We start from the raw sequence: 512122 nt of genomic DNA, 5'->3' as shown, positions 1-512122 counted from the left end.
GAAGAGGCACAGAATCAAAGTTGCTTGAGGTCCAGCGATTCCACAGTCAAAGATGATTTGGGGAGCCATGTCATTTGCTGGTGTTGATTTGATATGTTATATCAAGTCCAAAGTCAGTGTGGAATCAGTCTGAATCTGATTCTGAAGTCTACCAGCAGATAGAACAATACAGTTTAAAGGATTCTGCACGTTTATTGGGAGAAACCACAAAACTACTTCTCTGCGTCAGGAAATTATTGAAGACTCCTGGTTTTATTGTACAAGGTCCCCTCTCTCTTCAACCTGCTGCTCTTACTAAGGTGCACATAGTATCCCAAAGAGGAGGCCTCGATCAAACATGCTTCCATCGGCTGAAGGCTTCATGCAGATACTAACTTTCCAGCAGGACTTCGTACCTGCCCACATTGCCTAAAATACCCAGGTCTGCTTTAATCACCATGGTTTCATTTGGCTGGATTGGCCAGCAAACCTCTCTGATCTAAACCCCATGGAGGATCTGTGGAGAATTTTCAGGAGGTAGATGAGAGAGAAGGCTGCTATCAAAAACCTTGCAGTTTTCACCTATAGTGACACGTTTTGTGTATGTATGCCATGAATAGTTTCAGATCATGTCAGCTGAAATCAAGATGAAGCTCTTCTTGCTTTCAGCTTAAGCATTTTGTTATAATGTTTCAAAACAAGTATAACTAAAAAAAAAAACCTGTTTGTTTCCAAGGAAAGGTTGTAATTAGCTTTAGTCCGTGACTGCTGCTCCAGTCCCCCAAGCTCATTTATCTTGGGTCCACCACATCCTCCTGTTGAATAATTTATCTATTTAATGGAGACTTGCTCTCATCACAATTGTTCTTATGGAATTAATTATGACAGATTAAGCATGATTAATGAATTAATCCCTTTGATTTTCTCTGCTGTCTGAAGCTTGTGTGTATGTCTGTCATTTGTAATTCATTATTGTGGTCAAATTTCATCAATACATACAACCAGCATTCATCATCATCTGCCCTTGACCTTTTTAATTGCCATTGATCTGTTTGGCAGGCATAAATATTTATTCAAAGGGCTCCCTCTGTCTCACGAGTTTTGACAGAAACACTCACAGCAACAGCCTCGAGTCTTATTGCTCATTATCTGCTTGATTAAGCAGTGGTGCAAATGTTATGAACTACATTCAGTACAGTTCTGTATAAAGCCCATTCTTTGCATAGGCGTAATCAATTCTTACCAGAAGATGGCAGTGTTACCACACACACACTGGCTGACAGTCTGTAGAACTACTTACCTGAGACAACGGACACATAAAACTGCCAGGAAAGGCATTGTTTTTCTTCCACAAAAATGACAATTTCACTGTGTTTTTTACTCTCTCTTTTATTTTTTCAGTAATTAAATAAAGATGAATAAATATACAAGAATTTATCAAAATAACGATGAAAAAGTTCTATTAAAATTCTGCCTTTTGGACATACTGGTAATTAAATGGTGCAAATCCGTATTGTTTCTGGAGAACATTGGAAAGCTGGCAGCTAGGTCACTTCAAGCTGCCTCACTCAGCTGGAAGGTGGCTGCTTCAAATATTGGCTGGTGCCTTTTCTGTGGGAAGTTTGCATGTTTTCCAACATTCATGTGTGGATCTTTTTGCAGGTACTTCATCAGCCTAAAAAACATAAACATGCGTGTCTGGTGACTAAATTGTCATTATTGTGTGCATGTTTGGTCCAAGTTATTCAGATTGTATCGATCTTTTTGCCCTTTCACTGATACTGCAATCGACTCCAGCAGTGATCCTAAGACCCTGAACTTGATTGAGTAGGTACAAAAAAATGGATGGAGAGATAATTGAAAAGCTATAAACAGGAAGCAGATAATTGATCTAAAGCCACAGCCATATTTGCTTGCTTAGCATGGAAGCTGGTCAGAGCTGATGGCAAGATGAGGGAGTTAAAGGGCAGTGTAATAAAACCTGTTTGAAACTGAAACGGGTGGAGGCCCACCTTTCTGCAGGACAACAACCTAAACATGTAAATAGAGCACCAAAAGAAGGGTTTATATTAAAATATTTTAATAATTATTAGAATGCCCTAATCAAAGTCCAGACCTCAATTAAACCGAGAACCATAAAAAACAACATGAATATTTCTTTGAACAGGTGCTTTAAAGCCAATCTGAAGGACTTGAGCTATTTTGCTACAAGGAATCTGCAAAAACTTCAGTCTCTAGAAGTGTAAAGCTGGTAGACATACCACAGAAGTCTTGCAGCTATAATTGCTATTCCAGGTTGTTAGCACTGTTGCCACGTGGCAAGGAGGTCCTGGGTTCCAATCCCTAACAACAGCTTTCTGCACAGAGTTTGCCCATTTTTCCAGTAGATATGTGGCTTATCTCCAAGTAGTCTGGCTATCTCCTGGTCCAAATGGGTATCCCCTGCCTCTTATCACATGACCACTGAATATAGGCACCAACAACCTTGCAAGGATAAGCAGGTATAGACAACGGATGTTTGGTGGTCCTTCAAAGTATTGCTTCAGAGGACACAAATACAAGAGCATGGTACACTTTTCTGATTTGTAGAAAACTTTGAAACTATGTATCTTTAACCTTCCATTTCACAGTTATGCACAACTTTTGCTGGTCTATTAAATACTTTTACAAGATACTGTAGCTGTGAAAGTGTAACAGATGCCCTCCTTCCATTTGATTTTGACCCACTCACATGACCCAGCTGTACTCCAAACTAATTAGCAGTCATCCTCGCTGTAGCCATTCCGATCACTAGCTTCGTTGACTTTGGAGCCAAACTTAGTTACTTGATAATTATCTAGACCTGGTTAGTTCTCATTTAACTTCCCCTGAGCCAATTGTGAGCCTTTTAACATTCAAAGCCATTTGTAGGAACCTAGTGTCATCCTGGTCACGCCTCTCCACAACACTTCATACAGCTGCTCGTCTCTGGAAACCGCTTCGAATTACTCTGTGCATATGTGTTCAGTGCGCAGACAAGCTATACAAGCACATTTGCCCAACAGTATAACAGCTAATATTAGTTCCATTGAAATGAATCCCACACAGTCATTTTGTTTGCCTCTTTGCAGCTGGTCTCCCACTCTGTGCTTCTCCCTCATGTTCTCCATCATATTGCGAAAAAATGTTTGAAATACCACACAGTGTATAATCAATATCTAAATTTGATTGTTATCCTGCAAATTTATCAAGGTAGTTTAATTCTCAACAAGGCAGAGTCTTACATTCAGGGCTATTTCACTCACATGCAAAGGGATCGATTTTATTAACATTTGCAGTTTTCCCGTAATGAAGGCAATAAACAAAGATTATTGACCTCGGTCTATTGGCTCCTACACCTGCATTTGTCTCAGGTATTATGATGGGATAAGTCAGCTATGTCTGTCACAGTTTATATCAGCTGGTATTAGTCTGTCATCACGTACAAGCCTTTTATAGTTTTCTATTACGGCTGCCATGTTGTAGCTGCAGTGGAGGACACCAAAGATCAGGAGACTTAGTGTGCAAGTCTCTGGCTTTGATTCCTGACTACAATGAACAGCATTCAGAAAACAACCAAACTGGGAAAAAACAGCCACATGGTTTGCAATAGTTCGCTGTTTCATGGTGCATTGCAAATGTGTTTATATTCCTTCATCTTTCTTTTTACATTTTACCACTTTTAAACCACAAACCTAAATTCTTTTTGGGGATTTTAGGTGACAGGCCAACATAAAGCATGTCAGCGTTAGCTGTAGCTTAACTATGTTGAACAGGAGCATATGAGCAGGAGCATCTTTGCATATACAAATCTGAAAAGCATAGCATGCATTTATTTTCAGACCACCTAAGATATCAACTTTTTGCTGCAACTACAGCTGCAATGCTTTTGAGATACTGTCTTACTTAGGTTTATGCCTGGACTTTGACTGGGCCACTCTAACTCATGTGTGCTTTGATCTAAAATATTCTATTGTAGCTCAGGAGTCAATGTCCTACATTAAGGCAAATCTCCACCACCTCTAACACATTTTCTTTCTGTATTGTCGTGTATTTAGTTTCATCAGTCTTTTCACCAAATCTGAGCAACTTTGATGTCCTTGCTAAAAACATCCTTCCCCAATGCATAATACTGCCACCACCATGTTTTACCGCAGTTATCTGCCACATATAGTGTTTTGCATTTTTTTTTTATTTCTGCTTCATAATTATGCTCTCCTTTTTTTTGGTCTATCGCATAAAATATCTTAAAAATACATTGAAGTTTATGGTTTTGCAAGGTATTGTACAGAAAATATACAGTACATAATGATTTTCATGGTGTGTTTTTGGACCAGTAAAAATATCAATTACATGTTATTACATATATCTTTGGACCTACACATTTGAAATATTAGCCTCCAAAGTAGCACATTTAAAATAACAGAAGGCTGATGGCCAGTATTATATAAGTTTTGATAATTTGTTATTGTATATTTCTGAGGTTTTTATCTCTTGTTGCATTCCCACAGCATTATACCGCCACTACCATGTTTCACCATGGAGATGGTGTCTTCGGGGTGACGTGCAGTGTTAGCGTTCTGCCGCACATAGCATCTTGCTTTTAGGCCAAAATGTTCAGTTCATCTGACCAAGTAAACCAAGTATTATTTTCCTTCTAACTCGTAATTTTGCTCTACTTAGAGTTGCTATATCACATAAATCCCAATGAAATACACTTTTTTTCAATAAATATTAGAATTTTAATAGACATTTAAAGGTCTTTTAAATAACATACAGAATATTCATAAGGAATATTATTATAAATGTAGGAATGTATTGTAAATTTTCAGGTAATACCACAAATTCTCAATTAGATTGAGGCCTGAATTTTGACTGGGTCATTCTTTTTTTTTTTTTTAACCGTGTCCTGTCTGGCAGAGTAGCACTCAGATGACAATTGTCATCTGAGTGCCAAGAAAGAGCCCAACAGATTTACCTTCACAAGTGGAGCATTACAGCTTACGCTTTAAAGCTTTGCTTGATATTTATAAAAGAAACTTGCTTTGGGATTATTTCAATTGCTACGGATACGAAGACAGAAACGAAAAGTAAAAAAATAAGAATCATGAAAAGAGAGAGGTGAGGCAAAAAGGAAAAGGGGAGAGAAGGGGAAAAGAATGGAGGAGAGAAAGAATAATGAAGAGAATACAAGATAGCACCCTGCTTGCTTCTCAACCAGCGGAAACATTCATATTAAAAGCTTTTTTACCAAAAAGTGCACGGTACTTATGAATACAAGATGTAATTAGTGGTAAATGCGGCTCAATATAGAACATTTGTGTATCTGTTAACACCTGAATCTAAACACCTGTAGGTCTGATCATGAGCTCGCCTGTGTATACAAGGTTTCTCCATAAAAATATGAAATAGTGAGTGTGAGGAGTCAAAGACCTGCCCCCCTGGACCCGGGACAGATTTGGAGGAGATCCGAGCCATAGACATCCAAAGGACCCCAGAGCACAGGAACCCCAGGAGAACCATTGCCGAGACTACCGCAATCCCCCAGAGAGCAGCCACGTCCTGCCCCCACTGGACAGTGCGCTGCGACGGCAAGGCAAGGGCCCCGCCCACAGGCGCAACAGGGCAGACACCACCGAGCACCACACCCACAACGGAACCCCTGACCACACCAAGATGGGACAAATTCACCCACTAAGAGGTCCCCGGTCAATGAAATACATTGACGTTTGTAGTTGTAACTTAACAAAATGTGAAAAACTGATGTGAATACATTTACAATGCACTATATATGTTATTACAGCATGTGAAGTAATTGTAAAAAAGGCTGAGAACGTCTAATTTAATTTGGTTTTGAACTGTTGTCAGTGGTATTTTCTGAATATTCTGTTTTGTCTGACTTTTAAAATTAATTTAAAAATTTTATTTTTATAAATATGTTTTATTGAGTAAAAGAGGCTAAACATTTCAAGGGCTCATTTTCAGCCAAACGTAACCAGCTCCTTCACGAGAGGATTCTAAAGTATTCAGAGGCTGTGCCCTCAGTTCACAGTCAAGCACCATAACAACAAGCCTGGCAAGAAATAAAACTGCCTGTTTACTTTTTTGCCTACCAGTCAAACTTGTGAACATTTATTGAAGCTTTATTGCGCCCAACTTTGAAATGTGGAAGTGGAAACAACAGCATGGAGGGAACTGTGAAGGAGCTCTAAGCGAGAGAAGACCATTTAAGATGCAACATGTACAAATGCATGAACAAAATGTAATGAATATTTCAGCCTGTATGAGATAACTCGTCCACATGAGCCAGACGGGCAGTTTGGGAAGCCTCTGCTGTCTAAAGGAGCTGTGCTTGATAAATTCATCCTTTATAACTCTAACAGTGGGAAGAAAGAAATTAACCCACAACAGTCCACTGAGGGCAATTCTCCATCATTCCCCTTTCAGTCAATTTAGAGAAACCCATCGGCATGTCCATATATTGCTCCAAAGCTCTATACATTGTGATAGATGCCAAGAAAATGGACTACTGACTTCCTGTGGGCAAATTTGATTTACAGGGCTATTTAAATGGTCAGAGTGTTTCAGTGAGGCTATTGCTTACATAGCTAACCCCTGGGGCACTTAGATGTATCATGCAGCAACGTAACAAGGTTCTTGATGTACAATGCAGAAAGTACACTAGAATTCCTTATAATCTAAGTCTGAAATAAGACCAAACTTTTCAGAGCATATGGGAGAGGTATTGGTCAGTTGAGCCACAGCCTTGCTTAACTGACAGCTTGCATTGGCTTATAAGCTTTTGTTCAGATAATTACAGTCTCCCACTGGATTTAAAGGAAACATTTAGAAGAGATTTCTGATTCTTTCAGTCTTACGTCTTCAAAGAGGGGGATTTGTGGAAAAAGCTAAGCCAACCTCTTGATTTTAGCATTGACGTTTGAGTAGCCTGCATGATTTCAACTGAAGATCTGAGGCTCAAAACCAGATTTCTATCATATAGGTTAGCAGTGAGATCAAGCAAAATGCATTAATGTGAATACAGAATAATGAATAGAGGTGAGAGCTTGGATAATTTTAGTAAGCCATTTACTGAAACCAGTAAGAGGGTGAACTGCTTCTACTACTGATTAGGTTGAGTCAAGAGTAATTTTTTTTTATCTTTTCCTGACATAAGGACTGTGTAAGAGAGGAACGAGGAAGGATGTATCTGCATTTTCTCTGAAGTAAAAGGATATGATACATGTAGTTTCAAACTGTTTGACATATAAAAACTAAAAGGTGTGGTGTGCATTTGTGTTAAACCTTCCTTTATTCTGATATTCCTGAATCAAATACAGTGCTTTCAGGAATACAGCTTTTCTGTGAAGACCTCGAGCATTTCTTAGAGAATGTTAGAGAAAAAACAGCATTATTTCAGGGGAAGAGTGGGAAAGTAGTGTTATGCAGCAGGGTTAGGTTTTAAAATACTATCCCAAGCTTTGGACATTTTACTGATCACTGTTCAATATATCATCCAAAATAGGATGATGCTTGCAAACCTAACAGGAAATGGCCATCCACCTAAACTGGCATGCTAGAGGAACTCCAGAGGACCTACAGATATCCACAGCTCAGGTGAAATAATTCATTCACTGGCAACTATCAGTCACACACTCAACAAACCTGCACCTTATAGAAGAGTGGTATGAAGAAAGCCACTGTTAATAAACAGCCATAAGAATTCCTGTTTGCAGTTTGCCTCAAGCCATGTTGAGGACAGACAGAAAACACATAAAATACTAACACCAGGAGAATATGGTGCTGGCAGCAACATCCCAACAGGATGTTGCTGCAGGCAGTTTTTCATTTCTAGGAGCTAGGGAAGCTGACCAGAGTTGATACGAACAACAAATATTTTACATGATTAAAGGGGAATACAATTTTGATATACATGATGAAATTGCACAGACTCATAGGAGATTGCTTTTATGCTCATATATTTAGTCTGTTTCACAAAGAAATTACGAGTTCTAAAATCTGGCATAATTATTTAATTGGTGTCATCCACATCAGCCTCCCTGTAACTGTACTCCTGGACAAATATGATGGCAAATGAGGTAAATATCAGCTAGCTGTTGTACTTTGAAACACACTGGTATGGCAAGTAATTGGTTTTTGCATTTCACGTTGCTGAGCCCATCCAGGTTTAACAAGTCGTTGTAAAGCAGTCCCTAATTAATCTTTCAGCCCATAAATGTTATTTTTTATGACTTTTATATAAAGTCACAAGGCTAAAGTAAGAAACGGAGGGGAAATACCATTCCTGCACAATTTAGAGATAAAGACATGGGTTTAGCTTTTCAGTTATTGCACTCCCTTTTCCTTTCTGCCTGAGCGGTAGTATTTACTGTGTGGAGTAAATCAAAATGTGGTCCCGGCTGGTTTCGCTTGTGCACATCAATCATCACAATGGTGCCACCGATAAACAAGTATACAGAGAGCTACGGCTCCACGCAGCGCCGCAAACGTAGCAAGAAAGCATCAGATCCTTGAAGATTTTAACAATTAGGAAAATCCTAATTGGCAATTACTTTGATTTGTAATCCTAAAGGTTTTTAATGAGTTCATTTAATGGTGCCATGGAGCATGATGGAGAATGGTAATTGGCTTTTATAAGATGTGTTAAAAATCAAGGTGTGCCTGCAAAGTGGGTGATGCTTCTTTTTCCACCAAACACTATTGCAACATTAGGAAAAGTTTTATACTCAGAAAATTTCAGAAAGGATCTCCCTTTTAGTAAAAACGGAATAGAACGAGTAATATTTCACCACCAGCAGCTCAGTTCTTAATAATCATTCACTGGTGAAGTGCTTATGCGCATTCATCTTCAAGGGTAAAGCTGAAAAGTAGTAAAAGAACGGATACAGCTGCTGTTGCAGACATTTACATTCATTCGTTATCATTCATTACCAAGTTCTAACAAGGTCACAGTAGTCAGGAAAGATAGAGGTCAGAGAGGTAACACACTGAGGCGAAGAGGAAAAGTCATCCTTCAAAAACACTGAGAAATCTGGCAGAAAGACAGGAAGGAGGAACCGTGTTAGATGAAGAAAAGTATGAGACGAGTGAGGAAGTGTGGAGAAGGGCGTGATGGGTCGTGTCAGACAGACGGCTGTACTACCCTAAAGTCCAGCTGTCTGAGGCCTAATCTAATGCTGATTCATTCCACTGAGAAATGCTTCTGGCTTTACATGCACTCATCATAGGTATGTCAGGATAATTTTGGACTTTTATTACATTCGGACTATTCATCTTACAGAGTGAAATGATCATACAAGATCCAACTTCAAGGATTCTTTTAAACAGGAATTGCACAGGTTGGAATTTATTCTGGAAATTGTCTTCTCCAAACCAAAATTATGAACATTCCCCTACTAATATTTGGCAAAATGTCCCTTGGCAAGTTACAGAGAAACCACATTATTTTTACAGCCATGAATAAGGTTCTGGCATAACTCTTGCAGAATATTTGCCCACTTTTCTTCTGTGAAAGTACAGAACTCATTTAAACTCATGTTTGCTGTCCTGGCACAAACCAGTCTTTTAAGCATAGATCTTAAATATTAAACAGATTAGAGGTCGGAACCATTCCTGAACGTTAATGTTACCCTGATGTGTGTTTGGGATCATTGTCCTGCTGGAAGACTCAACTGTGTCCAGTTTTGAAAACTCTATCTGTTGATATGAGAAAAAGTTGAAGAATTTGAGGTAAAATTCTTTAACCTTAATGTTAAGGAATTCGAGGTTAGTCTTCATTATTTTTATCAATTCTGTGCAAAACATTACTTGTAGTTAAACAGACCCAAAGCACGATGATACCACCAACATGCTTGGGAGCTCTTTTAGGTTTGAAAGCTACACCTGTTCTCCTTTCAGATCATATATTTCAGATTAACATACTGGTCCTTCTCAAAATATTAGCATATTGTGATAAAGTTCGTTATTTTCCATAATGTCATGATGAAAATTTAACATTCATATATTTTAGATTCATTGCACACTAACGGAAATATTTCAGGTCTTTTATTGTCTTAATACGGATGATTTTGGCATACAGCCCATAAAAACCCAAAATTCCTATCTCACAAAATTAGCATATCATTAAAAGGGTCTCTAAACGAGCTATGAACCTAATCATCTGAATCAACGAGTTAACTCTAAACACCTGCAAAAGATTCCTGGGGCCTTTAAAACTCCCAGCCTGGTTCATCACTCAAAACCCCAATCATGGGTAAGACTGCCGACCTGACTGCTGTCCAGAAGGCCACTATTGACACCCTCAAGCAAGAGGGTAAGACACAGAAATAAATTTCTGAACGAATAGGCTGTTCCCAGAGTGCTGTATCAAGGCACCTCAGTGGGAAGTCTGTGGGAAGGAAAAAGTGTGGCAGACAACGGTGCACAACGAGAAGAGGTGAGCAGACCCTGAGGAAGATTGTGGAGAAGGGCCGATTCCAGACCTTGGGGGACCTGCGGAAGCAGTTGACTGAGTGTGGAGTAGAAACATCCAGAGCCACCGTGCACAGGTGTGTGCAGGAAATGGGCTACAGGTGCCGCATTCCCCAGACCTGGGCTACAGAGAAGCAGCACTGGACTGTTGCTCAGTGGTCCAAAGTACTTTTTTCAGATGAAAGCAAATTCTGCATGTCATTCAGAAATCAAGGTGCCAGAGTCTGGAGGAAGACTGGGGAGAAGGAAATGCCAAAATGCCAGAAGTCCAGTGCCAAGTAACCACAGTCAGTGATGGTCTGGGGTGCCGTGTCAGCTGCTGGTGTTGGTCCACTGTGTTTTATCAAGGGCAGGGTCAATGCAGCTAGCTATCAGGAGATTTTGGAGCACTTCATGCTTCCATCTGCTGAAAAGCTTTATGGAGATGAAGATTTCATTTTTCAGCACGACCTGGCACCTGCTCACAGTGCCAAAACCACTGGTAAATGGTTTACTGACCATGGTATCACTGTGCTCAATTGGCCTGCCAACTCTCCTGACCTGAACCCCATAGAGAATCTGTGGGATATTGTGAAGAGAACGTTGAGAGACTCAAGACCCAACACTCTGGATGAGCTAAAGGCCGCTATCGAAGCATCCTGGGCCTCCATAAGACCTCAGCAGTGCCACAGGCTGATTGCCTCCATGCCACGCCGCATTGAAGCAGTAATTTCTGCCAAAGGATTCCCGACCAAGTATTGAGTGCATAACTGTACATGATTATTTGAAGGTTGACGTTTTTTGTATTAAAAACACTTTTCTTTTATTGGTCAGATGAAATATGCTAATTTTGTGAGATAGGAATTTTGGGTTTTCATGAGCTGTATGCCAAAATCATCCGTATTAAGACAATAAAAGACCTGAAATATTTCAGTTAGTGTGCAATGAATCTAAAATATATGAATGTTAAATTTTCATTATGACATTATGGAAAATAATTAACTTTATCACAATATGTTAATATTTTGAGAAAGACCTGTATATTTATCTGTGATTGTATGTGTGCATTTAAAATACCAAAATCAGTCGCAATCATGCTGATGATGCCAGTATGGAAACTTTTGTCCGACACTGTACACTAAAGCAGGGTTCCTAAACTTAAACTGACCACCTTAAAATGACCACCTTAAAATGCATATAATTTTTACACTCTTTGTTTATAAAATTAAAGTAAAGTGAAATAATTATATGTATTTTTAAATGAATTTATTTTTTTAAAATGACATTTGATTATTTAATTTTGTATATTATTTCATTGTTTAATACGTCATTTCCTGGTACATTTCTTTATTTCATAATAAATTAATTTATTTAATTTGTCCTCTCTTGGTCCTCCAAACAGCTCAATGGTCACATCATGAAGATACTAATAATTATCTCCACTTGGTGTCTCGCGTCCCAATTTGGGAACCATTGCTCCAAAGTATCTACACACACTCCTTAGTCAGTAATTTGCTCATCTGTACCATGATGTACCTCTGCAATATCCTATGTTCTTTATTCAACCTTTATCTTTGTGACTTTAGCATAGCTCGATGACAGGACTCTCATAAATTCTTATCAATTTTCTTTTGAACCAGATGCATTGGGTTAATGGCTTATAAATAAAACTAATTATGCATTATGATGGTGAAAAGGTAATTTGGCATCAATTGCCCTTGTACTGCATACCCAGCACACTTTGGTATTTCACTAAATGAGTCAGGAATGAGGAGAGAGGCACAATAGATACGCTACCTGAAGCCAGCGCTGCCTATAGGCTAATGCTCACATTATGTCTATATTATCTCACTGCGCAATGGAGCCTTATCAAGAATAGCAAAAATAACAAGGTAATCAATTAACTGAACCAGGCAATTAACTTAATTAATTGCTTGCATGCCCAGGAGTTTCCTGGCGCTTGAGCTGAGGACACCATTACCACACTGGCCTGTGATTAGATTACAGTGTTAGTAATGCCATTTGAGTCTCAAGTGTGGGAGCTGGAAAGTGGATTCCCACTGGTTGCTGTAAGCTTCTATCTCCAAATTAACAGTCTTGTGTCCTTGGTATAAGCTTCACAAGTAAGGAGGCCCTTCGGTGCGAAGCCGATTCTACTTTCAATGAATTAGTGAAGAACATTATTTCCTTTCTATTGGCAGGGCTCCCGCTGATCAATAATGCCTTGTGGGAAATACACAAGCAGTAATTGTAGGTTCTACAAACCTAAAACTGGAAAAAGTTTCAGGTTTTTTTTTCTTTTGGTAAATCTTTAGATATAATTAAATACAATCTAAAGTGTTAAAAGCATATTATTCCATACTGGTTTCATGGAAAGACACATTAGAGCTTCTCAATTGAATTTTGGTCAGGTTCATTCTACTATATGACTCTACTTTGATTCAAACCATTGAAGCTCTGGATGTGTGTTTAGGGTCGCCCTTTTGTAAGGCTAAGCTCTGAATCTTTTCTATAGCTTAGTTATTGATTTTATTCATATTACATTCTATATTTAACTGACAATTTCTAATAAATTTCTTTAATTTGAATTGGGTTTTGCCTAAAGTGCTTACCATTCAAATGTCGGAAAGTTTGATCAAATTTAGAGAAAGAGACACATTGTTGTTGAGATTACATGGAAGCCATTACTTACTGTAATGCACAGCTTAGACTGACAGCAGATAACATCAACCTCAGTTTTGTTGCACAAAGGGATCCATGCATGTTGGTATTCTTGTGGGACAATCTGCTGACATTTGATTGACACACTGTATTTGCTGATGCTAATGCACAAAGACTTGTGGTATGCATTATGTTTGGCTTCACATTGCCAAGAGAAGAGAAAATTAGAATTTGAGGTATTCCAAACACATGCATTTACACACACACACACACACACACACACACACAAATGGCAACTTGAGGAATTGATTTGAAGTCATTCAGATTTGTCCTCCTCTATTTGGCTGCCAGTAATCTCGTGCTGTTTCTTTGTGCAATGTTGAAGATAAGAATGCCTGTCATCTCTGTTGTGTTCTGTGTTTTTGAACACGGTTCCATGCTGCACCAACACATCATGGGGTGGATTTTTAGGCAAACATAATGTGTCTCTGACCCTCTGTCAGGAATTCTCTGGTCTTGTAATGAACATGCTGACAGTCCAATTAGCATGAAGTCATTTTGGTGGTCAACTCCAGCAAAATGCCTTTGCAGCTGTCCCACAGTGGTAGCACACAGCAGCTCAGTTAAGGATCACAGCACATCCAATAAAACATGTACAACACTACGAAGGTGAACTGGATGCACTGTTTTTTGGATCCCGTTGACATTTAAACATTTCTTGCAATGTTTGGAATTTTCCAATAAGTTTATTTTCAAAGTAAGAAGGGACAGCTGTTTGATATTCAGTTTAGGTGCATCTCAATACATTAGACTATTTTTATAGATTTGTTTCACAAAAATGTATGCATTTCAAGCATTTATTTCTATTTTAATAATTACAGCTTACAGCTAATAGAAACCCAAAATGTAGTTTGAACTACTGCATCAATGTGGTGTAGTAGAAGGGTGAACACTCTGTGGCTCTGCTGAGGTGATAAGGAAGCCCAGATTTCTTTAACGGCAGCCATCAGCTTGTCTGCATTGTTGGCTTTGGTGTCTCTTATCTTTCTTTTGACAATACTCTATCATTTCTGCATAGGGTTTAGGTCAGATGAGTTTGCTAGCCAAACAAGCACAGTGATACCAATGTCATTAAAACAGGTATTGGTACTTGTGGCAGTGTCACCAGGTACCTAGTCATGCTGGAATATGAAATTAGGATCTCCATAAAGCTTTCCAGCAGAGGGACTAACTTTGAACTTGTGTAGCTAATTTGCTACATACATGTGTTTTGTGTCTCTTGAAGCTCCAGTTCTTGCGAATCTCCCCTAAACTCTTGAATAGGTTTTGCTTCACAATCTTCTCAAGGATTCCTGTATGCTTTTGTACCTTTTTCTACCACAGTATTTTCCTTCCACTCAACCTTCCATGAATATACCAGGATACAGAAATCTATGAACATCCAGCATCTTTTGCAATGACCGTTGGTGGCTCACCTTTTACCTTTACCTCGTCGTCGTCGTCTTCCGCTTTATCCAGGACTGGGTCGCGGGGGCAGCAGACTCAGCAGAGACGCCCAGACGTCCCTCTCCCCAGACACCTCTTCCAGCTCCTCCGGGGGGAGCCCAAGGCATTCCCAGGCCAGCCGAGAGACATAGTCCCTCCAGCGTGTCCTGGGCCGTCCCCTGGGCCTCCTCCCGGTGGGACGTGCCTGGAACACCTGCCGAGGAAGGCGTCCAGGAGGCATCCGGTATAGATGCCCGAGCCACCTCAACTGGCTCCTCTCGATGTGGAGGAGCAGTGGCTCTACTCCGAGCCCCTCCCGGATGGAGGAAGCTCATTTCAGCCGCTTGTATCCGGGATCTCGTTCTTTCGGTCATGACCCAAAGTTCATGGCCATAGGTGAGGGTAGGAGTCTTTACCTTTACCTTTTATATAATATTTTTAACACTCAAACTCTCTAATGTCTGTCACTTCAGAGTGCATTTATGAACCAAAATGAAGTTCCTGGACACTTATCCTCACCCAGCCCCAACCACTGCTTATATAATCTTTGCACGTTCATCTGAACTCAACTTCACATCAAGCCTTAAAAAAAGTCTTTGTGTTGCTATAAATGATTTATGTTAAGAGAGCTTGAGGAAGTTGAGCCACCACATTTTAGCTGAATAATTGGAAGTAAGTCTTCACAACAAGAGCAACATAAGTGGACCATCTTTCAGGTCTGCACCTGAGTAATTATGCTGCAGGTGAAGGAAGTAAGGTGGGGAAAAATCGGTCTCATTTTAATTGAGTCCCTCTGAGTAAACTGGAGAAGTTCACCCATCACTCAAACACATGGCTCCTATTTTTAAATACACACGCAAGCACAATAGTGAGGCCTCTGCTTAATAGGCTCCCTTGGGTCATAATGTTATTGTTGATTTTCATGCAGAAGACGCAAGGACTAACATAATCAAATTTGCGTGTAAACATGCACAAACAGACTCTGCACACACGCATGAATGAATGCATGAACTGTGCCTGCTGAAGGAAAGAGTCCTCACTCTTACTTTGTCCTCTCTCTCACTTTCACATATGCACTTTAAAAACATGCCCTGCATCCAGACCGCCAACCATATTCTTTCACTACTTTTTAAAAGTTTTTCTGTAAACCTGAATATGAACCAAAATCTCTGGCAATATGAGTGCAAATCTTTCTGTGCTATTTGAATTATTTAAAAAGAACATTTTTTATAAACCTGAAAGTATTATTTTAGGTTTTTAATGCTTTATTCTAAAGCTTTATGCTTTATTCGTTTTTCTGGATGAAATATTTATACAACATAAAATCCCAATGCATTTTAAAAATAGGGATGCGCCACCATTAATACATACTCTATTTTCTTTCATCTGTAAAATGTCAAATTTGTATACAGGTTCAAATATATGCATACACCCACAGTAATGGTAAATGCCAATTAGCATGTTGCACCTGAACTACATGTCTGTTGTTGCCATGAACTAAATTCCTGTATAATTCTAATTCTTGTTTTTGATTCTGATCACAAATTTTCAAAACAGTTGAGGATGGTGCAATGGTAACGCCATTTCAGAAGCTCAATGTTAGCCTCCTTTATTTATTCCAAAATCAGTTTTTATTTGGTTTGGGATTGTTGTCATGTTGGAACAGCCGGCTGTATTTAAGACCTAACTGCATAACCAAATCTGTCATCTCTGATCAAAAGAAATTGGTTAGGATGTTCAGGAATAAGCTAGAGTCATGATCCACGGTTGCTGGTTTTGGTTTTCATTTGTGTTTGAATTTTCATCATTCCCTTGTTGTTTATGTGTATTCTTTGTTTGGATTTACACTATTTCTCCCAGGTCAATATTAGTCTTTTCCCCTTAGAAGTTTCTTGTGTCTTAGTTCCGCTCCCTCTGTGTTAATTAGGGTCCCACCCTGATTAACTAGGTGCAGTCTCCTTACTTTCCTTCTGCCTCAGCTGCTCTCATTATCCCCTGATTAACTCACCTGCTTTCTGTGTTATTTTCCACTTTTCCCTCAGAAGCTTTCAGTTTTCTTTTGTTTATTGCTGTGCGCTGCTCAACAGACGTCGCAGCTCTGACGTCACCAAGAGTGTAAAACTCACAGGAGATGAAGTTTTGTTGCCATTTCCCACGTGTCTCACAGGACAGCGCAACGGAGGCGCATATCTGGAGAGACAAAAGCTCGCAGGCGAACTTTTTCTCCTCACAGCCATTCCCGGAAGAGCTAGAAAGCTGGAAATCTGTCTGATACAAGAAAATCAGCAGATTTATTCGCCGATCGAAGACCACGCCGACACCCGGCGCAGGTGAAAACCTACAGAGGTTCTATTTCGGATGAGAAGTTACCATTTTTTTTTCTTGATTTGATCACAGACGCGTGCCGCCCCCTCATTTTTCTTCAGGCTTGATCCATCCTCAATCGGTGGAGGGAAGAAATCAATGTCAAAGTAAATTCGTTCTTTCTGTATAAACTGGATAGGTGCATTTAGAGGTCTGGGCAGGATGAGGCATAGTGAAGGTGATTCTGAATCACCAGTAGTTAATCCAAGGTATTAACTTGTTGCATGCAAAGCCGATTGAGTGTTTTATGCCGAGTGGTGTTTTGACTTGGTGCGCAAGCGCTGCTGAATTGTGTTTGGTTAATGTTTTGTCCGGCTGATCTCAAATCAGCCAGGAGTTAGAAGTTGGACTTTTAAATGTTTTTCCTTCAAAGCAACTGGGCCACTCTTTGTTCCAGTTTTATTGCTGGAGTCTTTCCACTGAGTTCCCGTCTCAGAGTTTATGACTCTTTGTTCGAGATTTGGGGCAATCAGTTGGTTGTGGCTAAAGGGGCGTGGCCCCACTGTTTTAGAGACATCAACACCAGGAGGATTTCTTTCCATTTAACCCAAATTGCACATTTTGTCCATAAAACTACTGGTTTGATCTTCATAGACACTAAATGCGCATATATTTTTCTTTTATTATTATTTTAAGGTAGTCATTTTTATTCCCTTTGTGTAGAATGGTGCTTGTTAGTTAGGTGAAGGTTTTTGGACCAGAATAATGGTATATCAGAATTATTTGGCTTCAATAAATCTTCATTTATATAATTAAGAGAAAAGTTTGTGTTTATTTCGTGCAAGAGTGATTTATCTGTCAAAACAAGGTCAAAGATCCTACACCTTCAGTGAAGTGGTTGAATAAACAGTGACAGTTGGTGGTTTTGGTTAATAATTTGTAATTATTAAAGAGCTTTGAGCCCATAATCACATAACCAGAGGATATCTCTGATTTCTATTCGTAAGTAATAATTTTTAGTTAAGAAATTACATTTTTTTAAAATTATGATTTTAAATTATAATTCTTGATAAATATTAATTAATCAATAATCATAATCCGTACACACCTAAAAACAGAAGATAACTACTTATATATTCTGTCATAAATATTTATCACCAATTGATGCCTGACACATCACACATACTTTGAAAGTAATGTGTAAAATTTATCTTTTTCAAAATATATATGAAACTTTGGGGTTTCCAGAAAAGACACAATTTATGCAGGGCAATACTTTGTTTATACTTTTAGTTTCTAACATTTGCTTGGCTTAAATATGCCTTGGAGGAAAAAATAGTTTGTTCATAAAATAAAATAGAAATATCCTTTTTCCCTGTGTCCACTCTCTGTACTCTGGGCCATCCTCACCTGTGACGAGGGCAACTATGGCAGAGTCATTAGAGAACTTTCGTAGAATTGCAGCCTGGGGAGTTGATAGAGAAGTCTGAAGTTTAGAGGGTTAACAGGAATGGTGCACAGTTCCCTTGGGGCCCCAAACTGCAGACCAGCCTGTCAGAGACACAGTCCTGTGTTCTCGCATACTGCGGGCGGCCAGTGAGGTAGTCCAGTATCCACTGGGACAGGTGGTGATCCAATCCTGAAAGTTCCAGCTTGTCCCTCAGAAGTTCTGGCTGGATGGTATAAAAAGCACTGGAGATATCAAAGAACATGATCCGCACAATGTTTCCAGGCTCCGCCAGGTGGGACAGAGCTTGGTGCAGAGCTGCTGGCATCATTCACCCCGATGGCAGGCTGGTAGGCAAACTGCAACGGATCCAACAAAGACCTCACCAGGGGATGAAAATGGATGAGGACCAACCTCTTGAGGGTCTCCTTCAGATGCTGCTTAAATGTTTAAAATATTTAAACATCCAAAGATGTGCCCACTGGTGATCTGAAAACACAACTGGTTTGCTATACTTTCTATTTCAGCCTTGTCTAGTTTTATAGAAAGCTGGACAGAAAAAAAGGTCAGTCACCATTAATTCACCATTACCTCAGTATCCTAAAACAGCTGCGTCTAACAATCATTCAGTTTTTCACCTGTTCTCCCACTAAAATATGTCTAGTTCTGTGTGTATAGTTGGCTGGCCGATACAAGCACTGCTGTCTACTTCTTCACTGGTAAGGACCACCCCACACTGATATGCGTTGAGATGTTTATTAAAGAAAGGGAGCAAGGGAATGGACTGGATTGGGTGTGAAGATGGGTCATCTGGGGAGACTCACTGATGAAGTCTTGGGAAGAAGAGACCCAGCGGGTTTAAGAAGCATCATTCTCAATCTCCTGTCCTCATTGGCCTTTGTCATGCAACCTTTAGATATATCCCTGGTCCAACATACTTAAATCATTACATTACCTCCACAGCATGCATTTGAGCACTGCAGAGTTCTGCTAATGTTCTAATAATTTGATTTAGTTGTGTTGAAACATACATATCTAAAAGTTACAGCAGACCTGCCATCAAGGACCAGAGTTTGAAGAAATAGTTTTGATAGTTTAAAATAGGATTCTGCAAAAAGTAGTTAATATCTTATCTGCAGTAGATGACTCTCTTGGCATCTTCATTTAGTTTGAATTCAGATGGTTCCAGAGGTTGAAGCTAATGCCTAGTTACAGCAAACAAGATTAGAGCAGACCTCTACCGTCTCAAAACATTCCAGTGTTACAAACTTCAGAGCAGAGATACAAACACTGTTTTATGAACCTTTAAACCATTATGTTTGCACTGCGAATATATTTAAAAAGAAACCGCTGATTGTTTACATCACAAATGGAGGTTGGGGGAGGTGCACCACCAATTCTCTTACTGAGAGAAATAAGTACTGAGAACAGATATAAAAGCAATTCCAGGAAATGTAAATGTCTTTAAAAATGGTTTGAGTTTTTGAAAGCGAGGTTCTGTAAAGTTACTGTCAGTAATAGTTTCCTTCTTGTAGTGGAAAGATGTAATCTCACCATAAGCCTGTTGGAAAATGAGGTGCATCCTTGCATGTGGTGGAAGGCAAACAAGCTAGTCAGATGTAAGCTGTTTCAATTCACCTCATCAGCTGATTCAACGAGTCAGCTGAATGTTAATGTTATTAAAAAGCAAATGTTATCAAAAAGCAAAAATAATGTTATTTCATTTATTTTAACCGTGCCTTACATCTGGCAACTACTCTGGCCAGAATAAAAAAAACACTACTTACCTCCATTATCCATGTAAATACTTGTTGGTTTCTCTTTAAATAAATACCCAATGCAGAAGTGATGAAATTTCAGGAATAGTGTGGCATAAACCACTACTTTTGAGATTGGAGTTACTTTAAGAAGGTCAAAACTGCTTTGGTCGTGGCCCTACTGAGCCATTATATTCAGCCTCTAGGTCAAACTAATCTGGTTTTATACTAAATGAAAATACCAAGAGAGTTATTCACCAAAGGTAAGATATTAACTATTTATAGGGTTTTACCAGAATCTCACTTTGAGAATTTTATCCAAATCCTTTGACATATCAGGAACTTCTATTAATATACAGGTCCTTCTCAAAATATTAGCATATTGTGATAAAGTTAATTATTTTCTATAATGTAATGATGAAAATTTAACATTCATATATTTTAGATTCATTGCACACTAACTGAAATATTTCAGGTCTTTTATTGTCTTAATACGGATGATTTTGGCATACAGCTCATGAAAATCCAAAATTCCTATCTCACAAAATTAGCATATCATTAAAAGGGTCTCTAAAGGAGCTATGAACCTAATCATCTGAATCAACGAGTTAACTCTAAACACCTGCAAAAGATTCCTGAGGCCTTTAAAACTCCCAGCCTGGTTCATCATTCAAAACCCCAATCATGGGTAAGACTGCTGACCTGACTGCTGTCCAGAAGGCCACTATTGACACCCTCAAGCAAGAGGGTAAGACACAGAAAGAAATTTCTGAACAATAGGCTGTTCCCAGAGTGCTGTATCAAGGCACCTCAATGGGAAGTCTGTGGGAAGGAAAAAGTGTGGCAGAAAACGCTGCACAACGAGAAGAGGTGACCGGACCCTGAGGAAGATTGTGGAGAAGGGCCGATTCCAGACCTTGGGGGACCTGCGGAAGCAGTGGACTGAGTCTGGAGTAGAAACATCCAGAGCCACCGTGCACAGGCGTGTGCAGGAAATGGGCTACAGGTGCCGCATACCCCAGGTCAAGCCACTTTTGAACCAGAAACAGCGGCAGAAGCGCCTGACCTGGGCTACAGAGAAGCAGCACTGGACTGTTGCTCAGTGGTCCAAAGTACTTTTTTTGGATGAAAGCAAATTCTGCATGTCATTCGGAAATCAAGGTGCCAGAGTCTGGAGGAAGACTGGGGAGAAGGAAATGCCAAAATGCCAGAAGTCCAGTGTCAAGTACCCACAGTCAGTGATGGTCTGGGGTGCCGTGTCAGCTGCTGGTGTTGGTCCACTGTGTTTTATCAAGGGCAGGGTCAATGCAGCTAGCTATCAGGAGATTTTGGAGCACTTCATGCTTCCATCTGCTGAAAAGCTTTATGGAGATGAAGATTTCATTTTTCAGCACAACCTGGCACCTGCTCACAGTGCCAAAACCACTGGTAAATGGTTTACTGACCATGGTATCACTGTGCTCAATTGGCCTGCCAACTCTCCTGATTTGAACCCCATAGAGAATCTGTGGGATATTGTGAAGAGAACGTTGAGAGACTCAAGACCCAACACTCTGGATGAGCTAAAGGCCGCTATCGAAGCATCCTGGGCCTCCATAAGACCTCAGCAGTGCCACAGGCTGATTGCCTCCATGCCATGCCGCATTGAAGCAGTCATTTCTGCCAAAGGATTCCCAACCAAGTATTGAGTGCATAACTGTACATGATTATTTGAAGGTTGACGTTTTTGTATTAAAAACACTTTTCTTTTATTGGTCGGATGAAATATGCTAATTTTGTGAGATAGGAATTTTGGGTTTTCATGAGCTGTATGCCACAATCATCCGTATTAAGACAATAAAAGACCTGAAATATTTCAGTTAGTGTGCAATGAATCTAAAATATATGAATGTTAAATTTTCATCATTACATTATGAAAAATAATAAACTTTATCACAATATGCTAATATTTTGAGAAGGACCTGTAAATGGTAGAAAAGAGTAAAATACAGATTTTATTGAAAACAAAGAAAATGTGCTTTGTTTTTAAGGACACTTCACATTTTTTTGCCTTTACAGGCAAACATTATCAAGACAGGGAAAGATTCAGAAAAAATAATAAAAGTGTAGTTTGAATTTAAAGGACATGTAATAGAATTTATGGAAACAGTCAAAAGGCAAACCAAACACCAAGAACAGATGCTTAATTTTTCTTGATTACATGAAAGTAAAATGTATTCACCAACACTGGTAATATTTAAAGCCCATCAGACCTTTAATTCCATTTAATAATGTTGCATGCTAAGCCTGAGAGCTTTTTAATAACTGGAAGGAAAGAGTAAGTGGGTAATTTGGAGCTACTTTTTTGGCTTTCGTTGTTCATGAAAGGTCACTTGTGGTCACTGGAGGATTTTAAAGGTCAGTGCTCGAAAAGACAATGCTACTCAGTTACACTTTAGCACAGTTTGATTTAACTCCTGTCGAGGGTTATTTCTAAATTCCCATTTGATTATCTTCCCCTAAGAACATAAAAATCTCAAGTTTAAAAAAGTCTGAAAGCCATGACAACAGTTTTTTCCACAGCCTAAATGAAGAATCTATTTTTTATTTCAGTACTTTAGCAATTATTTACTTACTAGCAACATTTTAATCTCATGTATGCAGAATCCTTCTCACATTGAATAATTACTGAGATATCACTTTCCCAGTGTTTTAAAGATATATTTAATAAAACAGTGGTACACGCAGTTTTGTTGGGATTGCCCTGTGTTGTGATTATGAATATATTATTAATATTAATACTTTAATATTTTATTAAATAATATTTGCTGAATAAAATCAACCTTCTGGATGACCAATTCTCAACGGTGTTTAATTAGCTGCCCTTATTTATTAAAATAATATTTAAAGAAATATTATTAAGGAAATAGTTAAATAATATTTAGGAAATATTATTTTGAATGAGAACCAAATCTTTCTGGAGAAATGGGGCTTAATGGTGTTTACTTAGTTATCAAGTTTAGTAAAATAATATTTAGGGAAATATTATTTCCTAGATTGAAAACGAACAACCTTTTTGGGTAAATTATCTTCAGCAGGCAAGCACGTGTTCTTAGCTGTTAGCAGTTGGAGCTAACAAAAGAAGCTTATAGCTTATCATCAGAATCAAACACCTACCTTTAAAATACCACTAATAAAAGGGTTAAAATGCATAAGCGCGGACAGCGTGTTATGGCCGATCTGTGTTTAAAATCACCCTTTAAATAAGGTTTGTCTTAACTTAAAAAAAAAAAAACTAAACAAAAAAAACACAAACACACAACACACAAACTGAGCACATGTGCTGAGCAGATAATCTGCTAGCACTAAGAAGGCTGAATTTTCAACACACACAAAACCAAATGTCATAAAACGAAAAATGTTTAGACTATTTCATTATAAACTACTTCTCTCTGCCCAAAACACAACCTCTTACGTGAACCATGATGAGGAAAAGCTGTCCGGGGCAACGAAGTTGAAGAAAGTATCCACAGTGAACAAAGGGTTAACTGCAGCTAACCTCCTTAACTGTCGGGTGAGGCGGCTCGTTCTGTCGGGCCGGCCAAACTGTACGTTACTGCTGTAGCCACGGTGATGCGGTCCCGTTGTCCTTCCTTTAGACTGGGAAAAACTGTTGTTGAGACAGGGTCTCTGCTGGGAACTCTCTAGAACACAGTTTGCTTCTGTAGACCTCAGAGAGAAAAGTCAAGCCACGCTTGTACCTTAATTATCCCGTTCATGAATGAATACCATATACATAAACAGCAATTAATTTCTACTTAACTTGGTGCATATGATCGCGTGATCGTATGACACTCTTGGATCCAGTTTGAAGAGTTATCTCTGTTTGCCAGCAAAGAGACATTAGCGCGCTGTGTCCCTCCATCCAGTTCCTCTGGGGACCTGCGTGGAAGAGGTCAGTTTGTTGCAAAAGCGGGGTTTTTATTTGGACAGTGACATCACGGGAAGTCCGCTGTTACCCCGTTTCTGGCTGTGCTGGAAGTAGGTTAATGCGATTTATTTTGAAAGTTCCAGAAAAGTTCTTATTGGCCCTTTATGTTGTACCCATGGCTGGGGTCCAAACACCTGGCAGGTTCTAATAAGTAGCAGAGATGGCATGTTTTGACTTTAAGTAAACCTTTTAGGATTTTTGTGTCCCTTTTAAATACTGATGTAAAAATATTGAAACGCACAGAAAGTCTGTTAAACCATCGGAAACAAAATCACATTTTGTTGGTCTGAGCATTTGTTTTATTCCTGATTTTAGTTTTGTATAAAAATTGTTTATTTAAATCTTATTATTTTGTAAGTGTTTTACAGCTTCTGTCATTTTTAAGATTTAGGATAAATGTTTGCCAACGCCGGATCTCCTGTCGATATCTGCATTTTTCACACCAGAGACTTGAACACTTTAAACTAATAGTACAATTAAGTTATTAAAATCAATGTGATGTCTGATTAACACCTCAGAAGCTCTACAGAAACATAATTTGCTTTAAATGTCAAATTGTAAAGATGATCATAGACAACTTGTTACAGAGTCAAGTGAGAGTGCACAAAATGTGATGTTGTTGGATACATAGTCTACAGGTCCTTCTCAAAATATTAGCATATTGTGATAAAGTTCATTATTTTCCATAATGTCATGATGAAAATTTAACATTCATATATTTTAGATTCATTGCACACTAACTGAAATATTTCAGGTCTTTTATTGTCTTAAAACGGATGATTTTGGCATACAGCTCATGAAAACCCAAAATTCCTATCTCACAAAATTAGCATATTTCATCCGACCAATAAAAGAAAAGTGTTTTTAATACAAAAAACGTCAACCTTCAAATAATCATGTACAGTTATACACTCAATACTTGGTCGGGAATCCTTTTGCAGAAATGACTGCTTCAATGCGGCGTGGCATGGAGGCAATCAGCCTGTGGCACTGCTGAGGTCTTATGGAGGCCCATGATGCTTCGATAGCGGCCTTTAGCTAATCCAGAGTGTTGGGTCTTGAGTCTCTCAACGTTCTCTTCACAATATCCCACAGATTCTCTATGGGGTTCAGGTCAGGAGAGTTGGCAGGCCAATTGAGCACAGTGATACCATGGTCAGTAAACCATTTACCAGTGGTTTTGGCACTGTGAGCAGGTGCCAGGTCGTGCTGAAAAATGAAATCTTCATCTCCATAAAGCTTTTCAGCAGATGGAAGCATGAAGTGCTCCAAAATCTCCTGATAGCTAGCTGCATTGACCCTGCCCTTGATAAAACACAGTGGACCAACACCAGCAGCTGACACGGCAGCCCAGACCATCACTGACTGTGGGTACTTGACACTGGACTTCTGGCATTTTGGTATTTCCTTCTCCCCAGTTTTCCTCCAGACTCTGGCACTTTGATTTCCGAATGACATGCAGAATTTGCTTTCATCCGAAAAAAGTACTTTGGACCACTGAGCAACAGTCCAGTGCTGCTTCTCTGTGGCCCAGGTCAGGCGCTTCTGCCGCTGTTTCTGGTTCAAAAGTGGCTTGACCTGGGGAATGCGGCACCTGTAGCCCATTTCCTGCACACGCCTGTGCACAGGGGCTCTGGATGTTTCTACTCCAGACTCAGTCCACTGCTTCCGCAGGTCCCCCAAGGTCTGGAATCGGCCCTTCTCCACAATCTTCCTCAGGGTCCGGTCACCTCTTCTCGTTGTGCAGCGTTTTCTGCCACACCTTTTCCTTCCCACAGACTTCCCACTGAGGTGCCTTAATACAGCACTCTGGGAACAGCCTATTTGTTCTGAAATTTCTTTCTGTGTCTTACCCTCTTGCTTGAGGGTGTCAATAGTGGCCTTCTGGACAGCAGTCAGGTCGGCAGTCTTACCCATGGATTGGGGTTTTGAGTGATGAACTAGGCTGGGAGTCTTAAAGGCCTCAGGAATCTTTTGCAGGTGTTTAGAGTTAACTCGTTGATTCAGATGATTAGGTTCATAGCTCGTTTAGAGACCCTTTTAATGACATGCTAATTTTGTGAGATAGGAATTTTGGGTTTTCATGAGCTGTATGCCACAATCATCCGTATTAAGACAATAAAAGACCTGAAATATTTCAGTTAGTGTGCAATGAATCTAAAATATATGAATGTTAAATTTTCATCATTACATTATGGAAAATAATGAACTTTATCACAATATGCTAATATTTTGAGAAGGACCTGTATTAGCCAGCCGCTGGTTTTGCCTGTTAATATTTGTTCCCTGGATAAAAGGATGGATTTTTCAAAGTTGGAAGTGCACATGCAGCACGTTCACATCCAAGTAAAAAACTGCTGATTTTTGTTTTGCACCATCTCCATAGCAACATCCCTGAATTCAGCTGGATGTACTGGTAGAGCAGATTGCTAATTTCCATCCAGCCAGACAAAAAAACAGTGTATATGCTGTGAAATCTATATGCTGAAAGGAGTAATGAAGGTGGTGGAAACTTCTATCCGTCAGCCAGCACAAGAGATGGTTACCATGAAAAATGAACGGAGGCTGCTGCAGTGTTTTTCAACCTTTTTTGAGCCATGGTACATTTTTTTCTATCCACAATGCTCATCACTAATTCTCTTGTCTTAACGTACAATGCAATTCGCTACCTGCTGCCATCTAGTGATAAGGAATTATTACATGATTAAGCCACCAGGCACTACTACAGCACAGACACTCGAAAAATGGCATATTATTTGCAGATAATTAATTCATTTTCAAAAAATCTTTTCAGACCAATTAGGTGAAATTGGATCATTTTCCATTGCACACCTGACGATCACTCACAGTGGTTGAAAAACGCTGGGCTAGTGGACAAACATCGCTGACCAATGAGCCTCAATGATTTCAAAGGTAAGCCCTTCTGCTTCTTAGGATCCAAAAGATGTGACAAATACTACTCCAAGTGCTGTTTGAACTACTACATCAGAAGAAATCTTTGCTTAAAGCTTTACTTTTCTCCAGACAGGAGAAATGCAATGTTGTTTGTATATATTTGCTATCTATGAAATGGCAATGAAATACTTGATATTTACTTGTTGCTTCTATTCTATTCAGGGTTCTTTTTCTACCTGATATTTTCTCCAACAGTCCCAAAATATGCACGTTGGGTCAACTGGTTTGTCTCTGTGCTTCCCTGTGGTGAACTGGTGACCTGTCCTCTCCAATGAACCAATGACCACTGGAGATAGGCAGCCTTTATGGATAATTTTGTATGTATAGAGAATGAATGAATGACCGGACCCCCACCCTCATTTAATTAAACTGTAAGTACAAGAGAGGTTGAGTGAATTGACAACTGATATCTTGTACTCTGTATACCTAAATGCCAGACAGACTTGAACCTTTTATCAATGGTCTAAAAAGTAAGCCACACAGCTTAAGGATAACTTCCTTATTGTATTCTTTGAATTTATTTTACATTTCTCTGTCTTACTTTGCTATGAATCAGAAAAAAGCGGACGCAAGATTCAGCCAGACACAGTACTGAAAGTTTAAAAGGTTTATTCAGCCACAGGAAAACGTCACAGCTTCCAGGAATCACTGAGGCAGAAAGAGGGATTAGTGACTTGTAGTCCCTCCAGATTTTGAAGGGATCAGAAAAGCCACTATCCTGCTTTTGTCTTGAGTGGAACTTGAAACCCAGAGGGGAAACCTCAGTGGGCAGCAGGCGGTGATCTCCACAGCACAGGTAAGAAGTGACTCCAGGCTGAATAATCCGAGGGCTAGGCTGACTCAAATATCCAAGGACAGAAACAGGGTCAACGATCGGAACAAGAGGCGTCAGGCAAGGGGCAGGCAGAGGCATAAACCAGATGCAGGAAACAAGGTCGACAACCAAAATCCAAATAGTCTGACAGGGAGCAGGCAGAGGCATAAATCCAAGGTCAAGAACAATGATCAGACAGGAAGGACCGCTGGATATCTACTCACACAATGGCTTTCATAAATCTGGCACCGTCTGCTTGTCAGAGTCAGTATACAGGTCCTTCTCAAAATATTAGCATATTGTGATAAAGTTAATTATTTTCCATAATGTAATGATGAAAATTTAACATTCATATATTTTAGATTCATTGCACACTAACTGAAATATTTCAGGTCTTTCATTGTCTTAATACGGATGATTTTGGCATACTGCTCATGAAAACCCAAAATTCCTATCTCACAGAATTAGCATATTTCATCCGACCAATAAAAGAAAAGTGTTTTTAATACAAAAAACGTCAACCTTCAAATAATCATGTACAGTTATGCACTCAATACTTGGTTGGGAATCCTTTTGCAGAAATGACAGCTTCAATGTGGCGTGGCATGGAGGCAATCAGCCTGTGGCACTGCTGAGGTCTTATGGAGGCCCAGGATGCTTCGATAGCGGCCTTTAGCTCATCCAGAGTGTTGGGTCTTGAGTCTCTCAACGTTCTCTTCACAATATCCCACAGATTCTCTATGGGGTTCAGGTCAGGAGAGTTGGCAGGCCAATTGAGCACAGTGATACCATGGTCAGTAAACCATTTACTAGTGGTTTTGGCACTGTGAGCAGGTGCCAGGTCGTGATGAAAAATGAAATCTTCATCTCCATAAAGCTTTTCAGCAGATGGAAGCATGAAGTGCTCCAAAATCTCCTGATAGCTAGCTGCATTGACCCTGCCCTTGATAAAACACAGTGGACCAACACCAGCAGCTGACACGGCACCCCAGACCATCACTGACTGTGGGTACTTGACACTGGACTTGGGGCATTTTGGCATTTCCTTCTCCCCAGTCTTCCTCCAGACTCTGGCACCTTGATTTCCGAATGACATGCAGAATTTGCTTTCATCCAAAAAAAGTACTTTGGACCACTGAGCAACAGTCCAGTGCTGCTTCTGTGTAGCCCAGGTCAGGCGCTTCTGCTGCTGTTTCTGGTTCAAAAGTGGCTTGACCTGGGGAATGCGGCACCTGTAGCCCATTTCCTGCACACGCCTGTGCACGGTGGCTCTGGATGTTTCTACACCAGACTCAGTCCACTGCTTCCGCAGGTCCCCCAAGGTCTGGAATCGGTCCTTCTCCACAATCTTCCTCAGGGTCCGGTCACCTCTTCTCGTTGTGCAGCGTTTTCTGCCACACTTTTTCCTTCCCACAGACTTCCCACTGAGGTGCCTTGATACAGCACTCTGGGAACAGCCTATTCGGTCAGAAATTTCTTTCTGTGTCTTACCCTCTTGCTTGAGGGTGTCAATAGTGGCCTTCTGGACAGCAGTCAGGTCGGCAGTCTTACCCATGATTGGGGTTTTGAGTGATGAACCAGGCTGGGAGTTTTAAAGGCCTCAGGAATCTTTTGCAGGTGTTTAGAGTTAACTCGTTGATTCAGATGATTAGGTTCATAGCTCCTTTAGAGACCCTTTTAATGATATGCTAATTTTGTGAGATAGGAATTTTGGGTTTTCATGAGCTGTATGCCAAAATCATCCGTATTAAGACAATAAAAGACCTGAAATATTTCAGTTAGTGTGCAATGAATCTAAAATATATGAATGTTAAATTTTCATCATTACATTATGGAAAATAATGAACTTTATCACAATATGCTAATATTTTGAGAAGGACCTGTATATCAGGGAAGACACAGGTGTATGGCATTCCACAGATTGCACTACACTGCAGCAGCCACCAGGTGCATCTAATCTGCTGATTGCAGCCAGGGAGACAGGGCAGAGCAGACGTGCTAGAATCATAACATAGTTCAAATTTCTTCATGTGTGGATGTTTATTTTTTCTTAATGACATCTTCAGATTTCTTACATTTTAATGGCGACCACAACTTTTGTATAAACTGTAAATGTTCTGTATGTATTTTTATAATCTAGTTGACAATCTAAAGTTGTAACAGTGTGAGACATATTTGGGCAGACAATCCACTGGTTATCCTTACTCAAATACAACTGCTACAATATGTGAACCATAGATAATTACATTACAATTGCACTGCCAAATTTACAAATAAAGATCTAAATGACTTATTTACTGTAGTAATTTACTGGAGTATTTACTGGAAAATTGGGAATAAGCTCATTAACGTTTCTTGTTTTCAGTGTCAAATACACATGATGTAAAATCAACCAATAAATAATGCGTTTTAACATCCTCTTTCAAATAGCCTAAAAGGCCAAACGCTACAAAATTTATAAAAGGACTGATGGGGAAAAAAATATTTATCACAGTATCACCTTGAAAATGAATAGACCTCTGACAATAATAGTACTGATCAATTTTTCTTTTCAAATTAAATGTCATATTAAAACCGTTTCTGGATCTTGTTATGCCCTTAAATTTGATTCTTTGTTCAAACAACTGTCTTTAGACGTTTACGCAAACGTGATTTTTGCACAGTTTGCTTCACTTGTTGTAAAATGTTTTGACCACATTCTTTAAATCTCCTCTGACCTTTCTAATTTGCATGTCGTTCAAGCAGGAAAAAAATCTGGTGATAATTTTTCTCCGCTCAAACTATTTTTGCAGGCATTGGGAGGGTAATAAAACACATCTAAGGCTTGCCTGCGGTCTTTTCATTAGTATTCATCTCGCTGAAAGATTGAAAGGAGTTTGTTCTGGACAATAAAATTACCCCTCGACTTTTCTTTTATTTTGTGCCTGGAGGAAGGTACTTTGGAACACCTTTTGATTTAGAGGGCAGCTCTGAACACTCCCAGCTGCAGCACATGAACATACCATCAGGTCAAAAAGGATTTTGGGAAAGAAGCAACAAATTTGATCCTGAATAATTGATGCTCCAACTGCTGCATCACTAACTATGAAAGATATCCATATTTGCTCGAGCAAGGTCATGTTTAATATGTTTAGCAATGCCTATAACATTGTTGTTTTCAAGATGCCACCTACAATGAACAGCAATGTGTTTCCTCTCAAACAAACTAAAATTTTTTGTGTTTTGTGAAAATTTTCACTTGCACATTTATATCTAAAAGGGTAAACTGCAGCTGTTTCAGTAGTTTAAGTGAGAAACATTGCTTTTTGTATATTCTCATAATGCATCGAAAAAGAACATTCTTACATTTTAAAGTTGTGACTTTACTGTTTGAACAAATTACTTTTTGGAATATAAGCTGATTCAAAACCTAAGAGCAAGAAAAGACAGTTGCACTTCGTTTTACAGTAGACAGCTGAGCTGATAAATTTTCGGGTGAAACTAAGTCCCTTTCTCTCTTTTTTTCTTGCTGTTGCACAAACTATTTAGTACAGATAACTAAGTAGCAGTGGTTGAATTACAAACAGTACTGTGTGCATTTAATATTTAAATCGTGCTTTGCAAAATCATAAACTCATACTCATTAAACATTTTGTCATGTTACAACTACTAGCTTCAATAAATTCGAGGGCTCTTTGGTGATAGGCCTAACAAACACAAATAAACTACCAATAAATATAAAGTGCTAGAAAACCAAAACAAGGTTTTAAGAATTTTTCACAAACAAAAATCTGAAAAGTGTGGTATCCATTTGTATTTAACTCTCTTTACTGTTATGCCTTAATTGAAACCCAGAGTAACCAATTGCCTGCAAATGAAATCTAATTATGTATTGTGTATTTCTACTCTTAGCAAAACTTTCTAGAACCTCTTATTGATGCAATTACAGCTTTGCACATCCAAAAGCTGATTTTTATGCCCATTTGTCTTCGTAAAATGGCTCAAGCTCAGCTTTAGTGAAGAGCATAAAGGTGCATCTCAGTAAATTAGAATATGTGATTTGATTAGGCTCGTTTGTCACATTAGACAACAACCTTTAAGCAGGTATTAAACATACTCCTCATTAAGCCTACATTTCTATATAAGAAATGTTTTTTGTCTATTGGTTTGGTGTAATATTCTAATCCTAAATGTCCTGTTTTCTTTAGCTGTAAGCAGAAAATCATCATAATTATCACAAATAAAGGCTTGAAAACATCAGTGTGTAACTAATCTTTATATAATGTGTTTCACATACTAAACTGTATAACAAAAATAATTTAACTTCTCAGTAATATTTTAGTTTTACTGAGATAAGTCTGAAATTCTCAATTTAATTTAGGTCAATACTTTGACTAGGCCATTCTAATAGATTAACATGCTTCGATCTTAACCATTAGATTGGATCACCAGCTGTATGTTTAAGGTTGTCCTGCTTGCAGGTGAAGTGTTCTTCTAGGATTGCCCTGGATTTAGCTCCATCACGCTTTCTATCAACTCTGACCAGCTTCCTTGCCCCAGCTGAAGAAAATCATTCCCACAGCATCAAGCTGCCACCACTATGTTTTATAGTGGGATTGGTATTTCCATGATCATGTGTAGTGTTCCATCACACGTAGTGTTTTGCAGGTAAGACCAATTAGTTTAGTTTTGGTCTTATCTGATCAAAACCTGTCTTTGGCATGTTTGCTGTCTCCCCATGGTTTGTTGCCACTCTTCCATTATGGCTTGATATGTGCAGACGATAAGAAGCAGTTGTTCTATTAGCAGAATCATTCAACTTTGCTGTAAATCTCTGCAGCTCGCCTGGAGTTCCCATAGGACATTATTTTACAGCTGAATCCTGCTTTAAATGTTATTCCCAACCTGTGTGCTGTGTTCCTTGATCTTTCTCCATTGTTCTCTTACACAGTATTTATTGACAAATTATTGACAAATAGTACTGTATTTATTGACAAATTAAATAATGTATCCTTTTAATTTCCCGTTATTATTATGCACTACTTTGTATAGGTCTGTTACTTTATATCTTAATGCAATACAGTCATATTTAAAAAAAATAGAATATGAGTTCCAATAAGGCTTTTTTTTGACAGATTAAAAGTAGCTTTTGAAAATAACTTTTAAGCAGGTATTAAACATGCTTTTCATTAAGACCACATTTATGTATTTTAAAAAGTTTTTTTGGTCTGATGTAATATTCTAATCTTAAATTTCATGTTTTCAGTAGCTGTAAGCAGAAAATCATGATAATTAACAGAGATAAAGGCTTGAAAACATCGGTCTGTGCGTAATGAATCTATATAATGTGTTTCACTTAGGGAAGAGATACTAAAATAAATGAACTTTTCAATAATATTCTTTTTTATTGAATGAGTCTGTAGAGGGACGTTTGTGGTTGGAATGTGATAAAAAGTGGAAATGTTCACAGGGTGTGAATACTTTTGCAAGGCACAATATTTTGAGTCTAATTTTCTTCAGTTTTTCTACTGAAGAAAAAACCCCACTACAATAAATTAAATATTTCATTTCACCCTCATTGTTTATTTTTTTATGGGTTTACTGAACAAACAGATTGATTCTCTTCTAAATGTGATGCTGTTTTTCACAAATCAGACAGAATGTTGTGCTGGTTAAGTAATTGCGAGATTACACAATAAATCAAGCTGTATTTTGACAAATTTTAGCCATTTTCTCTTTTGCAATGCCAGCTTTGTGGAAGAAGGTGGGTGCCAATTTCATACTAATTTCACCATATGGCAGTTCAGATCTCAAACATCACAGTCCTGCTGTAAGACGAGCTCAAGCTGTGTGAGACAGGACGTGCTGCAGGTCTATTTGGCGTGAAATCTGAAAGCATGCCTTCCTGATCCCTGTTCATCTAAACTAATGTGCATTTTAATTTTTGATTACATTTTTTAGGCACCTTCCCTGCTGTCTGTGTGATCATATGTAATGATCATATGTAATGAAACGTTGACATCCTACTTGCACTTCTGAACTTTTGTACAAAAAAATTAAACCTTGCTGTTAGCATCGGTGCAGCTGCTTTTCTATTTCAACTCACGTATTCTGAGGAGGAAATTAAAATCTGCAGTAGCCTGTGCAAACCAATCAGGGCAGAACTGAACACCATAGCTGATAAGTGCATAATAGACATACGCAATCTACACACACACAAACACAAAAGAAACATGCTTACCCCCTTGGCAGCTGCTTAGAACTAGGCCAGGCAAGGCCTTGATGGTAGAGTGAAGCAGGAAAGAAGGTGCGACACCAGACCATAAATGTGGAGGGGCCTCAGGGCGGATGTGAACGGGTAGTTGTGTAGAGTAGAAAAAAGGAGAATGATGAAAAAGAGAATGAACTTTGTGGAGCCCCTTTAGTTAAAAAGCAACCATATATGATGTTTCATGTAGTTGTTGCAGTGTTCTAAAAATTAATTTTGACATTTTATTTAGAACACTGCGACTAACACTAACAACTTTTTTTATAGTCGTTATTAAGAGAACGTCCATGACTTTCAAATTTGTGTAAATGTATATTAAAATGCAAACAGATTGTATAGATGGCGTAGACTACCTAAAAAGACATAACATTTTCCCACTGTCATTCAGACTAAACATTTTACTCTTTCAGATCAGTTAGAAATACCAATATGTTTTTTGTTTTCTAAATGTCATAAAAACGTTTTTTGGAAATATTTTAAAATTTTCTGTATGAACCGGATCAAATGTTTTGGGTATCCTTCTACAAGCTTCTCAGCTTGTAGGTCACCTTGCTCAAGCAAACCCCTCTCAGCTCTGCCCAAAATCTTTCTAATGGGACTGAGATCGGGGCTTTGTGATGGCCACCAATGTGAACCCAAGCTTTAACTTCCTGGCTGATGTAGAATAATTTTTTTCTTTTTTATAAATTAAATGAAAATGAAATTGTGATTGTATTCTGCAAACGTACAGTTCAGCGAAATTTGTTAATTTAACAACAATTTAATAATTTAAAAACAGCCCAACAATAAAGAGCAGTTTTAGCTGCAATAACATAGCAAAAACAGCAAAAACACCTGAATTAAAAGTGTTTAAAGAAGAATGGAAAATAATTAAGTCAAAACAAGTCTGTAGCAGTATAAAACAGCAGTAGATTTGGTGAAAGGGAAGCAGGATTGTGCAATTTTCTGTGCAGAACTGAAAATAACAAAAGCTTTTCCTTTTGCGTTTTGTGTCTCTGAGTGATCCCTCAGCCCCTATCAGTATGTGGCACATTTCACTTTGGATAATGACCATTACCAGCCTCAAGCAGCATCGTCATATGGTCTTTTATTTTTGTTCTTGGTTTGATACACACATTTTGGGCCAAAACATGTTCATCTCTGTGACACAAAACCTGTTTTCATCCTGAAGAATGTAATGGATGGACATGCCCATGTTCTTTGCACTTGCATATGATGAAAGTGGCACCTTCAGAAATCTGGGCATTTTATCCAAGGATGAACCAGAATTCTCTTCCTAATTTCTTGGCTGATTTTCTTCTTGGATATTTAACTAATGTCAAAAGGTTTTTGAAGATTTGCTTTTAAATATGTTATAAGGTGTTCTTCCAGTGTACTCAAATATTGTGAGCTTACAAATCAATGACATAATCATCTGGGCTTTCCTAAATTGTTTAAAGGCATATTAATCTTAGTGTGTGTAAACTTCTGAATTTGTAGATGGGGGCAGGGTAAAAATAATGTCAGTGTTATGGTTTGCGAGATATAGGACCCAAGAATGCAGAAGAGCAGGCAGCGTGATAGTAAGTGAAAAAGGTTTAATAACAAAAACTCACTCTCAGCAGGAGGCAGGAACAAAACAACAAACGGGCAGGTAAGACAGGCATGGCATGATCAAAAAACAACAAGACTTGGTGTGAGAAATGTTTCTGCGATAATTGACAGAACAGGTGTGTATTTATGGAGTGTGACCAGCTGAAACAAGAAGACTGATTAATAGGTGCAGGTGATCCGAATTAACAGAACAAAACGTGGCTGGAGCAAAACAGAGACTCTTGAACACAAACTAACAGAAACTAGAAAAAACATGAAGCAAAAGCATAACCAGATCCGAAAACCAAACTTGACAAAACAAGAACAAGACGACAAAACTAAAGCATGACCAGGAAAATAAACAGAAACATGATTCAAAACTTGAACTGTGAAAAACATGAGAAAAAATCCGAAACCAAAAACCAAACAACCCCAAATCATAACAGTCAGATAATTTAGACATTTTGAAAACAGGCTGATATAAAATGTGAAAAGTGTACTGTGATTTAATCAGGGAAAAAAGCATGATTTTTTGTTGGTTAAATCTCTAGTTTCAACTTTATTTGTATCTCTTCCTGCTAAATCTCAGTTTGTCTTATCACAAGCCTTAGAGTTTTGAAATGTTAAGTTGTCCACAGCCATGATGAGGCTTGTAGCTGTGGGGCTACAATGACCCCAAATCATGCTGGAGCATGTCTGCTTTCTTACAGCATCGAAACTGTGCAACAGAAGTTAAACATTAGATGTTTGCTTAGAGTCTAGCAGAGGGCCCCTCTCTGTCCCATAGTGATGGCACATCTTTAATAAATATTTATAAGGGGGCACTAGGGGATATTAAAAAACATGACATGCTAAGGTGGATTTGTTCCCAAGGAGATTCAAATCTGTGTAGAGTTAGGAAATGAGGTGATAGAATGGAGGTAAGGCAGCCATTTGTTTGTTGATGGCAGACCAACAGATGACTTTTACAAGGACAAGTTTGATGGACGTGTCTTTCAAAGTCTATGTGGTGGCAGTGCTAAGTAAAGAATACGCAACAGTAGTAAGGGTAATTCAAGGATAGGCATTTGTTAGAAGAATGGAAAATATCCAGAGAAGCACAGGCTCACCTACATATGTCTGTATGTATGTACGTTTGTATGTATGTACATATGTTTGTACGTGCGTATGTTTGTACGTACGTATGTTTGTATGTATGTACGTATGTACGTATGTATGTACAGGGGTTGGACAATGAAACTGAAACACCTGGTTTTAGACCACAATAATTTATTAGTATGTTGTAGGGCCTCCTTTTGCGGCCAATACAGCATCAATTCATCTTGGGAATGACATATACAAGTCCTGCACAGTGGTCAGAAGGATTTTAAATCATTCTTCTTGCAGGATAGTGGCCAGGTCACTATGTGACACTGGTGGAGGAAAACGTTTCCTGACTCGCTCCTCCAAAACACCCCAAAGTGGCTCAATAATATTTAGATCTGGTGACTGTGCAGGCCATGGGAGAAGTTCAACTTCACTTTCATGTTCATCAAACCAATCTTTCACCAGTCTTGCTGTGTGTATTGGTGCATTGTCATCCTGATACACGGCACCGCCTTCAGGATACAATGTTTGAACCATTGGATGCACATGGTCCTCAAGAATGGTTTGGTAGTCCTTGGCAGTGACGCGCCCATCTAGCACAAGCATTGGGCCAAGGGAATGCCATGATATGGCAGCCCAAACCATCACTGATCCACCCCCATGCTTCACTCTGGGCATGCAACAGTCTGGGTGGTACGCTTCTTTAGGGCTTCTCCACACAGTAACTCTCCAGGGAAAACAGTAAAGGTGGACTCATCAGAGAACAATACATGTTTCACATTGTCCACAGCCCAAGATTTGTGCTCCTTGCACCATTGAAACCGACTTTCAGCATTGGCATGAGTGACCAAAGGTTTGGCTATAGCAGCCCGGCCGTGTATATTAACACTGTGGAGCTCCCGACGGCCAGTTCTGGTGGAAACAGGAGAGTTGAGGTGCACATTTAATTCTGCCGTGATTTGGGCAGCCGTGGTTTTATGTTTTTTGGATACAATCCGGGTTAGCACCCGAACATCCCTTTCAGACAGCTTCCTCTTGCGTCCACAGTTAATCTTGTTGGATGTGGTTCGTTCTTCTTGGTGGTATGCTGACATTACCCTGGATACCGTGGCTCTTGATACATCACAAAGACTTGCTGTCTTGGTCACAGATGCGCCAGCAAGATGTGCACCAACAATTTGTCCTCTTTTGAATTCTGGTATGTCATCCATAATGTTGTGTGCATTTAAATATTTTGAGCAAAACTGTGCTCTTACCCTGCTAATTGAACCTTCACACTCTGCTCTTACTGGTGCAATGTGCAATCAATGAAGACTGGCTACCAGGCTGGTCCAATTTAGCCATGAAACCTCCCACACTAAAATGACAGGTGTTTCAGTTTCATTGTCAAACCCTTGTATGTATGTATGTGTCAGGGTTTGGACTTTTTGGACTTTGCTTTTGGGTTTTTGTTTACCTTTTAGCTAGATGTTTCTTATTTGTGTTTTGTATTCATGTTAGTTGTAGTTTTCTGGTTTGGGTTATCTTCTTCCCCCCAGTGTGCTCTCCTCGCTCCTAGTTCCCTTGGCGTTGTTTTCCTTTTTATTTTCTTAGAATGGTTTCCTTATGATTATTATTATTATTTATCATAGTTCTCTGGTTCCCTTGCACTCTCTTATTTATTAGTTTATTTTCTGTTACTCCTCTCATCATTTGTTTTCCCCTTTTAGTTATTACTTGGTTTAAGTTCCCTTTATTCTCCAGTTCTTCTTAGCTTTGTTCCTCTTGTTCATCTTTGTTCTCCATCCTCTCCTTTATAGGTTAGCTTTAGTTATTGTTTACTTTTATTCTAGTTCTCGTTTCCTCTGCTTCATTCTTAGTTTTGCTCTCTCAGTGTTGGTTTAGGCTTGTTTATTTTTGTAGTCAGGGTTTCCTTATGGTTTCTGTTTTGCTAAGTCCTTAGGTTGTTGTGTTCCCTCCAGTTTCTCAGTTTCCTTCAGTTCATGTTTATCCTTGATTCTTACGCTTTATTTTTATCTTGGTTTATAGTTTCATTTAGGTCTGCTTACTGTCTTGTCTTTAGTCCCTTTCTTCATGCTTTGGTTTTATTAGGTTCACCTGCTCCCTCAGCCTCCCTGCCTTCTTGTCTCACCTGTTCTTAGTTCCTTTGATTACCTGCCCTTTGTTTTCCCTCTGTATATTAGTTGGTTTTGTTTCATTGTCCTTTGCTGGTTCCTCTTGTCTCACAACTCGTTCACTACCTTTGTCCATGCCTTGAGTTCTGCATGTTCGTGCAGTGTCTCTGTAAGTTGTGGATTGCTACTCTGGTCAGTACCTGCAGTGTTTTTGTTACAGTTTGAACCCTTTTTTGAATAAAGCTGAAGACTGCTCAGAATGCTGCTGCCTAGCTCTTGTCTGCACTTCGGTCCACCCCAAAACCCCACCGTGACATTATGTATGTATGTATTGTTGAAGTACCTCTTTAAAGAGGCCTTCTGCGCGTTCGTTTATTCACCGTAAGCTGGAGGAATTCACAACATATTTTAAATCAATCACACGGAGACAGCTGTATGTAATTAAAATACCTGGACCAGGGGAAGCTCTCATGTGATCAGGCCACACACCGAAACGACTTCAGAGCTTCTCACTGGGCACATTGCTTTTATTAAAACACACATTAAAAATGGGCAGCGCCCTGTTTACAGTTTTTTCTCACATGTAGTCATGTCCACACTTTTTCCGGCTTACCATATTTAGACAGTCATTGTTCCAGCACCTGCACTCGTATCTACTGATATAAGCAGGGAGTAACACTTATCACCAATTTTCACACACTTCTGCAGTTTTCAGTAATTTTCCACTTCACCTCTTCTGTGAGAAATACTTCTGCAGACCACACAATACACAATGTCTTTATACTAACACATGTTATACATTTTATTTCCCACACTGGTTATGAACATAATAATAATGATGCACGCACATAATATATCTCCACAGTATGTATGTACAGGTCCTTCTCAAAATATTAGCATATTGTGATAAAGTTCATTATTTTCCATAATGTCATGATGAAAATTTAACATTCATATATTTTAGATTCATTGCACACTAACTGAAATATTTCAGGTCTTTTATTGTCTTAATACGGATGATTTTGGCATACAGCTCATGAAAACCCAAAATTCCTATCTCACAAAATTAGCATATTTCATCCGACCAATAAAAGAAAAGTGTTTTTAATACAAAAAATGTCAACTTTCAAATAATCGTGTACAGTTATGCACTCAATACTTGATCGGGAATCCTTTGGCAGAAATGACTGCTTCAATGCGGCGTGGCATGGAGGCAATCAGCCTGTGGCACTGCTGAGGTCTTATGGAGGCCCAGGACTCTGGCACCTTGATTTCCGAATGACATGCAGAATTTGCTTTCATCCTAAAAAAGTACTTTGGACCACTGAGCAACAGGCCAGTGCTGCTTCTCTGTAGCCCAGGTCAGGCGCTTTTGCCGCTGTTTCTGGTTCAAAAGTGGCTTGACCTGGGGAATGCGGCTTCTGTAGCCCATTTCCTGCACACACCTGTGCACGGTGGCTCTGGATGTTTCTACTCCAGACTCAGTCCACTGCTTCCGCAGGTCCCTCAAGGTCTGGAATCGGCCCTTTTCCACAATCTTCCTCAGGGTCCGGTCACCTCTTCTCGTTGTGCAGCGTTTTCTGCCACACTTTTTCCTTCCCACAGACTTCCAACTGAGGTGCCTTGATACAGCACTCTGGGAACAGCCTATTTGTTTAGAAATTTCTTTCTGTGTCTGGACAGCAGTCAGGTCGGCAGTCTTACCCATGATTGGGGTTTTGAGTGATGAACCAGGCTGGGAGTTTTAAAGGCCTCAGGAATCTTTTGCAGGTGTTTAGAGTTAACTCGTTGATTCAGGTGATTAGGTTCATAGCTCCTTTAGAGACCCTTTTAATGATATGCTAATTTTGTGAGATAGGAATTTTGGGTTTTAATGAGCTGTATGCCAAAATCATCTGTATTAAGACAATAAAAGACCTGAAATATTTCAGTTAGTGTGCAATGAATCTAAAATATATCAATGTTAAATTTTCATCATGACATTATGGAAAATAAAGAACTTTATCACAATATGCTAATATTTTGAGAAGGACCTGTATGTATGTATGTATGTATATGTATGTATGTGTGTGTGTGTGTGTGTGTGTGTGTGTGTATGTGTATGTGTATGTGTATATGTGTGTGTGTGTGCGTGAGTGTGTGTGTGTGTGTGTACAGTACAGACCAAAAGTTTGGACACACCTTCTCATTCAAAGAGTTTTATTTATTTCCATGACTATGAAAATTGTAGCTTCACACTGAAGGCATCAAAACTATGAATTAACACATATGGAATTATATACTGAACAAAAAAGTGTGAAACAACTGAAAATATGTCTTATATTCTAGGTTCTTCAAAGTAGCCACCTTTTGCTTTGATTACTGCTACGCACACTCTTGGCATTCTGTTGATGAGCTTCAAGAGGTAGTCACCTGAAATGGTTTTCACTTCACAGGTGTGCCCTGTCAGGTTTAATGAGTGGGATTTCAAGCCTTATAAATGGGGTTGGGACCATCAGTTGTGTTGTGCAGGAGGTGGGTAGAGTACACAGCTGATAGTCCTACTGAATAGACTGTTAGAATTTGTATTATGGCAAGAAAAAAGCAGCTAAGTAAAGAAAAATGAGTGGCCATCATTACTTTAAGAAATGAAGGTCAGTCCGAACAATTGGGAAAACTTTGAAAGTGTCCCCAAGTGCAGCCGCAAAAACCATCAAGCGCTACAAAGTAACTGGCTCACATGAGGACCGCCCCAGGAAAGGAAGACCAAGAGTCACCTCTGCTGTAGACGATAAGTTCATCCGAGTCACCAGCCTCAGAAAGAGCATGTTAACGGCAGCTCAGATTAGAGAACAGGTCAATGCCACACAGAGTTCTAGCAGCAGACACATCTCTAGAACAACTGTTAAGAGGAGACTGTGTGAATCAGGCCTTCATGGTAAAATAGCTGCTAGGAAACCACTGCTGAGGACAGGCAACAAGCAGAAGAGACTTGTTTGGGCTAAAGAACACAAGGAATGGACATTAGACCAGTGGAAATCTGTGCTTTGGTCTGATGAGTCCAAGTTTGAGATCTTTGGTTCCAACCACCGTGTCTTTGTGCGGCGCAGAAGAGGTGAACGGATGGACTCTACATGCCTGGTTCCCACCGTGAAGCATGGAGGAGGAGGTGTGATGGTGTGGGGGTGCTTTCCTGGTGACACTGTTGGGGATTTATTCAAAATTGAAGGCATACTGAACCAGCATGGCTACCACAGCATCTTGCAGCGGCATGCTATTCCATCCGATTTGCATTTAGTTGGACCATCGTTTATTTTTCAACAGGACAATGATCCCAAACACACCTCCAGGCTGTGTAAGGGCTATTTGACCAAGAAGGAGAGTGATGGTGTGCTGCGCCAGATGACCTGGCCTCCACAGTCACCGGACCTGAACCCAATTGAGATGGTTTGGGGTGAGCTGGACCGCAGAGTGAAGGCAAAAGGGCCAACAAGTGCTGAGCATCTCTGGGAACTCCTTCAAGACTGTTGGAAAACCATTTCAGGTGACTACCTCTTGAAGCTCATCAACAGAATGCCAAGAGTGTGCGTAGCAGTAATCAAAGCAAAAGGTGGCTACTTTGAAGAACCTAGAATATAAGACATATTTTCAGTTGTTTCACACTTTTTTGTTCAGTATATAATTCCATATGTGTTAATTCATAGTTTTGATTCCTTCAGTGTGAACCTACAATATTCATGGTCATGAAAATAAAGAAAACTCTTTGAATGAGAAGGCGTGTCCAAACATTTGGTCTGTACTGTATGTGTGTGTGTGTGTGTGTATCATACACCCTGAAAACGTTTTCAAACATCATGTTACAACCACGAATTTACATGTAATACCCCTACATAAAAGTCCAATTCATTGCTTGCAAAGTCAACTAATAGGCGAAATAAATCTATACATAACTTAATTAGTATAAGTTAATCTGTTCTGGAAGGCCTCAGAGATTTGTAGGAGAACATTAGTGAACTAACAGCAGTGAGACTGAGAAACACCAGACAGCCCAGGTATAAAGTTGGGGAGAAGTTTAGAGTAAGTTTATGTTATCGAACAATATCTTGAGCTTCGAACATCTCACAGAGCACCGTTTAGTCCCTCAGCTGAAAATGTAAAGAGTATGGCACAACTGCAAACCTGAAAAGAAACAGATGTCCACTTAAACTGACAGAAAAGAAGAAAATCTTCATCTGAGCTGCAGCTATGTGGTGTGAAACAGAACCCGTTCTGTTTTGTTCTGTGGATTAGCCAAACCACATAGTGATGGGCAAACACAATATAGACTGAATAATGGCATTGTAAATGATGACTAGCAGCTCCTGTGGCTCAGGTTTGTACTTCCTGAGTTGTTGAAGAAAGTACAGTCTCTGATTGGCTTTCTTTTGACCAGTGTTTTCAACATGTGTGAGGACCATCTCAGGTCCGAGGAAGGGTGGTTCCTAGGAACTGGAAGTGATCCACAGCAGACACAATGTTGTTGAAATTGGTGAGGGGAGCCAGTGTGGGGGGTGTTCTATGGAAGTCCAGTGTAATGTCTGTCTTGAGCAGGTTAAGCTCCAAGTGGTTCTGACTGCACCAATGGACCAGCCAATCCACTTTTCTGGCTTGATGGTGTTGAAGGTCAAGCTAAGGTCTACAAACAGGATCCTGGCGTACATCCCTGGCTGGTCAGTCATGCTGTAGAAAGTGTAGTCCCAAGTTGACACCCCCTGTTGGATGTCCATCAGAGAACCTGTAATGTCATTCAGATATTTTAACACTAGTCACTCAAAGGATGTCATGACCACAGATGTCAGGGCAACAGGACTGTAGGCATTTAACCCCATGATGGTGCATTTCTTGGGGAATGGGATAATGGTGGAATGCTTCAAGTAAGAAGGAACCTCACCCTGCTCCAGAGACTTTTGTAAGATCTTAGTGAAAATAGGGGTCAGATGATCAGTGCAGGCTCACATGCATGACATTGTCAGATGGAGCTTTCCTGGTTTTCTGATACTGAAAGAGCCTATTTACATCTTCCTTTAGAGATCTTAAGTCTAGACAAGGAAGATTAGGGTGGTTGGTACATGGGGAGTGTTTGCACTTTTCAAAGCAGCAGAAGTTGCTAAGGCCATCTGCCAAACAATGATTCTGCTTTGGGTGAGGATATGGTCTCCTGTATTTAGTAATATTTTTCAGACCATTCTATACGGATGTTAGGTCATCTGCTGAAAAGCTGATTCTTAGTGTATTACTGTAGTGGCTCTTATCTATCTTGATCTCTGTCATCGTTTTCTTTAAGGCCGACTTGACCCACATGCAGAGAGAACAGTCAAACAGAGAAGCGTGGATTCGATGATTTATTTACACAATTTTCAGAGAATTCAGTCAGAGAGTGGCGTGGCTGGAGAAGGAAAACGGCTGAAAAGGAAACGGCAGACAGTGAGTGGTGGCCAAGGTAAGAAAAAACAATTCAATGGGCTTAGCTCAAAGTTCAGGCGGAGATGGATCCGCCCGGGGGAAGAGAGATGTGAGTCTGCGGCTGTCCTGCTTCGCAGGAAGGCAACGTGGTCTGATGGTCCAGAGGGGTCTCGTGGGAGAGCGGGCAGGTCGAACACGATCAGACTGGAGGGTACACAAGAGCGGCTGCCCGGCAAAAGTACTCGAACTCGTACTCGTCGTCTTCTGCTTATCCGGGACCGGGTTGCGGGAGTAGCAGACTCAGCAGAGACGCCCAGACGTCCCTCTCCCTAGACACCTCCTCCAGCTCCTCCGGGTGGAGCCCAAGGCATTCCCAGGCCAGCCGAGAGACATAGTCCCTCCAGCGTGTCCTGGGCTGTCCCTGGGCCTCCTCCCGGTGGGACGTGCCTGGAACACCTCCCGAGGAAGGCGTCCAGGAGGCATCCGATATAGATGCCCGAGCCACCTCAACTGGCTCCTCTCGATGTGGAGGAGCAGCGGCTCTACTCCGAGCCCCTCCCGGATGGCCGAGCTCCTCACCCTATCTCTAAGGGAGTGCCCGGCCACCCTACGGAGGAAGCTCATTTCAGCCACTTGTATCCGGGATCTCGTTCTTTCGGTCATGACCCAAAGTTCATGGCCATAGGTGAGGGTAGAAACGTACACCGACCAGTAAATTGAGAGCTTTGCTTTTCGGCTCAGCTCTCTCTTCACCACAACGGACTGGCACAGTGCCCCCATTACTGCGGCAGCCGCACCGATCCATCTGTCGATTTCCCGCTCCATTTTTCCCCCACTCGTGAACAAGACCCCGAGATACTTAAACTCCTCCACTTGAGGCAGGAACTCCCCTCCAACCTGAAGAGGACAAGCCACCCTTTTCCGGTCGAGTACCATGGCCTTGGACTTGGAGGAGCTGATCTTCATCCCAGCCGCTTCACACTCGGCTTCGAACCACCCCAGCGCATGCTGTAGGTCTTGGCTAGAGGGGCCGGCAGGAAAAAGAAGAGACGAAATCCATTGGTCCCCAAACCAGACCCCCTCCGGCCCTTGGCTGCGTCTATAAATCCTGTCCATAAAAGTTATGAACAGGACCAGTGACAAAGGGCAGCCCTGCCAGAGTCCAACATGCACCAGGAACAGGTCCGACTTAGTGCCGGCAATGCGGACCAAACTCCTACTCCGCTCATACAGGGACCGGATGGCCCCTAATAAAGGGCCCCCGATTCCATACTCCTGGAGCACCCCCCCCAGGGCATCACGAGGGACACAGTCGAATGCCTTCTCCAGGTCCACAAAACACATGTGAACCGGTTGGGCAAACTCCCATGAACCCTCGAGCACCCTGTAGAGGGTATAGAGCTGGTCCAGTGTTCCACGGCCGGGACGAAAACCACACTGCTCCTCCTGAAGCCGAGGTTCGACTATCGGCCGGACTCTCCTCTCCAATACCCTGGCGTAGGCCTTACCAGGGAGGCTGAGGAGTGTGATCCCCCTGTAGTTGGAACAGACCCTCCAGGGACCCACCACCTTCTTATGAAGGGGTACCACCACCTCAGTCTGCCAGTCCAGAGCCACTGTCCCTGACCGCCACGCAATGTTGAAGAGGCGTGTCAACCATGACAGCCCAACAACATCCAGAGGCTTGAGGTACTCAGGGCAGATCTCATCCAACCCCGAAGCCTGGCCACCGCAGAGCTTTTTAACCACCTCGGTGACTTCAGCCTGGGTGATGAAAAAGTCAAGCCCCGAGTCCCCAGCCTCTGTTTCACCACGGAATGCGTGATGGCAGGATTGAGGAGATCCTCGAAGTACTCCTTCCACCGCCCGATAATGTCCTCAGTTGAGGTCAGCAGCCTCCCACCCCCACTGTAAACAGTGTTGGCGAAGCACTGCTTCCCCCTCCTGAGGCGCCAGACGGTTTGCCAGAATCGCTTCGAGGCCAACCGGTAGTCCTTCTCCATGGCCTCACTGAACTCCTCTTAGGCCCGGGTTTTGCCTCTGCCACAGCCCGGGCTGCAGCACGGTTGGCCTCACGGTACCCGTCAGCCGCCTCAGGAGTCCCACAAGCCAACCACAGCCGATAGGACTCCTTCTTCAACTTGACAGCATCCCTTACTGCCGGTGTCCACCACCGGGTTCTGGGATTGCCGCCGCGACAGGCACTGCAGACCTTACGGCCGCAGCTACGGGCAGCAGCATCGACAATAGATGCGGAGAACATGGTCCACTCGGACTATGTCTCCAACATCCCCTGGGATCTGGTCAAAGCTCTCCTGGAGGTGGGAGTTGAATACATCCCTGGCCGAGGGCTCTGCCAGGCGTTCCCAGCAGACCCTCACTATGCGCTTGGGCCTGCCAAGTCTGTCCGGCTTTCTCCTCCTCCAGCAGATCCAACTCACCACCAGGTGGTGATCAGTGGACAGCTCAGCCCCTCTCTTCACCCGAGTGTCCAAAACATGCGGCTGAAGGTCTGATGATACGACAACAAAGTCGATCATCGACCTCCTGCCTAGGGTGTCCTGGTGCCAAGTGCACTGATGGACACCCTCATGTTTGAACATGGTGTTCATTATGGACAATCCGTGACTAGCACAGAAGTCCAATAACAATAATAATAATAAGTCCAATTGTTATTGGACTTCTGTGCCCGGCAAAAGTGATCCAGGGAAAAAATCCAGATTAGTTGTAGGAGGTTCCAAGAGGATCTCCAGCATGGAGCTCAGTATACAGGCCTAGGAATCAAGGAAAACAGAACAGGCAATTAGCCAGAGAACTATTGTTCAGGATTAGAAGGTAACGGCCAGGTGATCCCTACCGCAGTGGTCAAAACACTCAGGCGTAGAAGTGCTGGGGAGCTGCCCTCATATAGTCCTCCAGCTGATGAGGCAGCAATGTGCACCTGTCAGGAACTCAGGACCCGGCTCCTGCGCCCTTAGTGGTGGAAGAAAGTAAACAGCAGGCAGGATGAAGAGCAGACTCTGACAATCTGCTTGGTTAGTTTGTTCCTGGCCTGCTTATATAAGCTCCCCATTCAATGAACTTTTTAACATTGTGTTTTTTATTTTGATTAACTGCTTTTATGGTAAACTTCTAATAAGTGTATGAAGATTTTTAGAAGCTAAAAAGAATAGCATTTTATGCTTTTAATGTGCTTTTCAATACAGTGCCTGTTAAAGTGATGGCAGTTTAATGTCAGACCTCTTCCTCTGCAAACTGGAAAAAAATGACAATGCAGCAGCTTTGCCATATATAAGATCACAACTGCACTAATACAGCAAACCTGGTGTCAAACCACACCTTCAGCGAGACACTAAGTGTGCAGAGCCGAACAGAGCGTGCCTTTAATGATGTGCATGACAGTTTTTCCAGTGTGTATGCCTTCCATCAGCATCCAAGACTTAGAACACTATGCTCCTATTAGAGGGGAAAGTGCTAGTCCGTTGTCTTCATTCTGTACGCTTTGCACAAGTCTTATTGCCACACTTACTGTAATTAGACTGAAAGCAAGCTGAATGACTGCTAAAAAAGTTTTTAGATAAACACAGTTCACATAGAGCATAAATATTTAGATTATATATTAATTGATCAATTTAAACCAAAAATATTTTTTATTGCAGTCATAGAGCCTTGAAAAAGTATTTATAACACTTTTACATTTTCAACATCTGTAACTTCTGTTACAAATACAAACATTAAACATCACAAACAAACAAGAAGGGTGGAGAAAATCTGTGCAGTTGCTACAATATGTTTGGTTTGGCTATGAATAGCTATTACTAAGTGCCAAATCTTATTACCAAAGTTAGAAAGTGTGATCAAAATTACTAAGTTGGGGCACTGCCTGATTATCAGGAAATAAAAGCCAAGTAGCTCTTTAATTATTTAATTATTTCACCTGCCCGGTGAGGTGTGTTATTATAGAACAAAAGATGAAGGAGTGAATTCACACACTGACGTTCTCAAACAGTAAGCCCTACACACATATACAGAATAAACACAAACAGCGTATCTCAAAAATACAAAAATACTTGAAATACTTTAGTCAAGAAACACTATAACAAGGCGAGTAAAATTAAATTAAACAACTAATTAAAAAAAGAAAAGTATAGGGAAAACTAATGAACTACTGAAAACAATAGCAATGAGGAACAAATAAGAATAAAAGTGAAACCAGCAACCAATTAAATGATTGAGTGATATCACAGTTCAATGTGAATATGTGTCATTATCCGCACCTGTTTTGTGGTGTTGATTGCACTCACCTGATTTCTGTTAATCCTCTTTTGTATTTAAGTCCATGTTTTCTGTTCCTTTATTGTCGTGTCGTCTGTTTATCCAGCTGTTATCCTGTGAATCATGCTTTCCTGTTACTTCTGTTTCCTGAGTTTTCCTTTGTGTCTTGTAAGTTTTAGTTTGTTTGATTAAATGTATCCGTCCACCATGCGCCTGCTGGTGTCTTGCTGCCGCTCTGGTCCTTCACCACCGCAAACCACGACAATGTGTATGTTTATGGGCGCGTTTATATTGCTGGACCTGTCCAGGGATCAGTCCAGGGATCGGTAAAAGTGAGAAAATTCAAATTGAGATTTTTTTGACTTTATACTAATTAGGTGACTTTTGAATGCATACGGTTGCTCTGGATATTTATTGCAGTGCATCAGATTGAAGGGGGCTGAATACAAATGCACACCGTACATTTCAGATGTTTAGGAACGAAATATAGATGCAGACAAGAATTGTTATGAACTAAGACACATGAAACAGCAAGGATTAATAGCAAATATTCCCTAACACATGCTACTAATTTTTTTTTATTTCCCCTGAGTTCGGTCAATAATGTCGCATCCCTTGAAGCGGCTTGGGTTTTAGAGGCTTTATGGTGCTGTGTGATGTTGAATAGCACTTATTATGACCCTGCAGGACTCATTAAAATTAAGATGCAGCTCTGATTATGTTCAACATCTGCTTCATATTAAAAGACTTGCTCCGAGGTCAGAAATCCCCGGAGATATGATCTCCCCTGATGCAAAGAAGACATTGGATCATCAGAGATGGATTAATTAAGGCCTTTGCTCCACAACATGCAGGCTTAAATAACATCTAATTTTTAATTGAGGATTTTAATATCCCGCCTACATTTTATTACTGATAGGTGATGCATGCTTGTTTAAGTCAAGCTCCCTCAGGGTTTTCCCTAAAGGGTTGCCTTTTCTCTTCTTTTGATTTTCTTTATTTTTAGAACCCTTTACCAGAGTGATATAAATATATCAGTCTCAAGCCAGTCTTTATTTATATACAGCCTATTGCTGGGGCATTCTTAGGGTCTTGAAACATTGGGGCCTTTAGCCCAGACACGTTCTTACTCCTCTTCATTCTTTCTAAAAGTGCCTTTTACAGTCTGTATTTATGCATTTTAACCGCTATGTTTATCCCTTGCGCACAGGACAAAAAAAAAAAAAGTTCATGCTCACCTGCTGAGTGGAACCCAGCCCAGTCTTACTGAGCATAAATTATGCTTAGACCGGACAATCGACTACCAAATAGCATTTTTTATTTAGCTATTTATGAACCAGTGAGGTCCACAGCTTAAAGGGTTGCGCCTCTACTACTAGGATCTGGGGTTAGAGTACATAATCACTGTTCTATTTTGCATAGGCTTTGCCCTTTAAGGCTATCGCTAGTGGATTAAAGGTGAAGCAAGATGTAGTCTATGTCTAAGTGGGTCCGTTTGAACCACAAACATACAACATCTGCTTGCAAACTCAGCCTCTGGCATGTGTAATTACACGCAATTTTGGAGGCATCTGTGATTCAGTGGGAAGAGTAGTAGTTGTTTTAAAGTGTGAAAGTTGTGGGTTCAGTTCCAGCTATCTCCTGCCACATGTTGACCTCAAGTTGCCTACTGATCTGTGTATCATTGTTTGAATGTGGCTCTAGTGTACAGCGCTTTTAGTGGTCAGTGTGACTGGAAAAGCGCTACATAAATTCAGTCCATTTACCATAACTAAACAACAGAGAGGAGAAATAATCTCTGGTCACGGCAGATGCTGAGATGACAGACCTTCTGCTGTCAATAGAGACAACGAAGGTTATGAACTGTAACAGTTTAACTATGAGAAGAGCAGGTCAACAAGTCCTCAGGAGGAGCATAGAAACAAAAGGAAACAAGTCAACAGCTGGATCATGCATATTGACGCAGCCTAACAACTCCTGCATGCCTCAAGCACCACAGCAGAGGGGAATAATCTCTGACCACAGGGAGGCTTGATGAAATTCAGCCGTAGTGACAAATAACAACAGAAGTCACGAACCGTGGCAAATCACAGTTATGAGGAGGAGGATAGAAGCCATTCAGAATGATTACTCTCGATCTGGATAAGCTTGTGATGCTTTAAGGTGTAAAAGCAGGGTTAGGACACAGCACAGCTGCCATTGCCCTGTATTTTGAGACAGAAAGAGCAAATAAATCATTCACTCTTTGCAGATGCCAGCGCTAACAGCAAGGCTGTTTTAAATGACATAAATTTAAATGGAGCCTGATCTAAGGGCTCAAATGGAGCTTGAACCAATGCACGCACTGAGGAACTGAGGAACCAGTAGGCGTGACACCAGTCTATGTACGTCTTTCAAAAACTCTTTCATCATTGGGTTTTTAAAGATTCTCATGTCACCAAAACCTCCATGACAAGAGGAAAAAGCTGCAGCACACAATTTAATTGTGCGGTAAGCTAAATGTCTGTTCATCAGCTGCCGGATAATTCACAATATGCAGGCTAACAGGCATTAAACAAGGTCCATGCCTTTCTCTGCTCTCCATTGCTGAAAAACTGTCTATTTTGACATGTATGATGCTGTTGTGTACTGTGAATCATATGGATCACATCCTGGAGGAGGCCAAGGTTCTCTAAGCGCTCCCGATCAGCAGCCAAACCCAAGGACCCTGATCTATCTCTGGGTGAGTTCTGATCGCCCCTCCTGCCTGGAAGAGCGAATCCTCCTTCTACAGCAGCTGCTGCAGGTTCAGGAATGGCATGTTTGTGTGCTTGGGGGCTCTGAGAATCACTGACAGCTGTTCCTCCTGAACCCAATTCAGGAGCCTTAGATGAGCGGAACTGGAGAGTAAGCATGAATTGCATCTAAAGCATAAATTGCATCCTTTGCTCTCATACTGGCAAAAGGTGTCCACTCCTATAGGTGGATCCTCCCGTGGGCTCAGTGAGAACCACAGCTGGTACTGTGCTTTCACTCATGTACCGAACTTCTCCACTGCTGTTCTGCCGAATCTGCTCCAGATCTCGTCAGGTCAAAATGGATGCCCCATTTCCCGTGTCTAGGGCCACCCCTGGACACGATGTCCGCTCATCTGTGTAGGATGTCGAGGATGTAAACTGCTCTGGTGGAGAGCAGATTTGTGCATGCTCAGTATAGCAGAATAAATACAAAATAAAGCACACCAAATAATATATTAACAATATTAATCAACAGGGATGGGTGATATCTACACTTAGAATGCATATTCAACACAACTATCACAATGATCCGGGGCTATTGGCTGGCCAGGCCCAGTCCTAGCGACACGCCTGGTTTATTGTGTGCCTCCTACCTCTAACGATGTCTTCCTTTTTTCTTTTGATTTTCCTCCAAGAAAAGTTTGGAGGATCACACGTAAAGGCTTTCAGTAATCTATGTGAGAAGCTGACTGACAGAACCACCAGTTAAGTGCTTTATCAGAGATCTTCCGAGGGGTATTTCCTTCATTGATAGTTTCTCTCATGTAGTGGACATTTCTCCTCTGCCATTAATCAAATCATATCAGAAAAACGTCTCCGAAGTTTGGGGAAGTTAAATGCAGCTCATCCATCACATTACGGTGGGCCTTCATATGGGAGAGATGTGGACATTTTTCTTGTCAACTGTGCATATGATCTATATGCAAAGTAAGGTTTTTCCCACACGTAATTATTTTAGGAAGAATCTCTAGTGATAGAGCAGCACATGAAAGAGTGAGGGTAGAATGCATGAAAGGTTTCAGCAGAATCAGGACTATATTGGTAGCAGAAAAAATATAAAGTTAGAGAAAAGTAAAGGGACAGAAAGGAAATTAGATCAAGGGATAATGTGAAGACAGGGTTACTCAGAGATAACATCACAGCTTGACACATTCTTCTGCTGTCTAAAAGGGAATCAGCCTAAGTCCTGAGTGACAAGCCAGGAGGATGCTTATCAACAACCAATGAGAGGAAACTTGACATTTTCTGAATGGCCTCATGATACTTACTCCTGTGTTTTTGTGTGTTGCTTGGGCAGACAACTGAGTTGTAATTAATAACTGTTTGACTTATATTCAAACGATAGTATTTCTTTCTTTGTCCTGTCTATTCACGCTGACATGCACATTAGTCTGTTAGCTGCACTGTAAAAATAATTAGCACACCACTGGTACCTATCTCCAGCAGTCATTGGGCAGGAGGCAAGGTACACCTCGGACAGGTTGCCAAGAAGCCAAAGTACCCAGAGAGAACTCACACATGCATCAGGGAACATGCAAACCCCATGCGGAAAAACCCCAGACCCCAGAACCCAGCACCTTCTTGTTGCAAGGCAACATCGCTAACAAATGCTGCACTGTGCAGCCAACTCACACAAAAATCTAAAACCAAAATGTATCACATATTCCAATTGACAAAAAAAAAAAAAAAAAAAAAGAAACAGTTTTTTTTGTTTTGCTGCTGTTGCTAAAATGTTACAGTGGTTATTGCAGTTATACAGTAATGTTATCAATGAGACCACTCTCCAGTAGACGTTTTGATGCGCTTATTGCTTATTACCCAAACATACTGCCAAAGTCAGAAGAACAAGAATTACTGGAGGTGATGTTGTCGCCCCCACAGAGCCCTGATCTCAACATCATGGAGTGTGTCTGGGATTACATAAAGGGACAGAAGGATTTGAGAAAGTCTACATCCACAGAAGATCTTTGGTTAGTTCTCCAAGATGTTTAGAACAACCTACCAGTTGAGTTCCTTCAAAAACTGTGTGCAAGTGTAGCTAGAAGAATTGATGCTGGTTTGAAGGCAAAGGGTGATCACACCAAATATTGATTTGATTTAGATTTCTCTTCTGTTCATTCACTGCATTTTGTTGATTGATGAAAATAAATGATTAACACTTTCTTTGTTTACAGCATTTTTTTCACACCTGCCTAAAACGTTTGCACAGTACTGTAGATTTGCTTGAATAAATACCTTCACTTACAAGCTTGAGTAACAATGTCATATTACTGACAAGTAACTCACAACTATTTTGATTTATTTAACAAAAATTAAAGTGATATAAAATAAATAAAATAGTTTTTTTCTTTTCTATCATTTTGCAGAACGGACAAACTAAAAGTCATATAAGCTATAGTTAACATATTTATGGTTGGGTGAAGTTGAGCTGGCTACATCTTGTTTTTCCCTTTTCTCTGTTGCATTAGTATCCATATTTACCTTGCTTCCCCATTACTGTCTTTGAATGCTCTCTGTGCCACTACGGTTTGCCATCTGGATTGGCTTTAAAAGCTCCTTACAGATGTCTCCTGGAAAATGATTTACTACTTAGAAATGTGTAAGTGAAAATGTGAGGATGTGTGTTCTGCACAGTGACTTATTCAGGGTTAAGAGGGGCATTAGTGAAAAGTGATTTTGACACCTCATCAGCAAAAAGAAATTCATAGTCCATCATCTTGTTCATTCATCTCTATCTATGTCTCATTTTCACCCCTTCATTCTCGCCTTTGCTTCCATTATGTTGCATGAGTTCTCAAAATCAGGGTTATTTTTAAGTTCTGTCTGGCACTCCTTAAGACTGTGAGGTAAAACTGGAGAGAACAGAATATGCCTCTTTCTTTTGCAAAACACAAGAAGAAAAAAATGCACTTCTGTGTTTTTGTGTGACTGAAGAATGTATGTATTTGCAGCTAGTTTTATGAATTGCACAAACTGGAAAATAAATCATTTGGTTTCTGTTTTTGGGTCTGTAAGAATTTTTTTCACTCCAGATGGAGGAACATAAATGGTTTTTGTCTATTCATTTAAATTGTTCAAATGAAGTTTTCGCCTTGTTCTTTATTGTACATATTTAATATAACTGCTTTTCTTTAAAACAGAGGTATAGATAGTCCAGCTGCTGCTAAAATAGTGAAAGTTATTACAGTTGTAAGATGTAATCTATATAATGTTTTATTGTTGTTCTAAATTTTTATTAATTTAAGTAAACACCAGCTGAATTCAGTTGTAATTTTCAAGCTTTTATTTTTAAGAATATTCTAAATGTTTTCTGTGATGCCTGAGTTTGTCGCTCTAAACGTGAATCATCACTCTTTGGTAACTTTTAACTGTGTTCCTGGCTGCCTTGTGGTTCTTTTTGTTTTATTTATTTATTTTTTTTATTTAAGGCTGTATGGTGGCGCAGCTGGTAGCACTGTTGCCTTGCAGCAAGAAGGTCCTGGGTTTGACTCCTGGCTAGGGGTCTTTCTGCATGAAGTTGGCATGTTCTCCCCGTGCGTGGGTTCTCACCAGGTACTCCAGCTTCCTCCCACAGTTCAAAAACATGACTGTTAGGTTAATTGGTCTCTCTAAATTGCCCTTAGGTGTGAATGAGTGTGTGCATGGTGTGTCCTGTATGTCTCTGTGTTGCGATGGATTGGCAACCTGTCCAGGGTGTACCCTGCCTCTTGCCCATAGACTGTTTAAGATAGGCACTAGCTACCCTGTGACCCACCATGGAATAAGAGGTATAGAAGATGAATTAATGATTATTTCTTAATGTTGGACATGAAAGCAAATATAACCATAAGCTACAAGCTTGTTCTCATTAAAAGAAAAAGTAAATAATGATATGCACCTTAGGAGTTAGCATTGTGTAATGTTGAAGCAAAGGTTTCCTCAGCTGAACTGATGACCTCTGTGAAGAAGTACTACAAGAAAGACTCAAGGAGAGTGCTCCATTGGGGAGCTTTTATCATTACCTGTTTGATTTTTATTCTTTCTCTTTAGACTAAAAGTCAGTCCAGGTTTTGCTCTTATCTATTTTTTAGGTGCGTTTTTCTTTGATTTCTTTATTGCACCTTCCATTGCATTTGTCCTTTGTAAAATGCAACATTTTTTTCCATCATTGACCCTTTACAGGGCTTTACTGAAGTAAAAAGAAAGACTTGAAAGTGGCTTGTCTTCTGCATGCTGGCAAGGTAACGTTAATCAATATTTGATTTAGCTGAAGTGTTGCAATAACTGATGTGTCAGCAAACCAAAAGTGCGATTTCACAGGTGCTCTAGTGCATTTTCTGCCACAGGAATGCACGACATCAATGTATGTGTGTCATCAACATGAGACAGAGGCATTAAGTTTTAAGCTCACTCACTTCTGTGATGCTGCTTTGAAACTGTTGGTGTCTTTAACAGTGTTTGCAAAAGAACATTTGGTTTTCTTTGAAAGTCAACTTGTTCATAAAGGAGAAAAGTAACAATTTTTACTCAGAAAAAACTAGAAAAGTTACTGTTGGCAAAGGCAAAAGTAGACAACGCTTTGTCAAAGCACTGGCTCTCTATTACTCTAAACCTCTGTTTCTGCATATAAGCCTGCTAAAATTTACAATTTGGTAAGCTTTATGTCCTCTTTTTCAGCTACAGTTAAGTACATGCTGATGTAACACAAGATAAAGGCCTATGATATTTGTTTTATATAAGTGTATTATGTACAATACTGAAAATTTTTAAAACCATCTTTAAAGATGTCTTCTTTTTGGCTTTGCCCTTACAGATTATCTAGTCCTTTTTCTTTCTATGTTATTCTTCTTTTCTCCCATCAATGTACTCCTCTTTCCCTAAAAATTAAAGATTAATATCCAATGTACTATGGCATCCATCCATCTGTCTGTTTGTCCATCCATCTGTCGTCCATCAGTTTTCCACATCTTCCAAATCTGCTGCTTAATAGATGTTTTATCAGTCCACATAAAACAGAAGCAGCCTTATAAATTTTTTTGTCCATCTACTTATCTGCCCCTGCTTGTTCAAGTCTGTCTCCATCTGTCCTATGGTTCTGTGTACTCATGTTATTTAAGATGGAAAGCAAACACAGTCTAAAAGAGTAATCAGGGACATCAGTTCATTCATTTTATGTTATTTTATTTAATGGAACAACAGCTTGTTCTGGAAAACACGTGACATCACTTTGACCTTACTCTACTGCTCAAACTGAATATGATGGTTTGCTTTGAAAACAACAACGACAAAAAAAACAAAAAACAGAGTTCAATTCATCACTTCATCTGAGCAACAATGCCCAGCATTAGTATATAGAATAGAGACATGGGGACTGTCACTTTTAGGTTTATAAAATGCTTCAGACATCTTCAGTGGCATACAAGGTTATAGGTGGAATTTAATAATTAAACCTCTAACATCTACCCAATATCAATTTGCTATTCAAACATATGCATATGAAAGTCAGAAATTTACAAACATTTCCTTAGTATCAAGTAAAATTGCCTTTTAAACTGATTTAGTCGGTCAAACAATTTGTGTATCTTCCCTCAAACCTTTTACAGTAGTTTGCTGGAATTTTGGCCCATTCCTCCTTACAAAACCGATGCAATCTGACATGGTACTCCATTGTCCTAGAAAAAACAGAAACTATCACAGCGTTGTGTAAACTCACTCCTGTAAATGAGAACCTAAATTGCATACACTGTATTAGAACGCTTCACTGTTGGCATGGCAGAATTTAATTTAATTAAATTCAGTTATATTTATATAGCGGCAACTCACAACACGTCGTCTCAATGCACTTTACAATATGAATTCAATTGAATCCAAAAGTCGGGTGCATTTCAATTAATCCTAACTATCAAACACTGCATCTACCCCTCTTGGATGAGCATTCAGAGACAGTGGAAAAAAAAACCTCCCTTTTAACAGGAAGAAACCTCCAGCAGAACCAGGCTCAGTGTTAGCGGCCATCTTCCACAACCGACTGGGGGTTTGAGAGAACAGAGCAGAGACACAAAAATAACACAGAAGCACTGATCCAGGAGTACTTTCAAAAGGAAAGAAAAGTAAAACATTAATGGTAGTAGGTCATTTAGTGGCTTCATCTAGGAGAGAAAGGCTAAGTGAATGAACTCTGAGCCAGTTTTCAAGTCAAGAGTATGAAAGAGAACACATAGTTAGTCACAGTAAAAACTCAGCCAGTAGCTATGTCTAGGAGAGACAGGGTTTAACACTGAAAGACAGCACAAAGTGTATCATCTGTAGAAGGTGAACATTGAGTTGTTGGCAGCAGCAGCTTTGCTTATGTCTGCCTCCAGGAAGGTGCCACAGCTAAACAAAGAGCCAGGCCAGATGTAGCTTCTAGAAAGAGAAAAACAGAGATAAAACAGTGTTAAAAGCTGAAATACCAGAAAATAACGCAGAATTGGAGAGTAGTATGAGAATGTAGCTGCTTTATCAAAAAGGAAAGTTTTAAGCCTAGCCTTAAAAGTAGACAGGGTGTTTGCCTCACGGACTAAAAGTCTCATAGTATTGGTCACTTTTTCTTCTCTAGAGAAATGAATTTCAAGATGTGTTAAACAATCAGAGGGAGGACTTATCAAAATACAATAATCTCGCACTTATCTTTTTCAGTCCATCCCTGTAGTTCCTGTAGATTTCCTGCCTGTCAATGACGTTTTTGTAGGACAGAGGTGTCTTCTTTGCTCCCTTCTCTATAAATGTGATTGCCTTGCATGTGAGGCCATTATGATGGCTGCACATTTCTCTTTGGAGATAATGTCTGTTAACACAAGAAGGCAATGATTACTAGCACATCTGCTCTTCTGTTATCGCAACCATTCCTCTGATTAGATTAATAGAGTCATTTCAGCTGCCTTCTTTTACAGCTTCACCTCTGCTTACTGTATAATATGCTGGAGCAAGATCTTACTGAAGACAGAATACCAGCTCTGAAACACATCTGCTCATCTGAAGTTTTGGTACAACTCCAAAATCTTTAATTAATAAAATAAACTGAAATATGCACATTCATGTGTTGATTTTAGCTTTGTTGTTGGTTTATGTTGTTTTGATTCTATTTAAATGCCTGACCTGGATGAACAGATGCTCTCAAGGATGAAATCAGGAGGGAAGTTAAAAACAGTTTATTGAAACAATAATGATAATGTTGAATGATCTTCAGCTTTATTCAGAGGTATCCAAAACGTAACAGAAATCACTGCAGGAGTTAACCAGAGTCAAAGTCCAAAACTTACATCTCCTGGCTCTGCAGGAACATGGAACACATGGCAGTCAAGGGTAGAGACCCGAGTTGAGAGACGAGGAACCAGCAATCAACACATGAACCAGACTAATACCCAGTGAGAACCCACAGATGCACGGGGGGAGAACATGCAAACCCAGGACCTTCTTGCTGCAAAGCAACAGTGTTACCAACTGCACCGTTTAGCCCACACTCCGAATGTATTAGTTATTATTAAAAACATGTAAAAAAAGTGGGATTTGTCTCATTGTTTTAGGAAACAAAGCCAGAAAAAGTATTTTGGTTCCAGAAAAGGTTGCTCCATTCCTCGAAGATGAGATCACAACCACATTGAACTTATACTTTTGCTAGACATTGACTTGTCAAGTTACTTCAAAGTGAATAAAAAAAAACAAAAAAACAATAACAAATGTGTAAAATGTTGAACTGAGATTCTAAATTGCTTGCTATGAATCAGAAAAAGGAGCTCCACGAAGGGTTTGACCTGAGAAACGTGGAACGTGGGGTGAATCCTCATGGAGTTGGGTAATCTCAGTTGTACAGCGACAGGGTTGATGATCTTGGAGATTGGGAAAGGTCCAACAAATCGGGGTGCCAATTTCCGGGATTCTACCCTTAATGGGAGGTCCTTGGCAGAGAGCCAAACTTTCTGCCCCACCTAGTACTTAGGGGCAGGGATCCGTCTCTGGTTGGCCGTTCTTGACTGAACCAGTGACATTCTGATCATCGATCTCCTGGCCTTTCTCCATATTTTTTGGCACCTTAGGGCAGCCGCTTGGGCGGACGGAACATTAGCTTCTCTCTCCTGAACTGAAAACATGGGTGGCTGGAAACCAAACACAACATGAAAAGGGGACAAACCAGTGGCACTTGATTGCATAGAGTTCATGGCGTATTCAATCCAGGGCAAATTTTGTGACCACTTGGTCGGGTCAGACTCACATAAGATACGAAGTTTGGTTTCAGCTTCTTGGTTGGCTCTCTCGGTTTGGCCATCAGACTGAGGATGAAACCCTGAGGAAAGACTAACAGAAATTCCCAACAAAGAACAAAACTCCTTCCAGAAACGTGACACAAATTGGGGTCCTCTATCGGAAACAATGTCATTTGGGATTCCATGGAGCCTGAAAACGTCTCGGGTCAATATCTCACCCATCTCCTTAGCAGATGGAAGCTTCTCCAACGGCACCAGATGAGCCATCTTTCTTCCCAACAAAAAAGAAACCAGCACCAGCAGGAGAGGAAGAGGGTTGAATGTGCCCTGCCTTTAATGCCTCATCAACATAACTCTTCATGGCCCTGTGCTCTGGACCAGACAATGAATAGGTTCTGCCTTTAGGGGGTGATGTGCCAGGAAGCAAATCAATAGCACAATCATAAGGTCTATGGGGTGGCAGAGCTGTGGCTCAGTAGGAAGAGTAGTCGTCTTGTAATCAGAAGGTTGTGGGTTTGGTTCAAGCTTCCTCCTGCCATAGGTCAATGTGCCCCTGGGCAAGGCACTTAACCTCAAGTTGCCTACCGATCTGTGTATCGGTGTGTGAGTGTTAGTGAGTGCAATTGGGTAAATGTGGCTCTAATGTAAAGCGCTTTGAGTGGTCTGTATGACTGGAAAAGCGCTATATAAGTTCAGTCCATTTACCATTAAAAACCTCTTTTAAATCATGGTATTCTTGCGGTACCTTGGATAAATCCGGATAGGTCTCCTGAACCTCATTCTCCACACTGACCTCCGTAGCAGCAGACAAAAGACAGTCAGCGGAACATGACTCAGACCAACCCAAAACTTTTTTTCTTCCAGTCGATGTGAGGGTTATGTTTCTTCAACCAGGAGGCCCCTAGGACTACAGGAAGTTCAGGTGAATTAATGATCACAAAAGTTACTTTTTCTTGATGATTACCTCCAACTGTTAAGGTAATCTCCTCCGTCCTGAGATATGAATTGTTCATGCTGTGACCATCCAAAGCTAGCACGTTTCTTGTGTCAGCTGACGGAATACGTTTTTTGCCGTTCTTATTTGCAAATGTTTCGTCCATGAATTCAGTATCTGCTCCTGAATCAATAAACACGGCCCCCTGGAGAGACAAAGAAGAGGTTTGAAAATGGGCAGGAAACAAGAAGGAGAAGGCAGATAGTTGACTTCGGCTCAGTAGAGACCTCCCTTCCTCTACTGAACCTGTCCTTTTAGTGGACACCTGAGTGCCAAATGTCCCTTCTCTCCACAATAAAAACAGAGCTTGAATCTTCTCCGACAATCTTTCTCCTCAGGGGTAATCTTGGTTCTGCCCAATTGCATGGGCTCACAATTATCATTTTCCACAGTGAGAGGTGACCGACTCCTTCTCTCATACCGGTGTGCAGAAAACTGAGTTAATGATGAGCGACCCTTCTCATGGCGCTTCTCCTTTCTTCTCTCTGCCAGCCGAATATCAATGCGAGCAGCCAAATCCTCAAGTTGTTTCAAGGAAGAAGGATAATCACGGGTCGCTAGCTCATCCTTGATGTCTTCTTTCAATCCTTTTATGAATGCATCTATTTGTGCTGCCTCATTCCAACGGCTCTCTGCAGCCAACAAATGAAAGTCAATTATATAGGTCGAGACAGGGTGATCACCCTGTTTGAGGGACAATAATCCTCTTGCGGCCTCACGACTTGGAATGACCGGGTCAAAAACTCGAATAAGTTCCTTGGAAAAAGTAAAATAAAGATCACAAGATGCAGACCTGTTGTGCCATTCAGCAGTTCCCCACTGTATTGCCTTTCCTGCCAGCACAGATATAACAAACGCCACCTTGGAACGTTCAGTGGGAAAGGATGACGGCTGAAGCACAAAATGAATTTCACACTGAGTTAGAAAAGCTCGACATTGGTCTGAGTCTCCCCTGAACATCTCAGGCAGAGAGAGGCGTGGCTCCCTTACCTCTGTTGTTGTCCGTGTTACTTGGGCGTGGTTTCTTTGTGACGGTGGCGGCTCGTAGACAAGATTGCCAGAACGTAATGTGGAAATTATTTCCTCCATGCCGGAACCCAACCAGGAAAGGGTGTCATCAACGTGGGTACGCCACTATTGTGCTGGCGATGGGTCCATTTTTGGCCAGATTTTTCTGCTATAAATCAGAAAAAGGCAGACCCAAGATTCAGCCAGACACAGTACTGAAAGTTTAAAAGGTTTATTCAGCCACACGAAAACATCACACAGGCAACACTCCTCACAGCTTCCAGGAATCACTGAGGCAGAAAGAGGGATTAGTGACTTGTAGTCCCTCCAGATTTTGCAGGGATCAGAAAAGCCACTAACCTGATTTTGTCTTGAGTGGAACTTGAAACCCAGAGCGGAAACCTCAGCGGGCGGCAGGCGGTGATCTCCACAGCACAGGTAAGAAGTGACTCCAGGCTGAATAATCCGAGGGCTAGGCTGGCTCAATAATCCAAGGACAGAAACAGGGTCAACGATCGGAACAAGAGGCGTCAGGCAAGGGGCAGGCAGAGGCATAAACCAGATGCAGGAAACAAGGTCGACAACCAAAATCCAAATAGTCCGACAGGGAGCAGGCAGAGCCATAAATCCAAAAGGCAAGGCAAGGTCAAGAACAATGATCAGACAGGAAGGAACGCTGGATATCTACTCACACAATGGCTTTCAAAAATCTGGCACCGTCTGCTTGTCATTGTCGGTATATATCAGGGAAGACACAGGTGCTTGCCATTCCACAGATTGCACTACACTGCAGCAGCCACCAGTTGCATCTAATCTGCTGATTGCAGCCAGGGAGACAGGGTAGAGCAGACGTGCCAGAATCATAACATTGCTCTAGTGCAATGAACAGATGAACACTGTTTATCTCATATCTATTCAGGATTTACATGACTTCTCTCACCTACTGACAGTTGGAAAAAGGCACCTGCCTCCCTGCAATCCCTGCATAGAAGATGGATGGATATATAGACATACATTTAGCAGAACAAGCCAAATACAATGTTAAAGGAGTTAATTCAGTTATGCAAACATGTCTGGGAGAAAATTGAGTAATTACACAGTGTTTAAAAACAATTCTTTTTGCTCCTTTTTGTCACCTGCAACCAGTCTGGACTTAATCCATGCCTGTGGCACATTTCACAGAGTTCATTTAGAACTGGAATCAGATGCACAACTTTACATAAGCTTATAAAATCAAACCATGGACTTTCTATTTTCAAAGACATTTATGCAGATTTTCACAAGCACAGAAAAGTTTGTAGTTTGTAGTTTGAGGGCATCTGCAGCAGGCAGCCAGGTTGTCTCTTTCCTACAAGCAATGACACAATTCTTTATACAATTCTTTGCATGCAGCAGTTGTTCACTGTCAACAAATATTTAGCTTACTAAAAAGAGTATGGCACAACTGTAAAAATTCAACTTTTTTCCACATCAAAGCTTGTTAAACTGTAGTTTGATTGGGTCTTTTACAGGCTTTTTACCTACAAAGGTATTTTTACTTTAATATAAGTTATGAAGATTGTTCCTGTCAGCTGTTGACAACTACACTGCTCAAAAAAATAAAGGGAACACTCAAACAACACAATATAACTCCAAGTAAATCAAACTTCTGTGAAATCAAACTGTCCACTTAGGAAGCAAAACTGTTTGACAATCAATTTCACATGCTGTTGTGCAAATGGAAAAGACAACAGGGGGAAATCTTTGGCGATTAGCAAGACACACTCAATAAAGGAGTGGTTCTGCAGGTGGGGTGTTTAAAGATTGGAATATTGTTTTATCGTAACATTTAGTCTGTTTGTTTGTTTCCATGCTTGCTCACATGTCAGTAGTCAGTCTATTCAACCCACCTATGGCTGCTCATTGCTCTGCTACCTCTCACCTGCGTTGTGCTCTATGTAAGCTGCCTCCAGCTACAGACACCTTGCCAGATCATTGATAGCAATTCCATGTGTAGATGTCCAGTGTTACTTTCTTGGCCATTTTTGATCTCCTGGTTATGACCTGGATTTTGTTTTTCTGCCTTACCCCTGTTGGACTCTACATTTATCTTTGCTTTCTGGACATGGACATGGATTTTGACCTACAGTGCCTTGCGAAAGTACTCGGCCCCCTTGAACTTTTCAACCTCTTGCCACATTTCAGGCTTCAAACATAAAGCTATACAATTCTAATTTTTCTGAAGAATCAACAACAAGTGGGACACAATTGTGAAGTGGAATGAAATTTATTGGATGTGTCAAACTTTTTTAACAAATAAAAAACTAAAAAGTGGGGCGTGCGATATTATTCAGCCCCCTTGCGTTAAAACTTTGTAGCGCCACCCTTTGCTCCAATTACATCTGCAAGTCGCTTGGGGTATGTCTCTATCAGTTTTGCACATCAATAGACTGAAATTCTTGCCCATTCCTCCTTGCAAAACAGCTCGAGCTCAGTGAGGTTGGATGGAGAGCATTCGTGAACAGCAGTCTTCAACTCTTTCCACAGATTCTCAATTGGATTCAGGTCTGGACTTTGACTTGGCCATTCCAACACCTGGATACGTTTATTTGTGAACCATTCGATTGTAGATTTGGCTGTATGTTTTGGATCATTGTCTTGTTGGAAGATAAATCTCCGTCCCAGTCTCAGGTCTCTTGCAGACTCCAACATGTTTTCTTCCAGAATGGTCCTGTATTTGGCCACATCCATCTTCCCATCAATTTTGACCATCTTCCCTGTCCCTGCTGACGAAAAGCAGGCCCAAAACATGATGCTGCCACCACCATGTTTGACAGTGGGGATGGTGTGTTCAGGGTGATGAGTTGTGTTGCTTTTATGCCAAACATATCGTTTTGCATTGTGGCCAAACTGTTCGATTTGTGTTTCATCTGATCAGAGAACCTTCTTCCACATGTTTGGTGTGTCTCCCAGGTGGCTTGTGGCAAACTTTAAACGAGACTTTTTATGGATATCTTTGAGAAATGGCTTTCTTCTTGCCACTCTTAAATAAAGGCCAGATTTGTGCAGTGTACGACTGATTGTTGTCCTATGGACAGACTCTCCCACCTCAGTTGTAGATCTCTGAAGTTCATCCAGAGTGATCATGGGCCTCTTAGCTGCATCTCTGATCAGTCTTCTCCTTGTTTGAGATGAAAGTTTAGAAGGACGCCCGGGTCTTTGTAGATTTGCAGTGGTCTGATACTACTTCCATTTCAATATGATTGCTTGCACAGTGCTCCTTGGGATGCTTAAAGCTTGGGAAATCTTTTTGTATCCAAATCCGGCTTTAAACGTCTCCACAACAGTATCTCGGACCTGCCTGGTGTGTTCCTTGGTCTTCATGATGCTCTCTGCACTTTGAACAGAACCCTGAGACTATCACAGAGCAGGTGCATTTATACGGAGACTTGATTACACACAGGTGGATTCTATTTATCATCATCAGTCATTTGGGACAACATTGGATCATTCAGAGATCCTCACTGAACTTCTGGAGTGAGTTTGCTGCACTGAAAGTAAAGGGGCCGAATAATATTGCACACCCCACTTTTCAGTTTTTTATTTGTTAAAAAAGTTTGACACATCCAATAAATTTCATTCCACTTCACAATTGTGTCCCACTTGTTGTTGATTCTTCACAAAAAAATTGAATTTTATATCTTTATGTTTGAACCTTGAAATGTGGCAAGAGGTTGACCAGTTCAAGGGGGCCGAGCACTTTCGCAAGGCACTGTATGCCCTCAGATCGCCCCATGCCTGATCAACTCACTGCGTGCCTCAATGTTTCTGATCCACTCATGCTTTCTGTTGTGATTATGAATATGATTATTATTTAATATTATTATTTTTATATTTTATTAAATAATAATGTGGTCTGTTGAGGGTGGTCCTGTGAATACCAGCCCAACAAGGCGGTAGTATTAGGACAAAATTGAAAGGGATGAGCCAAGTTCTGGCATTATTGAACACCAAAACATACACAGAATGAATTCACACAATTTCTTAAAATACGATAATTTGTTCACAAAAAGTCAACTCTAAGTTAAACCTATTTCAATCAACAAACTCTTTACTATGCTAAAACAATCCAACTAAACTACCAAGCAGAATGAAAGAATAAGGGAGACTAATGAGCTATGTACAATATAAACAAGTGAATCAAAGATGGTTGAAAATCATGACATTGCATTACCATGCAATGTTATTTATATCTGAGAACCAGGGATAATCTTGAAGAATCTGGAAATGAAGTTAAGTCAGTCTTGGAACTAATTTAGGCAATAATTGGTATACCTTTAAACAACCATTTACAATGCAAGATCAGATAAAACATTATTTTAATAAAATAACATTTTAAAGAATGATTTGCTGAATAAAACCAACCTTCAGGATGACTAATCCTCAACAGTGTTTAATTAGCTGCATTTATTTATTAAAATAATATTTAAGGAAATATTATTTTGAATAAGAACCAAACCTTTTGGATAAATGGGTCTTCATGGTGTTTAATTAATTATCACGTCTAGTACAAGAACATTTGAGGAAATATTATTAATGTTAAAATAATATTTAAGGAAATATGTTGAATGAGTTAGTTATCACCGCGCTTGCACCTAAATTACCCCCATTCGTGAATGAATACTGGATACACAAACAGCAATTAATTCCTACTTGACTTTGTGCATATGACCGCGTGATCGTATGACACTCTTGGATCCAAGTTGAAGAGTTATGACATACGCGTGTGTGCCTCTCCTGTCCGGTTCCCGTGGGGATCTGCATGGAAAGAGATCTGTTTGTTGGAACGCAGGGTTTTTATTCAAACAGTGACATCACGGAAAGTCTGCTGTTACTCCTACTGGCTGAGTTAGGAGTATGTTACTGTGATTTATATCGAAAATTCCAGAAAAGATCAAACTAGGCTTTAAATGTTGTAATCCATGGCTGGACCCAACATTTCTTACCATGTCTTCATCCATTGGACAGGATTTATCATTGGACGAGTGGTGCAGAGAAACTATCCTGGAAATTTCCTGTGAGGACTCTAAGGTTCATGTATTCAGAAGCCAAGCAGCTGCTTCATCATCTAGGAGGTTAGCGACACTCTGTTTGAGTTAAATCACCAGTAATCTCTTCAGTCACTACCCTCCTTTTCTCCCACCAATTCCAAATGTTTGTTAAATGTTTTAAAAAAGATTCCGTGCTTGGTAGAGTTATCGGGTCCTCTGTACTGGACTCTACATTTATAATTTAATCCTGCTTTAAAGGTCTCCACAGCTTTCGCACTGACCTGTCTACTGTGTATCTTGGTTTGCATGTTTGTTCATGTTCTCACAGAACAGCTGTATTTGTACTGAGATAGGGTCAAACATAGTTAGATTCTATTTTCTAATTAGGTGACATCCTAAGGAAGTAGTCCACGATTTATTTAGGGGTATCAGACTCAAGGGGGCATACAAATGCATGCTGCACTTTTTAGATTCTTATTTTTAAAGATATACCTCCAGTAATGTATCACTTTTATTCACTTCACAGTTGTGCACCACTTTGGGTTGGTCTGTCTCGTAAAAATGTGAAAAAGTTCAAAGGGTTTGAATACTTTCACAATGTAACGTATGTAAAATGATAAATTATCATGGGATATGTTTGACATGTGAGTCCTGTTTCCGTTTAATGTAGAGACCATCTCTGGTAGCAACTGATGTTAGCTGAAATTGAACAGAATTTGATTTATTATGCTATACAAATACATAGCACAGATAAATGATAAAGAGAATTCCTAGTACATAGTTCTTCAGAGGGGATTCACTTCTGTCACTGACATATTAATCATTTCAGGGGGAAGAATGACAGCATGCATGCTTCATGAATTAATAAATGTCTTGCTGTACAACAAAGCTTTCTGAATAATGTAAATAAGGTCATACCTCATCTGGTCATAAGTTGCGTGTAATCGAGGCAAAAACCAAACATACAAACACAGACTGACATGTATGCAAAAAGGTTTTTATAGTGTTGTGGGGGTTTTCTGTGGTAAGAAAATAGTTCAGACCTAATAGTACTTATTATTTAGAAACAGTGGGGACGTGCTGAGCTCAGTGGTAAGCCCGTTTTTTAGTAAACAGCACATTGCTGAAATAAATAATATCATAGCAACTGTTTATGTATGTCTGTCAGAGCATGACAGACATACACATGAATTCATGTTTTTTGGTATGTAAAGTGAAGCAAAGACATTACACAAATGACTTGATGTCTTAGTAGATTGAAATGAGTTCTTCATTTTACATCAACTCTGAAGTTTTAGCAAAAAGTTTTATAATAAAAGTGAAATGAAATCTTCCAAATTAAAAGAACTGAACTGCATGTTATGTGCAATTCTGCAATTAAATTACAATAAAAATCTGTTTATTGGATAAATATGTTATTTCACTTCAGTTCACAATATTTGTTCTCAGTAAAAATGTCCCTTTAAGCACATTGCTGCCTTTGCTGTCAAGTCATTGTAATTATGTTACTTTTTCAGGAATTTAAGGATTCTTAACTCAAGTTAGAAATGAGAGTATCAAACTTTAAATTGAAAACTTTATTTAGATAGAGGCATGTAGATGTTTCACATGTATCTTTACACTTAGTTTAAGAAAGGATATTTTCAAATAGAAAGCACAGATACAGTCACAACCATATAAAGTAAGTTTGATAATAGAGGAGACAGTGAGTGTGTTTGTGTAAACGGTTATGCCCTATAAGTCAAGATGAATATGTTTTGTTGTAAACAGACAGATAGATAAACAGGTTCATTGAGTTACCTGTATTTACGTTCAGCAGTGGCAGAATGACATGGCAGCCGATAGTCTAGATTCAACAGACGATATTCACAATGTTTAACTTTAACAATAATTCCTTAGCAACACCATTGCAACAGCACAAAAGCTGGACTCCTGCTTTTTCACTAACAAACAGGGGGTCTCTTAACAGAGACAGCAGTATTTAGTCAGCTGTGATGGATGATGCCACTTGCGAATCCCTTCAGGTCTGCAACATCTGGCTTTTACTGACCTATGTCATGATGCACTGGCAGAAACCTGTGCCATAACATCTGTTTAAAGGTGACCCTGACCCATGTGTTGCACCTTGATGTAAAATTGTATCTTGCTCTTGACATAGATCATTACCTCTGGCCAAACCAGAGGGGGTAATGTGAGTGAGCGGAGACACACGAGAAGTCAGATGTGTTCAAAACAAGAGCTTTATTCTGACCTTTTTTACAACCTTAGAAAACCTTTTTGAGCCATTTTATTCTTATAGAAGTAGGGTGTCTTGCCTGTCATGTTTCTGTTAACCTGTTTTTACGATACAGGTTTTTGGCACCATATATTTAATAATGCATAAAATTATCTTCTTGCTAATTTAAAATACTCTTCAGGTTCAGAGAAATACTGTAATGAGAGCTTTAATGACACACACACCAACCCCCTTCAACCTTAAATAACATGTATATTAACTCATTTCTTTCTATAGTTTGTCCAGCCACAGCCATTTATATCTGTAAACTTTTCACTGGCAACCACTTGAGACCATACCTTCTCTCCACAGCATTGTCATCCATTTCATCTTAAGATATTATCAGTCAATCCCAAACAAGTGAGTCCTACATCAAATCCTATGTCTGCCACAAGATTCCCACCTGGAGGGAACATAACACAGCTTTACCAGAAGCCCAAACTACCTTAACTGTTTTTTATTCAGAGCAATACTCTACTCAGGGGGGAGCTTCCCCCTCAATCTAATACCTGTGTTGCATCTACCTTACATTTCAATGGCACACAAAGGCACATTGCTTCAAATAAATACATTTCGTGCATTTCCTTTTTCACACCTGAAACTGTAGCCTATGTTATTTGATCATCAGCCTAATCCAATAATATTATAATATATTTTCATGTTACGCATTGCAAACACAGCACAGATCAAGATTTACCCACCTTTTCAAGCTAAATCCTTAGGGTGGCTCTAATGGCAGGGAAGCCCAACTAATTTTCTGAATATTTAGCTATTAATTATTTGACCACTTGGTGGGACTTGTAAAACATTGAATTGTCATCCCAGAGGGTCAGGCGATTATTACGTTTGGAGAAAAGTAGAAATAGATGTTATAAAAAAGTAACTTACCCTGTCTTGACTCAGCAATATTCCTTACATTTTAAACCCTTCATCCCAATACACGTGCACTATAAAACATAGCTACAGGATCTGAAAGCTCACACAGTCCACGATGTACAGTGGATTGCTTTGCATGATGTTAAAGAGCACATTTTTTACATTTTATTATTGTTTACACAAAACTATCTATATTCTTTACCTTCACAACTTTGCAAAAAATAATTTACATTGAATGAAAAATAAACAAAGTCTAAGACATATCTGTTTTTTTAATCTTCCAAGAAGCTACATCTGGCCTGCCTCTGTGTTTAGGTGCGGCACCTTCAAGGAAGGGATCAGCTGAGCTGCTGCTGCCAACAACTTAATACTCACCTTCGACAGACGATACACTTGGCCCTGTCTTTCACTGTTTAACCCTGCCTCTCCTAGACATAGCTAGTGGTTGCGTTTCTACTGTAGCTAGCAATATGCGTTCTCTTTCATACTCTAGACTTAAAAACTGGCTCAGAGTTCATTCGCTTGGCTGTCTTTCTCGCCTAGATGAAGCTACTAAATGAGCTACCATTAATTTTTTACTTTTCTTTCCCATAGAATACTTCTGGATCAGTGCTACTGTGTTCTTTTTCTGTCTCTGCTCTGTTCTCTCAAACCCCAGTCGGTCATGGCAGATGACCGCCCACACTGAACCTGGTTCTGTATGGGGTAAGAACCCTGTCAAAAACAATGTGTATGTAAAGACGGAAATGTGTGCATATTAGTCAATAGTTGTGCATAAGTAAAATTCAAGAGGTATTGTATATTTTCTCTATAAGAATACAAAATAAAATGTTACAACTTCAAGAAATTGCAAACACAAAGTTCAAGTTTAAACTTGTGGTTTATTCTTTATGAATACAATATGCTATAACAGTTTGTGAATACGATTTCTTTTCTTTGAGAATACGAATTTACATCAGCGATTTGGTGTCACGTGATCTCAGGTTCAGAATATAGTGGGTGGAGTTATACAATGATGTACAGTACGTGGCAGTATGCACCTCTGAATTTTTTGTGAACCGCCAGCAGAAGAAGAGAAGAAGAAGAAGAAGAAGAAGCAGCAGCACTAGCGCTAAGATGACAGGCCAAGAAACTACGGTACAAAGCCAGGTAATGTTAAAAAGTTTACATATGTCTTAATGTCGTTAATATATGCTCTTGATCCGTTCTTTTGGCGCTAGTGCTGCTGCTTCTTCTACTTCTGCTGGCGGTTCGCAGGGTTAGGGTTAGGACGTACCTTGAACACCTGTCGAGGAAGGCGTCCAGGAGGCATCCGGTATAGATGCCCGAGCCACCTCAACTGGCTCCTCTCGATGTGGAGGAGCAGTGGCTCTACTCCAAGCCCCTCCCGGATGGCCGAGCTTCTCACCCTATCTCTAAGGGAGTGCCCGGCCACCCTACGGAGGAAGCTCATTCCAGCCGCTTGTATCCGGGATCTCATTCTTCCGGTCATGACCCAAAGTTCATGGCCATAGGTGAGGGTAGGTACGCAGACCGACCGGTAAATCGAGAGCTTCGCGTTTTGGCTCAGCTCTCTCTTCACCACAACGCACTGGCACAGTGCCCCCATTACTGCGGCAGCCGCTCCGATCCGTCTGTCAATCTCCCGCTCCATTCTTCCCTCACTTGTGAACAAGACCCCGAGATACTTAAATGCCTCCACTTGAGGCAGGAACTCCCCTCCAACCTGAAGAGGACAAGCCACCCTTTTCCAGTCAACAACCATGGCCTCAGACTTGGAGGAGCTGATCTTCATCCCAGCCGCTTCACACTCGGCTGCGAACCGCCCCAGTGCATGCTGTAGGTCTTGGCTAGAGGGGGCCAGCAGGACCACGTCATCTACAAAAAGAAGAGACGAAATCCTCTGGTCCCCAAAGCAGACCCCCTCCGGCCCTTGGTTGTGCCTAGAAATCCTGTCCATAAAAGTTATGAACTGGTGACAAAGGGCAGCCCTGCCGGAGTCCAACATGCACCGGGAACAGTTCTGACTTAGTGCCGGCAATGCGGACCAAACTGCTCCGCTTGTACAGAGAGTGGATGGCCCCTAATAAAGGGCCCCCGATTCCATTGTTGGAATTATGAATCTGAGAATATTATTTAATATTAATATTTTAATATTTTATCAAATAATATTTCGGTCTGTTAAGGGTTGTCCTGTGAATACCAGCCCAGTAAGGCAATGGTATTAGGACAAAATAGAAAGGTGTGAGACAAGCTCTGACATTATTGAACAGCAAAAACTCTGCACATATTTGGAATGAATTCACACAATTTCTTAAAATACAAGAATTTATTAACAAAAATAAGTCATATTTCAATCAACAAACTCTTTACTATGCTAAAACAATCCGACTAAACTACCAAGCAGAATTAAAGAATAGGGAAGATTAATGGACTATGTACAATATAAACAAGTTGATTAAAGGTGATTGGAAATTATGACCAAAAGAGTGATGCAACATTACCATGCAATGTTTATGTCTGAGAACCAAGGATTATCTTGAAGAATCTGGAAATGAAGTTAAGTTAGTCTTGGAACTAACTTAGGAAATAATTAGCAAACGTTTAGACAACCAATCACAATGCAAGATCAGATAAAATATGATTTTAATGAAATAATATTTTAAAGAATGATATCTGAATAAAACCAACCTTCTGGATGACCATTTCTCAACGGTGTCTAATTAGCTGCCTTCATTTATTCAAATAATATTTGAAGAAATATTAAGGGGATATTTTGGAAATGAGCCAAATCTTTCTGGAGAAATGGGCTTAATGGTGTTTACTTAGTTATCAAATCTAGTAAATGATGTTCAGGGACTATTATTCACTAGCTTGAAAACTAACAACCTTTCTGTTAAATACTCTTTAGTAGCAAGCACGTGTTCTTACCGGTTAGCAGTTGAGCTAACAAAGAAGCGGATAGCTTAGCACCAGAAACAAACACATACCTTTAAAATACCTCGGTTAATATAAGAGTTAAAATGCATAAGCGCAGACGGCGCGTTATGATCAATGTTCTGTTTAAAATCACCCTTTAAATAAAGTTTGTCTTAACTTTAAAAACATACAAAGAACACAAACCGGCACGTGTGCTGCAGATAGCCTGCTAGCACTAAGGTAGCCAAGTTTCACTCAAACAAAACTTCATAAAATGAAAAACATTTAGATCATTTTATGCTAAATCTGTCTCTGCCCAAAACACTTAACCCCACGAACTGTGGTGAGGAAACGTTGTCCAAGAGCAAAGTTTGAAGAAGGTATCCACAGTGAACAAAGGGTTAGCTTCCCGCTAACCTCCTCAGCTTCTCACGATCAGAAGGTGCGTTCGTTCTCTGAACAAAAGGGTTAGCTCCGGAGCTGTAGCTGGGCGGCTCGTCCTGTCCACTGCGGTCCCTGCTGTCTTCCTTCCAGACTGGGAGACCGCGTCTTTGCAGGGGGTTTTTCTCGAACACCGGTTGCTCCTACAGGGCTCGGAGAGACAGTCAAGCAATGCTTGTACCTTAATTACGCCCATTCATGAATGAAAATACCGGATACACAGACAGTATATCATTCGTACTTAACTTTGCATATGATCAATGATCGTATGACATCCTTGGATCCAGTTGAAGAGTTTATGTCTGTTTGCCAGCAAAGACACATCAGCGCGCTGGTCCAGTGTTCCACGGCCGGGACGAAAACCACACTGCTCTTCCTGAAGCCGAGGTTCGACTATCAACCGGACTTTTCTCTCCAACACCAGGGTATTGGACTTTTCTCTCCAATACCCTGGTGTAGGCCTTACCAGGGAGGCTGAGGAGTGTGATCCCCCTGTAGTTGTAACACACCCTCCGGTCACCCTTCTTATGAAGGGGTACCACCACCTCAGTCTGCCAGTCCAGAGCCACTGTCCCTGACCGCCACGCAATGTTGAAGAGGCGTGTCAACCATGACAGCCCCACAACATCCAGAGACTTGAGGTACTCAGGGTGGATCTCATCCACCCCTGAAGCCCTGCCACCGCGGGGTTTTTTAACCATCTCTGTGACTTCAGCCCGGGTGATGAAAGAGTCTAACCCCGAGTCCCCAGCCTCTATTTCCACCAGGGAATGCATGATGGCAGGATTGAGGAAATCCTCGAAGTACTCTTTCCACCACCAGATAATTTCCCCAGTCGAGGTCAGGAGCCTCCCACCCCCACTGTAAACAGTGTTGGTGAAGCACTGCTTCCCCTTCCTGAGGTGCCGGACGGTACGCCAGAATCACTTCGAGGCCAACCGGTAGTCCTTCTTCATGGCCACACCGAACTCCTCCCAGGCCCGGGTTTTTGCCTCTGCCACAGCCCGAGCCACAGCACGCTTGGCCTCACGGTACCCGTCAACTGCCTCAGGAGTCCCACAAGCCAACAACAGCCGATAGGACTCCTTCTTCAACTTGACAGCGTCCGTTACTGCCGGTGTCCACCACCGGGTTCGGGGATTGCCGCCGCGACAGGCACCGCAGACCATATTGCCGCAGCTACGGGCAGCAGCATTGACAATAAAAGCGGAGAACATGGTCCACTCGGACTCTATGTCTCCAACATCCCCTGGAATCTGGTCAAAGCTCTCCCGGAGGAGGGAGTTTTGTATAGTAACACTGCCTTGATTCACTAAAAGACAAGAGATGATCATTCACTGCTTTGCATATATGGAGTACCTGAGCAGAAAAGACTGCTGTTTCAAAAAGAATTTCTTGAATCAGACAAAGTACTGTCTTTTGCTGAGAGTGTAAATCTTAAACACAAAATAATTGTTTTCTTCTTGTTGAGTACAAACATAGAACACATTAAATCCACCCACCACAGAAATTCTGTCACTGCAACCTGCTTATTCTGAATGTTCAGCGAGTAATCAGTAAATGAACATGTGACCTGATGTGCACAGCATCCACAATTTAAAGCCATCCTACTCATAAAAGGAAACAAGCAATTACAGCTGATTGCTTGTAAAGCACTGGCACATAACTCACATCACAGCACATTACTTAGTTAAAAAAAAGAAAACTTTAATTAGCTGAATAAAAATTATTCAGATATCATTATGTAACTTGCAAGATTTCACAAGAAGAGGTTTTGCCAACAAGTGACTTTCTAGTCAAGCCAAAATCTGAAGACAAAGTGTTTATAGTCTGTGTACCTTTTCATTTCAGAACCAAAATCCTCAATGTATAATGTTTTGGAATTCTATGTGATGGACACCACAAAGTTGTACATAAATGAGGGGAAGGAAAACAATTGATGTTTTTATTTTGTTTTATATTATATTTTACAAGTAAAAACCTGAAAAGGGTGACACATTTGTATTCAGCCCCCCAAGTTAATAATTTGTAGAACCACTTCTTGGGTGCATTTACACCTGCAAGTCTTTTGGCAGGATGTCTGCAACAGCATTGTAAATCTAGGAAATGAAGTATTTGTCATTTCAACTTTTTAAATTGGCTCAAGCTCAGTCAGATTGGATGGTGTCTGAAAACACCATCCAATCTGACTGAGCTTATTGTGTTTGTGAAAACAATTTTTTAAGCCTTGCCCCAGATTTTCAATTGAGTCTAGTTCTGGACTTTGACTGGCCTATTCTCACTGACATATATGAATATGCTTTGATCTAAACCATTCCATTGCAGCCTATATTCAGTTTTTTTTAGGTGAACCTCCACCCTAGTCTCAAGTCTTTTGCAGCCTCTAACAGTGCCTTCTCCAGTATTACTCTGCATTATCTCCACCCATCTTCCCTTCATCTCTGACCAGCTTCTATGTCTCTGCTGACATGAGCATGGTGATGCTTATGTCAGCTGTGACTGTACAGGTCCTTCTCAAACTATTAGCATATTGGGATAAAGTTCATTATTTTCCATAATGTCATGATGAAAATGTAACATTCATATATTTTAGATTCATTGCACACTAACTGAAATATTTCAGGTCTTTTATTGTCTTAATACGGATGATTGTGGCATACAGCTCATGAAAACCCAAAATTCCTATCTCACAAAATTAGCATATCATTAAAAGGGTCTCTAAACGAGCTATGAACCTAATCATCTGAATCAACGAGTTAACTCTAAACACCTGCAAAAGATTCCTGAAGCCTTTAAAACTCCCAGCTTGGTTCATCACTCAAAACCCCAATCATGGGTAAGACTGCCGACCTGACTGCTGTCCAGAAGGCCACTATTGACACCCTCAAGCAAGAGGGTAAGACCCAGAAAGAAATTTCTGAACGAATAGGCTGTTCCCAGAGTGCTGTATCAAGGCACCTCAGTGGGAAGTCTGTGGGAAGGAAAAAGTGTGGCAGAAAACGCTGCACAACGAGAAGAGGTGACCGGACCCTGAGGAAGATTGTGGAGAAGGGCCGATTCCAGACCTTGGGGGACCTGTGGAAGCAGTGGACTGAGTCTGGAGTAGAAACATCCAGAGCCACCGTGCACAGGCTTGTGCAGGAAATGGTCTACAGGTGCCGCATTCCCCAGGTCAAGCCACTTTTGAACCAGAAACAGCAGCAGAAGCGCCTGACCTGGGCTACAGAGAAGCAGCACTGGACTGTTGCTCAGTGGTCCAAAGTACTTTTTTCGGATGAAAGCAAATTCTGCATGTCATTCGGAAATCAAGGTGCCAGAGTCTGGAGGAAGACTGGGGAGAAGGAAATGCCAAAATGCCAGAAGTCCAGTGTCAAGTACCCACAGTCAGTGATGGTCTGGTTGCCGTGTCAGCTGCTGGTGTTGGTCCACTGTGTTTTATCAAGGGCAGGGTCAATGCAGCTAGCTATCAGGAGATTTTGGAGCACTTCATGCTTCCATCTGCTGAAAAGCTTTATGGAGATGAAGATTTCATTTTTCAGCACGACCTGGCACCTGCTCACAGTGCCAAAACCACTGGTAAATGGTTTACTGACCATGGTATCAATTGGCCTGCCAACTCTCCTGACCTGAACCCCATAGATAATCTGTGGGATATTGTGAAGAGAACGTTGAGAGACTCAAGACCCAACACTCTGGATGAGCTAAAGGCCGCTATTGAAGCATCCTGGGCCTCCATAAGACCTCAGCAGTGCCACAGGCTGATTGCCTCCATGCCACGCCGCATTGAAGCAGTCATTTCTGCCAAAGGATTCCCAACCAAGTATTGAGTGCATAATTGTACATGATTATTTGAAGGTTGACATTTTTTGTATTAAAAACACTTTTCTTTTATTGGTCGGATGAAATATGCTAATTTTGTGAGATAGGAATTTTGGGTTTTCATGAGCTGTATGCCACAATCATCCGTATTAAGACAATAAAAGACCTGAATTATTTCAGTTAGTGTGCAATGAATCTAAAATATATGAATGTTAAATTTTCATCATTACATTATGGAAAATAATTAACTTTATCACAATATGCTAATATTTTGAGAAGGACCTGTAGTTTTACCAAGTCATGTGCAGTGTTAGATTTCCTCCATACAAACCGTTTTACGTTCAGGCCCAAAGGTTTTGGTTTTGTCTGACTAGTGGGCCTTCTTCCACATGTTCTCTGTGTCACCAACAAATCTTAAACAGGAGTTCTAATTGATATATTTCAACAGCTGTCCCCTTGTTACTCATTAAATAACAGATTTGTGGAGTGCATGACTAATAGTTGTTCTGTTAGACTTTTCCACCTGACCTGTGGATCTCTGCAACTCCTCCAGAGTTATCATAGCCCTGCCGACTGGTTCTCTGATTACTTCTCTCCTTGCAGAGCCTGTCAGTTTTGTTGTACAGCCGGGTCTTGCAGTGTTTGCAGTTGTCCAATCCATTTTCCATTTTCAAGTGACAGACTAAAAACATACTCCATGAGACATAAAAAGCTTTGGATATTGTTTTATGATCTAACACTGCTTTAAACCTGCCCACAACTTTACCCATGAGTTCCTTGGTCTTAAAGAGGCTGTTTGTCCACTGATGTTTTCAAACAAACCTCTGAGGCCACTGAGACTAAACTACACACATGGCCACTCTCTTTATTATTTATGCGATTTCTGAAGGCAATCAGTTGCCTAGTTGTTTATTTCTGAATAGAATAGCAAGCCCCAATTTTCAGATAATTATTTATTAAAATATTTGAAAATCATTTATATTTTTCCCTTTCACTCTAAATAAATATGCTATTTTTAGTGGTTCTATGGCATAAAATCCCAATAATATATGCTGAAATTTGTGGTTGTAACATGATAAAATGAATAGTTGTTTTTGCTGCTAAAAAATATTGAGCATACCGATTTCTGTCAAGTTATACACTTGGTACTGTGAACCTCAATGAATGTGATCAGATGTTTGTAACACGTTGATGGTAAGAGGGGTGTGTTTGCTTTTCTTTTATCTGCCCTGTCCATAGCTATGGGAATAAAAAATAAACGAAATGCAAAGGAAATGCAATCTCTTCTCATCGAGTGTAATACCGCCGCACCGACTTAATGAGGCAGCACCATTTTCAACCCCTATGCCACTTCCCCATCGCTACATCCCTACGCGCACGCACGCACATATAAAACACACAAATTCACAACCACTGTGCTTTCTCATCATTTGGAGCTATGCCCTAAAATGCAGGCTGGAATGGACACACTCAAGGCCTTTTATATCCCCCATTAGCTGTGCAGCAGATATAAATTAGCAGAATCATGGCAACCATGGCAGCATGCTGCCAAAGGCAGACTTATGCTTTGCAGTCCTCCATAAAGCTCACATTCCACCACGATAGACTGAAACACTGATGTCTCGCATAAAATGAGCTGCTTTGGACAGCCGTGCGGTGATGGCTTGGCGCTGTTATGGTGCTGTTATGACTTTAGCTGTGTTATTAGCTGAGTTGTGAGCCGGACATGAAACACAGCTGTGCTATTTTAGTCTACAAGCTTTAATGGATATGTTCTGCCACATAAAATGAGCAATGGAAATGTTTTGTCACTATTTTCTAACTTTTCAGAGTTGTTTTTTCAGTTTAACCAAATGATTGCTGCTTAACTTTTTGAAACCCCAAAGTTTTCCATTCTTTAAACTTACTGTTGTGGTATGTGCTGTTTTTGCCAAATGTGGAAAGAAAAGTCAAGAAATATCCATCACTGTTTTTGACGAGGAATGATGAAATACCAAATGTCAGATTACACCCAGTTACACAAGCTGGCGATGCAGAGGCCAGCTCAACTTAACTCTCCAAAGATGGATGTATAAAACACAAGCAGTAAGTTTTGCTGCTGGAGAATCTAGTAGAAGTAATGCCCTGGTTACATGGCTCTACCTCTAACCATCAGAGGACCGAAGTACAAAGCAACCTGGATGTACCAGACAGTTCTATTGTGGCAAACTGGCTGTAACAGGAGGGTGCATTTATTCCATTATGAGAAGTCACTGTCAATAGTGGTTCTTGTACATTTGCATTAAAACAAAGAATTGCAATTTTAAATTTAAAGAATTTAGACAACAGGAGATTTTGAATTCCACATGAAAAATGAGGGATCTTTTCCTGGAGAGTAATGACTGTAAACTACATCTGAATAAAACCTGAGATAAAAACATTCAGAATATTAGGATATTGTATTTTACAATTCTCTAATAGATGTTTCCTCCTTTAAACAGGATCATGCTGGAGCAGAGGGCATGAAAATACATTTTCTTTATTATTCATTGTCTCTAAATTTAAAAAAGACTGAAAAACTGCAAAGTCAGTCTCCTACTCTACTAGCAGGATAAGAGCACAGCCTTGCCCAAAATATTGAAATGCACACGACATTATGGGTGACATACCAGAGTTCAAAAGAGGACAAATTGTTGGTGCATGTCTTGCTGACGCATTTGTGACCAAGACAGCAAGTCTTTGTGATGTATCAAGAGCCACGATATCCCGGGTAATGTCAGCTTACCACCAAGAAGGACGAACCACATCCAACAGGATTAACTGTGGACGCAAGAGGAAGCTGTCTGAAAGGGATGTTCAGGTACTAACCCGGATTGTATCCAAAAAACATAAAACCACAGCTGCCCAAATCACGGCAGAATTAAATGTGCACCTCAACTCTCCTGTTTCCACCAGAACTGTCAGTCGGGAACTCCACAGGGTTAATATACACGGCCGGGCTGGTATAGCCAAACCTTTGGTCACTCATGCCAATGCCAAACGTTGGTTTCAATGGTGCAAAAAGGAGCACAAATCTTGGGCTGTGGACAATGTGAAACATGTATTATTCTCTGATGAGTCCACCTTTACTGTTTTCCCCACATCCGGGACAGTTACGGTGTGGAGAACCCCTAAAGAAGCGTACCACACAGACTGTTGCACGCCCAGAGTGAAGCATGGGGGTGGATCAGTGATGGTTTGGGCTGCCATATCATGGCATTCCCTTGGCCCAATACTTGTGCTAGATGAGCGCGTCATTGCCAAGGACTACCGAACCATTCTTGAGGACCATGTGAATTCAATGGTTCAAACATTGTATCCTGAAGGCGGTGCCGTGTATCAGGATGACAATGCAACAATACACACAGCAAGACTGATGAAAGATTGGTTTGATGAACGTGAAAGTGAAATTGAACATCTCCCATGGCCTGCACAGTCACCAGATCTAAATATTATTGAGCCACTTTGGGGTGTTTTGGAGGAGCGAGTCAGGAAACGTTTTCCTCCACCAGTATCACGTAGTGACCTGGCCACTATCCTGCAAGAAGAATGGCTTAAAATCCCTCTGACCACTGTGCAGGACTTGTATATGTCATTCCCAAGATGAATTGACGCTGTATTGGCCACAAAATGAGGTCCTATACCATACTAATAAATTATTGTGGTCTAAAACCAGGTGTTTCAGTTTCATTGTCCAACCCCTGTATATGTCACTGACAATTGCTCTAAGACTGCAAGGGAAGCTCAGCTTCCCCTAAAATGTCAAAAAATAAGTGATCAAATATATACTGTTGTGTGTACATGTCATTGACTAAATATGCGCTACAACACACTTTTGTTCAGTATCAGCTTCTTATCACTGGTAACGACGCGGCTTTCCTCTCACTCATTCCCGCAGTTTCACAGTACTTTAAACAGTGAGTTCAATAGCGAAGCAAAAATGCTGGGCTTTGTCCCGCCCATCAGATGCTCAGCGTCTCTGGGGATCTATGGGCCAGCCTCGGCTGCAGCGAAACGAGACGAGTCATTGGATAAATGCTGGGCTTTGTCCAGCCCATCAGACCCTCAGGGTCTCTGGGGGTCTATGGGGCAGTGGGCTGGCCTCGGCTGGCCCGGACGCTCAGCTTCTGCATGATGATTGGATGATCTGTCTGAGGCTGGATCCCTTTTTGATTGACAGCGAAATGAGCGAATCAGCGATCTTGAAATTGAGCTTCCCCTCCTTGAAGGACCAGCATCTGCCACTGGTACATATATATATATCTATATATAGATATAGATACATATATAGATATATACATACACTGCTCAAAAAAAAAAAGTAAAGGGAACACTCAAATAACACATCCTAGATCTGAATGAATGAAATATTCTCATTGAATACTTTGTTCTGTACAAAGTTGAATATGCTGACAACAAAATCACACATCTCCCTACAACGCCTGGGCATGCTCCTGATGAGACGGCGGATGGTCTCCTGAGGGACTTCCTTCCAGACCTGGACTAAAGCATCCACCAACTCCTGGACAGTCTGTGGTGCATCGTGACGTTGGTGGATGGAGCGAGACTTGATGTCCCAGATGTGCTCAATCGGATTCAGGTCTGGGGAACGGGCGGGCCAGTCCATAGCTTCAATGTCTTTATCTTGCAGGGACTGCTGACACACTACAGCCACGAGGTCTAGCATTGTCCTGCATTAGGAAGAACCCAGGTCCAACCGCACCAGCATATGGTCTCACAAGGGGTCTGAGGATCTCATCTCGGTACCTAATGGCAGTCAGGCTACCTCTGGCGAGCACATGGAGGGCCGTGTGGCCCTCCAAAGAAATGCCACCCCACACCATTACTGACACACTGCCAAACCGGTCATGCTGAAGGATGTTGCAGGCAGCAGATCGCTCTCCACGGTGTCTCCAGACTCTATCATGTCTGTCACATGTGCTCAGTGTGAACCTGCTTTCATCTGTGAAGAGCACAGGGCACCAGTGGCGAATTTGCCAATCCTGGTGTTCTCTGGCAAATGCCAAGCGTCCTGCACAGTGTTGGGCTGTGAGCACAACCCCCATTTGTGGACGTCGGGCGCTCATACCATCTTCAGTTGTTCTGTGAAGTCAGTTTCTAACCGTTTGTGCAGACACATGCACATTTGTGGCCTGCTGGAGGTCATTTTGGTGGGCTCTGTCAGTGCTCCTCCTGTTCCTCTTTATACAAAGGTGGAAGTAGCGGTCCTGCTGCTGGGTTGTGTTGAAGCACCCCCTCCGAGAGGTCTTCAGTGTGTTCGTTTATTCACCGTAAGCTGAAAGAATTCACACCTATTGAAATAATACACTCAGACACCGTTATATTGAATTCAAAAGTACCTGGACCAGGGAAGCTCTCATGTGATATGACCACACACCGAGACGACTTCGGAGCTTCTCACTGGGCACATGGCTTTTATTAAAACACACATGAAAATGGGCAGCGCCCTGTTTACAGTTTTTTCTCACATATAGTCACGTACAAACTTTTTCCTGCCTACCATATTAGGATATGTTCCTGTCTCCCAGCACCTGCACTCGTATCTACTGATATAAGAAGGGAGTGCTTGGCCCGTTAATCTTTTCACATCCTTCTCCCACCCATACAGTTCTTCACTATTTTTCTGCTACACCACACTCAAGGCCAAATTTGTGCAATACAATTCTGCAGGCCACTAACACAGGTTATACATTTTATTTCCCACACTGGTTATGCACATAATAATAATAATGCACACACATAATATATCTCCACAGTTGTTGCCCTCCTACGGCCTCCTCCACATCTCCTGGTGTACTGGCCTGTCTCCTGGTAGCGCCTCCAGGCTCTGGACACTACGCTGACAGACACAGCAAACCTTCTTGCCACAACTTGCATTGATGTGCCATCCTGGATGAGCTGCACTACCTGAGCCACTTGTGTGGGTTGTAGAGTCCGTCTCATGCTACCACGAGTGTGAAAGCACCACCAACATTCAAAAGTGACTAAAACATCAGTCAGAAAGCATAGGTACTGAGAAGTGGTCTGTGGTCCCCGCCTGTAGAATCACTCCTTTATTGAGTGTGTCTTGCTAATTGGCAAAGATTTCCCCCTGTTGTCTATTCCATTTGCACAACAGCATGTGACATTGATTGTCAATCAATGTTGCTTCCTAAGTGGACAGTTTGATTTAAGAGAAGTTTGATTTACTTGGAGTTATATTGTGAAGTTTAAGTGTTCCCTTTATTTTTTTGAGCAGTAATGTATATATGCGTGTATGTATATGTGTTTTTATGTTTATGACTATTTACATTGTTCGTATATGTAAATGTATGTATATGTCTGTATGTATGTATGTATGTATGTATGTATGTATGTATTTTTGTGACTATGAATCTGAATATATTATTTAATATTTGATATTAATACTTTAGTATTTTATCAAATAATATTTCGGTCTGTTAAGGGTTGTCCTGTGAATACCAGCCCAGTAAGGCAGTGGTATCAGGACATGATCGGAAAGAGTGAGCCACGCTCTGACATTATTGGACAGCAAAACTCTGCACACACATGGAATGAATTCACACAATTTCTTAAAATACAAGAATTTATTAACAAAAATAAGTAAACTCAAAGTCAAACATATTTCAATCAACAAACTCTTTACTATGCTAAAACAATCCAATTAAACTACCAAGCAGAATTAAAGAATAATGAAGACTAATGGGCTATGTACAATATTAACAAGTTGATTAAAGATGGTTGAAAACCATGACCGAAACAGTGATGTATGTATGTATATGTATGTACTATATATATATATATATATATATACAGTACAGACCAAAAGTTTGGACACACCTTCTCGTTCAAAGAGTTTTCTTTATTTTCATGACTATGAAAATTGTAGCTTCACACTGAAGGCATTAAAACTATGAATTAACACATGTGGAATTATATACTGAACAAAAAAGTGTGAAACAACTGAAAATATGTCTTATATTCTAGGTTCTTCAAAGTAGCCACCTTTTGCTTTGATTACTGCTCCGCACACTCTTGGCATTCTGTTGATGAGCTTCAAAAGGTAGTCACCTGAAATGGTTTTCACTTCACAGGTGTGCCCTGTCAGGTTTAATAAGTGGGATTTCAAGCCTTATAAATGGGGTTGGGACCATTAGTTGTATTGTGCAGGAGGTGTATACAGTACACAGCTGATAGTCCTACTGAATAGACTGTTAGAATTTGTATTATGGCAAGAAAAAAGCAGCTAAGTAAAGAAAAACAAGTGGTCAGTCAGTCCGAACAATTGGGAAAACTTTGAAAGTGTCCCCAAGTACAGTCGCAAAAACCATCAAGCGCTACGAAGAAACTGGCTCACATGAGGACCGCCCCAGGAAAGGAAGACCAAGAGCCACCTCTGCTGCGGACAATAAGTTCATCCGAGTCACCAGCCTCAGAATTGCAGGTTAACAGCAGCTCAGATTAGAGAACAGGTCAATGCCACACAGAGTTCTAGCAGCAGACACATCTCTAGAACAACTGTTAAGAGGAGACTGTGTGAATCAGGCCTTCATGGTAAAATAGCTGCTAGGAAACCCACTGCCGAGGACAGGCAACAAGCAGAAGAGACTTGTTTGGGCTAAAGAACACAAGGAATGGACATTAGACCAGTGGAAATCTGTGCTTTGGTCTGATGAGTACAAGTTTGAGATCTTTGGTTCCAACCACCGTGTCTTTGTGCGGCGCAGAAGAGGTGAATGGATGGACTCTACATGCCTGGTTCCCACCGTGAAGCATAGAGGAGGAGGTGTGATGGTGTGGGGTTGCTTTGCTGGTGACACTGTTGGGGATTTATTCAAAACTGAAGGCATACTGAACCAGCATGGCTACCACAACATCTTGCAGCGGCATGCTATTCCATCCGATTTGCGTTTAGTTGGACCATCATTTATTTTTCAACCCCAAAAACACCTCCAGGCTGTGTAAGGGCTATTTGACCAAGAAGGAGAGTGATAGGGTGCCGCGCCAGATGATCTGGCCTCCACAGTCACCGGACCTGAACCCAATCAAGATGGTTTGGGGTGAGCTGGACCGCTGAGTGAAGGCAAAAGGGCCAACAAGTGCTAAGCATCTCTGGGAACTCCTTCAAGACTGTTGGAAAACCATTTCAGGTGACTACCTCTTGAAGCTCATCAACAGAATGCCAAGAGTGTGTGGAGCAGTAATCAAAGCAAAAGGTGGCTACTTTGAAGAACCTAGAATATAAGACATATTTTCAGTTGTTTCACACTTTTTTGTTCAGTATATAATTCCACATGTGTTAATTCATAGTTTTGATGCCTTCAGTGTGAAGCTACATTATTCATAGTCATGAAAATAAAGAAAACTTTGAATGAGAAGGTGAGTCCAAACTTTAGGTCTGTACTGTATATACAGGTCCTTCTCAAAAAATTAGCATATTGTGATAAAGTTCATTATTTTCTATAATGTAATGATGAAAATTTAACATTCATATATTTTAGATTCATTGCACACTAACTGAAATATTTCAGGTCTTTCATTGTCTTAATACGGATGATTTTGGCATACAGCTCATGAAAACCCCAAATTCCTATCTCACAAAATTAGCATATCATTAAAAGGGTCTCTAAACGAGCTATGAACCTAATCATCTGAATCAACGAGTTAACTCTAAACACCTGCAAAAGATTCCTGAGGCCTTTAAAACTCCCAGCCTGGTTCATCACTCAAAACACCAATCATGGGTAAGACTGCCGACCTGACTGCTGTCCAGAAGGCCACTATTGACACCCTCAAGCAAGAGGGTAAGACACAGAAAGAAATTTCTGAACGAATAAGCTGTTCCCAGAGTGCTGTATTAAGGCACCTCAGTGGGAAGTCTGTGGGAAGGAAAAAGTGTTGCAGAAAACGCTGCACAACGAGAAGAGGTGACGGACCCTGAGGAAGATTGTGGAGAAGGGCCGATTCCAGACCTTGGGGGACCTGCGGAACCAGTGGACTGAGTCTGGAGTAGAAACATCCAGAGCCACCGTGCACAGGCGTGTGCAGGAAATGGGCTACAGGTGCCGCATTCCCCAGTCCTGGGCTACAGAGAAGCAGCACTGGACTGTTGCTCAGTGGTCCAAAGTACTTTTTTCGGATGAAAGCAAATTCTGCATGTCATTCGGAAATCAAGGTGCCAGAGTCCAGAGGAAGACTGGGGAGAAGGAAATGCCAAAATGCCAGAAGTCCAGTGTCAAGTACCCACAGTCAGTGATGGTCTGGGGTGCCGTGTCAGCTGCTGGTGTTGGTCCACTGTGTTTTATCAAGGGCAGGGTCAATGCAGCTAGCTATCAGGAGATTTTGGAGCACTTCATGCTTCCATCTGCTGAAAAGCTTTATGGAGATGAAGATTTCATTTTTCAGCACGACCTGGCACCTGCTCACAGTGCCAAAACCACTGGTAAATGGTTTACTGACCATGGTATCACTGTGCTCAATTGGCCTGCCAACTCTCCTGACCTGAACCCCATAGAGAATCTGTGGGATATTGTGAAGAGAACGTTGAGAGACTCAAGACCCAACACTCTGGATGAGCTAAAGGCCGCTATCGAAGCATCCTGGGCCTCCATAAGACCTCAGCAGTGCCACAGGCTGATTGCCTCCATGCCACGCCGCATTGAAGCAGTCATTTCTGCAAAAGGATTCCCGACCAAGTATTGAGTGCATAACTGTACATGATTATTTGAAGGTTGACGTTTTTTGTATTAAAAACACTTTTCTTTTATTGGTCGGATGAAATATGCTAATTTTGTGAGATAGGAATTTTGGGTTTTCATGAGCTGTATGCCAAAATCATCCGTATTAAGACAATGAAAGACCTGAAATATTCCAGTTAGTGTGCAATGAATCTAAAATATATGAATGTTAAATTTTCATCATGACATTATGGAAAATAATGAACTTTATCACAATATGCTAATTTTTTGAGAAGGACCTGTATACACTTTATGAATCTCAACACATTCATTTCTCTGCAGGTTCTCACTACTGACCCATCTATGCAGTTTTGCATTTCATCCTTCATCCTTCATGTCTGATGGATGTTGAAGTGTAAGAGAATCAAATCTCTGCAAACAAGAAGTGAAAATTCAACTACATAGAAGCAGAAAACAAAACAAAAAACACAGGCCAAACTTGCACAGTTGTTCTGTATCAGTATATTGTGTGTAACGTTATACTTCTAGGTCTACCTTTTATAGTTGCATCCCATGTAGCATTTATAGAGATCATTTAGATCATTTAGAACAGATTTGAAAGTTAAACAAACATGCTTACTTGCATATGCGTAATTTATTTTTATAAAGGCAACAATAAAGAGGAAACAACATTAAACTGAGCTATAAGTTATGTTGAACTTTTAAGTTTTCTTTAATTTATGTTACAAAATCAAACATTAAAGACTGAACACCTCTTATTTGTACTAAATTATTATGCCCGCAAATCTGTTGGAAGGAAAATAACAGCATGTCTTTGTGCTTCCGAGTGATTTTTTTAAATTAAACTAAGTAGCATTTGCTTAAAATAAACCTCATTTTCTTTGACAGCATTTGAAATAATTAGACTATTATGTCCTGAATAATGTGCTCAGTCTACGGAAAGGATAGAAATATGATGATCGAATAGGATGTCATAATATAAGATGCATAAGATCATTACAGTTACAATGGCATTAGCTGTTTATATGTTTCTTTGTAAAAAAACAAATACATTTATTACAGTATAATCTGGCGAGTTTTCCTTTTAGAAATGTATTCATCCCTTTAGTTAATGTACTAGTTAATGTAATGATATTTCTCTAAAACATATCAAATCGCTATGTTGCAGCATACAGCTGGGTTTTTGAACCCAGAGTTCTGCCTTCTTCTTTGAGCTGATAGGCCATGGCACCACTGCTGGGGACCTCTACAAAAGGGACAAAAACACAGATGGTGTTCTAGGACTGAGAAATTAGCACATATTTTCTATTGGGAAGAGAAGCATCTTACAACATACTCTTCAGCTCTTATGTTGATGTTCCAAACATCACAGTGGGCAAATCTGAGGAACTGCGGGTTTGACAAGATTAGGATGTTTTTTGAAAACATCTAAAAACAAATAATAATAATAATTATTATTATTATTAGTAGTAGTAGTAACAACACTATGATAGGTGATGTGAAAATAAACTATGATTACCTCTTTATAATGGCACCTGTGAGTGAGGTATACATTTTGTCCGTAGAGTATAGGTGTTAGAAGAAAACAATTTAATCAAAACAGTTTTTACAAGTTTGACAATTGCCAAATTGTGATGGCTTATCAACTAAGTCGGAACATCTCCAAAACTTCTGTGTGGTTTCAGCCTTCCGTGCTTAGTTTCTATGAAAAGTGGTCCAAAGGAAGGTGTTGACTTGAACTCTAAATGTCCCAGATTTCAGTCCCATGCTGCATCCATTGGATGTGGTCTACAGACAAGTTTGATCTATGGAGCCCACACCTGGCAGTTTTTTGGACTAAAGGGATCTGCCGCTCTCTTGGTGCGTTCTCTCAATGGCTCTGGCCTGTTGCAACAGCACACTATGATTTCTGTGGTAATAATGTTATAGCTGATAACCTCAATACACTCCAGAGAGTAAAATAATTCATGGGTTCTCGAGGTTTAACGATTGAAGCTTAGGTGTCCTTGTGTCAGCGAATGCACCTGCCTTTTCTGATTACCAGTAACTTCAAAGGTTGGATAGAGTTTGCACTGTTTATACAATGTTTTAATTTACTCGTTTATACTTGTGTAATAAACCACGGTAAGGAGGTTGAGCCCAGTGATCTGTATAAGGCAGAGTTCGTCATGCACTGCAGAGGGCTGCAACAGCTATGATCAAGCTCATGAGTTAAATTAATTTGTTTGGCCTTTTCTGTCTGATTGAAGTCCATTGGTCTTCAATCAGCTACGTTGCTGGGTCTGATATGTTTGCTTTGAAATGGATGAAAACCGTCTATATTCATATTAACACCTTGCATACATGTGGTATTTAAGCTCTCATGCTGACTCCAGCCAGCTGCATTCAACATGTGAGAAAGCCACGGTTTACGTCTGCAAAAGTTTTGCACCCTTGGCAAACAAAGTGAGGTATGTCATGTTATATTTATACTGCTCTTCATTGTACTTGTAAGGACCTTTGTATGTTAATCTATATACAAGTGTTTGGTTTTATGACTTTGAATGTAACAGTGGCACACGTTATGTGGTTTATTTGCCTTTATTCACCATTTTATGTCAATGTAAAACCATGGTCTGAAGGCAGGACTGTCATGCAGTTTTCGTGCTCTCCACTAGGGGCGAGCTTTGTGGGTAATGTTAAGAACAGATGGTGTTTAAGTAAGCAGTGAGAATTATTAGAAGCCGAGTTTGGCTGCAGTTTATATAATATCTTTGCCAGTGTGCATCCATAAGATTGGTGACTTGTGTAAACTTTTCTATAAGGATAATATCTTAATTAGGTTTGTTGTTCTGGACATTTTCTGTTAGCTCTTTTACTTAATAGGCAGTATGGCAAACAAAACAAAGTTTTTACTTTGAGTTGGGGATTTTTATCATATATAGTTGCCTTTTTCTTACTTGATCTTCACCCCATATGTGATTGAAACAGGACTGGAGTAATGAAAAAACGGTATATTTAATTTGTTACCAAATATGGTTTAGGCTGCAAATAAAGGCCTTTGTAACTCTAATATTCTATGCAATCTATTGATCTGAGATGTTGTAATTAGATTGAATATAATTTGTGTTTGATTTGTGTATTCTGTTATGTAGAACACAAAACACCCGTCGCTCTATACCCGAATCTGCTTATTAAAGAAATGAGTAAAGCATCACCTGGCCTGATCATTAACTTGGGGGTCATACAGGCATTTAATCAGTGCATGCTCTGCAATCACCACCATAGTAAACCAGACATTAATCTTAGATGTCACCCTACCGTTAATGCATTCCGTTATGTTTAAAACCTTGTTTATCAAACACTGTATGAGCGTCTGTTTATTTTTCAGATTACTGAAAAGTGTTCTGGAGATCCTAGGATTGTCCTGGTTTCTCTTAAAAGGAGAAATAAATATCTAAGCCCATCAGAGACTCTGTTCTGGGTTTTTTGTGTCAAGGACTTCTACATTTGGGATGTTCTTTTCTAGTCAGTGTGAATTTAAAATTTGTAAAACCAAAAGACAAATGGTCTATGATAGGCTTTTCTCAAGTTCCTATTAATAATACAACATCACAGCATTTTTCAATGTCAGTTATTGGTTTTGATTTTGATGTGCCACACAAAGATTTTTAATGGCCCCATGTGGTCCCCTTGTGAAAAATAGCTGAGGGCGTCCCTGGATTAGTCTATTCTTCAAAAACCACCATCTTTATTGAAATGCTATTTTAAAAGGCAGGCCTGGATAAAATAGTAAAAAAAAAAAAACACAATATACTGTAGAGTTTTAATCGAACAATATCATTTTACTTTGGAATCTCATTTATTAAAACCCACAAAAAGGGTTTTAATGTTGCATATTTTGTTGCATTGGCTTTGTTTTTATTATTTAAAATGAATTAATTAAGCTATATTTTTTATGTATACATGTATGTACATAGGTGGATATATGTACATTGCTTCCATATTTTAAATAAATAAATACATAAATCTTGTTTAGCTGAGCTAACTGGATATATTTCCATTATGTCACAGTTTGACTTGTTTTAGGTTTTGAACAGTAAGAAAATTGATTGTTACAAATTTGAGTATTTAGTGTTTTAAATATCAGCAAAAACATTTTAATATAAACATCTAGAGTTGAATAACATCTTGCTCTTGTTACAGACTGGATCTGCAAGACATTTTGTAATCTCTCTGGACATAAAACACAACACATTTCTTATTTTGGTACAAGGATTATAATTCTGTTATGTTTAAAATCTAAAACGTAAGAGTCATCGCCTCTTTTTTTGCTTGCATCAAATGTTACAGTGTTCAAAATATAAAAAGTGCCCTAAAAGAAACTAGTCTTGACGTTGTTTTGAGCTTCTTAAACGTCAAACAAGAAGTCCTCTCAGAGTAAAGTTAGTATACATCAAAGTATTTTCTTCTTAGCTGATGGCAACCTGAAGGAGAGCAGACAGCCCACAGTGTGTGTATGTGAGCCATATATGGGTGAGGATGTGGACACACATGGTCAGTACATTTACCAAACATCAAAGCCAGTGTGCATTGCTTCTGTCAGCCTCTGAAGGAAATGTACTTGCGAGGTAAATGGGGATCTTGCTGGACTGGATTCTGTGGTAGAGGGAGTAGAAGGAGGACAAACAGGGAAAAACAACAAGCTGTGCTAAACCCACCTGATAAAGCAAAGGAGGCATTAAAGCAAAGATCGACTTCACAGATGCATAAACAGAAACGTGGCTGTGACAGAAAGAGTTGAGAGGAGGAACAATAGATTCTCTTCACATATGGATTTCCATATGGAGCTTATGCTCCCTTCACCATGGATCCAGCTCCCACGTGTCGCTGAACAGGTGTGAGGCAAAGGGCTGTGGCACGATCAGAAAGTGACTCTCAGTTAGAGTTGCATGTAGTGTCACCAATTATCTTCAGCTCCATGTTTAACAGCTCTCAAAAACATGAAATATCAGATATCATTTCTCCAGAAGAAACATCTGCACCCTTGTGTCTTAGTCCCCTTCTTATGAAATTCTCTTTTTATTCTCCCAAAGTTGAATAGAAGGGAATGAAAGATGCAATAGTGGCTGTACAGTCAACACTAGCAATTTACAGTCCTCTGCAAAATATATTCATACCATATTTTTCAAATATTGTCAAATTACAGCCACAAACTTCAATATATTTTATTGGAATTTTATGTAACTGGGCAACACAAAGGTGTGCATTACCTTGAAATGTAAGAAAATTATACATGGTTTTCTAAAATAGCTGGGGTACTACTCTTGAAGATTTTCACATCTACAGACAAAAATTATTTCCCATTATGTTTTGCTAAATAATTTAAGCTCAGTTAGATTGGATGGAAAGCCTGTGAATACCAAGGTGCATGTTTTGACTTTGACTGGGACATTCTAACATGAATTTGCTTTGATTTCATGTGCTGCTATCCATGCTGAACAAAAGCGTCTGCTGCCAGCACCATGTTTTACTGTGGGGATGTTGTGTTCACTGGGATTGAATTGACTTAGCCCAGTTTAAATTTACCCACCTCTCAAACAATGCAACAGGAAACAACACTCGCCAATTATTTTTACCTCTGCCTTCCTCCCTCCCTGTTGGATGGAATAAGGAGGAGTCAGGTTTAGCCTGAACCGGCTCATCTATGGTTGAGGTGCAAACACACCTCCATTTTTGCTACCTGTGCGACCCCTTTTCTTATAATAAGTCTGACAGAGAGGTTTTAGTATAACAATGGCCATCAGGGCGCTCTACATCGACAAACCTTATCAGTTTATTATTTTACTTAGTACCCCTACACATAGCCCATTCTAAAAAGGCCAAACTCTAACACTTAGTAGTTTATTCTAACCTCCCCAACAACCCCGCCACATTCCAAACCCTTTGTGAAGTGCCTTGAGACAACGTGTGTTGTGAATTGGTGCTATATAAATAAAACTGAATTGAATTGAATTGAATTGTGAACTACAGTGTTCGTTTTTCAATATCTACTGTTTTGTATTTAGTTCGAAGAGCTCAGTTTTGGTCTCATATGACCAGAGTACCTTTTTCCACATGTTTCTACTACACAGCTTGTAGCAAATGCTAAGTGAACCGTCCTGTCTTTTATTTTTGTTTTTTTTAACAATGTTCTTGTTGTTGCTTCTCAAAATATAGGTCAGATTTGTGGAGTGCATGGCTTACAGTTTTCATGTCAACCGATTATCCCACCTGAGCTGTGGATTTCTGCTGCTCCTCCAGAATGACTTTGGGTCTCTTGGCTGCTTCTCTGAGAAATCATTGCTTCACCTAGGCTCTCAGCCTATAGATTGAACATTGGTTTAAAACCTAACCCTGATGTTGCACAGGATTTTATTTAGGGGTATAAGAGTGAAAGAGCTGAATAAAAATGCATGCCACACTTCTGCTTTTCTTATGTAAATATATCTGAAAATCATGCTTCAGTTTATTATTGTGGTTTAATGGGTTGTGGTTGTAATGGGACAAAATATGAAGAAGTTCAAGGTGTTTAAAAACTTTTGAAAATCACAATAAATAAGTTTATTTATTATGAAACAAATTTCAGTCAAAATGTTTTTGTTCCAAGTTTTTCTTTATGAATATCTTCAGGAAACTATTTTTAGCTTGTCAGTTGACCGAGAGGAGGGCTACACTTCACTCTGGAACAGTCTTTTGTTGACTGTGGCAAATAGCTGCAACAATTAGTGTTTTTTCAAAGCTGATTTATGCCCTTGTCACTTATGTGGCAGCAACAAAGCAGTAACTCTTAAACTGGCCGCTTGTTTAAAATTGTGTATACTAAAATCATTTAAAGGGTGATCATGCAGTCAACTTCTACCATGTTAAATAATTTTAAACAACATTCATTCTGAGGAGTTTTATTATGCATATTTAAATGAATGTTGATTCTTTCTGTTCTGAACTTTGAGGAAAGAGGAACGCTTTGAAAAATGCCTCTTTATTTGGTTTTGTGTATTTATTGACAGAATCAGCATCTGAAATTGAAATAAAAAGCTCACCAATAACTTAAAAGAACAAGAATTTAAAGGTTTTTTTTGTTTATAGTAATTACTTCTTAAAATTTTTGAATGGAAAAGTTTAAATGTACTGGCTTCTGTTCACTGATCAAAGTCATCTGACATTTTTCTGTCCATTTAGGTAAGTTTAAATATCACTTTCTATGGGGAAAATTTGTTCAGGCAGGTTTTGCAGCCAATATTTGCCTAAATGGGTGGGTAAAGATCATTTATACAAACTAGCTTTTGCATGAAAAGCATTTCTATTTCTGCATATTTCTAGATCTGCCTGTGCTGGTTCAAGAAACCAGCTCAATTGATTGAGAAGTAATTGAGTTTTTTCACTGACCCCCTCCCTTTCCTTCAGTGGAGGAATCATACTTCAGCTGCAAAACTGCAACCTTCTCCAGGCTACATTTATTCCTGACAGATGGGCTGATTGCAGCTGCTTTCTTCAATCTAACATGACATCTTATTGCTATTACCTAATTCTCCCCCTCAGTCATCATCCTTCGACTCCCTGAAAATGCTGGATGGCTCTTCTTTCTGTCTTTCATGTTTGGGTGCATCTTCACGTTCTCACTCTTTCTATCTTCATATGCTTATACCTGTTTTTATGCGCTCCATCCATCCCAAAATGTATGCACATGCTTTACAGTTTATGCAAATTACTGTAAGGATTTAAAGGCCCTTTGCCACAATCAGAGGAAGTTGCCTTGAATTGACAACCTGAAGAGTAATGAATTTTTTTTCAAGCGTTTTATTTTATTGCCACATACTAGTCTGGTGTTTTATGTTTTAGCAAATGCCAAAGGAAAAGCGCCAAAATCCAAGTAACGGCTTTCATTTTTACATATGCTCTATTAAATCAAATTATTTTTTTAGAAAAATTTGGAGCATTGAATTAAAATGTCTTTCTGAGTAAAACATTAATTATTATTTTTATTATTTGTTATTTATTATGTTTGTTAGGTCTGAGGTCTGATCCTCATGTATAATCATGAATTAACTTTGAGCAAATAATAATTCAACAATAGGACATACACTGGACAAAAATGGCCTCCATGGCCAAAACCACCGCTGACTAAAAAGAACACAATGTCCCATCTCATATTTCATGAAAACCATCTTAATGATCCCTAAAACGTCTGGGAAAGTATTCTGTGGACCAACAACACAAAAGTGGAACTTTCTGGATTGTGTGGTTCATGTTACATTTGGTATTAAACTAATGCTGCAGTTCAGAAAAAGAAAGTCATACCGACAAACATGGTGGTAGGAGTTTGATGGTCTGGGGTGGTTTGCAGCATCAATATCGTGCTCTCTATCATATAATCCTGAAAGAGAATGTCCAGCCTTCAGTTCATGACATTATGCTCAAGTGTACTTCAATTATGCAGCAGGACTGTGATTAAAGCACATCAGCAGGTCCACCTCTTAGTGGCTGAAAAAACAACAACAAAAAAGAAGGTTTTAAAGTGGCCTATTTAAAGTCTGGACTTAAATCAGATTCAGATGCTCTGGCATGACCCTAAGCAGGCTGTTCATAGTCAAAAACTCTCCAATGTCGTGTGGCAACATTAAAACAATTCTGCAATGAAGATTGGGACCAAATTTCTCCACAGTGATGGAAAATACTCAGTTACAGTTATCTCACACACTTGATTACTGATATATTTTTTATTATGATCTGTTAGAACTAAATTCAGGTGGACCTACTGTGCTGCTGTGATGTGTTAAAAATAAATGAAATGAGGTGGTGTATTTTCTTTTACTAGCAAATGTGCACTGACAAAAACACATAGTTGGATAGTGATACTATTGATTTCCACAAGAAGATCTCACAAAATACCCTATTTTCACACATTGCTCCATTGGAGAAAACAGCAAATTTTGTTTTGTGTGATTGGACTGATGATTTAACAAGAGGCACTAGTAACTTTTGACATTGCCCAGTTACATGATCTCCTAAGACCATTATTACTGAAATCTGGCCATTTGAGTCTGCTGTGTACCAATTGTTTTCATGTGTTGTGGTAAAACTTTCCTATAATCCATACAGTGTTCTCACAGATGCATGAAATATTTCTGCAGCTGTACAGAGACACGCAAATACAGAAGAAAACTAGAATCCCTTCTGCATTGTCGTCACAAGAGTGCCCATGTTGAAGCTGTTTCCTTTTCTGTTGTTTTTCTTTAAAGGGTGGTGGGTGTTATCCTCATTAACTAAAAACAAAGTGTCACAACCAAAAGGAACTGAGTGGTTTGCCATATAGCTTTAAGTAAAACTTATATCCACACACCTAAGAATCTCTTTTCTCTTGTTTGATAATTTGTATATCAGTTTACTGCAACAGTATTTATATTTCAAACAATTGTGAAATAATTTTACACAATTTGTTTTTTTTGCAACTATAAGTACAAACAGCTGTGTGCTTATCTTTTGCTGCTAATCTAACGGAAACTATTTCACAAAGCCCATATTTTGTGTTTTCAGCCTTGCTGACTTCCATTCTTTTCCTGTACACGTCTTATTTCTTGAGACCATTTAAGTACCTTTATATTCTGCTTGTTTCAGGTAAAGCTGTTTTCACAGGAGTATTATTGTGCAGACAGTCAACAAAGAGTTGTCAAAAGACTGCACATGACAAACTGAATAGCAACACAACACCAGGACCGCAGAGTCCAGCCGAAACACAACATGAATTATTCGTCTGAATAAATAAATATGAACATGCATCTGTGTATGTGTTGGCCTGTGTTTATGCTGGTGTGTTTCTGGGAATGGTGTGTGTGTGTTGCATCGCTCCTCATGAGGACGATTCAAATGTTTCCATAGTATAAATACTGTAGCTGCAGTGCATCATCAGAGCTTCTTTCTCATATCAATAAAACTCACAAGAATTTTAAATGGCAAATAGTGACTTAAACATAGAATCAAACTTATAGAGATGTTTTAGCAACTATTTATTCAACATTTTCCATTTCATACAAACAAACCTCTAAACTGAATATTAAATCCCTCAATGGAAGGGAACGTCTCCATTACTGGGGCTAAATAACAAATGAAGCTGTCTCCAAAGCTGAAAATGAAGCACATTAAAAAGTGAAAGTAACAAATGTTTTGCTCTAATCAATGTCTTTGCCGAACCTTGGATGTGAATCCCTTGTGCTCAGTCAGTGGTGTTGCCTTGAATAAAGATTGATATATAATGTATGTACATGTTTTGTAGCCCCACATAAATACACGATGGGCTAATGAGGCATTAAACTACTTTCATACCTAAATTAAACTAAATTCTTGAAAAAAAGTAATATCGTTCTTGGACTTTCTGAATATTTGCATCATATTTTAAATTTCAGTTTTTAAAAAGCAAAAAAGGCTAACAACTTAAAAATGTTTTCAATGACAGCAATGTGACAGATTTACTGAAGAATCACTGAATAATTTTTATTAACATCGTCTTAATCTGAAACTGAACAAATACATGGTGTCAGCATACAGGGACTAGTAGAGTGATAAGTGCTCACAAGTCCCCATTTTATAACAAGAAACTCCCAAAAAGAAAAAGAAAAGAAATCCCAAATGAAAAATATATTCCTGAGATGTAAAAAAAAACAAAAAAAAAACTACCAGACAAAATAATAATAACAGCACATCACTACATGCGATTGTGTCACACATTGTCATCAATGTGACGATATAGAAACTGGGCTGATTGATATTTCAAGAGGAACGAAGAGTTGCACTGAAGCTAAACTGTACAGCAGAGGCATGTGGAGAGCCAGGAGGAGACAGACAGGACAGGGAAAAGGTGTCAAGTTACAATCCTGAATTATAATAAACAAAACAATCAGAACCAGAAGAACACAACCAGATTCTAAGCCAGAACAAATATCATTTTCATATCAACCTTGTTGAAATTCTTCATTAGTATGAACATTGAATGTGCTGGTCAAATATATGAAATGATGGGGACTTCAAGAAAGAAAACATGATTGGGTTTGCTCCAGTATCAGTGCCGTTTTTAAAGGGACAGTTCAGATTTTCTGAAGTGAGGTTCTGTGAAAATATTATCAGTGTTAGTTCCCTTACCGGGTTTGGACAGATGTCTGTCTTGTTGTGGACTGCTAAAATCAACTCAAGCTGGATATGCTCACGTCATGGACACACCACTATATTAGCGGTAATTGAGTGCACATTTGCAAATAAAACATTACGTTTGTTGCTGTTTCCTCAACCGACAGGTTACGTTACAACGCTTAGGACAAAATCAGCTGATCTTGAGTTTGCGGGGATAATTTCTAAACAGCTTCAAGATCTGGAAAAGCATAGAAACATACAATTTGAAACCTGTCTCACAATACAAAAGATATCCCGACTCTTGGTGGATTGATATAGACCAATGTAACTTCAGTGTAGCAACAGGAAAGGTGTTCAGCTGATTAAACAGATACAAGTTGTTAACCACCTCCTGTATTTGCAGTTACCTAATATCTGCTAAAGTAGCATTGTATCTTATGGATAAAAACAGAGGTTTTCAGTTTGAGTCATTTTAAATAGCTAAACTTAGCTAAAATGTACTGACTGACCAGCTGTTGTGCGCGAAACACATATTTACCAGCGAACTGACGTCTATCCACTACAGTGGAAGGGTACTATTACTGATAGTATAATCAACAAACAAAATCACTTCAAAAAATCCAAACTATTCCTTTAAAAAACTAATGAGATAACAACACAGCGTAAGCAGGCTTAAAAACTCATTAGTTTTCCTCTAACGTATAAAAGTAGCTGTTAGGCAGGAGGAGGCTACAGATAAATAATAATTATAATATCCAAGTTTTTGAGCTGAATCATTTTACCTTACATAATAACATACATATATACCAGCTGAAGTACCTATTTATTTGAGATGAAAGTGTTCTTTTCTGGTGTATTTCACAAACCTACACATTATTTTGCTCCAGGTTTGACATTTGACAAAATATTGTAATTTAATAAAATATTGCTGGGATTACTCATCTAATTATATAACTTCAAATGGCTTTATTTGCAACTGGCTGTAAATCTATATCAGCTATAAACAACCCGACCCATAGCAAAAAAAAGGAAAAAAGGTGTTTTTTGCACATTTGCACTGGTGTGTAGATGTCCCAGTCAACGTGAAAATTGGTCATAAAATTGCGAGCAATTCCCTGCCCAAATTGCAGCCAGTATTGCACTGCTTAATCTGCATAAATGCACAACCTCTTGCGCACCAGGCACACCTTCAGCAGAAGAAAAAGAGGTCATTATGAGCCAGGAAATTACAGAACAAAAAATGGAAAAAAATAGCCTGCCGCTTAAAGAAAATGGCATAGGAATGGCACTGTTAGTGCTTTTAATGATGAGGTTTTAAGCTCATAATCCTGCTAACCAAACCAGCACAAAAATGGGAGATTATGGGGTTTTTAAAGCTTAGTTTTTTCAACCAACACTCAAAATGAAAAAAAAAAAAGAAAGGAAAAAAGGAGAAACTACATTTAAATCTGAATATTAATATGTGAATATTAAAATAGTGCATGGTGGCATGAGCTAAGCTGTTAAAAAATTCAAAAACATAAAAACAAAATTTAGGTTAGATTTAGGTTGGTCTAATGATTATAAAAAGCCATTGCAATAAATCAACTCAGTACTTTCAAACCAAGTATTTACAGTTTTTTTCAAAAGAGAAAAAAAGACACATTTTAACAATTACTAAGAAATATCCTTCTTATTGTAATGGTCAGAGTGTATAATTCATTAAGTGGCACCTTTTCATTTGTAATGCCAACACCAACTCATCACTGCAGACCTTTCGTTAAACTTCTCGTCCTAACTTTTCTCATTTCTAAGATGAAAACACAGATGAAATGCAACAGAAAATGTGAGTCATACCATCCATCATTTAAGACTGAAAAGTTGTATTATATTGTAACAATTGCCTATGCACACCAGTGATAGAAAAAGACAAGACCTTTTAAAAACAAAGTTAAATTTGTTAATAGTATGATGAAAGTTGAAGTGATCCTAAGTGTAAAACATTGTTTTAAATAACAACAAAAAAATTATGTAATCCTACAAACACTGTGCCAAGCAAAAATTATGCTGATATTGACCTAAGGGTGATTTACTCCTGTTATGATGTTCAGATTTGCCACACAGAACAAGACCTTTGCCATCCAACTTTATTTGCATAATGTTGTAAACTGGTCACCAAACAGGAGACAGCTGGGCCCACTTTTTTATTGCCCTTGGTAATCATATGATTCGTTCACGCAGATTAGCGCTGTTGGTTTTTATCGCACTTTTACAGGATACTAAATTGCTCAAATTACTTTAAACATACAAATATGAAAAGAAACAGACATTTACTGTTTCACCACTGATATATATACCCACCAACCACTTTATTAGGTACACAATGCCAATACAGGGTAGAATCCCCTTTTGCCTTCAGAACAGCATTCATTCTTTGTGGCATAGACTGAACATGGTGTTCGAAGATATTGGTCCACATTGACCTAATATCATAACACAGTTGCAGCAGATTTTTTGGCTGCACATCCATAATGCAAATCCCCTGTTCCACCACATCCAAAAGATGCTATTATGAATTGACTTTGGAGATCATTGGAATACAGTGAACTCACTGTCATCTTAAAGAAACCAGTTGGAGATGATCTGGGCTTTGTGGTATGGTGCATTATCATGCTGGAAGTAGGCATCAGAGGATGGGCACACTGTAGCACAAAGGGGTCGACACACTGAGCAACAATACTCAAATAGGCTCTGGCATTCAAACAATGCACAGTTTTGAAGGCATCCAAAGTGTATCATGGAAACATTCCACAAACAATTACACCAACAAGCCTGAAGTGTCAATGCAAGGCAGGATAGACAGGATCCACGATTTAATGTTGTTTACATGAAATGTTGACCCTACCATCTCGATATTGCAACTGAAATTGAAATTCATTGGATCAGGGAATTTGGGCTGTTTTCTAATTTTGGTGAATTTGTGATTTATAGCCTCAATTTTGATTGCTTAGCTGGAAGTAGTGGCATTCGGTGTGTTATTTCGCTGCTGTAGCTCATCTGCTAAAAGTTTGAAGTTCAACTTGTGTGTTTAGAGACAATATCCTGCATACCTTTTTTTGTAATGGGTGGATATTATATCTACTGTTGCCTCTCTATCATCTCAAACTAGTCTGTCCATTCCTCTGACATCAACAAGATAATTTGTTTATAGTAATGATGCTCTGTGAACATCTTGTTTCTGAGTTGAATATGAAAACCCCAATAGATCAACAACTTCTGAAATACTTAGCCCAGCTCATCTGGCAACCTCAACGATGCCACATTCAAAGTCACTTCAATCTAATTTCTTTCACATTTCCATTCTTGTCTTGAATTTCAGAAAGCCGTTTTCACAATGTTAAGATGCCTAAACATTTTGAAGTTCTACCATGTGATTGGCATATGCACCATTAGTGTAAACAACTAAATGAACAGGTATACCTAATAAAGTGGCTGGTGAGTTTCATTGTTTGCCACTAACATGAAGGTAACATTCTTGCTGTATTAGTGTATATTTATTGATGTTCATGACTCTTCTTTAATTTTGTTAAAGTTTTCATTTTGGACATTGGACATAAAATTTTACACATTTGCAATTATATGTTTGCTTTAACTTTCTATGGATAAATAGTCTGTTTTACATCAATTTGTGCCAAAATGTATTTAAATTAGCATTAAACCTGATAGTTTTTGTTATATTTTCATCCTTCAGACCTGATCAGTAACTTCAGCTTGAACAAAGTAAATGTAAAAAAAAGAAAAACAAGTAACAAAAATCATGCTAATGTGTAGTACTAAAGTGTTGTTTTTACACATTATGTACATGCTTACAGAAAACAAAACACATTTTGTAAAGTCTTCCTATAAATGAAAGTAAATAGGGTAAATAGGGTAAGGCAGCAAATAAACAAATTTGAAGGAATACAGGAGTCCAGAATTTAACAGCTTTTTTTTTTTTTTACAGTCAACCACATTTTAGCAGACACAATATATAACAGGCAGTGGGATACAATTTAAACCAACAATATTAGACTTTTTTAATATAAAAAAAAGTTAATTGACTTACATTTTCAAAAAGATGTACTGCACCTTTTTAATCTTTCCACTGCCTATTAGATTAAAAGAACCATTCCCAAGGCAATTTAGTTGTTGGCAAAGGAACACAGTAACTCATCCTGTCAAATTTTGTGCTTCACCGTTTGTTTCAAGTTTTAAGATTTTGGAAATGGGGCCCATGCAGATCTATGACCCTCAGTATTCTCTCTGATATATATACTTTTTTACTTCAAGACCTCATGAAATGGAACTGTGACTGACTAAAAGGAAATGGCTTTCTAGTTGGAAACAACAATTTAAATTTGCTCTTCAAAACCTTGTGAAACATAAATTGTAAAGTGGCGGTCCAAATCAGTTATCTACAGTATAAAGTGTTGACTGAATTTCACCCTATTGTTAATAGCTGGGCGCACTTCTGAAGCAGTATCTTTTGTTTTAGGAAAAGCAGGTCCCTTTTAGGCTCCATGCGCTTTGATCCAGGGTTGTTCTTTTTTGTTTTTCTGTCTCAATAAGGATAACCTTCTAGCATGTGTGCAAAATAAAAAAAAAAGCTTGTTACAGAGGTATGGCTGCAATGCCAACTGCTGGAGAGGCTGCCAGCTGACCTCGCTGACAGAGTGAGGATGCAATAAATGCGTGTGCTTAAAGATGTGCATCACTGCTTTTTCCTGCAACTCTTTATCCCCTAGATTACAATATGTAATATTTTACCCCAGCAAGAGAAAAACTGCTGTGTTTTTGTTTTTGATTGACTTCATTGTAAAATCTTCGAATCCATTTGGATGAACACGCAGGCTAATAGACATCTTTCTGTTCAAAAGACAAAGCGTTGGATCTACAGCAAAACCACTATGCTGATGCTTTTGTGAATATTTGAGTTGAAGCCCAAGCCATAATGGAAGTGGTGGAAACAACGACTGATTGACAGCCAGTGCAAAATTTTAACTGAATGCAGGCTAATGGACAGTATATAATATACTTGTATATTCATATATATATATGAAGTGACAGTAAATGACTTACAAATCACTGTTACTGTAACGTCTTAAAGCTGCCTGCACCTCGAGCTAATGAGGCATCCATCAAAAGTACTAAAAGATGTCTAAGAAGTTTAACATTGGACACTGTAAACATACTGTCACTGTTCTGTTTTTGACAGAAACCTTAAATTGTTCACTGTATATTTCATGAGGTCCTTAAGCTGTAAAATGACTTTGTTGGGACATGAACATAAAGTGAATTATTAAAATGTGAAAGCTCAAAAGAATTTCAATACATTTTTTACAGATTTTAAGACTTGGAGATTTCTTTCTGTACATCTGAATCATTAATGTAAAACACAGACTACTGTAAGCTGTCCAGATAGCGTGTAAAATGTTTCACTAAACTGCTGCCTGCACGGCACAAGGATGTGCAGAGTAAATTACACAGAGACAGCAGATTTAGCAAATAGCTTCATCTATGTACTCTTTCGTATATTTTTGGTGGGTTCTTTGCTCTAAACAACACAGCACTACCCCTTATCACTCCTACCCTAATAGTGAAAATCATATTATACACTTATCTGACGAACCTTGCTACAGTGTTACACAAAACCTTCGTCTTATCTTACAAAGGATCCACTGCTTAATTACAAGTTTACTTAGAGGGAATGGGGGGCAGTGGATCATCTAAAAGTACCATATTCAGTGTGATAGACACATATAAGGCGTAAACAGCACAGATCACTCAAATAAAAAAATGACGCGATCTATAATTAAAAGCTGCGAGCTAAGCAATAAAATGAGCTACAGAGCATTTACATTGCTACTGACAGGCGACACATGAAGGCATTGACAGAAGTTTGATGGCGTCTGTATTTTTAGGCACCGTGTTGACGTGAGATATGTGGGGGGGCATGAGATACAACGTGTGGCAGCGTGTCTGCTTGGTGAGGGACCAGGAGAAAGGGTGAACAAGATGTCATGTAAGAAGCAGCCATGGCAGAGATAAAGATTTCTAGGTGTTGGTGTCACTAGGCGAGCAAAAACGTGAGAAGGGGTAGGGCTTCACTAGCAGCATCAAGTTGCATGTGGAAACATTTTAAACCTGCCAAAAAGAAAAAAAAAGATTTAAGGGTAAAAATGTAATACAGAGAAATGCTGAACCAAAGGAAATAATAATGATATTAAAAAAGCTTGGGAAACATCTCTGCCTGTGGACTCCGTGTTGACTCAAAGGGGCAATGGCCACAGCTGAAGACAAAAGTGGGTGACAGAGAGAGAAAGACTATAAGAAATAGAGGGACTGAAAGAAAATGGAGAGAGCTACACAGCTCCCTTTGCAGTCTAAATGAAGTATTCCTTCTTTTCTTCTGCATGTGCGTGGTGCCCTTCAGCGTTGATGATGGCTGTGTCGGCATCGGGCGCGTCATCCGCTCCTTTGGCTTCGTTCGTCAAGTATGTTCCTGCAGAAGAGGGGAAAAACAAACCCATCTCAAAGAAAACAAATACTGAACATCCCTGCATGGTGTTGGCTGCCTGGGGCAGACAGCACATCTGAAGACAACATCAGTGATGCTACATTATTCATAGACAGAGTGATGAGAAGCTGGGATAGTGTGGTAAATGTGAGTAAAGCCCTTTACAGACACAGCCAAAAACCATCAACAAACACGCCGGCCATTTTCAGTGGAGAGAGAAAAGACTTAAAATATAATGATGTTATGCTCCTGGGCAAATGGTTTAGCATTACTCTTGAATTCTGGCCATTGCCTTTAAACTTTAGATAACTGCTCTCCTTGTAATTTATGTGGACCTGCGTGTGCTATCCAGGTGTTGCGATGAAACTGTTTTCAGAATAAATTATATTACACAGATCTTCAGCAGTTTGCAATGGTTTCATTAAAAAAAAAAACACTTAATTTTAACTTAACTAAATGTTAATAAATCTACGCTACCAATATTATTACAAAAGCACTATTTAATGCAATATACAATTCTACTAATGAATTTCATCATTATTAAAATCAATTGTTAGATTGGTTCAACAGGTCTAAGATTAGTTTTTTCTTTTATTTTTTAGCTTATAATATTTATGGAGTGACACATTGACAAACACACAGCAAAGGTAGTCATGGAGTGGAATGATAAATATACTTGGGTTTTGATTTTAATTTTTTTCTTTACTAATGAAAATGTGGAAAACTGTTTTACTGCAAGCATTTTGGAGTCTTGCTCTACCTCTGTTGCACTTCAAGAGAATGAAACAAATTTTTTTGCAAAACATCTAACACCTAGGGCTGCAAGGTGATTAGCACTGTTGCTTTGCAGCAAGAAGGTCCAGGGTTCAACTCCTTTGCCCAGACTGTCAATTGTGGAGTAGTGTTTGGTAGGTTTGCAGTTCTGGGACAAGCTCCATTTTTGGAGAATGGTTTAAGCAGTGCTTGGAGAGATGTTCAAAGCTTGGGATTTTGTTATAAAACCTAACCTTGCTTTAGGCTTATTCAATACTTTGTTGCTATTTGTTCAATAATGTTCTCTAACAAATGTTTTCTATTTATTCATGAGGTGATTTCTGAAGAAATACAAACACACCACGTATATAATTTTCCTTCCACTTCAATATTAAGGTTTACTTTGTATTTAAAAAAACAAACAAGTTTGTGTATTTAACTACCAGGTAACAAAATGTAGAAACGTTCAGTAGGTGTGAATTTCAATAGCAAGGTCTATGAAATGCTCACATCAAAGTCATTTACATTACATTTTCTAAGTGTGCAAGATTAATTCTGTCCTAATCCAGCTGTGACATTGAAAAGAAATAAGAGCTGCAGTCTAATATTTGACAAATACAGCATGCCCCACTGATTCAATAAGCCTTGAGGTCTGGTCCTTTGTGGTTTTACCTTTATGCCTGGCCAGGTATCTTCCCAGAACAATGATTAAACACAAAGTGACAAAGACCACTACAGCCACCACTCCTCCAATCAAGGCATGGTCGGTGCCATGCTGCCCCAGCGCATTGGGATCTGAGGAGATGGGAGAAAGAAACAAAGAGAGACAATCAAAGTGTTGGTTAGTGAGGTGAAGGAGTGAGCACAGGGGAACAGCAAAAGACAGACAGCATAAAACAGAAAGCGAGGAGAAGAGAGAAGATTATTTCCAGTGTGTTCCTGCTTTAATGGTTGTTCTTAGCTGCTGTCATTCCTTCCCTTTTACACTTCATGCATTCAGCCTGTGAGAACTCTAAAGAATATTAAAACAGAGAAGACAAGAGATGGACAACACACTAACACAGGAAGAATGTCCCAGTGATGACAGTCATCCAGCAAAATGAGGGGAAAAGAGAATGCATAATAGACTTGGTTAAATTATTATTGTGAGTAAATTATTTAGAACCTCCCCTACTGAGTCGTATGAGTCCTCAGCATGCAAACCAGGGCAACAGCAGAGAAAAAAAAGTTACACAGTAAATAAATCATTACATAAAAAAGAATAAGTAGGGAAGATCAATCTTTTTTCAGAAAGAATTAATGTTACGGAAAAGAATTAGATGTCAGAGAGTTGCTACAGGTCCCCAGCTGTTGGAAAGCAGCCGAATAATAATAATAAAAAAAGTTATAAAAGACTCAATAGTCTACTATGCCTAGTGCAAAAACTCATAAATGTTTTTTTGCTTTTTAACAAGAGGTTACTCTCATTATCACCTCTGGCTGCTTTCACACAAAATCTTATTTCTTCCATTTATCCAAGCTTGGATCCAGGAGGGAACCTAAACATTTTTCTTCCCAGTGACATTCTACAACTCATTTTGGAGATCCCAAATCTCTTCAAGGCCAGAAAGATTACACAGTTTACCCAGTGGGTTCTGGGTCGTCCCAATGACATTTATTCAGTGGGACTTGGCCAGGTAACCTTCACAAGGATTTACCCAAAAGGCATCATGGTCAGATGCCCAACCATCTCAGATGATTCTTCTCGATGTGGAGAAGCAGCGGCTCTACTTCAATAGAAGACACAGCTCAGAGTTTTCAGTCATGATCCAAACCTCACATTCATAGGTGATGGTATACTGTAAATGTAGACGTATCACTAAATTGAAATTATTGTTTTCAGTTTAGCTCAGGTCTTTCTATGATAGACCGGACCAGTCCCTAGATACAACCTGTCTCAGACTCAGACCCCAGCCTGTCAGCCTATACATCTCTCGAGCCATTCTAAAATCACTCAAGAACAAGACAACAAAATACTTGAACTGTCCCACAACACCGAACGAGCAATCCACTTTTTTCTACTTAAGCATCATAGCATTAGATTTAGATTAGACTCTCATTCCAGGCAAATTCACTCTGGCAATAAGCAAATACTTGACTGTGAGGTTCACAAACCAGGCTGGTCCATGGCCAGGACAAATGCCACACTGCTCCTCCTGAATCAGGTTTGACAGTTGGCCAGGGTGTCTAATACTCTAGGGCTAGCTTTCCCAAGAAGGAGCAGTATGATCCATTGACAGTTGGGATCATAATCCGTTTCTAAACCTTAGGAAAAAATAAAAACTTGGAAGGGAATAGCCTGTATTATTTGTATTGATCCGTAACACCTAAAAGATTACAGTGACACTCACTATGCTGTTCTTTTCAGCACTCATGGCATCCTTTAAACACACCTACGATTTTGTATGTGTTCTTGAAAGTACATGATATTTAATGATAGCTAAAATATGGTATTACCAGAGCAGAAAAAAGCAGATATTAAAGGCGGACTTATACATATAGTGCACGTTGTTCTCCTCAGTATTCTACTTTTCATTCTGCCTGCCCATGTGGCCAAATTGAACAGCTGGCTTGCTCTCGCTTCATAAGTCTCCACGGTCTGAGTGACCAGGCCGTCACACTTCGTCGCCTCCGAGTGGACAAACACAAAGTCATACAGACCGACACACACGCTCATAGACACGGACGTGAGAAGCATAGCTTCACTGTGCTGCGGTTCTTCTTGGTCAATGAAGCAGAGCGTAGAGGAATTCTCCTCTAGGAGGACCCAGCAGGACATGGACCGAGGTGTTTAGTTACACACAAATTGTTGTCTTCTGTACTCTTTTTGTCAGGTTTCTCTCTGTATATTTGTGTATTTTTAACTATTAAACACACTCACTCTCTGACTTTTCAACATTATATTGGCTGGCCCTTGTATTTAATTCAATCGTCGGCTTGAATATTTTCAAACATTTTGTAATATTACCCATGGTTTTTAGTGTTGTCATGTATTTAATTTTTTTCAAACATATTTTCTCCACTGCATACAAAGCAGATTAATCTGTTGCATTCTCATGTGCTTGAAGTTTTGCTAAAAGACTCACATTCACGAACTTCTCTGTGATTTTTTTGAAGAGTTCTTCACAAATGTGAATAAGTTGTGCAAAAACTTTAGCAGCTCCACAGGAGGCTGCTCAAAGTCTGATAAAATGCTTCAAGGGAAAGCACTTTAGTTTCAACTTCAGCTGAAGACAAGAAACTTAAAAAAAAAAGATGAAATATTGGAAACAAGTGAACAGCCTTCTCCTTTGGAAGCAATGAATTCGAACGTGACCTACTAATGCTATGTCAGAATTTCACATCAAATTGTAAGTAGAGTACCTTTTGGTAAACTCTGGAACACAATCATGACTGGAGAAGAAATATACAAGTATACACATTTCACGCTGCTGGATTATGACAGGGTTGTAAGTTAAGCTTCAAAATGCAGAAAAAGAAACAGGAGCTTCAAACAAATACAGAAAAGGTATTTTATTAAAAACATCATTTAAAATCAGACTGTTGGTCAGCTGATCAAAAGGTTAAAACCATAGCATTAAAAGCCAGAATCTGTGCATTAATCCATATTTAAAGTCAATTTCTGGTTTCTGGTTTTTTGACCTCCTGATGGGAGAGGCAAACCGGCGATCTGCCTTTTAACATGGTTGGTTTTTTGAGCTGCACAAGGAGGCTCTCTCACAATCCTCCACTGCTGAGGATTTTGATCAGGAATGTATTTTATTTTTACAAGATGAAGATTTAAAATGGTGAAATGTTGTTTATTAAAGAAAAAACACATGATCTTTTTAAAGTAGTTATAAAGTAGTACTCAACTGCTATTCTAACTAAACTTAACAGTTTTTGGGTCAAACAAGGGCCGCAGGATATGAGGTAAATAGTAAATGGCCCGCACTTTTATAGTGCTTTATCAAGTCCGAAGACTCCAAGGTGCTTTACACTAAATCATCCACACATTCACAGTGATAGGCTACATTTTAGCCATAGCTGCCCTGGGGCAGACTGACAGATGTGGGGCTGCCATACAATCGTGCCACCAGGCTCTCAACAGGCAAGTTAAGTTCAAGGACACAACGATTAAGACTGACAGAGTGCGGGTTTAAACCAACAACCCATCTGTTAAAGGACAAACCACTACTGAGCCGCTATCGCCCCTTGAAACTGCAATATTATCATTAGGTACTGTGACGGCAGTTACAGTTATGATTAACCCACATTTTCTCACTTCTCTTTCTCTTTTCAACCATCACCATGATACCATTTCTTTATATGAGCCTTGGAATCTCAGCCACTAAGAACATAAACAGGTATGGGCATGAAAGCAAAAGTCCATCCAACTGGTTAAATATATCACTAGCAAGTAGGGTTTTAATACATGGCCCCCTATATTGACCTTTGTGACTGAAGTATGCACATACTGAAATTTTGATGATAACTGTGATTTGTGGTAAATTGTGCAGTTGAAAAATTAAGACCACCCATGCTAAACCTACCCCACAATGGTAACAGAATCACTTACTCATTGCCTAAAACCAAGTAAAAAAATAATAGTATTTTGTAGGAGTGTAAAAGTGCTTTGGCTTTCACACCTTTTCCAATATACTTAAGTTTGAATTTGGTCAGTGACTTAGGTGTTGAAAGTTGAATTTCAACAACACTGACCATAATTAAACCAAGCTACAATGCAGTTTTACAATAGGGAAACTATTGCTGTTGAGAAAAAAAAAAGGTATTAAAGTTCATTGCAATATTTTTTCCCAATCTACCAGGGCATTAAATTCTTTCACGTCATAGGTTTAACAAAAAGAGAAGAATATTTATATTATATAAGTATTTATTTATTTATTCTTAAGCTCATCATTTAGGAGACACACCATAAATAAAGAAAGGGTACCAAACATAATAACACATTAATGCTACTAACCCTGAATCTAACCCTGATTCTCTTGTCTTACTGATCTTCAAGAATCCCAATTAGTATGACTTACAAGAAACTTTCCCATAAAAAGGAAAGACTGTATGAATTTCGTTGGCTTGAAACTTGTGATTCAAGAATGTTCTAGCAACTACAAGGATAAGATTCCCAAAACTGTGAGTGGTTAGAGGTGTGCTGCTTTTGGGTGATATTGAGAATAGATTTTGACATGTAAGAACTATGCCAGGGTTTTTCAACCGGAGCATTTCCAGTGATTAAGCAGGGCTGGTGCTTTCTATAAATCAAATAGTATGATTATCTGCTAAGTGTAATAGACACCATTACATCTCTATAACCATCTCATTCAACAAAGGTCTGATTATGTGGAAACAAAAAAGAAAATGGTGTTAAGCAAGCACTAGAGCTGGAAATGTGCCTTTAGATCTAGTCTGATAATTGATACTCGCAGAAGAAGAATTACACTCTAAAATAGGAAAACCAAGATTGATGGACAAAAGGATAAAAAGGCACAACTTTATTTGAACCAAGAAGAAACAGGAAAGAAGGTGGGTAGGGGAGGACATCTTGCATACCGAGTTATACATTTTAAAGGTCCACAAAGACATTATTATTTAATAAGGGCATATACATTCCTCCCTGTATGATTTAATATGAGAGTGTGGCAGAGCAAACTCTTCGTCTAATATTTATAGGGCCCTCCTTGTCGGCTGGCTGTGTGAGTCTGGGTTGTTTAATAAATTAAAAGGGTTAAAGTTTTCCATAAACCCTTGCTAGGTCAAACCAGACTAAAAGTGTTCCTCTTAAATCATCACAATAATTCTTCACATCTTCAGAAGAAAGTATCTAATAGTTTACTGTAGTTAAGAAAAGGATAACTTGAAATTGGTTTGAGAGATTTTTCAATGAGAGCTATATATATATATATATATATATATATATATATATATATACATATATATAAAACTAGCCACCAGGTAGCCAGCAACTGAGGAAATTCATGTTTAAAACTATAAAAGAAACTCACACAACCATTATAAAATAAAACTTAACAAACCTGGGCATTTCATTGGCTTTAATAAATGTGGTCTAATGTTTTTGAGCTTAAGTGTCATGAATGGTAATAGCTCAAGTAATAAATTGTATTACAGCTATACACCAAGTATACATTTTTTCACCGCGAAGTAAAAAAATCTCTTAAGACTGCTGTTTCTACCCACAGATGCCATCAGATCCCATCAAAACACTTTAGAGGCTAGGTCGAGGTTTTCTATGGAGAGCCGTTTTATTCCAAATTAAATAAATACTGCTATTGATAAATTATTAATAAATATTCCGTGAATTAAATAAATATCCCCATGAAATAAAACAAAAATAATTATGTTAAAATAAAATTTCATCTTATTTTATTTAATTCATTTTAAGATTTATTTAATTTACTTAAAGATTTATTTAATTTACATGAAGATTTATTTATTTATTTATTTTATAATGCAGTTTTATTTTGTGAAACTTTTATTTTGTAAAGCTACTATTTCAGATACTTTTACTTTTTAACCCCGTTTTTCATTTTAAGCTCTTTTTATTTCATGTTCTTATATTCAAATGAGGGGGCGGAGTTTTATCTGCTGGGACAGCAGGGCCGAGCTCAATTCGTGGCTGTTGCCGGCAGAAGCATGCCGCTGCCTGTCAGAAGACAGCATGCCGGAAGGAGCCGTGTTTTATTTTTATGTTTTTCTTTATTTTAAAACCTAAAAATCTAAATAAAATGGTGGTTCTTTATAAATGCCAGCAAATGTCCCATAGTGGACATTTTTCAAAAATTCTAAGTTGTGTTTTTATCAAAAGGTCATGCAACATTTGCGGCTCCAGACAAATTTTATTTAGCTGGACTAAAAATTGCTAAAGGTACAGGTTGCAGACCACTGTGCTAGTTGAACACCACAACAATAATGCAGCTATTTTAGAAATCTAGAGAGATTTTCTGTTGCATTATCACTTTTTTTCCATTGAATAGTTTTTGGGAGATTTCCAAATTTCAGTTTGAAAAACAATTTTCCATGTCTTTCCACATCTTTCTCACATTATCCTGAATCTGTTTCTATTAAACTTTAAATCTAAGTTGAAGGAGTAAATGACTGGGAGCAATGTGCTAAAAACTGTAAAAGAAAATAGGAGCCACAGATATGTTTGGGGAAAATCTTTAGCTTAGCATTGTTTTAACCATGCTCAACATATTCTTTATTTGAATTTTGATGTACGTAATGTAATGAACACATGCTGCTGCAGAATAGGCATTGTATAATTTTTTCTGGAAATCGCACAAATCGACCATGTAAATGTAGAATTGTTTTCTAACATAATGGAAAAAAAGTAGAAGTTGCTAGCGCTGGTTGGTCTCCTGCATCTGGAGAGATACATTACTTCATCAATATCCTCCGGAAAGGAGGGACACACTTTTGTTTGATTGTATATTTTTGGATATATATAGTAAATGGCAATAAATAAGTTACCAGTAAACAATACCAGACACCCCGACAGACCACAAGATGTTCTTTGTGTAAAAGGATTTTGGTAATAAATGCAGAACCAACTCAATAACCTGGATTTTTTTAAATATTTGTTTTACTGACTACCTCCACAAGTCAATATGTCTACATTTTGCATTTGCAGATGTTTATTTCATATCAATTAAATGCTGTGAAAATAAACTGGATTAAACTCTACCAATTAAATCACCCAGGTAGCTCTTTGCTATTGCAATATTGCACACATTGATATTGTGATTCGAGTTATTATTATTAACATTTATTGTTTTTACAATCAAAGATTGCAATAAACCAAAAGATAAAATCAAGCTCAAAGGTGATTGTCTCAGAGGACAGGTTATATATGGGAGAAATGGAACTAACAATACGAAGAGAAGTACATGAAGCAAACAAATAATTCACAACAAATGTATTTTATGAAAATGAAAATATAAGTATGAGAACACAGCATTGTTCATAAATGAAAATAATACAGTGTATAAAATAAAGATCTATAAAAATAATAATACACCAGTTATATATCTAATAAATTCAGAAGCTTTTGTTTTTAATATTGGGTAAGTTGTGTTTATATTTCTTTTACATTATGTATTATGCAATCAATTGTTTTAATACTATTGATTGCATTCTATTTAGCTGTTGATCTTCATGTTTTTTTCTGGCATTCTGATTTCATGCAAAACATCTTTGTACAAATAAAGTGTAAGGCACTGCTTCTTAAATAGCCTGGATACTCAAAATCAAACATCTATCTTCGTCAGATTCTTAAAAATCAAACACTTCTATCTGTGAGAACCTGCCAATCATCACAGGAGACGCTCCCCATCAAGTAAAGTTACAAGATCTCCGGCGCCTCAGCATACCTTGTTCCCCACACTGCCTTTCATCTAAACTCACCTTTTCCATGAACAGTTGGAGGTGATCAGACACTGCACTCATTAATCTACCATATTAGTATGTTTAACACACAGCTTATCTTTGTCATTTCTACTCTCTTTCCCCCATTGGCTTTATATTTATTTAATATTAAAATTCATCCCCTACAGGCAAATTTTCTTCTCTGTGTTAGTGTTTTTTTTCCATTCTCCATTTTAGATGTAGCTCAATGAAGGAAAGGGTTTAGTTGCTCCCATTAACAAAGCAGCAGTTAGCCCCTCTGTGTCTATGGTGTGGGTCAGGTATACTTTAAAGGTTTCTGCCAATAAGATATACCTTTGCTGTAGGAAAAAATCAGATAATTTCCTTCTCGAGAAAATGTGCAAAAAAAAATATATATATATATATCTTTTTCAGTAAATGTGAAACCCTTGATGCATTTATGAGATGTTCAAAGAGATTGCCGGAAATCCTCAGAAAAAGAAAGCTGGGGTGGATTAAACCAGAACTTTACTGTCAAACTGAGAAACACCTACGGCAACCCCAAAATGTTTATCTATTTTTCAACAATTATCAAAGTGTGTTTGATATTTATCTGCACACAGTAGCAGCTTGGTCAACAAATGCTTGATATTGCAACTAAAAAAGTCAATATTAAGCAAAGCAGGCTTGTTATTTTTGAGTAAGATCCAAACAATTTGGCTATTAGATTGTGTAGTTGATAAAATTTGTCAACCTATAGAATCAGCAGCTTTTGATACAATTAACCATGGCACCTTGAGATATGCATTCTTTGTTCCTGCCATGCCACCTTAAAAAATACAACAGTAAACTACATATATGATTCAGTAAGTACTGTCAAGATGTTCATTTCAAACAGGGACCAGGGATGCTTACCACTGAAATTCATCATGGGTGCCCTAAGGTGATGGTCTCTTCCCAGGGCACCCATGCTTTATCTTCTTAGATGTGATCATCCACAGACATAGCATGCTGCATCACTGCTACACTGATAATACCAAACTAAACCTGTTTTCTGCCCGATGACCACACAATCTCAATGTGAAACTCATCTTGTCTCTCTGACATATTCATGTGGGTGACTGACCATCATCTTCATATACAGTAAACATCTAGAAGACTAAAATATCATCTTTCCAGCCAATCACAACTTCACCCAAAATACAAAACAACAAAGTTGGTTTGATGAAAAGTATGTCCAAGTCCTGTTTGGACTCAGTGTTGGGTCAGGGCTACTTTTGAATGAATTACTGCATCAATGTAGCATGGCATGGAGGCAATCAGCATGTGGTTCTGTTGAGGTGTTAAGGAAACCTGTGGCTCCACTTCCTTTTTACAATTCTATTAAACAATTATGGCTGTCATTTTGTTGACTTTGGCCTTGATAAAACACAGTGGACCAACAGCAGCAGAAGACAGGACTCACAGATCATCAGTGACAGGTGAAACTTGGAGTTCAAAAAGCTTTGAGTCAATGCCTGTCCATGTCTCCACCACACACTGGAATTTTTATTTTCCAATTGAATGCGAAATTACCTAAACTTATTTACTTACTCAGAAAAGAAGACTTTGGACCACTGAGCAAAAGTCAGTCCTTTTTATCCTTAGTCCTGGTAAGACATCTCTGATGTTGTCTCAGGTTCAAGAGTGGCTAAGAAATGCAACAGTTGTAGCTAGGGTTGCACAACATATATATCACAAATTTATTGTTATTGCGATGTAACTGTATGCAGTATGCAAATCAGGAAGAATTGCTTGGATTGCAACAAATGTTAGATAACTATGTAAGTACCCTAAGGTTCTCTATTCCTGTGATGTATTAAGCGAGATTTGTTGTTTAATACAGCACAAACATTTTTTAAAAGGTAATGAGGTGGTAGGTGTTCAGGTCATTAACAACTAAGTAGTTTCTTACCAGAATAGCAGATGTTGGCCAGAAGCAACATTATCAATAAAACCATGCTGATGAGATGGTTATTTTTTTCCCAGTAGCTGATTAGACTGTTCATTACCTGGTATCTACGTTTGTAATAATCCCAAACAGAAATTATTAACACAACTTAAATAACTTGTTATTTGTCACATTTACCAACATTTACCAACATTAACACATATTACATGTTTTAATATTATCGTGCAGCCTGAGTTGTAGCCCATGTGATGGATACATCTGTCTGAGTGTGGCTTGTAAAGAAAGAGTCCAGCCCCAGTCTATCCCTTGTGAATCTCTCCCAAACTGTTCAATTTGCTGTGCTTCACTATCTTCTTAAGGCTTGTTTTTATCCTTGCTAATAGTCCAACTTTTTCTATCACATTATTTTCGCTCTACCCATGTGTTTCATTGTTTTGCTTGGATAAGGCACTCTGTGAACAGCCAGTGTTTTTGGTAATGAACTTTGGTGGCTTACTGTCCTAGTGGAGGGTGTCATTGACTGACTGCTGAGCAACTGTCTAGTCAAAAGTCTTCTCAATGATTCTGTAGGTCAAAACAAGGTCATGATTTTTTTTCTGTCTTAAGTAATGTTCAAATTTTCCAAAAAAGTTAATGTTGGGCTTTTTAATAGCTGTAAGCCATTATCATCAAAATCATCAGAAAGCACTTGAAATAAGTATGTCACTCTGTGTGGAATAAATTTACAGGGGTTGGACAATGAAACTGAAACACCTGGTTTTAGACCACAATAATTTATTAGTATGGTGTAGGGCCTCCTTTTGCGGCCAATACAGCGTCAATTCGTCTTAGGAATGACATATACAAGTCCTGCACAGTGGTCAGAGGGATTTTAAGCCATTCTTCTTGCAGGATAGTGGCCAGGTCACTACATGATACTGGTGGAGGAAAACGTTTCCTGACTCGCTCCTCCGAAACACCCCAAAGTGGCTCAATAATATTTAGATCTGGTGACTGTGCAGGCCATGGGAGATGTTCAACTTCACTTTCATGTTCATCAAACCAATCTTTCACCAGTCTTGCTGTGTGGATATTTGCATTGTCATCCTGATACACGGCACTGCCTTCAGGATACAATGTTTGAACCATTGGATGCACATGGTCCTCAAGAATGATTCGTTAGTCCTTGGCAGTGATGCGCCCATCTAGCACAAGTATTGGGCCAAGGGAATGCCATGATATGGCAGCCCAAACCACTCCCATGCTTCACTCTGGGCATGCAACAGTCTGGGTGGTACGCTTCTTTGGGACTTCTCCACACCGTAACTCTCCCGGATGTGGGAAAAACAGTAAAGGTGGACTCATCAGAGAACAATACATGTTTCACATTGTCCACAGCCCAAGATTTGCACCATTGAAACTGACGTTCAGCATTGGCATGAGTAACCAAAGGTTTGGCTATAGCAGCCCGGCCGTGTATATTGACCCTGTGGAGCTCCCGTCGGACAGTTCTGGTGGAAACAGGAGAGTTGAGGTGCACATTTAATTCTGCCGTGATTTGGGCAGCCGTGGTTTTATGTTTTTTGGATACAATCCGGGTTAGCACCCGAACATCCCTTTCAGACAGCTTCCTCTTGCGTCCACAGATAATCCTGTTGGATGTGGTTTGTCCTTCTTGGTGGTATGCTGACATCACCCTGGATACCGTAGCTCTTGATACATCACAAAGACTCGCTGTCTTGGTCACAGATGCGCCAGCAAGACGTCCACCAACAATTTGTCCTCTTTTGAACTCTGGTATGTCACCCATAATGTTGTGTGCATTTTAATATTTTGAGCAAAACTGCGCTCTTACCCTGCCAATTGAACCTTCACACTCTGCTCTTACTGGTGCAATGTGCAATCAATGAAGACTGGCTAGCAGGCTGGTCCAATTTAGCCATGGAACCTCCCACACTAAAATGACAGGTGTTTCAGTTTCATTGTCAAACCCCTGTGCATTTAATTAGTTTTCTTTTTTTAATTGAATCACTGCTATAAATACAATCTTAGGATGATATTTTAGTGTACTAACATGCGCCTTAGCTATTTCTGATCATATATATCAATATATCATCCAGAAGGCAAAGTTTCCTGTTACCAGTACTGGAAATTGACCTTTGCATATTGTCTAGTGTTTGATTAAGTACTAAAAAAATAACATATTTTACTGGATCTCTATCAGTAACTTTCTGTCTTTACCTACCCTTCACCAATTCACCTTTAAGTAACTAATGCTTACCTTCAGATTAGCTTCTGGATTCGCACCCAGCTAGTGAAACTCAGTCATAGAGGCTAATGCCCCTTCTCAGCTGTACTTGCCTCAAGAACTTTGCTTGGTATTACTATCTCAGGGCATGTGTATCCCTCTCTACCTTTAAGTGTCTCTTACTGTAATGACAAATGTAATTTCTTCCTCATTTTGATAAAAGCATCTGCTAAATCACTGAGTTTAAACTTCCATAAGATCTGAATTAGAGTTGAGGATAAACCCCATGAAATCTTGCCGAATCAGCATTGTTTATTTTAAAGTGGCCTTTTGTCTGAATGCATTCTTCATATGCAGGAACAATTAGATGCTGAACAGTGGAATAACCTAGCCCTGCACATTAGAGAGGCCCCATCACAACTTGTCCTAAAATCCATTTTTATTGATTAGCTTTCAACCTCAGCGAGACTTTTTCTTTATTTCCTTTCATTGGTTTTATTTTGTTCAATTTTAGTTGAAATTTTGTCAAAATTTTATATATATATTTTTTTTTTTATATAAGGTTTTAGGATCCTGTTATGTTCAACACTTTGTTACAGTTGGTGTTGTTATGGTAAATATGTATTTAAAACAAAAAGATCAAGAACTTTTTAAATATTAGTTTAAGATCAAGATCAAGATCAGGTTATTTCTTGCATTTTCCTATAGCATACAATTGAAACCTTTAACTTAAATGAAGTTATACAAGTTATTTTTGTGAAAATGAATGTAGTAATGTAAAAACGTAAGACAAACAGCATTTCTATGCTGTTCTTTTCACTTGTTTTTATCAACATGGTATGCACAAAGTTTCCATGTAACTCTTTTTTCACTCTCATACAGAACAGTATTGTTTTTATTACTTTTAAAAATATACATGTATATATTATTTACTACAGAAAGCCCCCGAAGTGATGTTTTTTTTAAGTAGGGTTATGTGAAGTATTTATGAACAGTCAGTGCTGTGCTTGCGATCAGAGCACTTTCAGTTTGGCAAAGCAGGGACTGAATGACTATAACAGATATTCAAAACAGAATATAGACAGTAGAAGAATAAATATTTTACAATCTGTCCAACTTATAATCCTGTAGCAGTCAGATATATAGATCATATAGATTTTTTCCCCTAACTACTCAAGTTAAGCCCCAGACTGGCTTTTGTATTGATAATATAGAAGGGAAGGGGTAAGTTGTTTTGTCATCGGATACCCCCATCTAAGAATGTGGGATGTCTGCAGCTCCTCTAGTGACTGTAGGGTCTTGGCTGCAGCTCTAATTTATGTTCTCATTGCTTGTCAATTTAAGTGAACAGCCATGTCTTGGTATGGGTACAGATAACAAGACAATGGCAGCAGAAATCATTTAGCATGCTATTACTACCAGGTTGCATATTGTTTCAATATATGTTAACATTTATTGAAACAATATGTTTCAATATATATTTCAATGTATGTTAACATCCCCTCCTTGAACCGCCACCTTAACGTAGTGGAGGGGTTTGAGTGCCCGAATGATCCTAGAGGCCATGTTGTCTGGGGCTTAAATGCCCCTGGTAGGGTCTCCCATGGCAAACAGGCCCTAGGCGATGGGTCAGACAAAGAGTGGTTCAAGACACCCTCATGAGGACTACACGATTGAGGAATGTGACATCGTCCGGTATGGTGGAGCAGGGGTCCCAGGCCTGGGTTGGGACCCTTCAGAGAGTGCCTGGTGGCTGGGTTGCTCACCGAGGGACCCAGCCGGGCCAAGCCCGAAGGAGAGATGCAAGGCCATCCCCCAGTGGGCCCACCACCTGCAGGGGGAACTGTGAGGGACCGGTGCAAAGAAGATTGGGCGGCAGACGAAGGTGGAGACCTCGGCGGCCCGCTTCCCGGATGCTTAGGCTGGCTATAGGGACGTGGAATGTCACCTCACTTGGGGCGAAGGAGCCTGAGCTTGTGCGGGAGGTCAAGAGATATCGACTAGAAATAGTCGGGCTCGTCTCCATGCACAGCGTGGGCTCCGGAACCCATCTCCTCGAGAGGGGCTGGACTCTCTTCTACTCTGGAGTGGCCTACGGGGAGAGGCGGCGGGCTGAAGTGGGTTTGCTCGTTGCCCCCCAGCTCAGTTGTGTTGGGGTTTACCCCAGTGGATTGGAGGGTCGCATCCCTGCGCCTTCGGGTTGGGGACAGGTCTCTGACTGTCATCTCAGCCTACGGGCCGGGCGGTAGTGCGGAGTACCCGGCCTTCTTGGCGTCCCTGTCAGGGGTGCTGGATAGTGCCCCTCCCAGGGACTCCATTACTCTGCTGGGAAACTTCAACGCCCACGTGGGAAACGACAGTGACACCTGGATAGGTGTGATCGGGAGGAATGGCCTCCCCGATCTGAATCCGAGTGGTGTTTTGTTATTATACTTCTGTGCTAGTCACGGATTGTCCATAATGAACATCATGTTCAAGCATAAGGGTGTCCATCAGTGCACTTGGCACCAGGACACCCTAGGCAGGAGGTCGATGATCGACTTTGTTGTTGTATCGTCAGACCTTCGGCCACATGTTTTGGACACTCGGGTGCAGAGAGGGGCTGAGCTGTCCACTGATCACCAACTGGTGGTGAGTTGCATCCGCTGGAAGAGGAGAAAGCTGGACAGACTTGGCAGCCCCAAGCGCATAGTGAGGGTCTGCTGGGAACGTCTGGCAGAGCCCTCGGCCAGGGATGTATTCAACTCCCACCTCTGGGAGAGCTTTGACCAGATTCCGGGGGATGTTGGAGACATAGAGTCCGAGTGGACCATGTTTTCCACGTCTATTGTCGATGCTGCTGCCCATAGCCGTAAGGTCTGCAGTGCCTGTCGCGGTGGCAACCCCTGAACCCGGTGGTGGACACCGGCAGCAAGGGACGCTGTCAAGCTGATGAAGAAGTCCTATCGGCTGTGGTTGGCTTGACTCCTGAGGCTGAGGGGTACCGTGAGGCCAAGCATGCCGTGGCCCGGGCTGTGGCAGAGGCAAAAACCTGGGCCTGGGAGGAGTTCAGTGAGGCCATGGAGATGGTCTCTCGGTTTTCCTCGAAGCAATTCTGGCATTCCGTCCGGTGCCTCAGGAGAGGGAAGCAGTGCTTCGCCAACACTGTTTACAGTGGGGGTCGAAGGCTGCTGACCTCAACTGGGGACATTATCGGAAGGTGGAAGGAGTACTTCGAGGATCTCCTCAATCCTGCCATCACACATTCCCTGGTGGAAACAGAGGCTAGGGACTTGGGGTTAGACTCTTTCATCACCCAGGCTGAAGTGGTTAAAAGCTCCGCGGTGGCAGGGCTTTGGGGGTGAATGAGATCTGCCCTGAGTACCTCAATTCTCTGGATGTTGTAGGGCTGACACAGCGCCTTGAGTGCCTTGTTGCTGAAAAGCGCTATATAAATAAACTTGACTTGACTTGACCTTACACGCCCCTTCAACAATGTGTGGCGGTCAGGGGCAGTGCCTCTAGACTGGCAGACTGGGGTGGTAGTTCCCCTTCATAAGAAGGGTGATCGGAGGGTGTGTTTCAACTACAAGGGGATCACACTTCTCAGCCTCCCTGGTAAGGCCTACACCAGAGTACTGGAGAGGAGAGTCTGGCCGATAGTTGAACCTCGGCTTCAGGAGGAGCAGTGTGGTTTTCGTCCCGGCCGTGGAACACTGGACCAGCTCTATACCCTCTACAGGGTACTCGAGGGTTCATGGGAATTTGCCCAACCAGTCCACATGTGTTTTGTGGATCTGGAGAAGGCATTTGACTGTCTCCCTCATGGTGCCCTGTGGGGGTGCTCCAGGAGTATGGAGTCAGGGGCCCATTATTAGGGGCCATCCAGTCTTTGTACAAGTGGAGCAGGAGTTTGGTCGCATTGCCAGCACTAAGTTGGACCTGTTCCCGGTGCATGTTGGACTCCAGCAGGGCTGCCCTTTGTCACCGGTCCTCTTCATAACTTTTATGGACAGGATTTCTAGGTACAGCCAAGGGCCGGAGGGGGTCTGGTTTGGGGACCAGTGGATTTCGTCTCTTCTTTTTGCAGATGACGTGGTCCTGCTGGCCCCCTCTAGCCAAGACCTACAGCATGCGCTGGGGCGCTTTGCAGCCGAGTGTGAAGCGGCTGGGATGAAGATCAGCTCCTCCAAGTTCTGCCTCAAGTGGAGGAGTTCACGTATCTCGGGGTCTTGTTCACGAGTGAGGGAAGAATGGAGCAGGACATTGACAGACGGATCGGTGCAGCTGCCGCGGTAACGGGGGCACTGTGCCGGTGCGTTGTGGTGAAGAGAGAGTTGAGCCGAAAAGCGAAGCTCTCAATTTACCGGTCGGTCTACGTTCCTACCCTCACCTATGGCCATGAACTTTGGGTCATGACCGAAAGAACGAGATACAATCATCTGAAATTAGCTTCCTCTGTAGGGTTACCGGGCCAAAATTTCATCTATGCATGGAAGTAGCAAAAACATAGAAGCTTCAAAAATTGAAAGGCCTTGTCCAAAAAAAAATTTTTTTTTTTCTGAAACACTCTTTATATTTGTCCTTTCTATTTTCTTCATAAACATGTCATAATTTCTAGAAATGTATTCATCCCTACCAAGAAAGATCACAAAAAATGCTGACTGAGGCATTCCTAATACAAATAATATTTTTGGAATATTTACATAACAAGCTGTATTTGAACTTCCTCCGTAGGGTGGCCGGGCACTCCCTTAAAGATAGGGTGAGGACCTCGGCCATCTGGGAGGTGATCGGAGTAGAGCCGCTGCTCGTCCACATCGAGAGGAGCCAGTTGAAGTGGCTCGGGCATCTATATCGGATGCCTCCTGGACGCCTTCCTCGGGAGGTTTTCCAGGCACTTCTAATCGGGGGGAGGCCCAGGGGACGGCCAAGGACACGCTGGAGGGACAATGTCTCTCAGCTGGCCTGGGAACGCCTTGGGCTCCCCCCGGAGGAGCTGGAGGAGGTATTTGGGGAGAGGGACATCTGGGCATCTCTTCTGAGTCTGCTGCCCCCGCGACCCGGTCCCGGATAAAGCGGAAGACGAGTACGACGACATGTTAACATTTAGTTAATTGTCCAGCATCTTCATACAAATATCACTGCAATATGGTATAACATGCCAGGACAGTACAGTACCTCATATAACACAAACAATGGGAAATTTCAAAATTTGGGTTGGACTATGTTTAAAGCTAACATTTTCCAATGTTACTAAAAATAAAATGTGAAAAATATGCTACCAAGACAACAGCAGATATAATTTCTGCAAATCAACAACCTAGCTGCTCTCCAGCTTTTCTTAAATATGTATTTTTTGGGAAAAGGAAATGTTCTCCAACATTACTGATCAATGAGCATTTTACTATTAAGGGTGCACAGAAGGAAACATGTACTACTCTTATACTCTTATAACATTTTCAGCTGTAATTTTAAAGTTAAAGATAAAACCAATGTACCACTTAAAAAAAGAACAAAACTGGTCACATCGAAAAATGGTTTTGATTTCTTTTTCAGCAGTGTCACATATTGCATTACTATTAACTAAGTAAAAGTGAAGAAACGCTTGAAAGCACCCGTAAAAGACTAAGAGATGCTTTAAAAATGGACTGAGATTTTACAAGTGAGAGGCGTAAAAGAGGCAGCATTACCAAAACCATGAGTGTCTGTGTGTGCCCTCGTACATTATTGCTTTCTGGGTCAGAGTGGATTAATTAGATTCAGAGAACAAATTACCTCAGCTAATCATTCAATAAAGACACTATCTTGAATATCTAAAACTCATCCTCTTTGTTTTCTTATTGAAATAAAAAGGATTTATGGTGACCATGGTAGCAGCATTAAATAATAAGTGCAACAACATGATTAACCATATTGACGTATTAAATCTGAAGAATCTATTAAAACTACTTGATGCCCTACGAATACATAACCTCTCAAATGCAGCAATAAAATAGCCTCTTTTCCACCAAATGTCCTAGGATTTAAAAACCTGGGATTTTTTTACGTGGGTAAAAGGAATTCTGGGTAACATGCGTGCTTTCTGTTTCCGTTGGTCTGAAAGGTCACAGAAAATGTATTTAAATCAGTCTAATGATGTATGGGGAAGTTATGAAGAAAACTGTACTACACCTCCAGTCCAGTGGGTGGCGGTAATAAGAAAACAAAGGCCAAACAAGCAAAGCCTGAGCGAGAAGCCCGTATCCTGCTATTTGTTAACAAAACAAGATGGAGAATGCACAATTGGCTCTTTTGCTTATGCTGTTGTACCACATTGTAATTGTAAAATTCCTCTCAAATGTGAATGAAGTAGAAAACAATAACATGCAGATCTTAAATATGGCTGGTGTCAGAAGTCAGAACACTACAAGAAAGGGACCAGTATTCATTGCTCAGCATGAAACACCACTCTTCAAATATCCCAGGGTTATATTAAAGTCCTTCCTCCAGGCCAGGGGCTTCTCTTCAAGAAAATGTGGACCCAGGAAATTTAAATTACTTGGGTAAAATTGTGTCGAAACGCGTGGAGTACTCTCAGAACCCCGGGTAATGGCTGAAAGTACCTGCAATGGAAAAGGTGCTACTGAAGTAACAAAAAGATATAATGATTCTTAGATAGTGCTTGCCCTAATTTTACAGCTTTATGAACCTGTGGGTAAAATTATATTTCGATTATTATAGTAATAATGCCTAATTAGGATTTTGATTGTGATACACGTGCATATGGTGAATGAGAGAACACAAAGTGTTGATTATGATTCTGTTTGCTGTTTTATGGTAATGGTAATGATTTACAACTCTTTTTGTTCCATCTACAGATATTTAGAAAAATCCAAAATAAATTCTACTTTAGTTACAAGTAGTGAGATTTTAGTGAGAGTTTAAAGTCATTGTCAGCTGAAGCAACAGATTGTTTAACTTTTTTCTAACAAATGTGCACAGTGGTGGAAGACTAAAGCAAAATGTGGAATACTTGCTGAATATAGTAGAAACAAAATTAGGTAAATGTGCTGATTGTGCACTTTGTTGAGTAACAGTGGGAGTCTAACAGGTGTATAATAGGTGTTTAATTATCTGGGCTATGGGCTATTCTAGTTTGCCTACACTTCACTGCATAACACACCAGCAGCTTAAGCCTCTTAGCGTGCCATCCAGACTTTCAAAACAGCATCACCTGAAGGAATGACAGTAATGACAAGAACAACAGTAACATCACTGCTCCTTTAGTTTTCACAAAATTATTTATAAAACTGTAGGATTTCTGTATTGTGAACAAAAGAAATGTGAAGGAGACTGGCAAAGTGCCAAAACAGGCAAGAGAAGGGAGAGTGCCAAGCAACTGCTCTATGCAGTTGGCAGAAACTCAATAAACTCTGAACCTTTCTTTCTATGGAGTCATATTAAAGCTACTTTAAGCTGTAAGAATGTTGCAGTGGAACATCTTTGTGATTTTGAAACTGTCACTTTTAAAAATTATTCTATATCTAACTGGTGTAATTATCTATACCAAGAATGCGATCTTGAAGCAGACTAAAACATGTGTGATTCAGAGAGCTGTAAAAAAGATTCATAATGGGGGTTGTTTGATAAAATGACAAGGTATAGACTTGTTCTATGGAAAACGTATGCTAAAATGACTTCTGTAGTAACATGGCACTACAAACAAAATTTAATTAACTTGACCTTCAAGGAAGGGCAGAGGATGCTGTTAGGGTGGTGGGAGGATACTGATTCTAGGAGAAACAGTGTCAGAACTGCAATAACTTCAGGCTCACTTTATTGCTGCCGTTCTTCAAGTGTTTCTATTCTTAACTATACTGTAACAAAAGGAATAGCAAAAAACAACTATACAACTGGGATTTCCCAGATACGACTGGTTTTGAAGAAAGACATTAACTTCAACATTCTCACTGGGAAGAACAGAGAGGAAAATTAATGAAGCATGGCAAAGAAGATTCTAATGAAATGAAATCTTGTATCTCTATGAATCCTCCACAAAGTGTCTTTTGCCACTGAGATTTAATGAAACCAAAGGTTATTATGTGTAATTCATAAAACTAGCCTCAGGATCTAATGATTTTGCCTTTTCTGTTCAACACTTTACTACAAGTGTTGTTGTAACTCTTCCCCAGAGCAAGTGAAAGTGACACATCATCAATAAGCCAGCCAACAACAAGTGAAAAGACCTTTGCATTACACTTTAATTTCTCCTGTGGTTCACGACTTTTATGTCTAAGGTGTGCAGAGCATAGGGAAGAATGAATGGTCAGCACTGTTCAATATTTCACCATTTCACCACTAAACACAGCCACTAACCGGCTGCCCCGGATACCTGCCCTCAAGGAAATACTTCCTTTGCTCATCACACAATCTAACCTTTGTGCTCTGTTTTAAAACAGGATCAATAGCAATAGAATAAAGAAGTTAGAAAATCCCTCTAAGGAATGAAAATTGTCCCTTTCCTTATTGAGTTTTCACAAAAGGTTAGCTCTCAATCTTAAAAAGCTTTAGGGTAAATGTGAGGCTAAAGCTATAAAAATATCCCCTTGGGAATCTTATTATTTTTTTATAGTACAAACCTAGAATTATGCACATGCTGTTTACCCCTAGTAAATTGTGCAAAAAACTTTTAAAATTAATTCATCCTGATTTGGCAATATGTTTTGGATCGATACCCGCTTAAAGACCCAGCATGAGCCATTTTTAGATTTTTTGACGAAATGACACTATAACCCTAAGATTTGTCAGGTTTTGTGAAGAGAAATGGGCACACAACATCACAAATTCTCCACCATACATACTGTAACAGTGGGCACAAGGTGCTATTCCACATATTCATCCTTCATTTCATGGCATACTCACAGAAGCTTAGTTGTTGTGTCATCTAAGCAAAGGATATGGTTTAGGTAGCATTTAATAAACTTTGTTTTTACATCTCTGACGGGAGATGTCGGATTGGCACAAAGTCACCTGATAATGGTTGTTTAGGAAACTTGGTTACTCCAAGATGCTACTCTTTAATGTAGTTCTCTAACTATGAGGAGTTTTTTTGCCTCTTTTCCCATCCTGCTTATTGTGCAAGGTCAAAATAAACTTGGGTCCTGATCCGGCTTGTTGGTCACAGTTTTACTTATTTTCAATTACTGATTAATTATATGGATAAGCTGAGGTAAGTAGCTATTTTCTTGCAGCCATTAACTGACTTAGGAAAAGTAATGCAAAGATTTCTTTATTTGTATGTTTTCTTTTGCCTATCAGCCTATCAGTTTTGGCAAAGAGAAACTGGAGCAGATATCACATTCAGATTTATCCTCTTAGGCAATAGAATGTTATGGATTACCAAATGAAACTTACAAGACACCAATTAACTTAAAATAATAATATATTAGAGTAAAACAGCTTCACCTAAAATTATTTATTAAATTTACTCACATTACTGGTTAGATTTTTATTTTTGTTTGTGTGTGATTCTGTTAATGAAATACAATATGTATCTATCTATCTATCTATCTATCTATCTATCTATCTATCTATCTATCTATCTATCTATCTATCTATCTATCTATCTATCTATCTATCTATCTATCTATCTATCTATCTATCTATCTATCTATCTATCTATCTATCTATCTATCTATCTATCTATCTATCTATCTATCTAAGAGACATTAAGGACATCCTTCAATCAAACGAGGTGCGAAAATTTTGACAGGTGGGCGGGACTTCCGGTGGCTGGGACATCCTAGGGCGGGACTTCCGGTGGCTGGGCCTTCCTGTGACGTAACCGGATATCATCATTAATCGGATGTTGTCATTAGCCGGATATCATCATTAATTGGATGTTGTCATTAGCCGGATATCATCATTAATCGGATGTTGTCATTAACCGGAAGTTGTCATTACAAGGAAGCGAATCTTTCTAATTGTATGTTTTTAGATGTTTTTTACATTTAAAAACAAAACATGTAGTTTCTCCACTTTAAAAGGTCACTCAATTTAATGCAGGCACATCACACGAAATTCTGATAAGAAGAGAGAACCTGACAGATTGTAAATTCATTTTGTTTTAACACAGGGGGTTATTTAGATGCTATTTAGAAAAGAAGGATGAATTGGCTTCTGTTGTAGAGATGATCTAAAACAGAGAAACCAATGAACTGAAAAAAATTGTTATGAGTGCTCAGCATCTTGTTTCCAAATTAGAAATGGATTCTACAGCTAAAAGACTTTGTTTGGAATCATGAGAGACTCCATTTGGTAAAATGGATGATAATTTTACTTACCTTAAGCTTTTCTTTTTTTCATCTTAGAGCAATAGTTATTGATGATTTAGAGAAAACAGTTTTCTCCTCATTCCACGTGGGAGCCAGAGGTTGTAACCAGTATGTCTATGTAAAACGTAACAAGAAACTGAAAAAATAAAGGTTATAAAATCCTCAGACATGTCACTGTTTATTGAATTAAAGCAGACAACTTGTGTATTGTCTCAGACAGTCTTCACACCAACTGTAGTCACAAAGTAATTAAGAGGAAAATAGCACTTTCCTGGCTATAAGTCTGGAGCATTGTCTGACAATACACATCCACTGTTTAATGAATTAACGCGTCTGCGCTGTTGCTGAGGTGTCTCGGGGGGTATGGCCAAGGGGCGTAACTAAGCGTGCTAATAGGATTTTGTCATTAGGGGGCGAATCTAGAATCAACAAATTAAAAAAACAGAGGGGCGTTCTTCATTGTTTGTTTTAAATACTAGCGGAAAACGCAACAATTTACCTGCAGCATTCGCTGGAAAAGAACGCTTGTTGAACAATGGTTAGAGTTAAGAGAGTTTTTCATCAAACCGGGGAGAAAAGCAAGATGTGCCAAGATGATGAACAACCATCTACATCATCTATTTTCTCGTCTGAGATACCTATTGGAATTCCTATCGTAACATACTCTGCAGATGATGATTCAACTTCACCAACAACAATGGATGAAAAACAGGCCTCAGGTCAGCTAAGACGTACATCTCTTCTGTGTGAAACCCCAGTAACCGTCTACAGGCATACGCGCCGTGAAATGGATGCCCCGAAGAAATCAACATATTACCTATGCAAGGTACAAAGGCCTCCGTTCGACACTCTGCAGGAAGAGTGGTCTTTGGAACCATATGGACTGAGCGGTAGCTGGGGGTATATTTTCATGTACGAAATAGGAGAGCTCTGCCTGTATCAATTGGATCAAGACGAGGTATTTAATGGATCATTGGCTCTGTGTACTCTCACCCACAACGACTGGGCTGTGTTACGGCTGGCAATCCCACACCTTAACGATAACCCTGAATCAGTCTCAGTGTACGAAAGGGAGGATGAAGATGAAAGCTCTCCTCGACCAGCAAAAAGGATGAGAATGTGTCCTTCCGATGTTGAAATAGCTGCGAGAGAACCTCTCTTTAGTGCAGTGTGGGGGTCAAAAACCACAGCAAATGGCCGCTGGTCTTTTCAGGCAAGCAAACACAAGAATAACCAGACGACCCCCTCAGATCTGTTTGTGTTGGAGGCATTCAATCAGAACTGCGGTATTCAAGACTGTGCTGGCTCTACCGTATGATGCTTGGGTTGAGAAGATGAATGAAATTGGACAGCGTCTTTCCAACCTTTTCGAAAACTCACGCTGCTGGATTGATGTTATGTCAGTGAAAAGAATCCTGACGTTCCCTGCTGTGGATCCAAAGCCCACCCTCTTTTGAGGACCCACCCTCTTTTGAGGACCCACTCCCCTACTTGAGGACCCTCCCACCTTCCTGCGCTATATATCAGGGTCTAACTGCGAGCTCACAGACTCTTCTTCATAACGGCGGGCGGCAGACCTTGAGAATGTATGGAGCGTACGGGAAAACACCATACTGGGACCTCTACAGCCAGCAAGAAGAGACCGTCTTCTCTCCTGATCATGATGATAAAAGCTTCAACACCGGGCCGTATCACCCACCAGACCTCTACTCACCGGCCGCCTCATCGTCGCAGCTCTTTGAGTCCCTATTCAGTTCAGGGACACCGACAGGATACAACCTCAGATCATATCATCCGCCTTCACCCGGCCTCTATTCACCACTTTGCGTGGCTGAGTCTGTACACACAGATATCCAACCTGAAGACAAGAGGGTGATCGTGGAGGACGAGGCAACCATCAGCTACTCACCCTCCCCACAAACTCCAGACCCGATACCCGCCCCTCAGCCTTCACCAGAGGAGGAGGAGAGTAATCAGGGTGATGAAATTGACGGCTGGATCTCAAGCGCTCTCATCAATACGGTGAAAACAGCAATACTTCATTTATTCAACATAACCTGTTTGAACTATGTCAAAGAAACCTGTTATGGGTGCATTACGAACCACCCGAGCCAACGACAGCATTAGTGCCTGGAGATATTGGAGGAGGAGTATTACCAAGTCAACTTTCAACGCATCGTGCGACGACTCGTAAACCCCAAGCTCCTTCCTGCTATTCGGAAACTTCTGACACTTCGACGCATACAAGCAGATGACTTCAGAGTGAAAACGATTGCTGAGACGGTTTTATATGAACTGAAATCGGTACAAGGCTTCCATAGTGCAATCACTGATATGTACGATAAGATGAGCGGTAATGATTGTCTCAAGCAGCTTAACTCTGTCTCAGAGTGCTACGATCCAATCTCAGATGATTGATGACTTGTTTTGTCTTTTCTGTATTCTCTCTCAGCTTTCTACTGGTATACATATATAACAGTTTTGGTTTTTTTTTTTAAAGATTGCAATGTTTGAATTGATCTTTATTATCTGAATGTGTTTTTTTTTTTCTGTTTCTCTATTAAATACGGGTATAAAATAAAAAAAGAAGTATAAATATACCCTCAGGTGTTTGTTTTATTCATTATTTAACAAGTAGTCGTCAGAGTGAGCATAAAACTGGGATGTCTGAAAGAAGGATCATGAAAAATGTATATTACAACCCATCAAATCCTGGAAGTTTAGGGGGTTTAGAAAGGTTGAGGAGGGTTATACAAGATGAAACGGGGAAGAAGGTAGCGGTTGAAAAAGTTAAAGATTTTTTATCGGGAGAAGATACCTATACTCTACATAAACCTGCAAGAATAAAGTTCCCGAGAAACAGAGTTTTTGTCACCAGACCATTGAGACAGTTCCAAGCCGATCTCTGTGACATGCAAGCTCTGGCCAAGGAAAATGACGGTTACAATTATTTTTTAACAGTCATTGACATCTTTTCAAAGAGGGCGTATGTACGTGTTTTAAAGAGGAAAACTGCTGCAGAGGTGCTAAAGGCTTTTGAATCAGTTTTTAAAGAAAGTCAGGTCCCAAAAAAACTTCAGACTGATGCAGGGAAATAATTTTTTAACAAGAAATTTAAGCTTCTAATGGAGAAACACGGTATTGAACATTTTGCCACAACAAGTGAAGCAAAAGCCTCTGTGGTTGAGAGGTTTAACCGTACGTTAAAAACAAGGATGTGGAGATATTTTACTGCTAACAACACCCGGCGGTACATTGACGTCCTGCAAAATTTAACTAGAAGCTACAACCACAGCTACCACACCAGCATTAAGATGAGCCCAATGGAAGTGACCTCAGAAAATGCCTTTCAAGTGTTTCAGAATCTGTACGATGTTACCTCCAACAGATATTGCAGGGACTCAGTGACAATGTTTAAACAGGGGGATCTTGTCAGAATATCCAAGGTACGTGGAGTGTTTGACAAAAAATACAAACAGAGTTTTACGGATGAAGTGTTTACAGTGTATGAGCGGATACCCCGATCTCCTCCTGTATACAAACTCAAAGATTTGGATGGAGAACCTATTGAGGGTTCTTTTTACGCTGAGGAACTTCAAAAAGTAAAAATATTTAAGGACAAGATGTATCAAGTGGAGAAAATATTAAATCAACGCACCGTCAAGGGTGTCAAACAGGTTTTTGTACGCTGGAAAAAATGGCCTGAGAAATTCAACAGTTGGATCAAGTTTGATGAACTACGAAACGTATAAAATAGGTGTGTACTAAAACCTAATGATTCATACAGCATCATGGAACGCAAGGCAGAGGATGACGGTTTTTACATTACCCTTCCCTCTAATGCTAGCATGGAAGTGTTTAAAAATAATACCAGTTCGAGTTTCCGTGTAAATTTAGCTCAACATATTGATTTAGAAGGTTAATGGATGGTTGCATTAGTAGAGATTTCATACCCTCATACATGGCATGATTTACCGGATTATGATGCCTACTTTGAATGGAGGAAGGTTTGGCGATGTGGAGATCAATACGCAAAGGATCAGAAGTGGCTACTATAACAGCGCTATTCAACTCGAGACAGAGATGGAACTGTTTTTCAAAAAAATGAACTCGGGTATCCGCATTAAATTCAGCAAAGTTCAAAAGAGATTTGCATTTCAAGCAAGCGGTCCGTATGAAATACGCTTCTTCAACACTCTGGGTTATATGATGGGCGTGAAACCAGGGGAATGGATTCATGTATCTGAACCAAAACTGGCTCCTTTTCCGGCAGATATAAAGGCTGGTTTTTATCACCTATACTGTTACAGCGACGTGGTCAGCCCGCAAATAGTAGGCGACACTTTTGCGCCTTTACTGCGGACCGTCAAAGTACAAGGCGACTTCAGTGATATGGTTACTCTGACGTTTAACCCTGCCCACTACCTTCCAGTTTCCAGAAGACATATTGAAAATATCCATATAGAATTTAAATCGGACCAAAATGTTCCTGTAAATTTTGTCTATGGTAAGACCATCGTAAGACTACACTTCAAACCGGTGATATCACAACGTAGCCTGAGATAAATTTTATTTGTATAAACAGAGATATATATAACCTCTAAGACTGATTGATTATCATTCATATTACCCTGGTCCTTCAACACTGCATCAAGCAGGCAAGAGAGAACATGGCACATCTAAGTCTGAGACGTGATCCAAATCGCTTTGTAAATTACTATGTAAGTCAATCAGGCGGTAATCTGCCAGGGTTTTATGGGGCCCCGGTCATGTACGGACGCGGAATTGGATCATTATTTTCAAAATTATTCCGCTTCGTATCCCCTCTGGTTAAAAAAGGATTTGCAATTGCAAAACCCCATCTTAAAACGACAGCATCAAATATCGCTTCGGATGTCATCGGTAGAGCCGTGAGTAAAATGAGTGGTTCTACACGCACCGAAGGTCAAGAAGGTCCAGGAATTATGGTTTTATCCAAAAGACCCAGAACAAGACCCCCTGGTGATCGTTTAAGGACAGTTAAAAAACAACGACAAATGCGAAAAAGGAGATCAGTTGGAGCTGACAAACGAAGAGGAAGGAAGTCATCCGCATGTTTTGATATATTTAAATAATGGCTCTTTTACATAACAAATCATCAGAGTGCACGCTGGCAGAGTTGGACTTATTTTCTGCCCCGATGACGCAGCTATCGATTGAAGATAAAATTTACACCGAGATCCAGCCTTTATCGGCAATCACCGATGGAGGCCCGATCGAGTTTTTCATTCTGGGAGATGGAGAAAAGTATCTAGATCTCAACGATACGCTGTTGCATCTCAGAGTGAAAATTACTAACGAGGATGGAACAAACCTGCCGGATGATGCACCTGTAGGGCTCATCAACTACCCGTTAAACACCATCTTCAGTCAGTGTGACGTCACTCTCGGAGATCGATTGATTTCACAATCCAGCGCTACACATCCATACAGAGCCATGATTGAGACATTGTTAAACTTTTCTGAGGATTCTTTAAAAAGCCAGTTTAGCTCTGGTCTTTTTTATAAAGACACTGCAGGGGCTCTGAACTCTATTGTTACAACTAACGGCCCTAACCAAGGTCTTAACAGCAGAGCAGGCTTTACGGAAAATTCCAGGGAGGTACATCTCCTAGGCCCCCTGCATGCAGACATATTTTTCTGTGAAAGACTTCTTTTAAACTCTGTTGACCTCAAAATTAAACTTACAAGAGCCAACGATGCCTTTTGTCTCATGGCCGCAAGAGACTCTACTTTCAAACTCAGGATATTAGGAGCATCTCTTTTTATCAAAAAAGTTACTGTCTCTCCAGCTGTACGACTGGGTCACACTACAGCTTTAATGAAAGCAAATGCTCTGTATCCACTTTCACGTGTAAATGTAAAAACATATTCCATCCCTGAAAATTCAAGGGTATGCAACCAAGAGAATCTTTTCTTAGGCGTCTTTCCCAAGTATGTGGTGATTGCATTACTGGATCATGACGCTTTTACAGGAACACGCAATCTCAATCCGTTTGACTTTAATCATTTTGATATGGAATATTTAGCTTTGTGTAAGGATGGCAGACAAATTCCAGCTAAGGCCTTCCAGCCCAATTTTAACCAAGGTAATTCAGTGAGAGAGTATTACAACTTGTTTACGGCTACAGGACGACATCTAAAAGATCTTCCGCTGAGTATAACACGTCAGGAATTTAATCAAGGATACTCTCTATTCGCATTTAATCTTAACCCGGGTGAGGACACAGATGCTCTATCTCCAGTTTCCAGTGGGAATTTAAGACTGGAAATGCGTTTCAGAAACCCGTTGCCTCATGCCACCACGCTGATCATCTACGCTTGTTATGACTCTATTTTAGAGATTGATTCAAAGAGGCGTGTGCTGGTGGATTATTATTAATCTAATCAGACATGAATAATCATGAAATTGAGAACATACTGCATCATCTGCTGGGAGATTTGTTTTGCGGTGTGTGGCCGTGCGACCAGCTCCCGCTGCTAGCTGACAAATTCCCAGGGCCGGCCCACTTTATTGTGAATACACATCCTTCACACATGCCTGGAGAACACTGGTTAGCTCTGACTTTGGATGAGAATGGTCAATCCAGCTTTTTTGACTCTTATGGATTCTCTCCGGATTTCGAGTTCTACCCGTCAAGCATCGTAACATTTTTAGAAGACAGATCCTCAAAAATATTGTATCATAATAATCAGCTTCAAAACACTATGTCCACTGTGTGCGGTCACCATTGCATTTTTTATCTATGTCATAGAGCGTGCGGATTATCACTGCAGCAAGTGTTGTCAAAATACACCGGAGATGTGATTAAGAATGATTTAATGGTATCTAACTTTGTGAAAAAATATCAGAAATGTGTCATTAATCAAAGTTGTACATTTTATACTCACGGAACATGCTCTTTGGAGATGTTTCTGGATTGTTATGGAATTTAAATTGTCTTTTTTATTTTTATTTTTTTCATTGTTTGTTTTTTCTTATGATATAATATTTGTGTAATGACATCATATGTTAGTGTGTGAAGTAGAGAACGAAGCTAGACTTGAAAATATAATCAATAAATGTTTTATTGAATAAAAGAAATAGGCTACATGTTTCATTTTCTTATAACGGTTTATGGTGAAAATGTAATCCATCGGGGTGGTAGTGTCGTCTTACAAAGAGACTTTTTTGACTTCCCATCAGCATTTTTTGGATCTTCCAGCTCGGATCTTGACCAATGGGGAGAATGAGTTCTTCTTCTTGTTCTTCTCTGCTTAATGCTGGGTGGTGTACCCCCATTTTCAATAGATGTACCCCCTGTTTTGAACTGTCTATATTCTTCACGAGCATAAGGGTTAATGACTGAAGATATGGGGATGTTTACCTCTGACAAGGTATGTAGAAAGTCTGACCACCCTTGGGGTAGCCATGCTCCAGATTTTTTAAACGGAAGGATGAGATTTTTCAACAAGTCAATCATGTGGGACCCCTTTACAACATTCCCTTTATATACAAATTCACCTCGCGAAGTCCAACTCTCACTTCTTTCGGATAATTTCATCAAAATGTACTCAGCATTTTTACGGTTATGCTTCGGTAGGCTTTTCAGTACATCCGTAACAACCTGATCCTTAGGGGCCTTGTCCTGCCCTGGGCCTTGTTTTTCTTGGGACCGCTCATGTTCAGGAACCTCTGTGTCACGCTGCAGCGTTAAACTTACCCGCTGTTCTTCTTTCACACCTTGCTTGAGTAGAGTCAGATACCTCTGGAAAAGTGCATCATATTTCTTGGTTTTTTCATAAGTCAAACCGGGCTCATTTATTATCGCTCTCATTTCAGCATCCAAATTCTCCCCCGCCGTCTGTCTGATGGACGTGTCTGACTGGGTCAGACGCTTGAATTGATGAGGGGAAATGAGAAACATCTTCTGCGATGTTCTGAGAGACATTATCTCCTGATTATACCACCCACTAGATCACCTATCAAGGGAGCAAGAGCCGTTAAGATGGGGAGAATAAAACCACCTCGTTGCCTTTTGAGAGCCAGCTATTTAGTTTTTTTCCGTTTTTTTTATCACCCAACAATCTGATGATTTTTCTTTGCTTCTTCAATTTCCGGTGTTGAGATGGAGATAGTTTAATGTTACCTTTTAGGATATTCAGAGCAATCTCGCACAGAGCCTGAAGAGCAGTGTGCAAGAATATCTTTGCGCTTCTGCGGGGTGGCCTCAAACAAGGCTCTGAATAATGGTACATTCCTTTTTATACGTGCAGACATGATGACTTACTTTGTTCTGGGCACATACACAGCAGGCCACTGGTGAGGAAGTATGCCTGTTCTCAATCTGAAATGTTCTGGGCAGGTAGGCGTAAAATCAATGATTAAATATCCATGAGCTTCTCTCGTCGCATCTTCAAAACTCTCCAAGAAGAGACCCTTTTGAGATGGAAACATTTGACGGGCCAGTATATTCAGCTGCAGCTTATCTCTCGGGCTCTTAAACAACACCATATAATTACAGTTCAAACTAATAGTGCGACTGAACTTTCCTTGATGAAAAACATTCTGAGTCAACATCATAACACTCATATTACGATGGTGACGAAACTGGGTACAGACCTTCATCACGTTTTCATCATCTGAGGCTTGAGCGATAACATCGTCTAGAATAATTAGATGATTCTGATCAGGAGGAAACAGGTTTTCATCTTCAAAAGAATGAGGCAATCCTTCCACAAATTTTATATTTTTATTCATCTTCTGCAATTCAGCATACATAGGCTGAAAATATGTGTAAATCCACACAATATTTTCTGGAACAACATCCATGACATGGTTACAGTTCTGCAAAACACTTTTTACAAAAAAGGTTTTTCCACAACCACTGGGTCCTATTATCATACATGAGAAAGGCGCTCTAAATCTAGGAACAAAATCAACCTCCTGTAAATTGGCAGATTGCAACATTTTTATTTTATCTTTCTTCTTCTTCTTCTTATGCTCTAATAACCGAAAGGCAGAGTTGTCCCGTCAGAAAAAAGGCATCTCTTGTCATACACCAACCAAAACCTTTTAACAAATGCAGCATTTCTTAAGAAGAATCTCTTTTTATCCCTCCTGATCGTGTGCTGAGGGATTTCAATGACACCCCCAGTTGACCCCTGTAAGTAGCCCTGGACCAGCCCTTTGATGCTGTCCAAATTGACCCTCTCGCTGCATTCATGCGTCTGAGTGATACCCTTAGCACGTATCACTAGCTTTTTCTGGTTTTTGGTTTGATATGCATAACTCTTGGGTCCTGTTGATGCAAACTCCAAAATGCTGTCTCCTGCGAGCTCGTCAGTAAGATCACCCAGATAATTCCCCAACTCCAGAGGAGTTTCACCACTTTTTGTCACATAAATCAAACTGTCTGTGTCAATATAAATCACTCTGTCCTGTAACTTCTCCATGCTGCTGAGAAGTTTTAAACACGCATAAGCGGTGGTGAATGCTGCAATAAACACATTGTTTACCTTGCTTGGGGGGGAGATGACACGTTTGCTGTAGTTCCACTGCACTACACACATTTCAGGGTTGAAGAAATGGAAGTAGTTAACCCTGTATTTACTCGAGAACATGAAGCTGAAAAACTCATCAGGGTTAGTGATGACTGTGGTCTGAGACAGATCACTTCGCTGCGCAAACTTTCCCCAAAAGCTGTTTAAGCACAGTTTTGCTACCTGTCTTTTGGCAAGGTTCACCTCGATTTTGCCTGCGTCTAATTGGATACCCTGGTGAAGTTTGTAGTCTGCGACATACTTTGACCTGCTCTCCTCATCCACCGCTTCAGATGGGTAGCCTGAAGCCTCCTGCTTACCCTTTAAAAAGCAGTGAATGTAACCTTTAAAGATTGTGTCGCTGGTCTTCTCAAAATGCCAAACTTCAGTGATTTTAGCTAGGCGATAACCACACTGCAGCGCTTTACAAAACTCTACACTCACCCACACACCTGTCAGAGCTCTGTCCTCATCATTATGCCTGCAGGGACCTGACTGGTTATTTATTTCAGTACATGTGCAGCAGAGAGTAAACACCAGTTTACCTTGGGATGTTCTGTAAGGCAAAACAGGGAAAAAGAGCCCTCGTGGGGGGTAGACCACAGCTCTGATGAGGCCAAAGTAGCTGCTGGGGTCATCAAAATCTTTGTAAATGATGGTGGGGTGCCCGAGGGGAAAGACGCAGCTTGCATTTACATAGGGGTACAGAGATGTGTAATCCACATAGTGTACAGTTTCACCTGCCCCCGCTGTGTACCTCAACCTCATAGGACAGGTGCGTCCACCATACAGAGCATCTCGGGGTGATAGCGGTTCGGGTGCATTAACTTTCTCAAGAAAGCTGATCACCCCTGGGTCTGATTTTTTCATTTCAGTCCACTCATGCTCCCAGATAACCTCGAGACGAAGACCGTACACAGTTTGGAGCACCTTGCTTCTCTCAACAGTGGCTGCGTAAAACTGTTCAAATGCGACCCCTCTCAACGGACATTTGTCATGAGGCATGTAACACTTTTTACAGCTGTGGAAAAAACAGCCGTAAAATTCAAACGCAACTTTGACACCGTTAATCTCTGCATACCCATCCACAGAATATGGACCAATTTTCCTTTCCCCCATGTTTAATGCATGTTCGATGTCAATTTTTCTGCTGTCTGAAATCCAGCCAAGCCATTGAATGGACGTGCTGGAAAACGTCTTACTACTACACCTGTAGTCCAGAGGTGAGGGGATGGCCAAGGTTTTAGGAGGAAGGAAATTGGTTACAAAAACCTTCATGCAGGCTGAGGCTATCGTGACGCATTTAAGCGGATCCACACTTGTCTCCTTAAAGAACTCATCCCTGAATTTAACACAACCTTGACAAAGAATGTCCACATAATTTTTACAATAACGAAGAGCTTCCTTCTCAAAGTCAAAGACCCCTTTGCTCGCTTCTCTGTACCAGCTGCTAAACACCTGTTGTTCTTGAAGGCTCATGCGTTCTACAGCGTAGGAGGATGGAGGAGGAAAAGACCCCACATACTGGAGATGTTGCTCAGACGAGAATAGGTGGGGGAAAAAACCTTTGGTCTTATCACTAAAACCTAATGCTTTCGGCATCGAACTAAGCTTCATACACATGAAGGACAGACTATCAATGTATTTTAACCTGTAATCAGGGTCGGTTAAACAGAGAACTTTACTTCCCTGCATGATGAGATGAGGTTTAATGCCTAACTGCAGCATAGCTGTGATAATCAGGTAGCTATCATACCCACGTGCGTTATGAGCTATTAAGGTAAAGCTTCTGTACATCGGTCTCCTGAAATGGAGAAGTAATTTTTGGGTGCAATTCAATCCATAAGCATGCCATTCCTCACCTTTCAGCGTTTTAACACAGACCAGATAGGGGATGTGCACACCGTTCTCGTCAATGAAGCATTCAAAATCATAAAAAAACAGTTTATCATCTAACTGATTATAGGCTTGGGCGGTTTGAATGTAACACAGATGACCATCGCACGTCACATCTAAATCAGGAGGTATATTCTCACCACAAATACGGCATTTTACATTACACACGTGTGGTTTATCCTGCTTGCTGATCGGAATAACGTATATCCTTTTGCACACCTTGCACAGTTTTACCAACTCACAGTCACTCATGGGCCTGTCAGCACTAGGTCTTTTGCGAGATTCCCTGTGTCTACTGAAACAAGAAGAGTTACGACAGATTCTGTGACAACCTGCACAGGCGACAGGTTCGTTAATTTCACGCATACACTGGTATGAGTGACACACCGGACAATAGCCTTCACAATGGTGTGTGTCTGGCTTTTCATAGCTCCCGTAACAATATGCACAGATGTATCTCGATCCTATAAAACCCTTGAGATTTTTTATCCCATAGTAGTGACCTTGAAATAACAGCAGAAACAGAGGGTTTGATCGATCAGGGAAACTGGTCTCAAATTTACACAGAGCTGCAGAGTCTGTAACGGTTCTGTGAAACACTACAATTTTTCTCTTTAGAATGTTTTCAAATTTACCAATGTCGCTGAAAGTTACTGCTGTCTGATCATCTAAACCAGCCCTGCGTTGCCACTCCTTCCCCAGCTCTAAAGCCTGATTATCAGTAAGGTTAGAGTCAGAGACGTGTGCAAGACTTATGGCAAAGCATAACTGATTACCGGTATTATCTACAATATACAGGTGACGCTTTTTCTTATTAATCAGTTCACAGTCTAACGTTCCTTTAACCTTACGTTTTGACCCTCCTGCAGGGTCATTAACTACCTGTAGAACAAATTCCAGGTTATTATCTGCAGGCATTTCAGCGTTGGACTGTACTAACTCATCCAGAAAATTCTCAAAAGCAGGCAGAATCATATTCCCATCATCGTTAATGGTAAACGTGATGTTACGGTTCAGATTTTCCCCGACTAATTCTAGCTGCACAACATCGTTACGTCTAGCTAAAGATCTTGCAGTATCGGCTAATTCAGTGAGAATATGCATGATGTTTATATAGATTGTAGCAAGATCAGGAACATGACCAGGGCAGGGAGGCGGGATGGTAAAAGGTCTCCTTATTTCAATGTTATTAAAACATTGTTATATATATATATATATATATTTTTTTTTTTTACTTACTCTCCTCTTCCGGAGCTGTTAATTTTTCCGGCGCACGGTCAGGTGACTGTGGTACATGAATGGTTTCGCCCTCTATTTCATGTTTCGCTGGGATCGGATTGTCTTTTTTAAAGACAAGTTTCCGTCTCAACTTTGATTTTTTTGGAGGCAGACGGTTACAAACGCTGACCTCTCTAACGTTCAGGAATACGTCTCTTGTTAAATCTGTAAGTAGAATTTATCTCATTTATTTTTTAAATCACAAAATAGCATTCACCAGTTGATTAAACTAGATGTTGTTGTTGCAGTTAATAATTACCATAGTCAGACTGTGTAAAAACGATACCATCCAGCTCATCACTCGTGGGTTCTAAAGAATATAAGTTAAACATTATTATTATCCAACGAGCTTTCACAAGCACTTAAAGAATTCTTAAAGATGAATACTTACTACTGAAGATTGCGTTGTATCTTTCGATAGAAGCAGAATGTTCACCTTCTTCGTTTCCTGAAATATTTTCCGACATTTTTTTTTTTCAGCTTCTCCTTACAAGTGTTCTAAAAATATTTCAGTGTAATTGGTTAAAAATAAACTTTTAGCTACCAGATTTGAAGCCGATCTCCCAGTAAAGATTGCGCTGTATCTCTCGATAGAACCAGGGATGACTGACTGCTCCACCTTCAGCGCGCTTAGTTACGCCCCTTGGCCATACCCTCCCGAGACACCTCAGCAACAGCGCAGACGCGTTAATTCATTAAACAGTGGATGTGTATTGTCAGACAATGCTCCAGACTTATAGCCAGGAAAGTGCTATTTTCCTCTTAATTACTTTGTGACTACAGTTGGTGTGAAGACTGTCTGAGACAATGCACACCTGTGGATGTTTAGAGGTCTGCCCATCTATTCATTAAACAGTGGATGTGTATTGTCAGACAATGCTCCAGACTTATAGCCAGGAAAGTGCTATTTTCCTCTTGATTACTTTTGACTACAGTTGGTGTGAAGACTGTCTGAGACAATACACAAGTTGTCTGCTTTAATTCAATAAACAGTGACATGTCTGAGGATTTTATAACCTTTATTTTTAATTTTTTCAGTTTCTTGTTACGTTTTACATAGTCATACTGGTTACAACCTCTGGCTCCCACGTGGAATGAGGAGAAAACTGTTTTCTCTAAATCATCAATAACTATTGCTCTAAGATGAAAAAAAGAAAAGCTTAAGGTAAGTAAAATTATCATCCATTTTACCAAATGGAGTCTCTCATGATTCCAAACAAAGTCTTTTAGCTGTAGAATCCATTTCTAATTTGGAAACAGGATGCTGAGCACTCATAACATTTTTTTTCAGTTCATTGGTTTCTCTGTTTTAGATCATCTCTACAACAGAAGCCAATTCATCCTTCTTTTCTAAATAGCATCTAAATAACCCCCTGTGTTAAAACAAAATGAATTTACAATCTGTCAGGTTCTCTCTTCTTATCAGAATTTCGTGTGATGTGCCTGCATTAAATTGAGTGACCTTTTAAAGTGGAGAAACTACATGTTTTGTTTTTAGATGTAAAAAACATCTAAAAACATACAATTAGAAAGATTCGCTTCCTTGTAATGACAACTTCCGGTTAATGACAACATCCGATTAATGATGATATCCGGCTAATGACAACATCCGATTAATGATGATATCCGGCTAATGACAACATCCGATTAATGATGATATCCGGTTACGTCGCAGGAAGGCCCAGCCACCGGAAGTCCCGCCCTAGGATGTCCCAGCCACCGGAAGTCCCGCACACCTGTCAAACATTTCACACCTCGTTTGATTGAAGGAGGTCCTTAATGTCTCTTATCTATCTATCTATCTATCTATCTATCTATCTATCTATCTATCTATCTATCTATCTATCTATCTATCTATCTATCTATCTATCTATCTATCTATCTATCTATCTATCTATCTATCTATCTATCTATCTATCTATCTATCTATCTATCTATCTATCTATCTATCTATCTATCTATCTATCTATCTATCTATCTATCTATCTATCTATCTATCTATCTATCTATCTATCTATCTATCTATCTATCTATCTATCTATCTATCTATCTATCTATCTATCTCTTAAAAAAGCAAGAAAGCTCAGGGGCTAGTCCTAACTATCGAACCCTTACTGATCCCTTGGGTATCCTCCTGAATCTGCCTTGAGTGTGTCCTTATTCATTTCAGCTTTAGTAGAAGCGGGACTGTTACCTATGTTCAGTGTTTTGGATTACCTTTAATAAAAGGCATGATGCTTGATAGAAAACTTTGGTAGCCTGTTCCAGTTTCTATATTTTTAACATGAGCTCCTCTTGGGGAACAACCACTGGGCTCAGAAAAGAGAACTTTAACTCTGCAAGGCTTTAGCTGGGTATTATTTTAGGTTTTTCCCTTCTTCTCCACAGGCCCAGACATTGGGGCATTAATAATTGCTGCCTTCTCGGTTGGTCCTTTTTCCAAAGCAATAAAGAGCTACAGAGCCGAGGTTGGCCACGCGAATGCAGATTATGGGAAGTGAATGGTAAATATTTTAAACACAAGAGAAACCCTTGTACGTGATTCAACCTTTGGGGAAGGTCTGATTATACTACATGGACTTGATACTTAGAGCAAGAGCTATTATACCTATTAAGGCTGGCTGGGCTATTGAAGGAGTGTGAGTCTTGGCCATACCTGCCAGCATCTCATTATTAAAGTGAATCACATCCTGCAGCTATACATCAGTCCTTGCAGGATACAGTTCTGATGATTAGATGTGTGTCTTTCAAACTAAAAGGCAAACTTGGTCAAGAGGAATTAGAATTTGTGGAATATGGCAATGTTTTTATAAATGTAAAATGAATCTACATTTTAAAATGCATTAATTAGAGTTCAACAGAAGATAATTAAAATATTCATTAAATAAAACATAAATTAAACATAAATAATTCTGACAATCAGAGTGTCATCAAAAGCAGATATTTAAAAATACTATTTTCAAATTATACTTACATGCTTACATTAAAGTTTGTACATTTATTAGATTCAGTTCTATTGGTCTTGATTCAAACAGCTACGTTGGGCTGTTAAGGTGTGTTTTGACCTTGCTACCCTAAATCTTATCCCCCAGAACCTAAATGATATACAACTTGATTTTACAAATTTACTTTTCAGTTGTGTCCAGGTTTGTAGAACCATCATGTTTTAAACAAAAGTGGTTAAAGGAGGATGATGAAAAGTGAGGGGGCCAGCATTTTTCTTTATGTCTGGTCTTTAGCTTGTGTAATGCTATCGGTCCATGTCTTGCAGTTGGATTAATTAATTATTATTGTTTATTTGCATATTGACTTTTTGTCTGTCTGTCTTTTATCAGTCTGCATCTGGCTCCTTCCTTTACTATTAACCATTTACAGTTTCTGTTCATTAGCCTTCTCATGCATGCTATGCAAGTTCTGTTTTCCTCTAGCTAAGTTTGATTCCATGTATTTACAGCACCCAAAATTAAAACAAATGTCTTTTGCCATTCAAATGCAGTATTATTGAATCCAGTTTGGTCCAACTGCAATTCAAGGCAGTCCAAATCAACACAAAAACACAAACATATAGTTTAACAGTTAGACTATATGTGTATTGTACAGGAATGAAATGGATTAATCTGAAAGTCTGAAAATCCTAAACTTAGACTCAAGCCATGGATTTTCTGAGATAGGATTGTAATGTCTGTCCTTTCTTAAAAAGCACACAAAAATATCATATATCTTCTGTAAAATAGGCATTTACAAGTGAGGCATATAGGCTTCTTAAAAGATTGCAATACTTCAACCTACAACCTATAACCTACTACAACATACAGTGGCTTTAAATAAAGGGACACATAAGGCTAACACTGTGATCTAAGATTCTGTCTTAAAGAGCTTTATGTCAGTTTAAAATGTAGTTATTTAGAAACACTTATAAAAAAACAAATGCAATAATGTATTTACATAAAGAAATGCTTCACATCTATTAATATGTCTAAAATTAACTAATTTAGTGCTGCAATTGAGCTATTAAGTGTGTGTAGTAAAAACACAATTTTCCTAAATGTTAATTTACCACCGTGTACATTTGACAATAAAGATTAATCATTTATGATTTAAATTAAGCAACACTGCTGGAAAACAAACAGTTGAAGGTAAGTATATCTGTCAAGTAACTACAAATACTCAAGACATTTTCCAACAGTTTACCTATAAGTCGTAGATTGAAGTAAAAATAATGCATTCTGATCGGGAGCTTTTGATTTCTTTAAATTGTTTTGATGCAAAAATGTTTCATTTTCAGTTTAGGTCTTGTACTTTTTGTTAAAAAAACAAGAGTTGTTTAGGTAGGGCACTAAAATGAAACTGACACTCCTAAAAGGGCTTGTCATAATATGCTAATATTTTGCATAGAGCCAATAGAGCTGAAGCCAAAATGTGTATTTTCTCCACACAGGCAGTTGACTTTATTAAAAAGACAAAACATCAGGGGGGTTTGTATAACTCCTCAGACATTTGCTTTCATCCCAAGGCTGTAAAAAGAAGTGGTAATAAATCAAGTAAACACCTGAAAACAAAAAGGGTGGTATCCTGTGACTGAAAATGCAGCAAAGAATTCCGATATGTAGATTTCCACAAGATACAACGGAAAAGCTCAACATTCCTTGTGTCCCTGAACTACCTAACCAGACATCAGAGAAGAAACCAAAGCACACCGGTGATGAACATCCAACATTGTGTCGGAAGCCAGTTATCAAAGAAGATCTTCAGAGAGATGAAGGGTAGACAGAGGAGAGAACAGTGAAAGCCGAAACAAAAAACTAGAGGAAATGTGGAGGGGGACTCAAGTGTCCTGTGAGACTTATAAGATGGTAATTTGCAGAAAGGATGAGCGATAGAGTAAAAATAATTCTGAGATTGGGGATATGGAACAGCCAAAGTCAGGGTAGAGTGAGGGTAATCTTAATTATATCTATGGTGGGAAAAAATATATCTTGAACCTATCTTTTTAGGAGCCCTGCAAAAAGGGAAATGATTAGTGTATTTAGCCTTTAACACATTCAACTGAATGTTTTGTGAAAAAAATTGTTACAGGAAAGTTAAAAATATCTTATATGTATGTCTTCAGTTTACATTCTCAGTAAAACTTGTCTAAAATTTACAATACAATTTATTTCGGTTGCAGCAATGCCAAAACGCCCCACTTCCCAGTCATGTCTTCCAGCTTCTTCTAGAGGGTCCATTAGGGGGCTTCCAGCAGGGATCTTGCTTAGGTACCCAAAATATCTCGGATGGCTCCTTTAAATGCATAACTGTTTCATTAGACTTTTTGGAAGACTTGAAACTCATTTTAGTACAAACGGTTTTACGTTCTGAAAAGGGGGATCAAGTCAAATGGAAAACAAGAAAATAAAGTCATATTCAAAAAATTATAATATGCGTTCCGATTTTTTATTGGCCTGTTGTAATGTATTAATCTTAAATGTTGTGTTTTCATTAGTTGTAAGCACAAAATCAGCACAATTAACATAACTAAAGGCTTGAAAGTGCGCGTCAGTGTGCAATTATTCTATATAATGTGTATTGTTTGGAAGGCTACTAATATAATTAAACTTTTCAATACTATTCTAATTTATTGAATATGACTGTATATACTGTAGCTAAAAAAGGCAAAAGAGAGCTAAATATCACCAATACCTTGTTTAGTAAATGCTGACAGTAAAGACAACTTTCTGCCAATTTCTTAAGAGTAAGAGCAAACAAATAGGTGCATATATCCCTGAAATTCTACCTCAAGAGATCAAAAATATGGGTATGCTCTTGAATGAACAATCTTGTAAATAGTGATTAGCTGGAATTTCCCATAAGGGGCTCTTTGTGCAAGACTGAGACCACACCACAACATAAAAAAAAGCTGGAATATGAATGTTTAGTCTTTAAGAGATCTTCTTAGTCTTGGAGAATCTTACAATTCACAACCTCAACACCATTTAATATAGAACCGAACCATGACTTCAGCGACCTTGCACTTAGAAATTCATCTTAAAGCTGTAGAGAAGCACACACTCCTCCAAACTGCACATAAACTGGTTAACCACAGAAAGTTGTGAGATTTTTAGGTTGCAGTTGAAATGCAAAATGTACCTCTGGAAAAGCAGAAAGAAACACAAGCAGTGCATCATGGAGTTTATAATACAAGTATACAATAATTGCAACATACATTTTCATGTGCTTGGTGTCATCAGCTCACAATGATCAATAAATATTAAATTGATCACTGACTGTGGCTCAGTGGGACTGTGGCTTACTGGGAACAGTGGCCGTCTTACAACTCGAAAGTTGTGGGTTCAATTCCAGCTTCCTCTTGCCAGATAATGATGTGACCCTGGGGAAGGCACATAACCCTGAAGTTGTCTGCCAATCTGCCTATCAGTGTACGAATGTGTGCGTGTAGTGAGTGCGATTGGGTGAATGTGGCTCTAGTATAAAGCGTTTCGAGTGGTTGAATGACTGGAAAGGCACGATATATGTTCTATCATTTACGATTTACATACAATCCTTGTGTGGATGATTCTTGCTGATTGTTCCCGAGATATGCGCACATCGCACAGAGCAAGAATACAATTACTGAGCATGAAGGCATGTTTGGTTCTCTGCTGTACTTTACTATTTGCCTCCTCTCTAATGTTTTTTCCACTACAAAGAGAATGAAACTGATGATGGAGGTGCAGAAACCTATCTTTATAGGAAATTCAGCAGTTGTTATTATCAGTGGTAGTAGCACTGATGGCTGGGAAGGCAGCTGTGAAAAAACTATTAGGCCAATACTGTGATTGCACTAATACCATGATTGTCTTTGTACTGGAATTAGGTTTTCCTGATTTTCCACAATCCAGCTGCATTCAAATAATCATGAAGGCTGTGGATACTGGGGGGCAGTTTTTATTTGGTCTGAAGCAGGATTTAGAGATTTTTACGTTTTCCAGAAAGAAACACCCTAACAGTATTCCACCCCATCTCACTTAAAATCTGTTGTTTTGATGCTTTAAGGTCCAGATGCCCTCCACTCTTTGAAATACCACATGGAAAGTAGATGTAGTATGTTAATGTTATGTGCATGTATCACTGTTGATTAAAAGCATACATCTTGTTTGAAACTTTATAAGACTAAAAATGTCTAAGAGGTGAGAAAAAGTATTAAGGCAAAAACTTGAACAGGAAGAGAAGAAGATGCAAGTGTAAAGAAGAAAAGGGAAATATAAAGTGTCATGCTGAGCAGGTTGTGGAAATGTGTGGGGTGTTACTGTACCTCTGCTGCCAGTGACTGTGAGGTCTGAGGCGTGGGTGCTTAACTGAACAGTAGGATCTGGAGGGATGGGATGTAGGGGGGGTGTGGTGGATGGAGGCAGGGTGGTGGGGGCGTCTGGTGAAGGGCACAGACAGACATATATACACAAAAATAATACAACAACAAATGAATTCACACAGAAAAGTGACGTTTGGGAGACCGGGGATAGTTCAACATTAGTGACATTTGTTTATGTAACCTGGAGCTGTTAATGGTCAGAATATTTAAAATATGATACACACTAGTTACATGTGCCTGCTATTAAATGGTTTAGCAGTTATCTCAGGGACAAACAGAACATCTGCATAGTTTAGTCTCAGATGGGGTTAGTCAAAGTTGGGTTATGTAAAATACCATAAGATGTAACAGAATGAAAGAAGAATTCTATTAAAGTTCTGATACTGGAAATGTTTTTATCTCCACATTATTAGGCTGCCACCAAAAGATATGTGTATCTGTGAAGCCAGTATGATCTCTGAACACAGACCTAATAATAAATGTACAAATGGTAACAATTGAAAATTGGAGTGTGTTTTTGCTTGTCTTATTTTGCACTTGAAGTTGCACTGGTCAGGCAAGTGTGTACCTCCTGCAACAAAGGCCTCATGGGGCCAGACTACAAGTCATATGCTGAACCCAGGTTTTTTTTTTTGGCTTCACCTTACAGTACCTTGCAAAATAATTGACTGCTCTTTTGACTTTTTCAGATTCTGTCACACTCCAACCACAGTCTTCAATGTACTTGAATTTCATGTAAAATACTTACACAACATCACACATTCTTGTGATGCACAAATAAAAATCTGAAGAAAGTAGGCATACATATGCATTCAACCCCCTGACTCAATACTTTGTAGATACACCTGTTTGAAGACTTCGAGGTATGCCTCTACCGGCTTTGCTAAACTGCAGAGTAGAATTTTGCGAATTTATCTCCAAATAAGGTCAAGCTCAGTCAGACTGAGGGAAGCCTCTATAAAGAGCAATTTAAAACTATTACCATAATTCTAGGGATTCTAAAACATGAACATGCTTTGATCTAAATTGCTTTGTAGCTCTGGCTCTATGTTTAGGATATTAGTCCTGCGGCAAGGTGAACCTGTGACCCAGTCTTGAGTCTTTTGCAGCCTCTGACAGGTTCTCTTCCAGGGTTGCCCAGTATTTAGTTCCATTTGTCTTTCCATCAAGTTTGATCTCCACTTTATGAAGCTGCCACCAACTTGTGTCACTTTGGGAATGGTGTATTCAGGGTCATGTGCAGCGTTAGTTTTCTTTCATAAAGAATGCAAAATATGGAAAAATGTGGGAAATTTTAAGTGGTGAAATAATTTAGCAATGCAGTGTATGTATAATACAGAGGGTGCACATTTGAGCATTTTTATGGTTGATAAAATTAACCCAGACTCTTGGAACCATGAACAAGAATAAAATCAAAAAGCTTAAACATTACCCCCTAAACTTGCATATCTGCTGTAGGGTGTTACTTTTTCCTATGGGCTATAATGCAGAAAGTAAATCACATGATTTGTAACTTGTTCCTGACAGGAGAAAATGAAAGTGTTACAACTGATCCATGCTACAACCATCCCCGGTCTCCTTATTAAACAACACAAATGAACACTGTAAATAACTGAAAGGTGTTTCCAGTATATTCCTGTAAATGTTTTTTTTTCACTGAACTATGAACCATTTAGAGCATGTTACTGGCAATTCTACTCTAAATGCTGACATATTACTCTCTATCTATTTGTACTAAAAATATAGTATCAGTTTTTCACTAAATTCATAAAGGTCCAATGTATGAAAAGATAAGGTGTAGGGTAGAGACAAAGCTATAGACAAAACCTTATTTAAACAAACAGCCTGCTAGGTCTCAGTAGGGTCTCCAAACCTGTATAAAAGCACATGTGCTGACTTGGCACCTACACATTTTAATGAAAAAACTGCAATGGTTTTTGCAAAGGTAGAAGTAGCCCTAGTATATGTATATTTTTAAAGCAAAGAGAACACAACATACATGATCAGCTAAAACCCCAGTTTTTTATTTTCCTTGTAGTGATCTTAAAAAACCATCTTTAAATGTGGGGCCTTTTTTTTAGCAGTGGAACAAAAATAACCTTGAATTGAATCTGCTAATGCTGTCTGATCTCTCTAGAGAAAGTCAAATTCCACCAAATGAAGACATTAATTTGACAAAAGATCTGTGCAAATTACACATTTTCAAGGGTGCTTTCAGAAGAGGTGGTCAGGTCATCATTACCGCAGACTTCATGCTACTTCATGGTAGAAAGCGTTTCTTGCTGTCATGCGATCAGGCCAAAGAGAAAAATGGACTGAAACATTGTGTGACCAAGTTAATGAGGTTACACTATCACCTTGGCTTTAATGTTTATGTCACTCTGCATTTTATGGTGAGCCAGAGGCTTTTAATTGGCTGTGGTCGTCTTTCTCAGGGCCAACCATCCTCTGTGTCTTGGTGACATTTGATCATGACTCACTGAGCAGCTAACTGCATGTCTGCAGGAAATGGGTAGGAGAGAAAATGTCTCCCTGTTGGAGGGGGACCATTAAAAAGGTATTTCTCAAGAATAATGGAGGCAGTTGTAAAAGGCTAAAAGGTGTGCTAATCACTAATGAATGGTAGAAACAGACTTGGTGCCATTTCAGGCGAACAAGTAATGAATCTGAATAGGCCTCTTTGACCCTGCTGTACCCAATAGCCTTTTTTGTGGAGCAGAATTTGTCAGTTTAATATCATCTGCGTCATTATATGCATTGGTTGTAGCTGTTAGCTTCAGCTGGCATTTAAAGGAATTGTTAGGCACAGACACATGGTGTGTGTAAAGCACATTAATTAAACCAGAGTTGCCACATTTTGTCTATTAGTCAAAAAATTAATGAAGGGATTTGTTGAAGGAGTTGATAAATGGTTAATGCTAAATCATTGAATATTGTAAACTACTGATAGTATTTAAACCTAATTTGCATCTATAAGTTTATTTTTATCATTGAGATGAGATTTATTCAAAGCTCTCTTGCTCGGTCTGAACTCTGCTTGTGTAAGTCACACTAGATGTTGCTTTTTTATAGCTCCCATAACAGATTTAAATACGACAAAAGGTGAAAAGAATCATAAATATTAGATGGTATCCATAATTAGCCAGGCCCGATCCTAATTTGTGGCTTTGAATGCATAAATAGACCATTTAGCTAATTATGCCAGTAATACACTTGTAATTATTACTATTACATCTGAAATTATCTGTAAAAAATCATATAGCATTTAGAAAAATGCTAATTTCTATGTTTGCAATTAATCTGCTACATTAACACTAGATGACAAATTATAGCTAGAGATACTGGCAATCATAAGTTAGCTTTTTCTGTAGATAAAATATGACATTCCAGTATGACATGAACTATTTTAATTTGATCCAATAATGTGTAAAGCTAGTGACACACTACATAACCTTCAAAGTATTCACAGATTTTGAAAAGAAACACCAGCAGACTAGTTTCAGCAGATTTTTATATCATGACTGAAAAAAAGTGAGGGTCCCATACTTAACAACTGGGCCTGTTGGGGGATCACAGTCTACAGGTTTCATTGCTCCAAATACAGCCTACTGAATCTATCAAACTCCTGTGAGGACCACTTTTTAAAGGGTGAACAAACATACTAGTAGGTGGTGGCAGTAGATGATATTTCAAAATTACGACAGTTTTTGTTTTTTTCTCACCCCCTAAAGTAAAAAAAGAAATGTAATTCAAAGTACTTCAATTTATCCCACAATTTGGTATATATATATTTTAGATATAAGATTGTAAGTGGGTTGCGGCATAACTTTCAATGTTATCCTTTACTCAAAATAAATGATTATTTAAACTTGAAAGACAACGCTATCGTTTTTAGACAGCATCGTATAAACAATTAGAATTCATGGTAAACCACTTTCTTTTAATTAGAAAATGTTTTAATTATAAATGTTGATTCTTTAAACTCACCACTGGCAAAATGAACAAATTTTACTTCATATACTGTTAAACCTTTAAAAGATTCAAGAGCATTTTTACTTTTATGTCTAAGATTTGGCAGCATCCATCCACAGTTAGGTCAGTATTTAGTTCACAATACCAAATTATAAGCAGATTCAGCTGAAAAGATTCAAACACATTTGATCGACAGCAACAGAAGTCAAATCGGGACTGCTCCTCGAAAACAGACTCCTGTCTTTACCCCCTCTTACACTAACAAATGTTTTGCCAACTCGCCTTCCCACCTGTCAACAATTAGTGTGGACTGATGAAGACCATTTCAAATTAGAAATCTCACAAAGAAGGATGTAGTGTGTCACCAGCGTTAGTGCTTTTGTGATTTTCTTCAATAAGTTGAATCAAGTCTGATGGGAAACGGTTTTAGATAATAAGTATGTTTTCAGAGCATAGAGAATGCTGCTTGTATAAAACGTCTAACTCTTTTTAATCATTTTTGTGTCTGTTGAATTTTTTTAGAAGTGTTTTCAGAATATTCGCCAAATTTGGTAACTCTGATAATGTCATTTACATGGCAAAATGTGATTTGATCGGCTCTCGCCAGTGACTGGACTGGTGGAAAACTCAAAACTACCAGATCATGGTAACAGCAAAACTCGTTGGTGTGGATGCTGTTACTGAGGGAAGAAGGCTCAAAGTTAGCTTTATTCAGTATCAGCGTGATGTTTAAAATTAGGTCAAAGTACGTACATATTTGCATGACGCTAAGGAAATATGTTGAAATATGTTAAAAACTGGTAAATGTACTTTTTAAGACATGTCATATGTCTGTATTCCATTTAGACTGAGTGAGAGTGAACTTTTGAACAGATAACAGGAAAGCTGAAAGTACTGCAGCAAAGTTGTTCACTTTTATTCAATTGAGTAACCTTAATATGAATGCTGGATCTGGAAATGTTAGCAGTTTGTTGGAAACGCATAAAAATGGTTACATTTACACTTTGTCCCTTTCTAATTAAAGTTAAAGTAAATATAAAACACTAAAGACATTTTTAAGTGAAAACCCTGTTATACAGATCTGATATTATGGGCCCTAAAAAGAAACTGGAATTAGATAAATAGTATCTGCTGGTCAAAGCTTTACAAAAACCAGAGATCAGAAATTGGCAACAAAGTTTTGAAAACCACTTGTTAGGTTTTCCTTTGCTAGTTTTTTTTTTTTTTGGTTAATAGTTTTTCATCCGGTGTCATCCCTACCCATTCTGTCTTCTCAGTTCAACATTTTGCTCTTCTTTTCACAAAGTATTTAGGCAAGCATCACTTAACACAGAACATATTTTTTCTTGTGTAGTATTAAAAGAACTCTGGTTTGAGATCTAGCAGATGTAACACACTTGAACGTACCAACATTCATGTAATCTGTTATTGATCTGCTGTAAGATACTTTCGTTTCTTTTTGTCAGTCCTTACAAGCTGTCTAACATCACCGACGCTCAGTTGACACTGTTCTGCTTGTTCCCTTTTGTATTTTTTATTACTTAATACCAAGAGACAAATGGCAGAGCAGGAACGGAAGGAAGAAAGAACTATCTGTTTTCCCTGACAGTGAGTCGCTTTATCCTCCACCTCCTCTGGCGTTACTAGGAATTACTTATCATGATATTCTTGACAACACAGCACTAAATTCTGCCTCCCTCACACATTTCCCTCTAGGTGTGTGTGTGTGTGTGTGTGTGTGTGTGTGTGTGTGTGTGTGTGACACTGTGTGGAGGATCTGGGACAAAAGTTTATTTAAGGAAAAGCACTGGTGGCGTTTGTGGCACCTGAGGCCCATATTTTCCTGGTGAAATATGGCACCCCTAATCAGTTTTTTGTAGTTATGCAGTATGCAAATCAGGAAGTATATTAATCCTGTTTGTGCAACCCTTTTTCTGCTATGTATGTGGAGTGTAGATTAAATTCAATAAGTCCTTTTGTATGTTGTTGCTTATTTAACCTATTTCTTTTTTAATATGGTTAGATAATTATCTGAAAAAGATAATTCTGTACCTTTATTTTTGTATATCAGTACATAGAACACAATAACCCACACATCAACCTTTCCCTTGAACTCACCATACACGTAGAGTACATATTCAGTGCTGCTGGTCCCCAGGTGGTTGCTGGCTTCACAGCGGTAGGTGCCATTGTCTGTCTTGTTGAGTGAAGTAAAGGTGAGCTCCCTCCCTTCGACAATTATCCTGTCAAGGTCGGGAAGTTCACCGCCATCCTTCGTCCACATCACAGGATCTGGTCTGTTATTTAAGAATTTGTTTGAAAAAAGGTCCAACTTACAACAAGAATGCATGCAGAATACAATAAAACAGACTGAACTCAAATTATGGATAAAGGAAAAGACTTACGATGGGTTTCCTCTGGAGACACACTCCAGCTTTAAGTATTGGCCCTCCTGAGGGACTGCAAGAGATTTGATGATTTCCACACGGGGAGCATCTAGGATAGACAGGGAGAGTTTGAACAAGTGGTAAGTAGTAATGGAACACATTAATATTTGTTGAACCTTCCTTTCTCATAATTATCCTAAAAGTAACGTAGGAATTACTGAAAAATGGATCATCCCATTAAAAAGAGTGTTGGAATGAAAAAATGTTTAGATAGCACAAACAAACAGCACCTCAGATCCCAAATTTTCCAAACCGCCAGCTTAACATACATTATTACAGTATTATAACAGAACTTTGATTTCTTCAGTTTGTTAACAAACATACAAAAAACATTTTTATTCATTGGCTGCAAGTGTAAAGGTTATTTTCACTGACAATTTGTGTGTCATTAAATCTTTCACACCAACAGTAGCAAATTCGGGTTTCTGAACTTGGAGCAACATGGTTAAGTTGGTTTGATGAAAATTTCCTATTCAAGTTTCACCCTCAGAGGTAATGAAATATCTATTCATACGCATTTAACAAATTAATATCATTTCTCCTGCATACCACTAAAGGCAGTCCAACTGCCATCTGTGGTACTTGCACCACAGTTTGAGAACACTAGACATTTATATTGCACTGACTCCACTGTGCATTGCAAAAGCATCCACTTCCTTTGAAGAACATTTAATTTAGGGGTATCAGAGTAAAAGGGGACTCTACATATATACAGTGCCTTGCGAAAGTATTCGGCCCCCTTGAACTTTTCAACCTCTTGCCACATTTCAGGTTTCAAACATAAAGATATAACATTCTAATTTTTTGTGAAGAATCAACAAGTGGGACACAATCGTGAAGTGGATTGAAATTTATTGGATGTGTCAAACTTGTTTAACAAATAAAAAACTGAAAAGTGGGGCGTGCAATATTATTCGGCCCCCTTGCGTTAATACTTTGTAGCGCCACCCTTTGCTGCAATCACAGCTGCAAGTCGCTTGGGGTTTGTCTCTATCAGTTTTGCACATCAAGAGACTGAAATTCTTGCCCATTCTTCCTTGCAAACAGCTCGAGCTCAGTGAGGTTGGATGGAGAGCGTTCGTGAACAGCAGTCTTCAACTCTTTCCACAGATTCTCGATTGGATTCAGGTCTGGACTTTGACTTGGCCATACCAACATCTGGATACGTTTATTTGTGAACCATTCCATTGTAGATTTGGCTTTATGTTTTGGATCATTGTCTTGTTGGAAGATAAATCTCCGTCCCAGTCTCCGTCCCAGTCTCAACAGGTTTTCTTCCAGAATGGTCCTGTATTTGGCCCCATCCATCTTCCCATCACTTTTGACCTTCTTCCCTGTCCCTCCTGATGAAAAGCAGACACAAACCATGATGCTGCCACCACCATGTTTGACAGTGGGGATGGTGTGTTCAGGGTCATGAGCTGTGTTGCTTTTACGCCAAACATATCATTTTGCATTGTGGTCAAACAGTTTGATTTAGGTTTCATCTGACCAGAGCACCTTCTTCCATATGTTTGGTGTGTCTCCCAGGTGGCTTGTGGCAAACTTTAAACGAGACTTTTTATGGATATCTTAAAGAAATGGCTTTCTTCTTGCCACTCATCCATAAATGCCAGATTCGTGCAGTGTACGACTGATTGTTGTCCTATGGACAGACTCTCCCACCTCAGTTGTAGATCTCTGAAGTTCATCCAGAGTGATCATGGGCCTCTTGGCTGCATCTCTGATCAGTCTTCTCCTTGTTCGAGATGAAAGTTTAGAGGGACGCCCGGGTCTTTGTAGATTTGCAGTGGTCTGATACTCCTTCCATTTCAATATGATAGCTTGCACAGTGCTCCTTGGGATGTTTAAAGCTTGGGAAATCTTTTTGTATCCAAATCCGGCTTTACACTTCTCCACAACAGTATCTCGGACCTTCCTGGTGTGTTCCTTGGTCATCATGATACTCTCTGCGCTTTCAACAGAGCCCTGAGACTATCACATAACAGGTGCATTTATTTGGAGACTTGATTACACACAGGTGGATCCTAATTATCATCATCAGTCATTTGGGACAACATTGGATCATTCAGAGATCCTCACTGAACTTCTGGAGTGAGTTTGCTGCACTGAAAGTAAAGGGGCTGAATAATATTGCACGCCCCACTTTTCAGTTTTTTATTTGTTAAAAAAGTTTGACACATCCAATAAATTTCATTCCACTTCACGATTGTGTCCCACTTGTTGTTGATTCTTCACAAAAAATTCGAATTTTATATCTTTGTGTTTGAACCTTGAAATGTGGCAAGAGGTTGAAAAGTTCAAGGGGGCCGAATACCTTCGCAAGGCACTGTATAGATACATACAGGGGTTGGACAATGAAAGTGAAACACCTGGTTATAGACCACAATAATTTATTAGTATGGTGTAGGGCCTCCTTTTGCGGCCAATACAGCGTCAATTCGTCTAGGGAATGACATATACAAGTCCTGCACAGTGGTCAGAGGGATTTTAAGCCATTCTTGCAGGATAGTGGCCAGGTCACTACGTGATACTGGTGGAGGAAAATGTTTCCTGACTCGCTCCTCCAAAACACCCCAAAGTGGCTCAATAATATTTAGATCTGGTGACTGTGCAGGCCATGGGAGATGTTCAACTTCACTTTCATGTTCATCAAACCAATCTTTCACCAGTCTTGCTGTGTGTATTGGTGCATTGTCATCCTGATACACGGCACCGCCTTCAGGATACAATGTTTGAACCATTGGATGCACATGGCCCTCAAGAGTGGGTCGGTAGTCCTTGGCAGTGATGTGCCCATCTAGCACAAGTATTGGGCCAAGGGAATGCCATGATATGGCAGCCCAAACCATCACTGATCCACCCCCATGCTTCACTCTGGGCATGCAACAGTCTGGGTGGTGCTTCTTTGGGGCTTCTCCACACCGTAACTCTCCTGGATGTGGAGAAAACAGTAAAGGTGGACTCATCAGAGAACAATACATGTTTCACATTGTCCACAGCCCAAGATTTGCCCTCCTTGCACCATTGAAACCGACGTTTGGCATTGGCATGAGTGACCAAAGGTTTGGCTATAGCAGCCCGGCCGTGTATATTAACACTGTGGAGCTCCCGACGGACAGTTCTGGTGGAAACAGGAGAGTTGAGGTGCACATTTAATTCTGCTGTGATTTGTGCAGCCGTGGTTTTATGTTTTTTGGATACAATCCGGGTTAGCACCCGAACATCCCTTTCAGACAGCTTCCTCTTGCGTCCACAGTTAATCCTGTTGGATGTGGTTCGTCCTTCTTGGTGGTATGCTGACATTACCCTGGATACCGTGGCTCTTGATACATCACAAAGACTTGCTGTCTTGGTCACAGATGCGCCAGCAAGACGTGCACCAACAATTTGTCCTCTTTTCAACTCTGGTATGTAACCCATAATGTTGTGTACATTTCAATATTTTGAGCAAAACTGTGCTCTTACCCTGCTAATTGAACCTTCACACTCTGCTCTTACTGGTGCAATGTGCAATCAATGAAGACTGGCTACCAGGCTGGTCCAATTTAGCCATGAAACCTCCCACACTAAAATGACAGGTGTTTCAGTTTCATTGTCCAACCCCTGTATATATATGCACACCACACTTTTAAGCTTTTTGTTTTGTAACACAATTTGACAACCATGTTTATCATGTAAATTATGAATAAGATACACTGAAATTGTAATGCTGCAAGCTGTGAAAAGTTTTAATGGGTATAGGTACTTTTGCAATGCACTGTACAGGTATACATACTGTAAAAATCGAACTGAAGACCGTTGAGGAAAATATTATGCAGCTGAGTTGTTGGGCTGAACAACACTTAACCTTTTTCAGCCCTAAGAGGGAAATTTATGTGTTAGGGAAAATCTCTATTGCTGTTTTCATTTCCACTTATGTCCATATAAACCTGTTTTGTTTGTGTGTGACTGCATGTGTTTTGGGCGTATACTCACAGTGGACCTCCAGCACTTTGGTGGCCTCCTGTGGTGCCTGTGCAAGTGCTACATGGTCCACTTTGCAGGTGTAGGCCACTCCATCATCATTTCTGTCAACATGTAGCTGCAGAGAACTCTGAACTGTAAATGTCTTTCCTCTTGCATTCACCTCTTTGGCACCTTTGAAGAGAAGAGAATAGAAGAAAATGGTACACTGTCAGAAGCGAAGTACACTGCACTCTCTCATAGCATAATTTAAATATATCAAAGTAAGGGCCATGTTTTATGTTAAAACCAACTTTACATCCATTTGGATCTATACTATCCATATAGCATACATATTTTATGTTGGATTGTGTCTTTACAGCTGTTGTTGATGGTTATTTATTTATTATGTCATTAAACATCACTTCCTTCAGCTAATTATATGTTGTCTTGTTTGCATCACATTAGGCACTTCCAGGACATCTAAACGTAAGTGTTTTTATAAAAAAAAATTGTTGTGAAATAGATGTTACACAGAAGACAAAACAGCATGAAAGTCAAGCAGATGGGAAAAGAAAAAGGGTCTTACTGGTCATTGGGTCATGTATCTGCATCGGCTTGGACACTTACTGCTGTGAGGCACTGACAATAAGGTCAACAGCAACCATTACATCAAGATATTCTTTGCAGACAGCCATTTTGAGCTCACGTCAGTTCAAATATCAATGTTATGTAGGGTCACATTGTGGGCTGCATACCCTTAAATAAAAATACTCATGAAATCAATATGAACATTGGAGCTATAAAGTTTCACACCATGCTCTCGTATTTACCATCTCTGCATCCCAAGGCATCACTCTCACATAAATCTTGAACGGTTTAATGAGCTTAATTTCTACCGCTTCCCCCAACCTCTGTACACAACAGCTATGTCAAGCCCAACTGGAACAAAAAATGCCTGTGCTAGTCAGATGTTTGCCTTGCAGCAAAAGCATCATTACACCTATTCATCTAATCAACTCGTTGTCAGAGCAATCCTCATAACACCTGCTTTTGATTCCATACCAAAACTGCTGATCCACATTTCTGTGTCCATTAGCATTACAATCAACCAGCTTCCTCAAATGATCTGCATAATGTCCTCAAATTTGGTTTGTTTGTCAAATAAATCTTCAGTTTTGTGCCTCATGTGCTTCCCTGATATAGAGAGAGATAGAATAACAGTTTTAGTCCAACAATAGCATTTCAGGGAGTTTTACGTTATTTGAGCACCAGCCCACATATATGAAACAGATGTCCTCAATAACCTCGATGTACATAGCAACACATTATACATCCAATACATTATTAAATATTTGTCAGTTTGGCAAACTGTTGCTGAAGTTATTGTTACAGAATGAAATTACTAGGAAAAACTGACTTATCCAGAAAAGAAATGGCAAATTATTTCATCATGTTTTACTGAAATAGTTATATATGTCAAATTTGAGAACATTGTTGCTAATAAAATGTGCAGATTATTTCTTTAGAGCAAACAAGTGTGTTAGCAACTTGGAAGATGAGTTAAATGTTGTTGTAAATTGTTGGGTGGCCAACAGAAAAAAAGAAACGCTGACCAAGTAATCAACAAAATTCTAATTATTTGTAATTATTGTGAGAATACCACAACTGATGCTAGTTTGCATCTGCTTCTAAAGAGCTATTTCACAGCTTTTCAAGGAATCTGGACTTTATTTAATCATCTATAATTCAAAATCAAAAATATTTAGACCACTAGTGTTCAAACTGTTTACCACCTGGGCTAAAATCACCAAGCTGAAAGTACTGGAGGACGAGAAAGTTTATTTATTACGAAATTATCTCATTTTATTTAGTAGATTTCCCTAGGCAGAAATTATCTCCAATGCTAATCAATTAAACTAATACAAAGGTTTATAAATCAAGAACATGTTTTATAATTTCACAGTGAATCCCTTGGGGAGCACACAGTCAAACCAAATCCATTAGTCATATTAAACAATTAAGCACAACCATGTTTGCTTTCCTTACTAGTGGTTTTACTGACTGGTAATAAACCAAACCCACTCTTAAGAAACCATTTAAATGCCTTTTTGCTCTCAGAACTATCTGCCCTCTAAAAAAGCCTGTTTGTTCTACTCAAGTTATGATATTGTCTGGCATTTCAAATACCAAAAAGCCAGTCTATCCTAACTTTGATAAAAAATGACTTAATGTAGTTTTCAAAGGAACTGTCCTATTGGTACATTCAGATTTTGTCCCTTGAAAAACATTTTTTACCTGTTTTGTAGAGTGTATATATATATAAAAAAAATTAATAAAAGTAAAGAACATAAGTATGTACTGTGCGTTTCTCATGAAAACCACTTGTTTGTGCCTCCTAAAGACACCATTTATGCTCTGCATCCTTTCCCCCGCTCTGCTTAACTGCTCCACTTTCCCAGAATCCCTCCTTACTGTCTATTGTACCTCTAAATTCTGCCAATCAACTATTCTGTTCAGCCACTTCCACCAACTGAGGCTACGAGAATGGCTCCCCAGGAGATAAATGACTGACAGGTCTGCAGTGTTAGCAACATCCATCCAATCAACAACATGGAACAACTATGGATAGATTTCTTTATAAAGACCAAACTGCAGGAGATGTGGGAGACTGAAAAGCTGAAGAGGGGAAAGGGAGGGAAGAAACATCATTTTTTTAACTCAATGAAGGTTTTGGAAGAGAAAACATTTTCCTTTCATTTTGATTAATACTTGCTCTTTAGAAACTATTTATCTCTGTATTTTCATCTTTTTACCAGATTTACTTTACTTTCAGTCTTTTTCTGTTTTTGTCTAGCTGTTTTTGTCTCTGTGTATATTGGCATTCTCCTTGTTCCTTCAAACTTGCATGTGATCTCTGATTTTTGTTTTAGGTACAATATTTAAGACTAACTTTGAGATTAGATAAAGTTTTCGTCTAACCAGACAGTATTACACTGCAAATATCTCTGTAAACATAAAAGTGTTCATGAATGTGTGTCTCCGAATATTATTTAAATTGGTCTAAAAATACAATAACTTAACACATTTTAATTATAGGTGCTGAGTGGTGCAGCTGACACAGAGCTGCCATTAAGGTTCAGGCTTGTCGAACAAATATATATAAATATATATATATATATATATATATATATACAGTATATACAGTATATCTATATGTTTTTCTACCCAATCCAACCTCAACAAAAATTCTTTCAAATTTAATAACATTCTTGTTTAGATTCAATATTAACATTGCATTTGATGTAACCCAGTCACAAGTGTCACCACAATCAGGATGAATTGAGGTTTTCACAGTGATCTGATATTCTTTTATCCACATTCTAAAGCAGCCTGCAAGCTCCTGCTTTTAGATATAAAAACGTATCCAGTGAAAAGCTGTGTCAAAATCAGATACAGTTGATGCATAATTGAAAATGATAATATATTAAATAAATTTATTTTTGGTGGACCAAAAAATTTTACTGAGCCAAATTTTTTGGATAACAGTTAAGAAAAATAAAAAAAGCAATAATCAGTTTGCAGGGAAGCCTTGCCTTTGTTGCACTAGTTGTCTTTATTTACAGTTATCAGATAGAGAGAGAAAGGGAGGAAGGCATGCAACAAAGGTCCTGAGGTCAGAAGTCGATATCTGGATGGTTGCATCAAGGATAAATTGCTTCTGTATACTTCACCATTCACCACCCCGACACCACCCTATGATCACCTTATCGACATACACTTCAAATCAATGAAATTCTGAAAATAGTAACTTTCTAGTGGAACGTAGTATCTACATCTAATTTGCAAAGATGTGGACCGACACGTTTTAAAGAAAACATTTTATACCCTGATTGTGAGATGTTGTAATTGGATGAATTAGATGTTTTAAGGTGCATTAATCAGAAATTATCTACTTACACTGATATATGGTTATGGGAACAATTAGGTTTCTTTGACCGTCATAACAGTCATAGGTAAAATTAAGTATGCCATAGCCGCTTTCATAGGATTTAAGAGGGTATATAGCAGGTGAAGCTACCTCTATAAAAGCACGGGTTTTGGCAGTTTGTTTGCCTGGACAAAGAGGCCTGGACAAAGAGACATGTGTTTAACACAATATCAAGGAGGAAACACAACATAAATGGCCTTAAAGACTCAAGTACAGCTCCCTATAAATGTGGAAAGAGTTATAAGGCCAATTCCAAACAATTTGAAGTCAATCATTCTACAGTGACAAAGATTATTCCCAAGTTAAAATTGTTTTAATAAAATTAGGACAGTTGCATATCGTCCTTTGTGTGGATATTGCTAACCATTTAATATAAAGAGAAATAAAAAACAAACAATCAGCAGCTCCATGTCAGACTCAGAAAGATCTCTGTTATTACCTTAAATGGCAAAGGTCATGACAGAACTTTAGAAAAAGACTGAATATGGATGGCTTAATTGGAAAGGTTTCTAGGAGAAAGCCTCTTCAGTAAGAAATGGGATTTAACTCGGTGAAGATGTGTCTGGCAAAACAACACACAAATTTTAGAACAATGTCTTTAGGACAGGTGAGATCAAATAAGAGCTGTTCAGCAGTAATCAACAGTGCCATATGCGACAAAAATGAAATACAGGTCCTTCTCAAAATATTAGCATATTGTGATAAAGTTCATTATTTTCCATAATGTAATGATGAAAATTTAACATTCATATATTTTAGATTCATTGCACACTAACTGAAATATTTCAGGTCTTTTATTGTCTTAATACGGATGATTTTGGCATACAGCTCATGAAAACCCCAAATTCCTATCTCACAAAATTAGCATATCATTAAAAGGGTCTCTAAACGAACTATGAACCTAATCATCTGAATCAACGAGTTAACTCTAAACACCTGCAAAAGATTCCTGAGGCCTTTAAAACTCCCAGCCTGGTTCATCACTCAAAACCCCAATCATGGGTAAGACTGCCGACCTGATTGCTGTCCAGAAGGCCACTATTGACACCCTCAAGCAAGAGGGTAAGACACAGAAAGAAATTTCTGAACGAATAGGATGTTCCCAGAGTGCTGTATCAAGGCACCTCAGTGGGAAGTCTGTGGGAAGGAAAAAGTGTGGCAGAAAACGCTGCACAACGAGAAGAGGTGACCGGACCCTGAGGAAGATTGTGGAGAAGGGCCGATTCCAGACCTTGGGGGACCTGCAGAAGCAGTGGACTGAGTCTGGAGTAGAAACATCCAGAGCCACCGTGCACAGGCGTGTGCAGGAAATGGGCTACAGGTGCCACATTCCCCAGGTCAAGCCACTTTTGAACCAGAAACAGCGGCAGAAGCGCCTGATCTGGGCTACAGAGAAGCAGCACTGGACTGTTGCTCAGTGGTCCAAAGTACTTTTTTCGGATGAAAGCAAATTCTGCATGTCATTCGGAAATCAAGGTGCCAGAGTTTGGAGGAAGACTGGGGAGAAGGAAATGCCAAAATGCCCCAAGTCCAGTGTCAAGTACCAACAGTCAGTGATGGTCTGGGGTGCCGTGTCAGCTGCTGGTGTTGGTCCACTGTGTTTTATCAAGGGCAGGGTCAATGCAGCTAGCTATCAGGAGATGTTGGAGCACTTCATGCTTCCATCTGCTGAAAAGCTTTATGGAGATGAAGATTTCATTTCTCAGCACGACCTGGCACCTGCTCAAAGTGCCAAAACCACTGGTAAATGGTTTACTGACCATGGTATCACTGTGCTCAATTGGCCTGCCAACTCTCCTGACCTGAACCCCATAGAGAATCTGTGAGATATTGTGAAGAGAACGTTGAGAGACTCAAGACCCAAAACTCTGGATGAGCTAAAGGCCGCTATCGAAGCATCCTGGGCCTCCATAAGACCTCAGCAGTGCCACAGGCTGATTGCCTCCATGCCACACCACATTGAAGCAGTCATTTCTGCCAAAGGATTCCCAACCAAGTATTGAGTGCATAACTGTACATGATTATTTGAAGGTTGACATTTTTTGTATTAAAAACACTTTTCTTTTATTGGTCAGATTAAATATGCTAATTTTGTGAATTTTGGGTTTTCATGAGCTGTATGCCAAAATCATCCGTATTAAGACAATAAAAGACCTGAAATATTTCAGTTAGTGTGCAATGAATCTAAAATATATGAATGTTAAATTTTCATCATTACATTATGGAAAATAATGAACTTTATCACAATATGCTAATATTTTGAGAAGGACCTGTACCTCATAACAGCTGTCAAACAAGGTGATGGTGTTATAATTGAGTATTAATTTGAAGTCAGTTATTTAGTCAACTTTCTGCTTATCCGCAGACCAAAATATTTAAGTTGAGTCAAATGTCAGGCTATCTGTTTAACAGCTAAGGCTTGGACAAAACTGGGTCAGTGATGCTGAATACAGCAGCAAATCAACAACAAATCAGTTAAATTTATACATTTTATTTTATTTATCATAATAACAGTGTAGTCCCCAAGTATGGACTTACATACATTGCAAATTAGATAGGTTGGTTTGGAATTTGCTGATGGTTTGCCAAACAATTGTTTATACAAAAATAAAGTAATAAATAAAAAACAAATAAATGGCTTCTGGCACATTGTAATTGCTATATGTAAATGGCATTTGTGTCTATTCTCTCTTCTTTGAGCATACATGGACAAGGTTTGATTTTGATCTTATAAGTGACTTTGTAATAATGGCAACATGGTTATTTCATGTAGACAGAATGTTGCTGTTTGTCCCAAATACTGTATGTACAGGGACACTGACTGATTATGGGCTTATAATTTATGAGCAGCAGTAAGGACACTCGTGCATTTAACAACAGGTGTTCTATGGATGTCGTGGAAACTACTTAACAGGATAAAACCAACATTGTAAACAAAAGTTGGTAAGCATTTGGCTGAGAGGTAAAAGATAACCATAAACAGAGAAATGTAACATACAGAGGAAGTCATGTTGCCATTTGGCTAGAACCAGGATGTCTGCAAATTTTCAGCAACATTGTTCAACACAGAACCATTCTGTGATCTACTGAATCAATTCAGAATACATTTTTTTCATGGGGGAGATCATGGACAGTTTGTGCTTGGGGCTAAAAACACAGGAAACAATTTGGAGGTAGGCTTTAGGTAACTTGCATGTTGGAGAAGGCAGCAATAATTCAAACTTTGACAACTTTTCAATAACATGATGTTTTCTGTGTAATACAGTTTTATTGCTCATACACAGGCCAGATAGCTTTTTTTCACATTTGTTTTAATTGTGATTATTTCGAAAATGGATATTCTGAAAGGGTACTCTGATTCTTAAATACATTTGAAAATCAAAGCCACCCTCAGCGCAAACACAATTTCTATGCAGAGAAAAGTACTGCACAACTGTTTGTTCTCAGTGCAGACTTGTGAACCTGACATTTGTCAACATAATTAACTTGTGAGACAGAAGGGAGACAGAAACTGCTAAATAGTTTAATCAAGAATCATTAGAAAACACTTCTATGCTAAATCAGCTGATTTTACATGAAAGCACTTTTTTTATAAATGCATTTTCATTTTTCAGTTTCAGCATTTCACAATATTCAGTATCATAAGAACTTAAAAAGGGACATACAATCATTGTAATAAATATTTTATAACAGCTGCACAGATTTTCTAAAATATTCAAACACACATGTACTTTTTGACAAGTCCTTAGTGCTTTTCTGGAAAAAGTCAGAAAAACTTAAGAGTATGCTACAAAACAGATATAAAAATATAGAAAATGCATAAAATCCTGCAATATTCATCTATGGTACTTCTATCTGACAAAAAAAGAGGTAATAGTTGGCAGTGACTGCAGGATGCTGTTCAGTGGGTGGAAGCTCTGCACCACTAGTATGAACCAAGGCAAGCTTGGAGGATTAGAAATGGAAATGACAGGCGTAAAATGAGGGAATTCAACCCTTTTATTCCATTTCACAGGAGAGAAGGACAACCCAAGAATATGAAATGGTGTGGAGGGGTGCAACAAAACAAGAGAGATCATGGAGGTCTCCCGGGGAGGCGAAGAAATCATTGACAACAAGCGACTGTGCTGACTAATCCTGGCAGCAGAGATCTGAAGCTCAACATACCCTTAACCACATCAAGTGCTTACTGAAAATCATTAGCTCAAGCAAAAGCAAAATAAAACAGTATCATCTATCTATCTATCTATCTATCTATCTATCTATCTATCTATCTATCTATCTATCTATCTATCTATCTATCTATCTATCTATCTATCTATCTATCTATCTATCTATCTATCTATCTATCTATCTATCTATCTATCTATCTATCTATCTATCTATCTATCTATCTATCTATCTATCTATCTATCTATCTATCTATCTATCTATCTATCTATCTATCTATCTATCTATCTATCTATCTATCTATCTATCTATCTCACCGTCCATCCATTCCACACAAATGTCACAAACGTTTCAGGTCATCAGACACTTTTGATATCAGACATAGATGACCTGAGTAAATAAGAAATAAAAAAACGTTTAAAATTATGATTTGATTTAGTTATGATTTGATTTAAGCAGCAGTCTAAGCAGAGAAACCCGGACTTCCCTCTCCCCAGCCACTTGGAGCAGCTTGTCCGTGGAATACCAAGGTGTTCCCAGGCTAGCCGAGAAACATAATCCCTCCAGTGTGTCCTGGGTCTTCCTCTCCTCACCAGGGAGGCGTCCAGGAGAAATCCTAACTAGATGCCCGAGCCTCCTAAACTGGCTCCTCTTGACGTAGAGAAGCAGCAGCTCTACTCTGAGTCCCTCCTGGATTACCGAGCTTCTCACCCTATCTCTAAGGGAGAGCCCAGACACCCTGCAGTGGAAACTTGGAGGCACTGATTCTCATCCCGGCCACTTCATACAGTGAGAGCTGTTAATCACGAGCTGATAAAGCCAGTAGGATCACATCATCTCCAAAAAGCAGAGACGCAATCCTACGGTCACCAAAACGGATTCCCTCAACACCTTGGCTGCACCTAGAAATTCCAAAAAGTTATGAACAGAATCGGTGACAAGGGGCAAACTTGGTGGAGCCCAACCCTCACGGGAAACGAGTCTGACTTACTGCCGGCAATGCGGAGCAAACTCTGACACCGGTCGTACAGGGACCTAACAGCCCGTATCAAAGGGCCTGGTACCCCATACTCCTGGAGTAACCCCCACAAGATTCCCCGAGGGACACGGTCGAACGCCTTCTCCAAGTCCACAAAGCACATGTAGACTGGTTGGGCGAACTCCCATGAACCCTCCAGGAACCTGCAGCATGTGGGGTGAGGGGGTTGTGTACTCTTCTTGGATGTGGGATCACCGGCATCTGGATCGGCTGAGCGGTGATGGTAGAGATGAGCTGGATAATGTTTTTACCTGGGCCATTGTTTCAGTGGCAGTGATGTGGTGTGTCCGTGTGGTTGCGGGGGCGGGGTGGGGGACGCCGGCATCGAGTGCTTGTTTTGGTGTCCCGTCTTGGCGTGGGGTCGGTGGCTCTGTTGTGAGCTCGGTGCTCGACGGTGTTGTGGGCGGGGGCTGGGACAGCATTGCGCGGGGCCCTTGCCTTGCTGTCGCGGCGCGCTATGTGGTGGGGGGGGGACGCGGCGGGGGTGCTTGGAGCGGGGCTGTGTGTGGAGCTGTTGGGCTTTTTCTTGGCACTCAGACAACAATTCTGAGTGCTTCTCTGCCGGGCAGGACACGGTACAGAAAAAAAGAAAAAAGAACCATCTTCAGCGTAAGGAAGAACAAGAATTATTGGATGTGATGGTATGGCCCCTACAGAGCCCTGGTCTCAACATCATCGAGTGTGTCTGGGATTACATGAAGAGACAGAAGGGTGTGAGAAAACCTGCCTAAAACCTTTGTACAGTACTGTATATATATACAGGGGTTGGACAATGAAACTGAAACACCTGGCTTTAGACCACAATAATTTATTAGTATGGTGTAGGGCCTCCTTTTGCGGCCATTACAGCGTCAATTTGTCTTGGGAATGACATATACAAGTCCCGCACAGTGGTCAGAGGGATTTTAAGCCATTCTTTTTGCAGGATAGTGGCCAGGTCACTATGTGATACTGGTGGAGGAAAACGTTTCCTGACTCGCTCCTCCAAAACACCCCAAAGTGGCTCAATAATATTTAGATCTGGTGACTGTGCAGGCCATGGGAGATGTTCAACTTCACTTTCATGTTCATCAAACCAATCTTTCACCAGTCTTGCTGTGTGGATATTTGCATTGTCATCCTGATACACGGCACTGCCTTCAGGATACAATGTTTGAACCATTGGATGCACATGGTCCTCAAGAATGATTCATTAGTCCTTGGCAGTGATGCGCCCATCTAGCACAAGTATTGGGCCAAGGGAATGCCATGATATGGCAGCCCAAACCACTCCCATGCTTCACTCTGGGCATGCAACAGTCTGGGTGGTACACTTCTTTGGGGCTTCTCCACACCGTAACTCTCCCGGATGTGGGGAAAACAGTAAAGGTGGACTCATCAGAGAACAATACATGTTTCACATTGTCCACAGCCCAAGATTTGCGCTCCTTGCACCATTGAAACCGACGTTCAGCATTGGCATAAGTGACCAAAGGTTTGGCTATAGCAGCCTGGCCGTGTATATTGACCCTGTGGAGCTCCCGACGGACAGTTCTGGTGGAAACAGGAGAGTTGAGGTGCACATTTAATTCTGCTGTGATTTGGGCAGCCGTGGTTTTATGTTTTTTGGATACAATCCGGGTTAGCACCCGAACATCGCTTTCAGACAGCTTCCTCTTGCGTCCACAGTTAATCCTGTTGGATGTGGTTCGTCCTTCTTGGTGGTATGCTGACATTACCCGGGATACCGTGGCTCTTGATACATCACAAAGACTTGCTGTCATGGTCACAGATGCGCCAGCAAGACATGCACCAATAATTTGTCCTCTTTTGAACTCTGGTATGTCACCCATAATGTTGTGTGCATTTCAATATTTTGAGCAGAACTGTACTCTTACCCTGCTAATTGAACCTTCACACTCTGCTCTTACTGGTGCAATGTGCAATCAATGACGACTGGCTACCAGGCTGGTCCAATTTAGCCATGAAACCTCCCACTCTAAAATGAGAGGTGTTTCAGTGTCATTGTCCAACCCCTGTATATATATATATCAGTAGCCAATGCTGGTCTTTCAAGGAGGGGAATCTCAATTTCAAGATCGCTGATTCGCTCATTTCACTGTCAATCAAAAAGGGATTCAGCCTCAGACAGATCAACCAATCATCATGCAGAAGCTGAGCGTCCGGGCCAGCCGAGGCCAGCCCACTGCCCCATAGACCCATAGACCCCCAAAGACGCTGAGCGTCCGATAGGCTGGACAAAGCCCAGCATTTATCCAATGACTCGTCTCGTTTCGCTGCAGCCGAGGCTGCCCCATAGACTCCCAAAGACGCTGAGCGTCCGATGGGCGGGACAAAGCCCAGTATTTTTGCTTCCCTATTGAACTCACTGTTTAAAGCACCGTGAAGCTGCGGGAATGAGTGAGAGTAAAGCCGTATCGTTACCAGTGATAAGAAGCTGATTCTGAACAAAAGTTGAGTGCGTTGTAGCGCATATTTAGTCAATGACATGTACACACAACAGTATATATTTGATCACTTACTTTTTGACATTTTAGGGGAAGCTGGGCTTCCCTTGCTGTCTTAGAGCAATCACCACTGCTATATATGTATGTATGTGTGTGTGTGTATTGAAATTTCCTCAGTTAAACATGTATGTATGTATGTATGTATAAGCTGACTTTAAAAGTTTTAGGAAATTCTGGACTGTAATGGACTGTCAGTCTTTTCAGACTGTTATCTTCCTCTCACCCAGAGACAGCTAGGATTGCACCTCCATGGTAGTAAGTTGGAAAGAGAACTTAAATATTTTCAGATTAAATAGAGTAGACTTAAAAACTAGCACTTAGTTTTTGCTAGTTTTAAAGTGCCCTAACATGGATTTTGTTGTCATATTGCACTATTTAGCCAAACTGGAGTTTGTGAGAGATGCATGTTTAATTAGAGATTTCTCTGAGCTAAAGTAAATAAATACTGTTAAAAATCCAAAGTCATTTCATAGCAGTTTAGTGTACACAGGGTGTGCTTTTCTAACAGACGGCTATGACCAGTGAGTGCTGCTGGATGTTGGGAGAGTCTTTATCAGTGCCTGGCAGCCTTGTGTCATAATGTCCTCACTGACATGACACTCCCCGAGCATTCACAGCTAAGATGTGTGAGCTGTGGATTCATGAGGATGGCTTTCCACTCCAAAAGGAGAGGGCTGGTCAGCTTTGGGGCCTTGGCATTTAAAATGGAGACAGGTGGCACACCTCCACAATGCTGCTCTTAATGTGCATAGACAGTGTGCTGTTGCAGTCCTACCCCATCTACTTCTGTGATCAAGGCTATGTCTGTTAACACCTTCCCACTTTTATGCTGACAGAAAAAGAGATGAATCAAAAATACTTGTAAGAGGGTCTATTTACTCAAAGCGAAGTGCAGTGGAAGGAAAATGATACATGGTTTTAAGACTAAAAATACATGTTTTTCTAAAATAAAAATCTAAAAGTTGTGTTGTGCATTTGTATTCTGCCCCATTTAGTCTAATACTCCTAAATAAGATTGTTTTCAGCCTCCTGCACCCTGAAACACAGTAATGACAGCATCATGCTATGAATACTTTTCTTCAACAGGGACAGGAAAGAAGAGACAGAGAACCACCTTATTCTTTGCAAAATAGCTCGGGCTCATTCAGATTGGATAGAGAATGTCTGTGAACGTAAATTTTCAAGTTTTGCTACAGAGTCTGAATTAAATTTGAGTCTTAACTTTGACTGGGTCTTTCTTATACATGCATATGCTTTGATCTATACTTCCCATTGTAACACTAGCTGTATATTTGTGAGGGTTGTCCTGCTGAAAGGCGATCCTCTGTCCCAGTGTCCAGTCTTTTAAGGCTTTAACAGATTTTCTTCCAGAAATGCCTTGTATTTAGCTTAATCCATCTTCAAGGTTCTCTGTCTCTGCTGAAGTAAAGCATCCCCACAGCATAACTATGTTTAAGGGTGATGTCCAGAGTTAATTTTCCATTACATATTTCAGGAATATCCCAAATAATTCAGCTGTGGTCTGAACTGAACAGAACTTCTTCCAACTGTTTACTGTGTCCTTTACATGGCTTAACTACAAATGAAATTTCTTATGGAACGTCTTAAGCTTTTGACTCAAGGAAGTGATTACAAAGGCATTCCAACCTACTTTGTTTTTGTCTATTACATAAAATCCCCAACAAAATACATTCAAGTTTGTAGTTGTAACATGCTGAATTTGAAAAAGTTACGGTAGGATTACTTTTGCAAGCAGCTACATGCACTTGTATGCATCAAAATAGTCCGAACACATTTTACTAAGTGTCATACTGATCAGCTCTGCATGCTTTTCTGTTGTATACATGTAACAAGATAGAAAGGGTGTACATGTATTTTTGTGAGTGCATGTTTTATTCATGCCACTGTGACTTGCAGGAGGCATCTTGAAATTACATCTTTAATGGTCATTGATCTGTTACAACCCGGGGAGCCAGGTAGTATAAATGTAATCCCAACGCAGACTTTTTTAAATAGAATGCGAGCAAGGTTGTCAAATACTGCCACAGTTGCTGTATTTTACTTTTAACTAGAAAACTTCTTTAAATTCCCGAGCTCGATTCTTATTTTTAGTTTTTTCCAATGTCACCCATCTCATCAAGCATTTTTTAAAGACACTCCAGGAGCTCTCTCCTCTTTACTTTCCTGAATAGCTTTTTCTAGGGTGAGTTTTAGAATAATGATGGCTCCTTATTCTGCTCTTACCCACAACTGTCCAGGACAATTACCCGTAAATGAAGAAGTACGCAGCACTATTTCAAAAGCTTGCTAAGTCACCGTGTGACTTCTTAAGGCAGACTTGAGTGATAGCAGATTAAAAAGCCACCAGACAACGACCTAAAATAGAGCGAGGTATGTCAGCAGTAATAGTTGCCTGTCCTTGACTAAAAAGTTTGACTGTGTAAGGATGTGACTGCAAGTAAATTTGAATCAAACTCTTGATTTTCCCCCCCAAGTCCCTTTGGAATAGATTTACAGGGCAACATGATGAAGCAGTAACCTCTACAGTTTAGGTCAGAGAGTATGATAATACTCAGATATCTAAGATCCTCTCTCTTATTTGAAATAAATATTCATTTCATCACTGTCTTTTTTGGTCTCCACGTAGCTCCCCCTGGTTCAGTGGTGTGTAAACAACTCCTACATGTGGTGATATTGGAGGAGGTCTCCCTGGGTTGTAGTGTGTAACTGAGATAGAAATATATCATGACTGAGTGGGGACTGAGGGGATCTAAGGGAGAAAGAGAATAAGAAATAGGAATATTGGATTCCGTTTCACACACACACACATACACATAAGCTTATGTCCTTACATGCAGGCTGTCTGCTCCATCTGTCTGTTTTGCTAGTGCAGACACTGACAAAAACACACAAACACACACACACACTTAGCATAGGATGTCTGTTAACTGCATGCTGAATGGCTGATGGACTGCTCCAGTGGCTCTGCCGGTAATATAATCTTCCCCATTCCCACAGATCCCACATCAATATGTCACAATTGTCATTTATTCCCGGCATGGTTGCCCCACAATCAGATGGGTGTTCGCATTGTACACACGCTGATCCTGTCAGGATGATGAACACTTCAAGGGCATTCGATGTACTCCTACACATACATGCATACATACATTGCACTGCAACATGTGCAGAATTTCAAGTTTACTTGTTTTTCTTTTAGTCTTTTTTGGGTGTGTGGGGGGTAGGAGGTAAGGGGTGTCCAACAAGCAGACAATAATACATACCTTCCTATTGCTATAGAAGGAGTAAGATAGTAACAAGAATGTAATTTTGGTTTGACAAAGATGAACATTAAGTGTAAATGTATCTGTCAATCATAGTCCTGAGAAAATACATATTTTTTGTTTTGCTGAAGTAAACAGATCCTGAATGTGTCTGATAAATGTATCACACATAACAATGAGATGCTAATTTGAAACTTGTCTGAAAAGGCAAAGTATTATTCATGAGATCAATGCATCTTTCACCACTGAAATGGAAAGCTTTTTTTGTTTTGTGCACACTTAGCTTTTTGGGGTAAGCACACAGAGAACAGTGACAAGACTCAAACTCTGTTCTTGATTTCTTTCCACATTGCATAAAAGTGTTATTTAAAGTGAAATTGATTATTAGTTATTCAAGCTTTCTGAACATCTTCTTTGTGCTCTGACTGCTTTTTCATTTTTTTTTAACTATCATGGTCAGTCCTGTGCCATTTTTAGATGAATGGAAATCTGACCTGTAATCTATAGTAGGGATGAGCAATTACCTTTCCCAAAAGCCCACAGTGCTGTTGTTGTTGAAGGGCATATTATTGGCTAAAATAATTTATTCTAAAAATATATTAAATAATAAACTCTAAATATGACTTATCAGCTGCTGGTAACAGTAGTTTTTGCAACTGGACTATAAAATGTGATATTCCCTACAGCAACTGAACATTTTTATTAATGTTACTTTCATCTGTAAATAAATAAAACAAGTGTTATACTATTTCTCTGTATATATTAATCATGTTGATCTCTCTGCACAGCATCCTGTTCTTCACAAACAGGACCACTTTACATTGGACTTTAATGAATAAATGCTTAAGAGTGGATCTGTGCGATATTAGGAAATTGCCCTGGGATATCATTGCTTCAAACACTCAGTGATCTACTGTGGTCACTACCATCCATGTTGGATGTGGGCATTCAGTGTTGTGGGACTTAATCCTACAGGCTCAGTATCTTATTGGTATACAGGGTGTTTATTCATGACAGATAAAAATGAAAATGAACAGTTATAGCATTTCAGACCCTCTTTTGCAGTGTATTAATGCAGAAACTGATTTTGGAACAATATATTGTGTAGCCCCAAAAAAGAAATACATTCAAGTTCACTAATCCCAAGGAAGAATTTGAACTCTACATTCTGAATCAGTCTCTTTTCAGCATGAACAAACACTGGTGAATGTTTTTCATTGTGGATTTTATATGGGCCACCACATATGACTCAGGCACATCTGAAGGGCCGGATGTGGCCCAGGGGCATAACATGCCCAGGTCTGTTCCACAAATGGTACATGGACTGAAGTTATATGGCACTTTACAGTAGAGCCACATTCACCCAATCGCACTCACACATTCATACACATTCATACACCGATACGCAGACCAATAGGCAACTTGTGGTAGGAGGAAGCTGGAATCAAACCCACAACCTTCTGATTGTAAGACAACTACTCTTCCTACTGAGCCACAGTCACCTCCAAGGTCCACTTTCAAATAGGCTCTTTAGTTACCTGAGCCTGCCAAAAAGACAACATTTACTTCAATTTCTGAAGTTTAATTTACTGAAAAATACCAAAGCTCACACAGTTTGAATTTAAAACAGCCATGAGCTGAATAACTAGCATACAGTGAATGACCACTTGGATTAACGTTTTTATGTCCATGGTCAGGTCTTTATTTTCCTAAAGCAAATTCTGCTTAGTATGCTGTCATTTATCATCTGCAAGGAGAAGACAAAAATCAGTGAAAAAGCAGTGAAAGTTTATAGAAAAACTTTAAAACCTTCAAGAAGCCTGGAGGATTGTTGATGAAGACCCAGAGTTAATAAAGAATGCAATGTACCTTTAACATGGATTTTAAAGAAAGTCTGCTTTGCGTGAAATGTTTGTATCTTACTTTATATGTTCAGAAATTTGGCTTGATTAGAGATGACATGTATGTTGTTACAAATCAGAGTGAAAATCTGTCCACATCCAGCATGTTAGATTAACAAGTTTCATTTTTTTTTTTTTTTTTTTTTCCTTTTACAAAAACTTCTCACAACTCTGAGTAACTGATAACAGATTCAATTATAATCTACCATGTAATTTAAATGAAAGATAAAACTGATATCAATGTAAAACTGTGTGGAAGAGCAATATTGATTCCACCAAATCTCCTTCCTTATCTAGATCCTAGGAAAGCCTTAAAGCCTGATACCAGATTGAGCCGCCTGGACTTAAACTAGAGTATAAAAGGTGTAATGGCAGCTACTGGCAGATGTCTTTTCAGTGAATTAATGAAGGGCCAAACACTGCCTGCAATGACTTCAACAGCAGATCAAACAACTACCTAAAACAGGCATTTGTTTAAGATTAGATTTCAAATGATCAATGTGGCAGCACTTTCTTAGAGAAAACAGAAAACCAACACCAGAGTCTAGATGTTTGTATATGTGTAAAGTATTTTAAGTCTATATTTTCCATGTTTGTCTTTTAGTCTTTTAGTTTCCAAACTACATATTTTCTAATATCATTGTTTAACTCTACCAACTCACATGACTTGATCAGGTAAATTTGACTGTACAGTAATATTCTTAGGGCCGATTGTTACTTTAAGGAATTTGACTAAATGATTGCATTGTACTAGAATGAGCTGGATTGATTTGTGTTTAATTTGGATCAAATTGGATTTCACTATATTTAAATGAGGATATGAACTGAACCTGTTTACTTTGTAAGTGTCTTGAGAAGACAGCTGGTGTAAATGGGTGCTAAATAAATAGGATCAACTGAATTTTACTGAAATTAGTGTATTTACTTTAATGACAAGCAGAAAACTTTTCAGGCTTTACAGTTTGCAAGAACTACTTGTAGCAGTATAGAAGTAGAACAAAAATAATACGTTTTAAAAGTGCGTTGTTGTTCAGCAGTGACACAACTAAAAATAAGAACCTAAATCATTTTGAAAAAACAATAAAAAATGAACAAAATGTAGAAATTTTGAAGCTACAAGCCATACTTTTCATGAAATTAATTAAATTCACTTAAGATCTAGTTTGTGACCATGATCGGTGCAAATATTTCCTGTACCACTTTCTTTTTAATTGGTTATTCAATAAAGACAAAATCTCTCCTCCCAAAAACAAGTTTCCATGTACATGCCTCTGCACGTTTTCATTAAAATTCCCCTTCCCGTTTTCAGTGTTGCTGGAGCTAAGCATTTGTCACATGTGAGAACTCTGCATAGACAATGAAAGTGAATTGTGAGATGAACCAAGACAGACTGAAATGACCAAATGTCATGATCAAAATCATCTGTTATCAATTGTGCCAAGCAGACAGACTAAACTCTCCACCATAAATGGAAAATAAGTGATTTAATAAATGTTTGTACACTGGCATCAATACAGTCAACAGATTAGAGGGAGAGACAGCATGATTTATACCAGTTAAAGTTCTGAAAACGATCATTTTCAGTGTCACCATTTGCTCCAGCATTGTCATCCACAACATTATCCAGCATGGCTTTAGGGTTACTGGAGCCAAACTCTGGTTTAGATGCATAGACTGTGTCATAATGTTTACTAATGCCAGCTGATAAACATGATTCTTTTGTAATTTCATCAAACCTAAGTACACAAAAAGCAGAATTTTCTCAGGTTGCTATTAAATGACTCTTTATTTTGGAAATGCTGCAGTGTGAAAACCATACTTTATTACCCAGCTGTGTTTCTGTCAGTATACATTTGTTGTGTAAAATTGTCACTGACAAGTATCTGTAAATAGCCCTCAGAATGTCCTAATGCACTGCATTTTGGAATGCCAACACATGGTTGCTTATTATGCATTTTACAGTATAAGTGAACACAACGCATTAAATACATTTACACGAAGGATGTTGTCTTTTCTGATTTAAGGGAACACAGATTTGCCACTGTGATTAAACTACTAACATAAACATGCACAAGATTTCCGACTGAATAATCTGAGGAGTCTATAAAAGCAAATGCCCTAAAAGAAAATAGCACATCCTCTTGAGATCACCTTAACTACAAATATCCGGAACAAAACATAAACTTCTGGTGGTAAATTAAATTTAAAAAAAAGACATAAAGTCCCAACTAGCTTACATTTTTACTGTACTGGGAGCTCGTTTCTGAGAAGTGGGCCACTGGGAGAAGCAATATTCATCCACTGAGGCTAAATAAGCTTGTTATGAAAAATAGTCACGCTGCTAATTAGTGTACTTTGTATTGTTTGTATATGCTTGTTCCTCAGAAGAGAAATACAAGAAATAACAAAGTGGGACAGTGAACTCTTGTAATATGTTGCAAAAATATAGTAATTAGTTAAACTTAAAAAGTATAAAACATCACACATGTATCATATTTTTAATTAGGTGATAGACTGTTGTATATCTGTTGAATAACTAATGGCATTGTTAATGAGTGCATAGAATAAGGAAAATTCTAGGCATTAGTTTCTTTTTTCATTCTCAGTTAGGAGGTAATATAATGTATCAAAGTCATGCAAATAGGAGGAAGATCCAGAAAATATTAATATCAAAGCAAAATAAACTTAGAGGGACAATTCTGTGTCAGATGTAAGTGTTATTGCTGTTTATGAAAGCCGAAAAATATAAATATGCTAATGAAAATAAAAATCATGCAAGTTTTGGGAAAAACAAAATGTTTTGTCTGGTCCAATAATCCCTTGTATGAAAAAAAAAAACAAAAAAAAAACATATCTGTGAAGCGTTTGTGTTCTGCATCTTAAATCCTTCTTATGAACAAAAGTTAACTGAGATTTAGGGTTTGCAACACCTGGCTGCTTGTTGTTCTCATTACTGAGTGGCAATGATCTGGTGGGTTATGCAAAGATTTTGACAGCATCTATTCATGCAATCAAGTAATTTTAAGGGTTGTTCATATTTACATTCTCAAATTTGTAGAGATTTACCCCAGAAAAAAGTAGATTTACATTTAATTATTTGCTTTTAATACACTTTCCTGTATAACAAAATAACCTTTTTTGGGTTTCTGCAACTGTGCTGATGATCTGTGACTGTCTTTCATCAGCAAATTGTGGTTGATTCAGTGGAGCATCTGTATCCATTTTCCTTAAAAGCTAAATCTCATCATTTCATGCCTCAATCTTCAGAATATATCACAGACATCTTTCTGGTGTTTTGTTCAAAGGGTTGTAAAGCTAATGGTTGATCACGTTAAAGGGTATATGGTATATGGAATATTGTCACTGTAACAACTATCCTTTTCAGGTGTGTTTAGGATAGTAGCTCAAAGCAGCAACATTATACGCAATACATTTTCTTACCTAAAGTTGAAAAAGCACCTATGCACAACACAGTAGTCAGCTAAGAACAACGTAGTAACAGCAAAATCTCCAGATCAAATGTAAGTTTCTAAGGTAAATATTTATGAAAACAAAAGTAGCTATGAGAAGTATTCTCTGAGAGGAGTTACTTGGAGACCTAACAAACCAGTACCCTATCAAAGTAATTAACAAAAGCTACGTGGCTAGTCCCGTCTGGCCATAATTTGCCACAGTGGGGAATTATTACTACTAATTATTAATTAAGTTTTACAACAGCATAACTAGGGAACTTTATATTAGCAGCCTGTGTAGTGGTTGTGTAATAATAGAAGCAGTGAATGAAAGCGTTTGGAAGTCTCACTTTACATGTAATCAGTGGATGTTTAACTTCTTTTGGTTTAAATGCACAACGGTGAGGTAGCTATCAAAATGCCTATGATGTCTGTAAGTCTGTCTGCAGTTGTTTTCTCAAAATGTATTGTTTGGCCCTAAAAAGTCACTTTGGTTTTAAATATTCCTATTAGAAAGAACAATTTTCTGTTTACAGCAATAAAGACTCATGTTCTTCCATCCTAGATGATGCATTATCTTCCATAAATGATAGTAACTTTATGTTATTAGAGAGGCATGGCTATTGGTGTCAGAAAAGTGTGTTTTAAAATTACTTATCCGTCATGAAAAACAATGAAAAAGGTAGATTGTGATTTATTTAAATTTAATAATTATAAGATTTGTTGGTTTTCTAGCTATAAATCATGCTGGTATTAGATCATTAATTAAAATGGGAGCAGGGTGGAAATAAGGTATGTAGTCTGCTATGTAAGTTTTAGACCAGCTTTGTGACACCAAAGGATGAAGCCAATGCAGTGGTCTCAGGCCAGACGGCAAATGCTGAATCCCCTCCTGGATAAACAACTAATTTAGCAAAAAACAAAGCTAGGAATTCTCCTCCAGCAGTTACATAATGGCAGCATTAAAAAAAAATGTAAAGTTTAAATTGACACGTGGCTGCACCGTTTATTTATCACAAAGAATGTTGTTGAATGGATCATGTATTGTACTTGCCACTGGTCAATGGACTCATAGAGCTGTACTACTTTTACAGTGGACTGTGGTGCCTCTACAGCAGAGGTAATTCACAAAGCTTCTGGGGCACAAACCATCTCCAAGCTTAGCGCCGGTTGCTGGGCAACCTAAAAGATATAGAAAAAGTTGCTGTTTTTTTTCCAGTTAAAGAATTTGGGTGTAGGATGTAACTGTCAACCTGTCAGAGGAAAGTTCTGTAGCTTTTTCATGGAAGAGGCCAAGGATAAAAAAAAGATGAACAGCATCTAAGAGGGGAGAGTTTTATAATACTGACAAAGTTTGGAGAGTTTAGGGATATTCAGGAGCTGCACTGATAGGACTGCTCTCATGTCCACTTCGGACTGAGTAAGGAGCAAACTGATGTCTTGCTAGAGTGTTAGTGAGTCACACAAAAACTCATAAAAAGATGAATCAATTTCATACTGAAGAATAGAACTTGGAGAGGACCTACAGTCCAAGTCCACAAAATGTTTTGGGTGTGACTGAATCCTCCTGACTGGATGCACCAAGGTATCATCAAGGTATCACCACAAAACAATTTTACTTCCTCCAGATTGCACATGGATGGCATGCCCTCAGCTTGGTGCAGAGCAGGACTATTCTCCAATCGAGCAGCAGATGAATGAATAACTTTGGCAGAACCCATCAGATCCTTTGTGAAAGCAGCTTAAAGAGCAAAACTGGCACTATTCTTTCACCTTCTAGTGTAGAAGTTGTTGGAAGCAAGGAAGGGGCTCCAGTTTGCTTGCAGGATACATTAATTTCTTGGAGTAAAGAGGGTTAACACTACTGCAGAATATTATTCTTCTGTCAGTGCAATTTAATGTATATATTCTGTTATACGGTCTGATATATTCTCATTTATGGATGCATTCTCTTTGATTCATATTCTGATTCATAGATTGCCCACCCTGACTCTGCCAACAGCTTTCACTGTAGAAGTACTGCTAAGGGGTCCTTCCCAACTAAACTATTAATGGTTCTTATTTTAGATAACCGCAAGGAAGACTTAAGAGTTTACTAAGAGTGTAATATAGTAACTTTTAATACTTTGTTTTTACATATGTCCATGACTTAAATTTAGCTGCTTTTTAGCTTAGTTGGCCTCTTTGAATAAGCAGCATTCTGACATACCTGTTGCTACAAAATTCATAGCAAAAATACAAAAACTAATGTTAGAAATGATTTCCTGTGAAGCTATATGAACATACAGACATATCCCAGTAATTAGAATATAATGAAAAGTAAATGTTTTAATTAGCTCAACTGAAACAGCAAAACATAAAATTGTAATTTTGTATGAGACAAATACAAAGTTGATGAGTGGTTCAGTAGACAAAAGACACAAAAGGAAAATAAGCTATAATATGTCTTTGCTGTAGAAACTGGTGATTGAGAGCTCTAAAGGAATGCATGTTGGAAAATTGAGTGGAAGGAAAGACTGTTGTAGAAAAAGCTGCACAAGCAACTGGGATAGTGGCAGTCTTTAGAGAACTGTGAAACATAGCCTATTGAAGAGTATGTTGGGAGAATTACAAGGCAAAGACTTTGGCTGGGGTCAGTGCCTCAAGATCAACAACACAAAGACATACATAAATTTTAGTAGGCCAACATTTATGTAGTAAATTCCTTCATTATGTATATGTATTATGATATTTTAAATTTTGGATAAATTGATTTTTGGTTTTCATTAGCCGTAAGCCATAGCCAAAATTAAGAGCAGTAATTGCTTGAAATATGTCATTCTGTGTATTAATAATTCATAGAAAATATGAGTTACACTTTGAATAAAATTACTGAAATAAGTGAACTTTTCAATTGTATTTCAATTTATCGAGGGGCAACAGTTTAGGAAAGTAATTGATATTGTTGTTGTACTGTTATTCAGCATCTGTGTAGCAGTATGCGTGAGCCGCTTAAATACAAATGGCAGACATCACTTACCTTTGACTTCCTTCTCGTTCCTGAACCAGCGGAGGTCGGCGGCGGGCTTACTGCCCTGAGTGATGCAGGTCAGAGTGATGTGGTCCCCCTCCATGGCTGGCTTTGTCAGGCCGTTGATCTCCGGCTTTTCTGGCACACCTGGATGATGGAATGGAAATCATAGCGATAGAAATAGTTCAGACACCACAGTATGTCATTATGCAGCAATAATTCTACTATGGTTGCATAGGCTTTTTTTCTCTAACTTACCCACATGCAGAGAGATTAAGGAGCACACTCCAGAGCTTCAATAACAGTTCCAGTACACATCAGGTTTTTATTGGCATGCTCACTTATTTTTTGTTAACAAAAAATTACTGATAACTATCCATGTAGTTTAATATTTATTTATTATCTTGATGCTTTGTATGACCGTGTTTCAACTTAATGGGGTTAGAAAAGGTATACAGACCTCTTTTGTACAGGCACATTTGCGCAAAATTCTGCCGTGGAAGGAAGATTGTACATGGTTTTCTTTTTTAATTTTACAAAAAAAAAAAAAAAACATTCAAAAAAGCAGCAACAAGTATTTTGGGGTATATGTCCAGGAGCTTTGCATATACAGAGACTATGGTTTTTGCCCGTTCTTTGCAAATTAGCTCAATCTCAATCAGTTTGAACGGAGAGCATCTTTGAAGAGCAATGTTGTAGTCTTGCTACAGATTACCAGTTGGATTGAAGTGTGGAGTTTGCCTGGGTCATTTGAACACATCAACACATATGATTAAACCTGTCTATTGTAGCTCTTGCTGTAGGTTTCACTGATCCAATCACATTCCCATCCTGTCACAAATGTTTTGCTGCCTCTGACAGGTTTTCTTCCAGGTTTGCTCCATCCGTCTTTACATCAACTCTGAGCAGCTCGCTCAGTAATGCCTCATTACCCCCAAATAAAGTAAAGTGGAATGAAAATAAATGCCTGGCAAATTTTTTAGACTTGAATTTTTTAACAAAATTTAACAAAGAGTATAATTTTCCTTTTACTTCACAATTTGTATGAATACTTAAACAAAACACTGTAACTCTGAAGGGGTTCACTGGAGCTTTGTCTCCTAATTATTAAAATAAATAATCAGTGTTTTGAAAACATTTACATGATTACCCTCCACAGACTGTAGCAAAAAAACTTTTCACTTGACATGCAATTAGCATGGCAACAGTCAGTGCCCAAAAGGCATCAATGAAGGTGCAAAGGTTAAGTTGAAAAACCTGTTTTAGTTGAATGTATGTACATGTGGGTGAACAAAGGCTCGTGATCAGGTAAGGGGCCACAGGCTCGTACAGAGAATGTTAATTACTGGACTTTCCTGTAATGAGTGTTTTAAGTGACTTGCATCTGCCCTTCTGTTGTCAATGAGAGATAGGTTTGCCTCGGGCTGAGTGACTGAAAGGTCTGTCAGTCAATGCCATTGACTGATTCTTGCCTTGTTTGTCTTACCACCTCCTGAAATATTTATATTGTTATTACTAGAGTTAAATGGACTTTTTGTTTGATGTTTACTGTTTGTGTGGGGGTAAAAGCTGCATACATAATCCCAACAAGATCTATTCTTACTCATGTAATGAGGTATTGGAGTCACATTTTTAATGGCAATGCAAAGTTTTCTAGTATGAAAAATGTTGTTACTCTGAGTAATGTTGTCTATGTTTGTGGATTAGTAGATAAGGCTTAACATAAATAAGTGATTGTTTTTTTTTTCTTCTACACTGAATAGCTGTAGATCAAGCAAAGTATTCATTTTGTGTTGTCATATTTGTTTTGGGTGGCCAGAGACTGCAAAGCTATAAGCCCTTACCCTGTCAATCTGTGAGTATGTGTGTGAATTCATGTATGGTGTTCTTTGCTCATTTATGAATTATGTTTTAGCCTCACTTTTGCTTGCATTTGACTGTTATCGTTTGACCAAAAACCTTGGAAAGATAGAAAACAGAGCTATGATTTCTCATAGATGAAAGAAGGCTGGATTTCACACCAAATGGTCATTATGAGTACCCGTACATTGTGCTCTAAAGGTATTCATACCCCTTCAAAACTTGTCACATTACAACCAAAAACTTCCATGTATTTTTTTGGGATTTTATAAGTGTGTTAGATCAATACAAACAGCTAAACTGTAAAGTAAAACAAAACTAATACATACTTTTTAAAATTATTTATACAGATGCACACAAATGTTTAATTGTAAAAGGTCATTTCAATTCCACTTCACAATTTTGTCTTTGTGCTGGTCTATCAAAAAAATCCTATTGTACTGCATTAGAAATTGTGGTTGTAATGTAACAAGATATAAAACAGTACAAAGTGCATGAATACCTTTCCAAGGCACTGTAGTTTTTAAATAATTAGTTTTTAATTAATTCAATATAAATATGAAGTTTTATGAATCAAATTTAATGTGAATGTCTGAAATTAACTGTTGTTTTGTGGATCAGAAGTAAGTCATGCATTTTTAACCAGTATTCATTTTTGTCATTTGTTTTGAAGGAACCAGACTAATGTGTAAAATTGTAAACTGGTCTTGATCAATAGTTCTTTAGGCTTTCTGAAAGTCTTTATAAAGATTTGAAATAGACATCTATTCATTTTCTACCCAGTAATTCACAACCTTGTACTTGATTCTTTAAGAGTAATGTTTTTTGTTTTGTTTTTTTTTGTTATGTCATGGTATTCTGACCCATGAATTATTTAAACATAAACATTGACAAACCAGAGTTGCTCCTACGGTAGCAGTGAATCTAGAAAAAGAGCAATTCTCAATATGATCTAATTACAGGTCAATTAGGACATAATGGGTTTCTGTGCACATATTCAAATTACTTGATAAACTATCACAAAATCATGTTTGTGATTTTGAGTGAAATGTCTTGACACCTACAGTACAGACCAAATGTTTGGACACACCTTCTCGTTCAAAGAGTTTTCTTTATTTTCATGACTATGAATATTGTAGCTTCACACTGAAGGCATCAAAACTATGAATTAACACGTGGAATTATATACTGAACAAAAAAGTGTGAAACAACTGAGAATATGTCTTATATTCTAGGTTCTTCAAAGTAGCCACCTTTTGCTTTACTGCTCCGCACACTCTTGGCATTCTCTTGATGAGCTTCAAGAGGTAGTCACCTGAAATGGTTTTCCAACAGTCTTGAAGGAGTTCCCAGAGATGCTTAGCACTTGCTGGCCCTTTTGCCTTCACTCTGCAGTCAATGCTCACACCAAACCATCTTGATTGGGTTCAGGTCCGGTGACTGTGGAGGCCAGGTCATCTGGCGCAGCACCCCATCACTCTCCTTCTTGGTCAAATAGCCCTTACACAGCCTGAAGGTGTGTTTGCGGTCATTGTCCTGTTGAAAAATAAATTATGCTCCAACTAAACGCAAACCGGATGGAATAGCCTGCCACTGTAAGATGCTGTGGTAGCCAGTATGCCTTCAGTTTTGAATAAATCCCCAACAGTGTCACCAGGAAAGCAACCCCACACCATCACACCTCCTCCTCCATGCTTCACGGTGGGAACCAGGCATGCAGAGTCCATCTGTTCACCTCTTCTGAGCCGCACAAAGACATGGTGGTTGGAACCAAAGATCTCAAACTTGGACTCGTCAAACCAAAGCACAGATTTCCACTGGTCTAATGTCCATTCCTTGTGTTCTTTAGCCCAAACAAGTCTCTTCTGCTTGTTGCCTGTCCTCAGCAGTGGTTTCCTAGCAGCTATTTTACCATGAAGGCCTGATTCACACAGTCTCCTCTTAACAGTTGTTCTAGAGATGTGTCTGCTGCTAGAACTCTGTGTGGCATTGACCTGTTTTCTATAGGTCCTTCGCAAAATATTAGCATATTGTGATAAAGTTCATTATTTTCCATAATGTCATGATGAAAATTTAACATTCATATATTTTAGATTCATTGCACACTAACTGAAATATTTCAGGTATTTTATTGTCTTAATACGGATGATTTTGGCATACAGCTCATGAAAACCCAAAATTCCTATCTCACAAAATTAGCATATCATTAAAAGGGTCTCTAAACGAGCTATGAACCTAATCATCTGAATCAACGAGTTAACTCTAAACACCTGCAAAGGATTCCTGAGGCCTTTAAAACTCCCAACCTGGTTCATCACTCAAAACCCCAATCATGGGTAAGACTGCTGACCTGACTGCTGTCCAGAAGGCCACTATTGACACCCTCAAGCAAGAGGGTAAGACACAGAAAGAAATTTCTGAACGAATAGGCTGTTCCCAGAGTGCTGTATCAAGGCATCTCAGTGGGAAGTCGGTGGGAAGGAAAAAGAGTGGCAGAAAACGCTGCACAACGAGAAGAGGTGACCGGACCCTGAGGAATATTGTGGAGAAGGGCCGATTCCAGACCTTGGGGGACCCGCGGAAGCAGTGGACTGAGTCTGGAGTAGAAACATCCAGAGCCACTGTGCACAGGCGTGTGCAGGAAATGGGCTACAGGTGCCGCATTCCCCAGGTCAAGCCACTTTTGAACCAGAAACAGCGGCAGAAGCGCCTGACCTGGGCTACAGAGAAGCAGCACTGGACTGTTGCTCAGTGGTCCAAAGTACTTTTTTCGGATGAAAGCAAATTCTGCATGTCATTCAGAAATCAAGGTGCCAGAGTCTGGAGGAAGACTGGGGAGAAGGAAATGCCAAAATGCCAGAAGTCCAGTGTCAAGTACCCACAGTCAGTGATGGTCTGGGGTGCCGTGTCAGCTGCTGGTGTTGGTCCACTGTGTTTTATCAAGGGCAGGGTCAATGCAGCTAGCTATCAGGAGATTTTGGAGCACTTCATGCTTCCATCTGCTGAAAAGCTTTATGGAGATGAAGATTTCATTTTTCAGCACGACCTGGCACTTGCTCACAGTGCCAAAACCACTGGTAAATGGTTTACTGACCATGGTATCCCTGTGCTCAATTGGCCTGCCAAGTCTCCTGACCTGAACCCCATAGAGAATCTGTGGGATATTGTGAAGAGAACGTTGAGAGACTCAAGACCCAACACTCTGGATGAGCTAAAGGCCGCTATTGAAGCATCCTGGGCCTCCATAAGACCTCAGCAGTGCCACAGGCTGATTGCCTCCATGCCATGCCGCATTGAAGCAGTCATTTCTGCCAAAGGATTCCCGACCAAGTATTGAGTGCATAACTGTACATGATTATTTGAAGGTTGACGTTTCTTGTATTAAAAACACTTTTCTTTTATTGGTCGGATGAAATATGCTAATTTTGTGAGATAGGAATTTTGGGTTTTTATGAGCTGTATGCCAAAATCATCCGTATTAAGACAATAAAGGACCTGAAATATTTCAGTTAGTGTGCAATGAATCTAAAATATATGAATGTTAAATTTTCATCAATACATTATGGAAAATAATGAACTTTATCACAATATGCTAATATTTTGAGAAGGACCTGTAATCTGAGCTGCTGTTAACCTGCGATTTCTGAGGCTGGTGACTCGGATGAACTTATCGTCCGCAGCAGAGGTGGCTCTTGGTCTTCCTTTCCTGGGGAGGTCCTCATGTGAGCCAGTTTCTTTGTAGCGCTTGATGGTTTTTGCGACTGCACTTGGGGACACTTTCAAAGTTTTCCCAATTGTTTGGACTGACTGACCTTCATTTCTCAAAGTAATGATGGCCACTCGTTTTTCTTTACTAAGCTGCTTTTTTCTTACCATAATACAAATTCTAACAGTCTGTTCAGTAGGACTATCAGCTGTGTACTGTATCCAACTCCTGCACAACACAACTGATGGTTCCAACCTTTATTTATAAGGCTTGAAATCCCACTTAATAAACCTGACAGGGCACACCTGGGAAAACCATTTCAGGTGACTACCTCTTGAAGCTCATCAACAGAATGCCAAGAGTGTGCAGAGCAGTAATCAAAGCAAAAGGTGGCTACTTTGAAGAACCTAGAATATAAGACATATTTTCAGTTGTTTCACACTTTTTTGTTCAGTATAAAATTCCACATGTGTTAATTCATAGTTCTGATGCCTTCAGTGTGAAGGTACCATATTCATAGTCATGAAAATAAAGACAACTCTTTGAATGAGAAGGTGTGTCCAAACAGTCTGTACTGTACGTGATAAATTGGAAAGAAATTCATCACATTTATTTTCAGAGATTGATTATTCCTTTGCTTTGAGGTTTATACACAAATCATTGTATCTTCTTTAAATCTTGTGTTCTTTCCCAGCACTCAGTGTCTTGATGTAGCTGCTGATAAAACCAGGCCATTCCCAGATCATTTTGTATAATTATTAAATCGCTGTCTTTGTTTCCTGCCGCGCTGCATTAAGTATTGTTCAGCATTGCAAAATAATTTCCTCCACATCCTTATTGAGTGGTCGTATTTTATGTCTCTAATTTTGAGAACGCTTGTTAACACAGAGAGCTAAGCTAATGGTCCTGGAGTGCATGAGCACATCTATTAACATTAGCAAAAAAACTAATTGGAAAGATAATAAGCCCAGAGGCAGGAAATGAGGCAATGTTTGTGTAAAGCGATGATCACAACACAAACATCTAAAACTCTAAAAGGGAGGGGTAGTACTAACAGTCTGTTTTTTTGTTTGTGTCCAGCTGGAGGCAAAAGCAACGTGCAAATTTAACCATATTAAATCCAAACAAAGGCATTATTTGAATTTTCTTTTCACAAAAAATGACATAAACAGACATCATGCAGCAATATGGATACCATTTTCTTACCCAAGACAGTGAGGTAAGCTTTGGCTGTTCTGACCGGCATGGTGAAGAGAGAGCAGGTGTACAGGCCTTCATCAGACAGTGAGACATCGCTAATACTGATGGTCAACTCTGATGATGTGGCACGCACAAGCTCAATCCGGTTGTCCCTTAAAGCTGCATATGGAGACAAAGGGAGAAAATATTATAAGCTGCATGAAATGTACTTATGGACAAAGACATACAATGCTCCTGTGTGAAAGAACTGGGTGGTGGGTTTAGTGTATTCATAATATTTGATGAAGTGCAAGCCTTGTCAATGCGGTATGTAACGTAATTTATACAGCAACTTTGTCAATCTAACAACACAATTACTCATTTGCACAAGAAAAAAATCTTTGCATAGGAAACATTTTGTGTTGCAGTTTTTCTTGCAACCAAATGTACCTCTGTTGATTTTATCCTTACTTGGATAAAGCTTAAACTAGAGATACACCTTTCAATCAAGAGAACTGGATGAGTTTGCTCTGACTGGGTCTAAACAATGATCGGCAGGTCAACCAAAGAAAACCTGTCACTTGTTTTACCCCAATCAATAAATGCATCAAAACTAGCAACACCTGGGTGTGGCGCTGATGGTGTAGGGGTTAAGCGCTCAACCATATACGGAGGCTACAGTCCTTGAAGTGGCCGTCCCGGGTTTGAGTCCCGGACCCGGTGACATTTGCCGAATGTCTCCCCCTCTCTCTACCCCTCTTTCCTGTCTGCCTACTGTCAAAAAATAAAATAAAAGTAAAGGCCACTAGTGCCGAAAAATATCTAGCAACAGATAGCAACACCCACCAATCTATAAAATTGCTAAACAAAAGCCTGTAATTTAATGCGCTAAAACCTAAGAAAGGTTAGATAAGGGTTAAAGACATATGCTTTGATGCATAAATTGGAAGAATCTTGCAATTTCTTCATTCACTGTTGAATTAATGAATCTCAAGAAAACAAATCCAAGACTACATCGGCTCTCAGCAAATATATCACGAAAGGACCAAGTACCGTACAACTGACACAGCATTTTAGTGAAAGAATATCATACCAACAATCAAACTTGGGGGATAGTGAGGCGTCGCTTTGCTGCATCAGGACCTGAAGGACTAAAAAAGGTTTTGGAAAGGCCTAGTCAAAATCTAGATTTAAATCTCATTGAGATTCTGTGGCAAGATCTTCATTCTATTTCATTCTATTTTCTACCTGTCAGTGTGGGAGAATTGAAACAATTATGCAAAGAAGGGTTGACCAAAATTCCTCCACAGTGATGTAAAAGATTAATTGCCAGATATTCTTAAGCTAATGCTAGTTGTTGTGGTCAAAGTGTGGTACTTTTTTCTATGAGTCAGGTTTGTTTGAAGTAATTTGAAAACTGGGTTTGTTATTTACTCAGGTTATTTTTGTTGCATTAGAAAAATGTTTTTCATGATCTGAAACATTTGAATGTCAATAAAACAAACAAAGAAATCTGTAAGGGGGCATTGTGTGTACCGGTATTTAACAAAATGCTACTTATTTTGAATTAGATTTATGTTTTTTCTTTCACAACAATAAAAAGTATGACCTTAAAAAAACTTTGTTAAATCTGAAAAGAAAAGCCTTAAGAATACCTCTACACAGAATTTTATTGGAACAATTTTCTCTGCTAGAAACCACAGGTGACATTTACTGCTATGAAAATGTAATCTTCCCAGAAAAAGTAACACGATGGGAATCAATACTGCAAAAAGAGGAGCAGAAACCTAATGGGAGGTTGGTAAGATGCAAGAGTTGAAATAGATTTGCTGTATAATCAGCACTCAAAAGTGTCCAAGTTTGTTATCACTTTGTATTTGTGATACAGTGCCACTACAATTTCAGAAAGCGGTGACACCTTGACAGTTAGCAGGATTTGTGTCACTTTTATCTAATGGGTACATATTGAGCTGTAAAACCAAAACACAATAATAAGGCTGGTTAGTGCATTCAGAAAAAAAAAAAAGGAACGCTTGAATTTGCCAACTGTACGAGCAATTTTTGTTCATCCTGTGTCTGTGACCTCTGCTGCAGAGAGAATCCACCCATGGATTGTTTTTCCCAAAACAAAGCCCAAACATTCCACGTTAGATTTGAGAACCGAAGGATACTTTGCTTTTAATGTTTTATTTTCATGTCAGTGTGTGTGTGTGTGTGTGTGTGTGTGTGTGTGACGGTGATGGTGTATGTTTGGGTTTGAGAAAACAGAAGCCTATTTGTGAAAATGTATTTACATTTAACACCAATTCCTAAGTAAAAAAGAAATCGCTGATGTTTTCTTGCCTTTGTGCTTTGTGAATAAATTGTTTAAGGAAAAGCCAATACAAAGTCTTTTTAGTATTGTTAGGAAGATCTGCTTGTCAGAGGTGGGTAGAAATTAGTTACAAAACAAACATGTGGTTTTTCTGTCTGTATTTTGTAATCATGTAAATTTCTATTCTGTTTTATTCTTTAAAATTACAAGATTTATACATGACTTAATATTTTTGTCTGTCTGATGACATAATTTTCACAAGTTAAATCAGATGTTATGATCAAAAAGTTGCACAGTGCTATTTGCCAAATTCTTTCTTTGAGCACATTTTTAGACTACTTTTACTTCTATTTAAGTATATATATATATATATATATATATATATATATATATATATATATATATATATAAGCAATTCTACTCTTACTTTAGTTCATTTTTTGCTACTCTACCCACTAGGTGAATAGGTAAATATCCAAACATCCAATAAGTACAACATGGTTACAACATCCCAATGGTTTCAGCTGGCATTGATCTTCACTAATGCCTTGTTCACACCAGATTAGGACCACTAGGGTCTCCACAGCTGTTCATAAATTGCTGGATTTACCGTATTGCAGAACAATAGGGTATAGGTTAAGCACAGCTGCTACCAGGCACCACCATACATCACCCAGTACTCAGATATGTGACCACCACAATCATGAACCACAACTGACTCACCACAGAAGTTTTGTGCATGCTCAAAACTAGAGGAACTTTTATGCTACTTCATGCATCATATGTGGGACTGTGTTACACATTAAGACTGATCCAAAACCAAGTTCTTTTGTGGTGCCATCTTAGTCCATTGTGAAGAGGGCCTAATATACACTAGCTGAGTATCTGTAGATCAACTGACAATGCAAACTTAAATTTACTAAGATTCTGTGTCAAAAAATATTAAAACACAATCAGAAATGTTATTTTAAATTAAAGCCTATTATTATTTGTAACATTATGTTATATTAAGTAGCATCAAAACCATAGGTACATGAATTTTGGTAAGACTAAATAAACTAGGTAGTTGTGAATTTACTGTTCAATTAAAACCATTTATGTTTCATTAATTGTATAATAGGTAACATGCATTTTGAAGATGAAGACACAGACTAGCTCAGAGAATTGTTGCTGCCCTCTGCACATTAAACACATCAAAATTTTCATCTAATCACTGTCTAATTGCAAAGAGGTTTGTTGGTGCTCACAAGTTCATCAAGGTTATTCATCTTGCCAAAGGAAGCCATGAATGAGGCCAAAAATGAAAAAAGTTAAAAAAAGAGAATAGTGTGTTTCAAATGTGGGGCCCTGCAGTCAAAGTAAAGTGCAAAGAAGAAATCTAATATGAGAAGAATTAATTCTGACCCATAACTAACTTGGACCACACAATGCTTCTCATCTCCCTAAATTCAGAAATTCTATAATGTAAGCATCAGGCATTTTAGCAGTATTATTTATATAATATGCATGTTGCAGTGATCACAGAGTTAACAAGAATGGTGAAAGATTACCAAAAAATCTCATGACATCTCAGCTGTGGGATGCTAAGAGTTGCTTTGCTTCATCCAGGCCTATCCCCTACATTAAACGGCAACAGAGCTGGAATCAGTCTGACTAAACGACATCTGCTCACTATCATTTATTACTGCATTTGTTCTGTCTCTTCCCATTCCTCGCAACTCTGGTTATCTCTACACACCTTGCAGCGACTCTGAACAGGCGTGACATGTTTATATACTGTAAGCACATGACATATCTTTAGGTTTTACACGTGTGACAGCCCATTTCTGCTTCTGTGCACAAATGAGTACACACTGTCAACAAAGCAAGACCACAGAGTTTGTTTTAGTCAAATGCAGTGCCAGTTTACTTAATAAAGAAGCCTGTCCTGAAAACATGTGGTAGACATGCTTCATGTTGTATGTTTCCCACAAATAACTGACAAAAAATGCAAAATTACTGAAGATGACTAAAACTCTGTCTATCCTGCTTGAGTCATACTTTTTCTGGTTCTTTCCTCTCTGATACCTAATATTGTCTACTCCAGCAGCTCCACTGACCTGTGAACGTATGCAAGTTAAACAATGCTTCAATTCAACTGTTTTCTTACTTGCTTTGGGCAAGAAACTATGAGCAGCCAAATGTTAGAAAATGCATTTACTGGCTCACTAGCTGTCTCAATGCAACCCTGCCTTCATCTTCCCTCCTCCACAGCTCTTTTGGAGAAGCAATTTGTGAGAGATCCAGAACCTGGGAAACATATAGAATATTTTGTTCTCCTGGTCTACTGAAACCAAGTAATGCAAACATGAAGCCAGCAACTTGACAAGAATGGATGACACTGCACTAATATTTACTATAACAAACAAATATATATACTTAATTGCTTGCATCTGAATGCCATGACCAATTAAATACAATTTTGTTTATGACATTGAGGAGTGTGTGGTCTGAATTTGTGAATTAAGACAGTCTATCTATCTATCTATCTATCTATCTATCTATCTATCTATCTATCTATCTATCTATCTATCTATCTATCTATCTATCTATCTATCTATCTATCTATCTATCTATCTATCTATCTATCTATCTATCTATCTATCTATCTATCTATCTATCTATCTATCTATCTAGTTCAAAAGGCCTCCTTGCCTTCACCCTAATCTTTACCTCCTTTCACTGATTTAGTCAGCAACAGGGAACGGGTAATCTACAAATCGAGACCCACATCTTTCTGAGAGAGAAGGTAAAAGTGCTGGGAAAGTCTATACAGGTATGAGGTGTGCTAATGGTCATTGAGTCATGCAACTACTTTACTGCCCACCAAATTGTGGGGCACTGTTATACCCTAATAGGTATTAGGACTGGACATGCAAGGTCATGGGAAAAAAGGAACACCTTGTGAAACCCAGTGTATGTTTTTAGTACATTTGGACATATAAATGTTTAACATAACTTCATACTTACTAAAAAACGTGGGCAGAAAAACAATAAATAAGCAAATAAATAAATAAGATTTTCTATAAAATATAATGACAAATGCAATTTTAGATGAGAAATAACCCAACAACATTTATTTCCACTTAAAATGGGTAAAATTAAATACACATGTATCACATCAGGTGCACATAATTAGAATGTTGTTATTCAGCATTTTTAAGGGAGGTTTGCCCTGCTTTAACCTCTGTTGTTTGACCTCCTGACTGTTGAAGGGAGAGTGAACACCAGAGATGGAGAGCTGTCTGAGGCCTTCAGAAATAATTTTATAGTAGATTGAGTTGGGTAAGGGATTCAAAGAGGCTAGCAAATAGTCTACAAGTCATTACAACTTCCAACATACCCAGGTCTGACCATCCAAACAAGTTCACCCTGAAAGCAGACCACAGAATGCTAAAAGAAGTCTCCAAAAATCTTAAAATACAATTAATGGATCTACAGCAGGCTCTTGCTACTATTGATATAAAAGTGCATGCCTGCCCTGTAAGAAAAAGACTGCAGTAGTTTAACTTGCATGTGTGCAAGTAGAAAACATTTGCTTTTTGAAATAAACATGAATTTGATTGAACGTTGACAATTACCAGGTAATAGTGTTAATTAGATGTAAAGTCCAAAATTAAAAAAGGTGGCTAACAATGTGAGACCACTTGTATTTAAAAAGAAATAAAGCTGAAGCAGATTTGGACCCTGAAACATGGCAATGACCAAAAACATACCATTAAATCCAACAAGGACTGGCTGAAATCTAAGACATGAAAGTCCTGGACTAAGTCAAAGCCCAGATCTTGATCTCAGTGAGATGCAGCAGAGTGACTTGAAACCGGCTTTACATGCAAGAAAACCCTCAAAGAAGAAACCCCTTTAAAATCTTACAGCTGAAACTGAGGAGAAGGGAAAACTTTACTTGGGATGATGTCAGAAACTGGTAAATGGCTACAAGAAATGTCTCACTGATGTTATTTCAACCAAAATGTGTAAGACTAGCTATTAGGTGATAGGCTGTTTACTCAGTTTTGGGTGTTGACAGTTTTCTATATGCCACTAAACACAGAAGACGTTAAATATACATTAATAAAGTAAGAACTGAAGACTCACATGCTTTTAGCACATTGGGCTTTTATCTGAGGACTGTAAGTAAAACCAAACAGAGCCTTAGTAGTATAACCTCTGCTCCACACTGCAAAGTGAAAGATTGGGTATCGACAGAGCAGCCAGAAAGGGGGAATGCATCCTTTGCTATTCATTAGCAACTGCAGCAGTCTGCCATCCATTAGAACCCATTAGCACTAACTGTCTTCAGTGTTTCCATGATGGGCAGTGTTGTTGTCAACATCAAAGAGTAGCAGATTTGTATTTGATAGATAACTATTTAGTGAATGTACAACCGCATTTTCTGCTCAGTAAGCTCCAGCTTTGTCTCTTATAAAGATGGACAGAAAGTAAAAGATGCATTTGTTAACATCAAAGTCTGATTTGTCTCTCCAACAAATGGTCAATACACCTTTGTAGATTCTGCTGCTTGTTAAGTACATAGACCATGCAGTTTGTTTGTGTGAGCAAGAAAGAGAACCATATATTATACATTTAAATGCATAATCTTACCAACTCAAAGCACCTCAAGACTTGACAGCTACAGGTTTGCCAAAGTGATCTCTTCAAAAGCCTTTGGATGCAGAAATATTTTCCATCTAATTGCAAGTACTGATGACTGTTGCCTCCGCTAAGGTTTCCCTGAATGCAGCCAAGAGCCAATCAGCGTTTAAACGGCTGTGACATCAAAGCCACATGAGGCTCTGTTCCCAAACAGAAACGGACAGAACAGAGTGGGCAAGTGTCAGCTATCTCTTTTTAAAAATCTGCTCAGGGTGAGAACAAGAATATCGTTGAAAGGGAAAAAGCTGAGACTGAAAGAAGCTGCACAGAGAGAAGGTCAGAAATGGCTTGTTTTCTTTAAATTGGAAGTGACATAATTATTCTGAGGGAACATGTTCAGTGAGCTGGCAGGCTCATTGATGCCAACTCTGGTGATACAAACATGTTGTATATGATATTAAGATGCAATCAATGCTGCTGAATGAGAAATTGATGAAGACAACACATTAACAGTAATCACTAGTCTATTTCCTCTTCATGTTTACCTGGTCTTGGCTTTGAGGCAGCCAACATCAGGAAAGAAATGTTGAACACTTTCTAGTATATCTTTATAATTTTATATTTCAAAAACATGTTTAAACATTTAAATGTACAAAAACTATTATTTTTTATTTCCATGCCTTTATTTCTTATCATTTAAGCATTGCAGCTGAACATTTTTCCCATTTCAGTGTGTATTTCACCTCCCGTCTCTTTAAGAGCCAATCATCCAAGACAGTGCAGCTAGTCTTTGTTTCTTCACTTGTCAATAGGAAGGTAGCAATACATATTGTTCACACGACAAAAACAATGGGTTCACAAGAACAAGAGCTATATTATATGCCAAAATTTACTTTTCACAGATAAACTCTGTTTTACAGATGCTGGTTTCAATAGAAATATCCATTCTGGGTTTTCATCTGTCCATATATTGCATTTTCCATGTTATTTTCTCTAAATCAGACCTAATACAAAAAGACATTTGCAATTCTCTTTTATTTGACTTTTCAAAGATAGAATAAAGGTTTTCTAAATCTCACAGTTTGTTTTAAAGAATCTCAAGGTCAATAGAGAGTACATCCACTGACACAAAACAGTGTGTAGAGATATGAAACCTGCACTGCCTAGAAGCAATAAAACCATGTAACCCCTACATAATGTGGCCTGTTTAAATTGTGAAATGTATAAAAATTGTTAAAGATGATGACTTGTAAAATAACAAAGCAAGTTACCAGCATATACAATTTTTTTCAGAGATACAAAACGTTGACAGTGATATTCTGATTTCTTTCTTTCTTACAAACAAAAAAGAAAAAATGACATATTTAGATTGCAAAATCCTCTTTTTTTCAATAATGTTTCAGCTCTTGTTATGTTGTTTTCCATCTTTACATATATGTTTGCGTACTGAAAAGCCCATATTACGTGAGTCTAAATATGAGGAGGAACAGAAAACTTTGTGGACCATCAAGTCCTCTCATTTTATTGAAGTGCTTGCCTCTGATGCGCCTCCATTTTTAATAGTGTGTGTGCACTGGGCTTCAGAGTGTAGAATTTAGTGTTCTATCTCACGGATAGACTACGTTGCTTTTGCAATGCCATTACTGTCTAATTTCATTATTATTATTATTATTAAAACTAGAAAGTTTAAGTTCATTTTGTAGATTAAGGATCATGTGACCACCTGAGGATGACAGTTCAATGCTTCATGAGTGGCCCAGGTTGTCAATTAATTATCAGCTGAATTAATCATAAAGTAGGTGGAGTTGCCATGATGTTCATGCCATGGGGCTTTTCGACAAATCAAACATTTTTTACAGCAGCCTAACTTAGCTGCAGATTGTGTATGCTACAGCATCTGATGTACAGGAAGGCAATGCTGGAACATTATGTAGCTAGCAGCTTATCTTAGAAAAATGGTCATAAGCATATGTGTATTTGGTGTTAATTGCATTTCTACATAAGGCTGTATTCCTTTTTAAATAGTAAATTGTATAGACATGATTAACAATGGAGTCACGACTCCCTTTCTGTCTAACATATTTTTACACTTCCCTTTATTCCTTTATAATCTCTTTCTTTTCCCTTCTGCCCTTCCCTTTACAGCTTACTCCCATGTCCATGCTACCCGTCCCTTCATCTTTCTAGGGACAGCTTGTATTAGTACAGAACCATGGCAGGTGTTTGCTCATTCAAGTGACACAGTTTTATAATGAGAAAATGCAAATATCAAAATATACATTCAGCTGTCTCTGTCTGGCTGCGACCGTTCTCTTTTTCTTGTCAGCAACCCATCTCGGGATTGAATGCGTCCGTGTGTGCGCATATGTGCGTATGCATGTTTATGAAAGAAATAGAAGGACAGCAAAGCAAACAGAACACAATTCTTACTGAATAGTTTCATATAGGCTGAGTCATTCCTCAACCTCCATTACCTGTTGTACTTTGCTGAAGCAAAGCTGGTTGTGTGATATGTAAAATGTGTCATTCTCCATTAAGTAGTTGGCTTGCAGAGATTTTTTTTTCCAGTGACAGAGATGATTTTCTTTCATCAGTCTCTACCTGCCATGCGGAGTTCAGTGGGACACCGTCACCAGCCCCACTTCATTAAGTCCTTGTGAGAAGCAGGACACTGAGGAGACAGCTTTTGCCAATCAACTCTATAGCATTTTTAGAGGATTTTTTTTTCTGTAGCAGTAGAACAGAAGCCTTGATATAAAAAGCAGGGAATATTTTGTACAGTGCCTTGCAAAATAATTCATACATCTTGAACCTTTCACATTTGGTCACATTACAACTATAAACTTCAGCATATTGTATTTACACTTTCTGGGATAGATAGACCAAGAAAAAATAACCCAGAATTGTGAAGTGGAGGGAAAACTACACATAGTTTTTACAATACAAATATTGGAAAAGTGTATTTCATTTGTATTCAGGCCCGCTGATGTAAATACATTCCAATTATAGCTGCAACTCTGTCTACCACTTTATCTGGGAATAAAGAGATGGAATCTTTGCCCATTTTAATTTTAACGGAGCTCAACCTCAGTCAGATTAGAAGTCTTACCACAGATTCTCAACAGAATTTAAGCCTGGACTTTGACTGGGCCATTCTAACACATTAGTATGCTTTTATCTAAACCATTTGTACATTGTAGCTCTGACTGCATATTCAGGGCTATTCTAATGGAAGGTATACCTCTTCACACTAGTCTGTAGACTACTGAAGCCTCTAAAAGTGTTTTATGGGATTGCCCTGTATTTAGCTTCATCCATCTTCCCATGAACTAGTGTCCCTGGCCTAATGTAGAAAAGCATCTCCATAGCATGATGCTGCCACTACCATGTTTTATGGTGTGTTTGGTATGATTCGCAGTCTGTTTTCTACAACACATAGCTTTGGCATGTATTCCTAAAAGTTCATTTTTCACATATGAGCAGAGTACAATCTTCCACATTTGTTGAGTCCCCTACATGACTTGTGCAAACTGCAAACATCTTTCTTTGAATAGTAGCTTTCTTCTACAGCTCCTCCAGAGTTACCACTTGGCTAATTTTGTTATTAATGTTCTCTTTGTCCAGCCTGTCAGTTTAAGTGGATGCCAATGTTATGGTAGACTTGCAGGTGTGCCATAACCCCTATAATTTGGGTTGATAAAATACACAATGCTCAATGAGATATTGAAAGCTTGAGATAATGTTTTAGATCCTAACACTGCTAAGTGTGTCACTTCTGACGGCAACTGGTTACATAGAATTGTATCAGAGTAAACTGGGCTGAATACAAATACTCATCAAACTTTGCATACTCTTATTTGTAAAGGATAAAATAATGATATATACCCTTTAGGCTGGTCTATCACATAATTTCCCCATGAAAATACATTGCAGGTGGTTGTGGTTCTCTCCTGACATCAAAAAGCAGAAGTGGTATGAGCTGTATGTACTGCTATCATTTCAAGCCTTTTAAAAATCAGTTTTTAGTATTGTATATAGGGCAGAGACTTTACCATGTTACTTTTAATCAATTAATGAAGGCAAAAATACTGAGTAAAAAAATGCATCTAACGGCATCTTTCTCAGTTCCGTAATTTCTTGCCCACTGGTTACACTGATGCACACACTCAGGCTGGTAAGTAATGCAAATAATCTGTCTCTACACCTGATGTGCGTCAAGATGGTTGAGCTGGACCGAAATGCTTGCAAAACATTGGGAGGAACATTATGGAGAGTATAATTTAATCATCAACAATAAAGACTTACAGAAGGGGCACTAGAAGAAAAGAACATGGAACCTGGGTGAGAGCAACTGAAGAAACCAGAACTTAACAGTGAAACCAGGGAGCTTAAATACTGAGGTGTGATTAGTGACATAGAAACCAGGTGAGTACCATCAAGCGCACACAGATCAGCTGAGGGAGAACCAGAGCAGGGCACTGAGAGAAGGTGACAGTTTAATACAGAGAGATGGACCAAAACACAAAATAATTACAAACCAGAGTCTAAGCCAAAATGCACAGAGAACAGAACACCCAAAAAAAGAAACAAAAAAAAACAAAAAACAATGAAACACATTACAAAGGAATTAACTTACCCCTTAATGACAATGACAATAATAAGCAACCCTAAATAATCAAAATACATACGCAAGTTAAAATAAAAAATTGCAGAAACAAATTACTGTTACTCCTTTTCAGCTCTGTACTTTTCTTTCAAGCGAGACAGAATAGGTTAGTGCCTAAAGATGGGAAAAGTATTCCTGTTTGCCTAAGGAATACCCCTGTGAGTGATATGTAGCTGTAATAATACACACAGTACTAACTGGATCAGTTGCCTTATTTAACGATCTAACATCCTTCTCACCTTAACCTGCTTTGTTGTACAAACAGAGCTGACATTTGCCTAACGCCAGATTTTCAGATTTACAGGATAAAACACAAGCAGCAAATTTAAAGATCTTTGCGTTTAGTTATAATATTCTGTTCGAATAAGCACAATGAAAAAGCAAAAAAGAAGATCAAGTTTTTCTATTTTTTTAAATTAAAAATCTGAATGTTTCTATTCAGACAAAGACATTACACAAAGAGGAGCGCAAGGTCAAAGAAAAAGTTTCTTCTATAGGTGATAAAAGCTTCTGAAAGCTCTCTCATAAAATGCACCTTTAATTCCTCTCCTTTATTCCACCAAGGCCTACATTTTGTCTCATTTTTTCTTTTTTTTCCTCTCATGTTTTATGGTCCTTGTCTTGGAAAGAGAGGTTTTGTTGAGGATCTTTGGAGATTTACAGTCAAGTGTTTTTCTATCAGAGAGAACATCGTACCAATCTTCAGACTGATATGAAAGGATGTTTCACCAAGGCACTTTTCCAAGGAGGAGAAAAGACACCTGTGTCAAAACTTTAACCTTTCGGCTAAGATTAAGTTTTGAGAGAAACTTCTGTTATTTCTTTAATAAAAAAAAAAAGTCTGTCTGGTTTTTCTTATTTTGCTATTTACTATGGAAAACTTTTAAAAGCCTATCCTCTAAATGCTCAGGCATTGATCCTCTGAATGCATCAAAGCTTTCATGGATTCATAGTGGGAAGCTGGAATGCTTGACATTCCATGTGCACACATGTATGCGTGCACTTACAAGCCTACACACACATATGCACATGCTCACACAACCATAAACAGGCAGAAAATTGATTTAGACAGCTGAATATTTGACATCTGAGGACTTGAGTAATTTCATATTCAGCAGCTCAGGGGACCAAAAATCGAGCAATTGGCCCTTAGCTGTTCACCCATAACACTAATCTTAATGTTTAAACAGATTCAATCAATCTGCAGGTGGCATTGCACATTGGCAGAAATGGCCGCAGGTACCGTATAGAAGGCATTTTAGATTTTTTTCTTCTGCATCATTAACATGTTATTACTCGTTTAGATATTAAAAGAAATTTCATATAAATGACAGAAATAACTACTTTTTCATGGAAGTTAAATTAAAAACCCAAAGGAAAATAAGCCTAAGTAAAGTAAACCTTTTGAATCTGCTTTCACACAGTACAGATCTGATACGGTAACCCCAGTGTGAGTGATTATGTAGCTGTTTAGATACAGTTTTTGGATAAAATCTAGATATATAATTTTTAAATGTTTGTCTTAGTAAAATGTAATCTGTTCAGATAAAAGATGAAAGTAGAGTTTATCTTGTGAATAAACAGTTTTTTACCAAAGAAACACCTTTTTGTATGGCATGGGCAACGCAGCCACTTTTATGTATACTATTCTGATATGCCAAGAGGTAATTTGTCATCATTTTTGGATATTTTTAAACACCACTAAGCTATTGTAGTTTTTACACTCAAATCTCACCAAGTTTACATTATCAAATTTATGAACAGTTATAAGTGCGCCTCTTTGAAATGATGACAGATTTTTATTGTTTTTAACTTAGAAAATGTCTGTTTTGCATCTTTCTGTTCACTGCTTGTGAAAGTAAAGGTGTGTGTTTGTGAAAGGGTGATGAGCTTATCGGCTGCCTGTTCCTTTTTTAAAGAGCACTGAGTGTCTTTGTGCTTGAAGTACTGTACAAGGCCTTCTTGAGAAAAAATCAACAATCAATTTAAATCTAACAGAGAGAATGAATACTCTGAAACATTAATTCAAGAGGAAAAAATTAAAATGTTTCTTGTTTGATGTCATTTTTATGAATGTAAATTGACAAATAACAATCATATAGCTACAAAATCTATACACTCAATGAGCCAGATGTACATGTAAGAGGAAATAAATGTTACACACAGATTGGTGGTTCTAGTTGTTATTATAACTGAGGCAACTTTAGTGCTAATGTATCAAAGCAATGGTAATGTAGTGAGATATGCATCGTATCGGCTACGAAGCAAGAGAGCCAACCCTGTTGTGTAATTGTAGACTCACTGAATGATCACTGTAATTTCTGTGTGGCTGATTTGCTGTCGTAGAACAATGAGCCATAAAGAGTCTAACTAAAGATCATAAAGGTATCCACAAAATGCAAATTATTGCTATCAAAATTTTACACTTTTGAGCATTGGAAACAAGTGTAATGAGACATTTAATGTGTAAAAGCATCATAAAATAACCAGAAATCCTATTGCCAAAACTTTATACATATATAATGGACTTTGGGTAATCAGATTCGGATTAACTACTGGAATCTGTAGAAGCTGTGTAAGAAGCAAGTAACAGCAACCTGACCAGTGATAGAACAAAATATTAACATAAAAAGTACTAATCACACAGTCAATGCTAAAAAGATCTGTAAAACAAAGTGGAAATACACTATGAGTTTGTTGGAGAAATGTTTGCAGTGATCTTAAATAATTACAGCTATACCAGAAATTTTAAGTAACATGCCTAGGTGGTGATATTAATATATTACCATTACTAGAAACACTACTGCATTTATAAAAGGGGAGGAGCTACCATAGTATTTTAATGAAGAAAAAATATTTTACCTGTGTCAGGACTTAAGTCCAGATAAAATAAAAATGTATATGAATACATTATCTAATATATGAGAATATGTTCTCTAATCCTTCCAAAGCAGCAAAGCTTGTCACTGTTTTATCTAATACAAAAATCTCTCAAGTAAGTTGCTTCAAAATGCCAGTACATACGTACGTATTTCCAACAAATGTTTTACATTTGTGCCCTGCGATGGACTGGCGTCCTGTCCAGGGTGTGCCCTGCCTCTCGCCCATAGACTGCTGGAGATAGACACCAGCTTCCCCGCGAACCACTATGGAAGAAGCTGTCTAGAAAATGACTGACTGTTTTACATTTGGGAAAAGCAAGTAAGGATGGGAAAACTGTTACCCTGCCACGCTCCTTAGGCCAGAGGTGGACAAATAACTGAGGCAAGAAAAAGAATGTTTAAACACAAGAGAGACAAAAAATGGAAATACAGATGTCGGTGTTAAAAGAGTAATCATGTGAACAAATGGACAGCAAATTACCGTAGCTAAGCTGAATAAGTAATTTCAGTGTCACACCACAGCTGGTGCTCAAACATGATGGGTTCACTAAATGGGTCTGTAAATTTAGCCTGAAAAGTAATTAAACATAGGCTGTAGTTTAAGAATATCGAAGAAATTCTCATTATGCCTCACTGGAAAATTTCACCATCCAGGAAATAAAGCTATTATCAAGTCCTGAATTACATGAAACCAAAAGAGCAATTTGTAACGAGATATTAGCCTCTTTTGAATCTTATAAAAGAGAGAATCCCTTTTGCCCAGCGCTCATCTCCCTCGGTCTGTCAAAGCCCAGCTTAAGTTCTTCAGTGGAGAGTGATGGAAAGGACAAAATTGGCTACTTTTGGGACAATGACTTATTTGAAATTCAAACAACTCTTCACAGACTTCGCCTTTAAGAGGATGGGAGACAAGAGGAATCTCTTTCATCCAACTAAATGACTTGGAGGTGAGTCTTAGCCCTGACATTAAACAACAACAGCCATAAAACTGGCACACTCAAAGGGCTATAATGTAGACAGCTGTCTGAGTTTGTCTTTGAAAAAGCAATATGCTTATGCTAATGCTTCATGGAATACTTTGCAGCATGAACAGGGACTGCATGTGCCTTTACTTCGTAAAACGACGCATACCCATTTATCCATGAGTGTAGAGTCATCAGAGGGCTGAATCTTTTATTAAACCTAAAAACCTGAACAGTATTGTGTCCAAAAGGAAATTCCTTTTCGCATCACTGCACATTTTTGACAAGAAGGTGGCACAACAGGCACAACAACACAAAAGCAATAATATACCATTACACGTAACATATTTCACCACCACCCATCCCCCGTTACACATAAAACAGTTGTGATCCCATTCATCAGGGTCTATTGTTGAGAGATATAATGACTTTTTTAATCAGGATTCTTCCATATCAACTTCTTTGCAGCTCATTTTCCTCTACCTGCAACCTGACCGCAGTGTGGCTAGATATTCACAGAGTAGCTGTAGGAGGTCCTGCTCTATTGAAATGTCCTTGCCTTGTAGCATTGATACTGTGGTACAGTGAGGTTGTGCGTGGGAAGACGAATTATGCAAAAATAATATTAACTTTGCAGCAGTGATGGTTGCCTTTGTGAGCTTGGGGTTTAACAGGAGAGCATGCTGGAAAAACATCAAGTTACTTCAATTTACTGATGACTCAGCCTTTGGTGGATTTTTCTGCATGTCCATGATGTACTCGTCCAAGGTAAGTGGGCTGTCTTGTGTTACTCCAAGGTATTTCAAAGTTTGCCTTATTTATTAAGTATTTGACCTCCCGTTACGACTGAATTCTAAAGTGGTCAATTCTTTTATATGAAAAAAAAAAAATGAAATAAAGTAAAACCAAACAGTGATGTCACAGGGGTCTCATGTACAAAAGACTATGCAGCTTTCTTACTAAAAGTTTGAGGTAGGGAGAAATTCTGAAAGATGCGGCCCACAAAAAAATTCAGATGTACGAAACTGTGTGTAGACATGTCACCACAGACTTAACCTTCATACATCCCAATTTGCAGTGGATTTGACGTAGCTGCAAGGGACACTTGGAGCGCCCGGTGCCCACGCCTAAATACATATGCAAAGTAATAGATAGAAATAACCAGAAGTCACCCATCACGTGTCCAAATAACCATGTCAACGGTGCTGTGACAGTCAAAGAACCAGTTCCTGTTGGCGGAAAAACGCTATGAGATACTGCGTGTACACACCATGAGGGATGTTTGTACTAAATTACAGCAAACCAACAACTACTTAAATGACATTGGAGACTCAAACCTGACTTTAAATAAAAAGGTTGGTGGGTCGAACCCGTTAAGTTCTAGAATATCTGCATCCAATCCAGACAGCTCTCTAAGCTCAATTACAGCAAAATCCTGATCATTATAATGACGTGAATACTCCTCCCATATTTCTATTAGGAAGACAAACACTGTGTGAAGAACTTTAAATCTTTAAAACCATTCAGGACGCCACATAAAATAATAGAAAATCACCTAGAAGCCAGCCATTGGGCACAGAGTCTGCTTGAGGTTTGTTCCCAACACCTATAATATTTATTATACTATAAAGGAATCATCAGCTGAGGAGGCCAACATGCCACTGCATTAGTGAGACACATTCGTGCGTCATAAACAGGTTGCGCATATATTGAATGAAAACGCTTTCTCTTCATAAATCCATATTCACATACAGATGGCGCCCTTATAGCAATATGAATGCAGTCCCCATCTGTGATTACATTGAGAAATTGGCAAATGAGAGCCACAGTTTAGGGGAACTTTTTATAGGTGAGCAACATATGGATGAGGCCGACCCATATATGTCTGGCATGGCCAGGCTCAGGGATGACTGTTAAATACCCAAACTGTCAGTCAGCTCCTTCTGAAAAGCTCCACTAAAGAACTGCAGTGTAGTGACAACTTGAACTGGCACCAGAGATGCATGGTTCCTCCTGGTTTCCCTCTGTAAGCTCCAAAACAATTGCTCTGGGCAATCTAAACCACCCAATAAGCCATGCATCATCATGTGACAGATCAGTATGATTTGTGATTAAACGCTCCCTCTGACATCTTCCATCTTCTACATTTGCCAAAGTTGCCATCATTCCACAGTTACGCGCAACGTTATGTAGCTATTAATGGACATGTGTGGGCACACAGAACGATGAGCATTTCCATCTACAGGTGAGAAAGTTTCACAATTTTGTTTCCATCATTTTCTGAGGTGTGTTACATTATTGTATAAGGCTAAATGTAATTCAGTTTTATCACTGGTATAAACCACAAAAACTCAAACTCATGAAAAAAAGCATCAGGTGGTCTATAAATTAAATAAAGCTGAATGGAGTCATATTTCAGTGGATTTAAGTGAGTTTTAGTTTTCTGTAGTTAATTATTGTCGATTGAAAAAGTTTGCATGGCTCTCAGACATTTTCATGGCAAGTCAAAAGTTTGCGTGGATTACTGTGCACTTTCACGCAATGTTCATTCTGTACATGCCAAGTTGTGCGTAAAACACTGCGTCGCAAGATTTTTGTGCATAGGTACGCTTTGTACAAGAGACCCCAGATGTTTATCCTTACACTGCTGGATGAAGTGTGAGAGATTTTTGTATCTCAAAAAGAACTACCCTTCATCGCCTTATAGTAGGGAGCAGGTGGCTATGTCGTATCAGTATTTGGGTACTTTGTGCTGGGCAATGTGCTGATGCTGTCATTTGTATACAGTTTGTACAGGAATGAACTAAGCATGTAGCCCTGTGGTGCTCCATTACTGATGGTAAGAGCAGGGGATTTGGGTAAGCCAAGCTAATGCTTGTTGCTGAGGGCATCGTGTTAAAGATAATTTAGCCAGATTGGGATATTGAGGTGATGTGGCTTCTGGATCACTATATGCCTCTGGATGGAATCAAGGCAGAACTGAAGGGAATGAAAAGTGTTTTGGCAAAGTGGCTTGGAGAGTCCAAAAGCAAATAAAAGAGGTGCGGGCTACAACATTCTCTGTCCCCCTTTTAGGGATATGAGCAGCATAATGCTCAACAGCAGTTTCTCAAGGTATTTCCTGTTTTTCTTCATCTTTAAATTCTGTAAAGATTAATAGCAATTTATTATATTTTATGCAAGAACTGTCACTCCAACTTCACACTTGTAATTATGTCAGCTAATAAATGCTGATTTTAATGAAAAAATAGATCCACGTTTGCTACACTGCAAAAGTAGAGAAACTTTTCAGTTACAAGAGAGAAAAATATGCAAAAACTTGGTGAGTTTGGATTGTGTTTTTCAGCAGCTTGGCCTAATCCCCCATCTTCTTCCACCCAACAGACAGCAAAGAAAATTAATCTGAAACCTCATGTGCTCAAAGGCATTTGCAGCTGAGCCTTTGTTCCTTTCTCACATAGCCTGTGGCACTTTTGAAAACATTCATAATCTCTATGCTCCCATCAGGAACTCACCATGATCAGAAAGACAAACCCTCCCAAAGAACACACACACACACACACACACACACACACACACACACCTATACACACAAACAACCATAAATACACCAGTAGCCCGAAAAAAGGAGCATTACAGTTCTGGAGTCTCAGTACTACCCACTTTGCTATTCTGATAATAGAAGAGACCTTGGCAAGTTTTTCATTTTCAATCTCAGGGCTCAGCACTGGAAATGCCATGAAATAGACCCCCAAGCTTGACCCCTGGTGTGATATGGAATAACCTGCAGAGAACATCAACTGTTGAATTTGAAGTTCAATGGAGCTTTTTAGTACCGCTCTTTCGGAAAAGAGGCATGTAAGTGAAAATGTGAACTGAAATGCTTTCCAGCTGCATGCATTTGCTTCCAATATGCAAAGAATCCACACCAGCACTGACACACTTGGACACAATCAGAATCATGTGAAATGAACACACACAAGGAAATGGGCAAGGCCCCCAACGGGCTGCAGGATAATGGAAGAAGACTGTGTAAATCCCATATGTGCTTAATCCAGACACTTACAAGAGTGTGTGATTCATACTCTATTACACTCAACTAATACAGCTGAGAGACGCACTGGGCACAATTATTTCAGCTGGCATGACCTGACGAAATAAGTGCCATGAATTCCATTTATGAGGACTTTACTAAGATGTTGGGAAAGGTCAGAAATAAACCCTTTTTACCTATTAGCCATTAAATCGCTGGTCGCTTCCAGCCTCACCCGCACTGTGTTTGTGTGTCACTTTGAAGGTGTTTATTCTGTAATGGAACAAACATCTTACTGAATGCACAGTTTTCTAGAAAAAACATTGGTAATTATTACACAGGGTAAGTCTCTTGTCTTACAGTCATTCCAACTTCACACATGAAATTGTCTCAACTACAATAAACACAATAAATGTTGATTTTAATGAAAAAATTATTCCATATTTTGCTACAATGCAAAAGCAACAAATACAGCTCGTACTCGTCGTCTTCCACTTATCCGGGACCGGGTCGTGGGGGCAGCAGACTCAGCAGAGACACCCAGACGTCCCTCTATACTTTGGTCAGCTCAGTTATGAAAACACACAGTCAACCTTCAGACTGATCCTGATGGTGGATGAAACATAAGAAATCTGACTTTAAACTTCCTGTTGCTATCTTTCCAAATCTGCTACAATAAACAGTTCCAACTTGGGCATAAAATGGGTCATGCACAAAAAAAACAACAACATTAAAGTCCATACGTTGATCATGGCATGTTAAACTGGTTATGTGGGTTAGGGTTAAGGTTAGGTAGGAACTGGTTAGGGTTAGGTTTAGGGTCAGGCCCTAGAAATCAAGGAAAACAATAGAAGTAACTGAAAAGTCCTCATAAAGACAGTGAAACATGTGTGTGTGTGTGTGTGTGTGTGTGTGTGTGTGTGTGTGTGTGTGTGTGTGTGTGTGTGTGTGTGTGAGAGAGAGGTTTAAGGATAAGCTAAGGGTAATAATAGCTTCATACCATCCATCACTAGATAAAATACTGTACAGATTTTTTAAAGGCATGCGTGTGTTTTTGTCTGGACTACGAATGCCCCTGTTGTGAAAATAGAGAACAAACCAGAAGCATAAACAGTGAAATTGTGGGACTGGTGCTTTGTTCCAGTGACAAGCACACATGGAAAAAAATTATTATTTTGTCAGTTTATCTGCCAACACAAGCCTACATTAAAACAGCGCCTCTGTGCCTCTTGTGTGGGTGTCAATGTGTGCTATGAGTCCTCAACTAACCTTTCTTGTCCCCAAAAAAGAGGGTCTGCTGTGCTGGGTTCGACCACTGGAGGGAGGTGTTGTCATTATACTCCACACGGCAGGTCAGGTTTGCCGTTCCACCCTCCGTCACGGTGACATTTTGAACCAGAGGATACTGACCACTGACGCCTGCAACATGACACAACGAGAAATATCAGATGAAGATGAGCTGGGAAGGAGAGAGATAGACGTAGAAGTAGAGTGGTTTCGACAGATGGCACATTTTTAAAAGCTTAAGTTTTAGGACTTCCTTGGTGATAAAATGTATTTAATTAAGTTCAGTTATTGAATGATGAGCAAATAAATTCAAAGATAAGAGGAAAGCATCTCGAAGCTTTGAAAGATTTACAGTGTCGTGCAGAAGAAATCCTTCTTCTTAAACTTCTTAAAATGTTCTCCCAATACAACCCCAAATTTTATTGTATTTCATTAGGATTTTATGTGATAGGCCAACACAAAGTAGTGCACAACTGTAAAGTACAATATAAAATATGCATGGTTTTCAACATTTGACAAATCAATTTGAATTTGTGTATTTGCATCAACCCCCTGAGTACATTATTTGTGGAACCATCTTTAGCTGCAATTACAGTTGCTAGTCTATACCAGCTTTGCGCATCTAGAACATGGAACTGTGAACATTATTTTTGTGCCTCTCATTAACCAGGAACGGCAGATGGAAAACAGCTATTTTGGCAACTCTGGTACATTTGCAGAACTCATCATTGTACAGTTAAACAAACAAAAATAAATTTTAAAAGTCGTCATGCTACTCTTCTGTGTGTAGTACAACGATTAGTTTCCATATCAACTGATTGTCCCCCCAAATTCTTAATCGCTGCAGCTCCTCCAAAGTCACCACAGATTTCTTGGTCTCTTCTCTGATAAATCCTCTTTATCCGACCTGCCAGTTTAGGTGAATGGCTCTGTCTTGGTAGATTTGCAGTTGTGTCATACTCTTTCCATTTTCAGATGAAGGATTGAACAGTGAGATATTCGGAGCTTAGGAAATTACCTAACACTGCTTTAAACGTCTCCACAGCTATATCTCTGCTCAGTCTGCTGTGTTCCTTGATCCTCATGATGCTGTTTATTCAATATTCTTTTTTAACATGTGTTTTTGGCCTTTACAGCACAGCTGCATTAATACTGAGATTTAAATACACATAGGTGGAGTTCATTTGCCAATTAGGTTCCTTCAGAAGGTCCTCAATTTGATTAATAAGTATCAAAGTAAACGGGGCCAAATACATGCACGTTAAACATTTCAGATATTTATTTTTACTAAGTGTTGAAAATTGTGAGCCTTTTCCTTCAACTTCACAATTATGCACTACTTTTTGTTGGTCTATCACATTAAATAAGTTTGTGGCCTTTAATGTCAAAAAATGCAAAATAGCTAAAGAGGTATGAATACTGCTAGGCACTGTACATTTCTACCTCTAAAACATCAGTAAAAAGAGAGGATATTTGTCCTACATTTGCCGTATTTGGCTTTGAAAAAACAAATAATAATAATTAGAGGCTTAAGACTCTAATTACAAAGGAAACACTCAGGGAGGCTGGTCAGTGATTATGGTGTGCTAAATTGGACCCAAACGTTGAACACACAGGGGGTGTTTAGCCAGAAGTATTGAAACCTTAGCTACAGTGAAAAGGACCAATTAAAAAGCTGTCCTCAGTGGACTTGCACGGATGCTGATGTGTGTTAATGCCTGCATCCAGTGAGTGAAAAGCTGCCGGCGAGCCGAATTATACATTTCATCCGTGACCTCGATGCTGAATTGAGTTTGTTTTCAGCACCACAGACAAGGCAATGTTGTGACTGGCTGTCAATTGTTACCTTCCACTTGTCAGGACCCTGGACAGCTCACAGAGTTGCCCGAGTCTGTGTACTTTGTTATAGGAATGCATCTGTGAATGTGAGGAAGGCTGTGGGACAAGTGAAAAGTAATATCCATAAATCTATCCCTGGTACCATCCCCAGAGGAATGATTTTAAAAACTGTGTGAAGGAAGGTTTTCAGGGAAGAAAGCCTGACTGATGCCCTCGTCTGAACATGGAAAGAAAAACTTGCTTGAGGAAGAAAAAAACTTCCAAAAAAGGCAGCTTTTAGCTGATAATGAATTTCCCTGTGAGTTTTAGTCATTATCAACTGCAATTTTTGTGGTAACTTCACAGCAGGTAATTTATTGCAGAAGTGAGACAAACTGACCCTCAAACTGTGTTTGCCTTCTGGGTTAGCTGGTGAGGCAAACCCTATCATAAAGGAAGCTGTGGGGGAGGATGAGCCAAGAGGATGAGGTAAAGGAAAGGAGAGCGATGAAAAGGTACGTCAAGGAGCATGGGTCATTTCCAGTGTTGATTAAGGTCTCCCGAGGTTAATCATGCATGTGAGAGATAGAGAGGGAAGAAGAGAAAAACGAAGGAAAAATTGATCTGAGCTATGGGAGGCTAGGATATGATTTATTCATGGAAGTTTTTGTATAAAGCATGATCTGTCGATTTAGAATACTTGTGTGACTGGCTTCTTTAAATTACTTACTTTTTTTCAATTTCTCACTAATGCAATGGGGCAACATACCGTTGGGTCTGATGCATTTTAGCTTCTTTGTGTGACCACTAAAGGAATTTAATAGTTAACCTATTTAGCGAATGGCAGCATTAAGTGAGATTTTGGACTATGTAATTTGCCCTCAAATGAAGTGTCATTGTAAAATGCCACTGAAGCCTCTAGAGGATGAGTTGTTCTGTTGTGATATAAACTCTTTACTAACATCTCAAAATCATAGGACAGCGGCCTGAATTGATCTGCTATTTATTAACACATAAACATACAATTTGTAGGATTTAATTAGTACTGGATAGTAACATGAATGATTTCAGAAAAAGTTAGTTCCTCTACAAATTTGTTCTGCTCAAATTTTCAGTTAAAATAAATATCAAATACAAATAATAAAAGAATGCCTTGTGTTCTTACAGAACACCAGCAAACTCACCCTCACAACCTAACTATTTGGTTGTAAAATTCCCTGCCTCTTCCTCTGCTATTTTATTTCCAGTGGCATTTTCTTGCGACATATTGATAGCTAGAAATAGGTCAGTGTTGTTGGTTTTGAAAGTAAAAGGTGTGATAAACAAACTTTTCAGGGTCATTCAAGCAAGAACTGCCTAGGTTAGACTGGTATGACTGCATGCAAAATCTTACCAAATTTCCTGTTCTAAAATTTAACGTAATGTACATTTTAAAAGTTAAACTAAGGACTTTTATTACCTTATTAAATAGACTACTTTGAATTTGTCAAGTGAAGCATGTAAAGTGATGCGACATTTGTTTAGAATTGAAAGTAAAGTCAACTTCTTACTGTCTAAAATTTTTGTGTTATATTTTTATATACATATGGTATAAATATGTCAATTCTTTTGTGTGGTGGTTTGGGGCAAATTTGCAACAACAGTCTTCAAGTAAACTGAAGAAACTCAGGAAGACCATGACTGGTACTCATGTGACCATTCCTCATCTGTCCTTTAATCTCCTTATGCTTGATGCTACATTAGCAAGCATTGTTACACATTATGGATGCACAGAGATAATGGCAGTGTCAAGCTGGTCTGAAATTCAGTAGGCCTAACCTAAAAGACTTGGGATCTAATTTGAACCACAACTCTCTTTGGTGTTGCAACTGGTAATGAAGGAAGAAGTTTCAATGTTTGACTTTTAAAATCAGGAAGCATAAAAGTTGCGAGACGTTATATAAAAAGGAATATGTATTTCCAATAGAGCTGCGTCTGCCATTCATTCAGGGTGCTACTTCTCAATTGAAAGTTAGACTTCAGCAGATACCAGCAAGGCTGAAAACAAAGTTGCTCTTTTTATGATTTTGAGCTCTCAGTTATGGAGCATCTTGGATTTGGAAATGTTGGAAACTTTTTGGAAATCTCATTGTTAAGGTAAGGATCTACATTTTCAAGGAAATACACATAGAGACAATTACTAATGCTAACCGTGCAAATTACTAATATAAAATGCGATGGATAAACATACACTCCATAATTTTTGTCTCTGTTAAAAAAAAAAAACAATTAGTAAAACCCGTAATACAGCAAATGCTTTCTAATAAACGTTGCGACATCACCTTGGCTCTAAATATATAAATAACAATTGCTGCTACTGGCAGGAAGTTTGGAATAAAACATGGTTAACTACAGTGTAGAAATCAGAAATCAGTGAGAAACTTAAAAAAACTGGAAATCAAAAATCTGTCAAACTTTTGAAGCATCTCTAGTGTACAAAACTTTTTTTTCTGTTAGTTTTTCACTGGTGCAGCTGTAAAGTCCAGATGTGGACCAGTTTTAAAAGGAATATTCCCCCATTGTTGAGATGCATAATGGGTGTTCTAAGGAGTTGTCTCCTCTGCAGGGAAAAACATTTGAAGTTATGTTAAAAAAACAATTCTAAAAGCATTAACTGTTACAAAATGTAACCAAAGGCCTAAAAATCAAAAATTACAAAAAATTTTAAATTGTGAAAGTTTAAAAGGTCCTGCTATATAAATGAAGTTTAAAATAAAGACTGGGGGACAAAGATGGCTGGGACAAAGATATAGGAGCTTCCATCTTAGAACTGAGCGAGGTGGACCTCGCTGTGTGCAGTGAGAAGCAGTTCACTGCTGAAGACCCCTCCCTGACTGACAGTGGCTGAGCTAGGCTCTCCTATCAAGAGTTAGAGGGAAGGTTACAGAGCACTGAGAAACCTCGGGCTCCTGGTCCAGACGTGGACAGATTTTAAAGGAATATTCCCCCATTACCCAGACACATAATAGGCGTCTGGGTAATGGGTTCCAAGCAATTACCTCCTTCCCAGTGAGAAACATTTGATTTTATGGTGAAAGGTGGGTTAAGGATTTAAAATATCCTGCAGGGGCTTTGTATTTGTCATGATTTTACAAAAAAAAGTTTAGGTAATTAATTTCACTCTGTAGTCCAACTTTTCTTTACTTTCTGTTATCACGCCACAGCAATGTACATTTCTATGTTTTTTTGTCATCATGTAAAGCACTTTGAGTTGTCTTGTCGCGGAAATGTGCTATGCAAATAAACTTGCCTTGCCTTACCTTGCCTAAAGTCAACTTATGTTGCTAAAGGATACATGGCAGTGTAAAACAGAGCATTTTCTGGTCTGTTAAAGGCTTCTTGTAAGCTTCTGAAAAAGTTTCACTTTGTAATTGTCACGTTCTGTGTTTGGATCGGACCAATGCGCAGACAAGAGCTTGGGAGCCGCATGATTAAATGAGTTATCAGCTTTATTAAGCAATTTCCAGGTGAAGCAAAAAAATCACTTCAGGTATCACAAGAGTCCAGACAAAAACTTACATGAGAGTTCACTGCTGAACATGTAGAGAAACAGAACCAGGAATAGTGACGAAGGAACCAGCGGGGAACAAAGAACACAGACCAACTAATATACAGGGAGAAAACAAAGGCAGGTAATCACAGGAACTAAGAACAGGTGTGGCAAGGAGACAGGGAGGCAGAAGGGACAGGTGGAACTAATTAACAATAAAGGGAAACATAGACCTAAGCAACAGTTAACACAAAAACACAAACCAAGTCCAAAGATGTCATACCATGACAGTAATTAGTTAGAAATGAGAACAAATTGCTTTGCTAAATCTTCTTTCAATCCCTCTACCTACCCAGTACCCACCTATTGGCCCCTGGGTGAAAAGATTTATTCATCAATCTGTAGTTTGTTAATCAAAACCTCAGCGGTGAAGGGCTTGGAGTCTAGACAACAAACAGTGATCACAATAAAACACCTAAAATGTGAGATGTCTGAACGAATTTATGATATAACAGACAATCTTTCACTTCTTTATAAGTAGACTATTGCTCATTATTTTTCCTCTTTCTCTTTTGTCCCTTTACCAAGTGCAAAAGTAAAGTGATCTCTGAGTTTAGGCCTGTTTCTGTCTGCTGCTACACATCCAGAGGGACTGAATGGGCCAAAGGGGCCACAATGATGGTTATATTAGAGCTACACAGTGTTCAGTGCATCTAATTGGCCAGTGGAATAGGTTCTTCCATTTTCCCATATGGCCACCCAGACCTGATTTAAATGTATCTCCTGAGGGAAGAAGGCAGCTGTTCTCACCTGATTTCCATGTCTAAATTTAGGTTCTCCTCTCATTTCAACTCCACTCTTTCTCCTACTTTAACTTTCCTGCCTTGACTTTTCCAGTTCATATCCATTCCAGTCAGTTCCTTTCTCTCTTATTCCCCTCTCTTGCTGTCACGTTACCTCCTCTGGTTGATCCCTGAAGGGTGGCATTTCCACTTTCTTTGTCGCTCATTTTCATATTCTCTCTGTCTCTTGATGCTCTCCTGTCTTTCAAGTTTATCTTGATCCTACTTCCTTTATTAGGCTGAATTGGGCTCTTTCTCACACCAAGAGTGGGGTCAGTTTAATTGCCCTCCACCTTGACTGACAAGCCGAGGCTAACCCGGGTCAACAATGCTCTCATCTGCATGCCATTAGAAAGTAATGATATCATAAAATTAGCTTTCCTTTATTTAGCTGAGTTAAATGAAGTTCAAAACTGTGCAAAGCTTCCACACTTTTATTGGTTCAAACTACAATCATATAGGTTGTTTAGTGGAGATATACAGAGAACAACACCAACTAGGTTTTGGCAGAGCAAATAACTGAGCAACTAATAGTGATACGAATGGAAGATTTATTCTGGATGTATCTTGTCAACTTTCTCTCATGACCTTTCAGGCGAGAGCAGCTGCTTCTACTAACCTTTCTTATTTAGGCATTCAAGAAGCAGAGAAAAAGAGAGAGATGCATGCAGACAGACGGACAGCCTGCAGCTACTGACCTTTATAACAGGACCGGAGCTCGACTGAGCTGCAGAGCTGTGATGTATGGCTGGGAATACCAGATTACGGAGTGGATAGAGGCAGACCGAAGATTTGATCAGCTGAGTCACCTTTTAGGATGGCCAAGCATGACTGATGATTGCAGACTTGGGATCACATCAATGCAAATTGAAATTTAAAGGATAATTCTGGTTTAATACAGCAAGAATACAAATTCAGGTGTCTACAGGCTTTGAAAATACCCACCAAGGCAATCGTATAGAAAAGCAAATGTAGTGATTTACCATTTAAGCAGAGCTCAGATAAAGACAACAGTTAAATAAAACATTACTCTCTTTGTACAGTCAGGGACTGATACATATTTTTTACTCTGGTGTCCTTTTTTTTTTTTTTTTTTTTTTTTTACTGAGAACTTGTTCAATCTAGCCAGTGAGCCTTTGACTTTCTTATACGAAAAAGATGACAACCATTATAAAATCCCTGGGCAAAAATGGTCTATGATCTGAAAATAGACTTTTTATTATTATTATTTATGCATATATGAAGTTGGAGTAAATGCTTAACATTTAACATTTTGACAGAATATGCTAAAATAAAATATAACTATCAAAACCTGTATCACCTGTAGTTTTTATAGCTCCTGAGCAGAAGGCCATGTCCCCCATGGTTAAAGGTTTGGCCCTGGGGATCTGAAGAAGGGATAAGGCTTTTGAGCAGAGGGAGCATGTTGTGTTGTGTGGGGTGAGCAGTACCTTGAGGTAGGGGGAAGCATTATCATGTATGACCTAGTGGGCACGGAGACAGATCTCGTATTGAATTGTGACTGGGACAGGGACCCAATGCAGGTCTGTAAAACCTGTGTTATGTGATAATATTTTTTTAAAACACCACGGTTGTTGACAACAGGAGAGAGTTGCATGTCTTGTCCAGAAAATGGTATGGCTGTGACGCAGGATGACTGGAGCTGACACATTATGACAACCAATGTAGCAACAGTTTTAGATTTGTTGAGGTGAAGAAAGTTAAGATTCACTAATGCCTTTATGTCCTCCAGGCAGAGAGTGATGTTGGAGTGGATGGAGAAACTGAAGATGATTGATGGTCCATTTTAACCCAAAGCTGGATAGCATGAGCACATCAGTGAAAAGAAATTCCACAGTGACTGATTTCTTGAAAATGTAAAGCACATACAGTGTGAAGAGCTAGGGACAAGGACTGACCCTATGAGGAACGCTTCAAGTCATTGTATGGATCTTTGATTTTGCTCCTCTGATGGAAACATATGCAGTCCGGTCAAAAACACACGTGGTAATTTCCGAGAGACATATGATCAGAGATACCCAGATCATACACTAAGGGTTTGTCGGGAGGGGCAGAGTTGTTAATACCCAAGTCTACGTAATGTGTGGGAGCCTCAACATGATGCCTGAGATTAAAGCAGTGAGAAGATGATTGAATTCTGCTGCAAAGGAACATGGAAGTTAAGGTCTCCGAATAACATAATGATAGCAGATGTGGGGCAAAATTCTAGATAGGATGCTTGATAAATCTAGAATGAAGATTGGCTTTAGTTTAGGTGGCCATTGGATGAGAAGAAATAACATTAAGAAGGGGGACTTGGATTTAAAAACCAAGCATTAAAAAGGACAAATCAAGAGGTGGTAAAATAGATATTTCCAGATGTTTGTAGTAGATGACACACAAACCACCACCACAACCAGTGCTGCAGGCTGTCTAGAGATAGGTGTAACCAACAGGTTAGGGCTTTAGTTATGTTAGAGAAGACAGAAGGTCAGTGCCAGGTTTCAGTAAGGCTAATTAAATCTGAACATTTATTCAGACTATGCTTGTCAATTAAAGAGGAATTATTTGTGAGGGATTGTGTGTTCAGCAGTTCCTTAATGACTGGTTTTGAAGGCATCAGTCTTTGGAATGGCTGCAGTAAGTTGTAATCAACTCTGTGTGTTCCGTTTCACTAGGTTTTCCATTGTGATAGGATTGTTTTGGGGCTCTGATGACGAAGATGGACGAAGATAGGTGCTGCTGACCACAGCAATCAAGAAACAGCTAAGTATATGTAAATTTCTGAGCTTCAGCAGCTCAGTGTTGCAGGTGGCTGGTAGGTTAATGGCTAACGATTAGTGTTTGTTGTTGTCCACTTCTTTGGCTGAGGACGTGAGAATTTAGCTGCAGGGCAAGCAGCTTTGATAAAAACTTTTAAAAATTGTGTAACTGTCCATCATTAAATATCCACAAAATTGGATGCTGATGGGAACTCTGGGAACAAACATTCACATAGGGGAGCAACAGGCAAAATTTGACTTTATTTCTGTTATAATAATGTGGTATTTTGGGGTATAACACTATGGTCAACTTTTGTTGCTTTTAAATGTAAATAAAAAATTTAATTAGACTTTGGCTATTAAGAGATCAAAACATTTTCTAAACTCTATAAGCTTACTTCAGCAAATTATTTTAACACCTAATTTATTCAAGTATAAACTCTTTGAATTAATTTTTTGAATTAATTTCTACATGAGATAAAAAAAAGTAATGCAGAAGAGTGGAATTTAATACAAGTTGAAATGTTTTATAAAAATACACTTTTGCTTTTTTAATGATAACTTGGAAAAAAAAGGCCAATTCAAATATAAAAACACTTAGCCTTACCCCCCATCTTACAGCAGCTTATCAGATATTATATCATATGGAACCTGACTTTAAGTGGCTCTCTGTTAAAAATGCATCTTAGTAGGAGGACCATGAATGAGATGCGGAGGATTACATTGAACATGACAGCTTTGCCATGAACAGTTAGTGTCGATAGGGTTACACAGGTGGCTACCCAGCTGGGTCCCTGCAAGGGTTTCAGACTGACTGATTTGAGGTGCGTCAGCCAGCGAGGCCGGCTCCATGATTGGAGAGACAGTACAAGGTCAAGAGTTTGATCATCTCAAGAGCTGGTGTGAATTCATCAACCAGGCATGTATCCTGTCACAGAGTCCTTGAGAAAGGGAAAAAAACTCTCCAGCTTCGTTTCAGATCACTGTCTCCAAACATCAACTAAATACTGAAAATAATTAGAATTATATATAGAAGAAAAAAACAAAACAAAACAAGAAACCTATCATTTCCATGAATGTTGTTTTATTCTTTTTTTAAATGTGAGCCAAAAACATTGTTAGTTAATTCCTGGAACAGAAGTTAACATCACACAAGTCCATCATCTCTCCTTGCACTAACTCTGGGTCTCTTCCTCCCACTGTGACAATTTTCACATAAACACCCTCTTCTTTCTCAGTAACAGGGTGTGTGCACAGCTTTGTTTTTGTGATGACCTTTTTCACTAGGAAATTATATCACATGTTCCAGAGAATAAAAGGTAATCATCAATGTGAGAAAAGTGTTTTTTTCTTTTAAAAAAACAAGTATAGCCCAGTTTGTAATTTATCTTTTCACATTTTGTAAGGCACATAAATTGAGATATGTGAAGGGATTGTACTATTGCCCTTAGTAATAGAACACAGTGAAATAAAAATTTGCTTCCTTTTAAATGCAAATTTAAAGTTAAAGTTAAGGTTGTCACTAAGTTTATGTTCTTATCTATCAAGTGGGTTGGTATCTCTAAAAGCAGGTGATGAAACAGATTATTATAAACATTAAGTCCTATCATGTATATGAATTGTGTATGACCGTGTTTTGTAAAGCCTGTGTGTATTGTGATGAATGGTGTAAAATTTACAGAGTGCTACTGCATCCCAACAGAATAAGTTAGTTTTTACTGTGACATCACTCTCTTTTTCTTTTTTTCATACTTATACCCTGTCCCATTATTGTGTATCAGCCTTTCATTACACGATCGAGGGAGGACATTATGACATGAGAAAAGGACACTTCTCTTCCTACATATTTACTCTAGTAGCATACATAATTTGATTTCCAGATAAACCAGCCTGCCAACATTGGACGCATGAAAACATTCTGCCACATGAGCACCGCAGCTCAACCCAGAATGTGCACAGCTGCTACAGAATCAACAAAGAAGTTATTCAAATGTTGCAGCAATGATCCAATAAAGCTTCACTTCATCTTGCACCATGATATGCAGATGCTTTACTTACATTAAGATGGGTGATGGTTGAAATTGAAAGTCAAACTTAAGAAACTAGTTGCTGGCTGATTAATGCAGCTAAGAATTAGGAGTAGTGCAATGTGCTTCCCAGATAATCCGTCATTCTTTTCTTATGATAAGAAATAAACAAAAAGCAGTGACACGGAAAGTGATGTCATGGAAAAGCACACAAGCAGGTTCCTATCAACTCCACCTCTCAGAACTCTATTATACAGGAACTTTTCACAACCCTCAAACATATAACAGGACTTGATGTTCTACTAAAATCTCCTTCAGGTATTTTATCAAAACACATGCCAACATGGGGACATAGAAAACAAAGTGACAGCTGTTTTAATAATTGCCTGGCCATCTAGGGCTGATAATTCAGAGCTCTATATACAGTCTATGAGTGCCCCCATGTGGTTAAATCATTATTTGCTGAAGAAGCAAAAGATAGGTCCTCCGCCACGTCAGCAGCCCGATATTCAGCATTTCCAGATGAGTGATTCACAGACAGTGTCTTTATATCAGAGTATGAGATGAAGACACATTATTTTCGGTTTAGTGCTGCAACATATGAGTACCAGTTCCATAGAATTTAAAGCAGTGCTGGCTCTGAATGATTTATGTTACATCTTTGAGTTGCAAAGCTTAGCTACTTAATCAGAATCAGAATCAGCTTTATTGCCAAGTTCGTACATACAAACAAGGAATTTGACTCCGGTGCACTTTGCTCTTTGGTTTTGTTTTTGTATTACAGAATATACATATTTACAATGTACAATATACACATATATAATAAAATGGTGCATTTGCAACATCTGTATGCTGTTGTTTTGTACTCTATTGAATGTTCAACAGAGAAACAGCCTGGGGGAAGAAACTGTCTCTGTGGCGGCTGGTTTTAGTGAACAGTGCTCTGTAGCGGCGGCCTGAAGGTAAAACTCTAAACAGTTTATGTGCAGGGTGTGTGGGGTCTGCAGAGATTTTTTCAGCTCTTTTCCTGACCCTAGACCTGTATAAGTCCTGGATGGAGGGAAGGTCAGCCCTGATTATTCTCTCTGCATTCCTGATTATTCGTTGCAGTCTGGACCTGTCCTGTTTTGTGGATGAGCCAAACCACACTGAGATGGATGAAGACAGGACAGACTGAATGATGGCAGTGTAGAAGATGACCAGCAGCTCCTGTGGAAGGTTGAACTTCTTGAGTTGCCTCAGGAAGTACAGTCTCTGCTGGGCCTTCTTTCGAACAGTGTCTATGTGTGAAGACCATCTCAGGTCCTCAGAGATGGTGGTTCCTAAGAACCTGAAGTGGTCCACGGCCGATACAGTGTTGTTGAGGATGGTGAGGGGGGTGTATGGGGGTGGTGTTCTCCGAAAGTCCACCACCATTTCCACAGTCTTGAGTGGATTCAGTTCAAGGTAGTTCTGACCACACCAGTGTACCAGCCGATCCACCTCCTGTCTGTATGCAGACTCATCACCGTCCTGGATCAGTCCAATGACAGTGGTGTCATCTGCAAACTTAAGGAGTTTCACGGACGGGTCTGATGAGGTGCAGTCGTTTGTGTACAGGGAGAAGAGGAGTGGGGATAGAACATACCCCTGGGGGGCACCAGTACTTATTGATCTGGATTGGGAGAAGATGCTCCCCAGTCTCACCCGCTGCTGTCGGTCCGTCAGGAAGCTGTTGATCCACTGACAGGTGGAGGCTGGGACGTTGAACTGGGTGAGCTTCTGGTGGAGGATGTCTGGTATGATGGTGTTGAAGGCCAAGCTGAAGTCTACAAACAGGATCCTGGCGTACGTCCCTGGGTGGTCGAAGTGTTGCAGGATGAAGTGTAGACCTAAGTTAACAGCATCATCTGCCGACCTGTTTGCTCGGTAAGCAAATTGCAGGGGGTCCAGCAGGGAGCCTTTGATGTCTTTCAGGTGCTTCAACACCAGCCGCTCAAAGGATTTCATGATCACAGACGTCAGGGCTACAGGCCTGTAGTCATTTAATCCTACCATGGTGGGTTTAACCCAAACTGTTTGCTATTTGCTTAATACCATGCAGGGCAGTAGTGTGAAAGGGCTAGATTTGTCCTTTTAAAACCAAATATGGAATTTTAGGATATGTTGTTTATTATTTTGGGCTACAATTTGTTCTACATTAACTGAAAAAATCAATGCCAGCTACCATGGAAAATAAAAATAGCGGTGCAATTGTCAGCTACAGAGGGCAATGGTTTCCAAATCAAACAAAACATAAAGCCAGGCTATAACTTTCTTTTTAATTAGCTGCTTCAGAGAAGTGTGTAAAACGTTGGTTTTGCTGAGTTATGGAGTGAAAAGATCTTTCTTAAGAAAGTATGATATAATATAGAGCAGAATATTATGTAAAATCTATAGGTTAACTACAGCACAGTCATATTTTATTCTAATTATTTCAACATAAAAGTGTTAACAGTAAATATCTTATGCCATGTGATGAAATTTCATGGTGCCAATGTTTATTCATTTCATCTGCCGTCAATTCTTCAAGTGCACAGAAAGCTGGTGGTAAAACCAATTAAACATTTTATGTCAAGGATTACTTTTTCTCATGGGACCTGTTTGGTTTGGGCAGCTTTATTTCCCGTAATAAATACAAATTATTATTTGAAAACTACCACTTTGGATGGAAATGGGTTATCTTTATTTGTTATTAAAATCTATATGGTGATCTGAAACATGTTAAGGTGACCAAAAAAAGCAAAACAGGTGGACGTTTTTTAATGGCAGTGTAAATATGGCTCTTTCCTACCAAAAAACCGTAAATGTAGCAAAAAATGGGAAGGAATCAAATTAGAAATCGAACTTCTTTGTGACAAAATATATAATGTTATTAGAAAATTAGCATACAATCAGCCAGTACCTCAAAACAGACAATAAGAAGAACTATATTAATTCAACCTCTTCTTGTTCCTTCGCTTTCTACTCTGTTATAACTGTATATTATTTCTCTGAGTATGAGAAGTTGTGTTTGCTTGTAAGATTGCATTTCTAAACCAAAGCGGCTCTTTTGACAGTGTTAGGATTCCCACAGTGAGCAAATTGAATGCAACCCTTGCCGAGGGCGAAGCTAGTTCTGTATCAACTGCTGGCGAACAACCACCTCAGGACAGTCGCATCTGATCTGGAGATATGAAAATAATTATCCATCACCTGAGAGGTTGGCTATAACAAGGCTGTTGTCATTTACATGTGGTAATTAGACTGGGCAGCTGTTAGTGCTGCCATCACAAACCTGACGCCCAAGTCAGCACTTGGAATCAGGTAAGCAAAATATTACCTAGCTTTCATGCTGTTATCAATTTTTTTATTAGAGCTGCTGGTTGAAAATTAACAACTGAGAGAGGCATTTTCATTTTGGCAAGGCTTATTTTTTTTATTTTGAAAAGATTTTGTTCACAGCATGTGAAGGTGTTAAGGTATTAAACACTCATTGAGACTATATCCAGGTATGGGAATGTCAAGAACCACATAACTGTGTTTGTTTTTTATTGCAAAGTAAGCTCCTTCTACCTTTTTCTAACTTTTGCACAAGGATCTTTCCTTGACCCGTTTCTATATATGAGGTTTTGTAAAAGCCCACAAACTAATTTCAAAGACACACTCCCTGATACGTGTAATTTGCCCAGTATTTTCACCCTTGATTCAGCCACATTTATTTAAAGGCCAGAGATATAAAGCTCTATCACTTCTCTGCATGTAAGCTGCCCAAGTTCAAGCTTTCTGAGTCCAAAATGGCTAGGGATCTCACTATCCTTTCAAAGCCAAGGTCAGACATCTCGGTTTTATTACAGAGGTAAACCTGGCCTTCATAAATACTTCATACAGGGCTATGTAGAGAAAAAAATGAGCAGGAGAAACTGAAAGAAAAGGCAAGTTATGTAAAGACAGAAGTAGGTTTGGAGGAAAATGAAATCAAGACAAGAAAAAAGGGGGAAAAAAGACAATTGCAGATGTTTGTGGACACAGAAAACCGGTCAGCCATTTGTAAGTAGGTATAGATAAAATCAAACAAAATTTTTTTTTGAAACATTTATTAATTCAATATTATATTAAAAGATGTGTCTACATGGTGCTTTTCAGTCAACCTGTTTTTACTACATACACCTGTTGGTATTCTGTTTGCAGGTGTCGACACGTGAGAAATGTATTAATAAGTGGATAAAACTATAAACTTAGACAAGTGCCTTTCAAATGTATGCATACTCTTTGAACCACAGACCTTTATGGATAATTGGGATGTTATGTGGGTGAAGAACACAAAACAATGCATAATCGTTTAGTGGAGGAATACCAATGAAATACACTGAAGTGTGTGGTTATAACAGGAAGGAAATGCACTAAGTGCAGTATACAAACTATAATATTTAATCTGTTTAAAAATAAAGCAACATAATATTCGAAGGCATGTTCGTGTTATAAATTAAATGTCACAAAAGCATAAGGTCAGGAAAACATATGTTTATTGTGTTTTTTCCTCACACTGATCTAGAGGGAAATGTCTTTGACTAGATTTTTATATAAGTATATATTACTTTGAATCACATGAATGGATTCATTTTGAAAGCTTTCATATGGAATGAGAGCTTGATGATTGCAGGGAAGGGTTACCTTCATTAGGGAAATTAGACTAAGCACCACTGCCACCACAAACTCCCAAACTCCCCACATCAACATGACACTTTGTGATTTTCTAATGTGTCATGATGTGTTGACAGATACTGTTCATTTGAGAGTGTTCAGGGGAAATGTTCTTTGCCCCAGGGGGGGAATCTACTGCAAGATTCATTGGGCAAAAAATGCTAGTTTTAAAAACAGCTTTTATCATTTTTGGCTCACGTCACACTGACTTTACTGCAGTTCTTTTCTACGACAACTCCGAGACAGAGCTCACGACTCCAGGGTTGACAATGTAGATAACCTCTCAAAGCTGTGCTCAGATCAGTCTAATGAAGAATGAATACATCTGAATAAATAATTTGAGAAACCTACTGTTACTTGGTGATGACTGTAGGAAATAGGAGTGTTGATTGTGCATTTGAAATGGAAATAAAATCCTTTATCATACGTTTTTTTGGAGGACGTTAAAAAAATAATCTGCATGCATAAACATATAATATTATAAAGTCAATGGATGTTTGATAATAAAAAAGAAGTAAGTAAATCAAGAATTGTTTGTGTAGAACAGCTGGACCCAAAGTAAACAGTTTTTTTTTATTATGTAAAACACAATCAATTCTATCAGTCGATCCCTGCTTTGAAAGTAGATTAATAAAAAGATAAATGCTCAATCTAATCAACATGATAAGTTACTATTATAGTTATAGTGCTCTATAGTTTAAGTTTTACACAGCACCACCCTCCAATCAGTCCAGATTAGCCTAAACAAAGACATTTAAATCAGCCCCCCCCCCCCCCCCCCCCCAAAAAAAAAACTACTCAACCACAATCAAACATTGATAGACATCTTCATCTTCTTTTTATCTTTCACTTTAAACCACATTCTCATGTTGGCACATGTTGTCTTTTCTGTATATTTTCAAAGAAATGTCCAGCCTCGAAAAAGTAAACTAGTAAAACCGTCCGAGCAAATAAAGATAGTGTGTTGACTATTATAAATGTTACTTTATTGGTAATCAGCTTCAAAAGAGCATGACCTTAATAACAGTTATGGACAGTGTCTTTTAGTTTCCTGCCCATAACTTTCTAAGAAGCTGACTATCTTTATTATAAACAAGAGAGATGAGAGTGACTGGTACGGTAGTGCGGCAAAACATGGAAGGGAGTGGGGACTCCTCTCCAAAACTCCAGTTACTCCATAACTTTTCTCTGGTATCATATTAAAGGGAGTTTAAACCGCAGACGCCATATGATGGAATATTTTTATGGTTTTGAAACCATAGCTTTTTAAAACTGTGGTATAACTTGAGATCGTTAACCGGCCCTTTCCTACTACAAGACATCCAGTACAAGTCACGCTCCTGTCATCTACAGAAATACTCAGATGATTCCTCAGTTGCTACATGCAGCAGTGACTGGGTAGAGAGTAATGTTTTTTAATTCAACAAATTACAAGACAACATGCCTTTTTGTGGCATGGGTAACAATCATCTGACCTTGAATATGAATAAAGCAGACAGGATGCCTGTGGATTTCAAGAGAAACAGAAGTATGTCAAACACTAAATCCACCAAAGAAGAAGAGGTAGAGATGGTGGAGGATTATACCTTGGTGTATACCGTCAAAACCAGTGACTTAAAAAAAACAAAAAAAAACTGAACATGCTGATAAAGAAGCCTGCTGCTAAAGCTGATTGCGCATAAAATGAAGAACATAATGGACAACGCTGAGCATCCTTTTTATAACAGTAAGACAAAAACAGTGACTTTGGTCAGAAGATTCTTCAGGTGTGCTGCAAGACACACCGCCGCAGGAAATCCTTCTTGCCCACAGCCATCAAAATCTATAATGACTCTTTGAAGAAAGGTACATGTTACTAAAATTTTTTATTTCCTTTTGGAATTAATAAAGTATTTGTAAAGGTAGTTAAGTGACTTCAACTGAGTGGCTCTAGTGAGGTCCAAAGCACAGAGTTAGCCCCTAGAAGCTACTTAGCTGTATAGACAAGATTTTATAATAAGAGGAGAGACTGCCAAAAAAGCCTTAAACTAAATATGCAAGAGAACTGTTCAGAACAACACAAACTGGCTTCACCGTTTGAAGAAAAAAACACCAGAGTACAAGACAATAAAAGGCATAGAAGGAAGAGACAAAAACAATTGTTTTTGAACTATAAAGGCTAAATAAATGAAGGCAGCCATCATACGGTACACTCTGAATGACAGAAAATCTGAAAATGGAAAAGTGTGTGAAAAACTTACAAATACAAAATGTCAATTATGGACTTTCTTTTCACTGTGACTATTTTATTATTATACCAAAAATGAATTCAACATGAATTCCCTTCTCTTATTGAAAGTTAAGATTAAATTCACATGATTTCTTGCTAAGTATAGGGATCCAACAGAGACATCAGTCTATCAGTATATCAGAGAGCAGGTTACAGGTGTTAATGGTCATATTAATCAAGTCCAAATTTTGAAAAGAGGGAGATGAGGATGAGGAAAAAGTGAAGGTCATGGAAGTTCTCATGGCTAGCCAGACAGAAAATAATAAAGTTGGCTGCAGCAAAATGCATGGTCTTCCTAGAACATTTCATGTGTGTCTTAACCTTAAAAAGACAGTGATTTCATGATTGCTTCAATGTTCTGTTCCTCACAAAGGTGTGCAGTAAATGATTGGTGTCTATTCACCCACTGCACAAAGTTGCAGCTGGAACATATCTTGAACATGATATCATAAAAAACTGTTGATATCTATTGCTGAGAGAATAATTTTTGTACAGTTTAAAAAACTGTTTATAATATTCAAATAGTTATTATTCAGTTACTTTGTACTTCATGCTACCACCTTTATTAGGACTATGTAAACGCAACATGCACCTGTCTTAGCAAATGTATCGTTTAACTTAACGAATGACAATTAGTAGAGATGTAACCATACGGCTAGCTCATAAGATGAGATGGAACATATTGCATTCATGAGAATGTTAAAACATTTTGAAAAATTTAGAATGTCAATTTATATTGTTTGAAAAAAAAAATTACACATTTCACAAATAACAACAATTTGTTCTCCCTGTAGAATAATCCAGTTAAGGTTATACAGATGTATTATGAATTTTATGTTCATCTAATTCTAAAGTTGTGCCAGATGCAAAAAAAAAAACATTGCAAATACTCACCTTTTGTGTTTTTACAAATAAAATAAGAATCTCTTAAAATTATTCTGTTTACTCAGTATTATAGATTTTGGACTAAACAAATGCTGTCCAAATTCCTTTTTAACTGTGAACAAGCTCTTTAATATAACACTAACTAAGCTTAGAAGCTGATGCTAACTTTAACAGTACTGTCACACTGCTTAAAAATGATTATTTTCATGTCACTCTTTTGCCATTTATTGTTGTAACGAACTGTTGTTAGGTAGCCTGACTGACAACATAACAGAGTAGTTCGAGAACTACTTCTAGTCTTACTTCACAACAAATTTCTCTAAAACCATTTACCTTCATATCAGGGGTTTCATAATAATAGTTTATTTTAACAGATGTAATGCTGACCGCAACTGGATAGCTTTTCGAGAGACAGACTACACTTTGAAGTGAAATACTGTTGTGTCCTAATATCACAAGATCTCATACCTTGAGGGCTTTCAGACTCTTAACAATTAGCATGAACCTATGTAAATTCTTCCATCGTTGAGGGAGCAGAACGCATTGGCTTATTAGAATACACTGTATGTAACAATTTTAATCAGGTTTTTTTCAATCCTGCTTCTTAGGGCCAACAATCCTGCATGTTTTAGACATTTCCTGCATCAAAACACCAGAATTATATCAATGGGATTGAAGACATACCAAGCTGTTTCAGTCACATAAATCAGATAAGTTAAAATATGTGAAATGGAATACAGACAGTTCCCAATAGCAATAAAAACACAGCAATGTTAAGATTCAATTGCAGCATCTTTTGAAAGAAACCTGTTGGAAATCGGTATACTCTGTATTTACACATAAGAAAGGACATTGCTGCATTGATATCTTTTGTTTTGGTGTATGAAATTTGGAGACTTAGTTAAGTTGTGTGTCTGCATTAATACAGCTGTGTTGTGTTTTATATACCATATTCTATCCAGTTTTATTTTGGTAGTCTCTCTCCATACATATAATACCAGGTTTTACTGCTCTGCTTGCCTCGTCCTGCAATTGTCTCCATTGTTTTCACTGAGGATTCATCAGCCCATGTGTGCATTTATGATCATGTGTTCCCTTCTTCCTCTGGTGTTCCATCCTTCTTGCCTCCATTTACAATGCCAAGTTTACAAAAGCTGTTAAACAGTTTGTTTTCCCCTTTCCTGCCTAGCTTTGCAAAACCTTTTATATTTAAAAGTGATTGTGAAGATTGGATTTCTATTTATTGTTTCTGTTAAATTTAAGTTATAGATTGTTGTTTACATTGTCCCCATACGGGTATGTTGTTACATTGTTTTAAATGATCAAAATCAGCCTTCACTCAGGGAAGAATAGGAAATAAAAAACTAAGCAGAAACTGTTAGAATCATAAAAGACATCTAACGGAAAGTTATCTGGTTTAAACTACTGTAAAACACTTGTTTATGGTATACTACAGAGAGGTACAACTGATTTGGGGTTAGTTGTAAATCTCTTATAATCTATTAAGAAATTGGAAGAATCTCTGTGGAGTCATCCGATCTGGTAAGCATGGCCATTAAAGAGTTAAGGGACTCAACAGTGAATAAGATATTACAGGGTAATACATGCAGCTGGATGTTGATGGCTTGAGAGAGGGCTTGAATGAAGTAAACATTCAGACACAGCAGGAAAATGAGAAGAATGTAGTGACTTGGTGAGAGGAAAATGATATTCATGTTTTAAATACTATTGCTACTGATGAGGACACAGGGGAAGTAGGATACAGAAGAAATTGTGGAGGCAACAACATTTGGGAGTAAACAGTAAACCACATTTTTCCCACAACTTGAAAACTTTTGAAAAGGAAGACCTTGAATTCAAACTCTTATAAAACCAACCGGAAAAGTAGGACCAACAATAAAAGTAAATCCTATAAAAAAAACCAACAACAAAAATGGGTCGGAGAAAGACCAAGAATTTAGAAAAAATAGAAAGTGAAATTTTTTTCAGGAAAGATTCTGTATTTGTTTCACTGCTTAAGGCATCTTATTATTTTGGCTGTGCTTCCATGTTTAACACAAGAAAGAAGGACATGCTGGTATCCATAAAAACACAAACATCTTGATATAAGTTACCTTAATTAGCACTAATTGCAATGTAGTGGTGATGCAATAAAGAAATAAACATCTTCAGAAAGATTTCCTTGTCAAGTTACAAAGTGCAAAATACAGCTACTTTTAACATTTGGTGCTGTATGTTGATTCAAAGATCCCTGATTTACTGTTGCCGCCCTCTTCTTGCATGTGGGGTGTTGCCTTTGATGGACAATAAGAAAACCCAAACTTTTCATTTGCTTAGAATCTGAATAGAGTTTTAAATGTAATTTTATTTTAAAACCATATTACTACACATTGAAAATGTAATGCTGATGATTATTAAAACTGGTAATTGTTGTATCCCTAATTAAGGAATGTACAGGAATTCATATGAGGTTCTAACTCCACAACACAAGTTCTCATTTGAATACATGACAATGAGTCTTACAGTACTTCATTTAAAGACTGTGTCTTCACTCTTCTGTTACAGTTGATTCCTTGTATAAATATAACCACAGCCTGGCTCTATAATCTTCATCAAGGAACCATACCATATATTTGTATCTTGTTATTTTTGTTGTTCTCCATTGTTTAAGCTGTATGTTCAGTAAGAGAAAAAAAAAGTAGTAGTAGTGAGTAGTAGTAAATATTTTTATGTTTGAATAAGCACAAGGTATTTATTTGATATAAGAGTTACATAATTACAGCAGTTATATAAAAGTTGCTTATTACAATTAGCAATGATGAATAAGATTTACAATGGTAATATTTGTTTGCTTCTTACCATATGACCTTAGGATAAATACATTATATATGAGATTATATATCTTAACTAATGATTCTGAAAATCTACACTGGCTCAAAGGCAAACTTTGATTTATTGTTGTGACATAATATTGAAAGTGTTTTATAAACAAACTGCACATTCTGATCCTGCATAGATAGATTCAACTGAAATTAATGACCATTTTCTGAGTCGAAAAATTACACTTAAAACCTAGAACTGTAAGTGTACCTATGAAGGATTTAAGTTTATTTTTCTAAGAAGAAAAAAAGAAAAGCAGAGGAATTGAGCAGCAGTCACGACTCACCTCGAACTTTGCCTTTTGAAGCCATCACTGCATTCCCCAAGTAGAAGACGAGGGGTTGGATGAACAGCAAGAGAGGCAGAAGTCAGAAAAAGGAGAAGAAAAAGACAGAAGACAGAGCAACAGATTAGATAAGTTTAGGGAGAGCAGAGCGTGGGTATCTTTTACACATATTTAGAAACAACTCTGTGTTTATCTTGAATGCTATTAAAAGTGCTAAAAACCTTAGATTGCTCAACTCTAAAACTCTAAAAAGAATGTTCTCAATTAGCTCATCTGCAAATTGAAACTTTATAGTCTGGCACCTTTTAATTAGTGGTGTCATATCATGTGGATCAGGAAAGGAACCATGTTGCCCTCTAATAAGTTGCAAAGCCCACAAGGATACATGTAAATAGTATACACATTATGTTTTTCAGTAAGGGCTGCAGTTCTTTCCTTGTTTAAACTACAGATTAAAGATAATGTTGTTAAAATCTGGTTTTGTATGAGTTTTTATATCTCTTTTTTCAAATGTTGTACTTTGAATAACCATCTTTCACTGCAGTCATAGCAGGAAGCCTTCTAGTGTACATACATACTGTATGTGTCTGCCACCTTTCCATATAAAGAGAGGGACATTTTAATTAGATGAACACCGTTTGTAAACATAGTTCTTTAAGCCTTGCCATAGATTGTTTTGTTGGATTGGGGTCTGGACTGGGATATTCAAAAACCTGAATATGCTTTTTTCTAACTAAACATTGAACATCTGCCCTAGTCTCAAGTCTTTTACTAACTCTAATCGGTTTTCATTTTCCCCATCAACCCTAGAGCATGATGCTATGACTATTATGTTTCAGGGTGATGTGCAGCATTAGCTTTACACCCACGTAGTTTTGCATGTAGGCCAGAAAGATTGGTCTCATTTGACCAGAGCATCTTCTTCTACATGTTTGCTGTTTTGCCTTACATGTCTTGTGGCAAACTCTAAAAATGACTTTTTTTTTCCAGCAATGCCTTGCTTCTTGCCATTCTTCCATAAAGGCCAGATTTGTGGAGAGCACAAGTAAAAGTTGTCCTATCGAGAGATTCTGCCATGTGAGCTGTGGATCTCTGCTCCTCTCTTCTCTACAGCTCTCTTCCCTGATTAATGCTCTCCTTGCCTAGCCTGTCAGTTAAGGTGGACAGCCATGTCTTGGTACTATTTATTTATAGATGAAGAAGGGACTGGATACAAAGACACACCACAGTTTACATTTAAACTGAAGCACCACCGTATTATGGTGCAACTGAGATCACCATAAATTTAGTATAAATAACAGATGGAGAATATGCTATGATGTGGGAGCATTCTATAAGCAGCTTAGTGAAAAACAAATAATATGAGGCAACAAGGCTGTGTATGAAAACAAAAGGAACCACAGCACCAAAGAGTCACTTCTGAGACACCCTGACAATAAAAACAGTAAAGGGAAGTCAAACTAAAGTTATAGAATGTCCACTGCTGTGTATATGTGTGTCTCTACATTTGCAAGTACATCCCTGGGGAATGACTCTTATGCTTCACACCCACTGCTTTGCCAAATTGATGGATCTATTGGAAAGCCTCCAGTGAGCCTGAAAACATGTACAGCTCAAAGAGACAGTGGCTGAAAAACAACACAAAAAAAAAGACTGGCACTGAAAGAACAAAGAGAATCTCGTGGCAGGTACCATGGTTTCAGGTATATAAATTGCTGCTTTATTTCTTCCTCTCTTTTGATTACTGATTTATAAACTGTTTTCCTGGTAAACAACTAATTTCAATATAAGATATGAAGTTTGCTGTGAGAAAGTAAGCCAAAATTAATACTGAAATAAAGCACTGCCATATATTTCAGCAGATGGAGGCTGACCATTGTTTCTTAAATGTATAGATATTTCTTTGTTTATGTGTGAGTACCACTAAATCATGATAGTCAATTTCTAGCAGCAGATGGAGATACTTATAGTCTGTTAGTAATATTTCACTTCTTGAATGAGACTGAGAGTGATTATTTCTTGCAATTTGTAGTGAATGTTAAACATAATTTGCATTGTTGTTGATCTATGGCATCTCTGATGATACATAAAGGGGGCAGGGGATTGAGAAACACAGCAAAGCCAATCAGATTCATCTGTGCAAAAGGTGTATCGGTTTTCTTTCACAAGAAACAAATGGACTCCCAGAGATTTCCACTGATATTTTCACAGCCTGTTGTTGTGTCACTGGTTCAGAAGAAGTGGGTCCAAGAGAGAAAAAGGTCAGTGGATGTCACATTTCTGCAAGTAATACTTTCTACACAAAAGCAATGGATTTGTGAAACATTTCCTCAGCCTGTGTGACCTCAGTCTATAGTTGCCTTTCATCCTAGTTGTCAAGGTGTGAGCTCCCTGGCACAATAGTGCCTCTATGACCTCTAAACCAGTGAGACAAAAGATGGAACAAACATATAGATTTTCTTTACAACTGTTTTCTCATAACAACAGCTGAATATATAAACCACTATAGGGAGGGAGACAGAGAGACAAGCAGCAATGAAAAGAGAAAAAAATACCGGCTGTCTTATCCGACTTATCCTCTCGAGTCTCTGCACATGTGGCCTTTCTCGGCGCATTACAGTTTCTAGGCAACCAACACAACAGTTCTGTAAGTCAAGCTGAAATTGCATAAAACACTTTTTTCCTTTCTTTTCCTCCATCATTTTAAATTGCAATAAGCAGAGCACTCCTAATTAATTACACAATGTCCAGTTCTCCTGTAGTCACCACTGACCAAAACAATATGGTATGGCGACACATACTGGAGCAGAAGAGAAATAGGATCAGAACTGGCTTTTTGTGTCTACTACAGCCAATAGATATAAAGATATATATCTCTTTACTGAGAATTTTTAGGATTACAAGTAGAGGTGTAAAGATGTACTGTGCCAAAAGATCTCACAATATTAAAACACCAAAAGTGAGGTCTGTCTTGCGAAGCACTGTCTAGTTTTTGTATACAAAGTCCAGGCTAATAATATAAAGGTGAGTGCTTTGGGCTTGATAGCTTTGGCTGAAGTGGCACTTGCAAAACTTGTCTAGTGTGGCAGCAGAGCACGCATTCAGGCTCCAGAACATCATCAAAACAGCCTCGAGAAGTTGTCTGTCCGAGGCAAAAGTCTAAAACCTCATGACAAAAGACTCTGCAGCAATCCCACTCAAGACATTTGATTACTCATAAGCGGGTGCCCAATTCAGGTCCTTGCTGACCTGGAGGAAGTTGTTGGACTCTGCATTCAGGCCACAGCATGTGATCTGTTCATATTTTAAGTGCAATCGTTTAGATTCATTGTTTATATGTACTTACTGGGACCACAGTCAGTGTTTTTTGTCATTGCGTAGAAAAAGTTGTATGTATTCATCTGGTTGATATGGATTCTCTGTTCAGCTTATTCAGACTAAATATCAATAAAAATGATTGAAAATAAATGCTACTGAATGTTTAAATATAATTTAAACAACACAACAGGTTGCCCTGTTATTTTGACGGAGTCAGTCAGGAAAGACTAGCGGACATCACTCGGTCCAAATATCATCAAGAAACCACACCACTTCAAAACTGTCTGTGCAGCAACATTTGGGTTCCCCAAAGAAAAAAAAGCAATTGTGACAGAGAAACAAACAAGATACTAGCTGTTTGTAAGAACAATGAAAATCACATGACTAAGTAATCGTTAGCAGCTAATGATGCTGAAGTTAGCATCTGTTCGCAGCTTCGTAGTGGTGCTAGACTAAAGCCCTATTTTACCAATTTTTATTGGTCTAGACTGCATTTGATTCCCTAGTTAAAAAATCTGGAGCTGGATAATTTTACAGAGCACAAACCTTTATAATTGCAAAACACCTGTTTCATTTGTGAAAACCAAAAAAAACAAAGAGCGATTAAATAGATTATTCAGCATTAGAACCACCATAGATCAAAGAAAAGGTGGCATGAATATCATAACATTTGTTTTAGTCAAATCTGGACTGGTTTATTGCACAGTCATTACAAATTATTTAAAGCAGCGTGATTCTGAAATTTTCAAAAAAAAAAAAAAATGCATATTGTTTAGGGGGCTCATTGTTTTTGATATGTCAAGGGTGTCCCACATATTTTCAGTTACTTCTGTCTCATACAAATTAAGTTAAAAGTGAAACAGCCTGAGATGCCATTGTTCTTAAACAAGCCAAAAAAAAAAACCTTGTTTAAACAGGCTCCATGTCTTAAGATCTTGACTATTTCTCCATGAATTGTTAACATCCAAGTGGTAAAGTTGTGAAATGGTACACAGGAAGTGCTATCAAATATCCATATTTTACTGTTATCTGATTTCAGCTGATTCTCAATTTTGAATTTTCAATCATTTAACTTTCATTATTGCCTGTCTTGTGAATATGACAACTTTCTTAACCAACCTCTTCAACCTGCAGAGGAGGATGTGTTCTTATGCCTCCAAAAATACATGTTGTGGAATAAACAATAACTACTGCCTTTTTAAACTTTTTTATTTGTTTTGGCTAGATAAATATTTGCAATGACAATAATGTGCCAAACCGTTTTCAGAGGAATTGCCTAAATCTGTCTCAGAGCTATTGATCCAAGCTACATATAAACAGACACATTTTGCCTCAGAGGATGAAAAGACAGTGGTGAAACAGAGGCAACGAGTTGCAAGCAGGTTCTTCCCTATCGCTAACTATCAGCAGGGAGCCATCATAAATAAACTGTATGATAGTTCATACAGAAGCCACCTACTGTGGCCCCCACGCACGCAAACACGCAAGCACATAAACACAGCAGTGATCACAGCACTCCCTTAAGGTAGGAGTCTCCCAAAGGACGTGTGTTCTATTGCAACATCCTTCCTTTTTTTATCCTTCTTCACCCATTTTGTTCTATACCACCTCTCTTCGACCTGTGCTCGCTCAAGGAGGAGTTTGTCTCTCCTCCCTTTTCATATTCCACTCTACCTTCTTATTAACTGTTTCCTTATCTAAATCTCATTCTCCCCTTCTGCGTTTCAAACACCCTGAGGCTACTTTCTTTCGCAGAGGCAGATATATTTAGAGTCTGACAGGCAGAGAAAAGCCTATGGAGATCGATGTGTGCAGCGTGCCTCTCTGAGCTGTCACATGACATGATGGAGAGTTTAGCTTATCTTTAGCACAGCAGCAGCTGTTTTTGCAGTATGTCTGAAGTTATTTGGGTCCTTGGAATTGGACCAATATTTTGGTGGTAAGCAGATTGCTCAAAAACCTTAACATACTCTTTGTAGCCGTGACTTAGCTGGACATCAATTCATACATAAGAGTTTAAAAGGAAGATATCCCTTGAGATGTTAATAGCGAGATCTCTGCATTTGCAACTCTTCTAATTTGCCGACAACAAAAGTGCGAAAAACAATAACAAAAAACTGCTTGGATACATTTAATCAAAAAACAAAATATTATATTTGGATTCGATTGAGCAGCAAATGCATTCTTGTTTTGTTTAGCCAAGCTTTTGATAAGGGCTGCAATTAATCTGTGGATAATAAAGGTGGTAAACAGTGTTAATAGATGAAATCAAGCTTACTTAACTCAGCTTATTGCCACCATATTGCCTACTTTATTGGATCTGTCTGACACACCCTTGTTTTCTCACACTACAGGGAGACACACATCTGTTTGTTTTGTTGTTTAATCTAGCATATTTGATTTCACCTCCTTAAGATGATTACACACAAAAAAAAAACTGTCTGTAGCAGAATCGTCTGCTTGCATTTACTGAAGTAAGATGCAAACATGTGGGCACAAGCACACAACCACAAGTCATTGGCAACCATTTTTTTTTTCTCAACCTGGAAAGCCAAACAAATGCTATTATTCCTTTAATCTAAAACTTATATGAATGGCTTTAGACAATCCTACTCTGAGAGCATCACTTTAGCTGTAGCAAAGAGATGAACAAGTACTGTATAGATTCCATAATTTAAACATCCCATTATTTAAATAATGTACAGGAGTCAGCAGCAATCCTTTTAAATAGAGTCAGTGTTCCAGAGCGACTCAAGGGACTCTATGTGGTTGGCATATTTAATAGATGTTAAAAATCAAATTATTGAGGACCTGTGCATGAATTCAAATGTTTTTTTTTCACCTGTTGGAACAATGTATATTGTTGATTAGGTGACTATGTATGCATTGTCTAAAGGCAGTATACAAGATCATGAGCTAAAGGAGCTACAGTTTGTGTTCAATGGCCTCCAGCTAATTGTGCAAGTAACACAATAGTGCTATGAACCTGATGGATTACCACTTCTTTATATTTTCAAGATGTTTTTTTGGAAAAGCAGCTCTTTTACCAAAATATGTTTGACCAGGTGATGCTTTTGGTAATCCAGCCTCTCTTCAAATCAGTTTACATCCAAATATTTTGTGTTGCTTTCAAAACTACTACCAGGATGTGCATGAACTTTATGTAACAGGCAATTTGACCACTGCATTCCTACCTCATTTTAGAATGTATTTTATGCTCATTTTATTAAATGAGAACTTTAGTGTTGTGATATTTCTGTCATATTTTCTTCTGACACAATATAATCAATTAGGAAAATGGTAAGCACAAATATTAGAGTTAAATGAATATGTCAGGGTTTACTTTGTTCATACTCTTTTTCTCCTGTCTTTTCAACTTTCAAAATGTATAACAATATATATTTAATATATATTCAAGTAAGTATGTATTATTAACATTATTATTATCATTTTGATTGCTGTTTTTGTTTGACAAAATATTATGACTTTTTGCAACAATAAAATAAAAATATCTTAAACCTTTAAATAGCAACAATAATGATATTTTAAAGATATTGAAGGAATTAACTCCTTAAAGATTTATTTTGTTGTTGCTTTTGTTGTCTTACTCATTTTGTCATACTTAACCAAATTAACCTGGCCGTATGTAAAAAAGCAATTGCCTCCTAAACCTAGCATCTGGGTGTGCCACTCTAGGAACAAACCACCACCATTAAGCGTTTGCCACAATGGGCAATGAGTTGACGACTATGAAATAGAGGCACGTGACGTCGCCAGGTACGGAGGAGCCGGGGTCCCACCCTGGAGCCAGGCCTGGGGTCAGGACTCGTCGGAGAGCGCCTGGTGGCTGGGTTGCTCCTCGCGGGACCCGGCCGGGCCAAGCCCGAACAAGAGACGCGAGACCATCCCCCAGTGGGCCCACCACCTGCAAGGGGAACCATGAGGGACCAGTGAAAAGAGGATTGGGCGGCGGACGAAGGTGGAGACCTCGGCATCCCGATCCCTAGATGCTTAGGCTGGCTCTAGGGACATGGAATGTCACCTCGCTGTGGGGGAAGGAGCCTGAGCTTGTGCAGGAGGTCGAGAGATATCGACTAGAAATAGTCGGGCTCGCCTCCACTCACAGTGTGGGCTCTGGAACCCATCTCCTCGAGAGGGGCTGGACTCTCTTCTACTCTGGAGTGGCCCACGGGGAGAGGCGGCAGGCTGGGGTGAGTTTTCTTGTCGCCCCACAGCTCAGCCGTCTAGTGTTGGGGTTTACCCCAGTGGATGAGAGGGTAACATCCCTGCGCCTTCGGGTTGGAGAGAGGTCTCTGACTATCATTTCAGCCTACGGGCCGGGTGGTAGTGCAGAGTACCCGGCCTTCTTGAAGTCCCTGTTGAGGGTGCTGGATAGTGCCCCTCCCGGGGACTCCATTATTCTGCTGGGGGACTTCAACGCCCACGTGGGAAATGACAGTGACACCTGGAGAGGCGTGATCAGGGGGAATGGCCTCCACGATCTGAATCCGAGCGGTGTTTTGTTATTGGACTTCTGTGCTAGTCACGGATTGTCCATAATGAACACCATGTTCAAACATAAGGGTGTCCATCAGTGCACTTGGCACCAGGATACCCTAGGCAGGAGGTCAATGATCGACTTTGTTGTCGTATCATCAGACCTTCGGCCGCATGTTTTGGACACTCGGGTGAAGAGAGGGGCTGAGCTATCCACTGATCACCACCTGGTAGTGAGTTGGATCCACTGGGGGAGGAGAAAGCCGGACAGACTTGGCAGGCCCAAGCACATAGTGAGGGTCTGTTGGGAACGTCTGGCGGACCCTTTGGCCAGGGATGTATTCAACTCTCACCTCCAGGAGAGCTTTACCAGATTCCGAGGGATGTTGGAGACATAGAGTCCGAGTGGACCATGTTTTCCGCATCTATTGTCGATGCTGCCGCCCGTAGATGCGGCCGTAAGGTCTGCGGTGCCTGTCGCGGCGGCAATCCCCAAACCCGGTGGTGGACACCGGCAGTAAGGGACGCTGTCAAGCTGAAGAAGGAGTCCTATTGGCTGTGGTTGTCTTGTGGGACTCCTGAGGCGGCTGACGGGTACTGTGGGGCCAAGCGTGCCGCGGCCCGGGCGGTGGCAGAGGCAAAAACTCGGACCTGAGAGGAGTTCGGTGAGGCCATGGAGAAGGACTACCGGTTGGCCCCGAAGTGATTCTGGCAAACCATCCAGCGCCTCAGGAGGGGGAAGCAGTGCTTCGCCAACACTGTTGACAGTGGGGGTGGGGAGCTGCTGACCTTGACTGGGGGACATTATCGGGTGGTGGAAGGAGTACTTCGAACATCTCCTCAATCCTGCCATCACGCATTCCCTGGTGGAAATAGAGGCTGGGGACTCGGGGTTGGACTCTTTCATCACCCAGGCTGAAGTCACCAAGGTGGTTAAAAAGCTCCGCGGTGGCAGGGCTTCGGTGTTGGATGAGATCCGCCCTGAGTACCTCAAGTCTTTGGATGTTGTGGGGCTGTCATGGTTGACACGCCTCTTCCAACATTGCGTGGCGGACGGGGACAGTGCATCTGGATTGGCAGACTGGGGTGGTGGTCCCCCTACATACGAAGGGTGACCGGAGGGTGTGTTCCAACTACAGGGGGATCACACTCCTCAGCCTCCTTGGTGAAGCCTACGCCAGGGTGTTGGAGAGGAGAGTCCGGCCGATAGTCGAACCTCGGCTTCAGGAGGAGCAGTGTGGTTTTTGTCCCGGCCGTGGAACACTGGACCAGCTCTATACCCTCTACAGGGTACTCAAGGGTTCATTGAAGTTTGCCTAACCGGTCCACATGTGTTTTGTGGACAAAGCATTCAACTGTGTCCCTCGTGATGCCCTGTGGGGGGTGCTCCAGGAGTATGGAATTGGGGGCCCTTTACTAGGGGCCATCCGGTCTCTGTACAAGCGGAGCAGGAGTTTGGTTCGCATTGCCGGCACTAAGTCGGACCTGTTCCCGGTGCATGTTGGACTCTGGCAGGGCTGCCCTTTGTCACCGGTCCTGTTCATAACTTTTATGGACAGGATTTCCAGGCGCAGCCAAGGGCCGGAGGGCGTCTGGTTTGGGGACCAGAGGATTTTGTCTCTTCTTTTTGCAGATGACGTGGTCCTGCTGGCCCCCTCTAGCCAAGACCTATAGCACGCACTGGGGCGGTTCGCAGCTGAGTGTGAAGCGGCAGGGATGAAAATCAGCTCCTCCAAGTCCGAGGCCATGGTTCTCGACCGGAAAAGGGTGGCTTGTCCTCTTCAGGTTGGAGGGGAGTTCCTGCCTCAAGTGGAGGAGTTTAAGTATCTCGGGGTCTAGTTCACGAGTGAGGGAAGAATGGAGCGGGAGATCGACAGACGGATCGGTGCGGCTGCCACAGTTATGGGGGCGCTGTGCCGGTCCGTTGTGGTGAAGAGAGAGCTGAGCCGAAAAGCAAAGCTCTCAATTTACCGGTCGGTCTGCGTTCCTACCCTCACCTATGGCCATGAACTTTGGGTCATGATCGAAAGAACGAGATCCCGGATAGAAGCGGCTGAAATGAGCTTCCTCCGTAGGGTTGCCGGGACTCCCTTAGAGATAGGGTGAGGAGCTTGGCGTAGAGCCGCTGCTCCTCCACATCGAGAGGAGCCAGTTGAGGTGGCTCGGGGTTCTATACCGGATGCCTCCTGGACGCCTTCCTTGGGAGGTGTTCCAGTCACGTCCCACCGGGAGGAGGCCCAGGGGACGGCCCAGGACACGCTGGAGGGACTATGTCTCTCGGCTGGCCTGCGAATGCCTTGGGCTCCCCCTGGAGGAGCTGGAGGAGGTGTCTGGGGAGAGGGATGTCTGGGCGTCTCTACTGAGTCTGCTGCCCCCGCGACCCGTCCCGGATAAAGCGGAAGACGACGAGTACGAGTAGATGAGTTGTCGATATGCTCTTGGACAGATTATGGTAGACTGGCCACTAAGGGGAAGGCTTGCTACTGTTTCACGTTTTCTCCATTTGTGGAAAAGGGCTCTCACATTGGTTCTCTGTAGTCCCAAAGCCTTAAAAATTGGTTTGTGACCCTTTTTAAACCGATAGATGTCAGTGACTTCAATTCTCATCTGTTCTTGAACACCTTTAAATTGAGTCCTGATGTGTTGCCATTTCAGATCTTTTCACCTAGTTCTTGTTGCCAGACAGGTTCAGTTAAAGTCATGTCTTGATTCTATGGGTGTGGTAGGAGTTAGGCCTGAGTGAAATTGAGCTTTCCAAAAAATGTGGTTCATCACAGTTAATTAAGGGGTCACAAGGGGGATAATGACTTAGTTTTCCCAGGCCCAGGTTTGTTTGGACCGCCATTTAACTCTAAAAGTACACACATCATTTGAAACCTGCTTTTTGTATTAAAAACATTTTAATGATCTGAAACATTAAAGAGTTACAAAAAAACAAATATATCAGGAGACTTTTTCACAGAGCAGCAAAGGATTACTGTCAGAACAAATAAGAGAATCTTAAACAAAACAAAATAACTATGAGCAGCGAGCTCTGTTGTCAAAAGCTGGGCTTTAACAAACGTCACTAGAAATCATTATGTTGTGGAGTATTACAGAGTAACGCCATTTTCTTTATTTAAGTCTTATTGTAGAAATTATTTTTCTGTAAGTTATTCTTGTAATATGTCTGCAAGTAAGTGAATAGCTTTCTGTTTTAAACAAGAATGATTGGAATTACAACTAGCCATATTAATAGACTTTGTACGATAATGCACTATGCTATACAGGCATCTTGCACAACAATGACTTTATCCTATGATATGTTCGCCATTTTTAGTCACAGTAACAAATATTGTTAAGACATCGGTGATTATCGCAATGGATTAGCTACTATTACTAGATACAGTTGAAACTTTCTGACTTTATATCAAACTACAGGGGTTGGACAATGAAACTGAAACACCTGTCATTTTAGTGTGGGAGGTTTCATGGCTAAATTGGACCAGCCTGCTAGCCAGTCTTCATTGATTGCACATTGCACCAGTAAGAGCAGAGTGTGAAGGTTCAATCAGCAGGGTAAGAGCACAGTTTTGCTCAAAATATTGAAATGCACACAACATTATGGGTGACATACCAGAGTTCAAAAGAGGACAAATTGTTGGTGCATGTCTTGCTGGCGCATCTGTGACCAAGACAGCAAGTCTTTGTGATGTATCAAGAGCCACGGTATCCAGGGTAATGTCAGCATACCACCAAGAAGGACGAACCACATCCAACAGGATTAACTGTGGACGCAAGAGGAAGCTGTCTGAAAGGGATGTGCTAACCCGGATTGTATACAAAAAACATAAAACCACGGCTGCCCAAATCACGGCAGAATTAAATGTGCACCTCAACTCTCCTGTTTCTACCAGAACTGTCCGTCGGGAGCTCCACAGGGTCAATATACACGGCCGGGCTGCTATAGTCAAACCTTTGGTCACTCATGCCAATGCCAAACGTCAGTTTCAATGGTGCAAGGAGCGCAAATCTTGGGCTGTGGACAATGTGAAACATATATTGTTCTCTGATGAGTCCACCTTTACTGTTTTCCCCACATCCGGGAGAGTTACGGCGTGGAGAAGCCCCAAAGAAGTGTACCACCCAGACTGTTGCATGCCCAGAGTGATGGTTTGGGCTGCCATATCATGGCATTTCCTTGGCCCAATACTTGTGCTAGATGGGCGCGTCACTGCCAAGGACTACCGAACCATTCTTGAGGACCATGTGCATCCAATGGTTCAAACATTGTATCCTGAAGGCGGTGCCGTGTATCAGGATGACAATGCACCAATACACACAGCAAGACTGGTGAAAGATTGGTTTGATGAACATGAAACTGAAGTTGAACATCTCCCATGGCCTACACAGTCACCAGATCTAAATATTATTGGGCCACTTTGGGGTATTTTGGAGGAGCGAGTCAGGAAACGTTTTCCTCCACCAGTATCACGTAGTGACCTGGCCTCTATCCTGCAAGAAGAATGACTTAAAATCCCTCTGACCACTGTGCAGGACTTGTAGATGTCATTCCCAAGACGAATTGAAGCTGTATTGGCCACAAAAGGAGGCCCTATACCATACTAATAAATTATTGTGGTTTAAAACCAGGTGTGTCAGTTTCATTGTCCAACCCCTGTAAATGTTTTCTGTTTTAGGTCAGTTAGGACAAGTTATTTCTATTAATTTATTTCAATGAAAAAAAAAGGCATGTGTATTTTTCTAAATCATTTGTAAACATGCAGTTTCAACGGTATATTTTAAAGTTTTAAACTGAAACAAATTTTGCTGAGAAAAGACTCAATATTAAAAACAAGTTTAACCAAATTGGTCTTATTTATAATAAAACTGGTAGAGCACTTGGTGCACGCTGTCATCTACTAAATGCACATTCTGTCATAATAATAATAATCCATTTCAACTTAATGTGACTAGAAGAGTACTGACTGAAAGACTGAAACTTGGACATTTCTAAATCAGTAACTAACTTGACACGCACAAGAAAACATTGACATCACAACATGATATAGAAATTTGTATGAATTCTTCTGTTGGTCTGTAATCCTAAAAACTGCAATGTACACTGAAACAACAACAAAAAATGGCACCACAGTCACAATCCGCTGTTAGTATATTAGGTGGAGGGTTCAGCGACAGTGGCATGGCAGTTTTAATGTCAAGACATTTTCTTTTCCAACTCTTTTGTCACTTGACTTAGCAGATGTTCCTTAAGAAAGGTCACTACATACACAGCTACAAAAAAAACAAGAGCACACAACTTTGTAAAACTGTGCCTACACTTGCTCATTTACATGAACAGGGAACACCCATATAGAGCATATGCACAGTAAATTGGTTTTATTCACAAATGAATACCTAGAGTGCCTAATGTCACACTATACCTCCACACTGCATAGCTACCAGCTGCCACTGTGCTGTATGCAGAGAAATGAAACCTCGCCTGATCTTGTCACCTGGTTGGAGTAGTTACATATATCCTGTTAGTCAGGGCACTGCAAGAAAAAACAGGAAGTTTGGAACACAGTTCTGAGATATCCAATATTAAAGTTTTATTGCAGTTTATTGTAATTAAGGTTTTAATTTCTAACTGTTTTGTTAGCATTCCTTTTAAGTTTAATCTACTGCAACATTATGGGACAAAATCACACATTAATTGTGAAAATAGCCTGTGAAGGCTAAAACTGTAACTACTCAAGTAGTATATTTTTGTAGGAAATCCAAGCACAAAAAAAAAAAAAAAAAACGGAAATAAAATTCTCGTACTCGTTGTCTTCCGCTTATCCAGGACTGGGTCGCGGGGGCAGCAGACTCAGCAGAGACGCCCAGACGTCCCTCTCCCCAGACACCTCCTCCAGTTCCTCCAGGGGGAGCCCAAGGCGTTCCCAGGCCAGCCGAGAGACATAGTCCCTCCAGCGTGTCCTGGGCCGTCCCCTGGGCCTCCTCCCGGTGGGACGTGCCTGGAACACCTCCCGAGGAAGGCGTCCAGGAGGCATCCGGTATAGATGCCCGAGCCACCTCAACTGGCTCCTCTCGATGTGGAGGAGCAGCGGCTCTACTCCGAGCCCCTCCCTGATCGCCGAGCTCCTCACCCTATCTCTAAGGGAGTGCCCGGCCACCCTACGGAGGAAGCTCATTTCAACCGCTTGTATCCGGGATCTCGTTCTTTCGGTCATGACCCAAAGTTCATTGCCATAGGTGAGAGTAGGAACGTAGACCGACCGGTAAATTGAGAGCTTTGCTTTTCGGCTCAGCTCTCTCTTCACCACAACGGACCGGCACAGCGCCCCCATAACTGTGGCAGCCGCACAGATCCGTGTGTCGATCTCCCGCTCCATTCTTCCCTCACTCGTGAACAAGACCCCGAGATACTTAAACTCCTCCACTTGAGGCAGGAACTCCCCTCCAACCTGAAGAGGACAAGCCACCCTTTTCGATCGAGAACCATGGCCTCGGACTTGGAGGAGCTGATCCTCATCCCAGCCGCTTCACACTCGGCTGCGAACCGCCACAGCGCATGCTGTAGGTCTTGGCTAGAGGGGGCCAGCAGGACCACGTCATCTGCAAAAAGAAGAGACGAAATCCACTGGTCCCCAAACCAGACACCCTCCGGCCCTTGGCTGCATCTAGAAATCCTGTCCATAAAAGTTATGAACAGGACCGGTGACAAAGGGCAGCCCTGCCGGAGTCCAACATGCACCGGGAACAGGTCCGACTTAGTGCCGGCAATGCGGATCAAACTCCTGCTCCGCTCGTACAGGGACAGGATGGCCCCCAATAAAGGGCCCCCGATTCCATACTCCTGGAGCACCCCCCACAGGGCATCACGAGGGACACAGTCAAATGCCTTCTCCAGGTCCACAAAACACATGTGGACCGGTTGGGCAAACTCCCATGAACCCTCGAGTACCTTGTAGAGGGTATAGAGCTGGTCCAGTGTTCCACGGCCGGAACGAAAACCACACTGCTCCTCCTGAAGCCGAGGTTCGACTATCAGTCGAAATAAAATCTTAAAGTTAATGTGGGGAATATTATGTTTGCTCACCCATTTTATCATTTATATCTTATCCAAGTGCTCATTTAAGCAAACATTTTATAATGGCAGACAGTAAATGTGTATATGTGTTAGGATGCATCAACTGAGATTGTGCACAACTTCAGGTGAAGCATGGGATTGGGGAAGAACATTAAATTTAAATTTGGCATGGCTTTAGGCGACAAGCAGGGATTTTAATGTATACAATATTTTAAAAAAAGAAAAGGAAAAACAAATAACTCCACAAAACTATAACTCCGTGCGGGGAAATTACCAGTTTTTTTTTTTTTTTAATTCAAGCTTGAAAATGGGAAGATGACAGCTGCCAAAAAAAAAAACACTGAGGCCCTGATTGACCAGAAGTGTGGTGCACCACAATTCATTCTATTTTTTGCACATCATTTGTGTCCACTGTCTGCTAGGTTTCACCATCTCTTTCACAATTCAAACAGCATTAATGACACGTTAATGCAAAACTACCCCTGGAGTACAGTGATGAGTGATCAGATCTTACAGATCTGACCTTCCACCAAAAGCACAGAGGCTAGATGGGTGCCTATCTTCAGAGGTCAACTGGCGAGAGGCAGGGTACATGCTGGACATCTCGACAGTCCAACACAGGACAACACAGAGACACACAGGATAAGCAACCATTCACACACATACAATAAGGTGCTACTCAGACGTTGCAATTAGCCTAGCATGCATATTTGTAGACTGTGGGAGAAAGACAAAGCACACAGAGAGAATCCACACATGCATGTGTAGAACCTGCAGAAAGGCCCAAAACCCCCTCTTCTGGAAGGCAACAATGCTAACCACTGCAGCCCCAGTTTACACTTTTAGCAACTTTTCCCCTACCATTATCAAAGGGGGGCACTTTCCAACTGCAAACAAGACCCCCCTAAAAAAAAAAAAAACAGTAGTAAATTGGTAAAATTATTCTCAACCTTTTCGACACTTTGTTATATTGAGGAATATAAGAGCATTCCTGTTTTGATTTGGTAATGTGCATGCCCCCTAAATGCATGCATGATACGTCATTTAAACAATTAGTACAGAAAGAACCTACTTTTCTGTCAATGCAGTCCAAGAAGCAAAAAATCCCTTTTTTCTGAATAAGACAGATGCAGTCTCTGGTGGTGCTCCTGTTTTGCAGGCAAAACAAGCTGCCCAATATGTTATGAATTATGCCATTATTTTCACTTTATCATCCTATCCAATCTTAACTAGCCTTAGTATCCAATAACCATTATTTAATTGCCACATATGGTCTGAGAATAGCTCCTGACCCTGTTGACCTCTTTACAACCACTGTACAACTATTGCTCCTTTTAGTTGTAAAATTCACATTTCATAAACCTCAGATAATCTCTGACTGGTTTCTCAAATACGATAGGGGGTTCGCTGGATTCAAAGGCCCTCCACAGTGACCAAAGTGAACACAATTGAGATGTGATGGAACAGTAAAAATGCATTATGATAGTGCTACTCCTTAATCTGATTCCAAAGGTTTAATGGCATCATGGTGAAATATACATACATCTCTGAGAAAAGTCTTCTAAAGCATTGCAGAATCAAGGTCATGGAGATTTGAGGCAGTTCTGAAAGTACGGTGAGGTTTTTCATATTTTACCAAGGTGTTTTCATTTAATGAAGGGTAGAAGGCTTTATTTATTTTATATTCATCATAATGCATTCAGGGAGGTAAGAAGTAGGTAAAAAGAATGAAAAACAGACCACAGGGAAGGTCATCTCGTAAAAACTGCAGTTGGGCTGCAAAAACAAATAAAGCTAGGTGTATGCAGGTGCATGCACACCCAGAAAGAAAGTCCATAAACTTATTCTATTTCAAACTTTAAAGAAATCCCCCCTGGCCACAAAGAGCACATTTCAATTTCCACATAACACCTGAGGGGTATCAAAAACATGAATCTTCCCAACAAGACAACTCAAATATATATTGCTATTGGATGATAGACACACCAGAAAATATACACACACTTTGAAGCACATAGACACATATAAACAAAATGCATACTGTCAAGCAGGTATTGCTGTTGGAAGATGGACAGTCCAGGTATAGCCTATAACTCAGCAGAAGCCTTTTTGTTTCTTCTGTTTCTTCAAATGAATACTTAGGAAGTAGAAGTTACAGTGTGATCGATGCCTAGGGGGTAACAAATGCCTTCCTCTAGACAAAGCTTCGAGAGCATACGCACACCCTGCCACCAACCTGTAATCTCTGCAGATTTGTTTTGTTAGAGGAGACAGGAGATTACCAAGGAAATATTTCAAACATCACAAGTTTTTTTTTTTATTCTACAGAGGTCAAATCCCTGTAGGATGTGGAGGTGTGTGGGCATAATGCTTCCCTTAGCATCAAGTGCTTTCTCAAATTCAAACATACGGATTGTCCAATATTTACAGGGGATTTTCCATTTTGTGACTTTATTCTTCCTGTTACAGAGTATGTTGAGGAAGGGAGGCTTTTATCCTCAGTAAAGAGGAACACATAGTGTCTAGAAAATGCCTCCTCCCCTTGATAGTGAGACTTTGATCAAAAATGTGTCATAGCATTTTGCTTGAGCTGAATTATTCAAAGGTCAGTGAACAAAGCTGTGCTTGTGCTGGGCTGCCTTACAAAGGGTAGAATGATGGTAAATTGGCAAAGTGTTCACTGTGTCTCCGTGGGGAGCTGACCGCTGAGCCTCCCCCACAAGGGACCATTTGGCATCAAACAGCGCAAGCTCCCAGTGATTGTTATTGCTTCAGTCACGGCTAGGCTGTTACTTTGAAACCATCACCTTTATAACCCTTTCTATTTGGAACATTATGTTGCTGCAGCTTTCAAGCACATAAACAGGAGATAAGCCTTCTAATTGAAAATATCTGGTCTTTTTGGGTTATTCACCAAAATGGAGATATGGTGTATGTACAATGCCTTTCAAATGTATTAATACCCTTTAGAATTTTCTGCATTTTGTCACTTTACAACCACAAATTGAAGTGGAAGAAATTTGGTTAATCAAATATGATCACAAATAAATACATGAAAAGTGTGCAGTTTAATTATTTTCAACCCCTGCCCCCTTTCCCTAATATACCTAAATAAAATCCATTGTAATCAAATGTCTTCATAAGTCAAACAGTAAATAGAGTCCACTGTAAAAGCCTGGAGGGGATGCAGCACACATTTGTAAGATGGTGCTCTGGTCTGATGAGACAAAAAAAAAAAAACACAGCTAAAAGTTATTCTGATTTCTCGGTGAGTAGGACAATGCAGAGGAGAGGACCAAGCTACTGAGTGGGGGAGGAAAGCAAAGAGACATCAGGGAAGAAGTGGGAGAAAATGGTTAACCTTGAGAGGCTTCTGTAACTTGTGTACTGTATCCAACAGCCTTCATTACACTTGAACAGCTTCCATTATTCATGCTGCGTTTCTTAACAAAAACTCAAGTAGGTGTTTGAGTGTGGGGGAATGCGGATTCATATTTATTAATAATGCAACCACATACACAAAGTACAGCCAACAAAGACAGGCAGAAATGTGCAGCCGAGCCTGTAGGCAATGCTACATACAGGTTTACAAAAGAAATTAGCCTCAAAGTTCATGCTGTCTTTGATGTAGAAATGCATAAAACAAGACCTGATGGAAATGATGTTTGTAAAATACATTTTTGCATAAGGCCACACATTGTATGTTCAGTTACTTGCCAAAAGATTTATACATTTTGATTTTTGTTTCAGATTTCAACAAAAAGCCGTTTATTTTATTGGGATTTTATTTGCTAGACTAACACAAAGTAGTGGATAATTGTGTTTAGTGGAAGAAAAGCGATAAGTGGCTTTCTACATTTTTCACAATTCTAAATCCAAAAAGTGTTGCATGCATTTGTATTCAGTTATTATGAGCCTATACAATGTAAAAAACTCCATTCTCTACAGTTATAGCTAAATTCAATTCAATTCAGTTTCATTTATATAGCGCTAATTCACAACACATGTCGTCCTAAGGCACTTTACAAAGTCAATTAAACAAATCATACAGATTTCAAGTCATACATACACATACATTTCAATTTCAATCCTAACTATCAAACAGTGCAGTCAGATTCAGTTTATTATTAAAGAGATATCTGGATTTTATTTAGAGTTATCAGCAAGTGGGCTGGATAAAAATACACAACAAGATTCTGAAATATTTTTACAAGGCACTGTAGAGATTTCGTTTTTAGAAATGTATTTTAAATCAGTCCCTGTGCGCTTGTCTCAGTGGGCTGAACAAAAAGGCCTGTCCATATGCTCAGAGCATGGCTCAAATGAAGTAAATTGTGGCTTAACCTTAGCCTTACAACTGTTGGAAAGAATGTTGTGTTTTAACAACTATTGTATTGGACTCCTTGGGGGAATCTCTGTTTGTTTTGTTTGTCTTAGACCAGGGGTCTGTTACCTGTGGCTCTGTAGCTGCATGTGGCGCTTTAGACCCTCCATTATGACTGTAAACTTAAGACAAAAATGCTAAAGAATTAAGCAATGTTAAAAATTCAAAGGTCATAAAAAACTGCTAGCTTTAGTGGTTTCTCCTATGTGTTTCAATGCAATATACTATTTACGCTAAAGGTGTAAGGAATATTATTTCTTATAAAGTATTTCTTTGTCAGTTGGTTGTAAACTATGAACCGAAGGCAAATATGGTTCTTGGGGTTGTAAAGGCTGCTGACACCTGTCTTAGAGTGTACATCAGGCTTAAGAGAGAAATTCTGCTAAACGATTACAATGCGGATGACGTGCAAGTATGCTGATGACCCAATGATAAACTAGGAAATAAGTATTCATCTGAAGGTTAATGCTCATGGCCTATATAATCAAAAACAGGCCATAGACTGCTGAGAAGCCACCATAAGCACTTCAGGAAAGTGATTCTTCTGCATCATAAAATCACTGCATACCTGTTCTGCTTTTTATTTATTATTATTTTTTTTTTCAAATGCATTCTTTAACCTTTCAATCACCTTTAAAAATATTCACCTTTAAAAATATCCCTTTCATTTTTGTTTCTTCAAAAAGGTCACTACTTTTTATTTAGAAACTGATCTCTGTGTAGCCTCATTGATATGGAACAGTCAGGCAAAAAATATTAATGACCAGAAATGGCTTTCTTAATATTCTCAGCAGTGCGAAATCCAGGTTGTGTTGTAACATCAAGCCACCCATCATCTTTTACCTGTAGACATGAATATCTCTATTTCATGGCTGCCTTTATTCCACCTTATACCTGTCAAAAGAAGGCACTGTATTCAAGTACCAAAGCCAAATTTTAGCTCCTCTGAGTCATTCAGAGCAAACTGAAGTGAAAATAATTCCCATTCAACTGCCATTGAATGAAGCAAATGAATAGAAATTGTGAGTTGGTTGCTTTTTCTGCCTAAACACACTTTAAATTAAAATTTGCCTCAACATGCTCTTATTATTGGTGTCCAGCTCTGTAAGCACTGGTGTGGGGGACATAGCCAGGTGATTTATTTTCTGGAGGAAAAGGGAAAGTACAAATCATATCACAGCAAAAAAATTTATTTGTTTTAAAGGGTTGCTCTCCTTCACTGTGACGCTCCCCACTGAGCTTCCTGTTGAGCCTAGCTTTCAACCATTCTTCCCTCCCTTCCTGTCTTTCTCAGCTTTTCCAAAGGTGTAAATTGGACACACATAATTTAACATTACTATCCTGGGAGCTGCCACCATCTGGTAAATGTCCATCCCCAACATCAAGTGCACTGCACAATACATCCAAACTTCCAAGTGAACCATCATGCACATTTCAGTCAGAACCTGATGTTCTGCACTTTGATCAACAATGTTAGTTTGTCTTTAATTTAGAGGGTGAGTGAAGTGATGTTTGCCAAATGTGTCAAGTCTTAAAACTTAGGACATTTAAATTTTATTAGTAAATAAACTAATAATTGCTCTTTCTTTATAGGTGCACAATTAGTTACTGCCATGTCTGCTGGTTGTGTTGTGTATTTGGTTCTGTTTAATTTTTTAACTTCCTGTTTTTTTGTGAAGTAATTTCTTTGTTCTCTTCAGGCAACTTCATTTCCTGAGATTCCCACCTGTAATCATCCTCTGCCACACCCTAAATAACATTAGCCTTCCCTTGCCAGTTCATCTTTGTCCAAAGTCTCAAGAGTTCCAGCCTTAATCCTACTTCTGTCTTCCAGTGATTTTGACCCATCTTGTATTTTTGGACTTGCCTCTGTTTTGGATTGGATTTTTGTATACTGCCCTTGGAATGTATTAAAGGATTACTGATTTTATGCTACTGCGTTTGGTCTAGCTTTTGAGTCCTCTATTCCTGGTTCTTACACCATTTACCTGTTATTACAACATGCACATATGAGATTCTTACTGTATGATAATCTTGACCTTGAAATACTTGGGTTTAATGGTATCACTATGTTTACACAAAATTTGAAACAAAAATGTAAAACATAACCTATTCACTTTTGTTTAAAACAGCAAAACAACAGTTATTCCTACTGCTTCTCAATGATATAATTATCATAGGTAAAGTAATTTTCTATTTAACGTTATAGTTATTTAGATTTTGATACACAGGGACACAAATGGAAAGTGAGAGAACATGGGAGAGTGTGCTGTGACAGTCACTGTATTTAGAATCAGTCACCTATAGTATTTCCTGTACTCAATGGTTATTTTAAAGATCAATCATTATATTCTAACTCAGTCACCAGTAGGATGTATAAAGTCTGTATCAGCTAAAACACAGAGAGGCTGCATGTTATTTTACATTATTTTTTTATCAGATCTATTCAGGAATTAAATGTAAAATCATACAATAAAGACCCGCTTAATTTAATATTAGTTTTTACATAAACGTGCTTATCATGCAGAAGGTTATCCTCTTTTGCATCTCTGCTATTTTTAGAATAATACTGGTAGCCTAACAAGCTAATAACAAGTGGGTGATTAGTTAAGTTATCTGCTCAGGTAGGAATAATTCAGTCAGTTAACTTAACAAGACTTTAGTTAGCATCCCATGACTGCTCTCTGGTCAAAGTTGTCTTTGCTGTAAGCATTCAGATGATCGGTATTCTACGGCTTCACAGCTCTATGCTCCAAATACTCAGAGAACACGCCACTCCATTTGGATCTTTCTCCGAAACTTTCATTAAAAGAACTTTAAGCCTTATGACTGGAAAACTGATTTGGTTGTAAAACCTTAGTGTACCATGTTACTGGAAGTGGGCCCATGCCTACCTGTTATCTGTTTTCTGGGATTTTGCATATTTCCCCAGTTATTCTTGATGGATGATATATACATAAATACAACCCAATCAGTGCATTCAATGAGTTTCTTAAAAAAACAGTAATTGACTGTATCCTGTTATGACCCACACAAATAATGAGGCAAAATGCTTGCATAGATTTTTGAAAAGTGTTAATGGTCCTCTCTCCGGCTCTCCAACACACACAGCTGATTAGCAGTTGGCATTTCGTCTTGGCTGTGTTCAAAATGAGCATAGCAACATTACAATCTCAAAGATGCTCTCCCTGTCCAGTTAATGGTCAGAATACAATGGCTGCTCAACCACTCGATGGATCATTGAGGGGTTATGCATTAGTTGGCATTGTGCCTTTATGGTCACTTCACTTGTGTGAGTGTGAGAATGCACGTGTATTTGCTTGTAAATGTGTGTGAGTGTGTGAAACAGCACAGCAAAGGCACTCCTTATGCTGTAGCTGTGGACTCCTACAGACTTCTTAATGCGAGCAGTACTGCCAAGGACCCACAATGTCATATCCATCAGAGCCGACTTTCTGTCAGGACCAGACAAAGGTGTTGACATCTCTACACCACACAGTGAGTGAGGAGACCATTGAAATGTCAGTAACCTGACACACATCCATGCTCTTGTAGATGGGCGGTAGCCAGTGATTGTCAGTTGGTAACTCAGGAAAAGGCCACTGTATATATGAAACCTGAGAGAAGCACTCCACTGAGATTTAATGAATATGTTTTTTTTATCCTCTGAGGTGAGTATTCAGTGGGTACAATCAGACCTGTCAACTGTGGAGAATCAGAACTCATCAAAATTATTCACGTCAACTCACTGTGTTTTTTAAGTGCATTTTAAAAATTCTTAAACACTGTCTAACATCCTTTGCTGAAAAATCTGAAAAAATTGTACTCGTTAGATGATATAACAAACATAACCCTAAAATCAACAAAAGTATGGAAAACAAGAAAACTGAGGAAGGAAGGAAGCGAAGAAGGAAGGCAGGAAGTATGGATTGATGTATGAATTCAGACATGGAAAACACTTGATTCCAGTTTTCCATTCTTGCGGATTGCATAGGAACCCTGATTTTATGCTTGGTTTTGAACAATGTGAATAGAATAGAAAGACATGACTGGTCATTAGGAAGTTGAGATCAGCAAGTGGATCACACCTTTAGCAGCTCAAAATTTTTATGTCAAATCATACATCGTTTTTATAGGCAACATCTGTATTTTGACATATGTTCTATTATACTGGTACTACATGGTGACTGACTAGTATTCTCTCTTTGTGGTACATTAAGAAGTCTTACTGCTACTATCCAAACCAGCTGCAAAACAGAGAGAGCTCTTTGACTGATTCTTAAAAAGGATAGCTGTCAAGGTGAGATGATATAAATGACAGGATCTGCCATTTTGGGTTTTGTGTTTGTTTACGTTTTCAGTAAGGTGTTTCTGTTCCTTTTGGTTTAATAGTTATGTTTATTTATTCCTTTTGTTATCCTGGTGTTTTAGTTTTGTCTACACTTCTGCCCCTTAGTTTTAGTAGTTTACTCATTTGTTTATTCCTTAGAATTGTTTCTCCCTCGAGTTTTTATTATTAATACAGTTCTCTTTGTCTGTTCCTTATTGTTATTTTGCTTCTTTGGCTTTATTTAGTTTTAGTTTCTCGCTTAGTATTCTGCTTGTTAACTTTTAGCTCTTTCCATGTCCTTAGATTTAGTTCCTTCTAGAGTTACTATTTATGCTCATGTTCTGTTTAGTTTCTCGTTCTCTGCTTTGCCCAGTTAGTGTTTGCCTTCAGATCTGTTTCCCTGAGTTTGTTGTTTAGTTTAGTCTCTCCTCATGTTTCCGTATCTCAGTTTCCCTGTAGCCATAGTAACCTATTTCCCTCCGTTCCCTAGACCTGGTCATCACACATGTCAGGACTCACCCTGATTACCTGCCTCTCCTTCCCATTGTCTCACTATTCACTTCCCTTTGTATAAAAGCTTACCGGTTTCACTTGTTCCCCGTCGCCACGTCCTGCTATGCTCCTGGTATGTTCCTGATTTCATGCCAGTCTAGTTTCTCTTCCTGTTCAGCTCCCAGTAAGTCCTGTACATCCTGTTTATCTGGACCTGTTTCCCCGGGCTTGTTAAGTCTGCACTGTCAATTCTGCTCATCAAGTCTTCCAAATAAAAAAATTGAACTTAACCATACCATATGGCTCCCGAGTATCTCCCTGCATCCTGGTCCGACTCTTTAAACACAATCCTTGACAATAAAAGCTTCAACTGTACAAACCCGATGCCATTTTTGCAAGTGGTCAAAAGTGGAAGCAGATATTACTTAATAATTTTGTTGTCTTCAAGGGCAAAGATTAATAACTTAGTCTGGTCTGCTTAAAATGAAAGACATTTTCTCCTTTTTGTTATTCAAAAGTCATATCAGTGACAAATGAAATTAACATGTTCTGTGTATCTGGGTTAGACCAAGAGGTACAGCCTGAAGCCAATGGTATAACAATGGTAAGATAGGACATGTTAACTGAGAGACTAAACAAATAACAAAACTAATAAACAGGGCTTTAAACTGTACTCTAAAAATAGTGGAACAGTCTGAGCAAGGCAGCATATTTGATCTCAGCTGAGGTCAGTTTCACTCTTAACCAACTGACGCAATTCTCAAATTGCAGAATAATGTTGAAGGTCACAACTAATGACCTACATCGGAGCCAAAAGTGTGGTTAAATGTACTGTTATCATTGCTCAGAGTGATTGCTCCAAATGCATTGATTCTAAGGCTCATCTGAAACCAGTGAGTGAAAAAAGGAGTGGAGCAAATCCTGTGAGAATGCTACAAGAAATTAGAGCAGCACAATATATCAACTTAAAATGATTATATAACAACCAATGTCACAATTGCAAATGACTGTTTGCATTTACATACAATATTTGGTAGGTTATGATAATAACTCTGCTTGTAAGTAATGTATTTCTTTATTCCCGCACCTGATACAGATCTTAGAGACCAAGATAGTAAACGTGACAAAGAGTGGTGGAGACATCCTAATCATTAAAAAGACAGAAAGTGATTCTCAATCACAGTATTCCAAAAATGTATTGCAATTGCACGTCTTACCAATATAGTGCAATCCTGCATAAAACAGACATTCAACGACCACAACAAAGACCATGTTTATCAAGAATAAGACACCAAAACAGGGATGAGGTTTACACTAGAACTGACACATGAGTTTAAGATGTGGGGTTGATTGCCACATGGATCAGCTCTAAACCCAATCTTATTTGCATTGGAGACGGTGGAGTTGAGAAATCAGCCTGAGTTTCTTTAGACTCTTCGCAGACAATATTGAGATCTGTAATGAGAGTAGGGGAGTGAATTGAAGAGAACCTGGAGAGAGCAAATGCCAAAAGAGCCACACTTGGGAAAAGAAAAGGAATGAATGTTTGTAAAATTAAGACAGAATATGTGTCTTAATTAGTGTTACAAGTACAATACTTAAGCAACAACAGAGATATTAACCATCAAGAGGGAAAGGTGAAAAAGACAGAACAGGTAGGTTGGAATGGATATAGACAAGTGTCTGGGGTTATTTGTAAAGAAAGAACAGCTGCAGGAGTGACAGGGAGAGTTTGTACAATTCTAGTGAGACCTGCTGTGGTTTAAGGAATTAGAGATGGTGGCGACTGTGGCTCAGTAGGAAGAGTAGTTGTCTTGCAATCGGAAAGTTGTGGGTTTGATTCCAGCTTCCTCCTGCTGTATGTCGATGTGCCCCTGGGCAAGGCACTTAACCTCAAGTTGCCTACCGATCTGCGTATCGGTGTATGAATGTGTGTGTGATTGGGTGAATGTGGCTCTAGTATAAAGCGCTTTGAGCGGTCTGTATGACTGGAAAGGCGCTATATAAATTCAGTCCATTTACCATTACTAACAAAAAGACACAGAGGTTAAGATGTTCACTGTGTGACAAAAATGGATTTTAGTATTTGGTCTAATTGTATTTCAAATAAAAAAACAGCTGGAGTTACTTATGATTTGGAAACATTAGGAAAAGATAGTTTGAACATGTAGAGAAGGGGTAGTGGATATACATGGGATATTGTACACTGAGATGCCGGAAAGAAGGAAAAATGGAACCTCACAGAGGTTTCAGAACTTGCTAAGGAATAATATGCATAGGGGTGGTGTGATAGAAGTAATATCAGCGACAGAGTGAGATGGATGCACATGATCAATAGTGGGTCCCCTAAAGGGAGCAGCTCAAAGGAGAAGAACTATGATGGGGGGCACTTTTAGAAAAGCAAAGTCTGCTTAGATGCAGAAAACTATTTTCAGTAAGAAATATCACAAGATACTTGAAAAAGAGCAGATATGGAGACCAAAGGTACTTCTTTTCTTTATTAACCAGATGATGAAACTAGAGAGATCAGAAGCTATTTGAAATGTATCATTAATGAGAAGGGAGTCTTGTCGTCACGCTGTTACTACTTGATAAAGATCAATTTAACAAGTATGGCATTAGGTCTGGCAAAACATCTTGCAGTATGTGACCCCCTGCTGCAGATCACTCATGGAGAGGGAACACCCATGGACTTCAAAAGACCCTTGAAAAATCTTGTAGTCAGGGCTTGGCATTTAGTCAACTGACAACAGTGGCAGGTAAATGCCTAGGACTTCTCTTTGCAAAGCAGTTGACCTTTCTACTAATAAGCTGTCTTTAAATCCTTCAACCAGAAGTTGTTTAATTCAATCATTAATTGCTCTCCACAAAATTTTGGCCATGTTATTTTTTCCTATAATAAACCAATTTAAGGTCTGTCTAGAAACAGATGTGATTTAGTTATATTTAGGGGTTTTTGGTATTTAGGGGGTTTGCTTAGTTTAATACTGAATGGATAGATCAGTCCAGCTTTTGAATAACATACATAATATCACATAATGGAACAAATACATTCAAATGATATATACATCTATATGAGCTCAAACAATAAGGTTAATATTCTTACATTAACAATACAGAATTAATGGCAACTCTTAAGGTCATTTGATGGAATTCAGCCTAAAAGCTTATTGACTTTATCAGGTGTGAACTCACAATGCAGAAGTGGACGATCTGATCCATAGGTGTTCTTGTAGTGCTTACAGTTTTATTTAATGCTGCTTCCTTCAGACTTTCATTGCTGCACATGAAAGGCTGGGAAGGTAGTACAAATATCAGCTTGGACAATATTAAAAATCGAAACATAATTTTAGAGGTAGGCATAACCCAATTACAGCCATCAAGGTATATTTAGGCTTTAAAAAGTTGCCATATTGTTTTCAGATTTTAGTGAGATGCCAGAGAATGTCATGTTATTTTTTCTGATCATATAGAGCATAGAATAAGGTATTACTGCCTCTTTCAAAACCTGTTGCTGAACATTGCCACTCAGATGGTTGAAACAAGATTACATTTTTGTCATGGCAGATTGGAAATATTTACTCGTTCGTTACTCGTCGTCTTCCGCTTTATCCGGCACGGGGTCGCGGGGGCAGCAGACTCAGCACAGACGCCCAGACGTCCCTCTCCCAAGACACCTCCTCCTCTCCCCAGACACCTCCTCCAGCTCCTCCGGGGGGAGCCCAAGGTGTTCCCAGGCCAGCCGAGAGACATAGTCCCTCCAGCGTGTCCTGGGCCATCCCCTGGGCCTCCTCCCGGTGGGACGTGCCTGGAACACCTCCCGAGGAAGGCGTCCAGGAGGCATCCGGTATAGATGCCTGAGCCACCTCAACTGGCTCCTCTTGATGTGGAGGAGTAGCGGCTCTACTCCGAGCCCCTCCCGGATGGCCGAGCTCCTCACCGTATCTCTAAGGGAGTGCCCGGCCACCCTACGGAGGAAGCTCATTTCCGCCGCTTGTATCCGGGATCTCGTTCTTTCGGTCATGACCCAAAGTTCATGGCCATAGGTGAGGGTAGGAACGTAGACCGACCGGTAAATCGAGAGCTTCGCTTTTCGGCTCAGCCCTCTCTTCACTACAACGGATCGGCACAGCGCCCCCATTACTGTGGCAGCCACACCGATCCGTCTGTCGATCTCCCGCTCCATTCTTCCCTCACTCGTGAACAAGACCCCGAGATACTTAAACTCCTCCACTTGAGGCAGGAACTCCCCTGCAACCTGAAGAGGACAAGCAACCCTTTTCCGGTCGAGAACCATGGCCTCGGACTTGGAGGAACTGATCTTCATCCCAGCTGCTTCACACTCGGCTGCGAACCGCCACAGTGCATGCTGTAGGTCTTGGCTAGAGGGGGCCAGCAGGACCACGTCATCTGCAAAAAGAAGAGACGAAACCCTCTGGTCCCCAAACCAGACCCCTTCTGGCCCTTGGCTGCGCCTAGAAATCCTGTCCATAAAAGTTATGAACAGGACCGGTGACAAAGGGCAGCCCTGCCAGAGTCCAACATGCACCGGGAACAGGTCCGACTTAGTGCCGGCAATGCGAACCAAACTCCTGCTCCGCTTGTACAGAGATCGGATGGCCCCTAGTAAAGGGCCCCCGATTCCATACTCCTGGAGCACCCCCCACAGGACATCACGATGGACACAGTCCAATGCTTTCTCCAAGTCCACAAAACACATGTGGACCGGTTGGTCAAACTCCCATGAACCCTCGAGTCCCCTGTAGAGGGTATAGAGCTGGTCCAGTGTTCCACGGCCGGGACGAAAACCACACTGCTCCTCCTGAAGCCGGGGTTCGACTATCGGCCGAACTCTCCTCTCCAATACCCTGGCGTAGGCCTTACCAGGGAGGCTGAGGAGTGTGAACATGGTCCATTCGGACTCTATGTCTCCAACATCCCTCGGAATCTGGTCAAAGCTCTCCCGGAGGTGAGAGTTGAATACATCCCTGGCCAAGGGGTCCGCCAGACGTTCCCAGCAGACCCTCACTATGCGCTTGGGCCTGCCAAGTCTGTCTGGCTTTCTCCTCCCCCAGCGGATCCAACTCACCACCAGGTGGTGATCAGTGGACAGCTCAGCCCTTCTCTTCACCCATGTCCAAAACATGCGGCTGAAGGTCTGATGATACGACAACAAAGTCGATCATTGACCTCCTGCCTAGGGTATCTTGGTGCCAAGTGCACTGATGGACACCCTTATGTTTGAACATGGTGTTCATTATGGACAATCCGTGACTAGCACAGAAGTTCAATAACAAAACACCGCTCGGATTCAGATCAGGGAGGCCATTCCTCCCGATCATGCCTCTCCAAGTGTCACTGTTGTTTCCCATGTGGGCGTTGAAGTTCCCCAGCAGAATAATGGAGTCCCCAAGAGGGGCACTATCCAGCTCCCCCGACAGGGACGCCAAGAAGGTCAGGTACTCCGCACAACCACTCGGCCCGTAGGCTGAAATAATAGTCAGAGACCTCTCCCCAACCCGAAGGCGCAGGGATGCGACCCTCTCATCCACTGGAGTAAACCCCAACACGAGACGGCTGAGCTGGGGTCGACAAGCAAACCCACCCCAGCCCGCCGCCTCTCTCCGCGGGCCACTCCAGAGTAGAAGAGAGTCCAACCCCTCTTGAGGAGATGGGTCCCAGAGCCCACGCTGTGCGTGGAGGCGAGCCCGACTATTTCTAGTTGATATCTCTCGACCTCCCGCACAAGCTCAGGCTCCTTCCCCCCAGCGAGGTGACATTCCACGTCCCTAGAGCTAGCCTAAGCATCCGAGGATCGGGCCGACCGAGGTCTCCACCTTCGTCTGCCGCCCAATCCTCTTTGCACAGGAAATATTTATGATTATGAAAAACATGAAAAGTAATCACTCTTACTACTCCCGTCACACTATTTCTTATCTGGCTTTCATTTCAGTGGCATAGCAAGACATGATGCTATAACAGGCGAATAACACTTCTGCAATACCTCCCAAAGCTATAAACACTATGGCACATACAATTTGTGTTTGTCTAAAATTCTGCCACATGAGTACTGCAGCTCACACATGCCATACATTGCATACCTTATATGTTTGCATCTACAAGAGAATCAAAACAACTAAAAATCATTACATAATAGCACACTACAACATCCACTAGTGGGCCGTTACAGCATACTGAAATTTCTTTCCCAGATGATCAGTCCTTAGACATTTGAAACCAAAAATAAAAATAGGAGAAAGTGATGTCATGGAAAGTAACAGAACATTGCATTCCACACAAAACATTTCTGTATACATGCACTATTCAGACCGGGAGAACAAATAAGCGGCACACATACTTCAAGGAGGTGGCAGGACTTGATGTTTCAAAAATTAGCTCATAGCTTGCCATCTGTATTTTAAATATACAGATGGCAAGCTATGAGCTGGCTGTGAATCTGTTTTAAAGCAATTAACAATTGCAACATTTTACATTTTTATTTTTAAAATTTGATATTAATAGTATGAGACTGTGAAATTGATATTTCTACTTGAGTTTATCATATCGTGACAATCTTATACCAGCCTATGCCTTATCAGGAGGTACAGTTGTTGTCTCTATGAAGAAAATAATACCACTATATAGCAAGCTTAGCATTATTTTAACGTATTCTAATTCAAATCCCACCTTTGAAATGGAAACCTCAGAGTACCATTTTAACATTATTACCACACAACATTACTCTCTGTCTTATGGAATCTCTGAAGAACCACATTATCTTTTAGATCATTTCAAAAGATGAATTTTACTTTATCTATAATGGTCACCAAACTTCTGTTTGGCGTCCACATGAAATTGAAAAGCTTTGTTATCCAATATCTGAAAACCTTTCCTACACTTCCAACAATTCACTGTTCACCATTTGCTGAAAATCTGATTTTAGCTAGTAAAACTGACATTTTTTGGACATAACAGTGCTCTTTTTTAAACTTGCCCATATTATTGAACTTGTTCAGTGCCTGAGTCAGACACACAAACTTCCCAACTGCTATTCAAGCTATATTTCTCTTCCATTTAATAAAGCAGGTTCCTTCACTGTAACCAAAAGTGCCTTCTAGGCAACCTCTGTCTTTCATTGTAAAATGAAGTGAATGTCACTGAGACATATATTTTCTGTTCCCTATGATTCATAGTTTCCATTACATCAAACTCTAGATACTGGGACTTTTTTATTTATCCCATCTTGCAAAGTGTCTTTATTTAACTCTAGTTCCTCTGTTGATTTTTATAAAGAAAAATTTCTACTAGACTTTATCTGTTGTGTATTTATAAAATTAATGTGCTGCTTCTTCCCAGCAGTTGTTATTTCTCCTGATAAGGACATTTGCCTAATGTCCAACCATTGTGGTGCCCAAGGGACTCCAAACACAAAGTATACCAAATTATAGAATAAAAATACAAAATACTATTTTGCATTCAACAAAACAGGATGTGACCCAATTCATTTTAGGATTTAATCAAGGGTGAATATAGCAACAGTCTGCTAAGAAATTAAATATTACCACAATGTGTAAGATTAAATCGATTGCTTAAAATATGACAAATTACAGAAAAAAACAAAAATAACCAAAGGGCAGTTCACACCTATTCACAGTGCACAAGATGCACTGCAACATGCCACTGCTTTATGATGGCTCATAATTAGTACAAGTGATGACAAATGTTTGATAAAATCAGAGAGCCCTTTTTGGTTATGCAGATCATGCTGATAAGTTCCTGGGGCTTGTTGCCCCCGGGCTGGGTTCCTGGTTTGGCCTGGATCCTGGCGGGTATGTCGCTGGGTTTTTTTGACGGTGCATGTACAGGAGCCCGGCCCTGGACACGTCCCCACCGTGGGTTGTTGGGGGCTTCGGTCGGAGCAGGAGGTTGGGGTTGCTCGGGTTCGGGCACTGATGGCCGGCACTAGGCTGGGCTTGTGCTGGGGTTGTCTGCATGTCTCCACCATGGAAGGAAGGGGATCTGTTGGGCTTCTTCTAGGCAGTTAGACAACAATTCTCGGTACATGGTAAAAAAAGAAAGAAAAGAAAAAAGCCCATGTCTCCTAATGGGAAAATGCATGCAGATATAAGAAAACATCAAGCTTTATCCACTTCACTATACAAAAGTTCTGAAACCTCACCAGTACTGAACAACTAACCTATTACCTTTGAAGGAAAAATACAAAGGGTCTGTGTTGACATTTACAATACTGTTGTCCTCAAAGAAGGACACCCAGAGGCCATGATCAAATATCTTTTCCTGTTTTATTGGGTTGTAGTAACCTCTTACATCAGCACACCTCCACTTAGACCCATCAGCACACTTCCACTTAGATCTGCCTGTTAGCCTCAGTTGGTTGCACTTTCCTCCCAAAGGAGAAACGGCATAAAACAGGAGAAACTTTTAGGGGCAATACACACATGCATGTGCGTCCATGCATGCTAAACATACACGCAGACATAAAGACAGAGAGACTCAAGAAACTATTTTTGTCTGAGTAAAAGCAGTGTGACTCAAGTGAGGATCACCTCTAACACCATATTTTTAAATAATGAAAAATAAAAACCTCTATGTTCTTTTTGCCACTGTTTTCTCATACACATGTAACGATTTGTATGCCAGATATCAGACATGAAAAAAACTGTCAGAGTTATAAACCTTGGGGTTGCCTAAAGCTTTAGGAAACAGACTGAAACTTCTAGTATTAAATGTAACAAACTCTATAAACCCCTCAGCAACAAGCATGAACAAAGCAGTGGCAACACATCATAAGATACTTGTTAGACAAACTTGAACAACAGTTTGACTTTTAAATACCTTGTCTGTGGCTTGGCAATATAATGTTGGTGTTAATGATTCTTTAGCAAAAAAAATGTTTAATTGGGCAGTGATCTTACCCAGATTAAAAAAAAAAATCTGGCTACAGTTTTACTGGAATAGTTTAATCCCTACTTCACATGATAGTCAGCAGGCATTGCTGCTCCCTATCACTGGTATACAAACTGCTTAGTAAATTTTAGAACATCTTGTATGTGGTATTTTGTGGTTTGTTGTACTTGGACCATCTTGTATGTGCTTAAATACATCAACATTTAAAATTTTGATTCTTGGTATGGTAAGTCTAATTAGAAAAAACAAATGTATGGTTTTTATTCTTATTCAAACACAAGAATTCACTTTCAACACATTAATTGAAAGTGAATTCTTTGCTAATTTTTTGTTAAGTGAACTATCTATGTAACCATCTTAAAAAAGAACTAACATTAGCATCACTTCAGAAAACTCATTCAAACACATTTTCAAGCAAGACAAGTTAAACCTAGACAAATTGATGGCCTAATATCCTCAATTGATGCCCTGGCACCTAATTTTCCCTTTGGACCACCTCAAGACCCTATGTTCTGGGTCATGATTCAGGACAAAATAAAAACAGGTTTGGTTTATCCCTCAAACAATTTACACCTCCAACTGATTTCAAGACTTTCATGTTAAAGGTATTGCTTTTATTGGAACTACAGTGATTAAATAACAATGAAGAATGTTTTGTCTTCCTCCTCCTATAGTGGTAAATATAATCAAGTGATTCTATGACGTAAGATGCACAGCCTCTTTATAAGTGAGACTGGTGAGACTTTGCTACTAATATCAAAGCAAGAAGGACTTCCAGTAAATAAAGCATGATTAAATGTTCAGGTTTGGAGGAGATAAAAGTGGAGAGGGGAAATATTTCAACGGAGCTTGGAACGTTTTGTTAAAATTATCTGCAAATCTGTTTACTGAACAGCATATTATCCAAACATAAGCAACTTCAAACCATTACAAGTTGTGTTTTTCTTGATTTTTTAACTGCCACTTAATCCAAACATTAAAATATGTAATCCCATGCACATAAAGTAAAAATATAATATTGCATATTTCCTTAATGTTGAGTTTAGATGGTTATGCACAATTATTGACACTGTAAGTAAAACAAAAAATATTTCTTAGTTAGTTTTCTGTTTATGTACATTTAACCTGTACGTTGGCCAAAATATATCAAAGGAGAACTGGAAAAGTTTGTGATAAGTATGGTTGACATACTACAAAGCTCCAAGAAAAGCAAATGTAAAAAAAAAAAAAAAATCAACAGTGCGGACTGTTACAAACTGTCTTTTTTTATATCTGTTGCACAACATGCTCAGTGCCAGTTTGTCTTCAGTGTTTTATTGTAAATGCTAAGGGAAATCCTGCCTCTGAGTAGTATTGATTCGAGGGTTCCAGTCCACTGTTTATTCGAATGCACCACCAAGTGCTTGTGTGGAAATGCAGCTGTTCATGCTGTTGTGTATGTGTGTGTGTGGCCTCGGCATCGATCCTCCACTTTGTTCCAATTATCAGTAAGGTTATGGGTTCTAATGCCGCTATTCACACAAGCATTAGAGCAACACAGGCAAGCATTTCTTAAAATGGAAGGTTGGAAAAATAGATGGGGCAGAGAGTGGGAAGGAGAGAAAAGGTAGGGCTCTGAGAGACCAAAACACAATATGATGCAATAATAAAATATTTCAGGGTGTTTTTTATACACCTGCTGTTAGTTTGAGGACACATCCTTGGATAGTTTCTATACAGTGTATTCACCATTGCATCATTTTGTTTTAGACTGGTAACACAAAAGAAACACTGTGTTTGTATTGAAGGGATTATATACCCTGTCATGGTGAACTTCTCTGACTTTATATACAGTAGTAAACCAGTCAATCAGTATATATATATATATATATATATATATATATATATATATATATATAGTATATATATAATTCACACATGATATTTGTAAAAAAGCCCGGCTAATCCAAACATACAAAGAAGCAAGGTTTGTAAACCTTTCCCCACAATATTCCGGCACTTTTCAATTATTTTCAAGGTAAATTTTAAAACTTTTCCAGCACCAAACCTTGGAGTAGTCTGTATCTCTGTGCGTCTTTTCTTCATTGAACTTACTTATCACAGACACACACTGGCAGCAATCCCAATGTGAAAAATGTTTCGTTGTTGCACATTTTAAAGCACAGTAGATTACATTAAACCCTAGCTAGATCCATCCTTCAAACAATCAATTAGCAATTTGCCTTCAAAGCTGTAAACTATTTAAAATTTAGGATTACCTCCCATTACCATGGCTTACCTTTTATATGGCTCAAGAGTGTTGACCCTCCCATCGCGAAATGCTGCAAGTCTTTCTTGCATATGTTGCAGGAAGCTATTTAAGGATTTGGTCCGCGTTTCAACCATGATTAATATCTAACGATTTTAAGCCAATGGTCATTAAAAGAGCACCTGCCTGGCATGCTTTTTTGTCCCACTCACGGGAGACGTGCGCGACTATAAAGACACAGTTACATGCTCAAAGTAGGTCTGCTTCATAGCTATGCAAGAGGATTTTGCCGGTCCAGTGGCTGGTCTTTTCATCATGTGACGTCTTTCGGAAACTTCATTAAAGGGAAGATGGTTGCTTACTATTTTGTGCCGTTAACACAAAAATATCAATTAAGGTTTTTAATCAAACTGTTAAAGTGCTCTTTATTACAAATCTGTGCAGTTAGAATTACAAGCACTTTCAGTGACTTTAAACAAAAAAGCACTTTCCATACCTTGAAAACACCTTATTAAAACACCCTTACAAACCATGAAAAACTTTGCACAAATTAGTCCAGTTGATCAGCTGGACTTAGTCATAATTGATATTCTATAAAAAGGTTTCTCATTACCAAGGTATTGTACAAAAGGCATGTAATGATGGGTAATATCAGAGAGCTCTCTCTTCACAACCTCTTTCCATGATTTCTGACAGAGGAGTCAAAAGAATAATCAGAAGACTTGTACAAGAGCAAAGACCTACAAAAAGCTTAAAAAAAAAAAACAGGAATTAGCAGGGACAGTTTTTTTTTTTTTTAAGAAAACAATAAGAAACACAGTCAGCTGCAATGCACTTCATGCAAACTCACTGTGGAAGACTCCACTGCAGCATGGTCAATGCCAAGGCCGACATGGTCAAGTCAGATGAGACCAATGTTGAACTAGTTGCATGTCATCTCAAACATATCAGGATGATAAATGGAATGGCATTCCAAAAAACATCATTCAGACATTGACATATGGTTTGGGGCTGGTTTTCAACATATGGTACTGGTAGACTGCATACAACTGAATAAATGAAAAAGGATGAATGAAAAAATTACTCAGACCTTCTTAAAATAATCTGGAAATAACATAAGGATGTTAGTTAGTTATGAAGGGAATCATTCTCATTAGAAAATAAAAAGGGTATTCTGTCTAGCAGTGGCATCTCGTTACCATTTGGCACCATCAAGCAGTGAAAGTTGAAAAATGAATTCATACTTAAGCTTGTCACAATTAACCTATTTTTGCCAGCAATTAAATCAAATGTATCATTTAATGCACCTCGCACTTTCGGTGAAAGGCCAAGTCTTAAATATAGGATATAATTTTAATCTGGTCAGATTGGTTAGTGTGTTCTTTTGAAATTATAGAGTTAATAGCATTTTTCTCCTATTTGTAAGTCTTACAGGGGTAAAGGTTTAGCCAAGTTTAATCACTGTAATTATTTGTTGTGACGTTTTTGAAAAATCCAACATTTGGATTTGGACAAAGCTAAAGGCTAACTGGTTGTGCTAAAATCTACCTGACCATATGGATGTTTTTTTTTTAGTAAGAGACTAGATCCAAACACAGCTAATTAAGCATTTAATTGTTTTCAAAAATAGAGAATAGAGCTCCTAGAGGGCCCAGTCAATCACCTAACATGATTCAAATATAAAATCTATGGAAATAACTTTAAATCAAAGCTCATAGAAGAGCCTTCCTCCCCACTGCAGAACAAGGGTTCAAAATCAAACATAAGCAATGCATTTTACCAGTTTCTCCATAGAAGATGTCTATAAATTCTCATTACAAACTGATGTGTTTCTACAAATTATTAAAAACATATAAGTTAGCGTGCTAAGTACTTAACTTCTTTTGCAATTCAATATTTCTACAAATATAACTTATGGATTTCGCTGTGATTTTTTGGTGTGGTGTGGATTACTTGGGATATTACAGACATCTGATGTGAATTTCATGTCAATATTCCACCCTGTATCCCTGTCATTATGGTTAATTTCTTTCCGTTTATATGACAGTGCATTGTTGTTGAGTTCATAACAAAGCAAGTCATTCCATTTGTGACATGGATGTGCTTTCGGTCATCTCTAAATATTTTCTGAGATCAATAGTGACTTTGGAATCTTATCCTACGATGATCCACTGTCCTTATATAACCTTAATGAATGGTGGTGCTTATAGTTTTTGTTTGCATTTCATTTTTTATCAAGTGAAGTTGTTTTCATTAAAATGCAATGTTTTGAGGTTACAGTGCTCCCTGCAGATTTAAGCAGAAATAGTAACCCTAAAATGATTTATGGCTCAAAACAACCCAACACTTCTGTTTTTTGCCCCAAGACATTAGTCATTAATGTTTTTGAGCATGTATACTTGGTGACTTGCTGTTTCTCTGGGTTGCCAATGGACACCCATGGTGTGAATTAAAAGATTTAGTGTTGTTACCGATTGATTTTCTCCTTACACGCAGTCCTGCCTGCATGGTTTCTGTGTGCATGCGAATGTGTTGAGTGTGCAGCTCTACAGCAATCAAGTGTAACCCATAAACCCCTCGCTGCAAGTCAACAATGCTGACACATCATGCAGGTATTGATCAAATGAAGTTTAGAACAACAGGCCGTACCACAGAGACTTTGAAACGGTCTTAGACAATATCATGATGTATTGGGGGTTAACTGCAAAAAAAAAGTGTAGATTGAAAAAGAAGGAAAAGCAGTAGCCAAAACCTAGAAAAGAGTTTGATCCAAAGGAAGAGAAAATGAAATGCATGTGTGTTAATGCGTGTTGGTGTGTGTATGAAAACCTCTCTTGCGGTTAGAGCCACATTGTTTGATTCCACTGATTCCACAGTAAGAGCCGCCAGGGGCTTGTTGCCAAGGTTTAGCCAATTGAATTAGGGATTTGCCGTTCCCTCCTCTGTCCAACCCTCCTGACCATTTCCTGTTTCTCGCAATCCCCAAGGACCCTTCCTCTCCATTCAGCTGCAGACTGTAATTGTATTTAGAATGCCTGTGTAGAGCCCAGTGGAGTACATGACGAGAAGAGGGAGAGAGACAAAGACTGCAAGAAACAGAGTTGAAAAGATTCCTAGACATGACCAGGGGAATAAAAATGAAGTGAAAGAATGTAGAAGGGGAAAATATCTTTAAAAATTGAAGCCCATTTAAGCAGGGGAAGGGAAACTGTTGGTAGATGTTGGGGAAGGAGACCCACAGACGTTATACCCATCCAAATGAAATACAAGGTCATTTCTCTCATTAGATTTCCAAGCCCAGGCCAGATGGAGACAACTAGGTTTAAGTACTGTCCATGCTGCACGGCAGAAATCTAATAGGTCGTAATATCCAAAGACATTAGGGCAAGAGCTAAATGTTTTTCCTTCCTCTTCAACACAATTTAAAAGGAGAAATATATTGGACAGTTATTAAGCTGGAAATGCACAATGTATAACAACCCATAAATTGCTATCTACATTTTTAGATTCACACCACAATCAAAACAGCTATCCTAAATGACTGATTTAGTCAAATTCATTAACAAATTGTTTTCTGTTTGTCTGGGAAATCATGTTTACATAATAGGTGTTAATAAATTCAGCTGCAAATTAATTCACCACATTAGCTTAGTTATTAGTCTAGGTTTAAATGACAGTACATTCCATGTATTAACATAACCACAGGTGTAGCACACTGGGGGCCTTGGTATTAAAAAAGGTTTCTGTACATTCATGTTTAGTGAAATATCACCTGCTCCGAAGACCTTTTACTTGAGGACCCCCTGAAGTTTTTCCCCCCATAGCCGTCCATTTGTGGTTTCTGTGCCTACAGACCCAGGACACAATTCTACCATGGCCATGGCCATTTTGTATAGTTTATATAAATAGTATCTCAATAAGTTACATATAGGTGAAATGATAAAACTAAAAATAGAACTTAAACTATATTTGTCTGTGCTATTGTAGGTGCTCATTCTATGTTGTATTAGACTGGTATAAAATATGTGGCTTGACTCAGTAGGTAATCATTGTCCATAAGGCAGACATCCCATCTACTTCTAAGACTAGGCTCAAAAACATCATTATTGACAAAGCTTATGGTGGCTTATTTTTTCCTGAGCAATCTTTATGGTGATTGTGCTGGAGGACATGCTGACCACTTTTCCTAACGGCTACTTTCTCCTACTACATTACAGTTATTAATTATTTGCATGTATTGCTCCCCAATAACTTTGTCTCTCTCTTTTTTTAGGAAAACAGAGGACATGTCGGTCTAAATATTTCTGTGTGAAACTGTCTCTTTTCTGGAAAGGGCCATCAGCTGAACAAAAGCTGCCAATAACGTTTTGCTCTCTTTTTATTTATGATACAGCTTACCATGTCTTCCTGCATTTAATGTGGACAAAGCGATTGTGACTGTGTACTCTCTTTTTCATCCCCTAGATACAACTGCTGGCCCTGTCCTTACATGTTAAGTTGTATTTCTCTCCTACAAAAAGCTATTAAATCTTTGTACTCAACATTTCTTTCCCATAGAAAATACTTCTGGACTAATAGTTTCCAAGTTAAAGGTTACCTATTATGTACCCAAATGTAGATTTGTTTTGTAGCAGAAATCAGATAATGGCACCCACACTCACCAAAACTTTTAAAAACATAGAAGAACAGATAAAAAGTCAGAAAGGCACATAGGCATAAAACACAAGACACTTGTGAAAATGTCAAAACACAACACTGAGCTAAAGGACAGGTTAAAAAACAAAACAGTGCTACAAGCTGGAAAATACATGCAAAAAATAAAAAAAAGGACTCCATTAAAGACCAGGGGCCTCATGCACAAAAGAGTACACAGCTTTCATACTCAAGTAATTCAGATATACAAAACCATGTGTAGATATGTCACTGCACGTGTTCCCTTCATACATCCCAATTTGCTGTGAATCGGGCACAGCCGCACGTGACGCTTGAACTGCCCGGTCCTCATCCATAAATACAGATGCAAAGTAGTATAAATAACCGGAAGGCACCCACCATGTGTCCAAATAACTATGGCAATGGTGCTGTAGCATTCACAGAGTCCACATACCCGTGTAGTAGTGAATTACAGCACAGTAACAACTTCTTGAATGACATCAACAACTCAGCTTGTTCCCCATTTTACCATTTTATGGTACTGGCAGACTGCACACAACTGAAGGAAGGATGAATGGAAAAATTACTGAGGACTTCTTAATAAGAATCTGGAAATACTATAAGAGTGGATGTTTTTTAGTAAGAGACTAGATCCAAACACACATCCAAGGAAACATTTAACTCTATAGAAAAAGACAATAGAACTCTTAAAATGGCACAACCAATCACATAACAAAATTCAAATGAAAAATTAACTTTAAATCATAGCCCACACTACCCATAACAAGGGTTACAAATCAAACCTAAGCAATGTATTTCTCCATAAAGAAGATGTCTATAAATTCTCATTACAAACTAATGCATTTCTACTAATTATTAAAAAACATTTCAGTAAGCCTGCTAAATACTTAATTCCTTTGTCATTCAACATTATTACAAATATAATAACTTATGGACTTGGTTGTGATTTTTTGTATGTGGATTACTTGGGATGTTACAGACATCAGGTGTGAATTTCATGTCAATATTTCACCCTGTATCCTTGTCATTATGGTTCATTTCTCTCCATTTATATGACAATGCATTGTTGTTTAGTTCATAACAAAGCAAGCCGTTCCATTTGTGACATGGATGTGCTTTCAATCATCTCTAAATATTTTCTGAGAGATTTTTGTAGCAAATTACAGCAAACCATCAACTTCTTGAATGACATCAACGACCAAAACCTGTCTTAAAATGAAAAGTTGTTGGCTCGTTCCCCATTTTGTTCTGCAACGTGTGTATCAAATCCAAATGGCACTGTCTAGCTGCTGCATTGAGCCCAATCACAGCTTAATGCTGATCATTGTTATGTATACCATTGTATTGATGTGAATATGCCGCCCATATTAGGAAGACTGTCACCACAAACACTGTGTGAAGTACTTTAAATCTTTAAAACCATTCAGGACGTCACATAAAAACAAATAAAAACACCTAGAAACCAACCATCACACATGGAGCTTGCTTGAGGTTTGTTCCCAAAACAAATATTACAATTAGATAAATTCTAATTATTATTATAGTATAAAGGAATAATACGTTGAGGGCGACAAGATACCATCGTGAGACACATTTGCGGATCACAAATAGGTTGCTCATACAATGAATGAAAATGCTTTCTAGTCACAATATTCACTTACAAATGGTGCCCTTATAGCTAATATGAGTGCAGTCCATAGCTCTGATTACATTTGGAAATCAGCTCCTTGCTGCAAATGACCAACAGTTTAGGGGAATGTTATATATCTGAGCAACAAACAGATGAGGCCATCCCATATGGTTGGCATGGCCAGGGTCAGGGATGACTGTTAAATACCCAACCTGTCAGTCAGCTCTCTCTGGAAAGCACTGGTTGAAAGGACCACAGTGTAGTAAGAACTTGAACTAGCACCATCGACGTGCAGTTCCTCCTGGTTTCCCTCTGTAATGCTGGGACCAGCTCCTTGCAAAACGCCAAAAAAATTGCCCTGGGCAATCTAAACCAGGTAATAAACGATGCATCATCATGTGCCAGCAGGTCAATAAGATCTCTGAAAAAAAACACTCCCTCTGACTTCTTCCACTGGGGAAGTCCTCCATCAGTGCCAAAGCTGCCTTCGTTCCATAATTACACACAACTTTACACAGCTATTCATGGACATGTGTGACTGTCTACAGCTTGTCCACGTTATAAATCATCACACCTGACTTGTTTGGAATTAATCTGCTCATCCGACACTATTTTCTTTTACAGTGAGAATGAAAGTGCCCCTTAGATGATTCACATGCAATTTATGCTCTGCGGCGCACAGACCCATGCACATTTACTGTAAATCTATGTGACAAAAACAGGACGTTTCAAAGTTTACATCTGACTGAGGTTGTTTCCATCATTGTGGGTGAGTTACGTTATTGAGACAAAATGAGACAAAGTAAAGCGCAAACTCATGAGAAAACATTGGGTCAGATGGCCCATGAACAAAATAAAACTGAATGGAGTCACATTTCAGTGTATTTAGGTGTGTTTTAGTTCTCTGTTGTTATTATTTTTTGAAAACGTTTGTGTGACAGCTGCATCTTTTCACGGTAGGTCAAAGGTTTGCGTGGATTACTGCACACCTTCACGCAACGCTTTGTTTTGTACATTCCAAGTTGTGCATTACAAATTGTACTGCAAGGTTTTTGTGCGTATGGACACTTTGTACAAGAGGCCCCGGAACCACTGCTTCTGTGGTTTTTTCGTGTCTGCTCTATTCTCTCAGTTCCCAGTTGGGCCCTGATGGTTGCTTACACTGAGTCTGGTTCTGGAATGTATGTTATTGAATTTGAATCCATCTATATTTCTGGACATGAATTAAAGCTGTTTGACTTGTAAAGTGCCTTGAGATGACAATAACGTTGAATAAGCACTATATAAATAAATTGAATTGATTGATGTTATCAAGATTCAAACCATGTTCGACATTGCTAGATGTAAACATGAAAATAAGTGATTGATTTATCTCATTCACTAAAAACTATGACCACAACAGATAGCCTGTTAATGTTGATATTGATCACAAATCCATTTGAATCAATTTTTAATTGAAAGCGCCTTTTGATAGTAAAGAACAAGGAGAAGTGCCACAAAGCTAAAGTGTCAGTCATCATGTTTACAGGTTTCTTGGATGTTAGGTAAATCTGACCAGTGTATGCTGTTGGCTTCTTATTTGTACAGGCATAGCTGCCAGACCATGAACCTGAGTGCTTTGTGATTGAAAGGATGCTGCTCAGTTTTTATTCACCATATCACCATACATCTCAAGCTGGAGCTCAGATCCTATTCTACAGACTAAGAAGCAGAAGTTCATATCAAAATATATTTTTTTCAACACTGCATATTACTTTTAAAACAGTAACACACCCTCATTGCCAAAGATTTAACCTTATTCATTTAATTAATTCAATGACATTGTCCCATTCAGAAAACTGAGACTGTCCAAATCCCTCTTTGACTTTGTCTATTGGCTCCTACGCAATAGAAAAATAAAGCTATCTTTGATGGTGCCCAACAGTTTTGTCTGACATGTGTTGGTCAGGGTCTGTCCTTCTGTTGCACCACTTGGATCAAAGAGGGAAGCTACTCCACCCATCTGTGCCACATTTAATTTCTCACAGGCCCAACAGGCCTTGCCTGTCTGGATGGTAAGGGTGTGACACACATGACTGCCCACACACACAGAGAAGAACCAGGGGGAGATTTATAATATGGCATGGGATGACAGAGAGTTGATTCAGGTACATGGGTGCATTACAGAGAGTGGAATCAGACATCAACGCAAGCATACAGCAACCAAATGAAAAAGCATATGGGATTAGTGCCCTTCCCCGCCTCTAATGCTACTCTTTCTTCTTCATCCACTAAAGATGAGAGACCTCCTTGGTCTTGCTTTGACGACCAGGTGCTAGCCAGGTGGTGTAGAATGACAGGAGGCAGCTCTCTCTCTGTGTGTGTGCGTGTGTGTGTGTGTGTGTTTGTCTGATTGTATGTATGTGTGTTTCTGTGATGGAGGAAAATCCATCCACACAGTAATGAGAGAGGTGCCAACTGCTCTTCCATCTGGTACTGAGAAAACTTTCCTTTCCCACCCCTTCCTTCATTTCTCACCCATACTTTTCTTATCATCTGTTCTTTTGCATTTACTTCACTATCATCCATTTTCATGGATAAAAAATTGAATTATAAGATTAATCAAATATACCTTTCCATAGCCATTAGGTCTGGAAAATTGAAGTTAACTCTGATTTTGACGGGTGCACTGGGGTACTTCAATTTCATCCATTTGGTACAAACAACTAATAAATAACCTTTGGCTTTCACTTCGTTAAAAAATCTGTTAGGCACATTACAGACCAAACAAAAATGTCCTTAAATATGGTTAATAAACACAATAAATGTATGTAAAGTCAATGTTAACATTAAGGTACATATAATAATACAGAATTAAAAATGTCCTTCCTTTAATGACTCAATAATGTCTCATATCATTATTATTTTTGGCTAAACAAAACAACAACAACAAAAAACCCCCAAAAAAAACAGTTTTTGGCAAAATGAAAGCTTTCGCTTTGAGAATATTAAATATTTGAAGCCAAATGAGGGTTGGCTTGAATGAGGAAAGGCATTGCTGTGAATGCAGATGCCATTGGGATTAAAGCACATTTGTCAAAATCTTCTGCAAACATAACCAAGCACATACCAAGTAAATGAAGAAACTTTCAATGAAATTGGTTTTATTTGTTGAAGTACTTCTGATATTGCAATCTTAAACACCAGGAACATCTAATTGACTAACCAGATTTTTTTTGTGGTTCTCTGTTAGAAAAGTTACTTCATTCAATTCGATGCTCGATCATAAATGCTAGATTGCATTCGACCAGTTTGCTCTATTAGTGGGCTATCCAGGATGTTTGCTGCAACTCTGAGCTAGGAATCAAAGTGCTAATGGAAATGGTGGGGACTACCTCCGCTGGTTGGTCAGTAAAGCAGCTGGTTACTGTAGAGACAATAGTTGCAGGCTGGTGGATAGATATTGGTGACCAATGAGTCACAGTGTTTGTTTAGGCAAATCTATCAGAAGGAAAATACTTCTTTAAAATCCTCCAGACCAGAGAAACACAATTTTGTTAAATTATATACTTTTAAATAGGAAATGACAAACAAATGACTAGTTTCGTGTTTAAAAAAAATTTTCCTTACGCAGTTACAAATTCCCGGGGCTGCACGGTGGCGCAATTGGTAGCACTGTTGCCTTGCAGCAAGAAGGTCCTGGGTTCGATTCCCGGCCGAGGATCTTTCTGCATGGAGTTTGCATGTTCTCCCCGTGCATGCGTGGGTTCTCACCGGGTACTCCGGCTTCCTCCCACAGTCCAAAGACATGCCTGTTAAGTTAATTGGTCATTCTAAATTGCCCTTAGGTGTATGAGTGTGTGCATGGTTGTTTGTGTGTTGCCCTGCGATGGACTGGCGACCTGTCCAGGGTGTATCCTGCTTCTCGCCCATAGACTGCTGGAGATTGGCACCAGCTGCCCCGCGACCCACTATGGAATAAGCGGTAGAAAATGACTGACTGACTGAGTTACAAATTCAATGTTTTTAAACAGAGAAAGGAAATTATACCAGTAAAAGACATCAACACAAACTTTAACAGTGTGTGTGTTACACATTTAAAAGTGAGCCCAAGTGTGCTTGTACTTGTCAATGTCCTTGCACAAATAAGGTTTCCTAATGTTCAATGAGGATTTAAAGAATTTCTTCTTCACTAGCCTACATCTGTGACTACATACCACTTACCCAGCTATTATTTACTTCCTGTATGGAGTAACCTCCCTCTTCTGCTATTTCTTTCCCTCCCAGATACACATGTATGCACAAACACACACAATGACACCCAAGCAAGCCCAAAAACAAACAAACACACAGAAATACAACACACATTAATTGACTTTCCAGCTTCTTTCCAGGCATTTTGAGTGACAGGGGCTGCCGGGGGAGAGTAATAATGATGAGGCAGCTGGCAAATGGGCTGATGGGTAATGAGGGACCCAGTTTTGGCAGCCGATAGTTAGACGCTGAATTAAACACCATCTACTGTGTGCTCAACATGCTATGTACGTTCAATATACTATTTTCAGGGCATTAATGATGCTATATTGAAATATGTATCATTAAACTACTTGGTCTGCCACGAGTCACATTATTTTTTTCTGTCAAACATTACAAAGAATCAATTTTAACAGTGATTTATTCATAAAGAATGTTTCATTGTACCACATTTGGTTACATTAGGATTGTGAAAGTTATGTATAATGAAGAAAGGGTCCATTCAATAGGATTTAATACATTGTTGAAATCTGTAAAACTAATAGTTGTAGCACTATATCATGTTATTTATGGTATACTAAAGGCACAAGTACCTATTACTCAAGTGGCCTTATTAATATTCCCCTCATGGATTTTAAACAGTCAGCTTGATGTATGTATTCTGTAGTTTTGAAAATTAATGCACATGATAGACAGAGTACTGAACTATTCTGGCTTACAGACAAGGTTAGCAGTACTATAGAGTGAACATAAAACAACTGCAACATTCCATTTCAACCACACAAACATAGACACACAAAAATTAAAAACTTAGCATGGCTATTTTTTGAGTGTGGGGGGAAGAGGGAGAACCTGTAGAGATCCCATGCATGCTGGGAAGAAAGCAAACATGAAAGACCCTGGTCAGGATTAAACATAGAACTTTCTTCAGCAATGTATGAACATACAAGCCTGTTACTAACAGCTCATGACACTATGCAAACAATCTGCATTGACTATTAAAATTTAACTGGTGCAGGTATTTGTTTTAGTATTGGTAATTGCATTGCAATTTCTTTTCCTTCATAATAGAGTGCTTTCGTAACTTTTTTCATTGATCTGAAAAAAACATTGTGCCATTAATTACATAAAATTTGTTTTAAGTATGTTTTATGAAGCCCTAAATGTAATTGTTAGATGAAAGAGATTTGTTCTTTATTTGCTTATGACTGTGCTTGTTTATGTATTTTTTTTCTTTCAGAAGCAGGGACATTACTATTCCCAGGGATTGTTAAATGACCATGACCAAGTTTTCTTTTATTTATTATAACATTTTTGAAATGTTTAAAAGTTTGCTTACTTTCTATTTAACATCAATACCTCATGCGACAATAACAGATTATTATCTCAACAAAGATAATTCAACAAACAACAGACAGAATGAATGTTTTACTGAATTAAAATAGGAATGACACCTTGGGTTAATCATAACAGCTTTGTAAATATATGCTTACAGATTTGCGTGGGGAATTTTGCAAAAGCAAAAAAAAACAACAATTCCCATTTATTGCCAATGGCACTAAGGAATGCCCAGTACATGACTGTTTAGCAATCAAATGCCATAGCCCAAATTGTTGTTGATGCTCAAACAATTAGGGCATACACACAATTTGCATAAGCAACTGTTCAACATTACCATTACATTCATAAAAATGCTATAAAGTTTTCCAAGTCCTTTTCATGTATTATAACTGTGATAAATTCTGTTGGAAAGAGTGCAATTTCAGAAGTGGTGCTACATTTACTGCTTAGCTTCTTACACACCGGTCCTAACAATAAAGCAAGTTATTTAAGCTGGCAGCAACAGGACTAGAATTGGATTTTTGACATTGGTCAGACTTTTTTAGAGCTGTATTGGAAGATCTTATGAGAACCCGCAGGGGGTATTTCTGTACACCTTGGGTAGTTAAAAAGATAAAGGAAGGTAGTCATTCTTGTCTCGGGTGCTTAGAAACAGTGGCAGACATCATCCGTTTGGGATGCTATAAGAATGATGTAGTCCCGGCCTTTCTATTGACAATGGGACGTTATTTGTTTTCTGTTAACTATATACCATTACAAATATTTACTACAACCAGCATCCATGAGCTGACCTGTTAAAGCTTTTCACTAACCTCTAACTCCTAACTAACTATACACTGTAGCTCAATGCCATGCTTCTTTTTTAATCTGTAAATGCTGCCTGAGCTACTGCTTTTCCTTTGAGGCACTGGGATGGATGACATATTATGCTTAGAGGTCTGTGGTTTTAATTGCTTGTGTGCTGCCATCTTAGCACACTCCTGGGTTCAGTTTTTAGCACGATCAGAAGCTTTTGACTGTAATTTGTTTCTTTGTTCATTTAAATGCCTGTGGGTCCAACCTAGTTGCACCTGCACCCAGCACAAACAGCTAAAATAGTCCAGGTAGCCTAAGCAATCATACTTGTGGGTATTTATATTCATAACTATAAGAAAGGAGAAAGAAGATTCTCAGTTATAAATCCAAAATTGTTACACTGTGCGTGTGTGTGTGGTTGTGTGTGTGTTTATTTGGTGCAAATACTGTTTTGTGCAAACTTTGGTATGGCTTCATGCACAGAGTCTGTGCACCTTACAAACAAGTATGTAAAAACTGGAACTGGAACAAAAAATGTCTGTTTGCAAAACTGGAAGACTTTGATCAGTCCTGACCTTGATGACTGGATGAAAACTCAAAATTTGATCTTTTTCCATTGAGTCAATGCATCATCCTTAAGCGTTAGCAGGGTGCAGTGACAACAACCCTCTTTAGTTGTTACTGAGAGAAGAAGACTTAAAGTTAGCCATTTTCAGTTTCAGTGAAGTGTTTAAAACTAAACTTAAAGAAAGTACAAAAATGTAAGATGCTATCATAAAGGAAAATATACGTCCTAGAACTTAGGGAGAAATGTCTGCAGTTCTTTCAAGCTGCAAGAGAGCACATGATAATAAGAGCAGATTACATGAAGACTGAACAGAGTAAAGCAAAGTTGCTCTATTTTATCCTTTAGGGCTTTCAACCTCGGTGTGTCATGGAACATTCTGGATTTGGAAATATTGGCAGCTGTTTTTTTTTTTTTATATTGTTTTTGCGGGACTAGAGGCCATTATTTTTCAATACTAGGCAGACAGGAAAGAGGAGCAAAGACAGGGAGAGATATTCGGCAAAGGTTGCCGGGTCCAGGACTCGAACCCAGGACAGCCACACTGAGGACTATATCCTCTGCACATGCAACCATGTGCAGAGGTTAACCTTAACCTTTACACCACCAGCGCCAAATATTATTGAAACCCTGTTTTCTTGCACTATGCTCCCAAAATAAAATGAATAATGATTGCACACAGACAGGCTAGGAAAAATATTAAAATGCAGCTCTTTTATTGTTCTTAAAAAGAAATTACAATTGGCAAAATCTGTATTTGCAGGTCAAATCTTTTCATAAAGCCGACAAAATTCTGATTATTGGACTTTTACTTAAAACCTTTGTGTTTTTGAAAAAAAATAATTCTTCACTGTGTTCTTGAATATTTAACACACTTTCCTCAATACAATGTTTCAATAAGACATAACGAATAGGTTCAGGAAAAACCTTTTTTTAATTCCAGCGAAAAGTCAATAAGTGGCAAGTATCCTAATTTCTGCAAGGCTCTGTCCTTGACAGGAACGAGGAGTGTGGTCCAAACATTAAGCTTTATAAATGTCGACTGTGAGTACTGCAAAACAGCTTGGGGTTTGGAGATTAGATGAAATGAGGGATTAAATACAACCAGAAAAAATGGCAAAAATAGCTGCAAAATTGCTGTTAAGAGAAGGTACTCCACAGAAGTGCTAAAGTACTTAAATCCCGTGGGAGATTCCAAGTTTAATTTATGTGGCTGACTAAAGAAAACCAAACAGATTTAACATAGTACTCTTCTTTCTTTAGGAATATATATATATTTTTAACTGGACAGCATTTTTTATAAGATTACTAATCTAATTCCTTTATATCCTACACATATAAAGAAGTCATATATTGACCTCTAGGGAACAAAAGTCATCCGTGACCAACATCCCCAGGGTCAGGAAAAAAATGCTTTCATCCAGTGGCGAAAGAATTGGGTGCAAAAAGGAAAAGTGAAAAGGAGCAGACTTCTGTTAAGCGACAGGAAATTGTGAGCTTACCTGTTGATGAAACAACAGTGGTCAAGAAACAGTCATCCCAGCAGAGAGAGGAAATGAGAGACAAAATGAGAAAAGAATTTAGTCAGAGACGTGGTTCGTTAAAAAATGTCAGGAACAATTGAACATTTTGTTTTACCAAACTGGACCATATTATACAGGCTCCTGAATCATGAAAACATTTCTTAAATTAGTTCATTTTTTGGTTATCCTGTTAGAATAAGAGAAGGCTACATATTCTTTGCTTTCCAAATGTGATTTGGCCTGTTGTTTTGAAATTTGAATCATGGTCTGTTGGGTTTACACAAGTAATGTGAATCTATACACTGTGAACAGACCAGTCCGGAAATCAACAGTATTACAATGTTGAAATAGCAAAATTGTATTTGTAATACAACACGATGTAACATGTGGATATTAACATAATATTAGGATTGGTTTTCGTCTCTTGTTTTAGGGATGTTGGAATATATGTGCAATCAAATAACTAGGAGAGCTTAAAAATAAATAACCTGAAATCTTTATCAAAAGATTTAAAAGTATTTTACATGGTTTCCTAGTCTGTCCTCAAATTTGATCAATTAGATATTATTCATCATTTTTACTCAGTCAGTAGCTTTCCAAGGTAATATCTAGAACATGTAAGAATTGCAGTGCCTCAATGAAAATGGCCACTTTGTTTCTTGGCCCTGCAACCAATTCATCACCAGCGGAACAATGGATAAAACTAAGTTTGCTCTCAGCGATGAACCTGGCTTTGAAGGGACATGACGAAGAGCTGTAAATGATATAAACCTCTTCTTTCTCATTCAGGTCACATTCAGGGATTCTCAATAGAGCTCAGAAAGAAAAAAAAGGGAAGAGAAAAACAATCCCCCTAAGACACTACGTGGGTGTTGGGGGGTAAATGCTGGGACTCCAAACAGTGTTGACACCCCAGTCTTGATTAGTTGGTTTCAGTGACTGGACCATCATGCACTGGGAACAGCTGTTGTGTTTAAGTTCATTACTTTTTGAAAAATAAATGAATTATGCTGTATAAATGACTTGCTGATCTCTCCTGGATTCTAGAGCAGACCAAGTGATAATCCACTCCGCCTTTTCCGTTTCTTCTTACTCTTTTTCTTTGTTTACACTAAGCTGTGCCCCCAAGAGAAGGATAAAAAGGGTTTAGAGGAGGGTTGCTGAGTCTGATGTCATATACACAGCCATATACACAGGGAATACACATGTGCACACACTTGAATGCACATTCATCAAAAAGTATAATAGTGAATAGTTTAGATGAGTTTAGATGAGCATAGTTGAGATGAAGAAAATTATTTTTACCTAAATTCTTGTCCTAAATAGGTTATAAAACACTCTTTTTGTAGAAATTTTAAATGCACCAGTTCAAGTAATTTTTCTCAACAACCTTCCTAGCAGCACACATCAGCTTTTTTCTCTATTCCAAATGGTCCCCATGTACAATGCCCTGCAAAAGCATCTGTACCCCTTGGAGTTTTCACATGTCGTTATGATAAAAAAACACAGATTTCAATGAGATTTTATGTGATGGACTAAAACAAAGTGGAAGTATTTTTTTCAAACAAATATCAGAAAGTGTGGCTTACATTTGCATTCAGACCACTTTAATAAAATTTAATACAACCAATTAACATCACAAGTCACCTAATTACTAAACCAAATTTACCTGAGTGTACATAGATGGACTTCAGTTACTACAAAAGGGGACTTTGTTTTCAATACTCTTAAATCTGATACCCCTAAGGAAACATCCACCGTATGAGACAATACGTTAGACAATATCACGTTCATGAGAATTAGACGAGAAACTTATTTTTTAGCAATATTGTGGGGAAAATTCAGAATCCACAACTTTTATTTGCATAAACAGTGTAAAGGTTCAACAACATAGTTTTAAAAAGAAAAAATCTGTCAGCTCCACAAACAACGCGAAAGCAATGCAGCAAAGCAGATACAACAGGATTTAAATCTTGAATCATTCTCCCATAAATCTTACACATAGAAGTCACATGCATTTATTTTTACTGGTCTGTCTTTTACTGACTCTGCCAATTAAAAAGGTTAAACTTGTAAGAAAACAAAAAGATCAACAGTCAGAAACTATTTGACTGGGACTGTTTCTGGTCATGTGTATTCATACTGTCATATGTCTTTTCTTGTCTCATCAGACTGGGTGGAGAAGTAGACATACACCCTGCCCGAAGCAGAAAAAAGAAAAACAGCCCTCATTAAGAACCCTCACTAGGTTGAACCGCAGGGGGACAGGCGCGAATGTAATGTGGCACTCTTGCTGAAACATCACTTTGAACCTAAGGCATTTTAAAAGCAGTCAAAAGTTGTAAATCAACATTGACATCAAAAAGTAGCCTCTTGCACACTTGTACAATCTTTAGTACCTAGCTTGCATTTTGCTTAAAAAACCTATTTGTTTAACATATTTGAGATGTGTTGTGGAACCATTGGTTTGATTAAGCTATGAATACTTTTAATCAAAATTACTAACACAGGGCTCCACCTGATTATTTAGAAATAATAGCAAAACAGCTCTCAGTCTCTGTCAGTTATTGTCTAATAAATACCTGCCTGATAAGGTGTAGATGAAGGAGTGAATTTACACACATTCTAAAACAGCAAAGAAAAGCTGAAGTGCTGTTTAGCAACCCCTCTAAGTCCTACAGGTACCTTTAGGTACAATTTATACAAATTAGTTATTGTGTGTATGAGCATTGTCGACGTGCTACGGCTGATCGCAGTGAGAACAGAACGTGCCGTGTAGTAAACACAGCAGAACTAATGGTGGCTACCATCTTAGCATTAACAGAGCTTTAGCATTAGCAGCTGGGGTTACGTCCACGTGCATGTCCTCCCCAGTAAGGCCTGTAGAGAGCAGAGGGCAAAGAGAAAGAACACTGCTGCATGCCAGAGTTTTGTAGCTTTATGACGTCATGGGGAATCCAGCCGTGAAACCCCTCCTTCCTGGGAGATTAATGCTCTGCATTCTAGGAATCAGAGTTTTTATCAGTCTCTTGTTTTCTGTGTGGATTGCAGTTCTTGTTCTCCATCCATGACTGGGCCCCACAGGATGTAAACAGCAGCAAGCAAATGAGCTAACGCGCATCACCTTGTTTTTTTTTGTATCATAATACCTATTCAATTTATAAAATATTAGACACAGTTGCCCCTGAAATTATTTTGGCCTCATGTAAGATTTACAGGCAAAATACAAAATTACTAAAATGTCTGGAATAAACAAATTAAACTGGAACACGATGGATATTACAGGGTGTATTCCAAATACAAATTCCGACTTTCAGTGACTACTCTCAGAGCAATAAATATAAGTCTTCATAAGTACACACTTTCAAATCATGCGTGCTCTCCAGCACACCTGATGCAACCCATCAAAGACTTCATTTGCTGCATCAAGTGTATTTGAGATAGAACACCTAAGACACCTGGACTGTTGACAGTACAAAGCAACCCCAATAAAAAAAAAAAATCTTGCCTACATGGTGCATCTGGGGTTGCTTTGCTTTGCTTGCACTGGAAACCTGCAGCATGTTGATGGTATGAAGGGTTTAATAAAGTATTAAGTAATCCCAGGCTAAATATAAATGCTGTCTGCAAGGAAGCATATTTGGACCTTTAAACTGGACAGGGATCCAATGCATATGTCAAAGTCCACTAAGGCTTAGTTTCGGGAGATTTCCTAGAAGATACTGGAGCAGTTGCTTTAAAAAAGTGGTTGCAGCAGACAAGCTCAAGAATTTCGTTGAGCTGGAGGGCTTTGCCCCAAGGAGATTCCTAAGGAACCCTTCCAAAAGGTGGTGTCTGACTATGAACCACGTGTGCAGCAGCTCATAACGGCACAAGGGGTTTCCATGAAAGACTAAAGATGTTTGTCATGAAGGGGTAGAATAATGTAACTATTGTAGTAGGTAGTAAAAGGTGGATTATGTGTTCAATTTGGAGAATTCACTTTTAATATTACTTATGTTGAGCTATTTAACTTTTTCTTGTTTTATTTATTTGTTGCTTACAGTCCCTAGTTTGTATATTTTACCAATAAACCTAGTTTGCTGTCAGGGTTGAATAATTGTATGTGCAACTGTAGGTAAAGAAAACAAAAGCTGCAGGCCTAATAGACTGGGAAGAACTGTAAAGCAAAAAACACCCACAAGGCACTAGACTAGAATTCAACAAGAATGTGACTACTTTTAATTTCTAAAACACAAAGTGGAAATCATCAAAAATGACCTTAGCTATGAGTAAATCTCCATCTCCAGGTACGACAATAAACCCACATCTCCATTATTATTAAAGATGGTATGGTATTAATATTTGTTTAGACAAACATTTGGTTCTACGAATACATTAGAAACACGTTCCAGCAGATACAGACAAGTCAGCTGAAATTAAAAGTACAACATTTGCTGATCTCAGCACTGTGCAAAGGAACTGATTTAATTAGTACTGCTTATAAGCAAAACTTTTGTTCTAACGAAAGCAGAAGAATACGTTTCTCGTTTTCTTTTGTCACCAGTTTTTCTTTGTTCTATACATTGCATAAAGAAACTAAAAGTAAAAAATAAATGCTAAAATGCAATTGGGAAAGCATGAGAAGCAGGTGATAGCCCCCAGGATGCATATAGCAATTTAACTTTATAACAAGATGATAATGTTTGGTCACATGTTCAAAGTTGAAAGATAATAGAGAATGTTGCAAAAGAAAAAAAAAATAATGTGACAAACAGCAAGACATTTGAGTAGATTCAAAGTTTTCCAGCTTTGCTGCCTTACAAAAAGTTGTATATAGTTATGCAGGTCTCACATTGTGATGGCGCCTGCAGCTTAGTGTCTTTGGAATACATTTGAACTCATGCTTTCAACAGGGCAGTGAAACTTAATGAAACTATGTCTTTCATTAAATAATGATTCCCATAATGATGTTTTAAAACATCTGTTGCATTTCCTCATCAAGCTGAAAGTGGGAGTTGGGTTTTGAGTGTAATCAATAGCTTTCTAATTAGGAATCATCTAGGGGACAGCTGTTAGTCACTTAAAAGGAAAATGGAATATAGCTACCAGATGCTTCAGTAAATGTGTATGGGTATTTTGGGAGTTTAATTGTGGATGTGCATATTGTATTCAGCTTTTATCTTTTGTTTGTTGGTGCATTGCTTTGATTTTCTGCAAGTAATTTTGTTTGTTTTTCGGTTTGAGGTAAAACCATTCTCTGTCAAACAGGCTTTAGGAAATAACAGACGGGACAGGTCTTTCTGTTCTGTTTGGGGATCCGTTGAAAAAGAGACACTAGTGTGTGTGCGCTGTTGTCTACTACTCTCTAATTTGTGCACGTTTATGTTCTAATGTGTGTCATCCAACATGTCAGCTTTATACTGTCCAATGATCACTAGTCACTCTTGGAGCTTTGCCTATCTGGAGACTTACTGGTGCAGTGCAGTAAAAATGGACAAAGTTTTCCAATTTCACCTCTCTGGAGGAAGTGACACAGACCCCTGGGTCAAGAACAAGAGCTGGTCAAAGATTAGACTTAAAATACTCTTTTACCTTTGTTCAGTCTATCAGTGAAGCCATCCAATAACGTATACACACATTAGACTTGCATATTATTATTTCCTGCACATTATCAGATCTTAATCCTGAGATTGACAGTGCTGTCTTTTCTGATCATATGCCTAATTTATTTGAATTTATTTGTGTTCTGTAAGCTGTGAAACTATATGCTCTTGCTCGACTCTGGCGTTGTTTTAACTCTGCTAATACTGCGCAGTTTTCAGCTGTCTTTGGAGAAGTGTACTCTCAACCCTCGGGATCTTCCAATACTGAGTTACTTTCTCACTTTGACTCAGTTAGTCAATCTCTCCTGGATACTGTTGCTCCCAAGAGGTTAAAACGCCCAAAGCCCAAATCAGACCCTTGGTTAAATGACAACACTTAATTCTTCAGAAGGGAGTGCTGGAGGATAAAAATGAAGTGGGAAAAATACAGACTTTGAGTCTCATTTAAAATGCTAAAGGAAAAATGGATTTGTTATCAGAAAGCATTAAAGGCTGCTAAAACAAATATATTTTTCTGGGATTACTGCTGCCAACTTGCATGACCCTGCTGTTCTTTATAACACACTAAATCTTTGCAACAATTTTCTTAACTTCTTTGTGGAAAACGTTCTTAATATTAGATCTCTGATTTTAATGCATTCTGATAACCCATCTACACTAGTGTCCTGTTCAGGTTGGCTTGACCAATTCCACCCTGTCTTTCTCTCTGGTCTAGAGACGTTTGTGCCTAGTACCAAACTATCTGGCTCTCCATGTGACATTGTTCATTGACTGATAAGAGATTTTTCTATTTTATTCTTGACTTAATTAATAACAGTCTGACATTGGGCCAGATACCAAAGGACTTTAAGCATGCAACTGTTCATCCTCTGCTGTAGAAACCTGGGCTAAGCTCAGCTATACAGGTCCTTCTCAAAATATTAGCATATTGTGATAAAGTTCATTATTTTCCATAATGTCATGATGAAAATTTAATATTCATATATTTTAGATTCATTGCACACTAACTGAAATATTTCAGGTCTTTTATTGTCTTAATATGGATGATTTTGGCATACAGCTCATGAAAACCCAAAATTCCTATCTCACAAAATTAGCATATTTCATCTGACCAATAAAAGAAAAGTGTTTTTAATACAAAAAACGTCAACCTTCAAATAATCATGTACAGTTATGCACTCAATACTTGGTCGGGAATCCTTTTGCAGAAATGACTGCTTCAATGCGGCGTGGCATGGAGGCAATCAGCCTGTGGCACTGCTGAGGTCTTATGGAGGCCCAGGATGCTTCGATAGCGGCCTTTAGCTCATCCAGAGTGTTGGGTCTTGAGTCTCTCAACGTTCTCTTCACAATATCCCACAGATTCTCTATGGGGTTCAAGTCAGGAGAGTTGGCAGGCCAATTGAGCACAGTGATACCATGGTCAGTAAACCATTTACCAGTGGTTTTGGCACTGTGAGCAGGTGCCAGGTCGTGCTGAAAAATGAAATCTTCATCTCCATAAAGCTTTTCAGCAGATGGAAGCATGAAGTGCTCCAAAATCTCCTGATAGCTAGCTGCATTGACCCTGCCCTTGATAAAACACAGTGGACCAACACCAGCAGCTGATACGGCACCCCAGACAATCACTGACTGTGGGTACTTGACACTGGACTTCTGGCATTTTGGCATTTCCTTCTCCCCAGTCTTCCTCCAGACTCTGGCACCTTGATTTCTGAATGACATGCAGAATTTGCTTTCATCCGAAAAAAGTACTTTGGACCACTGAGCAACAGTCCAGTGCTGCTTCTCTGTAGCCCAGGTCAGGCGCTTCTGCCGCTGTTTCTGGTTCAAAAGTGGCTTGACCTGGGGAATGCGGCACCTGTAGCCCATTTCCTGCACACGCCTGTGCACGGTGGCTCTGGATGTTTCTACTCCAGACTCAGTCCACTGCTTCCGCAGGTCCCCCAAGGTCTGGAATTGGCCCTTCTCCACAATCTTCCTCAGGGTCCGGTCACCTCTTCTCGTTGTGCAGCGTTTTCTGCCACACTTTTTCCTTCCCACAGACTTCCCACTGAGGTGCCTTGATACAGCACTCTGGGAACAGCCTATTCGTTCAGAAATGTCTTTCTGTGTCTTACCCTCTTGCTTGAGGGTGTCAATAGTGGCCTTCTGGACAGCAGTCAGGTCGGCAGTCTTACCCATGATTGGGATTTTGAGTGATGAACCAGGCTGGGAGTTTTAAAGACCTCAGGAATCTTTTGCAGGTGTTTAGAGTTAACTCGTTGATTCAGATGATTAGGTTCATAGCTCGTTTAGAGACCCTTTTAATGATATGCTAATTTTATGAGATAGGAATTTTGGGTTTTCATGAGCTGTATGCCAAAATCATCCGTATTAAGACAATAAAAGGCCTGAAATATTTCAGTTAGTGTGCAATGAATCTAAAATATATGAATGTTAAATTTTCATCATGACATTATGGAAAATAATTAACTTTATCACAATATGCTAATATTTTGAGAAGGACCTGTATAAGCCAATTTTAGACCTGTCTCTATGTTGCATTTCTGAGTAAAATACTGAAAAAGAATGTTTACTCCCAACCGAAAGACCTCCTTTAAGTCTCTTAATGGTCAACCTGCTACAACCCTATGCACCAGCTTTTTACTTGCTGTGGAGCTGGAGTTGAACATGCCATCATACACCTGCTTCAACAAACCCACTGTCATCTGGACAAAGCCAGCAGCACTGTGAGGATCATGTTCTTTGATTTCTCCAGTGCATTTAACACAATCCAACCTGATTTGCTTTGTCAGAAACTCCAGAAGACTCAGGTGAAGGCCTCAACAATCTCCTGAATCAAAGACTACCTGACAAACAGACCACAGTTTGTGAGAAGCGTTGTGTGCCAAACCAGGTAGTTAGCAGCACAGGAGAACCACAGGGGACTCTACTCTCACCATTCCTTTTCACTCTGTACACCTCAGACTTCCAGTACAAGACAGACTCCTGTCATCTGCAGAAATACTCGGATGATTCTGCAGTCATGGAGTGGATCAGAGATGGACAAGAAGCTGAGTACAGGGAGCTGGTGGACTGCTTTGTGGCATAGTGTGGAAACAATAATCTCATCTTGAATGTGAATAAAACAAAGGAGATGATTGTAGATTTCAAGAGAAACATGAATAGGTCAAAACTATTTCCATCATGGGAGAAGAAGTGGAGGGGGTGGTGGAGTATAAATACCTTGGTGTTCACCTGGACAACAGACTAGAGTGGAGATGCAACTGTGAACTCGTCAGAGAGACAGAGCAGACTGTACTTCTTAGGAAGCTTAGCACCTTCATTGTTTGCAGCAAGATGCTGCGTATCTGCTATAAGTCTGTTGTGGACAGTATGATCTCTTCTGCCATCATCTGCTGGGGTTGCAGCGTCAGACCCAGGGAGTCAAAAAAACTCAACAATAAACAAGGCTGGCTCTGTTCTGGGGACTCCTCTGGAACCTTTGGGGATCATTGTGCAAAGTAGGATGCTTCATAAAATGAGGAATATTATGGAGAACCCTGAGCATCCTCTTCATGAGACTGTCATACAACAACAGAGTGTCTTCAGTCAGAGGCTTCTTCAGATCTGCTGTAAGACAGACCGTTACAGGAGATCCTTCCTGCCCACAGCCATCCGCATCTGCAATGGCTCTTTGAAGAAAACTGCATAATATGAGCTACAGCAACATGTAGATATAACATAAGGAAAACAACATTTACAATTAAAATATTTTGAGTATCCAATGCACATTTAAAACCTGAGCAAATTGTGGGTAACTGTCATTATCCAGGAACAAATGTCTGTATAAAATCCTCATGACTGTGACTAAAGATGCCTTTAACTTCATCCTAAAGGTTGGAAGAGTGGTGCATTAACCTTCAGATTTTTGTCTTATCAGAAACACAGTGCATCAACATAGATTTCATGAGCACTTTTCATCTCTTGGACTTGAGTTTGGTGTACAGTTGGCAGCATTATGAATTTCTATTCATAATTGCACTGATTAATGGGCACATAAATTGCCAATATCTAAGCTTAGCTACAGAGAATCTGTTTAATTTAAGATCTGTTGTTCTGCATTAAGAATCTGATCATTTAAATGGGATGGTAGTTATTCCACTTTTCAGCAAACGCAATCTGTTCATAATACATAGTTTTATGGCTCTCAAACTGAGAGACACACATGGCAATTTTGGAAATCTTAAAGATGACAAAAATTTCACATGGCTTCCCATTTGTTTTGCTTGTAGCTGAATCTTTTAATTTCCCCTCATTTAACTACTTATAATGGTTTGAATGAGTCAATTAATCCAATGATTCATGTCCTCCTGTCTGCCAGCATCAAATGCAGCATCATTGCTTCTCATTATGCTGACACTAGAAGCTATTACATAGCAGCCACCTAATATATCCAAGGTTTGTGTAGTTATAAGCCTTATAATTTAAAATAGTAAAGATGTTTTCAGAAACTGTTTAGGTAAGACATAGAGAACATGTTAAATTGCAGCAAATTACCTATACATTGTACTTAAAAATGAATAACACTGCCTTGTGTCAATATGTTGAACAAAACTCTGAATCCCAAACCATGCTCCTTGTATACACGTTGAAAAAAGAAAACAAAACACACTTATATACTAACGTGCAAAAACATAATCATAAGACTCAGTGTTTACTGTATTTGAATATATGTGTCTATATGAATGGGTGACTGACAGTTTAAAAGTATCTGAAACAACCAGTAACTAAGCGATTGTTTTACTCTTTCTCCATAAAAATACTCATCACAAGATTTGTTATAGGTGCTGTCCTTTGTGATTCCAAGCTTCAGAGAGGTAATTAGTGTCTGCAGTGCTGTCTGTGAAAACAGGATTCAGATGGCAAAATCACATAATAGAACACACCACGAATCATCACCATGATGTTTTTTTTTCTTGTAGATTTATTCTTTCTCATCTAAAAATGACTGAATTTGACTACTACTGTTGCCTCAAGTTATTATTTCATCTTAGATTTACAACTATAACTGTACAGGTTCCAATGTCTGAATGTTTAAGTTGTTTAAATAAAACAGTGACAAGCCAAGGTACTCATCCCAAACAAATGATGAATGTTTTAGGATAAAATTTTCTTTTAGCCATGCTCAGCCTTACTCAGTGTTAACAGTGGTGGACAATTTACACTGGAGTCTATATGCCTCTGTGACGTTTTTCTAAAGACCATCTAGTCCTGAAACAAAATTTCTAAACTTTGTTAGTGCTGACTGCAAAGTCATAAAAACAATGTTTATATTACTAGTGAATTTGAATAAGAAACATTTACTTTTGAATAAATTCCAGTATTCTTTGTAATCAAACAATGATATTAAATTAATGTTATTAGAAGAAATTCCATAATCATGTTATTTTAAAGTAACATTGCTACTCTGACTTACAGAATCCTCAGATCTCCACAGATATCAAAGGTTTGGCTGATGATGTTACACCAGGTTCCATAGAGCAAAAAAGGTGTGTGCATGCAATATTTAAATTTCTAAAATAAAGTTTATATTTTGTTCAACATTTCTTTTAAAACAAACCATGTGAGACAGAGGGCAATGCCAGCAATCCAGAAATCTCCTACATTAATTAATTATTTTTTTCATAACAGAGTGGATATTTCTGGAAGTGTTACAGTACCCATCTGTCACCAGCACAATTGAGGGTTTAATTGGTCGTGAGCTGGGTCACGACACATAAGTCCCCATTGCTAGTCTTTTCATTATTAATGTTAACAATTTAGACAAAAAAAGCAGTCAAAACACTGAATGACAGGAAATACATAGAGCACAGACATGCTTTATAAACTGTAAATGACTGTTAAAAGGCCCTATACATAATTAAAAATGCATCATAATTTTACAAGTCTTGTTTTGCAGTGTACCATGTCAGACAATGTCAAGCACAATCTTGAATCTGTGCATGTTCTAGCATTCAAGCAAGCAACTCAAAAACATAAATTTTTTGACTAACAACCTTCCCTAATTTTTGCAAATGAGATCCAGAAAGAGATATGTTGCTTTCTGTTGCCACTGCGGCCTTGCTGGCATGTGGCAGTTGATGTGACAGTGAGTCTGCGTTAGTGTGAAGCTGTGTGCAGCTTCTACTGGGCGATTCAGTGGAAGCCTAATAAAAGAACAAAGAGGAGACCAGTGCAGTTCACATCACAAACTGAAAAGTCACAATGACCTGCTTTCCCTTCAGCTCTGTGCGCAGGTCATGTACAAACTGGGTAAAGAAATAAAGGAAGCAGGAAGATGAAACAGCCCTGACAGGACTCCATTATCGGTTCCCATTTCCTTTCCATCTTTCTTGTGTTTTGTGGCCAATTCTTCCAACCGAGTTCTCTATGGTAATGTGCTTTCACCCATATCTTCACTTTCTCAGCATAACATTAGTGTCGTTCCCTCTCTATTTGCTGCATCCACAGCTCCTCTGGACTTTCACCCCACCCTCTCAGACAAGACTAGCAGCTCAGTGCCTCGTCTATTCAATATTTCACCACTGGTGGGAAGATGTTTTATTTACTGTGACCGGGACACCTGCAGTGACTGCCTCACAACAGTGAAGCCCTGCTTGAGGGCTGTAGAGCTGAGGTTATGGGGTTAGAGCTGGGATCTCCAACGTTTGAAAAAAAACAAAAAAACACTGTGTTTGTACTGTTCAGAAATGCGTTTTTTGAGCCATTAATTGCAATTAACTTATTTTCTTTACAGACAGGGATAATGTGAGATTCTATGTAGAAATGCACTAGCCACTAATAAAGTCAATTTAAGAACATTTGCAGTGCATGCTACTTTGGTCTTAACAAAAGCAGTTTTGGTCAAGTAGACGTGGCCATTTTTCAGTAATTGGCAGTGAAATTGTTCTTTTTTTATCAAAAGAGTCATTTAAAAAAAAATTCTTAACACAGTCAGTGGCAGCAAAATAAACACCAAGATTTCCAAATTAAACGGGTCAATTGCATAAAAGCCAAAAAAGAAGAGACAAAAAAAATCTTTCTTTTATCTCTACATATATGAAGAGTGAAATAAAGAGCAGAGAGTTTCATACAAATAACTAGACAGGCTGTGAGCAGATTACTTTTAAACAGTGAAGAAAAAAGGTGGATGAAAGATAACAGTTGGCAGAAAATACTCCTTCCACAGTATTATCTGCTGTGTAAGTGACCTTTCTCTCAGACACCTCATAATGATTTTGCCTCTGTCAGGTTGTGTTAGTGGTAAATCCGCATGTAAGGAGTAATCCAAATGTCTAAATTATTTTCCTTCAGACTAAGTGTTTTATAAAAAAAATTAAATACATAATACACCAAAATACCACTTAATCTAGGTTTTGAGTTAGATTTTTTATAAAAATGTAGTTTAAAATTTTAGCTCTGTGGCTGATTTAACAATTATTTCATACAAAGAAGCTAAACAACAATGTATATTATTGATGAAAAGGAAAAATCTACATAGACCAGTTAAATATTCTATGCCACACTTCACGTATTAAGAATATTGGATAGGATAGACAGAAAAATGTGAATAAACAACCTGGTCAAATAAACACACCCCCTGTTGGGTATCCGTTTTCGGCTGCTGTCACACAGTTTCTTATCTTGCCATGTATGTGGGTGTATATAAAAATGGGTCTAAATGTCAAAAACTGAAGTACATTTCATGAAATATCAAGTCCTGCCACATCTATGAAGTGTTGCTTAAGAAACACTGCAGTTTTATGTAGTGGATGAAAAATTGGAATGAAAGGGGTAAAATGTACACTCTGCCACTGGTTGAACATAGAGTGAACTAATCTAATCCCATTTTATTTTTATTTCAACACTTATTGTTCAGCCTGACCATCTAGGGTTGAAATTTCAATGCTTAAAGTGGTCAAATAATGAGTCAGAATCACTTCCTGTTACCGAAATTTTAAGATGTCTCATGCCAGGGTAAGTTAATCTTCACCCGTACAGTTGTGCATCTGTATAGTGTAGCCTGAAAAATGTGTGTGTTTTATCAGAAAAACAGGTTGACTGCAATCAGTTAGAGTAATTGCATTCATTAAACAAGCAGACTTGTGACAATCTTCAAAAGTGTAGATGGAGTGTCTGCATATCATAGCCTGAGGCCAAATACTGGTATTATTCTGTCAAAGCTGCAAACTTGAGTCTCACCAGCTTACAATTTGTAGCAGTGGCCCATATGCAGGGGTCAAACTATGCATGCTATAGTATCAGATGTGTTGAAAGGTGATGCTGAAGTGATATTTACCTAAAGCTTTGTGTTTTCATTAGCCATTGAAAAGCAATTTGTGTGATGGGGGAATTATTATTTATTTTTAGGTAGGATAATTGCTTCTTCGTGCTATACAGTCCACTTTATTCACTTTAAACCAGTTAAAGAAAAAGTGTCTAATAGGGTTAGGGTAGGATAATTTTAGGTTTAACTTTAGTTTTATTATCACCTATTAGCCATGATGTAAGGCAGTATCCAATATCACCAGTATTTCTGTAGTTGCAAATCTAGTTTGAGTTCATATTGTTGTTCTTCAAATTGCTTTTCCTATATTAACTTATAGTAAAGTTATGTTATAGTTTTACATACCTTTTTCATATTTTTGAGTTAGACTCTACCGTGTCATTTTCAAAAAAATTACAAAGTTCAGTGTCATTGGAGGCCCAACCTACAAAGAAGTGGTCGGTTGCCTTGCTAACAAGGAGAACAGACATCATTTAGTGTCTAGAACAGAAGAGAAAAAACTTATCATGGACACCTTTGGGCATCGATGCCTCTTCCCAGACACACTGCGCCAGCTAATTACAGACCCTATTGAGCTTAACGAAAGGGAAGAACAAAACCTCATCTAGCTGAAGTCATTTATGAGCCACCGACAACTACAAGCCAGCGGGTTCAGCTGTTTAGCTTTGCAATTATTCATGAAGTTCATGACATGTTGACAAAGAGCCCTTTAGAAGTAAACGCTTATTCATCTCACATTCCAGAAAATATAAGCAACACCAATCTCAAAAATCCAGCATTGAATAAATACTTTTAAACTACATCCTGATCTTTGGCACTCCATAAGAAACAGAACTGTACTGGAATTAACTGTAACATTATCAAAAGATGGGAGTTCAGACTGCTGTATTAGCTTTTATAGTCTTAGATCTGGTGGTTATAGTACTAAACAAACATTACCTGTTACTGTATGTCAAATACTTATGCAAGAATTCCCACTCTATTTAAACATAGAGTGGCAAAAAGGTTTGTCTTAAGTGTAACATTCAATTAATTGTCTTCTTTTCTTCACTGGAGATAGAAAATATTTATGACCACCTGTGGGCTTAGTTATAACCAGCATACAGAATCAGATGGTGATTCATTTCTTAGCATGCTCCCCTCATAAATGCCCTCTTTTACAGAACAGATAAACAGTGAATCGAGATCCGACATGTAACTAGGCTGCTAATGAGATTAAAGCGGAGAGCTGTTTCAACAGTCTATGTGTGATATTTTAAAGAGCTAGCCACATGTCACAAATTAGCTAGTGACATGCCTCAAATTAGCCTTTGTTCTGTGCTGAACCACACTGACTTGGAGTAATTGGGAGACTATGATGTAGGACAAGCGAACTGATGAGTGTGAGGCTCATACTGAGTGTGGGAGAGAAAGAGATAAAGGAAGTTCAGATTCTTGTTTTTCTATCAACTTGAAAAAACATCTTTAGTCATGTGAAGACAAAATAGTATCAATGTACATGCTAAAAAAAATTTCAAATTAGATTACTTTTTTTTTATTCACACTTAAGAATGTGCTATTAGATTTTTCCAATGGCTTCACAATCAAAACCATGACCACAAAGGAACCTAGATTGTGATTAGGAGGATATCAGCAAACGTGAAGTTATAGCCAAGTGTGAAGATAAAACAACCAACACTTTAGGTGCATGAATTTCTTCCAGATATCAAGCCACATTTTTGTTCTCTGTGCTGTCTTAATTTTGTTAGTGTGTTCTCCCACCTGTGCCGAATCTCTTTTGTGTTCAACAAAGCAGTCATGACAAAAACAAAGCACAAACCTTGAGGGAAAAGTAATTTGGTGAACTGCTGCTTAAAAAATGAAGTGCAAGTCCACTCTGCATAGAAATATTGAATTGCAAAACAAATATTAACAATGCAAAGTTAATTGGTGGATACAGAGCACACAGCAAAACACAATTTGGTACAAATAAAAAAGGCAACTCACTCTGTTAGACTAAGCAAAATGTTCTGGATGTGTTCACTCTTCCTACGATTCAATTAGACATACAGAATGGTAAATATGAGCCTGTATGGTATGGATTATCTGTGGGGTTTAGATCAGGTGAGTTTGTTGGTGAATCAGGCAGACGTTGGTACTTTTGGCAGTATGGCAATGTGCTAAAGTCTGCTGTAAAACAAAATTTGCATAGTGATGCTGTAGTGACGCTCTAATATTTCCCAGTAGACTGCAGCACTGAGTTTGGAAAAATACAGTGGACCAACACCATCAGAAGACATTGCTCCCCAAATCATCAATGACTGTGGAAACCTTGCAAGGGCCTAAAACAGCTTGAAATATGAGCCTCTCTAGTCTTCTTTAGGACACATTTAAGATGCTTAAGCAATTGTCTGTAGTTCAGAAGTGGCATACCACAAGAAATGTAATAGTTGTGGCTCATGTTCGGGAGGCCTCCCAGTGTGGTGATTTTTTTAACCACTGATATGAACCACAGTTCACACCTTGTGAATCTCCTTAACCCTCTTAAATGGGCTTTGCTTTTAGTCATCTCAAGGCAGGAGTTGCTTGTGTACCTTTTTCTGCCACACTTTTTCCTTCCACCAAACCTCCCAATAATAAGCTTTGTTGGGACTCTGTGAAGACCCATATTCTTTAACAATAACATTTGTCTCTTGCCCAGCATGTGGAGGCTTCCAATAACTTTCTCTGGTCAACTGTCAAGTTAGCAGTCTTCCCCATGATTGTTAATGCATGTCTGCATTATGTGCATTGTCAGTATGTGATTATATAAAAAAAAAACAGTGCCAACTGATACAGTGTGGTCTAGAGAAACATGAATATGACATGTTTCCGCTTTCATATCACACAGAAAAGAAAGAAGTGACACACAAACAGCACTCTCTTAGACAAGAAGATAAAACAATGAGTAATACGGACCTTGCACCAGCAGGTTGACAGCAACAGACGGTTTCGAAAGCAGAGAAATCTGTAAAATCAAAATGGCTTTGAAAGACTGTGTTTTGTTTTATCAAAACAAGAAGGCTCAAATGGACAACAGACCACCAGAGAACATGGATCTCAAGTTGATACCTGGCTACTTTTAATTCTATGTACAACTAACCTTTGCCACAAATGGTACACCACTGCAAAAGACAAAAAAAAAAAAAAACTGGAAACTACTGGAAACTTGTCATGTTCATAACAGCTGCCACAGCTGTGAAAGTCAACAGCCATATGGAGTTTTTTAACTGACCCCGTTATACTATGTTGTCTTGTGCATGACAAAAAATGAACTGCACAGGTTAGCACCCACAGGAATAGAAACAACCGTGATGCATTTGTTTGAAAAATATGTAAAAAGGAGTATAAAGAGCTTTCACTAAAGGAAGCTAGACATTACCTTTTGGATAAAAACATGCACATTTTACCTCAGTTAGGGGCCTTTGTGGGTGTGAACCCATCCTTTAAAAGACTAATCTTCCAAACCAGCTAAACAACAACAGGAAACATCAGCTATGGTCAATGTAAAAAAATAAAAAAACATTCACAGCCTCTTAAGGAAACACCTCATCTAAACCTGCCCAGCATTAGGACAGGCATAATTTTGTCGTCAAGGTGGCAGAGAGGAAAATGTCTATACTGAAAGCATAAGTCATAATGACATAAGATGTCTTGCTGTTCTTCTGCGGTATTCATGTGATCCCCTGCTATCCTGCACAATTGCTTTGATTGTTGTTCTCTCCAACAGCACAAAATGCAACAAAAGCCCCAAAAAGTAATAAGGAGATTGGCAAAAGAAATTCTGGCAAATGTAAAAACTCTAGAAGGCCTGGGTATTACCACAAAAAAGGCAGGAAAACCTTTTTGAGGATTCTCAAAAAAGGGATGGAATTATACGTTTCTGATGGTTTGATCTAAGTGATCAAAGTGAGAACTTCAATGTGAACAGTCTGCTTTATACCGCTGTAACCATATATTTACATACTCTGTATTAAAGGACATAACTGTTTTTTTTCAGTGTTTGACATTAAATCAGGCTAAACCTTGCCTGTTTTAGGTCAGGTAGGATTACTAGAATTATTTCTATTCGCTATTTCCCTGAATAGTGAGAGAGAATTTTGTTAGAAAAATGTACCTTTTAAAAATTAAGCTTACATTAAGAGTACATTAATAATCTGTGTTTTATGTTGCTCTTTGAATTTCTTTTTCTTTTTGTTTACTGAGTGATTTCAGCACATGTTGGTACAGGGCTTCTTTTAACGGTCATTCTTACCAGTTTCAGGCAGCATTTTCATGAGGCCTTTAACTTTTGCTCTGGGGTTGATTCATACATTTCACAGGAAACAGGTTAATCTCTGGAACACTGAACAGTTCAACGATTGGACATTCCTATGACATTTGTTTTTGCTTATAATTATTTGAACAGATGAACATGAAACCTTCAGAGATCTGAAAATTTTACCTAAGGTTAAGGCAGACTTGTTTAGGTCCATCTTTATCTTGCTGATCACTTGCCTGAGTACATTAAAAATTTTCCGTAATGTCACCCAAGGAAGCAGTATGTCCGTGGTGTGTCTGAAAATGCATCCACAGTTGCCCTCCAATTAACTCAAATGTCAGTCTGTTACAATCTTACAAAGCCATGACATGATTATCTGAGCTTCCCCAAATTACATAGAGGGATAGTTATCTTAGTTTATGTTAACTTCTGAATTTAAAGAAAGTAATAAAATGTATCTTTCTCATTATTCTGCCATTTAGCAAAGATAATTTTGTTTTTAATCCAAACTGACCTAAAACAGGCAGTGTAGACTGGTTTAATGGTAGATAGTGAGGAAAGAAAGGTTATCTTACTTTTTATACAGTGTGTGTAAATATCTGGTTTCAATTGAATATACAGTATATGAATGGCTTTTTTATGGTTTTATTGTTCACAGGTCTGCTTTTGTTGTATTTGCTGACCTGAACCTAGTTATGGAGAGAAACTTTGCCACTAAATGCTATCATTTATAGTGATTGAACACTATGTCTAAAAAAGAAGTGGACTGAGTTGAGGTTGCTGGTTTTTGAGAAGAGTTTTAAAAGAGCTGCGGGCAGGAAGAGGGAGGCTGGGAGAGGACTGATGGGGGCACAAAACCCCTAATGCAATTCCTTTTAAATAAGCTGCACATTAAGCTTTCATAGGATTCCCACTGCTCCTCTTATCAGGCAAACTAGCTGGCCCGACAGCACGCACACACGGAGGACTTTGCCAGTGCTTACAGACATACAGAACCAAACTGTGTGTATTTAAAAATGCATAATATAAAGACAGCAAGGTATACATATTTTTTTTGTTTAACTGTCCAAAAAGCAGGATGAAAACAGGATAGTAATGATATAACTTGGGGGCACCCATAGATAGTGTCTATATTACTATATACAAAATGTTATAATCCCAGATAGTCAGGAGATCTTTTCTCCAATACACAGTATGTTACACTGGTGCATAAAACAGATGACACATACTAATTTATGTGACAGGTCTTGATGCTTGTTTATGTGTTTATGTTTAGACCCAATAAATTAACATTTCAAGTTCCACATCTTCAATGTACACAGCAAAATACGATTTGTGAAAGCAACTTGAAAGAATGATTTAGGATTTTTCAACTGAGCTTCTTTTAAATAATTATAAGCAGACAATATCTTACCTGCTGTAGAAAACTCTCCTGGCATTTGTATTTAGTAGAAATGTGTTGGCCCAGGAAACTGAAGCTAATGGCTAGCCCAAGAGGATCTTATCAGTTTATGTAAATGCTAATTTATGAACCTTTAAACTTGCATTTGCACTTGGTGGTTATTTACACAGACACTGATCACTTTTTGTTTTTACTTAAAATGGTTGGTAGGTGGGGGCTGCATGGTGGCGCAATTGGTAGCACTGTTGCCTTGCAGCAAGAAGGTCCTGGGTTTGACTCTTTTTCTGCATGGAATTAATTGGTCTCTCTAAATTGCCCATAGGTGTGAATGAGTGTGTGCATGGTTGTTTGTGTGTTGCCCTGCAATGGACTAGTGACTGTCCAGGGTGTACCCTGCTTCCAGCCCATGCTGGAGATAGGCACCAGCTTCCCCATGACCCATTATGGAAGAAGTGATATAGAAATTACTGACTGACTGGTTAGTTGGAGGTTGTGCCTGCCCAATGATCTTCAGCTACACCCTAATCAACACCTCCTCTGCCCTTCTATCTCATGGGGTCCCATAGGGCTCAATTGTGGGTCCCTGCTTTTTTCCACTTTATATGCTTCCTTTGGGTTTGATATTCAGAAAGCATAGGATATTTCTGCATTGTTATGCTGACGAAAGTGAGATATGTATACCACAAAAAAAAGTTCAGTTAAACCACTACTGTTGGGTCTCAAATATATCAAAGCTTGGATGGTTTAAATTTAAACAATAAAAAACAGAAGTGATGGTGTTTGGTCCAACTGGGTCATGCATTTTGGAGTTTATTTTAAGATTCTCCTATTTATTTTTAAAAGTTTACATGGTCCCATCTTACCTCTGAGCTGCTTCATCCATATTCTCCTGCTCAATCCCTCAGGTCAGCTGATCAGCTGTTCCTGGAGATGCAGAGGACTAAAAGGAAGCTCAGAGGGGACATAACCTTTTGTGTTGCTGCTCCCAGTTAATGGAATGACCTCCCTTTTCATATCAGACATGCCAAAATGCATGTTTATTCTTTGGCTTATAGCACAACCTGAGACTTTTAGTTTTTTACTCTGTCCTTTGGTTTTATTAATTTTATTGTTGTTTTTAACTGTTTTTCTAATTGTTTTCTTTTCCTTATTTTGTGTTTTAAATGGTCCTTGATTTTACATGTGCAGTAATTTGTGGTAGTACATGTTTTAAACAGAATGATTATTGTTGGCAAACTCTTGTACATAAATTTCTGATGCGAAATATCTTTGTCTTCTGTGGAAATAACTGTGAATTGCAAATATAATGATGGTTAAATGTTTAAAAATTAGAGGTCACATAAACTACTATGATGTTTTGGAGATCAGAGCTATTTTAAGATGGTTGAAAGACACATATCTTTATCCTGCTTGGACTAGCCGTTAGCTTCATCCTTCTGGGTTAACTATGGATACTAAATGAAGAGGCCAAGACAGTTTTTTTTATTCCAGGTAAGATATTGTCTGCCGATTATCCATATGGTTGCAGCACCCTCTATATTTTAGAGATTTGTGATATAACAATTTTCAGTTTTCTATCAAATCAATAAAGTAAATAACAAATGATAGGAATTAAAAACATCTATAGTAAATGTTTTCTATCTGCTTTGCTTGAATAACAAGCAACCCCCCCCCCCCCCCCCAAAAAAACAAAAAACAAATAGCTAACCATAACCACTCTTGTACTTAGTAAGATTTGTTTGATATAATTTTAAATTCACTTTATGAGGTTTTCAAACCTTCTTTCAATATGTCCTTGATTTATTACAAAATCTTATGAAGATTGTCTTCATTTAGTAAATTGCAAGTATTATCCACTCACAGAACCAATCTACAATCATTTTGTCTCAAAGACTTAAAGCAAAACCATCCTTCAAACAATGTATTTTTTCTACATTTTCACATCATTCTTGTTTTAAAAGTAGGTGCCTATATTATTATTATTTTTCCCCCCCAAGTACTGGATACCTCATTTAGGGACTATTCTCATCCAGATTTTCTGTGAATTGAGGTCAGTCATGGGAGTAAAATACGAAAAGCACAGAGAAGCAACAATTTTCTTTTTTTAGTTTTCAATTGTTTACAGAGACTGAAATAACATAGCGGCATGATTCCATTCTTTTCAGTGGGGCATTTTCAGGGTCAGAGGTTCAGTCAGCTGAGTCTTCAGAATGCATAACTGCTTCACGAGTAGACCAAAGAAACCCTGGAGATTTTGAAGTATTGATTCAGAGACAGGTTAAGAGAGCACTAAGACATACACACACACACACACACACACACACCACACACACACACACACAAATGCTTCGAGAGTTATTCTGATGTCAATAATTTTTTAGAGCTATGGCACAGAGTTTTTGAGACATATGAACAGAGAAAAGATTGACATCTCTGCCTTAATGTACAGATTTGTGTGTGTATTGTAAAAATCTAATGCAACAATAAAATGATGGGGATATTGATTAACTGGTTATACTCGTACTCGTCGTCTTCCGCTTTATCCGGCACCGGGTCGCAGGGGCAGCAGACTCAGCACAGACGCCCAGACGTCCCTCTCCCCAGACACCTTCTCCAGCTCCTCCGGGAGGAGCCCAAGGCATTCCCAGGCCAGCCGAGAGACATAGTCCCTCCAGCGTGTCCAGGGCCATCCCCTGGGCCTCCTCCCGGTGGGACGTGCCTGGAACACCTCCCGAGGAAGGCGTCCAGGAGGCATCCGGTATAGATGCCCGAGCCACCTCAACTGGCTCCTCTTGATGTGGAGGAGTAGCGGCTCTACTCCAAGCCCCTCCCGGATGGCCGAGCTCCTCACCGTATCTCTAAGGGAGGGCCCGGCCACCCTACGGAGGAAGCTCATTTCCGCCGCTTGTATCCGGGATCTCGTTCTTTCGGTCATGACCCAAAGTTCATGGCCATAGGTGAGGGTAGGAACATAGACCGACCGGTAAATCGAGAGCTTCGCTTTTCCGCTCAGCTCTCTCTTCACCACAACGGATCGGCACAGCACCCCCATTACTGTGGCAGCCACACCGATCCGTCTGTCGATCTCCCGCTCCATTCTTCCCTCACTCGTGAACAAGACCCCGAGATACGTAAAACTCCTCCACTTGAGGCAGGAACTCCCTCCAACCTGAAGAGGACAAGCCACCCTTTTCCGGTCGAGAACCATGGCCTCGGACTTGGAGGAGCTGATCTTCATCCCAGCCGCTTCACACTCGGCTGCGAACCGCCACATTGCATGCAGTAGGTCTTGGCTAGAGGGGGCCAGCAGGACCACGTCATCAGCAAAAAGAAGAGACGAAATCCTCTGGTCCCCAAACCAGACCCCCTCCGGCCCTTGGCTGGGCATAGAAATCCTGTCCATAAAAGTTATGAACAGGACCGGTGACAAAGGGCAGCCCTGCACTGGGAACAGGTCCGACTTAGTGCCGGCAATGCGAACCAAACTCCTGCCCCGCTTGTACAGACATCGGATGGCCCCTAGTAAAGGGCCCCCGATTCCATACTCCTGGAGCACCCCCCACAGTGCATCACGAGGGACACAGTCAAATGCTTTCTCCAGGTCCACAAAACACATGTGGACCGGTTGGGCAAACTCCCATGAACCCTCGAGTACCCTGTAGAGGGTATAGAGCTGGTCCAGTGTTCCATGGCCGGGACGAAAATCACACTGCTCCTCCTGAAGCCGGGGTTCCACTATCGGCCGGACTCTCCTCTCCAATACCCTGGCGTAGGCCTTACCAGGGAGGCTGAGGACTGTGATCCCCCTGTAGTTGGAACACACCCTCCGGTCACCCTTCTTATGTAGGGGGACCACCACCTCAGTCTGCCAATCCAAAGGCACTGTCCCTGTCCACCACGCAATGTTGAAGAGGCGTGTCAACCATGACAGCCCCACAACATCCAAAGACTTGTACTCAGGGCGGATCTCATCCAACCCCAAAGCCCTGCCACCGCGGAGCTTTTTAACCACCTCGGTGACTTCAGCCTGGGTAATGAAAGAGTCCAACCCTGAGTCCCCAGCCTCTGTTTTTACCAGGGAATGCGTGATGGGAGGATTGAGGAGATCCTCGAAGTACTCCTTCCATCAGCCGATAATGTCCCCAGTCGAGGTCAGCAGCTCCCTACCCCCACTGTAAACAGTGTTGGCGAAGCACTGCTTCCCCCTCCTGAGGCGCCGGACTGTTTGCCAGAATCGCTTCGGGGCCAACCGGTAATCCTTCTCCATGGCCTCACCGAACTCCTCCCAGGTCCGAGTTTTTGCCTCTGCCACCGCCCGGGCCACGGCACGCTTGGCCCCATGGTACTCATCAGCCGCCTCAGGAGTCCCACAAGCCAACCACAGCTGATAGGACTCCTTCTTCAGCTTGACAGCGTCCCTTACTGCCGGTGTCCACCACCGCAACAGGCATCGCAGACCTTACGGCCGCAGCTACGGGCAGCAGCATCGACAATAGATGCGGAGAACATGGTCCACTCGGACTCTATGTCTCCAACATCCCTCGGAATCTTGTCAAAGCTCTCCCGGAGGTGAGAGTTGAATACATCCCTGGCCAAGGGGTCCGCCAGACGTTCCCAGCAGACCCTCATTATGCGCTTGGGCCTGCCAAGTCTGTCTGGCTTTCTCCTCCCCCAGCGGATCAAACTCACCACCGGGTGGTGATCAGTGGACAGCTCAGCCCCTCTCTTCACCCGAGTGTCCAAAACATTTGGCTGAAGGTCTGATGATACGACAACAAAGTCGATCATTGACCTCCTGCCTAGGGTATCCTGGTGCCAAGTGCACTGATGGACACCCTTATGTTTGAACATGGTGTTCATTATGGACAATCCGTGACTAGCACAGAAGTCCATTAACAAAGCACCACTCGGATTCAGATCGGGGAGGCCATTCCTCCCGATCACGCCTCTCCAGGTGTCACTGTCGTTTCCCACGTGGGCGTTGAAGTCCCCCAGCAGAATAATGGGGTCCCCACGAGGGGCACTATCCAGCACCCCCGACAGGGACGCCAAGAAGGCCGGGTACTCTGCACTACCACTCGGCCCGTAGGCCCCAAGACAAGACGGCTGAGCTGGGGGGCAACAAGCAAACCCACCCAGCCCGCCGCTTCTCCCTGTGGGCCACTCCAGAGTAGAAGAGAGTCCAGCCCCTCTCGAGGAGATGGGTTCCAGAGCCCACGCTGTGCGTGGAAGCGAGCCCGACTATTTCTATTCGATATATTTTGACCTCCCGCACCAGCTCAGGCTTCTTGCCTCCCAGCGAGGTGACATTCCACATCCCTAGAGCCAGCCTAAGCATTCGGGGATCGGGCCGCCGAGGTCTCCACCTTCATCCGCCGCCCAATCCTCTTTGCACTGGTCCCTCACTGGTTATATGTATCCCAAAATATTATTTAATGTGTTCTTTTCCTTGTTGGAAAAAATTACAACATAATTTATTTTGTCATTACTACATGTAGAATTAATGTGTCCGATACCTTCGTCATCTTCTGACTGAAAGAAAAGACCTGAATATGTGATTAATATGTCAATACAAGTTTTGGATTTGTATGACAGGGAACTAGTTTAAAATGAAAGCATGGTATATTGCTATTGTATGAGCCAACTGCTATTTGCATGTTTGGATGAGAAAGTTTGACAGAGTATGCACACAAAAGCAAAATCTTATACCAGATAGGTAAGAAAATCCTGTAGGTCCAGAAACAGATATCGTGTCCAAAATACACTGCTGCTGCTATGTAGAGATGAACTGGAACTTGACACGCCTCTCGCTGCTGCTCACTAAGTCAGTGCATTTCTGTTTTATTTATGCTCCTTATGGATGAGAAGAAGCACTTGAAGTGTGTCTGTCTCTCCATGAGCTTTTGTGCACATTAAGTTTATTTGAAACTCTTTGAAATACAGTGCAAGCTTGACTGCAAAAGTGGACTCACCTTTAAAGTGTACTGAATAATGAACTGTAGGGGTGTCCCAATATATTAAGCTCATGAGATAAAACAATACACAATCTTGGGTTCAGAAAAAGAGATTCGATTTTAACAGTATGTTTTTCAAAAACAGACTACATGTGTTTGTTTTAACAAAAGTAGCAAAGGTTTCACAGATTACAAAATGTTTCATAAAGAATATGTAGTTAGAACCAGTTGGTGAGTGTGAACTGCTGAGCAGGGACAGAATAAGTGGCGTGATCTGATCTGCAGGATTTTGACTAGTATGCATGTACTGTGTCCCTAATCTGAGCGTAAAGACGTGTGAATGTATGCTACTCTGTTGCTTAAGTAAATATAGAATACCTTACTGTCAATGTTATCTATCTGAAGATCTATATCTTGTAAGATCTGGTCAGCCAACTTTACAGCTAATACAGTTGCACAAAGTTTCAATATGCGTATTGTTTGCTCAAGATGTGGAGTCAACTTTGCCTTGCCCATGACAAACCAGACCTGGCAGTTCCCATGAGAATCAGTCACCTTTAAGTAAGTCACTGAAGCAATTGCATTGCATTGAGGCATCACAGAAGATGCACAGCTCTCTGTTTTCAGCCATTAAAGGTGAGCTAATTGTGTAGAATCTAGCAAATGACAAACTGCACAATTATTTGAGTAACTCTTTCCAGTAAGCCCATGATTGCTCCATCTTGAGGCAGTGGAGCCTCTTGGCTGGCATTGTCAGAGAGAGCTTCCTGAGGATGGATTTGCCTTGAATGGTGATTGGTACTACAGACCTTAGTGGGTAACAGAGACTGTTTATCACAGATAAAACAACCTATCGAGTAAAGGGCTTTGATTTTTAGGCCTAGGCTGTGTGGCATGGGTAATCCATCTGCTTCAAGATCCAGGTCTTTGAGCTCTTTGGCATAATGGAAAGACATCCAGTATCAGAGTATTGTTGGCAGCAATTTTGTGTAGTCTTAGGTTTGATTGTGCAAGTCTAAATTGGTAACAAGGTAACTGGCATGTCGGCAGAGGGAACAGATTTCAAACAATAATCCATGTTGAAATCCTGAGTCACAAACTGTTTGACCTCTGAATCTACATTTGTGAAATTGCAGTAGATTGACTGATGCAGGCCATATATTGCTATTGTGGGAGATAGACTATTATTGAAGACATGGACTTTCATCCTGTACTCTGTGATGTCCCTGAACCACAGGTAATACAGAAAGTTCCTGTTCCCTCCTCTCACGTAAAAACTGTAGAACATCTGCTCGATGTCTGCTGGGAAGGCTATGGGTTCTTTTCTCAAACATAACACACCAAGTAGTGAGTTGTTGAGGTCTGGTCCTGTCAAAAAAAAATCATTGAATGACACACCAATCAAACTGGCGCTGCTGTCAAAAACAACCCTGATCTGTTTAGGCTTTTCGGATGGCAAACTCCAAACAGTACCCTTTCCCCATTTTCTTTTAGTATAGATGCAGCCTCAATATGACCGGTTTGACAGATCTTTTCTGTGAATGCAAGAAAGCACTCTCCCATCTCAGGTTTTCTGTGGAGGTTGTGAGCGTGAGACTTCAACTGATTCAGCGCTTGTGGTCTGTTTTTTGGGAGTCTTTAGCTGGGTAATTTAAAAGGTAATAGGGCTGACCAGTTATTGTTTGCATCTTTCATAAACTCCTCCTCTAATATCCTCATGAAGGTAGTGTCTTAAATGGAGAGGATAAACTGATAATCAAGTCTGGTTTTTTGAAAACATGGCAACCTGTAGATGATGAGCTTCACAGATTGACTCATTGCTGAGTTGCAAGAGAACTGGACACTGCAGTGTTTTTTGTTTACATTAAGATTGTTCGGGCATGGTTTAAATTAAGCGGGGTGCCCCCTCATGATTTTATTAGGAAAAAAGAACCTTCACAGTTAAAGTGGACACTGGCCAGACACACATTTTCCAGGACAACCCATTCCATGTCCAGTTTTAGTGCAAACAGGACATCGCGAGCACCACTTAGGTGTTTGTGAACTTTGTGGACCCTGATGATACCCCAGGCAAGTAGCATAATTGTAGGGGCTTGTGGGTCCAGTTCTGGAGTAAGGTGAGCAACTTTTTTCAAATGAGAATGGTGCCTGGCTGTGCTGAGTATGTGTGTATCGTTTCTATCACCCAGTATGTCAATATATTCTATTAGAGGGGGCGATGTAATGTGGACTGCTCCATCGAACCACTATATTTTCCATCTGGCTCTTCTTCCCATCATCTCTTGAACATGAACCTGAACATGTTTTTAATGAGTAAGGAGAGCTTAGGCCATGATCATTAAACATTTAAAAAAATTCAGAACGAACAACTGACTTATTGCTTTGTTCATTGGGAATTACATGAATTTTTCTTGCTTTGTCTGGACAGCCTGTATAATATACTTTTATCAGACAAATTTTGGAGCATGACTTGCCCTTCAGGTTTTCACCACAGACTTAAGTGCACTTGGATGTAATCTCTTTTGCTTCTGTGACATTCTGCTTCCCACTATGCTTGATCATGGAGTCAGCTTATTGGATCCATGGAGCAGGACCTGGGTGGAGAGCTGCATTATGTCGGTCCTTGCCACATTCAGAACACTGTAAAATGCCTTTGCAGTACCTGGCGAAGTGTGGTTCTTTCAGAAATGTCCGGCATGCTTTAATAGGCTTTTCTCGAAAAGACTGCCATTTCAGAAGGGAGTGCAGCTTTTTTGTGGATTGGGCACAATTTACTAGAGTCTTCCATCTTTATTAGAAACTCACTTAAGTCAGGGCTGGGTTTTGGAAATGTCTCTGTTTTCTGCACAGATACCTCTCTTTGTTAGTTTGGTTTCCATGCAGCATTCTCAGTTTTGGCAGTGCTATCAGGGGGACAGGCCAAGTTAAAGCTTTGATTATTTCTGATAGCTGCTTACTGACTGATGAAGTTTACAAAAACATTAAATGATTCTCTTGCAGGGTCCAGGACAATTTCTGGTCATTTGGAATCACACCCCTAGCTGTGTCTAAGTTTGAAATGCCAGAAAGGTCTCCCTCATCTTTGGTAAACTAAAGTTTCATGAGCATGAGGATTTCCTTAGCTTTATGAAATCCCTATTAGTAATCATGGCGAAGCAGTCGATCCTTTTAAATAGAGCATATTCAATAACTTCTGCTGAACCATAACATTGCTCCAATCTATCCCATAGCATTCTCAGCCCCAATGAGGATTGTTTTAGTGTTCAAGCTCTAATTTGTTCAACATGCTTAGCAGATTCGCTGCCAAGCCATTTAAATAACAAGTCCATCTCTTAACTAGATGTTAGAGTTAGATCTCTAGTTGCATTTTCAAAGGAGTGTTTCCAAGTTTATAATTGTAGGGCTTGTCATTAAACTGAAGCAGACCTGTAGCAACAATTTATCGACATGCAAAGTATCTGACAAAATCATTGATATTTGAATTTCCATCATTGTGATAAAGAGGCCTTGAGTTACAGATATAATCCTCATTGCTAACTGCAAAAGCTTTATGTGACCAGCTTATTGCTGCTTTTATTGATAAGTCTTTATGAGTCAAATCTATTACACATCGGGATAACAACTCAGAAACTATTTTCTGTCTTCACTGTAAGAGTGTCAAGCATAAACTGTCTCTCCAAAGTCTACATGTCAATAAAATAATTTTTGTTATGTGAAAAAAATGGGAATAATAATTATTTTCAAATCAAAAAATAGTTTAATAAAATAATAAAAATGTGCAATAATCTGTGTGCAGACTCTTAAACAAATACATTGCCGAAGCACTATCTGTTTCAATTTTTACTGCTGTCAATTATATTAACTCTAATTAACAGTGGCCCTGTTTTGAAATCTCTTGTAATGCATTATGATCTGATTTAATCAAACTAGAACTTTTTAGGCAACAATTACAAAAGGGTTTTTTCGCACAAAAGCAACACTGCACATAACCAAAAGCACACCTTGCCTACAGTGAAACTAAGTGTGGCAGCACCATGTCGTAGGTATACTTTTCTTCAGGTGAAAATTGAGTTTTTATCAAGATGGATGATATCAAGAACAGTTCCATATATTTATTTTGGGATCAAAATCATCAGTTTTCTTCCAGGAAGCTAAAGATGAAGACAGAGCTTGATTTTCAGCATCACTGTGAGTCCAAGCATCCATCCATATCAACAAAAGAATAACTTAATGACAGAAAAACAAAATCTTGAACGGTCAAGCCAGATTCCAGTATAAAGTGAACAAACAATGTGGGTAGTGTCAAAAGGGCTATGGACAAAAGACATCCACATAATCTGACAGTTTGGATAACATTTGTAAAGTAGAACGGGCAAATATTCCAAAGCTCAGATGTGACATGATGATGGACCCCTACCAAGGAAACCTAAATGCTGTAACTGAAACAAAAGGTCCCTCAACAAAATAAAAGTGCTACAGATTTATTGCACCTTTTCTATTTTTCCTCTTATCAGAGGTATTTTGTTTTTCAGTTGCATTGCACAGGAAAAATTTCCTATGTAGTAAAAATGTTAGCGTGATTTGCAATATTTTTTTCCATCACATCTTTTCAAGGGTGTATCTACACTTTTGGGAGCCACAGTAGACAAAGGTTGTCAAGTGTAAAATGCTAAAATGTTAAATGCTGCTACACATTGCAAATAATGCTATACAAGCATAATGAATTATATTGATAAGTGACATCACTGTTCTATAGCTTGTTTAAAGTCACTTAAAACTGTTAAACTAAAGTGCTGTTTTTACGTTTAAAGAAGAAATGTCACACAGTGATTCAAAGATATACAGTAAGTAGGGGGAAACCAAAATTCTGGTAAAGAATCAAAAAAAGAACAAACAGAAAAAGAGGCAAAGGACTGAGTTTGAGAAAGAGTGATGTGGAGGGAGTCTGAAAAGCAGAGTAACGGAGAGAGAATGAGCAAGCAAGGGAAGAAGCAAGTGAGGGGTCCCTACTGAGCAGTGGCTGTTGAGTGAATTTATTTGAGATGTGGCCTCTCAAGTGAATCCCCTGAATGAGAGCAAATAGACAGCCGGCACAGAGGTGGCCTTGCCTTACAACAGCTGGTGAATGTAAGAGACGAGGATAGCAACAATAAATGAGATCTAACAGGTTCACGGACAGTGGAGACAAAACACAAAAGCAATACCGCACAATGTAATACCACAAACTATGTTGGTCAATTCAAATAAATGAAAAGAAAATTCATGACCATCATTAAATAGCAGACAGAAAATATGCTTTATATTCTGCCCTGCTTGTGTTTTGTTGGCGATGCCAGACTGCTTATCTTTAATAGTGCCCTCATTTCAAGAAGTACCCTTCACGAAAATAAAACAGATTGACCGAAAAAACTCCTCTAATCATTTGCGGAAAGCTTAAATTGAAAGGTATAATGGCTTTGATGTTACAAAGAGATCAGATTTCTTATTTGCCTTTACAAATTCCTCCATGAGACTAGGACACAAACACTCAAGTAATATTTCCTAAACCGTAAACTTGCATTGGCAAGAAGCCATTAATGTTAGCAGCTTCAATCATAGAAGGACCGACTCACCTTGTCACATGAAATGCATCTGTGAACACTGTAATTATCAACAGTAATGACCCTGAGAGCTGAGGGGTTATCTGTAACCAGGCAAGAGGAATATAATGAATTGAAGTCACCTTTTTCTAATGACTAAGAAGGAAGTAGCCCTGCTGTGGTCTAAGACAGCACAAAGCTTTTTCTCAATGTGGGGTATGCCAATTGTGAGGTTGCAAACTCACTAGGACAGATGGACTGTTTGTCATCAGAACACTTCAAGATGGCCTTAAAATGCTGAGGCAACTGGATGATAAGCCTCTGGTTGTTTACGTTAGTGCTGAGGCACCAATTCAGCTGTTATGACATTTTAGCATAAACATACAACTACTGTATTTACTTAGAACACATTGTTATATCTCAAAAGTGCAACAGTTGATATTGACAAACTGCTACAAAATGTAAAGATACTGTAAAAAAGTAAACCTTTTATGTAATCTGTAAAATGCCAGGTTCATTGGGTTAGTAATTATTACACCAATATGGCACACTCAATAAAAAAAACCATACAGTCAATATGTGCAGGTTATTATTAAGAATAAATCTTGTTAATTGGAATAAAAAAGTGATGGGAATTCCAACTCTTCTCAAATATCTGTTTCTTTGGCTTGGCACACAAATGGCTCCTCATTTAGTACAACTAGGAGGCTTCTATTTATACCTAATTTAGGAAGGATAAGGGGTTTGTGTGTTGGTATGCATTTATTTTTTTTTTCAGTGTCAGCAACATTTTTTTTTTCCTCTGTCACCAAAAACTTTAAGTTACTATTGTTTCGAAACACTAACCAAACTTTTAAACATTAATCGCGTATTTTGTAAATGCATCTACAATCAAATAAAATGAAGTATTGGTGTTTTTTCTTTTGGGGGGGGGGGGGCTGTCAAGCAAATGCAAAATCAAATAGAGGTGCAAGATGGCAGCATGTGTGCTTTCAAAATGACCTTTGGTCTGCTTGGAATATGCATCAACAGACCTTGGTGGGATACAGCACATCCCACACAGCACTGACAAAAATGGATTATCAATGAATCTCATCATGTTTTTCAAGTTACATATAGGCATAAAAAAGATAACCTTTTGTAGCTACAAACTCTTTTGTAACTCTAGATACCTAATAAATGGCACAATACAATACTGTAAAAAAATAGGGTGTTAAAAAAAAACATTGATACTGAAAGGTACAACAGGAAAAAAGATCCATGCTCTCTGGGACCCTGTCTGTCCTTTACCTGGGTTCTTCAAAGCACACCCCAAAAGCTTTCATATATGAGAGTTTAGTTTTGACATTTTTAAATCACTCCCCGTGTTTTCGCCCCCTTGTTTCCCCACCTCCATCCAACCTTGAGGTGCCTCTCTGTTGCTTTTTCCCTGTACAGGGACGCACTCTCTACAAGGTGACTGTCCATGCCTTTGTGACTATGTGACTGGTGCCGACAAGTGACGTTTTCCTGCCTGCATTTGACTGGTGAAGAAGACTGTTTGTGAGTAGCTGCGGCCTTATTTTCACTTCTGCTCCCTCTGTCTTGGTTTTTGACTCCTTTTATCTGTCTACCTGTCTGCCAAGATTCTACCTTCCTTTCCAAACAGAAGGGAAAAAAACCCTTAAGCTGAAATGATGAAGACACATGAAACACCCACAAGTCCTCATTCTTTCACTCTTAAAAACTGCATCCTTTGAAATAAATGCAATACAAAAAAGGACTATTGTGACACTGGCTTGTACGTCATTGGAATCTGCCTAAGCTGTGTCCATGGGCGCATGTTTGTAAGCGACAGTCTGAGGGATGACTGCTGGGTGACACCATGCTGACAAAGAAAAGTAATCCAATAAATATGTTATCTGTCAAGAAATACAGCACACAAAGCTGGCTCAGCGTATGTGTGAGCATGTTTGTGTACACACACAGGGTTTATGTCAACGTGAGTCTGGTCCTGTGTCAGCTGGCGCAGACAACCATGGCATTAGGATTTTCAGATTTGAGAGCAGCCATTCATTCTAGTTGCCACTTAGACAAAACAGCACCAAAGTGGCACTCTAGAGCTACCTTCTGAGACTTACAGCATTTGTGGTACTGTATGTGCACAGTGGGAAATATCAAAATTAACATAAAATGAGTGCATAGTGCTGTGCCAAAGTATTTGCCCCCATAAAGAGCGCTTCTGTGTTTTGCTTTTATGACATACTTAAATATTTCAGAGTATGATTTGTTTTTATATTAGAAAATAAGATAACCTGAGTATATATGGAAAGCAGGTTTCAAATAATAGTTTCATTTATTAATGAAAATAAGCTATAAAACCAGCCTGACCCTATGCAAAAAGGCAATTGCCCCACTTGTTAAATCGTTAATTAATTGTAGTTAACCACATTTCTTTGTTCAGCTTCACCAGCCACATACAGCCCTAACTACTGTGAGACCTCTAGAATAAAGAATCAGTTATTTTGAACCATTCCAACAACACAAAGTAGTTTAAAAACATATAAAAAAGGAGCACATTATGACCTGATCTAATGAAATTCAAGGTTAAATTGGAAACAACGTAATTGACATCTGTCAGTCAGTAATGAGTTAAATTAATTTTAAATGTTTTGGGACTCCAATGAGAGTCATTACTCACAAATGAAGAAAACACGGAAAGGTGATAGACATTTCCACAAGTGGCTGGCCTAGCAAAATTATTTCAAGAGTTCATCAAGGACTGATCCTGGAAGTCAATAAAAAGCCCAGAACAAAATTTTAAACACTATAGGCTTTAACTGCCTCAGTAAAGGGTCAGTGGTAATGATTAAACAATAAGATAGAGACTGGTCAAACTTTGCATTCACGGAAGAGTTTGGGAAAATATTCTTGGAACTGACAAGACAAAAGCTGAATTTTGGAAGGTGTCCTGTTACAGGTAGTGTAGAACTAACACAGCATTTTTGAAGAATAAAACATATATAAATATTGTAATCACAGTCAAACAGGACGGCAGCCTCACTTCTGTCAGACTGCCCCAGGACAATTGTGGCTGGAATGTAGTCTACCACTGTCAGTGTGTGAATGGACGGGTGAATGACGGATTGTAGTGTAAAGCACATTGGGGTCTCTGGGGACTTGATAAAGTGCTATACAAGTGCAGGTCATTTATTTATTTAACAGCAATGTCATGGTTTGGTGCTGCATTCCACTTTGCTACTTCATTCCACTTTGCTACTTCTGGACCTAGGTGATTTGCTTACAATAGACGGAACCAAGAATTCTGCTCTCTGATAATCCTAAAGAACATTATCGCTTAATTTCCCTTAATAAATAAAACCATAATTTGAAAGCCACTTTTTGTATTTACTCAAATTATCTTTATGATGTTAAACATTTGAATGTGACCAACAAAATAGAAGAAATATGTAAGCGCGCAATTCTTCACAGCACTGTTTAACTCTATGAGTGTGTGTGTGTTTGCTACTTTCTAGTTCAAAGGTGGAGCATACCCTGGTTGGTGGATGCTGCCTTGTGCAGCCATCTCATCCATCTTCGTCAGAGTCATTCTCTCAGACAGCTGTTTCACAGAACAACACTCACACAAGGCCCTGCTCACGCACCTGATCTCCCAACTCATTCAGACGCATTGGGAGAGGAAAAAACACACAAAGAGGCATAGAGCAGCTATTCGTTCCACGGTGCAACAGACCCAGTGATCCAACAGTCCTCCTGACCTTGTATTCAGGAGGACTGTTGGATCCCAGTGTGTGATCAGCAGTGTATTGATCAGAAAGCCATCTTGAACTGAACATCACTGCCATCATTTAACTAAACATTTTGTTTATTTTTGACTCTTGATGCTTGTATAATCGCCCAGCAGGTGAGGATGTTAGAGACAAAAATACTATCTAACTTACACAAACTCAAACAGAGCCTTTGTGTGTGTTTTCACTGTGTGTGGCCATGCTTTTTGTCTTGTTTTTGTTTTTCATTTAAAGCAATCTTGAGCTCCTGCCCAGCAATATCATTTGCCCTAAAACAAATATAGTAATAAAGCCTCTAGTTGCTTTTGCTTCCTTATGTGTTTTGCTTTATTATTGAGACCCTGTGTTCTTCATTGTTTGGTTAGTAAATCTAAAAGAATTACAGCAAAAAAGTATGTGTCCGAACCTCTAGGAAGACAAGTGAGAAAGAGAATGTGGAAGCGGACATGCTGTGTAACATTCGTTGGATAAAGATTAGACGGCTGAATAAAGAAAGTGAAAAATGAATAAAGAGAGTCAGTGGATTAAGGCCCAGCAGCCTGACAGACGAACTGAGATTAGCCTGCACTTAAAGGTTGAACAGCTTTACAGGAACAGAAGGGCCAGTCCATAGAGGGAAGAATGAGACAAGGGAAGTTTTTCTGTTGCTGTACACGCCATGAGAAAATCATCATGAAAACACATTGGCAGTGGTAAATACTCTAAAGTTTATTACCAGTGTATGTTCTATTCTGTGTGAGTGACAGCTTTTATTTCTTTCCCTTTGCTTGCCCTCACCATATACTTCAATTAGGAGTGGACACTGTGATGTCTCTATCTCAGGACTGTCTTTAAACAGATTACAGAATGATGGAACTGCAAAATAGGCAAAAACAGTCAAATGCATCTCAATCACAGAAAACAGCCAAATTAACTTTCCCTTTGAACAAACAGAAAATCTTGCTTCCTCAAATAACTAATGGCCACACTGCCAAATAGACTGCCTCAGTTGGTAATGCGGATAGCTCGGTCTGTCTTAGTCATTTCTGTCTTTGAAATAATCTTTTTAGGGGTTTCAGTTAGCTAATTATTTTTGGTTACCTTTTTTTAAACTTCATCTTCAACCATTTCTGACAGCTGTGGACAAATTTCAGCTGGTAGTGGTGGGTAACCTTAACTACCTTATTGAAGTATAGATGAAGATTCAAACAAACTCACTTGTAAATTTTCTGAAACATCTACATTTGTGGATAATATTCAGAATTTCTTTGAGACCCCAGCGGCAAGCAAAACCACTCAGTGAATATTTTCAAAGGAAAGCAAATCTATTTAAAAAACACAAAAGCAAATGCTTCTGAAAACGAAACCCATTCCTTTGAGTCTATTTCATATTAACTCTGCTTGGTTGAAAAATGATACATACATCAGCATCAGAAACAAAGAGAGAGATATCTAATGTGTTGAGAGTATCACAAACGTGTCTGTTCATGGGTGTTTCGGCACTGATAACATGCCTCACATAGCTGCTTAAATGCACACTGTCACTGAGGAGCCATTTTCTTACAACACACTCAAATGATGAATGGGACCATTGTGTCTATATTGGTTAGAAGAAATGTTTTGTCCTTTCTGTTGGGCTCTGTCCTTCACAGTGGGTTTTATCTCTCAGGGAAAACATACATATATACATCCAGTATATGTTTCTATGTGTGTGTACGTGTTTTACCTTGTTATGTGATGTGAGAAGTGGAGCTGCTTGTTTATATGTATAACATTTGCTTTTGTGTGTAGACTATCCTGCAAAAGCATGCCTTTTGAATGTTTTTACATCCTGTCACATTACAGTGTCTTTTCAAAATATTTTATTTGGATTTCATGAGACAAAAAGTACTGCATAGCTATAAAGTTGGAGGAAAAGGATAGTTTAAAAAACATAGCAAATAAAAATTTGAAAAGTGTGATGTGCATTTGTATTCTGCCCCCTTTACTCTGAAACCTGTATGTGAAATTCAATGCCACTGATTTCCTTTTGATTACTAAATTTGTGTATAATTTAATCTCATAAATAAAGTGGTACTGTTAAGGCCTCAGAGGTCTGTTAAGGAACATTAGTGATCACACATCATAATCAAGACCAAAAAAAAAAACACACAAAAAGATCAGAGAAGTTAAAAGAAGGGTTTGGTTATAAAAAATATCCCAGGGTTTAAACATCTTACTGTCTAATCCTTCGCCCAAAAATGTAAAGAATACGATTAAACTACATACCTATGAAGACCCAGCCGTCCACCTAAACTGACTGAAAAGCCTACTTTTGAAAGCTGACCAGCCTGTAATGTCCATTGTGAATGGAGCATCCAGACCATAAATCAAGCTACAGAACAACAGGAAGCATGTTAGCATCAACAAAATGGTGGTGCATGCTTTAAATGGCACATATTTAGCATAGTAAATGCTGAAGAAGGCTTTTCTCATCACGTTTAAGATATAGATGTTAACTGCTGTGTTGGTCGAAGAAAAACGTCACCAACTGTATTGTTGTTGTTTTAAGCAATAAGGAGGGTTTCAGAATTAAAGCCTAAATCAAGTTTAGGTGAACTGTTTCTGAAACAAAATGACTATGTGAACATATATGAAAATGTTACCAAATCCTGCAAAAAAAATGGTCCCACATTTCTAAAGGCAAATTTTCATCTTTACTTACTCTCTCTAAACTTAAATTGCATTGCTTTTTAATCTTTTCTTCTTTATTCACATTGTTTATATCGGATTTCTTTGTTTGATTTTTCCACCTTCAGCAATTTTTGAACAGGCTGAGTTCTCTCATTTTTACCTGTTAATAATAAATACAGTAATGCTATAATACGAAAATAAGTAGGTTATTATTTATTTCATTTAGTTACAGTGCATAAGGTAACCACCTAAATATGTTGAAAGCTGGATAGAAAACATTAAGATCGAGCCTGGACTTGAGTTAACAGTTCCAAACAGACAAGATACACTACTAATAACACATTATTGAGAAAAGGTTTAAATTATGCTTATATACTTTGAGAAGCAGCCTATGTATTTTTGGACAGTTTTTCTAAACAATCCAAACGTTGACTTGACTCATTGTAGAGCTATGTAAACTATAATGATGACATTTCACATCTTTCAGACTATTTAAGGACTCTTTTTTTTTCCTAAAGAAATTTTTTTTTTAAATACATTAGAATATCATAACAATAATTCCCATTGCATTTAGAGACATAAGGCTTGCTATACTCCTTGACGGTAAGATATGAATTCAAAGAGATGATGACTATAATACACTGTAACATCTATAGAAATGGTAAAGTCAATGGGCATATGGTTCTAGTGTGAGCAACAAAAACTATTTCAACTGCATCTAATGATCAGTGCACAAGTGCTGGCAGCAGGGTGATGTAGAGGTGCTTATCTTCATTTAAAAGCTGCAATGTGAGCAGATGACTGTATCAGCCTTGAGGACATTGTAGATGAGAACACTGAAGAGGAGAATACAAAGTGATTAGTGTCCCCATACACTTTTTTGTTACATTGACATATTTGAGATCATCAAACAAATTGTAATATCAAAGAAAATCTGAGTAAATCATAATTCAGTTTTAAGTGATGAATTTATTTATTAATGGGGTAAAGGCAAACCAGAATTGCCCTATGTGAAAATATAATTCCCCCCTCAGGTCATGACCTTAAACTCAAGCACACTTGGTTTAAGTAGCAGTACAATGATCCATTCACACTAGCAAGTCCACCTATGAGTGGCTCAAAAATGGCAAAATAATGGTTTTGGAGTGACCTAGTCAAAACCTAAACTTAAATCAGATTGAGATGATGTAGCATGACCTTAAACATGTCTTTCAACGAATCCAGTGAGAGTAAATTAAAACAAACAAATTGATAGAGGGCTACTACTTTCTCACATTGGACCAGGTAGGTTTGGATAGCTTTTTAACCCCTAAAAAATGAAATAATTGTTTGTAAACTACATTTTGTATTTAATTAGATTATCTATGTTTAATATGAAAGTGTTTGATGATCAGAATCAAAAAAAAAATAAAAACTGTAACAAAACATGTATGGGGGACACTTCTTTTCCACATCACTCTATATACATATGTATATGTGTGTACAAGATATTACAATAAATAAAAGACATTCCACCCATTGCAATGAATTTATAATGTTTATAATACAGTAGGGCTGAGCATTTCAACTCATATACTGCAACATGAGAAGCATTTCCTTGATGCAAAACGTACAAGGTGTTGCAAAAAAAGTGTGGTGGTACAGAGAAAGTTGGATATAGACAGACAGGGTGAGAAAGAAAAATTATGCCTTGCGCAAGATGAGAGAAACACGTTTTCTGCCCTGAGGATAGATGGAAAAGAGGATATAGGAGAATAAAACTGAAAATCGGTTGAAGTGCAGCACTTTGAGGAGTGCTGAGCATAGATAATTATACATTATATATGCTAAAGGAAAAATATTGAGTATGCACTTAGATAGCTATTGAAGAGTGTCAGAGAAGGACATCAAAAGCTTAAATATTGGACACAGAGAGGGCCATTCATATTAGGAAACCTTTTCCCACAACCCGTAAAAGGAATTTGTCGCTGCCATTGTGCTCTGTAATGCATTGCAATTAGTAAATGATACATATGGTTGTGACAGACAACTTATACCTCTGACAAATCAGTCTTTTTTGGCCATTGCATTAGAGCACACTTCAGCATACGTATACACATTTACAGCATATGCACACATGCATCCATGCACACTCACACACACACCCACACAAACACGGAAAAGGATGCTGGATAAAACATAGGACACACACAACAGGGAGCCCTTTGGTGGATCTAATTGAAGAGATAAGACATTATCCATTTTTATCCCAGTCAATTTCAGCCCATAGCCAAATGTAATGCCTGGGAATTCAGAGGTTACAACAACCTCCACACACAGCAAAGCTGTTCCCTTGGAAACAACAGCCAACCAGTCCATAACAACCAGCCTAATAAACTCTTTATCTCTTCCCTCCTCTTTAGCTCTTTTCTTTTATTTATTTTTTTGTTTATTTAAATCTTTTCTCTATACAATAATATGGATAATTTTTTATTGTTTTTCTCTTACCAAGCTTGCCATCTCTATACATTATATATATTTAAGGAAAAAATAATTATTGCTAAATTAGATTACAAAAAATTATGTAAAGTTTCAGCAAGAGTTAGCTTGTAACACCTTGCGACGGTAAAGAAAAAAAAAACAAAACGTGCCAAAATATGACAGAATGGATGAGTACTAGCTTCTAGCAATCTAAAAATATCTGAATTGCTCATGAATACTTTATTTGTACTATTAATTTCTCAATTGAACTAAGGATAACATATAAACATTTGAATTTGAGTGCATCTGAATATAGCCTGGCAGTGCACATACTGTATACCCATGACCTCTGCATGCAAAATGAAATAGGCTGCAGCCAAGTAAGTAAAAGTGAAAAAAGGTATACTGTTGTCTACAGAGTGCAAGATAATTTGTAGTGTTTTTATAATTTTGGGGGGGTATACACTAATTTGCAGGTGCAAGCACTTAACCACTTCGTAAGAAAGAAAGTGCTTGTATTTGAGATTTAAGGAAGCCAGGGTCTATAGGGAGTAAATACATGTGCATCAGAATGACCTTTATGAGACCATTTATTTTTTATTACATATTACTAGAACATACCAGAACTGAAACAATTCCCATAAAATTAGTTGTCAATTTATGTCAGAGGAGTCTTGACAATGACAAACAGCTTTAAAAAGAATAAAGTTAGCTTCTTTTCAATTGTTTTATAAGTATGCTAGGAGTCAATCATCAATCCATCCACCCATTTTTTATACCCGCTTCTTCAGTACAGGGTCGCAGGGGAGCTGGTGCCTATCTCCAGCGGACAACGGGCGAGGGTGAATACACCCAGGACAGGTCACCAGTCCATTGCAGAGGAGTCAATCAGCAAACCAGATAAAGGAAACAAAGTAAAAAGTATTCTGAAGATTAGCCACTTTAGGCTTAACAGTTTGAATTGCAGCTACTGTAAAGGCAGAAATATACACCGGGTAAAGTTCACCACTGTTCCACATTTTCAAAGTTTAAGGAAATGGCTTCATACCTGTAAAGAACTATTTTTTATCCGTTTTAAAATTATTTCATGAGAGCATTTGGATACCTGATAATGTAATGCCAGATGCTTCGGTCACATTTTAATTCATTTTGCAGAGACCAAAAAGCATTCATCAAAACATTTGAAGCTGAAGACTTGTGGGGATGATTCTATATTTGGTGACAAAATATTTCAGTAAATCCAAAAACACACTCACAAAACATTCAGTTAAATGCTTCTCATTCCCAGTACAGTTCTGGATATGTGCAACACACTGGAATTGTGGTTTTACAGCGTATTCTTTGCAGGCGCTGTTTTACTCTTAAGTTCTGTTTAATTTGCCTATGACAGAACACAATTTGTGACAGAGTTGCACCGGGCTGAGAACATTCAGTGTGTAAATACCTGCAGAGCTCATTGATCAAATTATGCCCCTTCATTAGAAGCATGAAACCACACCGTCAATTTCATTCATCAATTTCCTCAGATTCCTTCATGTAAAACAGCTTAATTCTCTGCAATCCAATTTATAATGCAATCATTTTCTAAAATAGTGCGAAAACTATTGATCATTCCAGAATTTGTATTTGTCATTAAAACTTGCACCAATTCAAGCAGGTCCATATAACTAACTATATTATTATATATTTTATATATATTATTTACTACTAGTTTTGTCCAGTTGTATGCACCACAACTTAGTTACTGTAGAATTGTTCAAACAGCAACAGTAAACCTTTGGATGTTGCTCTTTATGGGGTACAACTGGTCCCTTTGGCAGTTTTAGGTAGATAAAGTTGTAGCTCTCATATTTTATGTTGCAAATATTCCATAATAGAACAGATTTTAAAGAAAGCCATTTCAGAATACGTCATGAAGCATGAGGCAAGGGGGTTTAATTGAAGTGAATTCTGCAGGGTTGAAAAAACGAAGGGGGTCAAATCGACCCTTTGGTGGTTCAAGTGGTTAACAGTTTTTCAGAAATAAATGTTGTTACTGTCAGGTCTTCTATCTCCATTGTTGGGGAATCTTTGTTTTCTTGATTAACCCCACTCTATAAACCAATCTGTCGTTCTACTAAAAAATAGACAGTAAAAGTCTAAAAAAGAAGCTTTAAAATGTGACCAAACAATGCATTATGTTGGAGATACGAGGTTTCTGTCCGACAGTGAGCTGAAGATGTCATAGCTCTGTGGTTGATTGGCAATCTCTCCATGTTGTGCACCGGCACTTGCCCCTTTACTGGCATAGCTGCCAACCCTCCACAACCCTGATCAGGATTAAGCAGGTATAAAAAATGGGTGGATGCATGGATGGATTTATTCATAAAGCCAGGGGTGTTTCAAAGGTCTCTCTGTTCTTCTTAATTAAAAGGATGGCTTAAGGGAATCAGCTTAAAGTAAAAAAATACTATGTTCACTTTGAAATGAAACCAACTACATCTTGTAATTTCGCAGATTAAAACATTTTGTCATTCATCCAAATGGTTTCTTTTGGTCTAATTACAGAAAATCTGGTAAGCTTTCATCCTATAGGGATGCTTGCTTTATTGCAGCCTTTATAAATGGCAAATAAAATTGCTCTTAAAAAGATGCTGTTTTTCCTCCAGGAAAGCTTCTCTTGCACAGTAATTTCTGCCCAGTATTGCTACTGCAGAAGTGATGAAATTAGATATATATTTTTTCTACCAATGGAGCTTCACAACAAATCTAGAAGACAGTGTCAGCTGACAGCAAAGCAGCCCACTCAGTTCAAATGCATTAAACATTTTGTTTGCAACTGAAAGAAAAGGCCAAGTTCAATAAAGTACATTCACACTATACAGGAAACACAATTACCCTTAAAGTACAGGCCATTAAATCATCAATCAATATATTGCTTATTATTTACATACTGTGCCTTGCAAAGGAGAGTCTGGGCAGCTCAGTCGGTAGAGCATCAGACTTTTGATCTGAGGGTCCAGGGTCAGGTGTTAGTGCTTTGTTCATTGTGTGAACTTTGATGACTGTACAAGTAAGACTGGGGATCTTTCTGCATGGAGTTTGCATGTTCTCCCCATGCATGCATGGGTTCTCCCCTTCCTCCCACAGTCCAAAGACATGCCTGTTGGTCTTTCTAAATTGCCCTTAGGTGTGTGCATCGTTGTTTGTGTGTTGGACTTGCGACCTGTCCAGGGTGTACCCCGCCTCTCGCCCGTAGACTGCTGGAGGTAGGCACCAGCTTCCCTGTGACCCCATATGGAAGAACCGGTATAGAAAATGACTGAATGAGTCATTTTCCTTCACCTTTTCCATTTCCACATACCATGGTGCAAACACAAACTGTTCTCTACCTAACCTGACACCTTCAAGGAAGAGCTGGATTCATAATGGGATTAGTTTATACATCGCTGTACTATTTACTAGTTTGTTGAGTTCTGAAAGCAGTTGCTTGCACTGGATTTTATTAAGAGGTATTAGAGTAATTTTGAAAACCATGCACCCTTTTCCCTCCATATCGATATTATACGCTATCATGTGTTGGTCTGTACCATTAAACCCCAATATATACATTGAACTATTTGATTGCAATGTACCAAAATGGTCAAAGGTTCTGGGGGTAGAAAATCTTCTACAAGACAATGTGTAGTTATTGGCTTTTGTTAATATGTGCCAAAACAGTTAAGTAAAAAAGCAAAATCAACAACAGGCATACAACTTGATGACAGTTTATTCAAATTGAGAGTAATTATTCCAGAGCACAAACTCTGATCAATAGTACATTTAGTGACTTTACTTTCCAACAATTTGGTGAGGTAAATACAAGTTTACCCAAGCAATCACACTGACCTATAATGAGGGCAAAAAGCCATAAAAAATCCATCACCATCATAGCAAATTCTATGATTACTATTGATACTGCTCATCAGGGATCTTATTACCTCCCTGACAATGATTGGTTCTGTCTGGCGGGGAGGTCCATGCATGGGATTCATGTTACATATTGTATATGTGTGTGTGTGTGTGTGTGTGTGTGTGTGTGTGTGCGTTTGTGGGGGAGTTGACGGGATTGGGAAGTGTTGGTGAGGTTGTCTTGTGATTAATACTCCTATTTGCTGCTGTCTCTCCTTCCTCAGCATCTTCTTGGCCCAAGGTTAGTTGGAAATGGCTGTGTGTTTCCATAAGAATATTGGAACCATTATACACGATGGCACAATAGTGGAATAAAAAATCCATAAGCTCAAGACTGTATTTTTAAGTACCCTTACACTAGATTTGCAGTGTCGTAAAAGGTTAAGTGATGGCAGTCAGGCTCAGAAAGAACCTCTCCCCTCTCGCCAAAAATTTAACAACCAATCTTCATATGAGTTTAAATAGCTAAATATGGACATTAAAGTTTATTAAAAATATAAAGTTTTTCTTAATCTGATTTGTTTTCCTTCTATTAAAAATATATAAAGTTTTTCTTCATCTGATTTGTTTTCCTTCTAGTTTAAAGAGGCAATATGAGACATCTTTAACCACAGAGAATTATTACCGTCAATCCTCTCAAAGGTAATTTCTTCACCATTTGTTCGTATTAAACTCTGAAGCAGTGGCTGACAAACAAGGGGAGCAAAAATAAAAAACAAGTGGTCCACAACAGTTGCTTTGTATTTCACAATTACTGCAACAACTCCAAAAGCCCAATCTGTCTCCCAGGACTTCATAAGTATTACATAATCAATTTTGCCTTGGCCTAAATATAAGACTGTAATGGCTCTGTGGATCTAGTCCACTGAGTGCTACTTACCAGGGTAGTGTCAAATTTTACCATATTTATCCTGCTCTCTAAATGTAGATGTTCTCCCAGGTTTTTGTTTGCATAATAAATGTATTTTTCCTTTACTAATTTGCTTATGTTGTACTCGTTGCAAAACATATTTTATTTTCAGTCTCAATCAATGTTTTTTTTTTTTGTTTGTTAATTGAAACTATTTTTCTGTTATAATGCCGTGCTGAAGCATTTTTCTTTTATCAATTTCAAAACACCTTGTTAGTTGTATCCTCTTTCAGGCTCAATTTTCAAAAGTCAGGGCACTAGCTAATGGTATAATGGATTTCGACCACTTGTACAATGGAGAACCAGTGTTTTCTATTTTCCTCTGTTAACTCATGTGCCTGTTTATTTTTGGGTCTCATTATTGTGCAGATACTTAATGTGCACAGACTTCTTATGTGTAAAATAGAACCCAACTGACTCAATAGAGGGTCTATACTATATATATATATATATATATATATATATATATATATATATTATTATATATATATTAGACACACCTTCTCATTCAAAGAGTTTTCTGTATTTTCATGACTATGAATATTGTAGCTTCACTCTGAAGGCATCAAAACGATGAATTAACACATGTGGAATTATATACTGAACAAAAAAGTATGAAACAACTGAAAATATGTCTTATATTCTAGGTTCTTCAAAGTAGCCACCTTTTGCTTTGATTACTGCTCCGCACACTCTTGGCATTCTGTTGATGAGTTTCAAGAGGTAGTCACCTGAAATGGTTTTCACTTCACAGGTGTGCCCTGTCAAGTTTAATAAGTGGGATTTCAAGCCTTATAAATGGGGTTGGGACCATCAGTTGTGTTGTGCAGGAAGTGGATACAGTACACAGCTGATAGTCCTACTGAATAGACTGTTAGAATTTGTATTATGGCAAGAAAAAAGCAGCTAAGTAAAGAAAAACGAGTGGCCATCATTACTTTAAGAAATGAAGGTCAGTCAGTCCGAACAATTGGGAAAACCTTGAAAGTGTCCCCAAGTGCAGTCGCAAAAACCATCAAGCGCTACAAAGAAACTGGCTCACATGAGGACCCCCCCAGGAAAGGAAGACCAAGAGTCACCTCTGCTGCGGACGGTAAGTTCATCCGAGTCACCAGCCTGAGAAATCGCAGGTTAACAGCAGCTCAGATTAGAGAACAGGTCAATGCCACACAGTGTTCTAGCAGCAGACACATCTCTAGAACAACTGTTAAGAGGAGACTGTGTGAATCAGGCCTTCATGGTAAAATAGCTGCTAGGAAACCACTGCTGAGGACCGGCAACAAGCAGAAGAGACTTGTTTGGGCTAAAGAACACAAGGAATGGACATTAGACCAGTGGAAATCTGTGCTTTGGTCTGATGAGTCCAAGTTTGAGAACTTTGGTGTTTTTGTGCGGCGCAGAAGAGGTGAACGGATGGACTCTACATGCCTGGTTCCCACCGTGAAGCATGGAGGAGGAGGTGTGATGGTGTGGGGTTGCTTTCCTGGTGACACTGTTGGGGATTTATTCAAAACTGAAGGCATACTGAACCAGCATGGCTACCACAGCATCTTACAGTGGCATGCTATTCTATCCGGTTTGCGTTTAGTTGGAGCATAATTTATTTTTCAACAGGACAATGACCCCAAACACACCTCCAGGCTGTGTAAGGGCTATTTGACCAAGAATGAGAGTGATGGGGTGCTGCGTCAGATGACCTGGCCTCCACAGTCACCGGACCTGAACCCAATCAAGATGGTTTGGGGTGAGCTGGACCGCAGAGTGAAGGCAAAAGGGCCAACAAGTGCTAAGCATCTCTGGGAACTCCTTCAAGACTGTTGGGAAACCATTTCAGGTGACTATCTCTTGAAGCTCATCAACAGAATGCCAAGAGTGTGCAGAGCAGTAATCAAAGCAAAAGGTGGATACTTTGAAGAACCTAGAATATAAGACATATTTTCAGTTGTTTCACACTTTTTTGTTCGGTATATAATTCCACGTGTTAATTCGTAGTTTTGATGCCTTCAGTGTGAACTCTTTGAATGAGAAGGTATGTCCAAACTTTTGGTCTGTACTGTATATATATACATATGTCTAATTTCTAAAGTTTATACCCCTGCATCCATGGAAGTGGTTGGAATGCTGATTTGGTGATGTGATCCAATACGTTTGGCAATATAGTGTATCTTGTTGAGGAAAATTTATGAAGCCCCCTGGTTTGTGACATGATACTTTGCATGACCTGATAAAAGTATTCACTAACCACCCCATTCGCCCTGCTGCAGCACTAATTCATGCCAGGGTTCAAGCCAGCTGGCTCTGTGTAGTCTAAGACATGGTTTTAGGGCTGGAGAGTACGAGATAAGGAAGCACCTCTTTCATTTGAGTTCTGGCAACAAGCCTGGGAAAGAATTACAACAGATCTTACCTGTGTCCCTCCTGAGTGAGCCCTGTTTTAATGGGAACTACCTTGAAGCTTTTATAAGAGCGTTCTCTTACTTTGTCTAGTCAGAACCGATGCAGTGGCCTCTTAAAAACATGTCTGATTGCTGTAAAACTGTTCTCCCTTGTCAAGGTTATAACAAAACTGGTTGAGTAATGATCATCGATCTCTTCCTTCATTAAATACGAATTTGTCCACAACAGTCTCCAAGTGAGGTACTCAGTTCATGGAGTGATAACTCCCTATTGACTGCACATGTATAAAAGCAACAGAAAACATGCCAATTGTGGAACTGACAGATTAGTTACAATTTTTTTATTTGTTGCTCTAGTACTCCGCCTCTGTAACACTGCCCTGGGCACATGAACCCACTTAACATGAAAAAATTACAGATTTGGGGAGGGTGCTTCAATGAGCAGTTTCCAAACTCTGAACCAGCATAGAGATTTGACTAAAGGTTAAAAGTAAAAAAAAAAAATAATAATAATAATAAGTAGTTACATACATATTATGTATAGGTCAAATATATAGAATAGAATATTGTCAAAAATTTATTTAATTTGGCAATTCAATTCAAAAAGTTGAACTTAAATATTATACAGATCCAATATACACAGTGTGTTATAGTCCATGTATGTTTTTTCTGTTAGGTTGGGTTTATGGCTTCATTTACAAGCTTGGAACAGCCAGCTTCTTTAGCAATGACCTTTTTGTAGTTTACCCTTTATATGGCTTTGGTCAAACCAGGCTTTGTTGATTTTAAGTATTTGCTTTTAGAAAATAAATAAAGATAAGTGCGGACAAAGGCTTACACTGCTGTACCAGCAAGTTGAGCATGACCCAAGGAAACAATTTTACCAGTGAGCATTTTTTTGGATGGAAATAAGACTAAACTATGCCTACATAGTAAACACCAAAACTAAACTGGATCTGAAATTGCTTAAAATTGTCTTCTAGGTGCAAGTCTAGATACAAGCTTGTTTCAACCAAGACTGACTAGCATAAACCAGAAGTAGGTATAAGCTAGGATTCACCTCAGGACCTCTTTAGTACCAAAATGAGCAGATCAGTCTAAGAGGCACTGCCACTGTATGAGACTGTATAGTTTCTAGTTGAAACTCACAAGTCTTGCTGAACAACAGAACGTTTTCATTCATGAAAACAAACTGAATGTCATCTCTAGTGATATCAAGAAAGCACATTGTTAGTGGCCAGTCTGTCCTACAGCTCGAGTGGTATTTTAGATTAGAATCTATTTTGCTTCCATCCACCAGTACACCATAAACCACTATCACCTGAATATTGTCACTCTCAAATATTACTCCGTGCATGCTTTTACTGCTTTACCACACCTTAAAAAGGATAACAATTGAATCATACAAAATCAAAAGAGGCTGTCTTTGAGTTTCCGTTTATGCTTTCTGTTCATTTCTTTGTAGGATTTAGAAACTCTTGTGAAGTTTATCAACTGTGAGCCTAGAGACTGCTTTTAAATCAGATAGGTTTTGTTAGAATTATGATTATTGATTAATTAATCTTTATCAATAATTATAATTAAAAATCATAATTTGACAAAATTAATTTCTTAACCAAAATCCTCATTTATAAATCAGGACCAGAGATGTCTTCTGGTGTTGTAATTGTGGCTCAACCAGTTGTTGTTGATTTTTCACAAAACATTTGACTTTTATATCTTTATGTTTGAAGCCTGAAATGTGGCAAGAGGTCGACCAGTTCAAGGGAACCGAGTACTTTCGTAAGGCACTGTACAAATAGTTAAGGTATCAGCATTTTACCATTGCTTTTACATCACTTTATGGAACACGTCAACTGAATTTTATTGTATTAGTGACAAAAGTCTTCTGTTACAAAATGTATTGTGTGATGGAAAAGTAAGTTACTAAATCACAAAGTAAAATGACTATGAAAGTACTAACAGTGAAACCACAGTTATCAAGAGCTTTATATAGCCTACAAAACACTTCAAAACCATTGCATTACTCAAATAAGAACCCTAAAACATATTTAGAGTATTCGTGAAGAAACAGATACAAATCTGACTAAAGAACCCAGCAAAATGTTGCCGCTTTCATTAATTACTCCGCAATTAGGTTGCCTATCATCATGTGTCATCTGTCACATGTGGTTATTTTTTTCCCCAGCACATTATCATGTAAATTAACGAGTCTTCAATCAATTAACACACTGATCCTTCTCAGTTAGTGCTTTAGATAATCAGGGATAATAAGGATTATTAAAAAGCACAAAGCACAACTGTCATCTTTCAAAGCAGCGACACATTAATGCTCCTCTTCTGAATTTCCAACTTTTCTAATTAATATTATTACAATTATAGTAATGTTGTTTTATCCCCACAACTATTTGTTTGTCCTCATTGAGAATACACAATACAATTACACTCAATCCATAATAATTAGTACCTTCCCATTGACAATAACAATCAAACTCGGCAGACACTTCAAACATCAGTGCTGTATTCCAATTTGAAGAGAAATGCATTTTTTCCAACAGCGTTTATCTCACTTTTTCCATGCACTTTCTTAACCTCTACCCCAGTCCTCCATATCTCAATATTTCTGCCTGATGACAGCTTGATTATGCAGAAACAGTTTGAAAGACAAGGGCTTGGGGATACATTGATACTAATAACTGTGATTTTGCTGGCAGCATCTTGCCCAGCTATTTTCACATTTTATTTATATTTGGGATGTTATTCAGAAAAATGAACTCTTGCTGATTTGAAAAGAAAGGGGAACTGAAGGAGAAAATTACAGTTATGCATGATAATCATAGCTAATTTTTTACAGAAATTTAAACCTTCACAGTAATTTAAATGCACTGCCATCCGTGGGATAGCATTTACTGCCATTTTGTATATTCAGACTTACATATCCAGGACACCTACTATTTGAATCGACTTGACATGAACAATTACAGGTTTGATCAGAGTCTTTCAACCACATAGTTTTGGAATTCTGAACCAGACTACAGGTGCATCTCTATAAATTGAAATATTATTGAAAAGTTCATTTATTTCAGTAACTCAATTAGTGAAACACATAATAAAGACTAATTACACAGAGACTGATGTTTTGAAGCTTTAATTCATGTTAATTATGATGATTTTCTGCTTACAGAAAATTAAAACATATTTAAGATTAGAATTACATCAGGCCATTAAAAAAAACACATTTTTAATACAGAAATGTGGGCATAATGAAAAGTCTGCTTAAAGGTTGTTATTTTCTAAAGGTGTTTTTAACTTCACAAACGAGCTGCATCAAAACATATATTCCAATTTACTTAGATGTACCTGGAAAGGTTTGGCTTATGGGAGAGAGTAAATAATAATATTTATTATTAGTTATTATATACAAATGCATCTCAAAAAATAGAATATAATTTGTCTGTAAAATTTGACAATTATGGCTTACAGCTAATTAATACATTTTTGGTCTTATGCAATATTCTGATGGGGGGGGGGGGAGGGGTCATTAACTGTAAGCAATAATCAAAATGTTAAAAAACAGATGCTTAAAAATACCAGTATGAAAAATTGAATCTACATAACATTTAAGTTTCACTTTTTCTATTGCTAAGATAAATTAACCTTTTGATGATATCATTTATTTGAAGTACCAGCAAACGAGAACAAAGTGAAAGATGTTTTTGGCAGTAAATATTTCGAAACTAGTTAAAAAAGATGTGCCATTAGTTCCACCTGAGAGCTTTAGTTGCAATAACTCACCAAGTCAAGTATTACCAACATGGTATGCCATGGGTATTGACAAAGAGACAAATTTCACACCTAAAATCATACTTTAAGCCTGTACTCACAAATGCCAAAACAAAGCCTCACCAGGAAGGGCTTAAACACTGAGGCAAACAAGAGCTTTAGGCACGGCAGGCAATTAAGAAAATAAATGAGTTTAACAGCATGAGCATTTTCAAAGCTTTTTACTTCATTTTAAGAAGTAGATGAAAACAGTCTTAAATGGGACTCATAAGGACACACAGTCACACACACAGGATAAGGATGTGTAAAGAAAGCCGCTTTCACAAACATTTGCACTTGCCCATATGCACTGTATGCACAGCAGAACACAAATTACTAGATAAGATGATAAATACAGTGAGAACAGAGGCTTCATTAATCTTTGAGGAGATGAGGTGTAGTAATTAATGTTGCTGACACACAGCAGACTCCCACAGGGAGGTTCTGAGAGTCAGAGAAGGTAACAGCAAGTGTTTCTAGCCAAGCCCAGCATCCTGTTAGCGGGGTGCAGAGGTGAACCCATAAATGACAGCTTGTCTGATGCATCATCTGAGCTTCACACTTCTCAACCTCCCACTTCCACCCAAGATATGTGGACAATCAATGTATCACTGAACCCATAAGGTTTCAAATCAGATGGGCTACAGCAGTAAACAAAAAAAAACAACAAAAAAAAACACCTGTAAGATGACAATAGGAAACTGGGGCTACAATAAGCACACGCTTACCAAAACTAGCCAGATTGGAAAAAATGTCGCCTGTTACAACGAGTCTGAACTTTGGGCTGCGATATTCAGAAAGTGGGATCAGAATTTGACATGAGCAACATAAAAGCATGGATCCATCCTACCTTGTACCAACGGTTCTAATTGGAGATGGGGGTTTAATGGTGTGGGGGATATTTTCTTGGCTCTTTGGGTCCCAAGGACCAACTGATCATCATTTAAACAGCAACACAACAGCATTTCTCTATTGAAGAATCTGTTATTTCTAAATCTGGCTTCCAAATTTTTATTGTCTTAACAAGATGCTTAGATACAAAATCTTTTGTATTAATATATGATGTTAAGTTCAACATGACTGATTTTACCTAAGGTAGAAACAAACCTGTGAAAAACTACAAAAAAATAGATCTCTCTAATAGTGGAGAAACCTTAATAAAATAACTTAAACATCAACAATTTTATTGATCAGTTAGTTTGTTCTCTAGAAAATCTACAAAAATGTAAGTAAATCCATTTTGTGACAGTTCACTTCTTGACAGAATTTAACAGGAGGCTAGGAGTATTTGTGATTGACAAACAGAAATTCGATTTTGACAAATTGAACAAGAGTAACTCCCTTATTATGGACTGGATTAATGCACACTGTGCCAACACAGCATCACAAATGCCTGCAGGAGTCCACTCAAACAGAAGAAATAATCTGCATGTTTTTACTAGCACTGCAGAGTGTTGATTGGCAAATGCTTTGCTTGAGTTATTCAGTATTGTTTGCTTGCATTGAAAGATGTTCCCTCTTTTTCTTGCTTTATTACAGAAAAAAAATGGCTCCCTGAAGGTGTACAGCTTGAGAAAAAAATGTCAAATACCTCCCACCTCAGACTGTCTCCACATCTCTTCAGCTTTATATTGAAGTGTATGAATTCACAGTAATAGCACATTTATGTTAAATTTGACAAAGCTTCAGTTATGGATATTTTAAACTTGGGTCTTATTTTCTGGGCTGTTGGCAGGAGGATGATTAATGGGATTCATTAATGCCTCAGGATCTTGAAAAAGTTATTTAAACCAATATTTCCTCTCACTTAGACTACATGACAGTAGTCAGTCATTTAAATGATGGTTATAACCTATTAAAAATGCCGCTGTTTAAGATGGCTCTAGAGAACAGAAATCAACATTTCTGTAGCCATTTCCGTAGAGAAATCCATAGAGTCCTCTATAAAACAAGGTGCATGTATGAGCTAAAGCATAGCAGAAATCTTTAATTATTCCTTCCTAATTGTCAGCCTGTCAACATGATAGACAGATAATACAAAGCTTTGTCAAGAAATGAAAAATAATCTGAAAAGGTACATTAAACTGTAGATTGTTTGGAGGATAGTCAGAGTTAGTAAGAAATACACTATGTCAGAAAAGAAGCTTTGGGTATCAAATTTAGGCCAAGTTGTCCATCTTGACTTTGGCAGAGTATAGCTGAACAACATTGTTTGGATAGCAGTTGTCTGGTTATAGTTAAAGCCAAATCGTGATGGCGGAAATTGCCATGGCTGTCTGAGGTCCCATCTCATTTCTCCTTCCTGATATTGGTTTACCTCACATAATTCTGGTAGTCATGTTCACAAGTCTAAGTCCAGTTTCAATTCTTTAATAGCCAAGTCCAAGTCTCTGGAGCAATGTCAACCAATTATTATGATGCCACAAAAAATGAGCCAATCAATAGCACATGGTCTGCGAACATCTCTGGTTAATAAATAAAACACAACCTTTTGAGAGAGGAATACTATGAACATCTCTGAGCTAAATGTAATGACTTTCTTTTCACCTTATGGGTCTGAAGTCTTTAGAGTTTAGGTCTAAGTAAGTTTAAAATCTTTGTTTTTGCAGCTCAGGTGTGAGTAGAATCTAATTTATTGTTTCCATTCCTGATCTCTGGTTTGTGGTGTAGTTGGCGGACTAAGTTTGGGATACCCATTACATTTTTCCACACCTAAGTTACTTTTCTTGGAAACACTATGTATTTGATTTATTTCAAATAACCCCACCTAACCTCATCAGAAAACTGTAAGAACTTTGTGGGAAAAGCCATATCAATGCAGAAGATTCTGGATTGATTGAAACAACTGTTGCTAAAAGAGGTGTCTGTTTTAAGAACACATTCAGAAAAAAAGAACAGATTCAAAACTGGGTTAAGTGGAGGAAATGCTTTTCAAATTATTTCATTTTTCTGATAGTAAGGTAATTCTTACGTTAAAGAACTTTCAAAAAGGACCATTTAAAATATTTGTTCACATTTTGTTTAGTTTGTATTAGCACTGGAGACTATCCAATTTGATCAGGATGACTGAACTGAACTTCAAATATTGGAGAACAAGTTGAATCGCAGACATTCTGAAAACAGAAGTCGTCAACTAATAAGAAAAAACTTGACATCCCAGTAAACATGTCACAATTCCCCTGCTCCACATCACTGGCTTCATGCTCAGAGAAATCCAATCTATCATAATTACATGGATGTCTGCCTATATTGATCACATGTTAGTCAGCCAAGACTGACACCAAGTAGCAAAATTAAAACAGATGTGTGAGCACCGGCCATGAGCTTAGGGAGTTCTACTTCACTCTCGCCGAGCAGCTCATGGATCTACAACCCTTTAAGTGTCATTTTGATAGATTACTCTCCCCCTCTCTTACACTTTGCACTTGCACACAAATCTGGATTCACTGCTACATATGACCAGACAGAGTGCAGATGTAGTCCAGACAGTTAACGTACAGAGGGATTTCCCCCTTTAAAGTGTTAAACCTCAACAGAGCTTGTCTGAACTTATATCTACAAATTTACCTAACAGTGGGTATGCACGAGCTGGTCTGAATTGATACACCAGCCAATCGTGCTATTTGACATAACAAAGCAAATGGGAATTTGTGTTATTTTTATCTTAGATTTATTTTTTTAGTATTGAGAAGATTTTAGTCTAGTTATGTAATGAAAAGTTAGAAAAAATGTTTAGATAATGATGACATTTTAATTTCACAGCCTGGCTGCAATGTCACTCCTAGGCATTTTTTGTTCCTGTGCTGGCAAGATCACTAAAAAAGTTGCATGGGATAAACTTGGTTAATTTTGGTAAAAGATGTAAGACTGAGCATTTAAGCACAACAGATATCTAGTGAAATTTTTGAAAACAGTTTTTCAAAACATTGCATTCCGCAGCCTGACTCCCGGAGACGTATTACACGTCCCCTCCTTAAAAATCTCCTTATGAACCTTCACTGTGGGCGTTTTTCACCTTATTTCAAATCTCTTCTCTCCAGCACCTTCCTCCTTGCCTTCTACGGCTTTCTTAGACTAAGCGAATTTACTTCTCCTTCTAATTCATTCGTGCCATCTAGAGATTTAGCCTTTTCAGACCTCAAGTTCCATCCAGACCATTTCAAGCTTTACTGCAAACAAACCAAAACTAAAGGTACATGTTTCATTTTCATTGCTCGCCTCGATGGCCCGTTTTGTCCATTCCAAGCCATGTTCACTTTTGCTCTCAAATGTCACAAATCAGCTCACCCTTCATGCCTCACTCCAGAAGGAGTTCCCATGATCGCCTCCTGGTTCCTCAAATTTCTGAGGCAAACTTTGTTTAATGCAACCTTCCCCCTAGTCAGTTCTCAGGTCACTCATTCAGAATCGGGGCAGCGACTTCAGCAGCTACCCAAGGAGTTTCAACAGCTTCCCTACAACAACTCGGCCGCTGCTCAACTTCATCATTCTCTTCATACGCCCGCCCAAACTTCTATTCTGTGCTCTTTGCTCAATGATCTATCAGCTCTTAGGTAAGAGCTTCTGTATGTACTGGTAGTGGTTGGCCTTTTCAGTTTAAACTTAGCCTTGCTATGTAAGATTGTTTCATCAAACCTCATTCTTTTCCCTCATTTTCTTCAAGGTCCCCATTCTCCAACATCCGTCAACTGATGTTATCCATTATGTCTCCCACGTTTCTTCTCATCACTTCATTCTCTCTGGATCAATCTCCCTCTACGCCTTGTCAGGCACACGCCTCATCCCTCTCTACGCCTTGTCAGGCACACGCCTCATCCCTCTCTATGCCTTGTCAGGCACACGCCTCATCCCTCTCTACGCCTTGTCAGGCTCATGCCTCATCCCTCTCTATGCTCTGTAAGGCACACGCCTCATCCCTCATGCCTTGCCAGGCTCACAAATTTTCTTTGCTATCCTTTCAGGCACAGATAATCCCTTCTCTACATCCTGCCAGTGAGACCACCTTCATTCATACTAACACCTTTACTGTTTCTATTTCAGTCTCAGCCCTGGTCTCGGCCCTTTTTTGGGGGAAGATATCTCTATTCTAATACTAAGATGTTCATTCATGTTCATGCCATTTTCAGCATCCATGTCTTCCACCGGGTTCCGAGCGCCAAATAAATAAATATTTGCTTAAACCGTTTTTGTGTAGTCGTGATTTAATTTGCTTCCTCTCTAAATCATTTCTCACCTACTGTCACGGTGGGGTTTTGGAGTGGACCGAAGCGCAGACAAGAGCTTGGAGGCAGCATTTCAAAAAGCAGTCTCTCAGCTTTAATCAAATAAAGTCAAAACGTAACAAAAACACTGCAGGTACTGAACAGGGTCGAGATCCAAACACTTACATTACAGACACTGCAGGAACATGGAGACTCAAGGCAGGGACGAGGATAAAGGGTCGAGTTGTAACGCAAGGAACCCACGAAAACATAATGAAACAAACCAACTAATATGCAGAGAGAAAACAAAGGCAGGTAATCAAAGGAACTAAGGACAGGTGAGGCAAGGAGGCTGGAAGGCAGAGGGAACAGGTGAACCTAGCAGACCTAAAACAAAACTATAAACAAAGATAAAAATAAAGCATAAGAATCAGGGATAAACATGAACTGAAGGAAACTGAGAAACTGAAGGGAACATAAGAAACACCACACCTAAGAACAAACAAGGAACCCATAAAGCAAACCAGATTACAGAGTGATGAAACCTAATACCACACAGACTGAACTGACAGGAAGGGAAGCAGAGAACACAAGGACTAGGATGTAAACAAACAAAATCTAAACAATAAGTAAACACAACCTAACCAGAGGGGCTGGAGAAATATGATAATGAGTAAACAAAAAAAAAACACAAAGTCCAAAATGTCACATCCTGACAGTACCTCCTCCTCAAGGTCGGATTCCAGACGACCAAAAGCGGCACACAAAGTCCAAAATAAAAACAACCCAACCAGGGTGGGCGGAGGGGGCCTCGGACGGAGGGCGACAGTCCAAAAACAAAAAACCCTAGATCCAGAGGCCAGGGGCACATAAAAAACAAGGGTCCAACAATTTGGCTGCTAATGAGCCAGAAACAGGGCAGCAGACGATCAGGAGGCCTGCCATGGAATAGCCAACGGCAGGGCTGCAGGAAACCGGCGGAAACAAAGATGCAGGCAATCCGGAGGCCGGCGGCGGGGCCAGGCGAACCCACAAAGCGAGGTCCTCGGAGGCCGGCGGCGAGACCAGGCAAACCCTCGAAGCGAGGTCCTCGGAGGCCGGTGGCGAGGCCAGGCGAACCCACAAAGCGAGGTCCTCGGAGGCTGGCGGCGAGGCCAGAACCGCGGTGGACACTTGGACCCAGGCAGGAAATCCGGAGGTTGGCCAAGCAGGGTGGATGACTTTCCAGGAAGTGTGTCAGGCTGTAAAGCCAGGAGCACCCCCCAAAGAAAAACCATAAGGTGTTCCGGACCTGGTTGTGGAGGCAGCCTGCCCACGGGCTCCTCCGGGATCATGTGAGGAAGTGGAGGCAGCCCACTCACGGGCTCCTCCCGGATCAGGCGAGGAAGTGGAGGCAGCCCACTCACGGGCTCCTCCCGGATCAGGCGACGAAGTTTGAGGCAGCCCACTCACGGGCTCCTCCCGGATCAGGCGAGGAAGTGGAGGCAGCCCACTCACGGGCTCCTCCCGGATCAGGCGAGGAAGTGGAGGCAGCCCACTCACGGGCTCCTGCCGGATCAGGCGAGGTTCTGAAGATCCAGTGGCGGTGGCCGGCTGAGGCTCTGTAGACCCAGCGGTGGCCGGCTGAGGCTCTGTAGACCCGGCGGCGGCTGGCTGAGGCCCTGTAGACCCGGCGGCGGCCGGGTGAGGCCCTGTAGATCCGGCGGCCGGCTGAGGCCCTGAAGCGGCCTGCTGTGGCCCTGAAGCGGCCCACTGTGGCCCTGAAGCGCCGGCGGCAGCCTCAAGGAGAGGAGCAAACAGTCCTCCGGTGGAGAGTGGCAGTGGAGCGTCAAACAACCCCCTCTCGAGGAACTCCGCCTTCAAAATGAGGTGAACAAAGTCCAAATCCGCGGGGAAGAACCTCAGGTACTCAGCGAAACCCATCACCCGCTGCCTCCTGAGCTCCGACTGTGGCGTCTCCGGTCCGGACTGGACCCACGCCGGAGAAAACAGCTGCGAGGAAGCCGTGGAAACTTCCCAGTGGCGGCAGCCCTCCGGCGATGACGTCGTCCCGGGCAGGAGGGAAACCCAGCCGGAAACCTTGCTGCAGCTGGCGGAGGTGAGGATGGCTCTGCTGGAGGCTCAGCGAGCGTGAGCTGAGGCGAAGCTGCTGTGGGCGTGACGAGCTCAGGCGCTGCTGCGGAGGAGGAATGCTTGCGGCGAGAGCGCCGTCGCTGGGAGGAGGCGTGGGCTGGGGAGGAGCGGTTCCGACCCAGCTCAAAAGCCATAGCAGCCCAGTCGGTCTCACAATAACACTCCTCCATTTCTTCCAGCAATAGAGGCGAAGGTAAAGTCTCCACCTCCTCCCCATACAAAGCGCACAACATCTCATCCTGCTGCTCAATCCATCCCTTTAGCTCTGTAGCTCTGTCTGCTTGGTCCTTGTGGTGGGTTCCTTCTGTCACGGTGGGGTTTTGGAGTGGACCGAAGCGCAGACAAGAGCTTGGAGGCAGCATTTCAAAAAGCAGTCTCTCAGCTTTAATCAAATAAAGTCAAAACGTAACAAAAACACTGCAGGTACTGAACAGGGTCGAGATCCAAACACTTACATTACAGACATTGCTGGAACATGGAGACTCAAGGCAGGGACGAGGATAAAGGGTCGAGTTGTAACGCAAGGAACCAACAAAAACATAATGAAACAAACCAACTAATATGCAGAGAGAAAACAAAGGCAGGTAATCAAAGGAACTAAGGACAGGTGAGGCAAGGAGGCAGGAAGGCAGAGGGAACAGGTGAACCTAGCAGACCTAAAACAAAACTATAAACAAAGATAAAAATAAAGCATAAGAATCAGGGATAAACATGAACTGAAGGAAACTGAGAAACTGAAGGGAACATAAGAAACACCAAACCTAAGAACAAACAAGGAACCCATAAAGCAAACCAGATTACAGAGTGATGAAACCTAACACCACACAGACTGAACTGACAGGAAGGGAAGCAGAGAACACAAGGACTAGGATGTAAACAAACAAAATGTAAACAATAAGTAAACACAACCTAACCAGAGGGGCTGGAGAAATATGATAATCAGTAAACAAAACAAAACACAAAGTCCAAAATGTCACATCCTGACACCTACGCCTTGGCAGGCTCAATTCATCCCTCTTTCCATGCCTCAGCGGGCTCAATCCATCCTTCTCTATGCTTAACAGGCATAATTCATTTTTCTAGACTCCTTAGCAGCCTTGGCAGGCACCGTTCGTCCCTCTACATGCCTTAGCAGGCACATTCTATTCTTCCTATGCCTTAGCAGGCTCTGTCCATCTCTCTCTTCATCTTAGCAGGCTAAATCCATCTCTCTCTTTATCTTAGCAGGTACAGTCCATCCCTCTGTACGCCTTGGCAGGCACAGTCCATCCCTCTCTACGCCTTGGCAGGTACAACTCATCATTCTCAATTCCTTGGCAGGCACAACTCATCTTTCTCAATTCCTTGGCAGGCACAACTCATCTTTCTCAATTCCTTGGCAGGCACAACTCATCTTTCTCAATTCGTTGGCAGGCACAACCCATCATTCTCAATTCCTTGGCAGGCACAACTCATCTTTCTCAATTCCTTGGCAGGAACAAACCCATCATTCTCAATTCCTTAGCAGGTACAACTCAACCTCATTATGCCTTGGAAGGATCCATTCATCATTATCATGCCTTAGCAGGTACATTCATGACTTTCTACGCTTTTGCAGGCTATTCCATTCATCCTACGCCTCTTTAATCTCTGTCAATCTCCTTTCACTCCTTCAGGCTCAAATAAATCCTTCTCATGCCTTGTCAGACTCTCAACATCTTTCCATTCAGTCAGTTTGATCTTCTCCTCTTATTATTCTCATCTGATCACATCTACCATTCACTTCTCAATCTCGCATCATTCATGCTAACCAACATTCCGTTTATATTCAGCCTCGGCACCCGTTCTCGGCCCATTTTTGAGGGGAAGACTTCTCTAATTCTAACCCTAAGATGTTTATTTAAGCTCATGTCATTATCAGCATCCTTGTCCTTGTCTTCCACCAGGGTCCAAGCACCAAAAGAAATCAAACACCAGCTAATAAACTCTTCTAATTGGCATCTCTGTGTTTCTCTCATTTGTGAGTCTTTCCAGGTTGAAAAGGAGTTTTGACAAAAATTGAACTTGGAAGACTCACCTCCACCGGCTCCGTCTAATTACTCCACCACACTCCTGATCCACATTCCTCTTCAGCCAATCATCCCTCCTGGCTTTGCTTTAAAAGACCTTCATACGCAGAATTTGCTGCTCTTCAGCTGAGCTTCGACCCTCCTCCGCCCCACCTCCACCATCAGGCTTCAAGCTCCTTCCGACTCCCTTATCTCCTCAGGCCTCCACTCCACCACCAGTATCAGGATCCCAGGGAGAAGACTTCTCTAATTCTAACCCTGAGATGTTTATTCAAGCTCATGTCATTATCAGCATCTATGTCTTCCACCGGGGTCCGAGCACCAAAAGAAATCAAACATCAGCTAATAAACTTCTCTAATTGCCATCTCTGTGTTTCTTTCATTTGTGAGTCTTTCCAGGTTGAAATACCATTCAACAATACTGTCAGCTTACTCATCTTTCCTCCTCCTCTCCCTTTTTTGCCTTCAAATTCACTCCTGTCCATTTATATTTGTGCTTTCAGGTTTACAGAAACATTACTTTGCAAATTGACATACTTAAAAAATAAAATTCACTTTTAATGAGCAGATATATAGCTGCAATTGGAGTCTTTTACAGTAAAACATGATTCAGTCACGCTTCACTGGAAAGCTGACACCTCAAAATACCTTAAGATCACATGCAAAAAAATTTTGTATTACTTCCTGGTGTTTTGATGTTATTGAGAAAGAGAGAAGAGACTACAATAGCAATGAAACATAAGTAACTCTGCAGATAAAGTTGTTAAAATCTTTCATCACACAAATCAAATATGGGATGGTAGTTCTGAAAGCTCAAAGGGAGGGTTTGGAACCTACAGATCTGCAACTATAATGTGCAGTTGTAATATTCCCTATAATGTTTCAATTTTATGCCGCAATTATTTTGACAGCAACAAGATAAAGGGCCCCAGGTGTTAGCGTCCTAGATAACAATTTATATATGAACCTTTTCTCTCCTCCCGATCCCTCTGTCAGAGTAGTGGCTTTCGGAGTAGGACCCATACACAGACAGACAGGCAGGAGAAGCACGGTGAGATAAAAAAAGGTTTAATAAAAAACAGAAAGAAAACTCACAGCAGGGTGGATGTAGCAGAAGCAGGCATGAACATAGATAGGCTTGGCGTGGCAACAGTTGAGGACATGAACAGGGCTGGCTTGGCAAAAACAAACAGTTGTGGACAGGCTTAGCATGACAGACAGTATAAACCAGCAAGGAACAAACAGAACTGAAGTGTATATATAGAGCATGGCATAGTTGAAAGCAATGAGACTGATTACATGGAGCAGGTGAACCAAATGAAGCTGATTACAAGCTGACTGTGGCAGGAGAGGTAACAAGAACATGAACGGAGATGCAAGAAAACAATCTAACCAAAGGAAATTCTTACAAATGTAACAGAACATAAAATGCAACATAAACTGAACAAGTTAGAGATTAAACCTGAAGGAATTAACTTAAGCACCACCTGGAAAACATAAACAACGATCAGAAACAAGACTCGAAACAAAACTCAAAATACCCTCAAATCATGAGTCCATATGCAGCTTCTTGAGAGTAAAATTAAAGCATTTGAACTCTAGGTTGGTTTGCATGGCTTTAAAGACCAACTAGATGAAGTAAAGGCACTATTGTTCCATTTGATGGAAGCCAAGTTTTTCTTTATTCTTCAGTTGTGAATAGATATTTTAGAGAGATTTTGGTCAAGCACTTTCAATTCTTATTCTCTAGTTTTTGTACGTCATCATAGCCAGCTGCACCTAGCATTGTCACAACCACATGTCTTAACTGTACTTTTGGCAAATGAGAATTGACAAGGTAACAGTGATAATCAAAGTAATCTTATTTGCATTCCAAAACAGCTATGACGATTTATCAGATGTGATGATTCAACACACATCAACAGTAGGGTTGTAACAATATCTCATGCCACAATATGTTGTAGGTGGGTTTGGGCTGTTATGGGCCTGGTATACTGTGTCATCCCGAGCAATGTCAAAGCTGTCCACAGGGTGGATTAAGACCACCATAGATTAGAGCAACTCCAGTCCTCGAGAATCCCTGCTCCAAAACACCTGAATCAAATGATTGGCTCTTTGCCAGACCCTTGCCAAACTTAACTGCATCCTGTAGACCTTATTCAATCATTTGACTGAGCTGTATTGGAGCAGGAATGTATCTAAAAGTTGCAAGACAGTAGTTTTAAGTAATGGAGTTTTAGACCCATGCATTAGGCCATTAATATCCATTAATTAGTCCATTAAAATGCAACTTCTACTACATTTACGAAAAACAAAAAAAGTTTAGATTCTGGGTTTCCTAAGCCTGATATCATGTATCGGGTATTGTCTCGTGAGCTAAATGTGTCATTGCCTTTCTAATAAGCATCTTTATAATTCCTTAGAGTCAGATTAGGTACAGTGCCTTGCGGACGTATTTGGCCCCCTTTAACTTTTCAACCTCTTGCCACATTTCAGGCTTCAAACGTAAAGATATAAAATTCTAATTTTTTGTGAAGAATCAACAACAAGTGGGACACAACCGTGAAGTAGAATGAAATTTATTTGATGTGTCAAACTTTTGTAACAAATAAAAAACTGAAAAGTGGGGCGTGCAATATTATTCGGCCCCTTTACTTTCAGTGCAGCAAACTCACTCCAGAAGTTCAGTGAGGATCTCTGAATGATCCAATGTTGTCCCAAATGTCTGATGATGATAAATAGAATCCACCTGTGTCTAATCAAGTCTCCGTATAAATGCACCTGCTCTGTGATAGTCTCAGGGTTCTGTTCAAAGCGCAGAGACCATCATGAAGACCAAGGAACACACCAGGCAGGTCTGAGATACTGTTGTAGAGAAGTTTAAAGTCAGATTTGGATACAAAAAGATTTCCCAAGCTTTAAACATCCCAAGGAGCACTGTGGAAGCAATCATATTGAAATGGAAGGAGTATCAGACCACTGGAAATCTACCAAGACCCGGCCGTCCCCCTAAACTTTCATCTCGAATAAGGAGTTGACTGATAAGAGATGCAGCCAAGAGGCGCATGATTACTCTGGATGAACTGCAGAGATCTTCAGCTGAGGTGGGAGAGTCTGTCCACAGGACAACAATCAGTCATACACTGCACAAATCTGGCCTTTATGGAAGAGTGGCAAGAAGAAAGCAATTTCTCAAAGATATTCAAAAAAAGTCTTGTTTAAAGTTTGCCACAAGCCACCTGGGAGACCCACCAAACATGTAAAAGAAGGTGCTCTGGTCAGATGAAACGAAAATCGAACTGTTTGACCACAATGCAAAACGATATGTTTGGCGTAAAGGCAACACAGCTCATCACCCTGAACACACTATCCCCACTGTCAAACATGGTGGTGGCAGCATCATGGTTTGGGCCTGCTTTTTGTCAGCAGGGACAGGGAAGATGCTCAAAATTGATGGGAAGATGGATGGGGCCAAATACAGGATCATTCTGGAAGAAAACTTGTTGGAGTCTGCAAGAGACCTGAGACTGGGACGGAGATTTATCTTCCAACAAGACAATGATGCAAAACATAAAGCCAAATCTACAATGGAATGGTTCACAAATAAACGTATCCAGGTGTTGGAATGGCCAAGTCAAAGTCCAGACCTGAATCCAATCCAGAATCTGTGGAAAGAACTGAAGACTGCTGTTCACGAACGGTCTCCATCCAACCTCACTGAGCTCGAGCTGTTTTGCAAGGAGGAATGGGCAAGAATTTCAGTCTCTCGATGTACAAAACTGATAGCGACATACCCCAAGCGACTTCAGCTGTAATTGCAGAAAAGTGTGGCGCTACAAAGTATTAACGCAAGGGGGCCAAATAATATTACACGCCCCACTTTTCAGTTTTTTATTTGTTAAACAAGTTTGACACTTCCAATAAATTTTATTCCACTTCACAATTGTGTCCCACCTGTTGTTGATTCTTCACCAAAAATTTGAATTCTATATCTTTATGTTTGAAGCCTGAAATGTGGTTGACCAGTTCAAGGTGGCCGAATACTTTCGCAAGACTCTGTATATTCCTCACTGACTGATAAAAAGCCTGAAAAATGGCACAAGTACGAATACCATGGCCCCCCATCAATCCTGACCAGTTTACCACAGAATGATGTTGCTACAACTATGGCTGTATAATATTAAGATACTATTTTGTTATGAGTTTTTCTTATGGTGCTTTTCACTTATCTTTCTCGTGAGTCATTGTGATGATACTAACACTACCTTTGACCTTGTGGCAGTTGTGAGCATCTACGGCAGTGAAACCATCCAAAGGACTTACTATAACATTGAAATGAACAGTGTAAATCCCTGACACTTGGAATACTGTGTTTTATTTGGGAGTGCCAAAGTAATAGGTTTGGGTGGATTTGAATTTATTTTTAAATAATAATGGTGAAATCTATGTATCCTTTTCACTTGACTTCATACTTACTCACTACTTTGTGTTAGTCTGTCACCACAATCCCAATGAAATACATTACAGTTTGTAGTTGTACAGTAATAAAATGTGAAAATGTTCAAGGTGTAATTAGGCTTTTGCCAGTAGCTACATATAGACAACAGTCAGGTGGCCAGCAACTACAGGCTCTGTACACCTGGATTTCATCACAGCAGCAGATTGATGGTGTGAATGCACTAGGTGTATGCATAATCACACTCTGCATGCTAGCCAAAGGGTGTACATGAGTGCACCCTCATCTTGTGCACGTGCGCACACAACTGAGAATAAACCTTGTCATCAGAATAAAATCTAAATGTCTGAACGATATAAAATCTAGCTGGTTCAGGTGTACAGCTTTTGACATGGATGGTAAAAAAGGTGAGAGAGTGAGCACAAAAGACCTAGCAGAAAAAGGGCCCTTGACAAATTCAATTTGCAAGGGCTCAAGCCAGTGCATGAAGACAGGCCCGCATTAGTATTACTCATATGATAGAGCAGCCCATCCATCATGAACATACAAGAGAAAATCAAGGAGAGAAAATGAGAGTAGAGAGTTAGGGGGGAGTTAAACAAGAAGAAAGGTGAGGACAGGCTATTGAAATACCATCTAAAAATAACTAAAAACTGATTTTATGAAGACTTCTCCCACTTAACACTGTGTTTACTTAACCTCATGTACTTAATGTTGTTTGTGTGTGAAACAAGTCAGTGATTTTGTTAATCCTGCCTCCCTGATGAAAACTTGATGATATGAGCTATTGCTTCCAAAGGTGGAGGCCTCCACCTCTGTATGCCACATAAAAAACAAGAAGGCATCAATGTAGCTTAAATATTTTTTTATGTATATTGCCATGCAACCACAAACACTGATACATTTTATTGGGATTTTTTCTGATACATCAACAAAAAAAAAAAACACTGCATATTTGTGGCATGAAAGGAAAAGAACACTTCACCATTTGTTTTCAGGGCGATGTGAAGTGTTCGCTTCCTACCATATATGGCTATTCACATATACAGACCCATTCAATTAATTTGTTTATTTTTTTAAAGTTCATTTATTAAGGAGCACCTTTCCTTATTTGTATCGTTTCCATAAAGGTCAGATTTGTGGAGTGCATATCTAATAGTTGCTCAACAGCCAGGTTGTCCCACATGAGCTCTGTATTTCTGCAGCTTGTCCAGAATTTCCATGGGTCTCTTGACCACTTCTCAGAATAAAGACCTTATCTCACCACTGTACACAGCTCAGAAAAATGACCCGGTTACAGAAACAGCCAAATACTCCCTTAAGGTCGTCAACGAGGGGCTGTGTACTGAGGCTTTTTTTGTATTCATTTATTTAGTGTGTTGTGGTGGAAAAACAAAGGTAGAAGAAAAACTATTTGTTTGTATGGCCTGTCAGTTTGCAGTAGGTGGACAGCAAGGTTTTGGTAAGTTTGCAGTACTGCTATACTCTTCACAAATTCATAGGATGAACTGAACATTGTTCTCTAAGATGTTCAAAGCAAGGGTTATTGTCTTAAAAGCTGACCCTAAAATATACTTTACTACAACCTTATCCCCTACCTGTCCCATTTGATTCCTGCTCTTCCTCATGTTGTTTGTTTAGTCATCTTCTCTAACAAACCTTGGATGCCGTAAGAGAACAAAAGTTTTTAAACTGATATTAAATTAAACACAGATGGGCCCTGTTTAAAAGGTGATTACTGAAGGCTTATAGTTGGACATAATTTTATTTAGGGGTATAAGAGTAACAGGTGTCAGAATTTGGAATTTGTGCCATACATTTTAGGTTTTTGTTTGTAAAGCATTTTTAAAACAATGTTTCTTTTTTTTCATGCAATAGCAATGCACCTTTAACATATTTATTTCTCTTTCATTTAGTATTTTCACTCATATAGTAGATAATAAAATAGGTTGCATGTTGAAATATTAGAGTGTACCTCTGCTTTACTTTAGAGGCTAAAATACTGTTAATGCTTGGAGAAACTGGTAAGGTAAAAACTTCAGCAATACTTGAAGTATCTGGAACAAACTTTGTTAGCAGATCAACGCGTTTCTGCTTGTGGGCTTTTTCCGGGTCATTACAAATCACCACACAATTTGGGTGCAGTGTGTGGCTTTTGTTTGTTTGAATTTGCTGTGCATTTCTAAGAATGAGGTTCTTTGTAAGGTTGGGATGTTATGTCCCCTTTTAAGGCAAAGTGTTTTCAGCCAGAGCCCAATTGGGCACTGGTTTAGCCAGTCAGCAAGTACCACCCTCCTGTATGCTGACTGGTCAGTTGTTGTATGTGTGTACATATGATTGGTTTATTAGATAATTTTTTTGGATGGTAGTTTTTATGTAAATATAACTTGTGTGGTGATTTGTAATGACCCTGAAGAAGGCCACAAGCCGAACGACTCGGTCTGTTAATAAAGTATGTATAAAATTCTTCAAGTGCTGCTGAAGTTTTCACCTTACCAGTTCATTGACCCTCTTCAGGCATCTTAGAAGTTGGTGAAGTTGTGCCAAAATTGTTTTGGATCCATGCTTGGAGAAATAAAAACTATATGAAAATTAAAATCCCAGAATTGCTTCATTCTGGGTAGTATTTTCTCTTCTATTTGGCTTGACTAAATCTGATTTTAAAATACATGAACTCTTTGCAGTTTGGCCAATATTAAGCAAAAAGAGCGGGTCTCTTAACAGCTACTCTGCAAAAAGCTAGTAAATGTGCAATAGGTGCATGTGTTTGTATCTCCCACAGTTAGATTACTCTAACCGTCAGACAACATTATAAAACGATATTTTATTTATTGAGTTTTTGTTGGGGCATACAACTCGTGCTGTGGAATCTTGTGGGAGCTGAGAACATTCTATATATTTTTGAGATAAGAGAGAGAAAGAGAGAGCAAGAGATCCAACGCATTACAGAGTTGGAGTACAAAAAATTGTTTTTATAAGAATAAACATGAGTATATGCTTGCTCTTTTCAAAACTGTGGAAACCAAATGTCAAACCACATATCACAAAGCTTTCCCAGATGACCTTTAGAGGACTAGGACATGCAGAAGTTTTGCCAAGTTGTGCTACAAATATAATATTTTCCCTTGCTAAGCATCCTGTTTGCAATATGCAGTTAAACAGGGACAACTACTGCAAGTCTCTCTAGTTCTAGGAGTCCTATTACTGCCAAGTTCAGCTCCAACTAGAGACAAAAATCAGACTTCAGATTCTTCAACAGTCAAAGCACTACTTAATATGAAGCAGGGACAAATGGAAAATAGTGAGAGTCAGCAGTTCCTGTGTATCTGAGGCCATGAACGCTTAATAAATAGTTAGGATTGATTGCATGGGCTCTAGCTTCTGCTTTTTTAAACATCACATAATTATGTAATATCCCTATATACAAAGAACACCAGGCCTAAAAGGGGGAATGTCTCCTCCTCTTTTTGCCCTCTTTCCTGCCTACCTACTGTTAAAAAATAAATATATATATATATATATATTAAAAAAAGGGGGGTCAAACAACTGAGACCAGTGGAGGCTGAATGTAAACAACAGTCTATCTCTGTTGGCCTAAATCTATCTGAGCTTATCAGTGGCAAATACAAAAAACGTCTTGCCGCATAGGAGTGCTCCATCTTGTTACATATTGGCTGTTCAGTGTCTTGCTGGTACTCTAGCTCAGTATGGCTCTGATTGAAGATTTTTTTTTTGTATTTGTGTAAATAAATGTCATATTTGTATAGAAGAATGAACATATCCTAGGCTAAAAATGAATAAGAAAATAGCTTGATTTTCATTAAGACTGAAATGCAAAGGGTCAAAAGAAAACTATTCTTTGAAGGCTTCAGATGTTTGTTACAGAACATTAGAGAATTGTTGAATCCATCATCTGCAAATGGAGATAGTATGGCACAAATGCAAACATATCATTACATGGCTGTCCAACTAAACTGACAGGTCAGGCAAGGATAACGTTAATCAGAAAAGCACCCATGAGACCTACGGTAACTCTTGAGGAGCTGCAATGACCCATAGCTCCCCACAAATCTGATTTTTAAGAAAGAGTGGCAAGAGGAAAGCCATAGTTGAAAGAAAGCTATAAAATATCCAATTTGAAGTTTGCCACTAGCCATATAGTGGACCCAATGTGGGGGAAGGAGCTCTGGTCAGATGGTATCAAGTTTGAACATTTTTGCCTTGTGTGCAAGATGCTATGACCACTCATCATTGAAAACTAATGCTGCAAATCACCCTGAAAACACCATCCCCACAGTGAAGCATATGGTGGTGGTAGCATCATGCTGTGACGGTGCTTTTCTTTTGCAGGGACAGGCGAGCGGGATGCAACTATCTACAGGGCAATTCTAAAAGAAAACCACTTCATTGTTATGTGACATTACTGTCTTACATTAAATCCCCATGACATACATTGACATTTATTGTTTTAACATGATAACATTTGAAGAAAATCAAAAGGTTGAAAACTTTTGCAAGGCATAGTAATTTGTTGTTTACCTTCCTTTCAACTGTTTCCTGCTTATTGCTGTATACGTTTGCAATCTGTTTGCCAAATAAGATCTTAAAAGAACATTTTCCTAAACACTTTTTTGTTGTTGGAACTTGTCCATGGACATTATTAAATTAGTACTTTTTTAATGAGATAAACAGAAGCACAGATAAAACCTCTGTGGGAACATTGTTCTTTACACAGTGTTCTTGTGGAACTATGAAACACATGTAACCAATGTGAGGGTCACCCTCAAAGTTCAAAAAGCATCACTTTGCTCCTAAACTAGACTTCAAAAATCCTGATAGAAATCAGCAGCCCCCTCCCCCACCAAATGATTCAAGATTCAGGAGACTGCACACAGATAAAATCAATAAAAAAAACACAGCCTTGTTTGGCAAAACTGAGAAAAATTGTTTAACTTTTGAACATTTTTTTTCACTGCTACACTTTCCTTAACCTAAACAGTAAATGTTTTCTTCGTAACCCATGTCTAACCTTTTTAGACTTGACCCTTTCTTTATTTGCTTCACAGCCTGATATATGTTTCTTATGAGTGCCAATTTGAGGGTTCTCTGATCTTAAGGAGTCAAAAAACACTTATTTTCTGAAATATAAAGCTGGTTTGGTGCTGGCCAGGAAAACTGCACACATACACATCCACCCATCCACCACACACACACAATGCAAAAATATCAGCCTTTTTGGTGCCATCACTCTGAAAGTGAGTGGAGTGGAGTGTTTATTGGCTCTGACTTGGTGGAAAGTAAATCCTCTCAAGAGAGCCCACTGTCCCTTCAGGTCCTCGTCAAATCTCATGTCAGAGATTTTCTTGATGTGATTGCAAATTTCACAATGTTTCAGAGTGTACATGCCATGTTTAAAGGATTTGTTTAAAAAATTGGCCTATCTGCATGTTGGCCTTAAACGATTTGAGCAGAACAGCTGCAAATGTTTAAATTGCAGAGCCAATCAAAATGTGTGCATGTAGCGCAGAGAGAAATTGAGGCCTATATTTCAACCATAGTCATCTTTATAATCAGCAGTCAGCTCTGCCTCTGCTGTATTTTGCTTAGTGTGACATGCCCAACTACACTGCATTTAGTTTTACTGCAACACTCTACTACCTAAAATTAACTTTCATTTATTTATTTATTAAATTACGCAGACTTTGTAGAATTTTTGTTTGGACAGTGTGTGTTAATTGACTTGTAGAATTCACAGTGTTCAAATGTGCCAAGAGAGGGTACTTTTGCACTGACTTTACTGTCTAAATCTGTCATAATGTTAACTGCCGACCTGACCCACATGCAGAGAACAACCAGAGACAGATGAGATTAGTGAATGTTTATTTAAACAAATGATCCTGGGAACGAGAAACAAGACTGGAACCGTCTGGCTGCGGGAGAAGAGCAGAGTTACAAACTGGACCTCAGAAAACGCACCAGAACTGTTTGTGCAGCTTACAGGTAAGCGCAGGGAAACCCGCCGGGGGGAATGGTCATAGATCCAGTGGTGTAAAAGAGAGTGGCTCGCCTCGACCACCGTGTTCATTGAGACGGGGCCGACAGAAGGTGCTGGGAGTGCAGAAAAGATTCGCTTCGCTGGTGGTTCACAGAAGAGTCAGCCTGAAGGTTCAATTCGGGACTCGGTTCAGACCGATTCTTTAAATCTCTGGTCAACTCCGTCGGATCCAGAGGTAAGGCACCTGGAAGTGTCAGGACAGGTAAAATCAGTGCAAGTTTACAGAAAATTTCAGAAATAACTTTCAAACTACGAGAGTAGATTTCAGGGGAGGCCAGTAGCTGTACCGCAAGGGCAAAACGCTCAGGCAATGAAGTGCAGGCGCGGCCTCTTCATTTACTGCCCAGTTGATAAGCATGATGAGCTGCACCGGTCCCTTCTCCAGCAACTCCAGGCAACGGCACCTGGCGGTAAAATGGTTAGCTGCAGGCAGACACACCAAAGAGTCTGACACCACCTCCCCCTCAATGGCAGCCTCCTGGCGGCCCGGGAACAGCAGGTCGGGCTGCACAGAAGTCACAGATCAAAGCAGGATCCAGGATGAAGGAGCCGGGCACCCAGGTGCGATCCTCAGGACTGTAGCCCTCCCAGTCGACAAGGTACTGTCACCAACGGCCCTGCCGCCGGGAGGCCGCAATCCGGCAGGGTAGCCCTGGAAGTCCCAAACGGGAGGAGGGGGCATGGCCAGAGGGCAGAGCGTACTGGTCTGGACAAGTTTCAGTTGGGAGACATGAAAAACTGGGTGAACCCGGAAACTGGAAGGCAGACGAAGGCGGACAGAAGTACGTATGGCCCAATGAACCTGGGGGAGAGCTTACGGGATAGGGACTTTAATGGGATGTCCCGAGCAGCGAGCCAGACCTTCTGACCCAGGCGGTATGTAGGTGTGGGAACTCATCATCAATCAGCATAGCGCTTGTTATGGGCAGACGTCTGATGAAGCACTTGAACCGTTGCATCCCAAATCCGCTTGCTTCTCCGGATGTGACGTTGAACTGAAGGTACCGCAATAGCCGCTTCGTCGGCCGGGAACAAGGGTGGCTGATAACCGAGGGAGGCCTCAAAGGGGGTGTGGCCGGTGGCTACTGAGACATGAGAATTGTGTGAGTATTCAACCCAGGCCAAGTGAGAGCTCCAGTCGGCAGGGTTGGTTGAGGTCACACATTGTAAAGCTGCCTCCAGCTCTTGATTAAGGCGATCGACCTGGCCTTTAGTCTGGGGATGGTGACCAGAGGTCAGCACCACCTTGGCCACCAGGGCAGTGCAAAAGTGTCTCCAGACCTGGGAGGTGAAATGGGGTCCCCGATCAGACAGCAAACTTTGCGGGATGCCATGGAGATGGAAGACGTGCTCGGTCATCAGCTTAGGTGTCTGTGATGCAGATGGCAGCTTCCGTAGCAGAACCAGATGACAGGCCTTAGAGAATCGATCTATCATGGTTAGGATTACGGTCATCCCATGGGAGTTGGGCAGGCCAGTGACGAAGTCCAGAGTGGTGTGTGACCATGGTCGAGTGGGTACACTAAAAGGCTGGTGGAGGCCGGCAGGCGGGCGGTTAGGCGCCTTGTTCCTGGCGCAAACAGTACAGATGTTCACAAAGTCTCTGATATCCTTGTGCAGGGACGGCCACCAGAACCTTCTGGAAACGGAAGCAACAGTTCGGCCGATGCCCGGGTGGACGGAGAACTTGGCGGAATGAAACCAGCTGATGAGTTTGGATCGCACCGATTCGGGTATGTACATCCGTCCCGGGGGTTTGGTACCAGCTCCAGGGTCAGTTGGTAGGGCTCGCTGCATCAGGTTTTCAATTTCCCAGGTCAGAAAACCGACCATGCAACTGGGAGGTAGGATGGGCTCAGCCTTCTTTTCAGAATCTTCAGGTCCAAACTGGCGGGAGAAAGCATCAGGCTTAAGGTTCGTTGTGCCTGGTCTAAAAGAAATGGACAGGTTAAAATGGAAAAAGAAAAGTGACCAACGTGACTGTCTAGAATTTAAGCGTTTAGCTGACTGAATGTAGGACAGATTCTTGTAGTCTGTCCAAACCAGTACCAGCTCACTCCAACCAATGCCTCCACTCCTCGAAGACCAGCTTGATGGCCAGTAGTTCGCGGTCTCCCACCTCGTAATTCCGTTCAGCAGACATCAGGCGACGGGAAAAAAAGGCGCACGGATGAAGTCATCCGTCCTGGCCAGAAAGCTGAGAGAGGACCGCTCCCACTCCGGTGTCCGAGGCATCCACCTCCAGGGTAAACTGCTTTGAGGGATCAGGGTGGATCAGAACCGGGGCCTGAGAGAACCTCTCCTTCAGGCGGGTGAAAGCGGCATCGGCGTCAGCGTTCCAGCTGAATGGCACCTTGATGGAAGTCAGCGCTGAAAGGGGTGCTGCTACCTGGCTGTAGTTCCGTATGAACCTCCGGTAGAAGTTTGCGAATCCCAAGAACTTCTTGTGTGCATCCAGAACTGGCAACTCTAACACTGCTCTTACCTTCTCGGGATCAGCGCGAACCTGTCCACCCTCCAAAATGAATCCCAGGAAGCTGACGGTGGACTGGTGGAAGGCGCACTTCTCCACCTTGACGAATAGTCTGTTCTCCAGGAGGCGCTGAAGGACTAGCCGGACATGGAGGCGGTGCTCCTCGAGGTCTCTACAATAGATTAAAATATCGTCCAAATATACAAAAACAAAAACATTCAGGAAGTCTCTTAGCACGTCATTGACCAGGGGCTGAAACACAGCTGGTGCATTGCACAGTCCAAAAGGCATGACTAGATACTCAAAGTGGCCGAGGGGGGTCTTAAACGCCGTCTTCCACTCGTCCTCCTGGAAGATCCTGACGAGGTGGTAGGCGTTTCTGAGGTCCAGCTTAGAAAACACAGTGGCCCCGTGAACGGGCTCCAAAGCGGAGGCTAGGAGCGGCAAAGAGTACTTGTTCTTAACAGTGATAGCGTTAGGACCCCTGTAATCTATACAAGGGCATAAAGTGCCATCCTTCGTACCAACAAAGAAAAAACCCGCAGCCAGGGGTGAGGATGATGGGCGGATTATGCCAGTCGCTAGGGACTCTGCTATATAGTCTTCCATAACCCGTCTTTCAGGACCAGAGATCTTATATAGATGGCTAGAAGGCAGGGGAGCGCCAGGAAGAAGATCTATTGCGCAATCATAGGGCCAGTGGAGGGGCAATGACAGGGCTTGTGATTTATTGAACACTGGTCTGAGGTCATGATACTCGGGAGGGACTCCGGCCAAGTCTGGAGTCTCCTCCTCGTTACAAATAACGGGAGCAGAACTGGGGCAGATGGCAGATTGTAAATACGACTGCAGGCAGCTCTCAGACCAGGCCTCCACCAGGCATTCAGCCCAATTAATATGGGGGTTATAGAGCCACAACCAGGAAAACCCGAGAACCAACGAGCTTTGAGCTATAGGGAAGACTGAAAAAGAAATTATCTCCCTATGATTACCTGAGACCACTAACTCCAGAGGCAGAGTGCGATAAGTTATCTGATTTAATGACAGCCCATCTAAAACTAGAACCTGGCGTGGATGAGACAGAGGCTCAGTCTCAATACCTTCTTCTTCTACAAGTTTCTGATCTACAGGTCCTTCTCAAAATATTAGCATATTGTGATAAAGTTCATTATTTTCCATAATGTCATGATGTAAATTTAACATTCATATATTTTAGATTCATTGCACACTAACTGAAATATTTCAGGTCTTTTATTGTCTTAATACGGATGATTTTGGCATACAGCTCATGAAAACCCAAAATTCCTATCTCACAAAATTAGCATATCATTAAAAGGGTCTCTAAACGAGCTATGAACCTAATCATCTGAATCAACGAGTTAACTCTAAACACCTGCAAAAGATTCTTGAGCCCATTAAAACTCCCAGCCTGGTTCATCACTCAATACCCCAATCATGGGTAAGACTGCCGACCTGACTGCTGTCCAGAAGGCCACTATTGACACCCTCAAGCAAGAGGGTAAGACACAGAAAGAAATTTCTGAACGAATAGGCTGTTTCCAGAGTGCTGTATCAAGGCACCTCAGTGGGAAGTCTGTGGGAAGGAAAAAGTGTGGCAGAAAACGCTGCACAACGAGAAGAGGTGACCGGACCCTGAGGAAGATTGTGGAGAAGGGCCGATTCCAGACCTTGGGGGACCTGCGGAAGCAGTGGACTGAGTCTGGAGTAGAAACATCCAGAGCCACCGTGCACAGGCGTGTGCAGGAAATGGGCTACAGGTGCCGCATTCCCCAGGTCAAGCCACTTTTGAACCAAAAACAGCGGCAGAAGCGCCTGACCTGGGCTACAGAGAAGCAGCACTGGACTGTTGCTCAGTGGTCCAAAGTACTTTTTTCGGATGAAAGCAAATTCTGCATGTCATTCAGAAATCAAGGTGCCAGAGTCTGGAGGAAGACTGGGGAGAAGGAAATGCCAAAATGCCAGAAGTCCAGTGTCAAGTACCCACAGTCAGTGATGGTCTGGGGTGCCGTGTCAGCTGCTGGTGTTGGTCCACTGTGTTTTATCAAGGGCAGGGTCAATGCAGCTAGCTATCAGGAGATTTTTGAGCACTTCATGATTCCATCTGCTGAAAAGCTTTATGGAGATGAAGATTTCATTTTTCAGCACGACCTGGCACCTTCTCACAGTGCCAAAACCACTGGTAAATGGTTTACTGACCATGGTATCACTGTGCTCAATTGGCCTGCCAACTCTCCTGACCTGAACCCCATAGAGAATCTGTGGGATATTGTGAAGAGAACGTTGAGAGACTCAAGACCCAACACTCTGGATGAGCTAAAGGCCGCTATCGAAGCATCCTAGGCCTCCATAAGATCTCAGCAGTGCCACAGGCTGATTGCCTCCATGCCACGCCGCATTGAAGCAGTCATTTCTGCAAAAGGATTCCCGACCAAGTATTGAGTGCATAACTGTACATGATTATTTGAAGGTTGACGTTTTTTGTATTAAAAACACTTTTCTTTTATTGGTCGGATGAAATATGCTAATTTTGTGAGATAGGAATTTTGGGTTTTCATGAGCTGTATGCCAAAATCATCCGTATTAAGACAATAAAAGACCTGAAATATTTCAGTTAGTGTGCAATGAATCTAAAATATATGAATGTTAAATTTTCATCATGACATTATGGAAAATAATTAACTTTATCACAATATGCTAATATTTTGAGAAGGTCCTGTATTAAGTTTAATTCACAACCCGGGTCAAATAACGCAGGAAGTGACCTGGAACTAATGTTTCTAAACAACACTGCGGGCAGAGTAAATCTAGGGGCTTCTAGGCTAACAGGCTGGTCCGTCGGCCGCCCCTTTAAGACCGACAGACCCCCCTTTTGGCTGAATGGGGCCAGAGGAAATGAAATGATCTGAGGCTCCACAGTAAAAGCACTGATCAGCCTCCCGCCATTGCCTCTGCTCACCGGGCGAGCACTCAGCTGAGGCTGCCGACCAGGTGACACAGAGTGAGCCACTAGCGGGGGTCTATCGGCAGCTCTTTCAAAGCGGGCTCGCCGTCTCTCTCTGAGACAGGAATCAAGACAGACTGCTAGGTCAATATAATCATCTAATTCTTTAGGCTCCTCCACTAGGGCTAACTCGTCTTTTAATGCCTCGTCCAAAGACTGAAAAAATACGGCCTTTAATGCACAAGTGTTCCAGCCAGAAGCTGCAGCTAAAGAGCGGAAATTTATAGAAACCTCAGTCACTGAGTGATTACGCTGTTTTAAAGTCCAGAACCTGCAAGCAAGACTGGTCTGATCAAAACCTAACTCAAATGTTCTTCTAAACTCTGACTCAAAGTCTGCATATGATATCTGGAAACGTTGTGGAAGAAAACCTCGCCTCTGCCCACTGGAGTGCCCTCCCAGTTAATAAGCCCAGAATATAAGAGATCTTTCCCTCATCATGAGGAAAAGAATGGGGCGACCTATTAAAAACTAAAGAGCACTGAAGCAGAAAACCGCGAAAACCTTCCCCCTCCCCCGAATATATTTCGGGATTGGGGGAGGTTACCTCGTGGAAGTGCTGGTGTTGCTGAGGCGGAGGGTAAGCGGCTGCGCCCCCTACCGGAGTGGAGGGCTCTGGTGCTGAGGTGGTCTGCTTACAAGCCTGCTGGAGGAGCGAAGCCATCTGCTCTACCTGCTGACTAGTCTGCTGCTGCTGATCCAGAATCTCCCGAAGGGTAGAATCATGTGAACGGATCTGCTGGCTGTGCTCGGCTAGGGTCCTCTGGAGGTTCTCCGCGGGGTCCGGGTGGCCTGAGCGTTCTGTCATAATGTTAAATGCCGACCTGACCCACATGCAGAGGACAACCAGAGACAGATGAGATTAGTGAATGTTTATTTAAACAAATGATCCTGGGAACGGGAAACAAGACTGGAACCGTCTGGCTGCGGGAGAAGAGCAGAGTTACAAACTGGACCTCAGAAAATGCACCAGAACTGATTGTGCAGCTTACAGGTAAGCGCAGGGAAACCCGCCGGGGGGAATGGTCATAGATCCAGTGGTGTAAGAGTGAGTGGCTCGCCTTGACCGCCGTGTTCGTTGAGACGGGGCCTACAGAAGGTGCTGGGAGGGCGGACAAGATTCGCTTCGCTGGTGGCTCACAGAACAGTCAGCCTGAAGGTTCAATTCGGGACTCGGTTCAGACTGATTCTTTAAATCTCTGGTCAACTCCGTCGGATCCAGAGGTAAGGCACCTGGAAGTGTCAGGACAGGTAAAATCAGTGCAAGTTTACAGAAAATTTCAGAAATAACTTTCAAACTACGAGAGTAGATTTCAGGGGAGGCCAGTAGCTGTACTGCAAGGGTAAAACACTCAGGCAACGAAGTGTAGGCGCGGCCTCTTCATTTACTGCCCAGTTGATAAGCCTGATGAGCTGCACCTGTCCCTTCTCCAGCACCTCCAGGTAACGGCACCTGGCGGTAAAATGGTTAGCTGCAGGCAGACACCACGGATTCTGACAAAATCTGGTAACGAATTCCTATGCTTTATGAGTGACCCCAGGTGTTTAAATAATTATTAGCTGAATTATTCAGAAAGCAGGTTACATTTAATCTAAGTATGATTACTACTTATAAATATATATATTCAAAATATATAAGAAAACGATAAAATGACCCAAATTGTATCCTTAACCTAAAAGAAGGATTTTTTTAGGAAGATGGCAATCATTTTTATATCCCAAGTTTATGTAATCCTAGAATAACATCTCCTTGTACTTAAGTTGCAAACATTTTATTAACTAGAATTCCCTTACAAAAGAGTAATTTTATCTTTAAGTGAATCTCTTAAAAATAGAGAAATAAAACCAAAAGTAATAGATTTTGCATGCTTTAAATCACAAAAGCAGGGGGTTATATAAAACCCAAAAGAATAACATGTCATGCAGAAATTATAAAGTGAAACAAAAACAGATACATAGCCTGTTGATGCCATATATGTCATGCTACAAAGCAACAAGCCAATTCTCTTGTTCATTGTAATTTGAGATCTTATCCAGTATTCCAGTGGTGATGATGTGTCTGTTGTACACGTGTGCTCAAAAGGAGATAACGCAAAACAATGTGGAAGAATTGTGTTTGGGAAAGTAATAACTAAGTGTTTCTTGCTGCTGTGACTTTGTGCCAGCCCCCAGAATGATCTAATATAGAGGCTGGACTCTGAATTTGTGGCGTTTCTCAACCCTATATTTAACAGCAACAGAGCAAGGACCCCGGACCACAGTTTCCACCCACTCAATCGAACTGTTTTTTTTCACGTTTACCAAAATCTCTACTTTTATCTCCAGCCATTCATCTGGGACACATATGGGGACCATTCTGGAAAAGACATGAGTAGAGAAGCAGACTGCAGGCTTATACATCTCTGCCCCGTTACACACATTTTTATGTACAGATACAAGCTAGAAGTGACTGGATATTTAAAGACATAAAGCCAGAAAATCCTTTTTATATATCATCCAACAGAATAAAACATCATCATTGCAAAAATATGCATTACTCTGTGCTGCTCTGTAACAATAAACAGAAACTGCACTGGGACAAAAAAAACAAAAAACAATTAAGGGGTACTAATACTTTAGCAAGGCACTGTATTTCAACCGGCTATTCTGAAATCATATACTATGACAAAAATGACAAAGAGTTACCCATCAGAAACTTTTTGAATCCATTCCTCCCTATCAATTTATGTTATTGGTTTTTTCACAACTTACATTAGGGCTTAGGTAAAACTACTTAAGCCAAAATAGCTGAAAGACGCATGGTCTGCTAAATAGCCTGTCTATGGCATGTGGATGGATGAGTGATTGCTGGGAGAGGGGGCATCGCTTTTGTGACATTTCTAAAAGATGACAATAGTTCAAACTGCTGCACCATCTCAAGATGTGTCCTGATTCAAATGTGAGCCCTATAAGTGCGCACAGAAACTGATGATGGCCGAGTTTGTGTTGGCTGCTACAGCAACAAATGTTGCACCGTGGGTTTCTGCGCTCTTCTACTGCTGGTTGCATTTCATAGTTTGAGGTTAATTTAAGGGATACAGTGACAGACACGTGGCTATGTTCATGCAAAATAAACACATTTTTCTTCACCTTTCTTCTTTCTTTTGTTTCCCTCTCTTCTCTTCAGACACATGCCCTATACATTGTCTGTACAGACACTGTACAGTAACCCCTAACCCTAACCCTTTTCTGAGTCCAATGTAACTTAATCTATAAGCCCCAGGATTCAATCACAGAGGATCAAAAGAGGTGTGTAAAAGAAGAAGACCATAAAGTATGTATTCAGGAAATGTGTGGAAGCATCACAACCCCTTTCGATTTACATACTGATTGAAGAGTAGTCCACTACACTTAATGAGCTTGTTTCAATTTGCACACTGACATACAAGCTTACTCTTAAGTAAAATTTCCATTTCATTAAGCTGAGTGATTTTGAGTATGTTCGTCACTTTTGGCTTGACTGAGTATGAGCTGAAATTATTTTTAAACAGCTCTAAAACAGTAAAGGCCACATTTTGATGAGGTTATGTAAAACATTTTTAGTAAGTGGCGCCTTTAAAGTTTGCCTGGATTCTTTTTTACAGTGTTTTGGTACTGCAGGGCCTAGATGAGCCAACTGCTCCATGAACACGGGTCTTTCCAATAACCTGGGGGTTCTGTGGGTTTGGGCAGTGTTTGCTTGCCTTTCTCTCTCTCTGTGTGTGTGTGTGTGTGTGTTGTGTGTGTACGTGTGTTCACAATCTGAACCAGCAGCTAAAGTGATGTGACAGCTCTTGCAAAGGAAGGCTTGGCTTGTCCTGGCCAAAGGTTGTTTATACCCCAAAATATGTGTACACAAGAAAAGAAGAAAGAGGAAGTGCCATATAGAGCAATGATATCTAATAATGTTTAAATGGGATCTTGGTGTGATTACATTTTCTTATTAGAAGACTTTAAAGAATACATATTCAACTTTAAATTTGTATTTACCAGCCTGTTTAAAATGGAGTCAAATCTCTCACAAGCTAGGAGAAATGCTTATCTTCCATTAGGTTACAAGACATGGGGCTAAGTAGGAAGAAGCCCTACAGCCTCAGGGGAGTCAAATGCATCCAATAATATTAAATCTATTGCCTTGCAGTACTTGTACCCCTTAAACTTTTCCACATTTTCCACTCTTTCTGCCTCCATAATTACACCAAAGCTCTTCAAAATGGTCTCTCAGTGGTTTGGCCTTTGACTTGGTCTCTAACAAATCTTCCAAAGATTTGTTAATATTAAAGACAAAACACCATCAAGAAAACAAAAAACAAACTCGGCAGATCAGAGATTACACTTAAATAATTTTTAGCCTATTAAATACAATTCAAAGCTTTGTAAATCACATGGAGCACTGTTCAGTACATTATAAGAACAATGAAATAGTATGTTGTAAAGTTGACCTCCAAAACCGATGCAGGGGACACAGCCAACATAAGACTCAAGGTGCCGTGGTCAACTGACACTAAGATGTAACTTTTTGGTGAACATAAAATACTATGTTTCCAGAAAAACTTGCACCCTTAACACTGCTTTCACTATGTGTCACGGTGCCAACAGGACAGGAAAGCTGGGCAGAGGTTATGTGGAGATGGATGTAGCTCAATCCAAGGGGATCCTTCCCCATGGCAAACTCTTGAAAATAACATCTATTTTCAGCTTATTTATACCAATTCGGCAGTAATTTTTACTTTTACAGCCTTTGAGCCTTTTGTTGTCTGTGCTGTTTTATGATGAGCCAAACCAGTAGTTAATATCTCTGGAAACCACTTAAAGAGAGAGAAGAGAACATAGGGGTGGTCTTTGCTGTGGCAACAGATATGTAACCCATATGAGTATGGCTCTGCTAATGCAAACCAGATGCATGGGTGTTGGTACACTGTGGGCTCACTGCACGGCAACCTTGTTATGGGATTGCCTGACTTGTGATCCAACAGAAGCACATTATGTGGACTTCACTTTTGCTGAAGGTTCACATGTTACTATTTCTGTAGGGGACTGCTTGATGAAAGCTTTAGTTGCCTAAGGTTTTGGTAGAGACAGCGATAGCATCGTTCTGCAAAGTGAAATGTTCCCTGCACAAGAAGAATAAGGCTAAACGGTCATGTGTTTGGGGGTAAAAAAACAAACAATTGAAGGTGACATTAGGGGATATTGCAGTGGATGGAAGGGTTAGATTTGTTTAGACAAACAACACCATAAGGACAAAATGTTAATAGTTCATTAACTATATGTAAAGAACAGCAAATACAAATTAAATTGGCAAACAAAACAAAATACACAGGAACGTAACAAACAACAGACATTTTGTTATGGTCTAGATCTGTTTTGAAAAAAGTAGTCCATATAAAGGATTGATTTTCTATATGCAGATCTTGAGTATATATTCAAGAGCATGTGTGTTTATGGAGGACTCTTGATTTTCACAGTGATTCATGAAACTGAATCATTACCTTTTAGGAGTCATTTGACATTTGAATAACTTAACACTATTTACTCTATGTGAGCTCTTACTTCTGTACTTTGCTCGCTGTAAAGCTAAGCTACATGTTACATAAAGAAAAAAAAAAAACATAACTTGAATTACAAACAGTAAAATGCCTTTTATTTTTAATCTAACCTTTTTCTGATCAGTAAATGCAGTTTGTAACCACTGCAAAAACACATGAACTCAACTACACCACTAGAGGTACTCAAAGTTATGCTTTCAGTATCATGTGAGTTGCTTAAAATTAAGTCAAAACAGTTAGCTAGGAAGATATTTAAAAGGAAATTCTCCTCTACGACATACAAGCTAGTTTTGCTGTTCTTTCAGGCTGTAAGAGAGAGCAAGACTCTGTGATGCTGTGATGACACCTGTCTTGCCTGCCTTCAACATTTGACATTCTGTCTCTCGAATGAAGTTGGAGTGGTTTAGAGTCAGCTGCTGACTGGTAAAAACCTTGGCCCAACGTTTCCTGTCAGTTCAATGTGGCTGCTTCTCATACCTGTGGCTGTCCTTCCTCTCCCCATAGCAGACAGTCCAGGTTTTAGGTTTGGCTTAGTTTTGGTTTACTTGGTTATATTTTGGGCTTGTTTGAATTTGGTTGTTTTACACAATACAACACATCATTTCAGAAATATCCACACCAAACACAATTGATTTACTGATACTCCCACAATATGCTTTAATTATTCTTGGTTAATTGTTTCTTTTTCCTTAACCTAAGTTGATTTTATAAAAAAAAAAACATTTCATTGGCTGCTAAAATTGGTGTGCCTCCTCTTTTGCCATGACGTCACAAGCCGGGTTGTGACATAGGTAACAGGAAGGCTGAATGTATTACAGCAAATTTGATTATCCTTTTGAGGTTTCACGCTCTGTCTGTCATGAAATGGGCTTGATTCAAAAATGTTGGCAGCATTTTGGAAATCTCAGGGTCTGCCTAGCGAAATTCATAGTGACTTCTGTTTTTGCTGACAGCTGTACTAATAACTAAAGCTACTGTGAATTGTCTTATATACTAGCTCTAAAGAGAAAATGAAATCAGCCCAAATCTTTGTTGGCAGGTTAAAGGTCAAAAGAAATCTGAAATTCGAAATTAGTCGCAGAATTCTGATGGAGCCTCTCTTGTAAACAAGCCAATACTGATGAGCCGCATGCTAAATAGAAAAGAAGCAAGACAAATATGAAACTAAAAGGATAATGAAATGATTGTATTGGGACAAACTAAAAATATTGAGCAAAATCAATATGTTAATTTGTGTTTAAAGTTTATGTTTATTTTGATTAAACAGTTAGGGTAAGGTTTACAGTTGTGATTACGTTAATATTCAGCCAATTTAACATTCTGTGGATTTTTATGTCTACTCTCTCACGACACTACTATTATTACACTTAATTAGGAAGTAGTAGATGAATATTTCTGCCTTGTTTGGACAAATAATATACTATTTAGGGAGAATTTATCAATTTTTAAATTATTGCCTTGAATAGAAACAGAAAATCTAAAGAATTATCCTCCTCACTTGCACGTTTCTTTGAATCTGAGTAAGCTATTTTTAATACCTGTTCAGCATTTTTTGTCAGGTTGTAAATAAACCCTTACTGTACAGCCTTTTATTCTTATTTTATTATTCTATTTTACCTTGCATGCTTGCAGATCCAAGATGGCACCACTGATGGTAGCGTTGGAGCTTTGCTCTCTCGTTTTCTGCGTGTTTTTGTGGTGCTTTCTGCCACCATTCGGTTGTTTCTTTCACCAGAGAGGAACTTCTAAACATCAGACAATCCTCTCTTGGCATTTTTTTCACCATCATTCACTGATGCCAGCTTCACAGAGATCCTGGCCAGCGAAGCGGCGCCTCAATATGGGATATACAGCCAGAGACGGCGGAGAGGGAAGAGAGCCGGCGTGCTCGTGAAGCTCCAACAGCGGAGACTACACGCACCCTTGCTTTCAATCCACCTGGCAAATGTGCGTTCCCTGGCCAACAAATTGGATGAACTGCTTCTCCTCACCTGCAAAAACTCAGACTTGATAACACCCCGGACTACACAGTTCTGATCCCCGACTTTCAGCTGTTTTGCAGTGGAACGCAAACATATCGGGGGAAAAAGCGAGGGGGCAGAATCTGGTTTTATATAAACGAATGTTTGTGCAGAGATATCACAGTGTTGAGGAAGACATGTAGTCCTAACCTGGGGTCATTTCTCATAAACGGTAAACCATTTTATTCACAGAAGGAATTCCCCTCTTCTGTATTGCTTGGCGCTTACATACCTCCTCAAGGCTCCACCTCAGATGCTGAAAAATAACTCGCTGAGCTGATAACAGATGTGGAGAAAAAAACATCCAGACTCTCTCATCATTGATCTTTGGGATTTTAACAGTGCAAACCTCTCCAATGAACTTCCCAAATACAGACAGCACATTAAGTGTCCCACCAAGGATAAAAACACCCTGGACCACTGCTACACAATTTTAAAAGATGCATAACATGTTGTCACCGGGGCTGCATTGGGACTTTCTGACCACTCTCTCGTCCATCTCATCCCAACCTACAGGCAGAAACTAAAAGGTTCAAAACCTGTGGTTTGGACTGTTAGGTGGACTGAAGACTTAAAGCAGATGTTACAGGCCTGCTTTGACTGCACCTATTGGTCTATTTAAACCAACTCATTGAGGTGTTGACATCATACGTCATTTTCTGTGAGATGGCATGTGTGTGCAGACCAAGACCTTCTGCACATACAATAACAAAAAACCTTGGTTCACTTCACATTTGAAGATGCTGCGCAGGAATAAGGGAGAGGCTGACAGCACAGAGGACCCGGTCCTGTATAAGCAGGCCAGGAACAAACTGACCAAGGAGATCAAAGCAAAGAAGAGAAGCTACAATGAGAAGCTAAAGAAAAGCTTTTCACATGGAGCACTTCTGCTGTTTGGAATGGTTTGAAAAACCTGACTGCCTACAGGAGCCCTTCCCTCAACCCTGAGCAGAATCCTCACTTGGCAAAGCAGTTGAATGGCTTCTACTGCAGGTATGAAAAACGTTAACACCTCAACCCAACTCCTCTACATCCCATTCAGACACAAATACTTGCCATACACCAACCGTCCCCCTACCTTTAGACCCTCTGCCCATACTTAGGATCTCAGAGGAAGATGTGAATAGGCTCTTTCAGCACCTGAAAACAAGGAAGGCCTCAGGATCTGATAATGTCTCCCCATCATGCCTGAAAGCCTGCGCCGACCAACTCGCACCCATCTTTACTGAGATCTTTAACAAGTCAGTGGAGCTTTGTGAGATCCCTGTCTGCTTGAAATGCTCCACCATCATCCCAGTGCCCGAGAAACCCACCATCACAGGATTAAATGACAACAGGCTTGTCGCCTTGACATCTGTGCTCATGAAATCCTTTGAGCGACTAGTGTTAAAACACCTGAAGTACATCACAGGCCCCCTGCCGGACCCCCTGTAGTTTGCCTACCAGGCAAACAGGTCAACTAGGGACTACATCCTGCAACACCTCGACCACCCAGAGATGTAGGCATGGATCCTGTTTGTGGACTTCAGCTCAGTATTCAACACCATCAATCCAGACATCCTCCACCAGAAACACACTCAGCTCAATGTCCCGACCTCCACCTGTCAGTGGATCACCAGCTTCCTGAAGGACTGGCAGAAACAGGTGAGACTGGGGAGCCTCACCTGCTGCTGTAAACAAATAATGCTTTCAAAAATGGAAGTGTTAATCACTTATTTTCATCAATCAACAAAATGCAGCGAATGAACAAAAGAGAAATCTAAATCAGATCAATATTTGGTGTGACCACTCTTTGCCTTCAAAACAGCATCAATTCTTCTACTCAACTGGTAGGTTGTTCCAAACATCTTGGAACTAACCACAGATCTTCTGTGGATGTAGGCTTTCTCACATCCTTCTCTCTCTTCTTGTAATCCCAGACACACTCGATGATGTTGAGATCAGGGTTCTGTGGGGGCCATACCATCACTTCCAGTAATTATTGTTCTTCTTTACACTGAAGATAGTTCTGAATGACTTTGGCTGTATGTTTGGGTTCGCTCACTTAGCCTTTTGTAAATTGATAAAACTAAACAATCATCATTTATATTTCTGAAACCATTCTTTGTTTACAGCATTGTTCACACCTGCCTAAAACTTTTGCACAGTACTATTTCTTCAGGGCAGACACTTGGGCATTTTTCACACGTGCTTCAACTTTAATTAACACTATAACATCCACTAAAATAGATCGTTCCTCAGAGGTGAGGCTCATGGGGAAAGCCAGTGGTTTCTTATAAAAATAGAGGAATGAATGGAACAGTGTAGTGCCTGTTTCTTGCTACTGGGATGATACAATTTGCTGAGAGAAATGCATGAGTCTCTGAGGGGTTACACAGGTTTACTTGCTGCTGTGATGTCAAGTTTTGTACTTTATGATTTGGAGGTTTACCCCAGTGAACCCATGTTCACAAAAACAAAATAGACTCTCCTATTATTTGGTAAGAATCAATTTTTAAGTGCTCCAAAATAGACCTGTCCATGGTACTAGACCTTCAAAATCATATTGGCAATAAGTGAACATGGCTAAATGTATGTTTTTTTGATGGGATTGAAAGATGAAATACCACTTGATCTTACATTTAACCTTGAAATAAAATTATTTGTGGATCTTAAGAGTTTGAGTTATAAATGTTTGTTTTTAATCAAGTCTTAGTGAGACCCTGCTTTTAATGCACAAATAACTGGTGTAAAAACAACTCACAAATCCATAGCACTTCAGAGGAGGATTCTCCACACATCATTGACTCACCTGCAACAACAAAGACAACAGGTAAAATTGTGAAAATAAAAAAATATAAAAAAATAAAAGTACATCTTAAAGAAACTGAACACTTATAGGGTCACCAGCTTCACCTCTACCCTCCTTAAATTTAAAAGCAAGCTGTACTATACCTTATAAAACTGCCCTAAACAACATTTAAGCTCTTGTTTTTTATATATATACTTTGCAGCACTAGAGGCCTTTATTTTTCACTTTTTCAACTGTAGATAGACAGGAAAGAGGGCAAAGTGAGGGGAGACATTTGGCAAAGGTCGCCAGGTCCGGGACTCGAACCCAGGATAGCCGCATCGAGGACTATAGCCTCTGCACATGGTCGACCGCTTAAGCCCTACACCACCAGTGTACACCACCCAATCTTGCTTTTATTTTTTTTACCCGTACAATAAAATCTTTTTGTGTCTTTATTCTACTTCCTGCCACCATTCTGTGGACAACTCACTGGAAGATCTCAGCAATTAAATAAATTAGAATGGCCAGAAATGCCAGAGAAATGCCCCCGTTTCCCAAAAGGGGAGACTTCGACAGCGAGCTGCTGTCACAACAACTGATAGGAGTGAGACATCTGGAAATAATGGAATTCCCCTCCAAAACAGATTTGCCCCACTACAGAACAAAAACCAGGAAAACTATCCATCTTCTGAGAACAATAAAAGGTTTGAGAACAACCTTCATTCTAAACAGTCTTCTCCTAAGCTGCCAGAGAAAAAACGCCCCACCGGACCAAGAATCCTAATAGTGGGCAACACCGCTGTGGATGGGATTAAAAACTTCTGCAACTAGAAAAGCACAGAAGTTATGATTGGTACCAGTAACATGGTGTCCGATATCTCAGAGAATATTCTTGCAATCACAGAAAAGCACCCGTCTCTAGAAAACCTTATTATACACTATGGAGATGGAGATGAAATTTTTTCAAGACTTCTGATGATTAATAAGTGGTTGAAAAAAACATGTGCCACCACACCTGTGAACTTCATTGACAACTTTAATATTTTTTGGGAAAAAAGACAACTCTTTAAGCAAGATGGTTTCTGTTTGAACAAGCCAGGAGCCAGACGTCTCACATCTAATCTCTTCTGTTCAGTAAATAATCCACCAGCAGCTTCGACCTTCAGCCGAGAACATGGAGTATCAACAACAATGATAATGCTGCCTCCAACAGCTCCAGCAGAAACAATCGGCCAGTTGGCTGAGAAAGAGAGGTCATCACAAAAGGTCTCCCCATCGAAATCCACAGGAGAATTGAACCCCCCCATTATACCCCCATCCCCCCAAACCCAGACCCAGACCGACAACCCCGGTAAACTCCCCTCACCCCAGACCCCGACCCAGACCGCACAGAACTCTCCCATCTCCACACTGAGCCCGCTTTTTGCTCTACTGGATTCTGATAACATGAAAGGAGCTCTTAAAATCGGGACCCAAATGGCTCTGACATCTTCTCCATTCAACACCCCTCATGGCCGAGGCCCTGCTACTAAACCAACATCTTCCAAATGCCACAGAGCCCCACCACCTCCTAATCTATCTCCTCCTAATCAGGATCTTCAAATCACTTCTCTGTGATACAGTCTGGACCCCAGTGGTAACTCTATCAGAAATGAGCATGTCCAGGAAAAACTTGGGCCCCTAATAGGAGATTGTTGTAAAATATCTGTGCTTATACGTGACAGAAAGAACAAAGCCAAAAGGATAAGAGACATTAATAAACAATAAAAAAAAAAACCATAAACTGTCAGGTACAACCAGACACAGAGCTAATATCAGCAACTAAGTCATATAAACTGGCTTTATTGAACATTAGATCTCTGTCAGGAAAATCATTTTTAATCAATGACTTCATTACTGACCACGATCTTGATGTTATGTTTTTAACAGAAACATGGTTACATGAATTTAATGAAGCTCCCATTCTGATAGAGTCGACGCCTCCAAACTACAATTGTCTTTGTGAGAGCAGACAACAAAGAAAAGGTGGAGGGGTTGCCACTTCGTTTAAAGATTTATTAGAGTGTAAAAAAGTATTTCTGGGCAAATTTGACTCTTTTGAATTTCCGGTCCGAACCATGTTCTTGAATATTTATAGGCCTCCTAAGTCCAAAAAAACTTTAGCAGTGATTTTAATGAGCTTTCATCTGTGATATGTGTTGATTAAGACTGTTTAATTATTGTTGGAGACTTCAACATTCACATGGACAATCCTGAAGACAGAAGTGCAATAGATCTATGTGGCACTGTTAGAAATGTTGGTTTGACTCAACGTGTTAAACAGCAAATGCACTAACAGGGACATATTTTCAACTTGATCATGGGTCTAAACATTTCCAATGTGTCTGTAACTGATGTTGCCCTATCTGACCACTTTTCTGTTATTTTTGAAAGCATCATCTGCAATGACTCAGTTTGCCAAAGAGACATGATAAGAAAACGCATCTTTAAGGACGGTGCAGCTGAAACCTTTAATCAGATTTACTCTTCTACCTCCACTTTGCCCTGTAACACTGTAGATGAGCTGGTAGATAACTTTCATTCTAAAATCTCGGACATCATTGATTCAATTGCTTCAATTAAAGTGAAAGTAATTTCTGGGAAGAAAATGCCTCAGTGGAGAAGTGCTCCACCAGTCAGAAGTGAAAAAAAGGAGTGTCGAAAAGCTAAACGCAGGTGGCGAAAGACTGGACTCCAGGTTCACTATATGATCTATAAAGAAAGACTATACAGATATAACCTACAACTGAAAAATGCAAGGGAATCTTTCTTTTCTGAGATCATCAGCAAAAACATTAACAATGCTCGTGCATTATTTGGTCGACAGGTTAACAAACCCTCCAGTAACTGTAGCATCTGAACTCCACTCTACCAGGGCCTGAAATGAATTTGCAATGAAATGAATGAAAAAACCCAAAAGATCAGAGAGGCAGTCAGCACATCCACATCAACTGCAGTACCAATGTTGTCTCCAACTAGAACTGATTTTGACAAAATTTCCCAATTTCACCAAATAAACTGCAAAATCTTTGAAGAAATCGTACACCAACTAAGCTCTTCTTCCTGCTGTCTCGATCTTTTAACCACAGCTTTCTTTAAGAAAGCTTTGCCCGTAATAACATCTGATTTAACACAAATAATAAACACGTCCCTTTTGACAGGTGTTTTCCCCCAGGCCCTGAAAACAGCAATTATCAAACCTCTAATGAAAAAGAGCAATTTGGACAAGCTGCTACTACAGAACTACAGGCCTATATCAAACCTCCCCTTCATCAGAAAGATTATTGAAAAAGTTGTGTTTCAGAAGTTAAACAACTTCCTAACAGCAACCAACTGCTTCAATGTCTTCCAGTCAGGCTTCCTGCTCACCACAGTACAGAGACTGCTCTTGTCAAGGTGTTCAATGACATCCGTATACATGCAGACTGTGGAAGAACCACAGTGCTGGTATTGTTGGACTTTAGTGCAGTATTTGACACTGTTGATCACTCCATTTTATTAAAGCGCCTGGAAAACTGGTTCGGCCTTTCTGGTACAGCACTCAACTGGTTTAAATCCTACTTGAAGGACAGGGACTTTTTTGTGTCAGTAGGTAACTTTATATCAGAGAGCACAAAAATCACATTTGGCATTCCCCAAGGGTCCATCTTAGGGCCCCTCCTATTCAATATCTACATGCTCCCCCTAACTCAGATTTTAATAAACAACAACGTAAGTTATCATAATTATGCAGACGACACACAGCTATATGTTATGATGTCACCAGGTGACTATGATCCCATTCAAGCGCTGGGTAAATGCTTAGAAGATCCATGGATGGGCCTAAATTTTCTTCAGCTAAATCAAAACAAAACTGAAGTAATAATCTTTGGACCAAAGGAAGAGTGTTTGAAAGTTAGCCCACAGCTTCAGTTAATACAGCTAGAAACCACCAGTCAGGCTCGAAACCTGGGTGTAGTGATGGACTCAGACCTGAACCTTCAGAGGCACATAAAGGTAGTAACTAGGTCAGCCTTCTATCACCTAAAAAACATCTCCAGGATTAAAGGACTAATGTCTCAGCAGGACCTTGAAAAACTAATTCATGCGTTCATATTTAGTAGAATTGATTACTGCAACAGGGTCTTCACAGGTATGCCTAAAAGGTCGATCAGACAGGTGCAGTTGATCCAGAACGCTGCTGCCCGCGTCCACACTAGAACTCAGAAAGCACATCACCCCAGTTCTAAAGTCCCTACACTGGCTCCATGTAGCTCAGAGAATAGAGTTTAAAATACTTCTGTTAGTCTATAAATCACTGAATGGCTTAGCACCAAAATACATTACAGACTTGTTGTCAGTGTATCAACCACCCAGACCTCTCAGGTCATCTCGCTCAAATCTACTCTGCATACACAGAACCAGAACCAAACATGGAGAAGCAGCTTTTACCTCTTATGGTCCACTAATCTGGAATAGACTCCCAGAAAACTGTAAATGTGCCGAAACCCTAAGTTGCTTTAAATCAAGATTAAAAACTTTGACTGTGCCATCTAACCATAATTAGTTATGTTTTCAGTCCAATTTTCCTTTCATTTTCTTATCCATCATTCTGTTCTCTTTATTTGTATTTTTTTAAATTACCTCTGTTGTTTGATTTTATTATTTGATTTGTTTTTCTGTGTCTGTATCTGTGTTTATTTTCTTTGTGAATGTATTGTAATTGTATGTACAGCGCTTTGAGTGTCTTGTTGCTAAAAAGCGCTACATAAATAAACTTACCTTACCTTTTATTTTTTTTACCCGTACAATGAAATCTTTTTGTGTCTTTATTCTACTTCCTGCCACCATTCTGTCGTTGCTTTCACTAGAGAGGTACTCATAAATATCAGTCCTCTCTAGGCATTTTCTCAGTTTTACATCGACCCCAACTTTGCTGAGATCTTGGTTGGTGGGGCAGCGGTTCTCTATGGAATTTACCAGAGACACAGACGAAGTAAATGGGGAGGTGCGCTCATGAAGCCTCATTAGAGGGGATTTTGCGCACCTTTGTCCTCAATCCACCTGGCTAATGTCCACTCCCTGGATAAATGAATGAAGTGCTGCTTCTCAACTCTAAAAAGTCAGACTTTTACGAATCTGCTCCACTCTGTTTAACTTTAACTTGGCTTTGTAAGCACAACCCTGACTCTCTGAGAAAACAAGAGGAGAAGGACTCTGCTTTTATATAAATGAAGGTTAATGTACAGATGTCGCAGTATTACAAAAGACATGTAGCATTCACCTGCAGTAATTTTTGTATAGACTGTAAACCTTGTTATTTACCAAGGCAGTGAGTGCTCATTTGTTCTGATTGGTGTTCACATCCCACCACAAGTCTGCACATCAGAGGATGAAAAACAGCTCGCTGAGCTGATACCAGACCTGGAGAAAAACCATCCAGACTCTCTCATCACTGTTCTTGGGGATTTTAAAAGTGCAAAGGTCTCCAATGAACAAGTGGTAGCCAGCATGGTCAGTGTCCCACCAGGGATAAAAACACACTGGACCACTGGTACACAGCTTTAAAAGATGCATATCCGGTAATCACCTGGGCCGTTGGAACTTTTTGATCACTTTCTGCTTTATCCCATTCCAAACTAAAGACAGAAGTTAAAAACTTCTAAACCTGTGGTACAGACTATTAGGCAGTGAATGGTTCAGTCAAAGCAGATGTTACAGGCCTGCTTTGGCCGCAAGGATTGGGGTGTTTTTGAAGCTTGAGCCACAGACCCGAAGTAGCTTGCTGAAAGTGTAACTTCTTACATCAGTTTTTGTGAGGACTTCTGTGCAGATCAAGACCTTTCTCACATACAAGAAAAATAAACCATAGTTCACTTCACATCTGAGGAAGCTGCGTCAGTCCAAGAAAGAGGCTTGAAGCATTGGGAACTGGCCCTGTATAAGCAGGCCATAAACAAACTGACCAAGGACATCAGGGCTGCTAGGAGATGCTACAGCGAGACACTAAAACACAAATTCTCAGCAGATGACTTGACAGCAGGGAATGGTCTGAACAAAATTTCCACAGGCGCACATCCCCCCACCCTGATCAGAATCCTCATCTGGGAGATGACCTTAACAGCTTCTCCTGGAGGTTTGAAGAGCAGCCATTCACACCTCCCATCAACTTGTCCACATCTCATTCTGACATAAAAGCTCCCCATGCACCAACCACCCTCCTCTCCTCAGACCCCCTACCTGGATACTGAGGAAGATTTAAATAGGCTCTTTGAAATGCGACATCAGAGTTAAATTAGGCCTGGTCATGAAATCCTTGGAATGACTCGTGTTGAAGATCTAAAGGACATAGCAGGTCCCCTGATTGACACCCTGCAGTTTGCTTTTTAGATCAAACAGGTCAGCAGATAATGCTTTGGACAACACTTCATCCTGCACAACCCCAACCATTAATGGACTCTGTAGACTTCGGCTAAGCCTTCAACACCATCAACCCAGACATATTTAACCAGAAACTCACCCACCTCAGAGTGCTGGCCTCAACCAGATTCCTGACTGACTGGCAGCAGTGAGTGAGATTGGGGAGCATCTTCTTCTGCACAAGAACCATTTGCACTGCCATCCACCAGGGGTGTGTTCTTTCCCCACTAATTTTCTCTCTGTACACAAATGACTGTACCTCAATGGACCGTCTATGAGACACCTGAAGTTCGCATATGACACAACTGTTATTGGTCTGAGCCAGGAGAATGATAAGTCTGCATGTAGACAAGAGGTGGATCAGCTGGTCCATTGGTGTGGTCAGAACTACCTGGAGCTTAACCTTTTCAGGACAATGGAGATGACAATGGACTTCCGGAGAAAACCTTCACAGTGCCTCCCCTCATAATTCTCAACAACAGTGTGTCTATTTTGGATCACCTCTGGTTCCTAGGGACCATCCTTTCTTGGGACCTGAGATGGTCCTCACGCAAAGAAACTTGTTGAAAGAAGGCCCAGCAGAAACTGTACTTTCTGTGTTCATCCTTCACTATGTGGTTACGCTCATCCACAAAACAGGACGGGTCCAAACTACAATGAACAACTGGGTGTGCAGAGGATCATCAGGGCTGACCTTCCCTCAATCCAGGACTTGTACAGGTCTAAGGTCAGGAAAAGGCCAGCAAGAAACTCTGCAGACCCCAACCATCCTGGACATATCCTGAACCCAAATGTTGAATATCTCCCCTCAGGTTGTAGCTACAGCGTGCTATTTGTATAAACCAGCTGCCACAGAGACCGTTTCTTTCCCCAGGCTCTCTCTCTGATCAACACTTATCAGTCAGTGTGCCCAGATATATACCATGCATATTTGAACTAATTCGAACTTGTCTTTCTTTTGTAAACACACTGTATATATACACATATATACAAAACAGGAAAACCTTTAGTTTCCCAATTTTATATATAATTATATTCTAAATGTCTCCATCGGTAACAAGCAGAACCAAAGTCAAGTACCTTGTTGATGTTCACAAGCTTGGCAAATAAAGCTGATATTAATTCCAATTACATTTTCTTTCTATTCAGAAGAAGGACATTAGGTAACACGTTAATTTAAGAAACACAAATAAACATTTACCTAACAACTTATTGAAATGCATATTAGAGGCATAATAACTCCTAATTAGTCAATTTTAAGCACTGACTGGTTATTTACTGACTAAATTCTACAAGTAATGGGCAATAAATAGTTTTCTCAAAACAGTCAACTAATTATAGTAAGGTAGTAGTAACTTTTGCAAACAAAGTGATATCACTAAGCTTGGCTCAGTTTGTTACCTATACAGGATTAATGTAATTTACTTGTATAATTTATTCGTTTACGTCCTTTCAACTTGTAGAATTGGGTCTGTAACAATAACTAATTAATACATGCCTAAAATGATTAATTGGGGATTAATGTGGCACTAATATACAATATGCCCATTATAAAGTGGTTAGCAGATGGTAATTGCTGTTCCCTAAAATAAAGCTGAAAATAAAATTCAGATTTTAATTTAATTTCACAATTTTCATTATCAGAGATAACAAATTTTTATCAATCTATAAATAGAACATATGTAATCTTTTGTAAACACTGATACTGAATTTTTTTAAATCCTTGAACATCACAGGTGACATGTAACAATGAGATTACAACAGGATTTTAACTGTCTATCATTAAGTTTGACGTTTTATAAACAGGGATAATTCAAACATGCTTTCTAATATTATTATTATTATTATTTATTGTTTTCTCTAAATCCGGCACCCCGATGTGGCCTTGGCAACTTCTGCTGACTGGCTATCGACAAAATATCTCCTGGATGTTATATAAACACGACGCTCTTCCCCAGCACTCCCCTACCAGCTGTGTGCTGATGGGACTATGAGGCCGATTGATAAAACTTCCACCTCTCTTCTCAAGGACAATGGCACTTCTATCAGTGTTGACAGTCTAATTCTTGCAAACACTCAGACTTACATTCGCACCCTTGAGATTCCACTGTACCCTTGCTAAATCTTTACTTATGTGTGTGTTGCTTACCCCTGCTGAGGTTTTTTTGTACTACTTCAGACTCTATTCTGCTCCGAATAGACTCTGAAATATGATTTTTTCCCCCTCCTATCTTACTTTACCTAAATGTATGATTTCATTATTTTTCATAGATTTTCAGATTTCTCAGAATGATTACCAGCAAAAGCCAAATATTATTAGTATATGAAAATTTGACTAAAGCTGTTTTTACCTCAATGACCAGAGATTTTTCGATTTCTTATAAGGATTGTATTACAACAATTTCATACCAGTGAAAGCCAAACAGTATTTAAAAAGTTTGGACTAAAAATATTTTATACCAATGTTTTATGTTTATGACCCAGCTTATTGAATGATGGGACCACAACTGCATCATACCAGCGACCTCAAGGATTAATATTATAATTTTTCTTCTAGCACAGGATGAATTCCTTACCACAGATGACTTAATAAGCTAATTACCTCTATTAGAAAGATTGGATTAGAACCAGCTCATACCAGTAAACTCCCAAGGATTATTGATGTCATTCAATTTGTTTTTCTGTGTTTGATTTTCTTTATCATTGTAATGTTTTTCCTCATGTCTTGTCGAGTGTTGAGTGTCTTGTTGCTGAAAAGCGCCATATAAATAAACTTGACTTGACTAATAGAAGAGATTTCACCCAGTTACAACTAAACAGAGGAATAATGGAGGGCACACAGGTTTGTTCTGTTGCTTCAGTATTTAGTAGCCAACTGAATTGTCAGCTGATCAACATTTTCCTGGATTAATTCGTACTGCAGTGGAACAGAGCGTTGCATGACTAGAGCGGAGTGCAGCGTGGTTGGGAACTGCTCACTTTGGAAGGGAATCTCAACAGGGGAGCCTGAGCTTGATGCATTAGTACACCTAGCATGTGGCAACCTTCAGCGTCTACTGTTTTTCCTGTCTGTCTGCCTTATAGGGAAAGTTCCCACCAACCAATCCTCTTGTTTGCCTTGTCGGCTCAAGGGGGTTGTAAATATCTTTTTTTTTACAATATACTCGTCATGATAGTAGAGTTTAAAACTTCCAGCAAAAGCTCATTGTTTTGGTCAGGTAAGGCTACAGGATGGGGAGGGGGTTAGCGTATTGGTTATTGCAGCACTGCTGCTAGAAGAAGTACAGCAATGAATGAATCAGTTTACATAGATTTTGATTGAAATAAGTATGTTTGAATCATTCATTTTTCTACCACTGATTATATCGAAGTATCGATTATTTTGACAGCCCTACTCAGGTGGAACTTTGCAATCAATTTCCCTTTAAGTCTCACAAAACGGATTTGATATGGTTCAATATATGTTAACTCATACGCAGGAAAAGTATTTTCTAGGATGGAGACACAAAAAGAGCTTAAGAATATGTTTTCCTGTGAGTGACTGATCAAAATTTTACAGGGAAGTGTGTGTTTATTCTGAAAGAATAGATACACATCTCTGTCTTTATGTAGATGAGTTTAAAAGAACTGGTGCAAGTGGGTGGATGAGAGTGTGGCATTTTATGAAATGAAATGTGGTTTGGTGTCAGCTGCCAGCAGCTCCAAATTATGGAAAAAGGCTTTGTTTTTTTACTTTAAAAAATAGCTAATTGTTTTTTGACAGCATTTACAATGTGTTGATCACTGATTATGCACTGTGTAAATGACAAGTTTAATACATTGGTTATGACATTTTTTAGAATCCTGGTTTCAATAAAATAGCAGGTGTAGGCTTGTGTTGGAATAAAGACAGAATGGACGGAGGATTAATGTGGGTGGGTAATAAGCAGTGGTCTCGAGTCAAAAGTAAAGTGTAGCCTGATCTCCTCCAATCGAATGATTACAAAGTTAATGAGCCTCAAAGATTGAAGAACTTTGAAAACCTTGCTAAAGCTTTTGTTCCAAACAGTAGCGTTCACATTAGCTTGGGTCACTGACATATAACCTAACATCAGCCACTCAAACTCACCTCAGTAAACAAAGTGATCTTTGGCCTGGAAAATGTCCGAAGTAGTGCATCATGAGGTGTGCAGCTGCACCGATATGTACAAAGACACTCTAGTGTGTTTAATGGATGTTTTCCCAATCAAGACACATCTGGTGAAAGTACTGACAAAGTGCAAGCAAGCTTCTGTGCATATGTGAAGGTACATGCAACAATTTAAGTACACAAACTCTCCAAGTGATGCAGCTCTGTAAGCAGGTCAACTGGGATTGACTGGGATGCGTTCAGGACTACTACCAACAGTCTGGACGAGTACACAGAGGCTGTGACTTCCTACATCAGCTTCTGTGAGGACAGCTGTGTACCATCATGCACCAGGGTGAGTTACAACAACGACAAACCCTGGTTCACAGCTAAACTCAGAAGGTTAAGACTGGATAAGGAAGAGGCCTTCAGGAGTGGGGACAAAGGCATATACAGAGAGGCAAAGTACAAGTTTGGCAAGGCAGTGAAAGAGGCCAAACGACTGTACTCTGAGAAACTCCAAAACCAGTTCTCAGCCAACGACTCTGCGTCTGTCTGGAAAGGGCTCAAGCAAATCACCAACTACAAGCCGAAAGCCCCCCACTCCATCAACGACCGACGCCTCGCCAACGACCTGAACGAGTTCTACTGCCGCTTTGAAAGACAAAGGGACAGTCCTGCAACCATCCCCCACGACGCCCCCCAACAGCTGCAGCCACAATCCACCACCCCCACCTCCCCAACCTCAAGAGGGGCCTTGGCACCTCCAACCCCCACCCTGAAGTTCCCCCCCACCAGCCCCCTACCTAAGCCGAGGACGGCTCTTTCCATCCAGGAGAGGGACGTCAACAAACTCTTCAGGAGACAGAACCCCCGGAAAGCTGCTGGTCCGGATTCTGTCTCACCAGCCAGCCTGAAGCACTGCGCTGATCAGCTGTCTCCAGTCTTCACAGACATTTTTAACACCTCACTGGAGACATGTCATGTGCCAGCCTGCTTCAAGTCCTCCACCATCGTCCCTGTTCCCAAGAAGCCAAGGACCACAGGGCTTAATGACTTCAGACCCGTCGCCCTGACCTCTGTGGTGATGAATTCCTTTGAGCGCCTTGTGCTCTCACACCTAAAAGACATCACCGACCCCCTCCTGGACCCCCTGCAGTTTGCCTACAGAGCCAACAGGTCTGTAGATGATGCAGTCAACTTAGCCCTTCACTTCATCCTCCGGCACCTGGACTCCACAGGAACCTACGCCAGGATCCTGTTTGTGGATTTCAGCTCTGCCTTCAACACCATCGTCCCAGCTCTGCTCCAGGAGAAGCTCTCCCAGCTGAGTGTGCCCGACTCCACCTGCAGGTGGATCACTGACTTCCTGTCTGACAGGAAGCAGCGCGTGAGGCTGGGGAAGCACGTCTCTTACTCCCTGACCATCAGCACCGGTGCCCCCCAAGGCTGTGTTCTCTCTCCTCTGCTCTTCTCCCTGTACACCAACAGCTGCACCTCCAGTCACCAGTCTGTCAAGCTTCTGAAGTTTGCGGACGACACCACCCTTATCGGACTCATCTCTGATGGTGACGAGTCCGCGTACAGATGGGAGGTGGATCATCTGTTGGACTGGTGCAGCCAGAACAACCTTGAGCTCAACGCTCTAAAGACAGTGGAGATGGTTGTGGACTTCAGGCAGAACCCAGCCCAACCTGCCCCCATCACCCTCTGTGACTCCACAATTGACACTGTGGAATCTTTCCGCTTCCTGGGAACCATCATCTCCCAGGATCTCAAGTGGGAGCCATACATCAGCTCCCTCATCAAGAAAGCCCAGCAGAGGATGTTCTTCCTGCGGCAGCTGAAGAAATTCAACCTGCCAAAGACTATGATGGTGCACTTCTACACAGCCATCATTGAGTCCATCCTCACCTCCTCCATCACCATCTGGTACGCCGCTGCTACAGCCAAGGATAAGGGCAGGCTGCAGCGTGTCATTCGGTCTGCTGAGAAGGTGATTGGCTGCAGTCTACTGTCGCTCCAGGAACTGTACACCTCCAGGACCCTGAAGCGGGCAGGGAAGATTCTGGCTGATCCCTCCCACCCCGGTCACAGACTCTTTGAAACTCTCCCCTCTGGCAGGAGGCTGCGGTCCATCCGAAACCTCACGCCACAAGAACCGTTTTTTCCCATCTGCCACCAGCCTGGGTTAACAAAGCCCGGAAACCACCTGACACTCACCTGATACATGAGGGGAGGAAAGAATTACTGAAATTGCGTTACTTTTTTTTAAAACTCTTATCAGGACAGCTTATGTATCATCACTACAACCATTGATGTCAAAGAGTTTGTACCTGCTTTCTTCTACCTTCTTCTAATTTTATTCAGATAAAATACTGAAATCTGCTTGATTCATCCACTGGACATTTTAAGTTCATTCAAGGTCCTGCTGGTCTCGACCTAAAACCTGTAAGAAGTAAGTACCAATGACTGGTTCAAACAAGTCATATTTACACTCAATGACGTATATATATAGAAAACCCACTGATAAAAGTCATTTTCTGTCATTTTTGTCATTATCGGCCTTATGAATGTGGTTATGTGGGTCTAATGAATATTACCTGCAGAATGTCGCTTAAGGTTATTTAGGTTCTGTCATATTTACTAAGAATCAACTGGTCTAATTGGCAATCAGAACAAAAATAAATGTAAATTCTAACAGAAAGTCTTTAGAAAAAAAATCTGATATTAAATGATAAAATATATTATATTTAATAATATTCATGTCTATTTATTTTTGAGCATATATTACACACCTTAACAGTAACAAATAAAAAAAACAGATGGAAATGTTTATGCTATGGTTGTCCTGAACTGAAGCTATATATCAGATATGGATTCCAATCACTGTATTTTTGAACAACAGGTATTGGTAGACCCTGACATGGCTTTACTAGTTGTTGTTGGGTTGAGTACCCGGGATTGGCCTATTCTTAAATGACACAGATCAGGACAAAAGCATCCTGATTAGGTCATCTCTATTTTAAGTACATGGTCACCAAATGGTAAAATATTAACGCAAGGGGGCCGAATAATATTGCACACCCCACTTTTCAGCTTTTTATTTGTTAAAAAAGTTTGACACATCCAATAAATTTCATTCCACTTCACGATTGTGTCCCACTTGTTGATTCTTCCCAAAAAACTAGAATTTTATATCTTTATGTTTGAAGCCTGAAATGTGGCAAGAGGTTGACCAGTTCAAGGGGGCCGAATACTTTATAAACATTCTTTTGAATTCCAAAACTAATTTATTGAAATATGTTCTCTCCTCGATTGCTAACTTGGTTTCAGACCTTTTGTTTATTCTAACACAGCACTGAGAACTCTTATAATCTCTTAATTCAAAAATCGGTTTTGGCAACACTCAAGGCTGTGCCTTGTTATTACTGTCCAAATGAAAAACACATAATTTAATTTTAATTAATTTAATTTCCCTTTGGGATTAATAAAGTATTTTTGAATTGAATTGAATTGAATAAACAGAGAAGAAATATGCTTGGGACAAACAGCTGACCACAAAGTGCACTGTGTCAAACATATTCTGACAAACCTTCTGAAAAACATAAGAAGCCATTAACAATGATACATGATACCAATGAAATTCACCATTCTGAAGATGTAAAAACATTATAAGAAAATAAAAATTATAAGAACATTGACTCTTTACTATGAAATACAGATAGTTCAATAATTGAGGCTGTGCCTGGTAGAAATTAAAAAAAGAGAAATCTATAATTCTTGACTTGGAAGGGATTGAACATAACATATGAACCTATTCTGTAAAAATGACATCTTTCAACAAACAGATACAAAGTATTTTCAAAAGATTAATTAAAAAAAGTCAACAAAGTCATATTTTGCAATTTTCACACAATATAATTTACTGACCTTTTCTCTGTTTCTAATCACCAGAGCCTCAACCAAACACTGCAACATTACAAAGGCCCTGTTTGAATTTAAACTAAAAACGAGACAGTGAGAAAAAGGTTTTGTTGTCTTTCACTAAGTTAATATTAGCAAGACTCTGTGTGCAGAAAACTAAATATTTTCCGCACTTTTTTTTTTCTTATCTTGTTGTTCCACCATGATTACCCAAAACAGACATGTAAAAAAAGGAAAAAAGTAGTATATTCACAGCTGCAAATGTATTTATGGTTGTGTATGTAGATGCATGCTCAATTTGAAGTTGTATGTCTGAAGGGGTATTTCAGTCACCTTTGGGTAATCATATTTAAATTTATTTAAAGTTTGCTGCTGTTTTTAAGTTTGCTGCAGAACAAAAAAACACGTGACATGTTTTATTAACTTGCAAAAAGTATTCTTCTGGCTGCAAAAATAATGGCAATACAACTACATGGGTATTCTAGGTATTTCTCTGCAATCTGTACATTGAAATACTAAAGGAGCTTGTTTACAGATTGAAATAGTTAAATCTCATGTATGTCATGAATTTAATGAGAAATAAACGTTAACTGCATTCTGTATGTGTGACAACCATACAGTACTGAATATTGGCTGTTGGCTTCTATGACCTAAATACAACCCCAATTCCTATGAAGTTGGGACGTTGTGTAAAATGTAAATAAAAACAGAAAATTATTTGAAAATCTGTTCAACCTATATGCAATTAAATACACTATATGGAAATAGATACTTACTAATAAAAAACTGATAAACTTTATTGTTTTTTTTTTGTCCAAATATTCACTCATTTTAAATCCCAAAAAAACTGTTAAGTTTCTCTTTTTTAATGGATAAATTTACAGACAATATGTTTCTCATTGACTACATCATGGTGACATCTGAGATTAACACACACATTTCTGAAAATAATTGACAAGTAAAGCAATTTAGAAGCCCGATGGAAACAATACGGTATTTTCTGTCTTTAGATTGATGTTTTGGTCTCAGCTAATTCAATCCTGTCAGACTCATAAATGAAAACACAAATAATTTTATTTATATAAATGTTTCTTTGGTGCTCAGACCCCGGGGGAAAAGACCTGAACGTTGTGAATGATGAGAGCTTGAATGAGTATTTTTATAGGATTAAGTAGGGATGTCTTCCCTCCGGGATCCGACTGATGGTGGAGTGGAGGCCTGAAGAATCTGGTCGTTGTGAGTCCAGAAGGAGGAGATGGGGAGGAAGTGGGTCAAAGCTCAGCGGAAGAGCGAGAATCTTGCTGATGAGGACCTTTAAAGCGAAGCCTTGGAGATGATTGGCTGAAGAGGAGGTGCGGACCCAACGCTGATTAAATGGGCGGAGATGCATAGAGAAGTCATTGGACCGGCTAAGGTAGGAGGGAGTCTTCCGGATTGAATTTTTGTCAAAACTTAATTTCAATCCAGTCAGACTCATAAATGAAAACACAAAGAAAGGATATTAGAAGTTTATTTATATACATTTTTCTTTGGTGCTCAGACCCCGGGGTAGAAGACCTGAATGCTGCGTATGATGAGAGCTTGAATGAGTATTTTTATAGGATTAAGTAGGGATGTCTTTCCCCAAAAAAGGGGCCGAGGCCGGCCGAGGCTGAAATAATGATGGGTTAATGAAGGACTTAGAGAAGGGCAGTAAAAAGGGTGAAAATGAGAAAGCATGAGGAAGAAGTTCTCAAAGGAGAATACGAAATTGAAGGTTTGAAATAGAAAATTAAGGACAGATACGTTATGCCGCGGAGGCATATGGGTTAACTGAAGAAAACAGGGAAAGATGAATTGAGCAGATAAGGCATCGAAATAATGAATGCATGAGGCCCCAAAGCCATATGAATTGTTGCGTGATGCTGCAATGCGATACATGAGGACTCGAGCTGTGTAGGCATCGAGAAGGAATGCGTAATGCCGAAGAGGCATAAAGACTAAAGGGGGAAGTGAGAGTGTGAAAAGAGTGAAATGAAGGGGAAGAATTAATGTGCCTGCTGGCGAACAGAGTGAGATGATGAAATGAAGATTTAAAGGTAGGAGGGAAATAGGTGTTGCTGACATAGAAATAAAGCAAACAAAATGAAGGAGTTGTGGGAAGGGGTTTTTGGAACGAAAATGGGAGCGAAGGAGAGCAGAGAATTGAAGAATTAATTTAGAGAAGAATACAAATTTGAAGGTTAGAGATAGAAGTTTAAGGATAGATGAGTTATGCTGTAGAGGCATATGAGTTGATTGAAGAAAACAGGGAAAGATGAATTGAGCCGATAAGGCTTCGAAGTAATGAATGCGTTAGGCCCCAAAGCCATATGAATTGTTGCGTGATGCTGCAATGACTCGAGCTGAGAGGCATTGAGAAGAAATGCGTTAGGCCCCAAAGTAGAGGCTGACATTTTTTCGGGAGACCCACAGGTCACGGGATGCCCACGGGAATCCCGCGGGACTGGAGACAGCATCAGTAAAGATCACGTGATTGGGACGGTACAGGATAAAAAATGAACGGGAGCGGGAGCTAACCAATAGGAGGGAAAACAAACTAGGATCAATTGTCTTTGGAAATGTAAAACTGAGACTTTGTTATAAACGTTAAGAAAAAAAAAACTTGAATCGACGCTGCCATTGTGTAGTTTTTTTCCAAGAAGCCTATACTATAATGCGAGTCAAACGAACTACACGACCCACAAGCCAACAGTGCTTCTGATCGATGTTTTCACCTGCATTCAGAATGGAGGGAGCAAACGCAGGTGGAGAACTGGACGTGGTAAAATTGGATTTGTAACGTAAAGTCAGAAATAAGGACTTATCTATTAAACTCATAGAGCTGACAGGAAAGTCGCAAATATTATCGAACTTCAGGAGAGTTGAATGTAGCGGTGATAACACGCAGTATGCTGCTTGTAAAACGTGTTTAGTCGTAACCAAGTAAACCAGTGATTAAGGGACACTTGTAAGACAGATTCTGGATTAAATCAGCCCTGCATCTCTTCATTCATCAAACCAAAAGTACCATCATGTGTCAAGTCTCATCTGACCAACAAAATTGCTGCATGTGCGCTAAAGATTTAAGAGGTAAGGTACGGAAGCCCGTGAGGGACATGGGGAAATTTATTTATTTTGCGTCCCCACGCAATACTTTTGCGTTTGGCATTTTGGAGCAACAGCACAGATGACAAACTGCTCATAAAACAAACACTGATATGTCATTGATATGGTTTATTTGTCATATGCAAGTTAACACGCAGTAAACAATGCGATTAAATGCTTAGGATAAGAAGAACCGTTCAAATCACGATAAAAACAAAAACACTAATGGCGTACAAAAAAAAGTACACATCATGCAGCAGTAATGAGCAAACAAAGTGTCACAGATATGGTTTCGTGCAGTATTATTGTTCAGTAATTTGTTTGACAGCTTGTGGATAAAAACTGTCTTTTAGTCTGATTTGAAGATAATTTTATTTAAGGCTGATTTCAAAATAAAACTCAATAAATCTCAAAACGGGTGTAGTGTTTGTTTCATTTTTGCAGTTATCTGGTTTGGAAACTATCCCACAAAGTATTGCGAAATAACGCAAAGACTATTGCGTGGGGACACAAAAAAGAAAAAAATCCCCCCTTGTCCCCTCGCGGGCTCCGTATAGAAATGCTTCATCAAGGGAAGATATTAAATAAATATGTTGTGAAATAGAAAAAAATTGAATGTACCATTAAATGTACAATTTATTTAATACATCATTAAATATTAAGTGTACCACTAATTACGTCATGTCGTCTTTAAAATTATACTTAATTATTCAGTGGCACATTTAATTGCATAACAGTCCATTTCATGATATAATGGCACATTTATTGTTTCTAATGATGTATTAAATAAATAAATGGTACCTTTAATTTAATGGCACATTTAATGTTACATTTCTTTCATGTTACATTTACTTCACTTATGGGACATTCACAACATTTATTTATTTAATGATGATTTTATTGTATTAATTTTGTCCAGTTTGACACTCCATTCTTGATGCCTGTATAGGAGGTCATGTCAGAATTTGAATCAGGTGTTCTGGAGCAGACACACATCTAAAACTTGCAGGGAAGAGGTCCCTGAGGACCAGGGCTGTGAACCATTGAGGTACAGTTTCTAAATTATGAAGGTAATGCCTTTTTGTCCTTTTGTTCACATAGTACAGTTCTCTTGCTAGGTGCATTTTTCTTTCATTTCAGCAACTTGAAACATAAAAGTAATGTCATTGTTCAAAGGAAACAATCACTTAATAAATAAGTAAAATACAACTATGTACATTTTGTTTATTCATCTAAGATAGGCATGGTCTGTTTCCTTGTTCTATATTTTATTATTTCTTCATTATTATTCTTTTTATTTTAACTGGCCTTTACTACAGCTAAAAACAGGGACCTAACTGGTCCTTCAAAGAAAGAAATTGTCAAAAGACTAAATGAAGAAAACAAAAATGGGAGTGGCACAGGAGTGGGAGTCATTCTAAATGGGAACGGGATGGGAGTGGGAGTCAATTTACCAGGAGTGGGACGGGACAGGATTTTTTTCGTTATGCTGGCCTGGGATTGGGATGGGACAAGACATTTTTCTGTGGGAGCGGGATGGGACAGGAGAGAAAATCCACTCCCGTGTCACCCTCTACCCCAAAGCCATATAAATTGTTGCGTGATGCTGCAATGCGATGCATGATGCCTTGAAAGCACAGAGAAGGAATGCGTAATGCCGAAGAGCCATAATGAATAGGGGAAGAAGTGAGAGAGTGAAGAGGGTAAAATAGAGAGAGAGAGAGAATACCTGCTGGCAAACAAGTGAAAGATGAAATGAATGAAGAAATGATTGATGGGTTTGACGAATACTGGAATGGCAACCTGAAATAAATATAAATTAGATAAACTGATTAAGGGAAATGAAGTGAAAAGGAGGCCATCCACCACCAGAAATGCGAATTCATACCGAGGAACTGAGGGATCTTTGAGCAGAAAGGACTGATTGAAAGTCTGGATGAACATACGAAGAAAGGATGAAGATGACCAGCGGCTGAGTTGTTGCAGTGAAGCTGAGGAAATCCTCGGATGACTGCAATAATGGCTGTCCCTATTCTAAATGAACGGCTAAACTGATTGGGGCAGGTTGCATAGGATTAGAGTCTGTCTAAAATATGAGGAACCAGGAGGCAGACATAGGGCTCCTGCTGTAGAGAGAAAAAAGGAGGGATGATGGGTGATGTTTGAGTGCGAATTTGAGCATGGCTTGTAATTAGCTGAATGGTCATCGAGGCAAACAATAAAATGAAACATGGGCCTTCCCTTTGGAATATTGTGATAGGTTCGAAATGATCAGAATAGAACTTGAAGTCAGAGAAGACTAAATATCTAAATGGAACGAAAGTTATTAGAGGAGGTACATGCACTTAACCGGAAGCCTGTAGAGGGCTTGAACATCAAAGAGTTAAGATTAGATATGATACCACCCAAAACCGAGGCCAAGGCCGAGGAAAAGAGATATGAATGGAGGACTTGGGGAGGAAAAGGATGATAAGAGCCTGACAGGCGAAAGAGGGGAAGGACATGAATGTGGCCAAAGACAAGGGAAAGGAAACATAACGGAGTGTCGAGTAAGGGCTAAACTGAGCCTAATGAGTGGAGGAGAAAGATGAAGCAGACTGGCTGGAAAGGGAATGGAATAAGCTGCTTAGGCTGGAATTTGCCTGATGAGGTGAAGATGGGATGTGATAAACCTGAATAGGCCTGTGGATGCCTACGTGGGCAAGCCCGACAGCGAACAGAGAAAATATGTGATAGCTGATAAGCAAGAGAATGGGAACTGGTAAACCTGACAATGCAGGCAGAGAGAATGACTTGGTCATGCCTGACGAGGAAAAAGGAGAAGCAAGGATAAGTTTAAACTGAACAGGCCAACCATCGCCAGTTCATGCAGAAGCTCTTACCTAAGAGCTAACTGAGCAGAGCACAGAATGAAAGTTTGGGCGGACACATGAAGAGAATGCTAAAGTCAACCGGTGGCTGAGTTGTTGTAGAGAAGTGGAAGGGGCAGGACTTGAGATACAGTCAAGTTAGACTGAATGCGACGAAGGAGAGGGAGGAATAATCGGAGAATGGTGAAAGTAGGCTGATGGACAGAGAAGGGAGAATACGTGAAAATTTAAAACGAGATGGGGCCTTACTAATATGTCTGTACATGATTTATTTCATTGGAGTTTGTTGTTCTGCTGCAGCAGTAATGCAGATGCTTACTGTGACAACATTTAGTCCGGGAAAGTGGGATAACTCGAAAGTCGCAAGCGAACAGAACAGCGCAGACCTGGTCTGCCGAGAGAAGTGCACCACGATGAGGACGACAGGAAAATATAGTTTAAGATGTATTGAAACAGTAAATGATCCTTAGCGCCTGGATGATAAGGGAACAAGGTTGGTATAAAAGTACGAGTGTGTAAATTAATATTTAGATATTTTACAGAGCAAACAGGTTGCTGTTATATTTTAACTAGTTTCAAATTATAAGTTAAGTAGAGACATAGCAATTTAAATATTATATGTTTCATATTTTAATTAGTGCTATGGAGAAAATAAAGAAGGCACTATTTACAAGTTTAAAAACATAAGTGGTAAAAACAGGGTAAATGCACTCAAGGGAAAGTTGACAACGATGAAAGGGGGTGTAATTTTTTAGGTAAATCATTCATTTAGTTAAATAATAAGGCAAAAGGTTAAAAGCAGCATATTGTTAAAATTACTAAGGTATTACGTTCTGAAAATTCTTAGCTCTAATATGTGTTTGCATGCAAGCTTGTCAACAAGGATAATGAACCATCCGTTCCAGAGGCCATCTCGACCGGGACTAGAGACCGTAAAGCTGTAACGAGTTAGCCGAAAGAATGACGTTGCCGTAACAGAAGGATATACGAATCCAGATCGTAAGGATACTGGAGCGGGAAGCCAGCGGCTTGAGTTTGCTATGCAGGAGTGCTGGAAAAAAGGAAGACAATAACAAAGAGCACTCTGACTATCTGAGCCGCAGGAATCGGAGGAGCCTTGCGTCATGGTAAAATTTTAGACGTGAGAATAAACTAGACTAGCAGACTCCTGATTGAGTGAGGGTGGATGCGGCTTGGCAGAGAAGAATTATGATATGATAGAAAATCGGGAAGCCAGTTTGAAATGTAGATCGATGACGAGGGACAGATGGGATCGAGTTTATTCTATGGGTTAGGAGCAAAAGACGTTTTTGGAGCAGAGCCTGAGATGTTAGAATGCATGGGAGAATATGAACTACCGGAATGAAAAAAGGAGTGCGAAACATAGCATGCTGAAGGGCATGAATGAGGAAACTGTTTAAGAAAAGAGAATGAAGTGATACATCTCACCTAAGAGACGAGCCAGGATGAATGTTGTGTTGGTGAATGACAGTGGGAGGAGTCGAGGAGCGAGTTGAGTGTCGGCATAGTGGAACCTAGGAAGTGCTGACATGGCAGTGTTGGAAGCAGACTCCCGAAAAAGCTGAGTAATGGATGATTTGAGCACTGGAGAGAGTCCATGAACAGAATGAACAAAACGGGACGGATTTGAGGAACAACCGGAATAGAGGAGGACGTGGAAGCCTGGGGTGCCAGATGATCGCTCGGAAGAGAAGCTGCTGCCGGAGACGGCCGGGTGATGTGACGGCGGGAGCAGGGTTACCGGCAGGACTGTGTCATTGATGCTTAGAAGGAGAATCAAAGCTCAGCGGAAGAGTGAGAATCTTGCCGATGAGGATCTTGAAAGCGAAGCCTTGGAGATTATTGGCTGAAGTGGAGGTGCGGACTAGAGGGTGACACGGGAGTAGATTTTCTCTCCTGTCCCATCCCGCTCCCACAGAAAAATGTCTTGTCCCATCCCAATCCCAGGCCAGCATAACAAAAAAAATCCTGTCCCGTCCCACTCCTGGTAAATTGACTCCCACTCCCATCCCGCTCCCATTTAGAATGACTCCCACTCCTGTGCCACTCCCATTTTTGTTTTCTTCATTTAGTCTTTTGGCAATTTCTTTATTTGAAGGACCAGTTAGGTCCCTGTTTTTAGTTGTAGTAAAGGCCAGTTAAAGTAAAAAGAATAATAATGAAGAAATAATAAAATATCAAACAAGGAAAAAGACCATGGCTATCTTAGCTGAATAAACAAAATGTACATAGTTGTATTTTACTCATTTATTAAGTGATTGTTTCTTTTGAACAATGACATTACTTTTATGTTTCAAATTGCTGAAACGAAAGAAAAATGCACCTAGCAAGAGAACTGTACTATGTGAACAAAAGTGCAAAAAGGCATTACCTTCATAATTTAGAAACTGTACCTCAATGGTTCACAGCCCTGGTCCTCAGGGACCCCTTCCCTGCAAGTTTTAGATGTGTGTCTGCTCCAGCAAACCCGATTCAAATTCTGACATGATACAGGCATCAAGAATGGAGGGTCAAACTGGACAAAATTAATACAATAAAATCATCATAAAATAAATAAATGTTGTGAATGTCCCATAAGTGAAGTAAATGTAACATGAAAGAAATGTAACATTAAATGTGCCGTTAAATTAAAGGTACCATTTATTTATTTAATACATCATTAGAAACAATAAATGTACCATTATATCATGAAATGGACTATTATGCAATTAAATGTGCCACTGAATAATTAAGTATAATTTTAAAGATGACATGACGTAATTAGTGGTACACTTAATATTTAATGATGTATTAAATAAATTGTACATTTAATGGTAAATTCAAATTTTTTCTATTTCACAACATATTTATTTAATATCTTCCCTTGATGAAGCCTTTCAGAGACATTAAGGACATCCTTCAATCAAACGAGGTGTGAAATGTTTGACAGGTGGGCGGGACTTCCGGTGGCTGGGACATCCTAGGGCGGGACTTCCGGTGGCTGGGGCTTCCTGTGATGTAACCGGATATCATCATTAATCGGATGTTGTCATTAGCCGGATATCATCATTAATCGGATGTTGTCATTAGCCGGATATCATCATTAATCGGATGTTGTCATTAACCGGAAGTTGTCATTACAAGGTAGCAAATCTTTCTAATTGTATGTTTTTAGATGTTTTTTACATCTAAAAACAAAACATGTAGTTTCTCCACTTTAAAAGGTCACTCAATTTAATGCAGGCACATCACACGAAATTCTGATAAAAAGAGAGAACCCGACAGATTGTAAATTCATTTTGTTTTAACACAGGGGGTTATTTAGATGCTATTTAGAAAAGAAGGATGAATTGGCTTCTGTTGTAGTGATGATCTAAAACAGAGAAACCAATGAACTGAAAAAAATTGTTATGAGTGCTCAGTATCCTGTTTCCAAATTAGAAATGGATTCTACGGCTAAAAGACTTTGTTTGGAATCATGAGAGACTCCATTTGGTAAAATGGATGATAATTTTACTTACCTTAAGCTTTTCTTTTTTTCATCTTAGAGCAATAGTTATTGATGATTTAGAGAAAACAGTTTTCTCCTCATTTTACGTGGGAGCAAGAGGTTGTAACCAGTATGTCTATGTAAAACGTAACAAGAAACTGAAAAAATAAAAAATAAAGGTTATAAAATCCTCAGACATGTCACTGTTTATTGAATTAAAGCAGACAACTTGTGTATTGTCTCAGACAGTCTTCACACTGGCTTTCCTGGCTATAAGTCTGGAGCATTGTCTGACAATACACATCCACTGTTTAATTAATTAACGCGTCTGCGCTGTTGCTGAGGTGTCTCGCGGGGTATGGCCAAGGGGCGTAACTAAGCGCGCTAATAGTATTTCGTCATTAGGGGGCGAATCTAGAATCAACAAATTAAAAAACAGAGGGGCGTTCTTCATTGTTTGTTTTAAATACTAGCGGAAAACGCAACAATTTACCTGCAGCATTCGCTGGAAAAGAACGCTTGTTGAACAATGGTTAGAGTTAAAAGAGTTTTTCATCAAACCGGGGAGAAAAGCAAGATGTGCCAAGATGATGAACAACCAACTACATCATCTATTTCCTCGTCTGAGATACCTATCGGAATTCCTATCGTAACATACTCTGCAGATGATGATTCAACTTCACCAACAACAATGGATGAAAAACAGGCCTCAGGTCAGCTAAGACGTACATCTCTTCTGTGTGAAACCCCAGTAACCGTCTACAGGCATACGCGCCGTGAAATGGATGCCCCAAAGAAATCAACATATTACCTATGCAAGGTACAAAGGCCTCCGTTCGACACTCTGCAGGAAGAGTGGTCTTTGGAACCATATGGACTGAGCGGTAGCTGGGGGTATATTTTCATGTACGAAATAGGAGGGCTCCAACTGTTGAATTTCTCAGGCCAATTTTTCCAGCGTACAAAAACCTGTTTGACACCCTTGACGGTGCGTTGATTTAATATTTTCTCCACTTGATACATCTTGTCCTTAAATATTTTTACTTTTTGAAGTTCCTCAGCGTAAAAAGAACCCTCAATAGGTTCTCCATCCAAATCTTTGAGTTTGTATACAGGAGGAGATCGGGGTATCTGCTCATACACTGTAAACACTTCATCCGTAAAACTCTGTTTGTATTTTTTGTCAAACACTCCACGTACCTTGGATATTCTGACAAGATCCCCCTGTTTAAACATTGTCACTGAGTCCCTGCAATATCTGTTGGAGGTAACATCGTACAGATTCTGAAACACTTGAAAGGCATTTTCTGAGGTCACTTCCATTGGGCTCATCTTAATGCTGGTGTGGTAGCTGTGGTTGTAGCTTCTAGTTAAATTTTGCAGGACGTCAATGTACCGCCGGGTGTTGTTAGCAGTAAAATATCTCCACATCCTTGTTTTTAACGTACGGTTAAACCTCTCAACCACAGAGCCTTTTGCTTCACTTGCTGTGGCAAAATGTTCAATACCGTGTTACTCCATTAGAAGCTTAAATTTCTTGTTAAAAAATTATTTCCCTGCATCAGTCTGAAGTTTTTTTGGGACCTGACTTTCTTTAAAAACTGATTCAAAAGCCTTTAGCACCTCTGCAGCAGTTTTCCTCTTCAAAACACGTACATACGCCCTCTTTGAAAAGATGTCAATGACTGTTAAAAAATAATTGTAACCGTCATTTTCCTTGGCCAGAGCTTGCATGTCACAGAGATCGGCTTGGAACTGTCTCAATGGTCTGGTGACAAAAACTCTGTTTCTCGGGAACTTTATTCTTGCAGGTTTATGTAGAGTATAGGTATCTTCTCCCGATAAAAAATCTTTAACTTTTTCAACCGCTACCTTCTTCCCCGTTTCATCTTGTATAACCCTCCTCAACCTTTCTAAACCCCCTAAACTTCCAGGATTTGATGGGTTGTAATATACATTTTTCATGATCCTTCTTTCAGACATCCCAGTTTTATGCTCACTCTGATGACTACTTGTTAAATAATAAATAAAACAAACACCTGAGGGTATATTTATACTTATTTTTTTATTTTATACCCGTATTTAATAGAGAAACAGAAAAAAAAACCACATTCAGATAATAAAGATCAATTCAAACATTGCAATCTTTTAAAAAAAACAAAAAACTGTTATATATGTATACCAGTAGAAAGCCGAGAGAGAATACAGAAAAGACAAAACAAGGCATCAATCATCTGAGATTGGATCGTAGCACTCTGAGACAGAGTTAAGCTGCTTGAGACAATCATTACCGCTCATCTTATCGTACATATCAGTGATTGCACTATGGAAGCCTTGTACCGATTTCAGTTCATATAAAACCGTCTCAGCAATCGTTTTCACTCTGAAGTCATCTGCTTGTATGCGTCGAAGTGTCAGAAGTTTCCGAATAGCAGGAAGGAGCTTGGGGTTTACGAATCGTCGCACGATGCGTTGAAAGTTGACTTGGTAATACGCCTCCTCCAATATCTCCAGGCACTGATGCTGTCGTTGGCTCGGGTGGTTCGTAATGCACCCATAACAGGTTTCTTTGACATAGTTCAAACAGGTTATGTTGAAGAAATGAAGTATTGCTGTTTTCACCGTATTGATGAGAGCGCTTGAGATCCAGCCGTCAATTTCATCACCCTGATTACTCTCCTCCTCCTCTGGTGAAGGCTGAGGGGCAGGTATCGGGTCTGGAGTTTGTGGGGAGGGTGAGTAGCTGATGGTTGCCTCGTCCTCCACGATCACCCTCTTGTCTTCAGGTTGGATATCTGTGTGTACAGACTCAGCCACGCATAGTGGTGAATAGAGGTCGGGTGAAGGCGGATGATACGATCTGAGGTTGTATCCTGTCAGTGTCCCTGAACTGAATAGGGACTCAAAGAGCTGCGACGATGAGGCGGCTGGTGAGTAGAGGTCTGGAGAAGGTGGATGATACGGCCCGGTGTTGAAGCTTTTATTATCATGATCAGGAGAGAAGACGGTCTCTTCTTGCTGGCTGTAGAGGTCCCAGTATGGTGTTTTCCCGTACGCTCCATACATTCTCAAGGTCTGTCACCCGCCGTTATGAAGAAGAAGAGTCTGTGAGCTCGCAGTTAGACCCTGATATATAGCGCAGGAAGGTGGGAGGGTCCTCAAGAAGGGGAGTGGGTCCTCAAAAGAGGGTGGGCTTTAGATCCACAACAGGGAACGTCAGGATTCTTTTCACTGACATAACATCAATCCAGCAGTGTGAGTTTTCGAAAAGGTTGGAAAGACGCTGTCCAATTTCATTCATCTTCTCAACCCAAGCATCATACGGTAGAGCCAGCACAATCTTGAATACACCGCAGTTCTGATTGAATGCCTCCAACACAAACAGATCTGAGGGGGTCGTCTGGTTATTCTTGCGTTTGCTTGCCTGAAAAGACCAGCGGCCATTTGCTGTGGTTTTTGACCCCCACACTGCACTAAAGAGAGGTTCTCTCGCAGCTATTTCAACATCGGAAGGACACATTCTCATCCTTTTTGCTGGTCGAGGAGAGCTTTCATCTTCATCCTCCCTTTCGTACACTGAGACTGATTCAGGGTTATCGTTAAGGTGTGGGATTGCCAGCCGTAACACAGCCCAGTCGTTGTGGGTGAGAGCACACAGAGCCAATGATCCATTAAATACCTCGTCTTGATCCAATTGATACAGGCAGAGCCCTCCTATTTCGTACATGAAAATATACCCCCAGCTACCGCTCAGTCCATATGGTTCCAAAGACCACTCTTCCTGCAGAGTGTCGAACGGAGGCCTTTGTACCTTGCATAGGTAATATGTTGATTTCTTCGGGGCATCCATTTCACGGCGCGTATGCCTGTAGACGGTTACTGGGGTTTCACACAGAAGAGATGTACGTCTTAGCTGACCTGAGGCCTGTTTTTCATCCATTGTTGTTGGTGAAGTTGAATCATCATCTGCAGAGTATGTTACAATAGGAATTCCGATAGGTATCTCAGACGAGGAAATAGATGATGTAGATGGTTGTTCATCATCTTGGCACATCTTGCTTTTCTCCCCGGTTTGATGAAAAACTTTCTTAACTCTAACCATTGTTCAACAAGCGTTCTTTTCCAGCGAATGCTGCAGGTAAATTGTTGCATTTTCCGCTATTTTTTAAAACAAACAATGAAGAACGCCCCTCTGTTTTTTAATTTGTTGATTCTAGATTCGCCCCCTAATGACGAAATACTATTAGCGCGCTTAGTTACGCCCCTTGGCCATACCCCGCGAGACACCTCAACAACAGCGCAGATGCGTTAATTCATTAAACAGTGGATGTGTATTGTCAGACAATGCTCCAGACTTATAGCCAGGAAAGTGCTATTTTCCTCTTAATTACTTTGTGACTACAGTTGGTGTGAAGACTGTCTGAGACAATGCACACCTGTGGATGTTTAGAGGTCTGCCCATCTATTCATTAAACAGTGGATGTGTATTGTCAGACAATGCTCCAGACTTATAGCCAGGAAAGTGCTATTTTCCTCTTAATTACTTTTGACTACAGTTGGTGTGAAGACTGTCTGAGACAATACACAAGTTGTCCGCTTTAATTCAATAAACAGTGACATGTCTGAGGATTTTATAACCTTTATTTTTTTTATTTTCAGTTTCTTGTTACGTTTTACATAGACATACTGGTTACAACCTCTGGCTCCCACGTGGAATGAGGAGAAAACTGTTTTCTCTAAATCATCAATAACTATTGCTCTAAGATGAAAAAAAGAAAAGCTTAAAGTGAGTAAAATTATCTTCCATTTTACCAAATTGAGTCTCTCATGATTCCAAACAAAGTCTTTTAGCTGTAGAATCCATTTCTAATTTGGAAACAGGATACTGAGCACTCATAACAATTTTTTTCAATTCATTGGTTTCTCTGTTTTAGATCATCACTACAACAGAAGCCAATTCATCCTTCTTTTCTAAATAGCATCTAAATAACCCCCTGTGTTAAAACAAAATGAATTTACAATCTGTCAGGTTCTCTCTTTTTATCAGAATTTCGTGTGATGTGCCTGCATTAAATTGAGTGACCTTTTAAAGTGGAGAAACTACATGTTTTGTTTTTAGATGTAAAAAACATGTCCCAGCCACCGGAAGTCCTGCCCACCTGTCAAAATTTTCACACCTCGTTTGATTGAAGGATGTCCTTAATGTCTCTCCTTTCTACGGAACCCGCGAGGGGACATGGGGGAATTTTTTCTTGTTTTGCGTCCCCACGCAATACTTTTTGCGTTCTCACCCAATATTCTTTGCGGGATAGTTTCCAAACCAGATAACTGCAAAAATGAAACAAACACTACACCCGTTTTGAGATTTATTGAGTTTTATTTTGAAATTGGCCTTAAATAAAATTATCTTCAAAGACAGTTTTTATCCACAAGCTGTCAAACAAACTACTGAACTCTGGACAATAATACTGCACGAAACCCCATCTGTGACACTTTGTTTGCTTATTGCTGCTGCATGATGTGTACTTTTTTTTGTACGCCATTAGTGCTTTTGTTTTTATCGTGATTTGAACGGTTCTTCTTATCCTAAGCATTTCATCACATTGTCTACTGCGTGTTAACCTACATATGACAAATAAACCATATCAATGACATATCAGTGCTGTTTGTTTTATGAGCAGTTTGTCATCTGTGCTGCTGTTCCAAAATGCCGAACGCAAAAGAAATAAATTTCCCCATGTCCCCTCGCAGGCTCCGTACCTTTCCCCTCTTCTGTGGCAAAGGCTCTTAAATCTTTAGTGCACATGCAGCAATTTTGTTGGTCAGATGAGAGTTGACACATGATGGTACTTTTGGTTTGACGAATGAAGAGATGCAGGGCTGATTTAATCTAGAATCTGCCTTACAAGTGTCCCTTAATCACTGGTGTACTTGATTACGACTAAATACGTTTTACAAGCAGCATACTGCGTGTTAACATGGCTACATTAAACTCTCCTGAAGTTTAGTAATATTTGCGACTTTCCTGTCAGCTCTATGAGTTTAATAGATAAGTTCTTACTTCTGACTTTACGTTGCAAATCCAATTTTACCACGTCCAGTTCTCCACCTGCGTTTGCTCCCTCCATCCTTAACGCAGGTAGAAAATACCAAGCAGAAGCACTGTTGGCTTGTGGGTCGTGTAGTTCGTTTGACTCGCATTATAGTATAGGCTTCTTAGACAAAAACTACACAATGGCGGCGTCGATCCAAGTTTTTTTTTCTTAAAGTTTATAACAAAGTCTCAGTTTTACATTTCCAAGGACAATTGATCCTAGTTTATTTTCCCTCCTATTGGTTAGCTCCCGCTCCCGTCTGCTCCCGTTCATTTTTTATCCTGTACCGTCCCAATCACGTGATCTTTTCTAAGATGCTGTCTCCCGTCCCGCGGGAATCCCGTGACCCGTGGGACTCCCGAAAAAATGTCAGCCTCTAGTGCAGACCCAACGCTGATTAGATGGGCGGAGATGCATGGAGAAGCCATTGGACCAGCTGAGGTAGGAGGGAGTCTTCCGGATTGAATTTCCGTCAAAACTTCATATTGGTGCTATATTAACTAGTATGTGTCACTTGCCAACTCAAGAAAGTTTCAGGACACTTTAATAGTTTCACTTTTCAGATGCAGCTGTCTGAGTGGCACTCATGCCAAAAATAAATGCGAGGTCTGAAAATGAATACATTCAGTCTCTAGATTTCATCACTTCTGTACTGAATTAATACAGCTCCAATTACCACCATAATGAGTACACAAACACAGGAACAACATCTTTCTCTCTTGAAAGGCTTTGACTCAAACACACATGTGCACAGCTATAGACATTTAGGGAGTGCTGAGTTACTGATAACAGCCCTAATATATTTCTAATGAGACACCTGCCAGGCTGTAGACCTGTTAATTCACTTGTATATTCAGTTGAACAGATTGACTCTCTTCTGCTCAGCAGGGGATGTGGACACATACTGGGAAGGGTTAGAGGAAATTATGGAATTTTTACCTGTCAGATTGTAATAGAGATAATAAAGCAATAATTAGGCTAAATAAAACAAAAAAGGTTTTGCATTTCCCTGTGCTGAGTAGCAGCTTTAACCTCAAAAGGTTATAATAATGAAGACCTCTTACTCAACAAAAAAAAATAACTGCACAAATGCATACATTTAGGTTTAGTTTAGGTCAGACAGGAAAACTCAAATGCACAGCCATAAGATCAAATTAATGTACAATTAGAGTTAACCATTTATTTCAATATTTTTAACCAGAAGTCTTGGAAAATATGTACCTATTTAATTAAACTGTATTACCTGTAAAATAGTTTTTTTTTTCAAAAATAATTAAATGTGCAAATTATATATTATTAATTAAATTGTGCACAAGCTTGAATTCTTCAGACAAAACATAAAATGTTTTGCAACATTCCCTTCATCGATCACAAAAAGTATTTGCTGCAGGCGTATTTTATTTCCTTCCTCCATATTTTTTGGAATCAAACGTCACATTTTGAAATTATAAGTTATAACATTCTCTTGAATCAAAACACTGAGATTGCAGTTAGATAATAAACTGAAAAATTAGGAGTATGAACAAACAAATACATCTAAATATTCAGATTAATAAACATCCCAAAGACATAAGCTGATCATTACTGGTTTGTTTCTTTTTTCATGAAATTATTTGATGAATTCTCTTGTCAGATTTAGCCAGTAGACAAGAAATAATACTGAAGTGTTTGTTTCTTCTTCCTTATTTCTCCAGTTTTCTGAAAGAGGACATGTTATCAAAAAAGAAAGAAAAAACTATGATCAAAACCCTGCCTGAAGTGCTCCAGTGAAGAGCTGTGACAACTGAGCCAGATTTCCATCTGATAATAAAATCCAATGTGCATGCAAATATTCCACTAAGACACATTCTTTGCGTATACATAAATGTTATAGCCGTCCTTTTTATGATGCACTGTCACTTTTCATGTGAATTACGCAAAGCAGTGGAGAAAACAGGGTGGTCAGAGAGTCAGTAAAACATGCAGGTGTTTGTTATGGCTATGCAGCAGTAATGTTTTAGAGGGCTGTTTACTTAGAATGTATCTGATGGCACATATCGGCAGTTTTATGTAAGAAGCTGTAGAGTCCACTTTACTGTGACAGTTTTGACATAGAGCAGACTGAAAAAGGTGATGAAAAAAGGCTGTAGTTTGCTTCTTGCCTTAAACTGTGCAGACAGTGTTTAAACCCAGTGACTCAGCTAGTGACTGGAATTTGAAAATTTTTAGCTTGACTTGTCTGAAAATTTACTGGCTATATCGACACTCAGGACACTGATGCCTTTTCCTGTGTGTGAATGCACCAAAGTACTTTAGAAGCTAATCAGCATAAACTGTAGTTCTTGGGTGTAGCATTTTTTATAAGTAAAAAAGGTGTTAATTGAGTAATATGCAACATCGGTAAGAAATCAGAGCTTTGCTCTTGGTAGCTTCACTCGATGCCTCCCACCAAGAGACCCGATATTCCCTGCATGCTAGGAAACATGGGACCCACACCAACATCAGGCATTGGACCCAAAAGAGAAGGTATAGATGGTCATTCTATCCATCATGGGAAATGTGAACTCCCTTCCCAAAAACTGGAAAAATTGGCTATTATTATTAGAATTGGTGGCTATTATCCAACATTAACGGACTTATAGAGAGAGCAGCTTGGTTATGCTAACTGAGACATGGCTAATTGCAATAACACACACATTAACATGGATGGAATGTTGTCTGGTGGACACAGGATGTTGTGGACTGGCGCCAGTGGAACCATCTTCTGTTCCTGCGGCAGTTCCTTGGGTTTCCAAGGAACTGCTGCAGGTATCAGACCCACAACACCGACTCCAGTGAACATTGAGATAGTGGACTCTTACAAGTACCTGGGTGTTCATCTGAACAATAAACTGGACTGAAGTCCCAACACTGATGTTCTTTAAAACAAAGATCAAAGCAGACTCTACCTACTAAGAAGACTGAGTTCTTTTGGAGGGCATGGGGCAGTTCTTAAGACCACTTTTGACTCTGTGGCAATATCATCAATTATCTATGGTGTAGTTTGTTGCAGCAGCAGCTTATCTACAGCTGAGAGGAAGTGGTTAAAAAAGCTCATCAGGGAGTCCAGCTCTATCCTAGGATACCCCTTCGACCCAGTGCAGATGGTGAGAGACAGAACTCTGTCAAAAATAACATCATTATTGGACAATGACTCCCACCTCATGCATAAGGCTGTTGCTGAATTGGAGAGCTTCTTAAGGGTGTATTCACACCAGGAAAGTCCTTTGGTTCGCGTTTTTGGTCCGGACCAAAAGCAGAGTTTGTTTTTTTCATTTTCCGGTTATTTGGTCTGCACTTGAGTACGCTTGAGTGTATTCACACCTGCACAAAATGTGTGGACAAACGGGGAAATAAACTCTGGTCAGTTTAAAGTGGACCAAAAATGCCTGGTGTGAATACACCCTAAGTAACAGATTGCTGGATCCTAGATGCCCATATCACAGATCCTTTTGTCCCGGTAGCTGTAAGACAAACACTGCTCGCAACACACTCAATGTTTTTACATACCTGCTGTTACTCAGCACAGTTTCTTGAGTCGCTGTAAATAGTCGATTGTTTTGTATGCACAAACACTCTGGTGCAGATTTCTTTGAATCTGATTATGCTATTTTGAATAACTCGACCCGTTACATTAAGTTGTGTAGTTGTACTGTTAAACAGTTACCCATAATTGTGGTTAATTGTACTGATATGTATTGCTCCCATGGAACCAACAGTAGAAAATATAGTTTAGAACAAGTAAGAATCCCACAAAGTAAATTTTTTGGGCCCACAAACATTACTAGAGTTTATTATTATCATGATAAATCACAATGAATTTAACAATTATTTCCCTGTAATAATGGTAAGTTATACAGTAGCTGCACATCCATAGTTATGTCATTTTTTTTCCAAGTAAGGTTAATTTGTTGAATTACATGAAATAACTTGGAAAATGTTATCTGTAGATTTCCAGAGACACACACAAGGCTATGAAGCATTGGTACTGTTTGGGATAAAACATCTTCTACAGTAAATTATTTAAATAAACTATCAAATTTCTTATTCAACAAGAACTTAAATAATTTCGCAATTTGTTTATTATAGTTTTCAAGGAGAAATCTGTATTGCCAGAATCAGGATTGATAAGTCAGAGCTTTATTACAAGGAGCAAACTTTTTGTTTTACCCTGCTGCCCTCCCCCTGTCATGGATACTGTGACCTATTGTTGCATTTGAAAAAAATCAAAGGCACCTCCTTTTGCTTAATCTTGCACATACTTCGCTCAACACATATGCAATTGTTGCCTTCCTTTCCATGTCATTGCACTGCATATTTTGGGATCATTTGCAGACAGAGTTGTAAATTAAAAATTTTTATGTAGAATTTGTCTCACAATGTGCATGAATTTGTGTGTATGAGAGAAACAGAGAGGGCAAACAAAAAAGAGCAAAGGTGTGAGACATGTTGCTGTACCCAGAGGGGGAAGGTGACTGCAGGTTGCTGAAGAACTGATGCGTACAGAGCGAGCATGCTTCAGCTAAGACATTTCCTGCTGTGGTACATGTCTTCCGTGATGACTTTCTGTCATCAATATCATTACATCCTGCTGAGTTGAGCTGACAAAAGTATCTGATTTGTATCCGTCCAATGCTTACTGTGCCAATTCCGTGCATCTGGATTTGAGAAAGAATATGTGCTCATTATAAGAAGAAAACAGTTTGAAAATGACAGACTACTAGCAGCTGCATTGCTGTTTAAAGTTGTGAACTTCGAAGAAAGTTTGCCTGAGATGACTTTGAATATCAGTTTGAGAGCTAAAATCTCTTAACAACTAATACAGTTCGTATACTTGTGGTTAGGTTGGTATTACAACTATAACACATTAAAGTCAGCAGTATTACAGACACTAAATAGACCATATAAAAAAAAACAAATCAAGACATCTTTGAAAGCCAGTGCAAAGCTTATCAGCCAGCTTTCAAAAAAAGCCTCAGTTGCAATACTCCCCCCACAATTGTCAAAACAGTGTAAGCAGGGGCTCTGTAGGGAGGCATATTATATTTTTGTGGTCGACTGTAGGAAAGCTCCTCCAAAACAACACCACCGTCCTGTCAAGTCACAGAATACTTGTCAGGAACAAGATGCTTTCGACTGCAAACCGTTAAATCAAACTCATATCTAATATATCAAAGGAAAACCTAATCACAGTGGAAGAATAAAGGCTATTGAAGATCTTCAAAAGTGTGTGAAGGAGAGATAGCATTTCTGCCAAACGTTAAGTCTCCAGGGACGTGTAATATAAAGTGGGATTACTGGCTTAGTGAGGTAACCACTAGTTTAACCCTGGGTTTTCAGTGTAACAAAACTGGTTTAGTTCTTACCAGGGGGTATCACCATGGAAACCAACACTGGAAACCTCACTTGCTTCAAAGATGGAGAGGTATTATTAAGGTACAACATTAATAGAGGTAAAAGTGCCAGTTCCTATCCAATCAGGTTCTGTAAGATAGTTCTCTATGTATAGACAGCGTGGGGGTCTCATCTGTCTTCAGTCTCTCCCAGAATTAACTTATTTCATTTAGACTTACTGAGAAGTACTTTGTGAGAAACACCTCAGGTTTCTGGGTGTTTTTAGGATAAATAAAGGCTAGATAATGTGGAGATATATTATGTGTGTGCATCATTATTATTACTATGTTCATAACCAGTGTGGGAAATAAAATGTATAACCTTTGTTAGTATAAGACATTGTGGCCTGCAGAATTGTTATTGCACAAACTTGGCCTTTAGTGTGATGAAGCAGAAAAATACTGAGAACGGAAGGAGTGTGTGAAAAGTAGAGACTGACTTACTCCCTGCTTATATCAGTAGATACGGGGTGCAGGTGCAGGACAATGACTGTCTAAATATGGTAAAGCCGGAAAAGTGTGTACGTGACTACATGTGAGAAAAAACTGTAAACAGGTAGCTGCCCATTTTAATGTGTGTTTTAATAAAAGCAATGTGCCCAGTGAGAAGCTCCGAAGTCGTCTCGGTGTGTGTCCTGATCACATGAGAGCTTCCCCTGGTCCAGGTATTTTGAATTGCATACAGCTGTCTCCGTGTGATTTATTCGAATGTGTTGTGAATTCCTCCAGGTTACGGTGAATAAACGAACGCGCAGAAGGCCTCTTTAAAGAGGTACTTCAACAATAACTTAAATAAATCATTGAGTTTCAACCCACTTAGAAAGTAGAAAAACAAAGCTCATAAACCCACATTGCCTCTGCAAGTATACAGTTTTACTTGAACTTGCACATAAACCAGGCTTATCAAGGTAATCCTACAACCGCTTAGCATGATCCTGACTGTTAGTGTTATATAAGTTATGATGGAGAGATATCCTTGACACATTCAAGCACATTTGCAGTTCAGTCCACATGATTCCCATCACCTCACAGTTGGGTTATTTTTTAAACAGAAGTGTTGAGATTGTGCGGTTGGGACTGAAGCTGTATTAAAGTTTGGAGAGATTGCTTGGTTAGAGACATAATTTTTCAAGGACACTATTTTAAACTATACAACAACCTGGTTAGAGTTAACTGTAGTTCTTACACAGGATAATATCAAAAATGGTGGAGTGGCAAAACTATGCTGTATAATAATGATAAGGTCAGTGGGCTGTGTTAATAATTTTAGTTCACACTAGAAAACATTGCCCTGCCATTTTCTTTACTAAGTAGAAAGTACAAGCTACACTTCAATGAGTTGGTCTCAAGGTCAAGTTAGACAAAGTATAATCTTGCAGAATTAAACAAAGAATAATTAATTTAGCCCACATATTTTGGAGTTTAGTAGTTCATCTTATAGGTTATTATTTTCCACTAGGGCTGTGCAATAGCTGGAAAATTTGTAATTATGAAACCTTTCCTGAAAATCTTGATTTGTTTGCCACTTTTTTTTCTTTACCATTATACGCTGGTAAAGAATGACACTAAAGCTCAAAGAGAGTGGTGGGCGCACCACTCTCCTTGAGCTTTAGTGTCTCAATCACTAAATATATATATCAGATCCAGTAAGTGTAGTTAGTCCATCCAACCATGTCAAGAAAATACATTATTATGTTTACAATATTTAAAGTTGAATAAAATAAGCATCTGCAAAAGAAAAAAAAATAAAGAGGTGAACCAAGTGGTATTTTAAAGTTAATCTTCAACACTTTGAACAGAATAAAGTTTATAGAAGCAAAACAAAATTTACTAAACCAACCATCTACCACATCCAACTGGATGCTTGTTTTACAACACACCTTTTACTTAAACACAATAATTTAAGTGCATAGTAGTTCATAGTTGTTGTTTTGTTTTGCATATATACAGGGGTTGGACAATTAAACTGAAACACCTGGTTTTAGACCACAATAATTTATTAATATGGTGTAGGGCCTCCTTTTGCGGCCAATAAAGCGTCAATTCGTCTTAGGAATGACATATACAAGTCCAGCACAGTGGTCTGAGGGATTTTAAGCCATTCTTCTTGCAGGATAGTGGCCAGGTCACTACGTGATACTGGTGGAGGAAAACATTTGTTGACTCGCTCCTCCAAAACACCCCAAAGTGGCTCAAAAATATTTAGATCTGGTGACTGTGCAGGCCATGGGAGATGTTCAACTTCACTTTCATGTTCATCAAACCAATCTTTCACCAGTCTTGCTGTGTGTATTGGTGCATTGTCATCCTGATACACGGCACCGCCTTGAGGATACAATGTTTGAACCATTGGATGCACATGGTCCTCAAGAATGGTTCGGTAGTCCTTGGCAGTGATGCGCCCATCTAGCATAAGTATTGGGCCAAGGGAATACCATGATATGGCAGCCCAAACCATTACTGATCCACCCCCATGCTTCACTCTGGGCATGCAACAGTCTGAGTGGTACGCTTCTTTGGGGCTTCTCCACACCGTAACTCTCACGGATGTGGGAAAAACAGTAAAGGTGGACTCACCAGAGAACAATACATGTTTCACATTGTCCACAGCCCGAGATTTGCGTTCCTTGCAGCATTGAAACCGACGTTTGGCATTGGCATGAGTGACCAAAGGTTTGGCTATAGCATCCCGGCCGTGTATATTGAACCTGTGGAGCTCCCGACGGACAGTTCTGGTGGAAACAGGAAAGTTGAGGTGCACATTTTATTCTGCAATGATTTGGGCAGCCGTGGTTTTATATTTTTTGGATACAATCCGGGTTAGCACCCGAACATCCCTTTCAGACAGCTTCCTCTTGCGTCCACAGTTAATCCTGTTGGATGTGGTTCGTCCTTCTTGGTGGAATGCTGACATTATCCTGGATACCGTGGGGCATGTCTTGCTGTCTTGGTCACAGATGTGCCAGCAAGACGTGCACCAACAATTTGTCCTCTTTTGAACTCTGGTATGTCACCCATATTTTGAGTAAAACTGTGCTCTTACCTTGCTAATTGAACCTTCACACTCTGCTCTTACAGGTGCAATGTGCAATCAATGAAGATTGGCTACCAGGCTGGTCCAATTTAGCCATGAAACCTCCCACACTAAAATGGCAGGTGTTTCAGTTTCATTGTCCAACCCCTGTAGACATGAACATTTGTAAAATAAATTAAATTAACAAACAGTATAAACAGTTCATAGAAAACAGAAAACACAATTTGTCCTGTTGATCCATCGATGACAACATAGGAGACAGATAATCAACTGAAGCATTTGTGACTCCAAATATGTTAACTTTTACAAAACCAAGTAATAAATTCTTACAGATTTATTAGATTAAAATAGTCATAATCTGGTTGTAGACACAGATAAAAAAAAAAAAGAACTCCATCTAATACAACTCCTGCCAATAAGCCTTGCTTTTAAATGAATGCAAAGGTATTGCTAATGACATACTCATACATAATGCCAATGGGGACATTTTTATGTTTTATGTCATTTCTGTTTCAATACCAAAGCAAATTAACTTGTTTGTTTTATAAGAGCAAGATTTCCAAGGTAGACCTATCGGTAACTTATATTAATGTTTTTCTATGATTAACATGTTCTTCCTCAATAAAAACACCATATGTTCACCTTAGAAATACCTTAGAAATAAATAACCAATTAACACAAGTTTTAAGAAGAAACTGCCACTCATGTCTACATTTCCTCATTTGTCTTTTTTGCAGTTAAATAATTTAAGAAAAAAAGACAAACATGTTTGCCTTTCTTATTGATTGTTTTAAAGTAGCTCCTCAGCTGCCTTGCAAAAACACAATGTTTCTCCTCTAATCCAATTTATCATGTCAATTGCAGAAATCTCTTTTAAATCATTCAGTCGATATATAAAAAAAATAAAAGCAGATGAACTGGGAAAACTAAAGTGAAACAGTACAGATGCATAGACTCAAAAGGTGAATTAAACTATTATAATGCCGAATTTTTAAAGAAGTCTTTGTATACAACACCACTAACACCACCTTAAAATATTCATGCTGAAAATGTCAAAAATAAGAATTTGGATCCACTAAAAATATTATACTAAACAGCTCTTAAAATGTCAACTACTGATTGTGCTTCATGTCTATGCTAATCCAAGGGAGATAAACAGCTTATTGGATACAATAATAAAACTTAAATTTTACAGCAGAGTTTGGCTTGGCCTTTAAAATGCCAGTTTTCAGAGAATAACCTTTATTTATAATTCAAATAAAACAGTTACCAGATACTGATAAGCCACATGTACAACACCAGCTGCCAAACACTAGAAATCTTTTTGATGCTGTATAAATGCTAGCTATGATTTTGACAATGGTCTGCAAGGTGGTGCACCACCTTGGATTTGAAGCCCAAGATCTTTCTGTATGGTGTTTGCATTTTCTCCCCTTTAATGACTGGTTTCTCCAGTGAAAATATTCTGGTCAGGTTGATTGGTAACTCTAAATTGCTTTTAGGAATAAGTGTGGGTGTGTGTGTGTGGGTGTGTGTGTGTGCGCATGTGCATAGTTGTTTACACAGGTTGTCTCTATGTTGCCTTCGAATGGGAGAGAATAGTCCAGAGTGTACCCCGCCTCTTTCCCAATGACAGCTGGAGTTACGAATCAGTAAACATAAAAAAATCAGTCAATGTGTATGGATGAAAAAATTAAGTCTGTGAAGTCTGTGTGTGTGTGCTGTATATTTTCATTGTTTTTTTAAAATTATCTAACTACATCCATCCAGTTTAGTCCAAACCACAAACACGTATATCCTATCTCTTCATGTAAACTTTGCGCATAGTGTCTGAATAAACATAAGCCTCTGCACATCACAGGCAGTATTAATTATCTTTCCCTAAGTTATTCATAGCATTTACACTGCTCTCCTCCAAGCTCACTATAAAGAAGGAAACGTCTTTTAAAATTAGATACAAAAGACAGCAGCTGTAACTCTTCCCACCTCATGGTTAGCTTGTTTTGTCTCTATAAATGATCCACTTATGGTTTCTTTGATGGACTGGAATATTGAAAGAGTAACAGGTGTTAATTTCCCCAGGGGAACATACACACCATACATACATTACAAATATTAACAATATTGGTTAACAGAGATCAAATCCCCCCCTGTGCAAATTTGTACCCGAGTTTTATATTCAAGCATTGCCAATTTGTCCTAATCTACTTCCATTATGCACCAGTAAGCAAATCATCCCCCTTGTAGGTAAGTATTTTGATAAACTATGGGGATAAATTATCAGTTAAATCTTTAAATCATATGTATAATTTAAGTAGAAATGCACAAATCAATTGGCCAGGGATCAAAATTACTTGTTTTCCATTGATTGGCCCCACAACTCAAGTTGTGGGGCCAGTTGTGGGGCCAACCTCCGGAAATTAAATACAGATAAGGTTATTATAGTGGGGGATTTTAACATTCATGTTGACACTGAAAGTGATAGCATTAAAGGCTATATTTAGGCTATCTTAGACTCAATTGGCTTTGCTCAAAACATTAACAAACCTACCCACCTTTGTCTTCATTCTCTGGACCTTGTGCTGACATATGGCATTGAGTGTAAATACATAACAATATTTTCTCATAACCCTGTCCTGTCTGACCATTTTTTAATAACCTTTGAGTTTAATTTAACCGAGTATTCCACACCTGGAAGAAAATGTCATTATAGTAGATCATTATCAGAAAACGCAGTAACAGTCTTTAAAGAATCTGTTCTACTTTTAATTTCCTCATTATCACAGAAAAACACAGTGGATGGCAATAATTTAGTTTTTTCCCCTTCACAAATTGATTATCTTGTTGATAGTGTTACTTCATCATTGCGTGGTGCATTAGACAATGCAGCCCCATCGAAAAAGAAGGTAATTATTCATAGGAGGCAGGCTCCCTGGTTTAATTCAGAGCTGCATACTTTAAAGCACAATGTTAGAAAATTGAAGAGAAAATGGCGCTTTGCACACCGAGAGGATTCCTACTTAATCTGGAAAGATAGCATACTGTTGTATAAAAAGACACTTTGCCAACCCAAAACAGTTTATTTCTCATCATTAATGGAAGAGAACAAGAATAACCCTACGTTTCTCTTTAGTGCAGTTGCTAAACTTACACAGAGTCATAGCTCTGTTGAGCCATCCATTCCCTTAGGTCTCCACAGTCATGACTTTATGGGATTCTTCTTAAATAAAATTGATTCTATTAAAAATAAAATCTTTGACATACTCCCGAAGATGATTACTTCATCCTCAGCAAGTGTGACAACATTGGAAGTAACTGTAGAACCTGATCTGTGTTTAGACTGTTTTGATCCTGTGGAGCTTCCTGAGTTATCAGAAATATTAGCTTCATCTAAACCTTCAACTTGTATTTTAGACCCAATCCCAACCAAATTATTTAAGGAAGTGTTCCCTCTGATTACCAGCCCCATTTTATATATGATTAATCTATCCTTAGTAAATGGATATGTACCACAAGCTTTTAAGGTAGCTGTAATTAAACCTTTACTTAAGAAACCTTCGCTTGATCGAGATGATTTAAAAATTTACAGACCTATATCCAATCTTCCATTCTTATCTAAAATTCTTGAGAAAATAGTTGCTAATCAAATGTGTGAGCATTTACACAGCAATGACCTGTTTGAAGAGTTTCAGTCAGGGTTCAGAGCTCATCATAGCACCAAAGCAGCTCTCCTGAAAGTCACTAATGATATTGTTATGGCCTCAGATTATGGACTTGTGTCTTTACTGGTTCTGTTAGATCTCAGTGCTGCATTTGATACAGTCGATCAGAATATTCTCTTAGAAAGGGTGGAATATTCTGTTGGGATCAGGGGAACAGCACTAGGCTGGTTTAAATCTTATTTGTCTGACAGATTCCAGTTTGTTCATGTAAATGATAAATCATCTTCAAACTCCAGGGTTAATTGTGGAGTACTACAGGGTTCAGTACTTGGGCCAATTCTCTTTACTATATATATGCTTCCAATAGGTAAAATTATCAGGCAGCATAGGATACATTTTTACTGTTACGCTGATGATACTCAGCTTTACTTATCCATAAATCCTGATGAGCCCAACCAGTTAGATAGACTGAAAACTTGAATGACTTTAAATTTTCTGCTTCTAAATTCAGACAAGACAGAAGATGTCGTCTTTGGACCGGAGTCTTTAAAAAAGAAACTGCTTAGTAAATCACTTAACCTGGATGGCATTAAATTGACCTCCGGTAATTAAGTAAAAAACCTTGGTGTTATTTTTGTTGGGTTTATGATTATTGATTGAATAATCTTGATCAATAATTATAATTACAAATCATAATCTGACAAAATCAATTTCTTAACCAAAAATCCTCATTTACGAATCGAGACCAGAGATGTTTCTGGTGTTGTAATTGTGGCTCAACGCCTCTGACAATTACAACCATTAAATACTCCGTAATAATTAATAACTATTGCCGGAGATGTCACTGTTTAATCAACCGTTTCTGCCGAAACGTGTGGAACTTGAACCTTATTTTGACTGACACATCACTTTTTGCACACAATGAAACACCAAACGCTCTCTCTTTATCTATGTAAATATTTATTAATTTTCACCTACTCAACATGCAAAATTCTACAAACACAGGGGTAACACATCTAAATAAGCAAAATCAACAAGCGGTAGTGGGTATGTATTGAGTCAACCAGCAGTTTGTGGCACTACAGACAAAGGGAGAGGGGGATATGAGTGGTGTCGAGTGGTGGGGGTTGGAGCGCAGCTCCGACTGTCCTTATGGTCTTCTGATCATAAAACGTCCCCCTAACTCCTGGCACAACGGATTGATAACTTTTGGCGGCAAGCTAGCACAGTGAGATTGAAGACAAAGGTAAAATGGAGAATTTTACCATGAGATCGTTTTAACAGTCAGGTCTTGCAACGCACCCGTGTTGACTCTCAGATAGTAAACACAAACAGCTCTGGGAACGTGGCGGATCCCGATATCAACATAACACATCAAAGTTTCAATAAGCAAGGTTACATGCACATATTATTCAGAACACATGAGATCCTAACCAGCGATTCTGATCGCTTCTACAACCTCTGACCCTGCCCAGGCTTTCTAATAAAGCAATAAAAGATAAAATAAAAAGGTTGGTTTTACTTGGTGTCGTCTTCTTCCTGAGTGAGGGAATTTGAGCGAGGAAAAGTGGGGTTAAGTTAATTGTGCGTCCAAAATTAACTTCAGGGGAAGCGGTCAGTTTTCGTCCTTTGGTCTTCTTGACAAAAAGGAAAAATATGATCTGACCATCAAAGTCGACTTGAAAATGGAACACGGTAGCGGTTCGTCTCTCCGAAACTCCGTGTCCTCAGTTACGTGTTAACTCACATCTTCGATCGGCAAAGTGAAATCTCTGGCCTTCTTAGTCCAAAACCTCAGTTATGAATGGTTCGTTGTCCAACGAGAGAGAATGAATGAACTCTGCACAGAGCTCTTCTCTTAAAGTGGTGCGCTTCAGTCGCTAGACCGGTTTTCTAGCAGAAGGCGAGTTTTCAAACATGAGCGCCTCCTATATAGCACCCTGTGACGTCAGACTTGGGACGCCCAGTCATATCAGTCGCAATGCTCGATGGGATATGTAGGAGCGGGCTGTCCTGGGTACAAAATGGCCGATGCCATTGGAGGGGCACAGTGACGTCCAACAATGTGCAGATAATCCAATGCTCAGCAAACAAGTGGTCCAACATTTTTGACCAGGACATGTCACTTAAATCCCATATTAAACAGGTTTCTAGGATTTCCTTCTTTCACCTCCAGAACATTGCCAAAATTTGAAATATCCTATCCAGGAGGGATGCTGAAAAACTAGTCCATACATTTGTTACTTCAAGGCTGGACTATTGTAATTCTTTACAATCAGGATGTCCACAAAATGCAGTTAAAAGCCTTCAGCTGATTCAAAATGCTGCAGCAAGAGTTCTGATGAAAATTAAAAAGAGAGAACATATTTCTCCTACTTTAGCTTCCCTTCATTGGCTCCCTGTTAAATCCAGAATAGAATTTAAAGTTCTCCTCCTCACATATAAAGCCCTTAATGATCTAGCTCCATCATACATCGGAGATCTGATTGTTCCATATGTTCCTAACAGAGCACTTCGTTCTCAGACTGCAGGTTTACTGGTGGTTCCTAGAGTCTCTAGAAGTAGAATGGGAGGCAGATCTTTTAGTTATCAGGCTCCTCTCCTGTGGAACCAGTTCCCAGTTTTAGTCCGTGAGGCAGACACCCTGTCCACTTTTAAGCCTAAGCTTAAAACTTTCCTTTTTGATAGAGCTTATAGTTAGAGTGTCTTAGGTTATCCTGAGCTATCTCTGTAGTTATGCTGCTATAGGCTTAGGCTGCAGGAGGACATAATGACCACTTTCACCCTCTTCGCTACATTCTCACACTACTCTCCAATTTTGCATTATTCCCTGTTATTTTAGCTTTTAACTTTATGTTCTCTCTCTTTTCTCTTCCTAGAAGCTACACCTGGCCTGACTCTGTGTCTACCTGTGACACCTTTCTGGAGGTGGGCATCATCCAAGCTTCTCCTGGCAACAACTTAATGCTCACCCTCTACCGATGATCCACATGGCCCGGTCTTTCAGTGTTTAACCCTTTCTCTCTCCTAGACATAGCTACTGACTGAGCTTCTACTGTGACTACCTATGTGCTTTCTTTCAGACTCTAACCTTGAAAACTGGCTCAGAGTTTATCTGTTCTTTCTTTCTAGATGAAACGACTAAAGGAGCTACATCCATTAACATTTACTTTTCCTTCCCATAGAAAGTACTCCTGGATCAGTGCTTCTGTCTTCTTTTTGTGTCTCTGCTCTGTTCTCTCAAACTCCCAGTTGGTCATGGCAGATGGCCGTTCATACTGAGCCTGGTTCTGCTGGAGGTTTCTTCCTGTTAAAAGGGAGGTTTTCCTCTCCACTGTCGCTACATGCATGCTTAGTATGAGGGATTGCTGCAAAGTCAACGCCAGTGACTGTCCACTGTCTCTACATGCTCATCCATTTCCTTAAATAGAAAAACTTTTTATCCAATTTGAATAAATAACTGAATCTGACTGCACTGTTCAATGGTTAGGATTAATTGGAATGTATGTACCTGACTTTTGTGAAGTGCCTCGAGACAACATGTGTTGTGAATTGGTGCTATATAAATAAACTGAATTGAATAAAAACCCAGAAATTGATGTCAGACCTAATTGATGTGTCTCCACAGTTACTTTTTATTTACTAATTTTATATTGTTGAGAGATTTTTTACTTTTTTAAAAGCTGATTACTTTGTTACACCCTATTTCCATTGATTGTGGTTCTGATCTGTTTTTACCAATTGACTCATTAAAAACCCAAACCAAAGCAACTCTGACCTACTAATAGGTAATATTTACTGAAGTCACATGAACACATTTCGCTATTCGACAATTGATAGAGCATAGAAAGTGACATCCCACTGCAGTCAACTTATTTGGACTTGAAAACATGGGTACATATCCACCAAATCTACTAAAATATTAAAAGGGTGAAAGGAGCAAAATGACCAGCACACCCTTAATGGAACATATACGCTTATAAAGATGTAGCTAATTAAAGCAAAACAAACATAAATCAAGTACTGGCAACTTTTCTCTATGGCCGACTAAAGTCAAGCTTTTAAAAAATGCAGCAGACATGACCCACTTCTCACAATGTGCACTGTCAGCTGCCAGAGTCATGATCTTCCAGTGTGAGAACACCACAAAGAAACCTAGCCTTTAATTTGACATGTCTCCATTTGCAAATCATCATGATATAGTATATTGAGTAAACTGACCAATTCATTTGCTAAAATGGCTTGAAAAAAAAGTAAAACTGGCATTCATATAAAATTGTGGTTAGTCAGTGAGAATGTTGCTACACAAACCTGCTTTAAAATCAGAAACTTAAAAGTCAGTTCAGTTTACCTGTAAAATGGACATGAATGTGTGAAACGTGAGGGTAGGATAAGCTCTTTTTTTGAATATTGTATTGCGAGTGGTTTGCTGATGAAAGTATTTACAGAAAATTAGCCCCGCAGCCATTCTTAATCTCCTGGCTTTTTTGTAAATGAAAGGATGAAGTCTCATGTTTCATTCCTCATTTGCATATGAGAAGAATCACCTTCACTTTTGCTAGATTTTGATGTTGCGCAAACCAAATTAAGATTTAGTAAACGAGAGGAGGGGGGGCATTTGAGTTGATGTGATGTGTAGCTCAGTTTGTGTCAACGTATGAATTTGTAAGCAAAACCACACTTGGTGTCTGAGATGGACCAGCCTATTCAAACGTCGAATAACCTCTTCTCTGATTACAAAGCTATTAGTAACAGCAAATAACGCCTGACCATAATGCTTTAGCATCACAGATAATCCCTGTGAACTCAGGAATATGATTCATCACTTCAGTGGGTAACAAGATACAAGAGTAAATGAGAATAGGAAAGCATAATGGACGACACACAGCATTGCTGATCTATCTGTTTGATGAATATTTGGCTTTTTCGGAGTAAACAATCATGCCTCAGATGTTTGCTGAGGCAGAATGGAGAAATAGACTAACTTCTGTACGGCATTTACAAAGACCCCAACTTAATGGAAGTTTGAATTACCATTTAAATAGGATTTATTTAGGGGGAGGGGGTGGGGTGTCATACAGAAAGATAAATTACATTGTAAACAATGTCAAAACAGTTTAATGACACATATGAAATGAAAGTACACACCGTGCGCTTTCTTAGCCACTGAGTGATATAAAGAGTGGACTGAATAAAAATGAGTCAGCCCGAGGAAAAACACGAAAAAAAGCAGCTCTGCCGACTTGTTTTGTCTTCGACTGGGCCTGCACTTTTAATTGACTTGAATAAAAAACTCAATTACAGCGTTCTGGCCACCGGAGGGAGAGAAAGCGAGTGACAGAGAGCAAGTGGAGGATGAGAGGGGAGAGAACGAAACAGAAAAGGGGAGTGAATGAAGCATGAGAGAGGAGTGAAGGAGTTATTGGGTCAGAATGGCACCTCGGGGGGAGTCAGGGCACCAGACAAGCTTTTTCTACAGGCCAGTCTGTCTATGGGAATTACACCTCCCTGAAAGGTGGGAGAAAATAGACTAGAAGAGAAAAAGAGGGGAAAAGAGAAAGTGCTTTATTGCTACCTTCTGAGGTTTTCATGCATTTATTGTCATCTGGCTTTAGCTATTCTGCTGAGGCTGACTAGGATACTGATTGAAGGTGAGGGGCATCACATCAAATGAAATCAGTGAGTAGACTTAGCTTTCCTGATTTAGCTTTTGCGAAAGTTGACAAGACTCGTAGCGGAAGAGAATTAAGGTGCCAAACATGAATAGATAAGACGGTAACACAACAAATCATGTGCACGATGCAAGGAAAAAAAGACTCTTTGTAAGCAGAAACATCCTCAGGACCACACAGTGATACTGTCAGACTGATAAAATGTGAATAACTGTGTGCTTGTTGGCAGATTGGTGTTTCTGTTGAGCACATGCATTTCCAAATTCTTTCATGCATAGGTACGTAGTGATCGTGGGAGTTGTGATGATAGTGATGGTGTGGGGGGTAGGGGGGTTGGTTGTTGTGGAAGTATTGCCGGTATCTCAAACAACAGATTATTTGTCAGCCTAAAGCAGTCAATGCAATGTTTGTGGACAGTGTGCCAATATGTCCACTTTGTGTGTGTGTCCGTGTGTGTGTGTGCGCAGATACCGAGCTGTTTTTCTCATGCTTGTGTGTTATTGATTAGTCATCTCTGTGGGCAATAGGAGCTGTTATCAGGCCTGACATGGAGACAGACGGGGGTGGATGATGCATGGGACGGGAAAACTGTTCAGACGCAAAGATAATGGAGCTACACGCGCATACACACACCATTTCACACACGCGAGCACACTGTAAAGCTGGACGGGCAGACACTGTCACATGCTCCCACAGATTTTTGCTCACAGAATAGACCTATTACACAACTGAGCGCAATGTATTGGCAGCAATAGATTTGTTTTCAGCACCACGGACAGCACTCTAAATCTTGAGCGATGCCAGTACACAGTGCATATGGCTAATGATTATCTATGGTGGCGCCCACAACTATAATCAGCCATTACTCAAGGAAGTTAAGTGCAGGTGCCCTTGAATATCACAATAAATTTCCCAAGTGGAAGTAGACACAAAAGAATGAGTGCATACTGTGAGTGCTTCTTATGACCATGGTGCATACAGCCAGGATCCAGGTACTCACCTACAAGATAAAGAGAAAAAGAAAGAGAAGGGACTCAGAACCAAGCAATTATGCAATAACCACTGAACAGTTAGAATCGGTTCAATTCAATTCATTTCAATTCTGTTCATTTACAAACTGTATGTAAATACAATTTACAAACAATGTATTTTCAATGCACGTTACCAGACAAACAGCGATTATTTGTATCATTATGAAGATTTAATTTACATACATACATAAACTTTAAAACTTCTGTCTATGAAGCACTCCTTACCATAATCTTTATCAAAGGAACAAACACCTTTAGTGTGCATAATGACTTAATTATAACTTAAACCATTAATTTAAAATCAAGTATTTTTTTCCTCAAAGAGTCATTTGCTGTTTTTGAATTGTACCCACAAAAGTTGGTTACCAAATGGAGCAGTCTACTACAGGACCTCTCATGCATGCATCTTTAGGGGATGTTCTGTACCTGCTTTGAAAACAAAATATTTTAAGTAATTTTCTTACGATCCAGAATTGATTATTAAGAAACATTTTGTTTCTGTGACTCTGAAAACTATTTTTAATAGCTGACTTACCTAAAAAGTGATCAGATCTAAATGGAAAGGTTAACATGAAGGTGAGGTTATTAAATTATTAAATTTAAGGTTATTACATTTTGTAATTATGTTTCATCACAATTCATTAATATATTTTATTTTACAAACAAGAAAAAAAAAAACTGATGAGCAGTTAAATACACCGATATAAAATGGTTTGATTAACTGTCGAAATGTAAACAGATTTTAATGATATGTTAACGGCTGAGTATGAAATTGAGTTACCAATCGGCAAAGAGGTGAACTGATCTTGTGCCTATGTGTGCAGTGAAGCCCAACCTTTATTGAGCCAAACAAGACAAAGCATAGGAGAGAATGTTACGTATACTGTATAGGCTCACCTACTTAAAAGACAAAAAACAATTGTCATATATCTGTAGGCTAACATGGAGTTCCGTTTTAAAGATTATATCAAAATGTAAATTTAAAATGCAATTCTACAAAAACAATAAACAGTTATAACTAAAATGTATTACTTTTAATATGTTTTCCTTACATAACACTAAAATTGTGTAAAAATGGTTGTTACATTAAATAAATTCTTAATTCCCATTATTTTGAAACAAACAATACACATTCCAATATGCAGCCAATTCAAAGAGGCTTTAGCAATGACCAGTATTATATAGTTATCCTTAATTGTTGGATGTTTTTTGTGGTTTTTATTTTTATTAGTTTTTCAAAGTAGGCAGACAGAAAGTGGGGTGGAGAGAGAGGGGAAGACATGTAGCCTAGGTCTCCAGGGTCGGGACTCAAACTGGGACAGCTGCATCGAGGACTGAGGCCCCCATATATGAGTCGCGTGCTCTACTGCTACGCCACACACCGCGCCCAAAATGTCAGATGTTTTTACCTTTTGATTAAGAAATAGCTATAATTCCCTCATTTTTTTTAGAGCTCATTAAGCACTTCACATTAGGAATACATTTACGTACTAAAACAGGAATTCTGTCAATCTAACTGCCCAAAACACCCATCGTGCCAGTGTAGCATATAAATAGGACCAACATCAGAACCTCCCTGTAACTTTGATGTAACCACTGTTATGTGTTACTATCATATAAAAATAATAACTACATATCTCTCATTCAAAGAATTAAAATTTTATTTGAAATGTTTAATTTAATATTAGTTAATATTGTGCCACAAATATTCTCTTTGGTCTTATTTATAAGGCAAAGAGCTCAAGACTTTTTTGTTAAACCAACATTCAATATCTTACCACTTACACAGTTGTGTTAGCATTAAATACCCTTTTAGTAATATTTTTATTAATTGGCTTTTCTCAAACAGTATGTCATCAGCGTTGGTTGGATTTGTTTTCTTGGAAATCACATATTGTTACAACTGAGTTACAACTTATGTACCAAGAAGTAGAATTCCTATTAATACAAACACGCATTTACTTTTTTATTTTCATATTCTTACACCTAATTTGAAAACTACTGTAACAGTTTTTACTTATTTCCTTGTACATGCAAATGGTTACATCAGGATTTCTTTGGTCCCATTGCAAAATGAGTTGTGGGTAAATGTTAGCTGTGGGACGGGTTGTCCACCAGATGCCAACCAAAAGCACAGCCAACCATGAGCACACAGGGAATAGAATGTCATGGCCTGCAATTTACAATCCTTTTCCCCTCCACAGGGACAGGTAAACTCAAGTCAACCATGAAAATACATGAGGTCAACATTCCTGCCATATCCTCTACTTACTCTCATCAAATAGACAGGGTTAGGAAGGGGCAGATACATAGAATGTGATCCATAACACCGATTGTCATTCTGAAACGTTAATACAGTTTTCAGTAAAGAAAATCTACATTTAGTCAAAAATATATTGTTCAGTACAATATGTTTTACAAATGTTAAAATATTAAAAAAGGTTTGTGCTTTTTTTAGCAGTCTTTATAAAAGCCACTTGGTTAAAAGCAGCTTGTTCATCAATTTCAACATTGATATGCACATACAGTGCCTTGCGAAAGTATTCGGCCCCCTTGAACTTTTCAACCTCTTGCCACATTTCAGGCTTCAAACATAAAGATATAAAATTCAAATTTTTTGTGAAGAATCAACAACAAGTGGGACACAATCATCAAGTGGAATGAAATTTATTGGATGTGTCAAACGTTTTTAACAAATAAAAAATTGAAAGTGGGGCGTGCGATATTATTCAGCCCCTTTACTTTCAGTGCAGCAAACTCACTCCAGAGGTTCAGTGAGGATCTCTGAATGATCCAATGTTGTCCCAAATGACTGATGATAAATAGAATCCACCTGTGTGTAATCAAGTCTCTATATAAATGCACCTGCTCTGTGATAGTCTCAGGGTTCTGTTCAAAGCGCAGAGAGCATCATGAAGACCAAGGAACACACCAGGCAGGTCCGAGATACTGTTGTGGAGAAGTTTAAAGCCGGATTTGGATACAAAAAGATTTCCCAAGCTTTAAACATCCCAAGGAGCACTGTGCAAGCAATCATGTTGAAATGGAAGGAGTATCAGACCACTGCAAATCTACCAAGACCCGGCCGTCCCTCTAAACTTTCACCTCGAACAAGGAGAAGGCTGATCAGAGATGCAGCCAAGAGGCCCATGATCACTCTGGATGAACTGCAGAGATCTACAGCTGAGGTGGGAGAGTCTGTCCATAGGACAATAATCAGTCGTACACTGCACAAATCTGGCCTTTATGGAAGAGTGGCAAGAAGAAAGCCATTTCTCAAAGATATCCATAAAAAAGTATTGTTTAAAGTTTGCCACAAGCCACCCGGGAGACACACCAAACATGTGGAAGAAGGTGCTCTGGTCAGATGAAACCAAAATCGAACTGTTTGGCCACAATGCAAAATGATATGTTTGGCGTAAAAGCAACACAGCTCATGACCCTGAACACACCATCCCCACTGTCAAACATGGTGGTGGCAGCATCATAGTTTGGGCCTGCTTTTTGTCAGCAGGGACAGGGAAGATGGTCAAAATTGATGGGAAGATGGATGGGGCCAAATACAGGACCATTCTGGAAAAAACCTGTTGGGAGTCTGCAAGAGACCTGAGACTGGGATGGAGGTTTATCTTCCAACAAGACAATGATCAAAAACATAAAGCCAAATCTACAATGGAATGGTTCACAAATAAACGTATCCAGGTGTTGGAATGGCCAAGTCAAAGTCCAGACCTGAAACCAATTGAGAATCTGTGGAAAGACCTGAAGACTGCTGTTCAGGAACGCTCTCCATCCAACCTCACTGAGCTCGAGCTGTTTTGCAAGGAAGAATGGGCAAGAATTTCAGTCTCTCGATTTGCAAAACTGATAGAGACATACCCCAAGCGACTTGCAGCTGTAATTGCAGCAAAGGGTGGCGCTACAAAGTATTAACGCAAGGGGGCCGAACAATATTGCACGCCCCACTTTTCAGTTTTTTATTTGTTAAAAAAGTTTGACACATTCAATAAATTTCATTCCACTTCACGATTGTGTCCCACTTGTTGATTCTTCACAAAAAATTTGAATTTTATATCATTGTGTTTGAAGCCTGAAATGTGGCAAGAGGTTGAAAAGTTCAAGGGGGCTGATTACTTTCACAAGGCACTGTATAAATCTAATTTATTAGGGAACTAATTTAGACAATCACCAAGAAAATAACTCAAGAAAAACTAGTTCAAACTCCAAATTGCTTTAAGAATTCTTTTTTTGTGTGTGTGTTTGAAATGAAGAAACAGACGTTTATTATATTTTTTTTGATTGTGAATCACTGAAAGCCACACTGAGACACCACACTTCACAGTTTATGATGCTCAATTTTTCCTGTGATTAATGATTCCTACTAATGATACACATTTTAAATGAAGTAAATTAGCAAATCTAAATCAAAACAAATTACTCATCATCCCATATGGTGTACGCAGTCATACCATAGCCACCATGTGTGAAACTTATTAGTGAATATTTCTGAAAACATCCAGTTTGCTCAAAAAGCCAGCACAAAGACATATTTATTAATATACTACCATTGTTGGTTGTATAACACAATGACAAGGTTTTCCAAATAAAAAAATTAAAACATGAATCCTAACTGGTAATAAAAAAAAAGATTTAAGTAACTGCATTTATTTGTATACTTTAAGCCACCATTCCACATTTGTTTGTTATTTATGGCTCTATGTACTGACAATGTAGGATTTTATTTGGGATTACGTAATGGACATTAGGATAATCTTCAATAATGTATTAGTAATAAAATGAGTGGCTTGTTATGGAGAAGGAACTTCATGGCCAGCTGCTGCAGCAACAATAAACTGACCAAGCTGACTGGGTGAGGATGCACAAAATGTGGTGTGCTTGAAGATGTAGACTGGCTAGCAATACAATTAGCAGGGCACAGCTCAAAGCTGACTTGCATGAAACAGCACTTCTTTTTCTTGCAAATATATGTCCCTTGGACAGATGATAACAGGATGATAACAGGATGGATTATACAGTATAACACTGCAATTAAATGGTGAATGGAATGAATTTATATGGTGCTTCTCTAGTCATATTAAGCACTTGCACTCACAAACATACATTCATACTAACATGCAGATTGGTAGGCAACTTGAGGTTAAGTACCTTGTCAAGGGGCACATGGATATATTTTCAAATTCAATTGAGTGTACTAGTGAGTTGGCAGCTACCATCATTCCATCTAGAAGACATGGGTCTGCTGCAAAACCTATATCCTGATGCTGTGATGCGTATCTGAGTTAAGAATTGAACTATAATAATGAAAGAAGTGGACAATACTGCCACTTATTGGATAGTACATCTGTTATTTTTTGGGTTAGGTTGGGTCTTGCGCTGCTCCCTCTACTGGATCAGTTTAGACCCCTCATCAAATGTGGGGCCTATTTCCTCCCCGCCCCCTTCCTGCCGGTGGCTGGTGTCTCTGCCCGCTGGTGTATTGGTGGTTCACGGTGTCTGGGGCTGCGTGCTTTGGTGTGTGCCGGCTCCCTCACTCCCGATGGCTGCTTGCCGGGGCCTGGGCCCCCTGGCTCTGTCGGGCCTTTGCTTGGAGGGTGATGTGCCTCGGGTCTCAGGTCTCTGGGTCCAAGGCTGGATATACTCCGGTGTAGGCCTGTGGGCTCGTCGCTCTAGCTCCTTGGGGCTTCTGCATTGTGTCTGCACGGTGGTTACCCTGGGGTTCTCCTCTGCTTTTCTCTGGGGGAGATGCGGTATTCCCGGCGGTGGTCCTCCTGGGTTCCTGTGCTCTGGGGGGCCTTTAGATGTCTGTGGCTCGGAGCTCCTCCGTGTCTGTCTCAGGTCCTAGGGGCAGGTCTGTGGCTCCTCACACTCACTATTGCATGTTTTATATAGAAACCTTATATACACAGGCGCGCTTACACTTACACCAACAGGTATTTGGATTCAGGTGTCCTCTATTCTTTTCTCCTTGTCTCCCTTTATCCTTTTTTCCCCACCTCTCTCTCTTGCTTCTTTGTTTTTCCTTTTCATTTCCATCTCCGTGTCCATTGAAATTAAAATAATCCCAAAGCAAGCCGGTCTTTCCGCATAGAGTTTGCATGTTCTCCCTGTGCATGCGTGAGTTCTCTCTGGGTACTCCGGCCTCCTCCCACAGTCCAAAAACATGACTGTTAGGTTAATTGGTTTCTCTAAATTGCCCTTAGGCACGAATGAATGTGTGCGTGATTGTTTGTCTTGTGTGTGTTTGTGTTGCCCTGCGATAGACTGGCGACCTTGCCAAAGTGTACCCCGCCTCCCCCCATAGACTGCTGGAAATAGGCACCAGCTTCCCCGCGACCCACTATGGAAGAAGCGGTAAAAAATGACTGACTGACTGACTATATCTCAACTGGAGCACTATAGCATTAGCCATAATGCTCCACTTGTGAAAGTAAATGTGTTGGGCTTCTTCTTGGCACTCAGACAACAATTCTGAGTGCTACTCTGCCGGACAGGACACGTTAAAAAGAAATAAAAACAAAACGTAGTACATCTGTTGGTCACCATGGAGACTGAACACAAGCTAGTAGAGAACATGAGTCCTTCATTGCGGACGAATGATTCACGCTGCCTTTTTAGGCAAGTCCCTCTGCTGCTGCAGTATCAAGGGATGTGACAGGTGCCTCTCCCCTCCCAAGAGCTGGTTGATCTACATTTGAAGGAAAATCAATATCATCAATATGCTCTGGACAAGAGAAACACAGTAGGGTTTTTTGTACTGTACTTGCAATATACGTGTAGTGACAAATTCTTGTTTTTCTTGTCACTTCATATCTTTATTGTATCCATGTAGTCTTTTCTTGAAAATGTTAAGGAAACTGTTCACATCTTTTCAGTGAGATGATTGCACTTTAATTTATTTTGTAAAAAGGGGAATAGATGCAGCTAAAGTAAATTTACATCACTATTCAAACCATTTATTAGACTACACATATATAAAAAAAGAAAAACCTAAAGCAAAATTTCATATGTCAAAATCTCAGATGTGGTCTTGTTCTGGTCTCAGAGGATGAGTTGAATATCCTATTCCTCTTAGAAGAGGGTTTAGAAAACATTTTATTCCGATAATTTTTATCTTTTCCTGCATTAAGAAATATCAATAAATAAATAAATGGACAAAGACATTGCGGCATTTCATATTAAGTGATGAAAAAAACACTGAACAAACATTATTTTCTCTAGAGGCATAATCCACCTTCTGGTTTGCATTTTTTATGAAAAGGACTTGGTCTATACAAAATTTTACCTTTCTGACCACAGTTTATGACAGCCTTTTTTAAAGTCAAGACTCAGGTTCAGGTCCAGAATGAGGGACTGTTATCGGCTTTGATTTGGAATATCAGTATTCCAATCAGTAAAGTACAACCACTCTAATTAAGTCCTTTGTAGCATCCAAATATTGTAAGATTGTCTCTGTGTACACTACTTCTAGTTTAAAAAAACATTAAAAGGAGGGAAAGGAAAGCACTATCCAACCACCCATCCAAAATCCACCCATGTTCTATACAAATTTATTCCTTTAACAGGGCAAGAAGCAGCGTAACACGATGGACTTAATAGGGCTATCTTTTAGCAATATCTTACAAAAGCATTCATACCTTTTTTTACAGACCGCTTCATAATGTCATTATTCATTATGTTATATCCAGAAAATCCATTGTATTTTCTCATAATTGTTTTGGTAGACCAGCACAAAGAATAATTTTGAAGTGGATGCCAAATAAATTGTTTTTCATAAAATGTATTAATAAAAAAATAAAATGTAAATATATTTTACTTTAAAAAGGTAACAATGTAGAGTTAATTATATACAAACTAATTAGACCTTAGAGTCTTTTTATTTTGGACTAGATAAGCTCGCGAAAAAGTTGGAAAGAAAGTGTAAGATAAAGATTTAAAAAGTTACAGACAGAATTATGTGTCTATTTTAATAATTGGAAACAATCCTAATACAATTAACAGCCCAAATCATCAAACAATAAACATATCTAACAGAGCATGTATTTATCAGATTACATAACCAGATGCATGTGCACTCACAAATGCTGAATTTTGACAATGGCAAAGTAAGACAATAATTGCTTTTAATAGAGAGAAAGATGAAGAAAGAAATTGCATAACTGTGTTTTGAATGGAGCCACCAAATCAATAGACACCCTGTTCTTGCCATCACTAGTCTGCACTTTCCTCTCCAGTAGTCATGTTTTCTAGCGAGAAAAGGAATGACTCTCTGGGAGACATTCACTACAGGGATGTCAGCTCTTTTAGTTTGTTTGTCAATGCAGAAATAAGAGAAATGATAAAATGAACCGACAGGAAATATCGTGCCCTATTTATTCCTCCATGAGATGGCTCTTGTTTTGTCATCTTTCTACTATGTTCATACCCACTTCTCCTCCCTAATTAACCAAAGACACACCAATAGGAGCTGATGAAAGAAATCAACTGACAGCTGAGGACAAACATTTAAAACAAGCAAGATTCATTCCGTGCTGAGGACCCAGATGCAATAGGGCAAAGGGTTATAAGCCAAGTCACCTTTATGGACAGTAAACATGATGCCTATGCGGTCTGTGTATCAATAACCCTGAACCCTGACAGATACACCAATACTGAAGTTGACCTCCTGCCCCCCGACAGCATGGATGCTAATGGGACAGACTGTGTTAGTCAGAAGGCATTATGAGGGGCAACAGGGTCAAACAATATTCATCAACTTTGTGTATTGTCTTTAATCTCACATGTGGCAGCATCTAAGAGTTTAAACATACCTCAAACCAAAGTGCTGCTATCACTGCAGAAGGTTAAAGTAAATGGCTGCTTTATATGCTGGTAAAAGAACAGTTCAGATTTTTTTTTATTAAGTGAGGTTTTATAAAAAGGTATTAATGGTTAAGTTCCTTTACCTGTGGTCGAAAAAGTGTGGTTTGTAGAAAACTGAATCCTTAAAGAAGTGGGAGGCAGCAGCTAGTTTCATGATATTAGCACAACTCAAACTGAAATAGTTTTATGTATGTGTGATACAATGATTTATTTAAAGGATATTAACATTTTACAAAACACTGTTAGGTTTGTCACCATCTTCTTAGCCAAAGAACATGCACATTACTATACTAAAGGTATGTTGGTTTAAGCTCAATCCGCCCAATCAGCTGGTGCACAAAATCACAAACTTTGCTCAACTCTTGATAAGACTGTGGGCAAACTGTTGAGTCGGAGTTAATGAGGTGATGCATTCAGCATCAACCTGTGTTACCTTAGCGTGATAACACTGATACAGATTAAATATAATGTCAATTCCATTTCAGTTGGGACATTGTGTTAAACACAAATAAATACAGAATACAATGATTTGCTAATCTTTTTTGACCTATATGCAATTGAAAACAATACAAAGACAATGATGCGCTACACATTTTTAATGGGAGACAGGCCAGACCTGCAAGTTTTAACTTGCACTTGTGGATGTAGCGACAAACTGTGTTAACTGACAATGGTTTTCTGAAGTGTTCCTGAGCTCAGGTGGTAATATCCATTACAGAATTGTATTGGTTTTTAATGCAGTGCCTCCTGAGGGATCGAAGGTCACGGGTATTCAATGTTGGTTTTCAGCCTTGCCGCTTACATGCAGAGATTTCTCCAGATTCTCTCCATCCCATGATGATATTATGAACTGTAGATGATGAAATTCCTAAATTCCTTTCAATTGTACGTTGAGAAAGGTTGTTCTTAAACTGTTGGACTATTTGCTTAAGTAGTTGTCCACAGAGTAGTGAACTGTGCCCCATTCTTGCTTGTTAGCGACTGAGCCTTTTGGGGATGCTCCTTTTATACCCAGTTATGACACTCACCTGTTTCCAATTAACCTGTTTACAAGTGGATGTTCCAAGCAAGTGTTTTTGCACATTCCTCAATTTTCCCAGTTTTTTGTTGCCCCTGTTCCTTTTTTAAAACGTGACGCAAGCATTAAGTTCAATATGAGTGAATATTTGCAAAAAAACAACAGTTTTCAATTTGAGCATTAGGTTGAACAGGACTTTCAAATTATTGTATTCTAGTTTTGTTTATGTTTTACACAACATCACAACTTCATTGGAATTGTGGTTGTAGTATACAAAATAAATGAGTAAAATCAAACTAAAGATTCAGTCCACTTCCATTTTCATCTTTGGCCCAATGTTTTCAATGAGGTGGATAATTAGAGAATTTCCTCCAGATGAAGTCATTAAGCTGTCGTTATGTATGCACTCCATGAATCTTGCCTTCAGGAATTTGACCTCAAAGAGAGGGAAATTAGTGGTCTTCAAAATAAAAGCATACCAAAACAAAAACAAACTTCATGTCAGTCAATATAAGTCTGTGCTTCACCTTAGTAAGGAAGATGGTTTCCACCACCCTCACAGATGTTGTAAGTGACCACTGCTAATATCTGTAAATGTAAATATGTTCATTTTACATTACAATGTTGTTTAGCTGAAGAAACAGCAATGAACTTAGTATCGGTCTGTTGTAAAAGTCTAGACGACTCAGTTATGGCGACTACAAATAAATAGGGAAAATCAATTGAAATGGTGTGATTAGCTGTTAGCCTTCGACCACTAAGGATCTTCACTTTTCTAAAAACCTTCTGGTAAATCAAAGTATTACTGACAATACTTAACAGAACATCACTTTAAAAAATCTGAACTTCTTAAAAATGTACCACTTTTTAGTGTAGGTGTTTGTGATGTTTGATTTTCCTTTTAACATATTTGTCCATTTCAACTTTTCTTCAAAGTTCACCGATTTAAAATGTGATATTGTCCTACATCTTTACACCCCTAAACCACCCCCTCCAACATTTTTAACTGATTTTTTATAAATTCTGTAACTGTGTTTGTATGGGATAAGATGTAAATGATCTTGTGGAGGAAGAAAAATGGCAATGCAAGAGAGAGGGTAGGTGAAAACAAATGACAGGATAGAAAATCATTGGCAGATGAAATACATCAGAGCTCCTGGAGCAAGGTCATGAGGATATGATCTCTCACGACACACAGTTGTGCCTCACTGAGCCAGAGGCAGCAGACAAGATGAAGCAAGAGCAGGAACAGAATAGGGGGAGATACTAGAAAGAGGGAGCCACAAAGACAGAGAAACAAGAATATGGACTGAGACAAAACTTTTCATGAGTGAAGTCACGGTGTATTTATGAAATTCAACATTCAACTGAAACCCTAAGCTGGCCATTAGAGCAAAATACTGTAACCAACACTGTTGGACAAGAACCTTGCTGATGCAGGCAAAATAACATCTGGTACAAAATGTGGAAATATATCTTCCTTCAGTCATCCTTCTTTCCATGCTAACTAATTCAATAGCTAAAAGGGGCCAGATCATCAGACCATGTCTCCACCCTGGGTCCTGGTTTCATATGCACCAGCCATTAGAGCTCTACTCTCACCTCCTACAGAGAAAAGGACCAGATAACATCTGTCTACATCTACCTCCCAGAAAACACTCAACCAATTAAAGGGCCATTAGCAGTTCAGGCATGGTGGGCAGGACACAGGTCAGTTTTCTTGTGTATGCTTAGTCCCTAGAGTACAATTATCTTTTTTTTTTAATGCTATGTGAAAAAAAAATGTCTACACATTCATCCAAATTGCACACAGCATAAGCACACAAACTAAACACACATTTACATCCCTGTAACCTTTGCTTTCCCTCTTCACACACTTACTTTGCCCCACCTTCAAATGTAATATTCATTAGTTGCCCTAGACTCTGTCATACAATTTTAATTCATAGTATGGACAGAAGTAGGTCATCTGACAACCATGTCACATCTGCTCAAATCAAGACGGCACCTCTTTTTACCCTCTCTGCTGAAGACAAGAGTCTAACTCAAAAGCAGCAGGGGTGGAACCACACCTAAAGTAATGACAACTGCTAGTAATTGGCTCCTCACTGAAGGCTGTTATTATAGACTGAGTGTTTTCCCTAGGTTTATGAAACAAAACAATTCACAAGACAAGGTTTTAGCCATTTTAGTCTGGAAAACTAAAAATTCACATTGTTTTTGCAATCAGAGAGAGTAACAGTTTCAGAAATCACAAACTGTGTTTTAAAGAATCTGTAATAACTATAGAAAAATCAGACTACTATTGCCAGCCACCCCACAGAGCACTCTTAATCAACAAACTCTGTTAACACAAGGAAACTCTTAAACTACTCCTTTTCTTAATTCAAAATATGATTTCACCAGGTGAAGTCACAAGTTGACAGCAACTGGATAGTTTTCTGTAAGAAAGACTTCCCTTTGACGACAGGTACAGTGCCATTGTAAGATTGTGATATCTTGTGGTACGATATCTTATTACACCACTAATGTCTATGAGAAAAGGCTAGTTTGTTTAGGCTCTTCAAACCTCTGTAGAGATACTCAAGTGTAAATTGTATACATGGAAATGATTGTTACTTTAATGATGGTATGTAGTGTGCAAGTCTATGCTGTAAAGCAGTTGGGTACAGTGAGAATAGAAGCTATCATTTGTATCTATTTTGTCACTGTGACAGTTTGCTTTTTTCTACCAAGTAACCAAATGCTGCCACATCAAGCGAAAGTCATGTTTATGATTTGATTCTGTCACCACAATAAGGCAACTCAAGAACTACTTCCTTTCTTACTTCAAAATAAGAGCCTCAGGCACAGATATAACACAGCATCAAGTGTAAGCCACACACCTTCATATCCAGAGACCATGACAGCAGATTAGACTTATGTGCCCAGAGGATGTATCATGAGACAGTATCATTAGACTTCGTGGCATAAGGTCATGTTACACCCTTAACGAATAACAAATATTGAAATACTAGTGTGTAGTTAGTTGTTTCAAACTAAAATATTATTATCAACTTTATATTGAATATATGACTGCAAACAATACCAAGGACGGTCACGTATGGAGTCGATTAGACCTTATGTTGTCCAGTCCTTGCTATAATAAATGTCATCAACAGATTCTACACAAACATGCCTCAGATGCCAATATGATAAATAATGAACACTCACTGCAAGCAAACAGTTTCTACTCAATTGCTTTGACATTTCCAATTATTTGCTCTTCCAAGCTTGCCTTCCATTTCCAGTTTTGAAGGCAAATACAAAGAGATAAAAGCATATATATATATATATATATATATATATATATATATATATATATATATATATATATATATATATATATATATATATATATATATATATATATATATATATATATATATATATATATATATATATATATATATATATATATATATATATATATATCTTTGTGTGTGTGTTTGTTTGTGTGTGTGTGTCTGTGTATGTGTATAAAGGACCATTGAGAGCTGGAGTGAAGTGAAACAAAGAGGCCAGATGAACAGCAGTCTCTCTTAGGGTGACCCAGGTGTCAGTTGGCCTCCTGTTAGCTGTGCCTCATCACTGACCCAGGGGAGGCAAACACGTCTGCTGCCCTGAAAGTGCCCTGCATGGCCGTCTGTCTATCCACCAACTGACAAAAGTGATTGCCCAAAAGAATGATGGATCCATATAACCGTCTGTAATCATTAAAATTATATTGTTTTATTTACCAGAACAGGCACTATGCAATATATCCCAACTGAAAGGAATTAGTATTCTATTCTATGTATTCTTCTCCTTAAATATCCCTTTGGGAGTAGTGCCTGAAGCTGCTGAGCTTTGAACACAACCAACTTTGTAGACAACATGCAGGTTTTCAAATCCACATGTCCAACAAGAGCCCCCTTCTCTGCTTCCACACTGATTGCAGCTATTAATTTGTAACCACAGCATAGCACACTACAGTGACTTCTGCATGGATATATACACCGAGTTTATAACTGTCGAAAGGGAATTGTCAATATTCATGCCTTTACTCCCAACGAGTGCAATCAAGAATAAAACAGAGCCACCCCTTGCTACAAATGAATATTCTCAAGTGTGGTTAGGGTGGGTGTGGGTGATGTGTATGGACAAGTGTCAAAGCTAATGGACTCACAGAAACACTACAATGAATAATGGCAATATCTGCAAACTAGAGGGAAAATTACATAGTCAGGAGTCGACCACCTTAAATATTCACTTCTAGGTAGAAATTAGGGATTTACAGTCAAATTAAACAGTTTCTTCCTTATTTGGTGCAGTTTTTTAACTTATAGGTTTTGTCAAGGTGTGAAGTTGGGTTGGACTGAAATTCAGACAAACCTCCAGAAGCAGCATTGTGTGAGGTAATTTCTTATTCTTTAATAACAACAAATAGAAAAACTTACATTTCCAGCCACAACAGACCAGAAGACATCAAGGGACTTGCCAGGGATGAGACATGAGGAACCAGCGAGGAATTGTGCAAACAACCAGATATAAACAGAGGGAGGAGGAGTGTGGACCAATGAGAGAGGAAGGCAGACAATCAAATGGAAGTGGTAACAGGTGAGGAACTGAGCAGCTGGGAAACTGAGGGAATGTGACTAATTACAGCAAGCAGACGGAAATACAACTTGAGGGACAGAGCAAGGAAACCTGAACTAAATGACAAAACCTGGCATTAACCAATATGAAGAAAACAGAACAAACATAAACGCTACGTGACAAGGAGAACTAAACTAAAATAACAAACCTATGGAAACACATACAAGATCCTAGGCAGAGAAAAACATAAATGAGCATAACTACTAAACAGAGGGCACAAGAGAAGGATCTAACTAAAAAGGTAAACAAACACCAAGACCTGAACACAGGAAGATAACAGATCTAAGAATACAACTAAAAACACAGTTAACAGAGTAGAATGTAGAAAATAAAACACCAGAAACAAGGACTCAAGAACTATCCATACTTAGAAACAGAGAAACACCTGATTAAATAACAAACCCAAATTCCACATTGTGACAGGTTTAGCATATGTAAAAGCAAGTAGCCTACTGTCTTCTAACATTACTTTTATAAAAATACCATGGACCTGGATCAAGAGGAGAGAAAAGGAAAGCAGAGTGGTGGAGAGGAAAGAGCTAGATGGATGCTCTCTTACAACCTGTGTCGCCTCCACTTATTGTTGGGATAATATTTATCAGTGCCCAACAAAAAAACACTGAAAGTCTTTCTATATTCAACTTTCTCCGTCTCTTTTGGTCATTTTCTTTCACACACCCAGGCAGTTTGATGTCTGCAACAGTGACGTGGGGTCAGGGGAGGCAGGTGAGGCAGAGCCTCATCAGCCATAATGGAAAAATAATATATAATGATAAAATAAATTTAGATTGCCATATTCACCCAGTGGTTTATGCTATAAAGTATTTATTTTTCATTTAGCTTAACCAATTTTGATTGTTTTTTCAAAATCGCTCAATTTTCGCAATTTACCATTCAAATGTTTTGGAAGCGAAGCTGGTGAGGCAGCAGCGAGCTGAGCCTCACCTTCGATTGCGCAACCTCTCGCAAAATGTGCTGGCTACCATTCTATGGGAGCATGTTCCTTCTGTCTGTACGTCGCCAATAAAATGGTTCAAAAACATTGCACATATGAACTGATTTTCCATAATTTAGCTTCTTTATATAATGTGCAGTATTTTTTGTCACCAACTGTGTGTGTGTGTAACGGGTTTCGTGTGCTGAACGATCATAAACAGAGAACAGATTCGAGGTGAGGCAGGCAGGACTGCAGAGTAAGTGATACCGAGCTAGCGATACAGAATAAGTCAAGTGCAGCGATAGATTTATTGTTTTCTTGCCTCTTCTCACGTCAACATGGATGACTACATCTCTAAACTTAAACAGTTTTCAAAAGTGGATTTTCAATTTAAGCAGGAAATAATAAGTAAAGGAAGAACCCCGGAGCTGAAAGGTTTGCAGAATGGTACCCACTCTTTTCAAATGGAGTGGTACACAAGAAAAGACTGGCTTTGTGGATGTTCTGCCAGAAATCACCTTTTCTGTTTCCCTTACCTTCTTTTTTCAACTTGTGGCACTGTGTGGACTCAGGTGGGATTTTGTGACTTGAAGAATTTGCAAAGAAGCCTCACCAAACATGAGCAGTCAACCGCTCATATTCAAAGCCAGATCGCACTGAAAGCATTTGGGACGTCGAGGATAGACTTGGCTTCGGATGAACAGCGGAGACTCAACATCAGTATCCATAATCCTAAGGTAAAGGAGAACTGAGAGATTTTAAAAGATCTCATCAATGCAGCTTGCTTCCTCGCCAAACAGCAGCTAGCATTTCGTGGAAATGATGAGAGCATGGGCTCTGCTAATCGTGGCAACTATGCTGAACTTTTACATGTCTTTGCTGAGAAAAATGACTGGCTAGCTAGACATTTGGAGATATCTACTGTAGAATACAGAATGATGTAATTGAAGCAATCGGTGATGTCGTTAGAAATAATATTAAAAAGGACATCAGTGCAGCCCCATTTGTTGCTGTAGAGGTAGATAAGACCACAGATGTCACAGGCAAAGATCAGATCTCTGTCATATTGCGCTATGCAGCCAAAACTGAAGCAGGTTTTGAGGTGAGGGAGGCGTTTTTGGGCTTCGATGATGTGAGGGCGGACAGACGTGGTCCTGCCATTGCGGAGTATGTCCTGAGAGTGTTGGATAAATATGGCTGTGTTGATAAGCTTGTAGCTCAGACATATGATGAGGCAGCTGTAATGGCATCAGAGCTTAATGAGGTGCAGGCTAAAATTAAAGAAGAGGTGCCTGAGGCCATGTTTACCCACTGTTACGCACACAAGCTGAACCTGGTGCTATTGCATTAGTCAAATGCATGCCAGTGTGCTGCGCATTTTTTTAAACAGCTGAGGGACTAGGGACGTTTTTCAGCGAGTCTACAAAGCGCATTCACTTATTGGATAATGTTGTCAAACGCTGTTTACCCAGAGCAGCGCCTACAAGGTGAAATTCTAATTCTAGGCTGCTGCAGACCATAAGCATACACCAAAATTATCTGCGTGCTGTGTTTCATATCATTATGGAAAATCCCGATAGCTGGGATAATGACACGCTGATGATGGCAGCAGGATACAATTGGTGGCTGTCAAAAGCATCGAAATGCTTCCTGATTACTCCTTATGAGGGCATTTTCAATGAAACCGACACACTTTTCAGAGTGCTGCAAAACAAAGTAATGGACATTGAATACTGTCTTGCACGCATCTGCGACAGTTTCAGTTTTCGAGCGCATAAGACTGGAGTTTGACAGTTTCTACGACCCATTTCAGCATAAATGCGGCACACTTGGTTTGACAGAGTGTAGAGATGAACGGAGACGCGTGTTGTGTAACATTCTTGATGACATCAGCAATCAAATGAAGGCTAGGTTTGACCATTTTGATGAACTTGCTTTCCTCGGTTTGGTGAATTGCGCAAAATTCAGTGAAATGTTGCAACATTTTGATGATGCGAAACTGCAGAACCTGTCAAAGTATGCCAAGTTCTTTGATTTTGTCAGACTAAAGGTGGATCTCATTGGACTGTATAGCTCAAAAACGGTAAGGGATTAATGTAAATCTCCTGGACAGCTTCTCAACTTTTTGGCCAAAAAGGATCTTATTGCAACTGTTCCTGAGGCGACAAAGTTGCTCCAACTAGTTTTCACTGTGCCAGGTACAACAGTGTCAGTGGAGCGGTTATTCTCAGCACTGCAAAGATTCAAAACATATAGCCTGAACAGGACTGATCAAGGAAGGCTTTCTTCCCTGGCAGTGATCTCTATTGAGACAGAGAGACTTTTAAAATTGAAGGAAAAGAAGGAGGACTTTTACCAGAAACTGACGGATGTTTTTGTGCAGAAGGAGCGGCGCATGGACTTCAAGTAAAGGTAAGACGGCAATAAAAAATTTTTTGTTTGGTTTTTTAATGAAATGTGCATTTTGTGAGCTACAGTTTGTATGTGTAAAGAATGAAGACAAAAAACATAATCTGCAAACTGTGTTAGGTTAACTAAAAGCAGCGGTAGCTACAATCTACCACAGCATCATTTATTAATAATCACAAAATAAACATCAAGCCTAAAAACATACAACTGCAACAGACTGAATGTTTTGTTATTTGTGTGGGAAATATTTGAGTGTTTTTTGGTGTTGAATCCTAAAACATAAGGAGACGTTGTTGTCAGTTACTATGTCAATGGGTCTGCGCGTAGAGGGCGAGAAAGAAGTGGTCCCGAGTTGTACTTCGACGGTTTTCTGATTTATTTTCCCTTTGCTGTGGAGCATAGCACTAAATGAATAATACCTACATTTCCAAGATTCATTGAGTTAATGGAATTATTGTACTGCGGCAGACAGGCTATGGATGGCATGTAAAAAGCATAGTCTTTTTGCCCTTCAGGGTTGTGTGCATGCGCGAAATTTCCAGATGTAAACAATCACATACATACTTGTAAATCTGACTCTGATTACATCAGTGCCTCACCACCTATGAACCTCACCACACGTCACTGGTCTGCAAAGTAGGCAGCAAGTAATGTGAAAAATAGACAGCTGTCCTACCTAAAAAGGTAAACAATTTGTATTCCTTGCCCTCGTTGTTCAATTGTTCAATCATTGAATCCGGAAGATGACACATTAATTAAGTAAGTCAGGTCAGCAGCCCCTCAAGTTCCATTTTTTTTCATCATTACTGTTCGAAATGACTAACATCAACCACTGTTAGTTATTTCCAATGTTGATGTTGATATATTATGCGTACCAATTGAGAAGCATAATAATGATACTCAACATGAACTTTTTTTAATTAAAATGTACATAAAAACTGATCTTTTTTTAAAATATCTTCTCCAATGTGGTTCCTATCAAAGGCAAACTTCTTGGTGTAATGAAAAGAATTGCAAATTTAAATCTCCAAGAATGATATTTAATAATTTGGGATTTTAACTGTACTTCACAGACGAAATGGGACTTTTATCTTTCAAAAAGGGTGCTTAATTTCTTTATGTTTAAGCTTGGAATGGATAAATATATACACTGTTATTAATGTGGAAAATAATATAAACTATTCAATGTTTGCTAATGTTAGCATGACTAAAATAGACTATTTTGCTGTTTAAACTGTTTTCTAACTATTGGTCCATGAGATCATTAATAAATGTATGTTTAGCAGAGTTGGCCTAAGTTTTGTTTATAGAGAAGAATTTGTAGTAATTTTATTTTGTATAGTTTTTGCCTTTGTGTGTACCTGCTTGCGTCCGTTTCACTTCTACTTTGCTGCTGGTACACCTCAATTTCTCCACTATGGGACAATAAAGGACATTTCTATTCTGTTCTGTTCTAAAATATCATGATACAATTTTAAGTCTTATAAGTTAAGTTTAAGTTAATCACATGCGTCTATATTTACATTCTCTTTAAACATTGAGTACTTTGCTGCTTAGTGAGGTCATTTTTTTCATTTACAGAGTGTTCGTGAAAATGTCATGTACAATCCATCACAAATTGTTACGCCCTTGCCCACTGCACACTCACTATCTTGTCAAACACCATAGTGGACGTCAGATTTATTTAAAAAAGATATTCCTAAATTAGAAGTTATGCCCATCTGCTTTAACTGACAGGGGACATGCCATAACTGACTGACGCTACTTCTTATGCACATTAACTGGAAATGTAAATGTTGTTCAGCTGAAGTGAGGGGTAGGTGATCATTTGATGAGTCAGCCAACTTCCTACACAAGGACAGCATTCATGGATATCACAGAACAACCTGTTGGTTGTTCTTATTTGTTTCAGAATTCACATGATTCTGAAACAAATAAGAACAATCAAATCCCTTAGCAGTCCTGTCTTTGTTGTTTTTTTGGTACTGGTGAACCATGATGGTAAAGGAATATGGAGGGAGGAAGGCTATTTGTGCTAGTTGCCAGACTCTATAAAATCCCCACCCAGTTAAAGAGAATATGTGGCCTGCAACGTGAGGGCTTCAACAGATTTACACTGTCTGCATTGCTACTGGGAGCAAAGAATAAATAAAACTCCAGAACCCTGTTATGCCGAAAACACAACCTCATCTAGAGAGCAAACACACACACATCAATGAAACAGCAAAACCTTAGTAGATGTATTGCTATATTTTAAATCCATGTGTACATAGTTAATGTTTTTGAACATTTTAAAATGTACCACTTGGTTAAAAATGAGCTTTTCTACAAATGGTATCTGAATATTTATTCTAAATAATGTGATTAGCTACTATATTAGTTTGATTTTAAATAAACAGAGAGCATTGTGCATTTGCCAATATTCCCATTTATGCATTTGTCACTAAGAACAACTTATGCCACAGCAAATGCATTCAACTTTTAAAAATTATACCAGCTTGATTATAAAAATTCCAATTGAAATTCATGAACAGACTTCTCTAGGCCTGCAATGTACTCAACCTCATAAACTTGACTGCACGTTACACATTAGTATTCTTCAAGCAAATTAGTCTATTTAGAAAAGCAAGTGAGTTGGAAACAAAAATTAATGGGTAAAAAGTGACCACATACATACAATGAATTTCAATTACCTCCTATTGCTGTCTAAGACGAGACATTAGCCTTAGACACACCAGCTTGGCAAGGGATCAGGTGAGTTAAAAACTAGTCAGCTGCAAAACGATATATACATAAGAAGTTAAACACATATGGAAGTGACGGTGTGGTAAATGTTTGATTTAAAGGAAAGCTCAATATACTAACTTCTGTATTTACAAAAGCATGCACAGGCTATAGTTAAGAACAAAAGGAAGATATTTTAAAAATGTAACTGCACCCTGGTTTTAAGGACAAAATGTTCATGCACATCTTGTATTTGATTACTTTTATTACCTTAGGTTTGGAGAGGGCAATTCAGAATATTAAATCATGAAGAATAACCAAAGGTTGATGATCTGCTAAGCCAAAGAGAAGGTGATATATAAGTTATGGCTTTGCACAGAGAAGAAGAGCACAACTCTTTAAGGATACTGAAATTTAAAAAATCTAAATCAAATTTATAGGAATGGGTATAGTTGTATCATATTTTGATTGTACCTATTTACTCAATTAGATCATACAATCTAAAGCTCTATATTTATTTTTAATACCCCTACACTGAAAAGACAGCAAAATTACTCGTTTTGATCAGATTCTCAAGCAATGCCATATGTATGAATTAGTGCAAAATGTGTCATCATCAACAACGTAAAATATTTTATTGAGACTACTTCCTCATCTAAATATGCAATAGAAGTTATAGTTAAAAACCCTTCAACCCCTCTGTGTTCCTTTCCTCTATGATTTAGACTGTGTGTGACCAAACACAAAGCCCCTTTCCTCTGTGTTTACAGCATAACCAGCGCAACACTGCTCAATTCCAGCAGGAATGAGGGCAAAGCATATGATGACGGTTCACAGTGCTGGGAGCAGAGAAACAGTCAAACTTCTAGCTTGCAAAAGGGAAGTGCATTTCAAACCTGTTTCCATTAGTCACATAGCAACAGCTGCAATGATTACCACACCTTCCAAAAGCATTTGTTATAAAGGGTTTCTGTTGTGAGAAATAACAAAATCACTCACCATTTGACTAGAATCGTTACGTTATGCTTCCACATTTCCATACCATTCTGCAATAGCTATGGTCTTTTAATTTTACGAATTCAGAGGAAGCAACTTGTCCTAAATACATGCAAGAGAAAGCAAATTAAAGGTAGAGCTCTCTTGATATAACAGTGTCTCCTTTTTAACCAGCTGTGGAGGTGTACAGTGTCTACTCCGTCAATCTGTCAACCTGAATCGTGTCCTGCTGCATGTTAACATGCAAGTCCCTATCCATTGGGCATTAACATGCAGGGCCAGCAGCTAGGTGGGCCTGAGCGGAGCCCAAGGCAGGTGGCAGATAGTCAATGTGCACTGTCCTAAATCATTCATGTTGTTGGGTTGAAGGGATTGTGTGTGTCTGTGTGTTAAGCGCAAAGAGAAAGAAGTATCTTATGGATGTTGCAATAAAAAACGGGACAAGTCAGAGAGACCATAAAATAATATTCCATTGCTTTTAAGATTGCACACTTACATATAATCCATTGCTCTGTTTGTTATTACCATATACAGCATATAAACAGATAAAAAAAAATTGGTGAAAGAAAAGAAAGAGATGAAGTCGGATTATGAGTGAATAGCGAGTGGGTGTTGACTGATTCGGAAAGAAATGAGGAAAGGGAAGAAAGGTGAAACTGACATTCTTGAGAAGGGGCAGGCCGTGCAGGTTTTTGTTAACGAATTAGTATGCATGGCTGGTACCACACAATGACCTCGGGCAAGGAACTGACATGCCATAGACACTCAGCTGAAACTAACACTAACACCACAAATTATTACCTTTTCATTATGGAAATTATCCCTTCCTTCTCATTCATCCCATTCTGTCTCTGCCTCGCTGTTCTCAGCTGCTCTTTTTCTATTCCTCACATCTCCCTACTTGTTCTCGTATATTGGAGGAAGAATGGTGTTGACTCTGAAAAGCAATTACCTGTCATTTACCTGTCTCTCTCTCCCTCTGATAATAAATTTCAAGTGAAAGGTGAAATAATTATCTTTTCACTCAACAAATCAAGGCATGGGCGGGGCTAGCCTCTAGGACAATATGTGGAGTGCCATATGGGATTAAAAAGATTCCCCATGTTAAAACTACAATCTTCAATGTATTTCATTAGGATTTTATGAAACAAAACACAACAAATTAGTGCATAATTGTGAAGTCGAAGGAAAATTACAGTTGCAGTTACAACTGCAAGTTTTTTGGGCTTTGTCACCACCAGCTTAGCAAAATAGCTCCAGCTCAATCAGATTGGATGGAGAGCACTTGTCACAGATTCTCAACTAGATTTACATCTGGGCTTTGATTAAGGCATTTTGACAAATGAATATGCTTTCATCCAAACCAGAGGTGTCAAAAGTGCACCATGGGAGTCATTTGTGGCCCTGTTCCGTGCTGTAATTTTAGGTTTGTTATCCGTCTGGAAGGTGAACCTCTGCCGCAGTCTTAAATCTCTAACTCTAATATTTCGTTGGACGGCCTTTAGCTTTGGTTACAGCACGCATTCCCTGTGGCATCGTTTCAATAAGCTTCTGCAATGTCACAAGATTTATTTCCACCCAGTGTTGCAAAAATGTTTCACCAAGATCTTGCATTGATGACGGTAGAGTCTGACCGCTGCACAAAGCCTTCTCCACCACATCCCAAAGATTCTCAATGGGGTTAAGGTCTGGACTCTGTGGTGGCCAATCCATGTGTGAGAATCATGTCTCATGCTCCCTGAACCACTCTTTCACAATTCGAGCCCGATGAATCCTGGCATTGTCATCTTGGAATATGCCTGTGCAATCAGGGAGGAAAACATCCATCGATGGAATAACCTGGTCATTCAGTATAATCAGATATTCAGCTGACTTTGAACACATACTGTTGATGAACCCAGAGCTGACCAACTGCAGCAACCCCAGATCATAGCACTGTCCCCACAGGCTTGTATAGTAGGCACTACGCATGATGGGTGCATCACTTCCCCATGCGCCCATCACTCTGAAACAGGGTAAATATGAACTCATTAGACCATAAGACCTTCCATTGCTCCAGTGTCCAATCTTTATGCTCCCTAGCAAATTGAAGCCTTTTTTTCTGGTTAGCCTCATTGATTAGTGGTTTTCTTAAGGCTACACAGCTGTTCAGTGCAAATCCCTTGAGTTTCCTTCGCATTGTGTGTGTGGAATTGCTCTTACACTATTAAACATAGGCCGGAGCTCTACTATTGTTTTTCTTTGATTTGATGTTACCAAACGTTTAAGTTATCGCCAATCACGATCATTCAGGATTTTCTTCCGGCCACATTTCTTCCTTGAAGACAATTGATCCTCACTATCCTTCCAGTTTTTAATAGTGCGTTGGACATTTCTTAAATCAATTGTGGTAGTTTCTGCAATCTCCTTAGATGCTTTTTCTGCTTGATGCATGCCAATGATTTGACCCTTCTGAAACAGACTGACATATTTTCCACGACCACGTAATATGTCTTTCGACATGGTTATTTAAGTAATGAGAATCAATTCATTGCACCAGTTGGGATTAAATAACTTGTTGCCAGCTGAAACATAATTGCCCATGCAGTAATTTTCCAATGGGAGGTCCGTACCTATTTGCTTAGTTAAATCCAGGGGCCGACTTTTTTTTGGCTAAGCAGTGTATATTCATTCATTCATCTTCTATACCGCTTATTCCATCGTGGGTAATGGGGGAGCTGGTGCCTATCTCCAGCAGTCTACGGGCCAGAGGAAGGGTACACCCTGGACAGGTCACCAATCCATCACAGGGCAACACAGAGACATACCGGACAAACAACCATGCACACACTCACTCACACCTAAGGGCAATTTAGAGAGACCAATTAACCTAACACTCATGTTTTTGGAGTGTGGGAGGAAGCTGGAGTACCCAGTGAGAATCCACACATGTACGGGGACAACATGCAAACTCCATGCAGAAATATATATATATATATATATATATATATATAAAGAATTCTGTCAGGCTAGACATATTAAGAATGTCCACTTAGGAAGCAACACTGATTTACAATCAATTTCACATGCTGTTGTGCAAATGGAATAGACAACAGGGGGAAATCTTTGACGATTAGCAAGACACACTCAATAAAGGAGTGGTTCTGCAGGTGGGGATCACAGACCACTTCTCAGTGCCTATGCTTTCTGGCTGATGTTTTGGTCACTTTTTAATGTTGGTGGTGCTTTCACACTCGTGGTAGCATGAGACGGACTCTACAACCAACACAAGTGGCTCAGGTAGTGCAGCTCACCCAGGATGGCACATCAATACGAGCTGTGGCAAGAACGTTTGCTGTGTCTGTCAGCGTAGTGTCCAGAGCCGGGAGGCGCTACCAGAAGACAGGCCAGTACACCAGGAGACGTAGAGGAGGCCGTAGGAGGGCAGTTACCCAGCAGCAGGACCGCTACCTCTGCTTTTGTGCAAGGAGGAACAAGAGGAACACTGCCAGAGCCCTGCAAAATGACCTCCAGCAGGCCACAAATGTGCATGTGTCTGCACAAACGGTTAGAAACTGACTCCATGAGGATGGTATGAGGGCCCGACGTCCACAAATGGAGGTTGTGTTCACAGCCCAACAGCGTGCAGGATGCTTGGCATTCACCAGAGAACACCAGGATTGGCAAATTCGCCATTGGCGCCCTGTGCTCTTCACAAATGAAAGCAGGTTCACACTGAGCACACGTGACAGAGTCTGGACACACCATGGAGAGTGATCTGCTGCCTGCAACATCCTTCAGCATGACGGGTTTGGCAGTGGGTCAATAATGGTGTGGGGTGGCATTTCTTTGGAGGGCTGCACGGCGCTCCATGTGCTCGCCAGAGGTAGCCTGACTGCCATTAGGTACCGAGATGAGATTCTCAGACCCCTTGTGAGATCATATGCTGGTGCGGTTGGCCCTGGGTTCCTCCTAATGCAGGACAATGCTAGACCTCATGTGGCTAGAGTGTGTCAGCAGTTCCTGCAAGATGAAGACATTGACGATATGGACTGGCCTGCCCATTACCCAAACCTGAATCTGATTGAGCACATCTGAGACATCGTGTCTCGCTCCATCCACCAACTTCACGTTGCACCACAGACTGTCCAGGAGTTGGCGGATGCTTTAGTCCAGGTCTGGGAGGAGATCCCTTAGGAGACCATCCGCCGTCTCATCAGGAGCATGCCCAGGCATTGTAGGGAGGTCATACAGGCACGTGGAGGCCACACACAATACTGAGCCTAATTTTGACTTGTTTTAAGAACATTACATCAAAGTTGGATCAGCCTGTAGTGTGTTTTTCCACTTAATTTTGCGTGTGACTCCATTGGTTAATAAATTTGATTTCCATTGATGATTTTTGTATGATTTTGTTGTCAGCACATTCAACTTTGTACATAATAAAGTATTCAATGAGCATATTTCATTCATTCAGATCTAGGATGTGTTATTTGAGTGTTCCCTTAATTTTTTTGAACAGTGTACATTGTTACAGGTTACAGTAACTCAAAGGCAAAATAAACTAGAAAGATTTGCATGTCCTTCGAAAATGCAGTGTGAATGCTGTAAGCTGAATTTTGTAGCTGAAAGCTGGCAGAAAGAAGCTGAAATTGACTGCAGAAAATCTGCTGAAATCTGATAAATTTGTAGAAATGGCAGAAACAGCAAAGAAAAACTGTCATCTGATCTGTTTGAGCAGGAAGACTATTAGCTATAAAACAGCTTAACAATGTAAAGTGACCTCAAAACTACTTGTTGAAAGAGTTGTTGAAATGCAAGAACTGACAAAAACTTTAAAAAAGCAGGAAAGAGCTGCCATAGATGAGCTGAAAAAGCAGACTGGAGCAAAAATATAGCCTAAGAAGTTGAAGTCAGTGCTAAAATACACAATAAATTGCAGAAATTTCAGATAAAAATGAACTAACAACAAATACGCTGAAGAAACACAAAAACAAACAAGAAATTGCCAAAACGCAAAAATGTTCTTCACCTAAGAGAGAAGAGAGGAGAAAGAGAAGCTAAAATGATAACTTTAGCATATTGGCTATCACTAGTATGAAGGCTGATATTAATTTAACCCATTTACCATGCAAAAAGCTATATGTAAGCTAAAATGAGCTACAATTCTAATGCTTACTACAGCGTATATTCAAAAGTCTATGAAATTGCCGTTTAAAACTATTCACTCTTCAGCATTCACACAATAATAATAGTAATAAACTAGAAAATTTCTGAAGAAATTTAGACGGGGCCTGCCTCTTGGCACGTGCTTCTTTGACCAGAGCCAAATGTTGTGGGGCTGAGGTACAGAACCAAAGCAACAGAACGGTGTGCATCATGATTGAGGGTAGAAGGTTAAGATGTCTATCTAGACCTGTTCTTGTTTCACCAGTAATCATGCGTCCTTGCATTGCTTTGGCAGTCGCCAATAAATTAAAAGAGTCCAGTTTAGAGATGTGTAGTAATAGGTGCCACCAGGCAATGGCATGGGAGTCAAGCCACTCACTGTTCTCCCTTACTGTGGCAGGCCCCAACTAAGGAATGTTGAGACTTTTATTTTGTAAATATCAGTGAGTTTATTTTGAAAGGATAAAGTAGATCCATTTCCATCACAGAGTCCCAGCAATAGTGTTAAGACCAATGCTGCAATTATTGCTGTGTGAAATATGAAGGCGTTTATTTTGTAGGGTATGCCTAGGTGTTGTTTTGAAAGTCCAGCATGGTTGTCCTTTCAGGTCTGGCGTACTTCCACTAGATATAAAGAATCTGTTTGCTATTCTAAAATCATTGTGTATGCTATTATCAGCTTAAAAAAAATCAATACAAACTATGGAAGCTGAGGCTTTTATTTTGAAAGTTTCAGTAAGCCTTATTTCAAAGGACTAGCATAGTCCCATTTCCAACACTGTGTGAACTCCAACAGTAGTGTAATGCCCAGTCCTGCAATGATTTTTAGTTTAAAACGTAAAGGCTTTTATTTTGTAGAGCATGTTTTGTCTTATTTTGAAAGTCCAGCGTGGTTGTCCTTTCTGGTCTGGGTTAGTTCTGTTAGTTGTTCTAAAATCATTGTCTATGCTATTATCAGCTTAAAAAATCATTAGTAACTATGGAAGGTTGAGGCTTTTATTTTGAAAATTTCAGTAAGCCTTATTTTAAAGGGCTGATCTGGTCCTATTTCAAACACTGGATGAGCTCCAACATTAGTGTGAAGCCCAGTGCTGCAATTTTCTATAGTTTAAAATATGAAGGCTTTTATTTTGTAGAGCATGTTTTGTCTTTTTTTGAAAATCTAGCAGGTTTGTCCTTTCAAGTCTGGGTTATTTCCATTAGTCATATAGAACCTGCTTGCTTGTCTGAAATCCTTGTGTATGCTATTATCAGTTTAAAAAATCATTTGTAAATGTGGAAGGTTGATGTTCAGCTTGAAAAAAAGGCTCCCGAAGGCTCCCGAACTACTGCCCATAACTCGGAAACCGTAAGGGCTATCAACGTCATTCTTGGACCGTTTTTCTCAGAACGGACAAAAGAACGAGAATATTAACACATTTTTGTTGAAAATATAATAATAAAAGCACAACACTAGGTGAAAAAAAGGGAAATATGGAGAAAAACACAAAAATGCCTGAACATGCTCTCGAACAACGTCTAATACCTCAGAAACTATAAGCGCTATCAATTTGATCCATGCACTGTATTTATCAGCAGGCCCTGGTGAACAATCATGGAGCTTCTCAATTTTCTACAAAAATCTGTCTGGGAGGTGTGACCCTGTGACAAAGCGGATAATTTTGACCATTGTTAACCTGAGTGAAGGTGAATTTTTCAATGTCAAACAAATCTACTTCACGAGGAAACAATAAAAAGTATCCAAATAATTTTTGGACCGTTGGTATCAGCAGGGATCAGTGAACAATCTTGGAGATTTTCATGTGTCTACATAAATCCGTGTAGGAGATGTGACAATGTAGAAAAGTGGATAATTTTGAAATTTGTTAATTTCAAGCGATTTTGAGAAGGACAGATTTGGTACTCCTAAACAAACCTTTTTTATGACAAAACGATAAAAGGTATCAAAACATTTCCTTCACTGTGAGCGCCAGCAAGGTCTGAAGATTAATTGGTGCAAAGCTCATGTCTCTAACTTGAACGGTTTAGGAGAGGCGGCGATTCGAAAACATGTGAGTTTAAAGATTTTTTGCTCTGATTTTTTTTGAAATTCCTATAGGTTTTCCATTCAGGGTGTGTTGACTTTGCGTAGCTCCCGGACGTGTTGCGTGAAATCCATTAGTCCTACATTAATGAGGGTGACATTTTCTGAATCGTGAAAGAGCATCCTACATTTTGATACCTAATTTGTGCCAGTGGAGTGAAAATTAAGCAAGTGAGGAGAGTTTGTTCGTAGTTTCTCAGGTTATTCAACAACCTAGGGTGTACACTCTACCAACTGACGAATTCCGCCATAGGATTACATTATAAAATCTAAAACGTCAAAAATCTTGCCTAAATTTGAATCGCAATTGTAGAAGAACTGTAATAGATATCAAAAAGCTGAATCATCTCAAGATAGCTTAATGTCTTGTGAACATTTTAAATGTTGAATGGTGTTTCTAGCTGAAAGTATGCAGAAGTAGTAACCTGTTAAATAGCACAAAGTTTTAGCTGAATTTTGCGGAATTTTAAAGATTTTCCATTCATTTCAATGGGCCAAAAATCGGCACAAAAAGCTGAATATTTTAAAAAGTATAAAAAGTATTAATACCAAAAGTCATAGCTGTAATGTCCTAAATGAGCTGAACATTTTAAAAGTTGAATGGCTGATATAGCACAAGGTATGAAGGAGGAGATAGGTGCCAAGTGTTAGATATACATAATAATAAAGAGAAACAGGTGTGAATGCCTTCAGCATTCACACAATAAAACACATAAGGAGAAAAATCGAAAAGATGATAAGGATACAGATAAGAAGAAACAGAACAATCACCAGCTGCTTTATGTTTCACCTTGTGGCACCTTCAGAAACTTAAACATGAAAACTATTATATACAGTATATGGACAATCAGCTACTCTATACGGTTATAGTATGACAGATGAATGAGTAAAGAAAGGAGAAGTGGAAGGACAGAAAGTGGTAACAAAAAAGCAAAAAGAAAGTCAGATATTTAAAACTGAAAAGGTGACCAACTGCCATTTCAATGTTATTTTTTTGTTTGATTTTTGACATATTGGAGAAGCATATTTCACCAGGTTTAATATCACTAATCTACTGCCTGTGTGTGTGGTTTAATGTGAAACTGTGTATGGTTAACTTATAGCCCAAAGGATAATGACTATGTCGATATCCAATCACAATGAAAAACTACATTCAGTAGGCTAAAAGCAAACCAGGGATCATCATGTATCTGTACTTAACAGGCTTCCTTGAAATTGGCTGAGAAACAAGCATGTGACATGACATCAAGCTGCATAGTAGCATGTTTCTTTTCAGGAACTGGATGGTCGCAAATTTCAACATTACGTTTGAAGTAAATTGTAAAATGAGACTTTGCTACATAAAAAAGATAAAAACCTTGCACGGCTTTCATAAGAGAGAAAAAAGTGGATTGCCCATGATGACATTAGGACACATCTTTGAATTTAATACACTACGCCTGTTTATGTAATAGAAAAACACATCCATCAGGCAAAACACTGTCATGACAAATAAAGGAATTTGTTCTGCTTTATTTGCTTTACAAAAAATAACAAAGCAATGTAGGCTGCTGAAAATATTAGCTTTTACCACAGAAAATTACTGTTTCCAAGCTTTGTTTTTATAATATCCTCAAAATTCCTCCACACAAAACAAAATTCTAATTTTAAACAAAAAAAGTTTTTCTTCCTGCTTATTTTTTATTTATTAGCCCTTTAATTGGATGGACCTAACTTTCACATGATCATTTCCTGAGCTATATGACCTTAACAGAAGTCGAAATGCTACATTCAATGCGCAATTACTTTATAAAAACAGTGTGCACAGTTCCCCAGTAGTATCAAATAAAAAATAATTTTAGATAGTTTACTGACATGCAAACCAATAGATGAAGCTAACATTACAGTTTTACTGAAATGTGTAAATCTATACAATGTAGCCACATACCCTTACTTTTAACTGGGTGTGGAAATTGCTGTTAATTCTGCTTGATGTTAGTTATGTTTTTACATAACATTTTCTCCATTTACTTATTTATTAGAACACACTCTTAGTGATTGCTTCTTTTGATTGTTCCTTAAACTTGTTGGCTTAAGGTAAGCCAATATGGCGCCTTGGTAAAGCATCTATTTCCCTTGAACTTCATTTTTGTTTTACATTTTTACACAATATAAACACAGAGCTGTGCATAATGTAATGACAGGACACAACAGTTTGTTGCAATGTATTTTATTATCAGAGGAAATGTGCCTGAATTCAAATGAACACCACACTTTTCTGATTTTCATTTGGGAGAATGAAATACAATCTGTCTTATTTTCTTTACAATTCACTGTGAACTATTTTGTCTTCATGTATCAGATAAAATCCCAAGAAAATACATCAATGTTTGTAGCTTCAATATGACCAAATGTAAGAAAATTTAATAACTATACATATCACAAAGTATAAAAAAAAAGAGGGAGGTGTTATTTTTAGACTTTTGTAACACATACAAAAAGCAACATGAAGTTTAATAGTTTAGAACAGAGAAAGTCCAATAAAGCAACAGAGACAGAAAAACTAAAATTCATATATAAAACAACTGTCAACACCTGAACATTGTTGCTGTTGTCTTTTTGATCCTTTAAGAACGGGTTGCGGGAAACTAATTGGAGTCCATGATTTGAACACAGACATGCACATACAGCACATATGAAAGGTATTCTGTCTTACAACAACAGTCAGTCTATGTGCCACACGTTGACAACATATTTGCTCTTTTCTTCACATCATGTCAACCATGGCATAGTTAGCAGGCATCAACCTCATTAAAATAGCACACATACACTCTTGCCTGACAGAACCCTATTTGATTTGTAAGAGTGTAGCTTTATCTAATAATGTGTTTGTAAAAGACTAACTTTATGCTTTGTTTTGTTAAATGAAGCATTACCCAAACGATTTTTTCTGCCTTTTTTTATTTTACTCATGGCCTACTTTTCTACAGGCAAAAGTGCATATTATGCAAATACTCCCAAATGCTAATGATTGAAGGCACTAGCTTTATTTGCATATGGCAGCACACTCAGCCAGTGAAAGAGTGCAACATGCTGACTCTGGTCAGGTTGCCAGGGGAACAACCTCTCACACCCCACTAATACACACAAAGTAAAAAAAACTGAGACCCAGAACTGTAGCCTTAAACTTGACATGCCACACTAATGCCTGATTAAGGGTTCACAGCTTTATTTGACTTACCATGAAAAGTTTGCCTTTTGTCTACATGAGCACCAGTTAGCAAACATGGTTTTGAGGCAGTTTGACAGTGGTAATGGACTGCTTCTCTGTCCATCACAGCCACTCAGCTCTGCTTTTGAAATGGAATTTGTTGGATTACCGACAACAATGGGTTCAGTTATCTTTTAGTTAATTTTACAACAGAATGACTGAATACTATGTTCCGCTTATTTTACTTTTACCAACTAAATAAGGACATTTTTGCAAGGGCAAAAACTCATCGTCTTCTTCAAAGCAACGCACACACACACACACACACACACACACACACACACTGTAAACACATTTGTAACACAATCAAACAGTGCAGGCTGCAACAAACAATGATGCATGAAAGCATGGCTCACCAGGCAGCCTGTCGAAATGTATGTGTCTTGCTTTCAGCAATGCAAAGCATGCTATCTGTTTTCCTGAACAGAACAAAAGCTGACAGGGATGGATCTTTTGGATTCAAGCTGCCTAAAGATTATGTGAATGGTTCTTCTCTGCGTGTGATAAGCCAATTAGACTTTTTCTTGGAGAGCAACTTTCGGCTGCTGGAATTTGATGCTTAGGAATCCCATTTTTATTCAGAGTATTGGCAAATATTAAAAGTAAAACTTCCAGATACTTGTTGAAAAAAAAAAAACTGAATGAAGGGCAGATAAAAGAAGATGAGGGACAGGGATGTAGAAGTCAATTGAAGGGATGGGATTACCTGAGAGGTTGGTCTCCCCTGAGTAAGCGCTCACAATCAGAACCCTGAGCAGGATTACCTGCAGCAGCTATATATAGCTCACTGTAAACAAGAATATGTCATGAAAGTAAACAACACTAGGAGGTAAGGACTTTTATGTCCTGAGTTGCCAATTCCTAGCCTTTTTGTTTATGTTCATCTTTAAATTTTAACCGAATTTCACCGAATGAGAACAAGCTAGATATCTGACTGCACTAGTTTTAAAAGTGATTCTACATTTTTTTTTAGTGACCGAAATTTTATGATTTTCTGCTTGACCGGCCCTGACTCAAAATTCTGATCGTTTAGTACAACCTCGTTGCACTAACCAAAACACTCTTTGTAGTGAAACCTGTTATTGCAGGAGTAAGACTCAAGTTAGCTATTTTTTAGTATAAAGGAGGTGCTTTCTCTGACATCAGAGAAAGCACAGAAACATAATGAACTATTTAAAAGGAAAATGTATTTACTGAGGCATGTCTGCTGATCTGTTTTATTCTTTTGACCGTTCAACCTCTGCTTGGTTTGGAACATAATGGATTTAGAAATGTTGATAGCCTTTTGCAAATCTCAGAGTTAGGATAAGGATCTAGATTCTCAAGGGAAAACACAGAGACAGATGTTTAGTTAGTCATGCTAACTGAGCAAATCATGCTAATGACTAATAAAACAGTGTAGAATGTTAACAACAGTCTCTGCTTGCTCACAAATGTTTGGATTTTGGGACATCTGCTCCTAATAGAGCACGTGCATCAGAAATGCAGGAAACAATCTATTTAATACTGTTAAAATGTAGTTCCTTATACGAGAAATCAGAATTGGCTAAAATCAATATCAGGAGATTTAGGCTTTTAAAATACCAGAGATCAGGCTTTTGTCACAAATCTCTGATTTTAGTATTTTTTGTCTTCCTTTAATGTTTCCAATCTATATCGGTGATGCCACAACCGAAATAAAAGTTGTTCTTTCTAGGGTGTTGTAGGTGTTTCCAAGGCCCTATGTGTAGAAGAAGCTTCAAATCGTAACTAAAACTTCTGATTTGACTTCCAAACAGAAACAGACAGTACATCACAAGCCACTATACCTAACTTGCTTCAATTAATTCTGGACCCACACTTTAAACCTTAATCAAAATCAGGACTTCACAAATGTTGTGCTACCATAAGGACTTCTAAACCCTAGTTTCACTAAATCCTTAAGAGTTAATACAAAACATGTAAATACCCACAAAGCTTCATAACATTAGTAACCAAAGGGGTGCCTCCATTAAAAAGCCTATCTACATCAATATCTGTTTGACCTCGCTTGACATTAACAGAACATCAATACTGAATTTGACCTGATTATAAACATACATTTTTAAAATTTCCCCCTTCTACAGGGGAAGTGTTTAGGCCTGAGTCTAAATTTATTACACATCACTGCCAGGTAAATGTCAACTGTTTTCTTAATTGTTTGCCAACTTCAGCAAATGGTTATGCTGACAAGAGTCAATAAAAACTGGCTCACAATCTTCCATAAAGTTTTTGTCGTTTTGAGTGGTCCTGTCAAATAAAGCATACACTATGCTGTTCCACTTCAACAAGATCTGTCAGAGTGTGTAGTCTCAGTGTCAATCTCCTGTTATTAAGCTCATTTTATATTCAAAAAAGTCTTCAAATTATTAAAAACAGTGAGATTTTTCTTTTTAGGTTTTTAAAGAAGTGAATGACAAAAAGTTAAGGGTGCTGTTTTCAAATTCCTGTAAAATAGAAAAGGATTTTAAGAAAGGAGATATAACCCACTGTTTAATACATCTAAATCCCTGGGATATGCTAATTAGGGTGGTTTTAGCTGCTGTAGAAATACATTTATATGTACAGTATAATTGATTAGAATAGTAAAAGAAACTTCACAAATACAACGTGCAAACTTACTGAATGTTTTGCTGGAAATAAAGTTAAACTTTAACTTAACTGCTTTGTCTGTTTATGTCATTTTAGGAGATGTCTACCATCTCAACTTTTTCATGCCCCCTAATAAACAATACCGAATGTAAACTAAACAGTATATGTAAACTACCACGATAAGAACCAAAAACAGGCCAAATATTGTTATTATATTATTTTTGAGTAGTGGAATTAAAAGTATTTGTTCCCTTGCCGAGTACCATTTAAAGCCACTATTCTAAAAAAACCATGCATTTGCCAAGAATTTCTAAATTTTAGGATTCTTAGTTAAATGGTAATAAGTATTTGAATTTTTAAATTTTTTTCTCAGTCAGTTTTGCAATTGGAATTAATCTGGAATTAATGGAAACATTTTGAACTGTTCAAAATTTTGGCACAATTCAACAAAATCGCATTTAATTATTAACAAATTCATAGGTCATACTTAAGTATCATAACTGACTCAACCCTGGCAGCCCCTTTCATGACCACTCAGGACAATTGTACCCCCTATAGCTGCTCGAACCTCTCTTTTGCCCTTGGAAAAAAAAAAAAAAAAGAAAAATAAGAAGTAACGAAAATAATTGATTAAAAAAAAGTTTAAAAAAAACTAAAATAAATCAATAATCGAAAAAGTTACTATTAAACAAAGGAAAATTATAATTATTTTTTTTTTATTTAGTGCCTCATTACATTTTATGTCCAGAATAAAGCACTTCAATTTTTACATTTTATTGGCAAAAACAATAACCTCACTTAAAACATTTTAACTTCTAAATATCCACAGTTATTATTCAAATAGCATCCACTCCTGCTCATCACATTCTATTAGAAGTCTTGACAATAATCGTGCAAATCATGCAGAATCTCACAATTTATCTTTATCTATTGCACCTGTGTCATAATTAAACTTTAAGACGTCATAAATTGGACCCAAATATTTGCAAAATTCTAAGACTCCTTACGCATCATAAAATTTAGCAATTCCTGTTATTCATGGTCTGTAGTAGCATAAACAGCACAAGCATAACCAAATAGTACTGCCTAGAAATTGTATCCAACCATACTGCAAAACCTGCCCACAAGCAATTCAACAGACCTTGCACCACTAGCACATTTGAATCGTAACTCCTATGAAACAAACATCTCTTTTTGGAACGAAAACAACATGAATATTTTACCCAGAAGATGATACTTTATCAACAATATGTGTGTATATTACATTTAATGTACACTAATCTGACACTTTTTGTCTTCAGAACTGCATCAGTTGTTAGTGACATATGTTGAACAAGGTGTTGCAAATATTACCCAGATATATTTGTCTGTATTAATATGATAGCATCATGCAGTTAGTGCAGAATTATTGAATGCAAATCTTTGATGCAAATCATTCATTCCACCACATACCAAATGGCTTCTGTTGGATAGAGGTCAGGTCAATGTGATTTGACATGTTGCATTATTCTGATTAGCCATCAAAAGATGCATACACTTTGTCAAAACGGGATAGACAGGGTTAGCAGTAATTGTACAATTGTGCTGTGGTGCTTAAATGATGCTCAACTGGTGCTAAGGCTTTATTTTCCAGAATAAAAAAACAAAACAAAAAACTATTTTAAGTTTAAAGGAGATCCCTAATTAAGCAAGTGCAATGGCCAAGTGCAGCTCATGCACCCAATTTGTCCTTTGCTTCTAAAGGGGTCTATAAGTCTTATCATCACAACCAAAACAAATGAATTTCACATATTCATTAGACCAGGAGAACAAGGTCAATCTGCTTACATTCTGGTGAGAAGAAATTTGTCAATATTTCAGTAATAGGGCCTTATCTCCACTGCAGTGTGGCAACATCAGACAAAAAGATATATATATATATAATATATATATATATATTTACACATATACAGTCTACTTTTAACTTTAAGACATTAGGAACACCTTGCAAACAGTTCCTTAAACTACTAAATCTGTAGGTTATTGATGGCACCTTTCACTTGATTATCTGATTAAGCTCTGGGGAATGCACCTCATTTAAATTAATGTGGGTGTGGCTGGAGGCGACAAGTATGATTTTGTATTGCCACACACCCAGACTTTCTGGGCTGTAAAGAACATTTATTTATTTGTTGGAGTTCTAATTCAAGACTGCAGCATATACACTTTTTCCATTCTTTTACAGCTATTGCCAGTTTATGAGTTTTCTTTCATTAGTGTGGCTTTTTAATTACTGCTCCCCCTCTTTTTATGGCCTTGTTTTTTTTTTCTTCTCTGTATTTTTTTCTTAATCAAAGTACTTCTTTGATAGTTTTATAAGTTGCACCACTGGCTGTGTGGTAAGCAGATTTATAGAAGAGTAATGTCATTAAAATGGTAATGTGTAGACTTGAGCGAGATGCTGAAAACAATAATACTCTGTTTGATTAATGATACTCTAAACACACAAACACTTATTTCACATGTATGAAAAAGTTTTTAAATTTAATTTTAGTTCTTTTAGCACTGCCAGTCTGTCAATGTTTGCTTAGTTTCCACAGATATTTAATTTGCAGGGTCATTCTTCAATCTTTTGATTTCATGTCATTGTGATTAAACTGCACGTATAAAGTGCTTTTTCAAAACTGATACTCAAATAAACACAGTTTCACCGACAAAATTCTGCACAGAACATTTGTAATTTTTGCAACAATGACTTGACAATTGCTGCACCTCCAAATACAAAGAGAAAAGGAGCAACATTAAAATTTGACATAAAATTGTCAATTCATGAAATCTATTTTTCTTTGACGCCTTTAAATGGATTATCTAAAAAACAAAATGATCAAACAGTAGCTCGAGAGATGAAGGAACAAACTTACACAGGAGTCAAAACTAGCACAACTGACTTGGAAATGGCTTCTGCAGTGTTATTGCAAAGCTGCCTCTCTGCCATTTGTGACTCATGCTTTCCATCCACAAAGCTTTAGAGTGGTTAAATGCAAAACTAGGACAGAAATAGAGCAGCCAATATAAGTTAGGAGGGGTTTTCAACAAAAAGTGAAAATTCCCAACATCTAGACTCGTCCTGGTTTTCTGCACATCATCATTTATGCCACAGTGTGACCAAATGCATATTTTATGTTCTGTCTTAGCAAGAGTAACTAACAGTAGTAGGTTAATGACTTTGATTTGTGTTGAAAACCTATAGAGGTGTGACACCTACTGTATATTTTCTGTAAGGTTTGCAAACCTTAAAATAAAAAAATATATAACCCTTAAATCTTTATGAGCCAAAAAAGTTGTCACATCTCTATGTTTCCTAACATGTTTTTTGGTCTCTGTCTTTAAACTATTTCAAAAATGTGCTTCTCTGCAAGAACGGTTACAGTCACTATTCCTCACATTAAAATATGACAAAAAACATAATGACAATTCTTTGCAGTAGAATAATGGTGCAGGATTTGAATATTTACTCTGGCGACAGAATTCATCTCATTGTGTCTCACACAGCTAAATATTGAACTGCCATACGTTCAGTTGCAACATTAGTAGGTACAGATATACCAGATTCCAACTAATTTCCACCAAGTGTTCTCAGGAAATGTTTCAAGAAATGATTCCCCACCAGGTTGAACCATTGATGCAAGTCAGGATGGATCCATGCCTTTATATGTTGCTAACACCAAATTCTGACCCAATCATGTGAATGATGAAGGTCAGATCAAATCACTGGACCAGCCAATGTTTTTCCAAGTACCTTTTGATATCAAAAAGGCATTTTGATCAACAAAGGTGCCTGTAGACCCAAGATATGGTTGTGTGTGAAAATCCCAGTAGCTGTTTCTGAAATAGTCCAGCCAGCTCTTCCTGCACCAACAACACTGGGACTGCATCTAGATTCCTAGCTGCAGTAAATAGCTGGGGTGGGATTAGTTGATTCAGTATTTGTGTTAACAAGCAAGTTTGTTTTACACAAATTAGTTGTACCAAATAAAGTGACCAATGAGTGTTTGTCTGTTTTGTTCAATGTTTTTATTTCCTTCTGATTTTCTTTCTTCAGATATGAAGTGTTTTTTCTGTGCTTGTTTGATGCTTCTTTTGGTAGACATCACTTGGCTATGTCCTGTTGTCACAGTCCTCTGTTTGCAAAATGTATCCACAAAGATGATTTATCCATCAAATAAGCACATTCTCATTTTTCTTTACAACCAATCATTTATTTATTGAATTATTGATCTATTTATCAAATAAAAAAACTCATCTAAAGGTGAACTGCCCTTAAAGGAAACAATAACGCACATAATGAAAACTAAAGAATGGAGCTTCTTTGCTATTATAGCTGGAAATTATAAGAAGGTTAAATGCATGATGTTACCTCAATCCCTTGCCCTACATGTCTGTCTTTTTGAAGGGAAGAACCAGCAGCAGCATGCAGATTCACATGTATGAAACTTCACACTTGACTTTCCAAACAGTTGAGTAATAACTGGAAGTGGTAGATTAGAGTATATTTGGGGCTCTCAGACCTATTAGTATCAAAACAATTTAGCACTCTGTATCAGATTCAGGAAAACATCCCAGAGGCAAAGCTCAGACACACTCTCTCTGAGGGGTCTGTTCAACCCCCTTTTATCTACCATGCACTGATGCTGAGTATGAATAGAAGGCGGTGTTTTGCATCAGTAGACCTGTTGACATATGAGGAATAAAAACAGGGAGTTATGTAATACAAACACTTTACATTGCAGATTGAAATTGGGTTAAACGTGCATATTTCATGCATGTATGCTCAGAAATACACACCTTTGGGCTAGGCTTCAGAAGACAGTTAAGGCATCTCAGCCAAATTGGTGTCAGGGGGAAGGTAGTCTCTGATCATTTAATAGGGCCTGGGCACTGACAAACAGTGCTCGCTTCGTCAGCCTGTCCTGGGGCCAACACTGACCTCGTAGAGCCATTTTAATTCAGGTTGACCGCATGCTGAGAATCTGAGAACAATGAATCTGGAGCCTCTAACATTGAATTGCTTCCTATGCCTGTCTTTTGTGGACTATTTAATTTCAGTTTCACATGATTCCAATGTAAACATATTATATCATATAAGGCTTATCTTCTTCTAACACATACAGGCTATACCCGGTAAATTTTATTTGATTTTGGCTGTTACTATACATTAAATTTAGACATTCTTACAGTTTTCATTGGGTGAAGAAAGATTATGAGCAAAAGTGAACAAAAACATAACACAAGTCTTGTGTGCTGTCATTTGTTCTCTTTGCACCACATTCAGAAGTCATGTTGCATTTAAACCACAACCTTGCCTGTAGCAAGAAGAAAAATGTTTGACCAGCCTGTAAGAACACACACACACATCCGTGTTTTACTATCTTTATGAGGACTTTTCGGTTACTTCCATTGACTTCCATTAATTTTCCTTGATTTGTAGTGCCTAACCCTGACCCTCACACTAACCCTAACCCTAACAATAACTCAATTCATACCCTAGTCCTAAACCTAACCCCTGTCCCAAGAACAGAATTTGAAAAAGTGAGGACCAGGAAAATGTCCTCACTTTGTCAAAATGTCCTCACTTTGCGATAAAAATACGAAAAATGGTTCTCACTCAGCAACAAGTACAAGAACACCCACACACACACACACACGTGTGTAAAAGCCTTATGCACAGAAGAAATCAAATGAATGGGGCTAAGGGCGGCATTAAGAAAGCAATGCAACAACAGCAAACAAACGAGCAATGAGTAATATGTGACCTTGGATAAAGGTCAGTACATGTGGGTTTTTGAGAGGGCCACAATGATGGGTGGGTGGGTCAGCAAACAGTCAATATGTTCATCTTATGCATAAACAATTTGAAGAACTCGAGCACAATTCTAAAAACTTATCAACGTATATAAAGACCTAAATGCAGATATGTACGGATCAGGCTTTTCCTTGTAGATTCACCAATCAGAGCAGATCAAAGAAGAATTTCCTGATTGCTTCCCAAGGCTGATTGATTGGTGCATCTCTACTTAAATTTGCATATATAAAATATAAATGATCAAGATGAATGAAATTCAATTATTCCTATTATCACAGGCTTATAGAACTGCAAATGAATACTCCATGCACTCGTATGCAATTCAGTCAGTCTGTCTGTCTGTCTATTTGTCTGTCTTCCCAAAACTATTAGGTCACACCACTAAATCTATGACTTCCGGTGTTAAAATAACTTGATGAGCTTGACTGGTCTGCACAGAGTCCTGAGCTCAACCTTCTTGAACACCTTTGGGATGACTTAGAGGAGAGGTTGAAATTCTGGTTTTCTCATGTAACTATGAACACAATTCCAAATTATGTGGAACATGTTTAAATAATAGTTAAAGTTGCTATTGCTGGGACTATCAACAAACTGGACTTTTTAGACTAGGAATAAGATGTCATCAAAAATGTTTTTTGGTCTACCTTTCTTTCTCCAAAGTAGTTGCACGAGAAACCATAATGTACCCAAACAGCATAGTGTTGATTGATAACTGGGAGTCCTCTCTATTTCTATCTATCTATCTATCTATCTATCTATCTATCTATCTATCTATCTATCTATCTATCTATCTATCTATCTATCTATCTATCTATCTATCTATCTATCTATCTATCTATCTATCTATCTATCTATTGTCCCTCCCTCCATCCATCCATCTATATGTTTGAAACAAAAATTGGCAGTGTAGGCTCAGCTGATGACAAATAGATATTTGCACTGGCACTAGCAATGCATTGAAAATCAAACACTGTACAGCTTTCAAACGCTTTTGCCAAGACATGCTGGACGACAGCAGACATGATAGAAAGCCCAAACCAATCCAAATGACAATCTGACATACGGGCTGCTCATCTCCCGCTTTGCTAGATCAACACAGATTGGACTAATGTATCACCATAATCCTCACAACACTGAATTTCAAACTGCACCAAAGTAATCACTTGCCGGTGTGTGAAAACTTGTCACACTTTGATTTCCACTAACACAGTCGCATTTGTCTTGGCTTGATTTGTACACAGTGAGAGAAGCTCACGGCAACCTGTTCCCAACCTTCCACAGATGGATTATGTGTGGAAATGCACTAGGTGGTGGGAGTGGGAGGTGGGATGAGAGGCACAGCACTGAAGGATGGCGTGGGTGTATTCATTACAGTAAACTGCAGAAGCAAGTTACTAATCAATGCTAAGGTGTGATTTTTTTTGGGGTTGTTTTTTTTCTGATTTGTTTTCTGCACCTATGCTATGTAGGTGTAAGCGAGCATGTGTTATAACTCAAGAGCGAAGGGCCACTTAAGCAAGTGCATAATAAGTAGTTTTCTCTGTGGGTTGAAGAAAAAGCTTACAACTCAACAAACACACACACACGCGCGCGCGCACACACACACACGCACACACACACACACACACACACACACACACAACATCATAGGGGCCCCTTGTTACTCATGCATGACCAGTCCATAATACACTTGTGTGCTTTCACTCACCGTTGGCCGGACAACAGAATTAATCAGAAAAGGATTTGGGGAGGGAGAATTTGCCCATACAGCAAGAACAGCCAGAGCCTTTCTTATACAAAGGATGGAAGAAGAGCAACTGAACTTTCCTACTCTCTGATACTAACACCCACAAAGGTGAAAGTGTTATCCTTTAATGTTCCTGGAATTTACTTTCTAATGACAAGTGAAGGCTAAATATTTGCACAACAACAAAAGGGCAGTTGAGATTAATCTAAATGGCTAACTGTGTTAAATGAAATAAAAACAATGGTACACAATTATTGCAGCTGTAAGCAATAAACTTTAAGTGGCATAGAAAATGCATGTGTGAATAGGGTGTGCATGCACATGCACACAAGTATCCCAGCCTTTGACTAGGCATTGATCGGTCTGGCTCCCAACAAAAAAGATGTAAGCAGACAGCTAATGGAAGAGCTAGCCTCAATTAGCCCACTGACTGATGGAAAATGTGATTTCATTTAGTTGTCGCAACAAATATTGTAAACAAAGTCATGTTTCCCCTTTAGGAGACAGAGTGAAGGGAAACGGAGGTGTGGTGAGACAGTAAGGGAGATCCCTGTGGCTACACAATAGACTCTGCAAGCTTGGTACGTTTACTGAAGTCTATTTTTAGGTTAATGTATCTTTGCCACTTACTGCTAGGCAAGAGATGGTTTAATGTGTCCAGGCATACCAACTTTTCCAAACATCAAAATTTTTACACCATCACAAAACAACAACTAATTGCTACAACAAATTAAAGTAATTTTCAAGAGATGCCAGAGAAAGTAGTGTACTGACCAAAGTTTTCTCCGGACATAGAGTATAGCACTGTGGTGCCTCCCGACAACCTGCTGCTATGCACTGCTGGTCTGATGGCTGAAAGAAGGATGATACACTGTTCTCTTTCTTGCAAGAAACACAAATTTGAAACACTTCCAGTTTCAGACAGCCATTTGGAAACTAAGACAGAACAACCCTTAACTTTAATTAAAGAAAAGTTTTGAAACTGCACTTTGCAAGCACCAAGCATTTAATCAAGTTTCTTTTTTTTTATTTTTATATTTGAGATAAATATTTGAATATATATTTAATATGATGATTCAATGATATGTTTACTTAAACTTATCAAACCATGAGAATTTCAAGCAACCTTTAGGTTAATGGCGGGTTTGTTTCTTCCCCCAAAACCTTTTTTTCTTGCAATCACAGCCCAATGGTCAAAAGTAGCAGTACATGTGTTCTTGTATGATATACTTTTGAACATTTGAGATATGAACATTTGAGCATCAACTTGTCTAAAAATGTCAACAATTGTTCCAATCAGCTAGAACATAAACAATATCCTGCCTAATGTTCAATGCGTCCTCTGCATGGTGCCAAGCCACCTCTGAACGGTAACGACCTGAACACAGAAAATTATAGGAGCCCTGTGGTATCTGGCATCAGCATTTTGGCTGTTGTTCCTCTGAGACATGGACCATGCTTATTCTGCCACATCCTGCACATGCTTGATTGGCTTGGGAGGTTGGAAAGCTCAAAGGCCAGATGATTTTTGCAGTGTTACTTTGGTTGTTTCTCAGGAGATTATCACAGTTTATAGCAGAGTAAAAGCAACATCTATAGTAGATTAATGTCAAGACCCCAGGACTCCAAAGTAGAGAAACTAATGTGTGTACTTGTATATAGAAACAACAACAAATATTTAAATGTAATTTTAATCAGTGTAGCAGTACATTTTATTTTGGATGCCAGTCACTTATTCTTTTATTCTAGTTAAGTACACTCCATTCAATGCTAAAGCATTTTTTTCTTGATGTTATACTTTTATTAAATACATGGCATTTCCCACACAGTAATCCAGCAGAGAGCTAATTTACTTATATGTTAGAACAATATCGATCCAGCTATGTTAGAAAAGTAATTCACCCCAGCCAGTTAAGGCACAGAGCTCATTAATTTATTTTCAATATCACTGTTTTGATCATGAGAGTTTTAGCAACATCAAAATTTGCACATTAAATTAGTCTAAGTGGCTGCATGCAGAGCCAGTAGGTTTGCAAATAATAAAAAAAAAACATTAGCAAAAATGTTTTACAGCTACTTCATTCGAATATGATAAAAATGAGATGTAAGAGTTTCACATTTTTTTGCATTAAACATACTTCCTATAGAGATGTGTCTATTTAAATTTTGTAGCCATTTTAAATAATTCAGATTTCTTTTAAAAAGCTATGATATAACAAGATAAAAGAGCAGCACTCAAGAGTTGGAGTCTCCATCCCCAGTCCTAAGAAGCTACTGTATTGCAACTTTTAGATGCATCCCTGCTCCTGCATACATGCTCAGCATGTAGTTGTGTTCTGCAGAGGCCTGGTAATGAACCGTTTGTTTGATTCAAGTGTGTTGGAGCAGACATGCATCTAAAAGTTGCAGGACAGTTGCAATTGAAGACCAGAGTTGAAGACCCCTGCCCTCAGTAGTCACTAAATCTTGATGTTATAAGCAAATGCAACATCACATCATGTGTGAGAAAGACGCTGTTTAAAAGCAGACTATTACTGTCATTTCATTCATTTCTTTGTTAATTATCAAGCTAGTTGATATCAAATACATGTCAAGGTTCTTGATTTTAAAAAATACTAAATGCTTGAAATACCTTTTTTCACTTCATGCAAGACAAGCATAATATATTGTACTGTCTTAACATGATGTAGTTATGTCAACAACAAGAAAATGTTGCATTAAATAAAGTATAGGGGTGACCGGTACGGTACGGTACTGCGTACCACTAAAAGATTCTGCGCTGGTACACCGGGAAGAGAGAAGAACGGCTGTCTGCTATGAAGCCGTCATCCAGAACCAGTTACGGCTGCATAACTCACGAGCACACAAAGAACATCAGATCCGCTACCAATAGGCAGTCTAAAACACGACTTAATCTGTTTATTAATATAGCTTTTTTCCCCTCATTCCGAATAGTTTCTGAATTGTTCTGCTATGCTGGAGCCTCAATGCTCTTGCTTTGAATCTCTCTCCTCGGAGCTGAAGGCTTTTGTGAACGGCCAGCCTTTAAAAAGAGCACCGCTACGTTTAATGTCTATCTGTTTGGCGCTAAATACCCCAGTTAAAAGCAAAGGGAGAGTAACTAGTTGTGTTTAATGTTATTTTGCTGAATACCAACAACACAATGTGTGTGTGTGTGTGTGTCTGTGTATCAATGATTCGCTCATTTCGCTGTCAATCAAAAAGGGATTCAGCCTCAGACAGATCATCCAATCATCATGCAGAAGCTGAGCGTTCGGACCAGCCGAGGCCAGCCCACTGCCCCATAGACCCCCAGAGACGCTGAGCGTCCGATGGGCGGGACAAAGCCCAGCATTTTTGCTTCGCTATTGAACTCACTGTTTAAAGCATTGTGAAGCTGCGGGAATGAGTGAGAGGAAAGCCATGTCGTTACCAGTGATAAGAAGCTGATTCTGAACAAAAGTTGAGCGTGTTGTAGCGCATATTTAGTCAATAACCTGTACACACAACAGTATATATTTTATCACTTATTTTTTGACATTTTAGGGGAAGCTGAGATTCCCTTGCAGTCTTAGAGCAATCGCCACTACTTTCAACACCAGTATTGTGTAAGCATTACACACTGTCTGAAAAACCTATCCAATTGTTCCAGGTATGAGCTTAAGAATTTTCTGTTAAGCTAATTTATGTTTTATATCTTAACTGTCAAAATCAAGGTTAAATTCAGGTAGATGTTGAATATAAAAGTGACATCCACATTGCTTTCACCTGCGTTGGTGTGTTGATTCCATTATGGAGATTTATAAGCCACTATAGTATATGCGGAATGTACAGAAGCAGACAGAAATGCTTAGCTAGGACATTATCTGAGCCCTCTGGCAGATGTTGCATATTAACTGTCATTTAGATGCACATAACCTTTATGCAGCTGAACTGCACTGATATAAAGCTGAAGTCTCACTTAATTCGGAGACACAGACAGGGGAGGAGAATATAAAGGACACAGGGAATGAAACAAAGAGAAAGAACCTGCAAGTGTAACAGTTTCATCACAGGAGCTTGGTTGCATTCTGATGGAAATAGAGGGGCCGTATGTAGCTCTCTCAAGAGAGGAAATTATATGTCATGGTTTATAAAGCATGCCCTTCATATATTTTCAGCATCACAGAAAGTATCTTTTTGGCTTAGATCATTGTTCAGGGAATGTGGAACACTTGTTATGATGGCATCACCTGCTCTTAGGCCATTTTGTAGAGGAATTAGATAGCCTACTTTGAGGGCAGTTTTTTTAAATTACAATCTTGTATTTTAACCAAGACAGAGATCATAAAATAAGTAACATCATTATCTTTAAAACCTTAAACACTTCTCAAATGGACATTTTTAACCACTGACACTAGAGCTTGCTCAGAACATCATTTCTCCAATGTAGGGAAAGCAACTAAGGCTATTATCTAAGACCTACCTCACATTTTTCTTTTCTGAGTTAAGACATTGCTATCAATGAGAAAAATGAGATGGGAATGAAATGCAGCAACATTAAAACCTTGTACACCTTATACATTAAAAACCTAACACTGAGGTGAAATGATTAGATAATATAATCAAAATTAATATCAGTATGTTTCATCACACACTTTTACTTTTAAAGCAAGAACACAAAAATAAGAAATACAAGGACATCAACATAACACCATCCAAACTTCACTGCTTCTTTATAGTGGTCACAGGATCTATTTTGCCATTGGCATGCAGTTTCCATTGCACCGCAAAACTCAGTGGTGCTTGTTAAAACCCTTGTCATATCTATGCAAGTGCAATGAGTAGAGTCTGACAAGGGTACTTGTCTGCCATTTGGGGTTTTCTAACGAAGGAAGCACCCTGGCGAGATGAAAGCCCAGGGTGACACTAGAGATGGAGGTGTTGGAGATAAGAAAGAAATGAAGCATCCAGGTAGAAGGAAGAGAGAACAGTGGACTGGAAAGGCAGGATAAAAAGAAAGGTACACAAATGCAGTGGAAAAGTGAGAAGAAGCACAATGAATATCTTTCTGCACTTTAGAAAAGGCTTTTTGTGTATATTACCGCTTTAAGAATATTACGGCAGGCTTTCTTCATATTCAATCTGGCTTCAACCTCTTGAGAAATAAAGAAATGTTGACATCAAAAATATCTGTTATGCTTTATGTTAGGTGATAAAAAGAGACACTCCTCAGCTTGACCAACCATGAGCATTGAACAACTCTACCTAAGTGAAATTTACAATCCCAGGCTATACCATGGCTCACAGGCTGGCTATTCTGAGTGTTTCCATCATGGCTGAAGATGACAGAAAGGGAATGTGTCACAGTTTTCAGTTCATGCATGCATAGATAAACAAATATACATAATAAAGATACATTATTCCTTGGAACATTAAAATATTGCACCTATTCCTCAGATCTAAACTTTAGAAGACTATTGCTTCATATCCAGCGCAATAGTAAAAGTAAAACTGCATTCTTCCAACCACAGAAAATAGAAGACAAACTACAACCTGATTTACATCAAGGCCTCTATATGTGCAGTCAACTGTGAAACAGATGCACGGAGACCATCTACAAAGTGCATCTCACACACACACACACACACACACACACTCTTGTTTTGCTATGTGTAGTGAGGACCATGTGTTGACTCCCATTGACTTCCATTGATTTTCAGTCATTTTCAACCCTTTCTATGCCCTAACCCTGACAATAACCCTAAACCTAACCATTACCAGTGCATGCCTAACCCTAACCTTGACCTAAAGTCAATTCACACCTTAGTCCTAAACCTAACCGTTAGCAAAATAGGTCGTGAGGACCAGCAAAATGACCTCACTTTGGTACAAACGGTCCTCAATTTGATGGTGAAATCGGGAAAATGGTTCTCACTGTGATGCCAAGACAGGAACACACACACACACAAACACACACACACAAAACAACAAAAAAAAAAAAAAACAGAAGCATCTGCTCTCTTTTCTGTGAGATAAAGTAGGATCTACAATAATTTTTCAACAATTTTTTCAAAAGTTCACCTCTCAAACTGGATCTGATACACATTTGCAGCAAAGCTATATTTGTAATATGTGAAAAAAAAAAAGTAAACAGCACCATTTTGTGGCCAAAAAAGTTGGGAATCAAACAATTGAAATCACTGCAAAATGATATTTATGAGTGCGGGTGGGTGAATGTTGCTCTAGTGTAAAAGTGCTTTTAGTGGTCAGTATGACTAAAAAAGTGTTAAAGATGTGCTGTCAGTCAGTCATTTTCTACTGCTTATTCCATAGAGGGTCACAGGGGAGCTGGTGCCTATCTCCAGCAGTCTATGGGCAGGAGGCAGGGTACACCCTGGACAGATCACCAGTCCATCGCAGGGCAACACACAAACAACCACACACACACTCATTCATACACCTAAGGGCAATTTAAAGTGCCCAATTAACCTAACAGGCATGTCTTTGGACTGTGGGAGGAAGCCGGAGTACCCGGTGAGAACCCACGCATGCATGGGGAGAACATGCAAACTCCATGCAGAAAGACCCCTGGCCAGGACCTTCTTGCTGCAAGGCAACAGTGCTACCAACTGTGCCACCGTGCAGCCCTAGGAGAAAATGTATCCTGCACCATTTATTTCATCCATTTATGGCAGCCATGTTAATTTGCATGAAGAAAAAAAGCAGACCTTTTAAAACACTGTCTCTTATCTCTATGATTGCACCCACATAGCCAAAATACTTAAATGGTTCATCACGCTTCAGGATAATTGAAATTGTTAGATTGTGTGTGTGAGTTTGTGTTTGAGGACTAGAATGAAGCTGTGTCAAAGCTCATTTCCTGGATATATCATGCATGGCTGCTGTTCTTTTTTGTCGGTTTTCTTTTTTTTTGTTTCTCACTGGGGCCACTTCAATTCACTAACATTCATCCTGGTTCCCCCTTTTTTTCTCCAATTCTCTTATTCCCTTACCTTCAACCCATTTATGACACACAGACTTACAGAGTGTTTTGAAGTAACCATCATCCCTGTCTCATCTAATCTTATCACAGCAAGGCTTTAAGAGAGCGATGACACAGCGGTGGCCGGTAACATGTCATTCAGGATACTAAGCAGGCCACAGGCACAACATACACTTGCTCGAATCTCATAAACAACCCATCACCTTTCCCTGGTGCATGTCTGCTGTCTTTGACTGCTTATTTCTTCCTCCCACCATTTTGTGTCCCTGCTATCACTTCAATAAAGGAGGTCTTGTCCGAATGACAAGTACCCACTAGACATCAGAACTGCCACTTTGAAGATTATGTACCTAATTTTTGCAAATCAAGCTACAAAGGGATTAAAGCACCTCCAGTCACTGAAGCAATATTTCTGTTATCAGACTTTTAAAAGCCTAATGGGATACAAATTAGCAGGTTAATGTCCAAACTGGTTCAAGCTAACTTTAGAATCCTAATCAGAACCAGCTTTATTGCCGAGTTCGTACATACAACAAACAAGGAATTTGACTCCGGTACACTTTGCTCTCTGGGTTTCTCTTTTTTTTTTTTTTGCGTCATAAGATATATTCGGCATATATTTTTATGTCCTTAAACACATATATACAATATACACATATACAAGGTGGAATTGCGACTTCAGTATGAGGTTGTTTGGTACTCTATTAAATGTTCGTCAGAGAAACAGCCTGGGGGAAGAAACTGTCTCTGTGGCGGATGGTTTTAGTTAACAGTTCTCTGTAGCGACGGCCTGAGGGTAAAACTCTGAACTGTTTTTGTGAAGGGTGTGTGGGGTCTGCATAGATTTTAGCAGTTCTTTTTCTGACCCTAGACCTGTACACCAACAGCTGCACCTCCAGTCACCAGTCTGTCAAGCTTCTGAAGTTTGCGGACGACACCACCCTGATCGGACTCATCTCTGATGGTGACGAGTCCGCGTACAGATGGGAGGTGGATCATCTGTTGGACTGGTGCAGCCAGAACAACCTTGAGCTCAACGCTCTAAAGACAGTGGAGATGGTTGTGGACTTCAGGCAGAACCCAGCCCCACCTGCCCCCATCACCCTCTGTGACTCCACAATTGACACTGTGGAATCTTTCCGCTTCCTGGGAACCATCATCTCCCAGGATCTCAAGTGGGAGCCAAACATCAGCTCCCTCATCAAGAAAGCCCAGCAGAGGATGTTCTTCCTGCGGCAGCTGAAGAAATTCAACCTGCCAAAAACTATGATGGTGCACTTCTACACAGCCATCATTGAGTCCATCCTCACCTCCTCCATCACCATCTGGTACGCCGATGCAACAGCGAAGGATAAGGGCAGACTGCAGCGTGTCATTCGGTCTGCTGAGAAGGTGATTGGCTGCAGTCTACTGTCGCTCCAGGAACTGTACACTTCCAGGACCCTGAAGCGGGCAGGGAAGATTCTGGCTGATCCCTCCCACCCCGGTCACAGACTCTTTGAGACTCTCCCCTCTGGCAGGAGGCTGCGGTCCATACGGACCAAAACCTCACGCCACAAGAACAGTTTTTTCCCATCTGCCACCAGCCTTGTTAACAAAGCCCGGAAACCACCCTGACACTCTCCCTTTCCCCCACACCCCCCTTTTTTGCTGACAGGACACCTGTAACCTGTAACTCTATGCGTTACATTAACGCTCAGCTTGGACTCCTGCTTTACTTGCACTGCCATACTTGCACAATGATCACCTGCACTGTTGTATTGCTCTTGCATCTTATACTGCTCTATATTTACTCTCACTCACTTAAAACTGTGCACATATATTTATATTATATTGTAGATATGTTTATACTGTTTAATTTGTATTGTATTGCGCCGACTACGCCAAAACAAATTCCTTGTATGTCCAAAAACGTACTTGGCAATAAAGCTTTTCTGATTCTGATTCTGTATAAGTCCTGGATGGAGGGAAGGTCAGCCCTGATTATTATCTCTGTAGACCTGATCATTCATTACAGTCTGGATCTATCTTGTTTTGTGGATGAGCCAAATCACACTGAGATGGAAGAAAACAGGACAGACTGAATGATGGCAGTGTAGAAGATGACCAGCAGCTCCTGTGGAAGGTTGTACTTCTTGAGTTGCCTCAGGAAGTACAGTCTCTGCTGGGTCCTCTTCCGAACAGTGTCTATAGGTGAAGACCATCTCAGGTCCTCAGAGATGGTGGTTCCTAGGAACCTGAAGTGGTCCACAGCTAACACGGTGTTGTTGAGGATGTTGAGGGGGATGTATGGGGATGGTGTTCTTCGAAAGTCCACCACCATTTCCATAGTCTTGAGTGGGTTGAGTTCCAGGTAGTTCTGACAACACTAGTGTACCAGCCAATCCACCTCCTGTCTGTATGCAGACTCATCACTGTCCTGGATCAGACTAATGATCAGTGGTGTTGTCTGCAAACTTCAGGAGTTTCACTGACGAGTCCGATGAGGTGCAGTCATTTGTGTACAGGGAAAAGAGGAGTGGGGATAGAACACACCCCTGGAGGGAGCCAGTACTTATTGATCTGCTGCGGGAGAAGATGTTCCCCAGTCTCACCTGCTGCTGTCGGTCTGTGAGGAAGCTGTTGATCCACTGACAAGTGGAGGCTGGGACATTGAGCCGGGTGCGCTTCTAGTGGAGGATGTCTGGTATGATGGTGTTGAAGACCGAGCTGAAGTCTACAAACAGGATCCTGGCGTACGTCTCTGGACGGTCGAGGTGTTGCAGAATGAAGTGTAGACCTTAGTTGATAGCATCATCTGCCGACCTGTTTGCTCAGTAAGCAAACTGCAGGGGTGCTATTAGTGCTAAGCAAACTTGGCACTAGTGTTTCATATTATCTTGTTTTTGTGATCCAAAAACATAAATGACACTTTCTGTTTCTGTAATGAACTCAAATATGCAAATAGTAAGCAAAGTAATTAGTAGCGTACTCTAAGAGCATATAAGAACTGTGTTAATAAGAGCATAGAGTCAAGGTTTTCTTCTTCATCACAATGTGTCAAAGGTTATTAGTAACATACATTTAAAACCTTTATAGTCTAGTCTAAACAGTCAACGTGTTCTGATGCATATTATAAATTTCAACATAATGAGCAAAACACAATGTCAGTGTTTGCCCCGTGATTATACCTCAATGACCACCTCCTCCAACAGTCTAGTTATTAATTATATGAAATTTATTTTGTAAATAAAGTAGATCACAAAAGAAGTCATTTAATGTTAGCTTTCCTTTATAAAACAGGTCTATACATTGTCCTTTTATGAAACAAACAAAATTATCTTGTATTTATTTGCATTATTTTCACACTATTGTAAGAATTTTGATTATTGATTAAGTAATATTTATCAAAAATTATAATTAAAAATCATAATTCAGAAAAATTATTTCTTAACCAAAATCATTACTTACCAATGGAAATCAGAGATGTCCTCTGGTGTTATGATTATGGGCTCAAAGCCCTTAATAATTACAATTAATAAATTATTGTTGATAATTATTAACCAAAACCACGCTAGATGTCACTGTTTCATCATCCGCTTCACCGAAGGTGGGGGAATATTGACTCTTTTTTGACAGATAAATCACTCCTGCACAAAATAAACAGAAACACTTCTCTTAATTATATATGTGAAGATTTATTGAAGCCATATAGCCCTGATATACTACTAATCTGGTCCTATAACCTTCACCTAACTAAAAAGCACTATTCTACACAGGGGATACAAATGACTACCTAACAATAATATTAAAAGAAACTATATGCACAATGAGTCTATGAAGATAAAACCAGCAGTTTTATGGACAAAATGTGCAATTGGGGTTAACTTGAAACAGGAGCCCTCCTGGTGTGCTGATGTCTCGATTGCGGGGATAAGCTGGTAAAACTGTGGGACCGCGCCCTTAGCCGCTAGCAGCTGATTGCCCCAAATCTGAAACCAAGGGTCATAAAATTCTGAGGCGCGAACTCATCAAAAAACTCCAATAATAAAACTGGGACAAAGGAGTGGTCAGGCCACGAGGCTCAGACCACAGCTGCTTTGAATGGAAAACTTCTAATTCCTGGCTGATTTGGGATCAGCCGGGCAAAAACATACACACGCACCTTGCTGATTGCATCCGTGCTCCGCGATTCAACACACTTGCACAGCAAATCAAAACAGCTCAGCATAAAACACTTCAATCAATATTGCAGGCAACAAGTTGATACCTTGGATTAAGTATAGGTGATTATAAATCAACTTAACTATGCCTCACCCTGCCCAGACTTTGAAATGCACCTATCCAATTTAATATAAAAAGAACGAAATTACTTTGATGTTGATTTTTGTCTCTCCACCAATTGAGGATGGGTGGGTCTGAAGAAAACGAGGGGGGGAGACCACGCGTCCATGATCAACTAAAATTAAACTTCTCATCCATCCAAAAGGGGAAAATATGAAGAACCGTGCAGTCGACTGAATCACATGGGGGTCTCCTTGGACATAAAACCTATATGGGTTTTTCACTTGCCCCGGGTGTCGGCGGGGTTGGTATATGAATCTTCTGACCTTCTTGTATCAGACAGATTTCCAACTTTCAAGCTCTTCCGGGAATGGCCGTGTGAAGGAAAAGTTCGCCTGCGACCTTTTGTCTCTCCAGATATGCGCCTCCGTTACATCATCCTGTGAGACACACTAGAAATGGCATCGAAAGTTTATTTAGGGGCAAAGTTGTATAATCCCGGGTGATGTCAGAGCTGCGATGTCTGTTGAGCTGTGCGTGTTGAGTTGCGCATGTTGAACTGCGCAGCCTAATCGGTCTGTCCGACCAAAATGGATGACCCCAACACTATCATTTCTGCCTCTATATGGACATGCTGCTACAGTTTTGTGCTCTCTGTATCACTCGCGGCGAAGTTCTGCACCACACACGACATGTGTGCACACAGGTAAACTAAAACCCTCTCCAGTAGGCACAGAATGCACTGGAAAAGATGTTGTAACCCCTATCAAAACAATCTAAAGTAATGCCCTCAGAGTTGTGAGGATTGCAGCACTAATACAAAATTCTTGACACGTCACTGGGTGGCAGGGTTTGACCCGGCTTGGCTGTCAGTCGGGAAATATGCCCTCTGGCTCTACAAGACTGATCTTGGTAATTAAAAATGTAAATACATAGTACATACATAAAAACATACATACATAAAAAGATAGAGAGATAAAAAGAAACATAAAGATAGAGATGGAGAGAAACAAATATAGAGAGATGGAGAGAAACATAAAGATACAGATGGAGAGAAACATAGATTGAGAAAAACATTAAGATAGAGAGATGGAGAAAAAAGATAGAGATGGAGAGAAACAAAATTAAGACAAAAAGATGTTGATAGAAAGATAAAGATAAATATAAATATATAAATAATTATGCATAAAGAATAAAATAGGAATTATAACAATAATATTTTTATAGTAATGTTCTGTCAAATACTAAACCAATCAATTGTTATATTGTTGCTATTAAAGGAACACAGAAAAATAATGTCTTATTTAAATGTTTGTGGGGTTTGTTTGCCTGTGGACAACGCACCTGATCATCCCTGTCTCATCTATATATCTCAATGTCAATCATAGGGAAAACATTGTAATGTAATGAGTCAATAAGAAAAGAATGTCCCATTTCTCAATGAATACACCAACAACAGCAAGTGCTTTTTTTGAAAAACTGGAAATGTCTTTGTAATGACAAAGCACAGCTTAACAGTAAGACAATAAGATGTCTTAGGTTATATTAGATATATTTTTTTCTGAAACATCCCAGAGTCACACAATACACCAATCAGCTGAAGAAACAAACATCTGGTCAATACTAAGAACCAACAGGAAACATGATCAGAATTGTATAAACCTTTAATGGTGTACGATTTGTAAGGTTACTGGCTCATTGATCAAACACGATCTATCAAAGAAAAATATCCATGAAATGCTTATCAAAGTTGGTTCTGGTAGCGTACATATTGGCATGCTTTCACTCTTGAGTATATGAGATACATGAGATCAAAATTGCAATAAAGACACAAGTCCCAGACTAAGTTTAAGTTAATTCTGAATTTGTTATAGTGACTGTAGTATGACTCCACTCCAGGTCTGAAACTCAAGTCACCACTTCTGGCAGAAGGGATCCTTGCCTATAAAATCAGCGTCACTCTTTGTTCAGATATGTGTGTGCACAAACCAGCTTTCAGTGCCCATGGTAACCAGCTGCTGTAACCTACTCATGTTGTAAAATAACAATGGTAAGCTATTGGATGATGTATGCCAGTAGTCTCCATTATTTCCATACCTGCTTAGTGTTTTAACTCAAATAATCACTATGTCATTAGGATACAGGTTTCACAAAAGACCCGCCGCTTTGTCGTTGGGATGGAAGGATGTTAGCTAGCTCTCTTGTAAATCCATCTCCATTGCTAAAGACACAGACCAAAAATAAAAACAGCAGCTAGTTGCGAATGTTCATGCAGATAATAATCTATTCTGTTCTTCAAGGAATGAACCTTATAAGGAAAAAGCATTGTTGTTTTCTGCAGGTAAGCTCTAAGACATTTTTGACTAATAATTGTGTTGTCTGCCCTCCCTCTTCCAGCACACCACATTCTGGGCTTGGCACGCTGTTGGCTTGGTCAGCTCGGCTGCCCCTTTGGAAGCTGGTGGCATAGCCACTTCCCTACAACATGCTATCTATGACCTTCCATACAACGTCAGACATTTCTTATCGTTATCTTATCCTATCTAAAATCAGAAAAGCCTTTGTGCATGGAGCCAGTAAAAAACATACTAGCCCTAGAGCAAGACAGACATGCAAATTATGATACTGTGTAACATTACTGTATCACTTTAGTGCTTACAACAGCACATACAAATCAAAAACATCAGATGGCTAAACTTGCCCTTTTTGGATTTAACCCTGTTCATCTTTCTTAACAACTTATAAAATCCTATAAAGTGCATACTGTGAATACTGTGCCTATTAGGGTAAAAGGTGGTTTAAGGATTGCAAAGCATGAAAGTCTCTAAAACCTAAACAGGCAATTATGTGAACAGCTTTATGGCTGGACTTACGTATGGGTGATTTGCTTATGGACTCGCTTTGCAATGAGGTTAGGTTAGGATCAGGTGACAAATATGTTAGGGGAGCCAAGGCAAAGTTTTAGGATCAATGCATGGTCCTGAACAGTAGGATGCCACATACCACCCAAATGAAACTGTAGTTCACACTGTCTATTCTTATTGCTCTTCCTAGTGATTTGGGGTCTTTAGCATTTATTCCAGCTCATGTCTGCAGCTGTGCACGTGCATGTATGTTTACAGAAACGGGACACTGGAAGGTGATCAAGGGTGAGAGGGTTTTGAGTCATTTCTGCTTGATTAAGTATTTCCTGCATTTATGTCTCCAGGACAAATTTTTGTCCCTTCTTCACCCTCTATTTCAGGAACAAAGCAGCATGATAATGTAGCTGTGAGCGTGGTTCCCAGAGGATTAGCAGAGATTAGCATTAGCTGGCCCATTTCAACTACATACACATGCAAAACATTTGCATTTTGGCAAACTATAAAAGTGTATATGAGAAACTTTGCATTTGGAAAGCATAGTTACTGACATCTAATAACTTTCATAAGTGGCCCTCAGTTTTTGCAGTAAACGTTTCAACTTGGATATAAAAATACCTGATAGCTTATGTTGTTACAAGTTTGTAACCAAGTACACTAAGTCATTCTCAATTTAATGAAGTTTGTTTTCTTTGTGCGTTCAATGGCCAGTTTATTAGGTATACCTATCTAGTACTGGGTTGGACTCTATTTTGCTGCAGTTGCTGCAGATTTGTCATTTGTAGTTATGCAGTTATGCACATCCCAAAGATGATGCACTGGATCAAGATCTGATGACTTTGGAACCATTGGAGTGCAGTGAACTCATTTTTATCTTCAGCAAACTAGTTTTAGATGGTTTGGTTTTTGTCACATAGGACATTATCCTGCTAAAATAGTCATTAGAAGATGGAGTTGGTCAACAACAAGGCTTTGGCACTTAAGCAATGCTCGAATGCTAGGAGGCAGTCAGAAAATATCTGACCCTGCCATCAAAATGTTGCAATTGAAATCAAGATTTGTGGGACCATGCAATGGTTTTTCCAAGCTCAAGCTGTTATAGTGAGTCTGTTTAAATTGTAGACTTGGTTTCCAGTTAGTAGCTCACAAGTGGCACCTGTTGTAGTTTCCTGCTGCTGTAGCTCATGTGTGTCATGTATAGAGATGTTGCTTGTTCAGAGATGGTATTACGCATATCTTTTTTGTAAGGAATGGTTGCTTGAACAACAGTTGCCATTATCTCAAACAAATCTGCTCATTTGTCCCTGATCTCTGACATCAAATAAAGCATTTTTTCCATATACTGCTGCTCACTAGATATACTTTTCTTTTTTTTACACAGTTCTCTGAGAAATTTTTGTAACTGAAAATCCCGGTAGATCAACAGTTTCTAAAATATTCACACCAGCCTGTCTGGCACCATCAACCAGGCCAAGTTCAAAGCTGCATAAATCCCTTTTACTTCTCATTCTGATGCTCTTTTTGAACTTCTCCAAGGAATCTTCACAACATCAAGACACCTAAATACTTTGAGTTCCTGCCATGTGACAGAATGGATTGCTTTTGTGTCAATAAGCAATTGAACAGGTGTTCCTATAAGGTGACCGGTAATGGTATATAAAGTTTTCATAACCTTTACTCGTTAGTGGAGTGGTGCTTTGATTTTTCAGGTTTTACTCAAGGTATGGTAAGTTTATTTATATAGCGCTTTTCAGCAACGAGACACTCAAAGCACTGTACATACAATTACAATACAATCACAAAGAAAATAAACACAGACACAGACACAGATAAACCAATCAAATGATACAACAATCCTTCTAAGAAATCTAAAAATCTATGAATCCTTCTGAGAAATCTAAAAATCTCTGGCCAACATTACAATGATAAAGATAACATTAATAATCCTTTGGGTTTTACTGGTAAGAGCTAGTTCTAAACCAATCTTTCCAAAGAGGTAATTATATCATTAAGTCCTCTATGTAAGGGAAGGCATCTTGTGCTAAGAGAGAATGATCCCTGGGTTCGCTGGAATAAATGCAGTTGTAGTCCAATAATAACAGTCATTTGCATCCATTGAAATTTAACTAAGCAATCACTGAGTTCTAACTAAGGATGCTGAGTCACTGGTGTAAAAACAGCTTTTGTTCAAATTTTTAAGAGACTAGTATTATTTTCCTTTCACTGGTAAATCTAAAAATCTATGAAAAGGAGAAGAAATGAAGAAATGAAATCCGCATTTAGGTAAAAATAAGGAGCATGGGAAAGCAACACACATAAGCAAATATTTTGCAGGGGCATGGTGGACTCGTGAGGGTGCCAATATTTAAGTATGATCATGTGTGCAAAGAATTAGACTGTCAACACTGACGAAGGTGCCATTGTCCTTGAAAAAGAGATGGAAGTTTTATCAAATGGCCATACAGTTCTGTTCACAGATGAGGGGGGTTGCTGGGGCAGAGCGTTGTATTTACAGAACATCCAGGAGAAATGTTTTGATAAGAAGCCTGTGAAAGCCATATAGGGGCGCCTAAAAAATAGGCGCCTAGACAAACAATAAATGTTTTGGTTCAGGCCGGCTGGGATTTTCTGCCTGCCTTCAAAGTCTTACTGGCATTGTCAATTTCAAATCCAAATAGCCATATTTCTGGTACTTTCAGTAGATCCTGAGTAATCAACTTTCTCCGAGATTAAATCATATCACCTTTGAGTCCGGGAAACGCAGCCAGCCTGCGATTCTGTTCAAGGATCGCGTCCAGCTTGCAATTCTGCTCTCTTAACATATCAGTCTGAGTGCTGAGAGCTCTAAAGATCCCCTCAAACCTCCCAGGGAGCTTTGGAGTGCTTTGAACAGCTGCCGATGTTTTACAAATCTTTCGATAAGACTGGTAACCGGCAACTCCAAAAAGCAGAAATCCTGTTATCAGAAATCCAATTATGTACAAATCTTCCATGTCCTCAACTGACATTGTTGTCAGGCACACAATCTTCCACGGCTGCCAGGAATCCATTGCGTATCCGGAGAAGAACGTCCAGTCTGGACAAGAGGGTTCCCTTTTACCCTGTCTTCCCGTCGAGAAAATTTGATCGATTGCGTTGAGAAACCAGCTGACCAAATCCATAATGAACAAATTAGGAAGATATGCGAACAGAGACTCTAAGAAAAACATAGACAAAAAGCTGAAGCAGGGCAACAAATGGGGGAGGATCAAGGGGAGAGTGAAAAAGTGTCTGACCCCACCGAGAGCAGAAGAGAAAGCTATTTTAAGTTATTTTAGTTCTGCAAGCTTTTAAAAGAAGAACCAGAACATGGCCAAAAAGTCTAATGGAATACATTGTCAAATTCTGTTTCATCACATGAGAGGGTTTTAGCTTTTCAGGTTTAAGAATCAGCCATGATCTGTCAAGTCTCACAGGGCCATACATGATTGGATGCTAATGTCAAAATGTCCAGAAAAACGGATCACATTCCTGGAGAGTATCAACTAGTAAGTCACCCGAGGGAACAAGGTCCAGTGTGTCAAAATGATAATATCAGATCAGTTTGGAGACATTTATAACCCTTTTATATTTGAGAATGATAAAGGCTGCTGTGCTTACTGGCATTGTTAATGCATGAGAACATTTATTTAATCTTTCCAAAGACTAGTAATTTTAGACTCTCCTCATCCAAAGTTTTTTTTGACTTTGTTCTTTTTTCTGACATACACAATTGACTATTAGATCCAATAGAAACTTCACTAGTTATGTCTGAAGAATTTTAATACCCTTCAGTGTACTTTAGTTATGGACTCAGGCATCTCAAGGATGTCTAATGGAAGCACAATGTACCTCAGCTCACCTAAAATAGTTATGCCAAAGTGTGAATACTTGAAGAAAACATTTCAGTTTTCTTCCCCATGATTGTCAAGACACTAGAAATAACTACCATTTTGGAGAACTGAATGTATAGTGATGAATCATTACTTTAGACAATGCAAAATCTCAAATACTTTTGAAAGTCTAAAGGGTATAAAAACTCTGCACGACATTGATGTATCATAGAAACTAAACATAAATGACTGCTGCCAAAACCCAGAACATACAGCAAAGTTTGCAGCAGAAATCCAATTCATCAAAACTAATCCAACTGAATTCACTTCCCAGGTGGACCAAAGATTAACTTTCAAAATTATAAAATGCCCTTGCAGTAGCGCTCTCAATGGAAATGTCAAAGATATGGAAGCATAAATATGCAGCACCAGTCCACCAAACCTGCACTCATAAGAAAAAATATTTCAAGCTCTGTGAGAGTAGTTCCAGAGATTGAGAATGCTTATTATGAGAAAGAGCTGGCATGGCTTACAAATGACAACTATGCAGAATAATCTTTACTGTCAACCAGAATAAACTCTTGAATGTGAAGAAGACTGATAAACAGGGTAAAAAGGAGCTCTGAGAGTCACACACTAAGGAGAAATAAAGAAATTGGCTCAACTTTATAATTTTTGATGATAAGAGACAAGGAGGGACAAGATGAAAGTGCAGAGAAAGGCTAATCAATTTTGCTTTCCAAAAAATGCATCTGCTCTATGTCTAACTTATCTGCTAGTTGTTTTTATAAAGTGCAATGCCCGCTGTACCCATGCAGAGCAAAGTGAGAGAAAAGCAAATAGCTTTAAGATATGCACTGAAATTACCAGTAATTGGAGACCATTTAAAAGCATAATAACTCTGTTTCCACAGCAGGAGATTAGGAACTGGGGAATCTTTTTGATTAGAATTGAAGATGAGTTAGCCATAAAACTACTGAGCCAAGCCTTAGACAGATTCACAGTGTCTGTGTATGCATGTGTGTGTATGCATCTATTTGAGTTAAATCTCTATGCCAGAATGGAAAATTAATAATTCTGGATGAGGCAGGATTATTAAGGCCCATTGTCGATTCAGTGGGGACCAGATGAACATTTCTTATCACACTAATTTCCTCGTGAAACAGCAGGAACAAGTAAACAGGCTTGTAAACTTTCGGAGCGTCAAAGCTGAACACCAACTTACGAAAAATTCAAATGGAGCATGAAAATGTGTATTAAAATCCAGCTGGAAACATGCCACGGCATCTGTAACAAAGATGCGTATGCAGCGGCAAATTTACATCGTTCCACTGGGTAGCAATAGTGGAAGTAAGCTTAGGGGTGTGTTCCACTTAGGATTGGGGGAATAATGTGATGTAGTATATAATGGATTTGCAATGTGGCAAACAGAGACAGATGGTGAAGAGAGATATGTGTTTGTGTGTGCTTTTTGCCACACGACCCATACACACACCTCAACACACACACACACACAATGCACAGTGTGTGATGAAGAAATTCCTTAGGCACATTATCTATACAGCCGCTCATTCACCCAAGCCAAGGGTCTCAGTTCATTTGGTTTTTAACTGTTATAAATTGTCTAACTTGACTCCATCTTCCCTTCCCTTTACAACAGGCCTGGAGCAATCTCAAAACACAGTAAGTCCATACTAAGTCCAAACTTAGAACAAATTGAGGTTTTCTTGATTACAGTAGACTTCATCTGGGTATTAGAACATAAAGGGGGATATCATACCATGAGAGTGCTAAGCTACAAAAGTTAATATAAAGAATAAAGTTAAAAGTAAATTAAGGTATTTTAACACACCTCATGTATGTACTATATATGACTATGCTTGAACTCTATTTCCAAAAGTGAGCCACATGCCTATAACTAAACTCTTTGGTCATTCAGCTAAGTGCACAAGGCATATTGGGTAAAATACTACATTAATAAATATAGCAGCCATTCAAAAGCTGTAATCTCATTAATTATCATGGATTTCTTTGACGTAAACAAATGTGCCATAGGTCGAATAAGCCATGTCACATTATCTAACTTGAACCAGGCACCATCATACAACGCTTTTAGATATGCCTGTTAAGGTTTTTTTTAACAATTTTTAATTAAAGAAATGCAAGCATTTGAGATTCACCAATAAAGCATTCAGAATATTTTTTCTAGACCTTGAAGGGTCTAGAGGGTTCAGAACAGAGCAGACATTATACCGTATGCATGAGAGACGAGTCCGTCTAAAACATCAATTTAATATTGTAAACCAAAGACGAGATGTTTGCAGAGATGACATAAACTGCAGATTGTTACCTTACTTCTGAGATTTCTAAAAGACTTTTAGCATTTTTAGACCATGCATGTTCAATGACAAATAGAGGCTGACAACTCAAAAGGACAAAACATAGCAACTTTGCTGCACTCTCTTCAGCCTTTCTGTTATCTTGCAACACATCTCGCCAAGAAAATATAGTTTGGTTTAAATAACTTCCTAAAGGTGCTTGATAAGAGTTAATACCCCATTTTGAGTCTTCATCACTCAGTAATAGCGTCCACACCACAGAGTCTCATCACAACCTTGTAGCACATAGGTATGGTACATGTGTATGTTTTTTAAAAAAGATCAGATTTTTTCTTTTTGACTGGCTGGTCGACGGGTAGGGCCAGTCAAGCTGAAGGATTGTCCAATTCCACTGACCAGCCGATTTCTCACTGCATCCCTTAGATTCATAAGGTATAAAGAGTAGGAAAACCAGCAAGTAGGAAAACCGGATTCATCCAATAAAAATCAAAGAATGTCTGTATTTACACAGAATTAAAAAAGGTACAGCCAGTGACACAACAAGGCTGGGCGTCTCGTCTCAGTTTGATATCACAAATGGTTGCATTGTGTGTGTTAATATGGGTATACTGTGTTTTGAATGGATGAAATTTCACACTTGGGCCTTTCAAAAGTAATCACAATTACAATCCCTAGAAATGATGTAATATCTTACACTAATGGACCACACACACACACACACACACACACAAACCACACATACAAGCATACTCACTGAGATATTAAAAGCAGTTTGATGCACTGTATGTTGTGCACCTCCTACAGTTGAATAAACTTGTTTACTTAAATCCAAGTCATAATCAATAGATTCTAGTTACATAATTTTAATAAATTAGATATATTTATAAATTGTACTCAGGCAAAATGGGCTCTAATAGCTTTTAAAGACCAAATTAAGTTGTGTAAAGGGGAGTACCCTCCAGCTGATGATTAGACAAGGGACAGGAGACTAACTTCGGGCAATAATATGAACAGAAAAAGCACACATACACTTATGTGAAAACACAAATACAGCCACACACAGTCAATTAACATGAGCATGTGTCTTTGGGGAATTATATTTCAATTAGCTTTAGCTTTCCTTTGAGACCATAAAGCTAAAACATGTGCATACTTGTGTATTTGTGGATGCAATAAATTCTACTTTTTAATTAGTGTAATGCCATAACTCTGTATCCGTTACTGTATAAATGCAACTTAAGCAGTTTAGCACTAAATCAATAGTTGGAATGACATAGAGAGCCATAACATTGCAATGAACCAAAAATTAAACAGGTTATTCAGTATTAGTGCATGCAGATGTATTGTCAAATTATAGCAGTTACAGAAGAATAAATGTGAGTATTTATCGGAAAAATTTCGGATCTAATGATTCCAATGATTTAAGCGATGCCTACTTTTGTTCTGAGGACTGTAGGTGCATGCCACTAAATAACAATATTATTTGAAATTTTGTTTGTTAGAGTAATTTAAGTTTAAGATTAGCCATTCTCTAATCCTTTTGGAATTCATTGCTAATACAGACATTGCATATGCATGCATCTGTGCACACCGGCACACATAGGGACATAAGCAAATGATTTGGCACCCTTGGTTGAATGTAAGTATAAAGGATCCCAGGAATGTAAACAGTCAAATACAAAACTATTAAGCCTTAAGAAGATGGCTCAGTTGCATCTAATTTAGTTCAAAAACTGTAATATATCTCCATTTAACTAAGATGTATTTCAAGCTATTGGTTGTGTTATGTGTGCTGCTTATAGCTTACAGCTAATGAAAACAAAATTCAGTTTTTCAGAAATTTTTAATTTACATAAGACCAATTAAAAGGGATTTGTTTTACATATAAATGTCTTCCTATTAGAAAGTAGGGTTAGGATTAGAAACTATGCACATGTACTGTACAGTACAGACACTTGGTCAGAGCTCATTTTGTTTGAATTCCTGCATCAATGAAGTGTGGAATGGAATTGATCAGGCTTTAGTTCTGGTGTTAGGGTGTTAAGGAAGCCCAGGTTGCTTTAATAGTGGCCTTTAACTCTTCAACATTGTTTAGATTGGAGTCATTCATCACCTCCTTGCAATAACCCATAGATTATCTGCAGGGTTTAAATCAGCTATGTTTGCTAGTATCTTAAGCACAGTGATACCATGGCCATTAAACCAGTCATTGGTACTTGTGACAGTGTGGGCAAGTACCAAGTCCTGTGGGAAAATAAAATTTTGCATCTCTGTAAAGCTTGTCAGCAGAGGCAAACAAGGAATGCGCTAAAATTTCCTTGTAGATGCCGGCAGTAACTTGGTAAGACATAGTTAACCAACACCAGCAGATGTCATGACTTCACAGTGAACTTCTAGCTAACTTGGATTGTAGGCCGTTCCACTCTTCCTCCAGACCCTGGGAACCCCTGAGCAACAGTCTAGTCTTTTTTCTTTAGCTCAGGTAAGACCTTCTGATATGTTCTCTGGGTTAAGAGTGGCTTAACAAGGTGCAAGTCAGCTGTGGCCCATGTCCTGGATACATAAGTGTGTGGTGGCCTTTGAAACTGTGACTCCAGTTGCAGTCTATGGCCTGTGATACTGCCCTGAACTCCCAAAACTGAAATTATCCCTGTTGCTTGTGTGCCTTTTTCTAACAAACTTTCTCAGCTCAACTTTCTATTAATATGCTTGGACAAAGTAAGCATCGGTAAACTGCCAGTTTCTTGAATAATTATATTTTTTGGCTTACACTCTTTGTAGATGCTGTGGAGTATATAGGTCATAATATTTCTGTCTTAAAATTGAATTCATTGGTCTGATGTAATATTCAAATTTTCAGTGAAACTCAATTTTGGGTTTTCATTAAATGTAAATCATAACAATCAAAATCAATAAAAAAAATGCTTGAAATATATCACTTTGTAATGAATGCATATATGTTTAACTTTTTAAAAATTTAATCAGCTGAATTATTGTAAAATTATATTCTAGTTTATTGAGATGCACATGTATGCCACATCTAATCTAATTTGCATGAAATTTATATTAAAAAAAAATGTGACAAACATTTATTATGAAAGAAAAACATATGCAGGTTGACTGCTATTTAATCAAACAGAAAATGACGAAATTACACAATTTTTTTCCATTTCTGCATCAAAGTGCAAATCAATTTTTTATTATAGATTTTCTAAACCTCGTTTGAAGGTGCAGCAGGCAGCATGATAATTGTTAATTTGTTTACAGGCAACAAATTGTAAATTGTAGGACATTACTAAAATGGGAAAAAAATTATATTTTTTCAGTATTTGAACTACCAATTATCAGTCGATGCTGACCAAGAAAAAGCTGGTGTGAAGATTTTTTTTGCCTTTTTTTTTGTTTTAAGGATTACAATACAGAGGATGTTTTTTGACAGCTTCATTGAATAAGGGGAACATGTTTTGTATCCTCTGTGGGTACTAGTTCAAAATCTGTTCAAAACTGATTACACAAAATACGGGACACATTCTGAAGACTATTTAGAATTTCAGGGCCTCCAATTTTATGACATTTTCCCCCCATGTTCTTGCTCTTTGTCGCTTTTTCCATTAAACTGAGAATAAATTCTTCCTGTCAACGTTTATTTTAAAATAGTAAAGTATATTTGCCTGGTGTGTGTGGAAAGACAATGCTGTCTTGTTATCTGGGTCAACAAAACACCAACAAAAACATAAAACAAAATATTTGTTTTTCTCTGCACTTTTTAGTTAGTGTGTTCATCTGTCTGTGTATTTCTTCTCTTTTTTTTACTGTAGCTACAAACAAAATAATTCTGTGTTCAGGAATGTCTATGTACATAGTACAGACACACTTTCCTTTGAATTAATTCATTTCTATCAAGGATAGACGCAAAGTCCCCAAACAATAACAGAGCTGGGGCTAAGGACCAGAGCAGGCAGAGTCAATGCTGTCCATATCTCTATTTCTGTTGGAAAAAATGATTGAACATGTACGGCCAAGTCTCCAAAGTCCAGCCTCAGGGAGTTGCATGAAAAGAAGCCTTGAGATGAAAAAGTGCAGGATATAAAAATAACTTTGTCTGTGCAAGAGGTTGTTAAGACAAGGAACCTGGAAAATAAATTAGCTCCACTTAATAGGACATCAAATCAGCCTACTTCTGAATATGAACGATTTTTAAGCACATAGTACAGTGTTTAATATCTGTGAAGTGATATCTTATCTTTTCTATTTCTTTACTGACTCTTATAAATTCAAACATTTTTTTGGCCTGCTAGTATAAAAGTATTCAAACCTTGATTGTGTTTGTGTCTTTTTCTTAAGGAGTGTTAGAGATTAGTGACACATGGCTTGTCAAAGACTGGAGTTTAAGATTAGCCACTCTCTAATCCTTTTGGAATTCAATGCTAATGCAGACATCACATATGCATACATCTGTGCACACCGGCACACTCGCACCACACATAGGGACATAAGCAAATGATTTGGCACCCTTGGTTGAATGTAAGTATAATGGATCCCAGGAATGTAAACAGTCAAATACAAACTATTAAGCCTTGAGAAGATGGCTCAGTTGCATGTAATTTTTGTTTTGTAAAGCCTTTGAGTAAAAAGCGGAAAATGTTTGACCATCATGTGCAATAATTAATCCTCCAGAAGAATATTCTAACTTTACCGGTTAAAATCTCTTGAATATGGCTTTGATGACTCTCTCTCTACCAATTTTTGTGGATATGCTGAAAGCGGAAGTTCTTTAATTAAACATTTTAACTAAGGTTGCCGGGTTTTATCAATGTACTTGATTGCAAACACTGTAAAACTTTGTGAAATTCATCATTAGTTGCTAAATTTAAATGTTATCTTTTCAAATAAAAACTTAGAGAAAACTGAAATAAAATGCTGGGGATATTCAACCAGAGAGAAATGTTTAGCATCCTCTCGCCATGAAGCTCTCCTTTTAGTTCAGGCTCCAACCAAAAATTCCAAACCCCTACTAGGGCTGTTTCAGAGGTCAGTTTCTACCTGTTTTTTTTTTTTTTCCAAATATGGCCCTAGTTCTTGCAGTGAAACTGCAGGAGGAGAGGAAAACTACCCCAGAAAACTACCCAAATTGCTAAAAAGGTTCATGCAGTAGAAACGGCCTCTAAAGGATGCAGTTTTTATAAGATGTGTTAGTTAACATTTTCTACACTATTAACTATCAAGAATCTGCCATGCGCTTGTATGCTTAAGAAGATAAGCTTTCACTAAGTAATAATTTAGTAAAACCTTCCTATGCATCTGATACTTTAGCATAGCTAATATTCTTTTAAACCAACATAAAAAGCTTTTTAAGTAATGCCAATCAAGTTAGGTGGCCAAATAGGAAATTGAGTGATAGCAAGTTTAGACTTCAAACATTTGTCGTTAGCCATATCTTTAATGCATTCAAAGATTTAAATATGTTAGATTTTTATTTATTTTTTTGTTTTTTTATCTATAACAGCTTTTCTTTGGAAAATCGGATACATCATTGTTTACACACATCTCAAGAGCACATCTTTAAATATTACAAATTATTCTGTATTCCACCTTGTACTTATAAATAGCTACACGTGAAAAGTGCCATCAGCTGTTATGTTAGTTGAGCTTGCCTATTTCTTTTACCTGCTGGGAGGTCTACTAAGGGTGTAAACATGCTGTTTGTTGATGACGCTGGTGCAGTCGAATCCACCTGTGGGCTTATATTCTCACTGTTTTCTTTGGGAGGCACATTTGATCTCTGCCTCTTGCTCTGGGCTGACTGAATAACACTGTGTCTTAAACGATATGACACACACTTGGTGCAAAAATAAAAAAAATCTACATTTATCCAACACAAATCCTTTGCAAAAAGAACAGTGGTTGACATGTTGTATGATCGTAAGTAGATGGAAGCCATTAGCTCAAAGCACCCACAGTGTGTTAGTCTATTATGGAATGCCATTTGGGCTAAAATAGCAGTTTCCTTCAATTTATGCCAGTCAGGAGAATTCTGATTTGGTCACCTGAAATGCACAATAGATTAAAAAAAAACCATGGTGTGACTGTTTTCACAGCACCATTTATTCTAGACCATGTCTCTCTTTTAGGCGACACATGGATCAGTAAAGCCCAGCAGTGATTTCAGTTCAAAAGAATAAAAGCTTTAAAACTGAGGGGATGCATTCATTATGCACATAATAGTGGAACCTGGGAAACTCAAAGTAATATATGAAACATCAGCAATTAAAACATGGTGGCATTATGTTCTAAGCAGCTACAGTAGGTACTGTATGTTTAAACAGGTACGATGGTTCTTAACAGCGTTTAACATGAAGACAGGGGAAGCACTGAGATATAAGAAGCTATCTAAAAAGAAACTGTCCTTTTATATGACATGTCTCGACCTATAGACATGTCAGCGGTTTCTTTTAGTCTGTTAGAGACTTTAAGCAAACAACAGAAAGACTCACAATAGGCTTCTTGAAAGAGACCACTTTCGTTAACTCAAAACAGCCTGTATAGGAAGAACCAGATAAGCACTTTGCATAGGTGTTTGTTGTAAATATGACAAAATCTGTTCAAACTGTGCAACATCTCTAAATCACTTTTTAAATTAACTTTTCACCAGAGTTGTACTGCATCAAGCACATAAACAAGATTAAAATGGGGTATTCTGTACACTGTAGATACTTCCCCCTTGGAGCCCATTTTTACCCCATTTCCTACCCTTATATTTAAATGTTGGATGGGTTGCTGGATTTTTGGATAAGGTAAGGGTTTACATTTACTCTGGATATACACGGGCACAGTTGTTTTAGTAATGTTGGCCTCATTAACCTTGTTAATTGCAAATATAAGATGGCAAGGACAGTTTAAATGATCAATTAATCTTTGTTTTAAAGTAATAGTGAAATACATTTTTACAGCAAGTGTTTTTATTTTCTCTTCACCCGAGTGTCCAAAACATGCGGCCGAAGGTCTGATGATACGACAACAAAGTCGATCATTGACCTCCTGACTAGGGGCTGAGCTGTCCACTGATCACCACCTGGTGGTGAGTTGGATCCGCTGGAGGAGGAGAAAGCCGGACAGACTTGGCAGGCCCAAGCGCATAGTGAAGGTCTGCTGGGAACGTCTGGCAGAGCCCTCGACCAGGGATGTATTCAACTCTCACCTCCAGGAGAGCTTTGACCAGATTCCGAGGGATGTTGGAGACATAGAGTCCGAATGGACCATGTTCTCCACATCTATTGTCGATGCTGCTGCCCGTAGCTGCGGCCGTAAGGTCTGCAGTGCCTGTCGCGGTGGCAATCTCCGAACCCGGTGGTGGACACCGGCAGTAAGGGACGCTGTCAATCTGAAGAAGGAGTCCTATCGGCTGTGGTTGGCTTGTGGGACTCCTGAGGCGGCTGACGGGTACCGTGGGGCCATGCGTGCCATGGCCCGGGTGGTGGCAGAGGCAAAAACTCGGACCTGGGAGGAATTCGGTGAGGCCATGGAGAAGGACTACCGGTTGGCCCCGAAGCAATTCTGGCAAACCGTCTGGTGCCTCAGGAGGGGGAAGCAGTGCTTCGCCAACACTGTTTACAGTGGGGGTGGGGAGCTGCTGACCTCGACTGGGGACATTATCGGCCGGTGGAAGGAGTACTTCGAGGATCTCCTCAATCCTGCCATCACGCATTCCGTGGTGGAAGCAGAGGCTGGGGACTCTGGGTTGGACTCTTTCATCACCCAGGCTGAAGTCACGAGGTGGTTAAAAAGCTCCGCGGTGGCAAGGCTTCGGGGTTGGATGAGATCCGCCCTGAGTACCTCAAGTCTTTGGATGTTGTGGGGCTGTCATGGTTGACACGCCTCTTCAACATTGCGTGGCGGACGGGGACAGTGCCTTTGGATTGGCAGACTGGGGTGGTGGTCCCCCTTCATAAGAAGGGTGACCGGAGGGTGTGTTCCAACTACAGGGGGATCACACTCCTCAGCCTCCCTGGTAAGGCCTACGCCAGGGTATTGGAGAGGAGAGTCCGGCCGATAGTCGAACCCCGGCTTCAGGAGGAGCAGTGTGGTTTTCGTCCTGGCCGTGGAACACTGGACCAGCTCTATACCCTCTACAGGGTACTCGAGGGTTCATGGGAGTTTGCCCAACCGGTCCACATGTGTTTTGTGGACCTGGAGAAAGCATTCGACTGTGTCCCTCGTGATGCCCTGTGGGGGGTGCTCCAGGAGTATGGAATCGGTGGCTCTTTACTAGGGGCCATCCGGTCCTGCTGGCCCCATCTATCCAAGACCTACACCATGCACTGGGGCGGTTCGCGGCCGAGTGTGAAGAGAAGCTTAAGTATGTTGGGGTCTTGTTCACGAGTGAGGGAAAAATGGAGTAGGAGATCGACAGACGGATCGGTGCGGCTGCCACAGTAATGGGGCGCTGTGCCGGTCCGTTGTGGTGAAGAGAGCTGAGCTGAAAAGCGAAGCTCTCGATTTACCGGTCGGTCTACGTTCCTACCCTCACCTATGGCCATGAACTTTGGGTCATGACCGAAAGAACGAGATCCCGGATACAAGCGGCTGAAATGAGCTTCCTCCGTAGGGTGAGGAGCTCGGCCATCCGGGAGGGGCTCGGAGTAGAGCCGCTACTTCTCCACATCGAGAGGAGCCAGTTGAGGTGGCTCGGGCATCTATACCGGATGCCTCCTGGACGCCTTCCTCGGGAGGTTTTCCAGGCACGTCCCACCGGGAGGAGGCCCAGGGGACGGCCCAGGACACGCTGGAGGGACTATGTCTCTCGGCTGGCCTGGGAACGCCTTGGGCTCCCCATGGAGGAGCTGGAAGAGGTGTCTGGGGAGAGGGACGTCTGGGCGTCTCTGCTGAGTCTGCTGCCCCCGCGACCCGGTCCAGGATGAAGCGGAAGACGACGAGTACGAGTTTTTATTCTCTCAACACTCACATACAATATAAATTTGCATCACTAACAATAAATTCAGGTATTAGACAATATTATTATAACTCTAATAATCAATATAATACATAATTCTACCAGCAGCATCGTAATAATTAATGCTTTTCTGTTCGAAATAAAAGCAGATTTGGCTAATATAGATACAAGGATTCCTTAAAGTGTCTGTGTTCGTGTACGTCCATCTAACACCTACCCCTCCTCACTAAAGTAAACAAAATTGGGGGAAACACTGACAGCGATTGCCCTCTCATACATTTTTCTTATCCATTCTTTTATTATAGCTATTTCATGGAAATCAGAATTGGCTAAAATAGATGATAGGTCAAATCTTTAAAAAACTCATAGATCATAAATCAACCACAGAATAGTGATTGGCGTATCTCTAGTAAAATGCATCTTAATGTTTTCGAGAATCTACTTGCATAGTGGTATGGTTTAATCCTCATCTTCCTCGTTTCTACCGGACAATGACAAAATATAATTGCTTTATATCATTTTTATTGAAACATAAATGATCAACAGTATTTTAGCAGGTATAAGTTCAATAATCAAACTAGGCAGTGGAAATCTAAAGTCAACACACAGGATAAGAGTCTTAGCCCGTCATAAGTGTGCATTTGGAAGCATAATCTGCACAAATGTACTGGTTAACGCATGCACAAAACAGCATCACTATCTTCTTTTCTTTCTTGAGCCATTCTGCTTTGACACGAAGAGCTTGTAAGCTTTGAATCCGGCCACATTCCCCTCAAGCCTCCTCCTCCTCCTTTCTGTTTTAACTTTTTTAACACCTGGACTAACAAAAGACTGGCTTTGATCACGGGAAATCCCTTGGCAGAGTTGCAGTGAACCCACAGTGGAACTCCATGTGTGTATGTATGTGTGCATTCAAATGTCTGCTTGATGCACACTGAGCCAGCACTACAGATGATTCCCAGCACAGCAAAGCTCTGTGCTGTGGGTATAAGGTGCAGAGCGCCTTAAATGTGCCATGTATGAAAAAGAACAGACACAGATAGAGGGAAATTGCAACTAAGCAAGAAAGAGGGAACATCTTGTTTCTCCTGTGTAATCAGTTGGTCTGCAAACACACACACACATATACACACACACAAGGACGCTTGTTATCAGAAGCTTTCCCACGCTGCTGTGGTACAAAGCTCCACACCGGGGATGGGAGGATGAAGCGACGGAGGAATGGACTGAAGTACAGAGGGATGGAGGGTCAGCCTTCAGCAGCTTAGTCTCACTGTGGGGATAAACACATCTCTCAGCAGGAGTTTGTATTTAGGCTAGCAAGATCAGAGTTCAGAACGACCGACTGCCAAGCAGGCAAAGCGACAGAAAACAGAGAGAGCAGCGGCGATAAACAAGCATCCATACAGCAAACAAGCAGTGCACATCCTTCTCTCTCCCACACACACACACAGAAAAAAGACTCTAGTTGAGAAGATTGTACATTCCTTCTCCACACCTCTGCTCACACATTACGCTTCTATCAACTCCTCTATTCTTGAACATTTCCCTACTTCTTTCTTCATGTCTCTCTGCCTCCACCTCCCCTCTCTTGCTGCTCAGCCCTGAGCTCTTACGTAAGAAGTCCATTTGCATAACAGGCTGTTTTCTCTGGCTATGGCATGGGCACACGAGACACACTGGATAATATGTTAACAACCCGAGCTGTTGGTAAACAATGACCTCCATCACAACAGCTCACACTGGCGCTATATTGCGGTGTAGGTCTGTTCTACGACAGAGATTTAGTGCTTTTGGATCTCTCAATGCCAGCTGGGTTAAGGCCAGACGAGCTGAAACAGCTGTCATTTACAGAGCGCGAGGATAGGCCATGTCTTTTCCTTGATAGACCTCATTCGGAAGGAGGCTGAACTACCTGCGGTGTCGAACCTGTGCAATAATAGGTCTTACACCAAGAGATGACTGTTCAAATCAGGCAGCCTGGTATTATCCTCTTCAGGGTAAAGACAAGAGAGGGAGAGGAACTGGCCTGATTGTGCGTGTGTTGTTATGTCTTCACTATGGCCTCTTCAAACATGAACTATACAAACAGAGTGCATGTTTGAAGGAATGTATGCACACAAGCAGAAAATTACACATGCCCATGCACTTCTAACAAGTGTGTAAAGAAAGCAAAAATGAGAAGACGGGCTTGTGAACATCAATAAAGTCTGCAGTGGAAGCTATCAGATACACGCTAAGATGCCTCATTACATACCAATTCATTAAGTCAAGAATGGCCTCAATCATGTCGGTTTATTAAAGAAAGGGCTGCTCTTTTGTCTCATAAGCACACAAACACTTCAAAGCGGCTACAACAAATGATCAAGAGAATCAAGCACCAATGATCTCTCATCTGGAGTTTGCCTTTGCATTCAGGCAGAACAGCAGTTGAAGTCAAGATGATGCTAAATATGCCTTTCATGTTACTAAATTTGCTATGCAATCCCTTAAATACTCAACATCTTGATATGATGTTGGAGTAAACAGGATATAACTTTAGGATGGAAATATCCTTCATGTTAGGATCCATCTATGAATTGTCGTCTTCTTATACGAGACCGAGATGTGGGGGTAACAGGGTCCAGGAGAGAAACTAATTCAATCTGAAAAGACTCACAAAGAGAGGGATGGCAATTAGAAAAGTTTTAATGATGATAAATTACATGGTTATTTCTTTGGCGCTCGGACCTGGGAGGAAGACATGAATGCTGAGAATGACATGAGCTAAGATGATAATTTGTAAGGCTTAGATTTAAATATGTCTTCCCCCTGATCCGACACTGGTGGTGGATTGGCGGCCAGGGAACGAGGAAGCCAGGAGTAGATGTGAAGGAAGATGGTGGAGGTGGGGTGGAGGAGGGATGAGCTCAGCTGACAAGCGAAGATGAACACGGTAGAAGCTCCTTTAAAAGCAAGGCATCAGAAGGTGATTGGATGGAGAATCAGACGGACAGGATGCTGATTGGAAGGCTGGGAGACGCCCCGAAAAGTCACTGGAAGGTGGAGGCGGCGAAGGTGAGTCTTTCATTCTGAATTTTCGTCAAAACTCCATTGCATCCCTTGGCCCTGTCGCATTTCCCAGCTCATTCTTAGGGATTCCAAAGTGTTCCCAAGCCTGATCTAGCTACATATTGATGTGCCGTCTCTCCAGCTGCTACTGGGACTTCTCCCTTTAGGACAGGCCTGGAAAACCTCCAAAAGAAGGTATGCCAGGGTGATTGGTGCATCCTGATCAGGTGTACCCATTACCTGAAGGGAGAAACATCAAAGTCAGGTGCCATGAAGCTGGGTAATAGGCAAGGGTCTGGGCATGTTAACTCCCAGCAGCACGTTAAGGATTGGGTATGGGCTGCGATAGAAGTAAATATATTACATGTTTCAATTACTTGTAGCTTGCCAACTAAGACAAGGCTACCCAAAGAGTGATGGGGGAGCCCTTTCTGTGTCTCTAGGAACTGGAAATATTTCACATTAGCCAAATGTATCGTCCTTGTAAGCAAGAGAACAGTGTAACAGCCTTCTTTCATCAAACCGACCAACAGTGCACTGTACAGGTTGTAGGGTGAAAGCGCTGAGTTACTCCATACAATTGAAGGAAACTTGGTTATTTACTGTTGGTTAACACTGTTGGTTGGCAGAACGTATTCTGGGACTCTGTGCTAGCTCTTCAAGACTTTCAGGTCATCCTGCACAATTCCAGTACAAAGCATGGAATGTTAGAAGGCATAACAGATATAAAATGTATGTATGTGTCCACAAACTAGTCATTTGTTATCCTATTGGGGATATTGCAATTGTAGAGCAACAGCATATCTTTCTGTGAAGACCTAAAAACAATGTACACACTTTTTCATTAACATCCTTATTTCCTCTACTAATCTATTCTATCACTAGTTCAGTGTGCTGATAAAAAACACTGAACCATTTTACAAACAGCTATGCACGGTTAATAAGTTAATTGCGTGGCTCACTAACAGTGACCTTGCCCCCCAGTGATTTCACGCCCTAACCCTCCCACCCCTCCTGTTTACACTCGGATCACCTGCCTTTCTAAATGCCAGGAGCTGTTTATAGGACGATTTATTGAAACCAGGATATGGGAGTTCAGAATGTCACTCACAATATCGGCAAATCCCTCTTAAATCCTTTTTGATCTTTTAGTCTCATATGCTCAAAAACACAGTAAACAGTGGCGCAGCATGTTTAATAAGAGCTATGTTACGCTCAGTCTGAGAGGACGACATTTATTATCAGTACTCCTGGACAGATTGAAAAGAGAGCAGTCTTGTCCGAGTTTTATTTTCTTTTTTGTATTAGTTTGCATTCAGACATACAAGCTTCACTAAAATTAAATAAGAGAAGTCCCACTCATGAATAAACATATATTTCCTGAATACAGAAAACCAAGTAGATGTGAGTGCGTAAAAACGCTTACAGTGACTCTAGGGCTTACCCAAGAGGAGCAGGTCAAACACAGCCGCGGGGTTGGGGTTTTCATTGTGAGGAGTGTCTGTTTTTATTACCAGCTTGGAAACAGGACATAACCAGATACCGCAGGCGCACGAGACGCCCTGTCCTGCAAGTCAGTTTCCCGTGGTTCTGTTCATTCAGTTATGCACGCATCATCACCAACATCCCGAACGTGAAGGGACCTCAAAATCTAAGGGAAAAGACGCTGTCCTCTGTGCATCACGAGCGTCTGCAAACACAGCATGCAGAGACGCACGTGTGCGTTTTCAATGAAAAAAGCAGCGAGTGCGTTCGTGTGAGCGCGTACGTGCATGCGCGTAAGAGAAAGAGAGGAAGCTCATCACCCGTCTGCTAGGATCCGCATGTGACCGCGCGTTTTGCCCCTTCTTCATCCTCCCAAACAGCTGACCTGGAACATACACACGCGCACACGAAAACATGATGCGCACATACACTCCATGCACACACCACGCGTCCCAGACTCACCTTTAAGCAGAATCCCATAAATAGTGTAGAGAGTGAAAATCAAATGACTCTTGAGGTTCATCCTGTCTGCTTCTTTGTTGCTCCTGTCTTTCGAGCTTATTTCTCCACTCCGTCTCCCTCCTGGACCTCTAACCGGGATCGGACGGCTTCCTCAGCTTATCCAGGTGGACCTACAGGAGCGTGGTTTCTGTGCGTCTCAGGGAAATTGGGTTAACACAGCCCAGTCTTCAATCCCTAGACTGTTTTGTTTGTGAGATAAATTCTCGCTCCTCTAAAAGAAAATTAGAAGCACTAATGTGGATGTTATCTGGGATGCACTTAGTTAGAAGAACTCTGAAAAAAATCAGCAATAGACCGCAAGCGCTGATAAGAATGCTCTGCTGGTAGCAGGATAAACGTTCCCGTCTCCTTACATCTGCCTGCACTGCTCTTGGGCTGCCGTGGCGCACAGTCCACAGCGTTTCGAGCACGAGTGGATTGTTTGAGACCCGCCCACCCAGCTTTGACTGACATGAAAAATGGCCCAATGGTGATGGGGATTAGGCAGTGGTTGGTGGATGGTAGATAGAGATGGAGGAGTGGCTGAATTGAGACGCTGTAAAAAATATCATTTTTGCATACGAAAACAAAAACCTGTACATGGTGTTTAAGTTAAAAATGTATATAAATAAATGAATAAAGTGTGAAGTATAAACAAATGGCATGAGTATACATCTCTTCTGAATTCAAATATTGCTTCAGCATGGATGCAGGCAATCAGAAGAAATTGTCACACTGTGTAAAACCTTATATTGACAGGGTCGACTGCAAAAGTAAAAATAATGATTACAGGGGTTAACTTTTTACGGACAAAACGGTGTATTAAAATGTCCACATTGAGTTACTTCATTAAATAACCACTCATTCACAGAGAAAGGTGGATCATCTTTTACAGTACACTAACCACTTACAATAGGATCAGACTTCAAAACAGAAAGAGCATGCAAATATGTTTCCTGACGTGAGCTGGCTTAAAAGAAAGCATGTACTTAATCATACTGTATCAATTTGTTTCGCTTTTTTGTATTTCAATATTTTTGATTAATTGTGGAGATAAATATTTGCAACATTCTGAAATCTCACATGCCGACATTACACCTTTTTTATTGATTGGGATTCTAGTCCCTGTTTGGGCCAGTTTATAGAAATATGACTGACTATGATCGTTTATAATACCCAATAACCCTGAGCAACCTATTGCTGGTAGATAGCCTAATAGTTTTTGGAGTAACACAGCCTACTGTCTTCACAGTAGAGATCATAGAAAGGTTCTTGAAATCATTGGTTGTCAAAGCTGATACAAATGGTTCCATGGTTCAACATACTTAACAATTTGCTGTTTCAATGTAATTATGGAAGGGCTTTATTTACAATTAGAATAAATTCAGCAGTCTCGGAATGTGGGGTTAAGGAATAATACTTTCAGAATGATATTTAGGATTGCCCAAAAATACAAATAAACGAAAGTTAGTGCTTTTGAGGTGCATTTCTGCCTTGATAAATATTTTATATAACGTCAAATACATTTTCCTAAAATTATCAAGCAGTAATAGCAAAGGCTAGAAATGACCAATGACTCCCAGAGGAAAGTTTTACTGCTCACAGTTTTTTGTTTCTCTTCTGGAGTTTAGGAGACAAAGATGTGATTCTCACTTCAGTCTCATTTTAGCTTATATATTTTCTCACGTACTTCTTCGATTTTTCTCCTAAAAGTCACCTGGAGAAATAGGATGAGACATAACATTAGCTACAGGAGTAATACTTAAAACTAGAGGAAAAAAATTCATATATGGTTTGTCTTTTTTTAAAAGCTAAAGTGAACTAAGAAAAACAATACATGCAATGAAATACCTAGGGTTGTTAAAAGGGTGTGGGAGTGTGGGGTGAAAGGGCACATTTAAACTGATTAGCTATTTATTCTCTGTTTTCCCTTTTTTAAGAAAAGACTGAAAAAGACAATGCAATTTCTACAGAAGATAAAGCCTTATAGTGCTTTGCAAAAATCATGTTGCCTGATAATTAAAAGTTCCTCTTTCACAATTCTCTTATGATGGATTTGGTATGAATAATCTATGATCAGTGTAGAGTATTTTAGTCCTCGTGTAACTAGTCTGTGTAGTACAATTTTGAGGTTTGTTTCACTCTAAGGTACCCCAACCCCAAACAAAAATGCATTTAAATAGTTATTTTTTGTATATTCACAATACACAAAGGCAGAATCAAACTAAGCGGCTGCTTATGGCCCCACGGCCACTAGGGGGTCCCAAGAATGAAAAAAAAATAAAATACTATACTGTATATTTTTGCATGCCTGAATAATTACTTGTAATGAACCATAGACTCATTATTCATAAAACAACTTCAACATCAAATAAGCCATTTGAATTTTTTTTAACAGTTATATAGCTAGTAGAAACATGTGAGTGAGACTAACTGGAAGCTTATTTACCCTTAACTAGCATTTTACCCACATCTCAAAGTACATCTACTAGAAGGTAAGTAGTCATTGTATGAGCTGAACAGTGGAGGTCACTAAGCATAACCCACACTCAACTCATGGCGTAGAATTGTCTCCTTCTAACTTTGCATCTCCAGCATCTCTACAGCAAAAAGGATATAGGAAAAGGAAAAAAACAAGTTAAACTGGTGAGCGATTTTATATATATGTATATAGCAATTATATATATATATATATATAAATATATAATAAAATATATAAAATTGCTCCTGGGGCCATGTTTGTCATATAATTTCTATGAAGGCCAGAGAGCTGCTGCTGAAAAGCTCCACTGCACCGGTAGTATGCGTTTCCTGACAATGGGCACTGTGCATCCAAATTTCCAAAGCGCAGGCGGAAGGCAGTTAGGCAAAACAATGAGGACACATCCTTCAGGGGCAGGGAAAAGAAAGAGGAAGATAAAAAACAAAAATGTCTTGGTAATATAACGTTTACCACAGAGATTTGTGGAAAAATTAGCAAGCTAGATAAAAATTTGTGAAATTTATCTTTAGCTGGCTTGTTAGATAGTCAAATATTCATGCTAATGTGTTTGTATTTGTGTCATACTAAGTTCTAACATTGACTGAGTTGATTTTTGGGGTTGGCCCTATATATTTTAGCTTTGTTATGCTTCAAAAAAAAGTTTATGCTAACATTTCATAGCAAACATTAATTAAAACATTAGCTAAATTGGAGCCATAAATTTTGTTCAAAAGAAATAAAAAATTGAATCTGAAAAAGTATTTTGAACCTCAACAAAAAAAAATTTGAAAACTGGAAAAAAGATCTGCAACTGAAAAAAAAAGATAAAACTGGGAAAAATAAAGTTCAAAACTGCTTTTCAGATTCAAGTTGTTTCTTTTTTCCACACTCATTTTTAAATCTTTTTATACTTTTTAAATTCTTTAAATACTTTTATTTTTTCTTTTGAACAAACTTATTTTTCAGGTTCATTTTTATTTCTTTTAAACAAATTTTATGGCCCCAATTTAGCTCCACAAAAACATCACCATGCATTTGCTTGCAATATGTTTTTGCTTCTGGCCACATGGTTTCTAGTTACTGTTTGAGATGTATTTTTGCTGCAGAGCATGGTAATTTATATGAGTAAAATAAATAATTTTTTACAACTCATAAGTTATGTGAAACTTTTCCAGGATCACTGTGGGAGTATTTTGGAGGCACATAATCAGCTCAGTGCCGCTTCACATCCTCAGGTTCAACTGTGGGTGAGGGAAAGGAAGAGTAGGAAGAGTAGTTGTCTTGCAATCAGAAGGTTGTGGGTTTGATTCCAGCTTCCTCCTGCCATATGTCAATGTGCCCCTGGGCAAGGCACTTAACCTCAAGTTGCCTATCAATCTGTGTATTGGTGTGTGATTGGGTGAATGTGGCTCTAGTGTAAAGCGCTTTGAGCGGTCTGTATGACTGGAAAAGTACTATATAAGTTCAGTCCATTTAGTAGTAACACTAGATCATATATTTATGAGATAATGTAAACAACACTGCAATGAGTTCATAGTAGGCATGTGAATGATCTGATTGTTGATTGTAACAATCCATTTGGTGGCAGAAATACAGGGCCCCAAAGTCAAATTTTGCTAAGGGCACTGTGGAGTCTTGGGCCAGCCCCGAGAATACAGGTTTCATAACTTTCAAAGTATGTTCACTGTAAACCAATCTAGGTTATTTCTGACCAGTCTAAGTATTTGATAATTTGTAAGAAACATCATCAGGTATAAGCACAGATGATGATGCCTGCTTGACATTTCTGCCTGTTGCACCTCTGACAGTGCCACTGTGCAGGCTACAGAGTCATCAGCCTGGGGCCACCCTTCAACTATATTTCACTCCATTATCCCCAGAACATCTCAAGGTGGAGGAGCCATGGTAGGAATGTCTCCATATCACGCCCGCGGCCTGTCGAGGATCATGCTTTACCACATGCTTTGTCCTTCCTTCAGAGCCAGAAGCTCCCTTGCTCAGCCTTCTCAGCAAGGTCGTGGAGACCTCACTTTCTGTCGGTGTATGTGACTCCAAGGGTTTCAGGAGCAGCTGTTCAGATGCCCCAGGGAAGCATTTACAGCCAGTTTAGATTGCAAAAAAGAAAGAGTAAAATTATCTTTTAATTTAACCATGAATAGGAATGAACAACCTCCTTTGCCTCAAGAGTTGGTGGGCCCCATTTTCCTATAATATTCACTGAAACAATTGTGTACATTGACTAGAGATGCAAGTAACAAAAAGAAAACTGACTTATTTGAGTGTTTGTGCCAACCATTGACAGTTTGGGTACCTAAGTGCTCAGTCATATCGTCTATATTAAAAAACTGCTTTTGCTTAACCAGCTATGATCAAATATATGAATACACTGCTAAAAAAAATAAAGCAACAATTTAGAGTATAATATCAAGTCAGTTAAACTCCTGAAATATTGATCGGGTCAGGCAAAAATGAGAGGGAGCTGTTAATCAGTGTCAGCTGTTTTGGTGTTAACTAAATTAACACCAGGTGCACTAAAGGGGCGACAATGAGACAAAAAAAGGAATGGTTTTGCAGGTGGGAGCCACGGACATTTTTCCTTGGAGAAGCTCTCAGACTGACCTCACACAAGGGAACACATGGAAATGATGCCAGTGGGCCACTGGCATGCTTATCTCTGACCAAACCATTAGAAACAGACTAATGGTGGCCTGAGGGGCCTCTTGTAGGTCATGTGCTCACTGCCCAGCACTGTGAAGCTCGACTGGCATTTGTCAGAGAATACCTGAGCTTGCAGGTTCGACACTAGCACCCTGTTCTTTTCACAGATGACAGCATCTTCTCTCTGAGCTCATGTAACAGACATGAAAGGATATGGAGAAATTGCGGTAAACGTTATGCTGCTTGGATCATTGTTCAGCATGATTGGTTTGGTGGTGGGACAGTGTTGGTCTGGGGAGGCATACCCATGGAGGGACGCACAGACCTGGACAGGATAAATAATGGAACCCTGTCTACCATTAGGCATTATGATTAAATCCTCAAACACACTGTAAAACCAATCACTGTCGCAGTGGGTCCTGGGTTCCTCCTGGTGCATGATAATGTCTGACCTCATGTGATAGGAGTATGCAGGCAGTTCCTGGAAGATGAAGGAAATTATATTATTGACTGGCCTCTACACTTCCCTGACCTACAAAAGGACAGAGCCGACACTAAAACCCATAATAAAATCCCAAGGAACATACACTACATTAGAAATTATGGATGGTAGAGCAGAATCAAAGTTTGGAACAGACTGAGATCATGCACAAACAACCAAGAAAAAGACAGGAGAATATATTTAGTATCCAGAACATATGAAGATAACTAAAACTGAGTACTCATGAGGAAATTCTGGTGGGAAAGGAAAGACAAACAGGAAGCAAATCAGACTAGAATGTATGAAAGTATAGGACCACTCATAAAAGATGAGATTAATGTTGTTTGTCTCTCCCTGAGCACTTTTCCTTCACCTTGGTGGAAAGAAATCATGACACTAAGAAAAGCTATGAAGGAGAATTTATGAAGACTGAACAAACAATCATGATGCTGCACATAGCCTCTAATGGTACACAGACAACACAACACAGTGATAGATTCTGCCAGTGTGACCCTGTTGTGATGAAGCTCTTATATTCTGAATAGGAGCTACTCAGAAAGCACCTAGATACTCTGCCCTGTACTTTCCTGTCAGATTATTTCATACAGGCTTTGTACAAATATATACATTCTTGTGAAAATATTACAAGGAAGGGCCTGTAAGAAAATAAATAAAGTAATTTAATAATAAAAAATATTAAAAAATAAATATTATCAGTCACAACATGAAACATAGAATTATTGTCACATGGAGAATGTTTAATTCTCAACCACCTGCTTCTGTGTTTTAAAATATTTTATATATATTTTTTCAGCTTGAAGTTAGATTTATGCAAGCCTCAATTATCAAAGCTGGCATAGACTTAGTTGCAGAAATTATCTTAAAACAAGTTCCACATGTGATTTCTGCCACCTTTTGATTCATGGTTTTGGTGGCCTCAACCACAGAATTTGTGGTACATATATTAACGAAAGACAGTATAAAAGAACATATTTCTCTCAGATTTAGTGTCACAACTAAGCCTTATTAAAAGACACAATCCAAACCAAAAACATTGTTCCTCACACAAAGAAATTCTATGCAAATTAAAATGACCAGACATTATTTAAATAGCATACTTGCGAAACAGTCATGTTTTAGAGGGGTCAACTGACAATCTGTCCCTCTTACAGCCCTTAGTCTCATGCTGTGAAGCACCAAATTAAGTCCACCTGTCCAGAACAACATTGTTCAGAACTGCACAGGTCAAAATGACAAATTTTGTTGGGCATGTACAATGGAGTAGCTCTGATCCATTGCAGCCACATCCCCCGTTCAGTTCCCCTGAAGTACAGCTCCACAATGGATGGGAAATGGCCTGCTGCCACTAAACCGAAGAGCAGGGTTACAAAATTGAAACACTCCTTAAATGGAGTTCTAGATTTTAGCATAGGTGCATTTTGACAAGCTTTGAACCATGTAATTAATTTGTTTTCACTATCATGAAGATTCTTTTATGATGAGAAATCCCAAGCACAGAAAACAGCTGTTTGTTTTCTATTTTAGAAGATAGAAGTAGGTTCTAGCATCCTCCATCCTGTCAAATAAGCAGGCAATTATGCAATTTATCAGTCTCTGTTTACATGTCCCATAATATTCAGACTAATACAATGACACAGCTTGGCCCAGCCCATGACACGCTTATGCGTGTCATGGGCTGGGCCACACCCATGATTTCCAACAGCTGTGCGGGTGAACGCTGGCGCGACTGGCTGCCGCTGCTCGCCAGTAAATACATTTTTGACACAGGTAACATTTGATTATACTCAACTTTTTGAAGCTTTAAAGCATTCTTAGACTATGGTCTAAGCAATCACTTTCATCTGGACAAAGAAATACTTAATCTATACTGTCAAGACTGGCGTGTTAGCCTCACGGGTTTCACAACGTCAACCTCTGCTTACCTGTCCAAACTGCCCTGTGGTTTTTATCTACAATGCTCACCGGAAAGATACATATCTGGTCGGTGTTTCTCTGGGCATCTCTGGCATTCATTCACCAACCTGTGACAGGTCTGTTCCAGTACTCTGCTGCTGAGCTCCTTCGGTTGCGTTTCCACCTGTCTGCACCTCTGCCGGCTTCACTACTACATCAATCGGATATAACATTTCTGCTATGCCGGAGATATATTCACCGTGGGTCTCGTCGGAATGTCCAGGAAGACTCCTCGAAGGCAATAAAATCCATCTGGTCCACTTCTCGCTGCCCTCAACGTAAGACGGCCGGAGGGAGGGAGGAGGTCTCGTCATAATTCATAACGAGAAGTGGAAAGTCTCGTCGTTGACTCTTCCTACCTTCTCTTCTTTTGAATCGACCGTGTGCAAACTGTCTGGATCTACTCCCACCATCATTACAGTTATCTATCGCCTTCCAAAACCAAACAGCGAATTTTGAAATGACTTTGCTACTGTGCTCACTCACCTCTCCACTCTTTCTTCAAATAACATTGTGCTGGGTGATTTTAATATTCATATGGACAATATTAATAACCCTCTCACCAGAGACCTCATGTGTTGTCTTGAAGGCTTTGGACTCCAGCAGTACACTGACATTCCCACTCACTCTAAGGGTCACATTTTGGATTTAATCAGCTGCCCTTTTTGATCGTACTGCTGAGGAACTACCTATAACAGACCATTTTCTCCTCTCATTTAATGTCAGACTCTCTCTGTCCATCACTAAACTGCCCCGTATCATTTCGTTCTCGTTCTCGTCGTCTTCCGCTTATCCGGGACCGGGTCGCAGGGGCAGCAGACTCAGCAGAGACGCCCAGACGTCCCTCTCCCCAGACACCTCCTCCAGCTCCCCCGGGTGGAGCCCTCCAGCGTGTCTTGGGCCGTCCCCTGGGCCTCCTCCCGGTGGGACGTGCCTGGAACACCTCCCGAGGAAGGCGTCCAGGAGGCATCCGGTAAAGATGCCCGAGCCACCTCAACTGGCTCCTCTCAATGTGGAGGAGCAGCGGCTCTACTCCGAGCCCCTCCTGAATGGCTGAGCTCCTCACCCTTTCTCTAAGGGAGTGCCCGGCCACCCTATGGAGGAAACTCATTTCAGCCGCTTGTATCCGGGATCTCGTTCTTTTGGTCATGACCCAAAGTTCATGGCCATAGGTGAGGGTAGGAACGTAGACCGACCAGTAAATTGGGAGCTTTGCCTTTTGGCTCAGCTCTCTCTTCACCACAACGGACCGGCACAATGCCCCCATTACTGTGGCAGCCGCACCGATCCGTCTGTCGATCTCCCGCTCCATTGTTCCCCCACTCGTGAACAAGACCCCAAGATACTTAAACTCCTCCACTTGAGGCAGGAACTCCCCTCCAACATGAAGAGGTCAAGCCACCCTTTTACGGTCGAGTACCATGGCCTCGGACTTGGAGGAGCTGATCTTCATCCCAGCCACTTCACACTCGGCTGTGAACCGCCCCAGCGCATGCTGTAGGTCTTGGCTAGAGGGGGCCAGCAGGACCACGTCATCTGAGGGACTGGTGCAAAGAGGATTGGGTGGCGGACGAAGGTGGAGACCTCAGTGGCCCGATCCCCGAATGCTTATGCTGGCTCTAGGGACGTGGAATGTCACCTCGCTGGGGGGGAAGGAGCCTGAGCTTGTGCGGGAGGTCGAGAGATATCGACTAGAAATAGTCGGGCTTGCCTCCACGCACAGCGTGGGCTATGGAACCCATCTCCTTGAGAGGGGTTGGACTCTCTTCTACTCTGGAGTGGCCCAAGGGGAGAGGCGGCGGGCTGGTGTGGGTTTGCTTGTTGCCCCCCAGCTCAGCCGTCTCGTGTTGGGGTTTACCCAAGTGGATGAGAGGGTCGTTTCCCTGCGCCTACGGGTCGGGGATAGGTCTCTCACTGTTGTTTGTGCCTACGGGCCGAACGGCAGTGCAGAGTACCCGACCTTCTTGGTGTCCCTGTTGGGGGTGCTGGATAGTGCCCAACACGGGGACTCCATTATTCTGCTGGGGGACTTCAACGCCCACGTGGGAAATGACAGTGACGCCTGGAGAGGCGTGATCGGGAGGAATGGCCTCCCCGATCTGAATCCGAGTGGTGTTTTGTTATTGGACTTCTGTGCTAGTCATGGCTTGTCCATAATGAACACCAGGTTCAAACATAAGGGTGTCCATCAGTGCACTTGGCACCAGGACACCCTAGGCAGGAGGTCAATGATCGACTTTGTTGTCGTATCATCAGACTTTCGGCCGCATGTTTTGGACACTCGGGTGAAGAGACGGGCTGAGCTGTCCACTGATCACCACCTGGTGGTGAGTTGGATCCGCTGGAGGTGGAGAAAGCCGGACAGACTTGGCAGGCCCAAGCGCATAGTGAGGGTCTGCTGGGAACGCCTGGCGGAGCCCTCGGCGAGGGATGTATTCAACTCCCACCTCCGGGAGAACTCTGACCAGATCCCGGGGGATGTTGGAGACATAGAGTCCGAGTGGACCATGTTCTCCGCATTTATTGTCGATGCTGCTGCCCATAGCTGCGGCCGTAAGGTCTGCGGTGCCTGTCGCGGCGGCAATCCCAGAACCCGGTGGTGGACACCGGCAGTAAGGGATGCTGTCAAGATTAAGAAGGAGTCCTATCGGCTGTGGTTGGCTTGTGGGACTCCTGAGGCGGCTGACGGGTACCGTGAGGCCAAGCGTGCTGCGGCCCGGGCTGTGGCAGAGGCAAGAACTCGGGCCTGGGAGGAGTTCGGTGAGGCCATGGAGAAGGACTACCGGTTGGCCTCGAAGTGATTCTGGCAAACCGTCCGGCGCCTCAGGAGGGGGAAGCAGTGCTTCGCCAACACTGTTTATAGTGGGGGCGGGAGGCTGCTGATCTCGACTGAGGACATTATCGGGTGGTGGAAGGAGTACTTCGAGGATCTCCTCAATCCTGCCATCACGCATTCCCTGGTGGAAACAGAGGGTGGGGACTCGGGGCTGGACTCTTTAATCTCCCAGGCTGAAGTCACCGAGGTGGTTAAAAAGCTCCGCGGTGGCAAGGATTCGGGGGTAGATGAGATCCGCCCTGAGTACCTCAAGTCTCTGGATGTTGTTGGGTTGTCATGGTTGACATACCTCTTCAACATTGCGTGGCGGACGGGGACAGTGCCTCTGGACTGGCAGACTGGGGTGGTGGTCCCCCTTCATAAGAAGGGTGACCGGAGGGTGTGTTCCAACTACAGGGGGATCACACTCCTCAGCCTCCCCGGTAAGGCCTACGCCAGGGTATTGGAGAGGAGAGTCTGGGCGATAGTCGAACCCCGGCTTCAGGAGGAGCAGTGTGGTTTTCGTCCCGGCCATGGAACACTGGACCAGCTCTATACCCTCTACAGGGTGCTCGAGGGTTCATGGAAGTTTGCCCAACTGGTTCACATGTGTTTTGTGGACCTGGAGAAGGCATTTGACTATCCCTCGTGATGCCCTGTGGGGGGTGCTCCAGGAGTATGGAATCAGGGGCCCTTTATTAAGGGCCATCCGGTCCCTGTACGAGCAGAGCAGGAGTTTGGTCCGCATTGCTGGCACTGAGTCGGACCTGTTCCCGGTGCATGTTGGACTCCGGCAGGGCTGCCCTTTGTCACCGGTCATGTTCATAACTTTTATGGACAGGATTTCTAGACGCAGCCAAGGGCTGGAGGGAGTCTGGTTTGGGGACCAGTGGATTTCGTCTCTTCTTTTTGCAGATGCCCCTCCTTGAACTGCCACCTTAACGTGGTGGAGGGGTTTGAGTGCTCAAATGATCCTAGAGGCTAAGATGTCTGGGGCCTAAATGCCCTTGGTAGGGTCTCCAATGGCAAACAGGCTCTAGGTGATGGGTCAGACAAAGAGCGGTTCAAGAATCCCTCATGAGGACAAAAAATATTGAGGCACATGACGTCGCCTGGTACGGCGTAGCCGGGGTCCCACCCTGGAGCCAGGCCTGGGGTCAGGACTCGCTGGAGAGCGCCTGGTGGCCGGGTCGCTCCTTGCGGGACCCGGCCGGGCCAAGCCCGAATGAGAGACACGAGGCCATCCCCCATTGGGCCCACCGTATCATTTCCGTCCGCAAAAATAAGGACATCAACTTAGATTCCCTCTCCGCTAACATTAACTCCAAAATGGATATTCATAATGTAACCACCCTTGACGAACTGGTATCACACTACAATATTGGTCTTCGTTCTGTACTCGATTCCCTGGCTCCGCTAAAAACTAAATCTGTCTCCTTCTCCCGTTCTGCCCCCTGGTTTACCTCTGAACTTCGACTCATGAAGGCCTAAGCAATTTGAGCGGCTTCAGAAGAAAACTGGACTTTCTGTTCATAAAGACATGTACAAAAACCACATGCTGCACTACAAGGACTGTATTACTCAAACAAAATCCAATTACTACACTGATACAATCTGCTCTAATGAAGGAAATTCAATGTCACTATTCTCATTATATAAGAATATTACTCAAGCCCCAGACTTTTTTTCTCCTCATCTGTACTCAACTAACTTTTGTAACTCACTCATGTCTTTCTTTAATGAAAAAATCCAGAAAATTCACCATCATCTTAGTGTACAACCAACTTCCAATGTTACCTCTGAACTCTCTCCTCCCGCTTATTTCTTTTCTTTCTTTCATCTCCCACCCAGAAATCTCAGATATCATCCAGAAGCTTAAACCTGTCATCCACCTGTCAGTTAGACCTTCTCCCCTCAGTGCTAGTTAAAGCCTGTCTTCCCTCATTGGTTTCTAACATTTCTACTATTATAAATTCCTCTCTTTCCACTGGAACTGTTCCTGCTTCATTCAAAACTGCAGTGATCAGTCCTATTCTGAAAAAACCTGGTGCAGATCCCACTAACTTCAATAATCTTCAACCAATTTCTAATCTACCCTTCATCTCCAGAATTCTAGAAAAAGTAGTAGCAACTCAACTTCACACATACTTATCTCATAATAACCTGTATAAACAGTTCCAATCTGGTTTCCGCCCTCTCCATAGTACAGAAACTGCTCTCATAAAAGTCACCAATGACCTCCTCATGGCAGCTGACTCAGGCTTACTTTCCATCCTTATTCTCCTTGAGCTAAGTGCAGCATTTGACACCATTTGTCACGCCACCCTCCTCAATAGACGTTCCTCCATTGGTATTACTCAGACCCCTCTAAAGTGGTTTAAATCATATCTCTCCCATCGCTCTCAATTTATTCAGCTAAAAGCATTTTCTTCTCAGCCTTCTTCTGTCATTTCCGGTGTGCCCCGAGGGTCTGTCCTGGGTCCCCTTCTTTTCATAATCTACCTCCTCCCCCTTGGCCATATCTTTCGGAAACACTATATTAGTTTCCACTGTTACATGGATGATACCCAGCTCTATTTTTCCTGCAAACCCATTCCCAACATTCCGTCTACCTCCCTTACTGACTGTATGGCTGAAATAAAATCATGGTTTTCCACCAATCTTCTCAAATTAAACAGTGAAAAAACTGAGGTTCTCCAAATTGGCACAAAAACCACATTATCCAAAACAAACGTTTTTTCCATTGATATTGACAACTGCTCTGTTTCCCCTTCGCCTCAGGTAAAGAGTTTGGGTGTCGTCCTCGACAGTACTCTCTCTTTCCAATCTCACATCAATAACATGACCCGGTCTGCCTATTTTCATCTGCGAAATATCAGTCACCTTCGCCCCTCCCTCACTTCACATACTACTGCCATCCTCGTTCATAGCCTTGTCACTTCCCGTCTTGATTACTGCAATTCCTTCCTGTTCGGTCTTCCACACAAATCACTTCATAAGCTTCAACTAGTTCAAAACTCAGCTGCCCCTATCATCTCTAGAACCCTTTCCTTCCATCACATCACTCCTGTTCTGTCAGAGCTCCACTGGCTCCCCATCAAGTTCCGTAGACTTTAAAATCATTCTTCTCACTTTCAAGGTTGTCCATAATCTCGCTCCACCTTATCTATCCCATCTTCTCAACGTTGCTACTCCCTCTTGCACTCTCAGATCGTCCTCGTCTATTCCCTCTGCCCGTCTCACCACCATAGAGGGATAGAGTCTTCAGCCGCTCTGCTCCTCGGCTCTGGAACTCTCTACCGACCAATTTAAGGAACACTTTCTCAATTCAAATCTTCACTAAAGACTCACTTGGTTAGGACTGCCTTCTGCACTTGATTATTTCACACTGTAACATTTTAACTGCTTGATCGCTGTGTTAATATTTTTTTATTTTATTTTTTATTTGTTCTTGTTTTTAATATTGATTTGTATTCATTGTAAGGTGACCTTGAGTGCCAGAAAGGCGCCTATTAAATAAAATGTATTATTATTATTATTATTATTATTATGCAACCATGTACTGCTTGCTCTGCTAAACACTATTTTGCACCACTATTGACTTCTGTCTCCCTGAAATTGCATGATGTTTTCATCTGCACCACACATCCACAAACCTATGTATGTGGCCTGAAGCATGACGTTAGAATTGAGCAAATCCTCTACTCTCATCCAAGCTGATACACCCTAAAATCAACATGAAAATGTGCATACACCAATTTGTCTGCCGTTCACACGTTTAAAAAATGAGCACCAATGCGGTGGGTTACATGGTTTTACCTGAATGTTGTTTAACCTTGAATGTTGTTGTCACAATAAATTGTCGGACAACAATTACCTTCTTTAAGCATAAACTTGCTTGCTATTTGTTAAAATCAATAGGTAGCATACAGGCATATATCCATAGCACTTCAAAAACTTGAGCAATTTTTCTTTTTTTCTATATAATTCTAGGAATGTCCTGAAGTTAGGTCAACTGTAGTAAAATAACTACATTTTCCTCAGTTTACACACTGTAAATCAGCCCAGTAAAAACAGGTGTTCACTACTGTATCCATCTAGTGTTTAATTTTAATTCAATTGCAAAGCCCATCAGAGAGAAAAGAATAATAATTGGTTTTATGCATTTCGGTTGTGATCAGATAGAAACAGCTAATAGCACCAATAAGACAAGAAAAAAAGAAAGTTCTGAACAGAAAGCTTTTTGTTGTAAAACTGGCTAGTTTAGTAACACTTTCGGCATAGAACCCCTTGGTTTCACGACCTTTGTAAATTTATCAGGGGAATGTGTTAGAAGAAAAAGAACTTACAAAACTGCAACAGAGATCTTACTAATGTACATATAAATGAATGTCAAGCATCAGAAAACTAATATCACCGGAAATATCAAAGGCTCAGTAATGAGAAGCTTTATGCAACAGAAAGAATTAATAAGGTGTCTGTTGTGACTGAAAAACAAACTCTGTTTTGGACTGAATCTTTTATGTAATAATTTGACAATTATATACCGTATCACAGTATTTTTAATTTCTCATGATACATTTATGTGATGAAGCCACAAAATCTTTCTTTTAGATTGCATCCTGAGCGTGATTATGAATCTGCTTAGACATTCAGCCTATGCATTATTTATAAAATTAGTTTTTTCATGTTTGATGTCGTCTATCTAAGCTAATCACCGCTACAAACTCTGGTTTACACACACTATGCTTTGCAGTAAAAAATCTACCATCGAACACAAAGGAAACACAAAATCATCCTCAGTACTTCGGTACTTAAACTAAATGAAACACATAGCTTGACATATGTGACAAATATGAATTAAATAAGTCATCATTATACAGTAAAACACATCTTAATGTTCAGTTGCATGTTGTCATTTAATGTCTTATTTTGCAATCTAATATTTTTTGTTACTGTCTTCATATCTTTCCTTTGTTTTTATACTTAATAATGTTTGTACGCGCATGCGCTAGACACAATATGCCTCATGCATCAACAATTATAGATTTGGACCCATGTATAAAATTAGGACAAGTTCCAGGTGTAATTTCTATAACTGTGCATATACAAATGTTACTGGTTATGATAAATTTGGCAGTTAGAAATATTTCTTACGTACATACCATGCTGAGATTTATTCATGGTTTATGTAAGTTTGACCATAGAATGTGCACCATAAATGCACAAAATACTGAGTTGAATATCTTATTTTAATCGCATACTTGTCAAAACAAAAATATTTAAGTCTTACATTAGAAGGATTGGTTGAGGTACTGTCTATTTCTGATGGGCGTAGTGTTTTGATCCTTAGGTGTTAGGGTTTGGTTCTCATTTATCCTTGTTTTTATCATTTCCCTGTTATTCATGAGGTTCTCTAATTGTTGCCATTTTAGGTCATTCTTGTATTCTTTTACATATTGTCTCTGTTAGATTCTCCCTAGTGTTTCTGTGTATCTATGTTCTGCTTCTGTGTTAATTAGTCTCCTCCCCTTAGGTCCCTGCTTTCACTCTCCTCAGCTGTTTCATATATATCTTGATCTCCACACACCTGTATGCCATTTCCAATATGATGTTAATATGTTAACTTAGGTTCTGGAGCAGGGCCACGCCTCAACCATCCTTCACAGTGTGTCACATTCTTTTAACCCAACCTTCCGTTACCCACAACCCTATCTCAGCTGCCTCTTTCTCCTCTTCATCCCATCACCCTCATCCCTATTCCTCGCATTCATCCCATCATCCTCATTTCCATTTATCCCATCATCATCATCATCCCTTTTCCTCCTCTTCATCTCAGCATCCTCATCCCTCTTCCTCCGCTTCATCCCATCACCTTGATCCCTACTTCTTTATTTTTCATCCTCTCCTCTTTATTGCAGGTTCCATCTGGGGGGTCCTAAGTGGGCTCGGTGAAAAAGGCATTTCCTGAAAACTCCATTCCCATGTTGAGTCTCCCCTCCCAGGCCTATAAGCCATTCTCCCCAGATGACCCATCCTCAGTCCCAATTCATCCATCCCCTCGACCCCTTCCTTCAATAAACTTTTTTTCTCATACCTTCCTGGCGTGGTCCTTGCTAGTGAAATCTCCCACAGTATATAAGCTCTTTTCACCAAATCCTCCACTTACACTCCCAGTTTTTGTGCCTGTTGTCTGTGTTATGCCTGTGAGCCAGCTGCATTCCTCATTCTGTTCTTTTCATGCTTTTTTAAGCTCCTGTCCTCATTTAATGAATATTTTCTGTTCATCTGACGGTCCTGTTTGCACCTGAGTCCAACTTCTAAACCACACATCATGATACTCAGAGCATCATGTTAAACCCAGCAGTACAGGGCAATACTGTGCAAAACGTTCTTGAACGTGTAGAGCAGAGGTTCTCCAGGTGATCCAAGGCAGAGTGAGGGACAACAAAACAGATTTCTATTCTATTCTGTTCTATTCTATCCTATAATGGATTTCATTTTCTGCTTAAATCTCCCATATTTTGGTCACAGGAATGTAACAACTTTGCTCAGCCTAGGTAATGTTCAAAATAAATGGATAAGTAATTGAATGAGTTGCAATAGCCCCTGAAACTTTGCATTGCTGGTGCCCACACTGTGTGGAAGATAATTCTCCTCCAGAGCTTGATTTTGTTTTCTGCACCGCAATTCCAAAGGTGACATAAATTTGGATTCATTATCTGCCATACATATATTTGATTATTGAGAGCCAATCTGTTTGCCTATGTTTAAAACAGATGTTTTAAACAGGTTAAGAGTAGATTTGATCGAAATACAGTTGACATGCCTTAGCATGCTGATCTTATTTTTGGTTAGTCCACTGTAAGAGTGAACGCAGCCTTGAGCAGTGCACCCTGTGATGGCTCATTTCACACTCTCAAATTGGTGTCTGCCTTCACTGGAGGCATAGCAAGAAACCAGGGAGGTCATCTTTAAAAAGTGTTTGGATCCAGGAGAGAGGCCGGTCAGTGAACTGATAGAAACAGCACATTCAAGTTTCCGCCTCACCTGGGATTTTCTCAGCACTCCAGATGGTAGATAGACCCATCTCCCTGTCACTCACTCACACACACACACACACACACACACACACACACACAGAGCCATTAATGCACATCCAATGCTCAGAGTTGCAAGAAACCACCACCTGTTTCTGGCTGAGACCATTGTTCACTGATCGTTTTAATGTGGTCTGACACATGTTGCCAAGCTGAGGACCCAGCACTTGGGCTCAGATGAAACAAGGCGGAGCACAACATAAATCGCCTCACATTTTATACCCAATTTTCCTTTTATCCCTATGTCTCTGTATGGGTTCACCCAAATTATAGACTTTCGTCCAAAACCATTCACAGTAACAAAAGTGAAAAAGAAAATAGATTAAAAAAAAATAGTAATACATTAAGAAGAAAGAAGAAAAGTAAAACACAAACAGTGTTTTATATTTTATTCAGAAATGAGATACATAACAATCCCATACAATCGCTAAAATGCTCTGTTTGGTTTGTTTTTTCAGAGATATGATGACATTCAGAAAAGTAAAAATTCTCATGCAAAGCACAATAAGCATGTGATCTGCTGCATGTAAGGTTGTGGATCAGAACAAAGAGAACAAATACACATAATAATAATGTTTCTTTTTTGTAGGTAATAAGTACATTTTGTGGAATAACAGGTTTGGATTGATTGGTTTCTCTTTACATGTCTATAAGAGTTAGTTAGACATCCAGATAGTACTGAGCTTCTTCAACAGAGTTTATTGTTTAAACACAAAAATATAGCTATTTTATTTCAAAGATGCAAAATGCTCGAGTGTTTATCCAAACATCCTCCTCAGTTATAGTGAGTGTAAACAGGAAATTGCATTTAAAACACAAAGAAGGAAGTCACATGATATGATGTGAGATAACTAATACTTCTTTTATGTCCAGTGTTTAAAGAATAAACTTTTTGGAAGTTTCTCTCCCAATATTTCTCTGGGATAATTGTTAATATGTATATTAGAGGTTAGGTGTTTAGTTCTACAGTGGGGCC

General features: G+C 39.5%; 1 protein-coding gene and 2 long non-coding RNA genes across 5 annotated transcripts; 1 reads left to right on the top strand and 2 right to left on the bottom strand.

The window, feature by feature from the left end:
- Positions 1-26512: 26512 nt before the first annotated feature.
- LOC124876044 lies at positions 26513-27410 on the top strand. The gene is made up of 3 exons (XR_007040198.1): positions 26513-26691; positions 26886-27004; positions 27209-27410. It is a non-coding gene; the product is annotated as an uncharacterized LOC124876044 (long non-coding RNA).
- A 69271-nt stretch (positions 27411-96681) lies between these two features.
- On the bottom strand, positions 96682-494048 carry cadm2a (cell adhesion molecule 2a). 3 transcript variants are annotated; one of them, XM_047378822.1, is made up of 11 exons: positions 493598-494048; positions 231316-231342; positions 209299-209448; positions 188568-188720; positions 181805-181942; positions 158475-158636; positions 154455-154545; positions 154168-154346; positions 148021-148134; positions 105776-105898; positions 96682-104335 (listed from the first exon to the last, which is right to left on the bottom strand). In XM_047378822.1, exons 1-11 carry the CDS (start codon positions 493656-493658, stop codon positions 104217-104219), a joined length of 1317 nt encoding a protein of 438 aa, XP_047234778.1. In that variant the 5' UTR covers positions 493659-494048; the 3' UTR covers positions 96682-104216. The 3 variants fall into 3 exon arrangements, with proteins under 3 accessions (XP_047234778.1, XP_047234780.1, XP_047234779.1); XM_047378824.1 differs by lacking the exon at positions 148021-148134; XM_047378823.1 differs by lacking the exon at positions 231316-231342.
- LOC124876220 lies at positions 280520-417861 on the bottom strand. Its single transcript, XR_007040247.1, has 4 exons — positions 417811-417861; positions 416947-416998; positions 368136-368183; positions 280520-281327 (listed from the first exon to the last, which is right to left on the bottom strand). It is a non-coding gene; the product is annotated as an uncharacterized LOC124876220 (long non-coding RNA).
- Positions 494049-512122: the final 18074 nt, after the last annotated feature.

The sequence above is a fragment of the Girardinichthys multiradiatus genome, chromosome 11 (assembly GCF_021462225.1).
Source record: "Girardinichthys multiradiatus isolate DD_20200921_A chromosome 11, DD_fGirMul_XY1, whole genome shotgun sequence".
Taxonomy (NCBI): Eukaryota; Metazoa; Chordata; class Actinopteri; order Cyprinodontiformes; family Goodeidae; genus Girardinichthys; species Girardinichthys multiradiatus.
Note: the sequence above shows the minus strand (reverse complement) of the source record. Positions and strands in the feature narration are given on the sequence as shown.

What these genes read in the sequence shown, in the direction of transcription:
- cadm2a (XM_047378822.1), bottom strand. Translation starts at nt 493,658, where the DNA reads ATGAACCTCAAGAGTCATTTGATTTTCACTCTCTACACTATTTATGGG. An exon ending in GAACGAGAAGGAAGTCAAAG is followed by an intron (nt 158,637 to 181,804) that starts GTAAGTGATGTC and finishes TTCTCTTCAAAG; the next exon opens with GTGCCAAAGAGGTGAATGCA. An exon ending in ATATGTACTCTACGTGTATG is followed by an intron (nt 148,135 to 154,167) that starts GTGAGTTCAAGG and finishes GCCCTTCACCAG; the next exon opens with ACGCCCCCACCACCCTGCCT.